The sequence below is a fragment of the Lagenorhynchus albirostris genome, chromosome 7 (genome assembly GCF_949774975.1).
Source record: "Lagenorhynchus albirostris chromosome 7, mLagAlb1.1, whole genome shotgun sequence".
NCBI lineage: Eukaryota > Metazoa > Chordata > Mammalia > Artiodactyla > Delphinidae > Lagenorhynchus > Lagenorhynchus albirostris.
In genome coordinates this window covers 52,589,425-53,166,140 of record NC_083101.1, presented here as the reverse complement: position 1 = coordinate 53,166,140, position 576,716 = coordinate 52,589,425, and the positions used below count along the sequence as shown (strand labels likewise).

The 576,716-nt window shown below is 41.9% G+C and overlaps 2 protein-coding genes and 1 long non-coding RNA gene across 6 annotated transcripts; 2 read left to right on the top strand and 1 right to left on the bottom strand.

Annotated features, from left to right (window-relative positions):
- The first annotated feature begins 123,301 nt into the window (after positions 1-123,301).
- LOC132522884 (uncharacterized) lies at positions 123,302-124,961 on the top strand. Its single transcript, XR_009541368.1, has 3 exons — positions 123,302-123,418; positions 123,507-123,606; positions 124,232-124,961. It is a non-coding gene; the product is annotated as an uncharacterized LOC132522884 (long non-coding RNA).
- Positions 124,962-229,546: 104,585 nt separating this feature from the next.
- SMARCA2 (SWI/SNF related, matrix associated, actin dependent regulator of chromatin, subfamily a, member 2) lies at positions 229,547-402,482 on the bottom strand. 4 transcript variants are annotated; one of them, XM_060155018.1, is made up of 34 exons: positions 402,345-402,482; positions 388,413-388,673; positions 384,621-384,750; positions 378,224-378,616; positions 370,900-371,155; positions 364,291-364,417; positions 361,924-362,097; positions 360,636-360,809; positions 357,681-357,851; positions 349,621-349,674; positions 343,906-344,036; positions 343,616-343,673; positions 341,388-341,488; positions 339,804-339,951; positions 335,840-336,003; positions 334,432-334,498; positions 333,673-333,783; positions 330,565-330,807; positions 329,101-329,214; positions 320,327-320,434; positions 319,612-319,698; positions 316,505-316,551; positions 314,088-314,254; positions 308,010-308,173; positions 303,712-303,939; positions 299,930-300,007; positions 294,784-295,002; positions 263,034-263,251; positions 254,979-255,032; positions 245,539-245,644; positions 244,723-244,824; positions 241,882-242,014; positions 231,716-231,858; positions 229,547-230,422 (listed from the first exon to the last, which is right to left on the bottom strand). In XM_060155018.1, exons 2-34 carry the CDS (start codon positions 388,635-388,637, stop codon positions 230,387-230,389), a joined length of 4,731 nt encoding a protein of 1,576 aa, XP_060011001.1. In that variant the 5' UTR covers positions 388,638-388,673; positions 402,345-402,482; the 3' UTR covers positions 229,547-230,386. The 4 variants fall into 4 exon arrangements, 3 of the variants coding, with proteins under 3 accessions (XP_060011001.1, XP_060011000.1, XP_060011002.1); XM_060155017.1 differs by lacking the exon at positions 402,345-402,482 and adding an exon at positions 399,995-400,220; XM_060155019.1 differs by lacking the exons at positions 254,979-255,032; positions 402,345-402,482 and adding an exon at positions 399,995-400,218.
- On the top strand, positions 402,233-516,269 carry LOC132522633 (importin subunit alpha-1-like). Its single transcript, XM_060153204.1, is given in 5 exon segments — positions 402,233-402,329; positions 402,400-402,891; positions 424,413-424,501; positions 424,568-424,730; positions 514,616-516,269. Coding segments are annotated over 5 exon segments (2,466 nt in total). The 3' UTR covers positions 516,241-516,269.
- Positions 516,270-576,716: the final 60,447 nt, after the last annotated feature.

Below are 576,716 nucleotides of genomic sequence, written 5' to 3'. Positions count from 1 at the left end.
CAAAATGGACTCAATAAATATTTGCAAAACAAATATCTGAATCTAATTCACTGAGCTTGAGTGTATCAACAGTGCAGTATATGTGAAAAACATTTTAGTTGTAAAGTATTTTTATCTGTACCAAGCACTAGATGAAAATATTTTGTAATGTTCAGAACTGTGCCTTGGTGGATCAGTGATTTGATGCTACACCAAAAATAGCAGTACTTGTAGGAACTTTATGGCTATTTATTATATAACAATGTGTCAAATGCTCACATCCATGTGTTTTGCAATATTTTTTGAAATGTGTCATTTTATCTTTAGAAAATGAACTATGTGCAAAATTCGAGCTGTGAAAAACTGGCACATTTGGGGCTTCTGAATGTGTAAATGATTCTATATACAGTGAGTAATTACTTTCCCTTTACCCACCAGCCAAATGGTTTAAATTCCTTTGAGGCTAGAGTTAAAAGAGAAAGGCAATATAGGGCCGAAACTAATACACCTCTGAAATGCCAGTCACAGAGGCACCCATCAGCTTTGACGTAATTGAGCACTGGATATGTGTAAGAATGAGTTACTTGCCACTGCCACATGATTTGTGTCTATAATCAGAAAAATATGAGTCTTGAATGTCAGGTGCATATTGACATTCTCCACCCTGTTGAAGGAAGCCACGAGCTATCCCTTAACGTCCGTTTCTTCTCAGCCACCTAGGACATCAAATCAAGAAGCATCTTTGGAAGGCTCAGATTTTGAATTGTAAAGTGATCTAGCTATTACACAACTTGGGCAAGGGGAAATTAATCAAGCAGTCGATTTTTAAAGGAGAAATTTGGCCTGCATCTTTTATACATGAGTTGAAGGAGGCTTATGTTGAAAACATTTTCCAGAAACAAAATCCTTTGTGACTGTAATTCTTTCAACAGTTTAATGATAATTGCCCTGAAGTCATCATTAGAAATACATAGAGGACTTCCGTGGTGGAGCATTGGTTAAGAAGCTCCCTGCCAATGCAGGGGACATGGATTTGAGCCCTGGTCTGGGAAGATCCCACAGAGCAACTAAGCCCATGCACCACAACTACAGAGCCTGCACTCTAGAGCCCATGAGCCACAACTACAGAGCCTACATGCTGCAACTACTGAAGCCCACGTGCCTAGAACCCATGCTGTGCCGCAAAGAGAGGCCACGGCAATGGGAGGCCTGTGCACCACAACGAGCAGTGGCCCCCACTCACCGCAACTAGAGAAAGACCATGCACAGCGGCGAAGACCCAACGCAGCAATAAATAAATGAAGGAAAGGGGGTGAGGGAGAGAGGGAGGGAGAGAGTGAGACAGAGAGAGAGAGAGAGAGGAAGGGAGGGAGGGAGGGAGAGAGAGAAAGAAAAAGAGAGGAAGGGAGGGAGAGGAAGGGAGGGAGTGAGAAAGAGAGGGAGGGAGGGAGGGAGGAAGAAAGAAAGAAAAAGAAAGAAAAGAGAAATAAAGAAAGGAAGGAAAGAAAGAAAAGAAAGAAAAATAGAATGGGTATGCCAGCTTCTATAGCACATGAAATTTCTAGGATCAATCCCAAGTCCACCTCCTTATAATAGAGTGCTAGCTCTCACAGGCACAGGGCCTGCTTCTCATACTTTACTTAACAAATTTCCCAAACAACACTCTTCTAGATTATTTCCATAGGAGTACAAGAAACAAGTTATAATTCAAGGATTCAATAACTGGCTGGGTGCCTTAGAGTTTCATGCTTTCCATTTCACATGGGGTTCAGATAGGAAAGAACACTGCTGGCTATCACAATCTGAGAACATACCATGCACCAGTGGTATCGCCTGTATTATCTCATCTCATTCAGCCCTCTCTGTAACATCCTGACATGATTTTTCTAAATGTTGGTGACAAGGAAACTGAGACAAATCATCAATGGACACAAAAGTATGTATCAGAGCAAGGATACAAACCCAACTCTAATAGGCTCCAAGGCTCATGCTCTTTCAACCATACTATCTGCTCTTCCCACCAATGTTAAGACCAATGCTTACCACTGGCCTGCAAAGAATGCTCCCAATTTTTGAATCTAAATTCAGCCCCCTGGAGAGTTTTCTCTCAGTGGCTCACAGCAGTATCTATTGACAGCACCAGCCAAATTAGTGGTGTCCTTAGGAAAAGCCCAGTTGAGCCTGTTCCCATCAATGCCAACCATCAGGAGCTGAAGTTGGTCCCCACTGAACAGTACACCCTGGAGCCTCTGTAGCAGGAACTCTCAGCAGCAGCAGTTGCTCTTAGAAGTGGTGGCTCCCAATTGTAGGTCGCTTAAGCTGCCTTCTAGCCATCTCTCCTAGCAATGAGACCTCTTGCCAGTAAATAGGCAAATTATCATCAGGGTCCTCTATGGGCTTTCCAGTCTCAGGTAGCTATGACTACCCAATAAGTGATTATGAATAAAGTCACATAGCTCTTTGGAGAACATTATTGCAATTTCAGTGCAAATTTCCACTCAGTGTTATACTTTTGGTTGTCCCTTCAGCCATATTCTATTTTGCTTGAGGCCAAGAAGTACTCAGCCTTCTCTTAATCTCCAAGGGGAACTATTCTCCAAAGAGAGAGGAATAGAGAACTACTTACTCTCTTCTGAAAGTACTGGTGGAGGCACAGAAGCATCTCAACAAATCAAGACCCCAAAAGAGTACAAGAAATTCCTTAGGTAGTATTCAAACGCAGTACTATTAGAAACCCAGTCTAATGCAGGCTACATACTGAATGTTCTTCTTTCTCTTCAGCTTTCTATGATAAATGATCTCTCTTAGCTTAAAAGAAAGCCTTTATTTGATTGAACTGTCTCTCTGGTTACCAACCAATCTCTCTATTGCCTTTAAGCATTTACATTCTGGACTAGCGATGAACCTGCTTCAATTCTATTTCCTCCTCTGTTTGCAATTTGATTTCTTTCCCCCAAATTCTAGTATTCTTGGGTTCTAATGTAGGTGATTCCAATGACCTCTTTAAGTCCTCATTTTCCTTGCTCCCTCTTTAGAACTTTCCAGGTGAGAAACCAAGATCTCTGGCTCTCAGCACTATCTCAGCACCTTGAAAAGCCAGCACCATCTCACTAGTCACATGAGGGCACCATCTTGGAAGCAAATCCTCCAGCCCTCTGCTAATCATTATTACCCACCAGCTACTCCGCAGTTAACACTGCATGGAGTAGAGACAAGCCTTTCCCAGGAGTCTTGCCCAAATTGAAGATTTATGAGGAAGAGGGAAAAAATGCTATTGTTTTAAGCCACTGTTGTTTTTTTTTGTTTGTTTTTTTGGTTTTTTGTATTTTTTTTGCGGTATGCGGGCCTCTCACTGTTGTGGCCTCTCCCGTTGCGGAGCACAGGCTCCAGATATGCAGGCTCAGCGGCCATGGCTCACGGGCCCAGCCGCTCCGCAGCATGTGGGATCCTCCCGGACCGGGGCACGAACCCGCGTCCCCTGCATCGGCAGGCGGACTCCCAACCACTGCGCCACCAGGGAAGCCCTAAGCCACTGTTTTAACTTTAGGGTTAATATGACTTTAACCCTAAAGGGCCTGACTGTCCTCTGAATCCCTTAGTACCACTCATCTGTCATTGAACTCTGCTATCTTGAGTTAGAAGTTATTTTTGCTTGTGTTTAGAGAATACCTTACCAGCTCAGTAATTAGCTTCTTGGAGACAGGTGTCTTAGACTACATTTGTAGAGTTTGCTGTATCTTGTAGCACAGTGACTTTTGAGGCAGTAGATACTCTATAAATATTTCTTGGCTAATTAAATCAGAGATTATGTGTTCTATAAGATAAAATAATTTCTTACTGTGCCAGTTCGGCAAACATGAGATATGGTGTAGAGCAGACATAGTAAAACCTACCCAGACTCTGGGTAGATAAGCACACTGACATTTAAGATACTAAAGTATTTGCATTATAGAAAATGTATATAATCACCAATTCTTCAATCCTCTAAAGTGCTTATTTAATGCTCCACTGGAATTTGATATCCAAATCTTGGAATTTATTTAAAAAGTCAAACCACATTAGAGTCTCATCACTCAACATATTTTTTTGATTAATGGGTTACAACACAAATGAAGCAAGTTTTCAGTTAATGAGCTACAAATAATCTATCTGTAAATAATAATTACCACTAATATACAAATTAGTTAGACTTCAGGTTTGTTCTAACTCTTTGTATTTACACCGATTTATTTCCTTTACCCTAATCAGCTAAGTTTCATCTAAAGATAATTAGAGAGAGATGACTTCTAGAATGGCAATATGAAGAGTTCTGCAAACTAACTCCCCCAAAAACAACCTTAATTGGTCAAAATTATTTTAAATAACAATAACTATTTTAAAATCTCTGTAAAATGCCCAAGGAAATACAGAAATTGAGGAAACATTTATTTAAGAAAATCTAATAAAACTTGGACAGAACAGTGAGCACCTATGTCACTTGAGTCAGGGTCTAGTCCCTCCCTTGCTCCTCCCCCACGGCTCAGCACAATGGAAACTCCACTTCAGAGGGGGCTCCCTCTATACCAAGCTACCAGTCAAGCACTAGAGTATCCCTCTGGGATCGACAGGCTGCCAACACTTCTCACCCTCCCCTAGCCACCTGCTGCAAAGGCTAATTTTTAGACAAGTGTGGTCATGAGGTCAGGGGCTCCCTTCTTCCGTCCAGCTCCTTTTGTAGCCCCACTGGTTCTATCCCAGGCAAAGAGGGCTGATAATGCTGGGGCCAATTACCCTTACCACAGTTTGCTCATAGGGAGAATATTTCACACGGGGAGAAGAAAGCTGAGAGGACAAGAGGCTACCGCCCCTTCCCATTGCCCTCCTCATTAGAGCAGGAATGGTACTCTAAGAGAAGTGGGTCATTGTCCCTGCTCTCAGATCCAAAGCAGTGGCTCTGATATTTTGCTTAGAGGGAGAGGCAGGCCAAAAGAATCTGAATTTGAATTGATTTGCAACAGAATGTGGAGAAGCTCAATCCTACGTGCATTCTCAAACAACAATGGAGGTTCTGGTGGTAAGCAATTCAGAGGAGGTTGGTAGCTCCATGAAAGCAAGAAGAAAAACTACAGGCCAGCTGGATTACCAGAGGAAACGAGGTAAAGAGAGAACTGCTAAGATGAGCAGTCCTGGAGTCAAAAAACACCTGAAATACTGGCCCTATGAAGAGGTCCAAATTTAGTTGTATCAGACTGTGGAGCAATGTATGTACTAGGACATTATCAATAACAAAAATAAACCAGGAATTAGTGGAGCCTAACAGCTGGATGTAATACCAACAGAGACAAACAGCTTAACAGAGAGATCAGAAAAATAGACAAAGAGAGCCCTACTAAAACCAGTCATTCCAGAGCAACTGTGCCCATGCCTAGCCTGCATCCTCTTAAGAATGACCTCAGAGACTTCACAATGCATGAAACATAGATATCACTAAAATACTCCAGCCAAGTTACTAAACAAATAAGCAAACAAATAAGCAAATAAATAGCAACAAGAAGGCTGGGGGAAGAGAAATCAGATCCAGAGTTCCTACAATATATTATAAAAAATGTTCAGTTTTCAGGGGGGAAAAAAAGGAGAAATGTAAAGAAGCAGGATAGTATGACCAATATATGGCAGCTGGGGAGTGGAGGAGAAACCACCTCTAAGATGGCCCAGATGTCTGACTTAATAGACTTCACAACATCCATCATAATATGTTCAAAGAACTAAAGGAAACCATGCATTAAAAAGTAAAGCAAGGGACAACTAGGGCACCTGCTGGACGCTGGTGAGAAACCTCGACACCCAAGGAGATGGGAGGAACCCCCAAGTGAACTGGTAAGACGCGGGGGAACTGAGGGGGTAGGAGAGGTGGAAGCCGGACAGGACTGGTGCCCCTGAGAGGTGGCTGGGAGGGGGGAGGCTTTCCCACGCCTGGAGGGACCCTCGGGGGCTCAGATTGGGGGCAGTGCGCTGAGGATTTCCCCTGCCCAATCGGCCTGGGAAGACTGCTGAGCTCCCAGGCCAGGTCCCCCACCCTCCAAGGTCCCCTTCTGGGCCACATTGGTCCTGGGAACATAGGAAGGAGGCTGGGGAAGAGCAGGAGAGGCAGGTGAGAGGGGCTCTCCAGGACTAGAGGAGCGAGAGAGGAGCAGAGGGCATTTGCTCTGCCTGCTCAGGCCCAGGGAAGCCTGCTGGGTCCCCGACCCTCTGAGACCAGAGGCACACCTGGGCCCCTTCTGTTCCGTTGACACTAGGCCCCACCCCACACCCACCCCAGGGCCTTTTCCAGCCCTGTGGGTCCTAAGCATAGGCCCCACCCACCACCTAAACCCCACCACTGCATAAGCCACACCCTCCACAGCAAAGACTTTTTCTACCTTTTTTTTTTTTCTTTTTCTCCTTTTCTTTTACTCTTGTGGTTCTGTTTTACCTTCTGGTTGTTGCTTCATCTATACTTTTATTTTTATATTCTTTCTAACATATTGGTTAGTTTCCTAGTCTAATTTTATTTTTTATTCTTTGTTATTGTTCTCCCTTTTTTCTTTCTTTCTTTTTTTTTTTTTTTTTGCCACACCACGTGGCTTGCGGGAGCTTGGTTCATGAGCCGGGGGTGGGCCGAAGCTCCTGTAGTAGGAGCTCCGAGTCCAAAACACTGGACTAACAGAGAACCTCAGACACCAGGGAATATTCATGGGAGTGAAGTCTCCTGGAGGTCCTCATCTCAGCACCAAGACCCAGCTCTACCCAATAGCCTACAAACTCCAATGTTGGAAGCCTCAGGCCAAACAACCAGGAAGAGAGGAACACAATCCCACTCATTAAAAAATAAATAAATAAATAAATCAGACAGCAAAAAATATGTCACAGATGAAGGAGCAAGGTAAAAACCTACAAGACCAAATAAATGAAGAGGAAATAGCCAACCTATTGGCTGAAAAAGATTTCAGAGTAATGATAGTAAAGATGATCCAGAATCTCGGAAATAGGATGGAGACACGGATTGAGAAAATACAAGAAATGTTTAACAAAGATCTACAAGAACTAAAGAACAAACAAACAGAGATAAACAACACAATAACTGAAGTGAAAAATACACTAGAAGGAATCAATAACAGAATAACTGAGGCCGAAGAATGAATAAGTGAGCTGGAAGACAAAATGGTGGAAATAACTGCCAAGGAGCAGAATAAAGAAGAAAAGAATGAAAAGAATTGAATACAAACTCAGAGACCTCTGGGACAGTGCTAAATGCATCAACATTCGAAGTATAGGGATCCCAGAAGAGGAAGAGAAAAATGAAAGGTTTGAGAAAATATTTGAAGAGATTAGAGTTGAAAACTTCCCTAATATGGGAAAGGAAATAGTCACCCAAGTCCAGAAAGTGCAGAGAGCCCCATACAGGATGAACCCTAGGAGAAACACACCAAGATACATATTAATCAAACTAACAACACTAAAATTCAAAGAAAAAATATTAAAAGCAGCAGGGGAAAAGCAAAAAATAACATACAAAGGAATCCCCATAAAGTTATCAGCTGATTTTTCAGTGGAAACTCTGCAGGCCACAGGGAGTGGCAGGATATACTTAAAGTGATGAAAGAGAAAAACGTACAAGCAAGATTACTCTACCCAGCAATCACCTCATTCAGACTCAACAGAGAAATCAAAAGCTTTTCAGACAAGCAAAAGCTAAGAGAATTCAGCACCACCAAACCAGCTTTACAACAAATGCTAAAGAAACTTCTCTAGGTGGGAAACACAAAAGAAGAAAAAGACACAAATAACAAACTCAAAAAAATTAAGAAAATGGTAATAGGAACATACATATCGATAATAACCTTGAATGTAAATGGGTTAAATACCCCAACTAAAGACACAGACTGGCTGAATGGATACAAAAACAAGACCCATATATATGCTGTCTACAAGAGACCCACTTCAGACATAGGGACACATACAGACTGAAAGTGAAGGGATGGAAAAAGTTATTCCATGTAAATGGAAATCAAAAGAAAACTGAAATAGCAATATTCATATCAGATAAAACAGACTTTAAAATAAAGACTATTACAAGACATAAGGAAGCACACTACATAATGATCAAGGGATCAATCCAAGAAGAAGATAAAACAGTTATAAATGCTCATGCACCCAACACAGGAGCACCTCAATACGTAAACCAAATGCTAACAACCATGAAAGGGGCAATCGACAGTAACACAATCATAGTAGGGGACTTTAACACTCCACTTCCATAAATTCCAAACAGAAAATAAATAAGGAAACACAAGCTTTAAATGCCACCAGATAGATTTAATTGATATTTATAGAACATTCCACCCAAAAGAGGCAGAATACCCTTTCTTCTCAAGTGCACAAGGAACACTCTCCAGGAAAGATCACATCTTGAATCACAAATAAAGCCTCAGTAAATTTAAGAAAATTGAAATTATATCAAGCATCTTTTCTGACCACAACACTATGAGATTGGAAATCAATTACAGGAAAAGAAAACAAAAACAAAACTGTGTGCTACTAAATAACCAAGAGATCACTGAAGGAATCAAAGAAGAAATTAAACAATACATAGAAACAAATGACAATGAAAACACAACAACTCAAAACCTATGGGCTGCAGCAAAAGCAGTTCTAAGAGGGAAGTTTATAGCAACTCAATTTCACTTCAAGAAACAAGAAAAATCTCAAATAAACAATCTAACCCTACAGCTAAAGCAACTAGAGAAAGAAGAACAATGAATACCCAAAGTCCATAGAAGGAAAGAAATCATAAATATCAGAGCAGAAATAAATGAAATAGAAACGAAGAAAACAATAGCAAAGATCAATAAAGCTAAAAGTTGGTTCTTTGAGGAGATAAACAAAATTGATAAGCCCTTAGCCAGACTCATCAAGAAAAAAAGGGAGAGGATGCAAATCAATAAAATTAGAAACAAAAAAGGAGAAATCACAACTGATACAGCTGAAATACAAAGAATTATAAGAGACTACTACAGACAACTATATGCCAATAAACTGGACAACCACGAAGAAATGGACAAATTCTTGGAAAGGTACAATTTTCCAAGACTGAACCAGGAAGAATTAGAAAATGTAAACAGACCTATCACAAGCAATGAAATTGAAACTGTAATTAACAATCTTCCAACAAACAAAAGTTCAGGACCAGATGGCTTCACAGGAGAATTCTATCAAACATTTAGAGAAGAGCTAACAGCCATCCTTCTCAAACTCTTCCAAATAATTGCAGAAGGAGGAACACTCCCAAATTAGTTCTACAAAGCCACCATCACCCTGATACCAAAAACAAAAAAAGATATCACAAAAAAAGAAAATAATACACCAATATCACCAGTGAACATAGATGCAAAAATTCTGAACAGAATCCAACAACATATTAAAAGGATCATACACCATGATCAAGCTGGATTTATCCCAGGGATGCAAGGATTCTCCAATATATGCAAATCAATCAATGTGATACACCATATAACAAATTAAGGAATAAAAACCATATGATCATCTCAATAGATGCAGAAAAAGCTTTTTAAAAAAATTCGACACCCATTTATGATAAAAACTCTCCAGAAAATGGGCATAGAGGGAACTTACTCAACATGATAAAGGCCATATATGACAAACCCACAGCAAACATCATATTTAATGGTGAAAAACTGGAAGCATTTCCACTAAGAACAGGAACAAGACAAGGAAGTCCACTCTCACCACTCTCATTCAACAGTTTTGGAAGTCCTAGCCATGGCAATCAGAGGAGAAAATGAAATGAAAGGAATACAAATTGGAAAAGAAGAAGTAAAACTGTCACTGTTTGCAGATGACATGATACTATACATAGAAAATCCTAAAGATGTCACCAGAAAACTACTAGAACTAATCAATGGATTTGGTAAGGTTGAAGGATACAAAATTAAAGCACAGAAACCTCTGGCATCCCTATACACTAACAACAAAAAATCAGAAAGAGAAATTAAGGAGACAATCACATTTACCATGGCAACAAAAAGAATAAAATACCTAGGAATAAACCTAAGGAGGCGAAAGACTTGTACTCTGAAAACTATAAAACACTGATGAAAGAAATCAAAGATGACATAAACAGATGGAGAAATATACCATGTTCTTGGATTGGAAGAATCAATATTGTGACAATTACCATACTCCTCAAAGCAATCTACAGATTCAATGCAATCCATATCAAATTACCAATGGCATTCTTCACAGAATTAGAACAAAAAATTTTACAATCTGTATGGAAACACAGAAGAGCCCGAATAGCCAAAGCAATCTTGAGAAAGAAAAATGGAGCTGGAGGAATCAGACTCCCTGACTTCGGACTATACTACAAAGCTACAGTAATCAGGACAGTATGGTACTGGCACAAAAACAGAAATATAGATCAATGGTACAGGATAGAAAGCCCAGAGATAAACCCACACACATATGGTCACCTAATTTATGACAAAGGAGGCAAGAACATACAGTGGAGAAAAGACAGCCTCTTCAATAAGTGGTGCTGGGAAAACTGGACAGCTACATGTAAAAGAATGAAATTAGAACACTCCCTAACACCATACACAAAAATGAACTCAAAATGGATTAAATACCTAAATATAAGACCAGACACTATAAAACTCTTAGAGGAAAACAAAGGAAAAACACTCTTTGACATAAACCACAGAAGATCTTTTTTGACCCACCTCCTTGAGTAATGAAAATGAAAACAAAAATAAACAAATGGGACCTAATTAAACTTAAAACCTTTTGCACAGCAAAGGAAACCATAAACAAGACAAAAAGATAACCTTCAGAATAGGAGAAAATATTTGCAAATGAAACAATGGACAAAGGATTAATCTTCAAAATATACAAACAGCTCATGGAGCTCAATATCAAAAAAACAAACAACCCAATTAAAAAATGGACGGACACTTCTCCAAAGAAGACATACAGAAGGCCAAGAGGCACATGAAAAAATGCTCAACATCACTAATTATTAGAGAAATGCAAATCAAAACTACAATGAGGTATCACCTCATACCAGTCAGAATGGCCATTATCAAAAAATCTAGAAACAATAAATGCCGGAGAGGGTGTGGAGAAAAGGGAACCCTCCTGCACTGTTGGTGGGAATGTAAATTGATACAACCACTGTGGAGAACAGTATGGAGGTTCCTTCAAAAACTAAAAATAGAACTACCATATGATCCAGCAATCCCACTACTTGGCATATACCCTGAGAAAATCATAATTCAAAAAGAGACATGTACCACAATGTTCATTGTATCACTATTTACATTTGCCAGGACATGGAAGCAACCTAAATGTCCACTGACAGATGAATGGATAAAGAAGATGTGGCACATATATACAATGGAATATTACTCAGCTATAAAAAGAAACAAAGTTGAGTTATTTGTAGTGAGGTGGATGGGCCTAGAGTCTGTCATACAGAGTGAAGTCAGTCAGAAAGAGAAAAACAAATACTGTATGCTAACACATATATATGGAATTAAAAAAGAATGGTACCAATGCACCTAGTGGTAGGGCAGGAATAAAGACACAGACAGAGAGGATGGACTTGAGGACACGGGGAAGGGAGGTGGAAGCTGGGGCGAAGTGAGAGTAACATCAACATATATACACTACCACATGTAAAATAGATAGCTAGTGGGAAGCAGCAGCATAGCACAGGGAGATCAGCTCAGTGCTTTGCGATGACCTAGAGGGGTGGCGTAGGGAGGGTGGGAGGGAGGGAGGGAGGTGATATGGGGATACATGTATGCATATGGCTGATTCACTTTGTTGTACAAGAGAAACTAATACAGTACTGTGAAGCAATTATACTCCTATAAAGATGTATTAAAAAAAAGTAAAGGAAGGTATGATGGCAATGTCTCATCAAATAAAGAATAATAACAAAGTGATAGAAACTAAAAAATGAGCACAATGCAGATTCTAGAGCTGAAAATACAGTAACTGAAATGAAAAATCCACTAAAGGGACTCAACAGTGATTTTGAACTGGCAAAGAAAGAATCAATGATCTTGAAGACAGTTTGATACAGGTTGCAGAATCCAAATAAGAGAGAGATTTAAAAAATGATGAAAAATTAACAGTGGCTCAGAGAAATGTGAGACATCGTTAAGAGCACTAACATATACAGAATGTGGATGCAAAATGAGAGGAAAGAGAAGGAAGTAGAAAGAATATTCAATAATGCTGAAAATTCCCAAACTTTGATGAAAAACAGTAATCTATACATAAAAGTTCAACATATTCCAAGGAGGATACAGGCAATGAGATCCATAGCCAGACACTTCATAATTGAAGCCCTGAAAGATATAGAAAATCTTGAAAGCAGTAAGAAAATGGATTCATCATGTACAAGGGAATCCCAAAAAGATTAATAGCTGACTTCTCCCTAGAAACAATGAGACTGGCAGTGGGATGGCATATTCAAAGTGCTAAAATTTTTAATAAATGGACAATTAAGAAACTTAAATCCAGTAAAACAGTCTTTCAAAAATAAAGACAAAAATCAGAATACCCAGATAAATAAAACGGAGAGAATTTATTGCTATCAGAGTATCTTACAAGAAATACTAAAGAAGGAGTTCTTCAAGATAAAATCAAGTGGCTGCAACCAGTAACTTAAATCTATGTGAAAAAAACCAAAGAGCACTGATAGAGGTAATTATGTAGTCATATAAGACAGTATAAGTGCATATTTCTACTCCTTTCTCTTATTTAGAAAGCAGTTGTGCAAAGCCATATGTATATAATTGTATTTGGGGGACTATATAATGGAAATGTAATATACTTGATCATAACAGCAAAAAGGAGGTGGGTGGGAGCAAGGCTATATTGTAGTAAGGAAATAACATCATATGCTAACTAAAAAACACAGGAACAAATGAAGAGAACAAGAAATGGCAAATAAGACAGTTACTATAACATTGTAAGTATATGCATGCTCTTTTTTCTTCTCTTACCTCCTTAAAACACATAAAATTATATAAAGTAATAATTACAAGAATGTGTTGTTGGGTTTGTGAGATACACACACACACACACACACAATAATCACACAAACGGGGGAAGAGACTATAGAACTAAAAGGAGCAGCTTTTCTATATTTCACTGGAATAAAGTTGGTAAATCTGAAGTAGAATCTGAAAATTAAGATGTGTATGGTAATTCATAGAGTAAACACTAAGAGAATAACTCAAAAAATATACAGTTGACCCTTTAACAGCACAATGGTTAGGTACTCCAACCCTCTACACAGTTGAAAATCTGCATATAACTTATAGTTGTCCCTGTGTATCTGCAGTTTCTCTGTATCTGCAGTTCTAAGTCTGCAGATTCATCCAACTATGGATTGTGTAGTACTGTAGTATTCACTATTAAAAAAAAAAATCTGTGTTTAAGTAGACTTATGCATTTCAAACCTGTGTTGTTCAAAGGTCAACAGTATAGTGAAAAGTTACACTAGAAAATATTCATTAATGCAAAAGCAAGTAGTAAAAGAAGACTAGTGGAACAAAATATTATTATGGGTTGAGTTGTGTCTCTACAAAATTTACATGTTGAAGTCATAACCCTCAGTACCTCAGAATATGACTCTATTTGGAGATAGGGTCTTTACACAGGTAATCAATTTAAAATGAGGTTATTAGGGTGAGCCCTAATCCAATATGACTAGTGTCCTTTTAAGAATGGGAAATCTGGGCACAAACAGAGGGGAGATGATATGAATAGAGACACAGGGAGAAGATGGCTATCCTCAAGCAAAGAAGAGGGGCCTGGGACAGATCCTTTTCTCACAGTCCTCAGAAGGAACCAAACCTGACAACCTGGTCTTAGACTTCTAGCCTCCAGAACTGTGTAACAACAAATTTCTGTTGTTTAAGCCACCCACTTTGTTGTACTTTGTTATGGCAGCCCTAGAAAACTAATATGCACATAGAAAACAAAGGAATATGGCAGATGTAAATCTAACTACTTCAATAATAACATTAAGTGTGAATGGATTAAACATTTCAATTAAAAGGCAGAGATGGTCAGACAGAATAAAAAGACAACACCCAACTATATGATGTCTGCAGGAAACCTAGTTTAGATTCAAAAATACAAATAATTATGAATAAAAGAATAGAATAAGGGCTTTCCTGGCGGCGCAGTGGTTGAGAGTCTGCCTGCCAGTGCAGGGGACACGGGTTCGTGCCCCGGTCTGGGAAGATCCCACATGCTGCGGAGTGACTGGGCCCATGAGCCGTGGCCGCTGAGCCTGCGCGTCCGGAGCCTGTGCTCCGCAACGGGAGAGGCCACAACAGTGAGAGGTCCACATACCTCAAAAGAAAAAAAAAAAAGAATAGAATAAGATACATCTTGCAAACAGTAAACATAAGAAAGCTGGATTGACTATACATATATCAGGCAAAATAGGCTTTAGAACAAAAATTTTAATAAAGAGAGACATTTTCTTATTACAGAAGGGTCAATCCATCTGGAAGATATAACAATTATAAACATATGTTCACCTAAAAACAGCCTAAAATACATGAAACAAAAACTCACAGAAATAAAGGAAGAAAGACAATTTAACAAGATTTGGAGACTTTTATACTCCAATTTCAATAATGGATAGAACAACAAGGCAGAAGATGAACAAATAGAAGAGTTCAACATACTATAAACCAGTTAGACCTAATAGAAGCCTCTACCTAACAGTCATAGAATATGCATTCTTCACACATGCACATAGATTCTCCTTGATCGACCATATGTTAGGCAATAAAACAAGCCTCAATAAATTTAAAAGGATTTAAATCATACAAATGATGATCTCCACAATAGAATGAACTTAGAAGTCAATAAAAGAAAGAAATTTGGAGAATTTATAAATATGTTCATATTAAAAAACACACTCCTAAACACCCAATAGGTCCACAAAGGAATCAGAAGATACCCTGAAATGAAATTAAAGTTAAAATACAATATAGCAAAACTTACGGGATGTGAATAAAGCTTAGAGGGAAATTTGTAGCAGAGGAAAATCTCACAGCAGTAACATAGTATTCCACATTGAGACACCAGAAAAAGAAGAGCACACTAACTCTAGAACAGGCAAAAGGAAATAAATAATAAAGATTACAGCAGAAATTAATGAAATGGGAAGAGAAAATCAATAGAAGAAACTTTTTTCTTTGAAAAAAAATCAACAAAACCTTTAGCTAAACTAACAAAAAAAGAGAGGAGTCATTTTACTAAAATCAGGATGAAAGAGGGAACAGAACTACCAACCTTACAGAAATGAAAAAATTATAAGGATACGCTATGAACAATTGTATGCCAACAAGTTAATCTAGATAAAACAAATTCCTAGAAAGATACAAACTACTAAAAGTGACTCAAGGAGCAAAAGACAATCTGAATAGGTATATAATAGTAGATTAATTAGTACAAATTTAAAAAGAAATTATACACAAAGAAAACCCCAGAACCAGATAGCTTCACTGGATAATTCTACAAAATATTTAAAGAATTTGCACCAATACTTAATAAACTCTTTCAAAAAATAGGAGAGAAAGAAACAATTCATTTTATGAGGTCCGTATTACCCTGCTACCAAAACCATATGAAGACATCAAAAGAAAAAAGAAACTATAGATTATTATCTCTTATGAATATAGACACAAAAACCAACAAAATTCTAGCAAACCAAACTGAGCAACATTTTAAAAGATTATAAATCATGATCAAGATATAAAAAGACTATACATCATGACCAAGTGGGATTTATCACGGGAATGCAAGATTGGTTCAACATTCAAAAATCAATCAATGCTATACAAATAAAAAAATGACAAAGCACATAATCATTTCAATAGTTGCTGAAAAAGCATTTAACACAACAGAACACCACTTCATAATAAAAACGCTTATCTAGGCATAGAAAGGAACATTCTCAATCTGAAAAAGGACACCTATGGAAAACCCAGAGCTAAAAGGAACTAGCGTGAAGGTTCTGCCAGCTGCTATTTATGTCTATTCCAATTATGCACTCTCAGACTGGAGAAATAACCACAGATGGGTTCAGGAACCCCGTGGAACCACTGTGAGAGATACCTATGCTAAAACCCCATTGATCACCAGACCACCATAAGCCACTACTCTGGTACACCACAGCTGACATTGTGTCACTTAGAATTAGTGTCAGTTAGGAGCCAGTGTTCAGATCTGAAGGGTCTGATTATTTCCTTTTCCCCAATATGCAGTTACCCTCGTAAAAGGTCATAGGTTCCCTTAGGGGAAGTCTGGGAGAAAGGTTAACAGTACAGTTGATCCTTGAACAACATGAGATTGAACTGCATGTGTTCCACTTATACGTGGGTTTCTTTCATACATACTGCGCAGTACTACACAATCTGAGGTTCATTGAATCCATGGCTGTGGAACTGTGAATATGGAGGGCTAACTGTAAAGTTAGACTCGGATTTTTGACTGCATGGAGAGTCAGCACCCCTAACCTCCACATTGTTTAAGGGTCAGCCCTATAAATTTTTGGTGGATACAAGATACAAGTACTTGATAGTACTGAGATTTTTCTTCAAGGGGACTTGGCTTCCCCTTCATCCAAGGAGTTCAGGGTCTGTAAACTGGCTCAAGTCTGGGAATTGACTGAATGACCATGACTGTGTTTTATGATTCAGGTTAGACTTTTGTTCACTTGACTTAGAAATTTTCTGCTTATACAGATCAAGAATAAGTAGCCTTGGGCTTCCCTGGTGGCGCAGTGGTTGGGAGTCCGCCTGCCGATGCAGGGGATATGGGTTCGTGCCCCGGTCCGGGAGGATCCCACATGCCACGGAGCGGCTGGGCCCGTGAGCCATGGCCGCTGAGCCTGTGTGTCCGGAGCCTGTTGCTCCGCAACAGGAGAGGCCACAGTGGTGAGAGGCCCACGTACCGGAAAAAAAAAAAAAAAAAAAAGAATAAGTAGCCTTTCTATCTCTTTGACTTCTAGGAACACCATGATTAATTAGCCAGCACCAAAACTCTGTGCAAGTCAGACTATTTTGATTGTTGCTTTGACTGCTGTTCATCATGGTAACGACGCCATTGTCTTCGGTGCCCGAGTGTCTTCACTTGGACCCTGCCACCCCGAGATCCAATTTCTTACATTGCATTTAGGTTTCCCAATTCAGTGATTGCATTTCCCACTGTGAGGTGTGACCTACAGAGAAGAGGGAACCACAAAGCTCCCCTCACAAATTTATTTCTTAAAGTATTCGTGAAAGGTATATCTTTTGGACCCTCCCACTGCAGGTAATTAAGTCTTAAATGAAAAATCCACTCTAACATTCCAGTCTCCCTACGTCTTTGAATCCTTTCTCCTCTACATTAAATCAAGGCATGTCTGGCATTTCCAATTTGCTCATGGTGAGCCACCTTTTGGTTCATGTTTCATAATCCTTAAAGGGGAAAATCTCATTGCTGCCCTCTAAAATCAGGGATGACTGCTCTTACCATTTCTATTCAGTATTATACTGGAGGTTCTAACCAGGGCAAATTAGACAAAAAAATAAAATTAAAATAAAACAAAAGGCATCAGATTGTAAAGGAAGAAGTAAAACTATCTCTGCAGATGATGTGATCATGTATATAGAAAATCCCAAGGAATCTATCCAAAGCTGTTAGAACTAGTAAATGAAATCAGCCAGCTTGCAGGCTATATGATCAATATACAAAAATCAATTGTATGTCTACACAAGAGCAGTGGATAATCCAAAAAATGCAATTACGAAAATAATTCCATTTACAATAACTTCAAAAAGAATATAATACTTAGAAATAAGTTTCACAAAAGAAATGCAAACCTCACACTCTGAAAACTACAAAACACTGCTGCAAGAAATTAAAGACCTAATTGAATGGGAAGCATCCTGTGTTATGCATTGCAAGACTTAATATTGTTAAGATGGCAAAATGCCTCAAACTGATCTATAGATTCAACACAATTCCTATTAAACCCAAACAGCCTTCTTTACAGAAATTGACAAGTTGACCTTAAAATTTATACGGAAATTTAAGGGACCCAGAGTAGCCAAAACAATCTTGAAAACAAAATTGGAGGACTTGATACTTTCCAATTTTAAAATTTACTACAAAGTTACAACCATCAAGACTGTGTGACACTGGCTTAAGTCTAGACATACAGATCAAGTAAACTGAATTGAGAGTCCATATTTCATTCCCACATTTATGATCCATTGATTGTCAACAAGAATGACAAGAAAATCCAATAGAGGAAAGAACAGTCTTTTCAACAAGTGGTACTAGGGCAACCGGATTTCCACAAGCCAAAGAATGAAGTTACACCCACACACCACAACACTATATATAAAAATTAACTCACACTGAATATAACAACCTAAACGTAAAAGCTGAAGTTAGAAAATACTTTGAAAAAATCATAGGCATAAATTTTCATGACCTTGGATTAGACAATGGTTTCTTAGATATAATACTAAAAGCCCAACATCAAAAGGAAAATAAATTGGACACCATCAAAATTAAAAACTTTTGCACTCTAAAGAATACCATTAAGAAAGTTAAAATACAGTCCACAGAATTGGAGAAAATATTTGCAAATCATATATCTGATAAAGGATAAAGAGCTCTTACAACACAATAATAAAAGAAAAATAACAAATTAAAAAGTGGCAAAGGATCTGAATAGACAGTTTTCCTAAGACGATATACAAATGGCCAATAAGCACATGAAAAGATGCTTGACATCATTACTTATTAGGTAAATGGCAATCAAAACTACAATGAGATACCACTTTACACCCACTAGAATGGCTACAATAAAAAGACAGAAAAACAAATGTTGATGAAATTGGAGCCCTCATACACTGCTCATAGGAATGTAACACGGTGCATTTTGAAAAGTACTCAGGCAGTTTCTGAAAAGGTTAAACATTGGGTTATCCTATTGCCCAACAATTCACCTTCTAGGTATAAATTTAAGAAAAAATGAAAATGTCCACATGATAACTTGTACGTGAATATTCATAGCAACATTATTCATAATAGCCAAAAGATGGATACAACTCAAATGTCCGTCAACTGATGAATGAATAAAATGTGGTGTATTTATATAATGGAATACTATTCAACCATAAACTAGAATGAACTACCCCACATATCTCAACCTGGACAAACTTTGAAAACATTATGCTAAGTAAAGGAAGCCAATCACAAATGAGCACATATTGTATGATTCCATTCATATGAAATTTCCAGTGTAGGCAAATTTATAGAGACATAAAGTACTTTTGTGATTGACTAGGGCTGAGGGTTTGGGGAGAAATGGGGAGATCACTAATGAGTATGGGGTTTCTTTTGGAAGTAACAATATACTAATAATTATTTAATTTTATACTTTAGGTGAATCATCTGGCACACAAATTATATCTCAACAGAGCTGTATAAAATGTAAAAGATAATTATAACATGTTTAATTTGTATGAAATACATTCAGTTCTATTCTGAGGTTATTATAATGTCCCAGGAGAGGTTTAAAATTCACAGTATTTCCCAAACTTATTTGGCCAGAGAAGAGTTTTTCACAGAATTTTTCATGTAACTAATGTTCTATAGGACACAGAGAAACACTGGCATAGCCCAGTCCATCCCTTTTACTGATGAGAACACTGGGGCCCAGAGAGGCAAAGTGACTTGCTTAAGTCATGCAATAAATTATTGATGGAGCCAGAACTTGAACCCAGATCTCCCATTTCTCAGGTGGACTTTTCTCAGGGGCAGCACAACTGTCACGGGTTTACCTGGGATGGACAGCTTGTGAATTGTCCCTTCTCTGTTTTGTTTGTCTTTTGTTTTGTTTTGTTTTTTGTTTTTTAGAGTCCTGTGGTATAGGAATGTCATGGTAAATTGTTTTTCAATAAATATTTTGAAACTTAAAAAAAACAATAAAATAAAATAAAATAATTTGATCGTTTCATTAATATATTTTCTGCATTATAGTTAACATATGTACTTTCTGCGTGTCACCTTATTTTCTGTTATGTATTGATATTTTGTTATATTCAGACATGAGTACATTTCAACAGTTTTTGCAGTAAATATAATAGATTCGCATAATAAATATGCTTTACAATAAAAAAGTTTAACAGACTTTTGTCTTAAAAATAGTCAGAATTCAACTGTGTGATTTATACATAAAATATACAAAAAGCACCACAATTTGTGGTTAAGGCAATGAAAACAGAAAAGATTAGAACTACCCAGCTGTTAACTAACCAAGGGTCCAAAAACCATTAAGGTTTTTTTTTGTTGTTTTGTTTTGTTTTTTGGTGCATTAGAGGAGTGTCATCCTCCTTCAAAGTCTAAACCAGAGGAATGAAATGTGTCATTCCGGTGATCAGGAAATGTCGACGAGTAGAAGCAGCTAAATAAAAGTAAGGGAGGGCTTCCCTGGTGGCGCAGTGGTTGGGAGTCTGCCTGCCGATGCAGGGGACATGGGTTCGTGCCCCGGTCCGGGAGGATCTCACATGCAGCAGAGCGGCTGGGCCCGTGAGCCATGGCCGCTGAGCCTGCGCGTCCGGAGCCTGTGCTCCGCGACGGGAGAGGCCACAGCAGTGAGAGGCCCGCGTACCGCAAAAAAAAAAAAAAAAAAAAAAAGAGAAAAAAATCAGTTAATACGCAGGCCTGTGTCAGAGGTGGCTGTCTAGCAAACCTTCATGTGCCCTCCTTCATGTTCGTGTGTAGGTATAAACTATGCAACCAGATATGGCCATGCAACGAGTTCTCACTAATGGACATACAAATGAGGTTCTATGCACCAAGGTTACTTTCTTCAATCTCTCTTGCTCCTTCTACTAAACTGGATGCTGAGAGCACTGGGGCCCTAGGGAATGGCCAAGCCATATAATAGAAGGAGGCCTGCTTTCTGAACGTGCATATGGAGGAAAGCCACTGGCCCACCTGGGAAGATTCTTACATGGGCAAGAAATAAACTTTTATTGTGCTAAGCCACTGAAAGTTCTGGGTTTGATGCCACAGTTCCCATTGCCCTAGTTATCACACTGAAGAATGAAAGAAAATGTAGGGCCAAAGAAGAGATGAGAGACATCAAAAAGCATGGGATGATGGATTCAGAAATTGGGGGACACAAAACCATTCCATCTTAACTGGGAAGAGCCTGGAACAAGAGAGACCACCCCTTATTTTCAGAGATGGTGAGGTCTGGCATAGACACAGCATCCCTGACACCATGCCTTCCCCACGCCCGTCTTCACTCAATCACATCACCTCACTAAACATTCTTCACAGTACCTGCTTCTCTCCATTCCCACTGCCAGTGCCCCAGGCTGAGTCATCTTCAGCTTTTGGTTGAATTACTCCAGAAACAATTAGCTCTATCTTCTGTTAGCTGCCCTCCCCCCTGCCCCTCATTGATCTATTTTCCATGCTAGGGCCAGAATCATCTTTGCAACACACAAAGCAGATTAGAATCCACCTCCCCACCACCCAGCTTGAGCCCTTTCAATTAATTCTCAATGTGATTACAATAAAGTCCAATCTCCTTTGCATGATATATATGGCCCTGCATGATACGGCTTCCTTTTCAGCTCTCACCTCCCATCTTTGGGCTCTGTCCTTCAGCCATTCTGAACTCCTTTTGGCTCTCTGAATGGGTCATGCCTCTCTTGCCTCTTAGCCACTGCATAGGACGTTCCCACTTCCTGAACTGTCCTGCCCCTTTCCTTCCTCCCCACCATGTCCTTGCCCCCTCCCTTCCAAAAGCTTGACCCTCACTCAGCTTAGCTGTCACCTTTTCTGGGAAGTCTTCTCTGGTGCTCTCAGACTGGATTAGCTTCTTAGGTTCTGTTTGTCCTCCCCCAACCCACCCCAAAGGACTTTCAGGCTGTACTTGTCTATCAGTCTCCTTCACCAGAATGATCCTTGACGGCACGAATGCCTCATTCATCACTGAATCTGAGCACTTCTCGGGTGCATGGCACAGAGTAGGCGCTCGAAAAATTGTTCTTAAAAGAATGAATTTGGAGGTGGGTGTTGGATGGTTGGGATGAATGCCACCCTGTACAAGCCTATGAAAAAGTTTGTCATAAGGCAGTAAGCAATGCTGCTTGACTATTAGTGAAAATACGCTTTTTAAAATGCATGCGTTTATTTAACTATGCACCTTAAATATCTTTTAAGATATGTGTTCCAAAGTTGCTGTGTTTGGCTGTTTTAAAGGATTTAATTAATTTAGTTCGTTTATCAAGGTGAGTAGACAAGCCAGCACATCTCACTCATTCTCTGCCAGCCAGGACTTAAAGAAACTGGGCTGTTTGGGCACAAGGAATGAAGCGAAGTGCTCTTGGGGTTAAGATCTTGGCTCTGGAGTCGGGGATGTCTGGGTTGAGTCCTGCAGTAAGATTTACCAGCCATGTGACCTTGGCCAGTGACCTAATGTTTCTACAGTCCTTAGCAGAGTGTGTGGTACATAATAAGAGCTCAGCTGGTAGCAATAGTTATTTTTCTATTTGCTACAAAAATTAATATTAATGTTATCATCCTGCAGCAAAATTGTCATTAGATTGTGATGAAGACATCACGGGTTGTGGTGGAGACATCACGGGTTGTGGTGGAGGGAATGTTGTGCACTCTGTGTAGGAAAAGTAACCAACAAAGGCCAGCCCATGAGGTCATCAGGGAAGATCTAATTCTCCCCATTGGACAGACAAGAAAACCCACACTCGGCAGGGTGAGCAGACCTGCTCCTAGTCACGTAGCCAGTAAGGGCAGAGCTGAGACTCAGACCAGAACTTCTGATCGCAAAGCCAGGCCTCTTTCCACCACACTGCACGGCCTCTGGACGTGAGCACTTCCAGGTCCTAAAGGCTTCCAAGTTTCTAAGATCAAACAGGACACAGGCACACTGGGACTGGCTGTCCCCTGCCTCCATTCATGGGTGCTTGGGACCGCGGCCCCCAGGGCATTCTGCCCAAGCTGCAGCACACACAGATGTGTCTCCTCTCCCCAGGCTGCCCTCTGCCAAGAGGACAGACCTGCTCTCATGGAGACCAAAGTGTCCTTTAGTGGAGTAGCTGCTGCATCTCCCCCAGGACTGGGCTGGGAATGCCAGCTACCCCCGACACTCCAGATGCCAGAGATGCCTGGTAGATGCATACCAGGGAAACCGAATATGCTTACCACTTGAGTGAACCTCAGGACGTGCTGCATCTCTGAAGTCCAGTTCTCAGTGCAAACTGCCAGGGCAGATACATCGAGTACTCAGAAGTCATAGATTGTCCAGGCTCGATAGGACCTGAGGCCCCGTCTTGGTCTGAACTATTTATTTTGTAAAGGAGAAAATCTGGGCAGAGAAGTGAGCAGAAAGAAATACCTAGGCTTTGGTGGGGTGGGGGGGCTCTTTCTAAAGCATTATCATAATTGGGTTCCAGTTATGGTCATGAACTGCCTCCGACATAGGAAACGGCTTAGGACGTTTGCCATCACCATGGGGAGCATTTTTTGATACAGGTCGTCTTCAATGATCTGTAATTCCTTCTCAGGATGGGATAGTTAGGGTGCGATCCCAGTCTCTGGGGGCTTTGGATAACAGGAGGCCATATAGAGGTGTGGATGATTCTAGAGCTGTTTCAGGAACGGTGCTCATCACTCGTTTTTCAGTGTCCAGAGAAAGGCACTGGAGAGGTGAGACTTTCATTACGATCTGTGAGTCAAGCTGAAAGGCCAGACCAGGGGGAATGGCTATCAGCCATCCAGTTGCAGGGGTTATCTCTTGAGTAGACTTGGAGAATGAAGACTGCCCCCAAGCACCTGCCTTACCCACGGCCTAGCCCCTTCACAGGTGGGAGGGAAATCTTAAAGGGACCACTTTGGGCTGATCAGTTCTTGGAACCTTTGATGTCTTCAAAATCCCATAGGATATTGATGTCTCAGAACCTCATAGGAGGTGCCTGGACCAGGATTTGCTCCAATCAGACAGATCAACAGAGGACATATCTAATGTCTTCCATTCTTTACAGTATCCCAATCCTAAATTAGGGACAGGCAACTCTCTCCAGTATAGCAGTGCCATGCCGGAGGACTAAAGGAGGTCTGTCTATAGCAGAGAACCATTCACGGATAACGCGGGGCTGAAAGTAGATACGAAGGAGAAAACTGCTGTCTCTTGTGAGCATATTTAAATTCCATTCAAGGAGGAAACAGTGCTTTTTTTTTTTCCATTTTCTTTTATTCTTAAGCCTCCATTATCCTCCTTGGTACCCAGTACATGGAAGAGATTGAATAAACATCTGACAAATGACTAGGGAAAGAAGAAAGAAAGAAAAGAAAGAAACGGAAGGAAGGAAGGAAGGAAGGAAGGAAGGAAGGAAGGAAGGAAGGAAGGAAGGAAGGAAGGAAGGAAGGAAGGAAGGAGGGAAGGAGGGAGGGAGGGAGGAAAAGTGAGTGTTTGAGTTAATGGATGAACTATCTGGGTAGAGAATGATTGTGGAAATACACAAGGGAATTGCAAAACCTTGATGATGCATGAAAAAATTTGCATGAATTCTACGCTGGAGAAAGAGGTTCATCTGTTTATCTAATTCCTATTAGTACGGCATTTCCTCTTCTGTTCTTTAGTCTACTGAACTCTGTAGAAAAAGAAACATTTAACTTAGCTCTTTTGTTCTCTGAACATTTGGGCAGGATTAAAGTAACTTTTTGGTGTCATTTCTTTTATTTTTCTAACCAGTTGAACATTTGTTCCCAATCCAGAGTCCAAATGAACTATTTTTCATTATAAACTCTCTCACTGTCTTGTCTTTTGCTAACACCTGGCCTTGTTGCCACAATATTCCTTCACACCCTAGTGGGAAAAAGACGAACTGGAAGCAGACAGCAAAGTGGTAAAGTGGGGTGTGGGATGCGGGTTCTGGGGGCAGACAGCCCTGAACCCTGGAGTCCACCATCTAATGCAGTAGTTTTGGGCAAGTTACCAACCTCTGGATAATAATGGAACTTATACCATGAATGTGATCATAAGTAATCATACAAGGAATGTACTCTGTAACCTGTCCATCACAGGAAATGCTCGGTAAGTTTTAGTTACTCTTTGTTAGGTTATATTGTATTACATTATATTACATGATATTATATATACAGTATTGTATCATATCACATTATATATAGCAGCAGTATAGAGTGTAGCCTTGTAAAACCAGTGCCAATGGGTGTGTTGACCAAAGTCACATCCCCCCGTAGAGATCTCTTCCAGTCACCTTTTTCCCCCCAGACTCAGACCACTTTTTATTTCTCTCTCATGTATATTCTAAAAGCAATACCCAGTGCTCTTCAGGGAGAAAAATCTACTTGTTCTTCCTCTAAAATGACATTCAGCTACACCTGTGGCTGGGCCGGGCCACTCAGGAGAGGCCACTGGAGTTGAGTCCTGACAGGAACCCTCTGTCTAAAGAAGGAAATCCACTTCAAATCTCTTTCACTGACCTGACTTTCACCCTTCCCCTCCAGCATTCCTAACTCCCACTCACATCAACAAACTGCATTTTGTGAAGTTGGTTAGACTTGTGAAAGCTTAAGGTTATGGGAGCTCAACATAAGGCCACAGCTGAGTCTGACAGCTTATTTTACTCCCTGCACTGGGGCGGTCAACGCCAGGGCAGAGTCAGTGAAAGGCCAGGGCTTTGGGCGTTATGCTAGGGAAGGCATGTGGGGCTAAACACGTGTCATTAATAAGAGAAAATAGGTACAGTACATGGCACAACTCATGGAAAATAGGTACAAAATAGGCACAACTCTGCTTAACCTGTTGTCAAGCATAGTTGGTTACCTTCTCTTTCCATCTTCTTTAGGTTATAGGATCCCCACTTCTGGGTGTGGCAACATACTTAAGGAAAATGGAACCCTTCCCCCAGCCTGAGAGAATGAAGCATAATTGGCTTACACCAAGCATAGCAATTCCCTTCCCCTCTCCTGGTGATAGAATTGGAAGTGGGCATGTGACCCAGTTCTGACCGTTGAGACCAAAGGGGCAGTTTGTTGAAGGGATCTGTCTGTTACAAAGAGAAACAGTAAGTTCCTTCCTACCTGACTTGAATGCAACTGCGTGAGAACATGGTGCTTGGAGTGACAGCAACCATTTTGTGACCATGAGGCAACAAGCCAAAGGGCACAGGATAAAACAGTGAAAAGACAGAACACCGGTTTTTGATAATATTGTTGAACTGCTGAACTAATCTGCAACCATATTCTTCCAGAATTTGATAATTTGTGAGATGATTAAAATTTTCTTTTGTTTTAGCCACTATTTCATTTCTCTTACTTGCAGCCAAAGACATCTTCTGTGATATAAACACTATCCAATTCATGTTGTAATTTATATATGTTATGTCTGGATTCTGTCTTATTAATTTTTGTACTTTTAGCATTGAATATTATCCTGGCACTTAGTAAGATTTCAATAAATGCCTGTTGAAAAGGTGTGTAAGTGATTAAAAAAAAAAAACCTCTGAAGTTCCTGAGGTATGAATATTGGGATCCAATTTTAAGTTTTATAAAGGTCTTGATTCCCTCACTGCCAGGGACTTCTTGATTTCTGTCTCATCCTACCTTTTCTGGGGCCAAAGAATGACTGAGAAACAGTATGAAAAGTGATGGATGTTGCAGCTACTGCTGAGAAATATCTCCTCAGAATTCCCAGCGATTCCCATGAGCCACATTTAGACCTAACTCTCTGGTGATCAATGTTTCTGAACTTCAATTGGAGTACATAATCCATGGAATATTTAAATTGGTATTGCCCTAGAAAATCTAGGGTGTGTGTTCTATACATTTAGTAAGATTTATTTAACATCCCTTATCTACCAGGCACTTTATGATGCATTGCGGATGTTGAGATGCACCACATAGCCCTTATCCTTGAAAAGCTTACAGTGACAAAACAGAATGTTACAATGTGAATAGAGGTATTTACAAGGTATCATATCTAGCCCTCTTAGCACAGCACAGTACTACCATTGCGTTAATTAGGAAAACCACATTCCCAGGCATATATCTCTGACAAAATGTTGCCCATGAAAGCTTCCCAAGCTTGGTCCTCCCTAGCTGAGTTTATTTTGGGAGGTGACTTTCTGCTGTCATCGCCCAAGATCCTCAACATTTACCCTCTATTCTCCAAAGTTATTCCTTGCCCAAAGCACACCCTTCTGCATGGTTCACCCAGAGCAGTTATTTCAAGGGGCAAACAAATTTGATAATTTAGTGAAGATTTGGGGGGGGCATGTTTAAGGTGGAGGGGATTATGAGTTATGCCTTACTTCCTTTTGAATCAGCAAATGTTAGGATAGAGAAATCAGATTCCGTCCTCCTGAGCTGACTGTGACTTCTGAACAAGGCCTGAGCTCTCATGCTCAGCATCTCTGGCCCATCAGCCTCAAGGGCATCTTTCATTCCTGCCTGGAATATAAGCACACAAAGGTACCAGACCAGGAGTATTGCTTTCTCCATTGGTCTGCCTTTTGTAGAACTGCCAGAACTGGTTTTTCTATCCCTTCCTAACATAAGCCTTCCTGCGCTCTCCTGTACATCTTTTCCCCCTCTGCTGATATCCAGTCATCAAGCCTTGAGGGATAGCTCTGGCCTTCTGCTTGTTGCCGCAGCTATATTTTTCCTTCTTGGAGAGGCATTGATTCCAGAGCCTGACTGCTTGGGAATGAATCTCAGCTTCCCTATTTAGAACCTGTGGGATTCAAGTTACTCTTACTCCCTTTGTTCCAGCTGCTGCAGCTACAAAATAAAGATTTACCACCTTTCTTTCTAGAGTTACCATCAACGGCTTCCAATTTGCCAACCTGGATCGCTGAGCTCCTCTTAGCTGACCCCCTAACTGTAATCGCTCACCATCCAGATTCCTGGTTGTGGAACCACAAGCAGAAACATCACTGTTTTTTGTTGTTTTTTTTACATCTTTATTGGAGTATAATTGCTTTACAATGGTGTGTTAGTTTCTGCTTTATAACAGAGTGAATCAGCCATACATACACATATATCCCCATATCTCTTCCCTCTTGCATCTCCCTCCCACCCTCCCTATCCCACCCCTCTAGGTGATCACAAAGCACCAAGCTGATCTCCCTGTGCTATGCGGCTGCTTCCCACTAGCTATCTGTTTTACATTTAGTAGTGTATATATGTCCATGCCACTCTCTCACTTTGCCCCAGCTTACCCTTCCCCCTCCCCATATCCTCAAGTCCATTCTCTATGTCTGCATCTTTATTCCTGTCCTGCCATGTTCTTCAGAACCATTTTTTTTTTTAGATTCCATATATATGTGTTAGCATACAGTATTTGTTTTTCTCTTTCTGACTTACTTCACTATGTATGACAATCTCTAGGTCCATCCACCTCACTACAAATAACTCAATTTCATTTCTTTTTATGGCTGAGTAATATTCCATTGTATATATGTGCCACACCTTCTTTATCCATTCATCTGTCGATGGACACTTAGGTTGCTTCCATGTCCTGGCTATTGTAAATAGAGCTGCAGTGAACATTGTGGTACATGACTCTTTTTGAATTATGGTTTTCTCAGGGTATATGCCCAGCAGTGGGATTGCTGGGTTGCATGGTAGTTCTATTTTTAGTTTTTGAAGGAACCTCCATACTGTTCTCCATAGTGACTGTATCAATTTACATTCCCACCAACAGTGCAAGAGGTTTCCCTTTTCTCCACATCCTCTCCAGCATTTATTGTTTGTAGATTTTTTGATGATGGCTATTCTGAGCTGTGTGAGGTGATACCACATTGTAGTTTTGATTTGCATTTCTCTAATGATTAGCATCACTGTTTTTAAGACTCAATTTGCATTTCGGTTTATGCACTTTATGAAAAGTTATGAAACTGTGTACTTAGTATTTGTGTCTTTTTTCTGTATATAGGTTATACTTCAATAAAATATTTACTTTACTTATTATTTTATTATTATTTTTTGTGGTACGCGGGCCTCTCACTGTTGTGGCCTCTCCCGTTGTGGAGCACAGGCTCTGGACGCGCAGGCTCTGGATGCGCAGGCTCAGCGGCTATGGCTCACAGGCCCAGCCGCTCCGTGGCGTGTGGGATCTTCCCAGACTGGGGCACGAACCCGTGTCCCCTGCATCGGCAGGTGGACTCTCAACCACTGCGCCACCAGGGAAGCCCAAATATTTACTTTAAAATGTTGCATTTATGTTAAATCCACTTAGCCAGGCAGGGCTTACTTTCTCTGCTCTTTTTCCCTCTCAAATTCACAAGACTTACATGTGTATAGTCATTTTAGAACAATAATATGAAGCAGAGCAGCAGAAGAATGAAAATTTAAAACTATTTCCAGACCCAAGAACAACCAATGCTGAAATTTTAGAAATTGTGTATCATTTTTACAAAAAATGAAGTCATATGTTAATACTGTTTTATAACCTTTTTAAATATAATCTACCTATAAATTCCAGTATATTATTGTAAAAGGCTGTGTTATATTCCACTGAAAGGGTATAACAATTATTTAACCAGTTCTTACCGTTACAGATATAGATGGTTTCAGTATTTAGCAGTGTTGCTATGAACAGCTTTGGGGCTGAATCACTGCACTGCACTGGGGTTTCATGCAATTCACATTTCAATTATTCATACCCAGTTTAGGAAGTTTCTTGGTCTGTGAAGGAATTTAGAATCGCTTTATTACATACTACGTCTTCTGGACTTTCCTTCAGAAAGATTTACGTTTCACTGAAACTAATAATAGGCTTAATGCAGCCTTCTTCAAAGGTACGATGGGAAGGGACAGAGGCCCTTTGGGTCACACATCCCTTTTGCTGGAGTGGGCAGAGACAGGGGGTCTCACCCTCTAAGACCCTTGCCTCTGGACTTATATACACTACCGAATGTAAAATAGCTGGCTAGTGGGAAGCAGCCGCATAGCACAGGGAGATCAGCTCAGTGCTTTGTGACCACCTAGACAGGTGGGATAGGGAGGGTCGGAGGGAGATGCGAGAGGGAGGGGATATGGGGATATATATGTATGTATGGCTGATTCACTTTGTTATAAAGCAGAAACTAACACACCATTGTAAAGCAATTATACTGCAATAAAGATGTTAAAAAAAAAAGACCCCTGCCTCTCTGGGGGCCACTGCTGCTCAGAAGCCCTGTTCCCACTCAGTGGTATTTGCATCCTGAGTGTTATTTGCAGCATTTCTAGGTGCTAATGACTAGAAATTGCTAATGGCTGTGAAAAACTAATTGTGCAAGGTGTTTCTGCCCTCCCCTAGTTGCCAGGAGATCTCACAGTGCTGGCTAAACAGAGATCTCATTAGTATCTCTCTCTGACACAGTCCCCAAGGGGGGGGCGCCTCCTCACAGCTTGGCAAGTAGCCAAACCTCCTCTCCAGCCCCAGAACCAAGAGGCTGTGCAACCCGCCAGCAACAAAACACAAGGGAGACAGAGACTGAGGAAGCACCTCCCTTGAGGGACCAAAGGAAGTGGGAACACGTGTGTTGTGCTTCAGTTGCAGAACCCAAGAAATGGAAAGGACGCGCTCTTTGTAGGCAAGTCTCCCAAAAGAACAACTGTGCGGCAGCTGGAGTGTGCCGGGCACTAGTCTGGTGCGCCTTGTGGCTTTTTCTCCATTAATCATCCCCTTCTTCAGAGGTACACTGAGGCTCAGAGACCGAATCATTTTTACCAAATCTGTTAGCAGTGTACAGATCTGGTATGTGACGCTTGGGCTTTTCACTCCAGACCAGATGCTTAACCACTGCATAACGGTACTTCTTGAAAACTAGTGGAGTAGCTTCGGGCCATGCTGGGGTGTGTGCGCCTGCCTGCGAAATACGCACAAGCGTATATATGTGCATCACGAGAATTTGAACACTGAATTTAATCCATCATATTCCATGGTTACCTCATGAAATGTGGGCTGGTTAAAAAAAACCAACAGCAAGCCTCTTATGGGCTGACGAATGCTTCCTTCTGTAAGCTACGGTGCAGTGCCTCCCTCTTCTTCCACTTAAGTCCTGTTTTCCAGGCTATCCATTTTAAAAAATCTGTTCTGTTGATTCCCTATTATTTCACTGTCCTTTGGCTGAAGGGTAACAATCTGTCCAACAGGGCAAACTTAGGCTCAGTAATGTTTGTTCAAATTTGTGGTCCCTCAAATTTTGCAGTCCCTTTTCCTACTTTTCTATGGACTCATTAGAGTTACTCAGCTGAAGATCTCAGTTTCAGAATTCCTCTCCCTCTCCGCCCCCAACTTTTAAAATGTATCCTTCAATATCCACCTTCCTTTTCCCAGTCACTATAGCCATTTGCTGCTTTGTGCTGGTAATTTCACGTGCAAAATTGTGCTTTCAGTTCTGTACAACTTTTTCAAAAAGACATGAAATCGACAGCAAGAGAAATCAACAGCAATAAAAATGGACAGAGAAGGCATGTCCGGAGTGGCCACGATGACTATTTGTGTTCATCCCACACAGGCTTTGAGAAAACAAAAGGGAGAGGCCAGGTGGTCTGCTAACACAGGACAGAGGGAAGCAACACTGAAAAGCATTGAACTGCCATTTACGGTCGTGGGAAAAGTTGCCTGGGCAACCAGAGACTCAAGGGATGATGGGATGGGCTCACCTGCCATCCTCCATGCTTACCCGGCCTCATTAGCTTAACAGAGATAGCAGTTGCCTTCACTGGCTTGACAATTAACAGGGCAAAGAACTGGCACTGAAGTTGATATTAAACTCTCAACCAACTAAATTCAGTAATGAGATTTAGCATGAGCCAAAAATTAACAACAACAAAGAAGTCCACATTATTTCCAGGGCCTCAGGAAGTGACATGTGTGGACTGCAGCTAATAAACTACCCCTGACATAATTATTCCAAGCAGATGATTTAGTGCAAAAAGAGACCTGGATGCAAATAATATGATCTGAAAGTTAAGAGAGAAAGTGAGGAAGGAAGCTCCCAAAGCAGTAAGAAAATGGTTCCTTCAGAGAGCAAGTCCTCTTGGATTCTATCAGGTCTCTGTCCAGGATGGGTTATTTCCATTCAGGGTGAACACAAAACAGTCCCTATCATTCTCGTTTGACATCATGGGCTGGAGCAAAATGAGGACAGCCTACTTCCAGGGCTGCTGAGCTGACAGCTGCCACCAGGTATCACCCCCCAGTTGAAAGGACAGAACTATCATGTGAAAAGGCCCCTCCCTTGCTTGTATTTGGGAAATGGAAGGCTTTCCTCTATCAGCCGAGCTCACAGCCAGTGCAGAAGCAAGAGTTTGCAAGCAACTTTAGTAAGCTGGATATATCCTTGTGGTTTCTTTTTGCTGGAGTTTGGGACAAAGCCAAACACACTCATGATTCCCAGAACAACACCCCCTCCCCACTGTGTAAATGAGAACCCTTTATGAGAGAATAGGAACCTCCTCCCCCAAATCTGTTCTCCTCTTGAATTTCTTGTCTTGGTTAAAGGCTCAACTCGCCCTCATTGGCTTCAGTCAGAAACTCAGCAAACATCTTCAACACCTCCCTTCCCTTCCCTACAGCTTTCAATTTCCCGGGCCAGTGGTTCCTACCTCCTTAATATTCCTCGCATTATTCTTTTCTCCATTCTCACGTGTTCTGTCCTGGTTCCGGATGCCATATTTTCTTACTTGAATTACTCATGACAACAGTGACCCAAAGACTTATCACCCTGTATGCTACAGCATGATTTTTCTTTTTAATTCAAAATCTGATCACGTCATTTCACTGGTAAAAATATTTGGTAATTTTCCAAAACTTTTAAGGATGAAATTCAAACTCTTTAGTTTAGGGAGAAGCAAAATGTGGAGAGCAGACATCGTACCCATCTTGTTTCAACAGAGTAGAACCACAGGTAGGCCTAGCACCACCCTCTTGTGGAAGGCGGAGAGCAAGGAAGGCTGCTTATGTGCTAAGTGGTGAGATGGGTGGACTGGGCTTTACAGGGCCAATGTCAAGGTGAGAAGTTTCTATCCTAATAGGGCTGCCAAGTAAAATAGAGGATGACCAGATAAATATGAATTCCAGAAAAACAATGAATAATTTTTTAGTTTAATATGTTCTATACAATATTTGTTTATTTAAGGTTCAAATTTAACTGGGCAACCTATATTTTTATTTCCTAATCTGGCAACCTTATACCACAGCACTTGGTATGGGGTGGAAGGTGAGGGGACCCTCCCAAGACAGTATGAGAAATCTAAGGTCCAATACAAGGAAAAGGACTATTCATTAAATATGGCAGGTCTAGCTCAACTTTAACCAGAAAAATCTCCAACGTGATAGTAAGAGAATGAAAAAGAAAACCCATAAGTTATGAAGAAAATGGGAATAGGACATGACAGTAATTGGTAATATTTCAAAAAAATTTCAGAGATACAAAGTAATAGATAAGTGGTAACTGACACCATAATGAAGAAAGCTTGTAGAGGGAGAAACTGATTAACCTGCAAAAAATCTGAAAAGGCTCAGGATTTAGGGGTACCAGGGGCATCAGAAGACACTGGGGTGGGGAGGGATTAGTGAGTATAAGAGGCAGGTAGCACCCAGGTGCCTTTCCAGCCCCAAGCTCAGAGGAGCTGATTTACTGGAGAATAGGGACATGAGAGCCTCCAGAGTTAGGTACATCAAGCACAGAAAAAAGTGGAATACTGTGCCGTAAACAGAATAACTAAGAGTCTACATGGTAAACAGTGAGATTCTACTCCCTTCCTTCTCTGGCTTGGTTTTCAGATTGCTGACATCATAGCTTAAGGGAAAACACCCATTGATATGTGCAAGAAATTCACCAGGAAAATTACTGGGTATCTGACTGATCATTTTAAAATGCTCTCCACCCATCAACCAACCCTGCCTATGCAAATTGATCATCCACTCAGCTTCCTAGTAGCACATTCTAAGTCATGAACAGATAGCCAGGGGGGGCTGATGTTTAAGGAAAACCCCCAAGTAAACCAAAAAAGATAAAAGTTACTTGGAGAAAAAATAAAGGGCTTACAAGAAGTTTCAAGAAAATTATATATATTATTCTCAGAAAATTAAGGGAACATTTTGCTTCAATGAAACAATGGGACGCTATTTAAAAATCACTCAAAACAAGAAATAACAAATAGAAAATCAAAATATGATAACAGAAAGAAAACATTCAACACCCCAATGTTCATAACAGCACTATTTACAATAGTTAAGACATGGAAGCAACCCAAGTGTTCATGAACAGATGAATGGCTAAAGACGTTGTGGTATGTATATACAATGTACATTCATTAAAAAGAATGAAATTCTGCCATTTGCAGCAACGTGGATGAAACTAGATAATGTTATGCTTAGTGAAATAAGTCAGACAGATGAAGACTGTATGATATCACTTAAATGTGGAGTCTAAAAAATAATGCAAATGAATGTATATATAAAAGAGAAACAGACTCACAGACTTAGAAAACAAGCTAGTGGTTACTGAAGAGGGGAGGGACAAATTCCAGGTATGAGATTAACAAATACAAACTACTTAGTATAAAATAGATCAGCAACAAGGATATATTGTATAGCACAAGGAATTATAGCTGTATAGTAAGTTATAATGGAGGTATAATCTGTAAAATATACTGGACCACAATGCTATACATCTGAAACTAATACAATATTGTAACTCAACTATACTTCAATTTAAAAAAAGAAGAGATAGGGCTTCCCTGGTGGCGCAGTGGTTGAGAGTCCACCTGCCAATGCAGGGGACACGGGTTCGTGCCCCGGTCCGGGAAGATCCACATGCCGTGGAGCAGCTGGGCCCGTGAGCCAAGGCCGCTGAGCCTGCGCATCCAGAGCCTGTGCTCCACAACGGGAGAGGCCGCAACAGTGAGAGGCCCGCGTACCGCAAAAAAAAAAAAAAAAAAAATTACTATGTTCAAAAAAAAATTCAGTAAAATAACTGGAAGATGAAGTTAAAGAAACCTCAGCAAGTAAAACAAATTGTCAAAAAGATGGATAATGAGAGGATGTAAAATTTGAGAAACAGTTCAGAAGCTGAGACATCTAGCTAACAGAAATTTCAGAAAGAGAGAAAGGAGAAAAATGGAGAGTAGAAAATTATTAAAGAAATAAAACAGGATCGCGGATCTCAATTTTGAGAGAGCCCATCATGTGTTAAAGAATTAAAATTTTTAATTTAATTGAAGTCGCAAATTGACAACAGCAAAACGTATCAAGGTACATTATAATCGATCCCAGAGACAAAGAGAGGATCCTAAAAACTTCTGGGGCCAACAGGGAAGAAAAAGGTCACACATAAAAACATCAAGAATCAGCAATGGCATCTAACTTGAGCCACACCGGAAGCTAGAAAAAAGTGGGAAAGGTCTTCAGAATTTTGAGGGAAAGTAATTTCCAGCCAAGAACTCTTATCTCCTGCCAAAGTAGCCATCAAATCATCTGTGACGGTAGTATAAAGATGTGTTCAAATATGCAATGTCACAGTGGAATCAGCTCAGGAGTGCACAAAGGGGACAAGACAAAATAAAATAACCGGCTAGTGTTCAGGGCTCCTCACTTGGATGTAAAAACCGTGGGGTGTGTGGCTACAACGGGCTGCCTTGACGTCTATAGAGCCCTACTTTGCTCCTAATGCTTCTCCCCCTTAAAGTCCCCACCCATCCACATCATTCCCTGGTGAACACGGGAATAAGCAGCCCCTGCCTCATGAAAGCATTTCTTACCCTTGGGAGAGAATTGACTTTCAGTTCTCTGTGCCCCCAGCCTAACAGAGAGAAAACTCCTAACACTTTATCCCACTTATCCCTTTACGTGCTGGCCTTCCCATTTATTTATTTTAGATTTAAAAAAAAATTTTATTTTATATTGGAGTATAGTTGATTAACAATGTTGTATTAGTTTCCGGTGTACAGCAAAGTGATTCAGTTTCACATATACATGCATCTATTTTTTCAAATTCTTTTCCTATTTAGGTTATTACAGAGTATTGAGTGGAGTTCCATGTGCTATACAGTAAGTCCTTGTTGATTATTTTTTTTTTACATCTTTATTCGAGTATAATTGCTTTACAATGGTGTGTTAGTTTCTACTTTATAACAAAGTGAATCAGTTATCCATATACATATGTTCCCATATCTCTTCCCTCTTGTGTCTCCCTCCCTCCCACCCTCCCTATCCCACCCCTCTAGGTGGTCACAAAGCACCGAGCTGATCTCCCTGTGCTATGCGGCTGCTTCCCACTAGCTATCTATTTTATGTTTGGTGGTGTATATATGTCCATGCCACTCTCTCGCTTTGTCACAGCTCACCCTTCCCCCTTCCTGTGTCCTCAAGTCCATTCTCTAGTAGGTCTGTGTCTTTATTCCCGTCTTACCCCTAGGTTCTTCATGACATTTTTTTCCCTTAAACTCCATATATATGTGTTAGCATACGGTATTTGTCTTTCTCTTTCTGACTTACTTCACTCTGTATGACAGACTCTAGGTCCATCCACCTCATTACAAATAGCTCAATTTCATTTCTTTTTATGGCTGAGTAATATCCCATTGTATACATGTGCCACATCTTCTTTATCCATTCGTCCGATGATGGACACTTAGGTTGTTTCCATCTCCTGGCTATTGTAAATAGAGCTGCAATGAACATTTTGGCACATGACTCTTTTTGAATTATGGTTTTCTCAGCGTATATGCCTTCCCATGTAGACGGCAGTTCTTAGGGTATGTTCATTTCAGTTTCTCTGGCACCAAGTAGTGAGTCACAGTGAACTCTCAAGTAAATATTTCATGGTTGGATGTACGTATGGAGGGCTTTCAGGAAAAAAATACCATTACCCAGTTAGCAGCCACAGGAAAGGAAGGCTCTCCGTATTGAATCTGGTGCTCAGAAAAAAGACAATTTCATGTTGAAAGCCCCCCAGGGAACAAAATGCCTATATTTTCCATTCATTCATTCAACAGGTGTTTACTGAGGACCGTGTCCTACACTTTACTACAATCTATGCGGAATGTTAGATAATGGATTCTGCCACTAAATGCCTTTAATTTTAGTTGAGGAGAAAAGTCTGCTTATTAAATCAATAATAGAAGAGCTGTATAACGATATAAGAGATGTCACAAGGCAGGATAAAATCAAGCATCAAAGCAGAATTCCAAACAGTAAGGCCAGGATGGGGAGACCACTGTGGGCTGTAATAATCAGGGAAGACTTCGCAGAGAAGGCACGACTTCAGTTGATCTTTGACCGATAAGATTCACGTAAGTACAGAGCAGAGCTTTCCAGCCGGGCAACAGAGAGGATGGAGCAGTGCGATGGTGCCAATCATGATGGGTGGTGAGACTGGACTAGTGGAGATACCTTGCTATAGACTGAAAGCTTGTGTCCCCTTAAAATTCATGTGTTGAAAACCTAAGGCCCAAAGGAGTGGTATGAAAAGACAGGGCTTCTAAGAGGTGATGAGGTCATGAGGGTCGAGCCCTCATGAATGGACCAGTGCACTTTTAAAAGAGACCACAGATGGGCTTCCCTGGTGGCGCAGTGGTTGAGAGTCTGCCTGCCAATGCAGGGGACACGGGTTCGAGCCCTGGTCTGGGAAGATCCCACATACCATGGAGCAACTAGCCCCGTGAGCCATAATTACTGAGCCTGCGCGTCTGGAGCCTGTGCTCCGCAACAAGAGAGGCCGCGATAGTGAGAGGCCCGCGTACCGCGATGAGGAGTGGCCCCCCACTTGCCGCAACTGGAGAAAGCCTCGCACAGAAATGAAGACGCAACACAGCCATAAATAAATAAATAAAATTTAAAAAAATAAAAATTAAAATTAAATAAATAAAAGAGACCACAGAGATATCCCTTGCCCCTTCTGCTGCGTGAGGACAAAGGGAAAAGACAGCATTCTGTGAACCAGGACATCCTTGCCAAACACAAAATCTGTTGGTGCCATGATCCTGGACTTCCCAGCCTCCAGAACTGTGAGAAATCAATTCCTGCGGTTTATAAGCCACCCAGTCTATGATATTTTGTTACATCAGCCCAAGCTGGCTAAGACACATATATTGGAGACCCCAGAATCCCACACCAAGAGGACTGGGTTTTACAATGGAGAGCCAGATGGGAACCCTTCCCCAAACTTCAATTTCTCCATAAGTATAACCACACGGAATCAGCAACTCCCTCCTCCATATTCCCACAACCTCCTATACACATTTCTGATAGCATAACCGTCACAGTGGATGATGACGATTTGTTTATGTAGCTGCCTTCCCCACAAGACTGGGAGATCATGACAGCCAAGACTGTCATTTTTACCATTGCTTAGCACAGTGCCATGAACTTAGTGGAGCCCCAGGATACACTTGTTGAAGGAACAGAGTGAGAGGAAGGTGAGGGCTGAGGTAGACTTAGTGCAGGGACAGATGTATGATGCGCTTTCTGCACCATCTCCTTCTGCTGCCACCTCCCATGGTTTCCGGGACCCCTACCTTACATCCTAGTGCTATGAAAACTCTAGCTCTGGAGAGAAACACCAATGTTTAATGCTTCTAACGCACTCAAATGTCAGCTCAAAGTTAAAACCCAAAGGAACTTCAAAAGTCTCTGTACCTTGTGCTATTCTCCATACACAGTACTGCTTGTGACTCTGAGAACAACTGCCCTGTCTTGCATGTGCCTCAGTGAGATCAGCCCTTCAACTCCTATAAAACAGCTTAGGAAAGCAAATGTACCTCCTCTGCATCCACTTCTTGGCCCAGAAGAGAGGGCTCTCCCCTATACATAAATATATATGACGTCTTAGTAGTTCAGGCTTCAGATTTAACTCCTGGCTTGGAGAATTCTGCTGCTAATTTATTTGTCAATCCCCAATCCCTCACCAAGGCCATATAGCATTAGGATCAAAGGATCTGCCTTCTATTTTCAAAGCAGTGTTCTCTGCTCTGTTAGGAACTCTGCCCACTTCTGGGGAGTGACAGGAGTTACATTAAAATGCATGCTGTGCTGAGAGGGTTGACCAGATGAGCTCTCTGCATCTCTAATTTCTATAATTGCCACTTGGGGGATCTGATCTACATGTAAGTTTCATTCCTAGAAGCTGTACCAGAAAAGCCTTTTAAAACTCCCTTAAAGATTACTATATTACCTTGTTTTCCCTCAAGCAATAAACACCGAGCTTCTAGCACTTACAGTTTTGTGAGTTCCCTCCTGAATGGTGCCAGAGCTGAATGTAATTAATATGGAGGCCCTGGGCTTTGTTTTTCCCCTGCCTCCACCTCTGAATCACTGTTTCCTTCTTCCCCTGTGAAGCAGCGAACAGCTGGTAAACCAGTTCATTCTTTCTATTCCTTTTATCTCATGCTCAAGCTGCCAGAGACTCGTAAGTGTAATCTTTTTCTAAATAAGTAGTTCTCTGCATTGATTCTTTCAATTTCCTGAGCAGTTACTTTTGGTCAAAAAAGGCTTTTCTTAGGAAGATACAATAGAAAATACGATATGGTTTTTGCCCTTGAGCAGCCCATGAGGGAAGGCAGACATGGAGAATTAGAATTCAGTGTGCTAAGTCCACTACAGAAGTGTGTACACCGCACTGGGGAAACCTAGTCGCCAAAGAGTAGCCACCTCTAGGGATGTTATTTCCAGAGGAAATAACATTTAATGTGTGTCGTCTTGGGGTGGAGGCTTGCTGGGGAGAAATGGGTCTTCCAGGCCAGGCAATTAGTTCATGCATTTGTACAAAGGTATCAAATATCTGCAGAAAATTTAATGATAATCAGCTAATGGAAAAATGACGTTACTCATCAAAGTGCCTGATTGGGGATGAAATTTCCTTCCCTTTGCTGTTCAGTCCTCTGAGAACAAAGGACTTAATGCCCTGATTCTATATTACAAAATCCACATTCATAATTGTCTCTATTTATAAGATGTTCATGCAGTTTTCCCAGGTAAATATCAGTGTATGCTAGTTGCCCTGTTTTAATTGGTAAAAATAGCCTCTTTCATTCTCAAATGTCTTTATATGTCTGGACAATAAATAATACGGCTACTCCACCTATTTGGAAAAAAATCCATAAAATATTTATCTGACCAAGAGATCTTGGTAGATACATCTAACTTCATAGAACAAAAATGACCTCATACCCTCTGAGGAGAAAACACTTCTTTCTGAGATAGGTTACTTGTAGGGAATGAAGTGAACTCAGTGAATGCTTAAGTCTTTCCCAAGCACACATTTCTGTGATCAGAGAGGTTTCTTTCCCAATTATTTTGAACAAAGACACAAACTAACAAAAAAAACCTTACTTCTTCTACCTAGCAACATTTCTCACAGGCCAGTGCAGTAGCAGGTTACCTCCTGGGGAAAAAAATTCTTTTGTATTCTTTTTCCCAGCGGGCTTTGTACCAAACAATATGATTTCTAGTTGTGACTAAGTCGAATGTAATTCTCCTTCCCTCTGGCTTGGGAAAAAATGGATGGAATATATTAAGGATACAAGACCAAGTCTCACAGAAAATTGGAGAATCCCCATCATTGCACTGTTACCACAGGGGTTAGAGAGCTCTAATTTTAAAATCTGACTCAACAATTCACAAATATTTACTGTGCTAGGATATGGGAAGTACAATGAAAAATAAGATGCCCCACCTATTCTTGAATCAATCAGGAAAGACTAAGTTATGCTGCAGTAACAAACAACCCTAAAATCTCAGACAACAAAGGTTTATTTCTCAGTCAGACTCCATGTCAATTATTAGTCATTTAGAAACTCTACTTTGAATACATCTTATTCTGGGACCTATGCTAAGAAAGCAACACCATCTGGGACATTGCCAGTTTCTATGGGAGAAGGAAAAGAGAATTTGGTGAAGCACATATTAACTCTTAAAGTTTCCACCAGGAAGTCATATCATCTCTCATTTCATTGGTCAAAGCAAGTCATATTGCTACATCTAAATTTAAGAGGGAGAAGAATGGTAATCCTACCATATGCTTCAAAGAAGAAAGAGATGAAATAACTGTGAACATATTCAATGACTATGACAACCAACATGGAGGTTACATTTTACACAGGAAATTAGTCAAAGAATTCAGTCACACTGACATAAATTCACTAAGAGGCTTGTACAGAAATCTGCTTGAGCCCAGCATTTTATGGATATAAAATCATAAAATGGATTCTCTGGTGGAATCTCTTATGATAAAATCTTCTGATATTTAAGGAATCAGCAACAGGTAAGGACTATAGGAATTTAATATGATGTACATGCACTAGATAAAGTCAACGTTAGCACTGAAAATAATAGAATTTCAAATATGTAAGGGACATTGTACCTAGATCCCTTGTTTTACTGGCATGTACCTTGTTTACTGGTATTGTACCTAGATCCCTTGTTTTACTGGCATGGGACCTTACCAGTTCCAGCATTATTGTGAGCTAAATGTGGATTTCTCTGTTTTCCTTCCTGATACAAATATGAACAAATGCAAGATGAAAAGTTTTTAGTGAATGTGACTGAGCTTGATAAAAAGAATGAGAAATATTTAGATTCCAAAAAGCAGAATATATCACCAGAATGATGAGCATAGATGCTAATACTGGGATACCCAAGGTGACATTAAACTGGGATATGGGTCCTATTGGAAAGAGTCTAGAGTTCTGACATACATGCAAATATGCAAGACATGGTCTAAGGCCCAACTGGAGTATGAAGCAAGCACCAAAACTTTGCAAAAAGTGAAGATCCCAAATGGTTCTCCCCTTCACAGAAGGAAACTTAGAAAAGCTTTATATTCTGGCCTAGGGAATCTTCTCTTCTCTTGGCTTTGGGGTTGGGCAAAAAGCTTCCTATTAGACATAAAAATACCAAACTTGAAAAATACACAGGTGTGATATCATAATTTAGTTTGCTCATGTTGTATAGAAATCTTAAGCAGATATGTCAATGGGTAAATTGGTCTTGGGATAATAAGGCCTCGCATAGCGTCCTGATTAAAGAAAATGCAAATTTCATCTGAAAGAAGGTATTTTCAATTCAATGCATATGGAGTTTCTAAAGGAAAGAGGAGGAAATGCCTGATAAGCTCAACATAAAATTTAGAAAACACATGATGAAAAAACCTATCTACCATAAGGCAGAATCAATGACAAAAAAGGGGGATTGGTACTCCCTATTATCGAGGTAATGAGTTTCAAGAAATTATAAAATAAACAGGTTCTTAATAATGAAAACAAAGTTAAAGGAAAAAAAACATAGCAAAAGAAGAATACACTATAAAGAGAAACAATGCAGATTTGAAAAAGAACCAAATAGAATGTGTGGAAATAAAATATAAACCCTCCTCCAGAAATTAAAAACTAAATGGACAAATAGGAAAGAGAAGATGGTAGATTAAAATCCTAAATATATCAATAATTGCATTAAATGTAAGTGGACAAAATATTCCAATTATAAAAGACTAAGATTATCAGATTAGATTTTTAAAAATCTTTAACTTGATTATCTGTTGCACATTGAACATAAAGACACAGAGTTTGAAAGTAAAAGACTAGAAAAATATACACATGCAAACACCAATGGAAATAAGTCCAATGTGGCATTACTACTATCAGAAAAAAATACACTGTAAAGCAAGAAGTATCATTAAAGAGAAAGATGGGTATTTTATAATTATAAAGGGGTCAATTAGTCCTCTATAAAAATTTAAATGTGCACTTCTAAACATTAACTTCAAAATGTATAAAAACAAAAAAGTAACAGAATTTACCCTCATAGCCTGTAGGATCGCTACATATCAAGAAAAAAAGAAAGAAAATAACAAATGTTGGCAATAATGTGGAGAAATTAGAACCCTTATGTACTGTTGGTGGGAATGTAAATAGGGCAAACAGTGTGGTAGTTCTTAAAACAATATTAAAGAAATAATTACCATATAATCTAGCAATCCCACTTCTGGGTATATACTCAAAAGATTGAAAGCAGTGTCTCAAAGAGATATTTGTACACCCCTCTTCACTAGCATTATTCACAATAGTTGAAAAACAGAAGCAACTCAAATGTCCACCAGAAGATGAATGGATAAACAAAATGTGGTATGTACATACAATGGAAAAAGGAAATTCTGACCAATGCCATAACATAGATCAACTTTGAAGACATTATGCTAAGTGAAATAAGTTGGTCACGAAAAGACAAATATTGTATGACTCCACTAATATGAGGTACTTAGAGCAGTCAAATCCATGGAGACAGAAAGTAGAATGAATGGTGGTTGCCAGGGGCTGAGGGTAGGGGGAAATTGGGAGTCTCTGGTCAATAGGTATAGAGTTTCAGTTTTGCAAGATGAAGAGTTCTTGACATTGATTGCACAAAAATGTGAATGCACTTAACACTACTGAATTGTACATTTTAAAATGATTAAGATAGGAAATTTTACGTTATGTATATTTTTACCACAATGAAATTTAAAATTTTTTTACAAATAACAGAATTAAAAGAAGACAGGCAACTCCACAGTGAAATCTCTCTTGTATTAATTATCTATTGCTGCATAACAAACTGCCCAAGATTTAGCTGCTTGAAACAATAAACATTTATCATTTCTGTTTCAGCAGATCATGAACCTAGGTTTGGCTTTGTTAAGGGTCCTCTGACTTAAGATCTCAAATAGGGCATTCTTATCTGAAGGTGCACTTTCGGGAAGATCTACTTCCAACGTGGTCGTTAACAGGATTTTCATTTCCTCACAAGCTGTTGGACATAGGATCTCAGTTCTCCTCTGGTTGTTTACCAGAAGACTTTTTCAGTTCCTTGCCATAAGGACACCTTCATCAGGCAGCTCACCATATAGCAGGTGACTTCTATCAGAGTGAGCAAGCAAGAAAGCATCAGAGGGCAAGAGTCTTTCATAATCTAATCTTGGAAATAATATTTTACCATGCTTGCCATATTCTATTCATTAGAAGCAAGCCTATGTACAGTCCACAGTTCAGGAGAGAGGATTAGAGAAGGATATAAATACTAGGAGATGGGGATTGTTAAGAACCATCTTAGAAGCTGCCTGCAACATTTCTCGATAACTAATTAAAAAAAGCAGACAGAAATTAGTTAAGAACAGAGGAGACAGGTGAACAAAGTTGATCATGTATAAAATAATTTATCCAACAACTATAAAATACATTATTTTCAAACACATATGGACTTTTCACCAAATTTGACTTTATGCTTGGTCATGAAGCAAGTGTTGACATATTTCAAAAATTGAAAAATAGAGTATGTTTTCTTATCACAGTGGAAGTAAGCTAGAAATTAATAACAAAAGGTAATCTGAATATCTACAAATGTTTCAAAATTAAGCAAGATAATTCTAAATATCACAGTGGCCAAAGGAAAAATAAAATCAATGAGTTTTAGAAAATTTATTAACTGGATTATGATGAAAACAGAACATATCAAAACTTGTGGGATATAGCTAAAGGTACAGTGATAAAATTTCAAAGAGAATGAAAAATATCTTGAAAACAGCTACTCATCAATGAACTTTAAAACACTAGTATACTAAACGACAACAATCGAGTACCAGAAATACATATAAGTAAACAGTAAATAATACCTGAAATTTTGAGGAGAAATAACAGTCACCTTAGAATTCTAAAGAAATCAGAAAATTGCCTTCAAGGATTAACAGCTAAATTAACATTCAAAAGTAAAGTGGACTTCTCTTTTTGGTAATACATTTAGCTTAGTGTCTGGACTAACCTTTCTAATGTTAAGAACTAAAATGAGGAGATTGGTTCAAGATGGCAGAGTAGAAGGACGTATGCTCACTCCCTCTTGAGAGAGCACCAGAATCACAGCTAATTGCTGAAAAATCATCGACAAGAAGACACTGGAACTCACCAAAAAAGATAGCCCACATCCAAAAACAAAGAAGAAGCCACAGTGAGATGGTAGGAGGGGCGCAATCACAATAAAATCATAACCTATAACTGCTGGATGGGTGACTCACAAACTGGAGAACAATTATACCACAGAAGTCTACTCACTGGAGTGAAGGTTCTGAGCCCCACGTCAGGCTTCCCAACCTGGGGGTCTGGCAATGGGAGGAGGAATTCCCAGAGAATCAGACTTTGAAGCCTAGTGGGATTTGATTGCAGGACTTCGACAAGACTGGGGAAAACAGATACTCCACTCTTGGAGGGCACAAAGTAGTGTGTGCATCAGGACCCAGGGGGAAGGAGCAGAAACCCCATAAAAGAATGAATTTAGAACATTCCCTAACATCATACACAAAAATAAACCCAAAATGGATTAAAGACCTAAATCTAAGACCAGACACTATAAAACTCTTAGAGGAAAACATAGGAAGAACATTCTTCGACATAAATCACAGCAAGATCTTTTGTGACCCACTTCCTAGAGTAATGGAAATAAAAATAAACAAATGGGACCTAATGAAACTTAAAACCTTTTGCACAGCAAAAGAAACTATAAGGAAGATGAAAAGATAACCCTCAGAATGGGAGAAAATATTTGCAAACAAATCAACAAAGGATTAATCTCCAAAATATATAAACAGCTCATGCAGCTCAATACTAAAAAAACAAACAACCCAATAAAAAATGGGCAGAGGACGTAAATAGACATTTCTCCAAAGAAGATATACAGATTGCCAACAAACACATGAAAGAATGCTCAACATCATTAATCATTAGAGAAATGCAAATCAAAACTACAATGCGATATCATCTCACACCAGTCAGAATTGCCATCATCAAAAAATCTACAAACAATAAACGCTGGAGAGGGTGTGGAGAAAAGGGGACCCTCTTGCACTGTTGGTGGGAATGTAAATTGATACAGCCACTATGGGGACCAGTATGGGGGTTCCTTAAAAAATTAAAAATAGAATTAGCAAATGACCCATCAATCCCACTCCTAGGCATATAACCTGAGAAAACCATAATTCAAAAAGACACATGCACCTCAATGTTCATTGCAGCACTATTTACAATAGCCAGGTCATGGAAGCAACATAAATGCCCATCGACAGACAAATGGATAAAGATGTGGTACATATATAGAATGGAATATTACACAGCCATAAAAAGGAACAAACTTTGGTCAGTTGTAGGGATGTGGATGGACCTAGAGTCTGTCATACAGAGTGAAGTAAGTCAGAAAGAGAAAAACAAATATCATATATTAATGCATATATGTGGAATCTAGAAAAATGGTACAGATGAACCAGTTTGCAAGGCAGAAATAGAGACACAGATGTAGAGAACAAACATATGGACACGAAGCGGGGAAAGCAGGGCTGGGGGGATGGTGGTGGGATGAATTGGGAGATTGGGATTGGCATATATATACTAATATGTACAAAATAGATAACTAATAAGAACCTGCTGTATAAAAATAAATTAAATTTAAAAAAAAGAACTAAAATGAATGATAAAATATAGAAAACACCTTTTAAAATTATCTAAGAGGGAAAAAGAGGAAAAAAGGAGATAAGAGATTTTATCATTATAAAATCTAAGTGAAGGTGGGAACCCATAGATGCAAGAGGAACACAGATGTTGCTTCTGCCTTGAGGGCATTTATCAAACCTGATAAACTTGAGTCTAAATATTCATAGGATCATATGCATAAGGGATAGAAGATAAAGCCCAGACTTCCCCTAAATAGGGACTCTAATATGTAATCTCTCATAAGGCTGGAACACTCCAAATGGCTGTACTTTTAATATAAGAACAGGCAAGTAGACAGTCTCATGTGGATTTGCAGCCCAAATTCAAATCACCCAAGTAGTCCAAAAACAAACAGAAATGATTAGCCTTTTTAAAAGTATTATTAAAGGAACTTAAACTTGTAGTACTCATGGGTTCATAGCAGAGAAAAAGCAAATTCTGTCCAGACAAATGCACCTTTATCACAATCCTCCAAGAATTTCCAGAAATAATTTTTCCAAGGAAAATATACAACAAACACAAACGTTTCAAGCACACAAAGAAGTAATGCTCCACAAACACAAAGAGCAGCAACAAAAGACAGCAAAAGACCCTCAAATATTTCAATGCAGGCATTATCAGACATAGAATTTAAATAACTACACCCACTATGTTTACATTATAAAAGACAAAGTGAAAATTATCGATAGGGAACAAGAATATAAACAAGCAGAATTTTTTTAAACCACAAAGTAAAACAAAAACATATTTTTAATACTTTTAAAACCCAGGTTTAACAGCAAATTAATTTAGCTAAAGAGTTAATGAATTTGAAGTCTCAAAAATTATCCACAATCCACAAAAGAACATACAATGGAAAATAAAATTGAGCTTAAAAGACTTGAAGGGAAAAAAATAAGGTTTAAAATATATATTGCTAATTAGATTTCATGGAAGGAGGGAAAAGGAGAATATGGTAGTGGCAATATTTAAAGGTATAATAACTGGATAGTTCTGACAATAGATGCAGTGCCCAAACCATAGATTTTTTTTTTTCTAAGAATCCCAATGAATCCCAAGCAGGATATACAAAAAGAAACCTACATAAAGACATGGCATAGAAAAACTGTAAGACACTAAAGACAAAGTCTGAACAAAGAAAAATGATATATTGTTCTCTAGGAATAACAGATTGAAAGCCGACATCTCAACAGTAAAAATGAAAGCTTTCAATATAATATACTGTAGTGATATCTTTAACGTGCTGAAAAATAATAATGTCCAACCCAGAATTCTATACCAATCCAAATATCTTTTAATAGTGTCACAAAATACAGTATTTTCAAGAAATAAGATCTGAGAAAGTGTACCATTACCAGAGCTTCATTAAAGGACATTTTAAAGAATGTTCATTTGGTTGGGAAAAAAAAAAAGATCTATAAGGGAAAGTTTGAGGTGCAAGGGAAGAAGAGAAAAGCAAGCAGTAATACTTGGGAAATATAAACAAATATTGACTATAAATGATACTTCTGTTGCAGGATGGTGGCAGTTAATAGAGTTAATAAGGTCGAAAAACTTGTAAGGCAGATGGTAAATGTATTAAGATGTGATAAGTTAAATATGTGTTGTAATTTGTAGGTTAACCATTAAGTGAATATAAACAGAATATATAACTTTCAAACAAGTACAGGGACAAAAGGAAATAAGAAAAAATGCTTAATCAATGCAAAAGAAAACAGGCATGGCATCAAAAAAGAAATAAAACTGAAGAGACAACACAAAATATGATAGTAAATAATAAATCCAAATATACAAATAATTATGTTAATTATAAATGAACCAAGTGCTCTAGTTAAAAGATAAAGATTATCATACTGGATAAAAAACATATCCAACAACATATTATTTATGAGTCACATAAAATAAAAGAATATAGAAAGTGAAACCAAGCAGGACCCTATGGGGCTCCAGGGATACACATAACAATATCTTTTGAGCTCTTTATAGAACTAAAACCCCCAATAAATGGAAGATGAAGCAATCCTCATTCCAGAGAGAAGGTCACAGTTTGATAGCTTCAAGAACCAGAGAAACTTATCTGGAGACCACCTGAGGCCAGATTAAAGGAATGCAGGTCCTGCATGCATCTTAATCTTATCAGCAACCCCACCCTTGAACCACTGCTATAAAACTCCTCATCAAATCCTCCCAGGTTGGGGGACACAGTTTTTGAGGGGCAGGAGCCCACTGTGTCCCCCTTTGCCTGTCAAAGCAATAAAGCTATTCTTTCTACTTCACTCAGAACTCTGTGTCCAAGCTTCGATTTGGTACCAGTGCATAGAGCCTGAACTTTCAGCATCAAAATGTTAAAAATTTAAAGAACAGAAAAATGATGTATCATGCTAACAATAGATGGAAGTGTATATGTATATCAGACAAAATAAACTTTAAGGTTTGAAGAACTACATTAGTTAGCAAGCACTTTATAATAAGTTAAATTTACCAAGAAGATAGAACATTTTAAAATTATATATACATAATAATATAGCCTCAAATATATGTAAAGTAAAAAGCAAAATATATAAAGAAAAAAGAAAAATTCCAAGAAGTAACAAGCAAATCCACAATCACATTGGGAGATGTTAACACACTCTATCAAGAACTAATGGAATACAAAGACCCAAATAACAAAAAGCAAAGCTCTTATAGAAGATTTAAACAACATGATTAACAAATTTGATTTAATAATTATAGAATGCTGTACTCAAGAATTGCAGAATATAAAATTACTCCAAGCAAATGAAACATTCACAAAAATTGGCCACATCTTGGACCAACGCGACACAAATTTCAAAGGACTGAAACTGTGCTATCAGACCATAGTGTAATAAAACTAGTAGTCAATAACAAAAAGATACCTAGAAATTTTTCTATATGTTTGGAAATTAAGAAATACCCTTCTCAATAGCCCAAGGGTCAAAATAGAAATCATAATGGAAATTAGAAAGATTTTCAGCTTAACTGTAACAAAATAGTTATAAACCATATAGAATGCAATTTCAACAGTACTTAGAAATTTATAGACTTGAATATTTGAATTAGAGAAGAAAATAGGTTAAAAATTAATGAGCGAAGCATCCATTTCAAGATATTTGGGGAAAGAACCATAAAATTAAAAATAGTAGAAGAAAGAAAATCATAAAGAGCAAAATTTAATGAAACAGAAACAAGCATAAAATAGAGAGAATTAACAAAGCCAAATACTGGTTTATTGAAAAGCTAATATAATTCACAAACCTCTTGCAAGACTGATCTAGAAAAAAAAAAGATAAGGCACAATGACCAATATCAGGAATGAAAGAGGCTACTACTGTAGATGCTGCAGATATTAAAAAGATAATTTATTCTGAAAACATTTTGTGAATAATTTAGAAAATTTTGAAGAAATTCACTGAAATATGTAATCCACTAAAACTGTCTTTGACCTGTGAGACAAGCTCAGAGTAAGAGACTATTTCTCAAGCCCAATTCTAAATTCCCTGAAGAGGCTTCCCTGGTGGCACAGTGGTTGAGAATCTGCCTGCCAATGCAGGAGACAGGTGTTCGAGCCCTGGTCCGGAAGATTCCACATGCAGCAGAGCAACTAAGCCCGTGCACCACAACTACTGGGCCTGCTCTCTAGAGCCTGCAAGTCACAACTGCTGAAGCCCGTGCACCTTGAGCTCATGCTCCACAACTGGACAAGCCACCACAATGAGAAGCCCGTGCACTGCAACAAAGGGTAGCCCTCGCTCGCCGCAACTAGAGAAAGCCTGCACGCAGCAACGAAGACCCAATGCAGTCAAAAATAAATAAACAGGGCTTCCCAGGTGGCGCAGTGGTTGAGAGTCCACCTGCCGATGCAGGGGACACGGGTTCGTGCCCCGGTCCGGGAAGATCCCACATGCCACGGAGCGGCTGGGCCCGTGAGCCATGGCCGCTGAGCCTGCGTGTCCGGAGCCTGTGCTCCGCAACGGGAGAGGCCACAACAGTGAGAGGCCTGCGTACCGCAAATAAATAAATAAATAAATAAACAAACAAACAAAATGAATAAGTTTATAAAATAAATAAATAAATTCCCTGAAGAGAGAATTTAATTGGACACTCTTTAGTCCAGTGACCACACCATATACAATTAATTAACACCAGAGTGTTGGATTAACTTGCAAAACATATCTGCCAGGGGTCAGTACTGAGAGGACAAAGAGGGAGGAGAGTTCTCCGAGATAATAGGTCATTGTGGGGGGCAGATATTCCAAAGAAAATGTACGAGTGTGTACCACTTATCAACATGTGTATTATCAACTTTTACTTATAATTTGTTTCCCATCACTGGGCTTCTCCAAGGCAGTTCTCGGCCGTGTGTCTGGGATAGAGTGGTGCTCAGACCATGTACACTGAGTAAATGCTTTAATGAATGAACTTCATCTCTTTGAGATTTTAGATTTTTATCTTTAAAATAGGAAAAAACAATGCGTTATGATTGAAGGAATGAACTTGGACTCAATAATGCTGAAATTCTTTTTTCAGACCTATGATCACATGTGAGACTTTGAAATATATATTTAACAAAAACTTGTTTTGTATATTTTACATGTATTTTTAAGATCAAAAATTAAAAACTTATTTTTTGTGACCTTACTGAGGTATAATTGACAAAAATTGTATATATTTAGGGTGTACAATATGATGATATATGTATCATTGTGAAATAATGGCCACAATAAAATTAACACATCTATCACCTCACACTGCTAGAATTGTGTGTGTGTGTGTGTGTGTGTGTGTGTGTGTGTGTGTGTGTGTGTGTGTGTGTGTGTGTGTGTGTGGTGAGAACACTTTAGGTCTACTTGCTTAGCAAATTTCAAGTATACAATACAGTATTGTTAACTATAGTCACTATTCTGGACATTAGATCTCCAGAACTTATTCATCTTATAACTGAAAGTTTGTACCCTTTGACCAACATTAAAAAATATGTTTTACTAGACGCATATATCTTCAAGATTGAATTGGGCAGGTTGCATCATATTATCATTTCCTGAGCTGTTGAGAGTATATCCAATGCTGGCCTCCAGCTCTGATCTCTCATCCCTTAGGCACAGACTTCAGGATGTGCTCCTTCTCTCTGGGAAGAGCTTATTTTTCTAGAAGACTCATATTCTGTCTCCTATGTGTACCTTCTCTCTCGTCCCTTGTCTCCTTTTCTGGAAAGATCTGATTCCCCATTTGCAAGAAAGTTCATCAATGCCAGAAATTCTCTTAAATATCATCCTTCTGTAACACAACTCTGGTCATGTTCCTTTCCTTTATAAAATGCTTTGTGGTACATACATAAATTTTACTCCACAGATTTGGGTGTTTGAGGAATATCAAATTTTTAAAAAATCCAATTAGATCTAATTCTAAGCCCCTGTTCTTACAGCTGGCAGGAAATTCAGTCACAGTATTTAATGGAGGTTCTTTTCTTTCCCTAGAGTAGTCCAAGAAAGCAGGAAGCTGTTTTCCAGGAAGCATGGTACCCAGAAAAAGGGATGGCTTCCAATATTCAGTCTGTAATGGCTGCCACTGATAGCCTCGTTTTCCAAACCTACACGGGCCCTGAAGTATGGGCATCTCTTCAGCTGTTGTACCAGTTGAGCTACTGAGGTATTTGCCTAGCGGGGAGCAGCAGTGCCAGGGTTTGGCTTCTCCGAGGCACCTCCCTGAGTTCCTGCCATCCAGGTCATCAGGTTTGTGTCTCTGACCCTCTGGGGAGGTGACAGTCTCTATTTCCTACCAGACGGAGGAAATCTCTCTCTCTCTCCCTCCTCAGCCTTTCTCTCCCAGGCCCTCTCCTCTTTCCCCTCCCACCCAAGATGCTGAACAGAATCTCCTCTAAAATATGAGTCTTTGAACACAAAAGAAAGAATGTTGTTCTTCCAACAGTTTCTCCTTCAGGCCCTGCCAATGCCCTAGGGCGAGGAAAGAGAAAAGCTCAGGCTACCTTCTTGAAAGAAGAGTAGCGTGGGGTACCTAGTTATATATAGAAAATGTAAATCACTAATCACAACAGATCATCTTGCCACACCCTCAAATACTTCTTTTTTTCCAGAATAGAGTTCAAAATTCTTAGCCAGACCTCTAAGGCCTCCATAGTATGGATTCTGCCTGCTTTTCTAGTCTTTATCTTTCTCTCCTGCAAGCCCTGCAGAATTATTAATAATCCCTCCCCATGTTCTTCTGAGGCACTGTCATGTTTAAGTGACTGTTCAAGCTTCTCTCTGTGGCCCCATCTCCCCCAGGAAACGCCAATTCATTCACCTGTAAAGATTCAACTCAAGGACTGTCCCTTGTGGAGACTTGTCCTGACCTCCTCAGATAGGAATAGCCACTCTCTTCCGCAGACGCCACTGCTCCCTGTGACATTTCAGTACACTTTTTAATATAGATGACTGCCTTCCTCTACTACCCTGTAAGTCCTTGAGGATAACAATCATGTCTATTCGTTTCTCCATCCCAATATCTGGCCCATGCTTAGCTTATTGGTGGTAAATAAAATCAAATAGAGAACCAAGAACACACAAAGTAGAGACTCAGCATGGTTGGACCTACAAACATGAAGGTCCGGAGGCCTTGATCTCTGAAGTGTTGTGTGTTTGTGCATTGTGTGACCAGCTTCCACCTAGAGTCATTTTGTATTTAGGAGGCATATTCTTCCAACAATGTTTATGCTGAGGCCCCATATTTTTTCTTTCAATACGTTCTGCCTTTAAATACTTTGTGTAAGGCCAACTGGCCCGAGGCAGGGGAACGCAATCAGATTCACAGGTTGCATCAGACCGAAACTCTCCGGACCACCCAGTTCCAGAAACTGACCTGGAGACTTTCCGGACCACCCAGTTCCAGGGACTGACCTGGGGACTTTGAACCCAGGCCAGCCTTCCCGCCTTTCGAGGGGCGGGACAAACGGTCCCCCAGCATACCCGAAAAGACCACCAAATAAAGAAGACCCTGCGCCCTCCCAGATTCACCACACCCCTTTCCCTTCTTCCCCTATAAAATCTTGCCCAACCCTCGCCCGGGCGCGACTTCTCTGGCCCCTTTCTCTCGGACCAGTGAACCTCGCCCGGGAGCGCTCCCTAATAAAGCTCACTTGAAGCTTTCCTCTGTTTCGCGGTGCCGTTTGTTAAGATCCGACCTTACACTTTGCATTTGTGATTTGAGTTCCAAGCCATTGGTTCCTGGGACTACTATTTAAATTTTCACCAAGAGTCTAGGCCAGAGGTCCCAAACTAGCAAACCAGTCAGTGAAATGTAACAGTCAGCCATGTTTCAGTTGGTCAGCAAGTTTTTTGTTTTTGTTTTTAATTTCGGTTTGAATGCTCTTCACATAGTTACACCGACTGCTGGGCTCTTGAAGGCATTTAAATCAGTGCTCCCTACTCTATGCCAGCTCTCCATACAAGCCAGTCAGTCTCTAAACCCTCCCATACTCCAGCCAAGAGTTAGTCTAGCAGGTGGTTGACCATTTTATATGGTGGGTGCCTGTGAGCGCATGTGTGTTTGGATGGAAAAACGAGCAGGGAAGAGAGGAAGAAGTGAAAGGGCAAGTTGCAAGAGAGGAACAGAGGGGAAAAGATGGAACCTGTGAGCTCTGCTTGTAGCCAACCCTCTATTCTAGCTCAGGGCTATATCTCTTTGAGATGTTGCCTGTCCGGATGGGAATTTGCCCAGTGTCAGGAGAGTCATCTGAGCTTCCATTCCACTTGGGTAACTTTTAGCCATGCCTACATACAGTGAGTGTTTTAATCAATGCACCTCTATTCAGTTTAAGAAGTCATCATATTGAATTTATGCTGTGTTGGGCTATATCCTAGTGCTACCGGGATGATTTGGCTATCCTTGGGGCACACGGTTTAGGGAAGACTGACATCTGGACAGCTCACTATCAGATAAGACAGAGCTATGCAGAGGGTGCTGTGGGAATTTAGAGGGGTACTTGGCACAATGTGGAGACTCAGGGTAGGCTTTCCAGAGGAGGTACTCTTTGTGCCAGGGAAAGAAAGGCAGCTGGGGCCCATGGTTGGGGTGGGGGTGAGGGTTGCCTAGGAGATAAGACTAAGGAATAGATTATAAAGAGTTTAACATGCCAAGAATTTAAACTTTAATCTGAAGTCAATGGGGATCCCTAGAAGATTTTTTTAAGGAGGGAAATAAAGAAAATTTGAATTTTAAAAAGTCAGTCTGTTTCTCTAAATAGATACCCTACTTAAACTATTCTAAGACATTTTAATAGATGCAAGATGAAATATTTCCATATGCTTGTCTGTCAGCAATTGTGTAACGTACATGCATGTGTGCTTTTACAAAACGGTAGATGGCCTTTTTCCTTCCATTATTTTATTTGCATTTCGCTCTAGACACTGAGAAATAAAGCAACTTGGCCAAAGACAGTCAAAAGCTTCCAAAAGGCAAATAAAATCCAAGACACCCAAGTTTCAAATTGGCAAGTCAGTAAGTCCTATGGAAATTTACCAGATCCTACCTGAAATTTGTTCTACCCACTTCTTTTATACTCTCAGATCTCATGTCAACTCAGCTCCAAATTTTAAAATTGTGTTTTTGTCCCTGTAGTAAAAGTCCCTTTATAGATTTTTTAACAAATGTCAGTTCTTGCACATTGATTCCTCATCTGTTTTCCATTAAGATTTACATGAATGATTAACAAATAGGCTCTCAATGAGGAGAGATTACAGGGCTTATTTATAAGGATGTCACATTTTAGCATACCTCCAAAGCTGTGGCTTTTACCTCCATTGCTCATATTTCTGAATTTGCTGACATTCTAGCTTTCAGAAAACCAAGAATTCAAGCAGCTAAATATTGCTCAAAAGAGACTTTCCCACTAGGTTACTTTCTGTAAATCTGAAAATAAATCGGTTTGAGCATGTGTTTGCAGGGCTGTAGTGGGTTACGAGGGGAGGGAACCGTGTTTCACCTTAGTCTACCGACTCCTGAATGGGACAAGACATATGATTTGTCACTTCCATAGTTACTGCCAGAGGCTTTTTGCAAACATTTTAAATATTCCCTGGGTCGGATACCTTTCTCTTTGTAAGAATATTGAGTAGTTTCTAATTGTGAGATTAACAAAGTTTGTCTTCTAAGTTTTCCTACCCTTATTTTGACCCTGTTGATCCCTGGGTGCCCCCAGTGACTCCCACCTCTGTCCTAAGTAATCCTGGATGATCCAGAGCAGGTGTTCCCTTCTATCCTCTCCCAGTTCAAATTTGGAAGTCATTTGGTTGGAAAATTTATTCCCACTAACCTATTGATGGCTAGAGGTGTTTTATATTATTCCTCCTAGAGATTTTTTTAGTTTTACTAGAACGGATTGCCCTCATGCAAAGAAATAGATCTGCCAAGTTTGTGGCAAAACTGATTTATTTTCTGAAGCAATTTACTTTTCATACCTTCATTTAGCAAAGAGCTACAGTATTAAGTTACTACTGTGACAAAGGCACTTTGCTCGGAGCTGGTGGATACCCAGATAGAGCACACATAGATCTTGTTTGTAAGCAGCTTACGGATGACTAAGCAGGTAGCCTTTCAGGCTGGAGGCACCAGGCTGGTAGGGTGCCTAGTATCTGGGCATAGCTATAGCCCAGCATCTAGAGGAAAGCCTGCACTTTATAGGTGCTCAACAAAATTTGTTGAGGGATGAAATAGACCACTGAGAGGTGAAGAGACCAGAAACAAGTTAGGCTCCTGAGCATTCTGCAACCTTCCAGGGAGGGGCGGAGGGGGAAGAGTCCATTTTAGAACTAGAAGTTTAATAGGACACCTATATAGAGGCAAACATACATTTGGCTAGCTGGTGCTGCCAAAAACAGAGCTCAGAAACAAAACTAAACAAAACCACTGTAAGACCTCAATAATTAAATAAATAGATAGATTAATATATATATATATATTTGTCAAAGCTTGGAGCTGAAGCTGGGAAGGAAAGTACATTGAGGTTTTTTCAAACCATAACTGGACTCGCCAGGGTTTTGGCTAAGAGCCAATATGAGGAAGCTAAGTACAACCAAATCAAGGTCCCCAGGATGGGAATAAACTGATGAAAGAAATATTAATGTTCAGTGAGACAGATTTTTTAAAAACATAGCTGACTTTCTATTAAAACGTGGTAGTTACTACATGATGAAAACCTATGTAGCAATTAAAGTCATGTATACATTGTGATAAAAAATATGTATGTGCCTAGAAGTAAATGCACTAAAGTATCGACTAACAATGGTTACCCCTAGGAGGTAAAATTATGGGTGATTTTTATTTATTTTTATTTTAAATAACAATTTACAACGAATGTTTAATAAATTTTAGAGTTCATTTTAAATACTGAATTATTTAATAATGTTTAAATAATTAATGTTTATTGACAAAAAATGTTTTTAAAAAATAATAATTACTTCATGTAGCTTAAACGCTTCAGTGACAAGGCCTGTGTGGGGCGGAGGGAGAGGAGGGTAATGCATGTGAAATGAGGTGTGGAAAATTCAGGATGATTCTCGGTGCTAGAAGAGGCTTGAACAGAGACCTACCTCTTAAATGTCAGTGAAAGCGAACACCTTGTTTTCAAGTAAGAAATTCCATTTTGACCTGTCAGGGTGATTATACTTTTTGCTTTGATATGATTAAAAGACAAAAACCAAACAAACAAACAAGCAAAAATACCTAAACAACATCTCTAAGGGATGAAAAGGCAGCAAGTGTCACATTCTCTGAAAAGGCTCTTGGATGGGGGAAGGCCAGTGACCATGGTGCTGGGAGGTGGGGAGATGGGAGGGTGGGTAGAGGGAGCTTTCCCAAAACGCTGACTCTAAAAATTATAGGTGAAAACTACTCTAACCCTTTTCCTCGAGTCAAGACAAAAATAAGAGTCACATGTAGTTGTCTTACATAAGTAACCCAATCTACATTGAGGTCTTAATAATTCTATTGAGATTGGTTGGTGGTATGGCTTCTTTTCTGTTGAAATCAAAATACATTAAAAATTCCTTTGTGGGCTTCCCTGGTGGCGCAGTGGTTGAGAGTCCGCCTGCCGATGCAGGGGACGCAGGTTCGTGCCCCGGTCCGGGAAGATCCCACATGCTGCGGAGCGGCTAGGCCCGTGAGCCATGGCCGCTGAGCCTGCGCGTCCGGAGCCTGTGCTCCGCAACGGGAGAGGCCACAGCAGTAAGAGGCCCGCGTACCGCAAAAAAAAAAAAAAAAAAAAAATTCCTTTGTGACATACCTAAAAAAGTAAACAATGAACTTTACGAACAGCAGAGTTTTAGGTGATTTTTGTTTTGGTCTTTTGCTCATCTGTAGCTCCTGCTTTTTAATTGCATTTTACTAGGAGCATGTATTGTTTAACAACAAAAAGAAAGGATAACACTCAATAGGATCAAAATTAAGTGACACAAAGCATGTGTGAAAAGAGAATGGACTACAAGAAGATATACCCATTATTCCTAGTGCTTGCCTTTGGGACCGATTATAAGTGATGGGTAAGTTTCCACTTCTTTGTATTTTGCATATTCTCCAAACTTCCTAAAATGGCCATGGGAAAACAATACACATAGCACGATCCCACTTTGTAAAAAATGAAATTGCCTACCTATATAATGTATAGTTTTGCAGGGAAATATTTAGTAGTATACATACTAGCACAGTGATTTTTGTTTTGTGGGGTGGTGGGAAGATGCATTAGAAATGAGAGGAAGGAAAGCTTTTTTTGTTGGCATCAATATACTGTTTGATTCTGTGTGCAACAAATGTGTATTACTTTACTAATTTTGACAAAAACAAAAGAAATTAGAAAACTGCATGAGAAAATCTTGACAAGCCCAGGTTGTCTTGCTAGCTTCTTTGCACCCTTTCACGTATGTTTTGTTTATGACCTACGGAGGATGTTTCTCCCATTGTAGAGTTCCACTGTTCAGCTCTGGCTCTCACTGAGGTTCTTAGCCCTTTAAACGATTTGAAATGCATTCTAAAGAAATAAATCTTTTTCTATGGAATCCTCCCCACTTTTGCAGTGTATCTGAAAATCAGGGAGCCAGGAAGAGTTACTTTGAAAACTCAGGTTTCTCTTCAATTTATACCATACAGGAAGTGATAGGACCTATTAATATTAAAAGGCTGTCCATATAGCTTGCATTTTTGCTTTTAGAAACTAAAGTGATGGGTGAAGAGCACTGTTTATCTCAGTTAGCTGTGTCTTCCTGTGTCCCACATGCAGAGCAGAACCAAAATCTACAGAGGTCGGTAATTTTATAATCCAAGCTCTAGCAAATTCTGCATAGCATTTTCATTTATTGGCTTTCAAAAATGAGAATTCTGTCCTTTAAGTCACTGAGGGAATGGGGTTCACAGCATTGCTTTGATAGAGTTGTAATGTTCAGTTGCACAGATTGGGCACAGCACAAATGTGTCATGCACCTACAGTGGCGTATTAACCCCAAGGGGATGCTGGCCTCTAGCTTGCACAATGGCTGGACATGGGTTACCAGCAGCCCTGAGGGTCAGCAGCCAGCCAGGGGCTGGCAGGCACCCAGATTACCTATAATTGGTAAGGAAATCACTCTGTCTTCATCACTGCACACAACTGTTTTGCTCATTTTTTAGTCTCTTTCTCCTACCCACGATTCCTGTTATTGATCGGGTTGCACCTCCCGCACTCCTTACAAAAAACAAAGAAAGAAGATATATTGGAGTACCTCGGAATGTGACTTTATTTGCACACAGGGTCTTTTAGAGATAATTAAGTTAAAAAGAGGTCATTGGGTGGCCCCTATAGAAACAGAAATTTGGACACAGGGAAGAGCATATAAAGACAGAAGAACACCATCTACAGGCCAAGGAATGCTGGAGGCTACCAGAAGCTAGGAGAGAGGCCTGGAACAGATCCTTCCCTGACAGCCCTCAGGAAGAACCAACCCCGCCGAGACCTTCTTCCAGACTTCTTGCCTCCAGAGCCATCAACAGTAAGTTTCTGTTGTTTAAGCAACACAGTTTGTGGTGCTTTGTTTCGGCAGCTCTAGAAAATGAATAAATGCCCCGCCCCCGCCCCAAGCTCTCCATTTTTCTCACTCCATGGCTTTCTCCTGTCTTCCTTTCTCTCACCTTCTTGTCCCAGGAAACCCATCTTTATGTCACTTCTCTGCTTTGGTTGCATTGGCTGGTCAAACATGTGGTCAGCGTGTTCAATGAAATAAGCCAGACCCCAAGAAATCACGAAAGAAGAGAAATGCCTGTTCGAAGCACCCTGTGTTAGTCATGGTTTTTTGGATAATTTACGCTCCGGGCATTACCAGTGCCAGCATGTCTGCTCTATTTCTTAAATTTCGACTCCATGTAGTATCTAGTGCACGTCCGAAGTTACACCTGCTCGAATACCTCCTAAATAAGAACCAGAAGCACACAGAATGTCTTCAAATGGAACTGAATTCTGTACTCCATACATATTATCAATTATTGCCCATCGTCTATGATAATCAAGCACCTCTGAGCTGTTTTACTTTCCGCTCATTTAATAAATAGATTTTCTTCGTGACTCAGGGATTGATTTTTGTCTTGGCAGTCGTAACTGTGGATGAACTTGCTTTGATGTAGAAACCTGTCAAGAATATATCCAGGCAACCTAGAAAACAGCACTTTCCAAGAAGTACTGTGTCCTGAGTTACCAACCTTGGATCTTAGAAGCTGAATTCCCAGCCAGGATTAGACTATAGTATTCCAGTGACCCAGATGATAAACTTAAACTTGTTTTCTTTGGGGGACAAGAGGAAGGAACATCAGTGGGCTGTTTTCTCTGAAAATTATGTACAGTTGACCCTTGAACAATGCAAGGGGTGTAGGGGTGCCCACCACCTTCCGTGCAGTTGAAAATATGCCTGTAGTTTATTGTGGATCCTCCCAAACCGAGGTTCTTCCGTATCATGGTTCTGTATCTATGGATTCAACCAGCCGCAGGTGGGGTAGTGCTGTATTTACTTTTGAAAAAGATCCACGTACAAGTGGACCAGTGCAGTTCAAATGCATTTCAAGGGTCAACTGTATAATGTCCTAACATCCTACAATTTGTTCGGTCTTCACTCTGAAGGTCATTTGTGCTCAATTCTCAAGGGTTTTGCAGGGATTTGAGACATTTCAGGCCAGGTCCCTCCTACACACAACACTGGCATGTAGAGATCTAGTGTCTGTCAAAAAAAGCTCTGTCATTAAAAACAGAGCTTCTTGCCAAGTGCCATTCATTTGATGGTACTATTAAAACTGGCAGTGACTTCGTATCACCATTACTGGTACATGAACAATTTTTAAATGCACTCTTGAGATTGTGAATTCTACTCCCCAAGCCTGCCCCAGATTTTTGCACAAACTGTAGGGCTCTGTTGCTTCCTTCCCACTGAACACCACTACAGACAGCGCCTGTTGAATCAGACAGACCTGGGCTCTGGGTCATGGTCTCCTAGTTACTTAACCTCTCTGAGCCCCAGTTTCCTCTTCTGTGTGTAACTGCAGAGGCTGGGGAATGCTCTACAGATCTACACTGCCTTCTGAAGGGGGTAGATTAAGGTAAGGGTAAGACCTTCAACTCAGGGCTTCTGTAGGTCCTTTGTACTGCTGCAGAAATCGGTGGCTGTTTTGGGTGGATTTTTTTTTTTTTTTTTTTTGGTATGTAGTGGTTCTATAAGGGTTGTTCCCAGACCAGTGGCATCAATGTCATTTGAGAACTTGGAAGAAAGCCAACTTCTCACCCATATCTACAGGCTCAAAACCCAGCAAGCTATGTCATAAGGCCCCTAGGTGACTCTGATCACGTCCCTAGCATGCTCCAGTTTGAGAACCACTGGTGTAGGTAAAGGAAGGCCTGGAACTGAGTTTAGATGTAGGAGCTTGTGAGAACTAATGACTGCTCTACATAATAAAGAGGAAGCTGGAGCTCTCCAGTACAGTCTGGGAAGTGGGTATAAGAGGAATGGAGCCAGCAGGCTGTTGGGAGGCCTAGATGGTGACAGGTTGCATGAGGTCACATGGGCAGTGAGAAAGCCCCAGCCGTGTGGTGGCTGCAAGGACCTTGAGAGCAGGCCTGCCTAATACATGATTTGGCTCATGTGCTGTATAGTGTGATTTTGGTCCCTTCGGCCCCATGTCTACAAATATTTAGATCCTTCTCCTGCATGCAATAACTCTGCATGAGTGGGATCTTGTTTTAGGAAGGGAGGGATGGCAGTTTGGATATACACCGAGGTGAGATTAAGAAATCAGTGGATTTCAGGAAATCAAAGCCAGAGATGATACACTCTAGAGCAGGGCTTCTCAACCTCAGCATAACTGATATGTTAGATTAGATAACTCTTTGTGGTATGGGCTTCTATCAACTGTGAACTTTTAGCGGTATCCCTGGCCTCTAGCCACGAGATGCCAATAATACACACATCCCAAATTTTGGCCACCAAAAACGTCCTCACCCATTGCCAGAACAGGGAAAAATAACCCCCTTTGAGAACCACTGCTCTGGAATCTTCTAGGGGGACACTGGATTTTCTTAAGGGCATGTAATAAGTGAGGTAATTAGGGATATGGTGAGTACATTTTCTCTGAATCAGAAGCGACCAGGTTATCCTAGCTGACATCTGTGGTGGTAACATCTCTCTTACAGAGCAGTGTGAAAACTCAGTGAGAGTATTTGTAAAGTGCTGGCAGAGTAGTTGGTCCCTGATAGACATACTGTCTCTTGCTTTTCCATTTCCATTATAAGCATTCTTAGTAGACCATGACCCATGATGATCCCAGAGGTCTGTACACTGTCCTCTTTACTACATGTCCAGAACTGTGAAGGGGCTGAGACTATCTGCAAGCTCACAGGTTAACTTACTTCAGTTTTATGGATGCTGACAGAAGCCATGAAGCCGCTGGGTCAGAGACAAAGGACCATTTATGACTCCCAGAAATAGCAGTAGCCAGAGCATGAGCATTTTCTTGAGCTGGTTTTCCAATTCCAGTTCTCACACAGTGGCACTAAGGGGGCCATGCATGCACACCCAGGTTTGCCTTACAAGAGAGTAACTCTGAGCTTAGGGAAACTGAATCTTGTGTGTTAGACTGTGAGCACGCCTGCCCTTTGCTCTAGGGGTAGATACTCTGTCTTTTAAGGCTGTTCATTATACAGACAGGTGTCCTTGAAAAGATAGTCTTGAACGGAGGCAATCTGTTGTGTGCCTCTGCTCACAAGTTGTGCAGAAACATGAGAGATTGGCTCCCAACGTTACTATTCTATAAGCTCTTTTGGGAGTAGGACCATATTTATTCATCTTTGTAACTAACCCTGGTACCCAGGAGGTCATCAATAAGCATTTTTGGGATTATATAATAAAAATTCCTAACAAAAGCGTGTGGGATGAGTTCAAGGAGCTATGTTTGGCCCGATTCGACATTCTACCCATTTGAGAGTTCTATTAGTTTTCAGCTGCTGCTGTAACGAGTTACCACGGACAGTGGCTTAAAACAACAGAAATTTGGGTTAGAGTTCTGGAGGTCACGAGTCTGAAATGGGTCTTATTGGGCTAATATTAAGGTGAGGGCAGAGCTACATTTCTTTTGCAGGCTATAGAGGAGAATCCTTTTCTTGCCTTTTCCAGCCTCTAGAGGTCTACGTTCCTTGGTTTGTGACCCTTTCTGCCATTGTTAGAGACATAGCATCTTCTAGTCTTTCTCTGGCTCTGACCTTCCCCATGCCCTCCCTTTTTCACTAATAAGGACCCTTTTGTTCCATTGAGAACACCTGGAGAATCCAAGATACTATCCCTACCTCAAGATCCTTAGCTCAATTACAGTTGCAAAGTCCCTTTTGCCATGGCAAGGTAACATCTCCACAGTTTCTTGGAATTAGGATGTGAAAAATCTGTCTACCCTTTTGTAAGCAAAATCAGGTTTCTATCCCTTCCATAAGACTTCCCTGAGGTATAAAACATAGTCATTCTTGTTTGGGAAATCAGGAATGAACTTTTTCCTTCACACTATTTTTTCCTCTTATAATTTACATTTGGAACACAGTTAAAAATATTTTTTACCAGTCCTCTGTTTAGCACCAAAAGTACATTAAGGAAAAAGCGTTTCCAAGAAATAGTAGGCAGCACACCATGTTTACTTTTGAGTTTTCCATGTTATCTGTAGAGGAGATTATGTATATTTCCTCTTCTTTTATAAATTCCTTTCCTACTAGATAATTTTAGTCAATAGCAACAAGAACTTCTGTCAAGTCTTGGTAAAAGTGGTTGAACATGCCTTAAAGACCCTATTATATGAGAGGAAAAGAAAATTCCTGAGCATTGAAAATGTGCGAGGAGCTCTACTAAGCACCTAACCTGACCATCTATGCTAATTCTCAGAACAAATCTATTAGGTTGGTATGATCATGACCCTAGTTTTACGGGTATACATTATCTGTGTTGCCCAAGCCCCAGTACCTGTGAGTAAGGCACAAATCACACCCAAGCTTTCTGATTCCACAGACATAAAGCTCAACACCTAAGCTCTACTTCTTTCTTGGCTCTGAATCCTTCTTTTTTGTCAACTATGACATACATACCCCCCAAATGCATAAACAGATAATCATAAAGCAAACACCCCTGTAGCCATGACTTAGAAGAGGGGTTGGCAAATGGGCCAAATCCCTTCTGCTGTCTTTTTTTTTTTGGTAAATCCTTTTATTTTTTGGTAAAGTCCTATTAGAACACACCTATGCCCATTCCTTCACGTATTGTCTATGTCTACTACTTTCAGGTTATAACAGCAGAGTTGAGTAGCTGTCACAGAAACCATATGGCCCACAAAGCCTAAACTAATTACTGTCTAGTCCTTCACAGAAAAAGTTTGCTGACCCCTGACCTAGATCAAGCCAAAGAGCATTGCCAGCACTCTGGAAGACTCCTATATGCCTTTCCCCACGCATAACCCTGTCAGTAATCACTATCCTGCTTTTTGTGATCATGATATTTTAAGTAATAAGTTTAGAACCTAAATATTGCTAAACTGTATATTTCGGTTTTGCTGTTTTTTGGAACTTAAGAATAGAGTCATACCCTGTGACTTTTTCCATTTTGTTTCTCTTGCTCAACATTAGATGTGTGCGATTAATCCACGTTGTTACATTTAGCTGTAGTCTGTTCATTACCATCAAATTGTACTCTATCCTATTGGTATCACACCACTTATTTATTCCTTCTACTATTTATGAAAATTTGGACTATTGCAATATAATGACTCATGCTGCTAAGGATATTCTTTTCCATGTCTCCTGGAGCACATGTACCTGAGTTTCTGCTGGTAGGTATCTAGGAGTAGATTTGCTGGGTCATAACATGTGTGTTAACTTCATATTCTGATGTGAATAGGGATACTAGTAGTATTCTGGATACTAATCCTTTGTAAGTTATATGTAACATGAATAGCTTCTCCCACTCTACGACTTTCCTTTTCACTCTATTTATGTTGTCTTTTAATGGACAGAAGTCCTAGATTCTTAATGTAGTCAAGTTTATCAATCTCTTCGGTGAAGGCTTTTTGGTCTTAAGAAACTTTCCCCCATATTTAAGTTACTCTCCTTCATTACCTTCTTAAAGCTTTATAGTTTGCCTTTTACATGAGGTCTTTAATTCAACTAGAATTCACTAGTGAATTCTAGTTGAATGGTGTGACCTCAGGGTCAATACTTTTTCCCATATTACTACCCATTTGTCCCAACACCATTGACTGCAGGTACTTTCTGCTCTTCCTCAGGGCCTCTCTTTCATATACACAGTGGCCATTTATGCATTGATGTGTGTTCTAGGTTACCTTTGCTGTCTCACTGGCATATTTGTGTATCTCCACACCAATATTATATTGTCTTTATTATAAAAGAAGTTGTGAAAATTGGTAGAACAATTCTTCCCACCTTGCTCTTCTTCAGGAGCATGTGTGGCTATTTTTGGCCATTTGTACTGGTGTATAAATTTTAGAATTAACCTGTCAAGTTCCACAGGTTCTACTGAATCTATAACTCAGCTGGGGAGATGTTACCAGTTTTACAACATTGAGACTTTTATTTTTACTTTTTTTTTAAAGTTTTTATTTTATATTGAAGTATAGTTGATTAACAATGTTGTGTTAGTTTCAGCTGTACAACAAAGTGATTCACTTATACATATGCATGTGTCTATTCTTTTTCACATTCTTTTCCTGATTAGGTTGTTACATAATATTGAGCGGAGTTCTCTGTGCTATACAGTCATACTGAGTAAAGTAAGTCAGACAGAGAAATATCTTATGTTTATATGTGGAATCTTAAAAAACTAAATAGATACAAATGAACTTATTTACAAAACAGACTCACAGACTTAGAGAATGAATTTATGGTTACTAGAGGGGGAAGGGTCAGTGGGGAAGGATAGTTAGGGAGTTTGGGATTGACAGGCACACACTGCTATATTTAAAATAGATAACATTGAGACTTTAGTCCACAAACATATTCTAGCTCTGGACTTATTAGGTCATCTTTAAAATTTTTCAAGAACATTTAATCATTTTCTCTCTACAGATCTTTCATATGTTTTGTTAGATTTATTCCTAAGAGCTCTGTATTTTTAAAAAAATTTCTGTTTAATGCTGATACATAGGACTATAATTATTCTCTATTGCATTCTGTATCTGGAAATTGTTGGACTCTCATTAATTCGAATACATTTTTGGGTGTATTTTTAATAAACAAAAATATTATGTCGTCCGTGAAAAGTGGGAGTTTTATTTTCAATTGTTAATTTTTTTTCTGACTTATTGCACTGACTAGGATCTCCAGTACAATGCTGAATAGAAATAGTAATAACAGTAACTTTATCGCTTCTGATTTTAAAGGGAAAGTATTCAACATTTCACCATTAACATGACATCTGCTAAGTGGTGTTTTTATAGATGCTCTTGATCTGAATCAAGTAGTTCCATTTTTACAACCAGTGTGCTTAAATCATAAGTGATACTGCATTTTATCATAAGGTTTTTCATTGTCCATTGATATGATTTTTTTCCTCCATTAATATCTTAATGTAGTTAATTATATTAATTGGTATTCTAAACCAATTTTCAAACTAATCTTGCATTCTTGGAATAAACCCAGTTTGGTCTTAATGTATTGTCCTTTTTACCTATTCCTAAGTATTCCTAAGTTTGCTAGTATTTATGACTTTTGCACTTATATTAATGAGGGAGAGTGGCCTATAGTTTTCCTTTCTTATTACTGTCCTTATGAAGTTTTAGTAAGGGGGTTATGTTAACTCATAAAGTGAGTTGTGTGTGGCAAAGACATGCTATGTTTATACCACATCGTTTCTACATCCTCTACATATAAGACTATTTCCCAGCCTCCTTTGCAGTTACAGTGGCCAAGAGAAATATGGGTAAAAAGGACACACATTTATAGTCTAAGTCAGTTAGGAGTGGTCATGCCTTCTCCATACTTTCTCTTGGAGGCCACAGGCATTCCAGATTATGTAATTACAAGATGGTGGAGGGACAGAGCACAGCATTAATTACCACTACAAATAGGGAATATATTTCCCCTTTTTCTGTTCTCAGAATAACTTGTGTAAAATGAGTTTTCCTTTAGATTTGTGGTAGAACTCACCTATGAATTTATTTGAAGGAACATTTATACCTTCTCATTCAATTTCATTAATGGTAGTAGGGCTGTTCAGGTTTTCTATTTCTCCTTACGTCAGTTATGATAAATTATGTTTTTAAAGGATTTGATACTTTTATCAAAATTTTCTAATTTATTCATATGAAATTGTTTCCAATATCCCCTCATTACATTTTAAAGTGTTTGCAATATCTGTGGAATATCAATGTTTTCATTTCTTATATTCATTATTTGTGTCCCCCTTTTTATCCTTGATCTATCTTGCCTGAAGTTTCTCAATTTTATTAGTCTTTTAAAAAAACCAGCTTTTGACATTGTGAATTATATTTTGTGTGTGTCTCCCATTAAGTTATTTTCTGATCTTATTTTTATTTATTTCTTTTTACTTTTTTTGAATTTTTGGCTTTTATTTCTTTTTATAAAAACTTATTAATTTGAAGCTTTTATTTTCTAATATAAGCATTTACAGTTATAAATTTCTAAATACTGCTATGTCTGTCCCCTTAAGACAGGAAAGAAAGTAATTTTCAATGTTCAGTTAAAAATGTTTCTGATTTTTTGTTTATGCTTTGTTCTCTGACCTATAGATTACTTGGAAGTAGAGTTAATCAATAAGGGTTTTCTAATGATCTTTTTGCTATGGATTTCTATGTTAATTCCAATGTGTCAGAGAACATGGTGTGCATCACGTCATCCTTAAAAATCTGTTGACGCTTGCCTTGTTGTCCAGGATATGATAAATTTTTGTAAAAAGTCCATATATACTTAGAAAAGAAAGTATATTTTGCATTTATTGGCTATAGTGCTCCATATAAGTTCAATAAGTCAAATTTGTTAATCATTTCTTTTAACTCTTTTATATAATCACAGAGTTTTTCGGTCTGCTTTTTCTATTAGTTCCTTAGAAAAATGTGTTAAAAATCTCCCACTGTGATTGTTAATTTGTTATGTCTTCTTGTAATTCTGTCAACTTTTGCTTTATATTTTGAAGATAAATTATAACATACATGTACATTTTAAACAGTGTAGAATAACTTCCTGATGAATTGAACCATTTATCTTTATGAAGGATCGTATTTATCTCTAGCAATATATTTTGCCTTAAAATTTATTTAATATAGAAGTAGCATAATCAACTATATTTTAGTATTTATATATCCTTTTATTTTTTAACATTCCTAGTTCTGATATTTTAGGTATGTGGCTTGAGAATGACACATAGTTAGATTTTATTGCTGTTATTTTCATTTTCTATCCTGCCTACAATATTTGTCTATTAATTGGAAGATTTGATCCACTTATATTAATGTAATTAGTTACACACATGTTTTAAATCTATCATTTTTTGTGTGATTTCAGTTTTTTGTGTGTGCCTATTCTATGGTTTCTTTGTTTTAATCTCATACCATTTATTCTTTGATTTTTTTTCTCATTCCACTTTTTTCCTGCTTGCTACAATGGCAGTTATATATTTTATTTCTCCATTTTGTTGTGCTTTCTACAAATATTAATAACTAACGTTAAAATTTGAAGTTAATACCATTATTATGCTCCCAAAATCTATGAAGAATTCTCTTCCCCCCTTCCTTATATGCTATTGTTGTCTGTATTTTACTTATACCTGTTTCTTTTAAAATTTATATGACAAAGTCATTATTTTATTCAATCTGAGCTCTTTTAGGTATAATCATATACTTACATTTTTTTCTCTGTATTTCTTTTTATTCTTTCTTGTATTTCAGACTTCCCATTTTAGATCATTTTCCTTCTGTCAGAAGGTTATCTCTTAAGCAAGATCTCCCCCACAAAACAAAAACAAACACACAAAAAAACACAAAATAATATATAAAATACTAGCCAAAAAAAAAAAAATCTCAACGAAAGCCCTGGACTACAAAGAAGCAGTAGGAAAAACTCCACAGAGCTCAAAAATTAAGGATGGCTGCATAGAAAAGTGCAGGAGGTACATCACCTATATCACTCCATCCCCCAGTGAAGAGCAGCTCTGTACCAGGAAGGATTCCCTCAGAGGAATTTCACCCCACAGGAAAAAGAAGAGCAAGAGAACCCCAGCAAACCTCACCACTGTGAATGCTTGTAACCTTTGCTGCAGAAGTCTACCACAGTCTTCACCAGTGTTGATCCCAGCTGATGGAGCTGCCCTGGAGTCCCACTTACTGAATCTACTCTCTGACGCTAGAACTGTAGCTGTGGTGAGAACTGCCCTCAGGGGCCCCAGTTGCTGTTGTGCCCTGCTCTCCAGGTTTAGGACACCACAACACCTCACCATTTATAGGGTAAGAGCTGCTACTGCCCTATGCCCCACATTGCCCTATGTCAAGGCTTCGTCTTACCATTACCACGGCAGCCTCTATTGCCCTGATCCCTAACCCCCTAGATCCCAGGTTGTGGCTCTGATCCATCATTTCTGGGGTAAATAGAAATAGAATTCTCAACAGACCAATAACAAGCAAAGAGATTGAATCAGTAATCAAAAGCCTCCCAACAAACAAAAGCCCAGGGCCAGATGGTTTCACTGGTGAATTCTACTGAACACTTAACAGAAGAATTAATACCAGTCCTTCTCCTCCAAAAAAACTGAACAAGAGGAAACACTATGAGACTCATTTTACAAGGGCAGCACCACCCTGATATCAAAGCCAGATAAGGGCACCACAAGAAAAAATTATAGACCAATATCCCTGATGAATATAGATGCAAAAAATTTTAATAAAGTAGCAAGCTGAATCTAACAGCACATTAAAAGGATCACTCACCAGGATCAAGTGGGATTTATCTTTGAGATTTAAGGATGGTTTAACATATGCAAATCAATAAATCTGATATACCATATTAATAAAAAATAAAAATCATATGATCATCTCAATAGATACAGGATAAGCATTTGATAAAATACAACATCTTTTCAGGGTAAAAATGCTCAACAAATTGGGTACAGAAGAAATGTTCCTTGGCCTAATAAAGGCCATAGGTGACAAGCCCACAGCTAATATCATACTCAATGGCAAAAAGTTAATTCTTTTTTTCCTCTAAGATGAGGAACAAGAAAGACAAGGATGCCGACTCTTACCATCTCTATTCAACGTAGTACTGAAAGTCCTACCCAGAGGGATTAAGGAAGAAGAAAGGCATCCATATCAGGAAGGAAGAAGTAAAATTATCTTTGTTTGCAGATGGCATGACTTTATATGTAGAAAACCCTAAAGACGCCACCAAAACACTCTTAGAGCTAATAAATGAAGTCAGTAAAGTTGCAGGATACAAAATCGACATACAGAAATCAGTTTCATTTTTATACATTAACAGTGCGCTATCTGAAAGAGTAATTAAGAAAGCAATCCCTTTTATAACAGCATCAAAATCAACAAATTTAACCAAGGAGGTGAAACACTTGTACACTGAAAAGTATAAGACATTGATGAAAGAGACTGAAGGAGTCAAACGGAAAAGTCTTCCAGGGTCTTGGATTGAAATAATTAATATTGTAAAAATATATTGCACACAGTGATCTAGTATTTAGGGCAATCCTGATCAAAACTCCAATGGCATTTTTCACAGAAAAAGAAAACACTGTTTAAAAAAATTGTTTGGAACCACTAGAGACCCCAAAGAGCCAAAGCAATTCTGAGGAAGAACAACAAAACTGGAAGCATCACATTACCTGATTTAAAGCTATGTTATAAAACTGTATTGTAAAACAATAGTAAACAAAACAGTAAGATATGGGAATAAAAACAGGCCAGTAGATCTGTGGAACAGAATAGGGAACCCACACATAAACCTATGCATATGTGGTCAGCAAAGTTTTGACAAGGATACCAGAACACACAATGGGGAAAGAATGCCTTTTCAACAGATAGTTTTGGGAAAACTGGATATCCACAAAAAAATAAAATTGGACACCTTTCTTATACCACTCACAAAAATTTGAAATTGATGAAAGATCTAAATATAAGACCCCAAACCATAAAACTCCTAGAAAGAAACATAGGGAAAAAATCCTCACATTGGTCTTGGCAATGATTTCTTGGATGAGACACCAAAAACACAGGCAACAAAAACAAGCGGGTCTACATTAAACTAAAGAGCTTCTGTACAGCAGAGGAAACAATAAATTGAAAAGTCAAACTAGAGAATGGGAGAAAATATATGCAAACCGTATACTGGATAAAGTTAATATCTAAAATGTTAATATCTAAAAAGTTAATATCTAAAAGTTAATATCTAAAAAATCTAATATCTAAAGTTAATATCTAAAATGTATAAAGAAACGCATACAATTTAATAGCCAAAAAGCAAATAATCCAATTTAAAAAGGTGCAGAGGACCTGAATATACATTTTTCCAAAGAAGATATACAAATGGCCAATAGGTATATAAAAAGATGCTCAAAAGCATTAATCATCAGAAAATGCAAATCAAAACCACAGTGAGATGTCATTTCACATCTGTTAGGATGACTATCATCAAAAAGATAACAGACAACAAATGGCAAAGATGTGGGAAAAAGGAAACCCTTATATACTGTTGGTGGGAATGTAAGATGGTACCGTCATATGGATAATAGTATGATACTTCTTCAAAAATTAAAAACTGAACTACCATATGATCCAGGAACCCCACTCCTGGGTGTATAGCCACAGAAGATGAAATCACTACCTTGAAGAGGTATCTGCACACCATGCTCATTGCAACATTATTCACAACAGTCAAGATACGTACACAACCTAAACATGTGTTCAATGTAGGAATGGATAAGTCATATATATATCTATATATATATACACACACACATGCACACACGCATATACATACATACATAACGGAATATTGTTTAGCCATGAGAAAGAAGGAAATTCTGCCATTTGGTACAACATGGATGGACCTTGAGGGCATTGTGCTAAATGAGACAAGTCAGACAGAGAAAGACAAATACCCTATGATCTCACTTATGAATGGGATCTAAAGTCGAACTCATAAAAACAGAGACCAGAATGGTGGTTACTAGGTGCTAGAGGGTGAAATGTTGTTTAAGGGTACAAACTTACAACTAGTAGATAAATAGGTTCTGGAGGTCTAATGAACAGCATTATGATTATTGTCAATATCGTATTATAAAGTTTAAAGTTTCTAAGAGACTAGATCTTAATTCTTCTCACCAGAAAAAAAGAAATGATTATATGACATGATAGGTGTTAGCTAATAGTGGTAATCATATTGCAACATATAAACAGACCAACATGTTGGTCTAATAACAGACCAACATGTTGGTCTAATAACAGACCAACATGCTTTATACCTAAATGTTATGTGTCAACTGTATCTCAATAAAAATAAACTTTCTCTTAAAATTTCTTTTAGTGAGAATCTTTGAATGGTGATCTTAATTTTGTCTGTCTAAAAACATTTATTATCATCACTCATTCTTCAAAGATTTTAGTGTACTATTTACTGTTCCAGGTTGGAGATATTTTCTTTCTGTTCATTAGAGATAGTATTGCACTGACTTTTGGATTCCCTTGTGGCCATTAACTGTTGCTCATTTGAAGATGACTTTTCCTTTCCCCCCCACCTACCAGCTTCTCTTCGTTTTTGGTCTTCTGCAGTTTCTCCGTGGTATACCCAAGTATAGAGCATTTTTAGTATCATTTTTGAATTTGCTGGGCTTCTTGAAAATGCAGATTCGTGCCGTTGTTTGAGGAACTCCTTTACAATTAGGTCTTTTTAAAAAATAAATGTATTTATTTTTGGCTGCACTGAGTCTTCGTTGCTGTGTGCAGTCTTTCTCTAGTTGCTGAGAGCTGGGGCTACTCTTCGTTGCAGTGTGCAGACTTCTCATTGCAGTGGCTTCTCTTGTTGTGGAGCACAGGCTCTAGGAGCGTGGGCTTCAGTAGTTGTGGCACGTGGGCTCAATAGTTGTGGCTCACGGGCTCCGGTGCACAGGCTCAGTAGTTGTGGCGCATGGGTTTAATTGCTCCGCGGCATGTGGGATCTTCCTGGACCAGGGCTCGAACTCGTGTCCCCTGCACTGGCAGGCGGATTCTTAACCACTGCGCCACCAGGGAAGCCCCACAATCATGTCTTAATATTGCCCTCTCCCCATTATTTTTCTCCTGTCCTAGAACTGATGAAGCATAGGTTACACTTTCTCACTTTATCCTTCTGATTTCTTAACTCTCTTCCCTATTTTTCATTTTTTATTTTCTGTACTGCCTTCTGGCAATTTTCCTCACAGCTTTTTTTCAGTTCTAATTTTTACCCATCATTTGAGGTTTTATTTTTGTCTATTCTATCTTTTCTTTACAGAAGGCCTATTGTGTTTTTTTCCTAATATGGTAGGTCCCCTTTTATATTTCAATGTTCTTTGTAGAAACGTCTAAGTTTACCTTTTATTTATTTATACACTGGTTATCAAGTAATTATGCTTACAATGTTCTATAATTACAACATACGAAGTCTTTAGGGGGCTGTTTCTTTCATTTGCTGGGTTTCTGATTCTCACTTATGATGCTTTATTTCCTTGGTGCTCAGTTATATTTGACTGTGTGATGTTTACTGCCCTTGAATTATTTTCTCTATGGGGATTTTTTTATGTTTTTGAAGCCTAGAATAAATGTCTTCTTTTAAAGAGAACTTGTATTTATTTACTCCTATTTGGGGGTACTATCTGTCACCAATCATGTAAAATACCTTGATGACTTGAGATCCCATGGATCAACCTGTTGCAAATCTGTGCATGAATGGGGTGTGGCCACAACTTATGGACATTTTTTCCCTCTTACTCTATCACCAAGGCATTCTCTCCTGCAACACTGCAGCAGGAGGTGGTTTACTTCCGGTTCCCACTTACACTGAGAGTTTTCCTTTGGGGTCCAAAAGGGATGTGGCCACCTTAACTTCTCTCCATCTTGATTTGTGACAATATTTTTTTAAATGGCCAGAACAGTTAAATGCCTAGAAAAGTGACTCTGATGCTAAGGCTCTTAATTTTAAGTTCCATTTTCATTTAAACTGTGTTGTGGTAGTTCCTTTCAGTCATAGGAGGTGTTTTTTGTTAAAGACATTTAAAAAATTTAAGTTGTTTTCACCTAAAGTTTTGGCCCAAATAACTTAATTTCCCACTCTTGGAATCAGAAATCTGTGTATGTATGCATGTTTTAGAGATGTCCCATACAGTATAGTTAGGAGACAGTCTCTGAAATGATGTATTCTAAATTGGCCAGAGGATATTACTTTGGAGCCCGTTTGTCAGGCTTGAAGTCAAAAGGCCACCTTCTTTGTCCTCAAATACCACCTTTCAGAATGTGGCACTGTCAGGAGACATGCTTTGTCCCTTTATTTTGATAAAGCTCATCAATACCATCTACACAATCGTGAAGTGAAAATGACTGTCAGGTAAGTTCTAAGGACGTGAGCCTCCCTGCACTCAGCTTAGGTCTTCAAATCTCTGCTAAGCAACTGATATGTTTATGAAACTTAAGTTTATAAGGCACTTTAACCATCACCTCCTAATCTGACCTTCACAACATCCTTGGGAGCTAACCAGGGCAGGAAGAGTTACTGGTCTTTCACAGAGGGAGTTGGCTGGGACCTAAGATATTGGAGTGGGACCTGAGAGTCAGGACTCACTCTCCTTATTGAATGCTCTTCAACTATAGGGCTCAGCGTCATTGGAACTCTAACATCCAACAGTCACCAAACGACATTTTCAAAGCCGTACTGCCTAATATTCCGACGTCCCTAATTGATCTGTGAGAATGAGTATGCTTTCTAATACTCGGCCACAGCCCATTTTCTCCCAAGTTACATAAAAGCCCATCCCGAAAATAAAAGACCTTCAGTAGTTTTATTACTGCCGTGACTGCCAGTTCTACCGTTGACTACAATTTTGAGAGTTTGTATCTTTTCTTTCCTGCCTGTTTTCACCTTTTCTTTCTCCCTCTCTTGCTTCATCTTTCCCTCTCTTCTTTCTTGCATTCTTGCTGTCTGACTTTTCTGTCTTTTCTCTCTTGTTTTTTCCCCTCTATGGACTGCTTTCTATTTGAGTTTGGATGAAATCGAGCGGGGGAATAGAGAAGCGGGGGGAAGGAAGGGGGTTCCATTGGTTTCACCTGAGTTGTGTTTTCCAGCCTCAGGATTTGGTGTTTGAGCAAAAGATAACTCCGCTGAAGCCTGTGTGAACTTAGTGTAACTCGAATATCCCCAGGCCTCAGTATGTTCATGAATAAATGACATTAACAGTTAAGTCTTCATGTTACTAACTCTAATACCAGACCAAGACATAATTTCCAGCCCCATGAGAAGAGCCCCCGGCCGGTAACTTGGCAGGGCCTCGAGGATTGGCCATCACGTGACATTGTCCTCTGTCCCTCTGATGCCTATCATGGTGCCTTCCGTGGCCGCCTCCGTGGGTGCACATCCCTGTAGATAACCCTGGCTGCCATATGCTTAGTCCTTAAGTCATCTCAACAATTCATTGACATGAAAAATAAGAAACAGCTTCCTCCCTCTGCCTTACATTCAGACGGAGCTCCACAGCAGAGCTGTTTATGTCCCGACACGTTTGAGTTTAATAATACAGTCGCACCTGAGATTATAGGCAGAAACCTCTTTGTTCCCAAGGTGGACAAACCCACAGAGTAGGTGAGTCAGAGAGGATCTTAGGACCAGCTGCCGTGCCCACCTCCCACCCAGACTCACAGATGCCTCCCTCCTCTTGGTGAATTCCCATTTTCTGAGAGGCTTCTGAGGTCCTCCACACTTAACCCCACCCAGGGGTTAAACTCAGTTTGGGACACGCTATGATGTATTCCCAGGAGCCTCCGCAGCTCTCATGATAATCAGAGGAGCAAGGACACAGCAGACAGTAGAGATAAGCCCAAGTCTCCACAACTGTTGCATCTAGATCTCGAGGTAAAGCCCACGGGCCCTTTGACTCACTCTGCTGGTGACCAATATCCATTCTTCCCGTCTTTGAAAATGAAGTTTTAATTATATTCGAGGTGACAATGTACTCTGAAAGTCAAACGTCCCACTCCCTTGTGGATAGGTGTGGCCACTGGACAAGTTCCAAGCAATGAAGCCTAAGCAGAAGTGGGGTGGGGGGGGGAACTCAGGAAACTCCTTAAAGGAGGAGCAGACAGCTGCTCAAGTACGTTTTGACCTTTCTCCCTTCCTCTTTGCTTTCTGGAACGGGATAGGACGGCTGAGGTCCTAAAAACATGTTTGTATCATAAAGTGAACTTAAGGATCAAAGGTGGGCACGCAGTTAGGATGGTGACCCAGAAATGTAAGAAGGAACCGCAGCCCCAATGACAGGGAGTAGCTATATCTGGATTGGCTACTTCCAGATTCTTATTACCAGAGAGAAACAGAAAATAAATCTACGTGTGTACTGGCTCCTGTTATTTACTATTTCCTGTTCATATCTGCCTCTGTCTAGTTCTAGCTGATAAAGCTCTCTGGTTGTGGGCTAGGTTTGGAGCAACTTTTCCTGGGGTCCTGTACCAGCTTTCCCATGCTTATCTCTGTGTGCTTGAACAATTCATTCAAGCTCCCTGGGCTTCATTTTCTCATGTGAGAAACAGGATAAGCAGAGCAGGTGTCTCACAGTAATAACAGGGTCAAATAAGGTAATACTATGAAGCTCTTAGACGAGCCCTTGGAACACCGTCTATCATTAAATATTTGTTATTACTACATGTGAAAGAAAACCTGTCCCTATATTGACTGAGTTGGACAAGTTCAGTGCCATTGTATCTGCACTTTCATTTAAATGCCCAGGATTCACTTTTCTCCTTTTGCATTTCAGAGGAAGCTGGACCTCCCAGCTGGTAAACTTTGCTTCCCCCTCACTCGTAGAGAGGCGAGAGGTGTGCGTACGTATTTGTATACACAGTTTCCCCTTGGTTTCAGACACCAGAGAATGATCTCAATTTAATAAAAATCATAGATCTAGCATCTTGCCTTCAAGCTCAGGGTCAGTGACAACCCTGGCAAGCCCACATTTTCTTTGTTTAGGATTCCAAGTTGTTCTGCAAACTTTTCATCAATGCCATCACTCCCACTCAGCATGAAAATATAGACATCTCTGCGACACAGGGCAGGATGGTGTGACTCTTACAAAACTTTGTAGATGCATGTCACTATTGTGCAAAGAAACAGAAGAGGCCCACTTCAATCCAAGGGCAGAAAACCTCAAGAGGCAATCAGTCCAGATGCCCCTCACATGCCTCCCTCGGGCGTGAAAATAGGAATGGCTGAAATTGAAAATGACATGGGAAGAATGAGGCATCGTTTGTAGGAGACGCCAGAATGCAAAGCTCATGGATGCTCTTTGTTCCCACTCCATGATTCGGCATCTACTGTTGACCCGTTATCATTTGCATCCTTTTGTGCTGGGCCACCTCAGAGATTTCCCATTTTTGGAGACAGACGATGAATTCCAAACCCACTCTGAATAAGCCAATTGCCGACCATTTGTTTCTCGAACAAGGGTGAATGTATGGGGCTTGTTTGTGGCAGGATGGCTGCACTCTGCTTTCTTTCTGCCTTGATAGTGGGGAGGCGGCAAGATAATGGCCAGCCCTCGGGGGCAGCCCCATGAGGACCCCCAGCCAGGTGCACAGGATGGAGGAGGCTGGTTTTAGTTCATTTTCAGAAGGTACTGGCTCAGATTTTCCCCCGGTTTTCTTCTTGGATCAAGGCAGAAACAGAATGAAGAGGAATCAAAGCAAAGAAACAAACCTAGAGAAAAGGACCATATGTACCATTCTACCTGAGCCTCCAGAAGATGACAGCCACATCAGCCTGGAAGAGGGGGTTTGGAGTTCAAAGGAGCAAACTCCTCATATATAGGCAGCCAGAATGCAGGACTCACCCAGGCCTGAACCCAGGGCTCATTTCTTCAAGTCCGAATGGCCTGGCAGGTTAACTGGGGAAAAAAAAAATGCATCTACTCCTAAGCCTGCAAATGCCCAGGAAACTCCTTTGGGCTCAGAGAGATTGGTGCATTCAAAAGTAGCAGCCCAAGGCCCTGTTTTGATATACAGAGGTCAATGGAAGTTCCTGGTTTAATAAATGGTGAGAGGGAAAAATTCAAAACGGCAATTATGTTTTCCTGTCAGATTCCATGTGCTCCTCTGAGTTTTATCCTTGCTGTCTTCCTGATGCTTTTGATAATTATTTAATTGGTTTCCAATATAAATAGATGCTGTCTGAACTGCCTTTCAGGGCTGGTAGAAAGAGTGACTGATTATACAGCTCCCAGATGAATAAATACACAGAACTTTTTTCCTTCCCTCTGATCATAGAAAAGCAGCACTTTGGATTCATTGATAGACACAAAGTGAGGCCGAGAATTGAAGCAATTTCCTACATAATTTTAATATGCACACTTTTTGGGAAATGGCCGGGTATGTAATGACAGAACAGTCGCTTTACGAATAGCACCTACATTAGCAAGAGTTGAGGGCAGGAGAAAGGGAAGAAAGGGCACTTTTTTTTTTTTTTTACATTTTTCAAATAGCATATTACAAGAAGAGAAAGTGACTCTTAGATCTAAAATTGAGTAATCATACATTCCATATAAGCACTGTATCTTAGATGTAGTGCTTCAGTAATAGAGGATCCCTATAAGAACTTTGAATTTGGACCATTTTAAGGCTTGATGAAATAATATAATGTGTTCTTCTAAACTCAGACCTCTTTGTTGCTATCAAGTAAGAAGTTTTAAAAACACTCTAAAAAAAAAAAAAAGTACAGCACTGTTACAATTGTTTTTATTACTAGTCACTTCAATGCTAGTTAATCCCAAAGCAGCAATGTGTAAATGCCGTGAGTAATGTGATTTCAAACCAGCTCCTCAAGCGAGAACAGCAGGGCTAAGCAAACCAACTCCTGCCAGAGACTGGATTATACCCCTACCTTGGGATCTTGTTAGGCACTGTGGTGGTATTTAGGGGGACTTTCACTTTATATTGTTGGGTCCCTGCTCAGCTCTCTATCAGGCAGAATAATACCTGTGTCTTTCTGCAATCCTACGGTGTTAGGAGAATTAATGAGGTAATCCCATTGTAAAACATTTTGGCATCAAAAGCAAAAATGGGAGCTAAGGGTTATGCCTTTTGGAGAGAGACTCATCACTGTCTACTTTGAAGCCATCACTAACTACCCCTCACAGACCTAGTTGTCCCTTCCCATCTGTCCTTCTCTATGGCACAAGTCACACTGTATTGTCAGTGTGTCCTCCACAGACTGGGAGAACTTGAGGAAGCAGGTCTTGCTCATCTTGGCATTTTCAGAGCTAATGCACCCCCAGGCAGAGCAGGTACTTAACCTTTTTGAAGCAATGATAATTTATAAAACATTCTATCATCCAAAAGTATTGTCTTGACTCAACCTTCTTTTGGACAATGCACCAGCTGGTTATTTTGGTGAGAATGGACAACTAGGGCTGGATGTGGACCAGGAGAACCAGGTGGCCAGCTTACCTTCCCTTTGGTAACCAATGTTCACTTGTTTAACAACAACCACTCTGTTTTGACGAAACATTCCTCTTTAGGGTCATTACTGCTGTTTGGTTCTACACAAGAGCCGGGAATTATGACCTGCATGAGAACCTGTACCATTTGCTTTGGTCAGATGGAAGATGCTCTGATAGGAGAGGGTAAGGGGAAAAAATAGCATCCTTACTATGTGCCATCCATTTAGAACAACATGGTAGCTGGAATTGTGTCAGACTGGTGATCTGCAGATGTAATCTGGACTGCGTTCTTTTCTTATCAGTACCGATCTTTTTAAGAGATTGGATTTTAATACTATAGGCCTAGCAGATCAAGTATAGCTCATCAGGAGTCCTATCAGGGCCCATCATCTCACATATGACCCATTTCACAGATTAATGTGACCTCCCAGGCTCTAGCAGGCAGCTGAATTTGCTGTCCTGATTTAGTTCAACCCCCTTTAAAGTTTTCCTTGTGTTATGATATTAAACCAAGACCCAAGGCCACTCATCTGGGGAAGGTTGTCACAGTCAGCCTTCTAAAATTGCTCCCAATGGTCCCTACCTCTTGCTGTCCACTCCCTATATAATATGTGGCCCTTGTGTGGGGTGGGGGGGCGGATCTAGTGATTTGCTTCTAACACAACACAGAAAAAAATGGAAGGAAGTCACTTCCTACACTAAGTTATCTGAGACTGACTTCTGTCTTGCTTGTGTTCTTTCTCTAGCACCCATGCACATTCTCTTGCCTTCTTGGCTTGTTTACTTTAACGAACCAAGTTCCTACATTGGAGAGGCCTATGTAGCAAGGAACTGAGGGTGGCGTCTGGCCAACAGCGAGCGAGGAACTGTAGTCCTCAGACCAAGCTGGTGAGGAACTGGGTCCTGCCCACAACCACTGAAGAAGCTTGAAAGCAGATCCCACCCTCACTTAAGCCTTGAGATGATGTGGCCAGACCCAACCTTGATTACAGTCTTCTAGAGATCCTGGGCTAACCCCCTGACTGCAGCTATGAAGAAGCCCAGAAGAAGACGACCCAGCTATGCCACGTCCAGATTCCTGACTCACAGAAACTAAGATAAAATTTGTTGCTTTAAGTCACTAAGTTTGTGGTCATTTGTTACACAGCTGAAAGTGTTCTGGTACCAATTTCAATGGAGGAGTGTGGGTGGGGTTTCCCACACCAATGAGCAATTCTCTGGGAAGGGTTTTTCCCCACAGAGTGAGTAATTCTCCAGGACAACTGGGTATCCCACCATTCAACTCCATTCTGACACTACCTACCCAGAGACAGCAACACATTCCACAGATCCAGGGCTCAGTCTTACAAGATTGCCCCTCCCTCCACCACTTCAATGCCAGTCACAAGCCCAGGTTACCTGTGCTGCTGAATGACTGGGTATAAATCAGAGCTTCCCACAACTTTCTTCTTGAGTTTGATTAGCTTGCTAGAGAAGCTCACAGAACTCAGAGAAATATTTTTAACTTACTAGAACACTTGTTGATTATAAAAAGATATAACTCAGGAACAGCCAGACAGAAGAAATGTAGGGCAAGGTATGGAGAAAGGGCTTAGATCTTCCATGCCCTCTCCAAGCTCACAGTTCTCCCAGTACTCCATGTGTTCACCAACCTGGAAGCTCTTCCAGCGCTGTCCTTTTGGATCTTGGGGTTTTTGTAGAGGCATCATTACATACTCATGATTGATTCAACCTCTAGTCCCTCTCTGGAGGTCAGGGATGGGACTGAAAGTTCCAACCCTCTCATTACAAGATTGGTTCTCCTGGCAACCAGCTCCCATCCTAAGGTGGGGTCCAAAAGTCACCTCATTAACAAAAACACGTTTATGGCTTTCTTCATTGAGGAAATTCCAAGTGTTTTAGGAACTCTATGCCAGAAATAGAGTTGCAGATCAATATTTATTTTAATACAAACCACAATATCAGAGCAGCTACAGAGAACTACATGATGGCAGAGTAGAGCCAACTACATGACGGCAGAAGTAGAGCCTCGACCCCTTGTCTTTCATTCACCACTCAGTGCCCCACAGGTATTGGCAGCACTGAGCCCCTTTAACCAGCCAGCGGACAACCACGCTATCAAGCTCAGAGTAAAAAGGGTTGTCCTCCTTTCTTGGCTACACAGAAAACTTCACAAGCATTAAAACAGCTGCAAATGATCAGAAATTAAACGGAGCAAGATAGAATATAAAAATGAATGCAAGTCACTAGAGTGTTATACTAGCAATTATTTCTGTGTTCAGGGAGGGAAGTCTGGTTCTCTGAAGCTACTTTCAGAGGAAGTTGGAGACAGAAACTCTCTCTCTGACCCCATTGTCCCTATCAGAGCCAGAGTCCTTGCGAGCCCAGGACGGAGTTGTGGGTGGGAAAGCTCCACGTGGGCCTGCTCAGCTGAACATGTGACCTTGCTGGATCCCCATGTCCATCTGATGCGAGCTGGAAATGGGGGGCGGTGGGGTGGTGAGCAGTGGTCCCTACATCATGAGCTCCCTCGGGTCTCCTGCATTGATCATACATCATGATTCCCTTTCCCAAATTTCCAGCCTTGGCTTGGGGCCAGCCCTTCTGTCCTGCCATCTTCTGAGACTCTGAATAATTCCCTCCCTTCATTTATATTGCTTCTGTGAAGTGTAACTTTATCTTGTTCCTCCAGAGCCTTCTTTTTCTAGGTTATGTAAATTTAGCTCTTCACCCTCCTTTTTACAACTTGCCCTCCAAACCTCTTGCTAGTTTATTAATTTTTCTTCATTTCTTACACATATGCACAGGTACACACCATGTTGCAGGCTAAAAGGGCCATAGGAAACAAGATCAAGAAAATGTGAAAAATTTACACTGAGAAAGGGGAAAAAAAAGTGAAACAGGAGGGAAGGGGGCAGGGCACAACCTTTGGAAGAATGACATAGTCCAAGGACATGACATAAACTGATTAGAACCAAATGGGTCCAAGATGGCAGACAAGTCAACTTCCACCAGACCTTAAGCCTCAGTATACGCTCACTGTAACACATCAGCAAACTAGGTGACACACCCACAGGTGCCATGACAGTTCTAAGACCGATGATTCCTGGAAATCCCTGTCCTTTCCCGAAATAGCTAGAATACTCCTCCCACTCGTTAGCATATGAAATTACCCACCCCTATAAAAACTGACAACCCCATACCCTGAGATGGCCCATCGCCTTCTGAGATGGCCAACACTCTGTCTGTGGAGTGTGTTTGTCTAAATAAATCCACTTCTTACCTATCACTTTGTTTCTCACTGAATTCTTTCTGCCATGAAACATCAAGAACCTGAGCTTCATTAAGTCCTGAAACTAGGTGTGTGATCTCAGTTGTAAGACTGTGGGTTTTGGCCGGGTTTGAGTCCTGGCTGATTGGGTTCAAGTCCCAACCTGAGGTGCACTGTTTCAAAAGGAAATTTCTTTATTCTGATAGTAAATGCATGGAAACTTGTTTGGGGAAGGCCACAGAATGAACATCATTTGGAAAAGATTATGGTTTTTGGAAATTGTATTAAGTTTCTTCCTCAAGACAAAGAGTTCTAATTAAGATCAGTCTAAAAGATGTTTTCAACACATGCCGGAGGGCTAAAGCCAAGAGATTTGTCTTTCTCTCATTACTTCTTTTCCTCCCCCCTCTCTCATCTCTCTCTCTCAGAATCTCACTGGGCCCCTGACTGACCCTGACCTACTCAAACAAGCTGCAAGGCATGGAGAGAAACAGAGAAGCCACCTTCCCTAGGGGAGAAGGCAAGGACAAGGGTGCTAGCTCTAATCCCTGCCTCAGGGTAACTCTTTAAGTCAGCAGAGCTGCTCTGGGAACATATACCCTCCCTGCCCTGCCTGCGAGCTTTCTAGCCCACAGGTAAGTGCATTTAGGAGACACCCGGGACGGTTTTACTGCATTACAGAAAATATCTGAGGCAGAATCAATGAATCTATGCCTTGTTTTTGTTTTTCTAGAAACCCTCTTGAAACCCAAATTCTTTCTTATTTATGATTTCAAAAGCTTTGTTTCTTTTTTTCCTCCTCCTTTTTCCCTTTCTCCTTAATCGTTCTATTTTAAGGAGTTGAAAATGAAAATATTTCTGCTAGTCAGGACTTCAATGTGGCCACTTCCGGCATTAGGGGCTAAGGAGGATGACCATCTTCTTCCCAGACTTTCCCTCTTACAGTAAGAAGGCAACAGAATGGATTGTATCTCTTCCCTGTGGGCAGAAGAGGAGGATTTAGCCAAGCAAAAATGAAGTTCCTTAGGGATGAAGAGAGAAGGCAGATGAAGAGACCCGGTGCTCTTCAGCCTCCAAGAGCAGTAAGTGGGTGTGTTGGTGCCGCAGGTTACGTACATGTATGTCTGTGGCAGGCAGAGTAATGCACCCCTCCACAGATGCCCATATCCCCACCCCAGAACCTATGACTCAGTCACCTTACACGGCAAAAGGGACTTTACAGATGGGATTAAGGGGATGAGTCTTGAGATGGGGAGGTTGTTCTGTATTATCCAGGTAGACCCAATGGAATCATAAGGGTCCTTAGAAGAGGGAGGTAGTAGGGTCATGGAAGGAAAAGGTGGTGTGACAATGGAACCAAAGGTTGGAATGATGCACTTTGCAGGCAGGGTCATGAGCCAAGGAAGGCAGGCAGCTTCTAGAAGGTAGAAAAGACAAGGAAACATTCTCCTCTAGAGCCTCCAGAAAGAACAAGCCCTGCTACACATCACTTTACCCCAGTACAACTGATTTCGGACTTCTGACCTTCCAACCAGTAAGGTAATAGACTTGGGCTGCTTTAAGTCACTAAATTTGTGGTGATCTGTTGTAGCAGCAATAGGAAACCAATACAATGTCTTGAGCACATCTGTCTCTTCCTTTTCTGTTCCCTTGCCCATTTCTTCTTCCTTTTCCACCCCCGCCCCACCCTCACTGGCTTTCTGTCAATCAGGAATCAGCAGGGGCTGCCCTGAGGAAGTGCTGTTGGGTCCCTAGAGCCTGGAATTCTCACCCTGGTCACAGTTCTGAAGGCCTCTCCAGGCCCGAGAATCTAATTGATGAGCAACCCCTATACTTTCTGCCTCATGCCTCCCGTCAGCCTGGATACCTTCAACGCACACAGCAAAAATCTGGCTTGGGCCTGACTGATGACTTCAAAGAGATTATTTTCTTTCTTTCAAGAAAATCCAGACACCTTGATATGGGCTTTAGATGCTATGGGCTATCAACTCACAACTGTGTAAGGTAGGTACCGTTACTCCCATTTACCAGAAGAGAAAAGAGACAAAATTACTCCTCCGAGGTCACAGAAACCAAAGCCCACCTAATTACAAAGACTCCCCAAGACAAACGCTTGCAGGGTAAAGATTCTCTTTAGTGAATATCCTGATGTTTACATTCTGTCCACTAGATGAAGCACAGCAGGAATCTCACTACGAGCACAGTCATTTCTTATGATTCGCTTTCTACATGGCTCTCATCCGGGCAGCAGTTTGGTTTAGTGAGCTTTGGGGTTAGAGTGCTCATTGAATCCCAGCTCTAGCTGTAAGATCTTGAATAGCATAGCAGAGTGGCTATTGAAATTATATACAACCTTCAACTCAGCACTCTCAACCCTGGGAATATTGTCCTTACAAGTAAAAGAACAAGTCACTTAAGACTATACACACGAGGATGATTACTGCAGATATGTTTATAGTAGGGGGACAAAAGGAAAAATGAATGCCTACTATATGGGAATGGCTGAATTAACGGGCTATATCCAAACCATGGATTATGCAACCATTGGAACACTGAGCTAGATCTACGTGAGGTAAGCGGAGAATTCTACAAAATACTACATAGCGAAAATACAATATACAGATGTGTGTGCATATTATATATATACAGATATATAACAATCCCAGTTTTAGAAATCAATGACACGACTCCTTATTTGAGATTATATAAGAAAGGAAAAAAGGTATTTAATATATTACAGACAAAATTCCATACCCATTCTTAATCTTTAGAAATTGCAATTGCAATGAAATAGTGTTAGATAAATAAGTCTGTTACAAGATAAAATACTTCTGTCGTAACCCCAAAGGAAATATTATGCCTAGTGTGAAGCACTAGAAACATTCCCGTTAAAGTCAAAAATAGAACTTGATGATGTGCTAGAAGTATAGGCAGCACAACTGGGTAAGAAAAAGAAATCATAATTCTAAAAGCTGGAAAGAAACGTGAAAAATTATTTGCAGGTGCTATGACCATATGAAACCAGCTGAAAAGTTACCATAACCAATAAGAGAACTCAGAAAGATAATAGGTGTATAAGAACAGAAACATCAGCTTTCACATACATAACCCCATAGATGATATAAGAAAAGACTACATGAATATAACAACCAAAACAGGAATTACTGACAATATGTAGGCCTCCTACTATTTCCAATACCCCTGAAGACCTAAGAAGACTTTTTAAAAAATGGAAACACACACCATGACATTTTCCATAACCTAATTGTGATGTGAATTTTTCATAACCTAATTGATAAGTTTAGATGTGTTTCATAACCTAATTGATAAGTTTAGATTTTCCATAACCTAATTGATAAGTTTAATATTTCCCAATTAAAACACCCCAAAGGTTATTCAGGAAAACAAAAGACAACTGGGTAATGTGATTCTAAAGCTCACATGAAAACATAACCAGGAAAACTCTGAAAAAGAACAATGGGGTAGAATGAGGGAGGTGGAAAATGTCATAGTAGATATTAAAACATATTTAAAACCTTCAATTATTAGATCATAGTAATAATGTATAAATAGACTGATGGAAGGGAATAGGAAGTCCAAAGGAGATATATACTCACACATACACACAGACCTATCTATAGAGAGGCTTGAAATCAGTATGATAAAGACATCTCAAATCAGTCATGAAATGTTTCAATAAATGATATTGGGATAATTGGAGAACTAGCTAGAAATATATAAAGTTAGATGCATGCTTCAATGGAAGCTGTGGGATTGTTGCCAAATGGATTAAAGCCTTAAATGCACTGAAACCATCAAAGTTCTAGACAAAAACATGGGGCAGTTGTAACCTTGGAGTGATGATGAGCTCTCTAATTAGGACTCAAATTTAGAAGTGATAAAGGAAAAGACTGGCAAACTCAACTTAAAATAGAAATTTCTCCATGGGGAGAAACACCATATGTAAGGTCAAAGGAAGAGAGAAACTAAGAAAAGCTATTTGTAACTCATATCACAGAAGGCTACCCCCCTAATATATGAAGAATGCCCAATAGAAAAATGGGTAAAGTAAAAATGAATAAGCAATGCATGGAAAAGGAGATACAAATGTCTCTCATCTCCAACATAAAGAGATGGTCAACTTTATTCAAAAGAGAAATAATTCTAACTACACTGACTTAACAGGTTTCACCTATCAGGCTGGCAAAACTCCAACAGTTTGATGAACACTGTTGGCAAAGCTATGGGGAAACAGGCATGTTAAACTCTATGGGTGAGTGGACAATTGGTCAGTATCTTCCAGAATTACAAATGCTTCCCTTTACCTTTGATTCACCAGTATGTCCTACAGAGACACTAGCACTCCTAGGGAAAGACACATGACCCACTTGAGAGCTGATTCATTTCACCATTGTCCGTAGGAGCACAAAATTGAGAACACCTCAGCGTTTTATTCAAGTTAAATTACGGAATTCGCTTTTATAAATTAATAAAGTGGAACATGATGCAGCTAATTAAAAAGACTTTATAACACTTCACACTGATTTGTAAACATCTCTAGGATAGAGTTAAGTGAAAAAATAAAAAGCAACTTATGAGATAGTGTGTCCATGCTGTCATGACTAAATAAAGGGAGAAATACATCCATACATGCATTAAAAAGCCTCCAGGGGCTTCCCTGGTGGTGCAGTGGCTGAGAGTCCGCCTGCCGATGCAGGGGACGCGGGTTCGTGCCCCGGTCCAGGAAGATCCCACATGTCACGGAGCGGCTGGGCCTGTGAGCCATGGCCGCTGAGCCAGCGCGTCCGGAGCCTGTGCTCTGCAACGGGAGAGGCCACAGCAGTGAGAGGCCCACGTACCGCAAAAAAAAAAAAAAAAAAAAAAAAAAAGCCTCCAGAAAGAGTCGATAGATTAATGACAGTGCTTCTCTTTTGACAGAGTTTTTGCTTTTCTAAGTATGTAAAAGCATGGCATATTCAAAAATTAAATATTTGAGAGTTTTTCTGTATTGATTTTTTGCCATCAGCATACATTATTTGAACAAGAAAAATGTATTTTTCTTTTGAGAAGGAAACTTCAAAGTTCGAATTTGGAAGTTAGATCAAGTGCCTCTAAATTCCGGTTCCACTTCTGAGCAGCTGTGTGTTATTCTCCCTGAAGAGCTTTACTCCTAACATGCGTGTAATAGCTCGGCATGGGTTGTTTTGAGACTTCACTGTGGTAATGACTGTGAGGGGTTGGGGCCAGAGTAAGCCCTCAAGAAATACCACTTCTTATTCCCTCACAGGCTGTTGTGGACAGAAGCCCATGAGATAAACTACCTAAAGCTGCTGGTGCAGGCGCTCAGTGAATCCTCATGTCCTTCCTTCCCTTTCCCTTCGAATTCTCCTGTAGCTCAACTCACGCTAGGCCTCATTGCCGGCCAATGTTCCCTGTCTGCTCAAAGTTCCTGAATCATCTTTCTTGGCAGTATGTCATCATAAAGGAAAAAATGGCTAAAGACTGGAAATAGTGATAGATTACTTGTTATTTTGGAGGCTGTTCACCCTTCTTACGATGAACTTCCCTAATAACTGGAAACTGCAGACCTGGTCTTAACAGCTTGGCTGAAGTGGAATTATATACACAGCCAAGGAATCCCAGGGATTCAATTGGATGCAAACAAACAATTATGTTGACAAATTTTGAATTTCCAAGTGACCGAACTTTAGAAGATATAGAAAATTAATAAACCCATGCTTTTCAGCCTCTTCTGTTTTCTTCTTGATGTTAATATTTGAGTTGAGTGGATCCTCTCAATCTATGAAGCAGTCAAAACTCAGATATTGGTCATTAATTATCAATACTTTAACCAACATTTAAGTAGCTGCTAAGTGCAAAGCATACTGTTGGTCTCTGTGTGTGGTCTGAAGAAAATGAGTAAAAGTTATGACTTTGCTTTAAAAGTCGAATAACGAAGTAACCCAGTCCTTTAGAGTAGGAAAATCAGTCATTCCAGCCCCATTAATTTTGAGTTTTTCTAAGAAGAGAGATTATTATGCTTTAAAAGTTGAATAACAAAGTAACCCAATCCTTTAGAGTAGGAAAATAAAATATCATTCCAGCCCTATTAATTTCAAGGTTTTCTAAGGAGAGATTATTATGCTTTAAAAGTTGAATAAAAAAGTAACCCCCCCAAAAAAAACAGTAACCCAATCCTTTAGAGTAGGAAATAAAATATCATTCCAGCCCTATTAATTTCAAGATTTTCTGAGAAGAGAGATTATTATACCAACAATTTATATAAAATAGAGACAGGGAATGCCTTGGCTTCTTCTACCTTAGTAAGCTTCAACATTTTTGAAATACCAGTTATGTGTAAAGGATACATGTTGAATTTGATCATGCTTGACGGTTCTATAAGGGAGCACTTTTAGGTGTTTACTATGCAATACTTTATAGGCAGAGTGTAACATTTGAAGACAATAATATAATCTGCAGCACAAGTCTCATTTGGAGCCCAGAGGGGAGAGGAGGCAGAAGTGGGGGCAGGATGGGGCACGATCTCATCAACTCCCACAGCCCTTCAACATGGGCATCATAGTTCCCACTTTACAGACCATGCAGTGGAGGCTTAGGCAGAGAGGGGCCGAGCCAAGTCTCACCCAACAGGAAGCAGCCACATCCCAGATGTGCTGACGACACGGCACGTGCCCTTCGTCATCTTCACCCCACTGCCTAGTTCCCCTTGCTCTGTAGCCATTAGTGAGACAGAAGGCCAAGGCTAGGCATGACCATGACCATGGCATAGAGCATTAGCGACTGGCCACAGAGGAACCCAACTCCTTGCCTCGGCCTGCTTCGTGCAGGGAACTGAAAAACAGGCCTTGATTTTAGATTCCAAGCCCTTAGAGATGCTAACGATTGAGGGGAGGGAATCTACCTTTCAGGCTTTTAAAAATGATCATTCAGCTACGGGGTAGTTTTAGAGTTCAGAACCACCTAAGCCCTAGGTTCAGGGTACCACATCTTCCACATCCCCCTGGGCCCTGTACATGGCGTATATTGGGTTGGCCGTAAAGGTCATTCGGACAATGACCTTTTCAGCCAACACAGTACTTCCCGAGCTCTCCTTCTGAAACCTTCTCTCCCCTCAGCAGTATGTTAGCTCTTCAACAGGTTGTGTCAATAACATTTTTGTTGCAGACTTCTGTTTTATATCCTGACTGATTTTTCGTTTAGACACTCATCATTTTAGAAATCCCAGCTTGATCTCAAAACAAGACTGTTTTATCTGTTCCAGTCTGCGTTCCATTTTGCAGACTTCCCGTGCATTCTTCCATAAGCTGTGTGAGCTCTCCACCAAAAAGTAAAGGAACCTCAAGTTGATCTGGCAAGAAAAATAGAAAAGCTGCTGGTGGAGGGGTATAGACCTTGCTCTGAATTATCAGAGGTAAAACTCCAGACGAAATAAAAACAGCAGCTACTTAAGGACTCTGAATAGTCAACAGAAGCAGGTGGGTGAATTGCAGAACAAGTGAATATTTGAACAACTAATGTGGCAACAATGACTCTCCTGGCTTTATGTTTTTCTTTCTACCTGGGTCTTCCGGCTTTGACCAAAAGGCAAGCCAAATAGGGAAACTGCACAGTGGACATATACAACTAAACTCACAAAATCCAACCTTTCTGGCCAAAGGATTGGCAATAAGGGCCTAGTAAAAGCTGTATTGTGAAAATCCTACTGTTTTCCTCTCTTTTTTCTCTATCAGCCTGCCCCAAGGCCAGTCACATAGTTGCCACAATAACATGAACATCTAAAAATTCTGAGATAGGTTTTACCTCTCCAAATAGAGCAATTAGGATAATAGGTCCCTGTTGTGCAAAGAGTATGGAGGTAATTCCTGTTATTTTTCTCTTTTCCTCTTCATTTCTCCCCAAACGTAATAGTCATGGTGGTCACAACTCTAAGGGAAACCCTGTATTTACAGCTAGATGAGTAAGGAAAGAAGACTTAGGGAACCAAAAAGAATGGAAGAAATACTGCAGAGGACAGAACAAGAAGAAAGGGACCCCCTAATTCTATATATAAGTTGATACAAATCTCAGGTTCACCCAAGCTGTAAATTTGAAGCACACACCCGAAGAATCACATGCTTTGACAAGTGAACCACCATATAAGCCACGCCTCTCGTCCCAGACTACCCTTTAGTGGCGTATGCAGGAACAGACCCAGACAGCATAGCAAAGGCTTCGAAAACTGAACTGACATCAGAACCACTGCCCTCAGAAGGCAAGACAGATTGATTCCCTACTAAAAGTAACAGAAAAAAAAATTTTCTTCTCCAGAAGATCTTAGTAAAACCCAGAGCTTCACAGCGTAATTTACAAGATGTGCAGGATACAATTTGAAGTTACTCAACTTACCAAGGACGAGGAAAAATATGACCTACTTTCAAGTAAAAGACAGATGCCAGGGCTTCCCTGGTGGCACAGTGGTTGAGAGTCCGCCTGCCGATGCAGGAGACGCGGGTTCGTGCCCCGGTCCGGGAAGATCCCACATGCCGCCGAGAAGCTGGGCCCTTGAGCCATGGCCGCTGAGCCTGTGCGTCCGGAGCCTGTGCTCCGCAATGGGAGAGGCCACAGCAGTGAGAGGCCCGCGTACCGCAAAAAAAACCAAAAAAAAAAAGACAGATGCCAACTCTGAGATGACCCAGATGTTGGAATTATCTGAGAAAAACTTTAAAGTAGCAATTATAACTATTCTTCATGAGGTAAAGTGCACTCAGTAGGGAGGAGGGGAAGGGGATTTAATTGCTTGCTCCCTCTTATCTCCTGTGTCCCATGGGTCAAAGTTTGCCCTACAAGGGCAAACTACCATATATATATATATATATATATATATATATAATTTTTTTTTAAACCTCCCAGCTCCTTTGGCAACCCTTTGGCAAGTAAGAGACCACGTCTTACAGCAGGAGTTAGAAAACTTTCTGCAAAGGACTGAGTAGTCAGTTTTAGTGTTTGCAGGCCATATAGTCTCTTTTACAACTACTCAAATCTGCCATTAGAGTGCCAAACCATAAATAACATATACAAATGGGCATAGCTGAGTTTCTTTAAACTTTCCCTATAAGAAATGGCAGTAGGCTATATTTGGGCCACAGGTCACAGTCTGCTGATCTATGTCCTATAGCTTAACCCTTCATCCAAAGCTGGAAGTAGCAGGAGGGTACAGAGGTTCTGAGAAGATGGGGTACATGATCAAAACCGGTGAAGTTTGTGATTTGAGTCCATTTTTGCATCTCCTTTACAGTAAGTTGTGTCCGTCAGTCTGAAGCAATGTCATACAGGCTATAATGCACTATGGACGAATCTACATCTGAAGTAGATGTCAGTTCTAGTCAGTAACTCATCGCTCTTTCCAGAACAGAAGGAATGCAGAATAAATCAGCCTGCCACCAGCTGCCTGGGTGGGCTCCCCAGGGATGATGCCAGCTAAGCTGATAGACGTACCTGCAGTCGATGGCATCTGGTGCACACTAATGTGTGTGCTCATTTGCATGGGGCCATCCACACAGCTCTCAGATTCCACAGTCACCCATTTCAGCCTGAGACAAAGACTATATGCTAGTATGTTTTGGGAGCTCAAGACAGTAAGAATAGAAAACAGAGCTAGGTACAGAGGATGGGAAGCAATGAAAGGTAATGTGTTACCATATGGACACTGGTTCACCATGAGCTGTGAAGAGATTCAGCTGGTCACTCAGCAGGTTCCCTGGCTCAGCCGTGTGGGACACCTCCATATAGGCTATTCTTTGCTACAGCCATGGTAGGGAGGGAGAGAATTTATCTGCTGGCTTCTTCCCATCTGCCAATGGTAAACATGTGCCCAAAGATTTACTTGGCTTGTCTTTGCCTTTTCATCAGGTACTTGGGAAACTGCAGCATGTAGTTGAGTCTCTGGAAGTGGCCAGAAGAGCCAAAGGCTCTGTAGCTGGTTGTCCGCAGGCAGCAGAGCCATTTAAATGGGTTCACAGGGAGTCAACTGGCCATAACACTGGCTTACATGAAGCCATGCTGCCTGTGGACTGGGAGACAGGTGAGGCCAAAGAATCTCGAGAGGTGTCTAAATTACACCCACAAAGAAGCTCTCGGTGTTTACTTATTCAACAAATATTTATTACACTCTTAGGCACTGTACAGGATCTTGGGAAAACAGAAATGTTTTCTGCCATCAAGGAACTTTGTCTAGTGAAGATAACATAAATAAACATTTTGCACAATGTTTAGTACTGTACGATGAGTTTTTAAAAATACCATAGCTTTCCAGAGGAGGATGTTCAACCATGCCTAAGAATTTTGGGAAAGGTGTTCCCAGAGAAAACCATGAATCGCATTCCATTTTGTAAAATCGAAGTCTTCGGTTAGAAAGGAAACTTAAGAGCTCATCTGGCCAACAATGTACTTCAATCCCCCAAGTCTTTATTATCCTGGCACCCAAGACAAGATAAACACCACCGCCATCCCCACCTACCTCAGCCTGCATTACATATTCGGGCATTATTAACCATTTGCACTTTCCAGATCAAAGACATTGCATGTCTCTGAGCCTTTGTAAATAGAATCCCCTGCCCAGAACGCCCTTTTGTGTTGCTCAGGACAGATGACCTTATGTTACCACATCATCCACTCAGCAATTTCATGGCTTTAAACAACAAAGATTTCTTTCTTCTCATTGTCACCACTCAAGAGACAAGACTGATGATAGCTTTATCTTAACGTATTGTTTCCACAGTTTCTGTAGCAGTGAGATGGAAAAACGGTCAACCACTACTGGCATTGAAAGCTTCTACCTAGAAGTGATACACGCCACTATCCCTCACATCTCATTGGCTCAAGCACAACCAGTAGCCACGCTTTTCAAGAGGATAAGGACACGCTATTCCACTGTGTGCCGAAGAGATAAGAACCAGAAATAGTCAAGAAGAGTATTAATGACTCACATTTCTAAAACTTCTCCACCTGCCTAATTCCTACTCAAGCCTCTAGATCAGGGGTCTCCAACACCTGGGCCGCGGGCTGGTACTGGTCTGGCAGCCTGATAGGAACCGGGCCGCACAGCAGGATGTGAGTGGTAGGCAAGCGAGCAAACCTTCATCTGCCACTGCCCGTCACTGGCATTACTGCCTGAGCCATCCCCCCCAACCTAGGCCGTGGAAAAACTGTCTTCCACGAAACCAGTCCCTGGTGCCAAAAAGGCTGAGGACCGCTGCTCTAGATTCAGGCCAGGTGTTATCCATTCAAAGCGGCCTCCCCGCTCCATCTCCCCCACCCTCCTGCTGGTTAAGGAGACCTCACCAGAGCTCCAGACACCATGCACCTGCCTCATTGCACCACAATACTGCAGAGGTCTTCTCTCTCTGCTTGTCCCTCTCCCCAAACCCCCTCTCACTTACCTCCGTGTGCTTAGCACCCAGCACAGTGCCTGCTCTCGTCAACAGACACTCAGTGCATGTTTGTTGAACCGAACAAAACTAAAACAGAACTTAAAAGGAAACTTCCTTCTTTTAAGAATCCATTGTAACAGTACTAAGGGAAGCGTCGCACAGCACTTTAAGCTTTTTTGCAATGCCAGTCTCTCCTCCCCTGCTGTTTATCAAATTAAAGTGACACATTCAGGCAATAAAAAGAACTCCCCTTGCACAGAACCTAAATATAAACATCTTAGGAAACCTTTACCATCATCCGTCTTGCTGGTTAAGTGTACCTTGCCCAAATCCTCAAGTTTGGGTTTGTTTTTTGGGTTTTTTTCCCCCTAAGCAGAGTTCAGCAAGGAGGCAGGGCCTAGATGGGGAAAGGAACTCATTTCCCTAGCTCTTTGCAAAGACAAAAATCAGGTCATAAGCAAAAGTCATTTGGAAATCTGATTTCTCTATGGGCTCATCTGTTCTACTCTGCTAAGTGGGTGAATCCCACGAGCACCAGTCCTGTCTTTTCTGGGCCGTTAAGAAAGAAGGGGAAATTGTACTTACAAATTTCCTCAAGCTCAGGCTCCTTTGTTGGTGGTCTCAAAAACTTAGGCCAAGTCCACTGTGGGGCCGAACACAGCCAAGGACAGCTCTGCGGTGATACTCGGCTGGCAGTGAAGCAGGGACGACATCTTGCTGCAACTCCACGCAGACGCTCTACGAAAAGCCCGAGCAGCCCCTTCCTAGGCCCTTTTTGTAAGGTGTGCTTCATGGGCCACACCTGGGGCCTCATTAGAAATTCAGAATCTCAGCTCCTTGCCGCATACTTGCTGAATCAGAGCATGCTTGTTCAGCAAGCTTCCCAGGTGACTCTTGTGGACCTTAAAATTGGAGAAGCCCTGAGCCGGGCTCTGAACACAGTTTATGGAGGAGACAGATACGTGTAAGGATAGCTGTGCCCGTCACAGCCCCATCTGTCACTTGGGAGAGGTAAACACTCCTTGACCCATGCAGCACAGCACTGCCTTTATTCACTGTGTAGGAGACAGGAGGGACTGAGCGGGAACAGAGTCACGATAGATCCTAGGATCTCAGGGCCAGGTGCTCTGTGGACAGCACTCTTTATCATCATGCTGGTGGTCAGCAAGGTTGAAAAGGTGGACAGCCAATTTACCAAGGGGTGACCCAAGAGACCCAGAGATGCTGCAAAAACATTTCCAAAGGCTCCAGAGGTGCCCAGCCTCTTATACTACAAGCTACAGCTGGTATCTCATTCACAGCCTTCACCTTAGGTGAGGGGAGGGAGAGGTAGGGGAGCCCCAGGATTTGTGAGCTGGTTAAAACCTTCCAAGTCTGGGCTTCCCTGGTGGTGCAGTGATTGAGAGTCTGCCTGCCGATGCAAGGGACGCGGATTCGTGTCCCGGTCCGGGAAGATCCCACATGCCGCGGAGCGGCTGGGCCCGTGAGCCATGGCCGCTGAACCTGCGCGTCCGGGGCCTGTGCTCCGCAATGGGAGAGGCCACAGCAGTGAAAGGCCCGCGTACCGCAAAAAAAAAACCCAAAAGCCTTCCAAGTCGTTGTTCTCCCTTCCACAAATACGGGGCCTCTCCTGTCCTTGTCTATCTTCTCATCTGACTGTCATCTATTTCTGAGTGCCACCTGTCTGATGTTCACGATCTCTCCTTTCCTCGCTGCTGTCCCTCTTGTGTCACCACTCTTCACATCACTTTGGTGGACTGGTAACTTGACTACCCTTTGATGTGATCTCGTGTAATCCATCACTTTACACTTTCACGATAGAGTATTTTAGTCCACGTCATTCCATCTACCCTGGGATGAAGGCATTTCTCTACTGACGTTTGCTCCCTTTTCATTGTATTATTGTACCACATACAATGGCATTACACATTTAGTGTGTTCTTTTGCGAAGGAACTAATACAACACACTGCCTATAGTTACTTGAAAGCAATTCGGCATGGGTAAAAATCTTGCTTCGTCAATTATCTCTGCTCTCTCCATCTCCAGTGGCACCTGACCTTCAACCTACAACATATTAAAATCGCTCCCATCTTTAAAAAAACCCAACTTTCTTCAGTATTGTTCTTCCTGAAGCATACCATCCCATCTCTTCCTTCCTTTTGGTGTCCTTAACTATCTTCCCTGCCTCCATTTCTCTCTTTTTCACTGCCACCTAAGTGGACTTTCTAAAACCTACACTGTGACTGCACTCCCCTGCTTGAAATCTAGTGAGGTCTTTCTTCCATTAAATTTGATAGGAATTAACACAGACATTGCCCTTTGCAGCTAAGTCTCAGCCCCACTTACCAACCTTATTTCAAGTCATTCCTTACCTGCTCAAATCATACATCCAATCCCATGGTGCTTTCAAAACACAGTCGTCGTTTTTCCTTCTCCCTGTCTGTGCTCATAACAATTCCTCTATGTAGATGGCTTTTCCCTATTAATACCTGATGAAGTCTGCTTGCCTCTCAATACCCAGCTCAGGTCACCTCCCTTGGTGAAGCCTAAGGCCTTGCCTCACCTCCCCCATGTCTTAAAGTGTCTTGGCCATGCCTGTGTCTCATTCATTGCCATGTGAATAACTGCACTCTGCAGTATGAACTTCTTGAATGCTTGGACTTTTATTTCGTCTTTATAGCCCAGCTTCTAATATAATGCCTGATGTATAAAGGTACACAAATATTTATTAAATTACATTTCAAATGGGTTCCAATTTTTTTATCAGTTTATTACATACTGTGGTTTTAGATTCATAAGATGTTAAGAACTCAATCCAGAGAGTCATGTACAGAGAGGGGCATGACTGGAACCAAGCAGTACCCTATGGGGCCTTCCCAGGACAGGAGCACCCCCTCTGCCCCATCCCCCTTCCAATGTCCTCCACCTGCCTCTTGCTTATAGAAAAACTTTAGCCTCCTAGGCCTTCCCCGAGTTCCAAATAATAATTCAATCAGAGAAGTGAGAAAATGCAGAAACAAAGCAAAACAGTCAAGCAGGACAAAATAATAATAGTTTAGCCATTAAACAAAGTCAAGGACCTTTAGTTCCTCCTCAAGGGCTATAGATAATATCCTGAGCCATGTCCTTTGAGCTGTTTTGCAGACGCTGAAGCCCCCACCAGGTGGAAGAAGTTAACAGTATGTTGACCACAAGCACATAGACCCCAGACCAGCTGGAACCAGAAGGTTGATGATCTTGACTCCCAGTTACCTCACCACCAACCAGTCAGAAGAATGTCCATGAGCTGATTTGCACCGTGCAATGCTCTCTCGCTCACCCTGTCCTTAGAAACCGTTCCCTGAAAGCCATCGGAGAGTTCAGGCCTTTTGTGCGTTGGCTGCCTGGACTCCCTGCTTGGCTCCTGCAATAAATGCTTCACTTTCCTTCACCACGATTCAGTGTCAGTAGATTGGCTTTTCTGCTCATGGGAGAGTGGATTCAAATTTGGTTGTAAATCACCAGGCCTCTTAGCCGGGAACTTCCTCTCCCCAGCTGCTTTTGATTTGATCTGCTGGGGCGAGAGAAGTTGAAAAGCAACTTTTCTAGCCTCCCCAGCTGCCAGAGATTAGCCTGGATGATTTGACTACTGGGAAGGGGGAAATGCTGGACCCATCCCCCCGCTGGCCAGATAGCCACTGAAAATGAGGCCAAGCTGGAGTGGGCAGCGGTGAGGCCTCTGTACTTGAGGAATTTGAATACAGAGAAAGGAGCCTGGAGAACTGCGAATTGTTTTCACTTAAAACTTGTACACGTATAGCTGATTCCCTTTGTTATACAGCAGAAACTAACACAACATTGTAAAGCAATTATACTCCAATAAAGATGTTAAAAAAAACCAAAACTTCACACTTGCTTTACGGGGCGGAGCAACAGATGCAGGCTGTATTGGGGGCACCTTACAAAACCCCACTTCACTTTGCTCAGTCTCGATTGCCCACTCGGCTGGCCTCCGAACTTAATGTGTATGGTTCCTTAACCGCGTTGCGTCCAGCTCTTCAGAGCCGTGCTGTGAGCAGAACTGAGTATCCTGAGGGTGCAGATCTGACTTTAGCTGGGGGTGGACCAACTTCTCAGCTGGCTCAGGGACCCCGAGTGGGCCTATGGGAGAGTGGTGAACTGTATTTCACATACAAAAGGTCTTCCGTACAACCCACCACTGCGCCCAAGGCCAGGGTGTGCAGCCTTGAGTTTCAGGACTTGTCTGAGTCTAAATTTAGGTACCTTGAAATGTTAAAGCTTTCTGATGCTCCAATCAACTCTGTCTTGTGCCCAGACATCAGGGGAACTTTTCTGCTCTCAGAAGAAATAGCTTCTCCCCGTATGTCATGCTGAGCTCACATCATCATGAGATGACTCCGTGAAATGTACAAGAATTTTTCTAAAAATTAGCTGGATGTGTTTGTATGTGAGCAAGCATGTTGTGATCTCTATGTCCTCTATGTAAATAATTGCAATGCAAGCTTCTTAAGTATTGAAATACTTCTATTTTTTCCTGGAGGAAGGCTTCATATGTGTATCCATATTTTTAAGTTCTGAAATCTGATTTTTTCACACCTTGAGATATACCCAGAGAGTTATTTACTGCCCTAAAATTTCAAATCTAACAAAACCGCATTCATTTAGAAAGTGTTCATCTATGCCTTGGAAATCCTCAGGAGGAGAATGAAAGTGACAGTCAATGAAGTCGAGCTTCTATTGCGAGGAATATTTTTTACTCTCGTTCAAAGACTTTTGAAAAAGTGGAATATAAACATGATAGAATTGCAATTGATGCAGGGAACTCTGCATCAGATACTCCATCTACACATGATGAAATTGAAAGCGTTGAATGCAAGCTGGCAATGCTCTTTGAAACAAAGCTGTAGCTTGCCGTCCATGAAAAGATTATGGTTTGTGCAGAAGAAAAAGCTTTTCAAAAAACACCTCCTCAAAGTTGTCAAACAAGAGATGAGATTATTTGAAATTAAGTCAAAGGAAAATGTTTGGAGTCAGTTTATGAATAATTTCACCATCATCCTTCCCATGAAGAATCAAAGATTTATCAACGGCTGGAGCACTGCACCAAAGTAAACTCTCATCATGACACCATAGTTTTTTTAATGTGAACTTAACTTTTAAATCATATTTAATTTTCAACTTCCATGGTTGATAAAGTTTTTCCTTTTATACAGTGTTTTTGAGTATTACTTTATGCTATTAATTATATTGTTAGTAAGTGATTTTAGAATAACCAAGTATGTTTAATAAGCATACTTTTAAATTTTCCATTTATAGTTGTTTTAGAGTATATTTAATTTTTTAGTTGTCACATATTAAATATTTGGTGTCATTTTTTATTTCACAAACTCTAGCTACATTAAAGAACAGAAAATGCTAAGATCAGTACTACTATTTCAATGTTATACAAAATAAATACCAAATTGCTGATATTAGCATTTTGCTTTGGTACTGTAATCACTCAATAATAAAACAATAAAAACCCATAATCAATATGTACGCAACACACACACACACATACACATAAATAAACAATCAAAGAGGGACCTGGAGGGCTTAGGATTTCTATATCTCTGTCCCTTATATTCCAGTTTCAACCATTTGATTAAATTGAATGCTGAAAATTGTTCCTAAAGCTTACCAAAATTAGGGCGATTACTCCAATCTGGGTAAAACTGTATTTTGGTTTCCCTTGTGTCGCAATGACATGGAATTTGCTGGACTTCAAGCTGGCCAAGTTTCCCTGTTTGTTTTGTCTCTTAGTACATGCAGTACAAGCAGTAAATCAGACATGACAGATTTCCTCCCTGCCTCTGTCTAAGATTGGGATTCTTCCATCACCAGCGCAGTGCCTTTGAGCTGGACCAGATCACTGGGTGCTGACCTCTGAGATGTTTTCCCTTCCCATAGCCAACTCTGCAGCACAACTCAGGTCCTCATTTCAAGAGGGGCCTGGGTTCTGATTCCCTTCTCTGAACTTCCTGGAGGATCCTCTGGGACCCATGAATATCTAATGAGAACTCTTTCAACCCATTCAGATTAGGTTTCCCCCTATTCTTCAACAATAACATAAAAGGCAAAAAAGTATAGTTTCTAAACAAAGGGAGAATTTTTAATAGGGCATTTGCAGGTATGGTAAAGTTTTCTTGTCTAGTTTCAGGTTCTCAGCCTGTCCCTGGGGAGAGAGAACCTGCTCACAAGTCACAGTTAGCCAGTGATTCAGCCAGGATCCCACCCAGGTCTAGCTGCCTCAAGAGCCCCTGTTCTTTCCACTCTATTCCTGAACTGCAGCAGCATCAGAATCCCCTAGCGGGCTGGGTCCCAGTTCCAGAGAGCTGGAATGAGGCCCACAAATGTGTATTTCTAATAAGATCCCAGGAGATGCGGGTCCTCAGACCACACCTGGACACCTACTGCCCCATATAGTGCTACGCCAACCTGAGGGGGAGCTTGTTATGAAAGCCTCAAGAACTACTTCCAGGCTATTCTGATGTAGGTGATCCACAGGCAACATGTGGGGAAAATTACACATTGCTAGCAGTGGCTACATGCAAGTCCGTAGTAAATGTAATTCCAAATAACATGGGCAAAATACAGTACTAAACAGAAGTTTAAAAATAATTAGAAGTGAAAGGCAGGGAACAATTAATTTCACATGGACAGTGGTAGGAACCAAAGATGATTTTAATGGGAAGGAGGCATTGGAGCAACATATTTTGCAGGGTCCAGTGCAAAAGAAATCTGGGGTCCTTTGTTCAAAAAGCAGGAAAAGCACGTCATTCATGGTATTAAGCTTATAAAGTTTTTTCCTTTCTCAGTCTCTCAACTTGTCATGGCGTTTTTTTATTTGCTATTTAATGACATCCTAAGTAAAGAAAAAATTTTTAATTTTAAATTATTTATATATATTTTGTCATTCGTCTTTATGTGTGCAATGACAGTGTTAGATGCAAACTTAAAAGCATTTAATTAATATGCAGAATCACCGACATTATACAGTTCATATTTTGGAGATTACCAGAACAGTAGAAATGCTGCACAAAACTAACCAACCTATTTTAATTTCATTTCTTGATATATGCACATTCTACCAACACTCTCTCTCTTCAGCTTACTGATGAGTAAGGAAGAAAGGACTAAGGGAAAGGAACTGTGGATTGCCCTGTCTTGCCTTTTTTTTTTTTTCTTTAGGTCATTATTTTCAGCTCAAGTGGTTGGCTGATCAGGGAAATAACATGAGTAAGAAAGGATAGGATAGGATTCCTTTGTCATTCCTGTTTCTTAGGACACCATTGCCTTCTTTCTGTGTTGGAAGCATGTTCTGGTTAGAGCAGAAAGCACGGCTTCTCCAGGCTATCAACATCCCCACTTAGTTGTAGAGGTAACACTCTTACATTGTACTCACTCACCTGGAAGTTTCATGCACGCTGAGCCCCCCAGAGTTCTGTGCTCAGGGGGCACTTTGAACACTACATGAGAATGAGGCAGCAGGGAACAGAGGCACCCGCACTGCATGCATCTCAACCGCTCACGTGCATATGCCACTGTTCCATCAGGCTTCACTTGCAAAACCTAAGTTCAAAGATACAATTATTAAGTATTTGTTGTTGTTGTTCTACAACTTGCTTTTTTAAAAAAATTGAAGTATAGTTGATTTATAATGTTGTGTTAGTTTCAATTGTACAGCAAAGTGAGTCAGTTATACATATATTTATACATATATACTTTTTCAGATTCTTTTCCCTTATAGGTTATTACAAAATATTGAGTAGGGTTCCCTGTGCTATACAGTAGGTCCCTGTTGCTTATCTATTTTATATACGGTAGTGTGCGTATGTTAATTCCAAGCTCCTAATTTATCCCTTCCTCCCTTTGCCTTTTGGTAACCACAAGTTTATTTTGTCTGGAGGCCTATTTCTGTTTTGTACATAAATTCATTTGTATCAGTTTTTTTTTAGATTCCACATATAAGCGATATCATATATTTGTCTTTCTCTGGCTTACTTCACTTAGTATGATAATCTCTAGGTCCATCCATGTTGCTGCAAATGGCCTTATTTCATTCAAGGCAGAGACAGCAGAGCATCTTACCATCACGGGGCTCTTCTGAGTGTGGTAACCTGAGCAATTGCATAAGTTACCACAAAGCTGGCTCTGACTTGGGTGTTTGAATGAGGAGGCATAAAATGGGAGGGTACGAAGGGAATTCCAGTCTGAGAGAATCAGGTGGGGTGGACGGGGATGGGGGGTTGTGGGCGGAGGGTGTGGGAGAGGCACGCATTCAGTACCATAAAAATGGAAGGGAAGGGCTTCCCTGGTGGCGCAGTGGTTGGGAATCCGTCTGCCGATGCAGGGGACGCGGGTTCGTGCCCCGGTCCGGGAAGATCCCACATGCCGCGGAGCGGCTGGGCCCATGAGCCATGGCCGCTGAGCCTGCGCGTCCCGAGCCTGTGCTCCGCAACGGGAGAGGCCACAACAGTGGGGGGCCCGCATACCGCAAAAAAAAAAAAAAAAAGCTTAAATTCATACATAAGAATAAAAATAAATGTGAGGTTATTTTATTTTTATATGCTATATTTTCTCTCAAAAGCAAGAAACCTCATGAAAACTGTATATGTTATTGATCAGTGTAATAAAAGTATCAGAAGATAGTTTTCAGGTTTTGATTGTCTAGAAGACATATTAGTTTCTTTAATAAAATTATAAAGAAATATTTCCACTTGTTTGTTAGTTTTCTATATGAAACCATGTTTCTTAAATCATATTGTTATGACTCTCTCTCTCCCCTTGGTTATGACTGTGAAATATTGAGTTCCAAGGCCCAGCCTGTTGGGGATGGTTTTGTAACATAGCTAATATTTTGTGAAAGAGTGACCTCTCTTTGCTTTTCAAATTACTATCATATGAGCTAAAATTAGGCCTCATTTTTACTTGTGTGATCCAAACTAGGAGAAAATTCTTATTAAGCTCCATTATCAGACTTTATATAAAAATACATTCCCTTTTTGTCCAGAGATTAGACATTGTATTTATAGATTAAAATAATATAAGAATTCAGTATTTAATATTTCAATATAAATTTAAAATATTATGTCAAATACTTTGTTATGTGTCTTTTAATATACAAAGTTGACGGGTTAGGGTTCAAAACTAAATTCTAATATTTGAGATGAAAGTGTATGTTGTAAATTTTTACCTTTTAATATTAAATTGAAATTATGCAAGTAATTTATTAGTCCTTACTCACTGCAAAAGATGCAAACAATACAAATAAATAGCGGTCCTCCCTGAAAATACCCCTCGAGAGGTGATAATTATTATCAGTGTTATAGGAATAATTTAAATTATTTTCTTTGCATTTATATCATAATGTGCATATAGAAACTTGGACTTTTTAAAAAATATAAGTGACGTTATTTCGTGCTAACTGGTCCGAAATTTGCTTTAACTTTAAACTATCAATGTCAGAAAATTCTAAGCAGGTATATACGTATATACATAGATCTAACATATTCATTTGACTGCTGCCATACTCAGATGTTTCATTGTTCATTTATCTCCTTCCTAATAACATTTTGATTATTTTCAATTTGTCACCCTACATACGATGCAATAATAAACAATCTTGCCCATGGGTATTTTCAAGGATACAAAGTAAAAAAATTAGAACTGATAGGTCGTAAGAGAGGTACTTAAAAATTTTTATAGAACCTGTCATATTACTCCCCAAAAAGACTTTACCACTTTATACCCATGTTCCAATATCCAAAACTTGTTATTTTGAATCTTTTTAAGTACTGGCAATCAAGTGGGTGAAAACTGATATGAGTTTTCTTAGGAATGCAAGGAAAGACTAATATTAAAAAAATCTACTGGGTTTCCCTGGTGGCACAGTGGTTAAGAATCCCCCTGCCAGTGCAGGGGACACGGGTTCGATCCCTGATCCGGAAGATCCCACATGCTGTGGAGCAACTATGCCCGTGCACCACAACTACTGAGCCCATGTGCCACAACTACTGAAGCCTGCATGCCTAGAGTCTGTGCTCCGCAACAAGAGAAGCCACCACAGTGAGAAACCCAAGCACCACCACAAAGAGTAGCCCCTGCTCACCGCAACTAGAGAAAAACCTGCGTGCAGCAACGAAGACCCAGTACAACCAAAAAATAAATAAATTAAATTAAATTAAAAATCTATTGATAAAATTACCTATGGTAACAGAGGAGAAAATTGTACAATACATGTGCATTTGATAAAATCCAATTGCTTCTCTGTGGTGGTTAAGTTCATGTGTCAACTTAACTGGGCCACGGTATCCAGATATTTGGTCAATATTCTAGATGTTTCTGTGAAGGTACTGTTTTAGGTGAGCTTAACATGTAAGTCAGTAGACTTTGAGTGAAGCAGAGGACTCTTCTTAATGTGAGTGAGCATGATCCAATCAGCTGAAGTCCTTAGACAAAAAAGGCTGGCCTCCCCTGAGGAAGAAGACATTCTGTCAGCGGACAGCCTTTGCACTTGAGCTGTAGCATCAGCTCTTCCCTGGGTCTCCAGACTTCCAGCCTCCCCTGCAGATTTTAGACTTGCCAGCCTCCCTAATCACAAGGGCCAATTCCTTAAAATAAATAAATACCTCTCTCTCTCCACACAGACACACACACGTCTGTGATACACATGCGTGCATCTAGACAAACACATACAGAGACACACAGGTGCTTACAGCACTTGTACAGGCAAACACAGAGGCAGAAAACAAATGCACCCACATAGACACCACCACCCTCTTTGACTCTGTATGAACAGCAGTCTACAGAATAATGAGAAGGACGCTACACTGGGTGCCAGAACACCTGGGTTTCAATTCTGGGTTTGCCCCTTACCAGCTCTATGACCTTTACAAAGTTGCCTATTATCACTGAGCTACAGTTCCATGCCTTAACATTAAGAAAAACAAAAAATAACATCCTACTCATAGACTAAGTTTTTAAACAATTGTTCATTGATAGAATACGATGGAACACAAAGTAAATTTTAAGTGCTTGCTTTTTAAGAAATAGATAGCTACCTAAACACTTACACACACATCAGTTATAATGGCCTTTCATTCTTCCTTATTACAAATTTTATATTCACAGAGAATTCTGTGTGTGTGTGTTTAATGAGATTGCTATGAGACTAGACGCCTCTGGTTTTATTTTTTGTTGTTTGTTTGTTTTGGTTTGTTTTCTATTTTTGAGTTGGCATGAGCAAGTATTAGTGCCCCAGGTTTTGGTTTAGTGTATGTAGTATTTTTTTTTCCCAAGCAAAAACACACCACCACTGATAGGAAGGGTCAAAAATAAAACGTAGACATCTCAGTTCAAGGCAACATCCAGACTCTGACTTGAGGGTACCTTAGTTATAATACTGCAGCATTTCAGAAGTCAGGTCCAGGAACTCCACAGATGACAAAAAAACAGCTGACAGATTTGATCATATAAAAAATCCTAACTTCTGAGGGATGGAAGACACCATAAACTAAGTTAAAAAGACAAGTAACAAGCAGGGATATTTGCAACATGTAGAACAAACAAAGGATTTATATCTAGAATGTATAAAGAGCTCCTACACGTTGTTATGAAAGACAAATATTCCAACAGAGAAATGAGCTCAGGATGTGAACAAGCAATTCATAAAAGAAGAAAAGCAAAAACTCCAATAAACAGATGAAAAGATGTTCAACCTTACTAGTAATTAGATAAATGCAAATTAAACCCATGTGAGCTATCTTTCTCTATACCCATCACATCCGCAAAAACTCAAGAGCTTGACAATATATAGTACTGATCGAGGAAACTGGCATTCTTGTACACTAGCAGCGAGAGGGTAAGGATCGGTAAATCTGTCGTGTTTTACATGGATATACCCCGTCCCCCTCTCCGCCGTCTCTCATATCTCCCTCTTTCTCTCTCTTCCAAGTGAGGATGTTGCAGGAAGATGGCTATTTTGCAAGCCAGGAGCAGAGCTCTCACCAGAAGCCGAATCTGCCAGTACATCGATTTTGGACTTCTCAGCCTCCAGAACTATGAGAAATAAGTTTCTGTTGTTTAAGCACTTGGTCTCTGACATTTTCTTATAGCAACCTGAGCAGACTAAGACACCAAGGCAGTGGTGAAATCAAACCCTGGCCAGGCTATGAGGCTAATTAGCAGTGAGTCAAGTAAGCAAACCAGCTCTGGACGGTAGCCACCACACTGCCCTTTCCCTTCACTGGCGGTGTTGTGCAAGTTTGCCCTGTCCTGGGGGCATGCCACTCAGGCACTGTCACTCTGAGTCCTGGCTCTGTCAATGCCACTAATCATTTGTGTTTCACAAATCCCGTTGTCAAGAGCCCATCAGAGCTCGTGATGTGAAAAGTAGTGGCCATAATTCCCATCAAGAGCAAAAGGAATTGATGTGTCAGAGGGCCACCAATTCCTTATAGCTCCTTTAGAACTTTTAAAACTTCCAAAAATAACCCGTCACAGACCTAGAGATTGTCATACTGAGTGAAGTAAGTCAGACAAAGACAACTATCGTATGATATCACTTATACGCAGAATCTTTAAAAAAAAATGATGCAGATGAACTTATTTACAAAACAGAAACAGACTCACAGACTTAGAGAATGAACTGTGGTTGCCAGGGGGTAAGGGTTGGGGAGGGAGGAATAGTTAAGGAATTTGGGATTGACACGTACACACTGCTGTATTTAAAATTGATAACCAACAAAGACCTACTGTACAGCACAGGGAACTCTGCTCAGTATCGTGTAACAACCTAAATGGGAAAAGAATTTGGAAAAGAATAGATACATGTATATGTATGACTGAATCACCTTGCTGTACACCTGAAATTAACACGACATTGTTAATCAACAATACTCCAATATAAAATAAAAACTTAAAAAAAAAAACCAACCCATCACGGGCTTCAAGAACAGGCTGCAGGCTCCTGAACTGACATGGGCATCCACTCATTTCAGAGGTCACAGAACTTTCCGTCAGGTGCCCCTCGAGTTGGAAATGAGTCCTCAGTTGTTGGGGTAAGATTACCTTTCTCCACATGTAATGGGGTGGAGTAATTTTTAACACATATCAAACTTACGTTCTGCGTTGAACATTAGAATCGTTCTGACCCTCAGACCTTGGGACTTCTTACAATAGGAAATAGACCTAATACCTCTCTTGCGAGTTTTAGTTAGTATCTCAGGGGTTCAAGAACAAAAGAGAACTGAGTGGACTGAGGGGATATGAGAAAGCTTCTTAAAGAAAACAACTCTATACACTGATGTGTAGGATCTGTCCGGGACAAGCAAAGAACAACTCCCATGAGGGAGAAGAGATGTAATAATTTGGGAAGAGCTTCTGTGCACACGATGCTTGGCCCAGCCATTCACCATTGTGAGAGGCAATGGAGACTAATGGTTCAGAGTGCAGCCTCTGGAAACTCTCCAGTCTCAAAGTGTAGCTCCACCACCTACTAGACGTGAGGCTTCAACCCCTGTGCACCTCTATCGTCTCATCTGTCTAATGGAGGCGTCATTGTAACCCACCGCACTGTTTCATTTCACTGGTGACATCCATCAATACAGAGAAGCACTTCCTAAGTCTTGATACTTACTCTGTGTTGACTATTCTGTCACTCACAACAGCCTCACCTTAGCTACACTGGAAGGATACACACCCAGTTTGATGGCCAATACTTCCTACAGAGGAGAGTTACTGAGGTGAAGAGAGAGCAATTCTCTTCTTCCCCTGCATAGAGTCAGGATGAGGGAAGGCGAGAACTCAAACTGAACCTCACCTGTTTGTGAATTCTGCACACTTTCCTCTCTCGACTACACCACCTCTCCCTCCTTCGTGCTCAAAAAATGTGTGTTGCGCTGGGTGCAATAAAAGGGCAAACACAGGTTCATTCTATTTTTTTCCCACCCTCTGGCTGAAACAAGCAATTTCATCGCAGAAAACTGTATTGCCGTGTTACCCACCCTGGTGTGGATATTGGATATCTCAATCACTCCGTAGCAAGTAGGTTTAGACTCAACCCAGGCTCTGTGCCTTTCTTCTCTTCAAAGGCTTTTTCTACCTTAGAGTTGCCTGCATTTCACAAATTTGCCAAATAATAGTAATAACAAAAACTACCACCACTTAGCAAGCAGTGTATACGCCAAGCTCCCTGTGCGCTAAGCACTTTACATGCATCATCTCATTTAATCATCACAACAACATCTCATTATCCCCATTTTTACAGCTATCAGAGTAAGGATAGAGATTTAAGCCCCTTGCCCAAGACCACACAGCCAGTCAGTTCAGTAGCTGGAATTTGGTCCCAGGTTTGTATGATTCCCTATACTCTCGCCCCAGTTCGTGATATGTTTTTAAAATATTCTGTAAGCAGAAGATTAAGAATTATGACTGTTGAGGTCACCAGTCAGAAAGACCTCACACTTCATTTCAGATGATGAGATGATTTCACACAGTAAAATCTTCTCTTCGAAGTTTATACAGAGATGGTTGTCTTGCTTCTCTGGTTACCTTGGAAGGACCCAGATTCAACATGACCTACTTTTGCCCATAAAACCTTTTCCTTTCCCACCCTTACTTCTGATGGGAAACTGAGGCATGCAGTTTAAAACAAGTGAAATGCTAATAACATGTGGGCGCGATTTAAATATTGACGAGATGTGTTCCAATGTAGATAGAAATATGGTTATTTGCACCCAGGAGAGAAAGCTTCCTGTCACCATTAGTGTGATGTTGTATGGATTCTTGATTGCAAGAGATCAAAATGCCTGAGAAAAACAACAACAACATGGCATAATCTCATCAAACTGGAAGGCAGCCTAATTAATGGAAAATGCTTTCTTTAAGAAACACAGTATAACCTTTATCAGTCAGGATAGATGAGGCTATGCTGTGGGGAAGTCAGGCCAACTCAAGGTTGTTGAGTGACCTCCCGCTCATCCAGAATGCCTGGGCCGTGGAATGTTATCACTATCAGATACTGACTATTGATTAGTCACCGAATACTCAATTCAGAGAACCAGGCAGATCACTGATGTGTCCTCAGCCCTGCATTTCCTCACTTTTAAAATGAAGTGTTGCCTGTTTCAAAATTCAATGGTTGGAGACTGGCAGAACGTTAACAATCAAAGCTAGGGGATGGGAACACAGGGGCACACTATGCTATTCTCATACTTGGCATAGGTTCAAAATTGTACATAAGGTTCAAAAAACAATCTGTGCTTAAACCAGTTTTGTAGGATAGCAAATATAGCACAGATGGCCTTTGACCCATGTATATCCCAAGGCTGTCCCAGTGCTTCAGATTCACAAAAATCATGATAGCATCGAATTTGTTCTGACCACCCATACTCCCCCCATGTTCTGAGCAATACAGTAGGTAAATATAAATTAAATTTATATGTTTTTTTCCAGACCCTCAGTGAGAATAATTTCACGTGTAGGAGCAATTGAAATGCTGGTGATCAGGTAGCTTCAGATGAAAGCCTCATTTTCCTACGTGGAGGATGTAAGCTGTTGCCTTATCAAAATGACACCTGCAAGTGCATCTATAGTAAGTAGAAAATGCAAAAGTGCGGTCCCCTAACTCAGATGTGCCCAGAGCGGGATTTTCTTTATTTTTCTACAACTTAATCTGATTTCTATTTCAAGTCCCCTTTATGCCAGAAGAGCATAAAATGAATCACATTCTATTTGAGGACTCCCGCCTTCCCTGGGGTTGTGTGTAAGTTTGAGGGGAGGGTTCAAATGGTATCATTGTGAGGGGGGGACCTTGGCCCTTGGAATCATCATTTCTTCAGGCTGGCATCTGCTGAGACATTTCAATTTCCATCTGAACTTCAATTATCCATCAAAGCAGCTCCTGGGTTGTACCTCATCTCCACGGAAGGCCTTTGGGTGCAACTCTCTCAGCTGCGGCCAAGCTCCACTGAGGGGCAGGGGGGCAATTCTGGGGCTCCAGCACCACGCTGAACCATGGTAAGACCCGGAGGCTGTGTAGGACCCCACGTGCCTCAAATTACCGCACAGGCAGCCACTTCTCTGCTCATTGGCTTCTTTCCTAGGATGCTTCTTAGGGCAGGAGGCTCAAGGCATCTTTGCTCTCAGATTTCCCCGGTTGAACAGGAAGTGCTCTCACCCCCAGATGAGTGACAGGTTGAGAACACGTCCCCATCCCCCACCAATCCACAACATACACCCATTCTTGGCTTCCTCTTTCTTTTTCTCCACCCCTCATCCAAATTCCGGGAAGCCAGAGCTAGTCTAGAGGTAAGATGCCTTCCCCTCACTCACCAGGTATCAGTCCAAATCTATTGTTTATGCCTTAGGTACCCTCGAGGCTAGGCTTTTGAAACTCAAAGACTTTTTTTTCTGGCTTTGCAATAACATCAATTCTCCATGGCGAAGAACACCTCAGAGTCTGGGCTTGAAAAGGGGAAGGGTCAGGGGGTTGTGGAGTAACAGAAAATAACAGGAAAATTAAGACTACTATTAATATTTTAAAATATTATTTCACCGCAGGTATTCTCGGGTTGGTTGCAAGCCGCAATTTCAAGAGCTTCAGCTCACCTTCAAAGTTCTTCATTCCTTCAACTCTTCTGAGGGGGGGAAATCCTAAAATGTGCTTTCACCGTTGTTCCCTCCCCCTGCTAACTGTCAGCTCAGGCTCAGGAAACCCCGGGGACCACTACAAAGGCCCCCTGTGCCACTTCCTGTGGCTGCCCAAACCCGAGGCCCCAGGCTGCCAAGTCAGCGAAGGCTTTTCTGCGCTCTCGACGTCCCCCGGGGATTTGAGAGAGACAGTTCTTTTAGCTTCTACTCACTGTTTAACTTCCTTGGCCGTGAGCCCGTGGGGCTGGCGCAGGGGGAGATCTGAGTGACAGACGTGGTCCCTGCCCCCCAGTGGCATTCAACTTCTTGGGCTCCGAGCATGAAGCGTCCATGCTTTCCTCTGACACGAGAGAGAATCCTGTCCAGCAGGCTCTTGGGTCCTGCAGGCAAAGAGGCCTCTGGTGGGTCAGCTCCACGGGCCCCCTGGATGTGCTCAGGTGGGTTTGAATCCTAGGACAGAGACAGTCAAGGTTCTCAGGCTGGGACCCACAAAAACTGACACCAAAGACTGATCAACATACATACAAACACTGGCATTTGACATCCTTTCCACTTCTAGGTGGTAGAGGCTCAGAGGCCAGGACTAAGGAACTTTGTCTCTGCTCATGGACACCAGTCTGGCTACCTCCACTTCTGCTCTGAACTCAGAGACGAAGGGGGGCACACCTGTGAGGACAGCACAGGCCCCAGAGAAAGACTGGATACCTTCTTCCCCCTTCTTGGGAATGCAATGGCCTTTTGTACTATAGCCCTCCCATGCTCTCCTCAGATAAATTCCTTGGCAAGTAAAAATTTTAAATCACTCTTTAAAAGTCATTGAGCCTGTAACCAACAAGGACCTATTGTATAGCACAGGGAACTCTGCTCAATCTATGTAACAACCTTAAATGGGAAAAGAATTTGAAGAAAAATAGATACATGGATATGTACAACTGAATCACTTTGCTGTACACCTGAAACAAACACAACATTGTTAATCAACTATACTCCAATATAAAATTTTTTATAAAAAGTCACTGAGCCTGATACATTAAGAAAATAAAAATTTCCTCTTTGGGGGGGGCCCTGAAATATGGCCACGCCCTAGCCCCCAGAACCAGTGACTATGGCAAAAGAGACTTTGCACGTGTGATTAAGAATCTTGAGCTGAGGGGATGAGCCTGGATTATCCAGTGGGCCTGATATAATCACAAGGGTCTTTATAAAAGGATGCAGAAGGAATCAGAGTCAGAGAAGAAAGCCATGTGAGAATGGCAGCAGAGACTGGTGTGATGGGGCCACAGGGCAAGGAATGCCAACAGCTTCCAGAAGTTGGAAGGGGAAAGGAAGCGATTCCCCTTGGAGCCTCCGGAAGAACTCAGCTTTGCCCACACCTTGATTTTAGCTCTGTAAGACTCATTTGGGACTTTTGACTTCCAGAACCGTAAGACTCCCAAAATACTAAGTGTGTGGGAATTTGTTACAGTGGCAATGCGTAACTAGTACAGCCTGCTTACATGAGGTAACACCAGGTTCAGACCCTGTCACAACTCAGGAAAATTACTGCAATAGCAGTGTTAACTTAAATCTGGAATTTTACATAGCGCTAGAGCCGTAGAAGGGCTAGGAGATTGAGAGAACCTAGAACTGGTGTTTCTTATCAAGGAGATGGTTGGGATCCGCTTGCCTATTTGTCCTTCACGGAATGGTAAGCCTATGTGAGGCATAGCACGCTAAACCTATAATCAGTAGACCACTTTGAACCCTGGTTGCCATTTGCTAGCTGAAGGATTCAGCGCAAGTAACTTAACCTTTGTAAAATGGGAGAGCTTATTAACTATCTAAAAAGATACTGTGAGACTTCAATGAGATAATGTAAGTGAAAGGATTTCCTATCCCACAAAGACCTTTACAAAGAGTATAAGCTACTCTTACAGAGAAAACTATGGCATAGAACGGATAAAAGATTCCAGACATTTGCATGTCCTGGTTGTTTGCATTTCAGATAAATGGGAATTAACTGAAATCTGCCTCAGGTGTTCTTTTAAGGAGCTCAGATTTCAGGGAAAGTTTTGGACTCCATCTATAAGGTCCCTTCCAGCTCTGCCATTCTATAACTCTAAATGTCAGCCTGAACGATGCTGTGATAGCACCGTTAATTCTCTCATGGCAGATATATAGGACCAAAAGCCCAAGAAAGAAGCTAGAGTTGATCAAGAATGAAAGATGGTGTGGGCCAGTGTACAGACTTCTGAGTAAGAGTGTTTTATTCATGCATTCTTTATTCATTTATTCATTACACATATAATCACCGCGTGATTACAATATATATCAGCAGCTATGCTAGGCACTGGGTAGGATGAAGTAAGAGTGATTGAAGGACACGGAAGGGTTATAAAAATGAATAAGACAAGTTCATGACCTCCATGACTATGCAGTCAAGTAGGGGAGACAAATATGCAAGCCCCAGACAGCCCGACTATCTCTAGGCCTCACCTTCCCGGGGTCTCCAGGGAGGTCCCACTATATCTCCTTGATTCAGGGATGCACCTACTCATGCAGAAATTTAGCCCCTTGCTAAATCGCCCAATATTTCTAGGGCCTCTGGAGATTATCTCACCTGAGCTCACCAACATTCTGGGCCTGCTGCCACTCCCAAAAGGGACGCCACCAGCTGTGCCCTGTGCCGTCACAGCCATCAGTCTGGCTCCTCTGCATGTCACTGATGCGGTTAACTCTCCAGTCAACTTCCATTGCAGGGCTTGTGACCACATAAACCTTCCCATAATTTCTGTAAGTTTCCATGGTTTCCATCGTCCTTACCTGCTTTGTTTATCACTCACCCACCTCCAACACCCTTCCCCGCATTCCTGCTGCAGAACTCAGCTCCTTCTACTGTCTCCAAAGCAATCCATGCACATCAAACACTTCCAACCTCCCTCCCTCCATTCCTTCCTCCCTTTGGTTGATTTAACTGACTGTAGGGTAGGGAAAGGACAGAGAGGGGATTCAGAGGGAGAGCACATTGCACAGGGATGTCCTTCTGCCACCCACTTGCTCCAAGCCCCTCTCTCCCTCCTCCCCTCTCTCTCTCCCTTCCCTCTCCTAAGTCAGCAAGCCAACCCACCCCCCTCAGTTTCCACCCAGGTGCTTTGGAGACTTAGCTCCTAGTACAGGTGATTAGCCAAGTGTTTTCCCAAGAAAGATGTGTGGAATCCCGAGAAGGGGCTGAGCCTCACGTGCAGAATCTTTCGGGATACAACACAGTAGATCCAGCCCTTAAAATTGCTTCCATTTCATCACGTAAAGCCTCAGCATCCATTCTGTCTGGGTTCCAGTGTCATTTGAGATAATACAGGCACGAGGACATGAGCCAGCCATGTGGTGCTGGGCTGCTGCTGTTTGTGTTATGAGGACTGTGGGATGCGGTGGGTCTTGGCACCTGCCTCGTGTAGTGACGGACTGGACACAGCAGGACCCCCTGGTAAACACAGAGCAGGGGCCCTTCCATGTTTTAGGGTCCCGAGTGTTTCAAAGTATCAGTCATACACCAGATGTCACTAAAGGAAGCTTTTTTGAAACAATCTGACTTGAAATAATGAGGCTCAGATTGTTGCTATGAGCTCAGGGGGACAAAACATAAACACAAGCTGAGGCGGATTTAGCCTGAAGCTAATGAAGCTCAAGGTTCAGTGTCTGTCGCTCTCGCAGGTTTTTCTGGGGCCTGTTCCTAATTTTGTTTTTTGTCATTTTTTACCCATTTCCTTACAAAAGCTCCCCCAGTTGTTAGGTTTCAGGTCCCCTGAAACCAACCTCCCCAGAACACCGCCTGAACACAGACACGGGCTCTCAGAGGACCAGCTCTTGCCAAACCAGGCAAAGTGAGAGCTCTGTGACCGACATCCTTCCACCCCTCCCGTTTCAGATCTTGCGGCCTTGAACCTCAGAATCCTCTGTGTTCCCACTGAGTGTGCACCACCTTCCTCCTGGGTGCACTCAGCTGCCTTCCATCCCCTTGTCTAATCCAGCCACCTGCAAACTACTGCCTGGGGGTCCAATCCAGCCCACCTCCCATCTTTGCAAAAGCCGTTGTAGTGGAATACAGCCACACCCATTGCAGCCACATGTTATTTATGGCGCATGAGGCAGGATCGAGCTTTCCTGGCCCTTTGCAGAAAAAGTTTGCCAACCCCTGATCTCATCCCAATAACTTCATAACCGATATTGAGAACTCATTCTATCAACCAAAGATGTGTATAAAAAATAAACCAACTCCTGCTCTCTCCTCTTCCTCCCCTTGAAACTTAAAAGGAAATCCAGCTCCTTACCAGGCCCTACCAGGGTTTATGTGATCAACACGTAATCCTGACTCCCTGATGTCTTCTGCCCTCGCCCTTTCCCTCACTGTGTCACTCTCACTTTCTTTCTGTGCTTCCGACACGAAGTGCTTCCAGCCTCTGAGTCTTTGCACATGCTGTTCTCTCTTCCTGGGATCTCACATGACTGGGCCTTAGGATTCAGATTGCAACGTAAACGTAAACACTGTCTCCCCAGAGAGGCCATCTGGGACTGTTACCAAACCAAACTTGGGTCCACTTACCTGCTCTCAGTACATAAAGCCAATCTACTGACACTGGGTTGTGCTGAAGGAAAGTGCAGTGTTTACGGCAGGCACCAAGCAAGGAGTCCAGGGCAGCTAGGGCACAAAACACTGGAACTCTCCGCTGGGTTTCAGGAAAGCACCTTTTTTGTTTTGTTTTGTTTTTGCGGTACGCGGGCCTCTCACTGTTGTGGCCTCTTCCATTGCGGAGCACAGGCTCTGGACGCGCAGGCTCAGCGGCCATGGCTCATGGGCCCAGCCACTCCGCGGCATGTGGGATCTTCCCGGACCGGGGCACGAACCCGTGTCCCCTGCATCGGCAGGCGGACTCTCAACCACTGCGCCACCAGGAAAGCCCCGGGAAAGCATTTTTAAAGGCAAGATGAGGGAGGGGAGTCCCAGGGTATGTGATCAGCTCACGCACAGTTCTCTGACCAGCCTATGGTGAGGTAACAGGGGTAAACACTGTCAATCCTTAGGTGCCAATGGGTCTGAGGACTATGTGCTCATGGTCATCAAGTAGTTAATTTCTTCTGTTTGCGGTGGTTTTAGCATCTGTGAAACAACTCAGGAAATGTGCCTCAGATACTATTGTCCAGGTACTTCAGAGGAGAGCTAAAGCAGAGGATGTGGGGGAGGAGTCCGTCCCGGGAAGGCCCCATAGGGTCCTGCTGCTTTACATGACCACTTATCAAATATCGTCTCCTACCTTCAGTCACTTTTGGTTACAGGCCCTGGTTTCTTTTTTTATAGCTCTCGCGATCATCTTGTTGGTTTACCTGTCTACCATCAACATCTCCCATTAGAGTGTAAGCTGCCCAGGAGTAGGGCCAGGAAAGGACTGTCTTATTCAGTGTTGAAAAATGCCTAGAACAGTGCCTGGCACATACTAGGCTCCCAAGAACTATTTGTTGAACACATGAATGAACAGAATGGTTATGTCTTAATAGGAGGACTCTGAAAGTTGAAAAGGAATCACCCTTAACAGAGGAATTTCAGAACCTCACACACAGCTGTGTGGGTACCTTGCAGGGAGACCAGACCAAGGGTCAATCAGATTCTCCTGGGAGCCTTGCGATGTAGGTTTCAGGTGTAAGCTATGACCAGGAAACCACCCAAAGCTGAGATGGATGTAATGCAAGCCACACCTTTCATACTCTCACTGGAGAAAGAGAACTCATCTTAGGGTTCAGCCTGGACTAGTGAACCTATTTGTTTATCACCATGACATATTTCAATAAACGTCCTCTGACACTGAAGCAATAACCAGAGGTGAGGCCTTCTTCACCTTGAAACCTCCTTCTCGGTAGCAACAAGCATCTCCAATTGCAGGCATTACCCTGACATTATCCATGATTTTTTTTTTTTTTTTTTTTTTTGCGTTACGCGGGCCTCTCACTGTTGTGGCCTCTCCCGTTGTGGAGCACAGGCTCCGGACGCGCAGGCTCAGCGGCCATGGCTCACGGGACCAGCCGCTCCGCGGCATGTGGGATCTTCCCGGACCGGGCCACGAACCCGTGTCCCCTGCATCGGCAGGCGGACTCTCAACCACTGCGCCACCAGGGAAGCCCGATTTTTTTTTTTTAATCTCTTCCTGCTGTTGTTTCCACCCACAGCAGCCTCTCCAGTCACTCCTGACAAGCTTAGCACTTTCTGCACATGCTCCCACTGCCCTGCTTCCCTACTGTCCTCCCACCCTGGGAACGCCCTCCCCATCGCCTTCACCTCCACTTGCCGTGGCCCACCCTTCCCCGAGGTCCTGTTAAGTCCCAATCACTACCATCCCAGCGATCCCCAAAGTCAGCATTCACCTCTTATTCCCTGACATCCTGTCCTCCTTACTACTTCACTGCTTTGCCTATCACTGCATCACAGACCACCCCAAAACTAGTCAGCTTAAAACAACCACAATTTTATTTTATCTCATGATTTTGTGGATCTGAAATTTGGGCAGGGTTCAGCCTGGTGGTTTTTCTGCTCCACATGAGGTCAAATGAAGTCATTAGGTGGAATTCAGCTAGTGAGTAAGTCAGTCTGGTCTGAGACAGCTCCCTCAACGTTTAGCCCTCAGTGGGACTGGAGGAAGGCTGGACTCAGTGGAGGTGTTGTCTAGACACCTACACGTGGCCTCCAGCATGCGCAGGCCGGTAGTTGGAGTACTTTGGTAGCAACTCAAAACTCCCTGAAGAGGAATCTAGGAAACACGAAGTGGAAGCTTTGGGGCTGCAGTTTCCTCCCTGAAAATAAAGCCATCGCATTGATGAGGTGGTCTCCCGATTGCCTCCAGCCCCAAAGTCTCACACTTTACTGTCTCAGAGTGTGTGCACTCAGCAATTAATCCCTTCTTTACCTGGAAAGCAGAGAACTTCGAGGAACGGAGAAATCCCAGTAGAATATTTTAAGAACTGTTTGTTAGAAGGGCTAAGGGTTATGAACCAACCTGGTAGAACAGGCTCGCACATGCATACGTACTTCACTATGCTGGCAAAAAACAAAAATAAATTTCTTTGTATTCTTTAATTGATCTTATCTCTCTCATTACAGCTTCTCTTCCAACCCTACCAAATAATGGGGATATGGGGCAGAATTTAACTTAATTAATAGTATCTCTATGTGAAATAACTCTTTTAGACAAAAATTCACTTACTTTAAATTCTTTAAACAGAGCTGTTTCCCCTCTCTCCTTTCTCTTTTTCAAGGTAGCTTCTGAGTGAAGGTAAAAGCTTGAAAGTATTTCTGATCCCTGGGGGAGTGGGGATGCAGCAGGGGGCCAAGGCAATGAGAGGCAGCTGGCCCAGGAACTGTCCCTCCCTGCAGACCTGGCAGAGGGTGGCTGTGTCGATCTGGTCTCAGAATTGGCATCTGCAAAGATGGTGCCCTCTGTAGAGCAATAACGTTCCCTATGTAGAGAAGTGAGATAACTCATCTGACTGCACACGTTTAATAAGAGGCAGAGCTAAGATTTGAATCCAGGTATTTCTAATCCTTGGTCTTCTTCCCTAACTGCCCTGTCGGGCAGTTGAGTTAATTCATCGGATAGAAGCTTGGGGTCATGACCCCTCTGAATCACTGGCTCTCTACTGGGGGAGGGGTGGTTTTGCCCCCCACCTCCACCCCAGGGGACATGTGGCACTATCTGGAGACACTTTTGGTTGTCACGTGTTGAGGGCATGCTACTGGCATCTAATAGGGAGAGGCCAGGGATGCTGCTGCTTGCTCACAATGAACGAGGCAGCCCACCCTGCAAGGAATTATCTGGCCCCAAATGTCAATAGCGCTGAGGTTGTGCAACCCTGCTCCCGTCAAAGCACAGCGGTTGTTGCTTCCTAAACCTAGTGGTGAGATCAGTCCTGAGACCTTCAGATGGGTGAATCACTCGGTGTGTTTGCTTCCAGCTGGCCTCCAGCAAGAGAGCAAACGCTGGGACCCAGGCTGAAGGCAAATAAGATTAGCACACACCGCAGAGCATGTGAGGCAGGGGTGCTGGTGGACAACACCCATCTCCTGGGGGTGGGGAGTAGGTGAGGCGGGGTGGAAGGATGCAGGCCCCAGTGTCCTACAGAGGGATGGGGGTGGTCTGAGAGACACAGGGAGGTCCCTCCTCAGCCCTGGATCTAAACCTCCACACTCACTCAACCTCTTCGGCGGTCACCCCTGGCTCCAAATCAGACTGTGACTCCAGGGAATTGGTGTTTTTTTTTCAGCTGAGCTTTATTTACTCTTTTATCCTTCATTCTCCCCCGCAAAACTTTTTTTTTTTTATTTTGCAATCTCTCTTTTTTGTGATTTTTTTCCTAAGAAAACTTGAAGCACACTGGTATCCTTTTTCACTATTTTTCATTCCCCTAACTGGGGGCTCCTTGAGGATATTTTCTGTTTCATCAACCAAGGGCCTGGTACATAGCAGATGCACAATACACATTGGTGGGAATAAAGGACTTTCTAAGATGGAGGTAACAATGCAAAAGCAGCTAATGTTGTCTGTGCTTAATGGTTAACATATGTGTGGCAGAGGAGTTGATTGAGTCCACAAAAGCTCACCGAACATGTACTTGTCAGTGTTTCAGGTGCTCTAAGGGATATACAGATAAATAAATCATGATTTCTGCATCAAGAAGTTAAAATCAATGGGGGGGGGAAGCCAATTTGCAAAGATTTAGCTAGTCCAAACAAATTATGGCAGATACTAAAGTGAGAATATAAGCAGACTGTCAAGATCACAGAGAAGAGATACATTTAGAGAATTTTGTTTTAACAAGAAAAGCTTAGAGGTGAGGTGGCATCTCAACCGAGTCCTGAAAGCTGGGGAGATATTGATGGGTCCCGTCGATCCACATTGTACCTGCAGGCGTGATGCCCTTGACATTATTTTCAAATTCTTAATGTAAATGTAAGGACTAGACAGAAAAGTGCACAGTTCATAAGTATATCATTCGATGAACTGTTACAAAATGAGCACACTTGTGTACTACCCAGGTTAAGAAATGGAACACTACTCTGTTTCCAGAAGCCTCTTTGTACTCCTCCCCAATATTACCCCTCCCAGCCCCCTAACGTTTAGGACTCTCCTGTTTCTAAAAACAGATTCATTTTGCCTGATTTTATAAAAATGGAATTTCATAGGATGTTTTTGCTCATGTGTTGGTCACCATTACTTTTAAGAGAATCATCCATTTTTTCCCCACATAGCTGTAGTTGACTCATTTTCATTGCTGTATAGCATTCCACCATATGAATGTGCCACCATTTATTTAGAAAATTTCGCATTTATCCACTCTACTGGTGACGATAAGTGATTTGTCTCAAGTTTTTGGCAATTTCAAATATTGCTATTTTCGTGTGGATTGTTGGTAGACATGTGTTTGCTTCTTTATTGGGTATATGACTTAGGATTAAATTTGTAAAAGCAGTTTAATTCCATGAATTAAAGACTGGAGACTGAATGTACACGGATGTCCTTATCTATTCTTAATTGGGGGTGAAAACTTTGCACGTGAGGTAGTAACCTGGGGATGGATGAGATGATTTCAAACCCAGAGGGTTGAGAAAATGGGATACACAGGTGAGATGAATACGCTACAAAAACACAAGGCTTGCTGATATGTTGAGCAACATAGATGTGGATGCCCTCCCCGTATCATCTGACAGAACCTTGTTGGGACTTGGAAAGGAGTCTAGAACAGCAGTGATTCCATCCTCCCATTTCAGCTCCAATCTTAACCACAGACGTCAGCCAGACTGAGCCCATGTGCTCTGGCAAGACTTTCCGTGTCACTTAAATCAGGTTTCATCTCTGATTTATCAGGATTTTCTCAAATTGCTAAAACGATTATTCTACCCCCATCCATTTCATCAGCAGCAGTTTCAGCTCCGGGGCCTTGAATCAGTCAGAGTCCCAGAGGTTTATTTGGCCTTATATTTCTTAACACAATTTATAGCATTCAAATATTGAGTTAGATTTCGGGATGATCAAGCCTGCTGTAATATGCCCTCAGCTTTTTTCTCATCGTCCCTGCTGTAATATGCCCTCAGCTTTTTTCTCATCGTCCCTGTTAACTATTTTGGCAGTAAAAGTGCCGCTGCCTTTACCTCTGTTCCATATGATCAGATAAAATCACTTTTTCTTTCCTAGGCTTATATTCCAGCAACACCCAAGAACTCATCTACGTGTCCTGCTTAAATTTCGTTCTTTCTATAAAGCTTTGTAATAAACTCTCTGCTTCAAATACATTTTTCCCAAGGACATACCCCAAATTTGGTCTTTTTACCTTTCTGAATGCCAGAATTGCTTACGTGGGTAAAGGATATCATATTTTCTGAAGCAAAGATCAGCTCCCCTGGACCCCCAAGAATGCATGTGTTCATGGGGACAAAGGGCTGAAACACTGAGCTAGGCTGGGAACATCTCATTTATAGGGGTCATTGTTCAACCTGAGTTACTTCCCAATGGTTAAGTCCCCAGGACTCCAGCCTAAAAGGCAGAGTTCCTAGATTCCCTGGAGATATGGCTGCTCTATCCTGACTCCTTTCAGACTCTAACAGAGGCTACAGTGGGATCACCCAGTCCAGCCCCTCTTGTTTCATAAATTGGGAATCTGAGGTCTATAGAAACAGGTGAATCCTAATAAGTCCTAATAAGTCTAATAAGTTACCAGGCAAAGTTCCAGATGTGCCCTGTGGGTATTATAGCATCAATCATTCCCAAAGACTGTCACAAAATCCCCCACTGTAGAAACTCCAGGGGAAAAAGAGCACAAGCTTTGAGAACACACAACCCCAGATTTGCAGTGAGGACCGCCCCCCACCTACGGATATTCAGGCAGAGTATCTTCCTCCCCTTTGAAATGGGGTATGACACCGCCTCCCTGAAAAATCGCAGAGAACCCATATAGGACCTAGACATTGTGGAGCTCGGTAAACGGCAGCTAAACAGTAATGTTGGAGAGCTGGGGAGCAATATGTAGACACTGGACATTGGGGAAAAGAGCCAGAGAGTTGGGAGGTAGGTGGAGTCTGAGGATGACCTGAGAAGCCAGTGAAACCCGTGGGCTGATTCGCACAGTCTACCAATGCCTGCTTTAAGATCTCTGGGCCAGGACTTCCCTGGTGGTCTGCCTTCCAATGCAGGGGATGCGGGTTCAATCCCTGGGTGGAGAACTAAGATCCTACATGCCTTGGGGCATCTAAGCCCTAGCGCACTACAACTACTGAGCACGCAAGCCACAACTAGAGAGCCTGAGTGCCGCAACTACAGAGCCCATGCAGTTTGGAGCCCGCGTGCCACAACTAGAGAGAGAGGCCTGCGTGCCGCAACGAAAGATCTCCCATGCTTCAACGAAGAGCCCGAGTGCTGCAACTAAGATCAAACACAGCCAAAAATAATTAGATTTTTTTTTTTTTTTCGGTACGCGGGCCTCTCACTGTTGTGGCCTCTCCCATTGCGGAGCGCAGGCTCAGTGGCCATGGCTCACGGGACCAGCCGCTCTGCGGCATGTGGCATCCTCCCGGACGGGGGCACGAACCCGTGTCCCTTGCATCGGCAGGCGGACTCTCAACCACTGCGCCACCAGGGAAGCCCTAAATAAATGTTTTTTAAAAAAGGAAAAAGAAAAAAAAGATCGCGGGGCCAATTTGCAAGACAAACGACCTCAGTCAGTCAAACCACTGCTGTTCAGAGAATTCAGTTTCCTGGAGTTCTCTAGATCCTGCCTAATGTCACGCATCTAGTTGTTGTTCCTCTCCTGCAGACAGGAAGAGCAGAGGAAGTCAGGTAAAAGAAGAAAAAGATGCTGGCCAGAGCCCGCCCCCCTCTTTCAGTAAGAAAACCAGATCTCACTCAAACACGCTGCCCTCTCCCCGCTCCTTTATTCCAGGTCCTGAGAGTGCACGCAGATGTCAGTGTTTCAGTGCTCCTCTAAAGGACGTCCTATAACTCTCTCACTCAGGATTCCTGGCACATTGCTGGGCATAAGGAGAGGCATCCAATAAATCATTTGTAAAGGCATATAGCCGGAAGGGAGTTGAGAGAGAAACTCATTTTACCAGGGAGAAGATGGAATGAGGCTGGGAACTGGAGAGAGCTAATAGCATCATCTTTCCTGCTGTTTGGGTGTAAGAGTGGGTATAACAGTGTTCCAGAAGATCAAAGCTCGACCTACAGTCCTTCCTCCTAACCATGCTTTTTGTCTCTCTACTCTAGGTGACCACAGAGGCAGCCACGGTTTCTGTTTTCACGCAACCTCCCTGCTGAATCTTGCCATCCTGCATCATCGAGTGGCGCTACAACCACCCACAGCCAAGTGAGAGAACCATTTCCTCTTCCTCTAAACTTTTATATGTATGGCCTTTGTTCTCCTTCTCAGCCAGTTCCCAGCTAAAGTTGAATTCCCAGTTTGGAAGTGAACACGTGGATATATGATTTAATACATTCTTGTTGGTAGAACTGGAAGTCTTTCTTCAGAAATATACAGCTGTGGCTCAGACCCAAGATCATGGTTTAACAGCAGAGAATAGTTGGGACCAAAAGAAAAAAAATACTATACAGTTTTAAGGTTCAGTGATCCCAAACTCAGACGGCTGTCGCCACAGCCGGGCAAGTTAAGGCCACTCTCTGCAACAGCTGGGTTTCCGTAAATATCGCGGAGCCTCTTACTCATCAGTGGCATTGTGTCTCTTGTGTTGGTTTCACAAGACTGCCTGCCTCCTGGCACCATTTCACTGTGTGAATATTTCCATTGAAGATTTCCCCTTCTGGCAGCTGTCAAGGCAGTCATGCCCTGGTGTGCTTGGCGGTGTCCTTACAAGGGGATCAGGCCACTGAGAACGTGACACCTGCCTACAGACTATGAGGCAAATAGCCAGACGAAGCAAAACGTCCCAGGGCATGGCTGCAAAGAAATAAATTAAATATGTTGCATGCTGCAGGTGTAGCCAGGTGACAGAAGTCCATCTGGATGTAATCTTCCTGAGAAGCAGTCAGAGATCCAAGAAGTGGCAGATGCACAGATGTAGAAATTCTCATCCCGTGTCAGTGAGATTGCAAGTTTGGATTCTCCGTAGAGCTCCACATTTGGGATAGTCACTCACCCAGCCAATAATAACATCTTTTCAGGTCCGTGAACGTCGCTACACCTTCCTGGGCTCAAAAGAGCCAAGCAATCTAATCACATGCTAGTCTCTGGGAGATGGATAATGAGAAAAGTCAGAGGTGCTCTGTCTTCATCCTGGTGACCTCTACTGGAGAGCTTAATTAAAATGTTAGGGAGGGTGGGAGGGAGGGAGACGCAAGAGGGAAGAGATATGGGAACATATGTATATATATATAACTGATTCATTTTGTTGTAAAGCAGAAACTAACACACCATTGTAAAGCAATTATACTCCAATAAAGATGTTTAAAAAAAACCAAGAAGATGTGGCACATATATACAATGGAATTTTACTCAGCCATAAAAAGAAACGAAATTGAGCTATTTGTAATGAGGTGGATGGACCTAGAGTCTGTCATACAGAATGAAGTAAGTCAGAAAGAGAAAGTCTAGTACCGTATGCTAAAACATATATATGGAATTTAAGGGAAAAAAATGTCATGAAGAACCTAGGGGTAAGACAGGAATAAAACACAGACCTACTAGAGAATGGACTTGAGGATATGGGGAGGGGGAAGCGTGAGCTGTGACAAAACGAGAGAGAAGCATGGACATATACACTACCAAACGTAAAATAGATAGCTAGTGGGAAGCAGCTGCATAGCACAGGGAGATCAGCTTGGTGCTTTGTGACCTCCTAGAGAGGTGGGATAGGGAGGGTGGGAGGGAGGGAGACGCAAGAGGGAAGAGTTATGGGAACATATGTATATGTATAACTGATTCACTTTGTTATAAAGCAGAAACTAACACACCATTGGAAAGCAATTATACTCCAATAAAGATGTAAAAAAATACAAAATAAATTAAAAAAAGAAAATAAATAAACAGCATTGCTCTAGTAAAAAAAAAAATGTTTAGGGAAAAGGAGGAGGGCATGTAGTAGGTTCTCATTTTCTTTCGTGGCTAAAAATGGCCTCTTATTCCATCTCAACACAAATAGAATCCTGATTTATGTTTCACGATTTTCATAGCTGATTTCCTGTACGTTTGACAGTTTCAATATATATTAGGCAGTTAGGCCCCCTCCTTCACTGGGAAACTGGAGGGGAGAGGGGAGTCAGGTGCCTTTCTGTGCCCTTTGGGTGCCAAGTGGATGGTGTCTAGGTCAATGCTTTGCATATGGTAGGTGCTCAATAAGTATTTGCTGCATTGAATGTAAGCAAACATATTCACAAGGGAAGAGGGCAGAGACCATGTGAGAACAGGACTCAGTGTTCCCGTCACCACCGAGACCACTCCAGCCCCTCACGGTGGGAATTAGGGATCAGCTGAAGTCGCCTGCTCATCTGATTGAATTGTTATAAGAATGATTCCAGGTCCTTTACCCGCGATGCTCAAACCTTTCTCAGTGAGGAGTAGTTGTAAGGATCTGGTGGTGAAGTAGCCTGTTTGACTATGTACTAGCTGCATGGCCCTGAGCAAATAATCTAACCCCTCTAAATCTCAGTTATCTTATCTGTAAAATGGGAAAAAGTCACAGGACCTCTCTCTCCAGTGGTGGGCTGGTGTCAGCTCTCTCTGGATTGCAAGGGCTGATTTTGTGCTTCTCTTCCCAACTCCGAGTTCAGGGACTTCACATTAAGTTGAGAATGACCAGTGGGAGTATTTATACCATGGAAATTGGTGAAAGCTATAGATCAGAGCTTTTCCTTTTTGGAGAGCCAGCTGTAACACATTTTGTGTGGGTTAGATAATATAATTCATATTAAAGGACTTCACAGTGTCTTGCACCACACATTAGGTGCTTGAGAATTGTGGATTATTACCAGGTTTCCTAGACTCTACGACTTTTGATTTACGTTCTTACATCTTTGAAGCCAGAATGTGACTTATGATCAGTGGCATCTTGCAATTATAATCGGCAGTATATTTCCTCAGGAGCTCACAGAATAATGGCTCACGTAACAATCAGCGGAGTATAAAGGGTCAATGACACATTATTATTATTATTAGCAGTAGCAGCGTTATACTAGGTCCTTTGTAACAGTCTATGTATATGATTTTCAGAAGGTGAGGGAAAACACGCCAAAGCCTTACCAAACCAAGTAGCATCCGGTTGATTCTAGGGGAGATTTCAAAGTAGATAAAACCTCCCTATCTTCATCCTTGCCTACCCCTGACAGTTCTGCCTCATCCAGCCAAGCCTTGTCTCAGGAATGATCCCGTGGGACCCTTGGGACTCCCTCCTCTGAATGTGACCCCTCCCTGAGCAGTTTTCCACTGACACCCTGACAGCTCACTAGGTACCAGGAGCTTGAGTCCCCTTTAAAGGCACTTCCGGTGTCTGTGGTGGGCAGATGAAAGGGGCTGGGCTGTCAGGAGCCTTTCCTGACACCAACATCATCCATACGGGTTGCTGCTTGCAAAGTAGCCAGTCCTACAAACCTTTACAGACGATGGCCGAGACTCAGTACATGTTTGTTGAATAAGCCAATGAGTGACTAAGTGCATAACAATATCAAAGTTATGCCAAATATAAACGTTTTAACATATGAAATCATCAAGTATTATTTAGGATGTACTCAAAGACCTTGCTGGTGGGGTGTAAATTGCTTTAGCTCTTTTACGGGACACTTTGCTGGTGTGTATTAAAATTTAACACGTGGAGAGAGGCACTCACACTCGGGCACAGACTAGAGGGCACAAGGATGTTCATGGCCGTGTCACCTCTAGTGGCAAAAACTATAAGCGGCCTAAATACTAGTAAGGGATGGATTAAATAAACACTATGACACCCATAGCCATTCTATGTGCAGCAGTTAGGAAGAATGAGGCGATTTGTATATACTTGATCAAGATAAAAATATTAGTGGGAGAAAAAGCATTTTATTGAACACTGTACATAATATGATAATGTTTCCACCTTTAAAACATGAAAGAAGACCTTTTTTCTGTATTTTTATATATAAGCCTAAATGCCTAAGAAAGGGTAAACAACAGTTACCTCTGGGAAGGGAGATACAGTGCGTTGGGAGGGGATGGAGCATGTGGCCAAGGCAGACTTTACCTTTATTTTTATGTTTGGATTTAAAATTTTGCAACCCAAAGCTAGCCATGTGCTCTCTGTGTCATCAACATTTTTAAATAAATAAAAGGGAAGCCTGGCCGGTGGTCGCTCAGGCTGAGGCACAGAGCCGTGCAGTAGCTACGGGAGCACGCTCTCTGCTGGGGACGAGTCTGAACTGTTGAGCGGCCGAGCACCCTGAGAGGTGATGCTCGGAGATGGAGGAAGCCAGGAGCCCCTCATGGGCTGATGGGACAGCAGTGGCCACAATGCCCCGCCTTCCTCCTCCTTCCTTCCGTCCCTTTGTTGATGCCTCTGTTGATGGTGTGTGTATGCATGTCTGTGTGTGTGTCGGGGGAGGGGAGGGGGGATGAGGAAGGAAAAGGGAGGGAGGGGCAAAGGGAGAGGAAGGAGAGTGGAGTCATACAAGACAGGCATGCCGACCTGGTCACTGTACTAAGAGACTGGGCTTTCCATAGCGGAGAATTCAAGGGATTTGATGATTTCTCCCCGGCTCCTTCATTCCCCCTACCTCCCGGGCAGAGTGATCTGTCTAGGCTAGTACCAAGCTCCAAACTTCCTCACACTACATAGCCTTAGAGCAAGTTGGGACCTCAAAGAGCTATCGCTTTGAGTCATCCGCTCCTAGGAAGTTAAAAGTTAAGCAGGCCATGGGAAAAAAATCATCACAATACACCCAGAACATTCTTTTTTCTTCTTTGGAAACCAAAATATTTTTGCTTTCCTTTTGGGAGTCCACATTCTTATTTATTTCCTAAAGTTGTCACAGAATGGGATTCTACCATTTGCTTGGTCTGCATGTACCCATCTGTCCATCCATCCATCCATCCAATGACATTTATATAGCACCAACCTCATGTATACAAGTATCTCATTACTACAGGGCGCCAGGTTTTCAAAGGTGAAGAGTTTCACAAAAAATGAGTAGCATGTGTCGAGATTCTCCAGGCAAATATTTGGGGGTGTGAGTGATGAAGGGTGGGAGTAGCATGACGGGGGGTGGGCGGGGACCAGAGCAAGCACACTCCAGACCAAAGGAAAACATGGGCTGCAATATGTTTTAGCAACTCAAGCTCCCCTGTACTCAGAGAGGGAAAAAGAAAGTACAGGAAGCAACTCTCAACTCAGGGATGAATAAGTGAATTAGAGGTCCTGTAGGATGCTGGGCGAGATTTTACAAAGCACAGAGACCATCCGTCTGAGGGACTTTTTTGCTTGCTAATGAAATACCAATAAAGGCTATGGAGGCAGAAACACAGTCAAGTGATTCGGAACTGGAAACTGAATTTCCGGTGAAGGCTACTGGATTAAGAGGGTGCTGGTGTTTCTTCCAAACCAGGGCAGCCGGACAAAGTCTGAAGTGCTCAGAGGAAACTCAACCACGAACTTGATTTTTCAAACATTTAACTTATGGAAATCACCCTTTGCAGAAACAAAGTAAAAAACAAGAAAAAATCAGAATCTGAAAAACAGACACATTCTATTTGGGAAGTAAATTAAACTTTTTAAGATGTTTTAAGAGGTAGCTTTTCTAAGATAATTGTATTGCAAGGATTCCAGGCCAATCACTCTTTAACCCAAACGTCACCTAGCTGTGGATACCAAGAGGTCACATCTAAATCGATGTTGTAATTACAGGACCTCTGAACCCAACAGACATTCAAGCAAACCTTCAGTGCCCCTTGCCCCGGTCATCGCTGGCGGGCTCTGAGGGGTGTCTCCTTGTGTCCGTGGGGACCGGGCACGAGGACTGCCACAGATCCCTCTCCCTGTTTTTCTCTCCTGCCCTGCCCCACCTACCCATAAAGGAAACTCACAGGTGCCCTGCTGTTGCTGCTGCCTATCACAGATGCCAGTGTCCATGCCCAGGGGCACTGTCTCTGGTGACCCCAAAGCTGTCAGCTCTTGGAGAGCCAAAGTAACCATGGTGGTATGAGTGGATTCCCCAATGCTGGGACCACTTGTTGAGCTCCGGTCCCAGCAGCCACTCTGGCTAGCAACACCACCAAGGCACTTAGCTGACCTGGCAGGGAACAGAGATCAGGCTGTCTCCTACAAAGTCCTCCTCTCCCTTCTCTTCTGCTGCCCCAGCTCCAAACGCTCCTCCCTACTCCCCAAGTTCTGGTGAGAGCCTCCAGGGCATCATCAAACAGATCCAAGGTGGAGGAAATCTGCCTGGCCAGCAGGGAACAAACGGCTTCATCGGCCAAAGGCCCCAAAGGCTGCTGCGGGGCTTCTAAACCATCTGCTTGGTGCTAGTGGTCTATAAACCTAAAATAAGGTTCCCATTAACCCGTAAGAAAAAAAAAAGCAACTCAAATAGCTGCATGATTTTGTTCCAAGTTGCATTATAGTTGTTCCTCCTATAGGACCAGGTTAAGGTGACTGAGGCATAAAAAATGATGAACGAAGTTAAAGTGATAAAGGCATCAATATGCCAAATGGGAAATGCAGAAGGTGGTTTACTACAGGTAAATTAGTATTATAGCTATGCATTATAAGCTGAGGCAAGACAGCAAGCTATCACAGTAACAATTCCTTCAAAGGACTCATTGGTGAGGGGAGGGCTGTGATACATTGGTTAACATTTCTTAGTTACGTAAAGGTCATTTTTAACCCTCTTCATTTCTGCCTAACATTAACTTCTTCCACTTCAGCAAATTCATCAGAGAGAATTCATTAGAATAAATTCATTTATTCCTTTACTACATAGTACTGTGTGCCAGGCATTGCTTTGGGGTATGATACATGATTGACCAAACCTACCAGGCCCTGACTTCATGGGTTTGCCTTCTGTAATTGAGGGACAGACAAACAACAAACAAACAAACAAAAGAAATATTTAATCTAATGTCAGGTAGTGATGAGTTACGAAGGGAAACAAAGGAACTACAGGTGATAGGAATACTTCAGATAGGGTCAAAGCAGACTCTCCACGGAGGTGACATCTGAGCAGCTGTAGGATTGACATGAGGCAGCGTCCATAGGGTCATCTAGAGAGAAGCATATCCAAGAGGGGCAAACAGCAGGTGCAAAAGCCCTGAGGTGCTCAACACAGGTGAAGAGTAGCAATCTGGGGTGAGAGGAGTGAGAGTTTGGGAAGGGATGCCGACAAGTGGTAGCATGTGTGCAGTGGGTAGGTCATGGCGAGGACTTAGATTTTACTCAGCATCTTTGATAATTACAGATAATTTCTGACCTTAGAATTTACTAATATTTTGATCATTTGCTTAGTGGATGTTATGCTGAACCACCCAGACTCCCTAATCCTTCTTCAGGACCTACATAGCCATTCCCCTCAGCCGAGGGGAGTACAGGCTGCTGAAGACGCAGGCTAAGACCCTCTCCAGGAACTGTGGTTTTAAGGAAGCGGCCTCACAGAAGCTGACACGCCCCCTCTCATCAACAGCAGCCAATGACTGGTCAGCGTGGGAGCACAGAGGCTCAGCCCCTTTCCTCAACTGAAATAAGACTAAGGGTCACATTCGCTTCTGAGCTTTCTATAGGGTCGGCTGCGGCTTCTGCTACGACTGTACCACAGTCCGACGTCTCCTCTGGCCAGTCCTGCTTCCGTCACGCCACACAGGTGTTGAATCTACCCAATAACTCTCCGGCACACAAATCTCAAAATCTCGGAGTCTGTCCCCTAAGGAACTCAACTAAGGACAATTCTCAACAACAAACTGCATTATACAGATCTTCATCTGTAGATGGAGAAGTAGAAGATGACAGCCAATGCATTCCGACAAGTCGACAGAACCGGTGAGTTAATTTTTTTCATTGTATTCCTGATTTGGATTTTTGTCATTTGGCGCTTTTCTCTAAAAAGTAGAAGACTGAGAAGAAAGAGGGAGGAGGTGGTGCATATTCTGCGTTGGAATCTTTATTTTTTTCTCATGAGCCAGTCAATTAGTTCATTCCAGGATATGGAAAGCATGTTAACAGTATTTAGTGCAGTGTGAAGGGATGTGCAAAAGTAACTCTTAGAAGTTTTTGGCAGTTTGACTACCACTTTTCAGACTTTTGAAAAATCTAACGTCTTCAAAATAGAGGTAATGCTGTTTATCTTGAAAATTTCGTGTTGCTAACGAGTCTCGTAAATGTCTGCACGCAGCTGGGTTGAATGTTGTTGCAGAGTCTTGGTCTTACACAGGTGTTTGATATTACTGCTGCATGGTACAAAAGTGCACCTTGAAGGTAGATCCTCATTTACCCACTGAGAGTATTTGTTTCACCACCATCATGCTGAGCTCAAAACAGTAATCAAAATGTCCCCAGCCCCTGTGCTTTAACAATGTTACTCTCCTAGTTACCTCTCTGGGATCTATTGACCTTCTCTTTCTAACTGAATCTCCGTACTGTGGGGAGTAGCTAGGCAGCCAGTGAAAACCTACATTTCCCGGGTTCTCTTGCTGTTTGGGATGGGAGGAAGGGCGTGCTGGGGAGGTGAGGGGTGCTGGGACAAGTTGCCAGAAGTCATTTGGTGGGGCTTCTGGGAAACGTCTTCATCAGGACCTGAGTCAGCTGATGGGCGCCCTTCTGCCTTCCCCTTGTCTTTCCCCTTGCTCTCTGGATCATGGCTCCCAAACTTGAGGGTGTCTCGGAATCACCTGAAGGGCTTGTTAAGACGCTCCCTGCTGCTTGTTAAGACCCCACTCCCACCCCCGCAGTTTTCTGAGGCAGCTGGTCTAGAGTGTGCTGGAGGAACTTTGGAACAAGTTCCCAGGTGAGCTGATGCCGCTGGCCGGGAGACCACACGTTATAGCTGCAGCCACAGTGACCATCTTGTGAACACAAGATGACCTTGAGGTTAGAAGCCAAGTCCTAAGGGTTGCGGAACATAAAGATAGAAGGAGTCTGGGTAGTTGGCATTAAATTGGTGATATCACGGTTTATAATAAGAAATATATGTTTGCTTTTTGTCCTGTTTCTAGCACAGAGCTTCTGAAACCCTTGGGATGTCCTAAGGGGTAAGAGAGAGAAAGGTGTCTTTTGTTATGTTAATGAGGTGACTTTTGGAAAGCCCTTTGGTCCCTTAAGGATGGGAGCTGGTTGCCAGGGGAAGCAACCCTGTGACAGAGGGTTGGGACTTTTAACTTCTCTCCTCTTGATCTCTGGAGAGGGGAGTGGGGAGGTTGAATCTATCACCAGCTACCAATGATTTAATCAGTCGTGCCTGTGTAATGAAGTCGCCATAAAACCCCTAAAAGAAACAGGGTCTGGAGAGCTTCCGGGCTGGTTGGGGAACAATGTGGAGATGCGGGGACACTGGTAAGCTGGGAGAGGGCATTGAAGCTCCGCGCCCTTTCCCCACACCATTCCCTGTGCACCTCTTCATCTGGCTGTTGAATTCTTACCTTTTAATATTCTTCGTAATAAACCAGTTACCTAGAAAGTAAAATGCTTCAGTTCTGTAAGCTGCTCTAGCATATTAATTGAACCTCAGGAGAAGTTGTTGGAACCTCAGACCTATGGCTGATCAGTTAGAAGCACCTGGGCTTGCGACGGGCGTCTGAAGTGGGGGATGGGAGGCAGATCTTGTAGGACTGAGCCCTCAACCTGTGGACTCGGAAGCTGTCTCCGGGCGGATAGTGTCAGAACCGAGCTCATTTGTAGGGTGCCCGGCTTGTACCCGAGAAGCCCCCAACAGCACTGGAATTGTGTGCAGTACTCTTTTAACTTAAGAGTCATCCTACCAGCCTGGATTTCCTTTTCCTAAGAGAAAAATAAAACTCTTATCTTGTTAAAGCCCGACTCCTTGGATTTTCTACTGTACGCAGCGGAACTTACTCGTATTTGATAAAAAGGCCTCAGGCCGTATCTCATAGTTTCCTCCTCTTTCTAGAAAATCCCAAGTGAACGGAAAATTGGAATGTGACTTTAGTCCTTGAACTCTAGCAATGAAAGCCTTGAATCCTTACATCAAATTGGGCTGTGCGGCTTAAAACTCTCCGTGAATCAGTACTTGCCCTGATTATTTTATGAGAGATTGTACACCCTTGAACCCTGGGTCAGAGGCGGCAATGCGAGTGGTCCCTCCAGCACTCAATGCACTGTCCCCGGGATGTGTGTTACAGGGATCCCTAAATCCTGTGCTCCTGACACCTGCATGTAAGGATTTTATGCTCTCAGTGGAAGCAGTTGGAATCAACACTGACTTTTTTTCTTTTAAGCAAGGAGTGACAAGGCTACCTGCTCTTTGTAGAGGTCACCCTGCCTATCTGATTAACGAAGGAAAACCATGTAGTATTTAAAGTTCCTGTGATGAAAGTCTTTGGATAATTATACTGTTCCTGAAGGTCCTTTGCTAAAGCTCTGTCTTCGAGAATTTGGTGTGCTTGCTCCTTGAAATAGGTTTTTATCAAAGATTAAGAAACAGCCTCTATTTGTCGCAAATAAGATAACAGATGCTTGTGAATGGCTGTTGCCACGGGTCCGTAATTTCTGCTCGGGTTGAAACAGAGGGGTCAAAACATTTATTCCTCACCCACAGGTCCTCAGTTGCCTGGTGATACTGGCGGAAGAGGGCAGGTGCTGCTTTTTCTGTCTCTGTCACCACAGCAGGTACATTAGCTCCAGGGCACGTCATTATTTGGACTGTTGACAAATTCCACCTAAAGGATGAGAGCTGAAGGTAGTGTAGGTAACATCAGGCATTAGAAATGCATCCTGTCTCAGACTACACACAGGGGAAGACTGCATCTGTGGGTGAGGCCGTACCCCAGGTACTGTTTAAAGGCAGCGTGTCTAGGAGGAAAGAAAAAGATCTCGTGAACCCTAGTCTTATAAACCTAATCCTAAAAATGGTCATCAAATAGCACTATAAAAGGGCTTCCCTGGTGGCGCAGTGGTTGAGAGTCCGCCTGCCGATGCAGGGGACACGGGTTCGTGCCCCGGTCTGGGAAGATCCCACATGCCGCGGGGCGGCTGGGCCCGTGAGCCATGGCCGCTGAGCCGGCGCGTCCGGAGCCTGTGCTCCGCAACGGGAGAGGCCACAACAGGGAGAGGCCCGCGTACTGCAAAAAAAAAAAAAAAAAAAAAAGCACTTTGCTGATTTCCTGGTTTATAGGCTCTTTCCCCACTTTCAAGCTAACCTACAGAAAATAAATCATTGATCCTGTAACGTTCTAAGAGGCTCTAGGCTGGCTAGGGATCTCAACCAACTGAGTCTCATCCGAAGCACACATTTCACCCTAGGGTTTCCATACCCCAGACGCCAGCCCATGTGATTCCTCAGTCTGGTTACCCTCGGCCAATAGGACCGAAGCCTAGGGCAGAAGTGAGGTGACTTGTGGGTATAAAATGGAGAGCTGAGCAAGGGCTCAAGGAGCATGGCAGGTGTGTGGTTGCCATGTGTTTCATTTAATTCAAACAGAATTAAATCCCTACTGAACAGAAGGGGCAGGTAGAGCAAGTCCCAGGCTGACATGACAATCTAGGGCTTGTTTTATTGTCGTTGTCATTGTTTGAACCAGGGTAGCATTCACTACTCACCCTTCTCTGTGGGTGTCATGAGCATTAGGCAAGTAGAGATGGGGCAGAGCTTCCCTCCACCCGCAATTGGCCCCATACACACAGACCTCTGGTATTTAGGACCCTCCTCCTTTTCTTGGTTTTATACATACGCTGCTAAGTTGGATGTGGGACAGGTGGATAATGTCCATGGGGGATAAACTAGAAGGGGTCCAGGGACTTCCCTGGTGGCGCAGTGGTAAAGACTCTGTGTTCCCAATGCAGGGGGCCCAGGTTCGATCCCTGTCAGGGAACTAGATCCCACATGCCTGCCGCAACTAAGGAGCCCGCGAGCCTCAACTAAGGAGCCCGCCTGCTGCAACTAAGACCTGGCATGCATGCATGCATAAATAAAACAAAATAAGAAAGAAAGAAAGAAGGGGTCCAGCAAAAGTCCCCAGCACAGACAGGGGCGGTCCTGCTATGAAATCAGGTGTGGTACAGGATGTTAATAAAATGAAGTCCTTCGTTACCTAGTTCCTGGGCACAGGCAATGGGCCAATTGTGTATATGTATCTATTCTTGCAAAAGTGAAGTGAGGGGAGCCGTGATTCAGCACCCAGGTAGCTCCTGCATGTTCCACCAGCCCGCCTCCAGGGCGCCCACCGAAGGTCCACACAGCCCCTACTTTTTACGGAAATCCCCAGTTCCCTGAGGCATTTCCTCCTTTGAGTATCCCCTTTCTTACCTCTTCTTCAAAACCCCTTCTTCCTTTTCTCATGCTAGACGTCGATGGCCCAATAGACGTGGAACCCCAAAGAATGGGAACCAGTGCCCTTACCTTGGAGACCAGGAGGGCTTCATCTTTCTAGGATAGCACAGAAAAGGAGGAAAAGGAGAAGCAATTTACTCTCCATATTAGCATTTCCTAACCTTTCACATGTGTAGCCATCACTTTGGATACACTGAGGTTGCCGGGCAGGGCTCTTTAAATAAGCCCGCAGCACCAGTGCACACTGAGGACCATAGATATTGAATAACAAGAAAACAATTAAGTTTCTGGGATGTGCTCCATGGGTGTTTATTCCTGGCAGTAATTATTGGCATCTGAAGTCCTGGGTTGAGGAATTAGAATCAACAGCTCTTTTTCCAATTCAATTTTTGCAACACAGTAGGAATTGTATACATATACATTTTTCTGTTTGCTTTGAATTATAGGCAACATCTCACAAGTATGTATTTGAGGTGCAGCCAGGATGCCTACATTTAAATTTCCTAGTAAGAGGTACAGTGAGGTTCTGGAATTGATAAAGCTTTTCAGCCCGGCACCGTTTGACCCCTGGCACATAGATCCATCCTGTGTTGTAAAAGCTGGAGTCGTGAGAGGGCAAGATGAAGAGCCCGGGTCAGGATGAATCATTTTGGAATGATGCACGATGCTGCCTAGACAATAACTACTGCCTCTTTTAGTCAATTAATGTTCTCCCAATGGTCCACGGGTACAAATGACTTGATATTGATGGTTCAACAGAATAAATCGGAAAAGCTCCCTACTCTCCCTGTTATTGTAAGGATATGATTTTTAAACTAAAAAGCATATCATTTTCATTTTATTTCCTCATGCAAGAGCTTGGATCAAACACCCATAAGCCCAGCTCCAAATGCAAATGGTTTTCAGTTTACTCACCTGCAGAGTTGATTTTCTTTTTTCCTGACAGCCTCCATTCCTTGATTAAATCCTGGAACATCATTGACTATGTTAAGTCAGAACCAGAGTCCCTAAAAACAAACCAAATTAATCATGCGATTCATTATCTAGGAGGCTGTTTCTTTCACTGTTTTGTTTGCTGAAAAGGAGTGTGAAAAAATGAGAGACGGACCAAATAAATAAATAACAATAGATCAATAGGAGAAATAGATGAAAGGAAAAAGGGAGATGATAACTATGGTAAATAGGTTTGAAAACAGATGTGTGTCAGATGAAAGGCTTTCCAGTCCTTTTCTCAATTAAAAAGAATCTCATCAACCTTAATTTCTTTATTAGGTTCTTATCTCTTTTTTTTCTGCTTCTCTAATTGCACAGAGAGCAACGTATGAGCATCTCAACAGTCGTCCTGTTAGATCAGAAATGATACTACTTCAGATCACTTGATAGAAGATTTCTCAAAATTTTGACAAATTTTGGTGGTTTTGGAAACGATGGTAAAACTCAAGAAGTTGTCATACAAACATGCTTTTGGCATCATCATCATCTTTAATGCCTTAGTCATTGTTACCGTCATCACTGATGTTGTTATTAGCAAACATGGAACATACTGATTTTAATTCCAAAGGCAAACAAAAGTTTGCATTCAGTTGAAATCATGGTCTCTGGTTTGGATTTGATGCCTTTTCTGGATGTATAGAAAAACTTTGGTTTGTATAGGAAAACTTTAGCACGTGAGCTCACTTCTTTGCTTTAAAGATGCTTGATTAGCAAACACAGGGCAACAGGAATGAGTAGGCAGATTTCTACAGAGAAGCCAAGGGCTTAAAAAATGTAGAATTCCCAACAATGGAGAAATCACTCAACAGAATACAAAGAAGTTTTCCCCTAATTTGGTCTTGTTAAAAGCAGTAGGAACTAAACATTTTTGTACTTTCAAACAGCTACCTCTGTCCTCCAGGTCTTGAGTATGGTGGGGAAGGAGACCAGCAGCGTTGGGCCGTGATAAATATTCGCTGTATCCGAATCTGAACAAGTAGGCTAGACAGCCCAGGGAACACTGTTTACCTCATGATTCCTGCCCCATCACCACACTTCAAAAAACCTCTCTCCTATAATCCCACCCTTAGGAAACCATTCCTTTGATTGAACAAGTTTCCATTTGACAAATGAAAAGAAGTCATTGAGAAGGTTAAGACGATAAATAGTAATGAGCCATTGAGGGGTGAGGGGTGAGGAAGAAGATGTATATTGTCTATTGCTCCTTCTCTGAGCCTGGGTAAGAAGAGGGGATAGTATGAAAGAGTGTCTAAAGCCCAAACTAGAGAGTCAGGGAGACCTAGATTTGAAACCTAGCTCTGCCCCTTGCTGGCTGTGTGACCTAAGGCAAATTACTTCACTTCTCTGAATTTTGACTGCCTCATCTTTATTTTTATTTTATTAAAAAATTTTTTAAAATTTATTTATTTTTGGCTGCGCTGGGTCTTCGTTGCTGTGCGTGGAGGCTACTCTTCGTTGTGGTGCGCAGGCTTCTCACTGCGGTGGCTTCTCTTGTTGCGCAGCACGGGCTGTAGGCGCGCAGGCTCAGTAGTTGTAGCTCACGGGCTCTAGAGCGCAGGCTCAATAGTTGTGGCACACGGGCTTAGTTGCTCTGCGGTATGTGGGATCTTCCCAGACCAGGGCTCGAACCCGTGTCCCCTGCATGGGCAGGCGGATTCTCAACCCCTGCGCCACCAGGGAAGCCCCCTCGACTGCCTCATCTTTAAAATAAGGAAGATAATCCTACTTCCTAGGTTGACTTGGGGAATCAAATGAGATTACAGTATACATATCAATCCTACCTATGCAGGCAATGTAGGATATGTAGAATAATAGTTATTACCTAATTATCTGACGTGCCTTGCCAGTTCTCAGGTGTGACAGTGACCTGTGGTTTACAGTGTAGCTGAAGGTCTGCCTCAGTACAAGGGCCCTTCCAGAGAGACCCTAACCTGGCCTGAGTGGATCGCGTGGTAAAGAGATCACCTTCAGTGTCCTTCCCCTTTCACATAAGTAGAGCTGCCCTGCTGTGGGCAGGATGCATACTCTTAAGTCTAGGTCTTTAGGTTTAAGATAAAGAAATAAATAAAAAGCCTTGCTCTGCCTATACTGCACACTTCCTTTTGGCTACCACTTTCTGCTTTTTTTTCTTTTAATTTATTTTTTATTGAAGTATAAAAATATTGAATTACAGTGTTGTGTTAATTACTGCTGTATAGCAAAGTGACTCAGTTATATATATATATATATAGAGAGAGAATATATATATATTCTTTCTCATATTCTTTTCCATTATGGTTTATCACAGGATACTGAATATAGTTCCCCGTGCTATACAGTAGCACCTTGTTGTTTCTCCATTCTATAGATACAGGTTTGCATCTGCTAATCCCAAACCCCCACTCCACCCCCCTCCCACCCCCTCCCCCTTGTGGCTGTCACTTTCTGAACTAATTACTCATTCTAGTCACTGGCAGCTCCTATCAACAGCCCCGTTGCTGGCATCGCTCCCTATACACTCCTGTAGCATTAACATTTCATGAGGAACAATAGGGTAGGACCATACACCAGTTTCTGGAAAAGAATAAAGCACGGGAAAGAATGAAATAAAATGGCCTGAATACTTCGAGGGAAATGTGATAAACCCAGAGCCAGTTTCCTCAGCGGTGCTTTACAGAAAAGGATTTATTGTACAGCAATGAGCTTTTATTTATTCTTCTTTCAGTAGGCATTTTTGCATTATTATTCATTCGGCAATTCAGCTAGGTATTCAGAAGTGACAGCTTGCCAATTTTTTTTCACAAACATTTTGGACTTTAACATCTTAATCCGACGTCATTGCGGTAATTACACGGAAGTAATGGGTGGGAGGATATGGGAAAGGTAGCAGTGTTTTCAAGATGCTCAGACCAAGAGGAATTGTGCTAAACACGTAGCTCTGACAGCTGCAGATGGAACGTTTGCATCTCTGCTTGCTGATGGAGACCAAGAACAGAGATAGATCGGATGTCGAAGTACTGCTTTCTCTGTCTTCTCCCGTTTTAGAAAATGATCACACCTGTGCCAGCCAAGATAGCGCTTGCTCTCGTCACCTTCTCTTTGAAAGCAGCAGAGGGTCAATGAAGCTATCCAAAGGCCATACCCAATCAACCAATTAATCAATATTTATTAGGTATCTACTATGCCTAGTGAACTCTCTAATCCTTTATCTTGCTTTATTTTCTTCATAGCACTTGCTATTAATAGTGTTACATTTCAGTTGATTTATTTGGTTTATTTTCTGTTTGCCCAGTTAGAGTGTAAGTTCCATGAGGACAGACACCTTGCTGGGTCTTATTCACTGCTGCATCCCCGTCACCAAGAACAGTGGCTAGCACACAGTAGGGGCATAATCTTTGTTGGATTAATGAGTGAATGAATGTGGGAATGCTAAATGCTGAGGCAAATTAAAGAGTGGTAAGACACTTTCCCTTGTCTTGCTGTATAAGCTAGCAGGAAAGCAAAGTGTGTGAATGGTAAGAGAGCCTGCAAAGCCAGGCAGGGCTTCAGAAGCTCTTGGTTTTCCTTGGAAGGGTAGTCCCTACAAGCAGTAACAAGGAGCTTCCTGTGCAGAAGGAAAAAGAATCTGTTGCCACCCCCATTTCAACACTAACCAGTAAAAATAAACTCGCATCACCCTTGGACCTGCTTTCCAAATCCTGCCTTGCATGCTCTACATTACTCTGTTCCTGACCCTTACAAAGTTCCTTACTTTGTATCTCATGGCTGAGGTCTAGAGGTTCCCCACCTGCCAACGTTACCAATTGGTTCACCCCCTTCTTATCCTGTTAACTATGTTCAGATGGTGGCTTGATACGAATGCATCCCTGAAAGAGACAGCTTCAGCCATGTTTCTCAGCTTGTGTTGCAAAAGATGAAATCTTTGTGGCTATTAATAGAAATGTTATGGGAAAATGTTTCCATAGTCCAATGGGTATGAGGAATACAGAGTTAATCAAAGTCACTCCCATACTGGTGTGCATTTAAATATCTGAGACAGGGCCATAGTAGATGGTGGGTGTTTCCTTTAAATTTATTTGACAATGGAATTTTTCTCTCCTAAAATATACATTACCTCTTGCTACCACTGAAACATAATCTAGGAAACATTGGTCTACAAGCTTTGCAGGAGAAGGGCGTGTAGAGGTGGTAAGCCAGAGCTAGACCTTTGGGGGTGTGACCTTTGAAGATTTACTGATGGTTCATCACCAAGTGATTGGGGATTACCATGATATGTAAGTTCATAGAACCAGGACCATGGCATTGCAGAAGATGGGAGAACCAAGGTTTCAAGGAAGGCATAGGATGGAGCTGGGCTTCAAGTGATAGGATTTAGGTAGAGGAGGAGAAAAGAAAATTTCAAGTGTGGGCAAAAATGACGGGGAGATGCATAACAATGAGTATTTTTATTTTCAAAATTTATTTTCCTCAGATTTATGAAAATTCAGTGGGACTTTTATTGATGGTTCCAAAACCCAGTCCTGTTTTTCTTACTAAGTCAGTGTGTTGGTTTGCATCCTCTGAAGCAGATACTGAAACAGAATTCAATGTACAAGGATTTTATTAAGGGAAATAAAATCTGTGTGACAGAAAATGGGGAGAACACTGGGAAAGCTATCAGACCATTATGCAAGACTGACCCCAAGTGAAGGAGAAAGGGAAGGGAAGTTGGGTAGAAGTGTTCTCAGCTACTGTGAAGTCTAAAGAAGGTTTAGCAATACAGTCAGGCAGTCCTGTTTCAAAGTCAGACATTGGAAGAGTCCACTGTCTCACAGGACTAGCTCTGTCCAAGTATTCCCACTGTGCTGAGTTACCAGCTGGAAGCAGCCCATGGGAAACATGGCTTTGGTGCAAATATGGTGATGGGTTTCAGAGCTCAACTGCTGGCCCCTTGATCAATTAAGCTCCCTGTAGTTGGAATTCTGCAAGACACATTCTCATAACCACCACACTCAAGAAACAGAGCTTTTTAAAAAGTGAACTGACGTACATATGAGGAACAGACTGCCCCCAGACTCAAAGTTACGCATCTGAAATGAGGGATAAGGGCAGGACAGTATCTGCTGCAAATGACCTTAGGCTTAGCCTGGTAATAAGAGAGAGTCTTGCTACTTCTCATTTTATACATCTCCAGATAAGAATATTTTATTTTCTCCAGGGGGTAGATTCATTTTGTGGGATCTCAGCTTATAAAATTGGATGTTGATGATGGGGAAGACTATCATTAAGAACAAAGAATATAAATGACAAACCCAAAATGATCAGAGCTCCCCCCGGGGCCTTGGAAAGGGGCCCTGCACGTAAGAGGCCAGCTCCAGACTCACTTGCTGCCCATCTGCAACTTATGGGTAAGAAACTTGGAGTATACTGCATGAACATATTCAAATATAATTCACTGTTGATTGATTCATGAAGATGGAAAATGCCTCACAAGTGTTTAATTATCTGAACTATGTGTGCTTTTGGCGGCAAAGAAACAGCTGATGAGAGACAGAGAGAGCCAGCCACCGAGGGTAACACACAGAGGATGACCCTGGTGTGCTCCCTGCAGCTGAGCTGACTGAGCTGCTGACACAGATCCAGAAGGACGTGTTCTCAAACCCCAGCTCCGTCACAGTCTTCGGAGGGGAGCACAGTGTGGCTTTGGTTCTGATTTTTCCCTGTCTCTTGAGGGACACAAAATAAGGAAAACGGGGGGAACCATGCAGCACAAAAAGATTTGTTCCTTTAGCTAAGCCCCACAATGCAGTGCAAGAGGCAGTCAAATGCTGAGGGCTGCAACTAACACACTCGTGTTGGTTTGTAAAGGTCCAAGGATGACAAGATGTTTCCCGGAATTCACTTTTTTCCCCCCAGAATTCATTTTTGTAGAGGACTCCAAACTATTCAGATGGAGAGGCTTCTAATGAGAGAAATGAAGCAAAACAAAAGTGAACATGAGGGAGGAATAAGGAGGAAAAGAGGAAGAGGAAGTGACGACAGACGGCAAAGGGAAAGGGGCAGGAAAGAGAGTGGAAGAGAAAGGGGAAGGGGGGAAGGATCAGAGGCCCATTGCTTCTGGATCTTGTAGCGTCATTTGAAAATAGAATATTAGACTCAGGCAGATCTACTTAGGGGAAGCTCCGGTACTAGAGGTGCCTTTGCTGGACTCTGATAATCCAAAGGTCTCCATCCCGATGGCTTTCTAGTTTGGTTTCCAGTCCATCCGAATATTCCATTGCTGGGATAATCTTCCTTACACCCAATGACACGATGGCATTCCGACTCCCCCAACTCAGCACGGAGTGAAACTCTGCAGCTGGCCATGCGAATCCAAACCCTCCCCTAGCACAGTCTTGTACCACTTATTTCCTCCATCTCACCTCATTTCTTGCTATTGCTCTCTCTCTAACACTTGATCAGCCCTATTTCTCATTTTTTGTATTGTTCTCTACCTAGACCCATTGTTCCAACCAATCAGATCCTGGTCTGATGAACTTAATCATAATAATTAAAATTTCCTTCTGATCTTTGTACTCCCCATATTTTATAAGCTCCAAGAAATTTATTGTCCCACTTGTAGCACCTATCCCAGTGGATGGCAGATAGCAAGATCACGGTCAATATTTCTTGACAGAATGAATGAAAAAGATATTATATGCATATACACTTCCCTTATGATTCCTATGACTTTTGCTTAATTATCTCTTTTTCTTTAAAAACCCAGCTTAAAGTTTGTCATTTCCAGAAAAATGTACTGAAATACTCATTTTACACACACACGAAACTTTGTGTTGGAAGGTTCTAGGTGCTGCTTTACTTTTCATTTGTTTTCCTACTGTGAAATGTAGCAGACCAATTGTAGCAGACCAATGATTCAGGAAAGCTCATATTTAAAAAAAAAAAAGAAAGAAATTCTGCTTTAAGGCATTAGAGAGCAACTAAGAAAATCAGGATTTGAGGGGCTAAGATCCCAGGAGGAAAGGGAGCTCACTGATGTGACCCCAACATTCTACACTGCATTTCTCCTCAGGATATATGCTAATTTTTGACATGGTTTGAGAGGCTGAGAATCCAGGCAAAAGGTTGACATCTAAGATGCTGAGAAGCTAGCTGAGCTTCTGGCAATCTTCTGGAACTAGGGAGAAAAAAAATTTAAGTTTGGGCGGCCAATGCATTAGGAGTTGTATAATCTAGAACTCTGAAAGAAGGGATAAACAGAGAAGGGAGCCCAACACTTGGAGGTTTTTCTCCCTCAAAGTATTTGATGATTGGATAGAAGGCTTAAAAGCCAAGTTAATACCATCTAAAAGTCACAGTGGAGTTCTTAGCAGTCACTTAGTCCTGGGGAGACAAAAATTGGAGTTCAGGATAGGCCATATTAAACATCTCAGCATCTCATCTGAGTATCCTAAAGGACTGTCCCCTAGAACTGGTGAAAAATCAGAAGTAAACTGAGGCTTACTTAGTCCCTAACAGCACTGAGGTGAACTGTCCGTCATCCAGCTGCCTGCGGAGGATAGGGTAAATTCCCTCTGGAAGAAAATAACATCGTGCAAAGCCGCTCACATTTTTCTTATGTAATATGTCTAACAAGCAATCAAAATTTGCTAAGGATACGGAAAAAAGGACAGAGATGAAAACAGAAAAGAGGGACAGATCCATAGGTGCTCAGATACTGAAATGATCAAACATTGGCTGGACCACGTTCAAGAAAATAGATAACAAGATGGAGAATTTTACCAGAAAATGGAATCTATTTAAAAAATGACCAAATGAGAATTCTACAGCTGATACTAAGATATCAATAAGTGAATTTAACAGATTATTAATACAGCTGAAGTTTAGTTAACTAAAAGTTAGCGGGAAATAGCAAAGCTTATAATCGTAGACAGAAAAAGGAATGTAGAATACAGAAAGGAGCCTGAGACAAATAAAACACAGGGAGAAGGTTTGACATATTGTAATTGGAATCTAAGAAGGAGGTGAGAGAATAGGAAAGAAGCAATATTTGAAGAGAAAATGATAATTTTCCAAAACTTTTGAGAGATATCAAGCCACAGATTCAAGAAGTTCTATAAACTAAATACAAGTGGGTTAAATACAAAAGCCCCCCAAAAAACTACACCTAGACGTATTATCATAAGACCACTAAACACTAAGGACAAAGGGAAATCTTAAAAGCTGCCAGATCAAAAGACAAATTACCTTCATAGGAGCAAAAATTAGGCAGATGGAAGACTTCCCCCCAAAACAATGGAAGTTAAAAGACAAAAGAATGACATCTTTTAAAGTGTGGAGAGAAAAATCCTGCCACCCTAGAATCTGTAACCAGGGAAAATAGCCTTCAAAAATAAAAGTAAAAGACTTTTCCAGTCAAACAAAAACAGAATTTCATCTCTTGCAGAGCTGCGCTTACAGAAGGGAGGGAGGGAGGAAAGGGAAAAAAGGGAGAGAGCTTTCTTCGGAAAGAAGAAAGTTGAGCACAAAAGGAATTACAGAAAGGCAAGCTGGAATAGAAAACAATGAAAAGAGAAAAATATGAGGATAATTTTAGGTTAATATAGACTGCATAAAACAATGGTGGTGAGATTTAAAACACATAGACTCAAAGTGCATGATGGTAATGAAAAAAGGCAACATTTAATTCATTAACAAATGCATTAATTTCATCTTGTCCATCTCTGTGTCCTCAACGCCAGGCACAGTGGAGAGTATACAGTTAGTGCCATATAATTGAATGCTCCTTGAAACCCTCATTTTACAGATGAAGAAAAGGGAAGACCAGAGACATAAATTTACTGTCAGGGGGTGCCCAGCGTCCAGGTCCTTTTCAATGACCAGCACTCCTCCGGTGCTGACTTGAGAGTCTAGCTTTGCCCTCCGCCCACTTCAAGACTGGTGACATTTTAAACTACTTTACATTCCATAAGTGCGCTTGGGAACAAAACCTTGCACCCCATTACAAGAGTCTGACCCCAGGGCAATTCTCTGTGTGCTCACCCACCAGGGGCCCAAATCTAATCTGGGTCCCGGTGTGTAACCACTTTCCTACCTTCTTTTGTAAATATCCTCTAAGTGGCAAAGCTTTGAGAAAGCCAGACTAACCTGAGACCTGGGTGTGGGTCATGGTTATTTATATTGGCTCAAGCCCCCTTTTCCTCCAACTGTTGAGGCTTTGTTCCAGAAGAATGCAAGGGAGATGGAGGAAAGCACTGCAGTGGCCTATTGTCTGCGGAGCTGTCAGAGTTCATTTTCCAAGCAATTCTTCCAAAGGTCTTAGGATGACAAATGGCTTCTGCCTTGTCGATGATTCTGTTTTTAAAGGGAAAGACTTGGAGGCTGCAGGGAATTGCTAAAGGGGAGAGAATAAGATGAGAGCTTAAGCTTTCTTACAACCCACTTCCACTCTCCTAACAGGATCAAAAACAGCTGGCATGGAACAGGTATATAATACAGGACTGGTTTGCAGACTTTACGATATGCAATATTTTATTTTGTACAATAATTTTTAGTTAATGTGCAAAACAATGAAGTAGGTTTCTGGGCAGGGGAGGAAGAGCTTAGGTCTTGCAGTTCCACAGCTTAATTTCAGTCCTTATTCTGCTTCATAGATCATAGACCTAACCTCTCTGAGCCTCAGTTTCTCCATCTGTAAGTGAGGAACATAGTAATCCCTACCCAGCTTACTTTACATGATTTTACAGGGAGATCAAATGAAATAACATGTATAAATATGCTTTTGAAATGGAAGAGTCCTGAAAACAATCTCAAGTTTCGTTACTTGCCTAAAGAACACTGCAGATATTGCAACCTGTGACAACTGATGAGGAATGCATGGAAAAAAAATGCCAGGAGTGTTTAGAACTGGATGGATACTTAAGGCCGTTCTAGCCGAATACATTTATTTTTCAGATGAGAAACCTGAGTGAAAGCCAAACAAGGAAAGTTACTTTCCCAAAGTAATGAAATCAGAAAAAGGGGGAAGGAAGAGCCTCCAAATCTGATTCAAATTCTGCCTGGAGTCTCCCGGTGCAGGGGAGTCAGAATTACCAGATCCTGGTATTTACTATTTCCTGGTTTTTGATGTACACAGAGAGTCCTGATCTGAGCAAGGAGATTAGCGGGTGATCAAAGAGAGATGTTAAAAGTCATAAGCATCTATCTGATGTTTTCTTCCTGGCATAATATCAAGAATTACAAAAGCACTGGGAGACTTCTGTAAAGAATGTGGGCAACTTATCTGAAGAATGTTAGGTCAATAAAATTGTCTCCGGTGGAGGCACTGACATACCTCCTCAGAATGGGGGGGGGGGGTTCTGGTTACTGCTTCAGGACCATTTCTGAGACTTCTGGGGTTCACTTGCAGTTGCTCAAATGTCAGAGAGAAAAACGTGGATTTCTAGTGGATCCTGCATCATCTCGGGAGCAGTTGGAGGGAAGAAAGGAGGGCACCTGACATGTGAGGGTGTATCTTTGGTGTGCATGACAGACCTTTGAACACACGCTACCCTCGGGCTCTACAATGATGGCCACATAAACTCCTCCATTGAGTGTTGGGACGATTTCTGATATCAGGTTGGAGTTTCTCCAACAGCACAATTTTAGGGGTCTGCACAGAGAAGACAAGCCCACCGTCCACTTGGTACAAGACTTAGAAAAAGTTACTTGAGCCCTTGATCAAACAACTATGAAAATAACACTCCCTACCCCTGTCCCCTTCAGTGCTGCGAGGCCTCAGGAGTGTTTGAAGATGAAGTGGCCATTTGATCCTGAACTTACTACCACCACCACAGCGTGAATCAAAGCTTTCCAGCAAGTCTTTTCTTCCCCCCTGTTCAAAGGTTAGAAATCAAAGAGCCCCAGCTCTCTGTGGGTCCCAGAATGCTGCTGGTTTACCCAGCCACACGTTGGCACTGGGTCAACACCATTGTTTGGACTTGGGTGTTCCCAAGATCACATTCCTCCTTAATCAGTGTTGTCCTCTGAAGAGGTAAGCCCCAGAGCCTGCCCCAAATCTGCAGATTCATTGATTTCATGTCATCAGGGACGGAATAGAACACCTCTGGTTCAACAAAAAGAACTGTCACTGACTCAGAAACAAGAAACGGCCTGTCCCCAAGGGGCCAAGTCACCAGGCAGGAGGGCCCTCCCTAAGGCCTGGCATGATGCCTTTGTTCTGTGCCAGTCAGCTACCGCCTTAAACTGTGTTGTCATCTCTGATTCAGCCCTTTCCTTCCATGCACGGGGACTCGGGGATGGGGAGGTAGAGTGCTACGGAAAGTCTGGCTACATTTAGTTGATAAAATACAGCCAGTTACTGCCAAGCCAAAGGGGGCAAATGGACAGTCCAAGGATGCCCTGAAGTAGAACCCTGAGCAACTTGACAAATGGCAGCGGCCGCACACAGCTGAGCAGGGACCACAGTGGATGGGCTTCTTTGGCCTTCAGCCATTTTGTGCAAAAGCATCAGAAGCTCTTGGGGACAGAAAGTCAGAGCCACAAGCACTGGCGCGACCCATAAATGCCAGTGAGGGGCACCAAAGAGAGGCAGGCCATAGTCAATAATTTTAGTCATCTATTAAACATAAGCTACATACCACTCAATGTAGGACGAGCACTATGGTAGGACAGTAATTATCTATAGAGGAGCAAGGTGTTCTCTGAACCTAGCAGGCTGGACTGTGGTTAGGTGAGATAAGAAGGCATACAACTTGGTGCTCATTTTGAGCAATAACTAAAGAATATATATATATATATATGTTTTAAAATTTTATTTATTTTTAATAGGTCTTTACTGGAGTATAATTGCTTCACAATACTGTGTTAGTTTCTGTTGTACAACAAAGTGAATCAGCCATATGCATACACATGTCCCCATATCCCCTCTCTCCGGAGCCTCCCTCCCATCCTCCCTATCCCACCCCTCTAGGTCATCACAGAGCACCGAGCTGATCTCCCTGTGCTATGCGGCTGCTTCCCACTAGCTATCTATTTTACATTCGGTAGTGTATATATGTCGGTGCTACTCTCACTTTGCCCCAGCTTCCCCCTCGCACCCCGTGTCCTTAAGTCTATCCTGTATGTCTATATGTTTATTCCTGGTCTGAATCTAGTTTCATCAGTACCATTTTGTTTTAGATTCCATATATATGCATTAGCATATGGTATTTGTTTTTCTCTTTCTCACTTACTTCGATCTGTATGACAGACTCTAGGTCCATCCACCTCACTACAAAAAACTCAATTTCGTTTCTTTGTATGGCTGAGTAATATTGCATTGTGTATATGTACCATATCTTCTTTATCCATTCATCTGTTGATGGACATTTAGGTTGGTTCCATGTCCTGGCTATTGTAATAGTGCTGCAGTGAACATTGTGGTACATGTATCTTTTTGAATTATGGTTTTCTCAGGGTATATGCCCAGTAATGGGATTTCTGGGTCATATGGTAGTCCTATTTTTATTTTTTTAAGAACCCTCCATACTGTTTTCCATAGTGGCTGTATCAATTTACATTCCCACCAACAGTGCAAGAGGGTTCCCTTTTCTCCACACCCTTTCCAGCATTTATTGTTTCTAGATTTTTTGATAATGGCCATTCTGACCAGCATGAGGTGATAACATCATTGTAGTTTTGATTTGCATTTCTCTAATAATAGTGACGTTGAGCATCTTTCCATGTGCCTCTTGACCATCTATATGTCTTCCTTGATGAAATATCTGTTTAGGTCTTCCACCCATTTTTTAGCTGGATTGTTTGTTTTTTTGAGATTGAGCTCCATTAGCTGTTTGTATATTTTGAAGATTAATCCTTTGTCCGTTGTTCCGTTTGCAAATATTTTCTCCCATTCTGAGGGTTGTCTTTTTGTCTTGTTCATGGTTTTCTTGGCTGTGCAAAAGGTTTGAAGTTTAATTAAGTCCCATTTGTTTATTTTTGTTTTTATTTCCATTACTCTAGGAGGTGGGCCAATAAAGATCTTCCTGTGGTTTATGTCAAAGAGTGTTTTTCCTATGTTTTCCTCTAAGAGTTTTATAGTGTCTGGTCTTACATTTAAGTCTTTAATCTATTTGGAGTTTATTTTTGTGTATGGTGTTAGGTAGTGTTCTAATTTCATTCTTCTATATGTAGCTGTCCAGTTTTCCCAGCTCCGCTTATTGAAGAGGCTGTCTTTTCTATATTGTAAGTTCTTTCCTCCTTTGTCACAAATTGGGTGCCCATATGTGTGTGGGTTTATCTCTGGGCATTCTATACTGTACCATTGATCTATATTTCTGTTTTTGTGCCAGTACCATACTGTCTTGATTACTGTAGCTTTGTGGTATACTTTGAAGTTGGGGAGTCTGATTCCTCCAACTCCGTTTTTCTTTCTCAAGATTGCTTTGGCTATTCAGGGTCTTTTGTGTTTCCATACAAATTGTAAAATTCTTTGTTCTAATTCTGTGAAGAATGCCATTGATAATTTGACAGGGATTACATTGAATCTGTAGATTGCTTTGGGTAGTACAGTCATTTTCACAGTGTTGATTCTTCCAATCCAAGAACATGGTATATTTCTCCATCTGTTTATTTCATCTTTGATTTCTTTCATCAGTGTTTTATAGTTTTCTGAGTACAAGCCTTTCGCGTCCTTAGGGAGATTTATTCCTAGGTATTTTATTCTTTTTGTTGCAGAGGTAAATGGCAGTGTTTCCTTAATTTCTCTTTCTGATTTTTCATTGTTGGTGTATAGGAATGCCAGAGATTTCTGTGCATTAATTTTGTATCCTTCAACCTTACCAAATTCATTGATTAGTTTTAGAAGTTTTCTGGTGGCATCTTTAGGATTTTCTATGTATAGTATCACATCATCTGTAAACAGTGACAGTTTTACTTCTTCTTTTCCAATTTGTATATCTTTTATTTCTTTTTCTTCTATGATTGCTGTGGCTAGGACTTCCAAAACTATGTTGAATAAGAGTGGCGAGAGTGGACATCCTTGTCTTTTTCCTGATCTTAGTGGAAATGCTTTCAGTTTTTCACCATCGAATATGATGCTTGCTGTGGGTTTGTCATATATAGCCTTTATTATGTTGAGGTAGCTTCCCTCTATGCCCATTTTCTGGAGACTTTTTATAATAAATGGGTGTTGAATTTTGTCAAAAGCTTTTTCTGCATCTATTGAGAAGATCGTATGATTTTTATTCCTTAATTTGTTAATGTGGTGTATCACATTGATTGATTTGCATATATTGAAGAATCCTTGCATCCCTAGGATAAATCCCACTTGACAATGGTATATGATCCTTTTAATGCGCTGTTGGATTCTTTTTTTTTTAACATCTTTATTAGAGTATAATTGCTTTACAATGGTGTGTTAGTTTCTGCTTTATAACAGAGTGAATCAGCTATACATATACATATGTCCCCATATCTCTTCCCTCTTGCATCTCCCTCCCTCCCACCCTCCCTATCCCACCCCTCTAGGTGGTCACAAAGCACTGAGCTGAACTCCCTCTGCTATGCAGCTGCTTCCTAGTAGCTATCTATTTTACATTTGGTAGTGTATATATGTCCATGCCACTCTCTCACTTTGCCCCAGCTTACACTTCCCCCTCCCCATATCCTCAAGTCCATTCTCTAGTAGGTCTGCATCTTTATTCCCATCTTGCCTCTAGGTTCTTCTGATCTTTTTTTTTTTAGATTCCATATATATGTGTTAGCATATGGTAGTTGATTTTCTCTTTCTGACTTACTTCACTTGGTATGACAGTCTCTAGGTCCGTCCACCTCACTACAGATAACTCAGTTTCATTCCCTTTTATGGCTGAGTAATATTCCATTGTACATCTTCTTTATCCATTCATCTGTTGATGGACATTTAGTTTGCTTCCATGTCCTGGCTATTGTAAATAGAGCTGCAGTGAACATTTTGGTACGTGACTCTTTTTGAATTATGGTTTTCTCAGGGTATATGCCCAGTAGTGGGATTGCTGGGTCATATGGTAGTTCTATTTTAGTTTTTTAAGGAAGCTCAATACTGTTCTCCATAGTGGTTGTATCAATTTACATTGCCACCAAGAGTGCAAGAGGGTTCCCTTTTCTCCACACCGTCTCCAGCATTTATTGTTTGTAGATTTTTTTCATAATGGCCATTCTGACAGGTGTGACGTGACACCTCATTGTAGTTTTGATTTGCATTTCTCTGATGATTAATGATGTTGAGCATTCTTTCATGTGTTTGTTGGCAGTCTGTATATCTTCTTTGGAGAAATGTCTGTTTAGGTCTTCTGCCCATTTTTGGATTGGGTTGTTTGTTTTTTTGATATTGAGCTGCATGAGTTGCTGGTATGTCTTGGAGATTAATCCTTTGTCAGTTGCTTCATTTGCAAATATTTTCTCCCATTCTGAGGGTTGTCTTTTTGTCTTGTTTATGGTTTCCTTTGCTGTGCAAAAGCTTTGAAGTTTCATTAGGTCCCATTTGTTTATTTTTGTTTTTATTTCCATTTCCTAGGAGGTAAGTCAAAAAGGATCATGCTGTGATTTATGTCATAGTGTTCTGCCTATGTTTTCCTCTAAGAGTTTGATGATGTCTGGCCTTACATTTAGGTCTTTAATCCATTTTGAATTTATTTTTGTGGTGTTAGGGAGTGTTCTAATTTCATTCTTTTACATGTAGCTGTCCAGTTTTCCCAGCACCACTTATTGAAGAGGCTGTCTTTTCTCCACTGTATATTCTTGCCTCCTTTATCAAAGATAAGGTGACCATATGTGCGTGGGTTTATCTTGGGCTTTCTGTCCTCTTCCATTGATCTATATTTCTGTTTTTGTGCCAGTACTATACTGTTTTGATTACTGTAGCTTTGTAGTATAGTCTGAAGTCAGGGAGCCTGACTCCTCCAGCTCCTTTTTCTTTCTCAAGATTGCTTTGGCTGTTCGAGGTCTTTTGTGTTTCCATACAAATTGTGAAATTTTTTGTTCTAGTTCTGTGAAAAATGCCAGTGGTAGTTTGACAGGAATTGAATTTGTAGATTGAATTTGTAGATTGCTTTGGGTAGTAGAGTCATTTTCACAATGTTGATTCTTCCAATCCAAGAACATGGTCTATCTCTCCATCTGTTTGTATCATCTTTAATTTCTTTCATCAGTGTCTTATAATTTTCTGCATACAGGTCTTTTGTCTCCTTAGGTAGGTTTATTCCTAGATACTTTATTATTTTTGTTGCAATGGTAAAGGGGAGTGTTTTCTTAATTTCACTTTCAGATTTTTCATCATTGGTATACAGGAATGCAAGAGATTTCTGTGCATTAATTTTGTATCCTGCTACTTTACCAAATTCATTAATTGGCTCTAGTAGTTTTCTGGTAGCATCTTTAGGATTCTCTATGTATAGTATCATGTCATCTGCAAACAGTGACAGTTTTACTTCTTCCTTTCCAGTTTGGATTCTTTTTCTTTCTTTTTCTAATCTAATTGCTGTGGCTAAAACTTCCAAAGCTATGTTGAATAATAGTGGTGAGAGTGGGCAACCTTGTCTTTTTCCTGATCTTAGTGAAAATGCTTTCAGTTTTCACCATTGAGGACAATGTTGGCTGTGGGTTTGTGATATATGGCCTTTATTATGTTGAGGTAGGTTCCCTCTATGCCCACTTTCTGGAGAGTTTTTATCATATGGGTGTTGAATTTTGTCAAAACCTTTTTCTGCATCTATTGAGATGATCACATGGTTTTTATTTTTCAATTTGTTCATATGGTGTATCATGTTGATTGATTTGCGTATATTGAAGAATCCTTGCATTCCTGATATAAACTCCACTTGATCATAGTGTGTGATCCTTTTAATTTGCTGTTGGATTCTGTTTGCTAGTATTTTGTTGAGGATTTTTGCATCTATGTTCATCAGTGATATTGGCCTGTAGTTTTCTTTCTTTGTGACATCTTTGTGTGGTTTTGGTATCAGGGTGATGGTGGCCTCGTAGAATGAGTTTGGGAGTGTTCCTCCCTCTGCTATATTTTGGAAGAGTTTGAGAAGGATAGGTGTTAGCTCTTCTCTAAATGTTTGATAGAATTCTCCTGTGAAGCCATCTAGTCCTAGGCTTTTGTTTGTGGGAAGATTTTTAATCACAGTTTCAATTTCAGTGCTTGTGATTGGTCTGTTCATATTTTCTATTTCTTCCTGGTTCAGTCTCGGAAGGTTGTGCATTTTTAAGAATTTGTCCATTTCTTCCAGGTTGTCCATTTTATTGACATAGAGTTGCTTGTAGTAATCTCTCATGATCCTTTGAATTTCTGCAGTGTCAGTTGTTACTTCTTTTTCATTTCTAATTCTATTGATTTGAGTCTTCTCCCTTTTTACCTTGATGAGTCTGGCTAATGGTTTATCAATTTTGTTTATCTTCTCAAAGAACCAGCTTTTAGTTTTATTGATCTTTGCTATCGTTTCCTTCATTTCTTTTTCATTTATTTCTGATCTGATCTTTATGATTTCTTTCCTTCTGCTACCTTTGGGGGTTTTTTGTTCTTTCTGTAATTGCTTTAGGTGTAAAGTTAGGTTGTTTATTTGAGATGTTTCTTGTTTCTTAACATAGGATTTTATTGCTATAAACTTCCCTCTTAGAACTGCTTTTGCTGCATTCCATAGGTTTTGGGTTGTTGTGTTTTCATTGTCATTTGTTTCTAGGTATTTTTTGATTTCCTCAGTGATCTCTTGGTTATTAAGTAGTGTGTTGTTTAGCCTCCATGTGTTTGTATTTCTTACAGATTTTTTCCTGTAATTGATATCTAGTCTCATAGTGTTGTGGTCGGAAAAGATACTTGATATGATTTCAGTTTTCTTAAATTTACCAAGGCTTCATTTGTGACCCAAGATATGATCTATCCTGGAGAATGTTCCATGAGCACTTGAGAAGAATGTGTATTCTGCTGTTTTTGGATGGAATGTCCTATAACTATCAATTAAGTCCATGTTGTTTAATGTATCATTTAAAGCTTGTGTTTCCTTATTTATTTTCATTTTGGATGATCTGTCCATTGGTGAAAGTGGGGTGTTAAAGTCCCCTATTATGATTGTGTTACTGTTGATTTCCCCTTTTATGGCTGTTAGTATTTTCCTTATGTATTGAGGTGCTCCTATGTTGGGTGCATAAATATTTACAACTGTTATATCTTCTTCTTGGATCGATCCCTTGATCATTATGTAGTGTCCTTCTTTGTCTCTTGTAATAGTCTTTGTTTTAAAGTCCAGTTTGTCTGATATGAGACTTGCTACTTCAGCTTTCTTTTGATTTCCATTTACATGGAATATCTTTTTCCATCCCCTCACTTTCAGTCTGTATGTGTCTCTAGGTCTGAAGTGGGTCTCTTGTAGACAGCATATATACGGGTCTTGTTTTTGTATCCATTCATCCAGTCTATTTCTTTTGGTTGGAGCATTTAATCCATTTACATTTAAGGTAATTATCGACATGTATGTTCCTATTACCATTTTCTTAATTGTTCAGGGTTTATTATTGTTAGTCTTTTCCTTCTCTTGTGTTTCCTGCCTAGAGAAGTTCCTTTAGCATTTGTTGTAAAGCTGGTTTGGTGGTGCTGAATTCTCTTAGCTTTTGCTTCTCTGTAAAGGTTTTAATTTCTCTGTCAAATCTGATTGATATCCTTGCTAGGTAGAGTAATCTTGGTTGTAGGTTTTTCTCCTTCATCACTTTAAATATGTCCTGCCACACCCAAACTCTGAAAGATCAGCTGTTAACCTTTGGGGGGTTCCCTTATTTTTTATTTTTTGTTTTTCCCTTGCTGCTTTTAATATTTGTTCTTTGTATTTAATTTTTGATAGTTTGATTAATATATGTCTTGGCATGTTTCTCCTTCGTTTTATCCTGTATGGGACTCTCTGTGCTTCCTGGACTTGATTAACTATTTCCTTTCCCATATTAGGGAGGTTTTCAACTATAATCTCTTCAAATATTTTCTCAGTCCCTTTCTTTTTCACTTCTTCTTCTGGGACCCCTATAATTCGAATGTTGGTGTGTTTAATGTTGTCCCAGAGGTCTCTGAGACTGTCCTCAATTCTTTTCATTCTTTTTTCTTTATTCTGCTCTGCAGTAGTTATTTCCACTCTTTTATCTTCCAAGTCACTTATCTGTTCTTCTGCCTCAGTTATTCTGCTATTGATCCCTCTAGAGAATTTTTAATTTCATTTATTGTGTTGTTCATCACTGTTTGTTTGCTCTTTAGTTCTTCTAGGTCCTTGTTAAACGTTTCTTGTGTTTTCTCCATTCTATTTCCAAGATTTTGGATCATCTTTACTATCATTATTCTGAATTCTTTTTCAGGTAGACTGCCTATTTCCTCTTCATTTGTTAGGTCTGGTGGGTTTTTATCTTGCTCCTTCGTCTGCTGTGTATTTCTCTGTCTTCTCATTTTGCTTAACTTACTGTGTTTGGGGTCTCCTTTTCTCAGGCTGCAGGTTCGTAGTTCCCGTTGTTTTTGGCGTCTGCCCCCAGTGGGTAAAGTTGGTTCAGTGTGTTGTCTAGGCTTCCTGGTGGAGGGGACTAGTGCCTGTGTTCTGGTGAGTGATGCTGGATCTTGTCTTTCTAGTGGGCAGGTCCACGTCTGGTGGTGTGTTTTGGGGTGTCTGTGGCCTTATTATGATTTTAGGCAGCCTCTGTGCTAATGGGTGTGGTTGTGTTCCTGTCTTGCTAGTTGTTTGGCATAGGGTGTCCTGCACTGTAGCTTGCTGGTCGTTGAGTGGAGCTGGGTCTTGGCATTGAGGTGGAGAGCTCTGGGAGATTTTCACCATTTGATATTACATGGAGGTGGGAAGTCTCTTGTTGACCAGTGTCCTGAAGTTGGCTCTCTCACCTCAGTGGCTCAGCCCTGACACCTGGCTGGAGCACCAAGAGCCTGTCATCCACACAGCTCAGAATAAAAGGGAGGGAAAAAAAGAAAGAAAGAAGAAGATAAAATAAAATAAAATAAAGTTATTAAAATAAAAAATAATTATTAAGAAAAAAAAATTTAAGTAAAAAAGAAAGAAACACAGACAGAACCCTAGGACAAATGGTAAAAGCAAAGCTATACAGACAAAATCACACACAGAAGCATACACATACACACTCACAAAAAGATAAAAAGGGAAAGAAATATATATATCGTTGCTCCCAAAGTCCACCTCCTCAATTTGGGATGATTCATTGTCTATTCAGGTATTCCACAGATGCAGCGTACATCAAGTTGCTTGTGGAGCTTTAATCCGCTGCTTCTGAGGCTACTGGGAGAGATTTCCCTTTCTCTTCTTTGTTCGCACAGCTCTTGAGGTACAGCTTCGGATTTGGCTCCGCCTCTGCATGTAGGTCGCCTGAGGGCATGTCTTCTTCGCTCAGACAGGACGGGGTTAAAGGAGCTGATTCTGGGGCTCTGGCTCACTCAGGCCGGGAGGAGGGAGGGGTATGGATGCGGGGCGAGCCTGCAGCGGCAGAAGCCAGTATGACGTTGCACCAGCCTGAGATGCGCTGTGCGTTCTCCCGGGGAAGTTGTCCCTGTATCACTGGACCCTGGCAGTGGCGGGCTGCACAGGCTCCTGGGAGGGGAGGTGTGGATAGTGACCTGTGCTCGCACACAGGCTTCTTGGTGGTGGCAGCAGCAGCCTTAGTATCTCATGCCTGTCTCTGGGGTCCGCGCTGATAGCCGCGGCTCACGCCCGTCTCTGGAGCTCCTTTAAGCAGAGCTCTTAATACCCTCTCCTCGCGCACCAGGAAACAATGGTCTCTTGCCTCTTCGGCAGGTCCAGACGTTTTCCCGGACTCCCTCCCGTCTAGCTGTGGCGCACTAGCCCCCTTCAGGCTGTGTTCACGCAGCCAACCCCAGTCCTCTCCTTGGGATCCGACCAAAGCCTGAGCCTCAGCTCCCAGCCCCTCCCACCCCGGCAGGTGAGCAGACAAGCCTCTCGGGCTGGTGAGTGCCGGTCAGCACCGATCCTCTGTGCGGGAATCTCTCTGCTTTGCCCTCCGCACCCTTGTTGCTGCGTTCTCCTCTGTGACCCCGAAGCTTCCCCCCTCCACCACCCGCAGTCTCCGCCCGCAAAGGGGCTTCCTAGTGTGTGGAAACCTTTCTTCCTTCACAGCTCCCTCCCACTGGTGCAGGTCCCGTCCCTATCATTTTGTCTGTGTTTTCTTTTTTCTTTTGCCCTACCCAGGTACTTGGGGAGTTTCTTGCCTTTTGGGAGGTCTGAGGTCTTCTGCCAGCATTCAGTAGGTGTTCTGTAGGAGTTGTTCCACATGTAGATGTATTTCTCATGTATTTGTGGGGAGGAAGGTGATCTCTGCATCTTACTCTTCTGCCATCTTGAAGCTCCCTGCTGCTGGATTCTGTTTGCTAGTATTTTGTTCAGGATTTTTGCATCTATATTCATTAGTGATATTGGCCTATAATTTTCCTTTTTTGTGACATCTTTGTCTTGTTTTGGTATCAGGGTGATGGTGGCTTTGTAGAATGAATTTGGGAGTGTTTCTCCCTCTGCAATTTTTTGGAAGAGTTTGAGAAGGATAGGTGTTAGCTCTTCTCTAAACGTTTGATAGAATTCGCTTGTGAAGCCATCTGGTCCTGGACTTCTGTTGGAAGGTTTTAAATTACAGTTTCAATTTCATTACTTGTGATAGGTCTGTTTATGTTTTCTAATTCTTCCTGGTTCAGTTTTGGAAAATTGTACCTTTCCAAGAATTTGTCTATTTCTTTGTGGTTCTCCATTTTATTGGCATATAGTTGTTTGTAGTAGTCTCTTATAATCCTTTGTATTTCTGCAGTGTCAGTTGTGATTTCTCCTTTTTCATTTCAAATTTTATCATTTTGCATCCTCTCCTTTTTTTTCTTTATGAGTCTGGCTAAGGGTTTATCAATTTTGTTTATCTTCTCAAAGAACCAGCTTTTATTTTTATTAATTTTTGCTCTTGTTTTCTTTGTTTCTGTTTCATTTATTTCTGCTCTGATCTCTACGATTTCTCTTCTTCTACTGACTTTGGGTTTTGTTTGTTTTTCTTTTTCTAGTTGCTTTAGGTGTAAGGTTAGATTGTTTGAGATTTTTCTTGTTTCTTGAGGTGAGATTGAATTGTTATAAACTTCCCTTTTAGAACTGCTTTGCTACATCGCAGAGGTTTTGGGTCATTGTGTTTTTGTTGTCATTTGTTTCTATGTATTTTTAAAATTTCTTCTTTGATTTTTTTTCAGTGATCTCTGGTTATTTAGTAGCACACTGTTTAGCCTCCATGTATTTGTGTTTTTTTTTATTTTTTATTTTTTTGCGGTACACGGGCCTCTCACTGTTGTGGCCTCTCCCATTGCGGAGCACAGGCTCTGGACGTGCAGGCTCAGCGGCCATGGCTCATGGGCCCAGCCACTCCACAGCATGTGGGATCTTCCTGGACCGGGGCACGAACCCGTGTCCCCTGCATCGGCAAGCGGACTCTCAACCACTGAGCCACCAGGGAAGCCCTATTTGTGTTTTTTACAGTTTTTTTCCTGTAATTGATTTCCAATCTCATAATGTGGTCAGAAAAGATGCTAGGTATGATTTCAATTTTCTTAAATTTTCCAGGGCTTGATTTGTGACCCAAGCTGTGATCTATCCTGGAGAATGTTCCATGTGCACTTGAGAAGAAAGTGTATTCTGCCACTTCTGAGTGGAATGTTCTATAAATATCAATTAAATCTATTTGATCTATTGTGTCATTTGAAGCTTTTGTTTCCTTATTTATTTCTGTTTGGATGATCTGTCCATTGGTGTAAGTGGAGTGTTAAAGTCCCCTACTATGATTGTGTTACTGTCGATTTCTCCTTTCATGGTTGTTAGTATTTGCCTTATGTATTGAGGTGCTCCTATGTTGGGTGCATAAACATTTATAATTGTTATATCTTCTTCTTGGATTGATCCTTTGATCATTATGTAGTGTCCCCCCTTATCTCTTGTAACAGTCTTTATTTTAAAGTCTGTTTTATCTGATATGAGTATTACTACTCCAGCTTTCTTTTGATTTCCATTTACATGGAATATCATTTTCCATCCCTTCACTTTCAGTCTGTATGTGTCCCTAGGTCTGAAGCGGGTTTCTTGTAGATAGTGTAGATATGGGTCTTGTTTATGTATCCATTCAGCTGGTCTGTGTCTTTTGGCTGGGGCATTTAATCCATTTACATTCAAGGTTATTAACAATATGTATGTTTCTATTACCATTTTCTCAAGTGTTTTGGATTTGTTTTTGTAGGTCTTTTTCTTCTCTTGTGTTTCCCTCCTAGAGACGTTTCTTTAACATTTGTTGTAAAGATGGTTTGATGGTACTGAATTCTCTTAGCTTTTGCTTGTCTGAAAAGCTTTTGATTTGTCCATTGAATGTGAATGAGATCCTTACTGGGTAGAGTAATCTTGGTTGTAGGTTTTTCTCTTTCATCACTTTATGTATATCCTGCCACTCCCTTCTGGCCTGCAGAGCTTCTGCGGAAAAATCAGCTGATAACCTTATGGGGATTCCTTTGTATGTTATTTTTTGTTTTTCCCTTGCTGCTTTTAATATTTTTTCTTTGAATTTAATGTTTGTTAGTTTGATTAATATGTATCTTGGTGTGTTTTTCCTAGGGTTTATCCTGTCTGGGACTCTGCACTTCCTGGATTTGGGTGACGATTTCCATTCCCATGTTAGGGAAGTTTTCAACTATAATCTCTTCAAATATTTTCTCAGTCCCTTTCTCTTTCTCTTCTTCTTCTGGGACCCCTATAATTCAAATCTTGGTACATTTAGTGTTGTCCCAGTGGTCTCTGAGCTTGTTTTCAATTCTTTTCATTCTTTTGTCTTTATTCTGCTCTGCAGCAGTGAATTCCACCATTTTGTCTTCCAGCTTACTTGTTCTTCTGCCTCAGTTATTCTGTTATTGATTCCTTCTAGTGTATTTTTCATTTCAGTTACTGTGTTGTTCATCTCTGTTCTTTAGTTCTTCTAGATCTTTGTTAAACATTCTTGTATTTTCTCAATCTGTGCCTCCATTCTGTTTCTGAGATTCTGTATCATATTTACCATCATTACTCTGAAATCTTTTTCAGGTTGATTGGCTATTTCCTCTTCATTTATTTGGTCTTGTAAGTTTTTCCCTTGCTTCTTCATCTGTGACGTATTTTTTTTGCCATCTCGTTTTCTTTTCGTTTTTTTTTTGTTATGAGTGGGATTGTCTCCCTGTCTTACTGGTTTTTTTGCCTGAGGCTTCCAACACTGGAGTCTGTAGGCTGTTGGGTAGAGCTGGGTCTTGGTGCTGAGATGAGGACCTCTGAGACCTCACTCCAATGAATATTCCCTGGGGTCTGAGGTTCTCTGTTAGTTCAGTGGTTTGAACTTGGAGCTCCCACCGCAGGAGCTTCAGCCCAACCCCTGGCTCTTGAACAAAGATCCTGCAAACCATGTGGGGTGGCAAAAAAAAAAAAGAGAACAGTAACAGTAAAAAACAAAATTAGACTAGGAAACTAACAGATATGTTAGAAAGAATATGAAAACACAAATGTAGATGAATAAACAACCAGAAGGTACATCAGTACCACAATAAAAAAGAGGAGGAGGGGGGCTTCCCTGGTGGTGCAGTGGTTGAGCGTCCGCCTGCCGATGCAGGGGACACGGGTTCGTGCCTCGGTCCGGGAAGATCCCACATGCCGCAGAGCGGCTGGGCCTGTGAGCCATGGCTGCTGGGCCTGTGCGTCTGGAGCCTGTGCTCCGCAGCAGGAGAGGCCACAACAGTGAGAGGCCCGTGTACCTCAAAAAAAAAAAAAAAAAGGAGGAGGAAGGCCTTTTCTGTGGAGGGTGGGGCCTATGCTTAGGACCCACAAGGCTGGAAAAGGCCCTGGGGGCTGTGGGTGGTGGGGCTTAGGCTCAAGGAACAGAAGGGGCCCAGGCATGCCCCCCACCCCTGGTCTCAGAGGGCAGGGGACCTCACTTGGGAGCCCAGCAGGCTTCTGGGCTCTAGTGGATGGGGCGAACGCCCTCCTCTCCTCTCCTGCTCCTCTGGTCCTGGAGGGCCTCTCCCGCCTGCCTCTCCTGACCTCGCCAGCCTCAGGGGCACCGATCCTGTCTGGCCTCCACTTCTCTTCTCCCCCCAGTGCCCCCACATCCTACCTGTTCACTTGGGGTTTCCTCCTGTCTCTTTAGGCATCATGGTTCCCCACCAGTAGATGGCAGGCGCCCCTAGTTGTGAGGAGATGCTAACTCAGTGTTTTCCCACACTGCCATCTTGACTCTCCCCCCTAAATTTATTTTTAATATATATTTATGTCTTGTGTATATTATATATGCTACATTGTATATAGGTATATCTATACACATACATATATACATAAACACACATGCATACATATATGTACATATACATCTACTTTTTTAAAACATCACCTGTTGCCCTCCTCATCTGCATGCTGACTGAACCTACTCCTCTGCAGAAAAACTCATGATCATTGGGTTTAAAACCAAAAATTACTATGTAAAAACACCTTTTTGAAGTGTAACCACCATGTGCAAATATAATTTACTTTAGGCAAAGACTCATAAAGACAGAGAATTGAAATTTTCTTTTAAAATGTTTGAATTGGGTTAGAGTATAAGCTTGTCTTGGTTGACTCCACTGGAGTCTGAACTCTGTTTCTGAATTCAAGGCAGGGGTTGTTTGCAGTGGCCGAGCTCAGGAGAGAAGTCCTTCACCATCAGGAGGGCTGGGCCTCCAACAGGCACTCACAGAGGCAGTGGTGATGCATGCGTTGGGAGGCTGGGGGCACCATCCTGTTCAACCTACTTGCCAGCCTCATTCCTGGGCTCCTCCTTAGATGAGTGTCAATGCCAAATAAGTCAATATTTTACATTAGACATAATGTTTTACAAAGATAATTCCAATGATGGCATAAAGTATGACTTAGAGGTGGGGCATGATTGGAGGTAGAGGGAACAGTGAGGAGGATATTGTACTAGGTACCTAATACAACATAGTGGGTGGGGATGGAGACTCAGGAAAGGTGTAATTGGTGAGACTCACAGGGGTATCAGTGGCACACTGGACAGGGCTGATGTGCCAGAGAAGAGGGTCTTTCCCTTGCGTGCGCAGACTCTAGCTATAATAGTGAATTTAATTTCTAGCACATGCTATAGTAACAAACAACCCCTAAATCTCAATGGCTTAACACAGTAAATGCTTCTTTATGCAAAGACCAGAAGTCTCCATGGATATGAGCGGATACAAATAGTTACAGGGGGAAATGATGACTAGTTCCACTCACCAGAAGTACAATACTTCAGGCCTGCCAAGATACGGAAATGCAGGTGTTTCACAGAGAAAACCAACGCATTTCAGTTGCTAAAAACTGCATGATGAAGAGAATGATGGACAAGACAAGGCAGTCCAAAACATGGTGCTTGACATCTATTTTTTGAAGTATGTTTTAGGACTTCGGAGGCTGCAGAGCCCAGTTTTCATTCTTTCTGCATGTCACCCTAGTTTTCTTCTGTCATCTGGTTGAGCTGCCATCATTGGCCAAGTCACCACTCTAGTGTGAAGACAGAATAGCAGTATAATAAAATGACAAAAATAAGTCACGACATGTACATACAGTTTGGTTGAAAGAGGTAGAGAAGGATGGTAGAATAGCTGCCGTTCACTTCATTAAAATGGGAAGTAGCCTGCAGTTTGTTTTCCTCCTCTAGATCATCAGTGACCCGTATGGAATAGTCAGACTTATTGCTGCTGTTCCTGTTTTCTTTTTTTTTTTAATTTATTTATTTTTGCTGTGTTGGGTCTTCGTTTCTGTGCGAGGGCTTTCTCTAGTTGTGGCAAGCGGGGGCCACTCTTCATCACAGTGCATGGGTCTCTCACTATCGCGGCCTCTCTTGTTGCGGAGCACGGGCTCCATAGTTGTGGCACGCGGGCCTGGTTGCTCTGCGGCTTGTGGGGTCCTCCCAGACCAGGGCTCGAACCTGTGTCCCCTGCATTAGCAGTCAGATTCTCAACCACTGCGCCACCAGGGAAGCCCCTATTCTTGTTTTCTAAAAGAAGAATATAGAAGGTTAAAACTGAGAGGCAGTTGAAAGTTTACCTAGTCCACCTGTCCCATTTCATGGATAGGGAATCTGAGACACAAATGGCTTAAATAAATTCCCCAACTTACAGAGCTGACAAAACCAGGGCAGTAAAATACGCAGTTCTCATCACCCATCCCAATCCGCTGTACAAATCCTCTCTCGTCCTCTCCTTTTCCTTCTTCCCCTCCCCCTCCTCTCCATCCTCTTTCCTTCCCCCTCCCCTTTGCCCCCTCATTAAAATCATCTTAAGAAAACAAGTATGAATATAATACATAAAGTAGTTAGGCTATCAACTCATAGCTCTGATAAGATTTAGCTTCTTATCTGTGGATTTTAGTATCCATCATTAGACAGGTGCTCCTGGGGGAATGTCAGCAAGTCTGGAAATGGAAGAGGCTTGCTGATGGTAGAACATTTTTCAGTCCAGTGAATCCTCAGAGCAAACAGCCATGGCATCACATGTTTCTTTGTCATTATTCATAATTGTGCTCTCAAAGCATTAAAGGAAAATAATGTGTGGCATCTATGAGGCACTTTCTCAGCAGACATGCTGAAGAACCGAGGTGTAAGAGAGTCCACAGGGAATTGACGGGGCAGGGTGCTGCTTTGTCAAATCTGTCTGTTGTATGTGAGTCCTTAAAATCTGACCCAGAGCGACGTGCTGTCCTTCTTACTGAGTGGTGAAACACTAGATGCACACCATTTGGGAATGTGCTATGACATTTCTTCCTCCAGAAGTGATGGGGTGTGTGACAGTCTGGGGTTAAAAGCAGTCCGTAGACGTAATTATGACAAGGAGCTAGTCACTTAACCTCTCTGACTTTTGTTTGGGTTTGTTTGTTTGTTTTTCCCCCCAGTTTATAAAATGGAGGAATTGAATTAGATGACCTCTAAGACCCTTTCTAGCTCAGACATTTCAAATCTATAAACACAAAGCCACCTGCGTCACGTCCGGATTAAACTCATAATTTTGCCTCATTAGCAATCCGTCCTCCTCAGCCCAGAGAAAAGGAGAGAACAGAGCTTTTGTTTGAGGTGTGGGCACCAGGGAAACCCAGATTCTTGATCTGAATCCCCTTTCTAAGAAGAGATTTTCACTTTTCTATGTGGCCACAAAACTCTGTGCTTCTAACTTGCTGGGCTACTAACAATAATTTTAAATCAAATGAAAAGCAAATGAGCTGGTTCTGGGTTGGATACCCACAGCCGTTTATGCAAACGGCTGAATCCACAGCCGTTTACAAACATTGTTGGTTGTTAGTGAGAAAGAATCATATTAAATTCATCTACATGCCCCATCTACTAAGACTGCTAGAAGAGATGTTAAAGGAAATCTTGTCTTAAACATGAAACATCAACATCTCCTTAGGAGGATGAAGGGTATAGATTGGAGTTTTTAATGGGAGGTTTACTTTTGTGTATATAATAAGCATTTGTGGTAGATAATATTCATGGTTAATCAAGTCTGGCTGTTTTTATACAGGAAACATTTTAGTTGGTTGATTCTTAAAAAAAAAAATTTTTTTTAATTAAGGGCATAAAAGCCCGTATAAAGAGACAACATCTCTGTGTGAAAGAAGGTGCTATCTCAGAGCTAATTGAAAGCGTCAGCTGTGCAGAGCAAGAGTTATCTTAGATGGTTTCTTCATTCGTTTCTTCCACCACAAATTTTTTGAGTGCAAAAATGCTCTAGCATTAGGTGCAGATATTGTAAATATAAAAAGAGATGGTGCGTATGCTCAAGAGACTCACAGTCTGATGGGGAGACTCGCATGCACTGGGCATGCTCCATCCACAAGGCAGGCACTAGGGATGCAGGAGACTCCAGGAGACCAAAAGTACCGGCCCCAGCACGGGAGAGCTAGAAGGTCACTAGGAATTAACATGTGACATTTGTCTTCAAGATAGATGGTTGAAATTTGAAGCAGAGATGTTAGGAATGGGCATTTGTTCTGGATATCTTCAGTTTGCCCCTCCAGGTCCCATCCTTCACCTTCTGCTAGGGCTACGGGACCAGCTGACCTGGGTGAACCCTACTGACAGGCTTCATGCCCTTTGGCTTCAAGTTGTGACCCGTCAATGGGCAGCCCCAGCAGGAGCTTGGAGGAAGAGGAGGGTAAGGTCTGGGTATTTTATCCCCCTGGTTTCCTTCCTGAGGAGGCTAGTTGATTCTCAGTCTGAAGTTAAACCAAAGGTTTCTGCTCCTCTCAGGTGGCTTCTACAGGACCCTCTCTTTTTGGGTCCCAGTAAACACTCTCTCGACGATGGACCCTATGTTACACATTTGCCCTTGGGCTTCTCTTCCCTTGCACTCCCCTTCCTGTGCAACCCTCTCTTTGCACACCGATTTGAGTGTGCCCTCTCTTCCCAGCTGGAACTCGGACTGACACAGCATCAAAGGCTGAGTGGACAGACTGAGCAAAGATAAAGGGAGTGCAAAATGACTGTATGCTTGGAAGTCAACCTATAGGTCAGAGATGCTAGAATATAAGGGGCATTTAGGGTGGGAGGAGGGAGGACAAGAGAAGCACCAAAGGTTTGTGAACTAGGACATTAGGATGTAACAGGATTCAGTCTGAGTTGACAAAGATCAGCCTGGCAATAGCATGGGGAAAGAACTAGAAAAAAGAGAGAGTCTAGGGACAGTAGCTGCCACTCCCCTGTGGCCCCAGCTTCCTCCAGTCAGCATTGCTGTGGTTCCAGGTTTTGTCAGGACAAACTGGCTCTGACAGAGTTTCAGAACTTCAGTGGGACTTCAGCCACTGGGTTCCTGGAACGTGACGCCTTCCCTCTGGTCCTCCAGCCTGCTGTTGCTAGCTTGGGGTTATCTTGCCACCCCATATTTGGCTCTCAACTTCTCCATCACCTGGGCAACCAATGCCTGGTAGTAACTTTCCTCTTTTATAAATATCCAAAGTGTTTTCTGTTTTTCTGGTTAGACCCAGGTGAATACAAGCATCTTAATAAGCCCAGGCAACGAGATGGCAAGCTGTGACATGTTCTAAGGGGCCTAGCTTGCTGGCAAAGGGCCGCAATCTCTCCTCACACCAGAAAGCTGTTACAGTCTTTCACGAGGGGCAGTTCAGTGCACTGTTCTTACATGGATTCCAGAGCAGGCTGCCTGGGCTAGAAAGCCTGCCTCAAGGATCCCATGTAAGATTTTTGATGTTTGTGTGCCTTGTTTCCTCCCATGTAAAATGAAGATAATAGTACCTTCTTTATGGGATTGTTGTAAGCATTAAATGAGCTAATATGGTATATGTAAAATGTTTTAAAAAGTGCCTGGTAGGGTTTCCCTGGCAGTGCAGTGGTTATGAATCCACCTGCCAATGCAGGGGACACGGGTTCGAGCCCTGGTCCGGGAAGATCCCACATGCCGTGGAACAACTAAGCCAATGCGCCACAACTACTGAGCCTGTGCTCTAGATCCCGTGGCTCACAACTAGTGAGCCCACGTGCCACAACTACTGAAGCCCGCGCGCCTAGAGCCCGTGCTCCGCAACAAGAGAAGCCACCGCAGTGAGAAGCCCGTGCACCACAAAGAAGAGTAGCCCCCACTCACCGCAACTAGAGAAAGCCCGTGCGCAGCAACGAAGACCCAACGCAGCCAATAAATAAATAGATTAATTAATTTTTTTAAAAAGTGCCTGGTAGATATTAAGTGCCGTGTAAATACTAGCTATTTTAATTTGCCTAGGGACTTTGGGTTGGAGCCTGAAAGGCTGAGGTCTCCTTTCCTTTCCAAACACCAAGTCATCTCCATATTAGGACAGGATTTTGGCTGCCATATCCTAGGGATGGCAGCTTTGGAAGTTGGAGGAAGTGTGCACTGATGGACAGGGATGCTGTAAGGAGATATCATTTCCCAGGGGCAAGCAGTGGCTGTCACATTTTCCAGCTGGCAGAAACTCCAAGGTCCATTTCTTGAAAATATTTCACTACTGATGTGAGCAGGGCGATTCTTCTCGGCTCCTAATGGCTTCCTGTGCAACAGGGCAGATTGCTCCCAAACTGAACCCTGCTCTCAGGCAGGGCAGCAGGAGAGAAAAATAGGAACGAGTAGAAATCAGAAAGCACAGCCATCCAGCTGACCACTGACTCTGAAGGCAAACACAGCTGATTCCCCACGGAGCCAAAAAAGGGAAGTGTCACCTGAAGAAATGCAATTTTAATAACCACAGGGGGAATAGAGCATTTTATTCTGAGACTCAGGTCTGCACTGATAAAGATCACTGAGAACAACTTACACTATTTAAAATTCTTATTGCTGTCCGAGTGATTCATTTTTACTTCCCTGGAAATTCAAGTCCCAGGGTGCCAGGGAAATCGCAGTGCACAGACTGCTGGTGATAGCCCACAGCTCAGCTCACCACCCAATTTAACTCGCTGCTCGTCTGCCTCCAGACCTTGTGTGTGTGTTTCACCCTTAAAGCAATGCTCCGTCCTTTGGAATTAAACTCCTCTGACAGCCCAGCTGCAGTATCAATTAAATGTTTTCCTTTGTAGAGTGGCTCACGTTGTTTTGGGGAAGTCTCTCCCCAAGGCCAGGGATTATGTCCAGAGTCCATTCTCCAGGGGGGTGGCCTTCCCCACCGTGTTGGTCACTTCAGGGCAGTCCCATTAGCTGGGCACGGAAAGCGGATGTCTGTTCATCGTGGGCAGGCTAGGGTGTCATTGGATAGAATACGCAGGTTTCATCTAAAAGATGCAGGTTTCTCCACTATGAAAGGGCTCTGCCTAACTGAGTGAAGCACCAAAACAAAAACAACATAAAAATCAAAACCCCTCTACTACTTATTCATAACTCAGAAAGTACCTCTGCGCATTGACCAGTCATTCAAATGCTTTCGAAAATGCTTTTTTAAAAAGCAATCCAGAAAAGCTAAACCAATGTTATTTCCTACTCACGCAGCATAAAACTCTTCTTTCTCTAGGGAAGCTGAGGCCTAACCATCTATTTACAAAGTGGTACTAGAGATTTAAGGGAAAGAAAAAGGGAATTGTAGTTAGGACTTGTGCTCAGTTTTAGATGGCCACAGATTCTTTGCAGCTGTGCCTGTCAAGAAATGCAGTCTTACCCCTCCTCTGGATCCTCGGCTGGTCTGGAAACTTGCTTTGGCCAGTAGAATGCAGCAGAAAGGAAGTGGTGAGACTTATTTGTCTTGGCTTCGAGAAGCTCGTAGCTTCTGCTCTGACCCTCATGAATGGTGTCTCCATGTGAACAAGTCCGAACTGGTCTGCTAGGGAGGCCATAGGACGGAGAGCCAAGGCCCCCTAAAACCCACAACCACCATGTAGGTGAGTGAGACCACCCTAGACCATCCAGCCTTGTCGACCACCAGGTGGCTGCAGCCGCAACAGTGACCCCAGGCTAAAGCCGTGGCCAAATGCCCAGCCTGGGTTCAGCCCAAATGCTGACGGGCAGAATCAGGAGCAAATAAAACAGTTGGTTACGTTAAGCCCTTGAGTGCTGGACCGGCTTGTTAGCCAGGCACAGATAACAGCCAGAGGATGCATTTCTGGTTTAGTGCTTGATTTTTCTGAGAAATAGAAACAAATCACCTTCAATTACAGAAAATATTCAATCAATGGAGTATTCGCACTCACTAAATATTACGAACAGTGTTAAGAGAATTAAAGAAACTATTTAGACAACGTAAGCAGTCTGGATTATTCATGCCAACGGATCTGACTCCCCACATACTCTCACCCTGAATATCCACCTCCATTTCTCAGAAGCAGATAATTTTATGAGAATTATCTGTAAAACTGACATATTGCTACTTTTTCTGGAACAGTCTGGCCCTAGGCTTATTGGTCATCAGTTATTGGGTACACCAGTGTTCTGATCATAGGTTTATCTCCCCTTTTGTGCAGTAATGAATTTATCCTTGCCTAAAAGACATCTGGCCTTTGCCCTCAGCTAATGGGAGGTGATCTCTAAGCCCTTATAGTGTCATGCCTGATAGGAGTTTCTTTGCCTGGGGGTCTTGAGTCAGCCAGATAGTAACAATGTGATTTAGGGTTGGGGCTTTGAGCCACACTACCAGTGCGACTTAGGTTGGGGGCTTTGGGTCATACAGTATCAGCTTGGCCTTCTAAGGAGCTGGAAACTGAGATTATGCAAGTGGACAGTCAACCATGCCTGTGTGCTGGAGGCCCCAGTAAAGACTCTGGTCAGCAAGGTTCAGGTGAGCTTCCCTGGTTGGTAATCCTCAGTGCACACTGTCACACATCAATGCCAGGGAAATAACACTTTCCTTCCCCCATGAGAATAACTAGAGGCTCTGCAGTTGGTACTTTTCCTGGACTCTTCCCTATGTGCTTCTTCCCTTGGCCAATTTTAATCTATATCGTTTCCCTGTAATAAAGCGTAGCTATGAGTATATAATACTTTCAGTGAGATCTGTGGGTCTTTCTAGTGACTTATCAAAACTGAGGATGGTTTTGGGAACCCCCCCGAACTTCCAGCTGGTTCAGAAGTAAGGGTAGTCCCATGTGGACTGTCCTCCTAACTTTGTAGTTAGCTAACTTTCACACCTTCCTTCAAGATGCAAATCAGATATGCTTCCAGGAAGCCTTCCCTGACCACCCACTCCAATTCTAAAGAAAAATTCTGTTCTCTGAATTCTTACAGCTTGTAGGACTCAGTTGTAACTTCCTATGATACTTAAAAAAAAAACGGTTCCGGGTTTTGCTGTTGATCATGGATACTTATCGTATGTCCTGTACTAGATTTAAGTGCTTCGAGGACTCAGCCTATTTCTCACACCCTTCCTACTTCCAGTAGCCCCACATTCTTTTTAAATTAAACATTGTGATATTCACAAATTGTGCTGCCTCTACTGTAAACTAGCAATTTCTGAAATTTAGGTTACCTTGGTATTATTAATGAGGCTAAAATAATTATTCACTCATTCAAATATTTATTGAGTGTCTACTATGTGCTAGGTTCCAGATCTTAGCAACAAGCAGTGAAACGAGTCCCTGTCTTCAGGGAGCTTCTATTCTGGAGGATAAAGAGAACAAATCAACACACATATGTTATATTAGATAGTGATGCGTGGTAGAAAGAACAGTCGTTCACAATAAAGGATTGAATGTGATGGGGATAACTAGCTTAGATAGAACAGTCAGGGGAACGCTGTCAGAGGAGCTGACATTTCAGTAGGGACCTGAAACAAGCAAGGGAGGGGGGAGACATGTAGACATGTCTAGACAGGCTTGCAAAATGGGTCTAATTTCCTGATGACTTCAATGGCTGAATTGGTTTGAGAATGTGGCTATCTGAATGGCAGATAATTCTTTCTTAAAAAACATTTGTTTTAATGAGTTAGGAATTCTAATCCACTCAGGACACACAGATAGATCCTCATAGACCCTTTAAAGGTAGAAAGAACATTACAGGTAAACAACTTGGGTGTGCAAAAGGCATAAAGCAAGTTCATAGCTGACTGAAGACAAAATTCAAACTCGTCGTCGTCTTCGTGTGTCCAATTTCTTGAGCGGACACTGAAGAGGACAACTTTAGCTTAAATAATCATCCCGCTGTGGAAGAACCCTCCCGACAAACCTCTTCCTCAGTCTAACAGCCTTTGTTCTGAGGAGGGTTCAGCTGAAGCTTGACAAGGTGTCACCCAATTCTGAAGAGAACCAGGTAATTCAGATAGAAGGATCCGGGCAAAGATAAATGTGAAGAAGAACCTTGTCAATGTAAGGTGTAAGATCCAGGAAAAACTTAGACTTTTTCATCGTATTTAGTTTCAGTGAACAAACTAAGGTTCATAGACTTAATTTTTTTTTTTAACAAACAAGCCAAAATCTCTTTATAAGTAGAACTGGATGCTCTGAGAGAAGAAAGGTGGGACTTTTAAAGATGGTGATGGTAGAATTGTTCCATTTCTACTTTCTGATTTCATGTGGTCACCGCCATCGTTCTGCTACTTTTTGGGAAGCGAGGAGTGCTTACTGGGCATCGTGTTTGAATATGATCATCCTTCTATGATCTAGAATCTCAGTCTCCACAAAGCTCTATTCTCTGGCGTTCTTGTGTATATAAAATGAAATGTCACAAAAATCTAAAAATGCCTTCTGAATCATCAGAAGAGGATTAAATTATGTTGCAGCATCTGTGGTGCTGAATATATCAGTGTGTTCTAGTTCTTTAAAAAATGGTGAGCTAGGTATAATGTATGTGGCAAGTCTTGACTCATCAGAAGAATCATTAACCAGGATATAACATTCCCCAACTATGCTGTAGATTGAACTGTTCAGATAAGCTTTTTGTACTAGTCATGTTTCTAGATTTCAAGACAAGATGCTTTGGTTTGAAAAAGGTGGGAAATGGAGACTGTCCAGACACGGTGTTTTAGAACTGAAGCCCAGAGTCTCCAGAAAACCACCCTTATTTCCTAATTTCTCTGTCTTCTTCTTAATTGCCCAGTGAAAATATTGATGAGAAGTGGTACCATGAGGAACAGTTGAAAAAACAGGAGGCAAATTTGGTTCAGAAAAGTTGCTATGGAACAGGAGAAAAGAGAGAAATGCCTTGCCCATTTCCCTCTTTTTTTCTCCATCAAACATACCAGAAGACTGGTATTGAATGTGTTGGTAGCATCTCTGTAGAGAAATGGAAATATTTCTGGGATATCAGAGGGAATGGACATGCTGGTTGCCAGAACAATATAGGTCAAGTAGGAGTCGTGCTAAGAAGCCCAAAACTATAAATAACTTTAGGGCAAAGTCTTAGGAATGCAAAACCAATTTATTTATCATTCAATAAACACCTTCTGTATGTCCACACTCAGGTAATTGCTGTGAAGGACATTAAAGAAGTATAAGATATAGTCCCTGTTTAGCATTTAGTTAACTCACATACCAGGCCTAGCCAAGTATGTGACTTAACTAAACGCCAAATGCATGGACATTGCTTTCCAGGAGCTCATGGGTTTGTGGGAAAGACAAAGTGTGCGCTTAAAATACTTAAAATTCATAAGAAAGTATGCCCATCATAAAACCACAAAGAGAAATTCAGGCAAACATATATACACAGGACAGCAGTGCTATATGATGGGCTAAGGCACTTCTGGAAAAGATAACATGGCCTAAAAGCACATCAAAACCTAGAAAAGAATCTCAACATTTTGAACATAGAGTGACCATGTGACCAGAAGTTCCACTCCTAGGTGTATACCCAAAAGGGTTGAAGATACAAGTCCACAAAATACTTGTGCACAAATGTTCATAAAAACATCATTTATCATAAGCAAAAAGGAGAAACAACCCAAATGTCCATCAGCTGATGAATGGATAAACAAAGTGTGTTATGTTCATACAATGGAATATTATTCAACAATGAAAAGGAATTAACTACAGATGCATGCTTACTAGTGATGTTTGCACAGCTTAGTGAATATACCAGAAATCACTGAATTGTTCATTTGAAAAGGGTGAATTTTATGGTATATGAATTGTACCTTAACAAAGCTACTGGTTTAAAAAATAATAATAAAAAATAAAAAAACAACCCCTGGAAAGAATACCTCTCCCAAAATTGTTAAGAATGATTTCACTCTGGCTCCTAAGAGTGAAATTATAAAACAGACAGCTTAGAAATGAAGAAAAGTCATGGACAAAATACAGAAGAATCATAGAAACAAGGTTCTTTCTAGAGCTTTGCCTCTCTTATGGTATTATGGGGAATTAAAAAAATAAAAACCTATAAGATGTGAAGTAAGAAAAAAAGTGAGGTGTTTTATGTCAGTTTACGTGATCAAGTCATGGTGTCATTATTTGTGCATATGTTTTGTTAAAGTGAGCTGTACTTAAAGTATTTAGAAATAATTTCAAACATACAGAAAAGATACAGCAATACTACAGAAGACATTGTATATATCTTTTAACCCTTTACTCAGATACACTTAGCGTTGACACTTTGCCCCACTTACTTGATCATTTATGCTTGCACTCTCTTTCTCCTCCCTCCCTCCCACCTTGCTGTCTCTCTGTCTCATATATATATTTGCAAATATCGTGGCCCCCTACCTAACATATCAGTGTGCAGTGTATATTTCTTAAGAGTAAAGATATTATCTTATATACCCAGAGTGAAGTTATTTAGTTATAAAGTATATATTATCTTATATACCCAGAGTAAAGTTTAGTAAAGTTTACTAAAGTAAACTTCAGTAAAGTTAACATTGTTATAATACATTTTTTTCATCTGTGTTCTTGAAGTTATGTCTGTTGTATCTTTGCAGTGGAAATACTGTGTAATGGTGTACCTCTCTTCCCAACTTTCTGTTTGGTGGCACTGTTCAGACAGCTTGAAATCGTCTGTGGTAGGGGCATTTACACCATGGAAAGCGGCAAATGCTACATACCACAGCTTGGTTTAGTGTTTCATTGATTTTCTAGACTTAAATGATGGAGAAAATGTTCATGCAGTTAAAAGTGTATCATGTCTGTAGCTGTACATTGTAAAAAAAATTGAGGGAAGCTGTACAAGCACAAAAAATTGAGGGAAGGCTATTCTTCCAGTATTTGAAAACTATCTCAGATTGATCGAGAAACTTACTCGTCATTAACAAACAAGTGAAATTGTAACATATATCTTTGTTGTTTCACTTTGGTCTTCAATGTAAAAGAAAATAACCATGAACATTCAAGTCAGGACTACCCATGGATAACTTCTTCACAAAATCAGATAGTAATCAAGCATTTTTTCATAGCTTGATTTTGTGTGTGGTTGAATTATAATCATAGGTTGGCTATAGATTAAAAAAAAAGTTTGGCAAAACTCAATAAAAGCATTCTATGAGAATCAATTGGCTATATGAAATTTATAATAAAAAGCTTTACATAAAAATCAATTAAAAATGAGAAAAAAACACAAATTTCAGCCATCTTACATTCATTCACTTCTGGAAGAAAGACAAAATTTTATATTGTTTACTCTTTTTGATACTTCCATTTTTTTCTCAATGTTTTCCAGATATATGTGTGTGTGTGTGTGTATATATACAAGTATATATATATGTATATATACTGCATATTCAACGAACATGGGGGTGCATATATTTTTTTGAGTTGGTGATTTTGTTTCCTTCAGATAAATATCCAGATGTGGAATTGCTGGATCATATGGTAGTTCTATTTTTAATGTTTTTGAGCAACCTCCATAGTGGCTCTACCAATCTACTTTTCCACCAACAGTGCACAGGAATTCCCTTTTTTCCACATCCCTTCCAACACTTGTTATTTCTTCTCTTTTTGTTAATAGCCATTCGAACAAGTGTGAAGTGGTATTTCATTGTAGTCTTGATTTGCAAATGCCCTGATGATTAGTGATGTTGAGCATCTTCTCATGTACTGTTGGCCATTTGTATGTCATTTTTAGAAAATGTTCAGATCCTCTGTCCATTTTTTAATTGGATTGTTTGTTTGCTAATGAGTTGTATGAGTTCTTTATATATTTTGGATATTAACTTCCTACCAGATAGATGATTTGCAAATATTTTCTCACATTCCATATGTTACCTTTTCATTTTGTTGATGGTTTCGTTTGCTGTACGGAAGTTTTTAGTTTGATGTAGTCTTACCTGTTTGTTTTTGCTTTTGTTTCCTTTGCCTTTGGTGTCGTATCCAAAAAAGTCATTGCCAAGACTGATGTTCAGGAGCTTCTCCCTATGTTTTCATCTAGGAGTTTTACAGTGTCAGGTCTTACAGGTCTTTATTAATTTTGAGTTAATTTTTGTGTATGGCATAAGATAGTGGTTCAGTTTCATTCTTTTGCATGTGGCTGTCCAGTATTTCCAACATCAGTCATTGAAGACTATCCTTTTGCCAGATATAACATAATACATATATAATATATAATAACGCTTTTTTATAATCTACTGTTCCTATTCCAGTTTTGTCAAATGATACAGTGTATTAGCCATGTATTACTCTACAACAAATTACTCCAAATCTTAGCAGTTTAAAACCACAAAATTTATGATGCCACATTTTCTGTGGCTTAGGTATCTAGATGTGGCTTAGCTGGGTCCTCTGGCTCGGGGTCTGTCACCAGGCCATAATCCAAGTATAGGCTAGGGCTGTGCTCTCATTTGAAGGTTTGATGGGGGGAGGATCCACTTTCATGCTCACTCACATGGTTGTCAGCAGGACTCAGTGCCTCCCTGGCCGTTGGCCTGTGGCCTTTCTCAGTTCTTTGCCACTTGAGTATCTCCATAGGGAAGCTCATGACATTGAAGCTGGCCTGTCTTAGAATGAGAGAGTGAGAGAGCAAGCCCCCAACTGGGAGCTTCAGTCACTGTTTCATAACTTAATCTTTAGAAGTGGTATTCCATTACTTCTGCCATATTCTGTTCATCAGAAGCAAGTCAGTAAGTCCAGCCCACATTCAGGGGAGATGATTATACAAGGGTGCAAATACCAGGAGATGGGGTTATGAGGCTGCCTACCACTCCCAGAAAGTTTCCAGTACAGGATCCAGTCTAGAATCATATTGCATTTAGTTGACATATCTCTTTAGTCTGTATTTCTTTCTCTTTTTAAATTTTAATCAAACAGACATTTAAAAAAATACACTTCTCCTTTTTAAAATAGAATGTTCCTCATTTGGGGTCAGCGTGATTTTACTTATTATTAGGTTCAGGCTATGCATTACCAGCCGAATATTACATGTGCAGTGTTGCCCTCTTTAGGGTATTGTCTTAGTCAGTTGGGGCTGCTATAACAGAATACCACAGATTGGGTGGCTTACAGACTACAGAAATTTATTTCTCACAGTTCTGGTGGCTGGGAAGTCCACCATCAAGCAGATTCAGTACTTCATGAGCGCCCTCTTTCTGGTTCATAGACAGCTATCTACTCGCTGTGTCCACACATGGTGAAAGGGACAGCTCTCTGCAGTCCCTTTTAAAGGGGCACCAATCCCAGTCATGAGGGTTTTACCCTCAGGACCTAATTACCTCCCAAAGGCCCCACCCCCTAATACCATCACATTGGGGATTAGGTTTAAACGTATGAATTGTGGGGGGACACGAACACTGAGTCTATAGCAGGATATCATATCCAGAGACACTTGTGGTCCTTCTATCCCTCATTGGTGATGTAAATTTTGATCCTTGGTCAAGATGCTGCCTGATTTCTCCACCGAATAATTACAAATTTTTCCCTTGCAACCAAAAGGCAATCTGTTGGAAGACACTTTAAGACCATGCAAATACCCTGCTCTTCACTAAAAGTTTCCTCTAGACTTAGCATCTGGATGATTTGTGTCTTAATGGTAGTAAAATGATTTTTTTTCCAGCTCCAGCACTCCATCCACATCTACCATTTGACACTGGGTATTTTATTCGTCTGCTTGGACTTCCATTACAAAATACTACAGACTTGGTGGCTTCAACAACAGAAATTTATCTTCTCACAGTTCCTGGAGGCTGGAAGTGCAAGGTCAAGGTGCTGGCAGGGTAGGCTTCTCCGAGGCCTCTCTTTTTGCCTTGCAGAGGGCCACCTTCATGCTGTGTGCTCACGTGCCTTGTTCACCATGTGCACGCACTCCCTGGTGGCTCTTTCCCTTCTTGTAAGAACACCAATCTTATTGGATTTGGGCCCCACCCTTATGACCTCTTCGAACCTTAATTACCACCTTAAAGACACTATCTCTTTATACAGTCATATTGGGAGTTAGGGCTTCAACGTTTGAGGGGGATACAATTCAGTACCAATAGCCTACCGTAAAAATGGCCACCCCTTCTCATGCATTTGTTTATATCTCTGCTTATTAGTGTATGGATTCATGGATTCCCATTTTCTTTTTCAATGGTTTATTACTACCCTTATTTTGGTGTTCAAATTGTCCCAGACTTAGGCAGTGGAAGCGCCTTCAGTCTAGCTCCTCTTTCGTTATGACATGTCCCTATAAGTTTTTTTTTCTTTTTATAAAATTTTTATTGGAGTGTAGTTGCTGTACAATGTTCTGTTAGTTTCAGGTGTATGGCAAAGTGAATCAGTTATACATATATATATATATATATATATATATATATATATATCTCCACTCTTTTTTACATTATTTTCCCACATAGGACATTACAGAGTATTGAGTAGAGTTCCCTGTGCTATACATTAGGTCCTATTAGTTATCTATTTTATATATAGTAGTGTGTATATGTCAATCCCAATCTCCCAATTTATCCCTCCCCGCTCCTTTTCTCCTCGGGTAACCATAAGTTTGATTTCTACATCTGTGACTCTATTTCTGCTTTGTAAATAAGTTCATTTACCATTATTTAGATTCAAAATATAAGTTATAGCATATGATATTTGTCTTTCTCTGACTTACTTCACTCAGTATGGCAATCTCTAAGTTCATCCATGTTGCTGCAAATGGCATTATTTTGTTCTTTTTTATGGGTGAGTAATATTCCATTGTATATATGTACCACATCTTCTTTATCCATTCCTCTGTTGATGGACATTTAGATTGCTTCCATGTCCTGGCTATTGTAAATAGTGATGCAACAAATATTGGGGTGCATGTATCTTTTCAAAGTATGGTTTTCTCCGGATATATGCCCAGGAGTGGGGTTGCTGGATCATATGGTAGCTCAGTTTATAGTTTTTTAAGGAACCTCCATACTGTTCTCCATAGTGCCTGTACCAATTTACATTCCCACCAACAGTGTAGGAGGGTTCCCTTTTCTCCAGACCCTCTCCAGCATTTATTGTTTGTAAATTTTTTGATGATGACCATTCTGAGCAGTGTCAGGTGATACCTTGTTGTAGTTTTGGTTTGCATGTCTCTAATAATTAGTGATGTTGAGCATCTTTTCATATTCTTTTTAGCCATCTGTATGTCTTCTTTGGAGAAATATCTATTTAGATCTTCCCGCTTTTTGATTGGGCTGTTTGGGTTTTTTTTTTTTTTTTTTTTGACATTGAGCTGCATGAACTGTTTGTATATTTTGGAGATTAATCCCTTGTCAGTCACTTCGTTTGCAAATATTTTCTCCCATTCTGTGGGTTGTCTTTTTGTTTTGTTTATGGCTTCCTTTGCTGTGCAAAAGCTTTTAAGCTTCATTAGGTCCCATTTGTTTAGTTTTGTTTTTATTTTCATTACTCTAGGAGGTGGATCAAAAAAGATACTGCTGTGATTTATGTGAGAGTGTTCTGCCTATGTTTTCCTCTAAGAGTTTTATAGTATCCAGCCTTACATTTAGGTCTTTAATCCATTTTGTGTTTATTTTTGTGTATGGTGTTAGGGAGTGTTCTAATTTCATTCTTTTACATGTAGCTGTCCAGTTTTCCCAGCACCACTTATTGAAGAGACTGTCTTTTCCCCATTGTATAATCTTGCCTCCTTTTTCATAGATTAGGTGACCATAGGTGCATGGGTTTATCTCTGGACTTTTACTGTGTTGCATTGATCTATTTTTCTGTTTTTGTGCCAGTACCATACTGTTTTGATTACTGTAGCTTTGTAGTATAGTTTGAAGTCAGGGAGCCTGATTCCTCCAGCTCCGTTTTTCTTTCTCAAGATTGCTTTGAGTATTTGTGGTCTTTTGTGTTTCCATACGAATTGTAAAATTTCCTATTAGGTTTTGAGCACTTCCTTACATGCTAGCATAAGATGTTCCAGGCTCCCACTGAATAGACGTGGTGGTTACACAAGCTTGTGTATGTACCAAATACCACAGAAGTGTACACTTAAAAATAGTTCATTTTATGCTATGTGAATTTCACTTCAATTTAAGAAAAAAAAATGTCCCAGACTCATCTTGCACCTTTCCTGCCTCAGCCCTGGAAACAGTCATTTCTCTGAGGAATGCTAGTTCTTGCAGTCAGAAAACTGCAATAGAAAGCAGGATCTGGATGTCAGATGTGCTCATTGCTACTGGGGTATCTTTGTTTCAGTGAAAGAGCATAGAAATACATACATATATATGGTATATATATCATATATGTATGTATCAAATCAGTACACACATAAACATGCATATATACATATTTCAGAATTTAAGAGTCCACATTCATAGCTCCAACTGTAATTGATTCCTCCTACGGTGGTGTCTTTCCCCTTTCTGTGTTTATAACTCCTTTCTCCCACAGTGAGAACCCTGGCTCCCAAAAACACTGACATACATATTCATTTGCTCAATACTAGAAAACATCTAAAATAGTTTCAGAGTCATTTTGCCTATGCTGCTACAAAACCAAATGTATTAAAAAGAGTTTAGTATTTGCTGACAGTTCTCCTCAGTCCTCATCCTACCTAATTCTGACAGATCGTAGTGTAATACTTGTTCATAAATTACTTGGATTAGTTTTCAGTGTGATTATTCATTTAAAATACAGTTGGGTTCATTTTTTTTCAAATGTTCTTTATTCAAACTGAATTTTTTTTGTCTGTTTTCCCTATCAGTTAATGAGAGAGGTACTTTTTTTTATTTTTTAACTTTTTGGCTGCACCACGGGGCATGTGGGATGTTAATCTCCTGACCAGGGATTGAACCTGTGCCCCCTGCAGTGGAAGCACAGAGTCTTAACCGCTGGACCTCCAGGAAAGTCCCGGATTCTTTTTTTTTTTTTTTTGGTTTACTTTTAATTTTAGTATATTTTCTCCTTTCTCATACTTGTTTTAATTTTACTTTTAAAATATGCAGAACACTAATAAGATTCCCCAAATCAAAATCACACAAAAAGTAACACAGAGAAGTATTACTCCCTCTCATATCTTTTCCACAATCTTCCCCACCTACCTCTTGTAAAGGACTCATTTCATCCCACTTCATCATCTTCTGGTTTATTCCTCCTATATTTCTTTTTTTTTTTAAGATAAGTAGATATGTATATTTTTCTCACTTTCCCTTCTTCTCTTCACAAAAGGTAGCCCACTTTGCACTTACACATCTGCTTATTTGCACTTTGCTTGCTTTACTTAATAATATATTCTAGAAAACACTCTGTCATTTCATATGGTTCTGCTTCATTTTTTTACAGACGCATAGTACTCCATTATGTGTCTACCATAATCTATACATGTTTGCATGTTTAAGTCCTTTCCAAGAGTTTGCAATTATGATAATGCTGCAGTGAGTAAGCTTGTGCATATGAAAGTTCAAAAGTACAGAAAGGCTGTTAAAAAAAAAAAAGCCTTTACGGACAAAGCTTTATCAAACAGGGTCTGCAGTCCAGTTGGAGATGTCTGTGCAGTGATAAAGTGGCAGCTGTCTCCTCAGGTACCTATGGTTGGGAATTCCCCAAAGAGCTCCTGGTGGGACTTCTCCCGGAACAAGGATGCCTGGGAATTTTGGGATCTCCCAGCTATCCAGACTCAGTTACTCAAGAAGGAAAAACTTCCTTCCGTGTTGAACACTGAGCAGGCTTCTGTGCAGGCCCACATCCATTCAGTGAACATCTGTGTCTTTCCACAGAGATCCCACCCACACTTGTCAGCGAGTGCTGTGTCCTCAGTGACCTAGGAACACAGTGCAGACCCTTCTCAGCTGTGCTCTGCACTCAGTGCAGCCCAAGGCCCACAGGCTCCTAGCACCACATTCTTTCCTGGACTTCATCCTCCCCGATGGTTTGAGGATGCAGACCCTTGACTGCCAGCAGCTTAGATGACCGTTACAGCCCTCACCTCTACCCAGTAGACATGTTTTCTAACTCTTCCCTGTTGCCTAGTTCTGCCCTCCCTAACTCACAAAATTGATCCTCCAGGAGCAAAGCTTTCTCCTGAAATGAATTGTTAACTCCTCTCAACTCCTTCCCCTCCCTTCCCTCTTTCCCTGCCCCCTCTCAGACTCTCCCTCTCTCCCTCTCTGAAAGGCTTGGATCTTTCCCTAACAGTGGGAGACTCCCAAGAAAACGGGGAAAGGTTTTTTAAATGGAGTTATTTCCAAACCCGCCTGCTCAGCTGCCTGCTGGGTAATTCACCAGTATTAAACATCCAAGCACCATTCTCATAGAGGGATGCCTCTGAAACCATTTACTGTATTCTCCAGCGTCCTAGCGCATCCCCTCGGGCTCGGGGCTCAGCAGCTGGGGAGTCAGCAGAGCTAAGCGGGGCTTCCAGGAGGATTGACATGACGACCACAAGACGGGGTTGCTTGGTCCTCAGTAGGCGGCGGGAGCTGACCCAGCTCTTGTCTCGCCCCCCTCCCCACACCTCAAAGCCCCGGTGACATTCAACATCTGTGGCTGTCCATCTGTATCTGTCGTACAATAAAACTACCTCCAGGAACTGGGAGGGTTAGTGAGGGCCCGAAGAGGGTTTTTAGTCTTCAGGCTACAAACCCGAAGACAACCACAAGGGAGACAGGAAAGCATAGCATGAGCCGGCGGTTCCTCATAGGGTTAATACAGCCAGGCGTACACAAAGGATGGATGAGGGCGAGACAAAATGAGAAATAGGGCGCGCCGAGGGGGAAAAAAACACCTTCCAACCTTTCTTTTTGCATCAGGAGGTACATTTACATTTCAGAGTAAACCCGGCTACAAATGAGGGTAGCTGGGAGCATATCACTCCTTAGGCAGCTGATGAAAGACCCTCCCAACGCCTTTGATGCTGAACGCGCATTCGAGCACGTTTTCAACAGAGCATCTGTGGTGAGTTCAGCCCAGGAACCCAGGGGAGGGGCTGCAGCCGGTGGATGAGAGGGAAAACCTTGCCTGGAATACACAGGCCCGGAATGGGCAGGCCTGGAATGGGCCTGCTGCCCGGCACTAAGCAAAACCCGGACTGGATTTTCGGAAGGGAAGAGGGCGCTGCTCTGGCGCTGTGCACTGCATCCCAGTCCCCTATACAAGCTCATGGCCAGACTCGGGCTCCGAGAGGTCCACCGTTTGAACACACACACACGCACCCCACCCCCCCACCCGAGGGCTCACCAGTGGTGGGAACCTGGGAGGGGCCGAACATGCTGTTTGGAATAATTGAGGAGGGGGAATATTCTTCCTGCTTGGTAGTGTGAAATCTCTTATTTATGGCTTCCATTCAGTCTCGGGTTTGAAAATAATCCCCCTTTCTCATGAATGTTGATCTTGCAAATCAAGCTGACACTAGCAGCTTTTGTCCACCGGGGCATACATCAAGGCCTGCCTTCTCCCCGGCATGTTTCCCCTCTCATCGGAATGCATGGCCCAGCCTCCTGGATTCCTGAAAGGCGCGCTCCGCCCGAAGCGACCTGAGGTCTCCAACTAAAATCGAGGGGCTTGTCTGCCAAGTGCTCGGGCCCAACTTAGAGAGTCCTGTTCAGGGCCCCAAGAGAAGCCCTCGAGAAAAATGGCCCCGACAAGAGGAGGTCATCCGATGAGGGGCTCCGGGAGCTTTAAATCCTCACCAAGGGGCCTTGATACTGGTCCTGAAACAAGCATGCCAAGCCCAGACAAAACCAGGCTCCCAGAAAGGAAGCAAGGAAACAATTGCATTTATGTGGCAGGAGGACCGTGGACGACGGAGAGGAGGCAAAGCCAGCCAGGATGTATGGATCTGAAATAATGAGATCAGATGGGGGAGGGCGGATGTCAACTACATCCACAGAAGCCATCAATAAAGGAGGCTTTGCTCAAAGCAAGGCAGATGGGTGGTTTTTAGACTGTACGTGGTGGTAGCTCTGGAGCATGGTGTGATAGATGCTTTTTTTTTTTTTTTTTTACTAGTGCTAATGAGCTAATGCCTGTAAAGTACTCTAGGCTCCAGAGGAATAGGTACTAACTACAGACTAAACATGTATTTGACTGTTTTTTAGTTTGTTTTGTTTTGTTGGTACACGGGCCTCTTACTGTTGTGGCCTCTCCCGTTACGGAGCACAGGCTCCGGACACGCAGGCTCAGCGGCCATGGCTCACGGGCCCAGCCGCTCCGCGGCATGTGGGATCTTCCCGGACCGGGGCACGAACCCGTGTCCCCTGCATCGGCAGGTGGACTCTCAACCACTGCGCCACCAGGGAAGCCCTTGACTGTTTTTTGATTAACGTGACTCATGAATGAAATAAGAATACAGGAACCCACACCCTCACTCTTGGCAATCCAGACTCATGAATAACGATATTCATGCTTAATTTAAATTTTATTATGATGCAATTTTCAAACTGATGCCTACAGCTGAGGCAACTCACTCTGTTTCGAAAATGTAGTTCACCTGTGTACTCTCTCACCATTTGGTTAAAGCTTTTCAGTGTTCAGGTAGGGTTGTAGGAAAGCTACGTTAGCACACGTAAGTTTGTATTTTAAAAAATTACCTTGACTGCTTGCTAGAGAATGAGTAATGGAAGTGGGCAGAATCCCTCCTGGCATGGTAATAGTTCCCACCTCCCTGCTTTCATCCCTCCCCCCATTTACAGTTCCCAGCCCCACTCTGTGAAATGAAGCCCCTGTGGGAGTTTGAGGACCTATAAATGACCGATGAGTCCTCTACCTCAAGGTCCCAGCAAACAGGACCACTGATTCTTAGCATTTCTTGTCCAATTTTCACCTCTTTCTGGTTACTCTGACCACCATAGAGCTCACTAAAGAGGAAACCATAAAGGAGGGATGAAGCTGGGTTTTCTGAAGAGCGGGGGTGATCAGAACGACCATATTTGGTTCACACACAGTTCTCAGAGAGAAGGGGCGTGGTGAGTTAGGGCATAGTCCGTGGGAAGAACCTCATCTCTATGCACTGTTCACCATTTCTGCATCAGTTATACTCTCCAGTCCTGGAGTCCTGTGGTCAGTAGAATGGAGCAAATTAATTGCCTTCCTTTTGTGGAATGAAATCTTCAGAACAAGTTGATTGTCATCAGAGAAACCAATCCATCTTGTCTTTGCTTGTGATTCTCATCTGCACACCTTCTTGGATCCTGGTGTTTTCTGTCTGTTGGCTTTGACAGTGTCCAGCTTGTGGGAGCACACAAGCTGGTGAGAACCACAAGGTGCTTTTCATCTGCACAGCCTCCTTCCTCTCTGTCTCCCTGATTCCACAGGCTCTGGTGGGGCAGGTCATGTGACCATCGGGGCAAGTGACTAGGCTAATTCTTTCTTTTAGGAACTGGGACCTCCAGAGGGAGACCCGGGACTTGGGAAATTGATCAAGGTATCTGATGAACACCTCCTATAGAAAGGGTCCCTCAGGGCATGATCCCTGGAGATGTTCTGTTGGTGGTACCTCTCAAGCCCTGTTGTTCAGCTCCTTTCCATTCTAGGGCTGCTCTACTTACCCTTCAAAAACCTTTTTCTAATTGCTTTATTTAAATACATGGACACATTAGTCATACAGAAAACAAGTTGAAAAACTATTTAATCTTGTGAAATATACATCCAGAGAAGTACATAAAAATGTATTGCAAATAATTATAAAGCGAGCTTCTGTGTATGTGATTAGCACCTGGGTCAGGAAGTAGAATATTACCACTGTGCCTGGAAGCCCTCATTTCTCGCCCTGGGTGCCCTTCCTTAATGACGAGAGCCATCTCGCCCTTCTTCCCTAACTGCTAGGCTGACATGCTGGCATCCTTGATAATCATTCCCTTGCTTCATTTTATAGTTTTATCATCTGTATATGCACCTCTACATGTTATTGTTTAATTTTGTGTGTTTTGAAATTTATGTGAAAGGAGTCTTTTTGTCTGGTCACCAGAGTCATCTGGTGAGAGTCATCTGCGTTACTATGGATAGAAATAGTTTATCAATTTTTAATTAATTTATTTATTTTTGCTGTGTTGGGTCTTCGTTTCTGGGCGAGGGCTTTCTCTAGTTGCAGCAAGCGGGGGTCACTCTTCATCGTGGTGCGCAGGCCTCTCACTATCGCGGCCTCTCTTGTTGCGGAGCACAGGCTCCAGACGCGCAGGCTCCGTAGTTGTGGCTCACGGGCCTAGTTGCTCCGCGGCATCCTCCCAGACCAGAGCTCGAACCCGTGTCCCCTGCACTAGCACGCAGATTCTCAACCCCTGCGCCACCAGGGAAGCCCTAGTTTATCACTTTTAATGCTGTATGGGAGGACATTTGTGACTGTGCTACAGTTACTTATCCATTCTATCCCGGATGAACGTTTGCATTCTTTCCATTGGGACTATTACAAACAGTGCTGCGATGAGCATTCTTGTTTATGCCTCCCAGCAATGTGTGAACACATTTCTCTAGTGGAAGTCCATAGGAGTGGAGTTGCTGGGGCATAGGGTATGGATATTTTCATCTTTACTAGATCCTGCTACACTATTTTTCCAGAGTGCTTGAACCAATTTTGCATTTCCACCAGCACTAGATGAGAGGTCCTGTTATTCTGCCTCCTCTCCAAATTTGCTATTTTCAGCTTTTTTAAACTTTTGCCCATCTGCTGGCTTTATTTTTATTGTAATTCCGTGATGACTAATGAGGCATGCACCTTTCCAAATCTTTACTGGCCATTTTGTTTCTGAAGTGTATATGAATAGTTTAGATTCCTTTAAGCGATCAAAACAGCAAGTTTATGTCTCTATTCAACGATCAAATTCTAGGAAAATTGTCATTTTTCTGGTGTCTAAGTTTTCATTACCTTTGTTGTTTATATTTACCTCAACAGACATCATTTTTTAAACCTAAGGAGCTAGTCAGAAACTCTTATTTTTGAAATTATTTCATTTGACTTTCCACTTGAAGAGCTAATAACTTCATTAAAACCTGAGATTAATCCTTGCTCTTGGTGATGACAATTCAGTTCATGCCTACTAAATGAGGCACATATTAACCACAGATGCTAGCACAGAACTGAACAACTATCCTCCAACAGAGGCCTGCGATAAAATGAGACCTATTGGGGATTCTTCCTTGATCCGATGGAGTTTTCTGTTTACGTCCAAAAGAGGCAATTTGCCTCTTTGATTTTATTCCAAAAGTAGAATATCAGCCTGTGCTACCCAGGTCCAGCCAAACATTGACACAACGGTATTTCAGTACTCAGCCAACTTCTCTCTTCTCACTCACCGCTAGTTTTGGTTCTCTCCTCTCTTTCTACTTGATCAATAAAAAGATAACGAGGGAACGTGAGACATAATAGTCTATAGACGTAATATAGTAAGAAATTTCTGGGTGCTAAAACTTTGGGTTACGGACAGCTTCTGTTCTAGCCCAGGGGACCATTTAGAACAGGAATGGCAAGTAGGTTTCATTTCACGTCAGCCCCAATTGACTGGAGTTGATGTATGGGTTGTATGGAAAAATATATGGAAAAAATTCCAAAGTCACACCTGGGCTCTGTGGGAGAGAATGTCATGATGGTTTAGTCACATCCACCGTAGCTTAGGTTGGAAAGTGGCGGGCCTTACATCACGGGCAGTCTGGAGCAGTGGTCCTTAAACTCACCTTTAGACCCCTCTGGAGAGTTCTTACATGTACCAAGCCCAGGTCCCATTCCAGACCAATTACATCAGAAACTCTGAGAGCGGCCCAGGTGTCAGTATTGCTAAGACTCCGGTGAGGTTCCATTGTGTAGCCAGGTTTGAGGACCATAGAGCAGTGTTTCTCAACATTTTTTTCATCATTGCCCCCAACAGATGGAGTCTTTTTAAGATGTGTCTTTTTCCTAATTGCCCTCCCTCCCAAGGATTTTAATCCCACAGATATACTGTATATGTGTTTGTGTACTCTAGGTAGATCTGTGCTTTATACTTTAAAAGGGTAAGATTTTATCACCCCTCCCACCCCAAGAACCAGTTTTTGCCCCCTTGGTGCCAATAGCAACTCTGTTGAGAATGTGTGTTCTAGAGAATGAGAATTCACATGTAGCGAATTGTCTCTAATGACAAAAATATGGCTTGGTACCGTTGAGATTCAGGAGTGTTAATTTACTCTATGAAAGCAAAATGCCTCTGTAAGCATAATAGTAGAGGTACAGAATTAAGCGCTGTAACAGCTGAGCCACTTGGTTTTGTGGTTAATCGTTTCTGGGACTAATTAAGGGATAATGTTAATTGAGCAGAATGCTATCAGATGTGAGGATCCCCTGCTGCTAAGTAAGTACTGAAGAGAAGGGGGAGTGTTCACTTTCCTAGCAAAATAAACTGCTTCTATAGTTAATAATTCCCAATTACACAGTGATTATTTCTATTTTCCATTATTAACAAAATTGATATATTTTTTTTCTGATGGAGTTTTGTGCTTTGCGGTGGTGTCTGATCTCTTTACTATTACCAATTTAATAAAAGCCTTAGCATGAGTTTTAATCTAGAGGGGGCATTTATTCACCTATAACTACAGTGGTCTTTATCATACAGTTTCATCTTTACAACTGGAAAAACTTGTTATTTCTTAAGGTGCTCCAAATCACCACCAATTTAAAGGCTTATAAGTAAGTTAGGGGACAAAAAATATAGGACCTGGGAGGTCGCATTATTCTCTCCATTTCCTTAAGCACCCCCTCCCCTCCCCCTACTCAGCAGACTGCTCAAGTGCCACCCTGACACTCTCTTGCCCTGTCACCTTGGGCACATCATTTAACCCGTTTGTGCCTTGGTTTCATCTCTCTTCTGAAGAACTGAAAAATATTTGCTCTGCCACACAGGTTTCCAGGAAGAATAAGTATGTACAGCTGTTTCATAAAAGTAGAAAGGTATATACACATGAAAGGTAGTGGTGATCCAATGCCGTTTAGCGAATATTTATTAATCACTTATCCAATCACTAACCTTAACCTCTGGAGCCCCACAATGAATAAGGCACTGGCTCTGTCCTCACTGAGCTCACACTGACCGTCTTCCTGCTGACAGGTCTTAGCTGGTGGTTTTCACTACATGTGGATTCTTGTCCCCTCAAAAGAGAAGAGGTGAGCGAGCCATCAGACGGGAACCATGTAAGAAATATTCAGGCACACTGAGTATTGTACATCATAGAGGAACTGCAGTTTAGAACTGTCTTTTTGGTTTTCAAATCACTGACTCATTCTCAGTGTTAAAATAAGTGATCACAGAGCAGTTTTGTCACTGCTGGACTCTTCATTTGTCCACCAAAACTGTGTTGATCAGTACTGGTTCTTGATTGGAAGGTAAGGCCATTGAGGGCAGGCACCTGTGGGCTCCTTAGTGGGCCCCTGAGTCCCTAGATCTCTGCTCCCAGTTACACGCCGCTGGTGGAAAGCAATGCTGAACGTTAGGTATTGCACAGTTAGTGAGGCAGACGGAGCGGGGCAGCCAATGTCTTATTAATGTCAATGTCATTCTTTAAGAGCTGTATCATGTCAAGACCTCAGCTGAAATGGCCAGTTCCCATTTCCCTCTGGTTCGTCCCGAGCAAATCCTGCCATAATCCCGAGAAGCAGTATGACACTCTCCTTTCTAATATCCCGGTATTTCTTTGCTCTTCGGCCCTCACCTCGTTCTTCTTGTCTCAGGAGCTCCATGGCAGTGGCTTTTAGGACTCCCTTTTAGTGACAAAGAGAAATGAAATGAGACTTCTTTTTTTTTTTTTTTTGTACATGGATCATCATAGCGTCTTTTTATTTTATTTTATTTTTTTACATCTTTATTGGAGTATAATTGCTTTACAATGGTGTGTTGTTTCTGCTTTATAACAAAGTGAATCAGTTATACATATACTTCTTTACGCTGAACCTGCTTTCAGAACACAAGACAGCTGAAGATTCTTAGGACGGTCTGCCGCGCAGATCCAGTTAGAGCAGCCCCTGCTGAGGAGGGGAGAAAAGCTGATCGGTGTGCCCAGGCTGGGCTCGGTGTTTGCAATCCTTACAGTGCATCTGGGAGCCTGAGAAAAGACAGCAGATCCAGAGAGGGGGCCGCTGAAGGAGAGGCTTAATCGAGAGCTCCATCAGTCGGCTCAGCCCTGGGCTGCATGGAGTTTGTTGTAGGAGGCTCCCTTGGCACGGCCTCCCAGGAGGCATGCCAACTGCCTGAAAGATGCTTACCACTTTTTTTTTATATATATATAAATTTATTTATTTATTTTTGGCTGCACTGGGTCTTCATTGCTGCACACAGGATTCTCTAGTTGCGGCGAGCGGGGGCTACTCTTCGTTGTGGTGCGCGGGCTTCTCATTGCGGTGGCTTCTCTTGTTGCGGAGCACGGGCTCTAGGCGTGTGGACTTCAGTAGTTGTGGAGCGTGGGCTTCAGTAGTTGTGGCTTGCAGGCTCTAGAGCGCAGGCTCAGTAGTTATGGCGCACGGGCTTAGTTGCTCCGTGGCATGTGGGATCCTCCCGGACCAGGGCTCGAGCCCGTGTCCCCTGCACTTAACCACCGCGCCACCAGGGAAGTCCAGCTTACCACTTCTTGCAGTTAAAAAGCACCATCTTTCTGTCCCACACTCCCCAAAATGCAAGCAATGCATTTCGGTCCATATGAGTGACAGGTCTCCCAATCTGTGTCCATCTGTGATGGAGTGTTTCAAACCCTGCACTAATGGAGATAAGACACAGGCCAGCTGGTCAGCACTGGGGCCTGCAGAAGTGGGGAAAGGCGGGCAATCCCAGCCTTGCTGCTGGCAGTTAAACCCATGTATTTACTTTATAGCGATGAGCCCTTCCACACGAGGGGCCTGTTTTCTACTCTCAAGGACTCCTTAGAGTTCAGCTTGTCTTAATTGGGGGAGATAGCCCGACCCAGGCAGTATGGAACAAGAAGCTTGTGGGTTGACACAGTTGTTTCAATTTGTTTTATGTTCTTGAGAGTCAGCAAATCACACACAGCCCCGGGGAAAGAGCTCTGATATGGCAGTTTGAGATCAAAGACTCCAAATGAGAGTAACTGGCCTACGTATCCTCCACATTTCATTTTTTCAGAGATCCCAGTTTAGTTAGGCAGTCACTTTCAAAAAGGGCAGTCACTTCCTCTCCTGATTGAATCATCAGTATCACATTTTTATAACTTAGAGAAATCTGGTATAATCTTTATTACACTTACTCTTGGCAATTGACCTAGAACACTCTAATAATTTGGGGGGAGATAAAAAAACTCCTGGGGATGTTGCAAGTTCCTAAAATAGGTAACAGCAATCTAGGAGAGTTGCTACCTGTGCCTGTGGGATGCACTCTCACCCCCTCCCTACTCCTCGTGAAGTGTTACCTGCTCCCACTAACTTCCTTCCGCATTCTCAGAACTGGGCTTTCATCCTCTTCTCCCACTGGGGGCAAAGACATCCTTACCATGTCCCTAACGTCTACCCTGGCCTCAAATCACAGCAGAGTCTGGAATTAGCACCGCAGCACTGAAATGTTTACCTCCTATGGTTGAAAAGTGATTTTTCTAAATTGTTGCCAAAATGTCACATTGACCCTCAACTGTGCACATGTGGGAATGTATGGAAACTAGCCAGTTAATCGTGACACAGCTCTTATCCTAACATTCACAGTGTTGATTCATGGTAACAGTAGGACATCTCTGCATACACCTGTGCATCAGAGTATAGAACCTTTGGGTAGAATTTAGCTCCAGAGCAGAGTTTCCCAGCCTGCATTCTGCAAAGTGCTAGTATATGTAATTTGTGTTAATAGGAGTTCCTTGAAATAAAGTGTTCCATGGTGCAATAGGTTTGGGAACCACTGAATATAAATGTACCTCGTAGAGATTCTTATACAAATTACCATTGTAAAGATTCTGAAAAGTCCCATAGAAAAGAGAACTTTCTTTTACCCAGCATTTTCCAAACACATTTGACCCCAGAACCTTTTACCCAGATACCCTAAGAAAACTCAACTATGGGGAGAGAGGAATAGGACATTCTTACTAAGACGATGTTGATAATTGGGGAATGGATGTGAGTAAACCTTGTTAATTGGAGTTCAGCTATGGAGTGTACAGGGGCATCTTAGACTTGAACTTAAAGGGTTGTCTAGCTAGCATTTATTGGGTTTGCATGTGCCAGGCACTATACTAAATACTTAATCTCATTTATTTTCGTCCATACAACAGCCCCACAAATAGGTCCTACACACATTCTGATTTTATAACTAAGGAATAGAGAGATAAAGTAATCTTCCCAAGGTCATACAGTCTTTAATGAGTGGATGAATGAATACTGGAGTCCAGGTCTGCCTGTCACCAAGGTCTGTGTCCTTAACCCGAAAGCTCTACTGCTTCCCTATGGAAAGGTCATATCCTTAGGCTGACCCAGCAGAGATTTGAATAAGGACTAGTGTAGATCAACAAGACAGACGTCATCCCAAGGGGGCTCTGGATATGAGAAGCCAGAGGCCCTTCCTGCTCTCACCCCACCCAAGTGCAGCCATTGTGACCTACTTGGACTGAGCGACTACTAAAGTTACAGATCCGATTTGGTCAGTACTTCCAGGATAGAAGCAAAATTGAGAATTCAGGCCTGTCCTTGTATTTCTGTCAAGAGTTTATTATGCCCTTCGCATAGTGGAGGCAGAAGCAGAATCGCTAGCTGGGAGCCTCAGAATGAAGACTTTTAATCATTCCCGGTGTTACTGTATGCCGGGAACTGAGCCGTCATCTAGCCCCGGGTCACTCCCAGGTGTGGTCCCCAGACCAGCAGCATCGGTATCACCTGGGTACTTGTTAGAAAGCCAGACTCTCGGGCCCCACTTCGGACTTGTTGAATCAGAATCTCTGGGGATGGGGCCCAAGATTTGGGGCCCAAATCTCTGTGTTTTAACAAGTCCTTCAGAGGATTCTTATACACACACTAGCCCGAGTCTCTCGTTTTATAGGTGAGAAAACTGTGTCCTAGAGAGTTCAAGTGATTTACTAAATTCCTACAGAGCAAGTAGTAGGAAAGCCAGGTGGAATGAAAAACTGTTGGTTTTACCTGCCCAACATCCATAGCTCTTTCACTTTTGGTAACAGCCCCAAGCTTTTCCCTGGGGTATCCCCCCTGATCCTCTTTCTGTTCGTGTGGTTTGGATGGGGCTAACCCCGCACTCCCAGATTTCAGGGTGGGTGCATGACCCAACCTCATGAAACTACTTTGTCACCACTCTGACACCAGCCTGGCTACAGAGTCATGGTTCGTGCCTATGACTCCAGCCAGGCCAATGAGAGTAGGTTATGGGAATTTTACTGGACTCTCAGGAAAGAGCATCCTTCTTTCCACTGAGATCAGTACCTGTAAGGGTGAGGTATGAATGATCTGTGTACTCTGAGGTCCACCGGAGAAGTCTCATCAGGATATGGTGCCTGTGTCCTAGTGTTCCCCACTCTGAGCTCTAAAACCTTGATTTGCACTGTAGCTAGACCCCATTTAGTCCAGGTACCTACTTAAGAAGCACTCAGGGGAGACCGTTAACTCAGTATTTTATGATGGCAGACTTCTTGACAATGTGACCCCTCACTCTGGTTTGAGAATTACACGAAGTTTACTAAACATGATGATGTTCATTGAGCACTACAAGCCAAAACATGGACTATAATGGGACTCTTTCAATGTTTCTTACCAAGGAAGTAGTCATAATTCTTATCCAACATGGCCAAAGTGATAGTTCCCGTCTGGACTCCCTGGATAAACAGAAGTATGGTTGCCAGATATTGCTGTGGAATTCTCTTAAACACACTCCCGGAAGGAAATTCAAGGCTTTTCTGGTAATCACTCTATGTCTGATATTGTGTAAATTAGAAAATACTTTAAAATATCCTCACTTTGAAATAAAACTTTTCAGCACTATTTCCTCCCTGATGAGTAAATGGTCTGGACTCCAGAACGCCATTCTCCCACCCTTCCTGTAAAACTGTAAGAACTCATTTATTGAGCACGACATGCCAGGTACTGGGCTGAACCTTTGCTAGGTGTCATCTCAAAATCCTAGAAAGAGCCCTTTGAAGGACCAGTTATGTTAGCTAGCATCAGATGAGCCCTCACTATATGCCAGAGACTGTTTCTTTCACTTTACCCAGTTTTAGTTACTCATTGATCATATCATATTTAAAATGTTATTGAAGTATAGCTGATTTACAATGTTGTGTTAATTTCTGCTGTACAACAAAGTGACTCAGTTATACATATAAATATTCTTTTTCATATTCTTTTCCATTATGGTTTATCACAGAATATTGAATATAGTTCCCTGTGCTATACAGTAGGACCTTGTTGTTTATCCATCCTATATATACGAGTTTGCATCTGCCAGACACTGTTTTAAGCACTCAGAGCACATTAACTCGTTTTATACTCCCACCATGTTACACGGGTTACATAATTAGTCAGCAGCAAGGAGGAGTTCAGACCCTGGCAATCTAACACACAGATTGTTCACTTAACCACTGCAAAGTACTACCTACAAGGTGCTAGGAGAACAAAACTGACAGGAGGTGAGACCAAGAATCAACCTCCTTTTGGTGCCCTCTTCAGGTTAGTGAACTAAATACATTCCAGGTTAGAATCCTCAATAGGAAAATGGGGGCTAAAATCAGTGATTTCCAAAGTGTCTTTTGACTCTATTCCAAATAGAGTATGGATTTTTTTTTTCTGTGTCTTTTTTTTGTTGTTGTTAACTACCCCCAAAGCAATGAGACACCTGGAATTTCTATGCAAGGTTTCAGAAGTGGCAACCCGGGTGGAAGATGAAATTAGGACATTCGAAACTCCAGTTACATGGCCAGCATGCTATATTTATTCGGATTATGGGCTGATTCAGAGTAGATTTTAGAGGCTGGAAGTTAATAGAAGTCATTATAATACCAGAAGCTACCCCTTGGTGTCTCCAGATATAAGCCATTGATTCGAGGGTGTTGGAAGGCAAGAAACTCCTGCTCTTGGGAAAACTCTTGGAAACTCCTGCTTTGGATTTGGTCTGGTGTTGAAGAATTTCACTCTTCCAAATTTTGGAGGTCATCTCATCCTCCAGATAAACCCAGCAGAGGCTGACAGCAAATCTCTACATGACAGAGAAAGTACCCGTGCTTCCGCCTCTGGATCTAAATCGTTTGGCTAAAGGCCTTTTCTACTTGTGATAAGATTTTGGACTTTATTTTAATCAGCAGGTTTTTCCTTTGAGTGAACTCTTCAATCCCTCTCTTATGAAGGTCATGCTACCTTTGCCTTGCCAGGTCTTGGGAGAGAAATTAGAATTCCCTGGAAGAAGCAGCCTCTTAAGAAACAGTTGATTGACTATTGCTCTGGATTTGATTCACTGAGCTTAGCATCTACTACATGATCTGCAGAGAGTTTGAGAATGCAAAGCATGTGTGGTTTTTCAACGTTGTTGGTCTGAGCGAGGTCGTGGTAGTCTAGCAGGGCAGCAGCGTTCTTCACCTGCTTTGTTTGGTATTAACATTCACAAACCACAGAATATGCAAAGGCAGCAGTCGCTAAAGGCTTTTTTCCTTGGGGCAACTTGTTTCAATACCTGTAGATCTGCCATCTTCACTGTACCCTAGTGGCTCAAAATAACACTTGGGTTACAGTGTCAGTCCCTAGTAGACTTTCTAGTTCTTTTTGCTGGCATTTCGCTAATACCTGTGGTATTAGGGCTCCTTGAACTCATCTTTGAAACTGTGAGCTTTCCCAGATAAATGAGGAAAAAGAGAAGAACTGGGCAGGGAAATGGCAAATAGCATTGATATCAGGGTTTAGTGAAGAGAACATTGTGCTGAGGACTCGTGACGCCTGCTGTCATTGGGTCTTTTTAATGCAGGTAAGTTACTTTCCCATGCTTCTGTAAAACGGGAAATTCGACTTGCCCTATGTCCTATGGAGAGATGTTGGAAGGGCCAATTTCAACATTCTGAGCCCTCTGGAATATTAATTTTCCTTTCAGAGATCTTTGAAATCGTCTGCTTCTGCATAACCCACTTGGATTTAGTTTGTGTGCCTTCAAGTAACAGGGTTTCCCCAGAAAGTTTCAGTTTAAATGTTTTTCTTGGAAAGGATTGGGTCAAAGGGGAACTGGAATCTCCCCAGTAATCCACCAGAGAGACTATTGTATCGAGTCCCCTAAGCTGTGACCAGCAACAATCCATTCCAGATCCAAGTCTACCTGTGCTAAGGTCTCAGTGGCCTAGGATTTCATGAATCTCCACACTAGCTTTCTAACGTAAATGAAACTCAGCTATTCCCCCAGTTCTCTACTTTCCCTACCATGATTTCTCAAGTCTTCTGCTGCTTCCATGCTGTGTCTTTATCTTCCTCTATCTCCATTAGAACTTCCAACTCTTAATGTTCTCATTACTCAGAACATTGCCTTATTCAAAACTTTAGTTTATTCGTGATCCCCACTCACTCTCATGACCTTTTAGCTTCTGCATCTACTCTCATCTGGTTCTTTCCCTATTTTTTAAATACAACTTCATGAAAGAGAGAACATTTAATTGGCACACCTGGTTCCTGTATGGGCAGAACTTTTTAGTCCAGGCCACCTCATAGGCTGTTTTCTGGCTTGCACGAACCTCCATCTTGGATCAGTTGCCAACTCCAAGTTCGACCAAATTAGTTCAGGTCGGGGCATGAGGAGAGCAGGCTTCATAGGGAACAGGATATACTTTCTAGGCCTATCCTGTACCTAGGGCTTTACCTTGACCTTACCTTAACAACCGGGGGGATCGATATAGAGGACACTGCAAAGCAGGGTGTCTAGTTTCTGTGCGGAGTGTAGGAGGAACACATTTAGGGAACACAGAGACTCTTCTCAAAGCAGGGCCCCTCCATGTCATCAAATATGTGGCAGACACTGGGAATAAAAGAGTAATATTCACTCTTGTTCTCTTAGCGTGAGTCACATCTCATGAGGTTAAAGAGTAAGATGATGATGAGAAGCTAGAGGTGGTGACTGTAAACTGCCCTTTTCCAAAAGTTTCATAGTAAAGAGAAGAGTAGCTCAAGGTGATTGCAGTGTTGGGAGGATTAATTTCAAGCATGTGCTTGGGATAAGGGATGCCTGAGCATGTTAGTAGATGACAGCCAAATTGAAGATGAGGGGAAAAGGATCGTGTCTTCTGAGGGGCTTCTCCCCGTGAGATTGGTTCATACATTCACACATTGCTTTATTGGTGTATCCACACTCCCTTACTACGTACTAGGCTTGGCGCTAGGCTCTGGAAAAAAATAATGCAAAAGAAAAGAAAAGAAAAGAAATCCACACTGTCCCTTCTTCCCTGACCTCTTCCTCCTAAACCACTCAAGGTGTGCTTCTACCTTATGGACACCTTCACTCAAAGTCTGGTCTTTCCAACTCCGTCACTTACTCTGTTTTGTAGAAAGGTCAGAGGAACTGCTTTTGCAACAAATTTCCTGCCTAGGGCAAAGCCCACAAAAGTCTGGTGATTTGGCGCCCCCCGGGGGTACCCAATCAGCCCCATTCCCACTCTGTGATGGATAAGGGGCCCTGAGGGGCAGAGTGAGCCTGACAGTTACTGGGACCAGCCTGAATGAAAGACTTTACCATGTGTCCTGGACATTTCTCATAAGGGGTCAGGCAAAAGGGAGGCTGCAGCCCCTGGTAGCTCTCCTTGGTGTAACTGACATCATGAGGCTTGGCGTCCTAAGGCATGAGTTGAAACCTAATTCTGTTCTGCCCTAGTCCTGCGACATTGGACAAGTGATTTTAAATTTCCTCACTTGTCAAATGGGGTCAGGAATATCTAATTTGAACGCTTCTGTTAGAATGAAATTGGGCAATAACTTAGAGATGAGCTAAGTTGACCCACAGAACTCATCCCCATGTTCTCAGTCTCCAAAGCCTGGAGGGTCCTTGGTGTCTCAGGGAGTGAGGACAGTCGAGAATAAGCCACACCCACTCCTAGAGAGTAGTCCTCATCCTGAGAACTTCCGCAGCCCCAGACATACTGGAATGGCTCAGAACAGGGGGGCGTTTGGGTTGCCAGATGCCAAGAAGCCTGAGTATGAAATCTGGGGCTCTCATGGTGTGTTGCTCCCCAGTGCCTGCTGACCGGCCAGCCTAGTCTCCAGACACTGGGTTCAGTTCCCAGGATCTCAATCCAGGCTGATATCATCATATAGAGGTGTCAAACTCTTACTGTTTTGCTTTTCTCTTAGTCTTAAATCATCAAGAGGGAGTCAAAAACTTGCTGCCTTGGCAAGCAGTCCCTGGCTTTGCATTCGGTCCCTCCCTGCAAATCAGGTCATGGTGTTTCAAAAGACAATCTTCTAAGGAAAGAGTTTTTTTTTTTTTCTTTTTTAGAGAAAAAGCCCAAACTTGCTGGTATTTTTACAAGCATACTGTTGATCATCCTTGTCAACCCTGCTAAAAAAGAATGGTTTGCCTACTTTCTGTTGCTGTTTGCAGTATCTCTTATGGAAATGGAGGGCTGGGATGGGACTGACCTGTGTAATGAAGAAACCAAACAGGGCTTCAGAAGTGCTAAGCCTCCCTCGGGGGCATTAAATCATCGTTGGGACTTCAGGCTATCTGTAGAAGGGTGAGCTGTCTACTCTTATGCACAGGTACCTTCCATCATAAAAATCACAGGACATTAGTGCTAAAAAGGAACCCTAGAATTTTTGTCAGTTCAGCTGCTTCCTTTGATGAATGTGGACACTTAGGCCCAGACAGGCAGAGCCATTTGCCCAGGGCCAGCCAGAAAGTGAAAGCATTGGGACTTGAACCCGTGTCTTCTGACTCCTGCCCCTTCCACTTTCCACCCCATGTGTCTCACTAGCTGAGTCAAGGGGATGTGTTGAGCTTTGTGGGTTGAAGGCAGAAAGAAGGTCCCAGCCAGGGGCATCTTCACAGAGGGCCTGGAGTTGCAGCTGAGCCCAGTGGAGGTTGGTGGAGAGCATGGAAGTCAAGGAAAGCCCGCTTTATTGGTCCAAGGTAGGTGTGTCAGTCAGCGGGGAATTGCTCTCCGAGGCAGGGGCTGACTCTGGGAGGAAGGGCAGACACTGTGGCTTTAGAGCTTCGCTTCTGGAGGGCTTTAAGACAAATTTCTGGTCAGTTATACTCTATAAGCTAGAGGAAGGTGCGGACAGTGGACCTGTTTGTCTTGTTCACTTTGGTGGCCCCAGCACCTGGCATAACCATTCATATATTCACCACATTGATGAGTGTACACCGTGGCCGAGTCTGTACAAGGTGCTGGAGAGAAAATGAAGACCAGATACTGCCACTGGCTTAGTCATTGCAGAGACTGCAGTTCAGTGGCAGAGAGAGAAAAGAAATTGTCACACAAATATGAAATTATGATGTAATGATAAAAGTACACATAATTTATGTGTAGGTGTGCATCTCAGAAAAGGGATAAGAGGATACATAGCAAACTCATTGTGGGAAGGGGCGTATGGGGCCTCACGCTTAATGTGAATTGTAGGAGTGTTTAAAAACAAAACATGCACTTATGTGTTACAAATCAAAATAGTAGTCATTAACCTTAAGGGGAGGTATAGCAACTGGAAAGGGGAGCTTCTGGGATGCTGGGAATGATGTTACTTGACCTTGAACACACATGGGTGTGTTCATCATGTGAAAAACCATGAAGCGAAATTTTTCGAGTGTGGCTTTCCGTTTGTGTTAGGTTTATTCAAAGTGTATTCAGGTGTTATTTTGTTATGAATAAGTAGAAATTTTAAAATTGCCACCATGTGAAATGCTACAGAGGTGTGCAGTACTGTGAGCATGCATCATGGGTCAGCAGTGGGGTCTCATCTCATCAGGGGAATTGCAGAAAGCCTTCTGAGAATATGAGTTTTGAACTGAGGTCTCAAGGATGAGCAGGAGGTTCTGCATGAAGAGGGGAGAGAGAACATTCCAAGCAGAGCGAGCAGCATGTGCAAATGCCCTGTGGCAGGAGGGAGCATGGTGTAAATGAGGAATTGAAACAACATGAGTCAGACAGGAATGTAGACAATTAGAGAAACTGTCAATGAAAAGAGGCTGGGGAAATGGGTGGGGCCAGATTACACAGGGTCCTATTAACTGTGTTAAGAATTTTGATGTTGGTCTTAAGAATTGTGGTTTGCCACTGAAGTCCTTTTAGTAGGTGGTGCCATGATCAGGTTTGTATTTCTTTTTTTCTTTTTAATTTATTTTTTTAAATTTTATTTTATATCTGAGTATATTTGATTTACAAAGTTGTGTTGGAATATATATATATATATATATATATATACATACACACACACACACACACACACACACACACACACACACACACACACATATATATTCTTTTTCAGATTCTTTTCCCATATAGGTTATTACAGAATATTGAGTAGAGTTCCCTGTGCTATATAGGAGGTCCTTGTTGATTACCTATTTTATATACAGTAGTGTGTGTATGTCCCAAACTCCTAATTTATCCCTCCCCCACCTTTCCCCTTTGGTAACTATAAGTTTGTTTTCCAAGTCTGTGAGTCTGTTTCTGTTTTGTAAATAAGTTCATTTGTATTGTTTCTTTAGACTTCACATACAAGTAATCTCATATGATATTTGTCTTTCTCTGACTTACTTCACTTAGTATGATAATATCTAAGTCCACTCATTTGCTGCAAATAGCATTATTTCATTCTTTTTATGGCTGAGTAGTATTCCATTGTATATATGTACCACATCTTCTTTATCCATTCCTCTGTCAATGGACATTTAGGTTGCTTCCATGTCTTGGCTATTGTAAATAGTGCTGCAATGAACATTGGGGTATACATATCTTTTCAAAGTATGGTTTTCTCTGGATATATGCTCAGGAGTGGGATTGCTGGATCATATGGTAGCTCTATTTTTAGTTTTTTAAGGAACCTCCATACTGTTCTCCATAACGGTCGTACCAATTTACATTCCTACCAACAGTGTAGGAGGGTTCCCTTTTCTCCAGACCCTCTCCAGCATTTATTGTTTGTAGACTTTTTGATGATGGCCACTCTGAGCAGTGCGAGGTGATGCCTCTTTGTAGTTTTGATTTGCACTTCTCTAATAATTAGTGATGTTGAGCATATTTTCATGTGATTTTTGGCCATCTGAATGTCTTCTTGGGAGAAATGTATATTTTGATCATCTGCCCTTTTTTTTTTCAGGGTTGGGTTTTTTTTTTAAATCAGTATTTTTCTTTTAGCAACATAGCAGATCTAGGACTGAGAGGGACCTATCACATAATGTTGTTTACATAGTAGTACCAAAGCATTTTTCTATACCAAAATTTAACACTGTATAGCAAGTATCTTCTTTTTTTTTTTAAATTTTATTTATTTTTTGGCTGCGCTGGGTCCTCGCTGTGGCGCACAGGCCTCTCACCTTTGTGGCCTCTTTTGCCACGGAGCACAGTCTCCAGGCATGCAGGCCTCAGTGTTGCAGCACACGGGCTCAGTAGCTGTGGCGCTCAGGCTCCAAGGTGAGCAGGCTTCAGCAGCTGTGGAGCAGGGGCCCAGCTGCTCCATGGCACGCGGGACCCTCCCGGACCAGGGGTCGAACCCGCGTCCCCTACATTGGCAGGCGGACTCCCAACCACTGTGCCACCAGGGAAGTCCTATAGCAAGTATCTTCTAAAGAAATCTTTTTATTTGATCTTTTAACCAAACATAGGCTGAGTGTGAGGGAAAGTAGTTAAAATAAAGTTATTACACAGTCTTATACTTCATATTTTTATACTTTGTTTGACATTTGAGTATTTTTTAACATATTTGTGGCTTATAAGAGGAATTTATGTTTTTGGTTACATGTCATATATGCCTATCCATGTGATATGTGTGTATCTATGTGATATGTATACCCAGTGGTGTGGTGGTAAGTCAGGCCTTCAAATAAGTCCTGATTTATTGCCTTTGCCAGTTTCCAATCATCTGCCCATTTTTGGATTGGGTTGTTTGGTTTTTTTATATTGAGCTGCATGAGCTGTTTGTATATTTTGGAGATTAACCCCTTGTTGGTTGCATCGTTTGCAAATATTTTCTCTCATTTTGTCGGTTGTCTTTTTGTTTTGTTTATGGTTTCCTTTGCTGTCCTTAGCACATTTCTTAATTCTCCAAAGTGTAGGAAATAGTGGGCTGTAATGTTTAGAAAAATCTTCTCCACGCTAGGGAATCACTGGAGGAATCATGAGTGGAAGGAAAAACTTCAAATTAGATACAGGATATGGTAGGTCTAAGGTATGCCATGGGATTCTCTGCTTGGAGCCAGGCAGCCTACCATACTGCAGAGGCCAGCTCATCTCCCTCTAACAGTAGTGCCTTAAGTATGCCTCTCCTACCCACAGTCCAGATCTCTGAGCTCTGCAGATAGAGGAATAAAAAGTAGAGGAAGGAGACTTCAGGTTTCTGGTCCAGCATGTAAGGAGCTTGGAAGTCAGCACTCATCTTAACAACAAGTACAAAGCCGAATATACTGAAAAATCAACGACTCTTCTTACATCTGTCGGAGAGGTGTGGTCACAGAGAAGATTGCTGCTCCCTAAATCGGAGAGACTGATGGGCAAGTACAGTGAATCATGACTTATAGGAGCAGAAGCCTATGAGCCAACACCTCCACAGGAACCCGTGCTGGTGTAGGAAAACCTGCACTATAATTGAAAATTTTTCTGGAGGCTCAGTGTAGACAGGTCTGAGAGTGAAAAGCTCCAGTGGGGCCTCATCCCAGGCTGGTCTCCACACGTTTGTGAGTTTAACCTCTAGGAGCTTGAGCAGATTCTCACAGTGAATATCACAGAAGAATCCCTAATTTTTCTAGGGGTGGGGAGAGGTGAAACCATTTTTAAGTAAGGCAGAGCATTCTGTTCTTCTTAAGACCTCCTGTCAAGAGAAACTAACCAGATGCTAACTTTCTGGGGTTTAATCAGTGCCTAACTGACCTGGGGGAAGGGAAATACCCAACTTCATCCTACTCTAGCCATCCTGTCCCACCTAAGGGTTGGAGGTGGGGACTGAGAAGCATTTGTGAAGTTCACATTCCAAAGGCACAGGTTCACTAGAAGATTGAAAGGTAAACGTAGCGCTACTGAGTGCTTTCCCTCCCTCTGCACCTCACCACCGCATTACTGAAGGACTATTTATAGCAGTTCCTTTTATGTAGCACATCATGTCCAGTATCAAGCAAGCTATACTAAAAGGCAAAAAGCCTAATTTGAAGAGAGAGGAAGCATCAGAAACAGACTCAGATATGGCAAGGATGTTGGGATTATCAGACTGAGAATTTAAAACAACTATGATTAACATGCTAAGGGCTCTAATGGATAAAGTAGACAGATGGAAGCATGCAAGAACAGATGGACATTGTAAGCAGAGAGATGGAAATTCTAAGGAAAAAATAAAAAAGAAATGCTAGATATCAAAAAACAGTGTAACAGAAATGAAGGATGTCTTTGATGGGCTCATTAGTAAACTGGGCATGGCTAAAGAAAAAATCACTGAGTGTGAGAATGTCTCAGTAGAAACTTTCAAAACTGAAAATCAAAGAGAAAAAAACTGAAAAAAATAAAAAAAGCTAGAACACAATATCTGAAGACTGGGACAACTCCAAAAGATGTAATACATGCATAATGCAAATATCATAAGGAGAAGAAAGATAGAAAGGAACAGAAGCAATATATGAAGCAATAATGACTGCGAATTTGCCCAAATTCATGTAAGACACCAAACCACTGATACAGAAAGTTCAGAGAATACCAAGTAGGATAAATGAAAAACAAAAAACAACAAAAACAACACCCTATACCTAAGTATGCTATAGTTAAATTTCAGAAAATCAAAGCAGAGTCTTGAAAGAAGCCAGGGGAGGAGGAAAGCCTTACCTACAGAGAAGCAAGGATAAGAATTACATCCAACTTCTCCTCAGAAACCATGTAAGCAAGAAGAGAGTGGAGTGGGATATTGAAATGGTAAGAGAAAAAACGCACCAACCTAGAATTCTGTATCCTGTGAAATCATCCTTCAAGGTGAAGGAGAAATAAAGACTTTTTCAGACAAACAGAAATTGAGGGAGTACACATGCCTTGCAAGAAATGTTAAAAGAAGTTCTTTAGAGAAAAAGAAAATTATATAGTTCAGAAACTTGGATCTACATAAAGAAAAGAAAAGAAGGCACAAGTAAGCTTAAAACTTTTGTTTTTCTTAATCTTAATTGATCTAACAGGTAACATTTTGTTCAAAATAATAGTAGCAGGACAGGAATAAAGAGGTAAACATAGAAAATGGACCTGAGGACATGGGGTGGGAGGTGAAGCTGGGGCAAAGTGAGAGTAGCACTGACGTATATACACTACCGAATGCAAAATAGTTGGCTGGTGGGAAGCAGCAGCATAGTGCAGGGAGACTGGCTGGGTGCTTTGCAATGACCTAGAGGGGTGGGATAGGGAGGGTGGGAGGGAGGCTCAAGAGGGAGGGGATGTGGGGACATGTGTATGCATATGGCTGATTCGCTTTGTTGTGCAACCGAAACTAACACAGTATTGTGAAACAATTATACTCCAATAGAGATCTATTTAAAAAAAAATAGCAACACTGTTTTCAACTATATATGCTCATATATGTATATTGCAGTATGTATTGCTTATATATACATATAAATATGTGCTCATATATATTGCTATATGTACACATATATATAGGGAATGAATAACAGCAATAATACATGGGATAGGAAGGAGGAATTAGGATTATATTATAGGGTACTTACACTACCTGTGAACCAGTATAGTATTATTTGAATGCAGACTTGGATTAGTTGAAAATATTGCAGAGTCTAGGTCAAACAATAAAAAAAAGTAAAAAAGAAAAAAGCATAACTGATATGCTAAGAAAGGAGAAATAATAGAAACATTTAATACGCTCATTTAAATCCACAAATGGCAGAAGAAGGATGGAAGACAAAAGTAGAAACAAAGGGAAAGAGCAACAAATAGAAAATAGAAGCAAATTTGGAAGGTGTTAATGCAACTATATCAATAATCAATTTAAATGCCAATGGTCTAAATACACCAGTTAAAAACTAGAGATTGTCAGGATCAAAATACAAGACCCAACTATATGTTGTTTACAAGAACCCACTTTAAATATAAAGACATCTATAGATTAAAAGTAAATGGATGCAGAAAGATATGCCATGCTGATGTTAATCAAGAGACAATGGGAGGAAATATATTACTTTCAGAGAGTAGAATTCAGAACAAGAAAATTTATCAGGAATAAAGTGGGGCATTACATAATGATAAAGGGGTCTATTCTCCAAGAAGACATAACAATTCTTAATGTGTGTGCACCTAACAACAGAGTGTCACACTATGCGAGCAAAAGCTGATAGAACTGCAGGGAGAAATAGATGAATCTACTATTATAGTTGGGGTCCTCAACACTCCTCTATCAGAAGTAGACAGATCCAGCAGGCAAAAAATCAGTGAGAACAAAGTTGAACTCAACAGTACCATCAATCAACTGGATGCAGTTGACAGCTATTGACCATTTCATCCAGCATCAGCAGAAAACACATTATTCTGAGATTCACATGGAACATCGACCAAGATAGACCACATTCTAGATCATAAAATACATCTTAACAAATAGAAAAGAATAGAAATCATACCGTGTCTCTTTTCAGACTACAATGGAATAAAACTAAAAATCAGTAGCACAAAGATAGCCAGAAAATCCCAAGATACTTGCAGATTAAACAACACGCTTCTAAATAGCTCATGAATCAAGGAAGAAATCTCAGGAGAAACTTTAAAATATTTTTAACAGAATGAAAATGAAAACACAACTTATCAAAATTTGTAGCATTAAGCAGAAACAGTGCCTAGAAGGAAATATATAACACTGAATGCACATATTAGAAAAAAAGAGAAGTATCACATGATATCACTTGTATGTGGAATCTAAAAAAAATACAGATGAACTTATTTACAAAACAGAAATAGACTCACAGACATAGAAAAGAAACTTATGGTTACCAAAGAGGAAAGCGTTGGGGGAGGGTTATATTAGGAGTTTGGGATTAAAATACAGACACTACTGTATATAAAATAGTTAACCAACAAGGACCTACTGAATAGAACAGGGAACTGTACTCAATATCTTGTAATAACCTATAATGAAAGAGAATATAAAAAAAGAATATATGTATTTATATATAAATGTATAACTGAATCACTTTGCTGTACACCTGAAACTAACACAACATTGTTAATCAACTATGATTCAATAAATTTTTTGTGTGTGTGTTTTTTTTTTTTGCAGTACGCGGGCCGCTCACTGTTGTGGCCTCTCCCGTTGTGGAGCAAGGCTCCAGACGTGCAGGCTCAGCGGCCATGGCTCACAGGCCCAGCCGCTCCGCGACATGTGGGATCTTCCCAGACCAGGGCACAAACCCGTGTCCCCTGCATTGGCAGGCAGACTCTCAACCACTGCGCCACCAGAGAAGCCCCAATAAATGTTTTTTAAAAAAAGAAAATTAATAATCTAAATTCCACTTTAAGAAATTAGAAAAAGTAGATAAAATTAAATCTAAAGTAAGAAGAAATCATAAAAATTGGAGTAGAACTCAAAATTGAAAACATCAACAGAGAGAAATCAACAAAACCATAAGTTCATCACATTAACAGGCTAAAGAAGAAAAATCACATGATCATTTCAGTAGATACAGAAAAAGCACTTGACAATATCCAACACCCATTCATGTTAAAAATTTTTCAACAAACTAGGAATAGAGGGGAACTTCCTCAACTTGATAAAGAACATCTACCAAAACTCTACAGCTAACATCATACTTAATGGTGATGAACTTGAAGCTGTCCCATTAAGATCAGGAACAACACTAGATGTCCCCTCGTTTTCAACATCAGACTGGAAGTCCTAGCTAATGCAATAAGACCAGCAAAGGAAATAAAAGGTATACAGATTGGGAAGGAAGAAACAAAACTATCTTTGTTCACAGGTGACATAATTGTCATGCAAAAAATTCAAAAGAATTAACAACAACAACAAAAAACCCCAAAACTGTAATAAGCAAGTATAGCAAGGTTTCAGTATACAAGGTTAATAAGCAAAAGTCAATCCCTTTCCTATATACCAGCAATGAACAAATGCAATTGAAACTGAAAACACAGTACCATATATATTAGGACCTCAAAAAATGAAATACTTAGGTATAAATACAAAGAAATGTATACAAGATTTGTGTGAGAAAATCTCCAGACCTTCAGAGAAAGGAAGCAAAGAAGAACCAAATAGATGGAGAGATATTTCACTTTCATAAATAGGAACACTCGATATTGTCAAGATGTCAGTTCTTCCCAACTTGATCTATAAATTCAACACAATCCCAATTAAAAACACTAGCAAATTATTTTGTGAATATTGACAAAATAATTCTAAATTTTATATGTAGAAGCAAAAGACCCATAATATCTAACACAACATTGATGGAGAAGAGCAAAGTTGGTGGACTGACACTATTCGACTTTAAGATTTATGATAAAGCTACAGTAATCAAAACAGTGTGGTGTTGGTAAAAGAATAAACAAATAGATAAATAGAACAGAATAGAGAGCACAGAAATGGACACACATAAACATAGTCAATGGATCTTTAACAAAGAAGCAAGGTAATACAGTGGAGAAGACAGTCTTTTCAACAAATGATGCTGGAATGACTAGACATTCACATGCAAAAATAAATAAATCTAGACACAGACCTTATGTCCTTCACAAAAATTAACTCAAATGGGTCTAAATGTAAAACAGGCCTAAATGTAAAACACAAAACCGTAGAGCTCCTAGAAGATAACATAGAAGAAAATCTGGATAATCTTGAGTCTGATGATGACATTTTATATACAACACCAAAGCCAAGATCCATGAAAGAAATAATTGATAAGCTGGACTTCATTAAAATTAAATTTTTCTGCTCTGTGAAAGACAATGTCAAGAGAATGAGAAGACAAGCCACAGACTGGGAGAAAATATTTGCAAACGACGTATCTGATAAAGAACTGTTATCTAAACAGACAAAGAACTCTTAGATCTCAATAATAAGAAAATGAACAACCTGATTAAAAAATGGGCAAAAGACCTTAACAGACTCCTCACCAAAGGGGATATACAGAGGACAAATAAGCATGTGAAAAGATGCTCCAGATCATATGTCATTAGGCAAACGTAAATTAAAACAACGAGATACCACTCAACACCTGTTAGAATGGCCAAAATCCAAAATACTGACAACACTACATGCTGGCGAGGATGTGAAGCAACAGGAACTCTCATTCATTGCCGGTGAGAATCAAAAATGGTACAACCAACTTTGGAAGATAGTTTAGCATTATCTTATAAAATTAAACATGCTCTCACCATTGATCCAGCAATTGCACTCCTTGGTATTTACCCAAAGGAGTTGAAAACTTACATCCACACAGCAACTTGCACATGGATGTTTATAGCTACTTATATTCACTTTATTCATAAGCAACCAAGATGTCCTTCAGTAGATGAACGGATAAACTGTGGTACATCCAAACAAAGGGGTATTATTCAGGGCTAAAAAGACATGAGCTATCAAGCAATGAAAGACATTGAGGAAACTGAAATGCATATTACTAAGTGAAAGAAGCCAATTTGAAAAGGCTACATACTGTATGACTTTAACTTAAGTCATTATGGAGAGAGCAAAAACATCAGTGGCTGTCAGAGGTTAAAGGGGAAGGAGGGGAGAATAGGCAAAGCATAGAAAAATTTTAGGACAGCAAAACTATTATGTATGATTCTATAGTGGTAGATATATGTCATTATATATTTGTCAAAACCATAGACTGTACACCACCAAGAATGAATGCTAATGGAAACTGTGGCCTTTGGGTTATAATGATGTGTCAATGTAGGTTCATTAATTGTAGCATATGTACCACTCTGGTTGGGATACTGATAATGGGGGAGGCTGTGCACGTGTGGGGTCAAAGAGTACATGGTAAATCTCTGTAGCTTCTGCTCAGTTTCGCTGTGAATCTAAAAGTGCTCTAAAATGTACTTTTTTTTTTAAGTAAGGGAAGTATATTTCAGATCTGCAGTCCTGCCCATAGACAGAATTTCCCAGTATGATACGTAGAGAACATTGACCTCCTTCCAGTCTCAAACTGCGTCATCATTAAGGTTTTAGCTTTGTAAGACAGAAAGTCTCAAAACATGATCTTCCCCATCCCTTCTTCCCCCAGTCACCACAGGCTCCCAGAGGTGAATTCAAGATTTGGCTTCCAGAAAAAGAGAGAACCTGCTTAAAGTTCGAATATAGTGATTTCTCAACCACTTCTGGCTATCAAGCTATTCAAAAATTACTAATGTACTAATTTAGCTAGAGCATCCCATTTCCCAGTTTGGGAGCTGTGACTAGAAGCCTCAAGGCTGACTAGAGTGAGGTGAGGCATAAGCCACCAGAAGGCTCTCCCTGTAAGACTCCTCACTGCAGAGAGACCATCAAAGTGACTCTTAAATCTCCATTGGCTTGGGGGCTTCACTGCAGGTCATTGCCCATCACAGGACAAAGCAAGAACCAGAGGCAATCTTCTTTACCTTAAGGGTTTAGTAGTCAGGGCTAAACATTTGAGCACTAGAGCTTTCCATATCTTGATCATCACTGTAACATATGATGCCTGACTCTTCTAACCAAGAATGATGTGAAGGGTTGAATTGATGACACACAGCTTGGCATAACAAAACTGGAAGGATCAATAGAGCTCAATTAGTACAATACAGAGAGGAAGTGATATATTTAAGATTACCCATATAATTAGAGGCAGCGTTTATTGTAGCCCCTGTACTTTATCCACTGTACTCTGTGGTCCATTTCAATCCACAGATTCTTGAGAATTCTAGATGAGTGAATTCAAATAGTGTAACTGTAATTGGTTTCCAAAAGATGTTATAGAGGAGTCATTTATTAGCCTTGTTTATCTTCCCTACAGCTGAAATTCCCTAGATTGGAAGGCTAGCACGTGTCATTAATTCATTCAATCAGGCAACGAACATATTATTGGGCCCTCTGTTCCAAACAATGGGCAACACCCTGGTAATTCTTAGCCTTCACTCTGCATGGTCTTGAGTTATGTCATTATCTATCGCTTGAAACAATAGTTGGGTTAACGTGCTTCTTTAATAATACATAGCAGTGTTAAGTGATGACTTGCCTTGTAGTAGCAAGAGTAATGCTGAGGTAGGATTATAAATTACCAACATTTGAACCTCGGCCTTTTGAGTCAGTTCCATTTTTCAGTACAGGAAAATGAACTTCTTTTCTCATTGACTTCGATCCCTCTTGCTATTATTTATAGTAAACATTAAGAGACTTTGCATATCACATGTCTAGCCATCTCTGTCTGGTCTTGCGTTGTCATTAATTCTTTGTGTGGGAGATGGATGGCTTGTGCAGCTACTTTAATTCATGACACACTACTGTCACCAGCCTATAAATAATTAATGCAAGGAGACTTTGCTAGTGAAGGCAACTGTCAGGCCCATTGGATTTAAGTCCAATTTCAGTTCCCTTCCTGTAACTTTTTTACTGAAATTTTTACAATGTAGAATCAACTTTTGCAATAAAATGACCCTAATTCAGACAGTGGGGGCTTGGGAGAGGGGAGACCAGTTAGAATGAATGAAAGATATGTTTTTTGAAGTGAAGGTTTATTCCTTTAAAGAAACACCATAAATTAAACTCTGCTACCAACGGCTTTTCTAGTGGGACTCTCCTAGTAAGAGAGTGCTTGGTTGCAAAGAAGAGGCACTCACTCTAACTTAAATAAAGAGACAGGGGTGAGTATAACACATGCTCTCAGGGTGCCCTTCCCACATCCGCCTTGTTGATTCTTACATGCTGATAGCTTCTTACCGCAAGTCCATCGAAGGGTCATCTCTGGCCACAGGACAGAGTGTTGAGAAGTTGACAATTTCTGCAAAGGAGCCTCAAACAACGTCAGGCAAGAGTTGGTGGATAAATACCTCCGCTCCTCACTATTCTGATAGGACAACTCTAAGACACGTTCTACATCGTCTCCTAGAGGTTCCCCAGTGGGATTGCACCCCAGCAGCCCACAGCAGTCACCTTCTCATTAATACACATGGTATCGGCTTTCTTCCCTTCCTTGTTTCAATTTCCCACTCCCCTGCTGGGGCTTCTTGTGATCACCTCCCAAACTACTTGCACTCAAATCTTTGTCTCAGGTCTACTTCTGGGAGAACCCAAACCAAGATTGCAAAGGAATGGAAGGCTACAAGAGATGATCTTACTGAACATGTAAGGACTAATAATCAAGGTAGATAAAGAAATCAACCTATCCATAATAAGTCTGTCGTCCATGTCAGTAGAGAAAGAAACTGAAACTCTCAATGTAATGATAGATCTATAATATTTTAATGACAAACACTGCAATAGCCCTTTTAAGATGTGCTAATTTGTCACCTCAGGTCCTGCCTTCCCCATTCAAGTAGAGTAACTAAGTTCTCCCCTCTACCTGAGCATCTCTCGGGCCTTTGTCCCTGCTGATCACATGGTAATCTGAGAACAGTTTCCTGCTTTCTTTGAGCAATGCGATTTATATAATTAACTGATAGTTTTAAAATTATGAGTCTGAGATCTTTGTTTCCTCAAACAGGTCACATAGGAACTGAAACTATGAAGTTAGGAATTCTGAGGGGTCTGACCGCTTGCCCCCAAACCTCTGTGGGCACCTGCTCCTTTCTCCTACTTTAAGTTCTCTGTATTCTCATTGTTGGTTCTGTCATTGGCCCAACTCCAGCAATACCTCAATATGGCCACTGTGTCTTTACTTGAAAATCCCAAGGGAAGGAGAATTCAGTTGGCTTTGCTGAGTCCGTGTGTTGATCCAATTGGTCATGGCCAGAGGAATGGCCATCCAGGCTCACCCCTCCACTGGGGCTTTGGGGTAAAAGAGAAGTTCCAAATAAAGAGGGATGGGCTGGCAAGACACCCAAAAACATAGCAACCATGACATTTTTTCCTGTTTTTTTAAAATTGAAGTATAGTTGATTTATAATATTGTGTTAGGTTCATGTGTACAGCAAAGGGATTGAGTTACACGTAGATATGTATATATCTATATTCTTTTCATCAATTCTTTTCATTAGAGTTTATTACAAGATATTGAATATAGTTCCCTGTGCTATACAAAAAATCTTTGCTCTTTATTTTATATGTGGTAGTGTGCATCTGTTAATACCATACTCCCAATTTATCCCTTCCCCCCCTTCCCCTTTGGTAACCATAGATTTGTTTTCTACAATATGCCTGAGTCTGCTTCTGTTTTGTAAATAAGTTCATTTGTACGTTTTTTTAGCTTCCTCATAGAAGTGATGTCATATGATACTTGTCTTTCTCTGTCTGACTTCACTTAGTATGATAATCTCTAGGTCCGTCCATGTTGCTGCAGATGGCATTATTTCACTCTTTTTTATGGCTGAGTAATATTCCACTGTGTATATATACCACATCTCTATCCATTCATCTATTGATGGACGCTTAGGAGCAATCATAATATTAATATTGAATAACTATTAATAGAGAGGATATCTATTATTATGATTAAATGGTGCTTCTAAGGTGCTTAAAGCTGCCTGAAGTTTGTTTTCTTAAATAGAAAAACCTTCCCCTTAAATTTCCTCATTGGTAAATGTTTGCTGTGCTGAACTGAACCAAAAATTATAGTGAGATAGTGGTATCTTATTTCATTTATCATGGTGACTATAGTAATTACCACAGATTTCTCAGTATTTTGGACAAAGTCATATTTCCTGTTTGTTTTCATTCCCTACGTGTGTTAGCATGCCTTTCACAATACTCTGTTCATATGAGGAACATTTTGGTCGAATGAATGATAATATATATAGGATAACATGTGATGCACTGAACTGTTTTTTGAGGCTCATTCATGGAGACATAAGCATCTGGTGAAAAGGGGGAAACATTGTCAGCTATGGGCCAATTCCTTTATTGTATTGTTGAGGATTTGCAATCGCTCTGAAATAGTCTTTCCCCAGGATAAATTTTAATTAGTGTCTAAAGTTGATGATAAGTGAGCTTAGGTGTTTTTGTGTTTCTGTCGATTCTGGCCTGATTAATAATGTCTTAGATCTGCATTCTGTGCACTTAATAAAGAATAACATGTGCCTGTTGGGAGGCAGCCTTGCAGAGGGATCAACAACAGGGTAGGGTTCTAGCACCGCACCGGCTGCTGGAGTTCTGGCTCTGCCCTTTACTGAGTGACCTTGGGTAAGTCGTTTAATCCTCGTAAGTCGTGTGTGCCGTCCTCATATGAAAAACAGAAAGCATAATACTCTCTGCCTTGCAGGCTCATTTCGAGGGTTAATTCTAGAACAACACTTGGACCTGTGCTTAGTACAGAGGAAGCTAAAATAAAGTAAGCAGGTATAATCATCATTTGGTAAAAAATGGGGGAAAAGCTTAAAAAGAATGCATCACTATTTAGCAAACATGGGTTGTCTTGTGCTTGTATATTGTCAAGAAAGATTATTCTTGAACCTTGTAGTGAAAATGGAAACCATCTCAGTAAGGTTTGCCATTGGATAGATAGATTGCGGATGGTGGTAAGAACAGAAAACTAATACTCATTGGGTGTCATCTACGTGCCAGGCACGCTAAGTGCATCTCCTCGTTTCCCCCACATAGTTCACTGGGATTCTGTCAGGTCTGTGTGTCTCCAAATCTCGCCATGCCACTCTCTCTTCCAAGTTAAATAAAATCCGTGCCCATCTTTATCCAGTGAAGCAAGTAAGAAGCCGGGACAATGCACTTGAATCCACTGTCTGTCGCTCGCTGGTTCTATGACCTTGGCTGACCTCTCTGGTCCTGTCTCTTTCTGTTTTCCACCTTAGCTTTCTTTACTTTGTTTGTGGGCAAACTCATTTAATATCAGTTCCAGACAGCTCTAGCCCTTCAGTGTCCTGGTCCTGTTTCTCCAAATCCCCAGACCATGTTTACTGCTGGGTTCTACCCTCTTCTTGGCCATGGTTGCTTTAACTGCCAAACCCATTGTGAGGCAGTCAGACCAGTGCCTGAGCTTGGATGCACAAGGAGCTAAGGCCCGGTGTGTTCCTAAGCTGAATACTTCCTCCTGCTTTTGACTTGTTTTTATTCCTTGGATCAGAGAGAAGACTCTGTTTATACTGTAGCTCCAAATGAAAGCCACTGAAACATCAGTGCTGTTTTAGGCATCCCACTGTTTGGGAGTCTTTCCTGTGTTTTCAAATTTTGGCAAAGCAACTGACTCTTAAAAATAACAAATCAGGGCTTCCCTGGTGGCGCAGTGGTTGAGAGTCCGCCTGCCGATGCAGGGGACGCGGGTTCGTGCCCCGGTCCGGGAAGATCCCACATGCCGCGGAGCGGCCGGGCCTGTGAGCCGTGGCCGCTGAGCCTGCGTGTCCGGAGCCTGTGCTCCGCAATGGGAGAGGCCACAGCAGCGAGAGGCCCGCGTACCGCAAAAAAAAAAAAAAAAAGTAAAAAAAAAAAAAAAAATAACAAATCAATTTGAGGTTTCTTATGTCCACAGGCTGGCTTCTTGGAGAGTTTTGGTATGACTGGGAGTAATTCCATCTTTATCTGTGAAGTGTCACTGAGTACCGCCTGGTCTATAGATAGCCAGGTTAAGTGAAATATCACTGGTGAGTGATATTACATAGGGGCTTCCCAGCTGATATTCCATCTACCTGCTCCTGGGCTACTACTTAATTTCATTTGTTTGAGCATTGCTTTAAAGCAAGTATCCTCACTAGTGACAAATAGGTGTTAAGTAAACGAGGAAGGATGCAAATTCTGGTCGTGCTCATTAGCAGACTCAAATAGATTTTCTTATTTTCTATTTTCTTAAATAGATTGAATGCCATTTCCAAGGATTTAATAAATTGAACGCAATATATCAGCATGTTCTTCCTTTTCCCCCTCCCTTCACCTGGTCAGGGCTAATGAAATACCATCTATTTAATGATATGCATTGCCTGTTTCTGCTGCATCTGGGAACCTAGTCATGTAGTCTTCCTTCTTTAATTATCTGACTCCGAAGAACATTTCAGTAGTCTTTTCAGGAACTTCTGAAGTTATTATTTCACTTTTGAATGTAAGAGTTACTCCTCCCCTCCAGACACATAATCTCTAATCATTTTCTTCATATAAAATTGATAATTCATTTGTCTCCTTAGCAATAAGACATGACTGCCTCTATGCATAATGAATTGCAAAGGCTGAATTTATCGTGAAGCACGTAGCAAAACTAATTGCATTTAACCACAAAAGTCTAATCAGCATGAAGGATTCGAATATAGACACACTCATTGAATGCTAGTGCCAGAAAGGACTTCAGAGATCATTTATTATCGGCGCAGTTTAGAGATGAGAAAACTCAGGTCCAGAAAGATGAAGAAACTTCTGAAGGTCACAAACTAGCTCCTGGCGAAGCTAGGTCTAAAATCCTGCTCTGCAGGGTCTTCATACTTTTTTCTCTTAAACGAACTTACTTTCTCATGTATTAAACATTTTGAAAAAGGGACTGAAATGTATTTTTGAATATACTTGAGAAGAACTGGAATTTGTTGAAGAACATAGATCTTTGAAATATGAATGCAAGATCAGGTCGGATGTGACCTGTACCCTGCAAGATTTCCAGATCTCACCCCAAGCTGGAAGAACGTTTTCCCTCTGAATTCTCATGTGACATTCTTCACCTGTCATATGACATTCTTCACCTGTCGTATGACACTTGCCTCTTCCTATCTTACGTTACACTTACTTGTGTCCATGACTTATCTTCCCTAGTAGATGACGAGCTCTTTAAGAAGGGAATTTCTCCCTTTTATATCTTTATGAATTTCCTAAATGCCCGGTCCACTGGCTAGTGTGGAGATGGAATAACAATCTCTCTCGCTCTCCTCTTTCTTCTCTCTTCTGTAACCTTTTGTGCCAAATTCCAAGAATCTCTAGAAAAATATTGACTCTTTTAATCTGAGGAAAGAATTTTCTGTTTGTTTTAAACCAGTAAAATGATGGTACAGTGCAGCTGATACACAGGTCATACAGTAAATTGGGCAGGAGACTGTAAGTCGATAATGTAACAGTATTGTGTTTAATTTCATTATTTCTGGCTTTCAGCACATTAAGCAGGGTGAAACAAAGCTCAGCCTCGTGGAGTATTTTAAATAATTAAGGAGTGTGAATTTGTTTTTCTTTTTGCACTGCAGTTTTAAGAGAAAATTAAAATTTTAAATTTGCTTTTTTGTTGTTGCTGCCTCTAGACTTAGGAAGAAAGCTAAGATTCCCTTGCAGCCATCTAGGGGAAAATCAAAGGTTGGGCAATATTATTTTAGAGCTGTTCTAGCTGTTTTATGTCTTTGTTCATTCATTTGGTCAACTAATATTTATTGAACACCAACCATGAGTCAATCCGATACTGGACTAGGCACTATGGATACAGTGGTGAATAAGAAAGAAATTGTTCCCTTCTCTCAGGAAATTCGTAGAATGATGAGCAAGACAGGTAAGCTAGTGGAACATTACAGTGGTGTCTGATAGCTTTGATGGGAGAAGCAAGGCTTCTATGAGAACACCCGGAAGAGGCACTTATACTCAGTCATGGGGAGAGCAGAGCAGGCTTTCTGGAGAGAGTGGCATCTCAGCTGAGGCCTGAAGGGTAAGGGGGAGTTAGCCAGGTTGGCGTGGTGGTGTTGGTAAGAATGTTCCAGACAGAGAGAACCACATGTACAAAGTCACAGAGGCAAGAGAGAGCTAGATGTATTTAGGTACTGGGAGGAATTCAGGAGGTCAAGGTTTGGAGACGCCAACCCAGTTACAATGGGCGCCTCAGTGCTGTAAAAGAGCGAAGTGGGCCTTCAAGACCTTTCCAGAGAGGGCCCTTGTCATTGGTCTCCTGCTGCTTATTGCCAGGCAGAAATACACCCCTACGTTATTATATTGACACATTTTTCAACAGAAGTGTGGAGTCTAGCTTTTTATGAGAAATCGAGCTATTTTTAAATGTTGGTAATTACTTAAGTAAGAAAAAAACACTGTGTGGTCCAAATAACATGGTCTTGCAGCTGGATGCAACCTGTGGCCACCAGTTTATAATCTCTGATCTAGAATAGTGGTTCTCTCAAAGTGTGGTCCAGAGGCCAGCATCAGCATCGCCTGTGGACTTGCCAGAATTCCAAATTCTCAGGCCCACCCCAGATTTAACGAATCAAAAACTGGGGGCAGAGCCACCAATCTGTGATCTAACAAGCCCTTCGGGTGATTCTGATGCAGCTAAAGTTTGAGAACCATAGTTCAGAGCTGCGCCATAAGATACGGTAGCCACATGTGACCAGCGATCACTTGAAATGTGGCTAGTCTACGCTGAAACGTGCTCTGCGTGTAAAAGTGTGTACTGCTTTTCAAAGGTTTTGTGTAAAAGAGTAAAATATCTCAATTTTTTATACTGATCACATGTTGAAATAGTATTTTGTAGCATATTGGGTTAAGTCAAATGTATCATTAAAATTAAATTCATCTGTCTCTCTTCACCGTTCAAAATACGGCAACTAGAATATTTAGTACCCATCGTTATTTCCATTGCTCACTGCTAGTCTAGAGTATGGTTTCTGGGCCAGGGAGTGCGGGTTAGCGAGGCTGAAGCAGTGATGTGGAGGTGAGCCTTACGGGACTTTGTCAGTTATGTTAAAGACCTATACTTTGCCCTCAGGAAACCTTGAAACGATCGAAGCTAATGAGAAGTATGATTAGATTGATGTTTCGGATGGACGCTGACTGGAGAGTGACTTATGCAGTAGAGGGTGCTGAACTGTGCACACAGGGAGTGAGTGGAGCAAGCCAGGGGCGACTTCTGGTCTGGCATGGACATCCTGTGCATTCTATTTAATATATTTATTCAGTGCATATTGCTTAGCTGGGTGGAGGAGAAGGGCTCACCCAAAGACGAATAGTATAATCTGTGTCCTCTAAGGAGCGTGCAGCCCAGTCCACAGAAGAGCCACTGAGAGGCAGGTTGAGGTTCTAGTTGGAGTCCTAGTAAGGAGCAAGGACGCTGGGAGCTGGTTGGCCTGGAGATTGGATCCTGGCTCCACTACTTACTCCATGAGTGATCCTGGTTGGTCACCTCTCTAAGACTCTTTTCTAATTTGTAAAATAGGAATAATCATAGTGCCGACTTCATAAAATTGTTGTGAAGATTTAAATGAGCCTCCCTCTCTGCTTCCTTCCTTCCTTCCTTCCTTCCTTCCTTCCTTCCTTCCTTCCTTCCTATCTATCTATCTATCTATCTGTCTATCTAAGAGCTTACAGCAGTGCACATTGTAAGCAGCTGCAATTGTTTTCACTGCTCAAGGGGGACTGGAATGGGGAAGAAGGAGCGGAGTTAAGGAGTGAGGCAGCCTCCATTCGGAACTGGAATGCAGGTGTTAGGGTACTAATTTCAAATCCTGTATTCTGAAGACTGAATACAGCAGAATAGGCTGGATAAAATGTGTTAAGCTTGGGGCCCCTTTATTTCACTTTCCTCATTTTGTTAGTGTCTTTCACTCTGGTCGACATTCTTGAGCATTCATGCTTTCACTTATCTCTAGGAACCCACTGCATGTTTCTCAGTCGTATCCAAATCATCATCATCATCAAATAGTTAAAGACCTTCAATATCTCCTCTTGCAGATCTATTTCCATGGGCCCTATGTCAGCCTGAAGAAGGCAGTGAGTAATGACTATGTCCAATGTCCTTTCGAGACAGTGAAATGGGCATTAAACTTTGATCACTAAGTGAGCTCTGGGCAAGTAAAAGAAGCTCCAGGGCAGACATTTCTTGTAAATTGTTTGAAATCTGCACATTTTAGCACACTTCCAATGGAAGAAGGTGAGTGGCTTTCCTACGGTGTGCCCAGATTAAAATCCCAGGAGCAGTTTGACCTGTCCCATGTCTCACCCTCCGTTCAGTCTCAAACCTGACTTCACATCCTCTACAAAACCTTCAAGTTTTCTCCATAGCACTTGGCTCTCAGTCTTCTCATAGCATTCATCATTTTTGGCAACAATGAATAAACACAGACTAGAAACCACCAGAATGTTCCACTAATATGGAAGTGCTTAGATGAGTTACAATAACAACATAATGGAATATGTGCAGTGGTTAGTAAGAATGAGGCAGCTCTTTATGCACTGATATGAATGTTCTTCAAGATAACTTAAGTGAAAAAGATGTAGAAGACTTTATATCACTTTGCTACGTACAATGCATGTTAAGAAAAGAAAAAAATACACAATATCTTAATGACTCTAAGACACCATCCACTGTAAATGTATTATTTTATTTATCATTAAGAAAAATTGTTGCCAGTCAAAATTATGATAGCGTAGATTAAAAGACATTGTGTCTTTCAAAGATGAAAAAAATGCAAGGTTTAGAATTGATAAAATACGACATATTTGTATTTACTTTGCATGTACATGGAATATCTCTAGTTATTATCCCATCCTATAGAACTTTGGGGACTGGAGCTGCTCTGCTCAGTGGGCTTCTCTCTATCTAGGCTGTGTTGACCATAGAACTTTGGATACATGCCCGTGAGCCACTGAAGGAGGCCACAGAGTGGTGTGTTCATGTGCTGGTATCTTTACCTGGTGTGTTGATTTACTTGTCTCTTTATCTGGTATACATCCTTTGCACTGATTGCTTGCTGGTTTGGGAGTAAACAGTGAAACAACTTAGAACCAAGTCCAAGGATGGAAACAAGAAGAGATGCTGTTTTTCACTTGCTCAGCCTTATTAGGAAGGCCAAAGACTCTGGCATTCAGTGGGTGATGAGACACCACTTGCTGGAGTGTCAAGCTGGACTGTCTCCTTTTAATAAGATCCCTGGCCATGGAGGAAGGAGTAGGGGTGGTGGAGTGGGCAGAGAAGGTGCCTGGTTCTAGGGCGGATGCCAACAGGTACTGGAGTTTACTCTCCTTGATATTTTCCCTTGCGGTAAGCGTACGACCCGGCGTGGAATACCCTCAGTATGTTGTGTATAAAATAAAATCATCAAAGGAGAGTGACAGGCTGAAAAGTGGGAATAGACCGAAAGCAATGGAAACTGGCGTTTGACTCCAGGGAAACTCTCCCTATTTTAACTCTCCCTATTTTAGGCTGCTTATGAAGGACTCAGATCCTTAGGAAATGTTCCTAGGAAGTCTGGAGAAATTCTGTAGGGTCATATGGGATGATTGAAACTGGAGGAAAGTGTGTTCAGAATCAGACATCTCAAGTACACCATGCCCTGCAAACATGGTACAATCCCTTGCTAACACTGTTACAGGATAAAGAAACCACATTGTGCCTTATGATGGTTCCACTAGGCTAGTCCTTTTCTGGAAGTACACATTTTCCTCAGCTTGCAATGGGGTTATGTCCTGATAAACCCATTGTAAGCTGAAAATATCATAAGTCGAAAATGCATGTAATACACCTTACCTACTGAACATCATAGCTTAGCTTAGCCTACCTGAAATGTGCTCAGAACCCTTATATTAGCCTATAGTTAGGCAAAATCATCTAACCAAAGCCTATTTTATAATAAAGTGTTGAATAGCTCATGTAATCTATTAAATACTGTACCGAAGGTGGAAAACAGACCGGTCGTATGGGTACAGAATAATTCTAAGTGTATCCGTTTTTGCTCTCATGATCTCATGGCTGTCTGGGAGCTACGCTCGCTGCCGCCTCCCAGCATCACAAGAGAATCACACCATTTATCACTAGCCTGGGAAAAGATCAAAGTTCAGACTTCGAAGTATGGTTTTTACTGAATGCGTATCATTCTCACACTACTGTAAAGATGACCCATCCTAAGTTGGGACCATCTGTAGTAGTTATTTATATAGGGGGCCCATGCTTGAATCAGTGTGGTATTGAAAGCTCTTAACTGGAGTTCCATTGTTTCTCCAAATAAGCCAGGCTTAAAAATGCTAGCATAAATATAAATTCTCTGGAATTATTTAAATGGGAGTTCTTACTATCAAGGTGTCCCTTTCTGGTGGATTTTACCCTTGGGGTCACACTCACTCCAAGTGTTCCACATGCCAAACCTGATCAACAAGAGTGAAACTGTGTTTTTTCTATGAAACCTCAGTAAACAATCAACTCATAACCTCACCACAGAGAGGCAGTTTATAGCTAGTACCACCTTTAGGAGCCAACTTCCACAAGAGCTACCAGGCTGAGAAAATTCTTTAGGAGCCTGGGGTGGAGGATAATCGTGTGTTGAGATTCTTGCCAGCGTAGGGCAAAGAACTAGGTCTCAGGGCCCTGCAGTTCCCAAACTTTGCCCTCTTGGAACATCAAGAGGAATCCTGACTGTCTTACAAAGTTCAATGACAGGGAGAAATATGGGTACTTGGTTTTCTGAAGAAGCCCTTTTCACATGCAACTAAATTAAGGAGCATAAGCATCTCCTTTAAATTCAGAATCTCCTTTAAAAAAATTAAGGGCTCAAGGGAAAAAAAGGGCAAGATAAAGTAATTTTGCAGGGCCCCCCCTTTTTTTTTTTTTTTTTTTTGCGGTACGCGGGCCTCTCACTGTTGCGGCGCACAGGCTCCGGGCGCGCAGGCTCAGCGGCCATGGCTCACGGTCCCAGCCGCTCCGCAGCATATGGGATCTTCCCAGACCGGGGTATGAACCCATGTCCCATGCATCGGCAGGCGGACTCTCAACCACTGCGCCACCAGGGGAGCCCTGCAGGGCCCTTTATAAAAGAAGCGGATGGAAGTGTTAGGAAAATAAGTGCCGAGAAGGCTTAACTGATCAAGCATAAATATGACTGAGAAAGAAAAGCAATCACCTTGAGTTTTTTTGTTTTTTATTAAAATCCAATGTAAATGGAAGGGAAATGTTTTCAGCCGTGACTTAAAGGTAACTCTGCTAATTTGTTTTTAAAAACAGACAAAAAGTGTAAAGTGGGTTTAATGACTTTCTAGAATTATTTATAATGGCATAAAAATCCCAACTGGTATCAACTCAAATATCCATTAGAAGAGCAAATGCAATCTAAATTATGACACACACATACATGGAAACATCATAGAGTTACTGGGACGAAGTGAGAGAGTGGCATGGGCATATATACACTACCAAATGTAAGATAGATAGCTAGTGGGAAGCAGACGCATAGCACAGGGACATCAACTGGGAGCTTTGTGACTACCTAGGGGGTGGGATAGGGAGGGTAGGAGGGAGGGAGCCGCAAGAGGGAGGAGATATGGGAATGTATGTATATATGTATAGCTGATTCACTTGGTTATACAGCAGAAACCAACACACCATTGTAAAGCAATTATACTCCAATAAAGATGGTAAAAAAAAAGAGTTTCAAAGTGATTATACCATTTTGAATTCCCACCAGCAAGGTGTGAGTTCTGGTTGCTCCATATCCTTGTCAACACTTCCCATCGTCAACTTTTAAAAATTTTAGCTATTCCAGTGGGTGTGTAGTGGTATTTCTTTGTAGTTTTATTTTGCTTTTCTTTGATGATGAAGAAAATTGAGCACTTTTCATGTGCTTATTGGCCATATATTTTCTTTTGTGGAGAGTCTGTTCAAATCTTTTGCCTAGTTTTTTATTGGACAGTGTCTTTTTAGTGAATTGTAAGAGATCTTTGTATATATTCTGGGAACAAGCTCTTTTTCAGATACCTGCTTGCAAATATTTTCTCCTCTGTGACTTGCCTTGTCATTTTCTTAACTATGTTTTTCAAAGAGCAAAGGTTTTTAATTTTAAAGAAGTCCATTTTATCAATATTTTCTTTTATGTTTCATGCTTTTTGTGCCCTAAGAAATCTTTGTCTAACCCAAGATCATAAAGATTTTCTCCTATTTTTTTTTCTTTTAGAAAATATATTTTAACTTTTAAGTTTGAGATCCATTTTGATTCATTTTGAGTTAACTTTTGTGTCTGATATGAGGCAAGGGGTGAGGTTCTTCTTTTTTTCCCCCACAAAGATATCCAGTTGCTATTATTTTCTAAAGTTAAATCCTTACCATATAACCCAGGAATTTCATTCCTCAGTATTCAACTAAGAGGACTGAAAGCATATTCACACGAAGATTTGTACATCAGTGTTTATAGAAGGCTTATTTATAATACCCAAGAACTAAACAACTCAAATGTCCATCAATTAGTGAACAGATAAACTGTGGGAGAGCCATATTATGGAATACTACTTAGTAATAAAAAGTCACAGAATACATATGCAACACGAATAAACCTCAAAAATATTATAGTACTTGAAAGCAAGCAAACACAAAAGGCTACATAATGTATAATTCCATTTATATGAGATTCTAACAAAGGCAGCACCATAGGGACAGAAAGCAGATCAATGGTTGTCCTGCAGCTGGCAGTCAGGGTAAGAAACTGACCGAAAAGGGTGTGAGAAAACTGTTTAGGGTAAGGAAAATGCTCTGTGTCATGACTGCGGAGTTGCATACATTACTGTATGTAATTGGCAAAACTCTGCTTTTAAAGTGGGAAAATGTTACCGTGTGTTAATCAATCTATGAACAGGAGAAAATGGAAAGGAAGTAAGTTAAAATTTTAAGAGTGATTCTCTCTGGAGAATTGATATTTTTAGCATCCTGTAATGACCTTCTTCAAAAATATCACCTGAGATGCACAGTTCATTGAGCTGTATGACCCTGTTATTGTACAGGAGACATTGACGTGGTGGTGAGCTCTTGGGGCAGGGGAACTGTTCTGCAGTCCTATGATTGGTTGCAGTGTTTTAGTGAGCCCCTGGGGCTATGACCTTCACAAGTGCTTCTCAGATTTGTTTTTTTCCCCCCTTAGGAGAGACAGGAAGGCTAGTGGGTACTGGAGTTGGGTATTGCCCTTCTTCCACGTTGGCAAAATAGTTTCTATTAAGGGCAGGCCTTGTTAAAAAGGCGTATTTAAATATGACTACTTTTCCACTCCCTCCTCTCAAAAAGTGAGGGGGAATTTTTCTCCTGTCTGTACCGTGAGAACGTAATAGGGTTCCCGGAGGGAAATCTCATGAAAGTGTGGAGGCCCTCCTAAGACTGGACGCCTCTCCTATGTTTAACTCACAAACTTGTCCACACTGAGGCCTCTAGCAATTCGTTAATTACAGATTAGGTTTTCCTAGCCTGGTGATGGTTACCAAGAGTTTTTTCCTGCTGGCCTTCGGCTCCAGTAGGTCGGTCGTGATTCTCTGTATCTGCCTGTCTGTCTCTTCAGCTTGGCGGGCAGCAGTTTACCCTATGACCTCAGTTCTCTGGTGGATCTAAGAAGCGTTGTTGATTTTCAGTTTGTTCAGCTTTTTTCTTGTTGTGTTAATGGGAGAGCTGACTTCCAAGCTCCTTAAATGCTAGACAAGACATTGGAAATCTCAAGCGCTTCTTTCTGCGTGGTAATAGTATCAGTGTTTTTTTGTTTTTTTTTTCTTTCTCTGTACTTTTTGTACCTTTGTACTTTTCTTACTTTCCACATTTTCTACAATGTGCATATGTTCATTTTGTAAAAAATACGAAAATAAATGGTCTCCTAACAGAAAAAAATTTAAATGAGTTTAATCTCTGTTGCCTTGGAGGAAAATAGGACAAGTTGCAGAGAACAGTACAGTACTTAGAAAAGAAAAAAACCCAAACTTTCAACCCCTACACAGCTTACTATCTATTGTACATTAACATGACTTTACAATGCCATTGTCATCATTAGCACAACTTAAATATTACAGGACAGTCTTGCCCCGGCAAATAACTATTTTTCATTACACGAGCTTCCTGTAAGACACATCAGCTCTTCAGTGGAAAGCAACACAATTGATAGTTATGCCCTAAGACTCTTTGATTTCCCCCTCAAAATCCTTTCCTTACTCCTTCCACCAATCCTGAACTATTATATCATGATCGTTACCCTGTCCTAACCAAATTCCCACACTGAAAGACACTTTAAATCTAATTTCAATAAAATCCAACCTTGACTTTCCCTCTCAAATAAACTACCAAATCTCCATCAAGGTGGTGGTCTCCCTTACCACAGTAAGCAGTAAATTCAGCTTCATCTTACTACCAGGTTACACTGGGAAGCTGGGGAAATGACATTTGACAGTGTATATCATTCTATGTGAACAGGAAGAAACAGGAAGAAGTGACCACACCAGTCTTTGAAAGCCGATTGCCTGGTAGGGGTGAATTCTAAATTAATTTTTTTTGTATTATTTCACTGGTTGTGGTGAATACATGTCTATTTTATAATCTTGGAAGAGGAATTTAATTAAAGTTCTTACAAGAGAATTAAAAAATGCATATATATGCTGGGGGCACTATGAACCTCCATTCTTTTTGAGGTGTGTAATCCTGAGCCTTGCTTCGTAACAGTTCTTGGGTTCACAAAGAGGCCTCTTTCAAATGGATAAACAACAGGTCATAGCACAGGGAACTATATTCACTATCCTGTGCTAAACCATAATGGAAAAGGATATGAAGAAGAATCTGTGTGTGTGTGTGTGTGTGTGTGTGTGTGTGTGTGTGTATATATATAATATAATATATATATAATGTATATATAATATATATTATATATATATTATATATATATATTACCGTACAGTAGAAACTAACACAACATTGTAAATCAACTATACTTCAATAAAATAAATTAAAACTAAAAAGACCAAGAGACCTCTTTCTAGTTTATATGTTAAAAAAGAAACCAGTGTTTATAAACAGGAAAGTGGTTTTCCCTTAGTCTTGACTTTGTTGTCTTGCTTTATTCAACTTGGAAAATCCCTTTGGAAAATCCTTACTGAAAATGATGCAGAATACAGATACCTTTGCATAAAGGGCTTAGTCATTTGGAACATGTCACTTCCACCCCCTACGAAGCTCAATGTCCTAAACCACACCAATGATGAATACAGCTCACCTGGACATAGATCGAGCAATTCTACACCTATGGGTCATTGTTTCTCACCCTACACCTCATCATTTTTTTTTTTTTAAAGATGTTGGGGGTAGGAGTTTATTAACTAATTTATTTATTTTTGCTGTGTTGGGTCTTTGTTTCTGTGCAAGGGCTTTCTCTAGTTGTGGCAAGCGGGGGCCACTCTTCATCGCGGTGCGCGGGCCTCTCACTATCGCGGCCTCTCTTGTTGCAGAGCACAGGCTCCAGACGCGCAGGCTCAGTAGTTGTGGCTCACAGGCCCAGTTGCTCTGCAGCATGTGGGATCCTCCCAGACCAGGGCTCGAACCCGTGTCTCCTGCATTAGCAGGCAGATTCTCAACCACTGTGCCACCAGGGAAGCCCACACCCTCATCATTTTTGATGACCTCTCCCTAAATACAACAGAGATTGAGACCCTGAGATTCGTAAATGAATAAGGACAGAAAATCTGCTTTATCTGGTTTGACACAGCTCTCATTTAGTAAATTTTAAGAAGAGGAATATACTTGGCCATTCCTCCAAGATAGCTGTATAGTGAGATTGACTGTTACTATAAAATTCTCACGGGAACTACGTTTATTCATAAGGAGAGAATATGTCTCTACCCTTCTGCTAAGGAGACCAAAAATATTTCTCCCAAGTATTATATACTTATCAGTGTGAATGAAGTTCAAGTTAAGCCCAATTGAAGCTTCCTTCCTGGTAACATATATGACAGAAAAGCTGTGTCAGAGAGAAAAAATATTCATCCTTTTCAGTTATTCCCGTTTATGTTGGTTTCACTAGAGTGACAATTGTGTGATGGATGGATATGCCTGTACCAGTGATCCAAATCAAGATGAGGATCAGCATGGCCTCATACTGTTCCCCAGGAGCGAAATAATGGGGATTAAGAGTCTGATGGATTTAGCAGTGCTCCTTCAATTTGATCACACGTCAGAATCACCTGGAGGGCATTAGCGCTATCCAAGTCAGCTGGATTTGAGTAGCCTTGAGGGTCCAATGGAAGCTGAATATAAAGACAAGGTCTTGGTCTTTGTGGAGTGGCTTGTCGCTAAGAAGAGCGAGCCAGGGTAGCGGAGGAGCCCGGCCAAGAAAACTGGGTCTTAAAGTTCCATATTCTCCGCCACAGCAACCAGAGACCTAAGGCAAGACTCGTTTGTAAGCCTGGCTGGGTCAGCAAGTGCCAAGCAAATGGGTGCCTGGGACTCTTATCGATAAGGTCAGTTCCAGGCCTCGCTCACTGGGGAGGTAGGGAGGCTGCGTGGAATATGGGTTTTTTGTATGTACGTATGTATTTATTTATGGCTGTGTTGGGTCTTCGTTGCTGCACGTGGGCTTTTTTCTCTAGTCGCGGCGAGCGGGGGCTGCTCTTCGTTGAGGTGTGTGGGCTTCTCATTGCGGTGGCTTCTCTTGTTGCAGGGCACGGGCTCTAGGCGAGCGGGCTCTAGAGCACAGGCTCCGTAGTCGTGGCTCACGGACTTAGTTGCTCCGTGGCATGTGGGATCTTCCTGGACCTAGGGCTCGAACCCGTGTCCCCAGCACTGGCAGGTGGATTTTTAACCACTGCACCACCAGGGAAGCCCCAGAATATGGGTTTTAGAGGCAAAGAAATCTTACTTTCAAATTCTGCTTTGGTACACTGGCCACAGCTATTTAGTCTCTCATTTGCGTCATCCTTATTTGTAAAGAGGGAATCAGAACTACGCCTTCTCCCCAGGTTTCTTGTAATTAAATAATTCTAGTAAAGGATCAAGTACATCGCCTGATACTCGTAGCTTCCTTCCTCCGTTCCTAGAAAACTGTTGCTCTTGGAAAGACCTAAGCCTACCAATGGGCTCACCTACTGGAAATGGACAAGGCAGCTGCCAGGACCAGGTTAAAAACAGGCAGATGTGCAGACACAGGATGGCCTGCCCCTTGCTCACACCTGATCACACTCCCTGCCAGCTCACCACTGTTGTGCAAGCCACCTTCCTGCCTTGCCTTTCCACTAAGGCCTGGGAGAACAACATACCAAAGACAGCAGAAGAGAAATTAGAAAACATCCTTCACACAATAGACATCTTACACCGTAAGGACAATGGTTTGGATGGCCTTGGAACAGCAATACCTCTAAGGCTGAGAAGAGATTCCAAGGAGTACATAAAGTATAGGAAATACAAAAACGGAAGCAGTGAAATAAGACTGTTTCTTTGAACTGATAGCAGGTCATCTCACTAAGAAAAACTAATGTGGTTTATTCTTCATGGGAGTCTAGAATCCTACTGTGGTCAGCAAACTGTAAACAAACAAGAAGGGAAACGCAACACATTCTGTAGTGCTCAGACTAACTGGAAACTCAGACCTGAATGGACACTTAGGAGAAGAGTTTCTCGGGAGGATTGCACACAAAAATTTGTATGGGTCAAACTTCCTTCAAGACTCAAGGAAAGATACATTGGCAATTCCTCTTTTTATGAAAGTAAGAACCCCAGAGTTAAGAAATGAAGTTTTCACCAATCCGTTAGAGATAAGCGAATACTCTCGCATTTTGGTCCTTGTCATCATTGGGTCCATAAGAAGGAATGTGCCAAGCTCTGGCTAGGCTTCTTTGTACACTTTTACAAACAAATGCAAGACAGTTTGGGGGCAACTGAGGAAATGTGACTGTGGATCGTACATGAGATACTAGGGAACTATTGTTAATTCCCTTTGGTATGGAAGTAGGACTGTGGTTAGCCAGGAGACGCCTTTATTCTTAGGGGATTTGTGAAGTATCTAGGGGTAAAGCATTTAGGATGGTTGTGACTTACTTTCAGATGGTTTAGTTAGGAAACAAGCGGCGGTGCTTTGTGACCACCTAGAGGGGTGGGATAGGGAGGATGGGAGGGAAGGAGATGCAAGAGGGAAGAGATATGGGGACATATGTATATGGATAACTGATTCACTTTGTTATAAAGCAGAAACTGACACAACATTGTAAAGCAATTATACTCCAATAAAGATGTTAAAAAAAAAAAGAAGTGGGTGGGGTGGGAGGTAGGGAGGTTATAGTCATTGTGAATCTTAGTAGGAGGGTATATGGGTATTTACGGAACCAGTCTTTCAACTGAGCACTTTTCAGATCTTTCTAAATCGATATGAAATAGATTTATTCCATGCTAAACAAACTATAAATCTATATTACCGTACACAGGCACAGCTCATCATACTGCGCTTTGCTTTATTGTGCAACTTTGTAGTTACTGTATTTTTCACAAATTGAGGGTCTGTGGCGACCCTGACTCCAGCAAGCATATTGGTGCCATTTTCCGACAGCAGTGGCTCACTTCATGCTTCTGTATCATGTTTTGGGTGATCGTGATACTCTTTCATGATTACATTTGTTTGGGTGAGCTGTGATCTTTGATATTACTACCATGACTCACAGACGATGGTCAGCCTTTTCAGTGATGAGGCAGATTTTAATGAAGGTGTGTACATTGTTTTTTCAGACATCATGCTATATTGCACACACTTAATAGACTACAGTAGAGTGCAAACCTAACAACCTGACATGCACCGAGAAGCCAAAAGAAAGACTCGTGTGACTCACTCCGTTGTGACATTCACTTTGCTGGGCTAGAACTGACCCTGCAGCATCTCTGAGGTTATACCTGTAGATTTTTCTGGCAAGTAAATAGAATTTAAGCCACTAGAAAAGGTTGAGCAGGGGCTTAGTGTGACTCGGTCCATGGCAGCATCTCTCCTGTTGTATAAGTTTAAAAGTCACAAGAGCAACAGACTCCTCTCCCTTGCGACACACCTGGTTCATCCCAGGGGATTCTCTCTCTCAGTCTTGTTAACTTTTTTTCCTACCACGTGCGCTGCGGCAAGAGCTTGCCCCGCTCTCTGCAGGAGACGGTGACTCAGGCACCAGGGTTTCGGTCCCTTAGAACTCAAAAACCAGAGGCAGTGTTTGTTGAGCTCAGCTGTTATCTGTTTATTAGGAAAGCACCAACACCACGTTCTTGGAAATTACTGGAATTTTATTTGCCTCAGGCTTATGACTTGCAACCAAAGACATTGTGCAAAGAAAGCAAAGATTAAGTACACTTGAGGGAGAAGGAGACGATACACATGGGTAACACAGGAGATCAGGTTGACAAAGGAAGCCATCCATTACACTATATAGATTGCAATATTCAATAGCGATTTCAACAAAACTTTTCTTTTAAATCAAGAGCAAAAAATTAAGCAATGTTTACAGTAGACATAAATCTTATACAATTCAAAAAGCGTTTTTTCCAGATCATAGAGCATAAAATGGAAAAATGTCTATGTAGGTGAAGTCTAACTACTGTACATTTATCGCCTATTAAAGTTGCTTATATGTACCACAGTGTAAAAAAAAAAAAACAATACCGAACAAATAAAAACCTTGAAAATTGCCTGATGAAAAATAAAATAACCAGTGGCTTTTAATGGCTTCTCCTGGTTATCAGTGCTACAAAAAGACAAAAATCTTCTCATCTGAACAGGTGATAAAACCAGGCACAATCAAACCGTTACCAAGACCCACCCATAGAAATATACTATCCACCCACATATTTTCCATCAAAAGCTTTTTTGTTTGTTTTAATCTTTGAGGCCCATTTGGTCACAATATGTTACAAAGATTTGTGTATGAGCGTGTGTTTCTTTACACCATGATATCATATGTTTGTCTGGCACTATCCTAAAGCTAGCTTATAGATGATAATGATACAGAAACAACCCAGTGCCCATATGACAAATGAACTCACTGAGTGGAGACGAGAGAGGGGAGAAGGAGTTCAGTTCTACCAAGAAAAAAATGTCCATACTGATCACTCATCATCAGTCCCACTAGCTTCTGACTGTTCCTAAAAGTAAAAATAAGAAAGACAATAAGCCATCAAGAGGCAATGTAGCAAAGACATGACATTTTGGAAACAGTTGACCCTCCCAGTAAAGAGGCATCGACAGCCTCTATGCGGAACAGGGGAGCTCCCGCTTGGAAATCCCACAGCAATGCCCGCTGTCTATGCCAGTGTTTTGCTCTATTGCACTTGGGCGTGGAAAGTTCATGGCTATTGAGTTCTAATTTTAGCACTACGTTTTTAGGACATTCACGGGAGAAGAAAATTCCACGCATTTGCTGTCTACTTAAAGAAAACATAGGATTTTAAATGTATTTGAAGATGCTTGTGTCGAGGGTTAAAGGCTGGGTGGGGTGGGATGAGAATGCTGAACCTTTTCAACAGACCCAGATAGCGGCACGTTGAAGGAAAATCAAACTAGCATAGGCGCTAACATGGAAAATTAACCTTCCAGAAAGAAAAAAGAAGGGGGTGTGGGGTAGGGAACCTGAGGTCCTCTTGAAAGTGAAAGAAATAGAGGGCCCTTTAAAAGGCACTGTATTAGAAGCCTGTGCCAGGCACTGCTACCTTGTGGACCACACAGTCAGGGACAGTGCACCAGACTGAGTTAATGCTCTCTGGGTCTGAATTCAGCCTCTGCTGTTTACTTCCATGCCCTGCAGCAAAACACACATAACCTAAGCACTGATTTCTGTAATATGTTGAGAGTGACATCTGTCTTAGGATGCTAATATTAATAAGCACTGAATATGGCGCCACCTGGAGAGGTCCTTATGTCAGGGCCTGGCTCCATCAGGGCTCCCTGAATTTTTCAAATATTAAAAATAACACCTCTAGGTACTTAAAGATGCATCTGGGTTTTCCGCACGGCACCTGAAATAGCAACTCAAACCCCAAAGTAACTCTATCATCCCACTTAGTGTCAGTCTTCCACGGAATCATTATTTCCTCTATATACTGCTGTATCCTAGGCACTATGCTGGGTGTTATGGATATAAAATATTAACGAGCCGTGGAGAATCTCTCTTTGTAAGTAGGCACTGGGAAGATATGAAAGGGGAAAAGGGAACTTGATTTAGTAAGTTTTTCACTTTTGAAGACTATTCAAAAGGCAATAAACAAAACCCCAAATTCTTTGTTTTCAATCACGCAGCTCAGTTCACATCCCTCAACACCAAATCTTTACATTTTCATTTCTGGGTAATGAAGCATAGAGGTTGGCAGGGGCCTGGGAGTACGAGAGGGAGACAGATGTGGGGAGAGTGTCCGGACCTCAGGCAAGGCAGCCGCACTTACATTTCCATCCGGCTCTTCATCGCTGTCAAAATCGCTCACCACAGGTTTGGCTTTTCCTCGATTTGGCCTTTTCTTGCCTTTTCCTTTGTCCCGGCCTTTGTCATCTTTTTTATTGAGCTTGATTTTCACCTTAACAGATTTTGCTACAACAAAACCAAAACACACAGCAATGAGGAATCAATCACAGGGAAATCTTTTTTTTTTTTTACATGTTTATTGGAGTATAATTGCTTTACAATGGTGTGTTAGTTTCTGCTTTATAACAAAGTGAATCAGTTATCCATATACATATGTTCCCATTTCTCTTCCCTCTTGCGTCTCCCTCCCTCCCACCCTCCCTATCCCACCCCTCTAGGTGGTCACAAAGCACCGAGCTGATCTCCCTGTGCTATGCGGCTGCTTCCCACTAGCTATTTATTTTACATTTGGTAGTGTATATATGTCCATGCCACTCTCCCGCTTTGTCACAGCTCACCCTTGCCCCTCCCCATATCCTCAAGTCCGTTCTGTAGTAGGTTTGTGTCTTTATTCCTGTCTTACCCCTAGGTTCTTCATGACATTTTTTTTTTCTTAAATTCCATATATATGTGTTAGCATGCGGTAATCTTTTTACGGGTAGGAAAATGATCGCCTACCTGCAGATGACAAACCCAACAACCCCGAGTGCCCTGAACATTCTCAGACTGATTCAAGCCTGTTCTCCATTGTCCTCCCTAGTTATAGTTAGCACCCCTTTCACTTGCAAACATGCCTAAGTTTGCATGATAAGTTACACAGTCACCCTAAATGGGCAACAAGAAGGAATGAGGTCCCAGAGGGAAGCTGGGCTGGGTCCTTTCCAGGTCTCCTAATGGATGAACAGGGATCTTCCTAACCAGGACAGCGAGGGTGGCCTTACCTACTGTGTGGAGGGGTGTGGGCATTTTAAATTTTTCATTACAAAAATATTTTCTTATAATGAAGTTTTATTGGAGTACAGTTGCTTTACAGTGTTGTTAGATTCTACTGTACAGCAAAGTGAATCAGCTATACGTAGACATACATCCCCTGTTTTTTGGATTTCCTTCCCATTTAGGTCACCACAGAGCACAGAGTAGAGTTCCCTGAGCTATACAGTAGGTTCTCTTTAGTTATATACTTTATACATAGTATCAATAGTGTATATATATCGATCCCAATGTCCCAGGTCATCCCAGCCCCCCCCTCCTCCCCTTGATGTCCATACGTTTGTTCTCTACGTCTGTGTCTCTATACCTGTTTTGCAAAAAGATCATCTATACCATTTTTCTAGATTCCATATATATGTGTTAATATACGATATTTGTTTTTCTCTTTCTGACTTACTTCACTCTGTATGACAGTCTCTAGGTCCATCCACATCTCTGCAAAGGACTCAATTTCATTCCTTTCTATGGCTGAGTAATATTCCATTGAATGGCCATCATTGAAAAAATCTACAAACAATAAATGCTGGAGAGCGTGTGGAGAAAAGGGAACCCTCTTGCACTGTTGGTGGGAATGTAAACTGATACAGCCACTATGCAGAACAGTATGGAGGTTCCTTCAGAAACTAAAAATAGAACTACCATATGACCCAGCAATCCCACTGCTGGGCATATACCCAGAGAAAACCATAATTCCAAAAGACACATGCACCCCAATGTTCACTGCAGCACTATTTACAATAGCCAGGATACAGAAGCAACGTAAATGTCCATTTAAAATAGAACTTTGACATTAAAAAGCATACATAAGTGTAAAAGGTTTAAAAAAAAGCCAATGATTTTTACTGTGTAAATAACTTCAGCTGACTTAAAAAGAAAATTCATAGGTGAATATTTTTAACAGTACAGAAAGGTACAAAATGGAAAGTAAAAACAAAACAAATGAATTTGAAAGGTTTCTTTCCCTATCTCTAGTCTCTCACCCTACTGGTCTCTTTCTGGTGATTATTTCCAGAAAAAGAAGTATACCTCAATATTTGAAAATATACACATCCCTGTGTATGATTCTCTATTGATAGATGACATAAATTTCTGTATAGAGAGATATAAAGAATTCAAGCATATACACATACAGAAAGATGGCATCCCCTTCCACTCTCACAGGGCTATTCTGAGGATAGAAATAAAAACACATGGAAGAAAGAAGTCCAAGTGTTATACCATAGTTAGAGGTGCACATCCCAAGGTTCACAGCAAATCTGTTCCCTGGCATTGTTCTGGGACAGGTGTCCACAGAACAGCGTTTTTAGGGATGGATGATGAAGTGACTGACAATGCAAGTCTCTCTTTCAAACCAGTTTTGTTAGAATATTATGTTTGGTGGGTCTCAAGGAACCTAGAAATAGATGTTGTCATGGAGAGAATCAACTCCAGAAAGAATCTTAGAGATGAGAAATTTCCAGACTTCTTTTGTGAAGGGGAAGGACCCATAAAACGTTTCCAGAAGTGAAGTCTTCCATGGAAGTACAGGCTAACAAAAAAGATGAGAGCAGAGATGTTCTGAACTGAAGTGCAGGGGCAGCAAATGCCCTTCCCCCATCCCAAACAGGGCTGGCAAAAGGCTGGCAAACCTAGTGCTCAAAACAGTATTCCTAGCCCAGGCTTCCGTATATCACACCCAAATGTCTACTGCTTAATAAGCTATAAGGTGGGGACTTGACGAAAAGACTGGGGATGCAAAAGTCTACCGATTAATGGAAATGCACGAAGCTGTGAAAACCTTTAAAAATGTAAAAAGTAATTTGGAAAGAAAAAGTGAAATATCTTTATCTACACAGGTGTGGCTCTTCCTGACACGGGAGTACAGGAAATCCATGGGCAGTGTGAAAGGGCAGAAGACTGTCAGTAAAGGTAAGAAAATACATCCTCGAGAACATAATCTAAATACTCACTGGAGTGTGGGACACTCAAAAGCTATGAGGCTTTGTGAAAACCCACCTGAAAGGCTGCCATGGGCAGCTAGGCTAATAAACTGGACCATCAGATGGGCCCTTTAAACAGCATCCTAAGGCTTTATGACACCACTACACAGACCTATGACAAGTTCCAGTTAACCAGGGTGGCAGGCAGAATAGTGATGGCGCCCAGAGACGTCCATGTCCTAATTCCCAGAACTTGTGAATATGTTACTTTGCATGGCAAAAGGGATTCCACTGACCTTGAGATGGGGAGATTACCCTAGATTAACCAGGTAGGCTAGGCCCAATCTCAATCACACGGGTCCTTCAAAGTGGAAGAAGATGAGGTTCTGATTTAAGAAGGTGACACAAGAAGACCCTGAACTTACCTCTTCCCACGGACACACCGAATCTAAGGTATGTATGGAACAACCTTCTCTGAAAAAGACCTAAAAACTAGCTCAGTGACACCTACACATTGGACAAATGTGGAGAAACCCACACTGAAGCAAGTAAGAAAGGCAGAGAGGCTGATACATGATCTCATGATAAATGCCATCCTTGGTGCAGTGACCCACAACTGGAAAGGAACTGAAAACCTGAAGCTTCTCTAGGAGGGGTGAAGGTTTGAACCCCACATCAGGCATCCCAACTTTTAAGTCTTGCACCTGAGGGATGCCCCCAAAACATCTAGCGTTGAAAACCAACAGGGCTTGTGTCCACAAGACCCACAGGGCTACAGCCAGTACAGAAATGGCTCGTAAAAATCTCATGCTCAGACTCACCTGCCCCAGGACCCAGCTCAAAGTCAGCTGATGGAGAGGCACCCAGACTTCACATAAAAGAGGCTTATTTGCTTATCTTAAAGCATCAACCTAGGGATGAGCATCTAAGTTAACCCATATCTAAGGGCTGACCATCATCCCTTCCAGAGAACTTGGCAGAGGGGGGATGCTATCTTTGCACTCTCCCTCTGCCACACTCCAGAGCACTAGTGTCTCTTGGAGGGGAGCTTTCACATACGCCCGGTGCCCTGGTTTTTGCGAGTGCTATCCAGGGGATACCTTCAGATTGCCTGCTTCTGGTGGTCAGTGGGACTTAGGCCTGTGGTCCCACTGGACTGTATATTTGCAAACTTTAAAAAGCTGCTGCCTGAGGGTCTGGCTTCCAATCAGCCTGAACCTAGGTGTTGAGATCCTCCCTTCTAAGACAATGACTGACAGGTCTTGGCACACCCTCCACTATTGGGAGCCACTACATGTAGGCTGCTTGGACAATCACAAAGGTGTGAGAGACAAGGAAGAGTCAGGGTGTAGGTTGAAGGATAAAGTTTTTGTCTCCTACGTGAGGCCGCTCCTTCAAGACTGGGAGAGATGGCTGTTTTATCAAATGAGAGAGTCAAGAAAAATAGAGAGAGGCATATGTTCCAAATGAAAGAACAAGATAAAACCTGAGGAAAAAAAGTCTTTCATGAAACAAAGATGAATGGCTTAGCTGATTGATAGAATTAAAAATAATGGTCATAAAGATGCTCACTGAACTTGGGAGAAGAATGAATGAAAACTGACAACTTCAAAGAGAAAACACAACCCTTGAACAACATGGGGGTTAGGGGCGCCAAACCTCTGTGCAGTCAAAGATGTGTGTATAACTTTACAGTTGGCCCTCCGTATCTGGGCTTCTGCATCCACAGATCCAACCAGCTGCAGATTGTATAGTACTGCTGTATGTATTTATTGAAAAACGAACAACCTGCCTCCACGTGGACCCATGCAGTTCACACCTGTGTTGTTCAATGGCCAACTTTATAAGCAAGTACCAAACAGAAGTCACAGAGCTGAAGAATATGATAACTGAACTGAAAAGTACACTAGAGGGGTTCAACAACAGACAAGATGAAGCAGAAGAGAGATCAGTAAACTCAAAGACAGGGCAGTGAAACTCATCCAATCAGGGCAGCAAAAAGAAAAGAATGAAACGGAGTGAAGATGACTTAAGGGACAAGATAAAGTGGACCAATATTCACACTGTAGGGCTCCCAGAAAGAGAGAGAAAGGGGCATAAGACTTATTTGAAGAAATAATGGCTGAAAACTTCCCTCATCTGCAGAAGGAAATACATCCAGATCCAGGAAGAGTCCCAAATAAGAGGGACCCAAAGAGACCCACACTTAGACGTACTACAATTAAAACGTCAAAACTTAAACACAAGAAGAGAACTGTAAAAGCAGCAAAAGAAAAACAAACAACTTGTTACATACAAGGGCAACCCCCCACAGAAGACTATGGGTAGATTTTTAAGCAGAGACTTTGCAGTCCAGAAGTGAGTGGCACAAGACAGTCAAAATAGGGCTTCCCTGGTGGCGCAGTGGTTGAGAGTCCGCCTGCCGATGCAGGGGACACAGATTTGTGCCCCGGTCCAGGGAGATCCCACATGCCGCGGAGCGGCTGGGCCCACGAGCCGTGGCCACTGGGCCTGTGCGTCCGGAGCCTGTGCTCCGCAACGGGAGAGGTCACAGCAGTGACAGGCCCACGTACCGCAAACAAACAAACAAACAAAAAAAACAAGACCTATCTATAGGCTGCCTACAAGAGACTCACTTCAGCTTTAAAGACACACACACTGCAAGCGAGCAGATGGAAAAAGGCAGTCCATGCAAACGGAAACCAAAAGAAAGCTGGGGGCAGCTATACTTGCATCAGACAAAAGAGACTTTAAAGACTGTAGTAAGAGAAATAGCAAAGGGTCAATACAAAAAGAGGAGATAACATTTATTAACAGACATAGAGGGAGAAATAGACGGCAATACAATAATATTAGGGACTTTAATACCTTTCTTTCATTAATGGACAGATCATCTAGACAGACAATCAATATGAAAACACTGGCCTTAAATGACACACTAGACCAGAGGAACTTCACAGTTATATATGGAACGTTCCATTCAAAAGCAACAGAATACACATACTTCTCAAGTGCACATGAAACATTCTCCAGGATAGATCATATGTGATGCCTCAAAACCATGTGAGGCCTTAATAAATTTAAGCAGATTGAAATATCAATAAGCCTTCTCAACCATAATGACATGAAACTAATCAATTACAGGAGGAAAACTGGAAAATTCACGTATGTGGAGATTAAACAACCTTCTACTGAACCACCAATGGCTCAACAAGGAAACCAAAAGAGTAAATTAAAAGATACCTTCAGACAAATGAAAATGGAAATCAAACACGCCAAAATTTACAGGATGCAGAAAAGTAACCCTAGAAGGGAAGTTCAGTGATAAATGCCTACATCAAGAAACAAAAATCTCAAATAAAACACCCTGACATTATACTTCAAGGAACTACAAAAAGAAGAACAAATGAAGTCCAAACTTAGTAGATGGAAGGAAACAGCAAAGATCAAACTGGAAACAAACAAGCAACAACAACAACAAAAGAGAGAGTAAAAAGACAATAGAAAAGATCAATGAAACTAAGGGCCGGTTCTTCGAAAAGATTAAAAAAAAATGAACAAATCTTTAGCTACAAATCATAGCTACACTCACCAAGACGAAAAGAGAGAGGACTCAAATAAAATCACTAATGATAGAGGGGATGTTACAACTGTTATCAGAGAAATGCAAAGAATCACGAGAGACTACTATGAACGATTATGTGCCAACAAATCATACAACCTAGAAAAAAACAGGTACATTTGTAGAACCAGACAACCTACCAGGACTGCATCACGAAGAAAACAGAAAAAGACCAATTACTAGTAAGGAAGTTGAGGCCACAGTCAAAAACCTCCTGTTAAACAAAAGTCCAAGACCAGATGGCATCACTGGTGAATTCTGCCAAACACTGAAAGAAGAATTAGAATGAATACCTATCCTTTTCAAATTTTTGCCAAAAAAAACTCCAAAACCAAAAACAAACAAAAAATGGAAGAGGAGGGGACACTTCCAAACTCATTTTACGAGGCTAGCATTATGCTGGTACCAAAACCAGACAAGAAGGCTGCAAACAAAGAAAATTATAGGCCAATATCCCTGATGAACATAGATGCAAAAAATCCCCAACAAAATATTAGCAAAGTGAATTCAAGAATACATTGAAAGAATCATACACCATAATTAAGTGGGATTTCTTCCAGGGATGCAAGTTGGTTCAACATCAATATATCAATCAATATGATACAACACATTAACAGAATGAAGGCTAAAACTTATAACGATCATCTCAGTAAAATGGTACATGTGAACTTATTTACAAAACAGAAATAGAGTCACAGATGTAGAAAACAAACTTATGGTTACCGGGGGGGAAAGGGGGTGGAGGGATAAACTGGGAGCCTGGGATTGACATATACATGCCACATGATCCAGCAATCCCACTCCTGGGCACATATCTGGAGAAAAACATAATTATATGAAAAGACACATGCACCCCGATGTTCACTGCAGCACTATGTACAGTAGCCAGGACATGGAAGCAACCTAAATGTCCATCCACAGAGGAATGGATAAAGAAGATGGGGTACATATACACAGTGGAATATTACTCAGCCATAAAAGGAACAGAAAAATGCCATCTGCAGTGACATGGATGGACCTAGAGATTATCATACTAAGTGAAGTAAGTCAGACAAAGACAAATATCATGATGTCGCTTATAGGTGGAATCTAAAAAAGCAATACAAATGAACTTATTTACAAAACAGAAACAGACCCACAGACTTAGAAGACAAACTTACAGACACTAAAGAAGAAAAGTGGCAGGGGTGGTGGGGGCAGTGGGTGGGAAATTAGGAGTTTGGGATTAACACATACACACTACTGTATATAAAATAATCAACAAGGACCTACTGTACAGCACAGGAAGCTCTACTCAGTATTCTGTAATAACCTATATGGGAAAAGAATCTGTAAAAGAATGGATACACGTGTAACTGAATCACTTCACCTTACGCATGAAAGGAACAACATTGTACATCGACTATACTCCAATACAAGAGAAACATTTTTAAAAATTAAAAAAAGGACATTTGTGACAACATGGATGGACCATGAGGGCTTTTATGCTAAGTGAAATAAGTCAGTGAAAGACAGATTCTGTATGATCTCACTTATATGTGAAATTAAAAAGAAAACAACTGAACTCACAGATACAGAGAACAGATAGGGTGGCTGCCAGAGGTGGGGTGGGAAATGCACGCAGAGAATCCAAAGGTATAAATATCCAGTTATAAAATAAATAAGTCGTGGGGTTTAAGGTACGGCATGGTGAGTATAATTAATAACGCTGTAGTGCATATTTGAAAGTTGCCAAGAGAGTAGATCCTCAAAGTTCCCGTCACAGGAAAAAAATTTTTTCTGACTATGTGTGGTGATGGATGTCAACTAGATTTAGGTGTGATCATTTCCCAATTGTATCATTATGCTGTATATCTGAACCTATTATTATATGTCAATTATACCTCAACAACAGCAAAAAAAACGTGGATGAAGAGGAGGCCGAAGAGAGGGTCAATGAGATGCAACATGAGAAAGAGACACAAGGAAGTGGATTCTCCCCTGGAGCCCCGACAAAGGAAGGCAGGCTGGTGACACCTTGGTTTTGGCCCAGAGAGACCCACAGTAAACCCGTGACCTACAGGGTTGTGAGATAATAAATGTAAGTTGTATTGAGGCACTAAGTTTGTGGTAATTTGTTAGAGAGGCCATAGAAAGTTAACATAACAAGTCTCCGGAGAGAGTAGAGCAAACGTATCTCAACCGATAGCTGGGATAAGAAGGTAGCTATTTGAAAACAGATTAGAAATCTCGCTCTAAAACAAGGAAACGTTTAGCTAAGATATGCTTTTGTAGACTAAAACATCAAATGCTACGATATTAAAACTAGGGAGTAACCATATGAAACTGAAAAAGGTTAAATTAATACTGAAAAGGCAGAATCACTAGAAAGAATAATACTGAGAACACATGAGGGTATGGGGAAACAGACACGTACGTACACCGCTGACCAAGATACCAACTCCATTCTGTGCAGCAATGTGTATGTGTCAGATGTTTTTACAGTGTGTGCAGTGGTTTATGGGTTAGAATTTTCAGGAGAGCGTTATTTGGATTGAGATTACTAACTATGTTTTGGTACACTCACATTAATGGATGTTAATATATGTATTGCTGTATAAAAACACTGCTATGGAAAAATATTTGTAATAGAAAAACCATGCTACAAAAACAGTGTGCTATACTTTTATAAACAAAATATTTATGTATATAAAAAGACTGGAAGGCAACTGGAGTTAAATGTATATTGGGTGATGGAATTATACAAATTTTCCTTTCTTAAAAATATTTTCTAAGCTGTCTGTACTAAGTATGTAATTAGAAGCAAATCTAATAAAAAATGGTACAGCATATCTAAACTGTTTTACACAGAAGACTACAAACTACTAGGATTTATTACTTTGCGAGGAGGTATGGGGTGAAAACTTAATTAGGTAAGAAGAAATTTTAGACTTTTCAAGGCAGCCGTAACCTTTGAAATATGGTACTTGCCTTGGGTGCAAAGTTTAAGAGGGCACCAAAACTCGGTAATCGAGATAAATACTATTCAGTGCGATGTTTTAAAAACTCAAAACTCAAAAAAACAAAACAAAACAAAACACCTCAAAACTCATGCCAAACAGAGCCATAATGAACAAAATATCAAGATAAAGACAGGATCAGCATCTGATCCATGATGGACAAAATGGACCACAGTTTGACAATTATCTTCTAAAGCAGTGATTCTCAAAGTGTGGTCCTGGGTCCAGTCACATCAGCGTCCCCTGTGAACCTGTTAGAAAGGCCGACTCTCAGACCCTTCCGCAGGCTACTGAATCAGAAACTCAGGGGTGGACGCCAGCAATCACCCAGGTTAGAGAACCACTGCGCTAGGTTAACAGATAGGTGGTATCAACAGCCATGCTGGTAGAAAATGTATATTACACTGATTTCCAAAGGCAACATTCCGTGTTTGCTGTGAGCCTGGCCATGTGCTAAGCTCTTCGCATGACTGGGGGCACATTTAGTACTTCAGTTTCACAGAGGAGGAGACTGGGCTCAAGCAGGGTTAAGCATACGGCCTGGGGTTGCCCAGCTAGGACACGAGAGAGACCACAAGACCTGGAGTCCAGATGTGCCTGACTCTGCTCTGTTGGCATCTGTGGAAACAGCGATGCAGGTGGCCAGGGCCAAACCAGTGGAGAAACCACACGGACTCACCCTCTGACTCTGACTCGTCTTCCTCTTCCTCGTCCTCCTCTTCGTTGCTCTCGTCCTCACTCTCTTCTTCTTTGGCAATTTTCTGCCGAGCACTCTTGAACACCGACTGTAAGACGATGGAGTCTTCGTAGATCTGAAGGGTCAAAGTGGCACCTGTTAAAAACCTCAAGCTGAGGGCCCGAGACTCACCATCGCAGCATGCTCTTCTCTTCCCTGTGCCACACACCAGCATTACTTTACGTGAATTTTAGTAGAAACATCAACGTTATTGTCTATGCCTGCAGGAAAACACCAAACTCAAATCTACAGACATAGTCTTACAGGAAAAGTCCACATGCAGTTGAAATAATTTGAGAGAGAGAGAGAGAGAGAGAGAGAGAGAGAGAGAGAGAGAGAGAGAGAGTGTGTGTGTGTGTGTGTGTGCGCGCGCGCGTGCGTGCGTGCGTGCGCATGCTTGGGAGGGAAGGGAGGGCTTCAATACGATGCCCTCTCATTTTTGACAGCAAGACCGGTATTTAAGAAAACTATTTCTTATTTAGGTTGTTTCATCAAACACTGTGGTAAAGCAACCTTTTTTTAAAAAATGCAATTCTCCTAACAAAATGGAGGCTATTATTTGTCACTGAGTTTACAGTACCAGCCAATACTTATTGCAATCAGTGCTTTCTCGCTAGTGTACGCACCTATCTGAGCATAGCCCTGTGTAGCTGCTGAGAGAGAGATAAAGTTAAAAAATGGTCCATTTTCTCAAAACACTAAACATAGAAGTACCCTATGATCCAGCAATGCCAATTCTAGACATATACCCAAAGGAACTGAAAGCAGGGTCTTGAAGAGATACATGCACACCCATGTTTACAGCAGCGCTATTCACAGTAGCCAAGAGGCAGAAGCACACCCAATGTCCATCGATAGAGGGATGAAGAAACAAAACGAGGTCTACCCAAACCGTGGAGTATCATTCAGCCTTAAAAAGGAAAGAAATCCTGTCGCAGCCTACACAGCATGGATGAACTTTAGAGGACATGATGCTAGATGAAATAAGCCATTCACAAAAAGACAAACACTGAGTGATTGGCTTATGTGAGCCATCTAGAGGAGTCCAATTCGTAGAAATAGAACGTAGAATGGTGTCTGGCAGAATGTTTACAGAGTTTTAGTTGTACAAGATGAAAGTGTTCTGGAGATCTGTTGCAGAATTATGAAAGTATACTTCCCACTACTGAGCTGTACACTTAAAAATGGTGAAGATGACACACTGGGATGGGGCCACTGGGACAGAATTTGCCAGGGACACTAGAGTGAGCTGGATATTAAGGGTGAGGAGGGTCCCACCAGGGATCATGAGAAAGGAGATGGCCTTTTTAGAAAAGGAGAGCAAGGAGAAAGGTGGGGCGGCCAAAGTAAAAAAAAAGATGCATCCGGTAGGGTGCCATTGCCAATTTCCTGGTTATGACATGGGACGATGTTACTATCCTGGGACGATGTCAAAGCTCTCTCTGTATTCATATTCTTTCCTACAACTGCATGTGTATCTGGGGAAGCCGGTGTTTATGGACCATGAACCGTTACTGGACCATGAACTGTTTAGGTTGAGGAACAGCAGGAAATGAGGCCAAAGAGTTAGTCCATGACTTTAGAAAGCAAACTCCAGCGATTAAATTCATTCTAGAATTTAACAGTACATGGGGAAGCTCGAAGCTTGGTGGGCAGTAGATGGACAGGATAAAAAGGTGGTTACAGGAAGATCGGCCAGCATCCGGGAGGGCCTCGGAGGGAAGCCAGTAAAGAGGCCATTTGTCACCCCAGTTCAGGGGTGAGGCAGTGGGTGTCGGCAGACAGGGAGGCTGTCTGGGACAGGGTGTGTATCACAATGTTGCCACAGTCCTATAAAGAACCCCCAAATCTATCCACAAACTGTAAGCGGTCATTCATAAAAGACTTGCCTGTTGACGCTTATATTTACTCTCTGCGTCCTAGTTTTCACCTTAAATTTCTTTGAAAAAGGCTTGCTTTCACGACCTATTGTTTTGGTCAAAATAATACTTCTATTAACTCCCATTAACTGGAAAGGTATGGTCTGTTCAAGGCACATTCTGAGGAGTCCCACATTCTCCAATTTAGTGACTGGAACTGACATGAAGATAAAAACAAGTCTGATCCGGAAAGAGGCTTGACTCTGCATTGGCTGGCAGACACACTGACCTCGCTTCTGGTTCTTTCTGCCTCATGGGTATGAGAGCATAGATAGGAAAAGGGGAGTCCCTACAAAAGGTGAGTGGAATGGAGGTGTAAAAAGTGAAAAGTGTCCTCCGCCAGCTTAGTTATTTTCATAGTGTCACTTGCTCTTACACTTGCTAACTACAGAGAAGAGGAGTAAAGAGGATTGCAATTGACCTGATAAAAAGCATTTTTGTAACAATTAGAGGCGATGGTTCTTTTTTCTATATATTTTTTGTTTTAAAACAAAACAGCAGTTTCGGCTCCTGATGCAAAGTTTACAGTCAGAAAACCCAAGATAAGTATAACCAGATACACCATCTCTGTAAAGGCAAAAACTGTACCTCTAGCTTTTAAGCATTACATTAACTTATTAACTTAAATTCCTCCTCTGATTAAAAGCCAAGCCTTTAAGGGAAGCACAAGTAGGAACTAGCATAGCTATGGTACAAAGGAGCTGGCATTAACTTGAAAATGCCAAAGCCTCAACTGACTTACATAGGTAGCATGGAAATATAGGCTTTTATCTCTCCTTTTCTTCTGCCAGGATAATAGCGACGGTAGCAAATGAAAAATTTTACTTAAAAGAACAAAGCATGTTTAAGGTTAAACATGTCTCACCTGGGATCCCTCCAAGTTGAACGTCTGAGCATTGTGACAGAGCAGCATGACGTCTTTCTCCAGGTCACCCAGGCTTCGGTACTTATGATTACGGATTCTTTCCTGATGCAAATTTTGGATCAAACAGAGGAAAGTTGGGGAGGGCGGTGGTGGAAAATACAACAATCGTTACTTGGTTAAAAAAGCCTGATTTTCCATTTGTCTTCCCAGTAGACAGTCCTGCCAGGGAGGTGGGACTACACAACTCCAGGGGGTGTCATAAACAGAGACCACCCTCCCACGCGTATTCCTTTCCTATAAGGGGGAGTAAGGAGCATATGATGGGAACCAGGAAGAGCAATGGGATCCAGGAAGGAGTCTGAAACTTTTCAAATAAAATGCAATATAGGGCTTCCCTGGTGGCGCAGTGGTTGGGAGTCCGCCTGCCGATGCAGGGGACGCGGGTTCGTGCCCCGATGCAGGAGGATCCCACGTGCCGCGGAGCGGCTAGGCCCGTGAGCCACGGCCGCTGAGCCTGCGCGTCTGGAGCCTGTGCTCCGCAACGGGAGAGGCCACAACAGTGAGAGGCCCGCATACCGCAAAAAAAAAAAAAAAAAAAAAAAAAAGGCAATATAATCAATATGAGCTCTCAGTATATTGATTTCATAACATACATTTAAAGGCACAAGAACATCCCGACCTTTTTAGTGCCAAGCCCTGCATGGGTGGCAGTGGCAGTCAGATAGGTTACCACTGTCAAGTCCTAACTGTAATCATTTCAATGAATTTACACTTCTACTTTACTTAAAAAATAAAGTTTGTAAACAAAAGATCTACCTTTATTTTTTTGAAATCCACCGGTTTCCTAATTAATTCATAGTATTCTGGTAATTCTTTTCTTGAAGGTAACTGAATGAAGACTTCACTGAGCTGTCGCCCTGAACTGTAGGGGGGCAGGGGAGAAACGAACAAAAACATAACAGATCATGCACTACAGAGAAAAACTTGTATTTTATTTCAGAAAAATGTCAAAAAAGCAAATGACATCCCATGCATATAAACATGGGGCTCTTCAAATCAAAGAAAATCCTACAACTGTATGGGACATCAATGCCCCCAGTGCTAACTTCAAAATGACATTAGAATACCAGTAGATCTCCACTTCTGTCATACATATGGGAAGGCCACTGTGGATTTCTCTTTCGGAGTGAACCTCTCTTCAGTTTGATACAAATATTTAAAGTGTCCCATTCCACCAAAAATTCCATTTCTAAATGAGTAGTAATTGAGTTGTTTAAAAAAAAAAATACTGACTTTATTTCCATATCCCTTTGTTTTTAAATCCACTTTATATTCAGAAAATAATGTGTTAGAATATACTCTGGAAACTCAAATGAAAAGCTTTCGTATGTACCAGGGACTGTCTTTTCAGTCTTACTCCTCTTAGGGCATTTTCCACACTGTGAACTACACAAACCTTTATGATTATTTGCCAGTGGAACCCCTTCATCTTGCCTAACTTCATTTTGTGTGTATGGAGTCATTTGTGCTGAAAAGAACAAACATATTTAGCAAGTGTGGCTGCCTCCTGTTCCTGGGATCAGTGCTATACCCTCCCCGCAAATTCACGGTAGCTTTACTTGAAAGCACATTTAATAGCAACGAACGCTTAGCATTTTGTAACTTTGAGAAACAGACTATAAAGCAATGTAAGCATTTAACATCACTTAATGTTAGAAGCAGACATGGTCAAAGGAACCAGATATTCATAATTTAGGTTCAGGACCCTAATATCTGACTCAGCCTATCCAGATCAATAACAGCTCGGGAGATACAGTGCAGTCATTTTTCACAAAAATCTCCTTTCCCTTATGATGCCATCTCTACTTCCTTTGTGAAGGCAGAAATATTAAAAACAAAACAAAACAAAAAACCCCATAAATCGCTATTAGGTAAATTTTGGAAGGTGACTCTAGGAGTGTGTGAGAATGCTAGAAGCAGCGGCAGTGGATGAGTGACAATATGCTGTTTTAATCTATAGTCCCAGTCATATAATTAAAAAATAATCATAATGACACTTATCATAAAAAAGGCATGCGCAGTAACTCAAGTGGTTGCCTAGCAACCAGTGGGGAAAATGCTGAAGTGCAAAGGGGCCTGCATAAATTAACCGAAAACCCTGTCAAAGGGATGGGCGAGTTTTTCTGTGATGCTGGGTCAGGGTTTTATTTTATTTTTTAATGCACATATGGGCCTCATGAATACTAAAACCAGGGGCCAACACAAGAGGCATAAGAAGACTGCAGTTTAATAGGAAACTGGATTTTAAGATTATCATGGCAAGAACCAAGGTGTTCTCTTACCCTCCGCCACCCCTACCCACCCCAACCCCTTCCAGGTTGAGAAATGCATTTGTACCGCCATAAATTATACCACACAGTATATGACAAAAACTGTTTCATCTGCTATCACCTTCAGCATAGGGCCACAATCTCTGGTCTGTTTTTCTTTCTCCCATTCTGAGACTTAAATACACAAACATTTCACCGGTCTGTAAATGAACCTCTGAAAGGCCATAAGAGGAATTTATAGATATTCATGTTTCTATTTGTATCAGTGACTTCTTTATAATTAGCATTCTTTATACCCTAGCAACCGAGAGTCAGACCTGTTTGTGATTCGGGATTTAACAGCTGACCCTCAATGACATCTTCAGTGTCATTTTCTGCATTACCAACAGATGGTGTCATTTTTCTATTGACGGATTACAAGTACATCTTTGCTTTGTACACCTGGGATGGACGTACTCTTAATTTCATCTGTGCTACTGGTGAAATAAGAAAGAAGCAGTTTGCACTGAGAATGTGACAGAGCTCTTTCCAACAGGGGCAAAATGGCTGAGACAATCTTGGTCTGATGTCCTCTTCTTAGGACATAGAAATTCTAGACCCTATAAGGAGACAAGTCCACAGTTATCTGTGCTCACAAAGGAGAGAGCTGAATGTTCTGAGACTCAGGGCCAATACTGTAAAATGACATAAATTTATTCGGTTTTAAAAATAAAGGTTCTGTGGCTTAATATTCCCATCTCACTTCCTTTATTCCCCCTGCTAAGAACCAAGGGCCTGAGCTGAAGGAGGGCTTGGATGCCATGTAAGGAAGTCTTCTCGTGGTTCCACTGGAACCATCTCCACTCACACACCTCGGTCTGGATTTCGAAGCCCTCCTTGATTCCTCCTCTCTAAACCCTGACTGTACTGCTGACTTGACTCTTCTGGTCAGAAGAGCCTCTCTCCTGTGTACCCCCAGGTCCCATGGCCAATCCCCCCTTTATCACAAATTCCAAGTCTCCAGGCTTGACCCACCTCTCACTCCAACGTTCTCTATCCTTTTCTCCCTTCAAATATTCCATCATCCATTCAGGATCAAGAACCCTTCCTCCAAAAAAAAGATGGAAGAAGTTTTCCTCAATATTAAACCAACGTTCCTCAATATTAAACAACTCCTGGTACCTTGCTGCCCAGAACTTAATTCTATGCATGCTGGGTTTTTTTCTCTCCTCCACGGAGTGTGGGAACACTTTACATGCAGTCAAAACCCCTCCCCCATCTCTATCAGAGGGGACAGTTCTGATGGCGACCCTGGGCAGGAAAAGTCAGGTGGTCCTGGAAGACATCCAGCTTTTATATAACCTACAGAATGCACTGAGGTAGCAGGATCACTTGCTAATGTTGCTACGGTAACTTATTTTTTCCCTAAATTAAAGGTTAAAAAAAAAAAAGGTAAATAAGAAAAAAGAAGTGAAGCAGCCTGACAGAGTTTTGAATTCTTGGCATTTCTTTCTCAAACTTAAGCTGCACAAATGCTTTTTCATTATACCTTTTCAAATACTTGTTTTTCACTGCCAGGAAGTTTTTTTGTTTTTTTTTTTAAGTACAGAACAATGGACTAATTGTACAACGGTTTGCAAAAGGTGTTCCGTTTCTGTTGAAATGCTTATCCTTACCCCCAAGGTATTTTCCATTATGTCATTTTACACATTTAAGGCCTAAGTATAAATTGTGATCTCAAAGTGTACTGTTTGCCATGACAAAAGTGATACCTGTCCCCCTCCTCCAAAAAGGTCTGATTTCAGATCTATTTCATACAAGGGTCTATCACAATGAGAAACGTGACCCTGATAAGACGTAGGGTGTTGGGGGCGAGGAGAATAACCTAAAGTACAAATAGACAGGAAAACTCACTGCACTTAATAGAGTTTACAGGTGCTGGTGGGCAAACACATTTCCTCTCCACAGAGACGAAAGGGCAAAGGGACACCTGGCTATGCTGTCATGGTGTATGCCATGGAAAAGCCCTACATGCCACTATGTTAATGGTGGTTTGCAAACCCTGCATGTAGAGCTTACACACACACACACACACACACACACACGAGATCTGCTTTGCTATGCTTCATCTGGGAACCAATTTTTCTCCCATTACCTCCACAAACCGAATGGCAAGAATTTCACATCTATACTCTTGTGACTTTAAAATAATGACTACAGACATTATAAATATCACCTCTACCTTTGATTACAGTTTAGGTAAAGCTGGAAGAGTGCATAAGACTGTAATAGTAGCTTAGAAACCTATTCCTTTAAAATGCTGGCCAGTGTGCCTTTCATAATATCGGTTGAGAGTCCTTTTTTTTTTTTGGCTGCTTTATGATTTGTCCTTTTACCTACCGAAGCTGATCTGTTGACAAGAACTCCTCATGGATACTCCTGGAAAAGTGATCTTAACTAAAGCTGGCATAGGTTTTGTTTATGTTAGTTAATGAATATAAAAACGTGGTTATCTTGCCTCCTTAAGGAAATGACGTCATGATTTAGAATACCCATTTGTAGTTGGAAACGTTTTACAGAAAATGATTACAGTCCTAAAGGAATCAAACATAGGAAATCATTTTGGGAAAAAACCCCATAAATATTGGGTCAGCACTGGAGGGCAGTAGGTGAATACGTCTCTTTTTTTCAGGGTCAGATTCCTATAGGGTTTAAAAAATACCATTTCAAAATGCACTTAGACCTGAGTAGCACCCTGCATATCTAGAAAGCCCCCAGAAACCTGAGCCAGTCACAGAATAGGTGTCAGAGTACCCGCACTCTGCATTCTCTACTGAGGTCTCTCATCTGAGTCTTACTGAGTATTGACTGACAATACCGATGACTCCTAACAAGCTTGGAAATCCGACTTCCCAACTTCTTGAAGCATATAGGATGTAACAGCAAAACAGAATGGGATGTGGATTGACTTGCTTTTGATATGGGATGGATAGCTGTAAAAATCACCCCAAGGGTTGTGTTAAGGACTAGGTATCTAATGTGCCTGTGTTACCAACCAAAATGAGGTTACATCAGGTTTACGCAAGGTAAATGCCCCCATGTCAGGAGGCTTAAATGGCTTGCTCAGCTCAGTAAGAAAAGCAGCAAGGCTTTAACAACAGTCTTCAAGGTAATCACACTCTGATGTATGGTTTCGCTGTTGGTAATCTACTCTAGGCTGGAATATGGATAAAGATATATATATATATTTTATATGTACATGTAAAGATGTCCATCACAGCATTACTGAAAATAATTTAAGGCAGCCAAAATGTTAAACAATCGGGGGAAGAAAACAAGTAATGGAAGGCTAGAATCTAAAATTATGTATTTTTAAAGTAGGTGCCTTAAAAAACACAAAAAATGCTCATTATGACATTCAATGGGGAAAAAAAACCCCAAAATGACAGGACATCCAATTGTAAACGCAATACACATTCAACTAGGTTTTTAAAAGGGCATGAACTAAGGACCAGAAGGAGAAATGCCAGAGCGTAAATAAACATTAATAATAAGGTACTCTTGTTCAACAAAATGAAGGTTTACAATCTAATGTAATTTGGAACCATGCTGTCATCCATAAATAAAGTAGGCCTCAAACACTTTTATGGGTTACCTTCTTTGAAAACATGCTATAAGTCAAAAATCTAATTTGATTTTTCCCAGAAAAATGTCATCCGAGGGGCATATGACCGACCTTTATTTACATCACCACAAACAAAACAGTTCATCAATTGGCACCTCTGAACTCTCCCACAGAAGGCCAGATAAAGAGAATAATAGAACAATAATTCCACAATTTTTTTATTTACTATATCACAACCAACAGAATCTACTGTATGAAGTCCCTATTTATTCCTTCGGAATTCTCTCATTGAACTTATGACTGCAAATCAGAGGTGATCACTCGGACATGAGATTCAGAGAGTCCTGTTTATGTTTATGTACTTGTTTATTTAGACAAGCATTTCGAGGAGACGACCGCGAAGACTTATCATCTATCACCTGACTTCTTAGAAATATTGACTCGGGACACCTAGATTCTTCTCCTCTTTCTCTCACTCGACACTTCATCATAGCAGGTAGAGGTACAGGATCCTAACTGTCCACCTGTCTCAATGTGATAGACACACCGGTCACGCCGTTTCATCAGCTTTTGTCACCTCATCTTGGAGACCCGGAAGTGACTCCGAGGATGCCTTCCTTTCAAAAGGTAAGGACACACCTTCCCTTCCACTGAATGTTCTGTCCTTTGGTCTTTCCCCGGGTCTCTAACTTCGTAATGTTAAAAAAAGGCTTCGGAACTTTTGGCTGAATTGTGATCAAACTCAAAATCACCAAGCTTTTGCAGGCAAACAAAATCAAACGCCTCTCCACCTGAGCTGCAGGTCCCCAATGTCACTCTGTCAAAGGGGTGCGTGTGTCGTAGCAGGCACCCTGAGTGCTGCTTTTTCCTAAAATGGCCGTTTTAGGCAATTCTTCAGGAAGACGTATGAGGTGTGACTCTAAAGGAACAAGGCAGATATTTTTCCCATGAATACACAAGAACACTTATGCCCAAATAACTGCCCTCTTTCAGAGCAATCCGTTTCTAACTCAAAAGACAGAGGGTGCTTATGAAGACAGTTTATCAGCCCCGTAAGAAAGTCAGTTTTGCTGTTTCCAGCTGGGACTCCTCTCGTAAATGAGAGGTCATTTATGCTGGTTGTCCTGAAGCTTGGAGAGGCAGAGACCCTGGGCTCCTGGGCCAGGCTGATGCCGGAAGCCTCGGGGAGGCTTTCTGTGCCTCAGAAAGCAGATGGACCACGTTCATTTGTGGGCTGCCCACCTGCTGTACGTGGGTACAACTGGCTGAGCGTCACCAGTAAGTGTCAAGTCACTAGGAGTCAAAGCAGCTTATCCAGGACACATCTGAAAGTATCAATACTTTTAAGAAGGACAAGATAAAGTTCTAGAATCCGCATTTCCCTGAGCTGATTCTCTCTGGACTAAGCGCAGCTTCTGAGCTCTAAGTCAGCATTTCCCAATACGTGCTCCATGAAACATGAGCTTAATGGATTATTAATAGTGTTCCCTGAAAAGGGGGCTTCACTGGTCAAATGAGTTTGGGGAATGCTGGGTTAGACAAAGTTCAGCAGGCTACTTTACACAAAACTTCCCAGAGCCTCTAACCACGCTGGGAATTCTCCAAGAAGCTCCAGGACTAGAGTTTGAGGACTATACTCCGGGGAAGCGTCACCCTGGACATCAACTGAAGTTCTGACTTCCCCACGCTGCTAGGACACAAGATAGACTGCCAGCCCTGTGGCTGAGCCCTAAGTATCCAAACAATAAATGAAGAAAGGCTCTTCACCTAGAACCAAGATCCTCTAAGTGTATCCACTTGGTCACACTTGTATTTCATGGCAATTTCTCTGTAACCTAATTAAATGCAAAGGGGCTTGAGCCTGACATCTGGTCACAGCCTCCCTCCCCCACTTAAAGAAATGCCGAATGTCTGGTGCCGATGTTGCTAAAACTAAATTTTGACTATAACAGCTTCTTAGCCGGTCCTGAAGGGACAGTCGATACTAACAACATAATCACGACGCTAAGGGCTGTTAATAGCCATGGAGGGAATTTAGATTTCCTGGGATGGAGTATGTAGGGCTGGGTACCACGTGCCACCTTTCTTTTCAGCCATATTTCTGTAAATGTAAATTTCACTTACCACTCAGGACACAGAACCAGGAGTTATCCTCAAAAAGTTCTCCTCCACCTCTCACATCTGGTCTGCTCTAAGTCCTGTCAATCATACCTCTCTCTGAGTACTTGCTCTCTTGCCTTCACCCCCATCGCCATGTCCAATGCTATGCCCCTCTTCCCTTGCACCTGAGGACCCAGTCATACTGAGAGACGTGTGGTCTCTAGAAGGGGTCCTGCTTTTCCATACCTCCTCCCTGGCCACCTACACACATGGGTCTCAGCACCTTGGCTGCCTCCGCCCACCCCCCACCCCCATCTGCTTGGGGGATTTCTACTCCTCCCACAAGCCACCGACTGACTTTGCTTTCCCCCTTCCTACCCTCCCACCTGGCATGTACACTTGATTCATACCGTAGATGTGCGTTATTCCTTTATATAACTCTTTCCAACTATGCTTTAAGGCGTTCCATTTTACTCATTTCCCCACCCCCCGCCCCCCATTCTCAATACTTACACAGAGACTGACGCATAGAAAATGCTCAGTGCCTTTGAACACATGGAGGAATTTTTTTTAAAGAATGTTTAAAAATTAATCATAAGGCAAGCTCTGAACAACATGTCTTAAACTCGGGTTTCTGGGGAGAAGCAGCATATGTGACAGTACGGGACCAGACAGACTCCGCAGAGTCCTGAGGAGGGAAACGTCAAGCCCCTTCTATGCCTCTGGAAATTGCAGTTTAAATGTGTCTTCAGTGGAAGGATTTATCTGGGTCCTAACTACATACGGTCACATCGTCTCCTCAGAGAGCCAAGGCATGACGCTGGGGCTCTTAATACCTTTAACGTTATTAATCCACTTTTCACGGTCACATGATTATTTTGATGCAAGAGGGGATAGGGGGTGAAGGAGCTTAGGCCTGTCCTTGTGCACTGCGCTGGGCGTTTAGCCTATATCATGCCTTTTAGACCACATCATGCCTTTTAGAGACGATAAAGCCTCCCTCCTACGTGGTTGAGCTGGAAAGATTTACCCTGGTAGTTCATCATTTCAAGCCCCCCAAAGTCAAGCGTTTCTTGTTTCAGTTCCGAAATTCGAATCCAGACTGAGTTCTTTCTCGTAATGGCGAAAACAGAACACCATTCTCGATGCCTCTTAGTACACAGTATGGTTCGTGTGTCTGGCTTCCAGGATTGCTCACTGTTTACAATAAGAAATACCCAAAACTGACAATCTTGCCCACCAGTTTCACCTCCGCACAGACACGGATGGGTACAAATCACCCCACGTTTAATCTCCCTATGTAAAAGGGAAGGCCACAACTGGTGATGCTATGTATTCTGAAATACAGGACGCAGCTTCAATTCTTTTGCCTCCCGGCCCTAGATTGGATCCCTATACCGGGGGGAAAGAAGGACCATAAAGGACGTCATTGAGTCAGTTGACAAAAGTGGAATATGGATGGCAAAGTACTGGCTCGATATTTTTTTTAAAGTACAGGCTGACCCAAAGGGGGAAAGAAATGTTGTTTTCAGTATACTAATAACAACTCCTAACCCTGGTGAGTCACGCACATCCCTCTTTCCGCCTCAACTATCATCATCTCAGTGTGGCAAAATCTCTAGGAAGAAAACACCTCTGCTTCCCCCGTGACAGAAGCAGAGGCACACAAAGGTGAACCAAGCTGCCCGAGGATGCTCAAGACCGCGCAGGACAGGTCAGCCCAGAAGTCACGCCTGGAACCCCACCTGGTGCGCAGACCCTCCGCACACGTGACTGACTCCACAACCTCAGACAGGGCAGGCACGCGCACGCGGCACCCCAGGTGCTTCTCAGTAAGCTTCAACACCAAGACAGCATGGAGTTAAGAGGCCCGTGGGACGTAAGACAGAAGCTGCGCTGGAAGTGGTGGGGGAAAGCAACAGAAACCCATGGCTGAGTGATGCTGGGGGGACCGTCCCGCTCAGTGGCGGCTCCTGATGCCTTTGTAAGGAGTGCAAGTTACACGATGGACACGCCCAAATGACAACACAGCACAAAAACTTCAAAAGCCACGACAGGTGTTTGAGAATATCTGTGCCTCCACCTCCCCCTCCAAGGAGGGGTGGTCAGGAGGCCACCAGAGAAACTGGCTTCCAAAGGCCGAGTCTTTAGGAAATCAGTCTGTTTGGTGGACCAAGGGATACCTGTATTTAGAGACCCGGGAATACAAGACAGATCCTGACCTGTTTCCTTCTATTTCCAACTGAGAATTACTGGGCACCTTCTCCACGTTACACCTGCGGTAGAGTAGAAAGAACACTAGAGTCAGAAGACCTGGGTCCTCGTCCCAGCCCGGCTCCTTCCTCTTAGGCTGGTGACCTCAGGTAATTCATCTCGCGCTCCCAGCTTCAGTCTCCTCACCTACCTGCCTCGCCAACCTCGGGGGATTGTTGGGAAGATTACTGGGGATGTTTCCTGCTTCTCCCGAACGCGTCAATACCTGTTACTCTGGTCTCATTTCCCTCCACACGTTTCCATCCGTCGTTCTTGAAGCAGTGGAGGAAAGGCAGCGTTTGCTTGGCGGGGGTAAGGGGTGGCCTTAGCAACGTAGTAGCTTCGGCCTATCCGAGTCTAGCTCCTCACTTGTAAAATGGGGATGAACCCTCAGAAAATGGTTGTGAACCCTGAACGGGATGCTGTACTTTATTACAGCAGCCGGCACAGAGAGGGTGCACCGAACCACAGCCTAAATTGGTTTCTGAACACCATCTAGGCAGTCAGCTCTCCTTCCCAGACCTCCATTCTTTTCCAACAGATCACCAAGCTAATGATCTTCCACTGGAAATGACAACCACCACGTGAGGTCTCTGGCCCTTCCTTCTCCAGGCCTCTAGGGAAGCCCCCTCCATTGAGGATTTTGCAACTGCACCACTGCCGTTCCCTCGTGTGGTGGCAGAGAAGTGGCTGAGAGGGGTGTCGCGCCCTGGGAAATCCCTCCATCCTCTCTAGATCTTACTCCAGGCAAAGACGGTGCCATTAGCATACACAGCCCACGTCTGGCCACTTACACATCCCTCCTCAGAGACCTTACCCACTGTGCCCTGGGAGAGCGGGAGACACTACAGAAGGTGCAAAGCATAAATCCGGGAGTGGCGAGGCGAAAAGTACAGGCGATGTTGGGAAAGCAGAGAAGCGGGTGGAATGTCTGACAGACAAGGGAGAGTTGCACGTTGGAAGATGAAGTTGGGAAGGTCCTAGGGCCAGGCTGTGGAAGGCTATCTTTCCCACGGTGAGAAGTCTGGTCACTATCGGGTAGGCAATGAGAAGCTACTGAAAGTTGTTAAGTAACCACTGACGAGAGGGGATCCATGAATCAGAGGCAGGAGGAGAAGCAGGCAGCGTGCAGCCGTCCAGGCACGGCCAGCGACGATGGTCAAGGACCTGATGCAGACGGTGGGTGAGGACACAGAAGTGGTGGGGGGCCTGGGAGAAATGCTGAGGAAACTCTGTACGTAAGGGCGTGTTAGGAATAAGGCACAGAATTGGGACCACTTTTCTCCCAACACACTGGGGACCCTGAGGTGATGATGGGTGTTAACCAAGGGGATACCGAAGCTGAAATAGACCGTGTTGTCTCAGAATGTGTAGTCGTGAAGAGCATTCTGTAGACATGTTACAGGACATACTGCACATGCTTTGGAGAGAGAGGTGGGCATGGTTCTATGATCTGACACTAACGGAGATTACACCTCATCGGCGAAGGAAGGCTCTGATCAAAGGAAATTCCAACAGAATGCTTTCGAACGATTCTGATAAGGAGTATGTGGGGACAGACCTACACGGGTCAGCAATCTGACTGAAAAAGAAGTACAAACACAACAAAAAAGCATATTAAATGAGGGTATGGATTTGGCTTTCAAAATGTATGTTACTACAAATCAATTTTAAAAAGACAGTGTGAACACTGGTGTGATTAGTCCACCTCGGATGGAAGACTCAGGATAACGATAACGGAGGGAAAGCCTTCGACATCACAAATACCTGAACACGCTTCAGATAAAGCACTTTGGGGAGATAATACTGGAAAAAGAAAAGGCAACTTTTTAAAGTAAGAGCCCATCCCTTCTGGAATATGGGTTGACGATATGTGGGCCTTGAAGACAGTAGTTCAGCCTTACTCTAAACGAGGGAAATGCTACAAATGACTTTCCATCTGTATATAGGAATTCGTGTACAGGAATTAAACAAGTACACTTAGTCCTTAGGTTTGCAGTATTCCCAAGTCCTTAGAAAGGTACTATAATGTAACGGGGTAAAATGCCGGCTCTCTTTTCCCCGGTAAATGCAGTGATAGTGATATACATAAATATATATATCATATATATATATAATATATATAAAAATATATATATCATATATATATCATATACATATATATTTTCCCCCCTAAAAGAGACCATAAACTCAAGATAATGTTATTACATTCTTATTTAAGGGGCTCACGTGACCCCACCTTCCCTGAATCTCCCAGGCCACCTGCCTGTTCAGTACTATCCGGGCTATCTCCTCTACCACAGGGCGAGCTAGTGGAGGTAAGTACCGTGAGTCTTTTTTTTACCCTCTGGCCCTCAGGGCTGGAAGGAAGGGGGGAATAATACAATTAATATTTCCAGGATCAATGAATGATTTTCTACAATGTGGGGAGAGCTAAGATTCAGAAGCAGCTGAGGCCTTCCACCATTCCTAGGGAAGTCATCAGTGTTTCTTAAAATGAGGGGCAAGAAGAAGACAGTCTAGCCTCCGGGAAGAGAGCAGAGGCTGAAGGGCATCAGGTATCAGGGAGGAAGGAGCCGTTTGGCCACGCCTGGCCGCCCCACTGTGTGCCAGGGTCAGGCAGGTATCTCCCGCCTCCCCGCCGCTTCCCTTGTCCATCCTCAGAGCTGCACCTGAAGTCCAGACCCTCTGCAGACAGCGAGGCCCATCCTCGCAGTACACTCCTGCTGGTCAGAGCGGGAGGAGGTGATGATAACCGCCTCATATTCTGTTTCCAGACTCTTCGGGAACATGAACGACGCTCAGATTTGAAAAGCAAGGCATAATAAATGTTGAACAAAAGCTACTGATAGGAGAGTTGATAGAGCATATCAAGAAGCTTCAGATGAGTTCAAGTGTCCAGTTGCAAACTAATTACATCCTGAAAGAGTGTGTAGATTGCTTTTGCTAATGACGTTTAAGAAATCACAGAGACTAGAAATGGAATCAGAAGACTAAGTGTCCCACTTTCAAAAGGAGAAGGGAAACTCGAGGCGGCTGTGCCTGATGTGGACCCTTGGTCAAAATTTAGAGGAAATTATTCAGATGCCACAGGGCTGCAGAGAGAAGATAAATGACATCGTTAAGTACCGGTAGGGGGTCCCTTAGAAAAGCCATGGCAAGCTAACCTCATTTCATCCTTTCCACAGGGTTTCTAGGTTGATGGATTGGAGAGGCCACAAACACGGTATATCTTGGTTTTAGCTTTTTTTTGATAACCTTGAGAAAGGATAGATGAATGTGGGTGACATGACAGCATGGTCATGTGAGTTCACAGACGGTTCATCAACTCTAAAGATGACTGATTAATAAATTCACATCAACCTTCAGTGATTTTCAGGGGCATGTTACAGAAGACCCGTCCTTTGCCCTTTAGAAGTTTCTTCGCAATAGCTTATAGCAAATCTTCACATGACAATAACTTAGGAAAACAAGTAAACGTGGTTTTGTTTTGTTTTGTTAAAAAAAAGGCATAAAATAATCAGTGTTACATCAATAGGCTAGAATGGTGGTACAAAAATCAGTAAGATGAAACTATATAGGAATAAGTCAATACAGGATAAAAAAAAAAATCAGAGGTTTAGCTGAAGGCTAACCTTGGCAGCATTCACGTGAGATAAGAACTGTGTGTATGTTTTGCGGGAGAGGGAGTTTTTCAAGAAGTCGTGTTTTCAACGTGAGTTAACTCTGAATCAAGGTTGGTGAAAAAAGTTAACACGCTCCTGAGTTATGTTAACAGAATTTTGGTGTCCAGAATAAGGAGGCTAGCCATCCTGCAATTAGCCGCCATCGGAATACCTCTGGAGTTCTGGGTGCTATGTTTTCCATGGGACACTAAGAAAGTAAAATGTGTCTAAGGGCGGGGCGGAGTTGGGGGGTACTGGGATGGCTGGAAGTCCAGGCATCACTCAGATAGCAAAGTGAGGTGTTACAACCCGAAGGAGAATGTCCTAAGGCAGATACGTTTATGAATATTTTAAGGGACATTTCTCGGAATGAGAACAGATTGACTCTCTGAAGTTCCAAGCAGAACAAAAGCTGTAAGTCAGAGGGCTGAGTCTGTTTTCATATAGGAAATGCCTGTCGTGTTTAGAGCTGTCCTTTGGTGTCGCAAACGGCTTCCTGACACAGTGAGCTAACGCTGGGCATGTCCGCACAAGGTTAGATGATGGTCTGCTAGAGGCAATGCAGGGGGACACATCTGGGAAACTGGACCAGGTAGAGCTAAAACCCCTTCTAACACTAAGAATTCCCTCTAGGAATCTCCCTCCTTATCCAAGGAACTGTAAGCCATGTCTCTAGACTTGGAATAGCTCCACCAAACCCAGCCCCTGCTTTTTCACCATCACCATCTCTTCACAGGGGCAATTTTAAAGGGTACAGATGCAAATTAGGATGGCTCCCTTTTCCAAGAGAAAAAAGATCTTAGGTTAAATATTATATAAAGGGAGAATATAATTTTAAAAGCCTTCTACATAACCATGCTTATTAACAAATCAAAACAAAGCCTTCCAATAATACATCATATCAAGTTTTCTATTTGGAGAAATAAAATGGTGGGAACGGTAACAAGAGATCAGTGCTACTGCTCGTAGAGATTACCGCAGAAAAATTTTACATTTGTGAATCACACAGAATCATTGGCTCTCGGAGGGGAGAGGGGGGTCACATTTTTTAAAAGCATCCCCCTAAAAAAAATTAGGACTGGCACTGAAAACAAAAGCAATAAATAGACACAAATTATCCTAGTTCTTTTTAAACAATAAAAATACATCTGTCCCAGAATCATGCAAGAACTTTGAAAAAAAAAAACTGTCTCATAAGAGCTAATTAATTCTTATGTATCAGTTAAATATAGATGGTAGTTCTTATTTAATACGCTGCTGATGTACACGACTGTCAGAGCTGTAACATTTGACTGAGGTGATGGGAAGGAGGTTAGTCCAGGTGGTACTTCTTTCACAGGTAGGTTGAGTTACTATATTAGTCACTGACTTTACTGGTGCAAAAATCTCAACACATGGCGAAGTACATTTCTCAGCAGCATTTTCTAAAACCAACCAAAAATATGATGTATCTAATTAAGGCCCTCCTAATTTGAGTACCTCCTACTTGAGCACCAAATTTGGTAAGAGACATAAAAAACATAAACTGAGTAAGTGCTTTTTTTTTCTAGAGGATCACTAACACGAAATATACATGAAACATGTAGCAGTGGAGAATTTAGAACATACTTCCCAGAAGTACCTAAACGTGGGCAGTAATAGAATGGGGGGCCTCACCAGGGTACTTTCAGGAAAAGTAAAACAAATAAATAAAACCAGAGAAAGGGGGAAAACAAACAAACGATTCAGTGTCTGCAGGTTGAAATATTTAAATAGCCTCTCCCTATAGTACAAGCAAAGACATGCTCAGTCATCATTCCCAGTGAAGCTGTGCTTTCTGGTTTTGGAAATAACAATATGAAAGCTGTACGAGCAAGGACATTTTCTTTATAGTGCTCAGAGCTCCATTCACCTACCTGATTTGCTATAAATTGTCTGAAAGGCTAATTATTAATAATTAAACTGTTCAAAGAGCTATATTAACTCATCAAATCTTCCTAATGCCTCTAGAGGCAGGTACAGTAATCATTCCATTTTGTGGACTAGGAAACTGAGGACCAGGGAGGTTAAGTAAATTGCCCAGCTGCTCCACAGGTAGTAAATGGTAGAGACAGGATTCAAATGCAGGTAGTTCAACCAAGACAAGAGCTTAAACTACTGTGCTATGCTTAGCTGAGGTTAAAGAGACCTAACTTCATACTACTCTGTATTTGGGGGTGGGGGTGGGTTCTGGAAAAGTCATCAGCCCATAGCCCTGTGCATCAGGAAATCACAAACCTAAAAGGCTACGGAGCCAGCAGGTGAAATAAAGGAGTGAAGTGGGCCAGGTGCGAAAAACACGATAATAAATGGCAACTGACACTCCATATTGGAGGGACGATAGTGAGCGACGGGGATGGTGGCCGCCTAGAACAGACAGTCTGCAACGGGTTGGGGTGTGGGTTCCACTCCTACTGTTACCTTAGGGAAGGCTAGGTAGAATGCTGCCAGATTTTTAGGTTTTTCCAAAAAAGGGGGGAGGGGGGAAACCCTGACGTTTTTATAAGAACTCTCTCCAGCTTTATGTGTTTGCTTAAAGGAAAAAAAAAAGAGAAACATGAAATAAAACCATCTGTTGGCAGTACGTGGTCCACTGGCTGGTGACTCCTTTTACACCATTAAAGGAGGAGACAGTCATCACCTGGCATAAAAGGCCTGGCTTTCAAACCTCCAAGGACTTTCTTGGCTCTTCTCAATGTCACAGCAGCCCTAGGCTCACTCAGCAGGTAATGAACACAATGCCTGTTAGATATCAAGGCACACCTGGTCCAAGCCACAGGCATTTTCACTCTCCCGGGACAAAGGCAAAAAGTTAGAGGTATGTGCAGAGTGGTACTCTCTGCTTATTTTTCTCTACACCAGGGGCTGATAAAATAAGGTGTAACTGTCCAACCTGGCTTCCTGGAAACTACTCCTGCTTCCAGCCAATCTACCAGTACAGCTGGGGAGGAACAGAAACTTGACGGAGAGAATTACTGACTCCGAGTTTACAAGGAAGTTGGCGTGTTCATCTGGGCAAAGAATGATCTCGTGGCCAAATTTTCCTTCCTAGATTACTGTCATTCCCCTGCGTCAGTGAACAGCTTATCCAAACCTAATGTAATGGGGCTGCCCTTTGTGGCCACTTTAGAATGCTCAAAGGGAATGACTTTAAAAAAAAAAAAGGAAAATAATAGTGAAAATAGTAAGCAGGGAACCTGAGAGACCTGGTAGGCAGAGAGGAGCAAGAAATTCCCTTCCACACGCATCTGCTCCTATGTCCCTTTCACCATTTCTGAAAAGTCTTTATACTTTCTCTAAGGAGCTATCAGTAAAACCCCATTGAAAGTTTCTTGCTTTTTCTACTACTTAATCTTCACGATGAGGTTTTCTTCCTCGTATGAAGACATGCAACTAAAATTACCACGAAGAACTAAAAGCACAACTTATTTGTAGTAAGCAATTCCAGTTATATAGAGCAACACCAGTGAATGTCAAGAATTTTTGGTAACGAAAAGTTGATTCATGCCACTATGTAACTTAGAGGAAAAAAAATGTCAATTTTTCAACTGAAGTGAGATGTCATCTTCCTATTAAAACCGCATCACATGATTACTGAGTAGAAATCAAATCAACCAACCAAAATGTAGCCTAACTAGTTTATCGACTATATAGGGCTGCCTGACACCCAAGAACATCTTTACTTTGGTTTTCAAATAATTGTTTATTGTTTAAAAATGGCCTGGGGATAGTGTCCAGTACAGATTTCTCAAAGTTCACGTTCGAAAGTTCCATGAAAAAGAGGGAAATTTGCTGAAAAACCATCCTGTCTAGGTAGGGTTATGAGAAAAGAGGGAGATGGCTCGAACAAGTGCTCAGAAATTCAAGTGTCTTGGAAGGAAAGAAGGAAAGGTATTTTTGATGGAAGCTTCGGTTTGGCTTAAAACAAAGTCCTAGCATGAACATTTACCTTAAATATGTGATAGAACTCTTTTTCTCCTCTAACACCTCAATCCAAAGGTACAATTTCACTCTCTTTCCAATGCTTCCACATCAGTGATGGTATTTTGGAAATCCTTAAAGAACCCTTCTCCAGCTTAGGTTTTTTTTTTCTTTCATTTGGCCATCTAAACTCCTCTTTCCAAATACCTTAAATAACACCTGGTAAACTATTACACAAAATATCGAGAGCAGCCTCTCTGAATAGAGTACAAGTTTACTGATACCTCTGGAGCAAAAACCATCAAACAGGAGGTAGAAAGGGCCCGGAACCCAGCGTACACCTTAATAAATCTTGCTCTGCAGGCAGCGTTACCTGTGGTCTTGATGAAGATGATGGAGGTGAAGGAACGAAACGCTCACCTGTCTTTGTAGTTTATCACAGTATCGATGATAGCATTCATCTGCTTTGTCAGTTTAGGGGGATTTGGTGACAGTTTCTCAGCCGGAGGGCGACCTCTCCTCTTCTTGGCCTTTTCCATATCTTCTTTTGCAGGATCTTTATCCACATTTCTTCGTCTTTTTCGCTTCTTAAGCCGTACTTCCTCTTCCATTTCTTCCAAATTGCCGTCTTCAATGGCCTGTTAATAGGGAACGAAGGAGAAAAATTCAAGACGAGAGAATACCGAAAAGAAAACAATTTACATAAGTAGAATAAAATGAAACTAACAACAGCAAAAAAAAAAAAAGTAAAAGTTAACAGTAATCAGTGAAGTAAGAAGAAAAAATAGAAGACCACCATATTGGATAAATACATCTTTAACCCAAGTCTGTTTCATGAGCAAAATAGGTGAAGGCCCGAAACACTAATAGCAAAGAATGTGACGAATATGAAAAGATCTATACATTTAAGTGTTTGAAGATAACTAAAACCAAATGACATTTCAGCTCAATATAAGATAAAGACCTTTATTGTCTCATTACCGTAGAAGGTAAAAGGGAAACCAAAAAAAAGGGGTGAGTGAAGAAGAAATTTCCCTAAGACTACATCCTTACAATCATATAAGCTTTGATCTTCTCTTCTTTGAGGTTTAACATCAATTTATTCGTGATTCACAACACAAAATCAAAATTCCATCCAGATTTTCTTCTAACGTAGCAATTAGTAAACAAGGAAACAGGAAGTACAAAGCCACATTCCTGGGTAAACGCACTTGAACCATCCAGATCAAGAACACACACACAAACAAAAAACACTTTTTTCCAATTACCTGCAAACGCTTGCTTTAAACCAGAGCCAGCAGCACTAATGCAGAGAGATAATAAAATAGCTATAAAAACAACCAGGTATAAAAAGAAACCTGTTCATAAATGGCTAAAAGATCCATGTGACAGACCCAGAAGTTTAAACTTTTTTTTTCCCCCTAGGAAATCTCAAAACTTAAGAAGAATAAAGGGAAAGAAACAGAAACAAAAACAAAAACTGCAAAGTAAAAAAACAATAGGTAAGAGAAAATTTGACCATGGAAAAGAAGATTTTTAAAAAGACCTTGAAATTACATTTCGAGATTGGTTTCTTACACAAAATAAGTGATGTTATTTGTTCCTCCTGCCCCTCAATATTGCCTCCAGTATGTCTCGTAGCTGAAAAGAGCTCTAATCATCAGGCAATTACCTTCATTTCTCCACAGCACCAAACATGGCTAATATTTATGATCATGTGAGTATAACAATCAATATAAAGAGTGATTACAGCTCAGACATAATTTCTTTCACTTATGTACAATGCCTTCTGAAAAAGAAAGGTTTTGTGAAGAAAACCTGGTGCAGAACACAAAACAACCTGGCATGTTAAAAATGCCAGTGGGATTTAAAAAAAAAAAAAAAAAAAAAGGTTTTCTATGCATCTTCCAACGTGCAACCCCAAAGAAGCAACATGCACACAGACAGAATCCTAAAGGGACAGTCTGAGTCTAGGCCTTAATAATCAAAAGACAATTTCCATCACGATCCTACAGTGTTCAGATGATAACCACTATAAAGGAGGCAAGGTCTGATGGGTTATGAGGAAAAAGAAAAAAGAAAAAGGAAAAAAAAAAAGCTCCACGTTATTTCATTAATATTCATTTGCCTAAAAGCAGGACACCCACTATACAGCTAAACACACTGCAGCTAAAGCGAAGATCAAGAAGAGGAAATTGTCCCGCAAATCTTGGAGGCTGAACATGCTAATAATAAATACAGCATGCAAGGCTTGTCAACAGTTAATGGTACTGCTCTCCTCAAGCACCCAGTTACACACAGAAATACGGAGAACACCGGCTTTTGATGTGTTACACACCTACACATGCCTGGGATGTAGTTCTACTGAATCTTCAAGACGGCAACGAAAAAGGATATTTACCTTACCACTATCAGCAGGCCGGCTATCGGAAATCACAGTTAGTGGGGATAAAATTAACAAGCCAGCAAAGCAGCGAGCTGCTAGTCTCTTCATCAGCTGATCAGGAAAAAAAAGAGAGCTGGGGAAAGGCTATGTTTTCATATACAAGTAATTTTATTTTACTGAAAATTTAATACTGAAAGGATTGTGGATACTCAAATCTGCTGTTTCATTCTACCCACTACAAGGCCCGAAGCCTTCCTCCTTCAGCCTGTTTTAATATTGACAACTACTTATCATATTTTTTCCCCCTTATTATTCCAGGCAGCAGAATTAGAGATTTTAGCTCAGGTGGTTTCTGATTCTTACTTGCATTTGAACAATTAAGCCAATAAGAAAACAAATTAATATTCAAATTTATTTTTTTAAAAATTAAAACCAGGTATGCTTTTATTTTTTATTTTTGTATTTTAAAGCTCATTTTAGTGCCTTGAAAAAAATAGGCTGCATGGTTTTGGAGCAGTCTAAGATGAATTTTTTTTTGTTTTGGATAAAAGACTTTTTCATTAAATGCATGTAAGTAAAAGCAATGTGCATGTTCTCAAATATTTTAATACAGTATGTTATTCTCTTTAAAGAAAATCCCGAACAACTGTGACACTTCACTTTCAGTTTCATGCTGTAAAATTTTTCATTGTTTTTCTTTTCTGTGGGATAAATGATGAGGGGGAAGCTGTGAAAAGAATATTTCTACTTTACCTCCTCCCCCCTTAATTTTGCAAAAAAGGAACAAAGCATAAGCTTGTGATATTTGGACTTTTCAGTCTCTAAATCTGGGAGTAGCTAAGAAGCGAAAACAAATTAAACTGCAAAAAGAACCAGTGAAACGATTTTTATTACAATTGCTAATACGTGCAGATTCTTAGTAAATTTAGGTTTTGGAATCATAAGGAAACACACAAAGTACTGACCATTATTCCCCTTAAATTAAGGTTTTATGCAGGAATGCAGAGAACTACAAAACATCTTCCCTCCCCCCCAAAGACCCCAAACACATCCATATGCAGTGCTTTATGTTCAGGGATTTCTAAGGGTCTTTTTCTAATGGAAATCAATTCACTAAATATTTCCCTGTGCTTTTCGCACTTCGAGTGGAGTAAGATTACTCCTGCCTGTAAGTAAAATTATGCATGGAAAATTTTAAACTATTCTCCTCCTTAAAAAATTATTTATTCAACTGGCTTCACTGACACCACTCAGGGCTAGGGGCGAGTGACACACACACAAAACTTGCTACACAATGCTCAAGTAACTACCCCACAAAGAATTCCCTTCCAAACCTTTTACCAGCACAATATTGAAATAAATCACAGAAGCAAACCCCCAGTTTCCGACTGGTGACGTGTTGCGCAAGAGTGCGAGCCCTAATTCAACATACAGACGGCTCCCATGCTGAACTGCCTCTAGATTTAATGAAGTGAATAGGAAGGAAGTCGGGGAAAAAAAGTGTACAAATAAGAAATTAACACTTTCCTTCCCTACCCAAACGGTGAGACACAACTACAGCGAAGTTTGGTGAGGCGCTTCTTCCCTTAAAGGCACACGGCACCCACTTGGGTCCCGATGCCACTAAGGAAAAAACCCTTCTGGTGATAAAAATCCCCAGCCAAGTTAAAATAGTTAAGCATATTTCAGCCTGCGTTTTTTCCTGAATGAAGCTGGGAATTACTCTTTCCTCCACTGGATGGCAACCTTCTCCACCCCCACCCCCCCCTTTTCTTTTTCTCTTTCTCTTTCAATTTTTTTTTTTTAAAGAATACATGATCATGACACAGGATGTGCAAGGATGAGATACAGAGCGGCTCTTTCCCCAATGAGTTAAGAAAGCAGCGTGTGTGTGTGTGTGTGTGTGTGTGTGTGTGTGTGTGTGTGTGTCCAGGTTCTGATAACAAAATGCAGGAGATGGTCGTGCAGGATTAGCCGTTTTAAAGGAAACACTTTGCAGCTCACAGAGCACACAGCAGACCCGGGAATCAGCTGCACGTGGGTCCAGCCATGCCCCTCTGTCATCCTGACACACACTACATCTTTTAGTGAAAGATGAACAGTCCAGAAAGTGTGCATTATCTTTGCTCTCCTCAACCTGTGGTATAGTGGGGTGCTATTATATGTAACGCCACAATACCCGGCAGCAGCAGAACGGATCCATGACTATGAATAGGTAAACAGGGACAAGCAAACAAAAGCCACAAGCCAACTCCGGGCGCATTGTTTCACTGTGGTTGTCTTTTCCACTCAGCATCTCCAAATTCACCAAGCGGTGCGGCACAGCCCTTACAGTGGAACAGACCATCTTAAGAAAAAATGAAAGGAGCAGTTCAAGAGCAATTCTAGACAATGCATGGGGCATCTCTTGGATATGAAATGTGAAATTTAGTATTTTAAATTTAAATATCTGCCCCCCTGACAAGGTCTCTCTTTCCCTCTCACCTCTCCCCCCTGCTCTGGGGGTCCTCCTTCCTTAGGACCGTAATTGGATTGCAGAAGAAGACTAGGATGCTGCGGGGGCTGTGAGGTGAGGGTTACAGAACTGAGGGCTAAGCAGTAAAGACAGGATTGTTGCTAATTACATGTCAATTCCAGTGCTTCCTGGGGACCACTAAACTTGATTTCAGTATTCAGGGAGACTAAACCTCCCCTCAAGCCCTGCTAAGACCTGGAAGCAAATAATACAGGTAATGAACCTCCAATCAGAGCTATTAATAGCAGCAGCAGCAACAACCAATAAGTGGACTTTTTAATAAAAATTTAAGATTTCTTGTATGAGAAACTTTCTTATAATAGGAATATTTAACAACAAAAAATTGAACGTGGAGCTCTTGATCAAAACGCCACATCATTTCAGTCACTCGGTTTAATAAAGACAGTAGCAATTTCAGATGCAGAATTTCAGACCCACGGCTGAAACTGGACAATTGTTAAGTTTTTGATTATCATGTAGAAAATAAAGGGAAGCCTCATGAAAATGGAGTCAGGAGGCCACAAGGGGGAGCCCTCACAAAGCCCCACTCCACAGTCAATTACAGGAAGAATTGCCAATTACAGGGCCCAAGGGAAGAATCATCAACAGGACAGAACCACCAGTTCCAGGACCCAACCAGAACAGATGTATGGGTGACCCTTGAACAACATATGGGTTTGAACTGCACGGGTCCACTTACACAATGATTGCTTTCAATAGTAAATATTGTACCAGAGCACTACATGGTTTGCATTTGGTTGAATCCCAAGTTGGGTGTAGAGGACCGACTATAAATTACACACAGATTTTTGACTGCTGGTATGGTCAGTGCTCTTAACCCCGGCATAGCTCAAGGGTCAACTGTACATCGCATCTCTTATAAGAAATCTACTAACCCAGCAACTCAGCCAGTGAGAAAACATGATCACTCTGAACTTTCTCTTTTCTCCATTGGAATTTTACTCAAAACAACCCCTCCCAACTTCCTTTTTCTCCATAAAATAACGTTCCTCTCCTTTGTTGGACTTGCCTGTGGTTTTTGTTACAGCATGCTTGTCCTGAATAATGATTCTCTGCCATTCCTGAACAAGCTCATTTTTGCTGGTAAAATAATTGTTTTATTTTTGAGGTCAACAATTACCACCCCTCAAAGCAGTCTGTTAAACAAGTATGCATAAAATCAAATTTCCAGAGATGAAATAAGCAACACGCGAAAAGACAAATATTGTAGATTCCACTTATATGAGAAAGGAGAACAGTGGCCCTCAGGGGACAAGTGAATAGGGGTACAGGGAGTGACTGATTTATGAGTACAGAATTTCAGTGTGAGATGATGAAAAAGTTCTGGAGTGGAGAATGGTGATATTTAACAATGTGCTTAAATATAAACTTAGAATGGTTAAAATAGTAAATCTTACGTTATGTGTTTTTTACCCCAATAAAAAAGTCCCCGAAAAAGAAACCAAATTCAATATTAAGGAAAAATCCCCAACAACTGCAGGTTCATACGCATCCTAACACCTCAACACACAATGCTAGTGAGATCTTGCTAGTTTTCCTTCCAAACTCAAACCTTACAGTATTTCAACAAGAAGCACGTTTGGTCTTGTCCTGGACAATGACTAGAAAGAAGCCTTTTCAAAAATCCTCAATTATTCACTCATTCAGTGTTATTAAGGAAATATCCATGATGTAAGGAAATACCTGTACACAGACTTTATACTGTTGTTAACAAATGCCTCAAATACTCAACAAAGGAAACAGCTTAATCTGAAGGCTAAGGATTTTAGCATAGTTAAAAAAAAATTTTTTTTTCCTCTGGGGTGCAATTAACTGATGGTAATTTAAAAGACCCTCATTTCTTATTTCACTCATTTGTCAGGCAACCCGGATACCGGCTCTCCCTGAGTTTGGGACTGAAATGTACAACACTGGCCATTAAGGGAAAGCAGATCGAGCCTCGGTTTAACTGAATTTCTGGTACTGAGAGCTTTTCAGTTTCTTGTTTGACAACTTTAGATCACTTTTGCAAAAATGACCCAAGGCTCTTTCTTTCCCCACTAATGGTATAAGGAAGCAACATAAGGACACCTGGAGGAGGAGGGGAAAAGGGGAACCACACTTTATACAGATGAGACAAGGTAGATTAGCACATATTTCAGGTAAAAGAAATTTGAGGTTGGGCAGAGGAAAAAGTAGAGGAACTGTAAAAACTATTTCAGCCACAAGACCAACTATGGACCTTTTGGGCAGTATTAAGCATAATACTCGATCCAGAGAATGACTTGGATTTAGTGGAGGGTGGCCCCCCAAAACCTTTGGTCCCGTAGACCCTACCACATTACAAACCTAATGTATTAACACCTCTGTTCTTGCGAGTTAGGCACGTGCTTCACCCCAGCACCCTTGGTGGAATCAACCACAGAACCCAAGAGAGAACTTGGGAGCCTGCAAGAGGTTTAGAGCAACAGTGGAGAATTAAAAGAAATACACTTCTGCTTTCTTACCCTGAGACCATACATCCAGTTCCTATCAACCCCTAAGAGCCAGAACTCCACCTGCTTGTTTCTAGATCAGGGCTTCTCTGGGGGGCCTGGGCCACCTGTGTACTTTGAGGTTCTCAGGATACTAAAAAAATGAAGACATGCCAAAAGAAGGTAACAGAGTGCGGTACAACGTCAATGCTTACAAACAATAACAATGCTTCTGAGACAGATAGGTAAGACACAATGATTAGGAGTATAACCTCATCTGGAGATGATGACAAATGGCGAAGTGCAAGTCTTGGAGTCAAATAAACAGTGCTCTTCTGGGCTTCCCCGTGACAGGCCGTCCAGGAGGAACGGAGCCCTCACCCAGGCGTACGGGCCACCAGCACAAGACCAATTCTCTCATCTGGAAACCCACCACGGTTAAAGCATTAAATTCAAATGAGACGGGGGTTAAGAGTAGGGTGCTTGTTCTGCTCGAGGCAGATGTAAAGAAGGCCTCCAAGAGCCAGGTTACAGGGGAGGAGGCCACATAAGGAAAGCGACACAAGAAATCAAGAGCACAGTGGTTTGAGGCCATTTCGCAGAGGAAGTAAAGCACATCAATTTCAATACATCTTAAGATACGTGGCCTCCTGAATCCTTCTACTACCACCACCATCACCACTGACAGCAGGAGTAGCAGCTAGCACACTGTTCACCACGTGGCCGGGCACTCTGTGCTCTCTCTATACACATTTGCTCATTCAACCCTCACAACAACCCTATGAGATCCTGTTAGCGTCCTCATTTTACAGATGAGGAAACTGAGGCACAGAGAGACCAAGCGTACAGGATTAAGAGATACCAACTACTCTGTATAAAATAGGTAAGCAACAAGGATACACTACATACCACAGAGAATTACAGCCATTCTCTTGTAATAACTTTTAGTGGAGTGCAATCTGTAAAAATACCGAATCACCATGCCGTGCACCTGAAATTAACGTCAGATTGTAAAACAACTATACTTCAAAGCAAAAATTAAATTAAATCAGTCACAGACCCAGGACGTGAAATCTCAAGTTTGGCTATGTAAACCACACTCTAACTTGGAGGTTATTCTGCTTCACAGCACAAAGGATGACTCTGAATCATCAGGAAAAGGCTACATTATGCTTAGGCTTAGGTGAACAACACAAATAAAAACATAACATGGTACATCTCAGGAAGACTTCCAGCAAAGACAGACAGACACACATACACACACATGCACGCACACACACACACATGCACACACACGTATGCAGTCCTTGTTTTGCATGGAAATGAGGGACCATACAAATGACCGTGCAAGTTGAAACCGAACGAAGTCATTCCGATAATCAATAGGAAAATTATGATCATTCCACGACACTGACCAAACTTGTATCAAAGCATTAAAAACTCTTACTGTGGGTTATGCACGTACAGGGAAATGGAAAACAGTAAAATGAGTATTTAGAACACTAATTCAAAACATTAGAAATATGACATTAAAATGGTAGAAAATGTATCAAGAAGATTTGGATAGCACTTGGCTTCTTTTTCTTCTCATCAAATAGCTCAGGATACAGAGCAAGTCTTTTCTAAGCCTTGGCAACTTGCCAGGGATCCACTTTCAACATTTTATCCTCTGCCCTTTCAATGTCTTGACATCTCTCAGTTCCCTTAAGGTGAACTTTTCTCTTTTTTTTGGCTGGTGTCACTTCCTCTGGGACATCTTCATCTTTTTCATCACAACCATTTTCTTCATTATTTTGGTGAGTTCGCCTTCACTAAGCTCCTCTGGGCCGAATATCTGGATTCCATTCCGAAGGCCACTTTGTGATCCTACATCTTTCTTCACTTAAGCTCTTGATATGGTTCTCTTCCAAAAAAGATCTGTCTCATCAGCAGTAAACATCTGTGATCATCACAAGCTCCTGCCTTAACTAATCTTTGGAACCTGGGTGCAGATTTCACAGTCATGCCCTTACGTGCCCTGGCAGCACCACCAAGCCCACGCAACAATAATCAAATCATGCCCATTTCTGAAATGATGACACCAGCCTTTACCGGCAGTAGTATGTTCTTCTCCAGTTTCCTTGTAATTATCATTTTCTTTCAATGTGGCAACTAAATTCAACACTTCGGCCTGAACACTATGCAAACTGATTGGATTTTTTTTTTTTTATTATTGTCATGGTCTTCAATCCAAAGTAAATACTCAAATTCAACCATAAGTGGCTTCATGTTCCTAGTGCAACTTACACTAAAATACGTTAAGGTGACTCCAGCTTGCTTTTTATATTCATCGGGCTTTTCCAGTATGATTTGTATTGTAGTTTCATGAGGACTCCTATCTTCAGCTTGATGTTGCCCTTTTCAAATCTTCTAAATACATCCAATTTCACTTCCTGTGCTGTTACTTTTTGTCTCTTTGCTCCACGTTCACGTTTGGTGCTCACTTTCCTCTCCTGATTATTTTTGTGGGTTTATCACTGGGACATGAGGAGGCACTACAACCGCATGCTTTGCTGTCTGTAAATGGACTGAACAACAGATGCTCAGGGACCGATCACCAGCACACTTTGGAAGAAGTGATGTGATTGGTCACTGATCATGATATGCATCTGTTATTTATATAGTGATTTGTGGACTGAAGAGCTAGCAGCACAGCTTATAATTTACACAGTTAGTATACCACAGTGTTAGGGGCTGAATTGTGTCCTCCTGCAAAATTCTTATGTTGAGGTCCAAATACAGTCAGAATGTGACTGTATCTGCAGACGGGGCCTTTAAAGAGGTTAACTAAGGTAAAGTGAAGTCATTAGGGCGGACCCTAATCCATTCTGACCGGTGTTCTTCTAAGAGGAAAAGTTTAGGACACAGACACACAACCCTGACAATACCTTGATCTCAGACTTATTGCCTCCAGAACCATGAGAAGATCAATTTCTGTTGTTTAAGCCAACCAGTCTGCGGTACTTTGTTATGGTAACCCAAGCAAACTAATACATATGATAACCGAAATTTGTGGTTGGGGGACTGATTTTCTTAACGCTATCACAGTAATGGAAATTTGTACATGTTGCAATGGGGCAAAGAAAAGACTGCTTGTATGTATATAAAACATCCCTTTGAATAACTGAGAGCAGCCTTTATCTTTCACGCCATCCTAGAGTGTAAGGGAAACTGTCCTACCCTCAGCACATCCTGCCTGGCATTTACGTTCCAAATTAGACAACTCCTCCCTGCCCTGGTCTCACCCTGTGGGACTGGGAATGGGCCCCTGTTCTTAGGATGGGCTGTCTTTAGGCTTGTGCAGGGCCTGGCTTGAGGGTCTCTGCATAAACCCAAGTGAGAGTGACTGGCTGAGTTAGTTCACTTCCCTTAGGAATTTGAACTACAAATGTGAAAGAGCATTCCACATTGGTGTGAGAGTTGAAGCTGAATGAAGGTCATGAGGTAGCACGTAGGCCTGAGATGTTATTACTATAAACGATGAACAAACAGGAAACAAAAAAGGATAACAGGAAACAAACAGGATGTGCAAGGAGTATACTGTGTGAAGGAGAGAGTAGCTGGTCTCAAGGAGGCCACAATTCCATAAACACAACACACACAAGTATCTGGTTAGGCTATATAGATACATGCATATGAACACACATACAGATATGTACACACACATACACATGCATACACACACACATACACACACACACATTATGAGAGTGTCAGTAGAGGAATGTCTGGTTCCAGTTAAAGTTGAGAAGCCAACTGGGAAATGTACAATAACTTCAGATTTAGATTTGCTCACGTTGTATCTGTATGGTCCTTCTAAGTATACACAAGTCTATTTGTCAAATATGACTGTCCTGCTTTATTTAATGCCAAGTCAATAAAGCTAAAAATAAAGCTAAAACAGAATTGTTGAGCCCCAGTTAGCTAAGCAATATACACATGTTGCAAACACAATTTGCAATGCAATCAACTTGAAAATGAATCTCTAGTTTTAAAGCACAAACAAACAAGTACAGAGGTAAATATGACCAGGGTTTACTAGTAAGCACACTTAGCACTATTCTGGCCTTGCGCTGTTTCCGTAGCTTTGTGGAATCCTAAGCCAGGACTAGCAGTTTTGCTGGGACTCCCCAGCTGAAATCAACACCGGCAGAATCAGAGATCCCAACAACTAACACATGGTCAGCAATTTGCATGGGGCAAACAAACATAGGGACGGGTTTTTAACGCGCAGTGGCATTCCTAGGTAAAAGACATGCCCTAAAATGCATTCCAGAAATAAAGCAGCTAGAGAAATTTTACAAGGTGCACACCTGAGTCAATCTGAGGGAAGGGACTTCCCTGGTGACACAGTGGTTAAGAATCCGCCTGCTTATGCAGGGGACACGGGTTCGAGCCCTGGTCCGGGAAGATCCCACATGCCGTGGAGCAACTAAGCCTGTGCGGCACAGCTACTGAGCCTGCGCACTAGAGCCCGCGAGCCACAACCACTGAAGCCCACGAGCCTAGAGCCCGTGCTCTGCAACAAAGAGAAGCCACCTCAATGAGAAGCCTGCGCACCGCAATGAAGAGTAGCCCCCGCTCGCTGCAACTAGAGAAAGCCCGCACGCAGCAACGAAGACCCAACGCAGCCAAAAATAAATAAATAATTGTATAATTATATATAACTACAATTTAAAAAAAAGAAAATCTGAGGGAAGCCAGAAGGCCCCCTCAATGGACCTCCACTCAAGACTCTACCCACAGCATGGATCTTCTGCTCTCTCCACCTGCCTCTGTACCAACACCCAACTGTGTTGCCCAACATCTTGATGCCAGTTATGCTTGTTATTGGAACTACGTAATTCAATCAGATATTACATAAAATTAAATACAGTTGTGAAAATAGGGTTATTTCTATAAACAGTGAGTACAATCGAAGACATAAAAGACTAGTTGCTTAAAAACAAATCAAAATACTGTGGAATTTGGCAAGGACTAGACTCCTATAATTTGGGAAGAGCCTGCCCTCAGTTTGCTTTGTTAGTACTAGGATTCTCCCTCAGGTGAAGGATGGGTTAATTAACTAAACGAGGGGCATCCTTCCACAACGCAAACATATATCAAATCAGCACAATGTATAGTTGATATCTTACAGTTTTGTCATTTATACTGCAATAAAGCTAAAAGTTCTTTTTTTTTTTTAAAGATTCTCACTCTTGGGCTTCCCTGGTGGCACAGTGGTTGAGAGTCCGCCTGCCGATGCAGGGAACACGGGTTTGTGCCCTGGTCCGAGAAGATCCCACATGCCGCGGAGCGGCTGGGCCTGTGAGCCATGGCCGCTGAGCCTGCGCGTCTGGAGCCTGTGCTCCACAACGGCAGAGGCCACAGCAGTGAGAGGCCCGCGTACCGCAAAATAAAAAAAAAAAAAAAAAAAAAAAGATTCTCACTCTTAAAAACAGCAATACTGGAAATCCTAAGTGATACAAAATGTGTGGCACTTATGCAAGATAGACCACCGCATTCTAGCAAGCAGGCTCAGAGGAAACCCAGCCTTACATCAAAAATGTGTCAAACAGATATACCTTACGTTTTTCATTAAAGTTTTCATCTACATACAAGTGACGTATCATTTTCTCACCTTAACTAATATCTTCATTGACAGACCGGCTACTGGTTCTGATTATTTCAGTCAAGGCGGCTTCTGCTGTTTTTTTTTCCTTTTTGGAATAGAGGTCACAAGGAATGTCCTACTAGCTTGCTTGTTGTTTTGGTCATCCAGTCCTTTTCTCCCCTGCACTGAGACGTAATAGCTCCGTTCTGAGGATTTCCTACGTCGTTACGGGCTACACCCCATTGGTTAGATCTTAAATACCCCTTACATCACGTGACCGCCCTATTCGCGTTCTTCAGTTTTCCTCAGTGAATCAATTCAAGTCTCATGCCTGGAGCCTTGGGACCACCATGACCTAATCTTCCCCCTTCTGACCTGACTTCTTTCCTGGTATGTGAACACACGCAGAACAAGGATCACAAGCCCGGTCCCTCCCCAGAGCATGCCACGCTTCTTCCCGTCTTTGTGATTTCTCACACTCCTCACCTGGAGTGTCTTTCCCAAACCCTCGTATCCATGATTGTGGTCCCTGCTTCAGTGATCTACCCTCTACTCAGATCTTCTCCAGCTGTGAAAGGTCTTTTTTTTTTTTTCCCCCTTAGAGACCACGCCTTATTTTTCTCAGTTCCCCTACAGTCTCTAGCACAGTACCGGGAGGGAAAAGTTAGGGAGTATAAATACAGTCGAACACAAACTCAACGTTTAGATAGGGTTCCCTGGGAAAACTGCTCCTAGGTATCTACCAGCTTACTGAATACTACGATGGAGTGCAAGTGTTATTTGTTCTAGACGTTTCTGTGAACCCTCAAGTACAAAGTTATCAACTCTAGCATCAAACCCTGTCTTCCCTACATCACTCTCAGGTTCTCATCCCACTTCTCACCTTCCCTTTACTATCACCTTCTACAGTCATCGATACTGACGACTCTACTTCCTGACCACACAGTAAAATTCCTTTAGCAACCAGGACACTGATATGTTTCAAAAGTTGCCCAAAGTTTCCTGTCTCCCATATCTATTAATCTCCTCTAAAGCCTATTTTATTTCTCTTCCATTGCTCCTTACTTAAAATCTCTCCTTCCTTGAAACGCTCCGGTCTTGGGATTTCCTACCTTTTTTCACCACATTTTCCTTCCCTTAAAATAAAGATTCCCCAAGTTGTCCTCAGGCCCTCTTTTTTTTTCATTCTCACTGATTGTAAATATGCTGTCAGTTGTGGTCAGCCGCCCCTTCTGAGTACACGGCAGGCATCACTAATAAGGCTGATGTCCTCATCAGCAACAGGTGAGGTGTCTCTTAACGAGCCTGGGAGGACTTGCTGCTGGGGAACTTCCAAACCGCTCTCACAGAGGGACTATGAGACACACCCCGTGAAGGCTCCTAGACGGGGGTGCCTTCTGCCGAGCAGCCTGGACACAGACTCACGATCCTCCGTGCACCGAGGGCTCTCGGAGCAGCCCCTCACTATTGATGGCCGGTACCTGTGAGGAGTCCAATCCCGTATTGTGGACGTAGAATCTTCCGTGGAGTTCCAAACTGCCCCTGGCTTCAAATGTGACCTCAAGGCACTCAGTTTCAAAAATTCTCTCTCTAGCCTTGCCTTCTCTTTGGGGTTGCCAATCAGGATTTCCAATATCCTACCCAAAGTGCCAAATTAAATCCGTCACTTTTCTTCCAACAGAACGAAAGTTTCACTTCTGGATCCTTCTATTTCATTGAAGAGCAGTGGCATTCCCTACCCCCACCCCCCAATTATCCTGAATTTCTATTTAAAATCTTGAAAATCATCAGTTTCCCTTCTTATATGCCACGTCCTGTCAGCCACCGCAGTTACCTCTGAAATAGTTGATCAGCAGTCGTCTCCTTGCCCTTGGTCTGGTTTTCCCTTCACAGGGCCAAATATTGTATGATGGCCTCCCTTAAGGGGTCTCCCTCATCCTCTCTCTTGGGGCCTTTAAATTCATCCTTTATAATGCAAAAGGTTATCTTTTCTCTATTTAAATGGAGGGACACATCACTCATTCTCAGATTTCAGAAATGTTCAGGCTTGCCATTCTATCTGCGGAAGAGAATAAAGCCCAGATTCTCTGGTCATGCATAGCCTCCACCCTAGTTTTTCTTTTCCACTCCAGACTCAGCTCCCAACACAGGGTCACAGCAGCATGAGCCACGTTTCCATGTCTCTCTGCGGCTCGCTGAGCCTGGCACCCTGCCCGTCCTGACCCCTCTTTCCTACCCAAATCGTGCTCATCTTTTCAGAAATGGCTAAAATGCCATTTCATTCATAATACTGTACTTGATCTCTTTCCCCTGTACTTTCACAGTATGTTACAGGTACTTTTATTCACTAGTTATTTAAATCTGCTTGGTATGAGTTTTGGCTTTGTCTTAAAATGTCAATCTCCTATCGGTCTGAAATCTCTTTTGGAATTTTTTAAAAAGTCATTTAAATAAAAATAGCCTCCCAAGGCATTTAGACTGATGCCTTGCTGACCAGTGGGACCCCAAAACCTTGCTGAAATAAAATTAAGTCTTTACTGTTTACTCTTTTTCCTTCTCAAAATGACAGGGTTTTACCAGGGAAGTACATTCTAAGGTCTGGCTTAAAAGATTACCGTTCAAGGAAAGGCTACAGGATTATACAGCGAATTAAACTAAGCCAGATCAATGGGGCAAAATGAAGATTTTTGCATTTTGTTTGCCCTGTTGCAGCCCACCTCTTTAAACTGCCTCTATTTTAACTGGTAATTATACAATCTTCTGCCTTGCTCCAGCTTTGGTTTAAATAAGATATCCAACCCCACTGGCAGAAAGGACCCTCTAAGCGGGACAAGCCATGCAGATCCACACCTCTCACTCAGCTCAGAGGCACAGCTGTGTGGGCAACTCAAGCGAACAGGTAAGGAAGAGAAAGGCAGGGGCCCTGGCCCCGCTAGAAACAAGGCAACAGGAAGGGTAGAGAAACTGACCTGAGTCCCCAAAAGCCCCGAGCCCGCTGCTGGGTAGAAGGGAAGCCCACAAAGGAGGCCTTTCTCGAGGAGTGGTGGGGCTAACAGCCTTCACGAGGTGTTTCTTACATCCCGTGCAGGAGGCTGTCTTGACATTCTCGAGCAGCGGGTCCTCCCAGGGTCATCAAGAGATTCACCTGCTGCTGATCTGACCTGAGCTCCTGCACCTTTTCAAGCGGCGGCCGAAATAGCAGGCCAGGAGGAGGTAGATTGAGTGTGTAAAAGGGGCTGTGAACTGGGATGGGATTTGTCTTTTACCAAGCCCCATGCTCCCACAGAATTGCCCGGATGTGCATTTTCAAAATCTAAAAGGCAATACATTCAACATTCAATATTTAAAAACAAACTAGGGCTTCCCTGGTGGCGCAGTGGTTGAGAGTCCACCTGCCGATGCAGGGGACACGGGTTCGTGCCCCGGTCTGGGAAGATCCCACATGCCGTGGAGCGGCTGGGCCCGTGAGCCATGGCCGCTGGGCCTGCGCGTCCAGAGCCTGTGCTCCGCAACGGGAGAGGCCACAGCAGTGAGAGGCCCGCATACCGCAAAAAACAAAAAAAAGACAAAAAAACACAAACTAAATGCTAAATCCCAAAACCATCTTCCAGGCCTATGAGGCTTAGTGCCTCATCTGTAAAATGGGAGAAATAATACCTATTGCAAGTCTGTAAGGGGATTAAGGTGCGATGTGTATTTACAGCACTCAGCCTAGCACTGTCTGGTACAGAGAAGGGAGAGGACATACAGGAACTGAGAGAAAGGGTCTGATTTGGCTCAAGAAAAGTCCTGAAAATTCTATGGGAATAAACTTGGATTAAGAACTCAGTCCTAGGTAGGGGTATGGTGTGATGTGAACTGACTTAATGACAGTAAAAAAAAAAAAACACACCAACTGTGTAACAGGATAGAAGTGAAAAGTCATCTTTATTTCTTATAAAAAATTTTTATTGAGGTACAGTTGACATATAACATTATATAGGTTTCAGGTGTACAACATGATGATCCAGCATCTTTATACCTTGCAAAATGATCACCGCCAATAAGTCCCGTTACCATCCATCACCACACAATGTGAACTTTTATGGTTTACTCTCTTGGTGACTTTCGAGTGTGCTCTACAATATTACTGACTATAGTCACCATGCTGTATATTCCATCCCCATGACTTATTTTATAACTGGAAGTTTGTACCTCTTGACTCCCTTCACCCATTTTCACCTACTCCCTAACCTTCCTCCCTTCTGGCAAACATCATTCTGTTCTCTTGTTTGTTCATTTGTTTTGTTTTTAATTTCCACATATAAATGAAATCATATGGTATGTCTTTCTCTGTATGACTTCTTTCACTTAGTGTAGTCCCCTCAAGGTCCACCCATGTTGCTGAAAATGGCAAGATTTCTTTTTTCTTTTTTTACAGCTGAGTAGAATTCCATTGCATATACACACCACATTTTCTTTATCCATTCATCCACTGATGGACACTTGGGCTGTTCCCATATCTTGTCTATTGCAAGTAATGCTGCAGTGAACATGGGGGTGCATATTATCTTTTCAAGATAGTGATTTTGCTTCCTTTGGATAAATACCCAGAAGTGGAGTGGCCAGGTCATATGGTAGTTTTATTCTGAATTTCTTGAGGAACCTCCATACTGTTTTCCATAGTGGCTGAACCAGTTAATGTTCCCACCAGCAGGAAGGTCCCCTCTTCTCCAAATCCTAACCAACACTTGTTATTTCTTGCCTTTTTTAGAACAGCCATTCTAGCAGGTAGAAGTGATGTCACCGTGGTTTTGATTTGCATTTCCTCTATGATGAGACATCTTTTCATATGCCTGTTGGCAATCTGTATGTCTTTTTTGGAAAAATGTCTATTCAGATCGTCTGCCCATTTCTTAATCAGATTTTTTTTGTTATTTTTATCAGTTCTTTATATATTTTGGATATTGACCCCTTGTTGGGTATATAATTTGCAAATATTTTCTATTTAGTAGGTTGTCTTTTCATTCTGTTGATGGTTTCCTTTGCTGTGCAGAAGCTTCTTAGTTCATTGTAGTCCCACTTGTTTATTTTTGTTTTTACTGACTTTTCTTTTGGAGTCAGATACAAAATTCATCACCAATACTGATGTCAGGTAGCTTACTGCCTACGGTTTTTTCTAGGAGTTTTATTGTTTCAGATCTTACATTCAAGTCTTTGATCCATTTGGAGTTAATTTTTTGTGTATGGTATAGGACAGTGGTCTTGTTTTATCCTTCTGCTGTCCAGTTTTCACAACACCATTTATTGAAGAGACCTTCCTTTCTCCATTGTATATTCTTGGCTTCAGAGTCATAAATTAATTGGCCATATATGCATGGGTTTACTTCTGGGCTCTTTATTCTGTTTCACTGATCTGTGTATCTGTTTTTATGCCAATACCATAATGTTTTGATTACTACAGCTTTGTGATACAGTTTGAAATTAGGGAGAGTGATGCCTCCAGATTTGTTCTTCTTTCTCAAGATTACTTTGGCTATTCAGGGTCTTTTATGGTTCCATAAATATTTTAGGATCGTTTGTTCTATTTCTGTGAAAAATGTCATTGGGGGACTTCCCTGGCAGTCCAGTGGTTACGACTCCGTGCTTCCAATGCTGGGAGTGCAGGTTCAATCCCTGGTCGGGGAACTAAGATCCCACATGCCGTGTGGCACAGCCAAAAAATAAACAACAACAATGTGATTAAACCAGCCAAGATAACTAAATATAATACCACAAAAACTCAAAAAAAAAAAAAAAGTCATTGGAATTAATAAGGATTGCACTGAATCTATATATTGCTTTGGGTAATATGGACATTTTAACATGACTAACTCTTCCAATCCATGAGCATGAAATAGAAATTTCCATTTCTTTGTGTCTTCTTCAGTTTATTTCACCAGTGACACAGTTTTCAGTGTACAGGTCTTTTACCTCTTTGGTTAAATTTATTCCTATGTATTTTATCATTTTTGATACAATTCTAAGGGGGACTGTTTTCTTAATTTCTCTCTCTGATAATTTGTTGTTGGTGTATAGAAACACAACTGACTTTTGCATATTGTATATTTTGTACCCTGTCAATTTACTGAATTCATTTATTACTGAGTTCTAACAGTTTTTTGGTGGAATTGGAAAGCTGTCTTTAAAAGAGAGGGGAGGGCTTCCCTGGTGGCGCAGTGGTTGAGAGTCCGCCTGCCGATGCAGGGGACATGGGTTCGTGCTCCGGTCCGGGAAGATCCCACATGCCGCGGAACGGCTGGGCCCGTGAGCCATGGCCGCTGAGCCTGCGCGTCCGGAGCCTGTGCTCCGCAAGGGGAGAGGCCACAACAGTGAGAGGTCCGCGTACCGTAAAAAAAAATATAATAATAAAAATAAAAATAAAAGAGAGGGGAAAACAGCCTGTGAAACTTGAAGTGGAGACATAAAAGCCCTGTTTATGAGAAGAAGCAAAACTCGCTCTTCTAGTGTGGGAAGGCAAGCCCCCACGTGTGCTTTAATGGTCCTAAAAAAAAAGTCAGTCCCTTGGCAGTGGGTGCCCAGGAAAACAGGGTGTTCTTAAGACTGAATGGAAGGACATGCAAATACTACCAACAACAGGCTGGGGCTTGATGGTCATCATGGCTTGGGATTTACTGAAACTCTACAGAAGAGCCAAGCCTCCTAACAGGTTAAAAATAATCCTGAACGTAATGGCACCAAAGTAATCCCTGTCTGTGATTTTACTTGGCTCCTTTTCCAACCTGCGCATGTGAAGGTCAATGAGATCTCAGGTGATTCTATTTTCTTTCCCTCCGTCTTCCATATTTCTCATTATGCTTTTATGATGGAGAAAATCCCTCCAAATAAACTTTATTTTAAACTTTACTTTTCTTAAAAAATAGTAAGCTCTGGGTGTTCTGCACGCTGACTATAAAAACGCGGAAAGATACAATTCATAAAACTACTAATAAACGGTCATTCATTAGATTGGTGCAACACGATAAAATGGTGGCAAATAAAACCCCTAAACTGGGTTTGTTAACTCTTCTGCAAAACACATGTTCATGCCAGGGATTCCCCTGGAATGTTAACAATGTAATCTGTTAGACGCCACAATATCCTTCCCAGACCTTCCAATAATGTCCCATGACATTAGTGTATTTCTTTTTAATTAAAGTAAATGCAAACAGATTTGGTCTTGATAATGTGGCAGGAGAGTTGATACGTTTCAATGAACAAAACAGATCCATTTTAGCAGCTGTTTCGTACTCTGCTTGGTACAAGGGATTAAACAAAATGGCAAGGTGGGTCGTTTCTTCTTGATGGCAAAGAACTAGAGAATTCTTGGTCTTGGTCTGTACAGAATTGCCGAAGCCCCCAGCTACCTGAGTAGAGAAAGCAGCCCCCGGTGGCAGGTAGGTATTCCCTTCACTGGCTCTAGCACGCTGGTATCCTGTCCATCATATACTGTCAGCACAGAGGACTCAGCTCAACTATCCAAATGTTACCAACGACCAGTTTGTCCTGTACACTAGATCAGGTACTGAGTCCACCAACATGCTATAGAACCCCTTGTCAGGCTGCATTTTTGAGAGAAAGCCTGGCTAAGAACAAGGAGAAAAATCTCACCCACACCCTTCCGAGTTTTAGTTCCTGGCGGTTGAGTGTCAGCTGGAGCCAGACCAGGGCAAACCCACCCAGTCCTTTCTAGGGCCATCAAAGACAAAAGTCAGAGAAGGGCAGGCAGAAGAGACGGGCTGTGCTCTCTTCCTCACCCCCATCTCCTACTTCATGACTCCAATGTATTGACAAGAAAACAGGCGCAGGGAGGTGAACTGACTTATCCAAGATGTCACACAACCGAACAATAACACATCTGGGACCAGAGCCCTGATATCCTGATGCCCTGAGGCCTGGCACTCCACTGAGTTAGGAGAGGCAAACTACGGAAGAGAACAGAACCAGTGGCAGCCTCGGCAAAGCTGAAGTTTTGAGGATATCATTTTAAATAATCTTTGGAAAATATTCTACAAGGCCCAAGGGAAAGATATTTTTAAAAAAACGGTGTCCTGCATTAGGAATATACTTTTTACGATGGACTATATGACCCTAGAGACCTTAAATATTGGATTTCAGTAGGAGTGGCAGAACAAGAGTCAAGCTTTGCCTGGAGCAAAGTTTCATGGTCCTGTCTACAATTTCTCACGATTCCGACAGTTCAACATTCTTTAATAGAAAATAAGAAAGGAAGCCATATGAAAGGTACATGGTCTTATACTTAAAATCAGCACTCTCCGTTGGAGACTCTCTTGTACAGAAATAGAAATGAAAACCCAATTAATTTAGTACTTTTTTGCCTTTTCATTTTGAGTTAGATTAGATATATTAATCTGGTTTTTGTTGGAAAAGAAATGAGGGTTTAAGCTGGAAGACAGCTGTTGTAAAATCTAGGAGAATTTCCAAGGAATAGCTGGGTTGAAGCAATGGTTGTATTTTTTATGCGTATTTAAACAATCTTCATCAGTGTGTTCTGAAATTAGAACAGAGCCTTCAAACTCTTGAACAGCTCAAGAACACTTATGTCAAAACTGCACATGCCTTTAGCATTCTTTTAGGGAGGAGATCTTTACATGAAGACACAGATTGTGAATCTAACGGGAAAGAATGCCAGCAATTTCTACCTTGATCCACACTGGTAAACAACAACAACACAGGATTCTACTGACTTAACCAAAAGGACATGGAGTGGGACCAAACCTTCTCTCCTAGCCCTCGTCTCTGGCTGGTACATTCACTTATTCACAACTATTTATGGAGTGCTTACTATGCATGAGGTACTGTCCCAGTGCTGGGATATGGCAGTGGACTAGACAGGCACGGTCCCTGGCTTTCCTGGAGCTTGGTACCAATGGAAGAAGCCAATGAGATAACCTTTAGATGGCGGCGAGGGCGATAAAGAAATTAACACAGGTTATGTGACAGTTACCGGCAGGGCCTGGCTTTTTCAGCTAGGGTGGTCAGGCAGGGTCTGTCTGGAAAGCGACCATTAAGACAAGGAGACAACCATGGACAAGCTGGGAAGGAGCCTTCCTGGAAGTGCACAGGATCAGAAAGACAGCCCAGTGTGGCAGCCACCCAGAGAGCAACAGGAGAGGAGGAGATTCGAGGGCCAGGCAGAGGCCAGATGGCCATGGCCTTGGAGACCGTGTTAAAGTGCTTGGATTCAATTATACTTGAGGGAGGCTGCCGGAGGGGTTGATGTGGGGAGCGGCGCTGCGGGTAGAGGGTCATCGGAGATGCTATGTGCTTTGGAAAGCGCCCTCTGACCTCTCTGAATAGCCACCTGAACTGTCCTGAACAAGGAGGAAAGCTATTCTCTAAAACACCAGCAGTCTGCAAATGTCACATGCTTCATTCAATCGTTCTGGTACCTAAATCCCCCAATCCCTTTTTCTTTTGTCAAGCTGGATGGGGGATACACTATGCCGTATTTCTCCTCCACGGGAGGCCAAGCAGGGTGGCGAGAAACTCCGAGGAGCAGAGGTGTGGCTGTTAGGGAGGCTCGGGTCTCCCAGAAATAGCCAGGAGATGAATGCCATTGCCAACCGTGTTTGGAGGCCATACCATGTGCCAAAGAGCAGCTGTCCTCCAGAGTCTGAGGATGGGACGAGGGAAACTCATAAATAACATCCCTGGAGACATGACACTAAAAGTCTAACATGAAGGAGGATGCGTGTTGTTTAAACTATGCTGATTTCCTGAACCGCTGAAAGCCCTCCCGAAGTTCGTTCATCTCACAAGCCGTTTTCATCTCTATGAACTCCCATCTGTGTACACCTAGAGACCTGTTCCTGACAAGCTCTTTAAGGTGGCTAAGTGTGCAATATTATCTCTAATAGCATTTCTCAAATCTGGCCCTTCATTGCACTAATAAGGCAGGCCAGCCACGGTGGGGAACGCAAGCTTGACAACTAACACCATTCTCCCCGTGCATGCCCCGCAACGTTCAATAAATGGGCGTTGAATGGAATGCGCTTTTTAACAGCCTCCATCAATGGACCCACTGATCAGAAAGCAGGGGATGATCATCACTGAAAGCACAGTAAGAAGGAAAAGGAAACCAGCTTCACGTGCTTTCAGAGGTTGTCTTTAGGTAGGTGGAGGAGTCCCAGCACATTAAAGAGAATGCAACTCCACCCCGGATCGAGAGGCCTGACCAACATCACATACCTAGCTGGCAGCAGGGCAGGGACCCACGTACCAGCCTCCTGACCGCTAGCCCCGTGCTCTTCCTGCAGCCACGGAGGAAGCAGAAAACCAGAATGCGAAGAGTTGATAGCTGAGTGAGTACGGGTTGGAGGGCGTGAGGTGAATAAATAAGCCTGTAGCCATGTCCCATAACAGACTCAGCAAGGAAACGTGTCCCCCTCCTTAATCCCACTTATGAATGAGGATGGGGGCCTCCTTCTCCACCCCTTTTACTTTTCTTCTGTTGCCCCAAACCTTGCATTTGAGACGCACAAACAGAACTGTTTCATTTCTTCTCTTCTTATCACCTAGGTTTTTCTCTGAAATAATTTAATACTTTTTCCTTAATAGCTATTTTTTTGGTAATCTTTATATACCCAGCTCTGTGTTACACACATTTAAACTTCAGAAAATCCTACGAAGAATGAGCTAGTATTTTCCCCATTCTACAAGGAAGCTACGAGAGGTTACACGAGGCGCCCAAGGTCACAGGGCAAAATAGGTGGAACTGGGATTTGAACCCTGGTTCATCAGAGACTAAGGTTTTCATCTCTTATCCACAATCCTAAACTCCCTTGAGAGACAGACATCAAAGACATAGTTCTGACACCCACCCAGACATGAGCACAGTAACAGTAAAGTCCCCTGCCCTGTCTCTAACTTCTTAAAAAAACTGTACCTTCCCCAAGCCTCACTGGGAGAATGAAGTCATTTCACAATGTATACCTATATCATAACATCACATGATACACCTTATGTACATACACCTTTTATTTGTCAAAAATAAATGAATAAATAAATGATTTCATAGCTTTATTGATAAAGATAAAAAAAGTAAAAAAGACCAGAACAGAAAACAAATCTTGATTCAGAAAAGCAGCCACATATATTTCTAAAACCACCTATTTCTATGCCGTGGTTAAAGATAACGTGAATTTATTTGGGCTCCTTAGTATCTGTAAGCTCGATCCACGGTTACTTTCAATGTCTGAGTTAGACTTCAGAGCTGAACCCCAATTTCAAATGGTTAAAAATTTGAGACTTGAATTTCCAGGCATCACAGTTTTAAGAATCAATTGAAACAGGTCTCTCTCACTTCTCGCCTTTAGTTAGTATTTTAGTTGGCCCTCTGAGGATACTTTCTTCTATTAAACGGACCCTACTGAATTTTGACCAAAGGGAACATAACAGGTCCAATCGCTGTGAAAACAATCTAGCCAATGGACTGAAGAATAAAATAAAACTTATAGAAAGTTATCAAAATTCTTCTACTACCGTCAAATGTTTCCCCCAGACAATTCACAACTCTGACCACCGTTAATTAGTTCAATACTTCCTTCCTGAAGTGCTGAAGGACCTTGAATTTGGCAAAACCCAAATCCATTTTCTAGGGCCTTAGCTCTCCCTTGTGTATAAAAACGGAAATGCAGCTTGCTAGCCATTTTGCCCCAGTAAATCTGATGACCCAGGTTGAAGAGCTAAAAAACGCCATTTGGTAAAAGAAAATGAATTTTTATGTCTTTTAACAAAAAGCAAGGAAAGATGGTACAAAGTGACAAAGCAAAACACTAAAGGTATCATGCACATTATACTTTGGATAAAGGATCCCCCAAAACCTTGCCCGGATAAAATGAGGTCTTTGGGGAGAAAAGGACATCTCGAAGAATCACTGATGCTCTCAGCTGTGATTATGGCTAGGCGATTCCAGCCCCTGTCTGGTTTCAGGCTGGATCATATCGTACTTAATCCAGCCCAAACAGAGGAGACATTATCCTGTTTCAAAGATTTCTAGAGAGAGAAGAATCCTCTTCGTATAGATGAGGAAATATTTTGTTATTTCTCATTGTGCATTTCAACAGAATTTCAAATATTTTGTTTGAAATCCCAACTTCTTTAGACTTTCTCAGTACTTTTCCCAGTTCTTTGTGACTACCTTTCCTTGGATTTCTCTGCCTTTTTCCCTGCGTAGGTTTTAGCACAGGCTGGTGGTAGTGGAAAGCTGACTACGGGACCTCATCCTGTATTTCCAAGCTGGTGTTAGGTAGCTTTTCAAGACATACAGGTAAACTCCTGCGTGTTACTCCTGTTACATGTTACTTTACCGATTCCCTCTATTATTATATGGTTCAGGAGTCTCTTACTCTGTTCTCTCCACTTTGAGCTGTGGGAAGGGGAAACCCCCAAAATCCTTCTAGGGGTCAGTAGACCTAACTATGGAGATGTCATTCAGGCACTGAAACTGTGGGAAACTCAGGCTCTTATCTGGTGACAGACTGGTTGAAGGGAAAAATGATGTTCTGTGCTGCCTTTCCTCAAGGTCCCTCTGGAAATCCTGGGGCTTCTAAAACTAGCTGTGTCTATCATGAGTTTTGAAGATCTGAGTCTTACCCCCATCATTTACATAACACGGTTTGGGACCCAACAGTACAGAGCACTGTAGAAACAGAGCTTATACCATCACCAGGGGCTTATAGAGTATACCAAAAGAAGCACCCTCACACTCATACATAAGGACCGCAGTGAGAGACACCAGCAAACAAGAACCTTTCCAAATTACAGTTCTGAGACATCAGATCGACTGTGAAACAAAAGCATATTCCAAAGTTTGTTCCCTCCATCAGGCTGGCAGTTAAATATTGTACAGAGCACATAATTTAGATTGCATTCCAATTATCTTCAAGTGCTGAAGGGCACGAATCAATCACTTGGCAATTAAATTCTGGGATGTCACTAAATGTTTAGGAAGGGAAGGATTCTGAAGTTGGCAGAAGGACCAAAGGAACAGGAAGAACAGAAAAACCAGGCATTCTGGAATTCACCCTCCCACCGTTTAGTCTTACAGACACCCCAATTTTACAGAGCTCCTGCCTCAACCATGATTACAATACTAGCAACATCACAGCCCGTGCACACCTGGCTGAAGTTAAACCAAAAACACCTGACCCCTTGGGCTCATCAGACGTCTGCCAATTTAGCTCTACTAAGGCTTGCCCTCACACATAAATAAAGATGTTTTTCCAAGAAATTATCAATGTGAGCCAATTACTGGTTATGTGCAAATGCACACACACACACAGACACACACACAGACACACACACAAAATACATAAAAGAGCACTATTATCACCTTGGGTACCCCATGGGAAAGCTATAAAATGGTAATGGACATAAATAATTTTTTTTTTTTGCGGTACACGGGCCTCTCACTGTTGCGGCCCCTCCCGCCGCGGAGCACAGGCTCCGGACGCACAGGCTCAGCGGCCATGGCTCACGGGCCCAGCCGCTCCGCGGTACGTGGGATCTTCCCAGACCGGGGCACGAACCCGTGTCCCCTGCATCGGTAGGCGGACTCTCAACCACTGCACCACCAGGGAAGCCCGGACATAAATACCTTTAAAACCACCATTAGTATTCTCTTCCACACTTTCTAAAGGGACCGTTCCCTGTTCAGGGGAGCCACCTATTGCCTTGAGGAGGATGAAGATAACGTGGTAAGCAAAGACGACGAAAAAGACAAAATGACACCACTGACTTCCAAAAGAGGATTTGCGAGTCTACCGTCAGACAGCAGTCTAAATCAGGCTTCCCTGATGGAGAGGAGTTCCCTCAATTCCAAAGGCTCCTTGTAATCAGGAGCTAAGCCAGGTGGGCAGGGATCCCCAGAACTGCTCTAGAAGCCACAGTGAAGAGCACCATGGCCGGGCCACGTGTGTATGGGAAGTTGCTGTAAGACAGGAAGGCAAGATAGAGAGCCTTCTGCCCTGGGAGAAAGGGAGCTGAGAGGAAGAGCGGTGAGAGATCAGCCCTGAGGATATTGCTGCCTGCAGTATTTGTAAGCCATTGAGCCAGCCCCTCCCATGTGGATGAGACCCCAGTAATAACTCTACACACTGAAGCTCAGTGGAGCTTCCTGGTTGGTGAGCACACTGATGTGCCCGGCGGGGATGCCCCCCGATTCCATGAGGAGACGGCAGGGAAACTGTGTCCCCTCCTAGAGATCCTCCTACGTCCCTCTTCAGTCGGCTGGTCCTCCTGATTTGTATCTTTCATAATAAAACTGTAACCACCAGTAGTGCTTTCCTGACCCTGTGATTCATTGTAGCAAATTACTGAACCTGAGGGGGTCATGAGAACCCCTGAACTCAGAGCCCGTCAGTCAGCAAAGCAGGTGGCGCAGGGATGCCCAAAGTGTGGCTGGCATCAGAAGTGAGCCCGGTCTTGTTGGGGAAACTGAGCCCTTTAACTTGTGGGGTCTAACTCTGGGTAGTTCGTGCCAGGACTGAATTGCAGTACGCCTAGCTGGGGCTGAAATGAATACTCACCCTTCAGGCTCCGAGCCTGGTATATTTGGGGGGGTTGGCGCAGGGAGCAAGAGGTATGAGGCTATAGACGTATCCGGGGGCACATTTACTGTGAAGGCATTAATGAAGCGTGAGCTTTAGGACTCCCGAGGCTCTGGGAGGGTCCCTCACTGTGCATTCATAGTGTCAGATACTTTGACAGAACTTGTAAACGTAAGACGTTTCTGTATCGCTTGTTTTAAAGACCTCCCTGACCCACCCAACCATCAGATTCTAGAGGCTTCAGGCCTGACAAGCCCCTGGTGGTGAGGCAGCGATTTTTGCAAAAAGGGGCTGAACTCTCTTGCCTGTTGTATAGCACAGTGGGTAGAAAGCAACCAAGAGTCTGAAGATTCCCAACGAGGGCACAAAAGAGCTGAGAGCACTACAAGACCAGAGAGGCTGACAGTCTTCATGGGACTTCAGACCGCAGGAAAGCTGACCACTAGAGACTCGGGCCGGGACCCCAGACCTTAACAGCACATGTCATCAGAGGCGCCCAAAGGATAAGGTGGGACCAGCTGCATGTCAAGACCTCCAGGGACAGAAGAGACCAGCAGTCCTGCGTTGAGCCCAGCAGAGATCCACAGGACAGGATGCCTGCCCCAATGCCATGATGAAACCCTAGCTTCTCCGTCTATCCAGATGCCACCTTGGGGAGGAAGATGGGAAGGAGCTCTGAGGAGAGGAGAGAAGAAGCGCATACAGGGCATGGATGTTGAACTGACTATTCCCAAAAGATGAAGTTCACCAAAGAAATTTAGGTTTCCTCAATGGAAACTGAGATTCCAAAACAATTTTTAAAAACTTAAACAAACAAACAAACTGGGCTGTGTTTGAAACTGTGATCCTCTTCATTTAAAATAACATGAATACAGAACAATTTTTTTTAAGTCTTCCAACTAAACAGATTGTCTAAAGGACACTGTGGGAATTTTTAGCATACTATGATTATATAATAAAACCTGTTTGTGATGAAGCCATAATACAATTTTCACAGAAAGTGGCCACAGCACTTCAATTCAACCTAAGTGTTCTGAGGCGGCGACTGCAGCCTCATCACCAAAAGCTTACCTTCCTGGGCTCACAGACAGACCACATCTCCCATGCCCCCTTATAGCTAATGCGGCCACATGCCCGAGTTCTAGCCAATGGGATGCGGGCGGAAGCGACAGAGATCCAGGCGGGCCTGGTCCTTACAACTCAACACGCACCACTCCATGCTGCGCTCCCCGCTTCCAGCTCACAGGGACAGGGATGACTAAGCTGGACAGAGACTCTTCAGCCTGGATCCCTAAACAGCCACGCGGAGAACAGTTGCCCCCGCCAACCACAAACACCCACCTTGGACTTCTATGTGCGAAACAAAATTCAATTTTTTTGGACAGGCCCACGAATAGGGCATGTTTAGGTCCATCTGTTGCAGAAGTGAACATTACCCAAGGCTATACTCTTATACATCAATCCAGGGCTATTTCAATCTGGCAATCCATGGGCACTGACTATTTGCACACAGAAGTCCTAACAAGATCCAGCGTGTCAACAAATCAGGAAAGCAAGTATGTCGGCAACTACCAAGAATACTAGGAAGTTGGATTTGAGCCGTGACAGAAGAACAGGCCAAGAAATTCAAGAGCCCGGGGGAAATGCAATTAGTATTTACTTGTGAAGGCATCACAGAAGTGGTAGCATTTGAGCTGGGCCCTGAAGGATGAGGCAAGTTCCAAAGAAAGAGGAGGGGAGGGGAGTTCATTCGAACTGCAAATGAGTCCTCGAACGTTTCATCCGGTGGGAGGTGATGCTAAAGACAGACAAAATATTGTTCTGTTCACCCCAGGGAATAGGATGAGAACCAGCGAGGAGCAGCTACCAGGAAAGAGGATATTCGTTCACAGGGAGGAAGAACTAACAGCTGGGGCTGAGCATGGAGGGGTCAAAATGCAGACGAAATGCAGAGCGTCTCCTCTACTGATGGCCAGCCTCTTGGCAGGGGCGCTGCAGAGAACGTCATCTAAGCACGGGGTGCGGAGCTGTCCCATTCAGCTGCCTCCAGCTCTGGGGTTCTATGGGTCTGCGATGCCTCTACCAAGCCATCTTGGTACAACATTGCCAGGAGAAAGGAGAGTTACTGCAGCCCTGCTACAGCATTTCTCACGCAACAGTCCAGGCCAACCTCCCTTTCAAGGCTGAGTTGCTTAGGTTCGCCCACTGTGTTCAATCATCGGCCGGTGGAGACGATCTCTGCACGCCCAGGCCCACGAGAAACCCTTGAATAAAATTTTATTACCACAAAAAGCTTAACAGGCTAGTATTAAACAGGATTTCTGCTGGTGAGCAAGAAAGAAAATGACTGCAAGCATCTGTTTTGAAGGCTAAGGCCAGGAGGCATTCTGCATTAATTGCATGGCCTGGTTAACAGCAAGTTACCAGCTCACACCAAACAGGGATGCACATTCCCCGGAAGATTGGATTACAAAAAGCTGTATTACAATAAAGCTGTACTGAGAACAGTTTCGTCCTTCTTGGGTGACCTGGTATCTTGCAAGGCACCTTAAGGTGAAAACTACGAACATCAATTTCATGGTGTGGTTTTGTAAAACAAACTAGTTTTCCATTTTTAGACGTGCACATTATAGACAAAAGGATGTGAATCCAGTGAAGAAACACCACCTAGAAAAAAAAGGGAAGTCTACTAGATACACAGATACTATCCTAACATTACTGGTAAATTAGAAACTTTCCACTTTCCTCTTCTAAGGTTATCGTTTCATCTTCACAAGCATTCATTGAGTTTCTACTGTGTGTTAGCATGGTGCTAATCATCAGTGATATAAACTGAATGAAGAAGAGAAAAAATGAGGTATCCTAACCGTGAAAACTTCCTAAGATTCATAATGTTATTTTTTGAAGAGCATTTGCCACTGATTATTGAAAAAATGATAAATTCAGCTACCTTCTTGCCCGATAAACGAGACTGTTTTGCTTGTAGTGTCTAGAGGTTATACATATATAAAGACTGACTTTAGAATGTTGCCCTAGACTGTCGTCTCATCTCCTGTAATATTCCAGGTATTCAAATTACTGCTTACATAAAAGAGAAAGGGAAAAGAATTTTCCCAAGCTCATAAATGAATATTAAAGTAAACCTCTTCCCATTATAGAATGGGTCTTAATTATACAACTACAACCTCACAACAGTGAAACAAAAGAAATCCATAAAACCATATTCTGGCCACTGGAATATTTGGACGCGACAGTACAACGGTCACACACAAGTTACATTTCATAGGCCATTGCTCAACCATAAGTATGAGAAATGCTTTCTTAGTCTCTTTCTTTTCAGGATACCACAGGCTTCAATCTTTTCGAAATTTAGGTCATGCCTCTGTCATCATACAACATCCTGAATAAGTCACATCTCAAATGGTGCCAAGACCTGTCCGCCTTTGATATCCAATCTTACAATACTTCCCCCATCGCTTTTTGACCCACCTACCTACTTACAGCCCGGGTCCTAAAATCCAGGTTTTACAAAGCTTGCGAACTATATTCCCTTTCAATAAAATGAAGAACTCACAAAAACAGCTTCTATTTTGTTTGGTTTTCACCGAACCACCCTTATTATTTCCAGCACGCATATACCGGCGCTGCCTGGAGCTCACATCCCTGATCGTTCTACCTTGGTACTAAGTCTGCTCCCAATAACAGAAATTACGGCTAAACCTTCAAAGGGAAGATTCACACTGGCCTCAGCCTCACACACGTGGCTCCTGGGAGCATTTTGATATTTCTGTGCTCGAACATTAGGAGATAACATTCCTCAGTCAAAATGAGAAACTGACATTTTCCAAAGCAGAGAAAACAAAAAACAAAACCCCTGAAGTACAGAATACTGTTTCCAAGTGTCAGTGACCCGAGCCCCAGGCCCTAGTCCGCGCTGGCGACGGTCAGGTCAGATTGAGCTGACATCGAGCCCCCACATGCATCAGCGCTCACTGATTCTGTTATTTCTAGTCAGCCGTGTGATCCTGCGGAATCACCTAACCTCTCGGGGCCTCAACTGCTTCGTCTATAAAACCAAGAGAGTACAAAGGCACCTTCCAGCGCTAATGTTCTTCGGGTCTAGGAAATAACGTGGGTAGAAGAGGCCGCTGTCCTGAACGCTCTCTCTGCGAGACTTGCAAAAGTGAAACTCCGATTAAAGACCATGAAATGAGGGGGGACAATTAACAAGTCCTCTAAGGCCCTCTTCCACATTTTGATTCTAACTCCGAGAGAGTGAGGCATGACCAGGCGATCGGTCATAAAACATTAGTGGGTCTCATAGCTCTCATAACCCTGTGTTTCCAAAGGCCAATTCTGCCCTTGCAAAACAATTCTTCATTATCTTCCAAGGCCCTGCCGTGAAATGTAGAATGACTCCACTGCAAGAGCAGAATGACTTTATCTATGTTCAAGAGGCCCTTCCCCTTCTATGGGCAACTGGTCCCTCTCAGACAGTTCCAGCCTCAGGCCCCTGATTTCTCTGAGCCAACAACACTCCACGTAGCAAGAATTCGAGAAAGCCACACCTACCCTCAGCCACTGCTTCTCTGTGAGGGCGTCGCTGTAGTCCACGTCCCGGCGCTGGCGAGACCCCCTCCCGAAGATCTTCTCCTCCTCTTCTTCACACGTCAGCCGTTCCACCTCGGCGTCATCTTTAATAATCCAGGAGGGCAGCTCATCTTCCTCCATCAGGCGGGGCTTGCGTTTTGGGTTCCGGGCATCCTCCCTCCGCCGGTCCATGTCCATGCGCTGGAGGGATGAACAGAAGTGTCACCAAAGGGAAAGGGGATTCGGTACGGTGTAGACTTGCAGCACATAAGTCTTCACAAGTCACCTCCTATGGCTGCAGGGTCCCTTCAGCTTCTCCCACGGAGCCTCTGTATCCTGGCTGGCTTGTTCTAGCTCATCCCCAAGGCCTAAATCTCTTCCCTTCCCCTGTACCCATCTTTGAAATTTACTTATGCACTTAAAAAAATACTCTTTAAAAAATTCCTTTTCTTAGTCTATGTGGGTGCAAAAGCTTCCCCCTAAGTAATAGTGAGAAAATTCAAATTGGGGATGTATTTTAAAAATGATTACAGCAGGGCTTCCCTGGGGGCACAGGGGTCGAGAGTCCGCCTGCCGATGCAGGGGACACAGGTTCGTGCCCCGGTCCGGGAAGATCCCACATGCCGCGGGCGGCTGGGCCCGTGAGCCATGGCCGCTGAGCCTGCGCGTCCGGAGCCTGTGCTCCACAGCGGGAGAGGCCACAACAGTGAGAGACCCGCGTACAGCGAAAATAAATAAATAAAAAATAATAAAAATGATTACAGCATAAATTGATAGAACATTGTAAATCAACTATACCACAATAAAAATAAAAATGAGTTAAAAAAAATGAGCTCTGGTGATACAACTCATTGCTGCACTGGTATAGAAGTATTCTTCAAGCATATGAAGGGGAAAGTTCATTAAGAAAATTTCCTTTCCCTCAATAGGGTTCATGCTTTTAATTAAAGAGCCAGGAAAAAAAAAAATCAGCCACCCAGCGTCACTATAAAATAGCCACCCTCGGTTGGACTCAGACATGTGGGCACATAACTGGTTTATTAATCAGTTGGCCATGAATGCATTGAATTTTTAGTGCACCCTGGGCTCTGGGAGAGGAATGTCCCTCAATTCTTTAGCTTTCAAAAAGCTTAGCTCTTATGAAAATATCATGCCACAGTGACAGACCTCAAAGGTAATCTCATCTCAACTGATATAAGTGAAATGGCTTCCTTTCAACAGCCTTCAAAATGCCTATTTCCCCACCTCCTGCTTTCTTTTTTTAAAATCCAGTGTGCTAGTAAATAAATTAAGTGCCACATACTTGCCTTTAACCTATAACTAAACAATTTGATGGTTAAAGAAAAACAAATAAAACCTCCACTGAATTGTTATATACGTTCGTTATATGTATCTATCACTGGCTAGACCATTTCTACAAGCGAACAGACCATTAACCATTAAATGATTTACCTTTTCCCTCTTTCTTCCTTCAGTTCTACCGTACTGAAACAGGGATTCAACATTAATTTTTTCTTAAGAGCTGAGAGTGGTAACAAAATGTAAATGAAATTTCTATTTAAATCCAAATTCGACCTCTAGAATCTATTTAAAGTTCAAAGTTACTTAAACTATGCTTCAACATTTTTGGAAATCATTGTATTCCCAAGATGGGGTAGGTTTGGAGCATGGTGGAGTCCTATTGGTAGATAAATGTGGCCGTTCTGTTCTGTCATATGCTATAGTTAGCTGGAGAGGCTGCTCTTAATCCTGCCTTCCAATGCTCTGGATTCAGAAATGGGATCCACAAAACCTTCATAATTAGCACACAGAGGATGCCTTGTTAACAGCACAATCTAAAGAGGGGCTTCTCACGGTAATCTCCTAATAGTTACTAGATAGCTATCAAGAAAAATCATTTTTTTGTTACGGCACTACACAGAGATGATAAAATACTGCCACTTCAATTTTTGGTTATACGATTACCATTTCCTATACCGAGGACTTGTAAAATGACTTATGCCATGCATTAGTCCACAACTGAGAAAATAAATCTCTTCTAATACAAAAGAAAATAAATTGCACTTGCTTTTTTTTTTCTTTTAGGAAAGACCCCCCAAAATATTTTTGATGCAATTTTTAATAAGCTTAAAGTTCTCATGATTGTATCTCTTCCCAGAGATTTCCGCTTGCAGAAGACCAGTACAAACTTTGAAGTTGATATTCAACTAAGCATAGTTAATTATTCAGATACTACATGAATATGTTTGTCTTAAGACCCAATAACCTTATGCTAACAAGTACAATTACTTTTAAAAGTACTTGTTGCCTTTGGAGGGAGCAGGGCAGCTTGAAAGCTTCATGTTTGTATGTTAGCAAAATGTTTCAGATATGTATCTTGACCTGTCAAAGATCTCTTTTAGGTAGAATTCACAGGTAATCAGTGTAAGAGATAACTTTCCAAGTCACATTTTTTAAAAGGAGAAAACAAGAAAAATGTTCGAAAGAAAGGTTTTATTTTAAAGAGACTATCTGCTTCATGTGTGTTATTTAACTACAGTGCCTATGATATAAAATCAAATAATACGTCTGTATTAATTTTATATAGGGAGCTAACTTTTTGTTTTTGTAACAGTGGATAAAGAGTTTAAATATTCCAACTCCAAATCTAGCTCACATTCCATTCTTGTTTCTCACTACAGTTTTTAATCTGACTGAACTGGCAAGGATTCAATTTCATTTCCTGCCCCCTGGTGGAGGTGCTAATGAATAGTGAATTGGCCAAAGGCAGCCGGCTGATGAGAAGATTTTAAAAAACCAACACAAAGCAAACCAAACCAAAGTGAACTGAAAATCTGTATTATCCAGAAATGAGAAGCCAACCTTTAAGAAACAAGCACAACATTCACAAAATCAAAATGCCTACAGAGGAGTATATTTCCCTAACCAGCTTCACCTGTTCCAAGCCTGATATTTCCCAAATTAAAAGAAGACTGTGCCTTGGCCAGACATCCAATTTTTTTTCCCTGAGGCTTTCAATTTCTACAAATACCCAGCCGGAAAGGCAGAAAAGAGAAGTACTCTTTTTCTCTTATTTCAGGACTGCTGATGGAAATCTCCATCTCTGGGCCTAATCTAATTTGTATAATGGCAGACAGCTTATCCTTTCCAAGGGCCTCGAGAGTATCTGAGGCTACAGCAGTGCTGAATTATTGCCAATCAGTGATCAGCCAGGGAAGCTGAGGGCCTCTTGCCTCGGTGTTCCCTCGTCATCTACATTTTAATAAGTTCCTCAAAGAGAGAAAAGATGGTCTACTTCCTACGTGTATCTCTAATCTCCCCAAACAGAGAATAATCTATAAAGGTGGTGATTGGCAGTATGAGTTAAGAAATTTAGGTTTTATGAACACCCTATGTCGAACATGCTGGTAAAGTCGTTTTTCTGTTATTTCTCTTCAAAATGGCCTTAGCTGGGTAGGATGGTTCATTTAGGAGGGGAAAAAAGTGCACATCCCAGGGTAGGACTTATTCCCATGGCTACCTAGAAGTTTCCAGAGAAAGAATTAAATGTCCTTTATCTTGAATCACTGTGTGTGAGCACGATCATTGTTCCCAAAAGTCACAAAACCACAAAAATAACGTCAGCCTCCATGCAGCTGGGGTTCCCTTCTCAGACTGCCTAGGCTAAAGAGGTGGAAAATGCAAACCCTGTGGGTCCTATTTGGCCCAGGGTCATATTTTGTTTGGCTTGAAGTGTTAAATACTAATAAAAAACTGAATTTAGTTGCAAACATTTTGAAGTCCGGAGACTGAATATAAAAACCTCACTTTCTAGCTTCTCTTGAAAATTTGGAATTTCTGGCTACGTAGGGCTTGCAGCTCTGTCCCCCCGAGACAAAGCAACTCCCATTCACCGTTCACCACCATCCCCTCACCCCTGTCCACTTGCTTCACTCGTGCAAATCACTTGTCTGAGACCTGGGGGCTTCAAATTTGGGACCTCTGATTTGGGGGTTCCTCAGCATTCGACCACCAGAGTTACAGTTCACATTTATTTACTCACTCCATGGTCAGGCTAAATGTTAGAAAGATCAAAATGACTGAAGGTATTGGTGGGGGGAGCCTTGCAACTTTGTACATCCTGACCTCCTCACGAGGCCCGAAATTTTGCAAATGCCACCATTCGTTCAATAAATATTTATTAAGCAACTACTACGTGCCAGAAACTGTTCTGAGTGTTGTGCATACAGAGATAAATAAATAGCTATAGCAAATGCCTTAAGAACACAGTCAAATGTGACTTCTGAGGGCCTCCCTCACCAGCCAAGGGGGTTGCTCCCTTCCCTACTGACCTTGAGGCAGGCCACACACATAATCAAATTCGGGTTTCAGCAAAATTGCAGATGACTACGTATCTTGGAACGTCAAGGTTGAAACCATGGATGTTAAACGGTCAAATGTCAAGGTTCTTTTGCATCTGCTTTGTACCGGTGAAATGCAACCAGTTTTGATCTTTCAGTGAAGTCTACACCTTGATGCACATCTGGAAGGTTGCTTAAGCAGACTCTCTTCAACAATAACAAGAGGCAGGACTATGTCATTTTAGTTGCTCTCCGCCCCCCTGCTGCGCCCCCAGGGAGCATATTTGTTTTGATTGCTAAGGAGACAGCTAGGGAATAGCTGTGAACTCTACCTAGAGGAGCAGGGCAGGTTTCCTGAAGGATGCTGGCCAGGATCAGAAATGAGCTGGAAGTGGCGGGGGGGGGGGGGCGGGGGGTGTCTGTGGTAGGCTGTAGACCACGTGGCCTGTCCTGAGGACGCAGCTGCTGCGAAGCCGTAGCCAAACGCTTCCATAGAGAGATGTGGGCCTGGTATTACTGCCCATGTTCAGTTTTCACGAGAAGCCAGAAATCAGGATTCTTTCTGCGTTGGCAACGGATTCGAAATTTTTAAAAAAGATATGGCATGGGCCAAACAAAATATGTCTGCAGGCTAAAGCCAGGCAATTTGCAGGCTCTGAACTGAAGGAAAGGCCCAGGCTTCACAAATGAAATTTGGCCAGGGCACACAGGCCCCAGACATCTTGTGTTTAACAGAAAAGGAGGGAGAGGAATGAGGCATTTGTTTCCATGATTTTCTATAACGTTACCATAAAAAGATCAAATTCCTCCTCTCGTCGAGCGATCATTTGGTTCAGAGTCTCATCGTCGGGTACTTCATCTTCTTCCTGGGGTTAAGACCAGAACAGAACAATTTAACAGGCTTCCGGAGAGAGGCTGGACAATTGGGCTGAGGTACTGATAAGTAAGGTGAATCAGTCCTCCAGACCAGTGGGACCCCATTTCTCAAGCCAGAAGGGAAACAGAAGGGTCACTGGGTATAGTACTTGCCATTATTATTTTGCAAGCAATTCAAACCATCTTCCCAGAGCAAAATCTGTTTAGGGAGGAAAGGTGGTGCACTCTCTAAGACATACTGGTTCTCTCGGGGCAGGGGTGTATCTTGATTCCCTTACTTTTAGAACAAGTTAGAACAAGTTATGTCTCCCCGCCTCAATGACCTCATCTGTAAACTGGGCATGACATTTCCTTCACAGAGAAGATGTAGGATTTAAATAAGGAAATCCCCATGAGAAAGGGCCTAATATTAATTCTTTTAATTCTTTACCTTATCCCCAACATAAATGCTTATTTTCAAAGCTTTACAAAGGACATGAGTATGTGAAACTTAGTGGCAAGGCACCAAGCAAGACCATAAAAATCATACACATATGTGTGTGTGTGTGTGTGTGTGTGTGTCGGATACATAGCCTTTAAAATATGTTTAATATGTATTTCGGTGGGCACTGTTACGCTCATGTTAGAGCTGTGGACACGACAACTCAAAAGGTAGCAATAACAAAACCTCCACAAGACTCTTCTTAATGAAAATCATTGAAATGAGGTAGAGAAAGCAACTGCCTAAGGCCTCACATTTTCATTTGACAGTATGTTAGACCAAGGCACCTTATGGCTCTGAAAATTCCTCAGAAACCAACAGTTCTCAAATTTTTTAGAAATGTTATGCTATGATTTTCACACTTTAAAAAAAAAGATTCTAAAAGTTGGGCAGATACTACAGAACTTACCGCCCAAAATTATTTTTATCATATGTCGAGCGAGCTTGTTAGAAATCAAATGGGGCATTTCAATGTATCAGCAGAGGGACGAAAGGGAAACCCAGAACTTCAAACATCCAATTTCCCAAATCCTACGTTCAAAACAAGGCAACCTGTTCTAGAAAGAGGACGGGTGGCCTAGCAGCTTAAATGAGATGACTCTGCCTGTTCTCAAGATAATGTCTTGCGCACCGTGTCAGAAATGAATGCAATTCAATCAAGTAAAAACTGATGACTCAAGATAAGAATTACTTGTGAAAAACTTTCTATGCTAGTTCATCTCTAGATGGAAGGCACTCTGTCTAAACACATTATTACATTTCATCTGACAATGAAATAGACTAGCTGGGAGTGGGCTGAGACTTTGTACTTTAAGGTACAAAGAATTCGGTTAATGTATCCACTGGGGAAAAGATGTCCTGCTTCTGCCCACCCTATTCCCAGGGCCACGTTATCCCCTCATCACCTATACAGTGTCGGGTTGGACTTCCCCCCAGCCCAAGATGAAAAGATGCTCTTGTAAACTGGCAAGAGGCCTGTCTATAGTGGTCTGGCCTTCACAGAGAACAAGTGGGCAATAAATCTTCCTGGGTTCCTTGTGCCCGAGCGTTCCATGGTCCGTCAACCATGGTGATGCTGCCTCTGACATTCAGGACCAGAGCCCTTGACTGCAGGCTATCAGTGTCCCCAAACATTTTCATATCAGGACACATGCCATCCAGAAAATGATAACATTTGTCTGACACATGGAGAGCCTGGAAGGGGTGTGGAGCCCCAGCCAGGCTGCCCACCGTTAGAAGCCACCGGCGCCGGATTGCACTGCAGGCCCCACCTGGTGGCCCGCAAGGTTAGCAGACATTCCGTCCTGTCCAAAATGTCCATAAGACATTTGGTTCATGCCGAAAGGTTCTTGAAATTTGGTCCCATCCAAAACGTCCATGAGTATATTTGGTCCCTGACAAGTGGTTTTGGATAGGATCAAATATCAAGGACCCTTTGGTCCGGACCAAATGTCCTGCAGGGGCCCTCAGGACTGGGAGGGATCAACATCTCCCTGAGGCTTAGGAAGGTTGGAAAGCTCCAGGCAACCCTACACTCCACCTAAACCAGGCTGGGGACTATCTTCACAAGGCCTACACACAACAGAAAGCAAAAACATCATGGAGACTCCTGGCTGGGTATCAGCTCTGCCCACACCTGCTTTGTGACAGTATATATCACTCACCCTAGTATTTCATTTTTAAAATTTCCATGTGTGTAAATACCAACAAAAAAAATCACCTGAAAATCTGATTCTAAATGTGTATCAGCTATTTCAATTTTGAGAATCAAATCTGTATCAAATATTCAACTTCCAGAATCAGACGTGGTAAACTATTTGAGATCAAAATTTTAAAAACATGCGTGAATGTATGTGCATATGCATTTTTCATCACTTTAGTGAAATCTAATAGATAACTAATCAAACATATAAGACTGACAAGTGAAGAGGTATAACAGAAAAGGGCTCTTCAATTTGCAAAAAGATTCATTTCAGGATGACTTTAAATATCAAGAACTACTTCACATTTCCACTTATTTCAGAAAAAAAAACTACATGAGATTTTTGAAAGAATTTGGTTTATAATTTATAGAAGATTTCAAAAACATCCTACTTAAGGCAAAATCAAACTACAGTTGACACTTGAACATCTGGGGTTAATCTGTGTATATCTTACATGTAAATTGTAAATCGGCTGTCTGATTCCTCTGCACCCATGGAGTCAACCAACTCTGGACCCATGTAGTGCTGTAGTACTTACTACAGAAAAACATCCACATGAAAGTGGACCCACACAGTTCAAACTGTGCTGTTTAAGGGTCAACTGTATACCTAATATACGCAATGAAAATAGTATTCCACATGAATAGATAAGATAAACCCATTCTTCCACTTACGAACATGGGCACACCAAACCAAATTTGTCCATCCCAAGCCAATTTTATGGTAAGGACTGGCACTGGTATTTTGTTCAGTTTTCTAGACTACATAAGAACTATGTCTTTTAATCTATTTCAAATCCATCTGGGGATGAAAATTTAGTATAGAATTACTAAGACTGACAATCTAAAAAAATACAGCTACCCAAAGATCCCCTGAGAGAAACATAATCAATGCACTCTTTGAACAATGTTGGCAAGTAAAAAGAGATTTTTTTTTTTAGCCAATAATTTTCTCAGCCGTTGGTCAGCTCTTACAGGAGCATTTGGAGTGGAGGTTAAGGTCACTCTTTTCCAGTAAAAGTATGACTCAAAGAGCTAAAGACAGCTGTGAGGGCTTATCCTACAAACACACTGAAGTGCTGTGATCCCTGATAAAAAGGCAATAGAGACAAAGGGCTCTGAAGGATGGAGAAAGAAAAGGCAAGGAGTGACCCTTCCAGCTTTGTGTTGTCTCATCTGGCAATTTTGTTCCTGCAAGTGGCCTCTTTGCGGTTCTGCATCTGGCCTACAGAGGGCAGCACTTACAGTACAATCAAGCATGCAGGCTGCACCTCCCGGCAGAAACCAGGGAAGCTTTGGATGGCCAAGCCTTCAGGTCCCTCTAGCAACTGCTTTTTAGACACTCGTTTGGATGTTTCACAGGCTTTTTGTGCTTGGGGTGTAACAAAGCAGCTAATTCATTCATTTTAATTCACCCCAGCCCAAGAAATTCTTTAAAGAACAAAGAGGTTCTTCCCAATCCTTGCAAGACACAAGATCACTGATTTCACAGACTTGGCTTTCTGGGATACCTCATTTTCCTCTTCGTGCTCCAGTATGGCTTGCAGGAATGCCCTCCGCTCGTGGCTTGAAGACTTCTGATCAAACATGCCTGCCTGGATCACTTTCTGATCCACATTCAGCTTGTACTTGGCGGCTGCGAGGATCTTTTCCTCCACACTGTTCACGGTGCAGAGTCTCAGCACGCGGACCTCGTTCTGCTGGCCGATGCGGTGAGCGCGGTCTTGTGCTTGCAGGTCCTGTTTGAGAAAACCACGTGTTTGAGGGCCACTGTGCCTGGATTAGCCTAGCAGACAGGTCACCCACCCAAGAGGGAACTATGGAAGCGTTCTTTAACCCACCTTCACTAATGCAAGATTCTGCTTACATTTTCAAAATATACAAGCTACCTTCTTCGGAAAAATTCAAGGTCATTCCTAGTTGAGGGAAACTGGGTTCAAATTAGCCAACTGAAATACACCTCAGGGTTTGAAATCCAGGTCTCAAGATGTGTGTGTGTGTGTGTGTGTGTGTGTGTGTGTGTGTGTGTGTGTGTGTGTGTGTGTGTGTGTGTGTGTGTGTAATCTGTCCCTAGGTTCACCATCAGATTTGTCCCTAACTAAAAAAAAAATTAAATAAACAAAAATAAATTTGGTGTCAGAATTATGACTTGGATATTAACTAAAACTAACCCCTAAGTTGCAAGGTTAAAGGAAGGCATTAAAGATGATTTTTAAGACATCGCTGAATTATACACACATACATTATACACATAAACACACACTGTTCATACAATGATTACCCATGTAGCAAATTTCCTGGGATCTAATTCCATCAAAGGCTCAATCTTTAGTTCGGGGAATGAAAAGGATTGCTAGCGGAGTAGTAAACTGGACAACTTTGGGGGCACAGAAATTTAGCACTATGTATCAAAAGTGGTGAAACTGGGTATGGCCCCTGACTCAGAAGTTTCAATTCTTGGGAAGGTATCCTACGGGAATAATCATGGATATGCACAAAGACTTACAGTAAGGATGCGCCTCTCAGCATTATATATCATTTATAATGTTTTTTTAAAAAAGCAGAATTAAGTAAACATTCAACAATAACAGATTGGTTAAATAAATTACAGTTTTTTACTCTATGTATATACAACATAGTACATTAAAAATTATACTCTCATTTAGAAAACTTAATGATACATCATAAAGCTATAATAAGTGAAAACTACAAGTTATATATGAGTATGTACATTATGATCTTCTGTGCATACATTTATCTGTACCAAGAAAAGGCAGGAAGGACAAATACCAAGAAGCTAATAATGTTTATATCTGCAGGTATTAAGATTATAGGTGTTATTAAATTTTCTTCATTTTACTTTCATGCGGTTTGGCAATTTTTTTCTGCTTTGAATGTATATTACTCTTATAATAAAAAATAAGGTTTTAATGAAATCTTTAAGTAAAAACCGTCATAAAGCTATGAAGCAGAGTTACCTAATCTTAAGGCTATGCCATAAAAACTTCTTGGTACATCACTTTTGTTCATTCTGGTCCAGGTGATGATCTCTCCAATGCTAATTAGCTGTTTCCATGTGTCCCCCATTAGACCCGTGTACTTTAGGGCAAAGGTCTGTCCCCTGCATCCTGCATCCCTGGCACCCTCTTTTGCACAGAGCTGATACCCTGCTACAGCTGTAAGGCCATCGTCTTGACCAGATGAGTTTCTTGGTCACCTAGACAGCACAAGGAGACAACAGGCCGAAGTCTGCCCAGGAGACCTGTCTTTGCTGCAGGGACCTTTACAATTAAATGACTAATTAGGCAAAAGGTTCTCCTCAGAAGATATTTGAAGAAGTGACTATAAATATGGGGGAGGTGAACCATGAATACAGCTGGGACTCATCCAAATTAGATTATTTTCCAAAGAGGAGAAAGTGAGGTGGGTCATTAAAATCCAAAGTGGGGGGCGGGGCGGCGTGGAAACCCTAAACGTCATTTTCTGTCGGAGCCCTGAGCTCAGTCATCTCTCTCCACACATCTTCCCCAGAACGGCTGAGCAGCAGCCATGCTGGCAAGTTCTGTGTCATCAACCTCCTGATTATTTCCTAGAAAAGGGGTCACACACTGCTTCCAGAGTGGGCCCAGTGGTAAACAGTCCAGGCTATCTTGGCCAAGAGCAAACACTGAGAGACTGTTCTCACCAAGAGGCTGATAATCGTTTTTCTTTCTTTTGCAATTTACATTTTTATACTTTTAAATGGGAGAACCATTCTTTGCTTTCAGGTGGTCCAGACTCAGGTTGCGGGCCAGACTCAGCCCTGGGTTGCAGTTTGCTGACCCCTGTCCTAGAAGATGCTGATAACCTACAAAACACTAAGGTACAGGTGGCGGCAGAACATGCCAGCTGAGGAAGTAGAGGGCATGGACCATCTACCAACAGGGTAACAAGTTCTTGAACCCCTGGGTGCTTACAGCAATTAGTTTCTTGCTTTTTTTTTTGGTGGTGGTGACAGCAGTGGTGGTTTTTTGGTATGTTTAAGATGATCTATTGAGGGACTTCCCCGGTGGTCCAGTGGTAAAGAATCTGCCTTCCAATGCAGGGGACGCGGGTTTGATCCTTGATGGGGGAAATAAGATCCCACGTGCCGCGGGGCAACTAAGCCTGCGTACCACAACTACTGAGCTCGTGCGCCTCAACGAGAGAGCCTGCGTGCAGCAAACTACAGAGCCCGCGTGCTCTGGACCCCACGTGCCACAACTAGAGGGAGAAAACCCGCACGCCACAACTAGAGAGAAGCCCGTGGGCCACAACGAAAGATCTCGCATGCCTCAACGAAGGATCCCGCGGGCCGCAACGAAGACCCGACACAGCCAAAATAAACAAACAAACAAGCAAACCCAAAAAACAAGACAAAAAAACTTTAATGTAAGATGATCTATCTATTTGAAAAATAGCAAAAATGACGATTTCTAGGCTCAAGAAGTTTACGCAAGGTAAGCCTGTGGGCCCCTAAGCCAAAAATGGGGGGGAGGTATTACGACGAAGAAAGAAGCGTTGTAATCACTGAATGGATTATTCACCAGTTCTGAGGTCTCAGTGGTCTGAAAGCCCATCATACTGATTTAGGTGTGATTATAGCTGAAGACAAGAACACAGCCTGAGAAAAGGACCTCCAAAATAACTGTGTGGTTGACCATTCTGTGATAACAACACAGCTCCAGCTTCATGGGTTAAAATGAATAAAGTACCAACCCATGTTTCTCATAACAGTTTGGGAATGAGAGTCCTGAAAATCCCGACGGGTTTTAGTGCTAATCCTACATTCGTATGTTCTATCTTTGACTTTAGCAGAGACCTCCAGTTAGCAACTTTAAGGCCTGTATCTTCAATCTGTCGACCTATGTCAAATAAACCCTATTTCATCCATGTGTGTTAATTCTGATTCAACATAATAAAGAATAATCACAGGGGCTTCCCTGGTGGCGCAGTGGTTGAGAGTCCGCCTGCCGATGCGGGGGATGTGGGTTCGTGCCCTGGTCCGGGAAGATCCCACATGCCGCGGAGCGGCTGGGCCCGTGAGCCATGGCCGCTGAGCCTGCGCGTCCAGAGCCTGTGCTCCGCAACGGGAGGGGCCACAACAGTGAGAGGCCCGCGTACCACACACACACACACACAAGAAAAAAAAAAAGAGGCTGGCACAGAGTGAGGATCCAATAAATGTTAGCTGTTTTATGTTGTTTTTATCTTAGAACTTTCTTTTTTTTTTGCGGTACGCGGGCCTCTCACTGCTGTGGCCTCAACCGTTGCGGAGCACAGGCTCCAGACGCACAGGCTCAGCGGCCATGGCTCACGGGCCCAGCCGCTCCGCGGCACGTGGGATCTTCCCGGCCCGGGGCACGAACCCACGTCCCCCGCATCGGCAGGCGGACTCTCACCCACTGCACCACCAGGGAAGCCCTTGGAACATTCTTGATTTATCCTTAACCAAATATGCTTTGCTCAGCGGCAATCCCAGGAGATGGGGTAGGGGGGTAGGGGGTGGGGGGATGGCTTAAAACTAGGCAGAAACTTGAGTCTTTGTCCCCCAAACTTGAACTCTTCAAAGGTACACCAAAGGCGTGTGTAAGAGATCTCAATATCTATGTTCCAAGGTAGATAAGAAAACAGCCATAATAATGTGCTGGGCTATTTTCCCTTTGAGGAAATGGTCCACTCGTTTAGAAATGTGCTCTGCCCCATAAATGTATATGAGGGAGGGAACTGCTAATCTTTCAGTTCCTCTCCAGAAGGAAGGCCTGGGCACCCAAGTCAGAGACATGCACACCTGATGAGGATTCCAGTCGCTGTCAAAGATGACCACGGTATCAGCTGCCTGGAGATTTAAGCCCAGGCCTCCAGCTCTCGTGCTCAGCAAGAAAATGAAATACTGGGACCCAGGTTCATTGAATTTCTTCAGCAAAGCAGCACGATCTTCAGACTTGGTGGTGCCTGAGGGGATAAGAAAAATAAATTTGACAATTAACTCCTGTCTGAAAATGTCACAGAGTTAGACAAAAAGGCCTACTTCCTTGAGAAACAGACTCAGACTCCTCTTAGTATTGGTGAGGAAATCCCCTAAGGTTTTTGCACTTTTGAAAGGAACTTTGAACATCTTGCAATTAAAAAAAAAAATTAGAGAGATAGTAAGAGACTTTTCTCTAAATAAGAAGGAATACTCTGTCTACTACTCATTGTTCCAAAATGTTGAAAAGAGTTTAAACATTCTGACTGGGCATCTGTGAAACTTACATATCCTATAACATTCTTATGTCAACCTAAAACTTGGTGGAAACATTTCCTGAATTTTTTTTTTTTGCGGTACGCGGGCCTCTCACCGTTGTGGCCTCTCCCGCTGCGGAGCACAGGCTCCGGACGCGCAGGCTCAGCGGCCATGGCTCACGGGCCCAGCCGCTCCACAGCATGTGGGATCCTCCCGGACCGGGGCACGAACCCGCATCCCCTGCATAGGCAGGCGGACCCTCAACCACCGCGCCACCAGGGAAGCCCCCTCTGAATTTATTTTTATGCTTGAAAACACCAAATAATTTAACACACACACACACGTGCCTAAAAGATTGATTATAATGGCTTAAAGCTACTTTGCCAATAGGCTTTAGAGTGAGGACTTGTTCATGCCCAAGAGAATGGAAACAAAAGTAAATCTATTTCTACTATATTTTACCATTCAGATGGCTACTGAGCATGATCCGGCTGGTAAAAACATAAAATGTGAATGGAATATTTTTATCCTTGTTAGCAAGACTTGAAGCCAAAATAACTCAAAAAAAAAAAAAAAGGAATCTCTCAGTTGGTTTCTCATGTTGACATTCTGCTCCGCTGAGTTATAAACTATAACCATACAAAGCAGCATGTAATACACCTGGCGATGGCTCACCCCATGGTATCTGATGAGACTCCGAAACAGTGAATAAGCAGAGAGTATGAAACCCCAGAGAATAGTACTCACTTTTAGGGCACCAAGGTACCCAGACTTGCATCCCAAATCAGCCCCTCAATCACATACAATGTATTTGTAATGTATTTACCTGGCCATTTCATGAACTGCATTGTGGAAAGGAAAAAAACCTACCATATTCCATCTGAATATATTTCACCAGAAAAGTGTAGCTGCAGAGTTCTGAAAAAGGTCTTAGGCTGTTGGGACATATATATGTATGTTACATGATAGTCCCTAACCACCTGTTGTACAAATATTATTTCTACATGGTGTTTTTTTTTTAACGATGAAAATATACTGAAAATTTATTTCAGAGCATTAAAACATCTAAGTGACTCCAGCTAATGGAATCGAGTTACTGTGGAGGTTCAAGTTCCCAAACATAGGGAGATCTGCTTTTCATATTAATAAAAACAGTAAGTACCCTCCTGAGGAGGGAAAAAGAACATTCCTGAATACAGCAAACGGGGATTAGAAACAAGGGGCTTTGGGAGTCCCCATTCAATGAAGCAATGTTCTTTAGAGCTCATTCTACTTTCCAAATCAGATTTCAAGTTTTGCAACCTGGTCAAATCCTGCAATGATGAATTGTAAGAATTTAGATTTGCGGGGAGGAACGTGAAATGTGTTTTGTTAAACAAGGTTTCAAACACGTGGTGCCCTTTTTTCTCTTATTTTCAGAATTGGCTTTCTGAGATCACCATAAACTATCTGCTCAGGATGCTAATGGAAGACACGTGCTGGTCTATCATGAACCCATTTTGCTACATCATTTGCCCAGGTGCAATGATTTTTTTAAAAAAATACTCACATAGATTACTGGTTCACATATTTACCCTCTGCCTTAAAGTGAAGGAAAAGCCAAAGAAACCAAAAAAAAAAAAAAAAGCAAACACTTCCAAAATGGGGAAAGACGGAGTTCCCAGAGATAATGGTATAGTCGTCCCTTTGTACCTATGGGCTGTGCATCATCCAGGGATTCAATCAACAGTGGATCAAAAGTACTCCAAATTCCAAATTAAGAATTCCAGAAAGTTCCGGAAAAGCATAATTTGAATTTGCCAAGCACCAGCAACTATTTACATAGCCTTTACATTGCATTAGGTATCATAAGTAATCTAGACATGATTTAAAGTATATGGGAGGATGCGCATAGATTGATTACACGTAAATACTACACTGGTTTTTTGGCTTGTTTGTTTGTTTTTTTAATTTTTGGCCATACTGCACGGCATGTGGAATCTTAGTTCCCCGACCAGGGATCAAACCTGCGCCCCCTGCATTGGAAGGCAGAGCCTTAACTATGGGACTGCCGGGGAAGTCCCACTACACTGTTTTATATCAGGGGCTTGAGCAGCTGCAGATTCTGGTATTTGTGGGGTTCCTGGAACCAAGCCCCCACCTTGGATACTGAGGGACGAGGGACCAACTGTGTCTATTTTCTGACATCAGGGTACAAAAACTGTGCATCTATATACTAAGAGGGTAGAAGTTCACTTTTGATCCACTGAACTGAAAAATAATCAGTTAACAATTACATGCATTAAGATATAAATAAAACGAATTAGTGGATACGCCTACTTGGGATGAAATAACACTAAATGAAAAATAAAGCACTGAAAAACAAAAGGGATATCAAAATTATCTGGTCAAAAGAGTTTTTAGGCCCTATGCTAGACACTTCAAGCAAACAGACGGACCATATTATCTGGTGTGTATTTAAATCATATATGTAGCTTGGAACTTGACACATTATAAAGCCAGGAAAAAATACGATTGAATAACTTTTCATGCAAAGCTATGGCATTTCTTATTACAAGGTTCAGAATTTGCTGGGTTACCATTTCCATTAGTCAAAGGTTCTCCAAGCCAAGATCTCTGCTGTTCATCAGCAATCTTTGGGACATTGTTCAAGGAGAGTCAAACTACCGTGTCAGGGTTTAGCCCCAGCCAAAGAAATGCTGTTTGTAGGTGGGCACAGGATTTAAAGTGTATCAAGTCCATGTTCTTATAGGCTTTAATGTAGAACATAACCAAGCATACAATTAATAATAAGGGCAACTGTGATGAAAACTGCAGATTTTGCCAGAAGGAACACACTGCCTGGCTTTCATGATTAGTCACTTTAACTTAGTTTCAGCTGCTTTTGGAAAATGTTGTCTTCTGGGATGTAACTTCATCACTTGCTCTCACTCAAAAATCATTTCCGGTGAAAACAAAGACTATAATGGAATCGTAGTTAAATCTATTCATGCAACCATAATCTCTGCAGAAAAAAATCTACTTAACTGTCATCAAATTTTTTTTCCCCTGAGGTCAAAAATCTGGGACATCAAATTCAGCAATGAAAATCTGAAGTCATTTTAACAACTGGGTTAAGAGGGTGGGACAGCTGGCAGTGTGTGTACCAATTTATCCATGTGTATGTCGACTGTTTGCCATCAATTCTCTCTAACCCCAGAACAAATGGCTGCTGTTTCTTCCAGGTAGAAGCCCATGCAGCCTTCTCGATGGCATCTGTAACACTTATTGGAACCTGTTTACTTGCCTCCTCCAACCTAACGGTAAGGCCTTTGATGGTAGGATCAGTGAGCAGCACATTCTCTTGAAATGGCCTGGTCATTTTCAATCAACCAACTTACAATTTTTGAATTCAGTTCAAAATCAGTCTTCAAATGTCTCTAGGAAAGTAAGCTGCATTTTCAGAGATGGAATAAATCTTGCTGGATTGGCTAAAACTGATTCTAAACTAATTTCGAATCAGAGACATCTAAGTTAGAACATGATGTCACCATTTGCTTCATGTGTAACCTATGACAAGTTAACTCATCTCTCTAAACCTCTGTTTTCACATCTATTAAATGGGATCATATTCGTACCTGGTAAGAAGGGGATAACAGAAGCTTGTTTGTTGAGAAAATTAAATTAATAATGCTCATGAAGTGCTTAGCCTGGCATCCCACATGTAGTAGGTCTTCCATAAACATTAGCTTTTATGACTATTATGATTATAACAATAAGGACAGCAACCAACAGAATATTAAAGACGCTCTCTCGGGACTTCCCTGGTGGCGCAGTGGTTAAGAATCCGCCTGCCAATGCAGGGGACACGGGGTTGAGCCCTGCTCCGGGAAGATCCCACATGCCGTGGAGCAACTAAGCCCGTGCACCACAACTACTGAGCCTGCGCGCTAGAGCCCACGAGCCACAACTACTGAAGCCCGGGCGCCTAGAATCCGAGATTGGCAACAAGAGAAGCCACTGCAATCAGAAGCCTGTGCACCGCAACGAAGAGTAGCCCTCGGTCGCAGCAACTAGACAAAGCCCGTGCACCGCAACGGAGACCCAACGCAGCCAAAACATTTTTAAAAATTAAATAAAAATAAAGACACTCTCTCAAGCTGGTAAGAACACATTAGAGAGATTTGTTTCAAGGAAATCACTTCTTGCCAGTTTCCCAGACTCGAACATTCCAAGGTCACAGTCCCAAGAGAGCTGAGATTCCAAACGAAATGCCACAGAATAGTAAACAACAGTTCTACAGGACACCTGTGGGGGGGCTGTACATCCAGGGAAAATAGAGCTGGCCGCCGCCCCCCTCGCTCAAGCAGCAGTGAAGGAGGGCTTGCCTTTCAAAGGAAGAATGCTGACAGAAGGCTGAACTTACCCCTCACAGAGAGGGAGGAACCAATGCATCAGGTCAGAAGATGAGACACAAGGCAGATTTGCCAAAAGACAGACTGTGGCTGACGTAACTGTGTCATGAATTCAGAATTAACATTGACTTAACCATTCCTCTGTTTTCAGTGACTTTAAGGAGGAGAGGCAAAAAGATTTAAAAAAAATCAAGTCTGTCAGAGGTATAATTAATTTAAAAGTTAATAAGGCCCTAAGAGGTACACCATATAGAGAATTCACTTAAAAACTCAAGTAAGAGAACATATGGCAGGTCCGAGGTTGGTAAATATCCAGTCATATCTAATTCACGGCAAAAGGGGGAGAAAATGTTGGATTGAAAATAAAACAACACCTTTTAATGGAACATAAACTTTAAATTTCCCATTTGACGATAACTTGAATATTGCATTGGATAAAAGTTGGTGCTCGTAACACCATGCAGGAATTCAACACCAGCCGGGCTATACATCAGCTCCTATCCCCACTTACTACTCTTTGAAAATGTTACCCCTGCCATGGTATGAAAATCTTGATACCTTTAATCTCTGAAATGCTAGAGCTGCCGCCCCAATCATATAGCAATTTAGGGAGTATCCCTAAATTCCTACTTTCTTCCATTCATATTTTCTGACTAATTTTTTAAGGACATGGTATTTAAATTTCACTCTTAAAATCAGGCCAATACTCTACACAGTTGGCAAAATCCAGGAAACAGGGAAGCCCTATCTCTTAACGTGGCATGTAGATATGTTCTATTTCGAAAAAGAGAGAAGCTTTAACGATAGATATAATCTTAAATGAACTACAACAGTGTCACTGAAGAAAGGAGTCATAGCCTTTATCCACTTAAAATATGCCTTCACAGAGAAAGCTAAAGGCTTATCAAAATATTCTATATGGTGCACAGGTAACAGACAAGCCTAAGGGCAAGGAGAGTTTTTCAATTTTAGTTTAGTTTGGCTTAATTTAATTGTGGTACTTATCAGTGATCCTAAGTCCATTTGTATTGGTTTGTACGTGGGATAAACAGCAGCACAAATGATTTCAGCTTATTTTAAGCTGGAGGATATAAAGATTGCTCTCTAGAGAAGCTGCACCCCACCCTGCTAGTTAAATCTTCAAGAATTTTACTGCTCCTTTTGGGGGAGACTGGAATTCGATCTGAGCGCCCATGATCCCTGCACTCTGGGTTGTGTGGCTTCAGAGCCTAATTCCTTACACACTTACCATCAAGGCGCAGGTAAAGGAAGTTCCGAAAAGCAAAGTAATCCTCCATGATGGTCATGAGAGACGTCATCTGGCAGAAAAGCAGCACGCGGTGATTAGTCGCTCTCAATTTTGGCAGAATACGATCAAGTAGCTCAAACTTTCCTGAGGCCCGATACAGCTCAGCCCTGAACCCAGAAATGCAAAACAAGAAGACAGTATTACTGCTGTCTTCTTGAAGGATCCAGTAGAGCTTTGCTTTTCATATAGTGCCTTGTGCATAGGACACATTCAATAAATAACTACAGAATGAATGGATGGATGAATGAATGAGTGAATGAGTACCCACTCCGAAGCAGCTGAGACTATTGCATGGAAAAAATAAACTATATTTCTAGAAAACCCATAAAAAGTATATTATATACTCTAGGTATGATGACAGTTTCTAGAAAGAAAAGGAAACCTAATACTTGGACTCTCTCAACTCTCCCTCCCTCTCTCTGTCTTTCCTACACATGCATATATGTATATGTTGTTATTTCCTTAAATCCCTAACTTATTAAGTACATAAAATTACTAATTTAGGGCACTTAAGATTCATTGAAATACTTACTGAGCACCTACTACGTGCCAAGCACACTGCTGGGCATGTGTATGAGCAAAATAGAATCCCTGCCTTCCAAATGGGTAATTAACAACTCGTGATAAGTCCTAAAAAGAAAAATAGCAAGTTGCTATGAGCGCTCATAGCAACATGTGACATCTTCTTTACATTAGAGCAGTGCTTGGCCAAACATCAGCCCCTGGACTGCTGTCTGTTTTTGTAAATAAAGTTTTATTGGAACACAGCCAGGCTCACTCATTTCTGTTTGCCTATGGACCGCTTTCAAGCTACCATGGCAAAGTTGAGCAGGTGCAACAGAGACTTTTTGGCCAGCAAAGGTGCAAACATTTGAGATTTGGCCCTTTGCAGAAAAGAATTTGGCAGCCACTGGTTTAGAACATCAAAGGTGACCCGCTAAAGAGCTAACAGTTTAGCTAAAACCTGAAATAAGCAAAAGGCAGCCAGGTGAAAAAGGTGGGCTTAGGATTGGAGAGGAGGAGATTCCAGGAAGCGGAAAGAGTATGTGCAAAGGCCCTGAGGAGTAAAAGAGCCTGGTGAGTCTAAAGAATTGAAAAAATGGTGTGTGTGGCTTAAGTTGGGGGGCAGAGAGGGATGCTGGGAGATGAGAGCAGAGACGAAGAAGGTGGGAGGGGGGACAGATCCTGTAGGGTTCTATTAGTTTTAGTTTTAAGTGCAACAGAAAGCCAATGATGGGTTTTAAACGGGGGTGACGAGATATGACATCTTTTTAAAAGATCACCATGTACACAGTGAAGAATGGATTGGGGAAGGGACACAATCCTGGCTTACACAGAAATTCACATTAAAAAACACGATGATAGAGTGCTGTCAGATAGAGAAGAATGTTAGTGAGTTAGAGTTCTTCTCCTCCACAAGAAACCACTCTCCTCTTTATCAACAGGGATGTGTCATATTATTAAAACTTAGTTGTAGGGGTGATGTTGTTGGGAAAACTCCCCAGTGCATGTGCAGTCTAGTCTATGATACTGAAACGTATCATTGGTAGTTGATTTTATGACACACAGAACAGACATTTTCAAGTGTAAGTCTTCCCAACATCCATCGCCTACTGTGAGACTGTCCTCCAAACACCCCCTGAGGCCATGTTTTCAATATGCAAAACCCTGGCCAACCTGATGGCACCCGGAGTGAACAAAGGACCGAGAGAAAAGGAGAAAAGGAGAGACAAAGGAGAGCAACACAGTCTGCCCTTGGGATCCAAGAATTGACCCCTTTATCCTAATAATAAAAATTTCCCTGGTGCCGCACAAGCAAAACAGAGACTTTCTATTAATGCAACCTTCGGTTTTGTTGTGTTGCAGGCATGCACCTCTTCAATGTCCACTGCTACTGAAAAATTATTTCTTATACAGACCATAGGCTAACAAATTACTGTCAAGCTGTATATACGCATAGCAGATGAGACATTTTCCTCTCATACACGATAATGTTGAATATCAACTTGAGACTTCCTATGGTAAACTCGCTTTGAGCTCAAGCTACACTCTTGGTTATAAGAACCCTTGGAAGCTCTGACAACGTTTTTAGAACACTAGGACACTGTTAAGTCTATTAAAGGAGATCTATGTCCTTTGAATAGCCACTTGCTCAAGGCATGTAGTAATTTATGCCAGTAAAGTAAAAGGGAATGCTGATATCATTTTGGTTAACAACTTCTGTACCCTCTGCTGAGGAGAGAGGAGGGCTGAGGGGGCTGCCAGTTATGTATTTGTGTGATAGGAAACACTTCAGAGAGAAAAGTTAGGGAGGACCAACAAACTATGTTTTGGAAGGAAAAAAAATTAAGATTTACCCATTGATGACCCCATTTGAATAGCCCAGGTGTTCAGCAAAGGATTCCTTTAAAAGAGAGAGAAGAAAATGATTCTCAAAAACGGATCTGTAATTATTAACTTAATGATTATTCTATTAGTGAGGTCATCCTATCTATTTCTAGAGCACAGTTAAATAAGATAATGAATAAGTAAGAAAACACTCGTTATACAAGGAACCAGAAACTCAAAGTCTTTGAATTCAGACTATAGTTCTGCCAGAAACGTATGCCGTAAGTCTGCAAGTCTCTAGACTCTCATACTGAGATGATAGGGCTAGTTCACTCATCAAACAGTGATTAAGTGTTGACTGGCCCAGGGCTGTGGTAGGCAGGTACTGGGAATCCAGAAAAAAATGAAGTAGCTACCCCAAGGAGCTTAGAGTCTAGACTAGAGGAAGAGCTTCGTACAAGCAAATCAAGATTAATATATACACATAAATACACTGTGGAAATAGTTAACAGTAAAAGTAATGATTATTTATGTACTACATACTGTAAATCTTAGTTTGGTGGAATCCTAACATCCCTTCCATACTGTGCTTTTCTGTATTATAAATAAGGCTCTAAATGTATACCACCCCTCAGGTGACCGGCTTCCACTTTTAAAACACAGAACTTAATTACAGAATTCCCTCCTCACTGATTCTGTGGAAGAAATAAGTTGCTGTTCTCCATGTGACTTTCGCATTCCTTCCTTATGGGAAGGGAGACCATCTGTGGGGAGGAGAGCACGTCACACCTTCACATTAACCACCAGCTGTCTCCCTTCTCTGCTCCCCTTCCTTCCCAGATCACTGAAGCTTTCCACCAAGGGGACCAGATCCTCCCTTTGGGCTTTGCTCCCAAACATGCTCATCATTTATGGCAGGCCCAGCCCCTCCGGATGCTGCCCTGCCGGCAAAATTAACGCCAGTGGACCTCAGCTAAAAACCCTACCCTGACTCCAAGCCTACCCTTTCGTCTCTACAGGTGCCATTCCTGACTAGAAATTTGGGTCTCATCCATCTCTCAGATGGTATGTGTTGATAGATGGTGATAAGGTCAGGTATCGGCAGCATTTTAAAACCACTGCTTTCATTTCTCTGGTTTGAAGATCCCCAGGGAGGCAGTGAGCCCAATCCAGAGACCAGGTTTCTAGTATGAAGTAGTATGAACAAAGGGTGTGTAAGCAAACAAAACGAAGACAAAAGCACAACGCACACACCGTCTCTGGTTCACAAGTGTGATACCTTTGCAAATAACTGTGGGTCTCATTGCCAGGAATGTGCTCCTAAAAGTTTTTTACATTAAAAAAATTGCAAATCAAAGTCTCTCTTTCTATTGACTGCTACTTAAAATGTCAATGTGCAGGCAAAGGAGGACATGTTACTTGGACCTAGCTTCTTTGATTCCCCCCTTCCCTCCCCAGGTGCTCCAGATAGAAGCTTGACAACCTCTCCCTTCCTGACACGGCCCAGTGTGTCTCAGAGGTTCATCTTGGTACGATAACCAAAATGAAGTTAAGACTGACACCTAATTTTCATAATTTCTAAGTCCTCAAACTCCTCTATACTTTTACAAAGTAAATATCTTAAAGTTATTTTTAGGACAAATAAGATAGTGGGTGACAGGTTGACCTGACATGACCCCGATCATTTTCATCAATAGATCTTTTTTTTTTTTTGTGGCTCCTCCCATCCAACATGTACCCCCCACTAACTCATGGATACCTTACAGCCCATGTATCACATTATTGGTTTACCAGACACTTCATACGTTATTTTTTTTTAAAGTTTATCCTCCTGCCAGTCCTATAATCTATTACCATCTGATGACAAGTCAAGTACTTATGAGTGACTTACACCAAGTCACAGTCAAAAGTGACCTGGGGTATAGACTTATTACCACACAGTGGATTCTCCCACGATGTGTCTAAACAGGCTTGTTGGTGGGACCTTCCCATCCCTCCCTTTCTTCCTTCTTTCTTTTCTTCCTTCCTTCCTTCCATCCATCCTTCCTTCCTTTTACTGTTGTCATTTGACTTATATCGAGGGCCTTTTACTCTCTCTATGAAGGAAGGGTTGCCTGTCCCTGAGGCAATAACAGTGTCAGGAGTTTTTCTAATTTCCCACCATAGGTGGGATAGGACTCCAGGACAGGGACAGAGGTGCGATATATACTGTCACCTAACAAGCACGATTACCAAAAAGAAGGAAGAAAAAAATAATCTTCAAAGTCAAGAATATTTCAGTCTCATTTCCAGGAATATGCTCCTGAAAGTTAAATTCCTAGAACCTTCTATGTATTTATTTGTTAATAAGCGGGTGCCAACACGGAGACTGCAGTGACTTGCCCCATGCCTCCTCCTCATCTGTAGTGGAAAGTAAGCAGTGCCCTGGCAAGTAACTGTCGCCAGGACCATATGCATCTGCGGCAACACTGAAAAGTGGAGGCTACAATTGTGGCTCCTTTTCCTTCCTGCTCAAGTCATCGGCTCATACTGGGGTGAAATTGTCAACTTTAGGAAACTCATTCGTATGTAGTGAACAGGGCAGAATATGTCCTCTCCCCTAAAAATAGCATCCTAGAGACCAGAGCCTCAGGATAAAAGCCTGTATCTACACTGTCATGAGAGAGGCCAGAAAGGAAAAAATACAAATCTAAGTCACAGAGTAAAGTCAGTGACTTTTACAGAGAACATCCTTCTGTTCAACGGGTATAAATACATTATTTTAATATTTTCCACAGCATCCTTCTGAGGAAGCTGGATGTATTTATCATTATCTTCCATTTCGGAGCTCCTACTATAACAAGGCAAATCACAGCACCTACCCAAACCCACATAATGAGCCGTAGCTTACAGCATTTTCTCACTACTTGAAACTCCTGGTTATAAAATTCCAGATGCGCAAGTGTCTGGTGCCAATGAGAATCCGTAACTAGAAAATTCATGTTTGTTAATTCTGCTCTTCAAGCTATCAGACCATGTTGTTTCAACTTCCACATGTTTTAACGCTCTTTTATTTTTTATTAAAAAAATTGTCTGCATAGTATTAGTAGGAATAGCACAGTAAGGATCAGGGTCACGACAGAGAACGCAGACTTACCTCAATGTGCTGAAACATATATGGGTGATTGCAGATTTTTCTCAACTGCATGATAGTGTTCATAAGTGTCTTAGCGCCTCCTTTCCCCTAAGAACAAGTAGAGGAGAGTGAAAATAGAAGTTATTAATTGATCAGGTATTTCCCATTTAAAAAAAAATAGGCTTCTATAGAAACAGCAAAGGGCCATAGGTCTTCTCGGTAACCTACACCTCCTGTGGTCCAAAGTTCCTGTTACTATTACATAGTTGTTTCTGAATTAGATATAACATCTTCCTTGTGACTAACTTATCCTTGAGGAGGGAATTATGCCCAGTGGATGGCTTTGAGAAATAACTGTCTATTCGCTAGGATTCACAGCTGTCTATTCCCTAGAACATGGAACAGATGCCCAGAGAATGAAACTGGGTTGTGAAACCTTCTATAATGCCACCACACCCTTAGGCAGCTATATTCTGTGCAGAACTGACACGAGCATAGCGAACTATTTTGGTGATACGAACACCAAGATGGTGTTCGTTTCTAACTGCTCCTATGCAGTTTGCAGGTAAGAGGCTAAGAGATTTTCTTAGGCAGCAACAATAGCTCCAGAAAAAGCCCAGTAATTTGCTTCTACAAATCAGCATTAGCAGGGATGTTTCCTAGGAGTATCCAGTGTCACAGCCCCAAGAAGATATACATGACAGCACCTTGAGTTGCAACATCTTCCGCAACGTACCTTCTTATCTTTCTCCGAACCGTCTGTGAGGAGGATCCCTTTGGCTTGCATATGGCGATACAGAATCTTCTGCAGAGCTGACATGTCACACTTGATCACATATTCAACCTGGGGAAAAAGAACAGTAAGTAGAGCGGGAGAGAGAAGGTGCCTGTTCTAAGAAGACTGTTGAGACATGGCTGCTGGTGGCACTCCTGGAACCACAAAGGTATCTCTCTTGCCCCCCTCTTGGATTCATGGAGGAGGTGGGGTGGGGTGGTGGTAGTGATGGAGAGGACCACAGTCGTCACTACTAAAGGTACCATTATACTGTAGAGACCTTCAAAAGGCTGTATGTCAATCACCACTGACACTAGGGTCATGTTTTCGGAAATTTCTTGACTTGTTCCATATTTGAGAGAAAGAGAGAGAGGCTGGCAAACTGTTCAAATTCAAAGATGTTCCACACAGAGTATTTTCTTTTCTATTTTTTTTATAGTATTTCCTCTGCTTCCCACCTATACCTCCTTTCCTATGAACAGAACAGTTTTAGGAAAAACAGTGCTTGGCCAATAACCTCTGATTTTCTTTGGAAAACACATTTTTTTTTTTTTTTTTTGCGGTACACGGGACTCTCACTGCTGTGGCCTCTTCCATTGCGGAGCACAGGCTCCGGACACGCAGGCTCAGCGGCCATGGTTCACGGGCCCAGCCGCTCCGCGGCATGTGGGATCTTCCCGGACTGGGGCACGAACCCGTGTCCCCTGCATCGGCAGGCGGACTCCCAACCACTGCGCCACCAGGGAAGCCCGGAAAACATTTTTTAAATGGTCCTAGGTGGCTACCCCCAATACCGATCTGAAAAGGAGATTCATGAGAGCCCTAGGTTGACTATATGTAATTACCCTCTGCTTTTGAAGGATGAGAGGGTCCTACCCTAGTGAGGATAACAGGCAAAGGAGAGGAATTAATCCACAATTGGATGCAACTTTAGGACCATATTCTTTAGAGGCAAGGCCGCATGTGCTTCCATTTTGAAATAACAGAAAAATCCAATTTAAAACAGTGAAAGGGAATTCATGTGCCGGTGGTTTCACACACACCTGCAATACTTCTCGCACGCTCCTAATGCACACAATCTGCCTTGATTATTTCCTATTATTGTTTTTCTTTATTAAAAAAAATCCCCAGAATACAAATGTGAAATTTTCATAATAAACATCAGATTAATGCCTAGAAATCTGCAGAATGTGATTAAAAGCAAATCAGCAAGCTGCCTAATGTTTAACAAACTGATTAAAAATGATCAGGTTATTTTCAGCTCTGAGGGCCAGGGCGAGGAGGTCACAGATGAAGAGAAGTTGAATATTCATTCGATTGTTGCTTTAGAAGGAACCCGTCAGGCCAGCCAGAACCGCAACTAATAGCCTTTTGCTACTCGTTTTGATGCACCATATCAGATTAGAGAAAGGTGGACTCTTCTGCAGAAAAGTTAAGAAAGGCAAGTGACCTGCCATAGACTTGTTTTAGTTTTTAATGACTTTCTTGGCCAGGGTGGAAAAAACATCTCCAAGCTTAATAAATAAGGATGCACCATTAGTACAGGCTTTGTGCTCCACAGACTTGATGCTGCATGTTTTTAAAGTACTTCGGCTTTTTCAAGCGCTGTTAACTCTCCACGAAACTTGATGACGGTGTAGAAGAATGTTAAACAACTTCAGACTTTAACAAGCATAATGATAAAAATGACACCAAGGGCTAGTATTATTGAGTTCTTTCTATGGACCAGGCCCCGTGCAAAAATGCTTTATGTGCCCTCTCCCATTTCACTACACAAGAGCTGTAGGGGAGTTACATTTAGTGGTGTTCCAGTTTTATAGATAAGGAACCTGAGCATCAGAAAGGTTAAGTGACTGGGTTGAAACGACGCAGCTATTTAATGGTGCAGTTAGGATCGAACCAGACTCGACTTCCTTAAGCTCTATGCTGAGGATGACCACGGAGACTTTTAGGTTTCGCAGTTCTGCCCTGATGGTTCACCTTCACCTGGGCCTCCCTGCCAGCCAGCTTGTGCACACTTTCCTGAATGTGGAAAGGAGGGCTGAGGCTTGCTCGTGAGTGCGTTAGGAGACAGAAGAACCAGAATGAGGGACTGGACCCTCAACCTCCTTCCCATCAGTTAGCTGCTGCTAAGAGCTGGAGGGGAGGGAGTTTGGGAAGCAGGAGGCATGCACGATGATGCCATGCAGAGAGGGATGTCAAACACCCCCAGAGGGGCCAAGTCAGCGGAGAAGCGAGCTCAACCCTAGAACCTGATGGCTGCTGTAGGAAGGCGATGTTCTCCCCAGCCCTCCTCCCAAGCACCATTAGGGGGTACCAGAAGCTAGTTTGATACACATCATCAAAATCACCATCCTAAGTTTCATGACGATATTTTACGTTTGCTCCCTGTAACCTCCCAAACAAGTCCAAGCTGTTTTGTTTGTCTTTGTACTTTTCCCCAGGCCTGGGCTGAGGGTCCTTAGTCTTAGGGCTTCCTTTCCAAATTTTACTCTCCCCGAGGGCTCTTTGAAAGATCTTCCCCAATCACATCTATCAGCCAAAGTCAATCTTCCTTTTCATTTCCCGCAAAGAAGGGGTCATTAAACTTTTTCGATGGCAGTTCCTTACCAGGAAGACACGCTAAAGCGCCTCTTCCCAATACACGCCCATATATTTAACTATGAATTATACGCACGCGCGGACATTAATGTCTCAAAACACAAGTTACCTTTCGGACAGGGGTCAATGTTAAAGGCAGCTGATTTATATCTACATTTTAAGAGGACAATTTGATGACATCTAATTTTTGGGGTTATAATGGGGCTGGTGAAAACCCACACTAGGAACAGGAGAGGTGGCAGGACTGCTCTTTTCCTACCGTCCATCTGTGCTTACGTCATCCGTCTTGTTTTCAACCTGCAATTCTTTGCAGAATCTTTTAAAGCCCTTCATTCATTCTGAGGGTCGGGGGTGTCAGTTTAGTTAAAATGAGATCATCCTAAAATCCTTTTATCTGGATATGGGGAAACCCGCAATGCTCACAGTAGGCAGAAAGCGCAGGAACCAGGCTGTGACGGGGAGCGGATATCTGATGCCCCAGGTGGAGGTGCTTCCCGTCACACTCCCGCCCGGGACAACCGATACAGTCTAAGCAAGGTATCCTGACTTTCTGATGTGCATACACACCACACGGGTACCAGTGTCCATCTGTATGTTAAATTAATAAAGCTTAATTTTTTTTATTTTTAAGAGAAAAAGTAATATAAATGGAAGCTCTAAAATCTTCTTCGCACACCTCAGTGGATTACTAGTAAGCACCTCCCCACATACTCACACACACCCGCTTGTGTGCTCTGGGGACCCCTGTCCTAAAACACTTGAATGCCTGGATCCTTCCTCCTGATGGGGTGGATGATGCTGCCTTTCATCGTCATGCCATTGTTCAGTGACATCTCACACCATGCCTCCAATTTCTGGTACAGCTCCTGCACCTTCCAGCCCCACCCAAGGGCAGTGCAGTGCACAGAGCAAGCCATCAGAGCTATGCATTGAGAAAAGGGCAGACTGAAGAATTCTAAAGCAGACATGCAGACTGACAGTGGCAAGGCGAGGAAAGTCTTTGTAATCATCGCGCCATCTCAAACTCTGTTGGGTCTGGGTCACCTCCAAAAAACACGATGGTCCCTGATTAGAGCATGAATTTGAAAGTTCCTCAAAATATGCTGGTGTTGAAGGAAATAAAATCTATGACTCTTTAATAGGGATGATTCTCCCAACACGTTAGGCTTATGAGAGCCACTGGGACTATTATTTTCAAATTATATGTAAAATTGGGGTGTCAGCCTCATGGACATGACAGTTATCTCCTAAGACTCCATATGTTAGTAATGATCAAATCGGTCCCTTCAGGGAGCTAAACTGGGGGGTTATATTGGCCCAGACTCTCCTCCCATATAACCCTGTAAAAGTTTTCAACCTTTATTCATAGTTTCTCCCTAAACACTATTCCTCACTTATAATTTCCCTTCCAAAAGGAGGTATTATTAGACCAATAAATCCAGACTACGGTGTGTGATATATTACCACTTTGTCAATTGAGATTTCCAAGATTAAATTTATGCAAGTCCCAGGTTCTAGAATCTATGGCAAGAGAGGAACAAAGTGATGATTAATTACATCAAGCATTCTAAATTTTTATATAATGAATATAAAAGCTGCCCATCTAAACAATGCTTTTTCGTGGTTTTATACAGATTATATCAAAATCAGGGTCGATTTTAGGTAGGTCAACCTCTAGTTAATCTCAGACATTGTATATATATTTTAGTATATTTAGACACACACACACACACACACACACACACACACACACACACAGCCAATGGCAAGTACAGTTGGTTCTTAATTATACAAAGGGGAAAGTCAGCACAGACAACTTCAAATGGGAGCTAAATCGAAAAATCAATTTTTCTTTAGCTTAAGTTAGGTTTTATGTAATCCCTTTTCCATGAACTGCCCTTCTTCCGTAAGTGTAAGGAATGGATCTTATGCCAGTAGCTTGGTGGTGGTGTTGGGAGGGGCCTGGAGACAGTATATTCTCTTGCTCATTAGGCGTTTCATTAGACTCATTAAGTCATTAAATACTCATTGATTAAAACTAATTTTTATTAAATACTCATTCATTAAAACTAATTTTTCTATGAAGCAGAACTGCATTTATCAAACTGTGGCCCTTCTATGCCTGCTTTGGTATCATCTGAGGAAATACAGACTCCTGAGGTCACTCCCACTATACTGAACAGAATTACTGGGGCTAGGGCTGGTACTTTGTATTTTTAAGAGTTTCTCTATCTGAAAACTCAACAATAAGAAAAGAAATAATTGGGAAAAAAATTGGCCAAAGATTTAAGTACCACTTCATCAAAGAAGACCTATGAATGCCAAATAAACACATGAAGACGAGTCACAAGATATCAGCACACAATTATTGAAATGGCCAACAGTGCTAAAAACTGAAAATATCAAGTGTTGAGGAGAATGTGGAGGAACTGGAATGCTCATACATTGCTGGCAGGACTACAAAATGGTTCAGACTCCTTAGAAAACCATTCGGAAGTTTCTTATAAAGTTATGTGTACATTTACCATATGACCAAGCAAGCCCACTCCTAGATATTTACTAAAATGAAATGAAAACCTATGTTCACACAAAAACCTATACACAAATGTTCATAGCAGACTTATGCATAACCATCAAAAACTAGAAACAACCCAAATTTCCTTCAGTTAAATGGATAAACAAACTCTGGTGCATCAATATAACAGAATATTATTCAACAATAAAAATGAACCAATTAATGATACATCCAACACCTTGGATGTATCTCAAATTCATTACACTAAATGAGAAACCAGATGCAAAACGTCTGATGAGACGCATTGTCTGATTCCCTTCATACAACATTCTGGAACAGGCAAAACTACAGGGATGGAGAACAAATTAGCAGTTGCATGAGGCTAAGGGTAGAGGGAGAGTTTGACTAAAAAGTGAGAGCACTAGGAAATTTTTGGTCAGGGGGACTGGGAGACAGAATTGTTCTGTATTTTGATTGTGGGTAGAGTTAACGTAGCTATGTATTTGTCAAAACTCAGAACTATAACACCAAAAAGAGTGAATTTTATTATACGTAAATTAGAAAATAAAATGGAAATCCACTTCCCTGATTCTTTTTCATGAAAACATTTGAGCATCACTTCCATAAAATATTTAGCCTTTTCCTGCCATCGGCCACAATTCCTTTCTAGATTCCTTATGCAGCCTGAGAAAGACATATATGTTGTTTGTGGCTACAAGCAGATGGTGGCGGAAGAAAGCTCCTTATCCCCAAGGATGACACTTAAATGGCCAATCTTCCCCAGATTAAAAAAATCCTAACAAGGTAGAAAGAGCAAAGAGTGAAAACTGGCCAAACCACATCAATAACAGCTACATACACATGTCAAGTGATCAGTTCCCCTATTCGCCATGAAAAGGTTATGGGGACAGAGACGGGGCAGGAACACAGAAAGTGCCAGGACCAGAGAACACCGAGAAAGAACTTGAAGTGAACAGGGAAGCAGAACCAGAAGTCAGCAACAGAAACGGCAGTGCGAGTAGAAAGTAAGGACTCTGGTGGTAGCGGCTGTCACCAGTTGAGCCCTGACCACGTGCCAGGCATAGTGTTACGAGTACTGCATCCATTCAATCCTCTTCTGTGAAGCAGGTATTGTCTATTTGCCAGTTCATTGATGAGAACACTGACACCCACTGGGTTAAGAGACTTGCCCAAGCTCACATAGCTAGTATGAGACGGAGAATGCAGTGGGGACCCAGGTCCACTCTGACGGGCAGAGCCCATGACTTCCACTCCACCAAGTTGCCTCCAGGTAAAGGTAGTTATCCACAGATAATTCAGTCATATGTTGGAGACAGTGCGGGTTCCGTTCCAGACCAACAAAAGAAAGGGAATATGGTAATCAAAAAATACTTTATTGCTAAAAAATGCTAACTATCATCTGAGCCTTCAGTGAGTCATCATCTTTTTGCAATGGTACATCCAAGATCACTGATCACAGATCACCGTAACACATAAAACAATAATGAAAAGCCTTGAAATATTGCGAGAATTACCAAAACGTGACACGTAGACATGAAATTAGCATATGCCGAAAAATGGTGCTGACAGACTTGCTCAACGCAGGGTTGCCACAAACCTTCAATTTGGGGGGAAAAAACATGGTATCTATGAAGGACAATGAAGCAAAGTGCAATAAAATGAGGTATGCCTGTATATCACACACAGGGTGTTTAACATACCTCCAATATAAAAATATGGATATTAAACAGTACATGTGTACTTTACGTCGGAAACATGCTCTTGAAAATCTAATCTGAGATTTTTTAAAATTTATCAATACTCAGGAAGTTTTCTTGTGAAAAGAGCTGTGAAATAAACATTTTAGTAAAGCAAAGAATCCTTTGTGATATAACCAATCACCCCATAATCCTTATGCTGCAAAAGTTTGGATTTTTTTTGCGGTACGCGGGCCTCTCACTGTTGTGGCCTCTCCTGTTGCGGAGCACAGGCTCCGGACGCGCAGGCTCAGCGGCCATGGCTCACGAGCCCAGCCGCTCCGTGGCATGTGGGATCCTTCTGGACCGGGGCATGAACCCGTGTCCCCTGCACTGGCAGGCAGACTCTCAACCACTGCACCACAAGGGAAGCCCAAAAGTTTGGATTTTAATACAATGGATTTTCTTAAAACAGGGCATACTTTCAACTTGTAATGTGTTTTTAAAATATCTATCTATATTAGCCATTCAGGACTGGCTAATACAGAGTAATGAGTAACAAGATTAAGAAGTTTTATGGAATGAATAAATGAAGAACTTCAGTTAATTGCCTTTTATTTTATAGCTCTTCTAAAGAAACAAAAGGAAGTATGGGACAAATTAAAATCTTTAACATTCCATCTCTATAACTTGCAGGATCTCAGTAACATTCAAGGCAGCCACATGACCACTGTACCCATTCCCCAGCTTATTCTGTAACTAAAGTCCATACTGAATAGAAAGGGGGTTACCCAAAGATGCCAAGACCACACGAAGTCAAAGAAATATCAACGGCATTCAATCCCCAAGATGCATTCACTAGCAAAATAAAATACTCAGATATTTAGGTTGTTGCTGGGATAAGCATGGTGTAAGAACCGTGTTAACATTTAATTTTTTTTCCAACTGCTAATGAATAGGGGCTTAGGGATCAAAATTCTCTCTTAGCAAAGTGATCAACTTTGTATACTATCTTGCCAATCCCACTTAAAACTGGGCAGGATGAACCACTCTGTTCAAGAAATAGAGTCATTAAAACACAATGATGCAAAACACACATTTCACAATTGGCTCCCCTAAAGAGAAAACGCACATCAAACTATCTCATGCAACAAACAGTGCACAATGCCAAACAATCTATCTTTTAAGAGAATGAAACGTAGAACTCCAGTGTGTGCGGTTCCAAACTATGATCAAAAACATATTAAACCAAAACCCAAATCCAACCCCAAAATGTGGAGCTAAGGGCTCAAAAGACATTCTAAAGCACTGAAAAATCAGTGTCCAAAAAGTCATCTGAAAAATATTTCTTAAAATGTTCACGGGAACTTAAATTAGATGATGCGTCTGTAATTTGCAGGAACCCTAGTTTTCACTTACTATCAGAACCATGACATCCCAAGCATCCAATAGTAAACACATTACCGGGAAACCTGGCAAATGTTTACCAAGTCCCTTGGTACTGATACAAGCCCCAAACTCAAAGGCTTATGTGGCTCAAAGCAGAACATTTCTATGGCGCCCGCAAGAGTGAACTCAACGAGGTTAGTAAAAAGAAAAAATCTAAAGTTAAAACAGAATGTTAATTCATGTAATGTTAAGTGAATGTAAGTTAAAGCTAAAATGTAATGAGACTTAATGAATTTGGTTATTTTTTAAAATCTGCCCCCAAACTTTTGGAAACCAAGATGAAATGCTAAAATTTCCCTTCTCTCTCTACATTAAATCTAGCTTCCATCTAACAAAAAAAAATCCTTTAAGATATTTCCCAGTTACCTGGAACTAAAATACATGCCTGCTGTTTCCGAAACACAATTTCAGGGGCAGGTAGTCCAAATGTATTGGCAGGGGAAGAAACCACAACTTTTGAATTTGCAACATACTTTTTCTGGAAGCTGGGATTCAACTTCTTTCTTCAGTCTCCTCAGTAAAAATGGTCTCAACACCTTATGCAGACGCCTGATGATCAATATAGTTTCTTCTTCATTTAAGTCCACCTATAAGAGAACCTTAGATGAATTTGATCTTTTGCTTTTTTTAAAAAAAAGATCTCTCATGCAATGACTCTTCATGTTACATTTATTATTGGTTTCAATATATGATTGAAATTTTATGTGCGTTAAGGCTAGGTTTATACCCATCATGTACACCTCAGAATGCTGTTCCCACCTTCCTACCAGGTGGTAACAGAACAGCCTCTAAATGGGTGTCTTGGTCTGAATGCTGAGTTTTGTAGAAAACGGCCCAGAGCCATCAGTTTTAGATCAGGAGTGTTAACAGCTCAGAATTTTATGGGATATGATTGCAGTAAGGGCTGACTAAAGGCTGAGGTAGAACACGAGTAAAAGGGCAAGAGTTAATGCGTTCTTCCTTCAAACGGAAGCATTAAGTTAGGCTCTTAACTTTGATTGTCTCAGATGCAGAAACATACCAAGGGAACAGGGCCTGAACCTGAAAAGAACAAGAGTGGATCCAGGTTACATCGGTGGCTTTCTAAGCCCCTCTACCTGCATCCTCCTTTGCTCTGCTCTGATCTTGTTCAAGTTCAGTCCTGTTTATAGATAACTCCTTCGCTTTCTCTTTCACCTTCCTCTATTCACCTCTAGGGGGCAGAGCTGATTGACGTTACCTTCTCCAAATGGGCAAGCCCGTGAATTCCTAACAAAAGGCTAATGTACCTGTGACATCTCAAAATTAAAGGGCCAAATAGTTCCAACATAAATTTCCCTGAAGCATTTTAAGTGGCTTTTCGTTCCTATAGTGGAAGGAACGATAATAAGAAATTTGAAAATGGCTACTCCAGGGTTTGAGGAGTTATTTATATACACACAAGACAGGCTTACATAAAACCTGAAAACACTGTGTAAAGAAAATTAGTATAAACCAGTTCGGTTTTACATACAAGCTCTTAATGTGGAAATGGTTTAAAGGGAAGCCCAAGTTTCTAACAAGGAAATATTTCTTTTTAAGGTTTATATTCGGTTGGTTGAGTTGTGGTTAAATAGATTGAACAAATATCTCTGCATTTATCCTCCTTGTGGCCTGTAGCAGTTAAGCACTCCACCAGCCAGAAACACCCTCTGTTGGCCTGGTTAACACACTGGCAAAAGACAATGGGATTAGGACACCCTAGATCCTAGATCTTACATCCATTATTAGATCCATTTTCTTTGGATGGAAAAATATCCCTGGAGTGAGAACATACACATCCACTGACTGGCTTCCTGATACTTTCCAACACTGTAAACCACCCTATGGGTTTTCTGTGGCTCTAGTGTTCTCAGCTTTAGGTCTTTTCATTTCATTTCATTGTAATGCAGTGGGAAAAACAAAAGTTAGGCCAGTACCCTCTCTCCAGTCATGGCAAATGGAGCATTAAACCACTGCTCAAATGTGCTGCAGCTCTTAAAAATCGTGGGAAGGAGGAAGTTGAGGAGGGCCCAGAGCTCCGGGAGCTTATTCTGCAGGGGGGTCCCGGTCAAGAGGATCCTTCTGGGGGCCACGTAGTGAGTGTTCAGGACCTGAGTCAGCTTGCAGTGGTGATTCTTCATTCGGTGGCCTTCGTCCACTATCATGTATTTCCACCGAATCTATAACACAAGAGGAAGGACCAACATGCGGTGAACAAGGGAAAACACAACTACTTCTAAGAGGCGAGTGGTGATGTGGAAAACCAAAGAACTCATGCTTGGTAAAAGCTATGACATGAGATTCCTTAGCATAAAAGAATCTTAACAGTCTATTTCCCATACCTGACAGATCATCGTGCACTATGTAGTAATGGAATGGACTGATAGAATGTGATTCCAAATTACCCTTTCACAGAGACGGAAACTTGGGCCCAGAATGAAATGGTTGGGCCAGAATTAGCTCCTGTGTCTCCCCATCCAATACTCCTTCTATTAATGTTATGTCATGTCAGCTATGCCGGATTTAATGGCTCTGTTACCTCTGCTCCTACTAAGTACAGAATATAGCTCCTCACTTGAAGCACAGGTTAATGACTGATTTCTCCAAGATGGCGTCAGCAGGCACCTGCAGCGGAAGTACTCTGGCTTCGTGCCCTTTTTCTATTGCCTTGCCTGACTACTACCTTCAGGGTTTGGCTCATGGTTTTTTTTTTGTTAATTTTTTTTTTTTAATTTGAACTTAGTTGCTAACATTTAAAAATTGGAACATTTCACATAAAAATCTGGACATCCAGCTTCTTTTAAAACGTTAGAAGATCTGGCAACCCGGACTCTCTTAGTTCATACATACTCCTTACCTGCCAGGTCTAGGACCCCAATTTCAAGATGTCTAAAATGAAAGGAGAGACTTACTGGCAGAGAGGGCAGTGCTAAAATAGCATTCCTCTGTTTATGCCAAAACTTCAGAATTAAACACAATATATTCCACCAGCATAACTATCACTTCAAAAATTAAAAATGTGACCATATGTCACGATCTTCCTTCCTAAGTCTACACACAGTCCCCCTCCCCTCTCACATGTGACCCTTCAGCCCTCTCCAAGGTCATTGTTTCTCAAAGTGAGAACAATGAGGAATATCCCACTAAGCCTATCCATTCCCCACAAAACAGTGGCAATGGCCAAGAAAAGCATCTGGTGCTCAGATGTCCCTGGATCCCGCTGCAAAGCTCTTAGAGAGGAGGGAGACGGCAAAGCGTTCTGTAAAGTCCTCTCCTTCCTCATTAGAAGCACCAGTGAAGTCCCGGGAAAAGGAATAAAATCATCAGTCAGGCTGGGATGTTCGGGTAAAAGAAACTCCCAGAGTTTTAAAATTTTTTTTCCTTCCTCTGCTACCTCTAAGAAAATTGCTTAAGAATAATTAAAGTTGTACGATCAATTGTCCCAAAGTTACCAATAGCGTGAAAAGAGGCCAGGAGATAAAAATGTATTTAAGTCAACATTCTAAATCTACTTCCCCACCTAACTTAGCTTCTGAAATAATAAACAAGGAATCAGAGGCCTATGATTTTGCTGTCGGGTCTACTACTAATTAGGTCTTGCACTCAGAAAAAAATGACTACCCCTTTCTAGAGCTTCATTTCTCCAGTGACAAATAAAAGCAACACACCTCGTTACCAGGCGTCTCTGATGAATTTTGAAATACATAGGCAGAAGACATGATATGAATTTTCTTTAAGGGATCTCAAATGTACAAACACATTCCCACAGTTATATTGAAAACACGTCATTCCTGACACCACCAAATTCATCTTGGAGCGTGAGGAAGAGGAACACAGCATTGTTGCTGGTGCCGTCTCAAGGATTAAACAAACCTTCCCTGGGAGCCCATTTCCTCTATGTTATTTCCTAGGAGGCCATGAACAGAACTCTGTTCCCAGGGCAAAGGTTTAATGCAGAGATAGAACAGACCCCAGAAACAGTGATTCTGTTCGATTCTGACCATAACTTAGTTTCAGATTATAGTGCTTTCAAAACACCACAGGGTAAAAGAAATTACTAAAGGAAAAAAAATTAAGTTTTCATGCTTCCTCTATGACAGAAACTCCTCCTATCATTCTACATGAATATATTAGGACACAAGATGATATAAATGGAGAAAAAAATTCTATTTTTTGGCTAAAGGACAACTTAGGACATACAAATTAGCAGACATGTAGGTCACAGGTAGAAAACGACTCTTTCCCGGCTCCAAATAGTCACAGAAAGAGCCCAGAGTAATTCAAACAATAATAGCCCATTATTTCACCAGGAAAAACATAAAACAGGAATAGCACAAAAACTGCAGCTGGGATAAATGTTCATATGGAGAAGACCATATGGAGAAATGCCTACTCATCTCTGGAGAGACAAAGACATAAGAGAAATGACGTTACGCTGCTGACAATATCCCAGGGCAACAAAAACAATTATTTCTTCCATAAGCACGACGTTCAGGGCTGTTGGAGAGACAAAAAGAGTTGAAGGAACCCAGGTGAATTCTTTTTTTTTTTTTTTTTTTTTTTGCAGTACGCGGGCCTCCCACTGCTGTGGCCTCTCCCGCTGCGGAGCACAAGCTCCGGACCTGCTGGCTCAGCGGCCACGGCTCACGGGCCCAGCCGCTCCACGGCATGTGGGATCTTCCCGGACCGGGGCACGAACCCGCGTCCCCTGCAGCGGCAGGTGGACTCTCAACCACTGCGCCACCAGGGAAGCCCCCAGGTGAATTTTTTTAAGAGATGTCAGCGCATAAACTATGATAGGATAGGGTAGGTAAGAGTCCCAGGATCAGTGCCATACAACCACCACCAAAATAAAACACAAAAAACCCCAGCATACATAAAATGAAAAACGCATGACCAAAATACATCTGACTGAAAAAGAGAGAGAGAGAGAGAGACCAGCCATCTAACGAGCAAATTATACTAGTGAGTATAATTTGGGGAACACTTTACACTCCAGTTGCGATGGTCCATAATTAGAGATAAGAGAATTTTTTTAAACATACCTTTGCAAGAATGTGCTTGTCTTTTATAATGTACTCATAAGTAGTCAGGAGGACATTGAATTTGCCACTCCGTAACTGGGGGACGAGGGAGCGACGCATGGCAGGGGTGCCCTGAATGGGAAGAAAATACAGATGTATATTACCCGATGGAAGGAGGCGTGCGTTGTCTCTCACTACTCAGGCTTAATGGAGCCCAGGCATGTGACTAAGGACTGCACATACATGCAATTATCATATACAGATCCATTATCCAGGAAGAAAGTGCCTGGCAAAATTGCTCACACGTCTGGACACTTTTCAGACCTTTGTGGAGAAGCTTTCCCACTGCAGACCGAGGGAAGCGGGGGAGAAAGAAAAGGAAATTATGGTGACCCCAAGGTAGCAGAGAACCCGCTGCTCCGCTGAAAGGCTCCATTTCTACAGGAGCGTCCAGCGGGCGCCCGGGTAATTGTCTAACTTTGCAGGAACAGTGGGCATGGCAGCAGCACGCGAGATGTGTGATATTTGTCATTTGTATTACTCTCATCAGAAACCTCGCAATATGATAATTAACAATTTTCTTCTGCGTTTCACTATCTGAAAGTAATTATGGTTTATTACAGTAATCTTCTTGGGATGATTAACTCTCACTGTTCAGTACATGATGTACATGACAAAACTTTACAACCAGATACAGTTCACAGATGTGCATAGGGAATGAAGAAAATAGGGTCTATATATAAATGTGGAAAAGCAAAAAATAAATACAGGATTCCAAACCTTGTAAGAAATTTTCACCACGGAAGGAGCCCATTTGTCAAATTCATATGTCCAGTTAGATAGAGTCCTATAGAACAAAAGAAAACAAAATACAGAGGGACATCTGTATAAAAATCAGTGATTAAAAAGGCGTTCTTCTAGGTCTCACCTTGAAAGGGGCTAGAGAATATAAAATAGCTCAACTGCATATTCATTTTAAAGGTGTGGAAATAAGAGATAAGTTAGAAATAAGCTGCCACAAAGCATGACAAGTTTGTTTGTGGGTTCACACGAAATCTCATAAGAGAAAAAAAATTAAAGAATGCATGAATATAGATGGCAAAAAACATCTTAATTTTAACACTGAAAAACAGCAATTACCAGAGTGATTTGGGGACTCTTCAGAAACAGCCATATAAAGTTCAGAGAAAAGTTGGGTCAGGAAAAAGAAACGACAGAAGCACATGAACATACTAAATAAATCTGTCAAGAGGAGGCAGGGGAAAAATATTAAATGCCTTAAAAGGCAAAATCCCTGAAAGCATCAATGTAACATATGAGTCAGAACATGCAAAACACAGATAAAACCCAAAATATATGTTCAAGATGTAGATAATATGGAAAGGGTGTCTAAGTTCCACGGATTCAAATAATACGGATTAAAGAGGTCTGTAAATAACTCATTTAGACAAAGTTTGAAGGAAATACTAAAACAATATTTTTTCTCAAGGCCCAAGTCTGTAATTAGCACTGAGATCTAGAAGAGGATCTCAGTGAACAGAACGGCAACCTCACACCCACAGGCAGAGACACACTCCCATCCAAGGAGGGCGGTTTTGAACAGGTATCCCTTCCCTCAGGGGTATCCACCAAAGACCCACGAGGAGCCATGCAGTGGGCGAGGCACCGGGAATTTAATGGAGAACAGTGAAGACCCATCCTTACAAAGCGACAAAGTCACTGCAGATAAACTGCGAGTACTGAGGGCGGTTTAATGCAAAATTCAGTTACGATTTTGATTTAGATTCTGCTTTAAGAGGGACACTAAAGGAAGATTTAAGAATATATAATTTTTGAATATATATAACCTTTTGGAAATGGAAAAAGAAAAAAAATCAAAGAAATCTTAAAAAAAAATCAAAACCTTTCAGCTTCATGAACCACTTTAGGCGTGATGAAGAATGAGACCCACTGCACAGTGTGCAGGCTGTGTAGACCGCAATGCTAAGGGCTGAAAAAAAATCACTTCATCCTGTGCTTATGCAGCCAATCAAAGGGTGGGAAAAGAAAACCTAAATCCGGATTATATGCTCTTGATAATCCCACTACAGGCTACAATTCTGCCTTAAGGGAAAAACAAGGACAAACTATGAATACGGCAAGCTCCAACATAAAGAAAGATAACTGCAGAATAAATGGCTTTACTTACGAAAGGGGAACAATGATGAGATAGGGGCCATTGAGTCTTTTGTGCTCCATCAGATAAGTGATGAGTGCAATGGTCTGTATGGTCTTTCCCAGCCCCATTTCATCAGCTAAGATTCCGTTCAAATTGTTATTATACAGAGAAACCATCCATTCCAGGCCCTGGAGCTGAAATGAAGAGTAATTGCTTCAATTATCCAAGATCTGCACAGGTAATTAATACTAATACAAAGCAAGTGAGGCTGTGACTTCTTAACTCCTCGGTGCTGTACGTTGGATTTCCCACAGTAGGAAAGTACGGGAAGCACCAACACAAAGAGAATTTCATATATGAGCCTGTAATCGCCCCTGATGCTTGGCAGGTGCTGAGTGCTAATCAGATTTAGAAGTGATGGGCTGGAGCATACTGGGGGGACTTTAAGCAGCTTTGCTGTTCATCCCTACTTAGCATTTCACAGTACATGACATTCTAGAATTATTATAAATGAAGAAAACCCAAACGAAAATCCATTCCAACCACTCCAAGCACAAAAAGCCACCATGAGGATTAAAGAAAAACAAACCAGAAGGCAGGTTTGGCACGAAGATCACAGGTCATTAGAAACAGCCTTCTTGGTGACGAAGAGCCTCCCGGCCCCCCGGGGTGGGATCCCCTCAAGCGAGGACGCAGAGTGACCAGGGAGCCAGGGGCACCTGCTGGGCCCACAGGAGGGCACTTCCTGGCGGAGAAAGCTCCCAGGCATCACATGGAAACTTGCAATGTAAATGCTCCCCAAGGGCAGCTGACTGCCTGGAAACATGTTCAACATATTTTTAAAGAACAAAAGCACAGCACCAGAGACACAGTTTTGGATTTCCATGTTAAACACAAGAAAGTCTGGGTGAAAATACAACATTGTTCAACTTCCCTCTCCAACCACTAATTCCCTTCCACCACCATATCACAGATTCTGGTTTAAGTGATAGGATCGTATTTCTCTCTCTCTCTCTCTCTCTTTCTCTCTCTCTCTCTCTCTCTCTCTCTGTTTACTATCTATCTATCTACCTACCTATCTATCTATCTATCTATCTGTATATAATTGCTAAAGTCAATTTAGCTTGCTAATGAAGTTATGCTTAGGGAAATGTTAATTTTAATTTGGTTTATGTAAAAACAAAGCAAGTGATTCTTTTACTTTCAGTATTTGTTAAATGGACCACGCAAGGAGCTAGAGCAGATGGAAACCTAGGTATGTAACATGCACGCCTCCCTTCAGAAGCTTGCAGTCAGAGGACCCGGTAAGCCATTCACGCACCAAGACGTGGTTGGCAGTGCCAGTGTCATACATATAAAATTGTATGGGCCAGAATTTTTCTTGGGAAGAGTACTGCAATGGTTTGAAGAAATACTTGGATAAGCACTTAGGGTGCCTCATACCATGCAAGACTCCGAATCATCCTAAAGGTTTTTGCAGAAGAGCAGCAACACCAAGAAATGAGAGGAACTGAAAGAGGTCCCACGGGGATGCACAAAAGACACAGGGGCAGAAGGGGAATGCCGGGAACTCTTAGTGGTGGGTGGGAGGACATGCATACCTGCAACATGATTCCGAGAGCACCAGACCTTTAGGAAATTCAGCTAAGGTGGTAGTGGATTTCTTTTTTTTTTTTAATGAAAATCGGCAAAGGGGCTGAATTTTGCATCTGTCTTAATCCCAGATAAAACAGAAGCAGAAACTGGCAGCAGAGGGGACTAGAAATTCACAAAAAAAGTGGGAAGTGATTTGGACTTTCCTAGACCATGGAACTGGAGGAGTTGGGTATTGAGCCAAGCTTTCGTGGCTTTCCAGGAAGCAGCAGGAAGGCCTCAGCTATGTCAAGGTTAAGTAACTATTTTCAATACAAAAACTTGTCAAGGAGCAAGACGATAGAAAGCATACTCATGGATACAATGATCTGGGAAGCCTTTGAGCCACAATTTCAGTTGGTTTGTGAGAAATAAAGAAGATTTCATCAGGTAGATATGGATGGTCAGAGACCAGGAAGAAGAAACTCCATGAAGCAAAAACCCAGAGGCGGGCAGAGTAAGGTATGTTCAGGAAATCTACAGCAGCCCAGTAGAGGAAGAAGGCCATAATATTCACATATGGAGGGCTTCCCTGGTGGCGCAGTGGTTCAGAGTCTGCCTGCCGATGCAGGGGACACAGGTTCGTGCCCCGGTCCGGGAAGATCCCACATGCCGCGGAGCGGCTAGGCCCGTGAGCCATGGCCGCTGAGCCTGCGCGTCCGGAGCCTGTGCTCTGCAACGGGAGAGCCCACAACAGTGAGAGGCCCGCGTACCGCAAAAAAAAAAAAAAAAAAATTCACATATGGAAGTAGGAGGAGGTAGCTTTGAGAAGACAGTGACAAAGAATGCTTTCAAAGGTGCTGGATGGCAGGAGGAAATCAATGTAGCGTTAAAAGTTATTCACGAGTAATCTAACGATGCACCTGCCATATACAGACATACAAGAGTTCATCAGAACCAACTACAAGTTAACATCTATGTCAGGTGGGCCAAATCAGATGAAAACAACTTTGAACTTCATGAAAGTAGCATGGTCTTCGGAGAAAACATGACCTTACTGCAGCCAGAGCAGTGGTTCTCAAAGTGTGCTCCAGGGACTCCTGAGGGTCCCCAAAACCTTTTCAGGTGATCCACAAGGTCAAAATGATTTTCTTATTAACACTAAGGTATTATTTGCCTTTTATATTGTGCTGACGTTTGCACGGATGATGCAAAAGCAGTAGTGGGTGGCACTTTAACACAAATCAAGGCAGTACTGTAGTAGTGGCCTCTGTATCCTTCACCCTGATGCAATGGCAGCCAACACAGTGCCACGTTTTAGGAGTTTAGTGGATCCAAGTTCAGAGAGTTTGAGAACTGTTGGCCTAAAGCATATACTTCCTAAAGTATATTCCAAAGGGCCCTAATTTTACAGGATGTGAACAGGTATATGATACATGAAAAGAAAGTTTGGTCGTCAGAGAAATTTGGGAAATACGAAGTGAAAGATATTTCACTGCAGGATGCTGATATGCAGTTAGAGTTTACACATTTATTTCTGCAGAGCCCATGCGTGTGTTGACACACACCATGGATTACCAAGAAGGGTCATTGCTAGAGTGCCCAGATGTCTGGTTGGCTTGGGAAGTCCTGGGTGACACCTATGATCAGTAATAAGGGCCACTGTTCATTCTCATAAGTATCCAAATTTGGAATAGTAAATTATACCGTAATCCAAGCTCTATCTGACAGTATTTCCCATATTTATTTAACCACAGAACTTATTTTTCCCTTTCTTTTGGAGGTCTATCTCATGGGACAAATGTTCCAAGGAACATACTTTGGGAAACACTGTGAAGTAGAAGGAGGTAGAAGACAGGAGCTGACCTCATTCTAGACAGGTCAAATGAAACACACGTTATGCTTACAGCGTAGTTTTCATCAAAGCAGGGATGCTCACCACTCTAATGTGTCTTAAAAAAAAAAAAAGCATGTAAATGTGGTAGCTAGCAACTCCTAGGTAGCTGAGTCCATAGTGTTAAACTACAGACACCACTGATATTTTTGAAGAAATACATACTTCATTTACTTCAAAAAAGAGGCACAGATGTTCCCTACACTCATAGAATGTGGCTGGGTTTTCCATTCCAAAGAGATCCACGGTAAAGGGGTTCCAAAAGTTAACCCAGGATTTCTGAAAACACAATCCATCCCAAAGCCATAGAAGAGAAAATGGGTACGCTCTAGGGAAGACGGTAAACTGGAACACTCTAAAACAAAAATTACAGGCACAGTGGAGAGAATCGCCATATTAGAAGCAATGCGACCCCAAATGTTTGCCATGGTCAACTCTCTGCAGCAACGGGCATGCGCACAACACACTCTAATCAAAATTAGGTAACAGATTGAGACCTGCCGAGAAAACACACACCACGCCAGTTACCTGATAATGCTTCAGGGTCCCATTGATGAGGAGGGCCGACTGCTTCTCCACCCTCTCCGAGATGGCGTGGGCCACCGTGTAGTAGGACTGGGAACCCCTGGCGCTGTACTGCATGCTGTACTCATCGTCCACGTCTTGCTTAGCTGTCCTGGGCCAGAGAAAGTGGAGAGTCACACACAGAGAAGTTGGCGCATGAATGGAGAGCCGAAAACAGCTGCAGGAAGTAGAGCTTTATTTATCACCTACTTCATGCCCGGCAGCTAAAACATATTATCTGTAATCCTCGCGAAAAGCAAGCAGGGTAGACGTTGTTGTTACCATCCCCACTTCATGCCTGTGGAGAACTTCAGGCTGAGAGAGGTTCACGAATTTGCCCAGGTCACATGAAAGGTGGTGGCGTCAGGATTTGAACGCAGGCCCGCTCGACCTCAAGGGACTGCTATGAGCGTGAATCGTACACCTGCAGGTTCACACTTTGCCAGGGAAGCTGTCCTAGGCCCTTGAAGTACAAAGATAAATCCTATCCACAGAACACCGCCTAAAACTTGGAAGACAAGTGATAGGGAGGCCAAAGGTGACATTAAAGAGATAGGAAAGAGGAGAGGTCGTCTTCCATTTTCTATGTCTTGTTAACCAACTACTGAGTTATTCTACAGGCAGTGAGGGGCCGTTGAGGGGGGTCTTGAAAACCTTCAGTGAAGAAACTGGGGGCAGATGAATAAAAGACAGGTTCTTGAAGTGGGCACACAGCCCTGGAATAAAAGGAGAAAATATTAGAATGTCTATTTCTGCTTTTTTTTTTTTTTAATCTCATCACTTTAAAATATTCTATTTTGCATAGTGTTTCGCCACAGTTTTCTTTTAACACTAGAGCTACACAGGCAAAGAGCTGGGTAGGGCTTTCCTGGTGGTGCAGTGGTTGAGACCTAATGCAGGCGACACGGGTTCGAGCCCTGGTCTGGGAAGATCCCACATGCTGCGGAGCAACTGGGCCCGTGAACCACAACTACTCAGCCTGCGCTCTAGAGCCCGCGAGCCACAACTACTGAGCCTGCACGTCTGGGGCCCGTGCTCCACAACAGTGAGGCCCCAACGGTGAGAGGCCCGCGCACCACGATGAAGAGTGGCCCCCACTCGCCGCAACTACAGAAAGCCCTCGTACAGAAACGAAGACCCAGCACAGCCAAAAATAAATTAATTAATTAATAAAAAGAAAAGAGCTGGGTAGGGGAGTCCATGGCTGAGCAGCTATTGCAACGAAGACGTTTCTCACTTGGGGTTCTGGGCGGGTGTTGGCGCCATTAAGGAAGGCGGGAAAGGCAGCCAGCTGGAGGGGCAGGTTCCACGTGGGACAGAAGCGCGTGACACGTGAGGAGCCCAGGAACGAGGAAGTCATGAAGTGGGGGAGGGCGCAAGGGGGGAGCTGAGCAGTGGGACAGTCTGGTGGCCTCTGACGGTGGCGTTTTGGGTGAAGCATGGGCGTGAGGTCGCCTTCCTTCCTTAGACAAACTTCTCTAAACTAAAAATAAAGCGCAACCCTCACGAAATGCATCTGCAAGAGACAAAACTCTGAGAGACACATACTCGATGATCTGCTTAGCGTCCTTCTCGGAAACCTCTTCGCTGTTTGGATCCAGAAGTATTTTCTCTTCAGTTTCCTGCCTACTGGACTCTTCCTCTTCATCCTGGGGAAGGAACAAAGATATGGGGGTGATTCCGTTTTAACAAGGGAATCCCTAGGCTTGGCGATTTCTGAAAAGAGAGTGAATAGTATTCTACTTCCCAAGTGAGGTGCACACAACTGAGGGAGGACGTAAACTTAACCCTTACTTCCACCAGGCAGTACCTACCTCTCCATCGCTGTTTACATCACTGAATGAAAGAACAAAAGGAACCCTCTGAGGATCCCCTGGAACCCTTGCTCCCAAGAATAAATATGTAAAAATCATGCCAGAAAGATGGATATCTATCATTATTTGGTCATCAGAGAGTCCTGTAGACCATATCTGCTCTTGCTAACTTGGTGACCTTCTACACCCTTCTCTCCAAAGCCAACTGGAGGGATCTTAGTATTGTCCTTGTCTCTGATGATGCCAGTGGGCCTTTGATGGCCCCACACGTCTTCACAGTGGAGAGACTGGAGCTCGTGAGCATGTGGCCTTCTGTGTGTGCTTTCTGTGGCCGCTTCACAGCCCACATTTCTGGCTATTTAGATTAAAACTGTCAATAACATGGCAAAGGATTCATCACCTCCCCACCTCGCAACTGTGTACTTCGTTCTGCTGGCCTGTGGAGAAGCTTCACTAAATACCCATAATGCCCACTACTACCCACTGGTGTTGAAGGCTGAATCTTTCCAGATGATCCAGGAGAATTTCCTTTAGAAGTAGGCTTAAAGAGAACCACGCTTTTCCATCAGGCTTGAATGAAACAATACGAACTGACATGATAGTAATGTTGAAAATCAAATCTACAACCACAGATCACTGAGCCACAAGGGGTAAACGGAGGAGTTGGCACAGCTCTTTCACATCCAGGTGAGCACCGAGGGGGGACGTGACTCGCCACGAGATGGGGACCTGGTCTCCGGACCCCCAGGTCAGAGTTCACTCTAGTCCCAGCTCTCTGGAGCTGTCTGCAGCTGCCAGTCTCAGGAGGGCACCTGGGGGTTGAGCCGCCTTCTCTACCTCATCTCTGTCCCTCCCTGGCTCTCAGACTCAACGAGAAGATTCTTCCAACGGATCATCTATGGGCCCATTCATCCGAGGAAACAAGAGACATTTTAAAAATTGATTTTGTAAGTTTCAAGTACCTCAGAGAAAGAGTAGCCTATTAAAAAAAATAAAATAAAATAAAGCATGCCTCCAAAAGTATTTGCTTGTTAACAGCATGCTTTTTTTCTAAAAAAAAAAAAAAGTAACTTCTATTATCTTTCCTCTTTGCAAAAGCAGTAAGCGTCCACAGTAGATTAATTTAGAAAACACAGGTCCACAAAACAAGAAAATAACAACGGTCTTAAAATTCTGGTGAGCTGTTATTGGTAAGGCTGCTCTGCTCTGGCCACGGCATTCTTTGAACCAAGATTCCCCTACACTGGTAAACACCAGATTTAATGACTATACACTAACAATGCTCTAATAAAGGAGATAAAAATCTTTTAATCCTTCTATTTGTAATTGTTAAGGATTTTAAAGTTGATCTAAAAGATACCTTTATTATTCCTTAATTTCTATTAAAAGTATCCAAGATTACCATTTTAGGTTCTGGATATATTGAGTATTCCTTCCAAAAGACTGACAAATGTGGCTAACAAGTATATCCAAAGAATTCAAGGAAGAATCACATTTAAAGAAAAAACCCAAGAGGATCCATTAACCCATGAAACCAAGTGCATGTTGCCCTTTTGGTCTAAGTTTCCACACTTACAGCTTCAAACAGGCCCAAGGACTAAAGAACTTCAGACATTTTTAGGCTGTTAACCCTCAGTGTAAATGACTTAGAAGCATGGAATTGCCTTTCCCAAAGTAATCCGTCTCCAATCTTCCTCAGAAGACCTTTCTACCATCTCCAATTTAATGCCAGCTTCTCTCTTCTCGGTTTCAAATAACTTTAGAATTCACCAAGCTTCCGCATTCGCCAGGAGCCCCCGAGAGGTCACTGTGCTACTAGTCATGCACCAGCAAAGCTCTGTCAAACCCTCAGCCTCAGCTGTCACCCGATGGCCAAAACTGGAGGACGAAGAGACAGAAGGACACAGGTGCTTCCCCGTGAACTTTCCAGCCAATGAACTCCAAACAGAGATATATACGTACCTCCTCCTCATAATCAGAATCGCTCTCTTCGCTGTCCGATCTAGGGGCAACTTCGTAACTACAAGAAAAGGAGTGGGAAGGAAGAGGAGGCTTAGCTTTTTAATCATAAAACTGTGTGTGTGCGTGTGTGTGTGTTTATACACAAATATATGACACATTCTATATACAAATGCAGGTAATAACTTTAAGCAGTTCAGCAAAGGTCATGCTATTTTAGTTCCCAGATTCTACGAGGACCACAAAAACCTGAAAAGTCAAAGAACACCAATAATTCTGCTTTAGTGCCATACCCAGGATTCATTTCCAACCAGGCATCCAGCTGACTTGCTTTGGGTGCTTCTGGGCCAAACAGGACCTTGCCGGTTTCTGTGTGAGTCACTTTGACAGGGAGGTCACTCATCTGGCTGCTCTCATCTATGGGCTAGAAAGGAGAAAAGACATAACACCGCTTCGGGTTAAGACATTCTCCCAATTCTGTGCTGGATGTTTCTCGGCCTTTTGGCTGCCCAGCATTTGAAACCCTCTCCCGCGATTAGAAATTTCATCACCTGATGAGTACTGGTGGGAAGTGGGAGGTCACCTCCTACCAAAGAAACTGAAAACACCAGCCTCCCTTGCAGCAAAGGAACTGGCATAAGACCTAAGCTCCACCAGCTGGGCTCATTCACCAAGGCTCTGAATTAGGACCTAGAAGGAAGCGGGGGCCAACAGCACACTGGTAGGAGGGCAGACAGCAGTGGCAGCAGTGCCAGTGCAGTGGTATTGGCTGTGCCCGCTCCCGAGGCTGGCCGTGTCCTCACTAAGCAGCTGTAGGGTACGCTACGGTAACATATCACTGAAATAATAGCGCAGTCCCCAGTCAGCTTCTCCAGGCTTCCAGAGTTCCGATGACTCACCCAATATCCTATTAATATGTTCCCTTCTTACTTAAATCAGCCAGAGTTGATTTTTGTCAGTTGCAGCTAAGAACCCCCAACCCCCAAATAATCCCCTCCAGATAAGGACTACTGCCAAGCCATGGTTTCAGAGAGAATAATGGAAAAAAAGGAAAAGGTACTGTAACTTGTATCATCTCATTATGGCTGGTTTGGCTTCTGCAGAAACAACGTCATTTATCCAAAACCAAACCACCAGGTACCAAGCCCAACCATGGGGCCCTGTGAAAAAGCAACAGGCTCTGCTCACTGGAAATCTAGCAAATGGACCAAGTCTGAGCTGAAGTTCGTTATTAGACTCTCAATGAAATATGGCTTGCTCAGAAAATTAAGAGAATAAGTGAAACTGCAGAGGCTGTGCTTAACCTACTTCAGAGAACAAATTGTTTAAAAAGGCCTAAAAATGGAGTAATCCTATGCAAATGAATGCTACTGATTACAGGGTGACTGTACTTCTAGGAGCAGGCCCCCAGGTGAGACGTGTAGGCAACCCATTAATTCCAAAGAATTTTTTCTAAATTACTCTCATTTGGAGTTAAATTAAAATGATAGGAAAAGCAGTATACTGTAGGTTATCTTTTAATATCTTATAGGAAATGACCACCTCCTTCCCCCAAAATATTGGTTCTTTCCCCCTTCTCCCTTAACAAAGCACTGTCAGAATAAGAAACAATATATTAGCAATTATCCACAAAAACAACCTTACAAAAAAGAGAAGGCTTACTCCAGACAGTTTTTCCTTTTATGTGTGCTGAAGCAATGGTTGTGAACACCGTTACTTTGCATGTGAAGACCACGCTTCTTCCTGTTAACGTAGAAGGTCATCTATAGGCTCACGCGATAAAGTAGGAAATCTACCATTCGCTACCATCTCCCTTGGAAAAACCATATTCCATTATCTTGAACTATTATAATGCAGCTTGTTTTATTGTTTGTGTCTTGCCTCAAAGAAAACTGGAAATCACTGTAGCTGGAATTAGAACTTTGGCAAAAACACTGAATGAGCACAGCAGAATGTAATCAGAACATTATTTCAAAACAAACCAGGTAAGACATCTACTTTGCCCACTTCAGCAAACAGAAAAACACATGTGTTAAGATTAAAAAAAAGTGTATGTCACAGGCCCAAGATCAGGAGCTTATTTTCCCAGGAGATAACATGAGATAAGAGAGCTATCACACTAACACGTTAAATCTCTCCCTGTGTGCTTGTTAGTTACAGACTGATGTGAGGCATGCTTAAGTAAGGGTGGGTTTTTACAAATTAGAGTTGTTTCTAAGTGCTCTAATATATAGTATTCTTCCCCCGTAACAGCCCACTGAGTGTTTCTTACACATTAGACATTTATCCTGATCTTTTCTTTCCTTGTGATGAATTATAGTGGTTAAGTAACATTTATTGTTCAAGAGATTTCTGCACAGAATAGTGGTTTCAACCTTTTTCCTGCCACCAGGCTGTTCACATTCATAATACTTCTCGTGTGCACTGCAATTCCAGAAGGGGAAGAGACAACCCTCCACCCACCCCAATCCTCCAGGCAGATTTATCAGAATCTGTGAAAGGAGAAGGAAGTTTGAAACAAACGCCCTTCCCATCCCGCTCGCTCCAGGGGGATGCCTGCTCGTGTGAATCACTGGCCAAGAACTTTTGAGTTTTCAGAGAAAAAAACATCCAATAAATCAATCATTGTATTCTCGTGATTCAGAATATTGAAAATACTAGGAAATAAAATTTAGAAATATGCCGCTGAATCTACAAATAGAGGCTACCGGGTAAGCCTACAGAAAACGGCAAAAAATAAGCTACCAAATACGCAAATTGTTTGGCTTACAGTTATGAAATTTCAAAGTAAATGAAGGAAACTGGGTCATATTTTCTGCTTCTGTATCATTGACGGGGAAAATGTAATTATAGAATCACTTAAGATTTTTCCACATTCTGTATATTCATAAACACATGCTTATATGTGCACAGACAATTTCTGGAGTGGTACATAAGAAACTTAGTATCAGTTGATTGGCAGTCTGAGATGGAAGATTACTTTTCAGTGTACCCTTTCATACTATTCTAATTTTCTACCATGCTAATGTACTACTATTTTTACTTAAAAAAGAATAGCAGAGAGAAACCATATGATCATCTCAATAGATGCAGAAAAAGCTTTTGACAAAATTCAACACCAATTTATGATAAAAACCCTCATGAAAGTAGGCATAGAGGGATCTTACCTCAACATAATAAAGGCCACATATGACAAACCCACAGCCAACATCATTCTCAATGGTGAACAACTGAAACCATTTCCCCTAAGATCAGGAACAAGACAAGGCTGTCCATTCTCACCACTATTACTCAACATAGTTTTAGAAGTTTTAGTCACAGCAATCAGAGAAGAAAAAGAAATGAAAGGAATCCAAATCAGAAAAGAAGAGGTAAAGCTGTCACTGTTTGCACATAACATGATACTATACATAGAGAATCCTAAAGATGCTACCAGAAAACTACTAGAGCTAATCAACGAATTCAGTAAAGTAGCAGGATACCAAATTAATGCACAGAAATCTTTTGCATTCCTATACATTAATGATGAAAAATCTGAAAGAGAAATTAAGGAAACACTCCCACTTACCACTGCAACAAAAAGAATAAAATACCTAGGAATAAACCTACCTAAGGAGACAAAAGACCTGTATGCAGAAAACTATCAGACACTGATGAAAGAAATTAAAGATGATACAAACAGATGGAGAGATGTACCATATTCCTGGATTGGAACAATCAACATTGTGAAAATGACTATACTTCCCAAAGCAATCTACAGATTCAATGCAATCCCTATTAAACTACCAATGGCATTTTTCACAGAACTAGAACAAAATATTTCACAATTTGTATGGAAACACAAAAGACCCCGAATAGCCAAAGCGATCTTGAGAAAGAAAAACAGAGCTGGAGGAATCAGGCTCCCAGACTTCAGACTATACTACAAAGCTACAGTAATCAAGACAGTATGGTACTGGCACAAAAACAGAAAGATAGATCAATGGAACAGGATAGAAAGTCCAGAGATAAACCCATGCACATGTGGTCACCTTATTTTTGATAAAGGAGGCAAGAATATACAACAGAGAAAAGACAGCCTCTCTAATAAGTGGGTCTGGGAACACTGGACAGCTACATATAAAAGAATGAAATTAGAACACTCCCTAACACCATACACAAAAATAAACTCAAAATGGATGAAAGACCTAAATGTAAGGCCAGCCACTATCAAACTCTTAGAGGAAAACATAGGCAGAACACTCTATGACATAAATCACAGCAAGATCCTTTTTGACCCACCTCCTAGAGAAGTTGGAAATAAAAACAAAAATAAACAAATGGGACCTAATGAAACTGAAAAGCTTTTGCACAGCAAAGGAAACCATAAACAAGACCAAAAGACAACCCTCAGAATGGGAGAAAATATTTGCAAATGAAGCAACTGACAAAGGATTAATCTCCAAAATTTACAAGGAGCTCATGCAACTCAATATCAAAAAAACAAACAACCCAATCCAAAAATGGGCAGAAGACCTAAACAGACATTTCTCCAAAGAAGACAGACAGATGGCCAACAAACACATGAAAGAATGCTTAAATTAACATCACTAATCATTAGAGAAATGCAAATCAAAACTACAATGAGGTATCACCTCACACCGGTCAGAATGGCCATCATGAAAAAATCTACAAACAATAAAGGCTGGAGAGGCTGTGGAGAAAAGAGGACCCTCTTGCACTGTTGGTGGGAGTGTAAATTGATACAGCCGCTATGGAGAACAGTATGGAGGTTCCTTAAAAAACTAAAAATAGAACTACCATACGACCCAGCAATCCCACTACTGGGCATATACCCTGAGAGAACCATAATTCAAAAAGAGTCATGTACCAAAATGTTCACTGCAGCTCTATTTACAATAGCCAGGACATGGAAGCAACCTAAGTGTCCATCAACAGATGAATGGATAAAGAAGACATGGCACATATATACAATGGAATATCACTCAGCCATAAAAAGAAATGAAACTGAATTATTTGTAGTGAGGTGGATGGACCTAGAGTCTGTCATACAGAGTGAAGTCAGTCAGAAAGAGGTACAGAAATACCATATGCTAACACATATATATGGAATCTAAGGAAAAAAAATGGTCATGAAGAACCTAGGGGCAAGACAGGAATAAAGACACAGACCTACTAGAGCATGGACTTGAGGACACGGGGAGTGGGAAGGGTAAGCAGGGACGAAGTGAGAGAGTGGCATGGACATATGTACACTACCAAATGTAAAATAGATAGCTAGTGGGAAGCAGCCACATAGCACAGGGATATCAGCTCAGTGCTTTGTGACCACCTAGAGGGGTGGGATACGGAGGGTGGGACGGAGAGAGATGAAGAGGGAAGAGATATGGGGACATATGTATATGTATAACTGATTCACTTTGTAATAAAGCAGAAACTAACACACCATTGTAAAGCAATTATATTCCAATAAAGATGTTAAAAAAAAAAGAAAGAGATAAATACCGTATGCTAACACATATATATGGAATCTAAAAAAAAAAAAAATGGTTCTGAAGAACGTAGGGGCAGGACAGGAATAAAGATGCAGATGTAGAGAATGGACCTGACGACACGGGGAAGGGGAAGCTGGGACGAGGTGAGAGAGTGGCATGGACTTATAAATATTACCAAACGTAAAATAGATAGCTAGTGGGAAGCAGCCACACAGCACAGGGAGATCAGCTCGGTGCTCTGTGACCACCTAGAGAGGTGGGATAGGGAGGGTGGGAGGGAGACGCCGGAGGGAGGGGATATGGGGTTATATGTATACATATAGCTGATTCACTTTGTTATACAGCAGAAACTAACACACCATTGTAAAGCAATTATACTCCAATAAAGATGTTTAAAAAAAAAAAGAATAGCAGAGTACAAAATAAAATCAGTATACACAGAGAATGGTGCAGCAAGGTATGGCAGGGTATCATTCAACAGAACACAGCAGAAACGGATGCAAAATCCCTTACCTCTCCATCTGGTCCCAGGGCAGACTCCTCCCCCTCTGCATTCTCTTCAGCCTTCTGCAAAACAATGTCAAATGTTACATGTAAACCAAGAAAGTGGGTACAGGAAGGACCTCATGGCAACTTGGTGGTATGTAACGGTAATTCATTACTGCTTATCATCATCCAACAAAGCTTAGGAATTAATGCCTTTTCTTTGTGTTTCTCTTCACTCTCTGAGACAAGACAAACTATGTACTTTATTGGAAACTTGCAGGGGGTCAGTGAAAGCTGGGTGTGACTCAGGCCTGGCCCACTAGAGATGGCTGGACCGTGTCTTCCAGGACCCCAACAGCTTAAGATGTGGCAGCATCGGGACAGAGGTCAGAATCCCAAATGTCCCTGTGTTTGGCACTATGAAGACAAATCCTGACGTAATCAGCTCAATTTTCCCATTCCCTTAGCAAGTTGTCTAAAAATGTCCCCTCAAGAATGAATTCTGAACCGCTCTTGGGTTATAAAAATGCAAAATCATACAAAATTCTGTGAGTTCTCTGAATTTTTATCATTCTACCTAATTGGCTTTCATAATATACAGTATTTCCACAGTGGGTATATGGGGAAATTTGATGCAGATACTGTGATCTCATGAAAAATTCTGTCATCTTCCATTTCTTAAATATTCCAATATCTTAGCCCATTAACCTTTATGTGCCTCAAAGGCAGCCTAAATGAAAAGCTAGGATTATGTCACGTTTTGTACATACCCGAGAGAGCCTCATCTGCAAGAGACACAAAATAGTCTAAAATTTCTTACATTTATAATGACCTCTTCGACAAGTGAAATCCTTAACATCACCTTTACAGAATCCTTATTTTAAAGTTATTCTGTGTGGTGTGATTAGAAGAAAAACAAACAAACGAACAAACTTTAGTCATTTCTTTTATCAAGACATTTAAGAAAATGAGCTTTCCTCCCCTGGGCTCTTTAGTTAATTAAAAATATACATAATGATACAGAATCAATATTAATTCCACTTTGTTTACTTAAGGCATTGACTGTGTGATACATTTTTGCTTCCCATGAAAATAACTCAGTTGTCTCTTGACAAAACAGCTTTTACAGAAAATGTTTAGTGGTGAAAATCCAGCCTTTGGTCCATACTGAGGAAGGGCAGTTCCCGTAAATGTCTGAAATTTTATAGTTGTTTGATAATTTTCTTGCAAAAAATACATGTATATAAGTATGCCAAAACACAAGGCATAAAAAAATGTAGCACTTCTACCAAAGAGTAGGAAATGAAATGCTCTCCTTGGTTATGATTTCCCAAGAACTTAATTTTCTATTTATGCCACCCCAAACTGAAAATATTTACAAGCTCACAAGAAATGACCACCATGGAAAAGCATCCCTATGTCTGGGCTAGGGATACAGAGAACAATGGCAGAAAGGCTCAGAAAAGGGACCATCCCTGCTACCAGCCTCCCTGAAGATCTCATTTTTGGAATTCTCAGGCACTATATTCAAGCAACTCTTTTAATTAATGGGAGAAAGTCAATTAATCCCACCATTCTTTCCATACAAATCAGAAATTAGCTACAAATCTGGCCAACAAAGAAAATCAGATGAGACCATGAATAAGCCAATTTTCCAATATCTAGCTAGTGGAACTGGATCACTATTTCAATGAATAGTACATTAAAAAGCTTGAAGGACCATAAATAACAGAATCAAAACTATTCTAAAGAATACTCTTCTGTGAATCTGCTGTAGACTAGATAGGCTGCTATCTAAAAAGTGCCTCATAATAAGGCCTTTCCATTACTTAAATTCCTCTAAACTAATTTTTAAATTTCTATCTGGTATCAAAGTTGAGAAGCAATGTAATATCAGACTTAAGAAAGTCAGCTCTGGAATTAGAGGAACTGCGTTTGAATGCCAGCTCTGTCACTGTGCAAGAGTACTTAGCTGTGTGATCTCGACCAAGTCTCTGTGTCTTGGTTCCCTCTTCTGTAAAACAGGGACAGCAGTGGTCCCTACCTCATAGGGCTGCTGCAGGACTGGATCACTATTTCAATATGTACAATCCAATGTGACATGTAATATCCACTGAGAGTGTCAATTTCCACAATGTAAAAGAATCAGTGATAGTCCGAGGGCTATTCTTTTATGTCTATATAAAACTGGCTATAGCACTGTCTGAAAACTGCTTCATAAGGTTACAAAGTCAGGGATTTCTGTCTGTTTTGTTCACTCATGTATTCCCATACCTACAAGGGGTCCCGGCACTTAAAAGGCATTTGAAGGATGAATGAAGGAATGAATGAATGCACCAAGAACAACACTTTCCACTTAGCATACATGGAATCAATTAACATTATTTTAATTAGGTGACAGTATATGTGCAAGTCATAAAAGAGTTAAGAGCACACACGCGTTCCTCGCTGAACTGGTGCTCTGTGAGACCTTCCCTTGCGTGCCCTGTACTTATACCCAGTTCGGCTATGTTATTCTAGGAGGTGGAAGCCAGATGGCAGTCTACTCTACAGCAAGAGGTGTCAAGTTCTCCCATCATGCTTTGAATTCCTTCAGTTTGGGGACAATCTCTGGTTGGTATGCTTTCAGAAATCCACATTCTCACATCAAACTAGTGCTTAACCCTCAATTCTCTTCCGCTGCCAGAATTCCCTTTGTGTGTTGCTCAAGGTCAACTCCGAACAGATTGTGACCGGTACTACGATATTGGAGTAACCTGGGACAGACTCTGAGCACCTGGTGGGATGGCCTGCAGCTGATGTGGCCACGGCTGCCTGAGAGAATTTCATATACAGTGAATCTGTAGCATGTGACTGCAAACACATCCTATCAATGTTGCTGGCTGATGCCTGAGCTTATTTCCACTGATTAAAACAAACACAAAAAAACAAAACCGACTGCAGTTCATCCACTAATCAGGAATAAGGAACTCTGTACTGGCTTCTTCCTATCCACAAAAAGTTGAGAACTAATTACCCTCATGGAGGGGAGGGAGGAATGTAATTATGGAATCGGATGTGAAGCAAATTACTCCTAACGAAAGACAATCTGGCTTCCCGGTGAAGGCTGATGTCAATTCATACCCTTCCTTTAGGAATGTTCATGAACAAAGCTATGTGCACAGCTATCCACTTTCCTTGCAGAGGCTGTATAAAATAATCAACAACGCTGTGTGGAGGGAAAGATATCCCCAAACATGAAAACCCTGTGGAAGCTGAATTCAAGAAAATGGGCCTCACTGGGGTACTTTATGCAGATTACCACAACACAGGACACAAACAGCCTCACTCTGTAAAGAAAACAGCTTTGTACCAAATAGTTTACAATCTATATTATAAAGTGAACACAGTTTATCCCCCAGCAGGTGTTATAATATGCTGAAACATCATTCAAATGTGTTGGCATCTTAAAGACTCATTCTGCTTCGAGGGAAACTTAAGATTTTCAGAAACCACTTGGGTTATTTTTACTGTCATTTAAGAGGACCTGTGAGCATTAAGATAGGTGATCAGGCAATAAAAAAATACCCAAGAATATCAAATTAACAGGCAATTGCACATTACTTAAGTTGAGCCTTGCAGAGAAAACCAATTCCAACATTTTGACTCAAGTAACTGGTCAATCCAGTTAAGCTGGACTTTGATCCAAATTTCTGGTTTCACCCATTTTGACACTGAACTTATCAAATAAATCTAACCATCATGGCATCGTGTTCACCTACCTTTACAATAGTCACTACACTCAAATGCCCAGAATTGCCTTAGAACCTTTCTTTCACCTACAAAAATCTCCTTGTGGAGGCAAACTGCAATAAGCTAATCATCTTTGGGGAAAGGAGGTAAAAGAATTGAGAAGGACTGGAGAGTCACTCAAATTTAAAATAAATGCCTCAATAGCATCACTACTTGGCATCTGATGCTCTTTTCACTGAAAATTATACCGAGGGGCTTTTCTCTAATTGTTGGCTATCTTCCTGTCACTATATTGATCAATACACTATGCCAGAAAGGTCCCCCCTCCAAAACATCACAGATTCACGTATAACAGTGTTTGATGAGAGAGAAAGAGAACAGAATAAGTTTCAGAAAGAAAGACCATGATGAAAAAGTCATTTGACACAGCACTCCCCCATGGACTCTCTACGTTCTCATTAGTATCATGGGTTTCCAAGAAATGTCACAATAAATACCAAGGGTGTCGTTCTGTTGGTATACACCCCAGTGAAAGATTTGGGGGAAGGGGATTAAATACTTTATACTTTACTTTTGGCCTGAAGTCAATAGCTGGGGAAGCTGAACCTCTTAAATGACCAGACTTTTCAGCAGTAGGTGTGTGGGTTAGGGGGCTGGCATGGGCTCCCAACCACAGCCTAAGGAAAGACATACCCTAAAACTCTGTAAGAAATACCTTATTGTTTGGGTATTATAGGCCAAATAATTAGAAAATTCTCTTTCTAGGATCTGGGGAGGAAGAGGGAAGCAGAGTCTGCCAAAAATAAGAAATCCTCATTTCCCACTGCAGGCCTCCACAGCCAAGGAGCCTGTCGTTGTCCTAGAAGACATTCTACCTGATAATATCTAATTGATCCTCACCTAGAAAAAAATGGTGGCCACTTATGTTCTCAACACCACAGAGAACATACAGTAAGGGGGAAAAGAAGATTTTATTTTCAGAAAAACCTATAACCACATTTCAACAATCATGATCCTACATCTATACCACAGAACTGATTGATAAAACAACTAATATTTACTGAGCGCGTACTATGTCCCAGGGAGCGTTCTAAGTGCTTTAGATAAACTTTCCTATGTGAGCCTCACAACAAGTCTAGGCTATAGGTCCTGTTCCTGTCACCTTCTTACAGATCAAGGGACTGAAGCACTGGGTAACAGATCTCTTAATGAAATATCCTACAAGGGAATAACAGCAAATTAGTGTTCCATGTTTTCTTATGCAGTTATGAATTTAAGAGATTGCGTACAAACGTGCTTTAGACAGTAGTCCAATTTCGTAAGTTAGCACGTTCCATCCTATCTGTATACGACGCCATTTCAACCTGGAGTCCCCCAGTAGATATAAGAGAACTCGCATGGCAGAGGATGGAGACCTCCAGGTCATGCTAAGTACCCATTAACAGTGTATTCACCTTGTCACACTGCAGAGACTGCTGTCACCTAATCAGATATTTCAATACTTGAAAAATGATTCCTCCTCTAACACCTAAGTAGATACATAGAGCTTATTTCTTTTTCTTCCACTTCAAGGGCGTTAATGGAAGGCCAGGTTGAGATCGAGAAGTTTCAGAATGATTTATAAATGTATACTTCATAGAAGCGGCTCTAATGGTGAGAAGAGCAAAACTAAGCAAGGTCCTGAGAGGTTAAAGGAAATCCACTCTATTATTCACTAACACCAAGTAAACCTGATCAACTCCCCAAGAAAGAAAAAGGCCTTCTCTGTTACACCAGGGCAATTCCTTAAAAAAATGATACACTAGTTTAACACTGAGTAAAAAAGTAGCCCTTTTCCAATTAAACTGCAAGGTCCACCATACTTATCTTGGACGGCACAGTTCTTGAAGTTACCTGTATCTTGTCCTACAAGCGTTGCCACCAGTTCAATGCTATTAGTTCACTGAGTAAAGAAGCTTTCTCAAAACAAAGATTTAGGGATGCCTTACTTAATTAGAAAAAAAAGCAAAACAAAACCTGCAGATAGATACAGCACGATATTCACTTCTACAGGAAATGCTGAAAGGGACAGCACAGAATTTTTAAGTGTCCACATGCAGGTTCCCTCCCTGACACAGAGAAGCTGGAACAAACAACTCTCAATCATTCACTCTAATGGAGGGAAGAAGAACTCCAGGTAATCCAGAGTGTCAAATAATCAGCTTTTGAAAGCATCCATTTTCTTTGCACTTGAATTAAGGTGCATCTAAAATTGGGTAACTCACTCTGAACTAAGTCTTAAAACCCCATGAGACAGTTTTCAGGAAGGTCTAGGAAGGAGCCCAGTTTCTTTTTGTCCTTTCTTTATCCAAGGTCTCCCAGCAAGATGGCCCAGGAAGGAAATACGGCCTGATCTCCTTGGTCCTGCTGAGGGCAGGGGGAGCTCAGATGCGAGGCATCCTGAGAGCATGTCAGGGAAGAGGGAGAGGGCTGCTAATAAACTAATAATTCTGCACATTCCATCATGTGAGCTCATCAGCGGAAGATGCCCAGAGACAGCCACCAGGCAGACTGGAGTCGCTTGGGTACCTATTATTCGTTTGCCAGGAAACCAGGTCCCAGTTTTACTCCCCGCCTTCCTTCACAGCATTCATTACAGTTTATAATTATATACTTGGGTGCATATTTGATTAACGTCTGTCTCTCTCTCTCTCTAATTAATTAAGAGGGCAAGAGTGCTTTTCCTCACCACTTGCACTCTCTCTCCCCCAGCATCTAGCATCCTGCCTAGATGATAGTAAGTGTTCAGTTAATGTTTTCTGAGCAAATACATGAAACAGAAAGAATAAGTGCTATTAGCAAACCTGAAAGCAAGAGTTTGGAGGTAGAGAGTCAACCTACAGATGATGCAGTGTTGGCAGCATCAGGAAAAATACTGACAGGTTCCTGCTCTGTACAGATTAACGTAAAAACAAAGGCATAATCATTACAACACAATTATGTATCTTTCTTTGCCTATGATGATATAACAATCTAATACTATTGCAGCAGTCCATTAATTAAAAGCCAGAAGCTCATATCTGAGCCATTAGCTTTTAATCACAAAGAAACACAGACTACGAATGGTAGTACTAAAAACACTAACAGTGGCCTTTTTGTGACAGTCTCTGCAAAATATGCCTCAGGATGAGGAAAAACTAAAATGGCCATTTCATGGGGTCCTCCTATGGAATATGACAGAATTGTTATCTGCCTGCCTCGTGCCAACGTTAAGTCAGAAATTGGGAGCTGGAATTTTGCAAAGTCTATAATGCGACCTTGACAAGAAAATGAGGTATTCCTCACCAAAGAAATGTCGAAATGCAAGCCCTGACTCATCCCTTGTTCACCTTCACAATAAGGGAAGCTATCTTATACTAAAGAAATCAGGTGCAGAAGGCGCCTTTTCAATCACTTATTCCTCCTCCTTAATTATGAAACAGGTATGAGAATTCAGGAGCCATGAAATTAATTATTTTTTTGAAAAACATTTTGTGCAATTATTCAGTGCAGAGAAGAAATGATTAAACGCTACCAATCCTCAATCTTCACAATTCTAACGGAGACTTTCTGTTGATGTTTATACCTGGGCCAATCAGAACTGACCGTGAAAACAAAATATACACCGAGAACTATATTAGCAGACTACTTAAGCTTCAAAGAGGCTCTATATTTACAGGTTACCCTTGAATTGAGATATAGTATCTGCAGAGTAGAGGTTCTAAGTCTTACCCCTTCGTTTCTCATGATAAATTGGATTATTTTACATAAGACTATTCACTGTTTTCTGTAATGACCTAAAACCCTGACTTGCACATTTACCTTAGTGTAAAACCGGGGCAGCTGAACTGAGCACACAATCTTGGCATCGCTGTCTGTCCAAAGAAACAGGCTGAAGTATGTTCTAAAAGTATCCCAAAGCTATCTTTTCCACTTCCTCTGGCTCCTTTCAATCTGAACATAGCATTTTCGTCTTCATTTTTACTCCAGTTTCTTAACTCAGCAGTCCCCTGCCTCGCTGGCATTGCACTTGAGCAAACATTTCTTTGTGCCCATGGTTTTCCTTTTTCTACCGACCGTGTGTACTTAGTTTCTGAATGCTGGGTGCAACAGTGGAAATACGAGCCAAATATACATCCTGTCCATCATGCCGCAATCTTCAAAATGTTGCCTAGTACACCTAGTACGTCAACCCATTTATATCAGCAATGTTTGTGATATAATCATCTAAGTCTCCCACTAGTGTAGTAGGAAGTACTCATTAAAGGGCAAGACATGCCTAAAACTGGTCGGCGACCACACGTCCCCGGTTCAGCCACAGCCACTCAGGTGCTCACCTTCCTCTTCTTCCTCCTCTTCTTCTTCTCTTTGGCCGCCTGGGCTTGCTTGTGCTCCCAAACCAGATTAGTCAGGTTGGCCACATACTCATCCGTCTGCTGCAAAAGATACGCTAAACGCCTATCTTTCTTTTGATCGATCAGTTTTCTATAGCCCTCTTCATCTTCAGCCTATTAAGGAAAGAAGAGCGTGATCAGGACATAATAAAAGTTTGCAGACGACACCTTTTTCCACTCATCCCTCCCCTTGATGGTCTGAACTTCGGTGGTCCGTGCAGCACACCGAATGATTCCGGCCACCCGAGTTCTCGCACCCTGTCTGGGAATAGGGAACACACGGAGGTACGATGCCTATGCCCCGGGACACCAGAGTTCACGGCAAGGTCAACACACATAACTATTTGTGTGGTGTGATCAAGCACTCTGAGCCAACTTTTCATTCTTTTGTGTTCCTTTAACTGCGCAAAAAGTGTTAAAATTTCAGGATTCACCATCTGAAACTTATTCTTAACTTTATATTTTGGAAAGTGTCAAATATAATCAAAAGTAGAGAAGGTAGTGTAATCTCTCATATAACCAACACCAAGCAACAAAAATTAACTCCCCATGACTCCCGTTTGTTTCGCTGCAGCCCTTCCCCCACCTCCTCCCTGCAATCCCAAACTGGATTGTCCTGAAGCAAATTCCAGACATAACAGCTTTTCATTCATAAATATTTCAATAAGTACTTCCAGAGGCAAGGAACTGAATAGGTTTTGAACAAGTAACTTCTTATACTTAAAAGCATTACAAGAACTTCCCTGGTGGCGCAGTGGTTAAGAATCCACCTGCCACCGCAGGGGACATGGGTTCAAGCCCTGGTCTGGGAAGATCCCACATACCGCGGAGCAACTAAGCCCGTGTGCCTCAACTACTGAAGCCCGCTCGCCTAGAGCCCGTGCTCCGCAACAAGAGAAGCCACCGCAATGAGAAGCCCGGGCACCACAACCAAGTGTAGCCCCCGCTCGCCACAACTAGAGAAAGCCCGCGCTCAGCCACGAAGACCCAACGCAGCCAAAACTAAATAAATAAATGAATTTATAAAAAATGTGGTTGATTGGGAGGGATTTTGGTCAGCACTGCATAATGGGCCCAGATGACTGGAGACAAGTCATTAGCACCTGAAGCCTGACAGTGCTGAGCCATAAAACAGACACAGTACTTCCCACTTCTACCTCCTGTTAAGCAATATTATGAGGTTGAATGGAATAAAAACCGATGCACTCTGGGTCATTTCCAGAGAAATCTTTTTATACATCCCAATAAAAGGACATCTCAAAAATATCTTCCTCATGTGATGCAGGATAAAAGGAACACACTGCAAAATCTTTTAAGAGGCAGCTCCTTACAGAGAAGCTCAGGTTTTTCAGTCCAGGGCTGTCCCTCCAGCATCTGCCCGAGTAACAGCAGCCTCATCACTCCGTCTGGCTGCTGTCTGCCCCACGGATGAGCATGAACCTCAAATGCTATTATAACTGTAATTGCTTTTGGTTATGGTTGATCTCACTTGAAGAAAGAATGATAAAAAAAAACTTCAGTGTCTCTGTTATCTGTATATTCCATCATTTAATTGCGAAAATTAATGATTTGCAAATGCCTAATCATTAGTGTCAAGCCAATCTGTTACTGAAGTTCTAATATAGTTTCACTTCAGTTGAATCAGACAAATTTGACTGTTCCCTGCTCAAATACTATAAAATGGTCTCCCCAGCTAGTTAGCCATCTCCTGGTCCCCTCCCTCCCAAAAAACGAGAGGGAGGTAGGAGAAGGTGGTAAGACTTAGTAGACCCCGGACACAGAGCCTTTTAAAATATGGTGTTCACTCTCCGAAATCCAAAAAAATTAATGACAAAAAAACGCAAACCGTAATACCAGCCAGGAAGACTATGTCATTTGGAATCTTCCAGGGATATAATTATGGGTTGAGGCTAATGATTTTATCTTCATCCAGTACCCAGGCATTACATCCCAGATAGAATTTGCACGTCTCCTATCAATATACATTACACACACTTTTCTAAAATCCACGGTGTGCTCTGAGGTCCGATTCCAAAAATAAATGGCCAATAAACTCAAATACGCAGGCCAGTGATATAAACCAATTCCTTCTGTGTTTATATATCCATTAAAAAGTAACAGTGGCAAAGAAATGACCCATGAATAGCCTTTGACAATAACATGGCTATGATCAAAAAAGCAGCATTTCAAAATTAACTTAAAAATCACTTTTTAAACTGTTAGAGAAAAATTTCTGCCAGAATTTTGAAGCACCAGTGGCTTCAAAAAAAGAGAACTTCTTAGATTCCAAGACACAACTTCATGAGATATTCATTCAAAACAACTTGTGTCATTAGTCTCAAAGAGGCAACACTTTAAAAAGAACTGCCGTTTCCATCCTTCCAGGTCTGGTGATCAAAACTCCTGCAAAATATAGTACCTGCCTTTATGTAAAAAGCTATCATCTGGGGCTTTCCTGGTGGCGCAGTGGTTGAGAGTCCGCCTGCCGATGCAGGGGACACGGGTTCGTGCCCCGGTCCAGGAAGATCTCACGTGCCGCGGAGCGGCTGGGCCCGTGAGCCATGGCTGCTGATCCTGCGCGTCCACAACGGGAGAGGCCACAACAGTGAGAGGCCCGCGTAGCGCAAAAAAAAAAAAAAGAGCTATCATCTGAATAACAGTGCCACCCTAGGACATGGAAACCCTATACTCATCAGTGGTAGCCCTACATTTGTGGCACTGCACTGTCTAGGAAAGGGAAGATATTTTTACTCCATCCCGGTGAAGTTCAAAGGAATGGATTAGTATATTTGATAAGCAGCTTTTACTCTCTCCTTCTACTACAGCATGTTTAACATTCTCAGTGCAGATGGCTGTGAGGGGAGCATTTTCCTGGGTTCCTGTAGGCAGGCCCCTTACCATCAACCTCCGCATTCTCTCCTTTTCGATCCGCTCGGTCTCCTTCTTCTGCTCCCTTTCAGTGTTGGCGTGCCAAGTGGCCACTGCTTTGGAAAGCTTCTGGATCTTCCCAGCCACAGACCGATGGTACTCCTTAAAATCTTTTGCATGCTGCAAAATACTGTTCAGGTATTCCTAAGGGATCCAAAGCGGGGAGAAGAGAAGGCTTAAAATTCAGTTCCCAATGTCGTTTGAGGTTTCATCATAGTACAGGGAAACTCTGTGTATGGAACACCCATGGGGGACTAGAACCTATTTTGGGACAGGTGCCCTGGTGGGTCTCCATAGCTGAGGTGTGGGCTACGTAGTGGTGGGAAAGATGACATCTCAAAGTTCGTTTTGGGGCCAGCCGGTGGAAGAGAAGCCTCCCCGGCCTTGAGGGTGTGGCCACGTGAAAATGGAAAGATCAAAGGTTGAGAGAGACCTGCAAAACAGTGATGATAAAATTTAAAGCAAATCACTCCCAGATAAACCTCAGGGAGACGCGTGTTTCCAGTGAGAAGCGTGTTACAGAAGTAGTGTTTCTTCTGCTCTCGCGTAAATACCTTAGAATTGTCCCTCAAAAGAAGTTTTATAGGAAGCTAAAATTGCCATACATCTTTTGTATCCACTTTTTAAATAAAGAAGGGGAAACTTAAAACCTTATTGACACTTAAGTCCAACACTTTTCAAAACAAAACTTAATCAAGGCACTAAATTAAGCACAGAAAAACAAGCAAAATTCACAGGATTACAACACGAGATCAGATCCTACATCAAAATATTTCCAAATCCCTAGAAAGGAATGTTTTAAAATATCTGCCCCTGTGAAACCTTCAACTGGGCCCTTGAAAAGCCCCGGATACTATATTTATATCTGTGATAAAAATAACGGTTTGCCCTCTTCTTTCCAAGTTCCCTCTTCCCCAGGACTTTGCCCTAGGAAACCCGCCTGTGCCTACCCAGTCAGCAGCATCCCATGGGGTTATGAATTCGACACGTGACTGGAATTCAGAAAGCAGGGTCCCCCCCACCCCCTTATCCTGTACTGACCGTTTGCATGTCCTTGCGGAGGTCACCTACCACTCTGGCTGGGCCTAGGTTTCCTCATCTATGAAATGGTGTGGTTGGACTACGTAAGCTCCCACGATCCTTTCTGTGACGTCCCCACTGCCCGCAGTTGTCCATTTTTCAGTGGTTCTGACTCCACCCAGTTTCTTGGTTAGCATCTCTGTCAATGGCGGGGCACCCAGAGCCCAGGCCCAAGTACCTGGTGCTTCTGCCGACGCTTCCTCTCCTGCTCGATCTTCTGCTGCTTCTCCAGCTTCTCTGTCATGCGGGCTTCCCTCAGGGTCTGGCGCTTGCTCCGTTTGTATGCTTTGGAGTTGAGGGCCGTCTCCAGGGTCGTGTCCCGTCGCATGCAGGCCACTACCTCCTGTCTCAGCTGTCAAGAGGGGAGCAGTTAGAACACCTCCCCAGACAGAGGCCAGACCCCCGTCGTCCCCTGCCCTCCATTTAGTGGAGCCGAATGGTGACTCCCTGAGTTTCTCCATCAGAGTTGGCCTTTTAGGAAACAAAGGGACTACATCATGCTGAATGTATATGGTATTTTCAAAGATGCTCTAAGTTTTCTTTCCAAAAAATTCAGAGAGGGAGCAAGTACGGCACTGTTAACAGTAAAGAAAATAAATCAGTAAGTAAGTAGAGGATGTCTTGGCTTTTAAATAAATTGATTCACTCTATTTAATTATCCTAATGATATTAATTAGTTAATAAGCTTTTTACATTTTTTTACTTCATTGTAAGTGTCATGCTAACTTTCTCTTTGTGCTTAAAGATTAACGTGAACAACGCTGGGCAAAAAAGAATAGAAGAGTTACTTCCTGCTCATGGGAAGTAGCTGCAGATATGCAAACAGTGCTAATTCATCATCTCATGTAAAAGACGGGAAATACTAGTTTGGGCTTCCTCCCGGTCCTAACAATGATATTCTTTGCAAGATACTTAATTTTTTTTTTTTTTTACTGTATTATGGACTTCTTTTAGATCAGAAATATAGTATTTCATTCATATTGTATGTTACGTGGTGGTAAAAGGTGGGGGGTGGACACATGTACTGAAATAGCAATTCGACTGAATCCGAAATCAGCATCCATTACAGCTAATTTCATTGGAAAACTTCACAGATAACAGATTTTTCAATAATATGAAGCAAAAACCAGAAACCAATCAGAATCCAGCATAGTGAAGCTAATTTGAATCTAATCTTATTCCTGAAAATACTCATTTAACAAAATTTTATTAAACAGCTTATCAAGGCATTTTATGAAGTTACCTGTAAAAAAGAAGCAAATGGAATGCAGAAAGTTTTTTCCTTTTTTTCTTTTCTTTTTTTGTTTTTAGGTTAAGCTCTAATCTACTCTCACAAACCTATGGTCAAGTAGCCGCCAGCCACCATGATGCCCCTCTTGTGATACTATAACCAACAAGGCAAAACGTATTTCCAAGTTCATATGACAATAGCAAGAGGGATGGCCTTGTGATTTTGCTCACATCCTCCAACAGACCAAGTCATGTAATTCAGTACTTCCAAACTACTTTCGGTCATTCATTATTCATTTTGCATGCCCCGAGACCTTCACCAAACAAGCCCGTCTGACGGGCGAGGAAGCATTCCTTTTCCCCTTTGGCTAAATGCCGCTGTGTGATGACCAGGGGACCTGAAGCTTTGGGGTGAGAAGGCAAAACTCGCCCAAGTGAAAATCAGCTCTACTTCATTCCACTAGTCTCTTACTGATTTAGCAATTATAAAATAGAGCACTATGCTAGCCTTTCATTTTTTTTGGTATGTGGGCCTCTCACTGCTGTGGCCTCTCCCGTTGCGGAGCACAGGCTCTGGACACACAGGCTCAGTGGCCATGGCTCACGGGCCCAGCCGCTCCACGGCACGTGGGATCTTCCCGGACCGGGGCACGAACCCGCGCCCCCTGCATCGGCAGGCGGACTCTCAACCACTGCGCCACCAGGGAAGTCCCTATGCTAGCCTTTCTTAATCAGTGACTACTAAGAACATAGCAAGAACAATAGATACAAATTCACTGAAAAGTCAAATATGGGGGTCTGATGTGATGAAATGCTCCAAAAGTAGGTGTTGATGAATAATCAACAGTTACAAACCAGTTTTATGTATTTCTATAAACAATGAGCTATTTAGTTGAGTGGCTTTCGTATTTGTTAAAATGATTTTCATAGTCACGGCTAGGATTTTACATTTCTCTTTACAAAGAAGCTCTGATCTATCACCTTCCTGTTTTTCTTTGAAACCATAAAGACAAACATAAGCTATCCCATCTGTTCTCAAGGTTTCATCTACAGTAACAAAATGCCGTAACTCTGACTTTGGAAACCATAATATGGAAGAAAAAAATGTATCTGATGTACAGAAGAGAAAAACAGAATAATAAGCAGTTAGTCTTCATTACTTTTAGTTCTGTGCTGCTGGTCGAAAAGATACAGTCTTTTACTAAGTTTATATCTTTATACCAATATTGAACGACTTAAGGAAACACACAGATCACACTCTGGAACAATTATATTTATTTCCTGCACCTCAGATGTGCTGGGGAAAAGGTATTACCTGACGCTGGAAATTGAGTAACCGAAGTGCTTTCAGTTCCACGGTTGCTTTGGTTCGTAAATCTGGTGGCAAAGAGCCAGGGAGATTTTCCAGTTCCTGTATCCTATGGGCTATGCGAGCCTGAAGTCTAACGGAGATAATAAAATGGGGGAGGGGGAAGGTGGAAATATACATTACAGTCTGGTCTTAAATGATAGACAACAACCTTAGGTTTAAGTTCACCTTCCAGATACTGACGGCCGATTTCTGATACCCAACTAGATTATCTGATGTTAAACAGAGAAAAGCTACCTTTGCATTAATGCAGACAGGTGCTATATTACTTAACACTTTGGCCTTCTTCACAACCTCTCTCTAACAGCCAGGAAGGAAGGCTCAGAATACATCTAGGAGGAAAGTCAAGCCCCATGGCTCCCTCCAAAGAGAGAGAGAAAATGAGACAGGAAAATATGACTTGCTCCCGAACGCCTGGCCAGCCAGAGTGCAGAGCTGAGACGACAGAGTTCTCTTTCTAACTTCTAGTTCTGTCCTAAGGCAACGGGGCCATTTGCCCTCCTTGCCAAGGTGCTGACAATGACAGCTAGTAAAGCTGAGTGAACAAGAGCAGTGTTAGGTGCTGAGGTCACAGAAACCAGCCAACCCAAAACATTCAGAGAGGGAGAGCGCGCTACCGGCCACAACCATTTCCTCTGCGAGCAGTGCTTGCTTGAGAAAAGAAAAGGCAAATTAGGTATTTTTAAAAATGAGGTTTGGAGCAGCAGTAAATAGTAAACAGTTTTTAAAAACTAAGAGTTTCCAGAAAAGGACTGCCGGGGAGTCTCATTCTGGACATCATCAAAAAATAGAACTATAGGTACTTCCTCACAATACGGGCAGAATAGAAAATAAAAGACTTACTACTTTATTCATTTGGGATACTATTACTGTTAGTCATAGAAACTGGTTTTAGGGTTCACCTGGATCCTATTCTTACAAATAATTACATGCCATCTAAATCTATTTTTAGAATGACCTCCCCCCCACATTTGGGGCAAAACTGTCTTGGAATAGATTTCGACAAAGAAAGAACAGTAAAAGGTAGTAAGTTAAACTAAACTAATAGTAACTCCACTAAGTTAGGTGCATATAAAGCACAATTCTGTCTCTCTCTCTCTCTCTCTCTTTCTCTCTCTCTCTCTCTCACACACACACACACACACACACACACACACACACACACACACACACACCTCTACAAGGTAAATGCGCCACTTTATTGAAGAGAAAACTGAAGTTCAGAGATATTAAGAAACATGTGGACGTCACAGAGCCAGTAAAGGAGAGAGCCGAGGCTGGAACCCTCACTGGCCTGACACAAACACCACTGCAACGATACTGCAGATAATTAAAATATACTTCCTAACTGCAAACTCCCTTGGAACTCAACTATAAAAATTGATAATTAAAGATTCTGTTAAAAATTAATACTATGCTTTTTTCAACCTTTATGATGCTGTCTGTTGATATAAAAAAGTAAAATCTTCTGTGACTTAGATGTTGCAAAATATCTTAATAGTTCATATAGCCCAAATATCAAAATGAGGGCGTTTTTAAAAACTTAAGAGTTGTTTGCTTTGGTAGAGAAATAAAATATCATCTTTTTCAAAACTTCAAAAATGATAGTAAGAAGGGTAATGCATCATTTTTCATTGACTTCATTGACAATAATATTCTGATAGATTCCTCTTTTATTTGGTATATACGTGTTATTAATTCTGATTTACTAAATGATTTATCATCATAATGTGTTATTACTAATATTATTGTTATTGTGTGTTATTTCAACTATGCATACCAACACAAACAACAGTACTTTTAAATGGTTTAACCATGCAAAAGACTAAAAATGTGTTAGTTCAAGCAACAACAATAAACTTTCATCAATTTATTCTCTTGATCAAATTGTTCCGACTCTCCCAACTTTCTGCCACATTCCTTTTACTATTGATACTCATGGGATTCTCATCACAGTTTAAAATTTTTCTTTGTATGAAACAAACCTTTACTTTCTTTAGCCAATTCAATTTCTTAAATACGCACATAACCAAAAATTCCCAAATAGAGCAACAGGTGACGGATCTTAACAACTAGGATATTAAGAGAAAAATCTATTACAGATTCTTCTCAAATACATAATTTAAAGGGAAAAAAACTAAACCAAGATAATTTTACTTGTGTAGCGTTAAGGCCATACTAAAGGAAGTTTAGATACTACAGCAGGGTGAGCTATGGTTGGTTATTCTGCTTCCTTGGTTCTAGATTTATTGCAGACCCTTTTCATTTGACTATCGCAGAATGTTTTCAAACTATCCCTTGGTATTGTGTTTTACTCTGTTTGACAAAGTGGGTCAGGTGCTACATTAGAAGAATGGCTGCTTTTTCCTTAATCATCTAAACGACTATGGAACTAGGCCTAAATAAATAATCTTAGGACAACCGGGCTGACCATGTAGAGACTAAATCACACTGAACCGGGAGAGGGGGGAGTTGGAGAGCGGAGAGGAGAAGTAGGGAGGTGGGGAGGTGTGGAGTGGGGTAGATGGAGCCTTGGCTGACTTGGGCATGGGAGGGGGTGAGGGGTTAGGAGGGGTGCACTTCTTCCTGAAATGACTGCTTCCCCAAAGGGCCTAGTAATTTGTCAGTGAATTTCAGATTCCCCAGCACAAAAGAATCTTTCTTTTATGAAAGGGAGGCAAGAAGTTAAAAGTGCAAACGTGCAAACTATAGGAGAAGAGGAAGGGTAGATTCCAAAGTAAAATTGTATGCATTCGATTCAGCACACGGTGTGTGTTTGTGTGGGGAGTAGCAAAGGTACAGGAGGGGCTTCTTTTTACGTAGAGAATTTTATCAGCGTGTGTGTGGTGGTTAATAGAAATCTTCGTTTTAAATAATGCGCCTCTCCAGACAATTTCATCTTCCCATCAGTGGGATTCAGCAGGTAGCCCGATAAGGAGATAGATTCAGGATTCTAAACTTCCCGAAACAACAACAGATGTAATACTGCATAACTGCGGGAGACTCATTTAGGGTCCTCATGGGTACAGAAAATTGAAGCAGAATTAGGTCGCTCAGGTTTTTCATACAGATTGAACAGTAAATCAAGAGGGCTTACTGTTCTGACAAGAAAAAGAGTTCCATTAAAGGCGACAGATATTTGTTCAGGTCCAGAGGAGAAGTTTATGATTCCTGTAGCAGAGTGATTTGAACAGAAAATGACACTGGTACATTTTGTTCCTTCCAGGAGCTGAGTGACACCTTTTAAAAAAGAGAGAGAGGGAGACTGACTTTTGGCAACTCTGCTGAGGAAGCGGCTCTTGGTGATTTCTAAGAAGGAATTCTCACGGTTGTAATGGAGACCAGGGCAGGACAAAAAACACGGTAAGGGACTATGCTGGCTTCCTGAGGCAAGGAGGCTATACTACTGCTTTCATACTAAATTCTGACTTGATACCAAAGAGCGCTCACATAATTCAAAGATGCTCTTCTGATATAAACTCCTTTCAATGTGAAATATATTTCTTTCTCACACAAACATCTGTGTAATTTACATGCTAACATGATAATTCGTGGAGCACTTCTGACCAACCCTCTAATCCTAGATGGAAGAACTGAAGTTAGGCACATTGACAGGGCCGAAAAAGCATGCCAAAACACCAAAAAAAAAAAAAGTCACTGACACTTACTACAGAGAAAAGCAGTACAGTTCCATCATGAGACAAGGATGGTCTAAAAGAAAGGATCCAATTTAAATGAGAACAAAATGTTTTTAACTGAAGAGCTTGTATAGATCTGAGGCAAAGTGTTCATATGCAGAAACTTATTTATGCTATTACTGAAAAAAGATCAATCTGTCAAAATTCTGATTTTATGAGGAACAAGGAAAAGCGGCCAAGTGACTTAGAAGTAAAAAAAATTAAGATTCTGACAATTTCCTTTCAATTTTCATAGGCGAGGTAAGTGATATTACAACAGTCAAAGAAACGAACATCTGTTAAAGAATTTCTGACAGGTGATTTTTGCTCAAACCAAGTTTATGAAATTATAAAAGAGACTTTTTTAAAGACCTTGCTCAAATCCTCAATCAGGAGACAAAGATACACTGGACTCTTCCTATCAGTGCTAAAGGGTAGTAAGCCGTTCTCTCAAAGAGGGGCAGAAGGAAACGAGTTTTTTAGCTGTCTTTTACAAGTGCCTAAGGGACTTAATCTAACCCTTTTTAAGGGATAAATATAACTAATCTCTGCAGCTGGACAATTTATCTTCATAGAGGCAGAAGCCAGCTACTGCTCTATAACTGAAGAAGACAAAAGATGCCCCTACAAAACCCTGCCAGTGTAAACCTTAGCTTCTTCTCAAGATGGCCACGGGAGACTTCAGGCCAAAAGACCCACCAGCTTTTTGAACCCAGGCTTGCCAAATCAATCACTTCAAAAGCCAGGCGGCTTAACAAAAGAGGAGACATTTATCAAGTAATAATAATAATATGAAAAAGAGCCATTCCACCACCTTCTGCAATGATTACAATTTAAAAGATACTGATAGATACTTTTTTTTTTAATTGACACAGGTGTGGAGGACAAAAGCTTTCCACACACTGGAATAGGCTAAATAGTACTGATTAATACTGAATACTTTGGGAGACCATCCCTTAAGATCATTTTCAAAAAAAGTGCTAAAATGAGCTCATTACAAGAAAGGCCTGCAAATACAATTCTGGTAAAGATGAAAAAAGAAGGTTTAGGAGTCAGTAAGCGTGTACACGCACACACACGCACGCACACACACACACACAACATAGGATGAGTAAGGGGGAAAAAATCTGGATGTATTTCTAGGTACAGTGTCTGTGTTACGAGGGTAGTTCATGTGATTTAACAAAGGAACTGGTAGCTCTGTACCTTCAAGGTGGGAAAATAACATTAGCTCTTAGGAAGTCAGAATTTCAGAGTAACCAAACGATACCCCTCTATCTCATTTATTGTCTTTAAAAAAAAAGACTTTTGACTTTTTTATTCAATAGCAACATAAAGAAAGGACTGCATATGAATACAGTTTTCCTGCCCCAAATGAGTACACAGTGCTAATATTTGACTTTTATACCACACTGCGATTATTCACCCAACAGAATCTGCCTATTAACACTGAAATATCAATTGATGATGGGTATCTAGCTCTCTAGGGATACGTGAAAAGCTGAAAACAGAAACATAAAAGCTCTTAATTGAGGATTACTAATAGCAGTGAAAATAAAGTTATATTCTTCATCCAAAAAGGTACACACATTTAATGGCAAGTTACCGTGATTTCTTTCAAAATAACTCTTAAAGCTGGTAACTTAGTATTTTAATACAATAACAGATAAGTCACGTGTTTTCCAATAAAGAGTAAGGTAATGTTTTTAAATAAGGGCTCCTAGACATTATTTACTAACATCCCCTATAATTTTTAAACCCTAATTGTCTTTTAACTTAAATCATACTTCAGAAATAATAATAATAGCTAATATGTATTGACAGTCCTTGTATCATTTTATCTTCTCCCTACAAAAGATACTATAATACCCTCTTTTAACATAGGAGGAAACTGAGTCACAGAAAAACGATGTAACTTGAGGAAGGCAACACAGCTATTTAGTGGCAGAGCATGCTTTCTGGCTAACTCCCAAAACCGTGATCTTCGTTTCATCTTATCTTGACTCAGTACTTACTGGACTCTCTTTTTGGTTGACATTAACCATGTACATCAAGGATCTGCTAACTACAGCCTGCCAGCCAAACCCTGCCCGTAGCCTGTTCTCATAAATCAAGTTTTACTGGAACACGGCCAACACAGCTGCTTTCACACCATCAGGGCAGAGCTAAGTAGTTACGACAGAAACTCTAGGGCCCTTTACAGAAAAGGTTTGCCAATCCCTGATTTAGATAAATGTGCCAAATCAGGTGAAAATGAAGTTTTTGGAGTAAGAGTTTAAATAAGGACCCCATGTGAAGACACTTACATAGGGCCTAGCCCAAAAGCTAGACCAAGCCACAGACCAACAAATGCATGAACTCAATCAAAGAAGACATTATATCATGCTACTGAAGTACCGCTTTAGTATCACTAGATGTGTCATTAACCTGAAGGTTAGGCCAACAGAACACTCAACATCTGAGCCGCTTACAGTCAGCATTCAAGGACAAACTGACAAACCAGAAGGAAAGTGCATCATCTAAGTGTGGGCTGACAGCCTTCCTGGATCTTTAGGAACTCCGGGCTGGACTTTTGATCTTGGCATGTCATAGGGGTGCATAAAAGTTTTCTGACTGAATGAGTGAAAAGCACAGTCCTGGGAACCTAGAACCCCCAGAAGAGGGTCCTCACCCCCATCCCAGTGGCAAAGAAACTCTTCTCTTGAGACTTTGTTCTAAAATGATTCTCAAGCCTGAGTCTTGGCCTCTGCAATTTCCCTTAGTCCTTTCCCTGGTCCCACAGAAAAGAATGACCACACCACCAGCAGACACCGGACCCCCTAGGCTGGGTGGTACCTGCCGGAATACAGCGTCTTTACCCCCGGGGCAGGTGCATTACCTGTACTCCCGCTCCTGCAGAATCTCCACGGGGTCCAGGCCCTGCGGTTTCTGGACGGGGCTGATCCGGCTCTGCTTCTGCTGCAGCTGCAGGATGGGCGAGGGCTGCCCCGGGGTCGGCTGTGGCACCGAGGGCCCGGGCACGGCGGCCGCGGGCGGCGGCGCTGCTGCAGGGGGCGCAGGCGAGGGCCGGCCGCTGGGCGCGGGCACCGGCAGCTTCTGTGGGGGGCTCGGGCCGCTCAGCTCCGGCCCCGGGCCTGCGGGACAAGAGCGACATGGGCAGCTCGGGAGGAAAGGCACCCCGTGCCCATACCCGGCCTGCCCGCTGCCCCCTGCGAGCCCAGCGATGGGGACAAGTAAAGGTCTAACGAGAAGAAAACAGCAGGGAAGGGAGGAAGATGAGGAAGGCGGGAGGCGAAAGGAAAGGGGAAAAAGAAAGAAAAAAGAAAAAAATAAAGAAAAGAAGCTGGCGTCTATCCCAAAGGGAAATGGACCCAAAATGACTCTTAGGTAATAAACTGATTAAGGAATGGACAGCCAGCTTTTAGTGTAGGTCTACAACGGGATTTTAAAAATAATTCCAGGTGCATTCAGGGTTCTGAAAAAGCAAGGGAATCACCCGCTAGTCGGATGCAATTTGGGTGTGGTCCCAAAATCACGTTTCGCAAACTACACCACAAGCCCCCTTCATCCCAGCGTGGAAGAGCCCTGCTGTTAGAACCCATGCTTTACAAGTATAGGCAGCAGCTCGCCAGTCCTCTGACGTGAACTAAAAGGGGCACGCATTTTCCCTAAATGACCTATAAACTGTATTTCAGGCTTCATCAGTGCATCTAGGGAACTTTAATTTTTTACTACGTATTAGAAAATATTTCTGAAAACATTCAGTGCAGGGGGAAAAAAGAATCTGCTCATTCCACCTAAGAAAACTTAGCAAATATTAAGATTCAAGAGAGCATTTTTCTCATGTTATCAGAATAAAGGGATACACAATCATTAAGCTTATCAAAATGCACTTAAGTTAATTTAAAGCAATTTCCCACATTAAACTTCAGGAGTTTAAATTGATTGCTAGGTCTGGACCTAAAATAAGTGTTCCATCTCTCCTCTTAGGTGAATTTTTACTTACTTCAAAGTTATAAATAAAATTAGTGATGCTACCAGAGGGGTTAGTAAATTAAAAAAAAAAAAAAACTCAGTAAGCAGATGTTAAAACCTCTCATGGGCATTCTTCCAAGTGTTTTCTATATCTTTCCAGAGAAATATTAAAATCATTAAATGGTAACAAAACTAATCATCTCTATACTTCAGAGCGACTTAATAATTAACCATACAAAGACATACATTATGAAAAAGTAGACACATTTATTCAATTTCCAGCAAACACCAGTTAGAAGTGGGCTTAAATGACAATGCAAGGATAGCAAACATTCTGACAGGAGGAACTGGAAGAGTTAGAAGAAAGTGCTTAGGAAACTACAGTGTGTGTGAGTGTGAGTATATGTGTCTGTGAGCATGTGTGTGTGTAGTGTTGTTGGTCTTTTGTTCACTTCCTTCTGAAATTAGGTAAAACTTTCCCAAAGACCTAGGGCTAGTTAAGACTTCTTGAGGTAATCTGTAGCCCTTGTTCTAGCATTGATGAAAAGTTCTGGAGGGAAAAATGCATTTCTGTTTTTTTTGTTTTAGGCACTGTAGATATACTATTATAATAAAGAGATTCTTTTCAGCTAAGTACATTCTGATTCTTTTTCTGAATGGGAGGTCTTTTACATAATGCATAACTTTTCATAATATTTCAGATATAGTTTCTTTCATCCATATGTAAGAAACCAATTTCTAAACATTAAATCTTAAGGTTGTTAAGCATTGGAATGAGATATGGAGGGACATTTTTTATTATATTTTCCCTCGAGGCCTTTAAAACAGGATAGATATTTTTTATCTGGGTTGCTTGAGCCAAAAGAGAGGAGATAGAGATTTCTAACAATTACTTTAATTCTCTGTGATTCTATGAATTTCCCTAATACGCTCAAGAAACTGGTAGTTAAAAATATTGGAAGAATTTGTATGAGCACACCAAATAATAGATTTAACACACTGAAGCCCTTTAATAAAAAGAAAATCCGGGTCTTACTGATAAGATTAATATCATACTAATTACCCTAAATTCAGTTCTCAAAGTGTTTTTCCTCCTTTCAAAGTTTAAATAAGTCATCAATAAAAGCCATACCAGTGCAATAGTGTACACATTTCACTTACTCTGGGCGTTTTCTTCTTTAGCATTATGGCTTGTAATACTTAAGTAGAAGTGTGTGCCAACTCCTCGAGGTATATTCAAGTCATTGTTTTTAAAACCATACGATCAACGGGACGTATCCAGAGCATGTCTGATATCCCCGGTTCCAAATCTAGCCATTTTCAGCCCATGACTGTGAACTAGATCTGATGCATACACACAGCTAGGCTTCTTTAATCCATTAATACAGAGACATCCTTATGTGGTTGAAGGACCCTTAAAATTGAGAAGCCAGAGAGACCCAAACGTGGACTTGGATATTCAAATCTCCAATTCCAAAAGGACTACAACTCCAAAAGATACAAGGTGCACCTTGTGTCTTTCCAAAATAACTGATAAGTTTCACCTACGGGCTGTGTGAGCCTCAGCAAGTTACTTAGCCCCTGGTGCTTCAGTCTCCTCGTCAGTAGGATGGGGATAATAACAGTACAGTAACTCACCTCACAGGGTGCTAGTGAGGATTCAATGAGACAATGTGGCTATGCGCCCAACCCTCAGCTCTGGTCATATTTACTGCCACCAAGGACACCAAGGTAAAGAAGCCTAGTTTAATCACTCAGCTTTTCAGAAAAGCTCCACAGCAAAAGAAAGGCTTTCAAGGAAATTTGGTACTGTATTAGCCGGCAAATTTGGAAGTGCACTCTTCTAGAGCAAACTTCAAAATGTTTCCACAGTTTAATACAACTCAGCACAAACACTCAGATAAGTCGGCTTGCCATGTGCTTCCTGCTAATCCCCCATCAGTCACAAGCAAACTCCTTTCTAACTAAAAACTGCAAGTTCATTTACTGCCTGGGTCTATTTTATCCTCCCTCCAACAGATTATAGAAACTTCTCTTTACAGAGGCTAGGGGACTGACTGCAACTTGCTGCAACTAGACATGCCCAGAACACAACTACCTAACCATGAGGTGTTCTGCCTGTCCTTCAGGCAGCTGAGTTGCCTGAATGGATTTTCTCTGTATCAACAGAAAGCATCTCAACAACAGACACTCACGGGGGTCTGCAAAACGATAAGGACTCACGCCCTGATATCTTCAGATGGAGGACAAATTACATTCTTTAGCTTATCTCCTATTCCCTCGCCAATATAAACAACTTAGGCTGAATTGTCAGAGGTACAAAATGTGTCTGTTTTCCCGTCGGTCCTCACTTTAGAAGTCAAGGTAGGTAGACGCCCTGACTCTCCTGAGGGGTGTCCCACTGCAGCTAAGTGTTGGGGGGGAGGGATCTTTATTAGATGCCTGAATTTAAGAAACAGGTAAACAAACTTATTAAATTACCTAAGTCTCACATGTACAGAATTTCTGTACAGAGTTCCCACTTTACCCTCTGCACAGAAGGATGTTTATGCAAATAACCGTCTGTGCAGTAGACAAGGATTTAAGTGGTTTCCAGAGGCTGAAAAAAATAAATGTAATAATGATGCTTAAATGAAGCATACGAAGAAATTTTAGATAACTAAAACAAGGAGAGGGGGAAGCAGGAGAGGCACAAGCACTGAAAAAAATCACCAGTAAATCTCTCACTTTCTACCATGAAGGCTTCCCTACCCACCGCAAAAAAACCCAAAACTTTTCAGTTCCTATTTTGAACTTTGCTTTAGTCTCTAAAAAGAAAAATGAATCAAAATTAAAAGAAAAACGCTGGGTTTGATTTGAGTGGAGCCCATAGTAGGCAAGGATCAGAGTTATTTACTTCTTCAGTGCACACTTCCGTGTGCACTTGTTCAGTGCACACTTCGTAATTCTCTGGTGGTGGCACTTGTGGTGAATGATAACTTTGGAGTAGGTTTGAGGCAGATCACCCCAGCCAAAAAGATTCTCTTCACACATGAATGACACCCGCAAATGGGACAAGAGAAAAATGGAATCACAGCTACCACCAGTGAAGCTGACATACTTAAATTGCTTTTTTTCTGAAATATTAGCAGAGGCATTTATAAGCAATTATATTGCTTTATTTAAGAAAAGGAGGGGGATAAACAATACAAGTAATGTTAACTTAAAAAACCTTTTTTTGTGTCTTCCTTGGACTTGCCCGAAATACCCATGCAAAAAAAAATGTGTCTTTGTCAAGTAAGGTCATCATCTCCCTGTGAAATCTGAGATTTGGGGACAAGATGAGCAATGTAACCTCCCCCTCCCAGTGGCAGGAATGAGTCTGCTCTATTTGAAGAAAGTATCCTCTTTCCTCCTTTATCCATAGCCTCTTTGCCCACTCTGGCACTATCCGCCCAAATATTTTCATTTCTAATGACTGCTGGAAATACAAAAGACACGAGCAGTGAGTAACAAAACAAGTTCCCCCTAATGACAGGACCCTGGCGAGGGAAGATGTACGCACTGGGTAAAAAAAAAAAAAAAAATGGAGCCCTCTTCTCTGGAAATGATCCAGAAAAGGCACCCAGGGTTGTGTTGGTCAGGATGTGAAGTATTTGTTATATACAAGTGTCCGGCTAACTGAAAATCCATCCTTTAAGTTTTACTACGTCATCTGATCTCACTGTGGTGACTCTGGCTGAAAGGGTTTCTCAAACGAAATCACTTAGCTTGCTGCCTTCTTGAACAATACCCTGGAAACTTTTCCTATTGTGCGTAGGTCATTTTTTGTTGTTGTTGTTGTTGTTGTTGTTTTTTGCGGTACGCGGGCCTCTCACTGCTGTGGCCTCTCCCGTTGCGGAGCACAGGCTCCGGACGCGCAGGCCCAGCGGCCATGGCTCACGGGCCCAGCCGCTCCGCGGCATGTGGGATCTTCCCGGACCGGGGCACGAACCCGTGTCCCCTGCTTCGGCAGGCGGACTCTCAACCACTGCGCCACCAGGGAAGCCCTCGTAGGTCATTTTTAAAAATAACAAGCCTCGCTGAGGTCCATGATGAGGGGATACCCCAGGACAAGCTGCGATGCACGGGGAAGTGTGCCTGTGTGACATGGTCCCTCACGATTACCTTTTGGGAGGCGCAGATTTCGCTCCTTCCATCTTAAACTACCAACAATCTGACTATGACCATTCAGCCTCTACTGGGACCTCCTTTAGTTAATGCTCCTCCTATACTGAGATGCAGGATATCAAGGTCACCAATGTTGCTGACACCGTGTCTAGAGTATGAATAAAAAGGCTCTCAGAAAGGAGCAGAGATCCTTTTCCTTCCTATGCACAGGAGTGAAATGCCCGCACTTGGTACACAGAGCTTGGGAAAGAGCCTTTCCCTTGTCATGAGCCTACTGGTCACGAAGGAGCCAGGATGGGGAAGGGGATAAGGCCATGGGCTCTCCAGTCAGACTGCTGGCATTGAATCCTGACTCTCCATACCCGAGATGTGCCACACGTGCAAGGTACTTATTACTGAGCGTGGAGTACAAGGTAAGCTAGCAGGCACTCAGTAAGCACAAGCTACACACATGCATAGACATACATACATTTTTGCTTCTCTCTGGCTGCATTCCTGAGAGCTAGTTTTTACAGTTTTAAAGCCTCTGAACACACTTGAGTGTTCAAACTACCATTTTATGCATGGTTTTCCTGTACAACATTTTCCGTCTCTGATTTTTGGTCCCATGGGGTCCTCCACCTACCAGAGCATCGTGGTGAACACACCAAAACCTAGAGATGCCGCGATACTTTCTTGCTCTTTAAAAAAACCATTCCTAAGGCTCCATCTACAATTAACAAGATGCGTTTATCCTTCTAGTAGGCAACCCTTAAGAGTTTCCTCTACCAGAAAAGAAACATTTACAAACTCAGAAGGTAGAATAATAAAAATAATAATAATAATCTGAACTCTTTCCCTTCGTCTAAGTCCCAAAACCTAAGAAGAAGACCGATATCCCAAACTAGTTGCAATGATCAGCTGTCAGGGCCTGCCCAAATGAGAGGGAACCATTCACAGGAAAGGGTGTCAAGGACAAGGAAGTACCCTGGAATTCAAATTCCCTAAGATTCAAATTCTCTGGAATTCAAAACTGTGGTAGAATAGAACCATAAACTCTGTGCTTATCTAGTTGCTAACCAAAACCTTCCCAGAGAAAACAACATTCATGGACGATCACCCTAGAGCCCCTTGGAGCTCTGAATTCTATCCGTGGGATCAAGCCAGACCACCAGAAGGTCGTACAAAGGACTACCTCCTCTCAACCCATTATATAATGTCATAGCTTCAGATCTGATGCCAGGGCACATGGGAAATAGGCCATGTGGATTCTGTTACTCTCTTTGTTATGAACAAATGTTACCAATGCCTCTACCATGCAGTGCCCCTTACAATAATAATAACAATAATTTTTTAAAAAGTTCCCACCTGGGAAAGCTACTTTATACTCTCATGCTAGAAAAGACTCTGTGTCCACTGAGAAACGGGTAAGCAACTTCCTTCTGAGTGGTGAGTATCAGGCACCTGACCCTGTCTCCTTTCCTGACTGCCAGGAAACTCGAGTCACCTTGGAAGCTCAGATGCAGCAGCTCCTGTAGCTCCCCCCCACCCACATTGCCAACCTCCCTGGCCTTGATTTCTACTTCCCTTTGTCTCTGATTTTCTACTTGGTAATTCCTTTACCGCAGGTATGCTTCTTCGGAAGCCTCCCCAGATGCTTTTCACAAAAAGGGACAGACGTAAAGAAAGAAAGAAATAAACAGACACGACATAGCTCAAGGAGAGCAGATTCGAGACGTGCGTGTTGGCAACAGAACGCACGGGGTGTAGGGGTCCCTAACCTGGGGTGTGTGTAGACGGGCTTCCGACAAACCTCGCACCGCTTGAAAGAGAATGCGAAATCATGGGGCTTTGTGCTCATAGCCACGGCTTGTGCCAGAGTCTGCCAAGTTTAAGGAGCACTGCTCTAGGACGCAGGCAGAGGAGACCGAGAAGCGTGGCCAGCTAAGTGGAGCAAAGACAAGGGAGCCAGGGAGGTGCCACGGAAGGCTACGTCAGCCCTGGGCCGATACCACCAGCCTAGCACTTCTGTGCAGTTAGCAGTCCTTCTCGTCCGAGGTGGACCATCACGTTATTCATTTGGTTGCCTATGAACCTACCAGATGGCCTGCTGTAGTTGACAAGGGCCTGCTGCTGCTGCGGCGGCGGCGGCGGCGGCTGCGGCTGCGGCTGCGGCTGAGGCGCCGCCTGCTGCTGCTGTTGCATGCCCGGCAACGTCCTTTTCCCCTGGACCGCGAGCTGCAGCGTTTCCGGGAGGGGCTGGCCCCGGGCCAGCATTTTGTAAGCTAAAATCTGAGCTCGCAGCTGATGCAGCTGGACGGGACTGAAAGGCGAGGGCCCCCTGTTGGGCTGGCTCATCGCCTGCGGGTCGCCTGGGATGAGGGTCCCTGGCTGGCTTGGCGGCATCTGCGGTGCGGTTGGGCCACTTCCCAATATAGGGCTGGAGACGTGCTCGGGGGCTCCCAGCGGAGACGGGTGCGGCGACATGTAGCCTAGAATGAAACACAAAAGGAGAGGTCACAGGCTGCCCCCCGCGACCCTGAAGGAGAAGCATTCCCGAACGTTTTGATGATTTTCTAGAACAGCACTGATGGACAGACATCGAAAGCATAGGTAACTTAATAATTATGGGCTTTTATATAACTTAAAACTTATATATATCAAATGTATACATAATTTAAAGAAACAGGCAAAAGTAATTTTAATAACATATAATTTAAATTGACATACCCCAAATATTATCATTTCAAAGTATAACAATTATTAAAGAGAGATTTTATGTTCTTTTCTTCCTATTCAGTTACGACGCTGTCTCCACTGGGACTAATCACATCTCAAGTGATGGACAGCCATATGTGTCCTAGAAAGTAAACTGGTAGTGGCTGTCGTACACCTAAAGGAAGGGCACCAGGGGAAAGTATTATACATTAAAAGCAGCCCGACCTGGAGAACAGAACCTGAAGGTGGCTGCTCTGTTGCAGTGGGGAATGAGTCTCTCATGGGGATATTACTTGGTTTATTATAATGCACTTTATGAATAATTTGCCATGATTGAGGGCCTCCATTGTTGTAGGCACTAAGCAAGGCACTGTACATACTATTTTAGCTGAGTTCTCCCTGGAAACAGAGACTGAGGGAAGGATTGAGCGGAGCTGATTTATCTGGAAGGCACAGGGGCACTGGCAGGGGTGTGGAAAGGTGCTACGCGGAAGGGACGGCAGCCAGTAATGGGTGCATGATTAAGCCAGTTGCTGTAGTGGGTACCTGAAGATTAATCTCATGCACAAGTTCTGGGATAAAAGGCACATAACTTGCCTCCAAATTATCCCAGGGAAGGAGCTGGGGTATTTACACTCCATCACTGGTCACTGGTTATGACTCTGGGGATCCTTAGTCACCGGGGACTTTGCCATGTGTGAGTAAGGCGGACTCAAGTAGACTGAAGGTGAGATGGTAGACTGGCCAGTGGACATAAGGCTGGTGGGAGCACAGAAATGGTAAGAAGAATTAGAGGGAAGTGAGTGGAGTATACATGTTTTCTACAGTCCTCACCACATCCCCAGAAGATATGTACTGTCACCTCATTTTTTAAAATGAGGAAAGGGAAGCTCAGCGAGTTACCCCAGGTCACACAATCAGATCTTGGTAGCTCCAAGATTCAAACCAAGGTTTGTCTGATTCCAAGGCGTATGCTCTTTCCATGGTCTAATATTAATTTGGTTTTATAAAAATAAATTAAAGGCTTGAAAGTTTCAAAAATCTTCTAGAACCATTTACGATACAATATAAAAATGAGAGTAATCTGCTTCGGTTACAAGAGATCTAAATGGGAAAGTTAAGAAGACTTTACTTAAGAAAGAAAAGTCAACATGCACAAAAATTTCAAGGAACTTATTTCAAGAGATGAACTGTACAGCCCGGACAGAGAATGCCTAGAAAAACACACGACCGAGCATTGCTGAAGGGAAATCCAAGGGGAAGGAGAGGACAGAGTGGCCTACTGTAGTCCAAAAGGTCATCTTCAATTCAAACTGAGTGTAATTCATCAACTCAGAGGTGTCCTAATACACAAGTAAAACATTAGATTAAAGGGCTTTGCCTTTAATAAATGCACCTGCATCACACTTATTTTAAAGGTCATCACATGGGTGTTTATTAGGCACCTGCTGTGTGTGTGAACCCTTGTCACATTGGAGCCAAGGCAGCTCTATGCATCTATGTGGAATCACAGCGGCCCAGGAATATCTGACCCACATTGCCTGGGGACTCATCATCGTCATCCACAAGGCTAGAGAAAATAAAGGATACAGTTACTTTTACCTCAAACTGCCATTTGGAGAGGGAAACAAATTTAGCCTGATCCTCTAAGACAAGAGTAGGTTTTGTTCTATCAATTGGTGAATTGTAGAACTCCATTCAGAGTAATCCTGCCCTGAAGAGAAATGGAAAAACTGCTAACTCATTCCCCAAATCCCTACTCTATAAGGGAGCACAAAAATCACGCAGCCATTAGGATTCTAATTGGTCATAAAAGTTAGCCAAGAAAATGCCCCTGAAATCAGCTTGCAAGACAAGCAGAAATTTAAATCCCAGGATGTTGTTATTTATAACAATAAACATTTAGAGAATATCGATAACATACACATAACTTCATCATTAACATTCTTCCTTCTTAATGAGGTTAACATTCACCTCCTATTTGTAATGCTGGTGCAAAATGGTAGTTTGTTCATTAGGAAAGCACCTTCCTAACACCTTTTTGACCAACCCTGCATCTACCACTGGAGGAAAAACTTCCTACTATAGTTACTGACATTTTCATGGTAGAAGGGATACAACCAGGTGTTAAAATGGGTCATGTCTCCTGCCTTCTAGTCCATCCTCCTTCCTGAGGGCATCATCAATTATAGTTTACCCATGTTAAATCACAGGATGCCTAATACAACAGACCAAAACATCAGACGATCCAATCTAAAGGCAACTGTGCAACGCTGTTCATCAAATCTGCTCTTTTCAGCTATGAACTCCTGGCAAGGCAAAGTTACGAAGATGAGACAGTTACATTAAGTACAGTAATTCATTTTACCTCACATTTGCTAAGAAACTAAGAGTGGAATAAAAATCATTTTCCAGAATTAATCATTACAACAAAATTCTCCCTCAAGTGTGGAAAGAAGAAGAAACTGGGGGTGGGAAAATTTGTTGCCTAGAATTTATAGGGGATGTTAATAGAATCATTCTATCACAGTATGACATTAAAAATGTGACAGTGTTTCAGCTAAAGAGAGAGAGATTTCTTTTTTTTAATGACATGACTTGCATTCCATAAAACTTCAGGAAAATCAGAATCTAAATGATACAACATATTTTCATAATTATCTTCAGTTGAGAAAACAGTGAAGAAATTGCCTGAGAGTGAAACACCTTTGTCTGTAGGATGACTGTGTTGATGCAGAATCTGCTCTTTTTCTGAAATCTGGTTTGATTTGCTCATTTAAAAAAAAAGTAGTCAAAAACTGGCAGTTTTCCTTCCCTCATCTTCAAGGGCCATTATCTCCCTAGTTGCACCTTGCCTCAGAGAGAGGCAATCACCTCTCTCCTTTTAATAAACTTGAATTTTTAAGTGCCAATTTTATATGAATTTTCTCTTCACACACACACATACAAACATTAAATATTATATATTTGCCTTTAAAGGCTTTTTCTAGCCAATGGACTAAAAATAAACAACGTTATCATTGGGACCATAAGGTACACAATTCAGTATTTATTGAAGGAAATGGTTTTGCTTCTCAACCAATACCTTAAAATAACCTAATAGGTTGCTAGGTAGTTAAAGCTGGCAGTCTTCCGATCAATACCACACCTCTCTGTACCTGTGTGTTTATAAATGGCTTCCTACGACGGGGTTTTTAAAGATATATGCTACTATGGAGTTTGAATTCTTTTTAGATAATTATATAGACTAAGACTGCATTATACCAATACTACTTTATTCAAAGACATATTTTAAATCACTAATTCCCCAGCTTACAAGGTACTTTACTATTATAGCGAAAAATATTACGTGCTAGTTCTGATTCCATCTAACTTAATGCAGACTTCTGCATTCCAAAGTAATTATAACTTACAGAAATTATATAAAAATTAAGATCTATTTAAAAGTGTTCACTTTTGAATACATAAATTCACTTCTCTACCTACTTGAACAAAATTTACTCAATTTCCAATTATGTCCTAGACATTGTGCCAAGTATTGGAGATTCCAGGAAAAAATCATCATTCTAGAAGTTGAAGAAAGGAACTGAGCTATGAAAGAAATTTTAAGATACATAAAAGTAAAAATGCTCACTTATAATTCACGCATTTCAAGTGTTTTCCTTTGGAGTCTTCCTAGGGCCCCACTACTAGAGGTACTGCAAAGCCGGGAGCAGACAGAGCCACCACTAGCTCTGAGAATCACTGAATATAACTCATCTATACCTCCCAGGTATTAAAATGAGATCTACATTAGCTCTGTGAACACACCTGCCTCTTTAGAATTTAAATGATAAACCTGGAAGTGTCGTCTCAATTCATTCTTAACACTGAATGGGTCAAACTCTTTTCTTCCTGTACCTCAAGAAGTCCCAATGATTCAGCCTGCTTTTCTAACATGGTCAAGATTTTACAAGTCATTTGCAAAACTTATGCCTGCCTGCCATCAAAATTCAGATCAGAGTCCAGGATCTTCAAAAACCTGCCCGAATATTAGTAAAGATGCACTCCTATGCCTCCATGACTTGCTTTTATATAAATATATGTATGTATTTAAAAGCAAATACATTTCTCTAAACCCTCACAGTCAAAAATCTTCCCTTGGGTTGACGGATGTCTGATCATGGATGGAGAAAAAAACTCACATACATTAAATTACAAAAAAGTATATACAACAACACATAAAGCATAAACTTTGAATTAGAATATCAGCACATTAATTAGTGCTGGATAAGTCATGCCCTTGGCATGCTGAAATGTCCATATAATGAAAGAGGTTCTGAAAAGAGGTTACATTGCATCCAAAAGACTTCGAGGTATCTTTATTATTCTATTTATTTATTTGGCTGCATTGGGTCTCCGTTGCTGCTCGCGGGCTTTGTCTAATAGTGGCGAGCGGGAGCTACACTTCATTGTGGTACGCGGGCTTCTCATTGCAGTGGCTTCTCTTGGTGTGGAGCATGGGCTCTAGGCGTGTGGGCTCATTAGTCGTGGCTCGCGGCCTCAGTAGTTGTGGCTCGCGGGCTCTAGAGTGCAGGCTCAGTAGTTGTGGCGCACGGGCTTAGCTGCTCCGCAGCATGTGGGATCCTCTAGGACCAGAGCTCGAACCCGTGTCCCCTGCATTGGCAGGTGGATTCTTAACCACTGCACCACCAGGGAAGCCCCTGAGACATCTTTAATATGCCTTCAATAATGAGGAGAAAAGGCACCCAGAAGAAGAGAAATCTACCATACATTGATTTGGCCATTATTGTGGGTTGAACTGTGTCCTCTACAAAGAAATGTTGAAACCCTAACCCCTGGTACCTGTGAATGTGACCTTATTTGGAAATAGGATCTTTGCAGATGTAATCAAGTGAAGATGAGGTCACACTGGATTAGGGTAGACTCTAATCCAATGACTGGTGCCCTTATAGGAAGAGGGAACTCTGGACACACACACAGACACACAGGCAAAATGGCATGTGGAGAGCAAGACGGAGATTGGAATGACAGATCTAGAAGCCAAGGAATGTCAAATATTGCTGGCAACCACCAGAAGCTAGAAAGAGGCAAAGAAGGATTCTTCCTTAAAAACTTCAGAGAGATCACAGCCCTGCTAATACCTTGATTTCAGATTTCTGGCCTCCGGAACTTTGAGAGAATACTTTTCTATCGTTTTAAGCTACCCAGCTTGCGGTAATTTGTTACAGCAGCCCTAAGAGACTAAGAGAGCCACCCACCAGCAATGACAGGTTATTCCACTGCCAGAAAAAGCCACCTTACAAAGTAGGAGTGTACAATTCAAGGGACACGGGTGGCTCATCTTACCTTCACATCTACGCTGTTACTGGGAGGCAGACCTGGAGTCTCCTTCTGGCCCTGTCACTTACCAGATGTGCAAACTTAAGAAAACAAAGTAAATTCTCTGAGCTTTAGCCTCTCCATCTATAAAACTGGGGTAATATAATTCATCTCACAAGTTCAGGGTAAAGATTCTGCATGAAGTACACAAAGCACTTTGCAGAGTGCTTGGACACATGGTGGCCAGTAAAACTACTAGGATTTTGCAAAGAAAATGCCCACATCAACCATAAAGTTGTGTTGGTGGGGATAAGGGGAGATTTCTACAGGGAAAAGAAACCGGCTGGACTCCATCCTCCTTAAACACGTTCTCTGGAAGTCATAATTAAAATAACCAACAGGAAAGATGAAAGACTGTGGTACAGAGCCAAAATCAGGTATGTAACAGACACAAACCTTGGCTGTGTTGGTCCATCGGACTCTGGGGAGGGCCCATTCCTGGGTGAGGAGGTCGCATAGTGGTGCCCTTCATGGATCCACAGTGGATATCTTCCACAACCCCCTTGTCGTGCATACCATCAATGGGCTGAAACATTTACAGAAGATCAGTCAGACGTCTCTTTAAGGCATAATATTTCTATCTGGTGTTTTAAGACCCCTTCCTAAAAAGTCTTCAAAATTGTGGCGCAATCATCTATTACCCATATGATAGTCATATATTTTGACATTTATTTTACATATATTACTATTTACATAGATTTCATAGATGGGACAAAAAATAAAATAAAAAAGACGACACCAATAGGATCAGCAAAACTACCTGTGAAGTCAAAAGTTAAGGCTTTAAACAGTTGAAATGTTTTTGGTCATGTCAAAACCTGCAAAATAAAAATGAAGTTCTGTTCACAAGGTAGACAAATATAAACTATTCTTCCATACCCTCTTACGTAAGTCCTGAAACCTGCCGTAGGTTGAAGCTAGTCCAAAGTCTGAATGAAGAAAGGAAGACTCTTTGAAACGTCTGTGATGATCTATTTTTTGGTAGCTTTTTTTCATCAGAGGGGAAGGAACCATGGAAAGTTTAAAAGTTGAAAGCAGAAAGTTCCAAGGCAGTTGGGAAAAGAGGGACAGACAGGGTAGAGCGGTGAATGGGGGTAAATACTGAACGGGAAAGAGGGTGAAACAGATGAAGCTATACTACAGAGGGAGGAAGACAGAAAAAGGTTAATGGCAGAGTTTGGAAAAAAATAAAGAACACAGGGGCTGGAAACAGGACTTGAGGCCTTGTACACAACAGACACACAATAAATAGCCATTGAATTGACACTAATCCAATCCAGAATTGGGCAATGGAGCATGTGTTTGAGAAAGGAAAAGTCTATTCCTCCCCAAACTGGAATAGCAATTTTCAAAACAGCCTGAAAGGAATATTTCCAGGAGTTTATAGAAACCAAATGACTTCAAGCAAGAAAGTATGAGTGTTTGCAGTTTTGGAGAAAGGAAAGTTAATTTCTGCAGAGTCAAAAGCATGCACTTGAAAAGAGGAGAAATTTACCATAAAGAGGATGTTCAGAAGAAAAATGGGAAGAATTTGGTATAAAGAGTGTCTCTGAGTCTGTTAAATAGTAATAATAGAGAGGAAATCAAAGCAACACAGCAGATGTATTTAGGCCACTTGTTTATTTATTTCCAGTAATGTTGAAAAGCAAAAAGCTGAAGCTCAGAGGGAGACGGAGGAGAAAGACAAGGAATAGAGCTGCCTATAAAAAGATTCTCAGAAAGTGAAGGCATCTGGTCAGCAGGTGTGAACTCCAGGCACTTCACCATGTCCTCACCCAGGGAATTATCTGAGGGACTGAGGGCTGCGGAAAAGCAGGATGAGAAAATGCAAAACTTGCCGAATGAGAGCAAAACAAAACGAAAAAGAGCATTGATGGGGGCAGAGAATAGGAGAAAATGTGACAAAGATGCTAGATAACGGAACAGAAGGGATCAGAAGATACACTTATACATAAAAACAACCCGGGGCAAAAACATAACATTAACCCAATACACTCATGCATACGTTTAACTTTAAAATGCTTAAACAGTAATAGAGGTGAGCTAAATATTTTCCTTCAAATCTTTCATTTTGGAGGTGACACATCCTTAAACCCTTCTGAAATTATTTAACCCGCTTGGACTAAGGTTAACAAGTGACAGATCCGGTCTATAATATACTTCCCAAATTAATATGAACACAAGATGATTTAATGACTTCGATATGTCTATCTGTTCAATATGTCTCCTAAAGAATGTGATATGGAAAACGAGCAACTTTATTTCTCTACATACCTGACAAGCTAAAAATGTGTTTAAAAGAAATCAAAAAAGCAGGGAGAGAACTTGGGGATATTATAGGGCTATCCATGATATGTTGTTAAATGAAAAAGATGTTGTTTCAGAGTAATTAACAGTGATGATACGATGCTATTATGGTAAAAGGGAAAATTTTTTAAATCATACCTGAATATGCATACCTGTGCTTAGATGGTATTTTTACTGAAGATGGAGAAAAGTAAGGTGTAAAAAGCATATATAATAAGCTGTTACCGGGGGTGAACCACTTCTTTTATTTATGTCAATATGGTGTTACTTTTCAAAATAAGCATATATTAATTTTCTGATTTGAAAATCATCAAATAACAAAATTTGCAAAACATGAATCTTCCCTTCTGGGCTGCAATGCCTTACCTTAAAACTGACCTCCAGGGACTTCCCTGGTGGTGCAGTGGTTAAGAATCTGCCTGCCAATGCAGGGGACACAGTTCGAGCCCTGGTCTGGGAAGATCCCACATGCTGCGGAGCAACTAAGCCCGTGTGCTACAACTACTGAGCCTGTGCCTAGAGCCCGCGAGCCACAGCTACTGAGCCCGTGTGCCACAGCTACTGAAGCCTGTGCACCTAGAGCCTGTGCCTCACAACAAGAGAAGCCGCCGCAACGAGAAGCCTGCGCATCGCAACGAAGAGTAGCCCCCGCTCACCGCAACTAGAGAAAGCCCGTGTGCAGCAACGAAGACCCAATGCAGCCCCAAATTAAAAAAAACAAGAACAAAAAAACCCAAACTGACCTCCAGTCCTACACAATTAAAGGGAAGAATTGCTCTTTTCTGCGGTAACCTTTCTGTTTCAAACCAGTATCTCCCACAGCTTGCCTGCTTAACATCAAGAGGCATCTCCACCACCCTGTCCACCTGTGATGTCACCCGGAAAGGATGTAAAACCTCTACACATCTCTTCAGGCCTAACCTTCAGGTAATACACAATGGTCCCATAGATTTTCTATGGCTACCGCTACCTCTCAGAGCAAACTGTCACAGAGGATCATGTTTGCTTTCTCAAAAGGCCATTCTCTCTTCTTTGCATCTGCTGCAAAGGCATAATGCCCACGTCACACCGTTATGCTCATCCCAACAGCAACAACCCGAATCTCATAAATGGAAGATTATTATAACCTTCGTCCAGAAACAAACAACTGGCCCTGGGTTCTGCAAAATCAGAGCCCTCTTCCAAAACCAGAATAAAGCCACTTCACAGACAGAGAGCAAAGTGCATTTTTAGCAAGTCCCTAAAAACTACTTTATTTCAATCGAACATTTTTTGAAAAAATCCTTTAGGAAAGGACTCATTTTCCTTTTATTCTTTGGGACCTACAGGATCTTTTTAGGGAAGAATAATTTTCAATACGTTCATTCATGGATGATATATGGTACTTAACATACATAGTTGGAAAAAAAAAGCAAGACTTATTCACTAATATACTTATTTGCCAAGCCAAAATACCTGCAACCCACAATTCACAGGATCTGTCAGACTGCATATTGTAGAACTTCCCTGGTGGTCCAGTGGTTAAGACACCATGCTTCCAATAATGCAGAGGGCATGGGTTTGATCCCTGGTCAGGGAAGTTCCGCATGCCACGTGGCGTGGCCCAAAAATAAAAATAAATAAAGAGAGAGAGGGAGAGAGAGCTGCATATTGTAGCTAACACTTTTTAAAAAGCCAAGATCAGATCTCCCTGACTGGTGCAACATCTGTAACAATAAAAGAGCCTTAGAATGTATGTTTTCAATAATGTACAAGATAAGAGAAAGACCTAGCTTGATTCTCTTGTAAACAATAGTAGAAAAAAGAGAGGGGGGTTATCAGTGATTATTAGCCATCCATGACTCAGAAGATGGATGGATGGATGGGAGAATGAACTCTTACCTTATGCATTTGATGCATGCCTTCCTGCGGGAAGTCAGCAGACCCCATCGACGGCATAGGGTGTGAGACACTTGGAGGCCCAGGACTTGGCCCCATCATACTGTGGACGGAACCTGGGGATGGTCCAGGTCCTGGACTGGGCCCAAGAATTGGTCCAGGAGAGGGTCCCGGCCCTGGCGAAGGCCCTGGGTGGGGCATCGCACCAGGGTCTGTGGGCGTGGACATCTACTTCTCCTGACTCTGCCAGTCAGTACAGTGATACTGAGTTGGAAAGAAGAGAAAGGAATGTTTTAAACATGATGTTACGATCAGAATAAAACAGTTGTTAGTATTAGATGGTGCCATTTCCGTAACAAACATCAAACAGAACTGCCCTGTCTAGCCCGGATGTTTGAGAGAGTGTGATATATATCCATCTGCCCTAGTCTTTATGAAGACCTCTTATTTAAAATGATTCCCCGGAAAGATATAAATCATCTAAGATCCAAAAAAAGGCTCACTGGAGAAACTCAAATGTAAGACATAAGGAGAATTCTAAACAAGCTTAAAATTTATTACTGAAGCCAACAGATGCTCTTCATTACTTGGGCACCTTACAAGGCATTAACCCCCCAAAGCCATTAAAATATACACCTCCTCAAGAAATACCCAACCAAGACCCACTTGCATAAGTCAATAAGCATTCAAACTTCACAGAATTCTAGAGAGTTAAAAGGGGGAGCAAGTACAATTTCATAAACTGAGGATGAAAGGGAATTGCCAATCACGGGAAAAGAAGAGGTTAATGGCAGTCAGACAAATACGGGTTCACACAGCCGCATAGGCAATGACGCACTGAGACTAAAATGTGATGGTACGCGTAAAGCCATAGCTCTGTGCCTGGCACAACAAGCAGCCTCTCTTACTGAGCCTTACTCCCCGGGCCCTGCCACCTCCACTCCAGCAGAAACGAACAGAAGGGCAGGTTAAGATGTGGTCCTACCACCAGGTAATTAATTAAAGACCATGTGGACAGTGGAGGGCAGGGATTCATCCCGGGCCTCTCTGGGGTCCAAGACTCACACGAGACATCAACCATGACTCCTGGATCGGGGCCCACCAGAGACGTGGTATGAAAATTCCGGTTCTCCAGCAAAGCGGTATTCCATCACCCATGTGCCAAGACTTCTTGGCATCCCCACCGGGGAACTGCCTCATGGGGTGGGTACGACTGGATCTTGGATATCAGCCAAAATGAGTAAATAAGCTGTTTTCTGAATTTTGATGGAGATGAATGATCCCAGGGTAGTCATGGTGATATATTATGTCATCTGGGGGCACACACCTGTACACACAAAACCTCTTCTGATGCCGAACTCACAGAATCCTAAGTGGACTTGCTTACCCACTGATTAGTGGCAGGGAAGAAATTAGACCATAGGGGCCGGGTCACCCACAGCAGGGCTCTTTCCATAGTGAAATGAGAGGTTAGAGGGAAAATTAAATGAAAAAAACAAAAAACCCACGTTACTTCCATTCTTAGCTAACTACCGTCACCTCTCGAGGAATCTCTAGAATGTGAGGGCCGTGAGGGTGAGGTCTGGCCCTTCTTCGCTCCTGTATCCCCAGCGCCTCCAACCAGCATGGAGTAAGTGCTCAGAAAGATCTGAATGAAGTGTAGACAAAGTTGCAAGGGCAAACTATTAATAGAGTCAATTATTAAAAAATAAAAAAATTAAGAGAGCAATCAGGGTTTGAGGTATGTTCAAACAAAGAAATCTGAAAAGTGGAGGCAAGAATTTGGCCAATCTGATAAATGAATTAGGGCTAGAACAGGAAGGGATGAAAGGCTGCTTTGGAATGATTATAAGCAAGGGATCACTCAAACTGTTTTGCTGATACAAGATGGGACTAAGAGAACACAGTTCAAGTGATTTCTAAAACAACAGGGAAGCTTGGACAGTAAATTATAGCCTGAATTCACTAGAGAGCCAAATGTTATTATTTATTCTTTGTGATTAACAAAGCAGGCAGAAGTAACCTTTTTTTTTTTTTTTTTTTTTGGATTCCACCCCCTCACATATACACACACCCACCCATGTTCAGTCAGCATTTTAAATTTAGGACGCTGACGTCAATTCAGGGGTACTACAAGTTAAAATGTTCTTTCATGTATATCAGCAAACTAATAAACCCCTTTATTTTTTAGTGAATAAAAGGAAATTGCTTACTTCCTGTTATGATTTACCTTGAAATTGGCTTCAATGGCTATGATGGCAAGATACCACAAGTTTGAACAATGAAGATACAAGTGCTCAGTCAGCCTGGCAGTCCTACTTTTCATGTTTTACATTTTAATATCTATTATCCCAAAATACCAACGACTTTCTGTGCATATAATGACTTTCATCTGGGAGTCTCGTAGAATGTTGTAATTAATTGTATGCAGTCCCACAGAAACGCTCATCATTTTTTGTTATAGGAAACTACTAAAAACTTCTTAGGGGGAAAACATATGAGACAGGAAATGGAAGAATACGGACATAAAGAAGAATGTTAATATAGGAACGTATTATATAGGAAACTTTTTCGTAAGAAGAGAACCTTTAGGAGCATGCACTTAATGAATGTGTCCGTGAAACAGCATAGATGAATAAACAAGAAGCCAGCTCAGAGAAACAGCACAGTTTAACAAGAGAGCAAACCTGCCCCATCCCGCACAGCTAAGGGACCTGGACTACCGCACAACTTGAATGTGACCCTCTGGCTTCTGACTGGGAGCCCAGAGACCTTGGGTTCTGCCCACCTCAGGGCTGTCACCAACCCCGGGGTTCCCGGGCAAAGCGTGTTTTTTTTTTTCTGGGGTTTCTCAGCTTCCTCTGGGCTTGGAATCGAAGCATCTCAAGGCTCCCTGCATCTGCCTATCCAGGGCTTGCAGCATCTCCCGATTCCTCTAACCGTATGTGTGGGCGCGCTCATCAGTGAACCTCCAGGGCAGGACCCGGGCTGTCCCAGGATTCACGCCACAGCACCATCACCCAAGCGTACCACAGAGGAGCACCTCTCAGAGACGAGGCCACAGTCCTGGCCTCCTATTCCTTCCTCTTCATTTCTGGTGGCAACTTCACGATGCAGCTCCAAGACACGATTAAACTTTCCCACAGAGTAAAGCAATTCGGGGGTGGAAATTACAAAGAGGTGCGAGTCTCAGGCAGAGGCGCGGGTCATTACTAAGTCCCTGTGGTTAAGGGTGAAAGTCCAGTATTGGCCAACTCAGCTTCCCCTCACCCACCCTCCCGGTCTCCCTAGGAATCCAAACCCCTTTCTTTTTTCTTCCAGGCACCAATTAAGTGATGCAGATGGGGTGGGGACAGTGGGGACAGGCACAGGGCGGATGGGGGAGAGGCGATGGCTCCAGTAACCTTGAGAGGGCAGGAGTGCCAGGTCTCTCCGCAAGATAACACTCAAAATCTATTTTTATTTTGTGTTGGGGGGCGGGGCGGGGAAGTTTACATTGTCACCAAAAAGAACAGCCTGTTCCATAATTACATGGCCAATATAAGGAAGAAAACGTGTCTGTGTTTAGGAGGTTAGGCACACAGACCTCCCCGTACCCCGGCACTGCCAGGCCCCTCTCCTCCCCTCAACGCTTCCCTCCACCTCACACCAGCACTCCCTGAGGGCCAGGCCGCTGCGTTCTTAGCCAAGAATTTTTCAGCAGTACACCCTGTCTTTTTTCGTCCTGACCCTGCCTTTACAACCGGGGAGTGTGCGCTTTTTAAAAATAAAAGTCGCTGGAGCTTCCCACAACTCCAACCACTGTAGACATCCTCCCTCAGCCCCAATTCCCTTCCTCTCCCCTTTACAGAAAGCCCCAGCACAGCCATCTGCATATTAAAAGGAGTTCAACTTCATGGAATTTTAAGGGTCACCAGCCCAACCATGACAACCAGGACAGAACGTCTACCGTCCTGTCTCGCTCCAATCAGCTGAAAGCTCCCCACACTCGCAGTAATACTTCAACACAACCCCATGTGCTTCACAATCATTTCAGGGAATTGACTTGAGGACACATTTGGTCACGTCCCCATTTAAAGGAGGAGGGCAGGAAGGGACCACAGAGCTTGCCCAGAGTCACATCTGTGAGTAGAGTTTTTTATCTCTTCACTCCTGGCCCAATACCGAGTCACGGCACCATCAGGCAAGCCAGGCCATCCACCAGTGTGGAGAGCTGTCACTCAGGCTGAGCAACGATGCACAGGGGTGCGACGCGGAGGATGCAGAAGCAAAGATGGAAACGATGGGAGATGTCGCGAGGACTGGGATTCGGCTGTGATCCTATGTTAATGTGCGAAGGGACAGAGAAGTGAAGAAAAGCCCTCGAGAGAATACGAGGCAGAGACAATGTTATGAACCTAAGAGGTTGGCGATGTTTAATCAAAGATCCAGAGGACCTGTTTTAGTCATCTATTCCCAACTGTCCTGGCTCTCCCCTGGGCACAAGGCATGGAGGATGTACAGAAATGACCAGAGGGCTTACCCAGGGCTCTGCAACTCTGACAGGGAAACAGGACTTATCCATAAACAGCAGTGAGAAAAAAAAAAAAAAAAAAAAAGAACATGCAAGTTCCTGCAAGACCAGAAGGGGTATAGCTAGAGTGTCCACTCTAGTCACGGGCAGGAGAGAGGACTTACAGCTTGGAGGGCGGAGGCAAGAAAAGGGAATTAAGGGAGGCTTCGTGGAGAAGGTGCCATTTCTGCTAGGCCTTGCAGTAAAAATAGATAATAAATAAATGTTTCCTAGCAACTTGTGTTTTCTAGTCACAGAAAGAGTTTGGGGGGAAGCACAACCTGCACTAGACAACACCTTTTAAATAACTTCACGAAACGTAATAAGGAAGCGTGGGGTGATCTTGAATCTCCAGCAGACCTTTATCTCTTCTGCATTTACAGAAAGACTTTGGGGTACAGGTCGAAGGTGGAATATGAGAAATAAAAGTTAGGCCCGGTTCACATCCCTAAGAATAACTGTTGTTTTCAAGTTTTCTGGCTGTTATGGAGAACGATTAAGGCTCAGGAGATAGTTAAGATAAGAGTTCTTTTTATGTCTGTTTGCTGATTCAGACTGTCTCCCCTGACCCTGAAGGTTTTCTCTGTAGCTTTCTCTGTAAATGAATTGAGAATTCCCCCACAAGAAGTAGCAACATCTCTAGAACTGGAACACAAGTGCTGCTGTTCTTGATGGGGGAGTAGAGAGTAGGTGAGAACAGCAAGGAAGATAAAAGAAATAAATCTACCAGAAGTTTCTTTTTTAGAGGCCAAGGTTGTCTGGATAGGTGGTGAAATATACCCAAAGCCCTCGTGCTTCTTGGTCTGACGCGCAACTTTACACAGTGCACGAAATGATTTGTGCCACAGATAAAAACCACACTGTGCTTAGAGTGAACATTTTACGTGGCTGGCCTGAAACTCGAGAAAAGCATGGAAAACATCTTTCTCGTTGTCATTCCTGGCGGTTTACCATTCAAAGTCGAGGTTGTTTTAAAAAGTGGTTGGATGAAAAGTGTGCTGTGTTTGCTGGGCTTCTGTGAACTCCCCATCGTTGAGTCAAGGAAAGGAATTAGGATGCAAGCGGCTGCCCTCACTTGGAATGAAAAGCCTTGGGACCGTCCCTGCCCAGAGTCAGACCTGGCAGGGGCTCCAAAGCAGATCAGTGCAGGACAAGAGAGAAAACAAACTTCAGGGGCCAATTACAGCCCCGTGAGCCCCAGGCACTGCCTTAACAGGAACCTGGCTCTTGACATTATCACCCTAGACATACCATGAGCTGCCTTCTCAGAAGAGCCTACCTGTGATGCAATTCCATGACCTCTTAGGTAAGGACAGCCAATGTTTCCACAAAGGAAAAATTCTTTTAAGCAGGGTGTTTGCAAGAAAACCCAAAGTACCAGAAGCTCCTCAACAAAAAAGCACTCCGGCAGAGCAACCCTCTAACCCAAAATCCATGTCCACTGGTCGTTACAAAGGTAATCACGGACAACGATCGCTTCTTAAATTCAGCTGAACCCAAACTGCTAGGTAACTGGTCAAAACCAAAACAGACCAACCAACAAAAACTAGTAGCAGAGCGTGACACCCTGAAATGTAATTCGTGTGTATTTACACACACACCCATCCTTCCTAGGTTCTGTTAGGCCCCTTTGCAAGGCAACCTCATTTGGGATGCTGATAAGAATCAATGATGGCCACTTTCATCTCTGTCTGCTAAGATAATTTTATTTATACACGAAACATGTAAGAGTCTGAAATACATACTGTAAGAACTTTTTCTGGCTGAGATGGCACACGTTGACTTCGCAGTAAAACTTGACCATTATATGCTGAATGAACCCCAGCAGACCAGTGAGATGCCCCACTTTCCCCGACTTTCACAGCAGCAACAAAAATTCAAGCATGAACCCTTCAAGTTCACTGCAATTAAAATGAATAATGGCCATTTACAGTGTTAATCTGCCATTAAAAAATAAATCACCACGTAGTTTATTTGACCTCTGAATTTCAAGTTCTCTTTTACAAAACAGGCATAATAGTAGTCAGCTACCTCAATTTTTTTTTTTTTTTTTTTTTTGCGGTACGCGGGCCTCTCACTGTTGTGGCCTCTCCCATTGCGGAGCACAGGCTCCGGACGCGCAGGCTCAGCGGCCATGGCTCACGGGCCCAGCCGCTCCGCGGCATGTGGGATCCTCCCGGACCGGGGCACGAACCCGTGTCCCCTGCATCGGCAGGTGGACTCTCAACCACTGCGCCACCAGGGAAGCCCGCTACCTCAATTTTGATATGAAGCAAATAAAGTATTACATGTGAAAACACCTTGTGAGCTATCGTATAAAAAGGTACGTTATGGCGAGGATCCTTCTGAAGCCTTCAATTCCCACCCTGGACTTGAATTCACCGTCTGCTAGATTAATCTAACATACTTTTTGTTCATGAATTCCCTTGCTCCAAACTTCTGAGAGAAACCTCCAACACACTCTGGATAAAACATTCATGCTTTAGCCTGGAAATCAAGTCTTTCTACCTTCTCCAACTTGTATCTTTTGAAAATTCTTCCCAACTGGAACCTCTTGCCCTGGGCAACCAGGTCAAAATTGGTCCATTGGTCTTCTCACAGTTTCTTTAGGCTCGGGCCCTGTGATCTCAGGACTTTCTCCTGATCTCATATGATCAGCACCCACCACCCCACCCCTGCCCTCCTCTGGCCACAATCGTCCTCCATCTCGAAGACTCCATCTACCCCATGCACTCAAGAGAGCCCATCCTGATCTCTCCCTGTATCAAGTGGTCTGTGCGGTGTACAATTTGCTATTCATACGTGTTCAGGCACGTTCTTTGTAAGACATAAATTCTCGATTGCAGATCATTCATTTTTTACGGATTTATAGACTTTGCTTAATAGCATTTTAGTGCATGTAAGAATCCAGCACAACAGCAAACGGCAAAAGAGCTGCAAATATTTGCAAAGCTATTACATGCCCAGCTTTCCTCACGGACATTCAATTTCCAAGTTCAATGACTTAACTCCCAGTAGGATGGTAAAAACTGGACAATACAACCTCAAGCAGGTAAAGAAATACAGTCATTCTAAACAAGAAAACACAATCCTAACACAAACTGATAGAGAACTTCCCTTGGACTTCTGTTAACCTGTGAGATAACATATCCCAATGCTTTTTGGTCAAAGATTTTTTTGCTGTTTTTAAGTAACTTTAATTCCACAATTCTGAATTCAGTTTGAACAAACAAACAAACAAAAAAAGAGAGAGAGAGGGGGGAGTTATATTTAATGGGTTTTAAACTTCAAATTTATTTCAACTTCTATGAATTCCATTCATCAATTTACAAAAGGGTCAGCCCTTTCAAAAGGGTCAATATTTCAATTAGGTCAGTTTCTAAAAAGTTTCTAAAATATTAGTGCTTGCAGAGAGGTAGATGATATATTGGCAGAAGACTGAGGCTTAATATATGCGGAACCTAGAAAAATGGTACAGATGAACCGGTTTGCAGGGCAGAAATTGAGACACAGATGTAGAGAACAAACGTATGGACACCAAGGGGGGAAAGCGGCGGGGGGTAGTGGTGGTGTGATGAATTGAGAGATTGGGATTGACATGTATACACTGATGTGTATAAAATGGATGACTAATAAGAACCTGCTGTATAAAAATATAAATAAAATAAAATTCAAAAAAAACACCAAAAACGAAGACTGATGCTTATACACGACCTAAAATTACATAGAATACTGTCATCTTTTCAAAAGTATAAAATTATACAGCCATATTCCCCGATGGTAACTGAATGTTCTGAAAGTCTTATATCTAATAAAACATTACAATTCATAGTCGGCTTCAGTTACATAATAATGTATCATGAAGTCCAGAAAGGCACCACTTATGTAAATATTTCGGTCAAAAATCCTGTATTTCATATCTAAAGCATCATTCTAAATGAGTGAATTACTTACTTATTCTCTCATAATTAAAATTAAATAATGTTTATATCCAACATTCAAAAGATTCAACTATTTAGCTCCTGAATTTCATCAGCTGTGTTATATGTTTTGCTAAAGTATAATTATTCAAGTATCTTTGACTGTATCTTTAAAATCTCTAATATAACTAAAACACTTTCAAAAAAAGTGGTCTATTAATATGAGGGAAAAAAGTAATAATAAACAGTAATAAAGTTGTAAAGTTTTCCAAACCCAGGTTGCAGGATCCCATTTAACTTGGTGATAAATATCTTAGGCAAATAAATATGCTATGTTTCATAATGACTCTGGCAGAACTAAGTTTTAGAGTCCTATATTCCCTGGAAAATATAGTCATGACTTTCTATGCAGAAAAAATAAACACCCCAGGGCTTCCTAAATACTCTACCAAATAACCTACCACCACCTGTATTTTCTATTCCCAACTACTTATAGAATGATCCATGACTTTATTAACTGGCTAGAGATTAAAGTTCCATAAACAAAAACTTCCAAAGACGACAGAAAATTCAGCATCCTCTATGGTTCAAAAACAAACTACAGGACACATGTAAGAAAAAGGAGCAATTGAGATGATCATTCTTTTATAGAAAAAAAGTGACCAAAAAAAAAAAAATCAGAAGCAGCTCCCCAAAATGGCTTTTCACATCAGGGAAATGTTCTCATCTGTTCACCAGAAATACTGCAGGAGAAAAATGTGGCTCATTTACGAAGAGTTTTCTAAGGCCACTCATGGTCAGCAACAAATTGTCCATGACTTCCCTTAAAATCATCTTGACCAGAAACAGTGTGAATCAAAACTTCTGGTGGCTAAATCAGGTCTGATCAACCCAACCTCAATATACTAGTGCTGGGAAACACTCCTTAGCATTATATTTGTGACAGTTCAGTTGTTCTCATGGCACCATGTCAAGATGTCATAAATAGTGATTTATTATTTCTCTGGAGTATCGAAAACCTGCTGACCTAGGAGAGTTTGACAAAGGCCTTGTTTACAAAGGAAGACTGCTAAAGGGGAAAAAAAGCCAACATGAAAACACTAGAGGATGGTACCTCTTTTATAATATATGAAAGTCTTCTCTTTTATGGTCTTGTTCCAATACATAATAAGCCCTCAAGTTGAAATGTCAAAATATTACCAGAATATAAGGGGTATCCCGATGATCTCCTAGAAGAGCATGGTATGTACTTTCATGCTCGCCTGTAAAATAACTTATCTTAAACTTAGTCAAAGAAAAAAGGTTTCAATAATTATTTCTTCGCCAAAGTGGTACTTTCTGGTTATAGTGTCAGAAATATTTTAAACAGAATCCAAAGATTAACAATATGACAAGTGCAGAGGCACTTTTTTTTTTTTTTGGTCAATTCCAAGCCTCAGGTGTTGGTCAAAGCACTTTTTAAGAAACTTGACGAGAAATGCTCAAAAACCACTTTAAAAAAACGAACAAAAGAAAAGATCTAAGGCTGCTTTGAACACACTCTGGCGGTGAATATTTTCTGTGAAACCCCACAGTGCAGCCAGTCCCCGAGCTGGGATGTAACTGATGTCACTGAGGAGAGAAAAGCTGCATGTAAGGAAGCACCCCCTCACCTCTGCCAATTCTTCAAGGGTTCTGTCTGATACCCCAAACTCCTGATTTATTTTACAGTGTTCTTCAACAATATGGCTTCTCTCTTTAATGCCCCCAACAAGGTAGAGGGGAGGCTGTCTACAGGTTTGGTTTTTTATTTCCGGTCATAAATATCTTTTGTACCTAATAGGCATCTCCAAATCCCCTCTTTCCAGCAGCAAACATTCCAAGTTGTCAGGGAGCTTCAAAAAAAAAAAAAGTCCAGGAGAATAAAAGGGCAATTAGATTCTTAAAAGAGAAAGTGTGTTCTATTTGCATAACAATGCACCAACTTGGATTCAAACCTGCCACACCTCTTAACACTTCACCAGTGAGCTAGAAGTAGGCTAGAAGCCTAGCAAGTCTAGTGTAGGCAAACAAGACTGGGGTAGTGGTCCCCCCAAAAAATGGTGGAAAATATCACTGAAACATTTGAATGTGCATATATAAGTCTACACGCACATGTAACACTGGGCATGGCTTTTATTTCAGTACAGATCTCAGAGGTTTCTGAGTCTTACGTACATGGTCAGACAGGAATTTTCTTCCACTCAGTACTCAAGCAACAATCTTTCTGTTCCTACAAGCATTCTCTTCCAACAGCCAGGTGTAAATTAAAAAGTCCTTTGAAATGGAAGTTTAAATTTGAACTCTGCTATTGGTAACGCATAGATGTTAAAAATAACCACTCAGTGCGGTAGACAAACGTGTATCCTTAATGTCTTCCTTATGCTCTAACATCACACATAGTTAGGAACACAGCCTACCTAATAACCAGGAGATAAGGATGACACCTCTCCATAAAATACCGACCCGGGTCGCTTTGCTTTTTCAAAAGCACCAACCTCCGTCAGGTTAAGGAGGAGAAAAGAAAGAAAGAAAGAAAAGGGACAACCTTGCAAAACTCTCCCAAAAGTTATATAAACAAAGGAGGGGGGAAGCCCAGTATGGGCTTTGCACCCATGTGCTACTAAAGTTACATAACACCCGCTGCAGACATTAAAGAAGAAATGGATTCGGCACAACAGCCCCACTTCCCTCGACTCCCCAGCCTGTCTCCTGCTCTTAAAAAATCTAAGCGCCTGGCAGGACCAAGTGGACGACTCTGAATATTTATTTTATTGTTGGAGTAAATACTGCGAGAGTTGGAGGCACGTTTAGGCCCGAAGTTTGCATGTGCAACGGCCCCAAGGCGCAGCGACTCCACTCCCCAGACCCGGAGAAGAACTGACAAGGGACAGCAGCCAGCAAGGCCTTCTTCTTCCCCTCGCGGTGCCTCCCGCTGGAAAGTTTTCCACGAGATCGATCGGAGGGTCGGGAGCCGGCTTCCCCCGCCTGCCTGACTTTACAGGCGCGGCGAGCCGGGAGACCGGAGGGGGCCGGCAGGGAAAGAGCTGGAAAGCTCTGCACAGGGCGGGCGGCGGCGGCGCAGTAATCCTTACCTGGGGGACACGGAACAAAAAGAGGCGCGGGGCTCGCCGAGCCTGCAGTGGCAGCGCGGCCGGCAGCCCAGAGCGGGTCTTCCCCGCCCGAGCCCTAGGCCGGCGCCAGAGTCCGCGGCCCGGCCCCGGCCGCCGCTGCCGCTTCCTCCCTCGCGCGCGTCATGTCACGGCGATCAAACATGTCTGTGTGCGCTTCGCTGCTGTGACTTCCTGATTCTCTGCCGCTCGCGCGCGCACACTCACACTCACAGTCAGCCACACGCACACGCCAACCCCCCACCCCACCCCAGCCCCCGCCACCAAATCTCGCCTTGTCCTCCCCCGGCTCCCGGGCAGGGCGCGGGCAGGACCGGCTGCCCGCGCCGCTGCTCGCGACGCACCGGCCCCGGCGCGCACTCACGCACTCACACTCCCGCGCAGCCACACTCGCGCCGGCCCCGAGGGCGCCGAGACGCGAGCTGCGGGAGCTCGCTGCCCCCTCCCACCCTCCCTCCCTACTTAGCCTCCCAGCCAAACTTTTTTTTTTCTGCCTGATCCACGTCCAACTTCCCTCCGCCCCCCCCCCACCTCCACCCCCCAGCAGTCCGGCCAGCCCCTTGCTCACCAGGATCCGCTGCAAACTGCAACCCGGATAAAAATAATAATGCAATCCAGGCGGCGGAGGCGGGGGCGAGCGCGCAGACACTGGCGGGAGGCGATTTCCCCGCGTGTACCGGAAACCGGCCGAGCACCGGGACCCGGGAGCGGGTGTCCCCCGGAGCCCGCACCGCTGCGCCCCGCCCCGCGCGGTGCAACTGCGCCCAGGCTGCGAGGCCTCGGTGTGCGCCCGCAAACGGAGGGCGACTAGGGGCTGGCGCGCCGGACTGGTTATTTGGGGAAGTGCATCGCGACACCTTTGCAGATGGCATGGCCGTGTTTTGCAAAACAAACGGGGGAAGGGAAGACGACTAGATGGAGGGGGGAAGCAGAGAAAGGAGTAAACCAGGTTGGGATGGGAATAAAGCAAACTCGAAAGCAAGGAGTGAGAAGGAAGAGGTGCGTGTCATCGTTGGGGGGAGGCTCTCTCCCGGTCACCCCGCCTCCCGCCCTCGCCAGCCTCCCCATTCCTCCCCCCCACCCCCCGCAGCCCTTCCCCTTCTCCGGCGAACGCCACGGCCGCTGCCCGGGTGCGCGCGGGTCCTGTTTGTGACAGTCAGGCAGAGAGGATTATCCGGATCATGGCCTCCCCGGCCCGCAGCCACGGTGGCTCCCCTAGCACCCGGATGATAGCGGGCGACCCACGCCCGCGGTTTCCGCATCTCGAGCTAGGGGAAGACGCAAAGCAAAAGAAAACAAACCCGGGAAGGGGGAGGGCAGGGTAACTGAGCCCGGCAGGCACCTCCGACCTCCTTCTTCGGGACCTCCTCCCTCCCTCCCAGCAGTGCGGTCCGGGCCGGACACCCCGAACTTCAACACCCGAGCCCGCGCGGCCGCCAGGTACCAGGGGCAGGGACGTCCGCAGTGCCCCGGGCGCAGCAGCCCCCTGCCCACCCGGAGCCCCTTTGCCTAAAGGCCTGCCTACCGGTCAGCGCCCCCATCCCCGCCCGAGGGAACGCGCGAAGTGGAGGTGACACCTCCGACGCCGCACGCACCGGCCCCGTGGCGTCGGCTGCCGCCGCTTCGGCGCGCCAGCTTCGGCTTCTCCCGCCGCGATCCGCTTGCGTCTCCGCAGCCGGAGCCCTTTAAACAAGTCCCAGGGAAGCGGGTGGCAGCCGCGTTCGTTGGCGCCCCGCCGCCAGCCCGGGCTCCTCGCCCTCCTCTCCCGCTCGCCTTCCAACTCTTCCGGGGAAGACTGCTCTGGAAGAACTGTCGCGTTTCCATCCTCCTTCCCGGTCCTCCTGCCAACCCCCCGCCACCCTAGCTTTTATGGGAATGGGGGGATTGCAACCTTGCCGAGTGTGTGTGTGTTGCAACCTGGAGTTAGCAGCGCATCGCTGACTGCCTACCTAGGGTCAAGGCTGTGGTTTGTTGGGATGTTCCTCCCCTTGCCTCCTTGAAGTAGTCATTATTACTGTTATTATTAGAACAGCAAGGTTCGGCTGAAACTTTCCGGTTTCTCCCACCGCCTCGCGGGAGCTGCTGTTAGAGCATTCCACCTGAGGCCCGCAGGGAGGAGGCGGGCTTTTTTTGTTGTAGCGATTGGCCCGCCTGTTTGTTTTGGTCTCCGTGCATGCACAATAAATAATAATTAGGATAATAATGAATAATCCCCGGCGAAGGCGGCGCGGTGCCGGAGGGGTTTGTGCCGCGGCTGCAGCCCGGAGGCCGGAGGGAGGGGAAAGAGGAGAAAGCAGTTGTAAGTTATATTTACCTTGTTCTCGAGGAGTGTGCTGGCTGAATCTCTTCCCTCTGTGAGTCACCCGGAGTACAGAAACAGAGGGAGAGAGGACTAGATTATGAATATGACTTCATTGATGACAGCCATCCCCTCCTCTTCCTAAACTCCGGCTCCGCCCCGCGTCCCACCCTCACCGCCTCCACCGGCGCCGGAAGGCGCGCCGCAGTTGGCCCCGTGCGCCGCTCTTCCCCGCCCGCCTGGGCGCGGGTTGGCGGGACGCGCCTGTCACTCGCCCCGCTCAGCGACTCCCGAAGCTCGGAGGGGAGGAGGGGGCGGTGTGCAAGAATGTGGATCGAGACAGCTCTACTGTATGCGTGGATCCGTGTGTGTCTGCAAGGCGCCGAGTCTCTGGCCGTGTTTGTGCGTGGAACAGAGAAACTGCGCAGGACGCAGAAAGCCCGGCGACCTGATGGAGTTGGGCGCCCGTTATCCCTTCCCGGCTGTCTTCCAGGGCCGCTGCTGGGCTCCTCTCGGGAGGCTGGGAAGCGGAGGAGGCAAAGCGAAAGGGAGGGCAGCCGTAGTAATAGCGCGTAGTAGTTTGGGGTTATGTGAAGAAGGTGCTGGAATTTAACTGCGCCTCCGCCTGCCAGAGCGAGCCTGCAGAGGGAAAGGGAGGGGACGAGGGGAGGGCTCCGAGTGGCACCAAAGCTGTTTGTGGCACAGCGTTGACCATGAGAAAAAACAGGCATCGACGTGCGGCCCGAAACTTTTTCTCCCCTACCCTGCCCCACCCCCCAAGGCTGTAATTATAAATCTCTCTTTCTCCCCCCCGTAAAAAGGAAGGCGGGCACAAAGAACATTCCTGCCAAATCTGTCTCTTTTCTAAAGAACTGCAAGCTTCCAAATGCCAATGAGGGAAAAACAGCCGGGAGGCTGAACGCCTTATAAATAAATAAACCCGCCCTAACCCCTTGTGGATCAGACACAGCACTTTAACCTTACCTCACCTGTCATCTTCGTGTAAAATATATACCCAAAATAGGGGGAAACAACCTCGTGGGGGCGGGGAGGGAGGGTCAGGGGGCAGTTGAAGCATGGAATCTGCTTTTGATTTAAGAAGGGTAATAAATCTCTCTTTCTCTCCTGTCCGAAGTCTCTTCGCCTCCACCCCACATTTAAGACCAGTTAAGGCTGCAAACAGCCAACTGCTAGCACTTGGCGGTTTTGAGACCTCTTGTTCCCATTTTCCTTGAAATACAGTACTTCGGCTGGACGAATAGGTCAGTGTTTGCAGAGACAATTTTATTTTTAGTTTTACGAAGTGTGAAAGAATGTTAGGAGATTTTAAATCGGGGCCTATTATTTTAGCCTCACGTGAATGTAGGTGCTTGACTCTTAAAACTGTTCCTATATGGTAGTGTTATGAAAAGTATGATTTATCCCTGATTTTGTAATGTAATGGCTTAAATTAGTCATGCAAAGTGCACTGTGACTATTTGGTTGAGGAGTTTTCCCCCCTAGAGTAAAATCCTATTTTAACACCATTTTACTGTTGCAAAATTGCCTCTATTTGAGCAACTGGGTCTGAAATACAGTTCTAGGACGCTTAAAAAACTATGCAGTGGATACATTGAAGACAAGAAGCTGTGGAACGAACACTGCTGCAACGTGCTGCATGTGCTCATTAAGTGGCAAGAATTGTTTATGTTGCTGGTCCATTGCTGGTGGAAGAAGAGTCTGCAAGGGCACCATTTCCAGGTGGCTGGGAGTGTCAAGGATCATGAACCCTGCAGTTTTCTAAGGCTTTGCTACTTGCTTGTTAACCTGAGCTTCATAATTTTCTGTCTATCCCAAAGTGGACCAGTGTTCAACAACAAAAGATAACACATCTAAAAGAAGCAGAATATAGTATGCCCTGAAGAATCTATTGTAATAACTTGCTTTTCTGCCTGAGGATATGCCAGTATAACTATTAATTAGGTGAGAAATCTTAAACAAAATGAGTAATGTAGTAAAAAGTATAACTTCCAACTGCCTAATAAATTACAACTAATAATATAGCCAGATAACCTAGTTGTCTATAAAAGGGCTTTAACTAATGGTGACGCTTAATACATTAGGTAATATAAGGTTTTCATTTGGGTGAGGGGGGTTTAATCTGTTTCCCTGGCATGCCAACCTCACATGCCAATTTTCAGAAACGGATGACTTCATCTTTATTCCCTTGTGAATAAGTGCCCTTTATCCCTTTAAGATTCCACCTTCACCTGCCATGCCAAATTTCAAAGAGAGAACGATCATCTTAGTGAGACACTAGAGGAAGAGACTAACCATTCCTCCTGGCATTTTGTCAGATGGAAAGTAAAGAAGAAAACACTCCCTTTGTTACATGTGTTTATTCTTCAGTTCATATAAAATTTTGATGCAGTACTTGGAGGGATTGCTATCCATGCATTATATGCACAACTGTGGGTATGGAAAAATAAAATCCTTCACTGGGAGCAGAGATTAAATATAGATATGACATCTCCCCTTCCCTTCACATTGGTCTAAGAAAGCACCACCTTCTCCCTTCAGGTCTTTCCTCTAAAGAATCGTCTTGTTTGTAGCTTGCACCACAGCAAGTAGGAATTTTATAAAATAAAGCCTACGTTCAGGAGAAATGAAAAGGCAGCGCCATTCACTCAGTACAAAAAGAAGATTGTAGAACATATAGTGTGAGTTTCATCTCCGAAGGAAAGCAAAATTTAACAATAGCTATTAAGGAGGAAAATAAATGATAGGATTCTTTTGTTTTGCAGAAAATCACACAAAAGCAAATAGGGTTGGAGGCTAGAAGGACTCCAGGAAGCTGCACAGGATGCTAGGTCCACATGAAGCTTTTCCTTTTGGACTTTGATGAGTCATAGTGTGTTCTCTGAACTTGCTTTTCTCTTTCTAGTTTGGCATTAAGGGAGAGAAGTCATTTTTTCAGGTCTGTATGGCCGTGTTCACTTGTTATGTAAGTCAGCCGTGGTTGACGTCTTGTATAGAGTAAATTTGGGGTTTGAAAATTGACATCTAGCTACAATACCCACCCCACCCCCCCCAGATTCCATGCACAAAGCCAGGAGACTTCTAGTTTCACTCGGCAAACTGTTCGTGCTGGCTGAAATGTGGCCTAGCTTCAAACAGGAGCAAGTAAGACCATTTAAGAAATGAGGACTTGATCTACGGTAATGGGGAATAAACTTTGACAAAGTGAATCAACCGACATTTAATTGAGTGAAGAGTTTAGAATTAGCAAGTCGATTTATTACTGAAATAAACACTCCTCTCTCTCCTTTTTTCTAATCATCAGTCAATAAATTTAGTTTCTCCACAACCAGTCCTTCAAAACACCACCCCACTTCGCTTTGGAATCATATCATTCTCTAGGTTAAAAGCCTCTGTCTATTCCCAATCCATTCTACGATAAATTTCAGACCTCTTAGCATATCAGCCAAGGCTGTGCATGGACAGCTCTCTGCCAGCCTTATCGATCGATCTGCCCCAAATGCTTGAGCTCAGGAAACCTGGTTTACCTGCTGGCTCCTAAAGGGCCATATTGGATACACTACTTCCCTCTCAATGAAACGCAAGTTCCCAACCCACATCCTCCAAAACTCAGTTTATAGCCCAGGTACCTTCCAGGGGTCCTCCTTGCCCTCTGTGCCCTCCCCAGGCAAAGGAAACCACTAGTCCTCCTCTGCTCCTTTAGCAACCGGTGTGTACCATAATAGCACTTGTTACTTTGATGCAATTATTTGTTTGGTATCCTCCACTAGTTGGTTAGTGCCTGGAGGGTGTAGAGCAAGTTCAGTTCATCTTTGAAACCTCAGCAATTAGCCAGATGCCTAGAACATTGTATGTTGTTTAAAAAAATTTTTTGTTGTTGAATGAAAGAATGAGGGATATATATTAAAATGATCTAACATCTAGAATTCAGCAGGTAATTAGCTAAGTTCTTAGCTATTGGTAATTATGCTACTGAACAAGATTACTAAGTGTTCATAATCTTTATGTTATTTTTCTAAGCTGAAAAGGCTGATATGTTTTTGGTGTTTGTTTTGTTTTGGTTTTGGGCGTGAGGGGGTAGGTGGGAGGTAAGGAGAAGCTACAGCTCTTGCTATCATATAAAGAGCACGGAGAGGAGGTTTTGTTTGGTTTTTAAATTAGGCTAGGAATAACATGAGTACATACGTGGCACCTGTGAAATAGAGTAGTAATAATCGTAATAGCAGCTCCCTTTTATTTCTCCTTAAATCATACGCTAGTATCTGCTGGTGTAGGTACTTTTACGTATGCCATTTAATCCATTTAAACCTATGAGATATATGGTATGATTCCTATTTTACAGATGAAGAAACTGAGAGGCAGCAAGTAATTTGCCTAAGGCAGGCCTCTCCCAAGTGGAGTGAGCAAGGCAATTCATTGTGATTTGGGAAGAACGTTAGAAATTTTATTTCTTTTTCCTTTAATGATTTCTTTTAATGATCTTTTTCCTTTAATGATTAAAAAAATGTAATGACCAAAAAAGAAAAAAAGAGCTTTGTAAATGTTTATTATACTCATTTACCCTAGCACCTTTACATGGTCCCAGGTAAACTGGTCACACACCAAATACTGTATCTGAGGATACTTAACAGAAGAGAAGGGCCACAGGCAGGGGGTGACGGTGGCGCCCCCCCTCTGGTTCTTTCGCTTTCAAGGCCTTGACATTGCCTGAAGTTTACAGTTTCCACAGATTATGTTATTTGGTTTTAACCAGTCAACCCTCATATTCGAAAAACAAGTGGCTTTAAAAGATTCCTTCAAAGAGGGCTTCCCTGGTGGCGCAGTGGTTGAGAGTCCACCTGCTGATGCAGGGGACACGAGTTCGTGCCCCGGTCCGGGAAGATCCCACATGCCGCGGAGTGGCTGGGCTCGTGAGCCATGGCCGCTGAGCCTGCGCGTCCGGAGCCTGTGCTCCGCAACGGGAGAGGCCACAACAGTGAGAGGCCCGCGTACCGCAAAAACAAAAAGATTCCTTCAAAGAAATTGAAGACTGAGATAAATCCGATAATGCAAGGATCAAATCAGGATCCAATCTGCCACTTTAACCTCTAAGAGTTCTTTGCCAGAGACACTGACAAGTGAAAACGGTGACGGTCTAGGTAGACCTGACAAGAAATAGGTCAAAACATTCACAGTTATACAAGAGTACTTGAAATTTAGATATATGTTAGCCATCAATAATGATGAATTCTGACCTAAGCATGTATTTTGCCTTGAGATATTAGCTAGTGACTCTCTGACAGAATCATGATTAGCAAGATATTTAAATTTTTTCTGTCATTTCACTCTCATTCTGTTATAGCTTCTATTTTGTGTTTTTTAATGCACTTGATATATTAATACTGAACACGTGTATTATGAATAAATATACATAACTCATGCTCCATCTATTGTTTCCCGCCCCCCCCCTTTTTTTTTTTTTTTTTTTTTTTTGCGGTACGCAGGCCTCTCTGCTGTGGCCTTTCCTGTTGCAGAGCACAGGCTCCGGACGTGCAGGCTCAGCGGCCATGGCTCACGGGCCCAGCCGCTCCGTGGCATGTGGGATCTTCCCGGACCGGGGCACGAACCCGTGTCCCCTGCATCGGCAGGTGGACTCTCAACCACTGCACCACCAGGGAGCCCCCCCACCACCTTTTTTAACTGCAAGAAGAATGTGATCAGACAACTTGGAGATGACTAAATGATGAAGTCAGAATTTTTAACCCAACTTGATAAGTCCAGACTTAGACTAATCTACATTGCTCATGTAAAAACTGCCCAATAATTTGTCATAAATGCAAAGTTCTAACCCATTATGGGGCAGGAGGAGGGTGGAATATAAATGATCTTCAGAGCATTTGAGAATCCCTTGAAAACTGTGTTCGAAATTTCGTGCTCATGCTAATGTGCACTTTCTACAGAGAGAGTCCATACATTTCATCAGGTTCTCAAAGGGATTTTTCTCAAAGGAGGTAAGAATTACTGATACAGAGGTGTCAGCAGCTTCAATGACCTATAATACTTCTCTGGTAAGAAATTAATCTTTCTCATAATTTTTATAAAACTAAGTGTGTACATTTCATATGTCCAAACATGTCTGTCCTTAAAAACACTTTATAGAACTCAATATTTCTCTACATAATTCAAATGCATCCTAACTGCCCAAAGGCAGGATAATTTCATTCTGAAGGATTTTCTCAATAATACTCCATTATATATTGTTGACTGGACAAGAAAGGATTTTATAAATGTTGTCATCGACATGTCTTTGAGGCTTTGACACATCTCTGGGCAGTTGTACATTAGGAATCAGAACATGAAACCATGGTCTAAAATTTTGTTATTGTCATAAATTGTTCAAATATTTTAACTTTTGTTTGGCAGGCCATTGTCCTTACTTCCCTTTGATGGGTACTGTGTTTCTCTGAGTGATAATGTGCTTCTGTACCATTGTGACACTCTATCTCATCTCCAAGCCCCTCAACTAAATGCCACGGTAGCAGAATATGCCGTATCCATCTCACATGCTGTTTTATTAGATTTTATTGCAGCCTTTTACTTTTAGACCACCTTCAGCTGCTACAGGCCTTATCTCTTCAGTTACCATCCACTGCCTTTTATTTGTGTGCAACCGTTTTCCAGCGTGACCTGCATTACGTCACCCACCAGATTCTTACTGCAAGTTCAGTACACAAAAGCGCGATCTTCTGTTTTCTTATTTCAGTCACTTTCCTATATTTGAAGTTCTATATAATTCAAGACAGGAGTAGAAAATAAGCCAGGAACATATAAAAACAGAAATAACCACTAAAATTACCTTAGATGACTCTTTAAAGAATTTGAGATAAATAATCTGCTTTGAGGGGGAAAAAAAAATTGATCTCTCCACAGGTAGGGTTAAAATAGATCCCACAACAATATGGCTTTATTTTAGTTTTCAATGATATTACCAGCCAGAAAGTGATAAATATATAAAACAAGTATAAAAAGTTTAGTGAAAGGGTTGTAAGCATCTGGATTTTGCATGGGGCAAGGTTTAATGCTGGGCAGGAAGCTTTTATCTTCCCTTCAGATAAACTCAGATGAACAGTCAGTGACTTCAATGAGGGTTGGACATAAAGGGAACACTCACATTTGGTCTGGGGTCATGCATATTCATTTGCTTATCTTATCAGAGACATTGTGATGTCTGCTGGAATTTTACTATTTTGAAGACAGTGGCCTTTTGGTAATAGACTTTCCTTAAATATGGGAGAAAATAAGGGATTTGCTGATAAAAAAACATCATAACATACAACATTTTTTGTCTGTTTAATACTTAGGACTTAGGGTTTGGGGATATGTCTGACTGTTAAAGAAGCTGACACTTCACACTTTTCCTATATTTTGTCGAACTACTTAAAAAATATATCTACCTATCAGGGGCTTTTGCCTTTTAAGTGACACCTCATTTTATGCTGTGATTTATTTACTGACAATAATGACTGTAACCACCACTACCTGATATTCTGCAGGTCCACAGCCCCTATCAATGCTGATTATTTTCCTAAGAACTTGAGACCAAAAGGCTGAGCTATTATTTCTAACACTAACATAATAATTACTCATCAACTGAGGAAAATAAATAGTGAGAACATAATTTAATGATCTAGGTAATCATTAATAATTAACCATTATTTAATATTAATTAATCAATTCATTAATGTTAATCCTTTGATAAATAATGACTAATCTTTCAAACAGCCTACAAACACTAATATCACTGGTCACATGAGCTGTCACAAACTATATACCAATGTCTGACTTGGAATGCTAACACTATAACTTCTTACAGTAGACCCTGGTTTAAAAAATACATACCAATCTCAGAACCTCTGGTTCCATGCACAAAGTAAGCATAATATACTAGAACACATGATTGAATGGCCTGCTCATGGCCACCCAGAAAGATTAGAATCTTGGTCTCCTCACTCCCAGTCAGGATACCTTCTACTATACTACACTGTTTCCCTTTTTAAAAGAAAAGAAAAGTCTCCTAGTTCATGTTCTTCACATCAGTAATAGCCATCAAAACCCAACTGTAGAAATAAACCTGGCACTAGCCGGCATGTTGTCAAATTTATTTTCCTAGACTGTGGCTTTCCAACTGTTTTAACAACTACTCTCAGTATGAAATGTATTATATATCATGACCCAATATACACATACTTAGGTACATAATGAATTGTATCAGTCAGGGTCCAACTAGGAAAACCGAGGAATTTAATTCAGGAAATTGGTACACAGGTAATGGAAGAGCTGAGAAGTCAAATTTCATTATTTGTGAATTGAGAGTAGCAACAGTAAGAAGTCACTATTACCCCTAAACTGGGGGAGACAAGGGATGAGGCAGAATTAACAGAGCCCAGAGACCAGGGTGTTCTTATAAAATCTGAAACCATCATGGCTCTCAGTTAGGGCCCTGGTGAAGAGACAGCTGTTGCTAGAGATGTAGCCAGAAGCATCTATGGCTCACAAAACAGTGTCAAGTGTTGACCGCTCCCCAAAATTTCTATCCCGTATCTCCAGCTGCCCCAAAGCCATCGGAGTGGTTTCCCTTTCTCTTACTAAGTCTAAAGCATAAGTCATCATTTCATCTAAAATTACTATCCTCTTCAAGCACCTCTTTTTCTTTCAATTTTTTTAATTTAGTGTGGCTTTTGTAATGACAAACTATGATCACATTAGCAAAAATTTGATTAAAGAAAAAAACCCCCATAATTCCACCAGCTGGACCCAATCTCTTAGAATTAAGTTGCCATTCTTCCTAGTCCTTCCTATTGTATATGTTTTTGTACCCTTGTAATCACAGTCTGTAATTCTAGTAGTATCTTGCTTACAATTCGAATTATTCCATAGGATTTTTCTTGTTGAAAAAGCTTTCGCAATAGATTATTGTTTTACTGTTATCTCTGTTTCCAGTAATTTTCTCCACCAGTTCATTCTACACACCTGGCTAACTTTAATCTTATTCATGGCACTACTTTACCCATCTTTTGTATGCTTAAGAACCTTGGGTGATTCCTCATTGTTCAAAAGACAAAGTCCAGGCTCCTTAGTCAAGCTCAAAGGCCCTTCCTTAAACAGGGAATCCATGTTTAAGGATTAATCCATCCTTTCCAGCCTCATCATCTATTATAGAACCTTTCCTTAGGCCAAATGGTACCACTCATTATTCCACACGGAAATGTAATTTTCCCAGTGCCTTCCTTCAAACCATTCTTCCTGCCTATAATACCCATGTTCCCTTTGACGCTTCCTTTAGCCCAGGTGCTATTTCCTCCCCCCAAAAGTGTTCTCCAGCTGATCCACCCACTGTGGTTACTCTCTTCTCTCTTTTTAACAATTTGTACTTGTTACTTGAGCCACCTGTTGGACAAGCTCTAGGACCGTATCTTCTATCTCTCTGTGTCCTCAGAGCTCGGCACAAAGGGCATGCTCAATAAATATTTATTAATGATGATGATGATACCCACTGTCAGCACATCTGTGCTGCTTTCTAACATAATGAGGAAAGCAGTACAGGAGGATTAGTGAGAAAATTCACTGTGGTCCTCCTTAAATGCCGCCAAAAGTCCTAAGAGATTTACAAACATTCTACTCCAATTGCAAAGACATAAACTTTGGAAGGAAGAAAGGAGGGAGGGAGGAAGGATGGGAGGGGATAATCAGGACTATTTTGCATTTTCACATAATCTGTTTCATTTATGATACAGCCGAGATAAATGTGAAACATTCTTAGATTGTAACATCTCTATTAGAAAATGTCTTGAGACTCAAGACAGCTTAAACAGTGGATCATAGAAGATTCCAAATTAGAGCCCTAGGCTTTGTAAATCCAACCAATGCATTTTAGTCATATCATAAGCGGTTTGGTACGATGGTTAAAGTTTGGGCTCCCAAGTGGTGCAACTACTAGTTGCATGACCATGGAAAATTTACTTTTTTTTGGGCCCAGTTTTCCCAGCTGTGAAAGAAGGACCATAGCAGTAGTACTCTAGAAAATGTTTAAAAACTCACTCTCCCCTCAAAAGCCCTGATTTGTAATATATGTCGATTTCCAAGGTGTACATATTCCCGCAATGGATGATTTCAAGCTGCTAATAGGCTCACAAGATTCCTGAAACTTCAACAATGGACTCTTTCAGGGTACCTTCCTTACAGGGTTGTTGTGAAGATTATAAGTTAATACATAAAAGCACTTAAAAATGGCCCTGGTATATCATATGCTTAGTTTGATGAATATTAGCTTTTTTTTAATATTAGCTATTTTTATCATAACATTTTAGTTTGCCTTCTTCCATGGAAATGGAGGATAGAAATAGCAAGTACTATTGAAAAAGGCAGTTGCCGTGATTTTAGTTCATTTCATCCTCTTCCTAATCACATGTTTTATGTTCGCTACTGCCAAGCAGCCCCATTGACTTATTTGAATTTCTTTCCTTTTCCTTAATTCATCTTTTTTTTTGGAGCATTCTAAGAATCAGAGGACTGGCTAAAAGCCACATACCAGGAAAGAAAAGTGCTATAAAAAGTAAGGATAATCCCAGCTGAATAATTTCCCCTGAATAATAATCATTTTAAGAAAGGCTTAAGTAACTACTCAAACAACTAGATATGAAAGTTTATTCAGATACAATTACTTATTGCCCACTTTTGGGGGGGATATGAATTGTACTTCACCTAGCCTCTTTTCAAAATAATTTTATTCCCTGGTGTTCTTCCTGACACAAAAGAGATAAGAATTTTTTATTAAAAAGAATCCCAAAATATATGACTCCGAACGGTAAGACTTTCTGCTTTTTTATTTCTATCAGTACTCCCATGACTTCTACTTATAAAATATCTGCTTACAAATATTGTAATTTTCAGGGTGTTTCATCAGAACTACTACTCAGGCAATAAACATTTGCTACATAGAAAACAGGGTGTTTTTCCATCTTTAAACCAAAAATGGACTAGCCAACTACTCAGTTCCTCAGCTGGAACCCCCAGGTCCCAGCATTTTTCTCTAGAATGTTCTCCTTTCTTGCTCAGCTGTTCTGTCACTCCTCAATTTTTTTTTTTTTTTTTGGCTGTGCCATGAGGGATCTTAGTTCCCTGACCAGGGATCGAACCCATGTCCCTTGCAGTGGAAGCACAGAGTCCTTACCACTGGACCACCAGGGAAATCCCTGTCACCCGTCTCTTTTACAAATTCTGAATTCTTCATTTTCTTCTCCCACTCAGGAAATGGTTTCTAATTTTACTTTTGCAAATTTTATTCCCTTCTCAGTTATTTTCTCCGTTGTTCCTTTCCTCCTGTTGGTATTATTTTGTTACTTCTTTCCTGAATGCCACACCTACAGTCATCTTCAACCGTTAGGGGAGTTTACGATTATGAAGAGCCTCCTTTTGCTGTTGGAGGAACACAGGAGACGGTGAAACACTGAGGCTACAATCCCATGCGAATGGCTGCTTGAATTCACCCTATTTTGAGAAAATGGAAGTCTCTCCCAATCTTTTTCCTACCCTTTCTCCTCTTTCCCTGCCCTGGCTCTGGCAACCGCCCTTCTACTTTTGGTCGCTTTGAATGGGACTACTCTTATTAGGTGGAATCATACAATATTTGTCTTTGATGAATGGCTGATTTCACTTAGCATAATGTCCTCAAGATTCATCCAGGTTGAATCATTTAACAGGATTTCCTTCCTTTTCAAAGCTGAATGATATGCCATGGTATGTACATACCACATTTTGTTTATTTGTTCATCCATTGATGGACACTTGGGTTGCTTCTGCTTTTGGGCTTCCAAATAATTCTATGAAAATTGGTGTGCAAATATCTGTTCCAGTTCCTGATTTCAACTCTTCTGGATTAGCAGTGGAATTGCTGGATCATATGGTGATTCTAATTTTAATTTTTTTTAGGAACCACAATACTGTTTTCCATAACAGTATGCTTTTCTTTGTACACCATTTTACCTTCCCACTAGCAGTGCCTAAGGATTCCAACTTCTCTACATCCTTCCTAGCACTTGTTAGTTTCTGGGGTTTTAATTTTTTGATAGTAGTCACCCTATCTTCATTAAAAGCATGTATGTTATTAAACAAAAAGCTAAGAATAATTTCTGTCATACACCACCTTGATCCCATGTTCATAATTTTCAAAATCCCTTGAATTCCAGTTGTTGCTATTAATCTCATTTTTGCTCTAAAATATAGGACTTTGTTTCCAGGATGAGACCAGAGACTGCAGAATCTGCTTAAACTCTGCAGCATCCTTGTTAATAGGTCTCTCTTTCTCTCCACGTTTTCCACAGTGAAAGCTATCTTGCAGGACCTCCAAGCTTGGTAGATCCCTCTCTCCAGCGTGAAGTCAGTAGCCCATTTCTCCCTGAACTACAGTTAACCTACTTATGGCTGACATTTCCGTTTCCTTCTCGTCAGCTTTATTAAGATGTAACGTACACTTAAGTGTAAAATTCAATGAGTTTTGACAAACCTCTACAGTATTGAAACCACCACAACAATCATAATATAGAACATTTTTAAGGGTTTCTATTTGACCTCTCTGCATTAATTAAACAAATAGAAAACTGGAGGGTGTATGAACAACCGTTAGCTCTATTGGTTATGAACAATACTACTCCCACATTCGTATCCTTACTTACAATCTTTGTCTCCTTTCTTACTATTGCTAAAAGATTCTTTAGTATACAAAAGGGAGATAGGAAAGCTGTGGAGAGAAGAGGAAAGGAGAGGACAAGAAAGGAGAGGAAACGGTATGTTTACTCTAAGTTGACATATTTCAATAAGCTTAATCCTAGACTATTAGCACATGATTGCTGGGTTTTCTTCCACCTGTAGTAAATGGCTATATCTCTGTGATGTGAATAATTGTTTTCCATTGAATACTTTTGGCCCCTATTCTGTGTCTATGGGCTTGTAAGTTTCCTCCCTTCCTTCCTTCCTTCCTTCCCTCCCTCTTCCTTTCCTTTTGTTTCTTTTCAGAAATGCTACTCTCTGAAATGTAGTTACTTACTTCTTCCTTATCAGTAATCTATGTTGAAATTTCGTTGCTTAATGACTTTACATTTATATTGGTCCCATCACATTCACTTTTTTCTCCTGGAGTTTGATTTTGTGTTCAACAAACACATTGTTCAGCACTTATTCTGTGCAGGGTATTCATTTGTTCTTCTAGGAACTTCATTTCACATCCAACAAACTCTTTACTGAGCATTTACTGTGTATAGGGCAAGTTTTCATCTTCTATTTCTTTGGGTTCAACTACAAACTAAGTTTTTTCCTTTTCCTATTATCTGGGATGGCTTTCCCTGTATTCAGTTCACAACTGTTGTAGCATTTGTTAACATTTCCCCCTACACAAATAACATTGCATTCTTTAATCCAGGCACTGCTTGGCATTTGTCAGATGTTTTTCCCCAGCTTTTCTAAAAGTATATTAATAGCCTTCATGCACTTGAAATTTTACTTTAAGTATTTTATTTAGAGGTCCTTTAAGTTACCTTGGTATATATATTTAAAGACTTTTATTTTAAATCTGTCAGTCTAATTATAAATAAATTCCATCCTGGCACTCCTTAGTGAAGCTTAGATTTGGGACCCAACCTGAACACTAAAATAATGCCTTTAAGTAAAGTCCATTCTAATAATTGGGTCTGTAATATCTAGTTTCCCCTGAAATCCCAGCAGTTCTTTGCATCCAGTAGGTGAGGTGGTGGTCGATAATATTTGGAATTGTAGAATTTTAGAATGCAAAAGAACTGTAGGGAAATAAAGCACAGGACTAAATTATTTTATGACTTTGAATTTGCCAGTGGTTTCTTAGATATGACATGAAAAGCACAAGAAACAAAACCAAAAAATAGACAAACTGAAACTCATCAAAACTTAAAACTTTGTACTTCAAAGGCACTATCAAGAAAGTAAAAAGACAGTTGAAGAATAGGAGAAAATATCTGCAAATCATATATCTGATAAGGTCTAGTATCCTGGATACATAAAGAACTCTTACAACCCAACAACAAAAAGACAAACAACCCAATCAAAGAACGGGCAAAGGCCTTGAATAGACATTGCTCCAAGGAAGATATATGTGACCAACAAGCACATGAAAAGATGTTCAACGTCATTAGCCATTAGGGAAATGCAAATCAAAGTCACACTGAGGTACCACTTCACACTGACCAGGATGGCTATAAGAGTAATTTAAAAATGTTAGATAACAGAAAATAATAATAAAAACACAATAATCAAAAACAAAACAGAAAATGAGGACGTGGAAAAATAATTGGAACCCTCATACGTTGCTGACAGGAATGTAGAATGGTGCAACCTCTGTGGAAAACCATTTGGTAGTTCTTCAATATGCTGAATATACAGTTATATGACCCAGCAATTATATTCCTAAGCATATACCCAAAAGAATTGAAAGCAGGTATTCAAATAGAAACTTGTACGTGTAAGTTTGTAGCAGCACTATTCACAATAGTGAAAAGGTAGAAGCAATCCAAATGTCTATCAACAGATGAATGGATAAAGAAAATGTGATATATCTACACAATGGGGTATTATTCAGCCATAAAAATGAAGTACCGATACATGTTATCACATGGATAAACCTTGAAAACATATGCTAAGTGAAAGAGGCCAAACACAAAAGGCCACATACTATGTCATTCCATTTATTTGAACTGTCCAGTATAGGAAAATCTATAGAGACAGAAGGCAGATTCATGATTTCCAGGGGCTGGGGACAGGGGAGAGTGGGGAGTGACTGCTTAATGGATATGGGGTTTCCTTTGGGGGTGATGAAAATGTTCTGAAACTAGGTAGTGATGACTGCACAGCATTGCGAATGTAATAAATACCACTGAGTTATACACTTTAAAATGGTTAAAATGGTGCCTTCCACGTTATGTGAATTTTATCTCAATTCAGAAAAACTTATTGATGAATGTATTATTCACTACCCATGTGTTAGGTGTAGTAGATGTAGGGTTGATTAAGATACGGCTTCACTTTTTGGCCTTTGAGGTCCTCAAGGGACTGTCAAGTAAAATAATACAGAACGAAGGTGTGGGCTCTAACACATACACGGGCTGCTAGGGGACCAGGTGATAATGGCGATACCAGTGGTAGGGCTTTCCACATGAAGGCAGAGAGCCTTGGAGGACTGCGTGATTGATTCAAAGTTTGCGAGTGTCCCCTTTGTGCTTGCTACTGTACTAGGCTGGGTGTTCAATGATGAACAGAGCCCATCCATCCCTCCTGGAACTTGCACTTGGGGCGAAGGCAGATATAAATTATGAATTCCTGCAGACTGAGGTAGGTGCTACAAAGAAAGGGAAGAGTCTTCTAGGAAAGTGCAGAATAAAAACTTGACCTAGACCAGAGATGAGGGAAGGCCTCCTTCTGAAAGTAATCCTTAAGCTGGGATCTGTGGAATGAGTAGGAAAGGGGAGCAAGAGAGACTAGCACGGGGAGTTAGGTTAGGACTCTGTGCTTTCACTGCTGAGGGCCTGGGTTCAATCCCTGTTCGGGGAGCTAACATCCCACAAGTGGTGCGGCGTGGCCAAAAAAGAGAGAGACAGAGAGAGACTAGCGTGTGCAAAACCTGTGGCAATGGCAGGAGGAAACAAGATGTTAAAGGGCATGAAGGAAGGTTGCTGTGGTTGGAATAAGCTGCCTAAGTGGGAGTTGAGACTGGAGAGACAAACAGGGTCTGGGAGGGCTTCCTATACAGGCCCTGATAAAGATTATGTTCTTTATGCTAAGCGTCATAGGAAGGGGGCAGAGTGGGTATGGGGTATGGTTACCTCCGTCCTGGCAGTCAAGAATGGACTGGAGGCGGGAAGAATAGCTGTGAAGTGGAGACTAGTTAGGAAACTACTGTGATTGTCCAGGGACTAGATGATGGTGCTTTCAGTTTGGAGACAGATACAGAAAAGTGGAGCTAGCCCTACAGAACGGGGGTGGAGTTAGGAAGGGAAAGGGGAAGACTGGCTCAGGCCCAGTGACACCATGCACTAAGGGGTGGAGGCACTAAAGCATGAAACAGAAGCTGTATGTGGTGTACGAGAGGAGGTCACTATGGCAGAGTCCATGGAAAGGTGTAGGTGCAAGGGGGTCTTTAAGTCTGCAGGAATCAGATCACCACGGCACTCACTGATGAGTCTTATCATGGTGGACACAGGAAACTGTGAAGCATTTAAGAAGGGCAACGTGACAACCAGATTCATGTTTACAAAGATCATTACAGAGATGCTAGAGAATGGATTTAGGGAGAATGAAAGGAAGATACTCTTGAGTATAAACAAGGAAATGGATTAGGAGACTGTTGCAACTGCTCAATGTGAGAGCTAGTGAGAGCTACTCTCATGACACAGTGTCATGAGACTGGGAAATGGGATGGATGTGAGCCTGTTTCTGAGATCAGATCAACTGATAATCACAACAGTCATGACCCGTGGCACATACACAACCCCAGCGTCTTCTCCCATATGGTCTCACGGATGCTTGCCAGTTTAAGGGCTGTGGCATGAAACAAATGAAAAGATGCCACTGGAATGGAGTCTCTGACAACATTTTGCTTTCAAAATTTACCCCCCATTTTGATGTGATATTGTCACCCAACTAAACTGTAAGTTCTTTAAGAAGAGGGATCACAGGGCTTCCCTGGTGGTGCCGTGGTTAGGAATCTGCCTGCCGATGCAGGGGGCAGGGGTTCAAGCCCTGGTCCGGGAAGATCCCACATGCCACAGAGCAACTAAGCCTGTGTGCCACAACTACCGAGCCTGCGCTCTAGAGCCCGCGAGCCACAACTACTGAAGCCCACGTGCCACAACTACTGAAGCCCGCGCGCCTAGAGCCCATGCTCCGCAGCAAGAGAAGCCACCACAACAAGAAGCCCACGCACAGCAGCGAAGACCCAACGCAGCCAAAAATAAAATAAATAAATAAATTAATTAAAAAAAAGAACAATTAAATAAAGTCTTAGAAGGAAATCAGAGAAAAATAAAAAAGTTCATTAGATATGTGAAGATTAAATAGCCTCTAAGTGTGTGTGTATGTGTGTGTGTGTGTGTGTGTGTGTGTATTTATGTACACTTCTTAGCAGGTTTGGTCTTCTAATTATGACACAAAAATATAGAAGAAAGGTCGCACAATTTCTTTTAGAATTAGTGCCATCTAAGAGACAAACTCTAATCTCTTCCCATGGCAAAATCTAGTGGAGCTATAGCATTATTATTTCCCTCTTAGAGTATTTTGAAGCTAGCTGTCCATCCTGTTACTGATTTAGTAGATGGAAATGGGAGCACACGCTGGGGATAAGTGGCAAGAGGGGAGTAAGAAGGACAAACAAGGCTCAAAGAACAGATGGGGTTGCATGGAACACTGTCAGGCTGGAATTCTCCATCTGCCTCAGATCCATTCTCTACTCTTCTGTGCCTTGCTCTGTGCCCCAAAGGAGGATGATGTTCCTGGACTGTATTAGTAAGCTCACTTGTCTTCTGTCTTCCAACTGATACCAGAGGGAACTCAGCCATCAGCAGGGATTCTGGGGGTGAGGGATAGTGAGGTCGGGGTGTCCGTTCCCTTGTTGAACATCTGATTGGCTGCATGCCTCCACCTCAGACCACAGTTATTTTGGGTGCGTGTGTGTGTGGGGGGGGGGTGAAGGGTGAGGGGGCAATGGGAGGCGTCATCTTCTGTGGCTACTTTCCTGGGTTCTGAGATCTGCTCTCAGGTCTACATGTACTAATGGTCCTCTACTATTGCTGACCCGGGATGCTTCACTAGACTCTTGTTTCCCCTGAACCCTGCCCATACCTTTGTAAAGGTTCCTGCATTAACAGGCCCCAGGTTCCATCTGCATGTACCGTCAGCTTCTCACTGGAAACCTTGACTGATATAATTGTCTCCTATGCAAATGAAGCACTAAACTCTGACAAGATGATCCTGGAAAATCCCAAGGAGATAGGGTAACAATTTTCACTGACATTTTTCTTTGGCCTGTGTAGTGAAAAACTGAATGGATGTTTAAAATGTAATCTGTAGCAAATTATTGACGGGATAATCCTCCCTTAGGGCTCACTCTCCTCTGGTAGACCCAGCTCCCCAATAACTGTAAACAAAACTATGAAACTACTTTATGAATTAAGGTGTGAACATCTTAAGTTTGAGATGCCTGAGGGGATAGCCTAGTGGCAATACTTTCTGGAAACAGTGAGTTCCACATAGTAGGAGGTATTCAAGCAGAAGGTGGAAAAGCAATGGATTGGTGGTTGAACTTTATGATATTAAGGTCTTTTCCAATGTGTACTTTTTGATTCTTGGATTTATGCCATAATGGTCTGTCACCACAAATTTACTATGAAAATGTTGACTACTAAGATGGGTACTTTAATATAATGATACATGAACAGTATATGAAAGATAGACGTTTAAGCACAAAAAGCTTAAAGAGAATTCATCTTCAGCATGACATGGTGAAAATCCTGGTATCTGGAGACCGATAAACCTCTTTTTCAATGCTTGCTCTCAATGAAAAGCCATGTGTCCTATGGAAGCTACCTAACATTTCAGTTTCTCACATCTTTCTCAATAGAGCAATGATAGGAATTCACTGAGATAACGCCTAGGACAAATTTAGGCACTCAATAAGTGTTACTTCTCTTTGCTTCACTATCACCATTAAACTGTTCTTCCTATTACACCAATTTATGGTGCTAAGGTAAATAAGAATGCATTTAAGATTTCTTTTTTTAAGGAACGAAATAATGCCATTTGCAGCAACATGAGGGACCAAAAGATTATCATACTAAGTAAGTCAGATAGAGAAAGACAAATATCACTTATATGTGGAATCTAAAAAAAATAATACAAATGAATTTATTTACAAAACAGAATCAGACTCTGTAGTAACCAAACTTATGGTTACTAAAGGGGAAAGGGTGGGGGAGGGATAAATTAGGAGTTTGGGATTAGCAGATACAAACCAGGATACATAAAATAAACATCAAGGTCCTACTGCATAGCACAGGGAACTATATTCAATAACTTATAATAATTTATGATGGAAAAGAATCTGAAAAAAGTATGTGTGTATATATATATATATATATATATATATATATATATATAAAAAACACTGAATCACTTTGCTTTACACCTGAAACTAACACAACATTGTAAATCAACTATACTTCCATTAAAAAAATGTTTTAAAAGTAAGCATGCAACCTAACAAAAAATAAAATTAAAAATAAAATAAATTTTTTTAAATAAAAAAAAGAATTTGGTTTTTAGTTGAAAACCACAATCAAAGTAATGATCAAGACCTCCACTTTAGCATCTCCCAACTCTGAGGGCACAGTGTTCCATGCTACAGGGAATACATTGTATAAGAAAGTGTTCCCCAAAAGAGCTGGTATTTAAATATACTAGTAAACAAATTCTATTCATACACTGCTTTCCACCTCTAGCCATTTTGCTTGGAGGCTCACAACCACCTTCACTTATAAAGAGACTAATTTACAAAGGGCAGAAAATCACTCATCATCCTAGAGGAAGTGGTCTCTTCACTGACTCATTTAGACATTTCACTAGGTTGGGGATTTTGATTAAAAAATCAAAAACTGTTTAAACTGTAAAAAGTAAACAGCACACAGGAGCATAGATGAGCGATATGAGTGGAGTCAAATCATCTCTAAATACAGTCAGGAATTTCTAGAACAAGAACACCTCCCTGGCCTGGGGTAGTGAGGCCATGAGAGAAGCAGGTAGCTGAGAGGTTAAGAGCACAGGCTCAGGAAACTCAACCAAATCCTGCTACTTTCACATGTAACTTGTGTCACTTTGGACAAGCTATTCAGCCTTTCCATGCTTCAGTTTCCTCACCTGCAAAATGGAGGTAACACTAGAACCTACGCATGGGGGTTTTGTCAAGTTTAAACGAGATCATCCAGTTAAAGTACGTGGCATAACCCCTACTTCAGAGAAAGTGTTTCACAAATACAGCTATTACTATTGCAAGACAAAGCAACGGCGTCCCAGTGGAGAGCTGATTTGCCTAGAGCCACAGAGCTGCTTAGTGACAAAGCAGGAACTTGAGCCCAGATCCTGTCCAGGGTCCTTTTGTTATAACTGCACCACAGCTTAATTAGCTTTTGAAACATGGGTGATAAGAATTTCAGCTAAAAAAGAGAATAAGAGCTAGACAGCCTGCTATCTGCAATCGATGTTGATTTTCCAGGAAGCAGACACATCACAAGCCATCTATGCAGAAAAACATAAATAAATCAAATTTCTTCAGAATGTTCTTGTCTTCTTCCTGTGCATGGGACTGCCTCACAGTTGAACCCCTTATAACACGGTTCTTTGGTGATTTGAGTGACCAAATCTCCTCACGTATCAAAAGGCACAGGCTTACAACACACTTGGCTCTTCCTGTGACTAATGCTGTAGTGACGCCCCAGCGTAGACAGTTCTGGCAGGCCAGAAATGGATGCGGAGATTAAAGAACTAAAGTAAAGCCTGCAATCATCTCTGAGACCACCTATGCCTGGTTTTATACACATGCCTTAGCTATTTTGAGTCACTAGGGACATATCACTCCCAGCCTCAATTCAGAAAGCCTTCTGTTGGTCACATGTTGTAACCAGGAGAGCAGCAGCCCTACTACCAGCTACTATAATGTCCTTGGCTAATAAGCACAGGCTCCAACACAATGCAGTAAGGCTGAATGAATTTGGGCAATCAAGACTTAACTCATAATGAAACTTTGAACAAAATGGAGCTTAACACGCTTCTTCAGGCTTTCCCCCACTCAGATTGCTCCTGCTAGAAGCATTTGTTGTTCTTTGCTTCTTAAAGTCATTTCATGTAATCCCAGTCAATTCCAGCAAGCACAAGTTGACCCCAAACCTTTATTGGGCTCTTGCAGCACCATTTTCCTGACTTTTCTTGGAAGAAAAGTAGGGCCTCCCTAGGTTTAGAAAGTGCTTTTCTGGTTAATGAGCACTGCACGGTTTTATTCCTAATTACGATAGTCCCTTTTGTAGTGTCATGGTTCTAGGAGAGACTGGAAAGTTTGCATCCTTAAATGTCAAGCCACCTAAACAGTTGCAGTGTATATTAAAATCCGAGGAGTCACAATAATATCTTATTGAATTCTTTAAGACCAGTAGAGCGATCCCCACACAGATTGTCTGCAGATTCTCAGAGAGTAATAGATGAGGATATTTCAGTCCAACGTGTCTGAGCTGGGACAGAGTGGAGAGGGCTGCAGTTGGGGAAATTTGTGTATTAGAGAACCAGGGAGATGCCTTTCTCAGCCCTACCAGTTTGAGAAATCTATTCATTCCTCTCTTAAAGAGTATGGTGACATTTCCCTGCTTCTCTGTTAAGCATGAAGAATTGAAAACTAACTCATTTAGAGGGCCGTGCTTAGATCATATGTCTGGATTTTAGCCAATTTGTATGGTGTCGTCAAGGATGTTTTCAAGTATGTAACCCAGCAACACTACTGTGCTGATTTTTGCGTCCTTTTGGGGAAGTTCTGCATATTTAGCTTGTATCCCTCTAGTTGGCTCCTCTCTGTTTTGATTTCACCCCAGTTACTTAACTTAACCCTTAAAACCAGGAGGAATTTGGAAACTACTTTTCTCTTTTAGGAAATGTGTACCTGCCATATCATCAACAGTGACAAAAGATTGAAGGTAATGACAGTCCCTTCCCCTACCTTAGGTTGCCTTCCGTGCTAATTCAGGCGAGACTTACTTCTAGGAAGAGGTCAGCGTGTAGGACAGATTCTAGCTTGATTCCCAGGAGTGCCACATGTGTCACCTTTGAGTCTCAACTTCCACATCTGTAAAATAGGGCAATATAGTCAATCCTTGGGTCTCTCTGAGAATCTGGAGATAACACATACAGGGCACTGAGCTGGGTACACCAGGAAGTGTTTGCTATGTAATAACTGCCTTTCCCTTTTCCTCCAAGATGATCAGATGAAACGCAAGCCAGCTGAGGAGAGGAAATTTGCAGTAGAAACCTCAAAAATTGTTATCCAGCAGACATGTTCTTCTTTGGTAAGGACCTGGAGAAAATTGGAGAAATTTCTAAATATGAAACTTCTTTCATGTCATTAACCTTAGACCTCTCAGACGAGAGGCACCAAGACCATTCTACATAAGGAACATATGATCAAGCAGGAGATTAGCATTCGCCCACTTACCACCAGGGGACAATATCAGGCTGTAATTATTGTGCAAGGCGGCTATGAAACGCTGGGTTGGGTGATGGCAGACCCAAAAAGAGGTATGCGACAGTTCCTTCCAAGAGGGGTGTAATGTAATGGAAAGAACACTGGTCCTGACTCCACATTTGGTTACCTACTAACTAATCCAACATCTCTAACTCCTAGTTTTCTTTGATTTATTTTATCTGTAAAAACAGGCAATGATATTTTCTATTTCCTCACAGGACTATTTAGAGTAGAGCTCCTCAAACTTCCACGTGTGTAAAGAACACCCGGGGGTCTTGTTAAAACGCATAGTCTGATTCAGTAGGCTGGGGTCAGAACATGGGATTCTACATTTCTAGCAATTTCTGGGAGATGCTGGTGCTCCTGGGCTGTGGACCACACTTTGAGAAGCAAGGGTTTTAGAGGACTGTATGACATGTTATACCCGTAAAAGGACGTGTAAACTCGGGTACAGCATGTGGAAGCCGGTGCCATGAGCAGCAGCATTATTCATATACTCTACTGAGCAATCTGACTCACATCTTCCCATTCTACGTTGTTCTTTTCAGTGTTTCGAGCAGCACCTACATTCAGAATTAATTTTTTCAGTGTGATTAAGATGGGACACATGGGAATCAGCCATGCCTGGTACAACATAGGACCTAAAGGAAGAAAAGGAGAGATGAAGGGAGAAAATCTAGAAGTACATTGTGTTTTAGGGGTAGAGGTGGTTGTCTCCTTTTGTGATAGAAGAAGGGAAGCAGCCGGCTGGCATTGTGCATCAAGTATTTAGGGATAGCAGTAAGTGAAGACAGATTAGTCAAAGGTGTTTACATTGATGATAGAGACACTTAGGGATGCTACTGTGGATAGATATGACTTGATAAATTTCTAGAAACTTCTTGTGATGCTTCATCTGTCTATATTGCTGTATCTACTCATAGGCCTCTGGAGGAGAGACAAAAACAATTATTTTTTGAATTTTATTTTTTTATACAGCAGGTTCTTTTTTTTTAATAAATTTATTTATTTATTATTTATTTATGGCTGTGTTGGGTCTGCGTTGCTGTGCACAAGCTTTCTTTAGTTGTGGTGAGTGGGGGCTACTCTTTGTTGCGGTGCACGGGCTTCACATTGTCGTGGCTTCTCACTGTGGAGCACGGGCTCTAGGTGCACAGGCTTCAGTAGTTGTGGCACGTGGGCTCAGTAGTTGTGGCTTGCGGGCTCTAGAGCTCAGGCTCAGTAGTTGTAGCGCATGGGCTTAGTTGCTCTGCGGCATGTGGGATCTTCCCAGGCCAGGGCTCGAACCCATGTCCCTTGCGTTGGCAGGCAGATTCTTAACCACTATACAGCAGGTTCTTATTAGTTATCTATTTTATATATATTAGTGTATATATGTCAATCCCAATCTCCCACTTCATCCCACCACCACCCCCCCTTCCACTTTCCCCCTTGGTGTCCTTACGTTTGTTCTCTACATCTGTGTCTCTATTTCTGCCCTGCAAACTGATTCATTTGACCATTTTTATAGATTCCACATATATGCATTAATATACAATATTTGTTTTTCTCTTTCTGACTTACTTCACTCTGTGTCACAGTCTCTAGATCCATCCACGTCTCTACAAATCTCCCAATTTCGTTCCTTTTTATGGCTGAGTAATATTCCATTGTATACATGTACCACATCTTCTTTATCCATTTGTCTGCTGATGGGCATTTAGGTTGCTTCCATGACCTGGCTATTGTAAATAGTGCTGCAATGAACATTGGGGTGCATGTGTCTTTTTGAATTATGGTTTTCTCAGGTTATATGCCTAGGACTGGGATTGCTGGGTCATATGGTAATTCTATTTTTAGTTTTTTAAGGAACCTCCATACTGTTCTCCATAGTGGCTGTATCAATTTACATTCCCACCAACAGTGCAACAGGGTTCCCTTTTCTCCACACCCTCTCCAGGATTTGTTGTTTGTAGATTTTCTGATGATGCCCATTCTAACCGGTGTGAGGTGATACCTCATTGCAGTTTTGATTTGCATGTCTTTAATAATTAGTGATGTTGAGCAGCTTTTCATATGCTTCTTGGCCATCTGTATGTCTTCTTTGGAGAAATGTCTATTTAGGTCTTCTGCCCATTTTTTGATTGGGTTGTCTGTTTTTTTAATATTAAGCTGCATGAGCTGTTTATATATTTTGGAGATTCATCCTTTGTCCATTGATCCATTTGCAAATATTTTCTCCCATTCTGAGGGTTGTCTTTTCGTCTTGTTTGTAGTCTCCTTTGCTTTGCAAAAGCTTTTAAATTTCATTAGGTCCCATTTGTTTATTTTTGTTTTTATTTCCATTACTCTAGGAGGTGGATCAAAAAGATCTTGCTGTGATTTATGTAAAAGAGTGTTCTTCCTATGTTTTCCTCTAAGAGTTTTATAGTGTCCAGTCTTACATTTAGGTCTTTCATCCATTTTTAGTTTATTTTTGTGTATGGTGTTAGAGAGTGTTCTAATTTCATTCTTTTACATTTAGCTGTCCAGTTTTCCCAGCAGCATTTATTGAAGAGACTGTCTTTTCTCCATTGTATATCCTTACCTCCTTTGTCATAGATTAGTTGACCATAGGTGTGTGGGTTTATCTCTGGGCTTTCTATCCTGTTCCATTGATCTATATTTCTGTTTTTGTGCCAGTACCATATTGTCTTGATTACTGTAGCTTTGTAGTATAGTCTGAAGTCAGGGAGTCTGATTCCTCCAGCTCCATTTTTTTCCTGCAAGACTGCTTTGGCTATTCGGGGCCTTTTGTGTTTCCATACAAATTTTAAGATTTTTTGTTCTAGTTCTGTAAAAAATGCCACTGGTAACTTGATAGGGATTGTACTGAATCTGTAGTTTGCTTTGTGTAGTACAGTCATGTTCACAATATTGATTCTTCCAATCCAAGAACATGGTTTATCTCTCCATCTGTTTGTGTCATCTTTGATTTCTTTCATCAGTGTCTTATAGTTTTCTGAGTACAGGTCTTTTACCTCCTTAGGTAGGTTTATTCCTAGGTATTTTATTCTTTTTGTTACAATGGTGAATGGGATTGTTTCCTTAACTTTTCTTTCTGATTTTTGTTGTTAGTGTATAGGAATGTAAGAGATTTCTGTGCATTAATTTTGTATCCTGCAACTTTACCATATTCATTGATTAGCTCTAGTAGTTTTCTGGTAGTATCTTTAGGATTCTCTATGTATAGTATCATGTCATCTGCAAACAGTGACAGTTTTACTTCTTCTTTTCCAACTTGTATTCCTTTTATTTCTTTTTCTTCTCTGATTGCCATGGCTAGGACTTCCAAAGCTATGTTGAATAATAGTGGTGAGAGTGGGCATCCTTGTCTTGTTCCTGATATTAGAGGAAATGGTTTCAGTTTTTCACCATTGGGAAGGATGTTTGCTGTGGCTTTGTCATATATAGCCCTTATTATGTTGAGGTAGGTTCCCTCTATGCCCACTTTCTGGAGAGTTTTTTATAATAAATAGGTGTTGAATTTTGTCAAAAGCTTTTTCTGCATCTATTGAAATGATCATATGGTTTTTCTTCTTCAGTTTGTTAATATGGTGTATGACATTGATTGATTTGCATATATTGAAGGATCCTTGCATCCCTGGGATAAATCCCACTTGATCATGGTGTATGATCCTTTTCATGTGTTGTTGGATTCTGTTTGCTAGTATTTTGTTGAGGATTTTTGCATGTATATTCATCAGTGATATTGTTCTGTAATTTTCTTTTTTTGTAGTATCTTTGTCTGGTTTTGGTATCAGGGTGACGGTGGCCACATAGAATGAGTTTGGGAGTGTTCCTTCCCCTGCAATTTTTTGGAAGAGTTTGAGAAGGATGGCTGTTAGCTCTTCTCTAAATGTTTGATAGAATTCACCTGTGAAGCCATCGGGTCCTGGACTTTTTTTTGTTGGAAGATTTTTAATCACTATTTCAATTTCATTACTTGTGATTGGTCTGCTCACACTTTCTATTTCTTCCTGGTTCAGGCTGGGAATGTTATACCTTTCTAAGAATTTGTCCATTTCTTTCAGGTTATCCATATTATTGGCATAGAGTTGCTTGTGGTAGTCTCTTATGATGCTTTATTTCTGTGCTGTCCATTGTAACTCCTCCTTTTTCATTTCTAATTTTATTGATATTAGTCTTCTCCCTCTTTTTCTTGATGAGTCAGGCTAAAGGTTTATCAATTTTGTTTATCTTCTCAAAGAACCAGCTTTTAGTTATATTGATCTTTGCTATTGTTTTCTTTGTTTCTATTTCATTTATTTCTGCTCTGATCTTTATGATTTCTTTCCTTCTACCAACTTTGGGTTTTGTTTGTTCTTCTTTCTCTAGTTCCTTTAGGTGTAAGGTTAGATTGTTTATTTGAGATTTTTCTTGTTTCTTGAGGTAGGCTTGTATTACTATAAACTTCCCTCTTAGAACTGCTTCTGCTGCAGCCCACAGGTTTTGGATAGTCATGTTTTTGTTGTCATTTGTCTCTAGGTATTTTTTGATTTCCTCTTTGATTTCTTCAGTGATCTCTTGGTTATTTAGTAATGTACTGTTTAGCCTCCGTGTGTTTGTGTCTTTTACGTTTTTTTCTCTGTAATTGATTTCTAATCTCATAGTGTTGTGGTCGGAAAAGATACTTGATATGATTTCAATTTTCTTAAATTTACCGAGGGTTGATTTGTGACCCAAGATGTGATCTATCCTGGAGAATGCTCCATGTGCACTTGAGAAGAAAGGGTAATCTGCTGGTTTTGGATGGAATGTCCTATGAATATCAATTACATCTATCTGGTCTACTGTGTCATTTAAAGCTTGTGTTTCCTTATTAATTTTCTGCCTGGATGATCTGTCCATTGGTGTAAGTGAGATGTTAAAGTCCCCCACTACTACTGTGTTACTGTCGATTTCCTCTGTTATAGCTATTAGCAGTTGTATGTATTGAGGTGCTCCTATGTTGGGTGCGTATATAATTGTTATATCTTCTTCTTGGACTGATCCCTTGATCATTATGTAGAGTCCTTCCTTGCCTCTTGTAACATTCTTTATGTTAAAGTCTATTTTATCTGATAGGCGTATTGCTACTCCAGCCTTCTTTTGATTTCCATTTGCATGGAATATCTTTTTCCATCCCTTCACTTTCAGTCTGTATGTGTCCCTAGGTCTGGAGCGGGTCTCTTGTAGACAGCATATATATGGGTCTTGCTTTTGTATCCATTCAGCAGGCCTGTGTCTTTTGGTTGGAGCATTTAATCCATTCATGTTTAAGGTAATTATTTATTTATTTATGTTATTTATTTATTTTTTTTGTGGTACGCGGGCCTCTCACTGTTGTGGCCTCTCCCATTGTGGAGCACAGGCTCCGGACGCGCAGGTTCAGCGGCCATGGCTCACAGGCCCAGCTGCTCTGCGGCATGTGGGATCTTCCCGGACCGGGGCACGAACGCGTGTCCCCTGCATCAGCAGGCGGACTCTCTACAACTGCGCCACCAGGGAAGCCCTAAGGTAATTATTGATATGTATGTTCCTATTACCATTTTCTTAATTGTTATGGGTTTGTTTTTGTAGGTCCTTTGCTTGTCTTGTGTTTCCCACTTAGAGAAGTTCCTTTAGCATTTGTTGTAAAGCTGGTTTGGTGGTGCTGAATTCTCTTAGCTTTTGCTTGTCTGTAAAACTTTTGATTTCTCTGTCGAATGTGAATGAGATCCTTGCCAGGTAGAGTAATCCTGGTTGTAGGTTCTTCCCTTTCATCACTTTAAATATATCATGCCACCCCATTCTGGTTTGTAGAGTTACTGCTGAGAAATCAGCTGTTATCCTTATGGGAATTCCCTTGTATGTTATTTGTTGTTTTTCCCTTGTTGCTTTCCATAATTTTTCTTTGTCTTTAATTTTTGTCAATTTGATTACTATGTGTCTTGGCATATTTCTCCTTGGGTTTATCCTGCCTGGGACTCTCTGTGTTTCCTGGACTTGGGTGGCTATTTCCATTCCCACGTTAGGGAAGTTTTCGACTATAATCTCTTCAAATATTTTCTCAGGTCCTTTCTCTCTCTCTTCTCCTTCTGGGACCCCTATAATGTGAATATTGGTGCATTTAATGTTGTCCCAGAGGTCTCTTAGGCTGTCTTCATTTCTTTTCATTGTTTTTTCTTTATTCTCTTCCATGGCAGTGAATTCCACCATTCTATTTTCCAGGTCACTTATCTATTCTTCTGCCTCAGTTATTCTGCTATTGATTCCTTCTAGTGTAGTTTTCATTTCAGTTATTGTATTGTTCATCTCTGTTTGTTTGTTCTTTAATTCTTCTAGGTCTTTGTTAAACATTTCTTGCATCTTCTCAATCTTTGCCTCCATTCTTTTTCTGAGGTCCTGGATCATCTTCACTATCGTTATTCTGAATTCTTTTTCTGGAAGGTTGCCTATCTCCACTTCATTTAGTTGTTTTTCTGAGGTTTTATCTTGTTCCTTTATCTGGTACAAAGTCCTCTGCCTTTTCATGTTGTCTATCTTTCTGTGAATGTGGTTTTCTTTCCACAGGCTGCAGAATTTTAGTTCTTCTTGCTTCTGCTGTCTGTCCTCGAGAAATTTTTTTTTTTGTCAAGCAACATTACTTTTACGTCTCATCTAAGACCACAGATCTTATGTGTAAGTGAACAGCATGCAGTGTGTACAGAACATGAGCTTGAAGGTTTTCTTATTTATTTTGTTATCCTATGTGTTCACCACTCAGACACAAGCTAACTGAGGGGACTTTTGTCTGCTTTGTTCACTACTGAATTCCAGCAAATGGAATTACGTCTGCATGGAGCAGGTGTGCAGCAAGTATTGGTTGAAAGAATGACAAAATAGTGAGGATGTGAGTAGATAAATTCTTAGTAATATTTTCCTGATGAACCTTAGAGAAGAGACTGCCATTTTAAACTTATAGAGGGCATCTCTAGATTTCTAAAAACCACATCTAATGTCTCTCTTTTTTTTTTTTTTTGCGGTACGTGGGCCTCTCACTGTTGTGGCCTCTCCTGTTGCGGAGCACAGGCTCTGGACGCGCAGGCTCAGCGGCCATGGCTCACGGGCCCAGCCGCTCCACGGCATGTGGGATCTTCCCAGGCCGGGGCACGAACCCGCGTCCCCTGCATCGGCAGGCGGACTCTCAACCACTGCGCCAGCAGGGAAGCCCTAATGTCTCATTATTTAACTCCTTTTCTTCCAAATAAATAACTTTCTCTTTCTTACTAAGGATGGCACCCAAAATAATACACTGTCCAAGATTTAAGGAATATTTATTGAACAGTGAACATAAAAGGACACCTTGGGGCTTCCCTGGTGGTGCAGTGGTTGAGAATCTGCCTGCTAATGCAGGGCACACGGGCTCGAGCCCTGGTCTGGGAAGATCCCACATGCCGCGGAGCAACTAGGCCCGTGAGCCACAACTACTGAGCCTGCGCGTCTGGAGCCTGTGCTCTGCAACAAGAGAGGCCGTGATAGTGAGAGGCCCGTGCACTGCGATGAAGAGTGGCCCCCGCTTGCCACAACTAGAGAAAGCCCTCGCACAGAAACGAAGACCCAACACAGCCCTAAATAAATTAATTAATTAAAAAATAAAAAAAGGACACCTTTTTTCTGTATCCTTCCAAAAACAGGGTCCTCATGGAGCCGTCCAGAGGTTCCCTGGAGAATTACCTGTATCAGAGCTTCCTGGAGTATAGAAAGTAATTTCTGAGTCACTCAGGGACCTCTTTCTCCTAGTCTTGGTGACTAGGGAGCCACAGAAACAGAACTGGGGAAGGCAGCTAGTTGTTCTGCAGGTAATCAGGAGAAAAACTGATGGATCCTAATCTGTCTTTCACAAACCTTCTGGACCAAGGGGGGACTTACAGCATCTCCTGAGGCAGAGAGGTGTGGCAGGAAATGCCAGTCCCTAACCTGAGGTTCCCTAGGGCTGTGCTTGTTGGGTCTCAATAAAGGCCCAATTGAAAGAATGCTCCTCTCCTATCCTATGGACCAGCAATTCTGGGATGCCTTAGAGTTGGGACCTTTAGATTGGGAGCTACTGAGATGACCACGTTTTACTGCCTTAACCCTTCAAAGGTGGCACTGACAGTATCTAACAGAGCACAGTGTCATGGTGATCTGAGCTTGGAAGTGGGTTAGTGAGAGCTGAGCTCCAGCTTGTGAATCCTATTTTCAATCTTCATGCAGTTTTAAGATTTAGCCCAATTTCCAGACTATCCCCTACCCAGGCTTGAAAATGGCTTTATTTCACACTTTGCGGCAGGAGGTAAGTGGGTTTCTGTGTGAAAGTGATGGTGCCAAAGACATTTACGAACATTAAAAAATGTCTGAACATGGCTTCAAGCCACTCAGCCTGTTTCTCATCCCACACCGTGCCTTGCAGAGCGTATGCAAGTTCAGAGCTCCCTTTGAAATCAGTGGCGGTTATGAGCTTGGAACAACTCTGTGGGGCTCTGAGCAATATAATAAATGAGGCCCTTTGAAGACTAACCATTGTACTTGGGCTCTTTTTGTGCTTCTGACACTGCTTTCTCAGGGATGGTCTGTAATGGTGGGAGTAGCCCACCAACACACGCCCTCTGGTTTTCAGCTTTTGGCCTGAAAGAGGGAAGGGGGACAAGGGAGTAGGTCCTCGTATTTCCTTAAAGAACCAGCCTAAACCCTTTCGCTCTCCTTTTGATATCAACACCTGGGATAAGGCAGCCCACACCCACAAAACAAAAGCTATTTTTCATCTGCAAGTACTGATTGGTCCATGCAACAACAAAAACAGCAACAAGAACACTAAGAAAAATAAAACAAAACCAAAACCAAAGCTATTAGCAGGCAGGAGATAAAGCAGACTTATTTGTACATCGGGGGTTTCACAGATTACTTATTTAGCTGAAAGCAGAGAATTAAATCTGGGATATTTTCTACGTTTCCCTGATGACATTATAGGCTAAGTTGACATTCTGACACCAAGGTGAAATTTCTTAAATATTCTTAAAAGATAAGTAAAGCTTTCTGTTTTGACTTATGACTAAATATTCCTAAAAGGCTAGTATATGTATTTCAAATGCTTAAGTTCAGTAAGAAAAATACATTCAGGTTGCCTTTAAACATATTTAAGAAGAATGATTGAATTCTTTGGTCCAATTTTTCAGGTACAAGTTTGAATGGCTATTTGAATGTCACTTCTTGTGCTAGATACAGAATCAACTAATTTTTGTTGAGCACCTTTTTGATTTCTCACAACCACACTGTGAGATCAATACTGTAAACTCTACTTAGCAGATGAAAGAACCGAGGCCAGAGTTCCAATGGCAAAAAGAGCTAGTAAGTAGCAGAGCTGTATCCAAAGTCAGTTCCTTTGACTGCCAAGTCCAGCCCTCATCCTCTCCAAAACTGTAACCTTTCAAGCTTCTCAAACTACAGTAACCTTGCAAGCTTCTCAAACTACAGTAATCCGCCCCCTCGGCAAATAAACTAATATGTTGTTTATTTATAATGAGAAGTATTTGAGCTAATGTTGAATTAGGGTGAAGTCCCTGTAGGGGCCGATCAAGAATGGTTCTAAAAAAGTAAATATCAGGTGAAATGGACTTCAAGAAAACTTGCATTTCTGAATGCAAATATGGGATAAGAAAGTTCCAAGTCCCTTTTCTCATCTTTGAAACTTTTCCTAAAACATGGACAAAAATAGATAGAATTATAGTTATTGACTGGTGTAAGACCTCCTTGAATTCACTTTCTTATGTTCTGCCTCATTCTAAAACTGTGATAGGTGGATATCAGGTAAGAAATAAGTGAAGTATGGGTAAAAAAAAAAAAGGGAAAAAATTATATTAAGTGGAGACCAGAGGTAAATTAACACAGGCAAATGCATGCCACACTGAGAATGAAGACAAAACACAAAACCAAAACCAAAAAAGAGCAGTTGGAAGATAATAACAACAAGAAAGCTGGCTAATACGTAGTGAGTACTTTTATGATTTGCCAGACACAGTGTTAAACACTTTTACACTGATTGTTTCACTTCTCACTGCAGCCTTGTGAAGTAGGTCTGAATATTTCGTTAGTTTACAGACGAGGAAATTGAGGCACAGAGAAGGTAAAAGGCTCAAGGTGAACCAGCTAATAGGTGATGGATTCTAGACGTGAACCCAAGCATTCTGATGTCAAGACCAGGCTCTTGACCATTCCTAGCTTTATACCAAGTGAACACATTGTTGTTACTCGTGAAAACCCCATTGTCTCCTGGCGTCTGGGTTTAGAGGAAATGACTCTCTGTACCCTCCTGGGTGGAACATGAATGGATTTGAGGCTGCTTTTCCTCCACATCCCCTGTGGTGCTAACAACGCAGGTAGGCCTATGGCTGTTTGTCACTGAGTCCCTCCAAGGAGCTGAGGCCTGAAGTCAAAATGCAATTCAGTAAAAGCAAATAAGAGGGGCCAGAGCAACACAGTTCAACTATTTTTAATTTGGATGGTTTACCTGTATCTTGAGGTATAATTCCAAACCACCTGGAGAGATGGATGGACTTCATGTCCTTCAGGCAAACCCCTTGGAGCCTCCTCAGCTGTAAACATTTCTTGAGCACTGCTCTGCTGCAGGAAGAAGAAAAATCACAACCATATAGAACGGAGGCCATAAATCTGGAGTAAAACTAATCTCGGTTGTTCCCGCAATGTTTCTCAGCAGTCCTATTACGTGTGCTTCTCCCGTTTCCCTGGGCTGCGATTCCAAACCTTCACCACTCTTCAAAGCTTTCAATCTTCTCTCTTTGGGATGACCTTGTTTCTAAGCTAGGGACCAGCAGCTACCAAGAGTGGCTTTTTTTTCATTTTTCCACCCATTTTCCCATAAGCCGACCTGCATCTGCAGCCATCCCCTCTTTGTCCTCATCTCTAGCAAAGAACAGTTTTCTTATCAAAGGCAACTCCATCCACTGGTGCAGTGGATATTATTCCACCCTGCCTTCCTAGGAAATTTGCCTTATCGATAATGTCTTTTTCTTACCTTCAATGCTCTATTGGTTGTTCCCTTTAGCATAAAAATACGGTCACCCCTCTCATTTAGAAAACAAACGAATTAAAAATAACCCCATTTAATGGCCATTTTTTAAAGCATCCTCGTGCTTCTCTCTTTGATGGCTATTCTTTTACAAAGTGCAACCTAGATTTATTCTCTCTGAATTCACAGCACTCTGTATCTTTGGTCCACTCTAACCTGGCTCTTCCCCATATCCCTGCACTGAGACTGTCCTGTGCACGTACTCGCCCAATGGAATAAGCATGGCTAGTTCTCATCTTACATGGCTTGTCCTGCTGACTATTCTCGTGTTCTTGGAAGTTCTGGCTTTGCCTCCCATGGCATCTCTCTCTCTCTCTCTCTCTCTCTCTCTCTCTCTCTCTCTCTCCTCATTTACCTCTGCACTGCTGGCTCCTTTTTTTTTGGTGCCTTGATTGGTTTCTACTTCTCCACCCCTTCTTAAAAATAAGTATTTTCTTTTCTCACTTTAGTCACTTTCGGGGGGGATCTTGTCCCTACCACTGTCGATTCTGAGCCCTAGTCCTATGTCTCCAAACTGTTTTCAAAATCATTCCACCTGGACATTCCACAGGCGCTGCAAACTCAGTACGTCCAGAACTGAACATGTTCCTCTCTGCTTTCGTGCTCATCCCTAGTCACTCCACAAAACCTGCGCTCTGTCCTATATGTTGTATATTAATGAATTATAGACCCTTTCTCCAGTTTCCCAAGCCAGTAGCCTGGAAGCCTTTGACTTCTTTCTCACATTCCAAACGATGTATTTTATTTATTCTTCTCTTTGCGTAACTCTCATCTCTAATGGGACCACCAGTCTATTTGAGTAGGTCCGTCAACTCCCTTAACCACTGCAATGCAACTCTTGACATTTGCTCAGTTTCCAGAAATTCCCATTTCCAATCCCCCTTCTGTAGTAGCCCCAGAGTTCAAATACAAAAATTTGATTATGTTACTCCCTTGCTTACAATTGATCATCGGCCTCTCATGACTCACAACATACATTTTAAAATCGTCTGTCTACCCGGAAAATACCTATTCATGATTCTTCTTCCTCTGGGAGGTTTTCCAGGACAGATTTAAATGCATTATCTTAATCTGCCATTCAACTTTGTGGATCACCCAGTTTAGCAAATCTCATTGTATTTGCTCGTTTGCAAGTCTGATTCTTCATTTGTTTAAATGCCTTGAGAGCAGGACCTTGCTTTCTCAACTTTGTATGCAGAGCTTGTAGTATACTAGTAGGCACTCAACAGACATTTAGTGAATGAAGGAAATGTATATATTTTTGAAAGGTATATCATTCAAAGAATGGGAAAAAAATTTGCCTGTGGAATCTCAAAGCATGCCGTGCCAAAATTAAAATTAGGAATACCCACTTGGTTACACAGACAACTTGACACAGACTGGAATGCATTCTGACCACAATTGATGCTATAATAAGAATGTGTTTGCCAAACACTACTAGAACATATACATTTTTTAGAACTCTAGATCGTGGTTGTGAATATCCTTGACCAGGAGGGTCTAACTACTTCAATGAATTAGCTGAAGTAGGTGTTGAGAAAGGGATTGGATGAGGTCTGTGCATACGCTCTGCTGAGACACTCTTCTTCAAGAAGATGGGTTTCAATGGATACAACCTAAATGTCCATGGACAGAGGAATGGATAAAGAAGATATGGTATATATACACAATGGAATACTACTTAGCCATAAAAAAGAACAAAATAATGCCATTTGCAGCAACATGGATACAACTAGAGATTATCATACTAAGTGAAGTCAGTCAGAAAGAGAAAGACAAATACCATATGATATCACTTATATCTAAAATATGACACAAATGAACCTATCTACAAAACAGAAACAGACTCACAGACATAGAGATCAGACTTGTGGTTGCCAAGGGGGAGTGGGGGAGGGAGAGGGATGGACTGAGAATTTGGGGTTCGTAGATGCAAACTATGACATTTATAATGAATAAACAACAGGCCCTACTGTATAGCACAGGGAACTATATCCAATCTCTGGGAATAAACCATAATGGAAAAGAATATTTAAAAGAGAATGTCTATATGTATAAAACTGAGTCACTTTGCTGTACAACAGAGATTGGCATAACACTGTAAATCAACTATACTTCAATAAAAAAAAAAAAAAGAATTTAGGTTTCAGTATTTCTGATAATAGACCCCTCAGCTCTCATGGACTCTTCAGACACTCATCTGAGATTCATCATACGACAAGGCCAAGGATACATGGGCCCCTTTAAACTATTACAGTCTTCTCCCCCTGGCCTCAGCGTATATGAACAAGGAATATTTTGTGGACTATTGTTTTTCAAGGTGATTTGTCACACTTCTTCTATGAACTTTCTTTTTCATTTCTCTCACCCCAACAAGAGACCAATAGTCACTCACTTCCGTATAATAATTGTTTCTTCCTCTCATGGGGAATATATATACAGAAAATATTATACATTGAGCAATCAAAAATTGTTAAGATTTTGTTACATTTATTTGTTTTCTTTTTTAGATTACACATATGAGTGAAAACAAACAGTATTTGTCTTTCTCTGTATGGCTTATTTCACTAAGAATAAGTGACATAAGCATAAGCATAGCCTCCAGGTCCATCCATGTTGTTGCAATTGGCAAATTTTATTCTTTTTTTTCCCTGACTAATGTTCCATTGCATATATTTACCATATCTTCTTTATCCATTCATCTGTTAATGGATATTTAGGTTGCTTCCATACCGTGACTGTTAACAAAACAGAAACAGACTCATGGTTACGGAGAGCCAACAAGTAACCAGTAGGGAGAGGGGTGAGGGGAAGGACAAGATAGGGGTGGGGGATTAAAAGGTACAGACTACTAGGTATAAAATAAATAAGATGCAAGGATGTAATGTACAGCACAGAGAATATAGCCAATATTTTATAATAACCTTAGATGGAGTATAATCTATAAAAATATCAAATCATCATGCTGTATACTTGAAACTAACATAACATTGTAAGTCAACTATACTTAAACAAACAAACTGTTGTTTTGAACCCGCACGCTGAATGCAGACGTCTGGGCACTGACAGCCCTTTACAAACTGGGAAACCGGAGGCCAATCTCCTCCCCATCTCTCATCCTTTGTATCCTATTTGACTCTGAGGTTTATATTCCAGGAAAAAAGAACCTCTAACCTAATCTGGCTATGTAGGGTCTTTTAGCCTAATCCTATGGAAACACAGCTCTCACATAGTTTGTCACTTTAGTCAATATACAATTAACACACTATTAGAGGATTATTGGCTGATATCTTCATCTTTGCCACATTCTTTTAAATTGATTTAATGGTGGATTAAGCTAGGCCTAGAGCATGATTTATTTATCTGACCTTTGTTCTGGCCTATCTTAAAATTTATATTTTCATGGCCAGCCTGTATTTTAATCATTAAACTAATTTCCTAGCTTTTTAACCCTTGAAAGAAAATAAAATTATTCCTTTTGAATCAAAAGAGAATCATAAAAAAAAAAAGAGAGAGAGAGAGAGTCATGGGATAAAAGGATGTAAGCAGCAGGAAAAGAGGAAAGAAAGCAGATTGTCAAGGGCTGCAAGTGAGAATTGTGCATTATGGCAACTAGTGCTCATGGGTTGAGACTAAAATTTTTTTTTTTTTTTTTTTTGCTTTACGCGGGCCTCTCACTGTTGTGGCCTCTCCCGTTGCGGAGCACAGGCTCCGGACGCGCAGGCTCAGCGGCCATGGCTCATGGGCCCAGCCGCTCCGCGGCATACAGGATCTTCCCAGACCGGGGCACGAACCCGTGTCCCCTGCCTCGGCAGGCGGACTCTCAACCACTGCGCCACCAGGGAAGCCCTAAAATTTTTTTTTTAAGTTTTAAAAAGATGTTCACCTTTCTGGCTAATTAGTGCTATGAAGAATCAGTACTACAACTGGCAAGACCAGATAAGGTATGCCTTTTTACCGGCTTTTACAAGGTTGTTGTAAAAATTAAACGTGGTAACATATATGAAAGCAATTTGCCAATGATAAAGTTCTCCATGAACATGTAGTATTACCTGAGGGGCCATTTCTTAGGGACCATCAACCTTTGGGTCACTAATTTCCATTGTGGCTACATGGGCTTTCAGCCAATGGCTTTCGGGGAGCCCTGGCCTTGACGGCACTTCAGAGTTTGCTCCCATAAGAATACCAAATATACCACCTGCAGAGTATTTTATTTGCTTTAAAGGCCAAGGATCTTTTTCTTATTTAAGAAAATGCAAAAGACTTTCTGTTTTTGAAACAATAAGTGGCACTGACATCTCTCAAGATTGAAAGCTCTATTGTCTCATTTTAAGCACCCCCTTATTATTAGGAAAGGATGTTGTTGGCAAGAATGAATAATTAGGTAACTCTTTGTGGGCACATTTTATTCAGGTCCCAAGGGGAACGTGCAATTGTAACATCTCCTTGGATTATTTCACAAACATATGGCAAATGCAGCACCTGAGCCAGATGTATGAGCATATTATACTAGGTCTGTTTTAACTTAAAACTGTGAAATACATCAGATGGTGAAGTTATTTTGGTCATGAACATCCATCATGGAAACAGTATAGAGGCATCTTTTTTTTATTGTCCATTTTACTTGGACTGGAAATAATCAAGAACAAAATAGCTTGGAAATCATCTCCTGCAGTGGAAGATTCCAGGTAAAGTTCAAGACCTAACGAAGTATATGGTCTGGATTTAAATGGGTCTCAGACATCTCCGTATCGTTCAGTAATGCCTAGTACAAATATTCACTGCTGGCCGATCTGGAATCTCAACTCAACAATGATTATTTTCAATTCTCTTTTTCTCATCTTGTGTTTTCACTCCTCTGGAGATGCATATGGGAAGATTAATATGGAATTTTTAAAAATAATGAGAATACATTCTCTACCGATTCAGTAGGGAGTTTTTGTGTTTTTCTTTTAGCCTATTTTATTATAACAGCACTGGTTGTTTGTTTTACTAAAGAGTCATCATCTGGTATTGGCTTCTTGGAATCGTAGTTATCTAAGCAGAAATGCCCATCCCATTTGCTGGTGGGAACACCACATTTCAGAATGAATAATTTTTAATCTGAGTTACTTATGTTTCAGAATTAAAAGATATAGATGCCATTGGACTCCCAAATGTACAGTGTTGTGCTTGGTCTGATGGGAAAATAAAGAATACATAGGCGTGGGCAACTATATTTTCCCTTCAGTACATACATGCAAATTCCATTAACATTAATGAGCGCGCTGCGTGTGTACTGAAGAGGATGTGAACCAGGTCACAATGGAAGCTATTACTTTTTTTTTTTTTTAAGACTTGCATCATATTCCTGAGCTTTTCCTGAGAAAGAGAAATACACAGTGCTGAGACAATGTAAACAGTATGGTGACAGTGGCACCAGAGAAAAAGTACTTACTTTTTATAGCCAGTACGGCATAGAGCAGAGATTTTGAGGCTGAATTACCACAGCTGGCAAACGTTGAAGCTGACAATAGAGGTCCACAGAGTCTTGGATATTCTGCCTCGTGTTGCATCAAAATAAGGAAACAAAATATTTATGCACTTAATTCTGCCTCTCAATTCTTTCCCCCTTTGAAATGGCAATTCTCTGCGTGATAATACGTAGAGAGATGCAGTTCAGATGTGTTCCTAGCCAATGTGATAGTCCATAAATGTGGTGCACCTGTGTTTTCTTGGTCACCCTGCTGCCACTGGGGTACCTTAAAGCATTCTCTCTCAAGTAAGTAAGAGGCAGGGGTGGAAGTGTGGGGAGAGGGGTTATGGTCTCCCCTTTCCTCTTTTTTTCTAATTTCTTCTCATTTCGAAAGCCTTGGAACATACGTTTAATTTCAGGTTAAGATGTCAGGTTTATCCCAGTCCGGAGATGTTGACACATCCCCATGTGGGCCTGCGGTGGCTCTGTATGCCCTCACATTCTACCTATCTCACAGGGATGCAGCTATATTTATAATACACACTCCTAATATTGCAGAACTGCTAGGGTCAAGGCATTCTGAGCCTCACGTATCGGCCAAACAACCCCACAAAACTGAGCTTCACGCAGAAGCCCCCTTCGTAAAGTTGCTAACCCAACATCCTCTCTCCAGGACCAAGAAGGTCACGAGTGTATGAACGACTCTCCGCCTAGCAAGCCCAACACTCTGATTAGTCTGAGAAATGGACTTCTAGTGCTGGGAGAAACCGACAAGCAAAACAAGATGACTGGCCATGAAGACAGACAACCAACCAGAAATCCTGATTCTCTGCCCTTACCTTCCTTTCCCCCCGGAAGATTTAGACTTGTGACAGTAAAAGCAATAATGTCCTGACCTTAAAGGGCTGAGGTTGTGTTGCCACTGGCTGTTGAAAGAATCATTCCTCAGCAGCAGCAGGACCACTGGCCCCAGCGGCAGCCGCAGTGGCGGCAACCACGAAAACTGGAGTTCAGTCATACTGGCATCGGATTCTGGAAAGGGGAGGGCAGGGAAGGAGGGAGTCTATTGGCCTAAAAAGCTGAAACATCTGCTGGAGTTATTAACAGCTTTTTGGCTGAGTTCAGCAGCAGGGCACCTTGTGGTTGACAGATTCTTCTCTCAGCAATTCAAAACAATGCAGTTAAAGCAAATTTCTCATTTTCAGGGCGCAGCTGAATGAGGCATACAGTATTTTAAAAATAGTCACACTTAAAATGGTCAATAGTGGTGACTGCAATCAGTGGTTACCATCCGTCCTCCGTGGCATTGTTAACTTTGCCAGGGTGATGGCATAACATGGATTTTTCCAAAGACCACGGAGCTCATGGTTAACTCACTTTGGAGGAATTTACATTATTTAGGAAGTTTACGCAGATTATCCTACAGTGTAAACATTGGCAAACTGGATCAAAATCACTTAGAGGGCTTGTGGCTCTCCCTTCCCAAAAGTGTGCATTAAACCTTTTTAGGCTCAGAAGTCCAATTCCAGGAAAGGTTCTGAGGGGCCAGATTTTGGAGCTGAAGTAAAACTGAAGATGTGGAAACAGCTTGGGCTGGAAGAGCCCTGGGTTGGCAGGCAGGGGCCGAGGGTTCTAGCCCTAGTCCTTGTTCTAAGTGGCTGTGTGAGTCACTGGCGGTCATTTCATCTTTCTGCCCCCATTTCTTCCTGAACAAAATGATGGCGTCTATTAAGCCTATTTGTATGTCTCCAAATGTTTCCATCCAGTTCTGCCATCCCGGGAAGGTGGCATTCAAATGCAATTTGAAAGTGTTCCTCTTACGAAATTCCTGAATTGTAGCGAACTTGAGACTGTTTGCCAATGCCTTTTTGCATTAGCACATGACACTCTGTGCGGTATTTGGGTGAGGGCATCAGACAAACAAACTGTAACATTAAATAGCTCTGTCAGCCACTTCAAGTGAAGGCACCATACGTTGTAACAGATGCGGGCAAAGTACAACCAAGCCCAGCTGGATTTCCTAGCCTATTAGCTTATCTGGCCAGATGACAGTGTCCAGCCCAAGGATGGGTCACGCACAACTTGGGGTCCTACTCACCCAGCCTGCTAACTTTGGCAGAAGGAAGGGGGCGATGAGGGAGAGACAAGGCTGACCACTGGTGGGCCAACATCTGTGATGACACTGAAGTCTGCCCTATCCCTCTTTCATCATTTGCCCCTGTGCCCAGCACAGGATAGGAGAGAAAAATTGGCCAAGTCACTGTTTCCTTAAGCATACTGATGATCTGACCCTTCATTGCAGAGGGGAATGAAGAAAGGACTGCCCCCGCACGCCCCCCCCCGCCCCTTCCTGTGTTCTGATCCAGGAATCTCTAGGGAAAGAGACAGTATTTTTATCCATTCAAGAATTATCCTGGTTGGTTCTAAGATACATCTATACCCTGACAGGCAAGGGTCTCATGAATGTGCGGGTGCTTCTAGCCTCTGTAACCAGCTTCTGTCATCGAGGCTGAGGGCACATGGTCCGACTCTAATAGGTTTGTCTGGTCCACAACCTCAGGTTTCATCCAAGCCTGTTGAGAGCATGGTCCAAGTAAAGTGAGTGAAAACGAACAGAAGCCTTTCCACACTGCCCAGCAGGGTTCACATGGCGAGGTCCTTGGTTCCTGACTAAACTTAAAGGAAAACCTTCCCAGTGTCCAGGGCCCTGTGTCCTGCAGAGGAAGGAGAAGAGTACCCTCAAATTCTCTGCTGCAGAACCCACTTGGGCACTACCTGCCTTGACTTTTAGGTGGAACAGTGTACCTATAAAAGGAAACCTCATACCTCTGCAGGGAGAAAGGATAGCTGGGAGATGTTTCTGATGGCAACTTGGGGCCTTTGTTGCCATTGAAAACCCAGCTGATGTCATGCCTCATTCCTGGGGGAACCAGCTGACGTGCTTTTCTGAGGCTGGCTGTTGCCGGAGGAGGCCTGCCCATTGATATAACCTATAACCACCAGCACCTAGAACCTTGTGTGGCCATCTCCAAGCACCTTGCTGAGAGCCTCTGTTTTGGGGGATAGCAATCCCAGGTCAGACCCCTGGACTCTCCCAGGGGCATCTTACGTGCCCCGTGGCTCTGTGGCACAGGTGTGTTTCAGTGTTCCTGTGTCACATGGACCCTGTCACCTTGTGCAATACTAAGGGGGCTACCTGTGGGTCTGATGCAGGGGATGCTGGCCCAGGCAGTCCTGTATGAGCAGAGCATATGTCCCCCAAGCTCCTGTGTGAAGCTTGGAGAGTTCATACCTGAACACTTCTATCGAGAGACAGATGAGATGGGGAAGGAAGATCCAGCCACTGCTGAAAAGACAGTGACCAAGGTTTTGGGGTAAATGGGATGCCCAGCTCCTGAATCCAGTGCTAGTGAACTTGGGAGTTACAGACTCTCTGAAGGCCCACACATCCCATGTGGCTTGTTCAGCAGTTCCCTACTGAAGCCTGGGGACTTGGGTTGGGACAGGAGACTGTCTGCAGCTCCCACCCAACGGGCTGTCAAATGGGTTCCCACAGCTACGGGGTGGCCTTACGCTGGCCTTCAACAGACTCTTAAAGAGAACAATGAAATAAGGTTGATGGGAAATAAATATCAATGGATTACTCCCCTTCCCCACATATCAGCAGATCTATGCAAAGGCAAGTGTAGACATGCCCTCATATCTCGTATCACCTAGAGCATGGTTGTTGATTGGCTGGAAAATATGTGTGTGTGTGTGAGTTTTAAGCACAGTATCACCTGTCATGTCAGGGCATGCTATAAAAAAAGAGCAAATATTTTTTGTATTGCTGATAAAAAGTGGTAGTATCCTACTTGAACCCTGCCATACTTGACAATTGTCATATTAAAATAATTCTAATTCAGACTCAAAGGGCATGTGTATTGTTTAGTAAAATTAAGAAATAGAAATTAGGAAATCCATGGGCTGTGTTTATTTTGGCCTCTGAGCTAATAGTTAATTTTGAGTAAGTTGCACAACCTGTACATAATAATTTGCCTTTTCCCAAAATAAAGTCAGACTAAGTATCGTTATCCCTTACTGGTAAAATACTTTTACAGAATGACTGTGGAAATTTAGGGGTTTAATAATAATTGAATTACAACCTAATATCTTACCATTGGTAGAATTGTTCTTCTATAATCTCAAATAAATCTTGTAATAATTTGTTACTCAAATGAAGGGTGTTTCTTTTAGTCGTGCTACACAGATGAAAGATAAAGGAGATAATGCAATCTCAGTATTCCACAGCAAAGCAACTACATCCTCATAGCATCCAAAGGACAATAGGGGTCATCAGGTCTAATCTCAGTGTTAAATGAAGAGAGAGGCTTAGAGAGGTTGAGCACTTGTCCATGGCTACACAGGGAAGTTTCTTTACAGCATACTCCATTTCTCAGTATAGCTGTAATGACAAAACCAAACTCCCTTACAAGATACATTATCAAAGATAGAGTAAGTAATCTAAGATAGGACTCTAATCACATTCTCTTTCTCTTTCACATATTCCCAATACCTTTCTTTTACAGAAGAGTATCTACTCTATGGTCCAAAAGGAGTGAAAAATTTTGCTCCTAAAATCCTCCAGTGGAAAGTCTGTATTGATATCTAAGACTGACCTTTATCAATTCACCAGTGAATAAATAAGTATTTTGATGTACTGAAATACATAAGAATATAAGTTAGCACCAACTGTAAGGAAGGGATTCTGGGGAAGAGATACCAATATTGCTGAGTACTCTTTATGTTCCAGACACCTTGCTATGAGGATTTTAAAGTATTTGATTTATTTTAATATCTTCACCCTGTAAAGTAGGTACTCTTACAGATAAAGACACTGGGGCCCAGAGAAGGGAAGAACATTCCCTAATGTTACTCACGTGGTAAAGGCAGGATTTAATTTCAGGCTACCCTAATTTGACCTCTTTATTTACCCATATGTGCAACATATATGCAGACGGATATATGTTCAAAGGAACACACATAGTAAGTGATGGGCATTACAGATAATACCCATCACGACACTTCAGAGGAGAGATCATTGAAAGCCCCCAGAATGAATCAATGATGAATCCTGTCGATTAGAGTGGTCAGAAAACAGGCTGCACTGAGAGTGGGATGAACTATGTCTTGAGGAATGGGCAGGTTTTGATAGGTAGATATGACAGGGAAAGACATTTTATTTTGGGAAAATAGATCCTAGCAGGGGATGCATAGTAAAGAGGCATGCGTAGATCGTCTTGGCTAAAAACGAAGGTTTCTTTTGGGAAGTCATGAAACAAGATCAGAAGAAGCTTGGGTTTGGACTCTTAAAAAATTCAATGCCAGGGTAAAGGGTTTGGATTTAATACTTTTGGTAAGAGTAGCCTGAAAAAAAAAAAGTTACTTGGAGATAGATTAGAGGACCAGAGGAAGGAGACAGGGAGAGTTTTTGGGATTTCACTATGATCGTCCAGGCGGTGGTATGCTGATGGTAGTGATCTAATGAAAATAGACGAAAAGGAACTTACAAGATAAAGTAAGCACTGTTCCAAGGAGATGTGGTGACTGATTGCGAATCATTTTAGATATTATTCCAGGTGGAAGGACCTGGAATAATAAAGGTTGTCCAATTTGTTTTGCTTAGTTTCACTTGTTGACTGCTCAGTTGTCAAAAGCTTGCTGTACACTTGCTTTGGTTCTGTTCTCTGGAGATCTAACAAGTGAACCAGATAGCTATACACTGTGCTGCTAGGGGACGTACCTTCTAGTGGTTGATCCGAGGGCTATGGCTTAGGTTGACAGGCGTCGGGGGCGGGGGGAACCTCACAAGGGAGAATCAGTTTTGTTAAGATAATTAGTTGGAGGTGAGATTAAGGTAGCCCAGGTTAAAATGTAGATGAGGCAGGTGATAATAAAGAAATATCTGAGTAGGGAGATCAGAGTTCGAAAGAGAAATTAGAAAGCCCTATGGGAGAAGTAATCAGGTATCAAATCATTTCCAAATTATAAACCACTCTCTTCACAGTGACCATATACATGCGCTCTGAGTCTGCTGTTATCATTAGTTTTATCCCATTTTCTGAACCCCATTTCTTTCGTGCACTTTTTGGTGTCGCTAAACTTTTGCCTATCAAGGAAATGTAAGATTTGAATAATTCTATTCGTTTGTAGCACAGGAAGATATCCAACTATGTTTGACTGCTTTAGGAGAGTTGTGAAATATTTTTATTCCATGAAATTCTTTAGGGCAGTGATTCTCAAAATTTAATGTGCACATAAATCACCTTTGGATCACGTTAGAATGCAGCTTCAGATTCTGTATATCTGGGATGGGGCCTGCAGTTTCGCAGTTCTAAATTCCTAGGTGCTGCTGCGTGGTCCTCAGACCTAACCTTGAAGGCCTGGCATCATTGTTTTATTAAATCTCACATTGCCCTCTGCCATTGATGATATTGAAAACTACTGTTTGCATCTTGTAGGTATAAACATATTAGGACAAAGATGATAAAAACATAGGAACTTAAACTTCGTGGGAGAAAAGGCATGTACAAATTTTGCTATATAACCAAGAATAAGAGATCAATGACCAAAAAGAAGGGTAGACATGTTACAGGAAGTGACTTCCAAATTGGGTGGTCCAAGAAAGTTTCACAGAAAAGAATGCTTTTGAGCAGTTCAGGATTATGGAGGAATAGAAGGAGAGGAAAAAAATAATCAGAGTTAGAAGATAACATCACTGCCATATTATTTTGATTATTATAGATTTGTAACACATTTTGATATCTTAATGCAAAGCCACCCCTCATTATTCTGATCTCTCAAAATATTTTGTTTGTTGTTTTGTTTTGATTTTATGTGAGCCTTAGATCATCATTAAGTTTCAAGAAAAAATGTATTGAGAACGATAGAATTGCATTAAGTTTAAGGATTATTTGAGGAGGTATTGCCATTTCTCTAATGTTAAGTCTTTCCGTTGTTGTGTTTCTCCATTTATTATAGTCATTATGCTCTTCAGTAGAAGTTGACAGTTTTCTGGAAATAGTTTCCTTTTTGGGCAGATTTTTTCTTAGCTATTACATGTATTTTTTGCTTACTGTTATTAATGATTTGGAGACTCTTACTTTTGCATGCCTAGTATTACCTCTGCTTTTGGGAAAAATACCCTCTAGTTAGGAACTATCTTTTCTTCAACTTGTATCTCCAAGCATTATAACTACTACAGTTTATTTCCCTATTACAGGGAATCAGTGATTTCTGATACATAGGAAAAAGTACTGGAGTTTGTATGCTTAACATGTACATTTATTTCATATATAATAAGCTTACTAAGCTTTATTACTTTCAAAAGATTCTTTTGAGTTTTTCACATAAATAATGACATCTTAAGATTGCCATAATAAATTTCTCATTCATACTTCATTTATTTTTCTTACCTAACTGCATTGGCTAGAACTGCATATAATGCTTAATCAAAATATTAATGTGAATGCCTTTGTCTTCTGTTTTGTTTTGTCTTCTGTGGTTTTATATCCAGATCAATGTTAATAAGTCATTATTTTATCTTCTCTATCAAGTTAGTTTGATATTTGTGTTCAATTTTGATTAAAAAACAATAATTCTGGATCACAATTGGTCCTTGATGACTCAATTTTTCGAGTCCTGACTTCTAGTTTTGCTTCTTCTCTTGAATTTTTCAGGACAAACATATGGGTGGCATTTTAATTTTAGCCCTCAGATTTCTGAGATTTTTTTTTTTTTTTGCTTTACGCGGGCCTCTCACTGTTGTGGCCTCTCCCGTTGCAGAGCACAGGCTCTGGACGCACAGGCTCAGTGGCCATGGCTCACGGGCCTAGCCGCTCCGCGGCATGTGGGATCTTCCCGGACCGGGGCACAAACCCGTGTTCCCTGCATCGGCAGGCGGACCCTCAACCACTGCGCCACCAGGGAAGCCCAGATTTCTGAGATTTTTATACACACATTAAAAAATGTGTTAAGGTATAAAATTATTGGGTCACAACTTTTTCTTATAAAAAATCTTTAAATAGTTGCTCCACCGATGCTGCCCTTTACAGCAGTATGAGGCTGGGATGAGTTTGTTTCTTTGTAGAATAATCATCTTCCCCCTACCTGAATGGCAGAGAGATTTAGTGCCGTCTCTCTCTGGTCTCAAATCAAAAGATGTCCAGAAAAGGACACATTAGCTAAGCTGCAGTTAAGTCCTCAGGCCTGGGCACTTCCATGGAACCTGGTGTGATGATACATTGCATTATCCAGGTAGCTCCTGCTTTCCCCAAGCATGCTTGGGTGTTGGTATGTTTATAGAAATGGATAGGGACCTAAAAGTCTGCCTGGTGGCGGGTAAGATAAAGGGAAGAGGCGCAATCTGAGCTATACCTTGAGATATGATAAGTTTGCCAGGCCAAGGGATGGTAGATGGAAACAATTCACTCAAAGAAACAGCATGAGTACATAGCACGGAAATGGAAAAGCAGGCCATTTCACATAAGTAATCCAGAGCGTACATGGAGGGAATAGCTGGAGCTGAGGCTGGCAAGTAGGATGGGCCAGTTGCAGCAACACCTTAAGAAAAATGGGTGTTATTCTGAGGAAACCAAACCAAATGAGGAATCATTAAAACTGAAAAAGTATCATCAGACCTGTGCTTCAGATTTACTACACTGGTGGTCCACACAGAATTTGAGGGCAGGCCATTTGGAAGCCTAGATGAGAAATGAAGATCTGGAGTTGGGCAATGGAACTGGATCAGGGACAAATGAAGAACGTGGTTTGGTGTCTGAATTGACAAGAGATGTGAGAAATGTGGAGGCCGAGTGAGACAGAGGAACCAAGATGACTCCTGTTTTTCAGGAGTATACAGAAGCTGTTCAGGAGACAGCTGTAAATAGGAAGTCTCCAGGTTAGGAGAAAACTCTGGGCTGGTGAAATAGAACTGGGCACGTGTAAATGGGAGACAGTGAGGTTATTCAGAGAGGTTATGAAAGGTGGAGCAAGAAGTGAAATTTGAGGCCAAACGCCAAAAAGAAATTGGATGAGTCAAGGGCTGAAAACATGCTTAGGATTCGCAAGATAAGAAATTATTAGCGACCACTGTTTGAGGACTTCCAGTTCAGTTGGAGTAGAAGCCAAGTAACAAGGATTTTGGGAGAAATTAGGAAAGAGGCCTTGTGTTCTTCTAGAAGCCAGAGGCAAGGGGAAAAGAGAAGTGTGTAGGTAGCTGATGTAGAGTTAGGAATTTTGTTTGCTTGATTTTTAAGGATGGAACTGAGGAAGCAAGTCCTCAAATTAAGTTGGGCTCATCCTGAATCTCCAAGTTATTTTTTATTGTATTTCCTTAACTGAACCATAGGATCTGCCTACATTTCTACTAATTTATCTTTTCTTCTTTATTTATCTTTTATCTTCTAAATATCTACATTTTTTCCAGAAAGTTGTTCAATTGTGTTTTAACACTTTCCATCTTACTGATCCTACTTGATAGGGAAAACCAGAATTTCACTGAAATCAGTAACCAAGAATTGGAAGACATCTTGGATCAATTTGTCTCAACTACTCTCCCAAAGTTGTAATTCCCTTTCAGCATCCTTAACATATTTCTAGTGATAGTAAACTGCTACTTCAAAGGGAAGCCAATCATTTCGGTTGGACATACCACATCTAACAGCATGTCTGTGTAAATTCAGCTGGGATATGTTTAGCTGCAAGCAATAGATGATTCTAGTTCAAAACTGTTTCAACAAAGACGAAAATATACTATTTCATCTAATAGGAAGTTCTCAAGTAGGCAAGTTTCAGAGTTTGTAAAATCAGTGTTTCAACACAATATCAAAACCCCGGATTTTTCCATCTTTTTATTCTTGTATCCTTAGTGTATCAGCTTAGCCCCCCTCATCGTCACAAGATAGCTGCCAGTACTCTGGGCATCACATGCAATCATTAGACGTCTAGCAGAATGAAACAGCACATACCCTGTTTAATATTTTTTTGTTGTTATTGAGGATACCATTTTCAAAAGCCCTCAGGAGACTTCCACCTCAGCATCACATAATAGCAAAGAATGTGGACAGCGAGCTATATGGCCTGGGTTTGTATTCTAGTTCTTATTTTGTACTTCCTTAGGCAAGTACTTTTAGCCTCTCTAGCACTCAGTTTTCTGAGCTGCAAAAGTTACTCACAAAACCTACCTCGTAGGGTTGTTGTTGGAATTAGCATTCATATATATAAAGTACTTGGAAAAGTGCCTGGCGTGCAATAAGTGCTCAGTAAGTGTTCATTACTATGCATTCAACAATCCTAATTGAGCCACATGCCCATTCCTTAATTAGTCACTGGAAAAGGAATGGGGTTACTATGATTGGCTTTGAAAGCTTAATATTTATCCTTGAAATGTGGGCTAAAGATGTGCATCTATATACAGATATATGAATAAAACTTGGGCTCTGTTGACAGGGAGAGGAGAAGATGGCTCTTGGGGAGGCAACCAGTAGTGTTGACCACACAATGCACAACTTGCTATTTGCTTTCATTCCATTCATTATCAGTTTGCAGACTTTGGTAATGTTGGGAAAAGGAATTGGAGGGAAAGACAATATCATGCTGAATATATATTAGTGATATACTGAAATACACACATTCTAAGTAGATTCATGCTTGAATCCTACTAAGTGAAACCTGAAAATATATATTTAAAATACCTAACGATTAGTTACAACATCATCCCAAACAGCAGTTTAAAAGAACTTATATTTTTACATCAATTTGCAAAGCTGTATTTACCTTTTCTCATTTAATTCTCACAGCAACCAGGTGATGTATGAAGGATCGGTACAATTACCATCTTGCGGATGGTGAAATTGAGGCTCTTTGAAATCTACTGGGGGACTTCCCTGGTGGCACAGTGGTTAAGACTCCCTGTTCCCAATGCAGGGGGCCTGGGTTCTGTCCCTGGTCGGGGAACTAGATCCCACATGTATGCTGCGACTAAAAGTTCGCATGCCACAGCTAAGGAGCCCGCGTGCTGCAGCTAAGGAGCCTGTGAGCCACAATTAAGGAGCCGGCAAGCTGCAACTAAAGAACCCATGAGCCACAACTAAGGAGCCCGCCTGCTGCAACTAAGACCTGGTGCAACCAAATAAATAAATAAAATATTTAAAAAAAGAAATAAAAACTTTTTTTAAAAGTAAGAATTTAGAAATCTAGTGGGAGGTTTTTTTTAAAATAAATTTATTTATTATTTATTTTTGGCTGCATTGGGTCTTCAGTGCTGCGTGCGGGCTTCCTCTAGTGTGGCGAGCGGGGGCTACTCTTGGTTGCAGTGCGCAGGCTTCTCATTGCGGTGGCTTCTCTTGTTGTGGAGCACGGGCCTCTAGGCGTGTGGGCTTCAGTAGCTGTGGCGCACGGGCTTAGTCGCTCTGCGGCATGTGGGATCTTCCCGGACAAGGGCTCGAACCCGTGTCCCCTGCATTGGCAGGCGGATTCTTAACCACTGTGCCACCAGTGAAGTCCTAGTGGGAACTTTGGATACAGAGGTAAGAAGTAGCAGAATTCACACTTAAATTCCGATCACCCATGTCCTAGTAAGAAGTCTTTCTCCTCTATCAGTGCCTTTCTTATACAATAGAGACATTGTGAAATGCTTTCTTCAGTCACAATTAGCAGTGGTTCACTCCAATCTTACAGCCAAAAATTAAATATAATATGCCAAGTATATGCCAGAATATGTGAGCACAGAGCTAGCCATGACACTTTCAGCACCATTTATTCTCAGAGACGTGAACACACACATTTACGTGTCACTATTCTATGGAGGGTCATCTGGAATCTTTTATTATTATGAACATTCTTTCTTCAAGTGCTCAGTGTTAACTGCTAACTTCTAATTTTTTAAAAAAACAAAATTGGCACTGGGCTGTTTGGAAATCTGACTGCAGAGAATATGATCTATGAGAAAGCTTTTCACAAAAAGAACTGATCACCTAAGAAAACAGTTTCAGCCCAGAAAGGTAAAATTTGGATAAACCTTCATTTAAAGCCATGTACAATTGCCAGTCACTTACATCTCTTCTTTAAAAAAAAAATCTTCATAATCAATGGAATGGGGTTGTTAGTGACCTTTCAAAAACTTTAATTACGATTTTATTAGAAAGTGTTTGGTATGTTTTATAAGACTGCCGTAATCATCGTTACTTACATCATGATATGCTCAATGTTTCTGCCAGAGACTCCAGTTGGGGTCCCTGCCCTCCGGACACCTGGTTAAATGCTTCTGCACCCCATTTCCATGGTTTGTGACAGTCCAGAGGGCTCCTTGTGATTTCTAGAACTCACCCTTTTATGATTTTCTTTGCCTCCATGCTCCAAGATCCAACATTATTGAGGGTCTGCTCCAAATGAATCAGGTATGAGGGCCCAGTCTCTTCACTGGTTTCTAAACAACAAAAAGAAAAATAAAACCCACATCATTCACTCTTTAACATTTCATGAGTTAAATAACCCTACTGAGGATTTGGGCATTCACAGGGTCAGGCTACACTGAGAATCATGCAGACTCCCACTGTCAATTCCTGTCTGGAATAAATGGAATATTATTCCTCCCTTCCCAGACACACCAGATCTCCTCACCGCCAAGGTCCCACATTCTCACTTTTTATTTCTGGGCCCTGGTCAGGGTATTTTCTCTTACTCTTTTCTTTCTAGGAGGAAATCAGGTATCAATGGCTAGTATCAAACAGTATTTTCCCATTTCTTTACATTTGTAATTCACCTTGTCTAGTATCTGAACCATAGCTTAAGGTATAAACATATTTTTAAAAGTTTACTTGGCCCAAATTTTCTCCCATTCTTTTCCCAGGTGAAACCGTACATTAGACCAGAGGCTGTCAAACTTTGGCCTCAGGGTCAAATCTGGCCACACCCATTTGTTACCCCTTTTTTTTTTGGCTTCCTTTTTAAAAAAATTCTATTTTATATTGGAGTATAGTTGATTAACAGTGTTGTGTTAGCTTCAAGTGTACAGCAAAGTGATTCAGTTATATATATATCTATTCCTTTTCAAATTCTTTCCCCATATAGATTATTACAAAATATTGAGTAGAGTTCCCTGTGCTATACAGGAGGTCCTTGCTGATTATTTTATATACAGTAGTGTGTACATGTTAATCCCAACTTCCTAATTTATCCCTCCCTCCCACCTTTCCCCTTTGGTAACCATAAGTTTGTTTTCTATGTCTGTGCATGTGTTTCTGTTTTGTAAATAAGTTCATTTATATCATTTTTCTAAATTCCACATATATGAGATATCATACGATATTTGTCTTTGTCTGTCTGACTTACTTCACTTAGTGTGATAATCTCTAGGTCCCTCTAAGGCTGGTTTCACACTCATTAAAACTGTCGAGTTGAATAGTTGCGACAGAGACCATGAAGTCCACTAAGCTGAAAATATTTATGATCTGACCCTTTACAGAAGAAGTTTGCCTTAGTTGATTTAGGCATGTCTGTTAGCGGTACTTTACCTGTACCTAAGGCTTTACTGTTCACAAAATTTTCATACGCTATTTATCTTGATCCTCTAGCACCTCTGGAGGAGATGCTATTCTCCTCATTCTACAATGAGAAAATTGGAAAGTGCCTAGCCCATGATCACACAGGTAGTATGTGAAAGAGCTGGGATTAGTACAAATTCATCTGTTCATAGCCTCCAAAGGTTGCCCTGTGGCGAGCAGGGGAACCAATCTGCCATCGAAAGAGGAGAGACCCACTTATCTTTCAGCTCCCGTGGTTGAAGAGGGGTCATTTTTGTTTGGCCCTACTCCATTTGCTCCTGAATTCTTGAGGTAAACTTGCTGGCTCAGTTCCCCTCCCCTAATCTATTAGTGGGTAGGAGAATCTAAAATGGAGATGAAACAACTGCAGATTATATCTTTCTAACTCTGCACTCATCTGGAGCAGGATTAGAAGGCATGGAAATGCCCCAGAGTCCAAGAGCTAGACGTGGATGCAGAGGTACCTCAGAGCCCAGCTGCTGCTTTGGCTTGGTTCTGCCCCTGGTTGAGACTGTTGGCTTGGCCTTCTCACTCTGAATTCAGTGCTCTTTCCACTATATTATATTAAGAGTAATGGCACAAATGAATGATTAGATTATAATTTCATTAGGAAAACACAAAAGAAGAGATGAAATTTTGGTTTCCAAAAGTGGCCATTATCAATTCCTTCCCTCTTTGTAGTTTCGTGATACTCCTCACATCAAGTGGGTGACACAGTCTAATTCTTTTCCGCTTGAATGTGGGGACAGGTTTGAAGTGGAAGTGCTGTGCTGGGACTTCTGACACTAGGGTATAAGAAGTTGGCAGCCTCCGCTTGGGTCTCTTGGAAGGCTCACCCTGAGATACTCTCTCTCAGAAACTAGCTGTCATGCTGTGAGAAATGAAAGCCACATAAGAGAGGCTGTGGACAGGTGTTCTAGTCCAAGTCCCCAGCTCATCTCTCAACCAACAGCCAGCATCAATGTCCAGCCATGTGAGAGCTCCATCTTGGATCGTCACTCCACTAGAGGCTTCGGATGACTGCATGAGACATCTCGAGCAGGAGGTACCCAGACAACCCATAAAATTGTGGAAGTTAACACATTATTGTTTCAAGCCACCGCATTTTTCACAGACCTTTGCAGCTACAGATAACCAAAAAATTGTTTAGGAATAAAAAGATAATTTTGTTATATATAAGAAAAATGAACATATTTTATGAAACCAGTCAAATCAACCAAGGAATCCATTGTCCAACTACAATCAGAAAAAAGAATCCCCTAAAGTTAATGTGACAAAACAAGGTTTCAGATTCCTTTTGCCTCTTTTACTCCTTTGGGGGAAGAGGTGGGGATGTGAGTACAGGTGAGGAGTGAGAGGTCTGCAGGAGGGAAGAGGTTCTTTTAGAATAATAATGTCTCAACGTTATGTTCATTGTTAGCAAGAGAAAGTTTCCTCTTGTAGAGACTTCAGGCATAAGAATCTTATCTTACTCCTCAGGAAAATTAAAGAGGTATAGAACAAAAATTTCAAAACACCTCCCCAGGACAGAACCAAGAATGAGGATCTCTAAAACTTTGACTTAGAGGAGTAGGTCCTTGCTTGGGGGAAGGACTAAGGGGTAGAGGAGAGAAGAGGAATGTTGGAAAGACTCCAGGAACTCGAATGCATGGGTTTCCATCTGAGGCTGGCTGTGTATGCCCTGAAAGGCAGTCCTACAGGAAGAGAGAGGAAATATTTTGTTCTATCTGCTGTTCTGGCTAATAAAAATAAGACTGTCTATGCACCTCACGGTGAATTGTGTCCACACTATGATCTCATTAGTGTCTGGATTTGAATGAACTTATTTTCCTCACAGCAAGAAGGGTGTCCATCTTGTGGAATGAGGGGCGACTGAAAATGTCTTCCTTCGACTTTAGAAGAAACAAGGAAGTCCCAACACTGTTTACTGAGTTTTGAAAATGATGTGTGTGTGTTTGTGTGAGTGTGTGTGCGTGTGTGGAAGAACACGGTCAATTCTCTGGAACAATAAGTTTCAGCCCTTCTTTCTTCAACATTTCCCACCCTCACCGCAAGCTGGTTGCTTTTCCTTTCTCTTTCTCCCTCCCTCTTCATGCTTGGTATGCCATTCACCCGTCCAAATGTATTCTGCACTTTCTCCCCAGCTCTGCACAGGAAAGCTGATTTACAAGAAATTTATCAATGGACTCCCCTGCCCTCCAGCTCTGGTTGAGATCAGCCAATGGGGAGCCCTGGAAACAGATTGAAGGGAGGGGAAAAAGTGAGATCAGGGTATTTATCTCCCTGACCTTCTCTCTGCAGAGTCACCTTGGGCCAATGATGTCCCTTGTCTAAAGCTCTGAGCTCCCCTCATGACAGCCCTCTCTGTATGACTCTCTCATTTTGGGTCCCAGGAAGCACTCCCTACCCTCCTTTCTTGGGTCTAGGTCTGATAACAGCTGTGTTTTCATCATCCCAGAGTGCTGCACTAACCCTTGTGGCTTCCCCACAACTCTGTAAATAGTCTCTTCATTAAATTTCATGAAATGATCCTAATTTGAGCACGCCATCTATTCCCTACTGAGAACCTGACAGATTTCTACACTATTGGTTATTTATATTTTAATATAAATTTGCTCAAGGTTTTTCTCTACACTGTTTCTTATTTTAAGTCCAACCACAGCACACCAGAAGAGCTTTGGTCCCTATGAATTTCAAGGATAAACAATCAGATGGAGTTTGCTTTGGTGGGAGAGGAAAGGGCAAGAAAATTTAAATCTGACCCTCGTGAATCACACCCAAAAGGAGTCTTCCACTTATTCGAACACTAATTTCATATAGTACCCTGCCCCTTACTTCCGTTAAAGCATTAGGTTAGGTGAGGGTGGACAGCTAGTTCCCTTCTTCCTGTTGCACTTGAGATGGAAAATGAATACATGGAGATGCAGGGGCTGGAGGAGGGATGGAGGTGGATTGGGAAGGGGACACACCAAGACAAACCTCTTCTCTTCTGTGATTGTGCTAAGATCAACCATTACTCTAACACACAGCATCTAGAGGTGGAAAATACAGGTTTTCAACGTGATTTCTGCCTTCTCCATCATAATTCTTTTAAACAATTTTTAAAATTTAAGTATAGTCAATTTACAATGTTGTGTTAGTGTCAGGTGTACAGCAAAGTGATTCAATATACATGTATAGATATATACAGATATATCTATTCTTCTGTTGTAACTGTTAGTTTTAAAACCACTGTGTTCTCACAAAATCTGCGTGATGTTGGTGATGCCGTTAAAGCTTATCCCGAATAATTTCTGGGTTTTTCAGTTGAAGACCGCCTCAGCAGTTCACAGGAAAGACAGAGATTTGATCACATTGGTCACTGTTCTTCCAAAGTCTCCAGTGGCCCTCTATTGCTTCAGGTGCAACGTCGAACCTTAGCCTGGCATTCAAATTCCCATCATCTGGATCTAGGCTTTCTTGTCAGGCTTATTCCTATTCCTAGCCCCTCTTCCATCTCTGGTCCCATTATTCTTCCATGAAGATTAATCTTCAGCCAAATCAAGCAACTCCATCGTTTCCAAGCGTGCTGCAAAGTTCCCACCTTGTACGTGGTCCACCTCAGGGCTTTCGCTGAGCTTTTCTGCCAGCTCAGTCCATTCCTTTACACACCCAGCCCTCCCACTGGCTAGTGAGCTCTTGGAGGAAAGGGCGCTTGAGTTTTTCATTTTGTGCCTCTCTCCTGCACAGCACGTGTACCTTGCACATTCTAAGTATCCTGAAAAGAGCTTGTGGAGTACATTAAAGTAGCTGATCCAAATGGCAACTTTTCAGGAACTGTTTCTGATTTTCTTTGTTTGAGAAGAACAGACAAAGTGAAGGCTCAGAAATGAGAGACATAAGCAGCAAGGGTTCTGTACTGTACGACAATCCTTAACTCTTCTCTCTCAAAGCAACATCTATTTGTCTATCAAGAGATTCATCTCCATCTCTCTGGGAGACCACATTTATGCGCACCTCTAAGGATAGGGATTCAGTCTAGATGAAAAAGAAATCTTCAGTGTTGCCATTTGCCGGTGGTAAGCGCTCATTAAATGCAGACTCCACTGAAGATTGATAATGTGTAAGCTTTCAAGGTGTTGTCGGGGAGGGGACACTTTCTTTCATAGTTTCTCCATATTTACCTAGGTAAAGAAGTAAGACAGTTGGATCCAGGAGAAAGCCAGAAAATGGAGAGATAGAAATGAAAGTTGAAACCATTTCCTTTTTCTGATTGGGAAAATATACTCTTCTGGTGTTTGATGTTCCAAAGAGATTCCTTCAGCAAGGAGTTAAGGTTAGATGTGGCCCAGTGCCTAGCAAGGTCCAGTGGGAGGCCAAAGGAAGGCAGTGGATGAAGCAGTGCGGAAAATGTTAGTTCCAAACTTTAGCTGTTCCCCCAGGATGGGCCCCAGCTCTAACATTTACCCTGTGCCTTATAATAGCATGTGGGGAATCATTAAAAGCATTTGGTATCACTGTTTTAATTAAGAGTGAAAGTCCTACATGGGCCAGACACACTGAGACTCTGTTACGAGCGGTCACTGGGGAGAAATGGAATGCCAAGTAAATGCAGGCTCTTGGCTACAGAGTCCTAGAACCCCTTATTTAAAGCATGTTTGAAAAGATTACTTCATCTAGCCAGGACAGTGAACTTGGTACACTAAAATGAGAGGTGGGATGTTCTCTGGAAATCTGTATCTGTAACATTTCTGTCCATTGAAATACTGGAAAACATAGTCAAATGATAAAAGAGTTCACATCTCTTGATAAAGATTGCAAAAGTGTGCTGACATCGGATATGTGAAAAGCTAGACTTAAATCTTAGAATATGACTTATGACAGCACCTGCCACATTCGGAGCCTTAATTTTTAAGCTTCATCCTCAGATCCCTTGCTTATGTAACATACGTGATATGCCGATATCTCCTTTCAGGATGGTGCAACTGATTGCTTTATTGACAAACAGTACTTTGAAAGTACACTTTCTTCAGGTTATCCTACCTCCCCTCACCTTTTATGATAAACAAAGCAACACTTTTTTCAAATTCCTCCCCTCATTCATTATAATACACAATTGCTGAAGGAGCAGATCCTGTAGCCCAACTCCACTCTTTCAGCTTTGGAGGGGATCCAGGGATATTTACTTTAAGTACAGCGCAATCTTACTATAATAAAATACAGTATGTGAAACATTTCCCAATAACTGCTTACATTAGGATGCTACGTACTTAGCCATCACCAATCTACCCAGGGTACACTATATCAGAGAAAACACTAAACTTTAACTGTTTCCTCCTTTGGGAATCTGAGAGATCACTTTGCACAGATTAATGTGTTATATATTCTATGCTCTGTAAAAATGACACTTGAATACAGATTTTAGTATGCTTGCCCGTTGTCGATAGCTATGCCACGAAGACAGGGACACAAACACAAACATGGGATTGTTCTACATATATTAAGAGAACACATCGGCATGCTAAAAAAAAAAAAGTAATTTATGTACAACTTTGCACGGCCCAGCAGTACCACGTTCAGGAAATACCTCCAGAGCTGCAGACACTAGTGTGTTAATGCCTTTGATTACTTTCATATGGTACACTTGGAGCTGTTGAAACACAGCTGCTACACATCAGAAGGTACTAGAAACAATCTGTTGGACAATACAACAAAATCGCAGTAAATGAACTTCAGAAATACCCCATGCTATTACTAGGGGGTGATTTACATAAAAAAGGAAAAAAAGCAAAAATTTTAAAAGTGCCAAACACATCAGGAAATGTCCCCAACAGTCAGTGGTCTTTTTGGTCTTAAATATCCCTTCAAGATATCCTTCTGCTATATGCTTAGTGGAAAAAAAATATGTATAGACAACCCCCAATATTGGTTAATATAGTCTCTTTCCCCTCAAGATTATTTCATTTGTTAATAGCAAAACTTGACAGTTTTGGAGGACCAATTATTATCCAAAGGTAGAAAAAATCACCTTGCTGGGACAAATCTCAGGGGCTGCACTGGTTTCTATCCCCAGCTTCTAAGTGCTGTGACAGCTAATCTAATGTAGGCAGTTACCTATTCTGTTCTTAAAATTTTCCAATGAAGATGACTCAGCAGCGTGTCTTAGAAGCTCATCTGGTGTCAAACTAGCCACCTAAAAGGACTTGGAAAATATTAGACAGCAATCCCAGTGGGTATACAAAGTTTCTAAAACACAAGACAGGAACTTGAATTCTGCCTGAAACGGAGTCTCCTGTTACAAATATCTTTAAAGCAGGCACAGTTTTGATGATCAGAGTTTCCTCAAAGTATACAGATGGCTTTAGTGTTCCTATAGAGTAGAAGGCTATCCTACACACTGCTGATAGATCACAAATTCTCATTAGTGATGTGTCTTTTTTTTTTTTTTTTTTTTTTTTTGCGGTACGCAGGCCTCTCACCGTTGTGGCCTCTCCCGTTGCGGAGCACAGGCTCCAGACGCGCAGGCTCGGCGGCCATGGCTCACGGGCCCAGCCGCTCTGCGGCATGTGGGATCTTCCCGGACTGGGGCACGAACCCCTGTCCCCTGCATCGGCAGGCGGACTCTCAACCACTGTGCCACCAGGGAAGCCCGTGATGTGTCATTTTAACAGCACTGGGTTAGCATTAGCAAATTCCAAACAGTAGAGACATCTGACGCTCTAGCAAAATGAATGTTAAAGTATTGATGTGTGGAAAGTGTTAGTGTACAAAGATGTTAGAGACATGAATTTGAAAATGATTTGTCAACGCATATAAGCAAATTATATACTAAGTTTGAAGCAGAAGTTTTCCTGGTTCTCATTTACCTAGAAAATGAGTAAGATAAAGAGTCTAGAGATACTGTTTTTCATGTTGACCTGTAGTGAGTAATTCCTCCCCCCATTGCAGAGAAATTGCCAATGAATGTTTAAAATTAATTGATTCAACAATTCTTAAGGAGTACTTACTATATGCTAGGGAATGCACCTGGGAATAAGACAGACAAATGTCTTGAACTTTGGGGTACCTACATTTTGTTGGAGAGAGACAGGCAATAGACAAGTAACTAAAAAAAAAAAAAATCAAACAAGATAATTTCAGCTAATGATAAGTGTCATTAAAAACATAAAACTACGCAATGTGAGAGTGTGTCTGTGGGTGGAGAGAAAGCCTCTCTGAGGAAGAGGAATTTAAGCTGAGATCTGAATGACAAGAAGAAGCCAACTTTGCAAAGCCTTGAGGGAGAACATTCCAGAGAGAGGAAAGAGCAAATGCAAAAACCCTCAGGTAGAGCAAGCTTGGCGTGTTCAGGGGACGAAGAAGGCCGGTGAGGAGTGAGGCCTGTTCATGACGGGAACGATGCATCTTTATTTAAGCGGTCTGCATATTTTTGGATTTTAGAGTTTGAGGTCAGAAAGGTAATAAGCCCTTTTCAGCTACTGGAAACCATTTCTGATGATGGATATAATAGTTTTTGCCTGTTCTCCCAATTGTCAGGGAAAAAATGTGTTTTCTCAGAAGTAAGATCTATGATCCCCTGGGTTTTGCCGGCTTTTGCTGTGGCTTGTGAATGCTGGATGCCAGGCTTCTACGAAGTCTCCACCTTCCTGTGCAGTCATCTCTGGAGGTCCAAGGTCACATATGCTCACAAATAAACCCATCCCTTACCATGAGGCTCTGTGATCACCTTCTCCTACAGTTGTGGCTGCGCCTGCGGGTACTGCCCCATCTGCTGGCCCTACGGAGCCCCTAGGCCTGAGGTCACCTCTGCTGGGTATGGTTCCTTCACTGCCTTGGGACAGCACCAGCACCTTCAAAAGGCACCAAAGACCTGCACGTCCACAACCCCCTGGAATGCCTTAAATGCCAGGGATTTCTACAAAGTAGGGAGGAATGCCCCCTTTTGTGACACTGCCCTGGTTAGGGGCTCACAAACACGGCTACTTGTGACCACTGTCTTACAGTTCAGGGACAGTCCTTTCAAGTCCTACTGACAATGCCACCAGTTTCCCATCCCCCTACCACCAGCTTCAGACTCCTACACCTGTGCATGAGGTTCTAGCCAGGAGAGCAAATGCAATGGGGATCAGCGCTCTGCTCTCAGAACTATTCCTCTCCCCTAACTGTAGATGCTTGGTGTCCAGCTCTCTGTTCCCCTATATTCATCTCTATCTTTGGAGTCATTCAAATATGAGTCTGACAAGCCCATTCTTTCCAATTTCCCCATATGCCAGACAGGCCAGATCCCCAAGAGTAGACATAACTTTGTCTCAGTTTGCTACCCTCCGCCCCTCCCTGGGTATCCATGTTATCTCTGTCCAAGTCCCCATCTCCTCTGGGTTCAACTGTCAGGGTCACTCTCACGGTGGAGCCCAGCAATGCATGACCTTCCCCTTTGCTTAGGTCCCTGGAGCAGTGGATGGCAGCCAGGATACCTGAGGATCTTTTGGCCCCTCCTGTGAGGAGATGACCTCCATCAATTTCAGGATCTTTTCCGGGCCTGCAATAATTTTTTTCAGTCGTGGATGTGCATTTTCTGGTTCTAAAAAGTTATTTTCTGGGCCTTTTGTGTCCTTTACGACTGGCAGCTGTTTGGGGCTGCAAAGCAGTGCTATGCATATACTGTCGGGCCAGATGGAAGGGCTAATTCCCCAGGCTATTGCTCCAGCCACACATTCTTTATGCTTCAGTTCAAGCGAAGCCTCTGGCTCAGACCTCCAAAAGCACATCCTTCCAGATTTACTCCTGGTACTTAACACGAGGTACATTCCATGAACTCCCCCTCACGGCGTGTCAGGTCCTGGTGGGCTGGGCCATAGGGTGGTGCATTTTGTGCAATGCACAAATGCATGGAGGGATGGGCAGCTGTTCCCTGCCTGGCAAGCTGTGCCCCAGTGAGGGGCTGTCAGCCCGAAAAAGGTGTGTCTCCTTGCCAATCAGCTACTCAGAGAGGCTGCCGTTTTTTTGTAATTTGCACAAAGACACTGTGCTGCCCTGACAGGTGTTGGTAGGAGTGGTTTATTTCTGCATCCTAATTGTATCATCTGGGAGCTGGCCTAGAGTTTCCATTGTCTTTGTTCTCCCAACAGTTCTCGCTAATTCCCAGAGATGAAACAGACCATCCCCATGGCTCTTAAAAGAGCTTATCATTCAGGGAGCTGGGGTGGCTCCTACTTCAAGCACCCAAGGTGGCGTCCGAATCCTCCATGGAAGAGATCTTCATGCTGGTACCTCAGCCCAAGAAGTGGGCACTTCTTTTTTTTTTCTTTTTTCTTGCGGTACGCGGGCCTCACTGTTGTGGCCTCTCCCGTTGCGGAGCACAGGCTCCGGACGCGCAGGCTCAGCGGCCATGGCTCACGGGCCCAGCCCCTCCGCGGCATGTGGGATCTTCCCAGACCGGGGCACGAACCCGCGTCCCCTGCATCTGCAGACGGACTCTCAACTACTGCGCCACCAGGGAAGGCCTAGAAGTGGGCACTCTTGTGGTTCCACAACTAGAATGGGGAGCATTTTCACATGCCCTTCAGAAACCCTATTGAAATGATCAGTGACTTTTCTTTGAGGAAGTAACCCAATGACCAGCACAATCCATGAACACTGATATGCACCTACACGGCGTCAACCGCCTAGCAGCTCGCTGAGAAAGTGCTCTTGGCTTGGTGCGAGTTATATCTGCATCAGGAATCTTCTAACAAGACAGGAAAAGATGCAACTCTTTTTCATAAGCTCGTCACCACCCACTAAGGCAAAATTGTAGCAAGTTCTTCCCTTCCCCCCAAAGTTTTCAGAATCTTAGGTAGTATATCCAATGAATTCAGAAGTCAGTCAAGTTAGTTACCATGCTTCACCTTTGTTTTTGTTCTTCTGATACAACTCTCCAGGTCCTGCGCTTGGTGTGTGGACCATGTCTGATCTCTACCTCTACCTCTTCCACTAGATATGGATACATTTCTGCCCATCCCAATTGCCTTACCGGGGGGACCGTGGCCTCTGATGGGCCCAGCTGCCGCTGCTTTGGCAGGCTACCACCTCCATGGTTCCTCCTCCACCAATGCTCAAGCACCCATGAGATGCCACAGCTGTTCAGAATCTCCTTGTGAAATGCGGGGGAACTGGTGCCTTTCTTTTTCTTAGACTTCTGTTACACTAGAGGGTTCCCAAAGCAATAACGCATGTGCTCTAGCATCGTAGAATGGATTTCCTGAGCAGTCCTATCATTTTCACTTATATTATCCCAACTCGCCTCAGGACTCAGACATAGGGTAGAGGACTAGGCCAGGAGCTAATCCAAGTGACAGATGCTCTGATGGATTCATAATCACCCCTCCCTGGCTCTGTTCCTGACCGAGCTCGTGTTTGGTTCTCTGTTCCATTCGGATGAGGTCTGCCTAGGAAGCTCCTTAGCTCATCATACAAATCAACGTATGGCAGGCCCACCTTGCCTATTTGCCAGACTCACAAACCTCCCCCCTCCCCGAGTCCCAAGTACATATATTTTCCAATAGTGATTAGGTCATATATGTGTATGTGTGTGTGTGTATATATATATATTTTTTTTTTTCTTTTCCTTTTGCCATCACTCTGTCCAGTTGTTTTGTAAGAGAATTTGAAACATTAAACCACTTTGGCAATTTCTTAAGTGGCAAAATATATTAACGAAATATTCCATCAGTAAGCCTCTTCCACATCCTATTAATGTAGTAATGTGTCAAAAGGTTATAATTAGGATTAATTTACTTGACGGTTAATGAGGTCATCATGAATCAAAAATGTGGAGGAAAACGTTAGTATACTTCATTTGTATTCAAGAATATGTAGAGTGGATGAGACACTAAAACATCTGAATTTAAACGGAAGTTGTAATTGTTTCAAGAAACTTAAACTCTATTATAGTTTATTCATAGTGGTGAATGTACCACCGTTCTCACTTGGGCATTTTGTACAGGTGCATATGTGTGGGTTTCTCTGTCTAAGCTTCAGAGAACTTTGACCACACCCTTCAAAAAAATAAAGCATTCTGAGATTTTCTACGTTATAGAAGGGCTGTTAAACGAGAGAGGTGATCTAGGAAGGCTTCAGTGCTTGTGTTATTGGAGAACAAGTTTAATGGATTGATAGATAGGTGACGGGGTTAGAGCAATGGTTCCCAACATTTTTTAAAAGTATTCTTTTTCTGATTCCAAGATTGCTGCCAATTGGAGCACATACAAAAGTTTTCCTTTCAATGTGTAAAACAGATACCCAGTGATGTGGTGGAAAATGTTTAACAACTGGCTCTCCAGGAAGGAGGCATGGTGGGGAAGGGCAGATTTGTAGCGTGTGTGTGTGTGTCTCTTTCCATGGTGTAAATATTCCTATCATCTGGGATTTCAAGCTGCCAGCATGATGTCTCTGCACATGGAGGTGAAAGAGATTTGCAGGAGGACACAATTAGACAGTCTTTTAACCGCACAGGTACAAGAGGCATCACAAACCTCAAAAGCAGAGGTAAGAGATAATGTAATAAACTAATAAGAAAGTGATGAGTTTTGAATATTAACTACCTATGCTTTTAATATAAGTGATGTAATTATGAGTTGATTTAACGGACTTTGAACAAGGGCTGTGTTTAACAACAAGCAGCTCACAGAATGCTTGAAAGTTTAACAACCAACTCTTGAGAACTGGTCCTAGATGACTTCGGCACACCACCACGTATACCCGATCGCTCAGGACTTGTAAGACCCGACTTTAGAAATAGAAAGGGCACAGACAATGTACCGTGCCACTTTGTACCACTAACACTGGCAAACAGAGGTACTTCTTCATTTGTGGAATGTGTCAGAGTGGCCTTTTGTTAATAAAATCTCAATTAATTAGAATTCTTTAAGAAACCTCTCAGTAAACTAGGTTTTCCTTTTATTTTTTAGAAAGAGAAATGAGTTGCAATGTTGATTTAGTGCCTGCTCAAAAAGGTTTCTAAGTCAATATATCAATTAATTTTTAAAAACTAGTTACCTCAAAGAAGGCTTAGACATTGACATTCCTATGTACCAGGAAAAAATAAACAAACAAGCAAAATAAAACAAAAGATAAAAGCACAAACCTCAGTCAGGGAAGTTGTCTGGACAGCATGTTCTGAATCAGCAGCTCTGCCCTGTCCTGGCTGGACTGAGAATGGTCCCCTGTTCCAGGTGGCCTGTCTCCAGTTTGCCAGCAGACGAGTTGGGCCTGCCACGAAGGGCTCTTCCCAAACAGATGTGCAAGTAGCCGCTGAGGCAATCACATCCCTTCCCTCAGGGATCTGAACTGCAGGAAAGAAAGAATTTGTCCAGTTAGTGATGAGAGGTGAAGTTAAAATGAGGCAACACCTGGGCCAGGTAACATAAATAGAAATCATGAGTAAGCAGAGGACAAGAGTGCTGTGCTAAGTAACTGAAGGAGATATTCTATAAGAGGGAAAAATGATCAGCTTGTCCCCAATTAGCCTAAATCCTCGTCAGCTGGCCAGTTCCAGACCATGTGCAATCTGTTTAATAAACCAAGATAAAAATTAGGATACACAGTGCTCACTGGATCACAGGTAGAATCATAAATGTACGTTAAAAGGCACTGAACTCAGTCCTAGTATTAAGTTTTTGCTGGTATTTATTGTGTAGATCCTTATTGATGCTGAGCAGAAGAAGGGACAAATGTGTTCAATGGGAACTTCATAAATGAGGCAGAACGTGCTTCACGTGGCCATTTCTTAGATTAATTCTTAACTGTAATAGCCTTGTATTATGAAATAATTCAGAGAAGACATTTTACTGGGAACTAAGTATTCATGGTTCAGGTATGCAGCATTTCGAGAATCCAACCTCAAATAAAAGTCAGAGAATCTTTGAGTCTCCTTCACATATGTTATCAAAGGCAACTGTGTGACAAAATGATAAGTCAGATTTCCTATTTCTCACATCTTCTATAGGCCGAGCTAGGATTCAACACAATTATTGTTGTTTTTCTGGCGATAACACCTAGGCAAGGTACTACCTTAAAAGAAAACGTCAAAAACGTAGTATTTCCGTAGATCCCTGTAACATGCAAGGTAATTTTGTTTACGGTCTCCCATCGGAGCCTCTCAACTTTAGGAGATAGGCATTATAATCCCCATTTGTCAAATGAGAACACTGAGGTCAGAGAGAAGGTAGCTTACTTTTTATTACACAGAATATGGGAGTTGGGACTTCAACCCTAGTAATGATAAGAATGATAGCTAAGATTTACTGAGCCATAACCATGTGTCAGGTACTGTGGTAAGCTTACTATTATTCCCATTTTATGGATGAGAAAACTGAGAGCTCTCTTAGCCCAAGTTGCTATTGAATGAAGAGGTAAAGTTTTAAAAATGCTGATCTTAAAATTTATACGTGTCTTGGGGGGCTTCGAGTGAGTTAGTAGTTGAAAGTTAGAGAGGTAGAGAGTAAAGAAAGCTAGTTGCATAGGGCCTGGAGGCAGAACACCAAGGTGAGTTAGTTCAGGTAGGGACAGGGAGTCCCAGAGACACATTATCTACCAGAGTCAGGCCACTTAGGAGTGACTGGAGAATGGGAACCTGCCATTTCTCCAGGCTGAGAAAATATTTCCGAAAAAGGAGAATTGCTACTGAGGTACTGGGTGGAACCCGGGGAAGAGAGATGCAGCAACCCGGACTTTAGGAAGCTGTGTATGGTGCCTTTACCCCCAGATTGAGAGAATATCCCTGGTTTTCCGGAATGCATAGGCTCTCCCCTAGGGCTGTTGAAAAGACTGAGTGAACCAGATATTCAGCCAAATACAGGACAAGTAGGAAGAGCCAGTCACTGAATGAGACTGAGATACTGGGGTGTCAATGAATATTTTGTCTTTGCTATAAAACTATCCATCTGATTACAGCTTGGACCTTCAAGACTTGCTTACACTTCAAGAATTTAACCTCAGGCCCTACGTGACTACATGTTGCTGAAAATTCCCTTGACTAGTGGCAGTTAGAGTCACTAGCAGTGAATTCTGCTAGTAACTAGCAGTGTCTTCTGTTTTGGGATACCTGAACTGGCTTCATCATTTCCTAAAAAGAAAACACAACAAGATGACTTTCTAAGGCATTTGGGTCAACCAAGGATTTGTTGTAATGAAAGACATCCTGGGGCTTCACAAACGTTAAGTTTGGAATCACCTCTATATCATTTCCAGAAACCTACCTACATCCTTTCACTCCCACGGCTACGATCTTTTAGACTGCGAGACCAGCATAATCTTATACCTGAATTACAGCAATCGTTTTGTGACACGTGGAGTTCCTCAGGCTTCCTGCCACCCCCTCTTCTCATTGTCTCTCATGGATTTCCCCGTCTCAAGGCTTCAGTTACCCGAAGGAACTACATCCCCATCTGCAGGCCCAGGTCTCTCACGGGATCTGACTTCACATCTGCCAACTGACCACGCTCCCTTGCATAGCCCATTAGCATCTCAAACTCAATATGCTTAAGACGGGACTATTATCTTCCTATTCCCTTTGCCTAAACCGACTGCTCAAACATGCAAGATTTGGGTCACTGCCTTTCTCTTGCACAAGCCAAAGTCTTGGGTGTTACCTTCCAGTCTCCTCTCTCCCTCACTGGTATAATGACTTACTATGACCGGACTTCATATGTCCATGCCCACCTCTTCAGGCTAATGCACTCTCTAAATGGCAACAAGAAGGAGCTTTCTAAAAATGCAGATCTGATCACATCCTTCCTCCAGCATAAAAACTTCTTCATTGCTTCCTATGCTTTCAGGATAATATGACAATGCCTTAGAGTGATAAGAGGTCCTTGTGCACATAGTGCCTGCTATTGCTTTCCTCCCAGCCTAACTTTCCATCACCTCCATACCTTTAACTCTGTGTGTGCTGCTCCTTTCTGTGCCTGAGCCTTTGTTCTTGCCGTTTCCTTTGCTAGCACCTATCAGTATCACCTGCCACTTCTTTGACTCATATTATCTTTCAAGTCCCAGCTTAGATGTTGCCTCATCCAGAACCCTTCCTTGATTCTACAGACTGGAGCAGGCATTCATTCTGTGAGCATACACCGTTAGTACTTACTATACAGTCCGCTGAGATTGAATCTTTTTCCTCCTTCACTGGGCTGTAAATACCTTTACAGGTTACTTGTTTATTCCCAATTGCAAAGCAGTGCTTAGTACAGTGTCTCACACAGGGTTGATATTCCTGTTGTTTATACTGTGCACACTGTATCCAAAATACCTACCTATCGATTGAATAACGACATCAATATAAATTCAGCGAGTAAATGAAGCCTTATTTTAGGTTTCCCAAATGCATTCTACTAATATGAAGGGAGTTGAGAACTGTTGCATATCTTCTTGTAATCTTTTGTCCCAGAGGCATTTTAATGGAAATTTGAATCATTCTTTTCAAATTCACTTCCATTTACTTTACAAAATGGCTTCAGCACCTGTCTCATTCTCTCTTTCCATACCGTTTTTTAGAGGCTTTAACATTTCTGTTAATAACTTGGTTCAGACTTGGCCTCAGGCCTCAACCACACCAGCTGCCCATACCAGCAACAACACAATTACGCAAAACTGTTGCACGTTTGAGATCTGAAATTCTGACCTTTTCCCTCGGAAACACCACCTCCACTTCTTCCACTCTCTCACCACCAGAGTCAGCATGTCAAATGCCTTCTGGCTCCTTGAAGCTTTCCAGGTTGCGGAATCCAGATCACCTGTTGAATCACGTTGCTTCTCCGGGATGGACCTTGCAGCCAGCCATTTCAATGATACGTTTGATATCAAATCCAAATCCCTCATTCTCCTTATACCATATCATTCATCCACTATGAACGACTTCCAAGAGGGCTTTCTCTTCTCACATCCTTAGACTGCTGCAAACTGCTGCAGAAAATAATGAAAACATGCTGATTAGGTCAGTAAACGTTTTGTGTAATCTCATCAGCTGGACCTTAACAGAACCAAGCACAATAAAAAAGAATCTCTCTGATTCATCTTTTTGTTTACACCCTATCGAACCCATCACAGCCACTCCAAACCCTCTCCCCTCTTTAAGTCCCCAGCAGAGGACTTTCCTTACTTTGCTAGAGAACTTTGTCCACAAAGCCATTAGAATCATTGGGCTAGATTTCCACTTATCACCCTTTCTGTTCTAAAATCCTACCAGTGGAAGAAGCCAAGCCGTTGTGAAGAGAGGTTCCAGGAAAGAGATGGATGCTGAACCTGAGTGAGAATAAGAGGACTCCTTTCCTAAAGCTGAGAGAAAAGGACAGAGATAGAAAGGGAAAACATGGGGAAATATGGAGAGAGTTTGATGTAGAAAAAAGTTGAGTTTAGATAGTAGACATCCAATGTCCTCACTTTCTCCAAAGACATTTATTTGATAGAAAGATTCTTGGAGGGGCCATTGGAAGACTTGCTACTTCATTTCATTTTGCCTCAATATCTCCCTCACCTAAACAAGAGTTGAACCTGGCCTCTAAGATGTCCTCTAGCACTAACGTCCTAGGATTCAAGCAGAACTTCTTAGCATCACAAAGGTTCTCCAAAGAGGTGTGTAGGTAGGTGGTACAAAAGATGTTGGGAATGTGTAAGGGCATTTTGTGGTTATGCAATGACAGAGATGCCTCCTTGGCAATTAGTGAAAGGGAATTGACAATGTGCAGGACCTACTTCCACAAGAAAGCATTGTCCCCTCCCCTCAGAAATGCTGATGGAACCTCTTCACACTACTGCAATCACATTGTGGAAATTCCGAAGACAGGGGTCATTCATTCCACTTTTTGAGATCTCCTGGCAGTGACTCTGGGACCAGCTTAGTTTGTACTAGGTGATCAATAAAGGCTTATGAAAAAAATTCCGTGTCCTTGCGAAGTTGTACATAATGTGAATTTTTGTAACTCTACTGATGATTTCCCTTTGACATACATTTTAATTTCAGAGGTGCTTTATCTTTGCTTCTGATTGACTTTTAATTGGCAGTGAGTCCTAACACAGAGAGAGCTCAGTTATTAAAATGGAACCCTGCAGGGAATCCATTTGTAAAGCAATAAATCCTTTTATAATGTGAATAATCACCCATTAATTGATCTGGTTTGTAAATTTGAATTTTCAGATGCTACATTTTTTTTCCCTTAAATGTGGCAGAACTATGGTCTCCTCATTACAACCTTAGAGTTCAAGAAAGGTCCAACATGTATGACAGTTTTTCTATTTTACAACTGAGTTCTTTTTAGTGACTTCCAGGCTTTCCTTTCAGTTAATTCCTTTTATAGGAAATCTTGAACAATTCTATCTAATGATTTGTTGCTTGTGAAACTATTGGTGTGCTCACTTTTTTTTTTTAAATACATTAGAGAAACTATTTGTCTCCAGGGATCTCTAGGCAACTTGCAGATTTAAAAATCCTCTTCATTCCTAGAGGATTTCCCTTAGTATAGAAAGGTTCTATTCCACCTTTTACCATTTATGAAATGGAGTCACAGAATGGCCAGCAGAACACAACTACACAAGTGTCTGTGGCTGAGATGACAACAGAATTCAGATCACCTCACCTCTTATTAAAGAATGCATCGCGGAGGACTTCCGGGAAGATGGCGGAAGAGTAAGACGCGGAGATCACCTTCCTCCAAGAATACACCAGAAATACATCTACACGTGGAACAACTCCTACAGAGCACCTAGTGAACGCTGGCAGAAGACCGCAGACCTCCCAAAAGGCAAGAAACCCCCCACGTACCTGGTTAGGGCAAAAGAAAAAAATAAACAGAGACAAAGGATAGGGACGGGTCCTGCACCAGCGGGAGGGAGCTGTGAAGGAGGAAAAGTGTCCACACACTAGGAAGCCCCTTCACGGGCGGAGACTGCGGGTGGCGGAGTGGGGGAGCTTCGGAGCCACGGAGGAGAGCACAGCAACAGGGGTGCGGAGGGCAAAGCGGAGAGATTCCAGCGCAGAGGATCGGGGCCGACCGGCACTCACCAGCCGAGAGGCTTGTCTGCTCGCCCGCCGGGGCGGGCGGGGCTGGGAGCTGAGGCTCGGGCTCCAGTTGGAGCGCCGGGGGAGGACTGGGGTTGGCGGCGTGAACACAGCCTGCAGGGGGTTAGTGCACCACGGCTAGCCGGGAGGGAGTCCGGGGAAAAGTCTGGACCTGCCGAAGAGGCAAGAGACTTTTTCTTCCCTCTTTATTTCCTGCTGCGCGAGGAGAGGGGATTAAGAGGGCCGCTTAAAGGAGCTCCAGAGATGGGCGCGAGCCGCGGCTAAAAGTGCGGACCCCAGAGACAGACATGAGACGCTAAGGCCGCTGCTGCCGCCACCAAGAAGCCTGTGTACGAACACAGGTCACTATCCACACCTCCCTTCCGGGGAGCCTGTGCAGCCCACCACTGCCAGGGTCCCGGGATCCAGGGACAACTTCCCCGGGAGAATGCGCGGCGCGCCTCAGGCTGGTGCAACGTCCCGCCGGCCTCTGCCGCCGCAGGCTCGCCCCGCACTCCGTGCCCCTCCCTCCCCCCCGGCCTGAGTGAGCCAGAGCCTCCGAATCAGCGGCTCTTTTAACCCCGTCCTGTCTGAGCAAAGAACAGACGGCCTCCGGCGACCTACACGCACGGGCGGGGCCAAATCCAAAGCTGAGCCCCTGGGAACTGTGAGAACAAAGAAGAGAAAGGGAAATCTCTCCCAGCAGCCTCAGAAGCAGCGGATTAAAGCTCCACAATCAACTTGATGTACCCTGCATCTGTGGAATACATGAATAGACAACGAATCATCCCAAATTAAGGAGCAGTGTGGATGAAAGGCTCTTGGTGCTGCAGCCAGGAGTTAGTGCTGTGCCTCTGAGGTGGGAGAGCCAACTTCAGGACACTGGTCCACAAGAGGCCTCCCAGCTGCATATAATATCAAACGGCGAAAATCTCCCAGAAATCTCCATCTCAACGCCAACACCCAGCTTCACGCAACGACCAGCAAGCTACAGTGCTGGACACCCTATGCCAAACAACTAGCAAGACAGGAACACAACCCCAACCATTAGCAGAGAGGCTGCCTAAAATCATAATAAGTCTACAGACACCCCAAAACACACCACCAGACGTGGACCTGCCCACCAGAAAGACAAGATCCAGCCTCATCCACCAGAACACAGGCACTAGTCCCCTCCACCAGGAAGCCTACACAACCCACTGAATCAACCTTAGCCACTGGGGACAGATACTAAAAACAACAGGAACTACGAACCTTCAGCCTGCAAAAAGGAGACCCCAAACACAGGAAGATAAGCAAAATGAAAAGACAGAAAAACACACAGCAGATGAAGGAGCGAGATAAAAACCCACCAGACCTAACAAATGAAGAGGAAATAGGCAGTCTACCTGAAAAAGAATTCAGAATAATGATAGTAAAGATGACCCAAAATCTTGGAAATAGAATAGACAAAATGCAAGAAATAGTTAACAAGGACCTAGAAGAACTAAAGATGAAACAAACAATGATGAACAACACAATAAATGAAATGAAAAATACTCTAGATGGGATCAATAGCAGAATAACTGAGGCAGAAGAACGGATAAGTGACCTGGAAGATAAAATAGTGGAAATAAATACTGCAGAGCAGAATAAAGAAAAAAGAATGAAAAGAACTGAGGACAGTCTCAGAGACCTCTGGGACAACATTAAATGCACCAACATTCGAATTATAGGGGTTCCAGAAGAAGAAGAGAAAAAGAAAGGGACTGAGAAAATATTTGAAGAGATTATAGTTGAAAACTTCCCTAATATGGGAAAGGAAATAGTTAATCAAGTCCAGGAAGCACAGAGAGTCCCATACAGGATAAATCCAAGGAGAAATACGCCAAGACACATATTAATCAAACTGTCAAAAATTAAATACAAAGAAAGCATATTAAAAGCAGCAAGGGAAAAACAACAAATAACACACAAGGGAATCCCCATAAGGTTAACAGCTGATCTTTCAGCAGAAACTCTGCAAGCCAGAAGGGAGTGGCAGGACATATTGAAAGTGCTGAAGGAGAAAAACCTGTAACCAAGATTACTCTACCCAGCAAGGATCTCATTCAGATTTGATGGAGAAATTAAAACCTTTACAGACAAGCAAAAGCTGAGAGAGTTCAGCACCACCAAACCAGCTCTACAACAACTGCTAAAGGAACTTCTCTAGGCAAGAAACACAAAAGAAGGAAAAGACCTACAATAACGAACCCAAAACAATTAAGAAAATGGGAATGGGAACATACATATCGATAATTACCTTAAATGTAAATGGACTAAATGCTCCCACCAAAAGACACAGATTGGCTGAATGGATACAAAAACAAGACCCATATATTTGCTGTCTACAAGAGACCCACTTCAGACCTAGAGACACATACAGACTGAGAGTAAGGGGATGGAAAAAGGTATTTCATGCAAATGGAAACCAAAAGAAAGCTGGAGTAGCAATTCTTATATCAGACAAAATAGACTTTAAAATAAAGACTATTACAAGAGACAAAGAAGGACACTACAAAATGATCAAGGGATCGATCCAAGAAGAAGATATAACAATTGTAAATATTTATGCACCGAACATAGGAGCACCTCAGTACATAAGGCAAATACTAACAGCCATAAAAGGGGAAATCGACAGTAACACATTCATAGTAGGGGACTTTAACACCCCACTTTCACCAAGGGACAGATCATCCAAAATGAAAATAAATAAGGAAACACAAACTTTAAATGATACATTAAACAAGATGGACTTAATTGATATTTATAGGACATTCCATCCAAAAACAACAAAATACACATTTTTCTCAAGTGCTCATGGAACATTCTCCAGGATAGATCATATCTTGGGTCACAAATCAAGCCTTGGTAAATTTAAGAAAATTGAAATTGTATCAAGTATCTTTTCCAACCACAACGCTATGAGACTAGATATCAATTACAGGAAAAGCTCTGTAAAAAATACAAACACATGGAGGCTAAACAATACACTACTTAATAACGAAGTGATCACTGAAGAAATCAAAGAGGAAATCAAAAAATACCTAGAAACAAATGACAATGGAGACACGACGACTCAAAATCTATGGGATGCAGCAAAAGCAGTTCTAAGAGGGAAGTTTATAGCAATACAATCCTACCTTAAGAAACAGGAAACATCTCGAATAAACAACCTAAACCTGCACCTAAAGCAATTAGAGAAAGAAGAACAAAAAAACCCCGAAGTTAGCAGAAGGAAAGAAATCATAAAAATCAGATCAGAAATAAATGAAAAAGAAATGAAGGAAACGATAGCAAAGATCAATAAAACTAAAAGCTGGTTCTTTGAAAGGATAAACAAAATTGATAAACCATTAGCCAGACTCATCAAGAAAAAAAGGGAGAAGACTGAAATCAATAGAATTAGAAATGAAAAAGGAGAAGTAACAACTGACGCTGCAGAAATACAAAAGATCATGAGAGATTACTACAAGCAACTCTATGCCAATAAAATGGACAACTTGGAAGAAATGTACAAATTCTTAGAAAGGTATAACCTTCCAAGACTGAACCAGGAAGAAATAGAAAATATGAACAGACCAATTACAAGTAATGAAATTGAAAAATCTTCCAACAAGCAAAAGCCCAGGACCAGATGGCTTCACAGGCGAATTCTATCAAACATTTAGAGAAGAGCTATCACCTATCCTTCTCAAACTCTTCCAAAATATAGCAGAGGGAGGAACACTCCCCAACTCATTCTACGAGGCCACCATCACCCTGATACCAAAACCAGACAAGGACATCACAAAGAAAGAAAACTACAGGCCAATATCACTGATGAACATAGATGCAAAAATCCTCAACAAAATACTAGCAAACAGAATCCAACAGCACATTAAATGGATCATACACCATGATCAAGTGGGGTTTATTCCAATCAACGTGATGCACCATATTAACAAATTGAAGGAGAAGAACCATATGATCATCTCAATAGATGCAGAAAAAGCTTTTGACAAAATTCAACACCCATTTATGATAAAAACCCTGCAGAAAGTAGGCATAGAGGGAACTTTCCTCAACATAATAAAGGCCATATATGACAAACCCACAGCCAACATCGTCCTCAATGGTGAACAACTGAAAGCATTTCCACTAAGATCAGGAACAAGACAAGGTTGCCCACTCTCACCACTCTTATTCAACATAGTTTTGGAAGTTTTAGCCACAGTAATCAGAGAAGAAAAGGAAATAAAAGGAATCCAAATCGGAAAAGAAGAAGTAAAGCTGTCACTCTTTGCAGATGACGTGATACTATACATAGAGAATCCTAAAGATGCTACCAGAAAACTACTAGAGCTAATCAATGAATTTGGTAAAGTAGCAGGATACAAAATTAATGCACAGAAATCTCTGGCATTCCTATACACTAAGGATGAAAAATCTGAAAGTGAAATCAAGAAAACACTCCCATTTACCATTGCAACAAAAAGAATAAAATATCTAGGAATAAACCTACCTAAGGAGACAAAAGACCTGTATGCAGCAAATTATCAGACACTGATGAAAGAAATTAAAGATGATACAAATAGATGGAGAGATATACCATGTTCTTGGATTGGAAGAATCAACATTGTGAAAATGACTCTACTACCCAAAGCAAACTACAGATTCAATGCAATCCCTATCAAACTACCACTGGCATTTTTCACAGAACTAGAACAAAAAAATTCACAATTTGTATGGAAACACAAAAGACCCCGAATAGCCAAAGCAATCTTGAGAACGAAAAACGGAGCTGGAGGAATCAGGCTTCCTGACTTCAGACTATACTACAAAGCTACAGTAATCAAGACAGTATGGTACTGGCACAGAAACAGAAATATAGATCAATGGAACAGGATAGAAAGCCCAGAGATAAACCCACGCACATATGGGCACCTTATCTTTGATAAAGGAGGCAGTAATGTACAGTGGAGAAAGGACAGCCTCTTCAATAAGTGGTGCTGGAAAAACTGGACAGGTACATGTAAAAGTATGAGATTAGATCACTCCCTAACACCATACACAAAAATAAGCTCAAAATGGATGAAAGACCTAAATGTAAGGCCAGAAACTATCAAACTCTTAGAGGAAAACATAGGCAGGACACTCTATGACATAAATCACAGCAAGATCCTTTTTGACCCACCTCCTAGAGAAATGGAAATAAAAACAAAAATAAACAAATGGGACCTAATGAAACTGAAAAGCTTTTGCGCAGCGAAGGAAACCATCAACAAGACCAAAAGACAACCCTCAGAATGGGAGAAAATATTTGCAAATGAAGCAACTGACAAAGGATTAATCTCCAAAATTTATAAGCAGCTCATGCAGCTTAATAACAAAAAAACAAACAACCCAATCCAAAAATGAGCAGAAGACCTAAATAGACATTTCTCCAAAGAAGATATACAGACTGCCAACAAACACATGAAAGAATGCTCAACATCACTAATCATTAGAGAAATGCAAATCAAAACTACAATGAGATATCATCTCACACCAGTCAGAATGGCCATCATCAAAAAATCTACAAACAATAAATGCTGGAGAGGGCGTGGAGAAAAGGGAACCCTCTTACATTGTTGGTGGGAATGTAAATTGATACAGCCACTGTGGAGAACAGTATGGAGGTTCCTTAAAAAACTACAAACAGAACTACCATATGACCCAGCAATCCCACTACTGGGCATATACCCTGAGAAAACCAAAATTCAAAAAGAGTCATGTACCAAAATGTTCATTGCAGCTCTATTTACAATAGCCCAGAGATGGAAACAACCTAAGTGTCCATCATCGGATGAATGGATAAAGAAGATGTGGCACATATATACAATGGAATATTACTCAGCCATAAAAAGAAACGAAATTGAGCTATTTGTAATGAGGTGGATAGACCTAGAGTCTGTCACACAGAGTGAAGTAGGTCAGAAAGAGAGAGACAAATACCGTATGCTAACACATATATATGGAATTTAAGAAAAAAAAATGTCATGAAAAACCTAGGGGTGAAACAGGAATAAAGACACAGACTTACTAGAGAATGGACTTGAGGCTATGGGGAGGGGAAGGGTAAACTGTGACAAAGCGAGAGAGAGGCATGGACATATATACACTACCAAACGTAAGGTAGATAGCTAGTGGGAAGCAGCCGCATAGCACAGAGAGATCAGCTCGGTGCTTTGTGACCGCCTGGAGGGGTGGGATAGGGAGGGTGGGAGGGAGGGAGACGCAAGCGGGAAGAGATATGGGAACATATGTATATATATAACTGATTCATTTTGTTGTGAAGCTGAAGCTAACATACCATTGTAAAGCAATTATACTCCAATAAAGATGTTAAAATGAAAAAAAAACAAAAACAAAAACAAAGAATGCATCTCGACTACAGAATATTTTCTGAGTTCTGAGGAACTGTATTGAGCATGGCTTTCTGGGACTGACAGGATACTGTTCTGAGAACTGGTCACTTCAGCGAGTCACCTCGGAGTGGTCCAGGTGTCTGTCTGTATGGCTGATTCTAACGAATTCCATCCCTAGCCTATTTTCCAGAAATGAACTCTATTACATTATGTCTTCCATCGGTAAACCCAAGCTTGATAATATTCCGTCCTGCTGCTTTGGGTATTATAACAGTTCATGCAGAAAGTACTGGATTAGCCTCATCACAGATGATGATGGGGGACATAAATGTGCACAGAATATTATTACCAATAATTATAGAGGGAATATTTATCCTAGTGTTCAATCCATGATGCTCACAGTGTAGGTTATAACAAAAAGAATCTCAGATGGCTTGAAGATACCTGTTTCTGAAGTAATAGTACCATAGGGGTCTTGGGTAACATTAATTAACATTTAGCATAACTACAGGAGGGTTTTTTTATTTAAGGTTGGTATGGTACACTTTTTTCCCCCGTTTCTATTTCAGCTTTTTTTCCGCCCCTTTCAGATTGACACGGGCGTCATTCTCTATAATATATTTTCCTTCTACTATTCTGTCCTTGACTTATTAATCCATCATTTTACTTGGATGGATTAAACTTTCTCTAATGTATTTAAAAAAATGTTTTCAAATGTTAGATATGAGCTGTGATATTTGTCTTGGCTAGCAAAATAAATGGGATGTGAATATTCACTCAGAAGCCATCTTTCTTCTGTTCTTTTATGTCTCCAAGAGAAACCTGGGAGACATGCCTCCTTCTGACTTCATTCTCCTCTGACTAACCCCCTCCCTATAGATAACATAGCATGATCCTGAAAGCTGGTTAATTATTTCCCCCTCCAGATGGGAGGGGGAAGCAAGGAGGGAACATAGAGGTTTATCAGAAAAACAGAAGTGATGCTACATCAGCACAGAAGCCTCTCCACCCAAAGAGAGTGGATTACAAGCTAGAAAGAGACAATAACATTAAAAGCAATATTTCTGTCATGAGACCTTCTCAGAGCTGTGAAACTAACCTGCTTGTATTTTTTTTTTCCTACAGCCCATAAAAGGGATCAGAGCCAGAAAATACAAATCCCATAGGCTGCTATTATGCTGATGACAGTGAAGAAAGGGGGAAAATTGTTTCATTGCTGAATCGTAGATATAATTATGATATTTTATATATTTTGCAGCCTGTACCAAAGAGTTGTATTAATATCTACTATGCCCTATAGCGGGAGAGAAGTTAGCACCTTAACGCATGGCATTCAGGCTCTGATTTTGCTAAGACTGAATCCCCCTGGCTATTTACTAATATGAATTTTGTAGTTAAAGGAAAATTCAGAAGCAGGTGATAATGGTTGCATCTCTTGCAGGACCAGCTGATTCATACAAATCATTTGTACCAGCACAGGGAATGAAGCTAATTGCACTTGGACAATGTGTCTTTCACTGCCAAGATCTGCGGCCCAAGTCTAACTGCTTACTTCAGCCAAAGATGGATACAATGGGGCGTTGAGAAAAATTTAAATACGTAGCCGTAGTTCACAGGAGATATGTGTGCGAGTCAATTTGTGGGGCTTGCAAATCAATGCAATTATGACGAAGCAGTTCAAACTCCTGTTAGTGAGGTCATCTGACAGTCAAGTATTTGCGTGTTGGAAAAAGATGTAAAAAGGAAAACAAAAACAAAAACCATCTATCATTACTTTCAAATGTAGCTCAGACCACACAGCTGGGGTTGGTGATCCAGTCCATACCTTATATTAAGAATTAAGGGGCTTCCCTGGTGGCACAGTTGGTTGAGAGTCCACCTGCCGATGCAGGGGAAATGGGTTCGTGCCCCGGTCTGGGAAGATCCCACATGCCGCGGAGCGGCTGGGCCGGTGAGCCATGGCCGCTGAGCCTGCGCGTCCGGAGCCTGTGCTCCGCAACGGGAGAGGCCACAACAGTGAGAGGCCCGCATACCGCAAAAAAAAAAAAAAAAATTAAGTATTCCTGGTGAACAGTGAGCCAATAAATAAACAAACAACATTTTGGGAGATGCAGAATAGACAGGGAAATAAAATGTATAGTAATGAAATATTCATAACCTTGCATTTTATGGACCTCAAACACTAGTTCCGTGATCTACACTATTTCTGTAGGCAGTAGTATGGTATCTGCTGAACAATAATAAAGATGGCATTAGAATGTTACTGCCTCAGTGTCATGGAGAAAGGAGGATTAATCAGTATTGTACAGAAGCTGTAAACTTGAGTAAGTAGAAGCACATACAGGTAGTTGTGCTACACTACACACTATATGGCTGGCCCACGGAAATGGAGGAGATGAGAAATACAGTCATTATGAAAATGACGAGTGTCAGCACTCAGCTTCACGGAAATACCCGTATTACTCTCTCAGTCTGTGGTTGCTCAGGGGCGCTGGTACAGACCAGCTGCTCCCAAGAAAATGTCCTGGTTATGATTGCACACTAAGAGTCACCTGTCCAAAAGATCTCGGCCCACCTGACTCCTAAACTCAGTGCTGCAGTATTCTGAACTTGGTAGTCTCCTTACGTAGGAGACAGGAGGGTCTGTCTGCTTGGGCCCTTTGGCCCTTTGGCCCTTTTTGCCCTTTGCCTACTTGTCCTCCAGCTCCAGGCAGGGGGGGACATGGAACTGCAGATTAAAACCTGGGGGCAACAGACAAACAGCCAGACCGTCTTGCTTCAAAGACTATTTTGAATATTCCTAATACATACCTGTCTCTCCATTTGAGAGCTGACCTCAGAGCCCTGGTATTTATCTCGTCCCAGATTTCAGAGGCACAGTTGTGCGGTCAACGCGGTCAGATCTTCTGCTCCTGAGTCCTCAGCAGAGCCATTTGCTTCCATTTTTACTGAGGGATTAAATAAATACCCACTGGATGCTGAGTATGCCCTTTGCTGAGATGAAATTATAGTAACGGAACATGGCAATCCTCCCTGAAAACTACCAGGTTATCTTTGCATTTTTCTCATGTCTTTCACACTTGGAAGAACCCCATCGGTCACTGGGACCCTGTTCTCTAGCCTCTTCCGTTTTGAAATGAACAAAATTAATTAGCCTCAACATGCCTTTAAAGCATGAGCCCGATACTCAGAATATATCCACTAAATTTCCTACGGTGCAAACTCTAACGATTTTCATTAAAATTTTAGCGTCTATCTTTTGATATTTACCTTGTTACGGTAAGTCACCATTTCTTTCATTTGCCTTAATGACACAACACCGGAAGCCAAATTTCCTTCAGTTATATATTGGGATTTTGATGAAAATGACTTAGCATGCCTGTATTTCTTTTTAGACTTATGGGATATACTTACTGTTTCGGGCCTGAAGGCGCACTGACAAAATTTTTTGAGTGAAGAAGTGATCTATTCCAGAGAGAGGCAGAAGCTATACTCATATTGGTGATAAATATGCGTAATTAACAAATTAACTATGAAGGTTGGGGACTAAATTGTTTTTACCCTTTGCGCAATCCTCTGTTTTCGTCGCTCAGAACTGGAAGGATAGGATGAGCAAAGAGTAACGAGAGTAGGTTCTCAGGAAATGTTGAAGAAATGAATCAATGAATCCCAGAGTCCTGTGAATTTTTCTTGCCCCTACGTGTGATGAAGTTGGCTGTCATCTTGACACAGAGAAATTAGTTCAAGATGGGGTATATTCTTGTCATGAGTGACTTAGTAGGAATATTGAACTTAATTTAAATGCAGTGTTTTATTGGATCTCCTGGAAGGATACTTTCTTCCAGGACATCCCTCTTTTTCATCATCCTTGTGTCTGCCTCTTCTGTGTGCTGGAAGATTCTTTCACTTGGAATCTTCAAGCATATTCTCCTCTGTCACCTACTGAGGAGCACAGGTGGAACTGAGGAAGCCTTTGCTCAATTCCAGTGGTATTTTTTTTAGAATTTTCCTACCTCGTGTGTGTTTATCACATATATTTTATACACATGCGTCTCATACAAAAGATTAAAAAGGTAATACAGGGCTTCCCTGGTGGCGCAGTGGTTGAGAGTCCGCCTGCCGATGCAGGGGACACGGGTTCGTGCCCCGGTCCGGGAAGATCCCACATGCCGCGGAGCGGCTGGGCCCGTGAGCCATGGCCGCTGAGCCTGCGTGTCCGGAGCCTGTGCTCTGCAATGGAAGAGGCCACAACAGTGGGGGGCCCGCGTACCGCAAAAAAAAAAAAAAAAAAAAAAGGTAATACAAAAGAATAACAAGGTAATAAACTAAAGTTCTGTGATGCCGTTGCCTGATTCAGAGCCTTTTAAAAGAAGAAGAGCTTAGGATGTTCTGCATATTTAGAATCATCGGGGTCAGATGATTCTAAAGTGCTTTGTAGATATTCACAATGCTCAAAGATTAAAAATGATGGAGGGTAAATACATCATTGAAAGTAATGACAGAATCCATCGCCTACCTTGGGAAACAAATGAGATGAGTTATCTCATTACTTATGAACAGCAACCATTGGTGATCATGAGCATCGCCTGAAACATGGACTCTTCCTTTGGGCTGTAGACTTGGTTCTGAACCCATCAAGCTGGACAGATGGTCCTAGCCACACAATCCTGCTAACCTGTTCATTCAGGTTTTTATACTCCCTGCAAATAGTCCCTAAAACAGTCCTCAAAAGGGGTGTACTGTATTCTAAAACCTAATAACAGTAGCTTCCCAAGTGAAGTTTTAAAGATAGTAAGTTGCAAACTCTACCTTTCCCTTTTCTTTCCCCTCCTGCGGGCATCCTTGTAAATGTCTCACTCTATAAGATTTTGGTCTAAGTTGGATAAAACGTTCCTTCCCAGGGTTCTCTATTTGTTAATAGAAAAAGAGCTGAATTGTTGCCACTGAACTTGCTGTGAAGTGCTTTGACTTCAGGTGAGCTCACATTCAGCTTAGCACGGCAGTGCTGTGATTTGGGTCATAATTAAAAGATTTTACTGCAGAAAATGACTGTGCTGTTTGTACATTCCTTTCATGTCCTTGAGGAAGAACAACATCAATCATTTATTTGCCTTTTATATGATTTTTTTAAAGGCAGCATAGTGAAATAGAAAAAAACCCCAAAGCCAGAAGAGATAGACCTAGTTTCGAATCCTGGCTCTGACAACTGGGAACTCTGTGACTTGGGCGGATGACTTAACATTGTTGAGCCTTAGTTTCTTCAACGGAGCAATGGGCCAGGCAGGGTTCCGACTGATTAAATTAAATAATATATGTGAAACATCTGATATTTTGTAGGCATTTATTTAATGCTGTATATCGTTATTATGCCCTCTATTCCTCCCTTCTACATTTCTATATCCTTCAATATTGCATTCCTCTGTGAAATGGTGTGATTCTCCCAGACTCGAAACTACCTGATAAGAAGTTATGAGGATTAATGACACCAGTGAGCTCATTTCCTTTTCAGTCATGGAATAGTGAAAGGATTCCCCAACCATGAAGCCTTCTCCATTTGTCCACAAAAATGTCTTCCTCTCTATGACCGGTTCCAACACTTTGCTCCTATCCCTATCTGAGCCACAATTTAAGTAAATACTGTATTGCAGTCTGTGGATTAGATGACTCTCTCCAGCAGATCTGAAGCTCCTTGAGGGAGGCTCAGCTCTGTTTTTTTCCACAGACAATACCAGATATATTTATTGACTTTGATAGAGAATGCAATAAGGTGCTCTCATGGACTTGGAAGAGGAAAGAAAATTCATCCTAATTCACCCACCAATTCTGCTTGGCAGGGGAACATTGTTCAATCCAAAGATATAATCTTCATTGTGCCACTTTAAGAAAGAGAAAGTGGTCCCCATCCTTCTGCTCACATTAGGAGGCACCTCGAGGAAATTCCCTGGGGTTCCCTACTTACCCACCTCCCTAAGGATGCTGGAGGGGATGTGTTTTCCAATTCCTTTTTTCCCACCTGAAATACTACCTTCAGTAAAACCAGGAAAAAAAGAAAGGCAACTCGGGCTTCTATGTCTAATTATAGGTTTTATAAGATTTATACATGGCCTTTGAAGGGATGGTAAAGAAAATTACCGTCACAAGCTGTGGTGAAGATATGATACAAGCAGACTGTGTTCTTTCAAAGACCTTTGTAAAGAGATCGTGGGGATGTGATCGTGCAGCCATGCTCTTTCTGTAGAGGAAGAGAACGATCGCAGTTTTTGCTTTTGGTGAAACTGGGAAATCAGGCTCTTACTAGTGAGGTTCCCCAATCTCTCTCCTTTTAGGTATAGTTTTACAGTTTCCTCATTTGTAGGGTAAGGAATATAATAGAACCCACCTCATGGGTTGTTGTGAGAACTGGATGTGTTATTATAGGCAAAGCATTTCGATAAATGTCCCGGCACAGAGCAGAAACTCAAATACAGTTAGCTAAAAAGCAATAACAAAACCTTCTAAACCCATTTGTAGGTACTTCTGTGTGCCGGGTACATTTAGCTGGGTGGTGGGCATTAAAATGAATGGGAGGTTACTGGTCTTGAAACTCTCATTCTAGTAGGAAGAAAGATGTGTAAGCAAACAATTATGGTGGAGCATTTGCAAAGTGGTGCACAATCGTTTTTTGTGGGATAGGAATTTGGGAGAAGTTTTCTAGAGAGGGTAATAACTGTGTGGGGCTCTGAAAGAGTAGTTAGTGTGTTCTACGCAGAGAATGGGCAGGGGACAAGAGTGGTTCCTTGAAGAAGCAACAGCAGAGCAAACCTGGATAGATGAAGGGACATTGTATTCTGCAACAGCAGCTGCTCTGACATCACTTGAGTAGAGGCAGTGTCCTAACCAAGTAGGACCCTATGGGGCCTTCTCAGAACAGGATGCCTCCCACCCCTGCTAAATGTCCTCCACCTGCTTCTTGCCTGTAGAAAAAACTTTAGTTTCCTAGGCCTTCCCCGAGTTCCAAAGAGTAAATTTAATCAGAGAAGTGAGAAAATGCAGAAAGAAAGGAAAACAAGCAAGCAAGACAATAATAGTTTAGCCATTAACAAAGTCAAGGACTTTTAGCTCCTCCTCAAGGGCTATAGATAATACTCTGAGCCATGTCCTTTGAGCTGTTTTGCAGATACTGAAACCCCCACCAGGTGGAAGAAGTTAACCATATGCTGATCACAAGCATGTGGACCCCAGACTGGTTGGAACCAGAAGGTTGATGATGTTGGCTCCTGATTTCCTCATCACCAACCAATCAGAAGAACGTCCGTGACCTGATCACACACTCCGAAAACCCCCTCCCTCATCCTGTCTTTAAAAACCTTTCCCTGAAGGCCTTCAGGGAGTTTGGGCCCTTTAAGCAGTAGCTACCTTGGACTCCTTGCTTAGTGCCCTGCAATAAACACTGCATTTTCCTTCACCACTACTGAGTGTCAGTAGATTGGCTTTACTGCACTGAGGCAAGTGGACTCAAGTTTGGTTCATAACAGTGTGGCTAGGGCAGGGGTGAAGGATGCAGAAAGTGTAGGCTGGGGATAGATAGGTGGCAATGCCTGCATCTTTTGTGCTAGACCTCATCAGTGGTGGGCTTCCCTAAGAGGCTTCCAAGCCAGGAAGTGTCATGATCACATAATTAAGCACTCACTTCTTATTGTATTCATGTTTCATTTAAACACTCAGGGAGAAACCATCATAGCTAAGAATTGTAACTAACATAGACGTGAGGGGTTTGTGGTCAAATTCCCCTCGTGCTACTAATAATTACCCTGTTGACTTGAGCCTACTGTTTAGAATCTCTGAACCTCATTTTCGTCAGGGTTTTTGGGAGATCTGAATGAGATAATATACGCTAGCGCTTTGTGAAAGATAAAGGAACAGGGAAACATGCCATATGAATGGATAAGTCTACTTTAAATCCTTTAGGGATAAGGAAGGCATGAATTAAATTGAGCATCATGGTCCCTCTTACCATCCCAACGACAGAGGGCTGCATCCTTCAGAGAACTGATGGGGCCAATGTTTCATGCCTTCCTGCAAGAAAGGAAGTATGGCCAGGGCAGGGAAAAGGCTGAAGGACTATAAAGCTGAATGGTCTTGCCTTCTGAGGATGTGGGATTTTCTCTAACCTCTATTTCTTCATCTTCCTTTAGAGATGACACCTACTGTGCAGGTGCTGTTGATATTACTAGGCCTGGAGCTGATCTACATGCCAGGCAGTGTGGGACCATGGCTAAGAGGGTTGTCTTAGAGTCAGACACATAGGTTTGACTTCTAGCTTATTTGGTGAATATCCTTAATTTAGCTAATCTAAGTCTCACCTTGCTCATCTGTAAAATGGAGAAAATAGTAATACCTATTTCATCGGACTGCTGTCCAGATTAACTGTGGTCACATAGCACAGTGCCTGGTTCACAGTGAGCACCCAGTAAATTTGTCATTGAATATACAAATTAAAACAACTGAAATCTGAATTGCTCTTTAATGATATAACCCCAGTCCCCAACTAGTAAAAGGCACACTAGACTTGTAAACTTAAATATATGCAGCTCCAAAGCTCCCATTTTTTTCTCCTGTACGATGCCGCCTCTCCTGATATGTCATAGACCTCAACACAAAAGTACAGCATTGGGATAAAAATGAGGAATTGAAAGTGAGCAGAGATGATATTTCTAGATTGTCTGTCAAGTTTAGCAAAATGTGTAAAAGTAAACAAGCAGTACTAAGACCTGAGGCTGAGTTGCACGTTTAAAATTCTTCCTTTTTAATAATCTAATCTGTTATTAGCAGCGGATAAGAAAACACTCATTTAAAAAACTGTATAAGATTTTTTTTACCCTGATGCATTTTTTTTTTACCTCTGATGCAATGTACATAGTATAAATAAGTAATGTAATCAAGTTTATCTTTGGAAGAAAAAGTTAATAATCTTACTGCAGAGTTGGAAATAAATGGTGCTCTTACTGCATTTATTTCAAATCACACAAATTAAGCCACCTCAAACTGAAACTATGTATCAACTGAATATTTTGAATTCCTCTGTGACCCTTCTTACCTTCCCAAGTTGCCCTGGACATGCAGAAGCACCTGGGAAGAGAAGCTGCATGGGATGGGTTCAAGAGCGAGTAGGAACCCTCACATCTGCTTTGGGGCTTCAGAAGGCACCAGCATCCATGGACTTGCAGTCGGCGGGGGGGGGGGGGGGGCGGGGTGTCTGGGGACCCCAGGTGGTTGGCTTCAGCATCCAGGGGCCCAGAATGGATTATACCACTCAGGTCAGTGGTGACAAATGGTTGACAAACCACAACAACTGGATGATAAAAGGAAACTCACTGGGTTTGTGAGTCTGCAAAAAAGTGAGTGAATTGTGTATAAGAGAGGAGAGAGGAGACAGTCAGAAACCAAGCAGAGAGGGGAAAGGGAGACATAATGGGCAAGAATAGAGAGGAAACGGAGGCAATGTGGGTCCCCGTGGGCCTCTGCTGGGTCCTACCACTGGGAGAGTTTCCAGAGGTCATGATCAGGTGCCTGTGACTCTGATGACAAATCCACAGTCTTTATCCCCTAGGTGAGTTTTTCCCCCCATACCCCAGATTCTGTGCCTCCTTTTCCACACTGGGAATCTAGGATTGCTAAACCAGAGGAAGCTGGAGGGGCCCCTTCAGCTCTGAGCCCTGTGTGCCTCATCATTTCTCATTTTGAATGAGGGCTCAGCTCTTCCCACGAGCTCTGAATCTCTCCTCCTCCTGCCTTCTCTTTCACCCACTTTCCCTCCCTCTAATACTTTCAGTGTCTCCCTTTCTCTATCAACACTTTCTTCCCAGTCTTTAAAAACATGCAAGTCTCTCCAACAAAACAAACAAACTCGAAAACACGTTCCTTCAAGTCTACCCTACATACCCCACGTGCCTCCACCCTTCCTGTGGGAAGTCTTCTGAGACACACATTCCCTGTCCCCTAAAGACCCCCTTCCCTTCAGCTGAGTTAAGCGTCCCTCCCTGTGTTCCCACAGCACTCTGTGCATCCCTGCATCATAGCACTTTCACATGGTATCATCATGGGCTGTCTTCTCTCCTCTCTCTCCCACGACTGGTCCATAAGTTAATTCAGGAACAGGGATGTATCTTTCAGCTCTGTATTCCTGTGCTTATCACTATACCTAAGGCTTAGAAGATGCTAAGTGTACTAAAAGTTTTGTTGCATACTTGTAATAGTCAGGAATCTTTGAGGAATGCAATTATGCAGACTGAGAATTTTCAAGATCTACAGTCAGCATGCTGGAGACTCAGAAGAGCTGATGGGATAGTTTCAATCCAAGTCCAGGGGTTCCGAGAACCAGGAGAGCCAACAGTGTAAGTTCCAGTCTGAGTCTGAGTCCAAAGGGTAGTAGAGGCCTGATGTTCCAGCTTGAAGACAGGCAGAGAGAGAGAATTCTCTCTTATTTGGCCTTTTTGTTCTATCCAGGCCTTCTAAGGACTGGATGAGGCCTGCCCACACTGGGGAGGGCAATCTCCTTTACTCGGTCTACTGATTCAAATGCTGAATTGGTAGAACCCGTCTCACAGACAAACCCAGAATAGTGTTTAGCCTTGGGGTCCAGCCAAGTTGACATCATGTGTGTCCACCATATTTTTCAATTCCCATGGCAGGTTCTATCTTCTTCAGGAAAACATTACCATCACAGATTTCAGAAGTTCCTCCCTTCTCCAATTTCCTCCAGTGCATATTATCTACACTGTATACTATAAGACCTGATGACAGCTCTCTTCTACTGTTCTGCGTTTCATGAGCAAGCAGAGTGCTTTATAAAATGGTAAGCTCCTTGAAGGGAATTAATTACCATGTGACATACTTCTACCACACTCTTCGTAGTACTTGATTTGGGGCTAGAACAGAGGAGGCAATCCAAAAATAGTTATTCAGCTGTATAAAATTGAAATGTATTATCTATGATGAATGAGGTATCATGTATTGATGACATTGTATCAGACTGCTGGTTACCAATCCAAATTCCATTCTCCTCCTTTAATGAGAAATAGAACGTGTACAATTTTGGGGTGTAGCAATATGTCGGAGCCTCATACCAGGAACTGTAAAGGGTGCAGTATAAGAGATGTGGTAATTACCGCAAGGAGCTTACAATTCTAGTAAAGAACTCTGCTTGCTCCTGGAACCAGAACAATAGAAGAAGGCTATAGTTGGGTATTAGATCATGTAGAGTAGACAAAAGCATTAGAGGAGCCTGGAGAAGGGAGAGACCGCTGCATGCTGTGGTGCTAATGTTTTCCCAGCTTCCTTTGAAGCTACAGGTGATCATGTGATTACATTCTGGCCATCGAGATGCAAGCAGACTACTGTATGAAATTGCCAGGGATGCCTCTTAAAGGGAGGTGACTCAGCTGGGTGCTGTATGGGTTTTCCTCTCCCTTTTCCTCCTTTGATTTCTGGGATCCCAGACAAGATGCTGGTGCACCTGCAGCTTGAGGATGGAAACTATGTGCTAAGAATGATAAAACAGAAAGAGAAGAAGTCTTGAGTCCTGGTATCTTTGTAGTGCTGTTCTACCAGCCCTGGACTGCTCAGTGCTGGCTGCCTTTTACATGAAAGGATAGGATTGTGGTTTCAAACCTCTTTTATTTTGGTTCTCTATTTTATGCGGTAGAACATAATCCTAGCTGAAACAGATACAAATTAACGCTTACAAAAGAAGTGAAGTACTGTTTGAAATAAAGGCAAATATTCTTTCAGTTTTAAAAAAAAGGCATTTTTACTAATATCCAAGGTATACGTGAACTATTACCATCAAATATATTGGGTATTACTAATATAAAATATTATTCTATTTATTCCTTCCCCCTCCCCATAATGATGAATCCCTCAGTGATGTGGGCTGTAGCCTGTCATCCATGCAAGGACAATTTTCCTATAAATTAGAGCAAAAGGAAAAAAGCCTCGTAAATCATCTCTCTCACTTAACTTGCCCATTGTCCCCTCTCTGCAGGAAACCCATAGGTTGCCAAAGAAAATAGCTGGTAGAAATGCAGCAGGGAAAATAAGGTGGTTTTGAAATGAGGTGAGAATAAGTGAAATTAGTGTAACAGCAGACCTTCCTTTTTTTTTTTGTCCTACTTCACAAACTTAAAATTGGGGAAATTGATGAGAGGAGTCTCTGTTTTAAATAAGAGCAAGACAGGGACATAGCCTTCTGAGGATCACATTAAATGTGGCGGAAAGAGAAGGGGATGTGGATGATAAATTAAAAATCCCCCCCTTCTGTCTATCTCCCCCAATATAACACAGAAGGTCAACTTAAGGGGTCATTTTCTAGTCCTAGGGTGTGGTACTTTTAGAGAAAAGCCCAACTCTTTAGGTCTTTGATAATTTTAAAAAGCTGTTCAGAATATAGGCATTGAAGTAATGTCTTGTAATTCTCAAGTTCTGCAATTTTCCCTCAAGAAGCGCTGGGATTAATTAACCAAACTGAATCTTTGGTGATGGGACAAATTCTAAAGCAAATGCCAGTAGGATTTAGAAAGCAAAGAAACCTATTTTATAATAAAACAAAATAGCGCAGACCAAAGGCGGAGCTTATCGTGAGCAGCCCGGATGGAGCTGACAATAGTATGTTAGCAACGTGAAGAAAGGATGGCAGCAAAATCTGGAGGATCCACTTTCAGGGTTCCTCACTCACATGGCTGGCTGGTCAGTGCTGGCCATTGTCTGGAGGCTCAGCTCGACTGGAGGCTGGGAGCCTTGGTTCTCTCCACAGGAGTCTCTCCACAGCCTGCTTGGGATTCTTCAGAACAGAGGGGCTGGGTTCCAGGAAGTGGCGTTCCAAGAGAGCTGGGCGGAAGTGCGTGGCGTTTTGATGCTCCAACCTCAGAGGTCACATAGCTCCACTTCTACCGTACTCTCTCCTTAAGACAGTGGCAAAGGTTCACCCAGACTCAAGGGGAGGGGACAGAGACCCTGCCGCTCCATGGGAGAAATGTCAAGTCACACTGTAAGGAAAGCACGTGGATGGGAGATGTTGTTGTAGCCATCTTGGGAAAATACAGACTACCACGGTAGGAAAAGCAAGTTCACGGTAGGAAAAGGGGAACTGTTCCAATCGCCTAATCAGCCTGAGACCAATCTACCAACTATTAGCTCTTATAATACCTGGGAAGGCCCCAGGAGGTGAACTTCTACCCTCGTGCCCATTAACATTATGAAGTCACTGGGTTCATAAAACTTTATGAAATCAAGAGTCAAGGACTGATTTCCAGGCACCACCACTTTCAATAAACACCTCATAGTCATTTCACCTTTACTAAGAATGAGGTGGTCTTAGGAAAATTGCTTTCTCCTCTACCCCGTTCACCGAGAGGAAGAGCAATCCCAAACCCAGGTTGTCCTGGCAGTGGGCTTCCATCTCAATACCTTCCTCCCACAGTACCTGGGGCCTGGGGAGGCAGGCAGTGCATGCTGGGAGCTGGCCTTTGGACAGACATCGCCTCTTCTATTGTCAGGGAGACATACGTCATTACTGTGGTAAATAACCGTAAGCCAAGTTGTCCTAGCCTGCAGGTACAAATGAGGTCACATGAACAACAATAAATCAGATTTCATTGGTTAACGCCCTCATTCGGTGTGGGATCTCGGCGAGTATTTTGTGGGTTTGTGGGGGTTATCTCATCTGTGTTTACCAGTCGTCAATTGCCTGGTTATCTTTTGCTCCAGTCCCTCCTGGTTGATGTTTCCTGCCTGTGAAAGCATCCAAAAGTAGGCATCTCCTCACTGTCACTGGTGGCAGCAAGGGTCCTGGCATCTGTACTCAGGGCCAAGGCAGAACTGGGGACTCAGCAGCCCTCATGGAGCAAGGACGTGCTGGGTTTGGGGCAGAGATGGAGAGAGGGTTTCCTGCCCCACCTCCACCCCACCAGCTCCCAGCTCCAGGCCTCACTTTGTTATCTGGGTACCTGCGTAGCATCACGTGAGCCCTGGTGTCTCACAGAGCTCCTTGTGACAACAGTCTCTTCAAACTTTGCAAACAACCTGTCTCGCCACAGGGCTCAGATGAAAATTCAGGGAAACCAACTCCTTAAAAAATAGATGCCAGTAGGCTGCCAGCCCCACCAAGTCATTTGACATTTCCAGACATGCCTGATTCCCAGCCGAGAAGACAAATTAGCTTCAAATTCGAATCCCTGCTATATTGCTAATGTGCACAGCGCACCGCAGCGCTTTCTCCTGAATCGACTCTAAGAGGTAGGTAGGACAGATCTTATTGTGGTTCCCATTTTTCATAGGAAGAAATTAATTCTGTGTGGAAATAAACAAGGAGCCTGAAGTGAGACAGTAATTAAGATTCGGATGGAGCCTAGGAATGGGGGTCTTTGAACAGCAAATCTGGAACTCTCCTTGGAGTCACTTCACGGTGACAGGTCGCTAAGCTTGGCCTGGGCGCTTGAGGCAGTGAGATGCACTTTCCTCTCTGTGCTCACAGCACATGGTCTGTTGTTGCATTTGTCATGTTTTATGGCATCACTTTAAATGTCATTCTTCCCGGGCTTCCCTGGTGGCGCAGTGGCTAAGAACCCGCCTGCCGATGCAGGGGACACGGGTGCGAGCCCTGGTCCGGGAAGATCCCACATGCCGCGGAGCAACTAAGCCCGTGCGCCACAACTACTGAGCCCTGTGCTCTAGAGCCCATGAGCCACAACCGTTGAGCCCGCATGCCACAACTACTGAAGCCTGTGCGCCTAGAGCCCGTGCTCCGCAACGAGAGAAGCCACTGCTCGCGGCAACCAAAGAAAAGCCCACACGCGGCGACAGAGACCCAGTGCAGCCAAAAATAAAATAAATAAATTTATAAATGTCATTCTTCTCCACTAAATGCCTCTCTGCCAGCAGAGTGCCTGGCATGGAGAAGGCGCTTGATAAACATATAAAGTGGAATGCATATCAATTGCTTAATGTTTCTGAAGTGGAGGTGGCCCCCTCCCACCCCAGAGAGGGTCTGGAAGTGTGGGACAGTTTTGGTTGTCACGGTATTGGGGATTGATGCTTCTAGACTTGATCGACCAGGGCCAGGGCATATGGTACATTCTGTCTTCTGTCAAGAGAGTCCTACACCGGCAGAGCTCTGCCCCGCACTCCATTAGCTCCTCCTTTGAAAATAAGAACAAGGAAGTTCAAATGCAGGGATGTCCTGAGGCCTCTCACGGCTTCGGGCTTCACCGAGGAACACCTTGCGACCTTCTCTTTGAGTTTCGGAGTTGAATAGGGGCTGTGCTATATACCCATCTCATGTTATGATTTAATGAGATAACATATGTCAAGAGCCTAATAGAGTGCTTGGCCTGTGGCAGGCAGACAAGTGATTTGAGCTCCTTTTGGGTAACGAGAACACTTACTTATATGTACTTCAATGTATTGGTCTGGCCTATGGTTTGACTCAACAGAAAGGGGTTTTGTAGGCAGGTCTTGTGTCCCAGAATCTGGTCTCGTGACATACAGAAAACACGGTGGGAAGCACATCGCTGAATTGGAATGGGGATTCATTGAAATAAATTCGTAAAGTTTCGAAAGATCAGTGCCTGGCATTTAGCAGTGTCTTGAGAAATGGTTGACTTGGTGAGCAGACAGCAGAGGTCCAAGAATCAGTGCTCTTGCTTGGATATTAAGGCAGCATTGATCAAACCATATTCTCTCTTCTTAGCAAAATCGAGTGAGATTTCTTCCCCTCATCCTCTATTTCCTGCAAATTGAACAGATTTCCTACAGAGGACACACTTCTTGACTTCCCTTTCCATTCCCACCACAGCAGGTAAGGGATGCTTGGGGCAAAACACATATGATTCACCTGCTTCACTGAGTCCCTTTGTATTCTTCCAGTTCCCACTGGTGAGTGTATTTACTTTCCACCTGCTTCTTATTCGAAAAAAATATGTCATAGCAACATTAAAAAATGTTGATAAAAATAGAAAAACCATAATCCTACCCTATCACAACTCTTGTAAAAATTGCCTTCCAATGCTTTTCTGTAAGAATAATTTATAAAATTGCTATTCTAATGCACATACGACTTTGATTTCTACTATGTCAATTTATATTATATATTTTCCATGTGTATATGTAAGCTGCATAATTATAATGTTTAATGACAGCAAAATTTTCCATAGCTTAATACACCATCCCATCCTATTGGATACTGAGGCTGTTCTCACCAGGCAGTATTGCACTAAGTACTTACAGTTTTTCAGTGTTGCTAAAATGTTTCATAGAATAAATTCCTGGTATTTTAGATAGAGTCAAAACAGTGTCAACATTATGACTCTTGTTCTGTATTTCCTTATTACATTCCAAAAAAGTTGTACCAATTTATGATGCCTTTAGAAGTATATAAGAATCTAATTTCATTGCAGCCTTGGACTGTATCATTTAAAAAAAATTTAGTAGGTGTAAAATGATACTAATGATACTTGATTTGCTTTATTTGATTATTATCAAGTATGATTAATTTTCCATACATTTTATTTTCTCTTTATATTTCCTCTTTTGTGACTATTCACATGACCAACCTTCCCCCAAACACAGTAAGGTATAGCAAAATAAAAAGTATACTGGGTTAGCTGTGGAACTGCTAACTGCATGGTTTTTTAACTTAACTTCTTTCTGCCCAACACATCTCATCTTTCTCTGAAGGGGACTGGCTTATCTTTGATTCTTTCCAGCTCCAAATTTAAATGACTCTAAGCATTCTAAATGAAACAGACCAAACCCAACTCTGTGTAGCATCATAAAGTGTTGTATCTGTAATTAGCATAGGTAAATACCTGGAATTTAACACTGGGTGTCTGGAATTCTTAAAAGATTCCAGGGAGGGACTTCCCTGGTGGCACAGTGGTTAAGAATCTGCCTGCCAATGCAGGGGACACAGGTTTGAGCCCTGGTCCGGGAAGATCCCACATGCCGCAGAGCAACTAAGCCCGTGCGCCACAACTACTGAGCCCTGTGCTCTAGAGCCCACGAGCCACAACTATTGAGCCCGTGTGCCACAACTACTGAAGCCCGTGCACCAAGAGCCCGTGCTCTACAACAAGAGAAGCCACCGCAATGAGAAGCCCGTGCACTGCAACAAAGAGTAGCCCCCGCTCGCCGCAACTAGAGAAAGCCCACGCGCAGCAATGAAGACCTGCTGCAGCCATAAATAAATAAAAAAGATTCCATGGAATCTCATAATTTCTGAGCAGCATGTGAAGATAAATAGGGGATTCTTCATTTATTCATTTACTCATTTATTCAACAGATGTTTAGAGAGGACCTAGAATACGCTAGGCTCCATAATAGATGCTTGGCATATAAAGATGAAGAGGATGTAGTCCCAGGGGAGCTATGATCAAGGGGAGGAGGGAATTACAATGATAAAGGCTGAAAAGGGCAGCATGGGGAGTGTCCATTTAAGAAGCCTTCACAGAAGACAGGACATTTGGGCCTGGACTTGAAAGGTGAACAGGATTTTACCAAAAGAGGGATGGAGAAATTGGGGTGGAGAGGAAACCCTAGGCATAGAGGGAATAGGATGTAAAAGGCTTGAAGTTGAGCAATGATAACTTGATACTGAGAAGCTAAGCTTCTGGAATATATGGTGTGTTAGGCAGAAACAGAGCTGGGCAGATAAATTGGGGTTAGATTTTATGCCAAGCCAAGGAGTCTGGTTTTTATCTTCTGGGAAGCTTGCGTACAGAAGGGAGACAGGGGAGGTTTAAAAGCAAGGGACTGACATGACCAGAGCTGTTCTTCTTAATTTTTAAGATCACTTCTAGGAAATTCCCAAGAACCGTTAATGTTTACTCATCTCAAAGTTAGGGTTAATTGTATGAACTTGGGGAGTCTATGTTTTGAGGCCTTAACCATTTTGCAGTTAACACAGAGTTGACTGCTCTCCCTCTATTTGCCTATGACTATCTGATGTCTGAAGAGTTGAGAAGCATAGAATAAACTTATTTTTAAACAGGATGTTAGCTGCATTTTTAAGGAATATATACAATGTTTTCCTTCAAATTCCAGACATCTTTTCAGGTGGAAAACCTCTACATTTAAAGCAACGGGGTTCAACTGTGGATTGGAAAAAGGTATAATAAATACAGTGTCCCAGCTTGGATAATAAATGATATGGTCCCCTTACCTAGTCTGGGGCATCACAGGTCTGTGGCAGAGGGAAAGGAAACATGGTGGAGCTGCAGGATGGCTCTTACAGCTTCTGCTCAGATGCAGCACGTGTTACTTCTGCTCGTATTTCATCAGTCAAAGCCAGCCACAAGCTTGCTGAGTCCTGACTTCAATATGCTTCCTCCTGAGAAAGACACTGAAAGTCACTCGGACAGCCACCTAAATACGGATAGAATGTACGCTGATGCAAGGCATACATCGGTATCGACATCTAGATATAGATCTCAATTATTAACAAAGGTCTTAATTAGTTTTTAAACAATGAAATCAGGACCAGTCATTTTCCATTTGCTCTTGGCTACATCGCATCAATTTGCTGGCCTTGCTCTGTATTTCAGACTGCTGATCCTTGTAAAATATGTCCCTCGGGCTTCCTTGGTTTTGTTTAGGTTTGTTCAGTAGTAGGGTCTGGCTGGAGACTGGAGGATGTGAGGAGAGGAGAAGCGAGGCTATTTCTCCCTTCTCTTTCTCTGCTTCTGGCCGCACCCCTGGCCACTGCTGTGTCCCCTCCGGAGCTCCAGCAACCACCAGGCCACTCTTCCTGTTGGTCCCAGCTGCCTATGACAGCTGTCACTTGTGGGCTCCCATCTTTGTCTGCCCAACCCCCGGGATGAGAGTGGCTTCTACAGTCCCCAATTTCCAGTCGCCTCACTCTTTGCTCCTTTATCTTTTGAAACACCTTTTGTCATATTAAATCCCCTCTATTCAATGAACCCTCCACTGGCGTGGGTTCTATTTGCCCAGTTGGATGCTGTATAATACAGGCTCCCTTTGGTTCTGCATATTAGTCACCCTTCTCAAGCTTGTCTAGTAGATAGAAACTTAAGTAGTGTTTACTTTAAAAGTAAATTTAACAGGGCTAGCTGTAGACGTAGTTAATATGGTTAACCTCCTTTAAACCTCATATCGCAAGGCTAGACCCACAATGGTTTTCTTTGGTTGTTCTAGGCTCAACATCTGCAAGAATATAGGTGTGCGGCACAGATGAATATCTTAATATTTAAAAAAAAATAAATATTTTAAAATACTTACAGGTTATTATCCCCTTTAAAAACATAGTAGGGCATAACAAGGGCAGGGAATTCATCTGAGAGCAAACAAGCAAATGATTGGCCCAGGTTCCATCCCTCAAAAAACAAGATAAACCTGTGTGTGTGTGTGTGTGTGTGTGTGTGTGTGTGTGTGTGTGTGTGTGTGTGTGCGCGTGTGTGTGTGCGTGTGTGTGTGTTGTGTGTGATTAAGCTATACATTTGCATGTAGATATTGGCACTTACCTTAACATGCAGGTATATATACATGCATACACATGGCATTTATAAATTCATATACATAGATATGCATACAAGTGCAGACAATTTAACTATTTTTAAAGGACTATGGTCCTTTAGTAGTCTTTAAAGAGTTTATTTAAATGTAGTGATCAAAGCCAAAGGATGATTCATTTAAAAGCTCCTATGTTGTGTATCGAATTTCTATTGATTGTTTTGATACAATAATGGAAGCAAATTTTAAATTTGGAATGGAGTAGATAGAGACACTGAAGGAAAAAGACTCGATGGCATCCAGACAGAAGTTTTCGCCAATAAGAAGGGAGTGAATGGGCAAGTGACAGCCTTGGAGACGGTGGAGTCACATGACGTTTCCCCTGAATTAACTAAGGGATTTGGCTTCAAGGTCTATGGGGGAGAGGGGCGGGAAGGGTTGGTCTCTAGGGAACAGTTTGGTCCTCCTGCCTCAGTCTGCTACTGGTCTAAGTCACCAGCAGGCACGGCTGCTGCTGGGGAGGTCCAAAGGTCCAAAGGGACACCTGCGGGGCTTCTGATGGTCCAAAGGGACACCTGAGGGGCTTCTCTCCGGGTATTGTCAGTACTCGGCAGGCCAGGATCACATGAAGCAGAGCGGCAGCCGTTAGGGTTTTCTGAGTCAAAATGATGGCAGGTTCCTTTGAGGGACATGTGCTAAGGAGGAATCTAGTGGCATCGGGTCCCTGATGTGTCTTCCTGTGGACTTTAGAGATAGACTGGCCTGAATTCAAATCCCAGCTCAGCAACGTACCAGCTACATGAGCTTGAGCACATTATGCAATTTCTTGAGCCACAATCTCTGCCTTCATAAAAATGGACAGGAATACGTATACAAAATGTCTGGTTCATAAAAAGCACGCAGTGATGCATTATTTTTTATTATTGATAATAATAACTGTTACTCATATTGCCGTGTTTGTAAAATGCTTGCAACCACTTGGGAATATAATTACACACCCCTGCTTTTCTGCAGTGGTAGAGGAATGCTTTAATCTCCCATTTTCTCACGATACCGACTAAGAAATGGAAGCCCAAAGAAGGTAAATAACTTGCCCCAATTTACTCCTTACTTGCTCAGCTAGAGAAAAGTAAACACAGAACGGTAGCCCATTCCATGGCCCTGTCTTCTAAACCAAGATCAACAAACATTCCAACTGGGTGTACCTCTCCCTGCTCACCCCCTTTACTGTGACTTTCCCAACAATGGTGGCGAAATCCATGAAGAATGCATCACATCAGCATCAAATCTTTTTCCTTTCCCTCATTAGAGTCTAACTCCCTGCCTCTTTTCATCTCTTGTTTTCATACCACTGCTTAATTCTTTTTCTCCCCTGAATCTCATTCTCCACTCACCCTTCATTCAATTCTCTGATACACTGTGCCTATCAGTTTATTTTTTAAGTCACTCAACAAACATGTACTGAGCACTTCTGACACTGGAGAATAATCGCTTAAGGAAATACCAGGGGCTCAAAACCTACGAAGGAAATGAATTTGTAAACAGAAATTGCAGTACCCGTGCTCAAGAAGGGGACAGAAGACCATGGGGGCCCCACGAACCTCCCACCAGCAGGAGGCAGTAGAGCAAGGTGGTCGATGGCACAGGCTCTGGAGTCTGAGGCACTGGATTTGAATCTCAGCTCCCTCCATCCATGTGTGCCCTTAGGGTAACTGTGTGGACTCAGAGGAGGAAGTGTATTCTCCTCCTTTGTAAAGTAGGAATAATCATAGTATCTGCCTCAGAGGGAGTGCGGGGAGTAACAAAAACTTTTAAGAATTAAATATTTAAAACTATTTACAAGTTGTCATCTCCCTTTAAATACAGAGCTGATCAGAATAAGGACAGGGGATCCATCTGAGAGCACAGAGTAAGCATTCCATCAAAGTGCTTTCTTGTTTCCGTAAGAAGGAGAGTAAACAGAGATTTGAATCGTCATTGAACAGCCAGGGTTTAGGTTATTTATGAAAAAGGATCAGGATCTCTCCTCTTTCTGCAGCCAGAGCAAAAATTTCATAGTTCTGCTCCAAACCCAAATGATGACTGTGATCAAGAGAGGCTGAAGAACTGACCCTGAGGGTGGTTGATGATCGACTCTGTATGGAGGGTGGCCTGCCAGAGCTGATGGGCGAAACTTGTGCAAATCCCGCATCTTACAACCTGTGTGGTCCAGCTGTGGGCTGAACAAAGAGCAGCATGTGTGATGTGAGAGCTTTGAATAGAGCCCGAGACTGCATGTTTCTCTGTGTGGGAAAATGGTTTACTCAGTGAATACTTGATTTCTTTCTAGCATCCTTTCCTACTAAGGAGCATAGGACTGAAACCATGAGGATATTTCCCTGCCTTGCTGGCTCTATTTCTTGGGCAAGATGAGCTTATCATTTTCTATTCAGCTCCCAGCTAATAGAGAAGTTCCACAGGCAAAAGCAAAAACACACTGACAAAAAAAATCATGATAGCCGGAAAAAAACACGAATGTCCTCTGCCCTGCTCCACTGTTTGAAAAAACGAACTTTCTGGAAAAGGGACATTGGATTAATTCTTCAACACTTGCAGATTTCAGCTAAGGGGAATCTGTAAACTCTGTTAATCTGTATGTATTCTATGGTCGTGTGTGTGTGTGTGTGTGTGTGTGTGTGTGTGTGTGTGGGTTTGTGTGGGTGTGTGTGGGTGTTGGTGGGGACTGGTTTAAAGGCAATTGCTGTAGCTCAGACAGGGTGGGAACTCATTTTTGTTTGGAATCAAATGTATTCAGAGCTGGATCAAATGAAAAACTTTATTCAGCATTTTCTGAAAGAAGCCATGCGAGGTCTCCTGTCTCAGCATCTAGGACCACAAATGCCACTGAAGTCACATAAGCTGTGTCCACGCACACATATATGTAATTTTTAATATTCCCCCCATGACCAGAATGGATTTGTTCCATTCAGTGGGAAGCCACAACATTTATTACATCTCTTTCTCAAATAAACCTCAAAGCTAGCATTTCATCTTTCCTCATGTAATCATCATAAGGTAGAAAATGAAATTTTCCAAACCTAAAAGCATGTTGCTAAGAGCTCCAGGGCACTGCATGTCACTTCTTACTTTGATGTGTTAGAGGATGACAAAAAAACATGAGAAAGGAAAGAAAAGAGAAAGATGCCCTGCATCTTCCTTAGGATTTTCAGAAAGCTTTTTTTTTTTTTAACTCTTTATATAGTGACAAGATGGAGCTGATTAAAAGAAGACAAGGCAAGTGTTGGTGCCAGACCACTTCATTCCAGAAAGGCATGCAAGAACTCCTGTCAGAGTCAGGGGTGATTTCACAGCCCCTCTTGCATATTAATGAACTACAAGTAACCTCAGTTTAGTGGTGCAGATGCAACATTTCAGGAGCCGTGCCAGGATTCAGCGATAAATGCCAGCTCCAGGGGAAATACATTTCATGATAGAATTAGGAGATCAGCCATCTGAGACGTCCACAGAAATCACCCCCCACCCTTCGAAATGCAAGGGGGTTTCTGGGGAGCAGGGCGCTGGTGGCGTGCTGGATGTGGGGTAGACGGGGTTATTTATCTGAATCTGGTTCCTGTACATTTGTTCCATCTTCAACTCTTCTGATGCTGCCTATGTCCTCAAACAACAAATCAATCCACCAGCCTAAAGGTCAAGTTCAGGTGAACTGATTAATTTTGCTGCCTATTTTTCCGGTGTGATTTTTAAAAAACTGCTTAAACCTCGAATCCTCTTGCTTTAGAAGCAAAACTTCTCTTTTCACCAAGCTCATCCTCCTGCCACTGCCTGTCAGGCGCTTTTCTTTCCCGACTTCCTACAACCTGTGGTTTGCAGACAGAAGACACCCTCCCAGCAATTCTCTTCTCTCCCAGCGTTCGTCCAGAATTTGCTGGATTCTCAACCCCTTGCTCACTCATTCCCCTTTGCCTCGTACGCAGAGTACGACCGTTACTTCGTCTGTGCTCACCATCTGTTTCTGAAATTCCTCTGATACAGAAATCACATGACAGTTTGAGGTGCAGCCATCTCAATACTGCAAGGTTTCGCTTGGCAGGGTTTGGAAGTGATGGCGGCTGCATGGTTCTGCCTTAAGACACTGACCGGCTAACGTGGTGTGATAGCTAGCTAGCCCTCTAGAAGGACCTTCAAAAGCAGCTGCTGACTCTCTCAGATGTTTCTGTGAGACTGAAAATAGAGAATAAAGCTGCAGCCTTCATTTTCAGCTGAGACCCAGGCTCGACTGCAGCCAAGAAGAGAAAACACGGATGGAGCAATGTTCTGGGCTGTCGCGTGAGGAAAGAGCATCGCCGGGTTTGACTCGGTGGCTCTCTTGGTCAATCCTTGCCACCACAACGCCGCATAGGAAAACACTGAGATTCAGCAGCTTAACACAATTATTCTTTCTTGCCCAGAGGCCCAGATCAGCTGGGGGTCGGCTGACCTTGCCTGGGCCTCCTCCCTGGGTTGGCCTCCAAGCTGCGGATTACGTCCAGGTCTGCTCCACGTGTCCGTCCTCCTCTTGGACCAGGGGACTACCTCTACCAGGTTTATGTTCATATGGTGATGGCAGAGTGCAAGAGGAGAGATCCAACTGTGCTTGGGTCATATCTGCTAACATTCCATTGGTCAAAGCAAGTCATGTGACCAAACTCGAAATCAAAGGCAAGGAAGGATAGTCACATGCTTAAGCCCAGGTTCAATGGGGATCAGAAAGTAGTCTTCTCCCATGGAGATAGGGAAGGGGTAAAAACAATTAAGTAATAACATATGATCTACCACACTTACTGTGGTGGACAGATGGGTGCCCTTCCAAGTACCCATTTCTTCTTTTGGTAATGGCTTTGATTTGCATACTGATATCTAATTTCTTAGTGGTTATACCTTTTGGAGGAACTGATGCTCAGTCAGGTTCTACAGATTAGGTCTGTAGATCAGGCTTATGTTCCCAGCATAATCTTGCCCCTGTCCACAATTATAGGTTTAACAATAAACTCATGATCCAATATGGACCAATTAGAATGGAGGATATATTTGCTAGGAGCTCCTGGAAAACAGGCTTTCTTCTTATGCTGTGGGAACTACTAGAAGACATGCTGTCGGCAGCGTGGTCACAGGAGGGCTTTTTGCAACTGCTGGGCTGTGATGATGAAGCTGACACACAGAGGCGGATGTGCGTGAGATAACTGCAGGAAAATCAATCCGTCCCCTAATCAATCCTAACCTGAAGCTCACACAATTTCAGGGTTTTTTAGTTAAGTCAGCTACTACATTACCTGATTATTTATTGAGTTTTCAAATCACTTGCAATTACACTACTTTAGTGAATTCACTCTCTGGGTGACTTTGGGATACTGGGTGTGTGTGTGTGCGTGTGGGTGCACATACGTGTGCGTCTGGTTTGTATGGTGTGATATTAATTCCTCTGGGCCTCGGATTCCTGATCCACAATATGGAAATAATTGTTGTATACAGTAATGTGATAGTGCATGTCAAGGCCCTAGTACACAGCAGGTAGCGCCATCCTGCACATTCCTGCAGGCTGTTCCCCAGATAAGAGAACGAGGGGGCACTGAAGACAGAATCAATTCACCAAGCCCTGTGCCTGTGGAGCTACCGCCAGCAAGAGAGGATGTCTTTTTCTAACTTTCCCCAAATCCATGGGTTAGCAGAGGCCCTGACAGAAGACATTTAACAGACATCAGTTCCTTATTTCCCCATCTGTAGTCATTACTTCTTTTGATAGAAAACAACAACCGAATTTTCTGTTGTTCAGCAATAGGATTCTTAAGGAATGTTGCAAAATTTTTATTGTTTCTGTCTTGAAAAGCAGTTGATTTCACCCCTATTCTGTGGTCACTTCTTTTCCCTATTCCTTTCCTGAAGCTCATTTCTTTTCCCCTCTGTTGTTTCCTATCTTCTGCTTTCCACTAACCTCCCCCTTCTGGTCCCTTCCTTTCTTTCTGCTCCCCAGCCTCTGCCTGTTTTTGCCTCCCTCTCTTACTCTAGGAAATGACTTCTGAGGACGTGGCCTTTGCAACCTCAGGGTCTCTTCATGTCAGAGCTGATAGGCATTCTCCAAGAGCAATGCCTGGAGTGAGACATATCTGAACACTAATCCTGTTTCTATGACTTTGGACATACTAAGGTCTCTGGGCCTTGCTTTTCCCCTCAGTAGAATTGGTCTAACTCAGGGCCGGTGTGGAGGACTCAATGAAATAATGTGTGTCAAACATCTGAGCTTACATAATCAATCAATAAGCTGTAGCTTCTTCTCCTTCTAGCTTCGCCAATTAAGGTCATAGCTGTACATGCCAAGCCTGGAGTAGCCACCAAACATTCAGCATACAGCAGTCGCCTCTGACTTAAATAGAACAGCTGCTGATGCCATTATTTTCCTGCCTTAGCTTTCTTCCCTATAAACAAGTCTTCACCTAATTGTTTGAAGAGCTGAAACATCTCTTGTCCAAACATGGACAGAGAACATAGGGGTGAACACTCCAGTTCATGGCTACTGAGAGAATTCTGGGAACGCTTCCCGCATGCCCTCAGGCAGATGGTTGGCCCACATATATTTCAACAACACAAATTAATGTAAAACATATTCATGTATGTATTAATTAATGCTAATGTATTCACAAGAGATTTGGATAACGGGCAGTCCATTTTGACACCTCCCTCCTAATCCATTCGCCTTAAAGAGACTAAATCTTGCTTAATTTTTGGCTCAAACAAGTAGATCTCCTGTGATTTGGGGCGCTGCTCTCTTCACACTCCCTATGGCCACCTGCTGGCTATCTAAGAATTACTCTAATTGGTAAAAAAGCCTTCCATACTGTAATTAGATGAGAGGAGAGATGGGGTCTGTGCAAATACTAGACTAAATTAGCACTTGAGTATGAATGAATATGTGTCTCAGAGAAATATGATAAAAATAGGTATAAGAGTAAATTAGTAGTATTTGAAGAAGAGGCTGAAAATGAAGGAGTAGTCACTTGGGATGGGAGGGGGGCCCAGAAAGGGAAGGGGAATCCAGGGGTGCAAAAGGCAAGCACGAAGACGTTAGAAAATTGCCCGGAGTCAGATCTTTGTATCTTGAAACAGAAGCTGTGCTCTGAGGAATTTTTTTTTCATGGAGTAGCATGACACAATTTAGGCAAGGTTGAATTTTAAGGTTGATTTTGTCACCGCTGTTTTTTTAAAACTGAGTTGCCTTCAGTAGAGGAGGATTTTCCTTAGGGAATTATTTAATGGTAAAGCTTGAATATAGAGTTTAGAGACTAATAAAGCCTCTGCCTTCCAAAAGTTTACAGTCAAATTTGGATAACTATGGAACGAGATAAGACAAATATCAAAGGCAAATGTATCTAACATCCTGCTTTCTTCTGACCCTCCCCTTCTGCTGGCCTCATCTCTGAGGGATACGCAGGTCTCTGGGAATTGGGTTGTCAGAGCTTCTGTTACTGGGAGGTATACAGTTAAATAGGAAGCCCATCCTGAACCTGGAGGAGTTAACACTCTGCTTTCTTACTCCCTATTGTCATTTCTCTGTTCAAACTGGAAGATTTTCACTCTAGAAACAGAATGCGTAACCCACGATGAAATCATTAATACAGGTGATGAAGAAGAATATAGGCCAAATCTGGAATGGATACCAATGAGAAAAGCAAAATAATCCCTTCCATTTTCCTGTGCTGGGCCGTTTTCAAAGCCCTTTCAGAAGCATCATCACAACTACCCTGTGGAGGCTTCAAGGTGAGCGGTAGAGTCCAGGCTGACATTCATATAGGTTTCTGCTTCTGTAAAATCAGGAGCTTTGAGAAAGTAGTTATTGTGACAGCACCTCCACGATGGTCTCCGTATCACCCACCTCCCAGTATTCATGCCCTTGGGTAATTCCTCCCCTTGAACATGGGCAGGATATAGTGGCTCTTAAAGACTAAACCATGGCAGAAGTGACGGGATATAACTTATGAGATTAGGTCACAAAAAGACTATGGCTTCTGTCTTAGGAACTCTCTCTCTCATCCTCTCTCTCTCTTGGATATTTTCACTCTGGGGAAAGACAGCAGCCCTTTTAGTGAACTGATGTCTCTGGTCAAGAGCCAGAGAGGATGGGAGGCTGGGCAATATCCACGTGAGAGAGCTTGGAGGCAGATCTCCCCCCAGGTGAGCCTGAGGTGACTGCATCCTGGGATACCCTGAGCCAGAGGGATGAGCCAGAGGCATTCGCCTGAGCTACTCCAGGATTCTTGACCCACAGAAACTGTGAGATAATAAACATTTGTGCTTCTCAGTTGCTGAGCCTTGTGGTAATCTGTTATGCAGCTATGTATAACTAATATAATTGCCTTTTGTCTTTATAAACTATGCTTGTAAAACTGAGATATGCTTATTATTAAAACAGAAAAATAAAGAAAATCAAAAATACCCAGCAGTGGTAACCAAGAGTTTATCAATACTCTCCACAGAGTAGCCAGAGTGAACCATTTAAAATGTGAATCATATCAATCCATCCCCTGTCCAAAGCCATCCAATGGCATCCCATTCCATTGGAATATAATCTAAGGTTCCTACAGTGGCCTCCGAGGCCAATAGGACACCCCTGCTGTCCCTCTGATCACATCGTGTTGCTCTTTCCCTCATTCACTGAGCTCTAGCAAGCCTAGCCTCTTGATACTTAGCAAGTCTGTCCTGCATACTCTTGCTTTGTTTTGGTGAGTTTTTTTTTTTTTGACAATTAGAAATTGTATATATTTAAGGTATACAATGTGATTTTTTGATATACGTATACATTGTGAAATGCTTACCAAGTCAAACTAATTAACATATACATCATCTCCCGTAGTTACCATACGTGTGTGTGTGTGTGTGTGTGTGTGTGTGTGTGTGTGTGGTGAGAACACCTGAGATCTACTGTCTTAGCAAATTTCAAGTATACAATATATTATTATTAACTGTAGTCAACATGCTCTATATTAGATCTCCAGAACTGATTCACCTTGTAACTAAAAGTTTATGCCCTCTGTTCAATATCTCTCCTTTTCCCCCATTCCCCTCAGCCTCTGACAACTACCATTCTACTCTCTGTTGCTATGAGTTTGTTTTAGATTTCACATATAAGTAAGATCATATGATACTTGTCTTTCTGTGGCTTATTTCACTTAGCATAATGTCCTCCAGGTTCAAATATCCATGTTGTTGCAAATATCTGATAAGGGGTTAATATCCCAAATATATAAGAAATTCATAGAACTCAATAGCAAAAAAACACAAAAAACAAATAACCCAAATAACTAGATTAAAAAAATGGGCAAAGGACTTGTATAGACATTTTTTCAAAGAGGACATACAAATGGCTAACAGTATATGAAAAGATGCTCAACATCACTAATTATCAGGGAAACACAAATCAAGATCATAATGAGATAATAACTGTTGGTGAGGATGTAGAGAAAAGGGAACCCTTGTGCACTATTGGTGGAAATGTAAATTGGTGCAGCCACTGTGAAAAACAGTATGGAGGTTCCTCAAAAAATTAAAAGTAGAACTACCATGTGATCCAGCAATCCCACTTCTAGGTATATATCCAAGGGAGGCAAAATCACTATCTCAAAGAGATATCTGGGCTCTCTTGTTTACTGTGGCATTATTCACAGTAGCCAAGATTTGGAAGCAATCATATATGTAAATGAATAGACAAAATGTGATATATACTGGGTGTGTTTATTTTATTCTTGTATTTGTGTCTTTTAGAAAAGTGCATAATCAGTAAGTGGCTTAAGTTTTGCAATAATAGCATTTGATACTCATATCTATCTATGTATCTATCTACATATATATACACATATATTATATTTTATATATACATATATATATATATATATATATATATAAAATTAAGCCTTAAAAAAGCAGGAAATCCTTCCATTTGCCACATGTCTCAAGTGCTCTTGCTCCAGGGTCATGTGCTCACTGTTTTCTTTGCTGAACTGTTCTTCTCCCAGATGGTCGCATGGCCTACCTCCTCATCCCATTCATCTCTCACATGTGACCTCCTTAGGTCCCTGTTTAAATCTTACTTCACAGAGACACTTTCCCTGGATACCCCGTCTAAAATAGCTCCCTTCACTTACTCCCTCCATGCTTTATCCCTCCTCATAGCATTCTGTCATGTTATTTGCTGTTACTTTTTGTGTTATTGTCTATCTCTCTCCCACTAGAGTGTTGGTTCTCTAGATGCAGGGATTTTGTTTTGTTCACTGCTGTTTCCTCAGTCCAATAAATATTTGTTGAATGAAATTTATGAATACTATGATTATTGACTGTATTTCCTTTCATTCTTTACTCTCTCTTTTTCTCCCTCTACAAAGGTTTCAGATTTTTAGATAGTTTATTTCTACAAGCAGAAAATAAAACATATTTTAGAAAGATAAAACTACAGTTTTCAGATCGTTAGAATCCTTAGAACACAATTTCTATACAGTATTTTATCACAGGGACGGAAATTCCTGAACACATAGGGATGGCATAAAAAACCCAGCCAAGCTTTCTGAGCTTCCGTGTCCTCATCTTGAATACGGAGATGCCTCAAACACATGAAATGAGACAGGGAACTCACTTTGCACAGGGGCACACAGTGAGAAATCAATAAATGGGAAAGAAACAGGGATCTCATATCAGGAGTTTCAGGGAGTATTGTAAATAACAAAGATATTTATTCTAGGTTTCTTTGGAAGAGTGTTTACAAAAAGAAACACACATGGCAAAGTTCTTCTTTTCCCATTCATCTCCTCATATCTTCTGTCCCCCCTTTTGGTCCCATATAGTCCCCTCACTGATATAATATTTTTTCTCCTTCCTTTCTTTCAATGTAAATCAAGCTATTTCCTCCACAACTTTAGATGTAGGCCTCCCACCATCAACTCAGTAATTCATTCTGGTGAAAAATATTTGAGGACTGGGGAGGGAGAACATGAAGGAAAGACTTGAGCAGAATTTTCCTGGGATTCAGGCAGGGTTTTTGAAGTAGGAGACAGAAAAAGACACTGAAAACTCACATGTTAGTATATATATATATATTTTTCTATCATACATTCATTGTTATGTATTTAACTATTCTTAATTATTAGACACTCAGTTTCAGAGCTTTTGCTCTTCTAAATATTGCTGTGCTGAACATCTTTGTATGTTCCTTACTTGCAATTCTGATTATTTTTCTAGGATGATGTATTAGTTGGGGTCCAGAAAGGAAAGAGAAGGCACACTTAAATGGGGCAACTGAGGACTATTTTAAAAAGTGTGAGCAGCATTAAAGCATCCAGAGCTGGTGAACAGCTGGGAGCTGTCACCACCCCAGGCCCAAAGGGGCAAAAAGAGGGAGCAGTAACTGCAACTGAGAGACAGAAGTGGAGCTGAAGCTGTGGAGGTGGCTGGAGTTGTAGGAGATGGCCTCCCACGATAAGCTGTGGCCTGCACTAGAGGAATTCAGCCACTCCTAACGCGTGGCCTTGCCAGGGAACTATATGCTCCCACTTTTCTCTCCTCCCATTCTCTGATCTCCTCCTGGAGATTTCCATTGGCTGAATCCAAGTAGAAGTCAGAACACTAGGGAGCCCATGATGCAGAAAGGAAGAAGGGTGAAGAATAGATCTGGAGGACCTAGCAGAGAATATCCATGAGAGTAGGACCTCTAGAACTGCAATTTCTAGGTCAAAGGGTAAATTAGGTTTAACGTGTTTAACATATATTGCCTTAGATTTTTTAAAAAATACAATCTTACTTTCTATTATAGAGGCTTCTGTATGTTTACCAAAATCTATTTCCTAGTCCCTCTGGAACAAAAAAATAGCCTATGTTTCCCAGCCTGCCTTGCAGGTAGGTGTAGCCATGTGACTGACTTCTGGTCAAGAGGTTATAGATGGACGTGATAGATGCCCCTTCCAGATCTAAATCACAAAAACTTCCTATGGGCGATCCTTCAGCCTCCTTTTCCTTCTTGTCCATTTAAATAAAAAGATAACCATGGTGACCTTGGCTATCATCTGTTGAAGCTGGTAGAGCTACAATATGGCAGATGCCTGGGTCTTGCTGTTTAGAGGAGGGCTACTGGAGACACATGCACTAAGACGTTAGTGAGCCTAAACTTGTATGTTGCTATATCACTGTAGCAGACACTTCTGCTGCCATATGCCACAGTCCTGCATCTCTTCGGCCCACCTGTGATTTCTACTGCTGCTGAGATAAAAAGTTCTATAAAAACTCGGACAGGCTTTGTGTTGGTTGTATCCCACCTCAAATATACACAGAGCATCTTTCTACATTTTGTCCAGGGGACTTCTCTGCCCCTGCAGGAATCTACTTGGCCTACATACAAGCAAATGCATCATGGATAAGCAAGAGTATTAACATCCCCAGGAGCAACCCTCAAACAACGCGGACAGGAGTGGGTCAATAAATGCTCCAGTTTCCACCCTTCAGAAAGACAGTTGTAGGAGGCATTCAATACACAATTCCTGCAGAACTGAGCCCACAGCAGTGGCCTTGATAACACATTTCATAGTGTGCTTTCCTTCTTCCCTGTCTCTCCTTATTCCTTCATTTTTGTCTCCTGGGATCACTTTCCAAATAAACTACCAGGACTCAGGTCCTTGATGCCTTCTGCTTTTGAAAGAACCCAAATTAAGGCAGACATTGATAGTTCCATGTTTATCTATTATAACTCCTAGAATTATTGTAAGAAATAACGTAAGTAGTATCATTAAGCAGGACGCTGTCATAATAACATTTAAAACATGGGCATTGATATAGAGGTCAGGGAAGAGCAGTGAGGAAACTGATATTGGAGGCTGGAAAAAAAAGACGTATTATGCAGTGACAAAACACTTGGTAAAACTGTTGTCTGTGATGACTTGGAAGAACACACTATATGTTACTGAGACTGTAGCTTGAAGGGAAGTGGTTGTCAGAAATCAGTGTAATGGAATATGTTGGCTTTTATTTTCTACTTTTAGCAAATTATTACAAAAAGAAGATAACCATGGGTGAATGGATAAACAAAATATGGTATATATATACACAATGGAATATTATTGAGCCTTAAAAAGGAAGGAAATTCTGGTACATGCTACAACATGGATGGACCTTGAAGACATTATGCTAAGTGAAATAAGCCAGTTACAAAAAAGACCAAATATGTAAAAAAGGATTCCACATAGATGAGATACCTAAAGTTGTCAAATTCATGGAGACAGAAAGTAAATGGTGGTTGTCAAGGGCTGGGCCAAGGGAGAATGGGGAGTTAGTGTTTAATAGGTACAGAGCTTTAGCTGGGGAAGATTAAAAGAGTTCTGTGGATGGATGACGATGATGTTTGTACAACAATGTAAATGAAGTCAATGCCACTGAATGGGACATTTACAAATGGATAAGACGGTAAATTTTGTTGTGAATATCTTTACTACAATAAAAAAGGAGATAACCTCAGAATGGAATTGACCAGTTTCCACACAGGATAAAAGGGATTAGAGAGTGCAGACATTTGGTACACCAAAGGTTGGAAAAGCTATTGCTTCTAATACTAAGCTGTTGATCCAAATACTAAGAGATAAGCATGGAAAAGGATTTATGCAACAAAGGCCCAATAAAACTCAGCCCTGTGGCAAAGATCAGATTGAGGGCTTGGCCTTCTCACCTGTACCATAATTCTAGACAGCTTTAAGAAAGTCATCACTGAAATCAGAGAGGAAGAGAGGGGTGGTGATAAAGCAAAGAAATAAATCAGGTCTGAAAATCATGATTAGAAGAGAATTTTGGGTGTGGTTACCGGTACATGAAACTGAATGGAAGCAAATAGATCAGAAGTTGATTACGTGTCTTAGGGTACAGTGATTGCCAACGAAACCACAAACCTGGACTGAAAATCCCTTTAACTATGTGAGGCTTAAAACCACCTTCAGGCATCCACATTTATACCAGCTTGAAGTGTGCAGTGAAAACTGTACAGCCCCGAAGGACCGTTTTTTCCTCAATAGCAACTTTGAAAATGGACAATAAAGAATTCTCAGAAGGCAGAGCCAGAAGCCAGGAGCAACGTGTAAGAGAGTTGCTCCCAGAGAGCAGAATCAGTGGTATGTGTTCCCATTGCTCCACGGGAGTACTGATGGTTTTCATCCTCTCCCTGTCCCACCATTGAGTGGGTGCGTTGGGATGAGATGAAGGGGAAAATGACTTGTCTTTTTAATTCAAAGCCTGCTGGACCACAGGGAGTCCCATCTAGACGGATGGCATGGACTGTGTGTATTCTGGAGATGCAGAGCTTTGAAATGGGTACAGCGGCTGGTTGGGACTTTTGAGTTGTTTCTCAAAGTTGTTGCTGGGGAGGAGCAAGTGTGTTCTTTGTGTGAGAATGAGAGTCAAATGGAAGAGCTCACTGTGGCCAAGACTTCGATGTATTCACCGTCACTTGTTTTCCTTCATACTGGGTACACAACTAGCCTACATTTCTCAGCTTCCCTTGAATCTAGATGTGGCTAAGTGACAGAGATCTGACCAATGCGGACGTAGGAAAAACTGATGTATGTGACTTCCAGGCACGGCCCATACGATCCTCCCAGGGGGTCATCTTTTCTCTTTCTGGAATGCAGGGATGGGTACATCTCCTAGGAAAAACTTGGGATTCACTTGTTGAAGATGGCAGAGCCACAAAATGAAGAGGGTCTGGGTCTCTGAATCACACTTGAAAAAAATGTATCCCATCAGGAACAACCTTACTGGGCTGTGATAAGAGTAAGAAATAACTTTTTTTGTGACAGCCACTTATTTTCCTTTTTCCTGTACCAGGGACTAGATTTACCTCTACTGACATACTACGATAAAGATAACATATGCTTGAATATAGATGATTTGGTGAAGTCAGAAAGTAAAAGGAAATAAAAACTCTGTTTTTCCACTCCCCAGAGTTAACCACTTTTAATATTTTAGTGTGTGTTCTTACTAACATTTTTTTCTATGCATTTATTTTTGCATAAAAACATTCATACGTCTTAGGTGGAAATATTATGAAGAGAGTTTTGGTGATAGAAAGTATTTCCCAATCTGGATCTCTAATTGCTCAGATTATTCAACATATGTTTTAAAAATGTAAACTCCAGGGCTTCCCTGGTGGCGCAGTGGTTGGGAGTCCGCCTGCCGATGCAGGGGACACGCGTCCGTGCCCCGGTCCGGGAAGATCCCACATGCCGCGGAGCGGCTGGGCCCGTGAGCCGTGGCCGCTGAGCCTGCGCGTCCGGAGCCTGTGCTCCGCAACGGGAGAGGCCACAACAGTAAGAGGCCCGCGTACAGGAAAAAAAAAAAAAAAAAAAGGAAACTCCATAGTTGATTAAAATCATTAGCAATAAAAATGAACTTGAAGAGATTTCTCTTATCTTACTGATATTCATACATGCTATGAAGCAAAGAATTGTCTGTTATTTTCACCATTTCACGCTCAGCGAGTAACACAGTGACAGGCAAAAAGAGGTACTAAATAACTATCTGTTGAGTAAACTGACATATGAATGAATGGATGAATGAATGAATGAGCACAATTCTGCTTTAGTACAACAGGAAAAAAGTTGTTCATTAATCATCCTGGCAGTGTCTAAACTATGTAAATAACTTAACCATTTTAGATGGGTTGTATCAGTTGTTTTAAACATACATCAAAGATGCTAAGATATGCCCTTTGAAGGGTGGAAGGAAGAATATTGCTAATGAAAATATTTCTTCTTCCTTACCACACCATCCTTGGGCTGACCGTGGTGGACGTCTTGAGCTCAGTCGATCCGCAGCCTGTGCGCCCCGCACCGCCTCCTGTGGAAACTTGAGCCGGCTGTGTCGCTTTCTCCCTTTGTCTCATAACCGCGTCCACCAATAAGAATGCTAATTCACCAGCTGCCCACCTTAACAGATTCAAGAACAAGGGGAAAGACAGTCCAGGAATGAGGCGGCACCGAATAGAAGTTAATGTGGAGCTCAGGAAAGCTAAGAAGAGTGACCAGATGCTGAAAAGGAGAAATGTCAGCTCTTTTCCAGATGATGCTGCTTCTCCACTGCAGGAAAACCGCAACAACCAGGGCACTGTAAATTGGTCTGTTGATGACATTGTCAAAGGCACAAATAGCAACAATTTGCAAAGCCAGCTCCAAGGTACAAAAGCTGCTAGGAAACTGCTTTCCAGGGAGAAACAGCCCCCTATAGACAGCATAATCCGGGCTGGTTTGATTCCAAAATTTACGTCCTTCTTGGGCAGAACTGATTGTAGTCCCATTCAGTTTGAATCTGCTTGGGTCCTCACTTACATTGCTTCCGGGACATCAGAACAGACCAAGGCTGTGGTAGATGGAGGTGCTATCCCAGCATTCATTTCTCTGTTGGCATCTCCCCACACTCACATCAGTGAACAAGCTGTATGGGCTCTAGGAAACATTGCAGGTGATGGCTCGGTTTTCCGAGACTTGGTTATCAAGTACGGTGCAGTTGACCCGCTGTTGGCACTTTTGGCGGCTCCTGATTTGTCATCTTTAGCATGAGCTTACTTACATAATCTTACCCGGACACTTTCAAATCTTTGTCGCAACAAGAATCCTGCACCCCCCTTAGATGCTGTTGAGCAAATTCTTCCTACTTTAGTTCGTCTCCTGCATCACGATGATCCAGAAGGTTTAGCTGATACCTGCTGGGCTATTTCCTACCTTACTGATGGTCCAAATGAACGGATTGAAATGGTTGTGAAAACGGGGGTTGTCCCTCAACTGGTGAAGCTTTTAGGAGCTACTGAATTGCCAATTGTGACTCCCGTGCTAAGAGCCACAAGGAATATTGTCACTGGGACAGATGAACAGACTCAGGTTGTAATAGATGCAGGAGTACTTGCCATCTTTCCCAGCCTGCGAACAAACTCCAAAACTAACACTCAGAAGGAAGCTACGTGGACGATGTCAAACATCACGGCTGGCTGCCAGGACCAGATACAGCAAGTTGTACATCATGGATTAGTCCCGTTCCTTGTTGGCGTTCTCTCTAAGGCAGACTTTAAGACACAAAAGGAAGCTGTATGGGCTGTGACCAACTACACAAGTGGCGGAACAGTTGAGCAGATCGTATACCTTGTTCATTGTGGTATAATAGAGCCGTTGATGAACCTCCTAACTGCGAAAGACACCAAAATTATTCTGGTTACTCTGGACGCCATCTCAAATATCTTTCACGCTGCTGAGAAACTAGGGGAAACTGAGAAACTTAGTATAAGGATTGAAGAATGTGGAGGTTTGGACAAAACTGAAGCTCTACAAAACCATGAACATGAGTCTGTGTACAAAGCTTCATTGAACTTGATTGAGAAGTGTTTCTCTGTGGAGGAAGAGGCAGATCAAAATGTTGTTCCAGAAACTACCTCTGAAGGGTATACGTTCCAAGTTCAGGATGGCACTGCTGGGACCTTCAGCTTTTAGACTGTACATCTGAGGCATAAAGTTGTTTGTTGTGTACTATGTCTGGTAGAAGTTTGTCTTACTGTTTCTCTACTAAGAACTCTTTACACATGGTTTGTTATTGTAGCACTTTTTACAAAGAAACTATACTTGAACAGTTCCAAACTGTACATACTGTATGAAGCTTCTCCTCTCAATGGGTTTCCTATTTCTATGTGGAATTTCATATCTTGCAGTGTCCTGTAAATAAAGATTAAATACCAAAAAAAAAATTCTTCTTCCGCAAGAAAAGAGTGGAAGTAGAAATAAAGAACAGCAGAATACAGGCCACATCCTTGCCCCAGGCTGTAGTATCCACCTGACAATATATCAATATAATTTAAATGGATCGTGAGTTTATAGGCTAAACAGAAAGGTATGACCTTCAAGTCTTTTTATAACTTGAATTCTCCATTCTAGAATTCCTAATATGACTTCATTTCTCCATTAAGCAGCGTGCATACTAAAGTAATTTTTTTTTTAAAGGAAGGCCCTTTTAAATCTGAGGGATTTTTCTCTTTAAAGACAGACTATTTGGGAAAAATTCTTAGGTCACAACTTTCCAAAACCGTAGCTACTGCTCCCATGAATTACTGCATATAACATTTCAGAGAAATTTTAGGTCAACCTGGTTTCTTTCTCCTTTGATGATTCTTTTTGTTAATTTTCCTTATACTTAAAGGGTTTTTCTTCCCTTTATGGTTAAAATGCAAAATTTTTGCCAGAGTTTGTCTAAGTGTGTTTGCCAGTTTTCATCAAATGTGATATGGTGACTCTTTGTTCATTTGTCTTTTTCAATTCAGGTAGGTTCTTTAATTATCTTAATCACAGACTGATGGTGTGTGGCTGCCTCACTCCAGGGGCCTCCTAAAACCAGAGACTATGTCTTAGCCATATGTATATCTTCAGCCTTTGGCACAGCAGTGATGGGTGACTGAAGTAATGAAGATTAGAGTTACCTGGGAAAATCTCTAGTAAAGGAAGTATCCATGCATTGATAGAATGACATTTTACTGCGTTTGACTTCCACATGATTTCATGGATCTACATGGACCACAATGATTGTGAAACTTTGGTCAGGTGATTTGCTTTAAGTGATGGGATATTAGTAACTGTGATGCCAGCAAAAACCTGAAGAGCATTTGTACATTGATGCTTGCTCTCTTCAGAGGCCTAGGGAACCCTGAGACTGCCCTGTGAAGATGGTAAGCTAGAAGCCCACTAGAAGATGCAGTGCCACATGGAGCAATGATGAGCTAATTCAACTTAGGTGCCACCCCACCCCCTCTAGACCACCTAGTTTACCTACAGCCAGACATCTGAGTGAGATCATTTTTGACCATCCAGCTTCAAACAAACTCAACCAGGCCAGAAATACTTCTCACTGACCCACAAAACTGCAAGAGAAATCAAATATTTGTTGTTTCAGGCCACTGACTTCCAGGGTAATTTGTTATGCAGCAAAAGCTAATTGATACAGGAAACCACCGAATTATTCTAATTAGAAGGATGACATTAACTGATTTATATTTTAAAAGGATAACTCTGGATAATATATTCTTGGGAAGTGGGTCCAAGAATGGAAACAGCAGTTAGGAAGCTATTGCAATAATCCAGTTGAGTGATTTAGTGGGTCTGTTCCAGGGTGACGGCAGATCTCTCTCAGAGGAGAGAACTGAATACACTTAAAACATAGTCTGAGGAAGAATTGGTTTTGAGGAATTGTTTTGTCCAGAGAGAAAAATGGTAAAAAACACCCTGCAATAAGAACTAGACTCATACTCCTCAAGAGGTGTACATGATTCTAGAAGACAATGGAGCAATGCCTACCAATTTGAAATGAAAACAATTTTGAAGCTAGAATTTTGTACTTAACCAAACTATCAATCAAACGTGAAGACACAATCCAAGCATTTTCTGACACGCAGAGACTCAGAATGTTTGCCTTTCAGGCATACTTTCTGAAGAAGTCATTGAGAAATTAGAAGTTTTTACACCAAAACATGAAGATGTAAGCCTAAACTAATCCAAAGTCTGCTCCAGAAATGGTTTGTTGGCTCTCAGCTACACACTGATTTTCCGTACTCTCCTGGGTATTTCTGGGCCTGAGAGCCTGAAAACTACCTTTTTGAGACTCCATTGTTAGCTGGCTTCAAAATTCTGTGGGAGAATTTTGAATGCAATTAGAAGATAGGAGGAAGGTAGAAGACCTTGTGATTCTGGCAGTGGCTTCCGTAGCTTTAATACAACTGCGCCAGCCATGTTGGTAGAACTTCCAACAGCATCTGCAGAGCATATGTTCCTAGAGCATCAAGGTATTGGAGGCTATGGGCTTCTTCTCAGTGGTAGAGGGAAGTGTGGACTCGGGTGTTTCTGCAAGGGCGGTGGTGTTTACTGCAGTTACTGTCTCTGGGTAATACCACCTTCTTCCTCTTACTCCTTCTGTCTTTCCAATACTTTAGTAATGAATTACCTCAAGAGGAAATTCATTCCTCCCTGATTTAATTAACTAGAGTGGTTTCTGGATTTTTTGGCCTGGGAACTGAATGATAGAGTCCAATGAAATGAAATCATAGTCTGAAAGACATTTGAATAGGCCCTGAAAGCAATCGATCTGTTTTATATAGGAAGTCAACAAGCTCTGAGTACCCTCAAGAAAAAGAATGGAGTCATTTCTAAGCATTAGAAATGAAAGTTTAAGGAATATGATAAAGAAACCATGTATTTCTTCTCTGAAAGCTAAATCCTTATCTATCTTAATAAGAAGTCAATGAATAATTCCTAAAGTCAAGGAATCAAGGAATCCAGTTACTAGGGTGATATTTAGAGTTAGGTATTTTGGAAGATGATCTTCTATGTCGCAGAATTGGGGTTGGGTTGGGTCAAAATGGGTGTTATATTGTTGTTTATTAGTAACTCTTCTATACTATTTTAATGATCAGGTATCACTTTGAAACAAGACATTATTTTAAAGAACACTGTATCAGGGAAGGAGGGTAGCCTCATGACATTACTGTTTATATGTCTCGTAACTGAAACATCTTCATCTATAGAACGAAGGAGTTGGATTAGGTAATTTACGGTCTCAAGCTATAAAATACTAGGTATCTTTGAAGCGTGGAATGCGTCCCTCCTAGAAAGAGACTTCTGAAAGTGTCTACATTCCTACATCTTTTTTCTAGCTGAGGATCACACTTAGAGACAGCCATCCAAAATACTGAGTTTTAATCAAGACAAAAAGAGTGTAGTCAATGCAGGAGATATTTATGATAGACCTCTGAGAGTACTAAGTTTCAGAGCTGTCATTCGTTAAATTAGAAAAAATCTAAATAAGGATCACTAATAATTCATACCATGTAGAGATAGGCAAAGCCCACATATGTACTTTAAAAAGAACAAGTCTATACATTGACACGGCATATTAAAATGGGGGGAGGGATAAATTAGGAGGTTGGGATTAGCAGATACACACTGCTATATATAAACTAGATAAACAACAAGGACCTACTGTATAGCACAGGGAACTATACTCAATATTCTGTAATAACCTATAAGGGAAAAGAATCTGAAAAGGAATACATATATATATATATTTATACATATATATATTTATATACATATATATATATATATATATATAAATATTCCTGTGTGGTATACCTGAATCACTGTGCTATACACCTGAAACTAACACAATATTGTAAATCAACTATACTCCAATTCCAAAATAAAATAAATAAATAAAATAAACTAACAAAAAACCCAAAGTTTCCTGAGCGGAGCTTTCTTTCCTGATGTTCAGGGTGACAGAAGGAAACATTTTCTCCCCTAAAATGCCTGCACAGGAAGCACTGATAATGTTTAATTGTATATTTTATTAAAAAATGATGCATATATAAAATACTAAAAAGGGCTGATATCCACAGCTTAATCACTTATTATTTTTTCAGATTCATTAGATATAAAATTTCCCCCCAAAATTAAAATTTTCACTATTATTTTTTTCATGCCCTCTTAGTGATTATTCTGGCAGAGGCCTGCCAAGTTATCTTGAGCCATTCAGCTCGTTGGCAAGGCAGCTCTGTCCATTCATTGAACCCCACAGGCAAGGAACCCATTCCCTTTTCTTCCATCTGCCACATCCACTTTGAATCTGGTGGGTAGTAACCATCCCTTCCAAAATGGAAGCCACCCCCCTTCAATCTGTAGGTTGTCATTATATCCCATTCCATAATACTATGCTCTTGTCATCAGGGGTCCTTATTTGATATAACATGAAACAGTAGCAAAATCTATAAAAGGACTTGCCATTAACTTAGGTACAGTCAGCTTGGACCAGAAAGCATCCACTGACCAGATGGCCCCTTGAATGTGTGCTTGCATCATCCCAGAAAACTCCAATCATCTTAATCATTTTTGACTTAAAATATAGTAGGTAGTTGTACTTATTGCCCAATCCTTACAAGAATAAGTATAGCAGCTTTGTCTCTGCAAGGGACTCTTGCCATCATGGTGTCTGCTTTTTCTGTTGAGAAATTATTTCTTTCCGTGCTGGGGAATGGCTTTTTCTTTAAGCATGTGTTATCCTTTTTATGTACATGCACATATGTTTGCGCATCTATACATGTGATGTTGTTCTGCAAATTCAGGGCAACATTTGCCTCAGTCAAGTTCATTGTATCTCAGGGTCATGCACGTCTCATGCAAGGCCTCCTTTTCAATACCGTCTTTTATTTTCTAAGTGCTGAGAGGAAAATGAATGCCTAATGTATGGCTTTGCTGAAAGATTAGCTGATCCCTGGACTTGGCTTAATTTTTCATTTGCTCAGAGCAAGACAAATTAGTAAATGGTAGGTATTTCTCTGCCAACAAACCTTCTCAGATGTCATATCTGCTGTTTGATGCTGGTGTGTTTCTTATAACATGATTGCTATAGAAAATGTTGCTATTAACTTTGCTGGTAAACCCTGTAGCAGCGACTTGGGGAGTAGGTACTTTACTCCCTAGGTTCTGTCAGTGAGGCATCTCTGCTCAAGATCCCTGTTGAAGCTTCTTGGTCCATCCTAATCTCCCACATTCACTATATGTCTCAATTTGCTGTCCCTTTCACAGCACCTCTGCCATTGCTTCAGGTCCTTACCCAGCTGCCATCAGCATCAATAGATCTGTGCTGTTTAGTGATCGTGCAGTCAGTTGAAGTCTCTGCATCCTTAGTGGGTGACCAGCAGAAATAGCAACATCTGAGAATGACAACCCTGCAGACATCTTTAGCTAGAGGTGAGACTCCCTCAGCTTAAGGCAAGTATCAGGTGACAACATCTGCAGTCTCCAAATGATACAAATTAGTCATCACCTTCCCTCCCACAAATGTGAGTGGAAACCTTACTTTGGCATGAAGGAATGGCTGGGGTATGAATTAGGGAGGCCTGGTTCAATCAGATGCTCGACCATCTCCCGACTCACTTGCAAACATCCTGAGAAGTCTGAGGAATTATGTTGCAGTAGGGTCCAAAGTCAAATGCTCTCTCTAGGCAGCATCTTCCTCTCTTGTTAGCCCTGGAGGGGACTTCCAATCTCATATAGTCCTGTGCTATGCTTCAACAATGGAGGGGAGTAAGGTGAAAAGACAGGATGGAAGTCGTGCCCTGCTGGAGCTGTTGAGCCAAAACTCAAGCTCAGGCATTCGAACTCCTAGACCATAGTCCTATCTCTGCGCCACCTTGCCTCCTTCATTGCTCTTTCCGATCGCTCAGTGCACAGAGCAGTAAAGAACCCATTTTCAAATGTTTACCAGTCCTTATCTGCATTCGACAATTAAGGGTGGGGTAGGTGCCTTCAGCGAAAGACCCTCAAGCTGCTGTCTTTTGTACTTTCATAGAACTCTTCTGATCTGGCCACTTGGAATTGAAAGGAAACAATGGCATTTGCCTTCAGGGAATTCTTGATGGACATCTTCCTTTTTGGTGCCTACTGGGTGAAAACCTGTTGATTGCTAAACTGAAGGCAAGAGGATGAAATAGATGTTCATTCAAGCTCTAGCCTAATCAAAACATTTGCAAATGTATCATTCTGATACAGGAATGTTACTCCTGCAAGACTTGAGCAGGAAATATAAGAGCCCCAGGATTCACCTCCATGAATTTGGTTCACCCTCAACTCAAAAGCCAGCCGACGAGGGGTGGGCATAGCCACGTGGAGATGCCTTATAGGGTGATGTTACCATGTTGAGTCTGCCACAGACTTCAGCCTCACAGGTCTATAAAACTGGGTTTCCTTCCACTGAAGGTAGATGCGTTTTCAGGGGGAAGACTCGCCCTAACTACACTAGCGGATATCAATATACAAACCCAGAAAATTAGAATCCTTATTTATTAACTTATATTTGGAAATATCCTGTCTTGTGGACTATAGTATTTATGTTGGCATATTTTCCCCCTGTTTGAAGATCTCTATGGGCAGTCATATTATCAAGAAGTTGGCTGTTGAGGACGCACAGACATAGAGAACACACTTGCGGTTGCCAAAGGGGAGGGGGGGGTGGGGGAGGGATGGAGTGTGAGTTTGGGATTAGCAGGTGCAAGCTAGTATATATAGAACGGATAAACAACAAGGTCCTACTGTATAGCACAGGGAACTATATTCAATATCCTGTGATAAACCATAATGGAAGAGAACATAAAAATAGAATGTATATATTTATATAACTGAATCATTTTGCTGTATAGCAGAAATTAACACAGTATTGTAAGTCAATGATAGTTCAATTTAAAAAATTAGAAATTGGCTGTTTAGGATCAAATCAGAAAAAGGGGAGGTAGTTAACATAAATGGCATAGGGTAAATTAGCTTGATGTTTTCATCTCTATTCAGGCATTTGCAGTGAAATCCTAATACTGAAGGCCCACTGGTTAAGACTCCTCTCCCCTGGTCAAATTAGGTTAGGCAATTCAACACTTATTGTTATTCTTTGGGTTTATGCTTCCATTTCAGACCATCCCCTCTCTTGATTGACATCATTTCTAAGGATTTGTTAATATATTTATCCTCCTAATAGTTCAGTCTTACTGGCTTGGAACCATTCCCTCTTTAAGGTATATTTGCATATATTGACTCTAACCCATTAGTGTAGACTTTTGAGGCATAACATATTGCCAACTCCACTCCTGGTGCAGGTACCAGCAACTGTCCACTTGTAGAAATTTGTTCTTTGTGTTGTTATACTGAATAGTTGCAGCTTAGCAAACCATTGTTTCATTAGAAACAATATCCCAAAGCAGTGATCCAAACCTTAATGCTTACACTATCAGAACTACTAATGATTTCCATCACTTTTGCTGTGGCAATTGAGTAGCATAAAGTCTTCTCCAGCACTTTGGAGACTGAGTTAAGAGACAACAGAATGCAGCTTTGTTGAGGCCACTGAACGGGAACTTAATTAGAAGAACGTGCAGGTATGGTCTAGGCAGAGGGATGATACTTTTTGCCTCCCATTAACAAAGCTGAGCATTCCAGATTTATCCCTTTAGTGATTAGATCATTTTTTTATCCAGTGCCATTTCTTGGTCATCTTTCTCAGCAGATTATTTTCCAAGAACACGCGCACCAGAATAGTGTAAGCTTGCTTGTGGGGTGAAGGATATTTGTAAGATAAAAGGAAAAGAAAAGGATAGAACAGGGAGTCAGATCTCATACATAGCACCTAGCCATCATCAGCAGTTATAATTTTCTTCAAATACCTGAGAGGCACTTAATTGAAACAGCTGTTTCACAGAGTGCTCGTCCAAGAATGTCACTATTGCTTCATAACAGGAAAGAGTAATGAAGGTGATCTATAACTTTGGGTTGTGGGAGATGCTTTTGGCCAAGTGGAAGGCAGATTGAGATAAAACTAAGTCTAGTGAATTGAAAGCTAAGGTGGGAATAACACCATTGAAGTTGTAGAGCTGGGAATTGGGAGAAGTCTGTATTTACCATTACCAGCCTCAGTTTTGATCTAAAAAAATGTGTGCAGGTATTAGTCCTTTACCCAAGGCTAGTCCCTCCCAGATACAGAACCATGGATACATCACTGTTCTTCCTTGAGCCTCAGTTTACCTATGTATAAGTAGTTGAGACATTTAACTCTATACTTAGCAATCTGAATATTTAAATCTTTTCTCCTCTACAGGTGGAGTTCCAAATGCAATTCTCAGACCCTTCTACATGCACTTTACCAGGAAATCCAGTTCATCTCTGTATTAATCAGTAATGATTTTGGCCACAAGTAACAGAAACCCTAAGAGTGACTTAAATATATAAATGTTTATTTTTCTTGCATAATGTGAATTCTTGGGGTAGCCAGCTGCTGGCTCTAGTTCAGTGGCTCAATTACGTATGTACACACACACACACACACACACACACACACACACACATACACAAAGTTCAGAACATGTTAATTCTAAAGGGAAGGCAGGAGGATGGAATGGAGAGCAGCATGTTAGTAAATATAAGTTACTGATTGTATCAGTTTGCTATAGCTGCCTTCATAAAGTACCACAAACTAGGTGGCTTAGACAACAGAAATTTATTGTCTCATGGTTCTAGAGGCTAGAAATCCAAAATCAATGTTAGTACTTATGAGTGCTATGAGAAAAGGATCCATCCAGTCTTCTCTCCTTGGCTTGCAGATGAGTGCCTTCCCTCTATGTGTATCTGACTCTGGATCCAGATTTCCCCTTTTTAAATGGACCCCAGTCATTTTGGATTAGAGCCCACCCTAATGACCTCATCTTAACTAATTATATCTGGAATGATGCTATTTCCAAATAGGGTCACATTCTGAGGAACTGGGGGTTAGGACTTCAAAATATAAATTATAGGAGGACACAATTCAACCCCTAACACTGACATTAGGTTATAATTCTTCTTTGGGGTGAAGAATTGTGAGTATTCATTATACTATTAAAATAATTGAAAGAGGATTATGCTTGAATTAACTGTTGTCATGAACCAACGACCATGATTAATCCAATTTTGTGGACCTGAGTTCACAGAAAGAAAAAACAAGAAAGAAAACTAACTCAAACAGATTAGACACTCCATCATCTCATTCATTCTGATACATTCTGGTCTTCAGGCATGACTGGATCCAGAGCTTCAAACTCATTTAGAGTCAGCCCCTTGACATCTCTGATCTCTGTCCTCTGCCTCAATTCTCAGGCACCATGTGGCCAGCCCCCCACAGTGCTCCTCCACAGGGGACAGTCTCACTCCCCAGCGTTACATTACTCAAAGGACCACTCAGCATTCTCAACACTGCTGTTTTACTCCCATTCATTTTCCCAAGGTAAGAGACTGTTCCCTGGAGGGCAGAGAACAGGTAACAGGCAGTGCTGCCGGCTCACAGGCACAGAGACGCAGCTCCCACAGCTTCTCACCCATCCAGTACCAGTGTCTGCCCTCATAGTTATTGCAGTTCTGGAGTCTCATTGCCCTTCCTACTTTTGAGCATTTGTCAGAATCACTTGGTCTCTCTAGACAGGTTTCCTTCACTTTTGGGTAATGGGGTTAGAGTTTTAATATCTTTTTCTTAGCAGATCTCCCCTGGAATCTCTGGGCAATATGAATATAACCCTGCCCAATCTCTGCAAAGCAGAAGAGATTGGGATAGATGGTCTTTGAAGACACCCACACAAAATAAGAGGTCCTGTTACACATTTTCTCCGGGACTCTGGGTACCTACATGCCTTACCATTTATGAAACAAGGTGGGCCTCTCAGCAATCTTTTTCTGTAGTAAGGAAAATCTTTCTTAAAGTGGCAGTCTGTCTCTGGCCCTATTTAGAGAAGTGGCTGGTTTAATTTCTTTTTTTATTTTCATCTCATCAGGTGCACTGAAATACAGGTCAAATTAGAAAACTAGAAAAATAATCTCAAAGTTTCTCTCTTCTTTTATAGATTTTTTTCCTATTATCTCTCATGAAGCTATAGACAGTTTGTATCCATTCTGTGATCTTCATATGAAATACGCTACTAAAACGAATATAATATTCTTAGCATTTTCCTGAGTTTTGGGGCTCGTGGAATTTTTCAATCGCTAAAGCCTCTAAGTCAGCATTTAAGATAGTCCCCAGTGGTCCCTCTGTCCTAGTGTTCACACCCTTGTATCATCCCTATACTGTACCAGGGTTGGTCTGTGACCAATACCATATTGCAGAAGTGATGGTAGTTCCAAGACTAGGTCATAAAAAAACCCTGTGGATTCCACCTTGCTCTCTCTTGGATTACTTGCTCTAAAGGAAGACAGATACTATGACATGAGAACACTCAAGCAGCCCTCTGCAGAGGTCCATGTGGCAAGGAATGGAGCTTCCTGCCAACAACCAGAAAGAAAATGAGACCTCCTGCCAACAGTCATGTGAGTGAGCCCTCATGGAAGTGGGATTTCCAGTCCCAGCCATCCTTTGGATGATGTAGCCCTAGCTGTAGAGACTCTGAGCCTGAACTGTCAGCTAAGTTTCTCCTACATACGTGACCCACAGAAAATGTGAGATGTTAAATGTTTGATGCTTTAAGCTGCTAAGTTTTAGGGTAATTCATTATGCAGCAGTGGAAAACTAATACAAATCCTAAAACTGAACAAAAGAGCTGTGCAGAGTAAAACACACAAATTAGAGTTACATTCTAGACTAGACATTGGTAAAGTTAGCTTAGTCTTTGCTCTGGTTCACCTGGAGAATAGGTGTCTAACTTCAGCAAAGGTTGTCTTCTGATTGTGATACTCTGTAGTAAAGTATCTGTGCTTTATTTATCTCTCTACTGCTTGCTCCATCACAGTACCTGACCTGACGAAGGGACTTGAATTCTGGTTGAATGACTAACTGAAGAAATAATGAATGCTTCTGTTGCCTCACTTAGATAAAAGTGAGGGCTCATTGCTGCTTCATACCCTTCTTCAAGATTCGATCAAATTAAGTTAATGGATATAAGAAAAGAAGGGCTGGAGCATTTTGACCTAGAAGACAAGAATTCTCAGAGATGCCATCTTGTCCCGGAAGACATGGAGTGGTAGATTATCAGCATCATATGCTTCAATAATGGGAAACTTGTTAAATAAACTTTGGTAAAATGAAATAATGGAATATCGTGCAGCATTATATCATGCAGCCATTTGAAGCAGTATTGCAGAACTGCATTTTGTCATTTGGAGAAATGCTTATGATATTTACAACAGAGCCCGACACATTAAGTAAGGCCTTAACATTTGTTGAATAAGTGGGCGAACAAAGATTCAAAAGAGTATATTCTAGTTTTAATATAAAATATTAATATATCTATATATGTAATGAGATGGAGAAAACCATATTTGGCATAATAGTTCTGATTTGAATACTCTGTGTTTTGGGAATCTGTTGAGGTGGTGGGTAGTGTAAGGGTTGGAGATGAGGTCCCTAATGGTATGCCTGAGTAAAAATTTGTGATCAGTAAGTTGTTATCTACAGAGACTGGTTAAAAGGATTTTGTTTGTTTGTCTGAGCAATGAAATAATGGGCATAAGCAAACTTCAGAAAGAGCTGAATTGCTCTAGGAAATTGAATTGGCTTTGTATGGAAATAGATAAAGTATGTTTAAGTTATTTTAATGTTCCCTCCTGTAAGAAACTGTATATAAGGAAAATCCCTGGACCAGGAGTTGAACCCTTGTATTACAGACTCTCCACAGTCTAATTAATTGAGCAACTTCATCTTTATCTTCTTATGGAACTAAGATTCATCTTCTCTCTGGGCCCTCATTTCCTCATTTGTAGAATGAGAGCATATAATTTTAAAGATCCTCAAATATACTGTTCAAAGTGCATACTGATATTGTGGAAAAGACCAAGAGAATGACTGGTGAGCATAAAATACCCTGGATATAATTTTTAAAGCTGTTATTATATTCCACTTCAAATTTTAGAGTATTTTGGGGGTTTCTGGTAGATTATCTCTGTTAAAATTTGTTTTGGCAAAGGTAATAACCTGTCATCTGGAGTCTCCAATTCAAGCTATTCTCCATTTTAGAAAAAGAATATAAAGTTGCTTGTATACTTTTTGAGAAAGGAGAAGAAATCTCTTTTATTTCTATCATTGTTCTTAAGTGAGAAAAATGTCAGCATTCTTAGGATTGTCATAGCTTCCTGATACGTCCTAGAATAAGAGGGAAGATTACAAAGAAAGAAACTTAGCACTTACCTTGCCCTCTCTTCCAAAGTAGTGCTTCTCACATTAAAAAGAGGTTAAGTCTCAGAAAATATAAGCAAACACTAGTTTTTAAAATGCACATACTCCATTTAATAATTTTTGCATTTTCTAGATGAGTCTACTTCCAAATCCTATGAGAAACCCATCACATTTTTTTATATTGGTGTCTCTGTTTTGACTAATATCTTTACAACTCAAGTTGTCTTCCCACCATTTCTTGATCTGAATATTTTTGCTCCTGGCAATTCACAAGAAGTCAAATAGATACACAAAAAGCAAGATTTTAAATGATTAAAGATATTCAAAGAATTCAATGCTGACATTTAAGGTAATTTTAGAAGTTTCACAAATATTTTTTCTAACACTATCATCCTTGAACAAGAGCTTTACTTGTTTTGTTCACTGCTAGAGTGGAAACCCAACAAATAGAAATGAATGAATGATGGACCTAAAGATTATCATAGTAAATGAAGTAAGGCAGACAGAGAAAGACAAATATCATGTGCTATCACTTATATGTGGAATCTAAAAGAATGATACAAATGAACTTATTTACAAAACAGAAACAGACTAACAGACATAGAAAACAAACTTATGGTTTCCAAAGGGGAAGGGGGTGGGGGAGGGATAAATTAGGAGTTTGGGATTAGCAAATACAAACTACTATATATAAAGTAGATAATCAACAAGGACCTACTGTATAGCACAGGGAAGTATATTTAATATCTTGTAATAAACTATAATGGAAAAGAATTTGAAAAAGAATATATACACACATACACATTTATATGTGTATATATATATATACATACATATGCGACTGAATCACTTTGTTGTACACCTGAAACTAACACATTGTAAATCAACTATACTTCAATTAAAAAAAACAAACAAATCCAAATGAATGAATGAATAAATAAAAAATGGCAACTTTGATAGAGACAATGCTAATTTAGATTTAGAAAGTAATATATAATAAATATATTGTTTATATATTGCATATCATTATATACTATATATTTTTGGATTTATTCTAAATATATAATTCTATATATTTATACAGTATATTATTTATATATTATTTATGCATACTATATATTGTGTTTATAATATATAAAAAAAGTATGTATTTTATAAAGCTATCCTCATATGTTTGTTAAAACTCACAGTTTCGATAGCGTACCGTCATACATTACTGTATCTCACACTTTCAGCACTCCCTCAGATGGTCTTAGCCTCTGTTTCAGGTTCCAGATATCTCTGAGGTGACCAGAGTTTGTGGGTTCCAACAAACTCCACACAGGTGTCACCTGAGGGCCTCTTGACTCCAGCCCCAGGGCTTCTCTGATGTCCAGGCATGGACCCTGCAGTCCTGTGCTTGTCACCCAGGCATGCACAGCTGGCATTGTGGAGGACTTAACACCTCATGGGGTGAGTTTTAGTCAGTGGGAAGTGGTGGATACCTTTCTCTTTTTCTCCCCTCCAAGATGGATGGTACCAAGATGAAATTTATCCGGTCTCTTTGGGGATGATCCAGCGAGACTGAACAGTCAGTCACAACAGGTGGGCAACTCAATAGTGGCTCCTACTAGCCCTCCCTCTGCCCCGCGCCACTCCCCTTGCCCGGCACTCTAGCTTCCTGGGAGTGCCCTTTTTAGTAGCTGTCTTCACAAGCCTTTGCTTGGGCTCTGCTTTCTGGAAAACCCAGGCTAAGGCAATTTCTAACATTACATTTAGGAGGCAGGTTCTATATCCAGTTTTTCTTTTCCACTTCCATATGTCCACAGCTCAGACACCCACTCTAGTCTTCCTTTAAGGAATCAAATGTTCTAGATAAAATAATCAACCTGTGGGGCTTCCCTGGTGGAGCAGTGGTTGAGAGTCCGCCTGCCGATGCAGGGGACACGGGTTCGTGCCCCGGTCCGGGAAGATCCCACATGCCGCAGAGCGGCTGGGCCCGTGAGCCATGGCCGCTGAGCCTGCGCGTCCGGAACCTGTGCTCCGCAACGGGAGAGGCCACAACAGTGAGAGGCCCACGTACCGAAAAAAATAAAAAAATAAAATAAATAATCAACCTGTGGCAGGGTAATATTCTGAGATGTTGATTTGTGTTCTTCTTCCCCTACTCTCAACCCAACCTGCACACAGAGTTCTCTACCAAGAGTAGAAGATTCTTGCAGGACTTTTCCTTCCCTGTCATTTATTTTTTAAAAGTAAAACATGTTGGAGCGATGTTAAATGCTCTTAGAGCAGCTACAGGAGAGAGGCAGTCTTTGAGGATAATTGGAAGGAGAGAGGTCAAACTTTGCTGAGGTCAGAGGTCAGACTGAGTCAGAGGCAACAGTGGGAGTGACATGGGAGGAGCCCAGGACTCATGCCCTCTTTGTGGCCAAGCCTAGAGCCAGCTCTACCAGGCCTCTGTGGAGGTAGCCATGTGATGTGCTTTGAAAGGCTAGGACCGGGACACTGGGGTTCCAGCCCTCGGCAAAAAAACGCTGAGACATCATGTACGTGTAGCAGCTGAGACCAAGAGCTTCAGCGGAATGCACGTTGGCACAAGAGGCATCTGGGTGGTACCTAGCGTGGACCCATCTTGATATCTTGGCCTTTGGTGAGTCCTTAAGACCTCAGCCTAATCCTGGGGTGAATTCCAATAATGACTGGACTAGATTTCTTGCCATGCTATGTGGGTTTAAGAAAATAAAGAAATGGATAATCATCACACGTCCTGTTTCTGTGGACGGGAATTCATACCTGCAAGAAGCTTCTTTTTTCTTTCTATAGTTGATTAATTTTTCCATAGACTGGCTGCCCCGGATCTATACAAAGACCTTGGTCAAACTGTCTCTTCTAGCTTTACCTGAAAAGGCGGGGGTGTTTTGGGAGGTGTTACCCAGCTCATCACCACAGCCTAAAAGAAAGCTCCTTAAGCTGTTGAACTGTTTGCATTCTGAGTACGAGGATTAAAGGTCAGCTTCAGAAAGTAATGGTGTAAAAAGGATTAGCCAAAGAGAGTGACAGCCTGGCGAGGCAATAAGCATCGTTGGAGTTAATGTTGTGTTACCGCCACTGAATGCTGCAGGTGAGTCTTCGGGGTCTATCCTGTTGAAGGTCATTCTGGGCAGAAGAACTGGCATTTGGATGATTTGTCTGTAATGAATTATTTCTCAGAGAATGGCTTTATGCCACTACTTGCTATCATTTTGATGAACAAAAGCCTGAGCTGATGAAGGGCAGCACGCACGGCGTAGCGTGCGCACGTGTGCATGTGTTCTGGCTCATCATAAACAAAAACCAGTTATTTCTCAAGGGACATCGGGTATCCTAAGTGCACTGATGAAATAGGCTTATATTTCTAAAGGTAGTGGGTCCCATGAAGAAACAATGGAGCCAGATTTGTTGGCTCTTTTGGGTCTAGTTGTTTATCAGGGAATCTAAGAAATTACACTGCTATAGCTTGTGTTAAAATGGTAAATGATGAAGCCAACTGACAAATCAACTTGGATATCCACCCCTTCCCTTTGGCTGGAGTGACTCTTCTTTGACAAAAATCTTACTACTCTTGGAACTGACGCTAGTATGCAAAAGTCATTGTTGACCATCAACCTTGGAGCTCATGGAGAGCACAGGACAAAGTCATTACAATGACCTATAATATGCCTTCTCCCCCCATTTGTCTTTGACCTCATTTCCCACTAGGGTCTACTTCTCCACTCTTTTCCAGGTATATTTGCTTTCCGGTTATTTTCTAACATCTAGGCTTGCTCTCAGTCCAGGGCCTTTGCACCTGTTACTCTACCCGCAAAGCCTTTTCTCCAATATCTAAATGGCTTTGCTCAAATGTCACCTTCTTAGTGAGGCCTTCCCTGATTACTCTGTTCACTATTAAAATACCCAGCCTCCCCCAAATGTTGGCATTCCCTATTTTCCACCTCTGTTTTACTTTTTTTGTAGCATTTATCAACCTCTGCTCCATTTTTTACTTTTCTAATTGTCTCTCTCTAGAATGAAAGCTCAGTGAAGGCAGGATCTTTTTGTCTGGTTTATGTACTGCTGAATTCTCTATACTTAGAATAATGCCTAGCATGTAGTAGGTGCTCTACAAATACACACTGGATAGATGAATGTGATGGTGGCAGTACTGTTGCTCACTTCACCGGTAGTTGAGCAGTGGAGGGTGTTATTAGATGGGTTTCAGGGCAGAGGGACACTTCCAGAGTTTAGCGAATTGAGTCATGCATGCCTTGTGCTGCGGGTTAAAGGGAAATGTAGCAGACACTGCAGTGTTTGCATTGTTTTCATTCCTCTCTAAGACCACAGCTCTCATTCTTTCTGCTGCTGGGAGGGTTAATGCTGAGGACTCACAACTGAGTCCTATTTCAGGAATTGCCCTTGGCCAAAGTAAGAGGAATCACCCGAGCTGACACTTCCTCCTTGAAGGCAGCTTAGCTGTTGATAAATAGTAGATCCACGGGTACAAAGATCTGGTCCTTGTGCCTTTAGTAGGGAAAACTCCGAAGGACTGTTTCAGCTTCAGAGCTCCTTATTGGATCCACACTGCAGTTCAACATCTCCTGTAAAGCCCTACTTCAGCTACTCCTCAATAAACCTCCTGCATGAAAATCTTCATCTCAGAATACGTTTCCAAGGAACCCAACTCAAGACAAGCAATGATGCCCTTATGTTTTTAGTTATTCATTCAAGCAATGTTCATGAAATATTTACTACTTTCTTGGCACTAAGATAGGCTCTGAGGGATACAATGATGAATACGGTAGAACTAGCCCATGTCTGCATGGCGCTTATTATCTGGGAGGTGAATATCTTGGAAAAAGGCAATTACAGTGCAATGCGATAAAGACATGAATGGCGTGAGCTCAGGATATAGAAGTTACCCATTTCTGCAAATGATTAAGTAGGACTGAAGCAGAGAATATGCTGGCAATGATGAGTGATACGATATGTGGCTAGAGAGAGAGGAGGGAGTCTACTAAAAAATGAACTTCTGAGCCATGTTAAGGCATTTGGACATAATCAAAGGACAAGGAGAAATCTCAAAAGCAGTGAGACATTTTAAATGAGACATGATCATATTATTTTTTAGAAATTATCTTGGTGATCGTCATTGTAGAGAAAAGATCAGAGAGATCTACTGATAACATAAAATTCCTAAGGGTCCTTGGTTATTCTCACAAGGCTATCAGTCAGATGGTTCTTTCTTTTGCAAACGTTCTTAGTTTTCTCATTTAGTGCATTCTTTTCCTTCAAGTCTGGACTTAAGTCCATTTTGATCTAACTTCATTTTCCTTTAAGATGATATCACTGGAGAAATACGTTTAGAACGTACGAAGAGAAAGGGAACAAGACGATTGCATGTGTATCTTAGGGATAGAAGTAGGAATAAGCAGTAACTATACTGTGTGGTTGGTTTTAGTTAATTTTCCAGAATATCTTGGATCTTAATCCACATTTTATGGACCAATCACTTAATACATTTTACTGTAGTAATTTCGGGGTGTGTTCTACCATTCCTATTTAACTCTAGGTTCTTTGATAGCAGGGCTTACGCCTTATAAATCTCTCACTTCACTGGGAACTGTGCAAAATCAAGACTTTACTAGATGTTCAGTTGATTGAATGAACGAGTGTGTTTATTTGGTGGCAGTGGAGGGAGACACGTGGAAAGCAAAATGGAACAGAGGAAAGCCAGGTGATTACGCAATAGCCAGCAGTTCTCCCGGGGCTGGTTACGAGTGGGACTTTGAGGAGAAAGAGAGTTGAAGAAGATCTTCAGGATATTTGTGCCATAAGGTTTAATATAAAGTTTAATATACTTCTTTGGTGCTTTCGAGAGATTTCAGTAAATATTTAAATTACTTTTCAGTGCTTATTTGAATGTCAGTTTTTGTAGGATACTATGTTAAGATGGGCATTAAGAAGGTTCAGTTTAACTCATGTGTGATACCAAGAAGCAGAGCGTTCTCTGAAGCTCTTGGGAAAGCCCTCTTTAATGCAAAGAACGAAAGAGAGCCCTTATTTCTTGGGATTATTAAGGCACAATGAAGGGCATCAAAGCTCATCTCTCAAATCCTTTGAAGACACACCAGGTCTGATCAGCAAAACTCCTAGTGAACCAGAACTGGATTCTTTCGGAATATTTCTCTCTTCTTAGTAGGGAACCTTTTACCTCCTCCTCCTTCTCTCATCCTTTTGTTGATTCAGCTCCATGCTAGGTTCCAGGAGATGTCACTGTCAGAATACGAGGAGCTTCTGCCCCATACACTGGGTCATTGACTCATTCAGGCTGCTTATTTGCCTCAGACTTTCTATCTTAACTCTTACAATAAAGTCCTTTCTTGTCCCTAGATTCTTTCTTTGCCCTGTTGTGGAGTTGGGGACGCTACCTTGTTCTTGGGGGTCTGAGATCCTGCCTTAGCAATCTGTCAGGGGACACTACTTGTTTTTCGCTTGGTCCTCTTCCAACTCTACAATTTGGTGTTGACGCTAGATTAGTGCCTTGATCACCCAGTACCACATGAGCAATATCCCTAATGCAAGTCTTCAGTTCTAAAGACTGCCTGCTCCTGGATTGTCCAGAACTGAAGTAGAGCATACAAGGACTTTGGAGAAAAGGAGTCTAACGTTCAAATCCAGGATCTACCATTCACTAACTCTATGACCTTGAACAAGATACTTAACCTCTTAATAGCAACAAGTCCTTTATCAGAAAAGTGGGAATATCAACACCACTTTGAAGAGTTGTGATGATAAAATGAATAACTTATAAAGTACTCAAGGACTCAATAATGATTATGCTGCTGCTGGTCATACCTTGCTACCTGACCCTTTGAACACAGGTGGACTTCCAATATTACTGATAATCACCTGGACTGTCTTTTCTAGGTCTTAGCCTTTCCCAGGCCATCCTGCATCACTGTGGTTCACCAGGTCCTACCCAAAATATATTCAAACACGAGAGCTGGAGTTTAAGTTCATGGCAGTCCTGAGTATGTGTGCTTAGGCCAACATACACACATATCTCTTGTGTTGTAGTGGAGAGGGAAGACAACTTCATTGCTACCTTATTGGCACATCTTAGTCCCCTTGGTCCGTATTTGCATTAGGTTATTGCCAGAGTGGCGCCTCCAGGCTACTTTCACAACCTGTCAAATATTCACTGCACATCAACCACGCCGGGCACCAAGGGGATTACCAGGGTTAATAAGAAAAGAACTACCACTGACTCAGCCTCTGCTGTGCAGCAGCCATTGTCTCATTTACATCCTTTATTGAATTTCACCCTCAGAAAACCTAGCGAGACAAATATTATCCCCATTTCATAGATGAGTAATCACGAGTTTCATCAGAATATGAGACTTTAGTGCATCTAACCAAAAAGGTGCAACAGTAACTAAGCTTCGCCCTGTTAATTATTTGGATCAGTTCTTGTGTTGTCAACATACATTTGCTGAAGAAAATATCCTAGCGGGATCTCAGAGAACGTGCTTTCCAATCCCTTTAAGCTAAGGATCAGAAACCACACCCACAGAGGTTACATGACCGGTTCATTGACATGGCGATAGAGCAGCAAGATTGAAACCCAGGTCTCCTGTTTTTAGATCAGGGATTCAAAGAAAAGAAGAAGAGAAAAAAAAGCCTGTAATATTAAAACACCAAATTAAAGTAAAATCCTTTTCCAGCATTACATATTCATACTTTTCCAATTCTGTCCCTGGATCTGCTTTGCTTTATAGTTCTATTTCTGTTCATGACACAGTGCTCTCACGCCTATCATGTTGCAGGAAGGGCCAGGCCGAGCAAGGAAGAGGCATGTGGCCTGTTAAGAGTGTAGGTTGCCGCTCGTGGCCCTTTGACGTTTATCTTGGGAGGTCTGGGGGCTCTCTTCCATTGCTGCCTTGTTTTAAAGGCTTGGCCAGCAAGCTTGTCTCATCCTAGAGTTTCTGTTTTCAGATCTCACACTTAGAACCACACTGCCACTGGGAAGGCAGGGGTCCTCGTGCAAAGGCAGAGGATGCAGGAGAAGCATGAGTCCCTGGGGCCTCTGGGGCCACTGCACACCATCCTGTCCACCTAGCCACTAGCTGGTCAGCACAGAAGACAGATGGGGCGGTGCAGCCAACTGCAGAGTCAGTTACGTTCACCCTCAACCTCCTGCCCTCTCTTTATGAAAACAGGGAAGGACATTCAGAAGCTGCCAGGAATTCTTTCTCACCCAGGGGGCTCACTTGTCTAAGTATTTACATCTGTTTTTAAATTGTGATATTTATTTTATTTTTAATTTTTAAAATTGAAGTATAGTTGATTTACAATATTATGTTAGTTTCAGGCATATAGCAAAGTGATTCAGTTTTATATATATTTATGTATATTGTATATACACACACACACATATATATATATGTGTATATATATATATATATATATATATACACATATATATATATATATATTTTTTTTTTTTTTGCGGTACGCGGGCCTCTCACCGCCATGGCCTCTCCCGTTGCGGAGCACAGGCTCCAGACGCGCAGGCTCAGCAGCCATGGCTCACGGGCCCAGCCGCTCCACGGCATGTGGGATCTTCCCGGACTGGGGCACGAACCCATGTCCCCTGCATCGGCAGGCGGACTCTCAACCACTGTGCCACCAGGGAAGCCCAACACACACATACATATTTTTAAGATTATTTTCCATTATAGGTTATTGTAAGATATTGAATATATTCCCTGTGTTATACAGTAAAGCCTGTTGCTTATCTATTTTATGTATAGTAGTTTGTATCTGTTAATCCCATACTCCTAATTTATTCTTCCTCCTCCCCTTTCCCCTTTGGTAACAGTAAGTTTGTTTTCTATGTCTGTGAGTCTGTTTTGTATATAAACTCATTTGTATTATTTTTTCGATCCTTTAAGACTTTCATTCTTGCTTGTGGAAAGGGAGATTTTGTGCAAGCTGAATTAGGCTCTAGTCATCAGCTGGTGACATGGCCTTTGCAGTTGAGGAGTCTTAGAAAGGAAGTTCTGTAAATTGCCAGGCCTGGCAGAAAGACTGCATCCCCGGTTTTTGTATATTTCAAGAGTTAGCTCTTCCTCACAGTTTCCCTTCTGTTATTGTTGAATTGTGTCCCCCATACCCCCAACTCCCGATTCATATACTGGTGTCCTAGCCCCGGGTACCTCAGAATGTCACAGTATTTGGAAAAAACGTATTTAAAAAGTCAAGTTAAGACGAGGTCTCTAGAGTAGGCCCTCAATCAAGCTGACTGGTGTCCTTATAAGAGAGGAATTTGCACAAAGAAAGAGAGAAGCACCAAAAACACGCACGCGTAGAGGAGAGACCACATGAGGACAGAGATAAGGTGGCACCACGTGCAAGCTGAGAGGGGCCTCTGAAGAAACCAAACCTGCAGACACCTTGATCTTGGACCTCCAGCCTCCAGAGCTGTGAGAAAATACATTTCTGTTGTTTAAACCACCTAGTCTGTGATATTTTGTTGTGGCAGCCCAAGCAAACTCATACACTTTCCCTGATACTCCCAGAATCTCAGAAGATAAAGATTTGGGTCCATCTTCATGTACTATCTCCCCTGTTGGTTTTCCTATCCCTTCCAAAAACTTCCGACGGTCTAAAGTTTTTGTGGTTCCTTCCGGTCCCTAGTCCTTCTAGCACCCAAGACAGCCGATGAAAGAGCCAAGAGCAGGCATTATCTGAAAAGCTCCTTGATGATGGAAAGGAAAGCAGTAATACAGCACTCTCAGAACTGACATATTATCTCAAGAGAGAATAAACTACACCCTGATATTTTAAAGTGTCAATATCACTATGTGGGTATGTGAGAGAACAGGACATGGCTTCATATGGAATGATACGTAGTATGGAAGAACAGAGGACCCTGATACTAATTACAGAATAACAAAGTGAGAAGAGAGAAAAACCAAAGACTTGGGTTGGCTTGTGTTTTAAGAAGATACTAATTATAGTCACTTATGTGAACTGCTTACTATTGATAGCTAATTATCGTGCAGCACAATAACAATTACGTGTATCATTAAATATGTATCAGATTAGCTTTACTTGATTACAACAACAAAGTCCAGAAACATAGACTGTCAGGCCTAGAAGCATCCTTAGAGAGCAACATCTAGATCCATCCCTTCATGTTACAGATGAAGATACTGAGGCTAGTCTGTGGCAGCCGCTTATGACAAGGCTGAGTCCGGAACATATGTCTGTGGCTTTCCAACTCTACTCCCCACAAGAAAACTGCCTGAGGTTAGAGCCAGACATCGACGAAGACCACATCCTTCCTGACTGTTCTATGTAGGTAGCACATGGTCCAGGCACTGTCACGTCATGCTGTTGTATTTCCTTCACATCATCCGTCAGTGGTTGAATGCACCTTGTTTATTTGTTTGTCTTGTTTTCACTGCTGTAGCCCTAGCACAGAGTAGGTGCTCAATGAACATTTCTCAAATGGAATGAATGAGCAAGTGATTCATTAACAGAAAGACTCTGGTAGGAGGATCACATGGGATCCAGGGAACAGGATGTGACTAGACCTGAAGGCTGGTACTGAGGTTGCACAATGCCAGGTTTTCTGTCTTTCTGCTTTCCATGCTTAATCGTAAGAATTATCTGAGACACTTGTGAAATATACAGATTTCCAGGCCATTTTCCTAGAATTTCAGATTTGGTGGGTCTGGATAGGGTTCTAGGAACTTATATATATGTATTTTTAACAAGCACCCCAGGAATTTGTTATGCTTAGTGTATTTAGAAAGCACTGCTTAATAGATCTGTCTCATGTCGAGAGCCTCGCTATTAATTCACAACCCAAAGGAAACAGAGAAATCTTTAACTCTGAGTATTTCTATGGAGAAAATGCCATGTTTAGAGATTATTGGATTGTTTAAAGCATCTATTCGTGGTGATATGACAAGTAGCATCTGCGAAGAAAGAGCAGGACACATTCTTTTATCAAATTATACCACAGCAGACCCAATGCTAGGTGCTGGGGGCTGGGAGCAATGGCATGGGAGACACAAAACGCCTGTGTGTAGAGAGCTCACTGTCTAGTGGAGGGACAGGGGAGAGACCAGGAGATTCTTTCCAGCCCTTTATTAAGGAATAATTTACATAGAGTAAAATTTACCTGTAAGTGCATAGTTCTGGAAGTTTTAAAAACTGCAGTTCCACCTCCCCCAATTTCCCTCATACCTCTTTGTCAAGATCCAGGGTGACCAAATGTTCTGATTTGCCTGGGACTGAGTGGTTACCAGGGATGAAGAATTTCTGGGCTAAAACTGGGACAGTCCCAAGCAAACTGGGATGGCTAGTCAAGCTGTTAGGTCCACCTCTCCCTCTACTCCTAGCCCTGGAAACTCGATTTGGTTTTGGTGCCTAGAGTTTTCCTGTATGGGATCATACAGCACGCACCTTATGTGTTTGACTTTCTTCGCTTAGAATAATGAATTAGAGATTTTTTAATGTTGCTGTGTATACCAGTAGTTTATTCCCTTATATTGCCGAGTAGTGTTCCATCATATAGATGTACCATGGATGCAAAGGCATTCCCCAGGCAATTGTAATTTATTGTGAAACTGTTGTTAGGAGTTGAGTGACTCCAGCCCACCGCAGGGATGTGCTGCCTCTGTTACTCCCCTCTGTCTTCTAAGACTACACTCTCTGGTCCTTGTCCATATGAACTTTCACTGCCATCTTTCAATCTGCATCTCAACATGCAAGTTCATCATAAAGGAGGAAGAAGGTGGGTGAGGGGAGACTACAGGGGACATGGATGTTGGCAGTGGTTTGCTCGGAAGGATCCCAAAGTACTGCACGCACTAGCGCAGGGTTCCTTTCAGCCTGGAAGCACAGCTCTGAACTAGCACACGGGCCTCAGAGAGAGGAAGTAAGTTAGCGCCTTGCAGGAGCACAGCAAGTGAAAGAGGAGGAGAAGGAAATTTAGATCCAAGCCGTCCGAGAAATGCCTCCTCTCATTAAGAAGTGCCTAGGTTAAGCAGATCAGATCTCGGTTTTATAAAACATCCAGGGAAAGCACCACTCACTGTGGACTATATAAAACTCATTTCATCTCCTTGAGAAGGTAAGAGCCAGAGTCACTTCCAGTTAATGAAAAACTTAAGGTGGGCAAAGTCAAATGGTCTCATTTTGACTCAGGAGGATATCTTTAAACAGCGAAAGCAAATCCAAACTCTTTCCGCCTTTTCTTTGCCTTTTCCAAGAATAGACTGCAAAACCCGGCCATGTTTCAAAAGAATATGCATCTACAGCTCTCTCTGTAGTCTCTCAAGATCCTGCCATTTTCTCCAGGTCAGAGACACTGCGTGTAAATACCCGTCTATCTATTCACGGCCTGCCACTCAGGCAGTGAGGCAAAAAATCTGGACTCAATCCCCGCCTTTAGATAATTGCTTAGCAAACAGGATGCACATAATTCATTTTCATTATTAATACTCCAGTTAGAAGCCGGGCTCTGTGTTTGGTTTCTCATAATGAGAAGCGCCTTACGAGGAAGGTGATGAAATCTGCCGTTCAGCACACAGCATCGTGAGGAGAGAAGAAACCCCTCCTGCGGCAGACTCAGATTCTAGATATTTCTGCTCCCCATAAAGCAGTGGGCTAGACGGGCCCTCTTTCGAAGAGCAGGACATGCTGATTCTCCTGACTGCGTGAATGTGGAAAAACGTCTTGCCTGCTCATTTGCTTATTATACGTCACGCGTTCTTAGTCTGGGTTCGAGAGCGCCTTCCAAGGCATCCGCCCCATACAACTAACCGCACACCCAGGGAGCACATCCACTGGCGTGAGGTAGAACAGAGTTTGAAAGTGATCGTCAAGCAGGGCTAATTCAGAGGTAACCAGCACAGCCCTGGTGGTTGGCTAAGCCACACAGCAGAAACCTGGTTAGTTTTTAAAGGTTATTTTTTTTTTAAATGCTTGAACTAGAGGTGGTTCCTAAAGAGTGTTAGAGGACTTCTTGGTGAAATCTGTTCCCATTCTCCTGTAACTTTCATTCCATTTCAGCAGAAGGTGGCTTGCTATTAAAAGAAAAGATAATCCATTATCACTATGAGTCTTGAACTGCCAGGGGGGAGCCTGCAGCTGACTGGAAGGAAAGGCTGATAACATGCATTTAAAGAAAAAAAAAAAGAATCAACTGCTAGTTGGTGTCTTGCCATCCGTCAGAAATACACCATAAATTTGTTCGTGGGCAGAGGGACTGGGGCCCTTGGAGGATTTGCAGTGGGATTTGAAGGCTTCCTATTTACCTCTAGGTGATTAGTTTGAGCCCAGTTTGGATCCACAGTGACTAAGTTGGTTATTTTTGTCAAGCTTTTTGGTGACAGGTGTCCGTGTTATAGGAAACAAATTGGCACTAATTGGGCACTCCTGCTGGCATCTAGGCAGGAAAGAGCAACAATGGCTTGACTTTGGAAACTGCACATTAACAGGAAGGGGACACCTGTGCTGGACACACCCAGTCTGTCTTCTTGTTGATTTGGTTTTTGTTTGTTTCAGGAATTTGAGACACGGTAATTTTGAATGTGGCAATTTTCACCAGCATTCCCTCTCCCACCTACTCCAACTCACGCAGGCACAGACACACGCACAACCATGAGGGAATTCTTCAAAAACTAGTATGCTGATGACGGACCCATCACTCTGTTTACCCAAGATCATCAGTAAGAGATGCTGGCCAATGAACACACTAAGATCAAAACATAAATTATCAGTGGGCAGGGGGGCTGTAGTTTTTGTTTCCCTGCGTACCCGGCATCCGGTCAGGTACATAGTAGATGCTGAATATGTTAAATGAATGTATATATGTGGAATGAATGGATGAATCTCTCTCTCTCTCTCTGAACTGTAGATGCATGATCCCTTCAAGTAGAATCCTAGACGTTTAGAGTTGGACAGGGACCTAAGCCATCATCTGAAGAAACTGCCTTCCTTGTTCAGGGGTCTTGGTGAGGTAGCGACTGAGCTGCGAGCAGAATCTCTTGTCTTCTGAGCCCTGGTGTACCACTCTCTCAATGCTTCCTCTGAGAAAGAACTATTTCAGAACACAAAACAGTGCTGCTAATGAACGGCACGGTGGACCGTGAATAGAGAAGGCTGATTTCTATATTGGGGGTCTTTCCTGATTATGTGGCCTCAAGAAAGTCACTTAGCACTACTGGGTTTCTGCTGTTTATAGTCTGTTTGGGGAGAGAGAAAAGTAACCAAGCAATTACAAGAAAGAATGCCACGTTTGAATAATAGGAAAATAAGTTGGAACACAAGGGCAAAAAATAATAGCACCATTTTGGGGTAAATTATTTTTCAGCTCTAGATAATCAGTACATTGAATGAGAATGTGGAAGGCTTGTGAGAGGTGACCCTTGATTCTGTACGTCTTTAGGGCCCACATGGTGATTTCAGAAGTGACTCACCCGGCATACTCTCATGGTCCACCAGGGGGCGGTAGAGGTCAAGTTCTTCTGTACCAAAAGAGAGTGATTTGAGTTTTGTAATTAAGAGGAGGTAGGACAGAGGAGGGTAGACTTAGGTCAATGTAAATTTATCCTCCCTTTGGTGGCCTACATACAATGACCCAAGGTTTGGGATCTCACCGTCAACCTGAGGCAACTCCTTGTAACCTTAGGCCTTTGTGGTAATTTCCTAGAAATAGAAGTCTAGAGAGAAAGGAAGATAAGGGATGGCTTCTGAGCTGAAGATAAATTATTCAGTTATCTATAGTAAGGGACACAGAAAAAGATGAAGCTCTTTAGCCATCCAGAAACTGTTCCATTCAGACTTTTGCTATAGCAAGTAGCCAAACCACTGAAGTTGATTGCATTTCCCTTTTTTTCTAAGGCAGGTGCTCACAAACGTCCATAAAATGGACAGGATGGAAAAGGAAGATGTAGTCTAACCAGAAAAGTGTATAATAATGACCTCATAGCACTCTCCTTGAGAAGCTTCAAAGAAAGGTTCTAGTCTGGGCTACCTGAAACCAAGGAGGATGCAGCTATGTTCAAGGATGAGTATTTCTGTCTATGGCAAGTATAGTCCTGTGTCTGGCAAGTGTCTACTTTCCAATTTAAGGGTGTTAGAAAAGGCCAGAAAAGATTCTGCTAGACTTGGCCAAATTCACACATGTTAAAGAAGGAGATGGAACCCTAGCAACTCACCCCAGCTTAGGTAATGATCTTGCCATTAGAAAGATCTTCTTATTACTATGTATGTAGTACTAATTTTTGTTGCAGATGTGCCTAGTGGATAGTTGTTGCGTTACAGAGTGGCTCTGAAATGGAAGGTCACTACATTATGCTAATTTCCTGTATGTAATCTCTAGCCTAATAATAATATCATCAATATTTATACAGTGCTTTTATGTGCTAGTCATTGTCTCATATTAACTTATTGAATCCTCACAAGCTTATGGATTGGGCCCTTATTGTCTCTGTTTCATAGATGAAGAAACTGAGGTTTGCAATTAAGCAACTCACCCAAGGTCACACGACATGTCAAGAGCCAGGATTCAAACTCAGGGGGTCCAGTGCTGGAGATCGCGGTGCTAATGACGTACACTCTTACAAACTGTTGTAGGGAAACTATGCACAACTTATTCTCCGACAAGAAAACCAACCAAGGAAGGAAGCTGCTATGGTCCTTTTGACCTATAGACAATACAGCTGCCAAGAACCCGAGAGAACATTCCCAGGTGGCAGGAGGCAGGGTGTGTTTCCTGCAGGGACAGACTCTGGTGCTTAGAGGACAGTGGGCCATTTGTCAAGGCTCTGTAGAAATGTGCCATCTGTGGAGACAGCGCGCAGTTACCAGGGATCTGCAGCCTGTATTTCAAGACCTCATCTGGTATGTTTCCTTGTATTATCTGTTTTTATATTTCCTTTCTTTCTTATTAAGTCTTAGTATTTGGAAGGGTTAGGTTTTTAAATAGTAGCCCCTTTCATCTGGGCTAATGACAAGCTAAGAAGGACTAATGGAAAGCCCTACACTTGGGCTTCTGGGGTGTTACAGTAGACAGCATGGATCCTCCACCTGTATCCTCTAGACATGCTACTGGAGCAGACGGTGTCTAGCATGCTGACGGCCTCCTGCACCTTCCTTTCTCTCTACTGAGGCCTTTCTCTAACATCAAGGGAGCTCGTTCCACCCAGCTAGGTACGACCTGGATGGTCAGGAAATGTACCTCCTCAAGGGGGTAGCCCTGTGTCAATGGGGGATGGGAGTCAGTGGATAAATGTCCCAGCCTCCTGAGACTGGTGGGTGAATTCAGAGGTGTGTTTCCCAGTTCTCTAGAGGGTATTCTGTAGGGTTGAGCCTAAGGTGTCCTTAGAGGTAACTCACTCATTAACACACTCTTTGTTGGCTCTTCTCACCACCGCCACCCCTCACATACTCTCCCCCGGATCACTTCCCCAGTGAACCAACTGCACCCAAGTCCTTGGCCTGGGCTCTGCTTTGGTAGGAGATCAAACTAGGATAATGTTGTAAAGGGGGCACACTCTGGAGCTGATTGCAGTGGCAGCAGGGAGGCCCTATGGGAAAGACTTCCCAGGAGAAGGGGCAACGTAGGAAGGAACCTCTAAGTTAGGTGAGAGACCCCTCTGCTCATGAGGGCTCCCCACCTACAGCTTGGGGATTTTAGGAGTTTTCCCTTTTTTTTTTTTTTAAATAAATACATAATTTTATTTATTTGTCTTCGTTGCTGTGCACGGGCTTTCTCTAGTTGCGACAAGCGGGGGCTACTCTTCGTTGCGGTGCGTGGGCTTCTCATTGCGGTGGCTTCTGTTGTTGAGGAGCACAGGCTTTAGGTGTGCGGGCTTCAGTAGTGTGGTTTGCAGGCTCTAGAGCGCAGGCTCAGTAGTTGTGGCATGTGGGCTTCAGTAGTTGCGGCACACGGGCTCTAGAGTGCAGGCTCAGTAGTTGTGGCACGTGGGCTCGGTAGTTGTGGCATGTGGGCTTCAGTAGTTGCGGCACACGGGCTCTAGAGTGCAGGCTCAGTAGTTGTGGTGCACTGGCTTATTTGCTCTACGGCATGTGGGATCTTCCTGGACCAGGGTTCAAACCCGTGTCCTCTGCATTGGCAGGCGGATTCTTAACCCCTGCGTCACCAGGGGAAGTCCCTAGGAGTTTTCCTTGATCAAAGGGAGCCATTTCTTCCCTTTGACCTCACACACACTTTTTTTTTTTTTTTTTTTGTCTCATTAAAGGAATCCATTCTCTGGCTGAGGGATTCCACAAAATATGTTTTAATCAAGCAAGTAACTGAAAGGACCAGCTTCCTGAAAACAGATAACTGCCTTTGGTAGAGTGAGCCCAAAACCTGTCCTCGAAGCACCAGTTCCCTGCAGTTTGAAAACGAAATGAAACTCCTTTCCTCCAATCATCTGGGACTGGGAAGAACTCTAGGCCCAGTCTCTGAGAAATGGAGATAAGAGAACGTCAGGGTCTGCTCCTTCCCTTGCATAGTTTTTTATTAGCAGATGATCTTACTCATGGCCCTCCCGTGTGCAGGTCTTTACATCGGGGAACCAAACCCCCTGCTGATGCCCGGCTTTTGTGATTGAAGGGGGGCCCATTTGAAAGTGATGGGGTGGAGGGGAGGCTGGGGGTAACTCATTGGGTTTCTAGAGAAGCAATTTTCTCAGTTTTCTGGGGGAGACTCTAGTCAAGTAAAATATGCTATCTGTATAAAATATTCAGGCTCTGTGTAGTTAAGGTGTCTATGGCTCAATTAGTTACCAAGCTTCAGTGTCTAAGTCACAGAGAACTTTCTACGCTGTGGGTCCACACTTGATTATATTCTGTTCAGTTCTAGGAATCATACTATGATAAGACTTTGACAAACTGGAGAATGTTCAAAAGACTAAAAACCATGATATATGCAGCATAAAGTAATATGCTGGGGTTTTTCCCTCTGGAAGTGAATTGCATCCTTTCTCCTTTCAAGTTTGCAAGCAACTGAAAAATACACACAGAGGAGCTCGAATCATCATTTTTACTGTTGGCAAAACTGCATTCACGGAGATGGGTTGGACCTGCAGCATCAGATGTTGGGAGCTATGTTTGCAAGGACTGAACTGATGGAACAGACACTGAACCAGCCCACGTCAAGGAGCATCTGTGGACCTCCCTGTATCTGCTGAACACAGGGAGCAAGGACAGAGAAAGTCCTCCAGCCATGCCTCTATAAGGCAGCACTGGGCTCTGACCCACGTCTTATCACATGGAAGCAGGAATGGGGTGAACACCATCTCTCTCTAGCAGGTCTGCAAAAAGATGGTCAACCAGGGGCTCAGCCTCCCAACTTTAGGACTTGTATCAGTCTCCCCTATTAGATAAGGTTGTCTTCAATCCTTTGGGAAGAAGACGGTGAGGACAGGAAACAAGTGAAACAATTCTTCTTAATACTTCTAGAGGATTCTAGAAGAATTCCTATTTTAGGGCCAGGACAGAATCACGGCAGAGGGAGAAAACATTTTCCCCAAAAGGATACTGGGAAATGGATATGTTTATCTAGAGAAAAAGAAGATTTATAAGAAGATATGATATTTATCTAGAAGTCCATCACTTTTTTTTTTTCGGTACGTGGACCTCTCACTGTTGTGGCCTCTCCCGTTGCGGACGCACAGGCTCAGCGGCCATGGCTCATGGGCCCAGCCGCTCCACGGCATGTGGGATCTTCCCGGACCGGGGCACGAACCCGTGTCCCCTGCATCGGCAGGCGGACTCTCAATCACTGCGCCACCAGGGAAGCCCTAAAAGTCCATCACTTTTAGATAAAGTGGCAGAGTGGGCCCAATTACTAAAGTACAAAAGCGAACAACACTAAAAAAATTTTGTTACTTCTCATTACTAAGGTAATTCTGTCCTTCCCCCCAAAAGGCTACGTTAGTCACTGAAAGTTTTCAAGCAAAGATTGGAGGTATTTGGAGAAGATACCTAGGTATTTATTTGGAATCTGGGAGATTTCCTATGATCCTTCCAAGCTCTGAGATTCTTTGATTCTGTGAAGGACAGTGCAGGTCAATACAGATCTGTCTCTTAAGTAGAATGGGTAAAGACTGTTCTAAGTACAGACAAGTCTTGAACATATATATGATAGAAACACGGAAAGAGAATAAGAGAAGAGCTTAGATAATAGAAATGGCTTCTTCTATCTTCCTACCAAATCTTTATTTCTAAACATATGATAGTCAATTCAAATCCCAACCATGTTTTCTCTCTTAGTACAAATGCTCTCAGGCAAGAAAAGGAGGACAGCTAAGAATCCTGGGTGATCCACATTCTGAAATCAGCCTAAAAGTAGATATAAAATAAATGTAAACAGTTATATCACTCGCATTTCACACATCTACTCTCTCTAGAAAAATACCAGAACGGTTCACTATATTGTTTAATACATTTGCTCTCCTAGGATAAAGGAATAGATGGGGTACACTTAGGAATAAATTGGGAGACACCAGGAAAGACACTTGCTTGAGTAGCTCGTCTTCTCTACTGCTTACAAATTTTTTCATAAGAATTTGTTCCAATCAAAATAAAAACAACATTGGAGGAAAAACAATTAGAGCCCCAAGGGAGGTTTCTGCTTGCAGGGCTTTTGTAAATGGCCCTTTGAAAAGGGATCCATAAGAGAATCAATGACATTTATATATTATTTGCTAAAATTAAGCTCTAATAATGAATTAGGCCATAAGAGCTGAAATCCAGAAGCATCTGCCCAGGGACAAAACATATGTTTTTCTATTATCACCTATGCTTACCTTCTCCTTGTGGTATCTAGTTTCTTTAACTTCTAGCAGGGCTAAGCAATACCTATCACTTGTACCTTTCTCTTTCTTTTCTCCATTGTTTTCCCCAGATTGCATAGGTTTTTGGCTATGAGCTCACAGAAGGAGAGACCAAGTCAGATATTTCTATGTTTCTTAGAAGCTGAGTAGCCAAGTGGAAAGATCATGAACTTCCAAGTTGGACCAAACTTGCTTTGAATCCCACTTAGCAATTTTGAAGCTCAATTTCCTCTTCTGCACGAGCTTCTGAAAAACCATTTTATCTAGATATATGACCCAGTGTTTAGCGCAGTTAGAGGAGTCTACTAGTTTCTCCATAGCAGTTTGTTCAATGATCGTCAACTTACTTGACAGTAAACAGAATTGGTGAGGTATTGGGAGAGGGACAAGGAGAATGAAGTAAAAAGCAGTTGTGTGGTGACAGACGAGATGTCCCGTGCATTTGCCTTGTTTGCTGAATTACTTAATGTGGCCTCAAGTCCACATTAAGTAATTTCCACAGTTGGAAATTGTGTTTTTTGTTCTACACTGAGACATCCAGGTAAAACAACTACGATGTGCTTATAAATGGGAAGAAACTTTTCTTGCCCTTCTCCAACAATCTTCCATTTTGCAGGGTTAACAGCTCTAAATGTGTTTCCTGTCCATACAATTGCCTGGTAGCAGTACTTAAGTGTGACATTCACCCCAGAAAACACTTCTGTCTGTCCATACCTCACTTAATTAAATTCTAAACTTCTTGATGGAAAATACCTTACTTTGTCCCATGGCTAGCTCAGCGTCTTTTATTTCAAGTAACAAGAAAAACACTCCAAATGGCTTAAACAATGAGGGAAACTTATTGTCTCATGTAACAAGAGCCCTTAAGGAAGGTGGGGTATCAAGGAGGGGGATGTGGTGACCATGGTCTGCCCCGTAGCATTGTTGAGAATTGTTGATGCTTGGTGATAACAGAAAGCAGACTAACTTTTAGTCAGTGTTATTATTGTTCTAAAATTCTCCAAAGACGATGCATCCCCTATCTGCCGGCTCCCGTTGGCTGTTCCCACTGCCCCCTCTTGGTTCACTACTGGGAAAGAGGTCTGTTTACCATCCTGCCTACTTGCTAATCACGGGAATAGGTTACAAAGGAGTAGTAGAGGCTCAGAAAAGGTCTTACCTCTATTTATCTGTTTAATGATGTATCTATAATTTGTATTTATCTCTTAGGGTTATTTAAATCTAACTCACCTGTGATACTTCTGTGGGCTCATAGGACATTCCCATCAATGGGGCAATCCTCCTGCCGTTTCCTTGGGTGGTTGCCTCTCTTTTACGGATAATCAGTCACGAATCCTTCCTCAACCCCCAGGAGACTAAGGTTCACCTCTGGGTTGTTGTTATTGGGGTCCCTCTGCCCCTAAATGTGGCCCTTTTTTCCTTTTTTAGATGTGATAATGGCATCATGTTCATTTTTTTTTTAAAACAGAAACTTTATTTTATTTTTAAAATTCATTATTTATCTATTTATTTATTTTTGGCTACGTTGGATCTTTGTTGCTGCATGCAGGCTTTCTCTAGTTGTGGCGAGCGGGGACTACTCTTCATCGTGGTGCGTGGGCTTCTCATTGTGCTGGCTTCCTTTGTTGTGGAGCACAGGCTCTAGGATCATGGGCTTCAGTAGTTGTGGCACGTGGGCTCAGTAGTTGTGGCACGCAGGCTTAGTTGCTCTGCGGCATGTGGGATCTTCCTGGACCAGGGCTTGAACCCATGCCCCCTGCGTTGGCAGGCAGATTCTTAACCACTGTGCCACCAGGGAAGCCCCAATGTGGCCCTATGTTGATGTGCTGTTGCCTCTCCTCTGCACGGCCCATGGCCAGGTCTTAAGAATCTTGTATCTTTCACCCTGACAAATTGTGCAAGTACAGGCCAATCTCAAAGTACCAGTCTGCTCCTGGCTGTAGTCCTTCTCATGTCCTCTTGAGGCAGGAGGCAAAGCTGACTCCATGGCTACTCCCAAATGCAGGGCTGGTGGAGGAAGCCCAGCCTCTCCAGGTATAAGCCAAGCAGTTGATAGCTTTCCCTGTTTCCTCTGGAGGGCAGGGGAATGCAGCATGGAAACAACTCTCTTTAAAGAAATATTGTTTCCAAAATACTCCTTTCCCTTCACACTCTTAGCCCAATCATTGTAGAGCTGGTTTTTCATAGGTCCTTTGGAAGTGCTGCATGAAGGGTCTTCAGATCACCTTCAGTGCATATGTGGTCTTTATTCTGCAGGTGTCTTGGTCACAAATGAGGCAGGGTCGTCTTATCTTAACATCCATGTTATATACACATGACAACATCCAACAGAAGAATGAGAAACACTCCTCATTCACGTGTGTCTGTCTGGGAACCCCTTTCCAGTTAGTCATCCCCAGAAGACTTCCTCTCACATCCTACTTCTCAGGACTGGGTGCCACATCCTCCCCCAAACAAAGAGCTGGCCAGGAGAACAGTAATAACAAGAGTGGCTCAGACTAGTAAGTGTTTACTCTTGAGCTAGGGGTATGGCTACCTCCCAGAGCACATGGTCATGGTAGAGAATGATGATGTATGACCAAATTGAAGGGACAGGTACCCAAAGGCATCTGCTAATTGGGCATGCAGTATCTGTCAAATGGTAATGACTTTGGAAAGCTCAGAGTCAAGGATGCCTGCCAATAAATCCAATCTACCCTAAAAATCACTAGGCTTTTGGAGGAGAATGACAGGGTTAGGGGAAGTATGGATGGGGCTGCACGGATGGCTCAAATCAGAATGAAGATGGGCTGGTGGTGAAAGAATCTTTGGGGCATCAGAAAGCTCATGGTTTCCTGCATGTGAAGAGACAGCAGGGGAAGGTCCATCTCTCTGTGGGCCTTTCCTCCCTGGGGGATTCTCCCTCTGCTTGAGTTTGGTCATCCTGAAAGACCTCACTTTGACCTGCTGGAGTGTACTCTTTACCTTATTTCTTTGGACTGCTCAAGGCCTCTCAGATGAGCTTATTGGACTCTTGCTGTTTTATAGGAAGGAAGAACTCGGTCGAGTGCGGGCTGCTACCCAGCATGCTCTGGGGCCCTTGTGCCAAGCCCCTTTTCTGTTCTGACCTGTGAGATCCTGTAGGCTGTTTCTCGCTGTCAATCAGGCCCCAACCCTGTCAAATCATGCAGCACTATACTCAGTCACAAGAGCCAGGTTGAGACCCACAAATTCATTTTCACATGCAACTTAAGCCAAGATCTTTTTCTCAGGCCTGCAGTGGTGCTGAAAAGAAATGTGATGCAAAGGGCCAAACACATGGGATAGGAGGTTAAAACTATGCCCTTTTCCTCAAACCAGCCCATTGTGCTGCCCTGTTGAGCTCTGATTTCCTTTGCTCCTAAGAAAATAGTTTCTAAAGTACTCCCACCGCCTTCTCAGGATTTGAAAAATAAAGTTTTATTTTTCATGGGCTTCTATTTGCATGTTTTGAACATGGTGTACATTATCTCAACATCTTTTTTCCAGAGCTTGATTTAAGATCTAGGTGAACAGTAATTCTAGACTATGTTAAGCTCTCTGCAGAATTAATTATAATTTGTTGTTCCTTTTTTTTTTTTTTTGCGGTACGCGGGCCTCTCACTGTTGAGGCCTCTCCCGTTACGGAGCACAGGCTCCGGACGCGCAGGCTCAGCGGCCATGGCTCACGGGCCCAGCTGCTCCGCGACACGCGGGATCCTCCCGGACCGGGGCACGAACCCGTGTCCCCCGCATCGGCAGGCGGACTCTCAACCACTGCGCCACCAGGGAAGCCCTGTTGTTCCTTTTTTAAGCACCGTTTAGGAGGGTAAGAGATGCAGTCTGGACGAATAATAGAGGTGTTAAGGAACACACCCAACATGGTGTACACGTGTCTGTACATGTGGTAGTATACTTTTATATATGTAAATAGAATATATGCAGAGATATTTGCATATATTTTATATCTATAGATCTGTGCTGTATGTAAGGTTGAAGGTAATGCTCAGGCGTTGAAAGTGAAGCAGCTGCATTCCTTGAGCCTATTTGCTATGAGCCCTTATGAGTTTACTTGTTTTCTTTTTTCTAGAAGAGGTCAGGGTGGGCTCAGAGGCAGAGGGAAGGAAAAAGGAGATGTGATGACTGGAGAAGCTGACTGCTCACTGATTTACCCCGGAAGCTTAAAGTTAGGGTCCTTATCTCGGTTGTCCCACTGACAAGTCCTAGATTCTGTTCTTTCATGGAGAGCAGGGCAGATACCATTCCATCTTTATGGCCTCCCAAAGTGGATTCCTTTGAGAAAGTTAAGTGAGAAGCTGATTACCATGCATTCTTAGTCCTGGTTTCCTGCATGGTCAGAGGCTCCTCTCCCTACTAGATTCTCAGATTCTTGAGATTTTCAGACTTGCACTAAGTGGTATGTAGTTTGCACATTCCTGCAGCCAATATTAATGAGAGCTACTATTTACATAGGGCTTCTTATGTGCTTCCACGCTGTTAGAGATATCCATCTGTTAATTCACCAGGTACATATAATCGTTGTCTCCATTTTACAGATGTGGAAACAGAGGCACAGAGGGTCCCACCATTGGCAAGAAGTGAAGTGGACCCAGAATTTGGCAGTCTGGTTTGGGGTCTGAGCTCGTAACCACTCTGCCATGCTATTCTCATTTTACGTTCAGAGACAATAGCAGGCAAGGTGTTCCCTAGAGACTGACAGTCGATGCTTTCATGAATGACAAGCCATGGCACTAGAGAAAAAGCAGCATTCAGCTCACTTTCATTCTGTTCTATATCAGAACAGACACTGGTGTTTCAGTTGCAAAAGGGATGGGGAAGTCTAATTTTGGCATGCTGTTACCTAGACATCACAACATCTAAAAGGAGAACAGAGGATGCTCTTCCTATGTTTCTGGAAGCCCCTCCCCATCACCCAGAGGTACGTGATGAGTCACGTGCAGAGTAGTCATTCTCACATGGCATCAGCGCTTGGCTTGAGCTTCAGTGATGGCTCTTGTCACTAAGATCGATCATACCCAAAGTATGTCTCCCTAGTTGCTGTTGTGGGGTGTATGTGGGGAGTGGGTGGAGTGGGGAGGACGCTGAGGCAGAGGATTAGTGTAGAGACATCAAAGGAGGGTAAGATCAGATTTCACCCTCTAGCAGTCAGGCAGACCCTTCCAAACTTACCCCTCACTCTGCTCCCAAACAAAGCCTTCCTGTCCGTCAGCTAAATACATTTCCCCATGTCCCCTGCATATGGACCACCCCCTCCAACTGCGGTCCTCTTTCCCATCCTCTGTTTCTGAGGGAGTCTTCTACAATCTTTAGTGTTCACTTAGAATTCCATCTCACCTGCACAGTCTTGCCTGAGCACTCCCATTTCTAGACTGTTCACAAATGGCTGGGAACAGGGTCGAGGTTCACATCGAGGAGATGTGTGATTAGGTGTAGAGACTTAATTGTCCGGGAGGCAGTGTCTGGGTCCGACTGTGGGCCCAGTATGTGCAGTTTGTAAGAAGGTCTGAGAGTTGTCCCAGTGCTGAGCCTGAGTTCAGGGGAGGTCAAGCGAGGCCCATGGTAGAGCCCGAGGGGCAAAGAGCCAGGTGTGGTCGAGAAGAGCAGGCACCAGAAGCATTCTGCTTGAGCCTACTTGTACCCGTGCGATAGATCTCAGCCAGGGCATCAGATACAGGCTCCCTCTCTCCTCCAGATTTCACCAGCATTCCCACTGTACCATTCACATGGCATTTGATTATTTATACCTTCCTAATACTGGTAAATGTCTTCTAGGTGCTGTCTCTCCAAACTCCGTGAGAACAAAAGATAATCTTTTATTATATACATTTTAGCATCTCTTTAGCGCGTTAGGATTCTGCTGTGTTATGTCTGATAGCCATACTAGAAACATCAATTGCATGAATGAACCACAGCCACCCTGTCTGCTATAGGTTGAACTGTGTCCCTCAAAAAAAGATATGTTGGAGTCCTAAGTCCCAGTACCTCAGAACGTGACCTTATTCGGTGACAGGATCTTTCCAGAGGTAATCAAGTTGAAATGAAGTAATTAGGGTGGGCCCTAAATCAGTATGACTAATGTCTTAATAAAAATGGGAAATTTGGTCACAGAGACAGACACCCATAGAGGAGAGATGGTGTAGAGAGACAAAAGGAAGAAACAGACGTCGATAAGCCAAAGGGAGAGGCTTGGAACAGAACCTTCCCTCACAGCCCTCAAAAGAAACCAACCTTGCTGACACCTTGATCTTGGACTTCTAGCCTCCAGAACTGTGAGACAATACATATCTCTTGTTTGAGCCACCTAGTTTGTTGAACTTTGTTATGGCAGCCCTAGCAAATTTGCAAATACACTATTACTTACTGAGCACTTATTCTGTGTGAGGCTCTGTTCTAATCACTTTACAAACGTTAACTCCTTTAGTCTAACAAAATCTCCCTGAGATAGGTACGGTACTATTGTTACCAGAGACAAAGAAACTCAGATCCTGAGAAGTTAACTGAACTTCCCAAGATGGCTCAGATAGTAAGTGACAGGGCTAGGATTTTAATCCAGGCAGTTCAGCTGCAGAATACTCACTCTTAGTCATGATTGCATAGTGCCCCGGTAAGTTCTCTTTATCTGAAAGACTACAGACTGGTGGGCTTCAGGCCACATTCACTTCACATGTGTCTTGATCTTGAGGCAGAATATGTTTTCAAAAGATGCATGAAACCTCTTCTCTTATCCCACATGCTCTCGTGCGGCATGACTTTGCCACCTCCTTTCAAGAGATGGAGTCCAGGGGACTTCTCTGGTGGCACAATGGATAAGACTCTGTGCTCCCAATGCAGAGGGTCCGGGTTCAATCCCTGGTCGGGGACTAGATCCCACATGCATGCTGCAACTAAGAGTTCGCATGCCACAACTAAGGAGTCAGTGGGCCACAACTAAGGAGCCTGCCCACCGCAACTAAGACCCAGCACAACCAGATAAATAAATAAATAAAATAAAATAAAATAAAATAAAGAGATGGAGTCCATTTCTCTGCCTCTGCTTCCATGAGACTAAGTAGGAATTGTGACTACTTTGACAAACAGCAAAGGATGATAGTGATGCTGTGGAAGGTCCAAGCATGGTTCTTAACTGGTCTGGCAGTTTCTATTTTCTGCCTCTTGGAAGCCGATTGCCATATAAATGCGTAACTTCTTGAGGCCACCATGCTGTGAGAAGGCCAAGCACATGGAGAAGCCCTGAAGGATGAGACACCAATTCAAAGACAGAGAGACAGAGAAAACCAAGGAGCACAGATAGAGAAGCATTAGATATGGGGGTAAGAATGCACCATTTGGGACATGGACCCATAGCCCCAGCTGCCTCAGCTGACACCACATGGATCAGAAGTGAATCACTCAGAGGAGCTCTTCTCAAGTTCCTGAACCACACGTCATGAGCAGCATAAAATGGTTGTTGTAAACAACTAATTTGGGGGCTGTTTGTTACTCAGCATAGATAGCTAATACAAATCTAGACAATATTTTACATAATTTAAGTTGATTACAAGTTGAGACAGGTCTCTGTCACACACACCCACCTCTCCCCACACAAGGATTTTCAGTATTTCCTGAAGAATTAGAAGAGTCAGCTCTTCCTGCTTGGTAACAATTGCTTGAGATTCAGTAGAGCTACCCTTTGGAGGGGGAACATGCATTCTGTAGAGGTCACCAGAGTCCCCATCAGCCTTACTCTTCTCCTTTATGCTACTTGCCTGTCCCATCCAGGCATTTGAAATTTGCCATGTAGCTTCAGCTGTTTCATTAAAGCCTCCCACTCGGTTCCCAACAAGTTAGCAACATTCCCGGCTCCTCCAGATATTCACACAGCTGCACCAGGCTCTGGAGCTCCAGAGCCACTGGCCCTACTCTCCATTCCTCCAGTCTCCTCCAAGTACCATCTCCACACTCAGGAGGGTTGGGGCGTGCAGTGCTGCCAGGCCATCGTGCCTTCTGAGGCTTTCCTTGTTTGCTTGGTCGCTACTGCAGGAGGGGTGCTTCTCCAAAATTGAAACTTCATACTGTGCCATTCCTTCACCTCATTTCCAGGCCCCCTGCTGTGTGACCATGTGACACACAGTCATTCTGTGAGAACTGAGAAGGATATTGGCAGTTTGGGAGCTGTTGTTCCTGCTTATGTATTCAAGGAACATAATTGCTAAGTGCATCATCTGCTGTAATTTACACATCCACATATAGCACTGAGCAGGGCATTCTCTTCTTCCACGGACACCCAGGGTTGAAGTCTCATGCACACTCTAGCCTAGAGAGAAGCTGGCTGTTTTCCAAGGCCCGAGGCAGCCCAGTGGAAGACTCGAACAGCGTGGTTTCTAACCTCCGAAATAGAACCGGCAGAATTTCTTGTTAGATTATTTAGAATTTTTGCAGGGAGGATGCAAGGGATATATCTGCAGCATCTCACCTCTTTCGGCACTCTTTTCAAATGAGTTTCAGGCCCCTCGTAAGAGTCAGTTGTAATGACAGATCTAGGATTCACAGCTATACACAGGCGGTGGTATTCAATAAGGGCTGATTCCTGCCCTCCAGACACAGCGCTTGGAGCAGAGCAGCTAGATGTCCCTTGAGGATTTCCCTGAAGAGAAAGCACTTCCTGGTGGCAGATTGGTTCCAACCATCAAGTTTGACCAGATCATAAAGGCGCACTGCTCTTTGACTTTATTCCACTCTTGGGTTTGTATGCATTTCTAAGGCCTGTAGAAAGTTTCACCGATGGTTTGCAAAGTGGGAAGGGCACTCAGCTGAGGCCCCAGGGTTCAGCTTAATTCATTTTAACGGCACTGCTGAGATGGCCCCAGGTTGTATCCCAGAGCTCAGGGTCTTTGAGAAGCTATAGATATGACCAGGAATGTGTCCAAAGTTGTGAAGGGCACAAAATAGTATAAGGTATCCGCTCTCCCCTAGGTTATATTTTAAGCTTACATTTTAAAACAGGAGACACAAGGAATAATGTGGAACAATGATTTTAGAGGACTGGAAAAAGAGAATGTTGGGAAACTCCAATCCAGGCAGACTCTGCTATCAGACTTCCTGGGTTGGAATCCTGGCTCTGCAGCTCAGCAGTATGACTTGGGGCAGTATACATAACCACTCTGCCTCGGTTTCCTCATTTATAAAATGGGTACAAGAGTGCCTCTGTCAGTGGCACTGTGGAAGCTAAAGGACTTAGTACATTTAAAGGGCTGAGAATGGTGCCTGGCGCTTGGTAAGGACTCAAGGAATGCTAGCACTTAGCATTTCACCTGTAACTCTGCATCATGTGAATGCTTTTATAGCCCTTGTGATTTCCTTTATCGGTTGCTCATTAAATGTCAGAATAGCACCCCTAAGCGCCAGGCCCCTGAGAGCTGTCAGTGTCCTTCTGTTCTTAGCTGCAAAGGGCAAAGGAATACCGCTGGTCTTTGGATCCAACGGCACCACCACTTGTTGGCTGTTTGACCTCGGGTCACAGGGTTAACTTTTCCATACCTTGATTTCTCCATCTGAAATGGGGACAACAGTCCCTACCTCAAAGGACTGTTATGAATTGAATTGTATCCCCCAAGATATGTTAAAGTCCCAACTACCAGTACCTGTGAATGTGAAACAGGGTCTGTGTAGATGTAATCAATTTAAGACGAGGTCATTAGGGTGGGCCTTCATCCAATAGGACTGGTATTCTTGTAGAAGAAGGACATTTGGACACAGACACATGAAGAGAGAAGACCATGTGAAGACACAGACACAGACACAGAGGGAGGACAGCTATGGGAAGACAGAGGCAGAGATTGGCATTATGCTGCCACCAAAAACTGGAAGAGGCAAGGAAGGATCTTCCCCTGAGCCTTCAGAGAGAGCACGGCCCTGCCAACAGCTTGACTGTGGACTTCTAGCCTCCACAGCGGCTAGAGATGAAATTTCTGCTGTTCTTAAGCTACTGAGTTTGTGGTACTTTGTTATGCAATCCTAGGAAACTAATTCAGAGATTATGTAGACAGTGGACTCATAACAGTATGTGGCATAGCGTGGGTGCTCAAAAGTAGTTCTTCTGAAGGCTACAAAGCAGTGAATACATGCCCTGTATTTGCTGTTGAGAAGACAGCTCAATTGCCCAGAGGAACAAAAGGGATGGTTAGGTTCTTTAGTATGCACCTGGGATCCTTCAGATGCAAGTTTTCAAAGAACAGGTCTTCTATTTATTCAGAGCCTTTGGTGTTTCACAGGAGGGAGAGTGGAGCCCATGTGGGCCTTCAACCACTAGAGGGCATTTGCAGGACATCAGATTAATAGGAGCCAAGCTCCTGTGGCCAACCGAAGGCCAAACATTCTGTATGACCCACTGTGCGAAAGTAGGAAATAAATGGTTCAACCATGAATTTATTTATTGGTTTCTTTTGGTCAGTAGCTAGTCAAGTGTTTCAGTTAGGAATTCTGAGCAGGTAAGAGTGTAAACATCTCAGCGTGTGTCCTATCTGACTTTGTAGTGGTAGCTATTTCCCCATCTGTGTGGGAAGAGGCAGGACAAAGAACTCCAGGAGTACGAAAATAAATTCAAAACCAAAGTCAACAATAAGTGACAGATTTAAGCCCAGTTATACACTCAGGTAATAAAAACCAAGCAAGGCTACTAAAATAGGAAGCCCCAAGATGGGACGCTTACCCACATGCCCTTTGGAAAGGTTCAAAGTAGAGTCTTGGACTAGAATCCCACTTCATGGCGATTCCCGTAATTCAAAATCTGGCAAGTGGCTAGGGGCTGAATGGGAAAGGCAAAGCCGCAGAGGGGAGGTGGGGATTGGAGATTGAATTCTGTCTCTTTCTCAGTGATTGACATTCCAGCCAACCCTAGACAATTCACTGAACCTGTCTGGGTCATTGTTTCTCAATGTATAAAACTAGGATTATACCAGCCATCAGATCAATTTTCTAGAGTTCATTCAGGTCCCCTAATGAAAGGCACATTATAAACACAAATTGTAATTATACCTGAGAGTGCTTTTTCCTCTGAGGGAACCAGAGGGCTTTTCTGTCTTTGAAACTTCAATTATGAGAGTTAGAATATTACACATTTGTCAGTGGTGGATAAAAATTTATTCATGGTATGAATCACGTAACAGCAGGTTAATGATGCTCAGAATCTAAAAGTGGGGCATTATTGAGGTGAACAAATTACCTGGAACCTGGAGGCTTAGGGTCTAGTCCTCATTTTTCTACTAATTAACCTGGGGCCTTAGGCAACTCATTTCACCTCCCTGTACCTTGGCCATAAAATGATGCGGTTGGATTTACAAGGTATTTTCCAAATTTCAGTCATTCTCTTCATGATTTTTGCCAGATCTAAGAACCATGTGTATTATTATTAACTTGATATCATCTCTTTATTTTTTTCATTATTTCTTTAAATACGTTAATGTTTTAAACTTATCATGAAGGAGTCTTCCAAAGCTATGAGCCTAAGAAAGAAATTAAAGTAAGTATAAAACAAATAGAAGAGCAGCTGATGGTGTTGATAAAATCTGGATCTATGGCGTAGCAGAGAAGCTATAAATTTTTTAGACTAACAGTGTTTTGTCTACCAGATAGACGTGTTAACGCCTGATACTGTTAAGTCAGAAAAAGATTGGCGAAAGCAGTATCAAATGGATATCGATGGGAGAACGCTGGGAGAAAACATCCTTTAAAAAATATTAACTGAAAAGATAGATCCTCAAGGCAGCAGAGAAACGCATCGCACAAAGCCAGGATTTGTGTTGACTGTTGCCCAGAATGTTGTATAAAATAAGGGTGAATTTAGAAAGAAAGTGTTCACGTCAAAATATTCCATTAATTTCGTAGGTGGATGGGTACCAGCAACTCTACAGTTGTTGGTTTATTCAAGTAGTCGTGTTCTTTGAGTGCTGATAACGTTCTAGTAACTGATGATACATTCATGAACTAAGTCCTTATTCTCCAAGAGCTTGCTCTGCCCTAGGCTGTGACATCAGGGGACTTGGGATGACACCACGCTGTAGCTGTACGGCCTCCAGACCTGGAGATAAAGGAAGGGTCTGTGTTCAAGAATCACCTCTGTGCATACATAGCTCTGAGCTCTATACCAAGTCCTTTTACGTTTCTGAGTCTTCATTGCCTCACCTTTAAGCAGAGCTAATGATATTTCCCAGAAAAGGTGAAATTGACAGAGGATATGTGAAATGACCTGGCATGGCACAAATAGCAAATGCTACATAAATGTTCCTTGAATCGGAGAATCATAACATTAGAAGGGAATTTAGAGATAACCTAGCCTGTTCTTTCCCAGAAATAGAGCTGGAAGCCGCAAGACATTTAAGCTGAAGGGCACAATATGGAGGCTTGGCCTATCGCCCTGTTGCTTCAGCGTGAGATTTTTGTTGTTTGGCTACGCGATTTAATTTCAAATAAGGTGATTCTACGTTCAGAGCTACAGTCAAATGTAACACCATATAGTCATCTTCACATATCCCCAAACCAACCTACAATGGTTTGATGATAACTATGTACTCTGGCTAATCCAGCCCACCATTCTTTTGCTTTAGGGTAAAAAATTCTGTATTATCTGCCGTTAGGCTTTTTTAGGTTGTGTTTTAGCACACGTTTGCCATCGTTGCTGTATTTCTTGATGCATGGCATAGCCAGGATACTATTTGAACAGCTATATTTCTACTTTCCTGTTACAAGTGGGACTACAGATGACTCAGCCTAAGACCTGGGCAAGCAGGCTGGCTGCCCTGGGCCCTGTGTTATGGAGGTCCCTTCTCCAGCCCCCCACCAGTAGTACTACTCACTAGGAGAACGGGGCAAAGAAGAAACACCTCTCCCTAGCCTCTCCTTTCAGATCCCACTCCTGGTAATTGGGACTTTGCAATTCCTTGTCTAGATGATTCTAGTACTTTTGCTAGGCCTTCTCCACCAGGTCCCTCTTCCTTAGGATAGACAACGCTTTCAGCACGCACAACCCTAGGCATGAGGGGTAACCCAGGAGAGGGACAGGTAGAGGAGATGATGGTAGAGCTTGGAAGTGCAGCTTAAGGTGTGCACACACACATGCAAAAGGCTGTTCACAGCAGAGCAGAAGTGGATGGGGGAGAAGTAGGAAGAAAAGTGGGGTTGGGCTTTGCCGTTTTAGTCTACTCTCCCCAGACCCTGCAAATATTTCGTTGGAGCTAATTTCTCTCTTGATAGATATCTGGTGTGTCCCTTCTCCCCTCCACCTGATGGCTTCCCTTTGTCCATTCATGACTCTCCGGCAAGTCTACAGAGGACTGATCTGGGCAGAGAGTAGAGGCTAAACTCAGATCAGATCATGCTCCCGTTTGGTGAGTAAAAACTGATCTTTGTAACTTGTGAGCAGCCTTGATAAAATGTTTCCTAGAATCACAACATCTTAAAATGTGAAGGGACCTCAGGGGTCATTTCTCAAGTCCATGATGGCAAGAAAAATGAAAGCTGGGAGACACAAAGACAGATAGCTAAGTAAACACACGATTAATCTAACATCTCAAATTCGTCTATTGATACAATCTTGTTTGCCATCAAGGTATGTGATCATTAGCCAATGGTACCAAAACGTGACTTGTTCTTAGACCAACGGTACTTGCAGTTGTATGTCTTTGCAGTTGTATTTGCAGTCACTATAAAGCAAAGGAGACTTGTGACTATTTTATACCTGGCAGACTATTCTGAAGGAGACATTATAATTCTTGGTCCCTTGCAGGTGACTCTAAAGCACTTCTTACACTCTATTTATTTTGTTCATTTAACTAATAATATTTTTAGATGTATTTTTATTTTAATATTTTTAAGTACTGACAACTATCCCTTTTCCCTTAAAAATCTTACCTGTCCTGTGTCTTATTTTCTCGGTTTCCTGCTCTTTGCCCAGGTTAGTACGATACGCTCATCTAGCATATAATGTCAGTGGCCAACGAAAACTTAAAGGTTCCTGCCTTAGACAGCACTATAAAACCAACTCTCAATACCTGAACTAAAAATGTTAGTATTTTTGAAATTTCAGACAGAAAAGCAGATCTGGAAAGGGAGGTAATAATGTACCCCTAAAGCTTTTGGAATTGCTTCATCCACAGAAGCAGCAGGAAGGAAAAAGTTTTGGGTGGTAAAGAAAATCAACCCTTCAACATCCAGCATAAAACAAACAAAGCCAAAAGAGACAGAGACCTAACCATGCTTCACTGGGTCAGTTAACCACACAGGATTAAGCAGCACTGAACAGAGGGTGGTGTCTCCGAAGACCAGGAGATGCAGAAAATGCGATGAGACAAGGAAGAACTTCTGCAAGGGAACAGCTGTGGTCAGGGTAGAGGCATCACAGAAATCATATCTGGTGACAAAGACAGTGCGGAGCCCACAGGCTGTCTGTGGGTGGAGAAGAAAAAAGCTGGTGATGCAGAAACATAAAAGAGTTGCGTGGTGCAGAGGGATGAGTGAGGGATCTCCATTGCAGTACGGGAAGGAGCTCTTCAATGCACAGGCTGGCTCTGCTTGGTGTAGAAGGAAGAACATTTGTGTCTCAGTATGGGGACCTGGAACGTGAACGCCTAAACTTTTCTCTGTGCGATACACACAGTGATGTTCCCAGACAAGACCTGCTCTGATGGTCATGCCGGGCGTGAAGCAAGATTGTTGCGGTCCTGTCACTTCCCTCTCACCTTCTCAAAAAGCATGTTAGAATGCAGGGAAGAGGAGTGTTCAGGTCCATACGGCAGGAAGGTTCCCTGCTTCCTGCGGGACAGCAGTCACTATAACCAGGAACAACAAAAGGCAGTGTTTGGTAAAGCAGCTCCTGGCTAGGAAGTCTCAGAGACTCTCTAAGCCTAACACAGAGGAGGCCCAGCTTGGGCATGGAAAATGTCTGCTCTACACAAAAAGCCAATGTGCCATCCAGCCAGCCGCCACCTCTCTCTCTCCCTCCGCCCCCTGCATACCCTCTCACGCACACACCTGTCGAATGTAAAAATGTAAATGTGTACAAGGACAGGATTGATGATCCACGCTGATTCAAGAGGAGAGAGGAGGAATACACAAGTCTGACTGCCTTGTGGGCATCTGATCCGCAGAGAAGAGAGAGATATCCAAGGTGACGGTTTTTTCCTACAGTGATGGTGAAAGGGGCAGTTGTGGGGAAGCCCCAAATGCCCAGAGTGCAGCATCTATGCCTACTGAGTAGGGGGGTGAGGACAAACTCCACTGCATTATGGACTTTCCATAAATCAGAAGATAGGACTCAAACCTGAAGGCAAGAATTTTTATAAAATTCCTCTGAATTATCAAAGTGTCTTGACTTGCTAATAGTAAAGCCGCTTGCGAGTACACTTTGTCTCCCCTCCACTGTGACGGGCATAGTACTGGATGACATCGGGGTGAACTTGAATCTGCACTACTTTTCTATTTGATAAGTAAATCATAAACAAGCTTTTTTTTGGTAATCACGTTATCTGCGATCCAGTTCACAACTGGTGAGGACCCTTCTGTGTGTCATGCTACTGAGTTGGACGGAATCAAGATAGATCAATTTTCCCTGAGTGGCGTTAAAACTGAGAAAAGACAATAATCATAAGCTGTCAGTTTTCTGTATGTGTGTGGATTCTGTGTCATGGGAAACTGAGGGCCAGCACCTATTAATGTTGAATTAGAACTCTGTCCATTACATGAGTGGTTCCCAGAGACAAAAAGAAAAGTCACACGGACACTCATTTCCATGAGCCAAGGCCTTTGGAAAGGGCCTAGTATTCTGATCTGATTTTGTTTTAAAGGTTGGTCTGGCATTTCAGACTGAAACAGGACAATAGACAGCTAGATAGAATTTTAGGAAACAGTTTGAGCTGAATCTTGTTTGAGTGGAAGTGACGATGCTGCAATATCAGAGCCACCAATAAGAACCTTTGGGGAGGCACTGGTGAGAAACAGGACTTATAAGGTATTCCTTTTACCTAAGTATCTAATCACATCATTAAAACTGAAGACATTATAACTAGAAAAACACAGAGTATGCACCAAGTGTCCAAGAAACTTTGAGGTGGGGGAACATACAGATACCCCAGGCATCTGGGAGGAGGGCAAAGGAGAGGAGGGGAAATAGGCTGGTTCCATCTGAACCCAAGGAGCTGCTGTCTAGAGCATGGGTGATCATGTGACTGCATCTCTGGGCAGCTTCGCCTGGGCAACAGATGTCCTGCAAAGTGACTTAAAAAAAATAAACAACTTTGGAATAATTTTAGATTTACAGAACTATTATGAAGATAGCACAAGAATTCCCATATACCTCACGTCTAGTCTTCTCTATTATTAACATCTTATATTAGGAAGTACCTTTGTCATTGAACCAACATCAATACATTATTATTACCTAAAGTACATACTTAATTCAGATTCCCTTAGTTTTTATATAACGTCCTTTTTCTGTTTCAGAATCCCATCCCCAGTACCACATTACACTTAATCATCATGTCGTCTTAGTTTCTCAGAGTTTCCTTTTATGGATGACCTTGACAGCCCTGAGGAGTACTGGTTAGGGACTTTGTAGAATATCCCTCAACTGGGATGTGTCTGATGTTTTTCTCCTGATTAGAATGGGGTAATGAGGTAATGTGTTTTTGGCCGGAGGACCACAGAGGCCAGTTTCATCACATTATACCTATGGTACGTTATATCAGTATGACTTATCACCATCGATGTTGACCTTGATCATCTGGCAGAGGTTGTGTTTGTCTAGTTTCTCCATTGTGAAGTTATTCTTTCAATACGGTACTCTTTAGAAGGAAGTGACTAAGCACAGTCCACACTTACAGAGTGGGGAGTTATGCCCCCTCTCCTTTAAGATGAACTAGCTTCATCATTTATTTGGAATTCTTCTGTATAGGAAATTTGTGTCTTCTCTCCCATTTATTCAGTCATTTATTTACATGAGTATGGACTCATAGGTATTTATTTTATACTTTGGATTATAATCTAATACTACTTTATTTATCTTGTTGCTCAGATGATTCCAGCTCTGGCCACTGGGCGCTCCTTTAGTTGGCTCCTGTGTCTCTGTGATATCCCGCCCTCACTGTGGGTTTGTTTGTTTGTTTACTTGTTTTGAACACTTTCTTACCTTCTGGCACTACAAGAGGCTTCAGGCTCATCCTGTATATGTACTTTCCCAGTCTTAGACTCAGTCATTTCTCTGAAGAACACTGGTTCCTTTTACAGAAGAATGACATTAGAAACCAAGATCTGAGTGCTAAGCAGTACGACTTTTTTTTTAAAGTTCTGAGCTGTCCACTCTGTAGCACACCTACAAATGTGACCTGGCATATTCAGGATGCTGCAATGACAGCTAATGATCTGAATTGTCCTGACAGGTGGAAGGATCCACACAAAAACTGAGAAGACAATGAAAGTCCCGGTACCATGAACTCCAGCGGGGACAGCGGTGCTCCAACTTCTGAGTCACTCGTGTCTTATGCAGAACCCAGCTCCACTACACTGCCCAGAAGCTGCTGCACCTGCATAAGCTTTGTGTGACATTTATGAACAGGAGTCAACTATCTAAACATTAGCTGACATCAAAGAATTTGTCAAGAAAGTAGACTTTGGGGTTATGGCTGGTGTTTCTCCCCTGCTGGGTTTCACATCTCGGTCTTCCGTAAAGGCAGTAAAAGCAATCACGGCTGAGTGCATGGGCTCTAGAGCCATTGCGGCCTCATTTTAAAAGCTCAGCTTCTCCCCCTTACTACCCCTTAGGATCTTTCTGGGATTTCGCTTCCTGGTCTGTACAATGAGGACCACAGTAGTACCTACTTCGGACCTGTGGTTTTGAGGATTAAATGGGTGAATATATGTAAGCGGATTAAAGCAGTCACTGACATATAAGTGAGTGTCTGTTATTAAAACCTCAACATCCACCTCTGTATGTATCTCTAGCTTCATTAGCAGCATTTCACAGAAATGATCCTGAGTAAATGGGAGATGGAACCACATTTCACCTAATGTTAAGATGGCATGGAAGTATATAGCATATTTAGAAAGGTTCTGAAATTCAAAAATCCCTCAAAGGACTGGGTTAACAATGAGTCGTCTGGAAAAATACAGCAATTCAGAAGAACTTTCCCCAGAGTTACGGATGGCCATGTCTTCAGTGTACTCTAGGTTTAATAGGAAAACTGTATGTATAGGATTGTTAAAGTTTACTGTAGCTGATAACGTTTTAGGGTCACAGGCAGAGAGTCAAGGAGGCTGGGACCGGCCAATGGTAGTGGCTGACTAGAAGGTTGGGGGAGGTGAAAACTGGCATCTTCCTCCCAGAAAATAAAGTTTTGAAAATTTTGCTTTTGTTATGTGCGTGTATCAATGTGAGTGTGAGTGTACATATTTGTGTGTTGGGGTGCCATCCCAAACTTCCACAGATAGGGTGATTTTAAAAGAGAAATTAATTTCTCACATTTCTAGACACTAGAAGTTCGAGATCAAAGTGCTGTCAGATTGGTTTCTACTGAGTTCTCTCTTCCTGGTTTCTAGGCGGCTACTTTCTCGCTGTGTTCTCACATGCCTTTTCTCTGTGTGTGAGAGAGATCCCTGGGGTCTCATCCTCTTCTTAGAAGGATACCAGTCCTACTGAAGTAGGGCCCCACCCTTACTTAACCTTAGTCACCTCCTCAAAAACCCTATTTCCAAATATAGTTACACTGGGGTTAGCCTTTTAACATATGAATTTAGCGGGTGCACAATTCAGTCCATTACAGGGTGTGTGTATGTGTGTGTGTGTGTGTGTGTGTGGTTTTAGGTTTGATTACTCTTGGCATTTGGCAAAATTTTCCTGTCAGTTGATATAATGTTCATTGTATTAAAAGGCAAATGGATTCTGGATTAGCCTTTCAGAATTACCTCTTCTGATATGGGTTAGGAGAAAGCAGCATAAGAAAAGGAGAGAAAATCATAAAAGAATAAGCTGGAAGAGAGAAATATCTTAAACTAGACTCTCTGACCTGAAGCCTCGTGAAGTAAGTAGCTGGTATGCTGATTTCTGGAGTGACCAAAGCCAAACCCTGAGCATTCTCTACATAATCTGGTTGGAAATATGTTTGCACAGAGTTTAATCACAGATGTATTCAAATAAGAAATGCCCCACTTGCCAATGCTTTCCTGGAAAAGAATAAATAAACCCCAGGAAACTGGCCTCAAACGAATTAATTCCACTTCATGTTGCTGGTCCATCTTTGGTAGGATCAGATGCCCATTCATTTTGGGGAAGATGGACCACATATATTTGGCAGAATCTCAGGGTATTTAGGGACCTGGAAAGAGTGAGATTAGAACTACATCCAGGGAATTGTAAACCTTTTAAAGTGCTGAAAAAGGTGTTTTTATATCGCTTTTATAAAGTTGTGCTATAAAAGATAAGCTAAAAATCACAATTTTATATACAGTCTATCTGTCACCAAAGAGTACTACAGCCAGGCTAGAGGTCATGGTTACTTAAATTGCATTTGATATATTTAGAATTATTTATAAATTCTTATTAAACAATCATGTTGAACACTTACCATGTTCAAGGAACAACATTAGACACTATGAGTATAAGAGGTTTTGTAAGATGCTGTCTTTTATTCCAATGTCTTCTTATCTATTGGGGGTGATGGCACATGTACACAAACAAGGATAATAATAATAAAAATAATAAATAGCTAACATTTATCTGGCACTTCTATGTGTGAGACATTTTCCATATATGATTTCATTTAACCTAATCCTCAGACAACTCTAAGAGATGGGTAATCTCATTTAACAGATGGAGAAACAAAACTCATGGAGATTCCACGACACCCCAAAGTCACATCGTAGGAAGCAGAGACACTGGGATTTGAAGCCGTTCTATCCACTGCAAAGGCCTAATCTTTCAACCACTAGGCTATAGTGAAAAGTACCCAAAGACTGGTGTAAATGAGAAATGATTTGGATTTTAGGGGAAAATGTGATCAGGTGGCAAAGTAGAGAAAGACTTCGGGTTGGAAATATAGAAATGTTAAACATATTCTCAGTAGGCAGAAATGAACGCAAGGAAAGAGTATCAACGATGTACGAAGGCAGAAAATGACAAGGCAGGGTCAGGAGAGGAAGTATTAGTTGATTATGGCTTCATGCTAATTGGGTGGATTAGGTGGGGTCAGATTATGCGGCAGCAGAAGTTAAACTGAACAGTTTGAAAATTATCACATAGGTGTTGGTGTATTTCAAGTTTTAGAGTGGGTATATATAAAGAAAGAACCCTTTAGAATCATAATCTAGCATGCAAAATGGATTAAATATGGGGAGAAATGGAAGGTTAACTGGTGGTTCTCAATCCTAGCTGCATATTAGAATTGCCTGGGGAGTAAAGAAAAATAAAATCATGTAGGGGTCCCACCCCAGCCCAATTTAATCAGAATCTTTGAGGTTAGAACCAGACCTAAGAACTTTTTTTTTTAAAAGCTCCCCCCAGGTGATTCTAATGTGCAACCAGGGTTGAGAATCTCTGAGTTAGATTATTGCAATCATGCAGCATATAATACATTTTTGAGCCAGGATGACAGCAGGGGAAATGGATCAAATGCATCAGATACTATGGAGGTAGGGGAGAAAGTAATAGCTGTAATATTGGGGGAGAAATTATTATAGGTAGGGAGGAGAGGGGGGGAAACAAAGATGTTATGTGGGTAGCTCTGACAAAATTATAAGAGACTGAACTCATGAGAACAAGCCATCTGGGGCTGCTGAAGATTTCCATCTTAGGTATGCTAAGATTCAGTCAATACTGGAAAGTTTTAGGGAGTCAGATGTTTAGGTCCAGATCAAAGGAGAAATCATGAGAAGAGATGAGATCCCAGAGAGGGACAGGATAAAAAAAAAAAAAGAGGGCAGGACCTTGGGAGATGCCCTAAGGGAGGGGCAGCAGGGGAAAGAAGAAGATAAAAAAGAGAAACACAAAATGCAGATTCCCAGAGGGAGACTCTTAACCAGACTTGTGATGGAAATGAAGGAATTGGAAAGGAGTGGCTGCAGTGGAAAATGAAATGGGGTTGATGCAACCTACCCAGCCCTGTGTCCTCAATACGTAAGAACAATAATGCTGCTGCGACTGCTGCAGCTGTTTGCATCTGCCTATCCGGGGCTCTTGAGCACACGATTTTGCTCGCTGTGAATGCAATCTTGTCTCTTTGCTTGATGAGAAAAGAAATGCACTTTAAGTATGTGTCTCCATGGAGGCGCTCATTAAACAGGCTGAAGGTTTCTGGGATAGGCTGGAAAGAAATCATACAGGAAGGAAGCCAAGAAAGGGAAGTTCTTGAAGAGGCAGAACGGAATCAAATTGGTATCAACAACTGGGCAAGTGAAAAACGGTGACACAGAGAAGAAACGAAAGGAGGGACTGACAGCCTCTCTAGAGATAGATGATAGATTAGAACCTTGAGGATTTTCAGCCTCCTGAAAGGGTTACTGTTTCAGTCTCTGTTCCTTCAAAAAATGGAAGGAAGGGCTTCCCTGGTGGCGCAGTGGTTGAGAGTCCGCCTGCCGATGCAGGGGACACGGGTTTGTGCCCCGGTCCAGGAGGATCCTACATGCTGTAGAGCGGCTAGGCCTGTGAGCCATGGCCGCTGAGCCTGCGCGTCTGGAGCCTGTGCTCCACAACGGGAGAGGCCACAACAGTGAGAGGCCCACGTACCACAAAAAAAAAAAAAAAAAAAAAAAAAATGGAAGGAAGCTTGAGCTTCCAGCAGTTTTGAGGAATTCTGAAGAGAATATCCAAATGCATAAAAGGTGTATTGCGGATTCTTCAGACCAGTAAGATGGTCATCAACCTGTAATACTATCTGAGGCTGGACTTTAAGTTGTCTTCATGGTCTTCAAAAAAAAAAATCAATAAATAAAAGGAAAAGAGAAGCAGCTGTCCTTAGGAGGTATGATGAGTGCTGTATGTTGAAAAATTAAACTTTATTTCCTTCTCTGATAAGTGACTTGGCCTGTTGATTACAGCAGTGACATAGAGAAATGTGCATCTGACAATGTCTTTCATGATGTTCTTGTGACAAATATGGGGAAATATTAGATGACAAGACATTAGGTGGATTCATAGCTGGTTAAATGATTATAAAAATCACTGGGCCAGGAATAAAATACCTGGACTCTGGTCCCAACCCCACCACTTAGTGACTTTTACCTTAAGGGAGCTTTCATATTCTTAGAGCTTTGTACTCGTCATCTCTAAAATGGGTCTAATAACAGCTGCCTTTTACAGCACACAGGGAAGAGTGAGCATGAAATAAGTCAGTACAGTAGATGGAAAGAGGCTTTGCAATCGGAAAAATCTAATACCTTCAGGGAATTCTTATTATTGATGCCTATGGTGGGCACAACACCAAAGACATCCTCAACCTAATCCCCGGAACCCGTGGATATGTTATGTTACAGAGCAAGGGAGAATTAAGGTAGCTAATCAGTTGACTTTAAGAATTATACAGGATTATCCAGCACTAGACATAATCACAAGGTTCTTTACCTGGGGAAGAAGGGAGCAGAAGAGTCAGAACCTGAGTGATTACTTGACCAGTATTATTTGCTTTGAAGCAAAAAGCCAAGGAATGCATGGGCTAGAAGCCAAGGACTGCAGGCAGCCTCTAGAAGCTGGAAAGGCAAGAAAACTGATTCTCTCAGATCCTCCAGAAAGAACGTAGCCCTGCCAACACCTTGATTTTAGCCTCAGTGAGACCTATTTTAGACTTCTGACCTCCAGAATTATAAGATAATAAATTTGTTTTGCATTAAGTCATTAAGTTTGCAGTAATTTGTTACAGCACCAATAGGAGACAGATACAGTGCCTTCGTGCAAGCCTTTCTCGAATTCTGTGCTCTTGTCCTAACCTATACAAAATTCCTATTAGCAATTTATATGAAGCCATAGGAAGCATGCTTCTATAGTTCGCATATAGTACAAAACTGGGAAGGAGAGCATGTATATTACTTAAACTCCTGACGATTCTAAAAGACCTCTGTGAATCAAATCAAGATAAAATTTCAAAGGGAAGTGGAAACTTTTCCTTTTAGGTTCAAAATATAAACTGTACAAGTACAGAATGAATAGACCAAAAGTTATTTATGCAAATACAACATATGAATTTTAATTTATTACATAGTAATGATGATTACAAAGTCATAATGAATCATCAGAGACTGATAAAAAGCTAACGCAATTCAAGTCTGCATTGATAGAATCTGGGTAAAGAAATGATATACAATTGTGTTGGACTCTAACAAGTGAGTCCATATATGAAATACAGATACCTTTGTGGAATACCACATCATTCACTAGTTTCGTATTTTCAAAGTAGAGAAACCAATAAGGTAAAACTGTCAATAACAATGCCAGGGTTTGATCAGTGACATAAGAATCATCTGTTTAGAAATAGAGATTTATGGCTCCCATCCTAGACCTACTCAATCAGAATATCTAGAGAAGGGACCCAGAATATGTATTTTGTATTTATAAAAAGTGTCCCAGGTGATTCTGATGCACAGGACATGTCTGATGTATGGGACCCATGGCAGACAAGAAAATGGTGAAGTTAATGAGATGAAGGGTAGGTATAGATTATAGAATCTCATATTTAGGAAAGGTCTCCTAATTGTCTACAAATATTTGAAGGGTTTTCATATGACTACCCTCTGGAGTTATACAGAATAAACAATGGTGTAAGTTGGAGGCTGGCAAGTACTTCCCAGCAATTGAGCCTATGTGTATATACCCTAGGTTACCCCAGCCTGAGGGTTAAAAATGGATCCAAAGAGCTGTAACAAAATAGTATGTCTATGGATACATCCCAACCTGATGTGTGGGGACTCCAAGTCACCCTTGCCCAAATGTTTCTAGGAGTCTCCAGGGGGTATTACATGTGTCTTTGAGAACTAGCTCTAGTTCTTTAGGCTTCCATAACATATCTATAATTTTCTGTCTCTGGTGATTACTGCTAATGTCACCAAAGTTACCACTGTACCCTCATTAACGAAAGCACAACCCACTATAAAGTCACTCAACAGATTGGGTATAGAAGGGACATACTTCAGCATAAAAAAGGCCATATATGACAAACCCACAGCTAACATTATATTCAATGGCGAAAAATTGAAAGTTTTCCGTCTAAGATCGGGGACAAGACAAGGATGCCCACTCCCACCACTCTTATTCAATACAGTGCTGAAAGTCCTAGCTAAAGAAATTAAACAACGCAAAGAAATAAAAGGCATCTAAATCAGAAAGGAAGAAATAAAACTGTTGTTATTTGCAAATGATATGATTTTGTACAGTAAATTTCAAAGATTCAACCAAAAAGCTGTTGGAACTAATCAATGAGTTCAGTAAAGTTGCAGGATATGAAATCAACATACAGAATCAGTTGCATTTCTATACACTAATAGTCTGAAACATCTGAAAAAGAAATAAAGAAAACTATCCCATTCACAAGAGCATCAAAAACCATAAAATGCCTAGGAATAAATTTAATCAAAGAAGTGAAAGTTCTGTACAACAAAAACTGTAAGACTTTGTTGAAAGAAATTGAAGAAGACACAAATGGAAAGACATCTCATATTCATGAATCAGAAGAATTAATATTGTTAAACTGTCCATATTACCCCAAGCCATCTACAGATTCAACACAATCCCTATCTAAATTCCAATGGCATTCTTCACGGAAAAGAAAAACCAATCCTAAAATTTGTATGGAACCACAAAAGACCCTGAATAGCCAAAGTAATCGTGAGAAAGAAGAACAAAGCTAGAAATCACACTTCCTGATTTAAAGTTATACTTTGAAGCTATAGTAATCAAAACAATACGGTACTTGCATAAAAATAGACACAGACTAATGGAACAGAATGGAGAACCCAGATAAAAACCCCTAAATGTACTGTCAACTAACATTTGATAAGGAAGCCTAGAACATCCAATGGGGAAAGGACAGCTTCTTCAACAAATGGTGCTGGGAAAACCAGATAAACACATACAGAACAACAAAATTGAACTCCTATCTTATAACACTCACAAAAATTAATGTAACATCGATCAAACACTTAAACATAAGACCTGATGTTATAAAACTCCTAGAAGAAAACATAGGCAAGAAGCTCCTTGACATTGGTCTTGACAATGTTTTTTCTGGATATGACATCAAAAGCACAAAAAACAAAAGCAAAAATCAATGTGTAGGATTAAATCAAACTTTAAAAGCACAGCAAAAGAGCAATCAACGAAATGAAAAGGCAACATACAGAATGGGAGAACATTTTTGAAATCCCTATATTGGATAAGGGGTTAATATCCAAAATATATAAAGAACTCATACAACTCAATAACAAAAAGACAAGTGATTAAAATATGGGCAGAAGAACTAAATAGACATTTTTCCAAAGAAGACATCCTAATGGCCAACAGGTACATGAACAAATGCTCAACATCACTAATCATCAGGGAAATCAAAATGAGAATGAGATATCACCTCACAATTGTTAGAATGGCTATCATCAAGAAGAAAAAAGATAACTGTTAGCAAGGACGTGGACTATTGATCCTTGTACACCACTGATTGGAATGTAAACTGGTTCAGCCACTATGGAAAACAATATGGACTTTCCTTAAAATATTAAAAATAATACTCCCATATGATCCAACGATTCCACTCCTGGGCAGATACCAAAAGGAAGTGAAAATAGGATACTGAAGAGATGTATGCACACCTATGTTTATGTTTATTGCAGCATTACTCTCAATAGCCAAGATATGGAAACAACCTAAGTGCCCACCAATGGATGAATGGATAAAGAAGATGTGAGATACACACACACACACACACACACACACACACACACACAATGGAATATTATTTGGCTATAAGAAACAAAGGACATCCTGCCATTTGCAACAACATGGGTAGACCTTGAGGACAGTATGCTAAGTGAGATAAGCCAGACACAGAGGGACAAATAATGTATGATATTACTTATATGTGGATAAAAAAAAAACAAACTCATAAAAACAGAAAGTAAAATGGTGGTTACCAGGAAACTGGGGCAGTGAGGGGAGAGGGAGAAGGACAGATGTTGTTTAAGAACACAGACTTGCAATGAATAATATGTAAGTCCTAGAGATCTAATGCACAGTATAGTGAATATAGACAACAATATTGTATTATAATCATCAGACTTGCCAAGAGACTAGTTCTTAATTATTCCAACCACTAAAAAGAAATGATAATTATCTGACATGGTAGCGGTGCTAATTATTGCTACAATGGCAGTCATATTACAATATATAAATGTATCAAATCAACAAGTTGTACACCTTAAATTTACTCAATGTTATATGTCCAATATATTCCAATTTAAAAAAGCAAGAGGAATCATCTCTAAGAAATTATAGAAAAGATGCATCCTTGGCCTGACAAGCTAGACAAGATCATTTTTAAACTCATCAGTAACTTAAGTTTACAGGTACTATGAGGTTGATTTACCAGCCAACTGACAGTTTAATTTCCATATTCTCATCCAAATTGACAAAAAGCTTGTGTACCTATGAAATAAACCTAATCTGAGAACCTGACATACATATATATATATATATATATATATATTTAATATTCCTGCCATGACTACGAATTCATTTAGTTTGCCAAGAGAAGGAAGAACCCATGGGGTTAATAGTTGTAAATTAGGAAATTAATCAATTGAAAAGGTTTCTCTTGTGTATTTTTTTAACCAAATATTATAGGGATTTTAAGAGTGGTTTTCTTACTTTTTAACTACTTTCAATATTTCCTAAAGAACAAGAATGGTAAGAAAAACTAGCTAAGATAGTGCAGTTGAGGGACTATCTATCTTGAATACAAAGCAGGTGCCCAGCAATGGATTTGGGGCAGCTGCTGCTGTGTTTGCTAAGGGAGCACCATTGAGGTTTCAGGCCCATTTGGCAACTTCATTTCTGTTTTTGGCAACTCAATTTTAATTGTGTTCAGTGCTGAAGATAGCAGTCTTGAGTCTAGGATTTTTTTAAAAAATGAAAAGTGTCTTCAGTGTGTCACAGCTTTTTCCCTTTCTTGTTTCTTTCTCTAGTTTTACAGAGTGTGAACATTTATGTTATTATACACAGAAAGCAAGCAGTGCTAGTAGCCCATGAACCACTGGTCTGCCTGTCTCTCAGGTGCCTGTTCATGCAGGAGATTTCTTTTCTTCTTTTTTATTTAAATACATTTATTTATTTATTTCTGGCTGCACTGGGTCTTTGTTGCTTCCTGCGGGCTTTCTCTAGTTGCGGAGAGCGGGGGCTACTCTTTGTTGCGTGCGCGGGCTTCTCATTGTGGTGGCTTCCCTTTGTTGTGGAGCACAGGCTCTAGAAGCGCGGGCGTCAGTAGTTGTGGTGCATGGGCTTAGCTGATCCACGGCATGTGGGATTTTCCTGGACCCGGTCTCGAGCCCATGTCCCCTGCATTGGCAGGAGGATTCTTAACCACTGTGCCACCAGGGAAGTCCTGGAGATTTCTTTTTTGTTTGTTTGTTTTAAATTTTTATTGGAGTATAGTTGATTTACAATGTTGTGTTAGTTTCAGGTGTATAGCAAAGTGAATCAATTATACATATAGATATATCTACTCTTTTTTTTAGATTCTTTTCCCAGAGAGGTCATTATAGAGTATTGAGTAGAGTTCCTGTGCTATACAGTAGGTTCTTATTAATTATCTATTTTATATATAGTAGTGTGCATATGTCAACATGCTGGAGATTTCTGAGTGCCCACATCAGAGCACTTTAAACCCAGGGAGCACTCGGAACAGTATAATGGTCACCTTTCTTGCTATGCAGATCATTATGGCCAAACATAGTACTTCCCCACAAAACTTACTCCATTTTCTCCCCAAGTGGAAAAAATTATCTAATAACTAAATAAACAGATAAGTATATACATACTAGAAAAAGCATGGGTCTCCCAAATAGACATAAGTTTGAGTACTAACTTGATCCCCTGTTCTTTTGACCTTGTTAAAATTGGAATAATAACATTGAACTCATGGGAGTACTGGAAAAATTAAATGATAAATATATAAACATAATACATGCTCAAATGTTATTTGTCTTCTTCCATTACCTTGAAGGTTATGGAAAGGATTAAATGAGGGCATGCCTGTCAATAGTGCTTGTATATTTTCTAGTCAAGGAATCCTTTGAGATTTTCATAAAACTCTAGACTTTCTCCTAGGGAAGGGGAGAACACACATAGATGTATAAAACAAATGAATTAATTACGTTCAATTTGA

Bases quoted from the DNA above. Each gene is read 5' to 3' on its own strand.
- SMARCA2 (XM_060155018.1), bottom strand. From the start codon at position 388,637: ATGTCCACGCCCACAGACCCTGGTGCGATGCCCCACCCAGGGCCTTCG. The intron at 378,617-384,620 runs GTTTGTGTCTGT...GTTTCATTCTAG, and splicing joins GATGGACCAACACAGCCAAG to GCTACATGTCGCCGCACCCG. The intron at 320,435-329,100 runs GTATGTTGCAAA...CTTTTTCCCCAG, and splicing joins AATCCCAGCTTCCAGAAAAA to GTTGAATATGTGATCAAGTG.